The sequence below is a fragment of the Oryctolagus cuniculus genome, chromosome 1 (assembly GCF_051225735.1).
Source record: "Oryctolagus cuniculus isolate XC-2025 breed Fujian yellow rabbit chromosome 1, ASM5122573v1, whole genome shotgun sequence".
In the NCBI taxonomy this organism is placed as follows: domain Eukaryota; kingdom Metazoa; phylum Chordata; class Mammalia; order Lagomorpha; family Leporidae; genus Oryctolagus; species Oryctolagus cuniculus.
This window is the reverse complement of record NC_142867.1, coordinates 117658083-118216556: the sequence shown is the minus strand read 5'-3', so window position 1 is coordinate 118216556 and position 558474 is coordinate 117658083. Positions and strand designations below refer to the sequence as shown.

The following is a 558474-nucleotide window of genomic DNA, read 5'->3' as shown; positions in this document are numbered from 1 at the left end:
AGCAGATGCTTCTTTGGCTGCCAAAATCCAGGCTTTCATTCGCTCCCAAGACCTGGGGCTCAGGAAGCGTGGGAGGCTGCGGGTGGTTTGGAGCAGAGTTGGGTTCGAGGAGAGAATTCTACAGCGCGTCCACGCCTTTTGCCCCCTAGTCGTCTGCAGCCGGGAGGCCTGGGAGCTGGGTGGCCGCATTTATTTGCATACTTTTGCATTACTTTGTGCTGACATATTTATTAGATTGTTTTGCGTTTTGAGGAGACTGAACGGGAACTGAGAAATCTAGGACAAAGAGCAATACCGTTTCTGGAAAGGCAAGTGCAAGAGGTAAAAACAAGACTGATTCAAAATCCCTGCAAATCTGAACTTGATTAGGGCCATCTTTTCTTTTTTTTTTTAATTTTTTTTTTTTTTTTGACAGGCAGAATGGACAGTGAGAGAGAGAGACAGAGAGAAAGGTCTTCCTTTGCCATTGATTCACCCTCCAATGGCCGCCGCGGCCGGCACGCTGCGGCCGGCGCACTGCGCTGATCCGATGGCAGGAGCCAGGTACTTATCCTGGTCTCCCATGGGGTGCAGAGCCCAAGCACTTGGGCCATCCTCCACTGCACTCCCTGGCCACAGCAGAGAGCTGGCCTGGAAGAGGGGCAACCAGGACAGAATCCAGCGCCACGACCGGGACTAGAACCCGATGTGCCGGCGCCGCAAGGCAGAGGATTAGCCTAGTGAGCCGCGGCGCCGGCCCATTAGGGCCATCTTTAAAGGGGATGAGACATGACCTCCTTCCCTCTGGAGTCTCATTCTCCTGGGGTTCTTTCAAACTAAAGATTTCCAGTCTCCACCCTTACAAACACATCCACATATTTTCCTAGGCTGGAGTTGGCCTTGGGGATGTCAGGGGGAGAGACCAGATGCTCCCATCTTGGGCAGGACGCCGCTGATGAGAGACAGTCTGTGGGATGAGACAACCTTTGTGGGATGGCTGCTGCTGACCCAGGGAGGGGCCCGAGAGGTGAGCTGGTCGAGATCCCAGAACCCGGAGTAAAGAGTCAAGAATTTCAGGCAGACAGCCAACAAGGGAACCATACAGTTGTCAAGGGGATGGGAGATTCACTCTTGAAGCCTGCCTCATCCACACTCCTCTGGGTGGACCTCCAACTCACTAGCATTTCAGTGTCTTCCTTCCCCTTCACCTCAGCTCTGGGCCACCAGGAAACATAAAGGGATGTGCAGGAGTACCCCAACCCCCTGGCCCCGCAGGAGGCAGTGTCCTGGGAGCTGTTCTTTCAGCACCTTTTAAATCCAAGCAGACCAAGAGACAGGTTAGGGTGGGTGGGAGAGGAACCAGCCGCACATGCTCCCAGGACACCAAGAGAGGGGGTTTGACACCTGTCCCTGTCTCCAGGACCAGGCTGAAGTCAGATAAGAGAGAGATGAACCAACCATGCCCTTTACAGAAATCTATCCCTTCAGGAATGACCCACTCAGAGGTGAGCTCCAGTCTGAATATATTTGCCTGCTACAGGGTGTCGCCCCCTGGACCTCAGTCTCTCCATCTGTTCAGAAGACATTGTGCTACGGGGTCCACTCTGACCCTTCAGGGTCACACTTCTAGCACTCTGCTCCTGACTTCGATCACCTGGGTTCCACCACACCGGAGGCCCAGCCAGGACAGAAATCTGGCGTCCTGGCACCAGATCCTGCTGTGGGGCAGGGAGGCTGGAAACCCTCCCGCCAGGCAGATCTTGCCCCATCCTAATCCCCTGATTTGCTCCCGGCTGGCCTCTCCGCAAACACAGGGCCCGCCAGCGTCTAGGGGCTTGTCACCCTGTTAGCGGATTTGTTCCCAGAGATGGCTCAGTTAATTGGCCCTTTATGTGGGGATCAGGGCGTATTTGCTCAGGGTTCCCTGAGCGGAGGCAGCAGCTCAGCCCATGGGCAAGGCTCTTCCTAATCCCAGACATCTGGGTTTGGAGACTGGACAAATAAAAGGATCACTCTCCTGTCCGGGACTCCCCTGCCTTGCATCCCCTGTCCCACTTCTACACCTCACCTCTCTGGGCACTGTCTTTCCTCTCCTCACCTTTGTGTCTTGTTTCTGCTCTTTCCTTCATTGGCTCTCTTTTTTATTTTATTTATTTATTTTAATTTGAAAGGCAGAAATATATATAGATAGAAAGAGAGCATGAGAGAGAGAGAGTTCCCATTTTCTGGTTCTCTCCACAAATGCCCACTACAGCTAGGGCTGAGTCAGCTGAAGCTAGCAGCCCAGAATTCAATCCGAGTCTCCAATGTGAGTGCAGGGACTCAAGTACTTGTCGTCACCTACTACATTCCAGGGTACACATTATCAGGAAGTTGGAATGGGGATTGGAGTTGGGACTAAAACCCAGGCACTCCAGTATCCCAAGTGGCATTTTAGCCACTGCACCAAACACCTGCTGCTAGAATACTTTCCTTTTAAACCAACTCAGATCTAATGCTAAAGAGAGATGCATACTTAAGGGAGGTGAAAAAGGAATTCACACCTCCCACCACACATCAGTTCCCTCCTCTCCCTCCTCCCCTCCATAGTCCCCAAAGTCCCTAGATCCCCGGGCCTGGCAGAGGGTGGAGCAGGGTGAGCAGAGAAGGCCCAGTGAGGTCGCAGCCTCCAGCTCTGCTGTAGCCTTCCCCTCCTTATTTAAGGTCCTTTCTGCCCCTTTTCACCAAAAAGCAGTTTCTGGAGGGCATTTGCTTTCTCCTCCTCCCAAATTACCAAGACAATTATTTTGTGGCTACGTTTTGCTTACAGGGGAAAGAAAACTCACCACACTGATCTCTCCATCCTAGCCTGTGAACTGCACGTTTTTGCCCAGCACCTAGAACACGGAATAGGAGCACTGCCACAGGGGTACCTTATCCCCAGTCTGTTCAGTGGATGTGTAAGCTTCCACCTTAGGCTGCAGAAAGACAGTTAAGTTCAGGGTCCCTGCCTTCTGCCACCTTAGTAGCCTACTTCTTTCCCAGGTTTTAACAATCATACATACAGCCTGGCCTTTAGTAAGGGTAGGGAAGAGACTTTGAGGGGAGTTAGCAGAAAGAAGAGTAGCAGGAGGCAGGGAGAATGAGGGGCATTAATTTGTGGAGGTAGAGGGTAGGGTTATGGCATCTGATTCTGACGGGAAGCAGCTTGTGCATATGCACGAGGGGGGAGAGGGGGGTAGCTACCCCAGGCTAACTTCCTTGGCCTGGTGCCAGCACCTGGGCCAGAGAATGTGGCTGGGCATGTTCAGTGACCAAGGGGCCATATGCGGAAGCCCCTTGGTAGCCCAAGGCTTGTGTGCCAGCTGGTAGCGGCTGAAGATGCTGGCATGTAACTGCCCAGGGAGGGCAGTCTGGGGACAGCCCCAGCCTCACACTGATTGCTTCCACTGTCTCCCCCTAATGCACACACACACAACACCCAGTCCATTTGCATCCCCCCAGAGTCTGCCACCTCCCATCACTCTCTCTGCCTGGACCCCTTCGCTGGGTAGTAATATACATTGAACATATGTGTGTGTGCATGCGTGTATTTGGTGGGGGGAGTGGGGGAGGACCAAGGAACTAACAGCTGCCCCACCACCACTACTCTGCCTGTGAATGGCCCAGCAGGGCTGCAGGCTTCAGAGTGATGATGCCAGGGGGCAGTGACCCAGGCGGCCAAGGGCCAGAGGGCCAAACAGGAGGGGGGAGCAGAGAGCAAAGAGCAAGCACCCAGCTGGAAGGCGGACAGCAGGAGCCTGCCCCTGGCAGGAGCCAGAGTTTGTTGGCTGGATCCCTGTAGCTGCTGAGATAATAAGCCGAGGCCCCCTGCCCAGGAGTACCCTCTCCCCACAGGGTTCCAATGGAGGAGCCACAGGGAGATGCTTGCAACACACTGCACCGAGTCCAGAAGTCTGGACGCAGCCAGGCGGAAACATCTACATCCTGGTACAGATGTAACAAAGGCTAGGGAGAACAAATGCTTTACTCGGACCCTTTTATAAAACTAGGGACAGAGCCAGCGCTCCATAAATGTGAAGTGAGTTCTTTAAAGTTCTCTGTAAATGAAATTCAAAGATAAATTAATTTTGGTGCCCATAAAAACCCTTGACATTCATGCATAGGTTTTTTTCATAATACACATTTTCACAAACGTTTTGAAGACCCCCTTCTAGGTTTAGTGCATACACCTGATGACAAAGCTGCTCCTCAAGGCTTCCCACTCACCCCACTGGCCTGCTCCTCTGTCTCTGTTTCTCTTCCTGTGTTGGGACTGCGCCTCAAACTAGGTGCCTTAAAACCACAGAAAATCGGCCTCTCACTTCTAGAGGCTGGAACTATGAGATGAAGGTGTTAACTGGGCCATGTTCTCTCCAAGGGCTCCAGGGGAGGCTCCTGCTATGCAGATGCCAGCTGCTGGTGGCTGCAGGCAAGCCTAGGCTTTCCTCGGCTTGTAGGTGATCACTCCCTGCTCAGCTGTGTCTTTGCCTGGTCTCTGTCGCTCTGTGTGTGTGTCTTGTTTCTCTGTGATCTCTTCTTTAAGGCCACCAGTCATTGGATCAGGGCCCACCTCAATCCAGTGTGACCGCACCTGCAAAGACCCGGTTTCCAAAGCAGACCGCATTCTAAAGTTCTGGCTGCACATGAACCTGGGGGCGGGGAAAGGACAATATTCAACTCTCTATGTCTCCTTTTCTGTCTCCTCCCTCCCTTCCCCGCTCTTTTATCCCTACTGCTCTGCTGGGTTTCCTATTTTGCTAGTTTAAAAAATATTTGTATTAATTTAAACCTAATACATGTTCAAACAAAAATATCCAAGCTGTATAAGATGAAAATCTAAGTTCATCCATCATTAAGTACTTCTTCATCCTGCAGACCACTCACCTGGGGTAGCTACTGATGAGCTCCTGTTTATCCTTTCAGATATTTTTAAAATCAGGGCTGGTGCCACGGCTCACGTGGCTAATCCTCGGCCTTCGGTGCCGGAATCCCACATGGGCGCCGGGTTCTAGTCCCGGTTGTTCCTCTTCCAGTCCAGCTCTTTGCTGTGGCCCGGGAGGGCAGTGGAGGATGGCCTAAGTGCTTGGGCGCCTGCACCACAGGGGAGACCAGGAGGAAGCACCTGGACCATGGCTTCAGATCAGCATAGCTCTGGCCGTAGCGGCCATTTGGGGGTGAACTACAGAAGGAAGACCTTTCTCTCTGTCTCTCCCTCTCACTGTTGGTAACTCTACCTGTCAAAAAAAAAAAAAAAAAAGCATATGAGAGGGGCCAGCACTGTGGCACAGTGGGTTAATGCCCTGGCCTGAAGCACCGGCATCCTATATGGGCACCAGTTCGAGACCCGGCTGCTCCACTTCTGATCCAGCTCTATGCTGTGGCCTGGGAAAGCGGTAGAAGATGGCCCAAGTCCTTGAGCCCCTGCACACCCAAGGGAGACCCAGAAGAAGCTCCCAGCTCCTGGCTTCAGATCGGTGAAGCTCTGGCCATTGGGGCCAACTGGGGAGTGAACCAGCAGATGGAAGATCTCTCTCTCTCTCTCTCTCTCTCTCTCTCTCTCCCCCTCTCCTCTCTCTGTAATGCTGACTTTCAAATAAACAAATAAATAAATCTTTTTTTTTTGACAGGCAGAGTGGACAGTGAGAGAGAGAGACAGAGAGAAAGGTCTTCCTTTGCCGTTGGTTCACCCTCCAATGGCCGCCGCGGCCGGCGCGCTGCGGCCGGCGCACCGCGCTGATCCGAAGGCAGGAGCCAGGTGCTTCTCCTGGTCTCCCATGGAGTGCATTGCCTTAGCACTTGGGCCATCCTCCACTGCACTCCCTGGCCACAGCAAAGAGCTGGCCTGGAAGAGGGGCAACCGGGACAGAATCCAGCGCCCCGACCAGGACTAGAACCCGGTGTGCCGGCGCCGCTGGGTGGAGGATTGGCCTGTTGAGCCACGGCACCGGCTAAATAAATAAATCTTTTAAAAAAAGCATATGAGAGTACTTCAAATTGAATTAAAGGATACTTAGCTTTGTACTTTGCAAGAAATACCTACTTTCTACTCCCACCCAGGGACGGGTATTTAGCCTAGCAGTTAAGATACCCATTAAGATGCCGGCATTGGAGGCCAGAGCTGTGATGTAGCGGGTAAAGCTGCAACCTGCAGTGCCAGCATCCCATATGGGTGCTGGTTTGAGTCCTGGCTGCTCTGCTTCCAATCCAGCTCTCTGCTATGGCCTGGAAAAGCAGTAGAAGATGGCTCAAATCCTTGGGCCCCTGCATCCACAAGGGAGACCCAGAAGAGGCTCCTGGCTCTAGATCAGCTCAGCTCCAGCCATTGCAGCCATTTGGGGAGTGGACAGCAGATGGAAGGTTTCTCTCTCCCTCTCTGTAACTGCCTTTTAAATAAATAAATTAATTTAAAAAAAAAGAGAGAGATGCCAGCACTGGGGAGGTGTTGTAACACAGAGGGTTAAGCTGGTGCCTGTGACGCTGGCATCCCATATTGGAGCAACGGTTCAAGTCTCTGCTGCTCCACTTCCAATCCAGCTCCCTGGTAACAGGCCTGACAGAACAGTAGAAGATGGCCCAAGTACGTGGGCCCTTATCACCATGTAGAAGACCAGGATGAAGTTCCTGGCTCCTGGCTTCGACTGGGTTTTCATCCATTTGGGGAGTGAACCAGTGGATGGAAGATCTCTTTTTCTGTCTCTCCCCTTCTCTCTGCCACTCCGCTTTTCAAATAAAGGTAAATAAATAATTCTTTAAAAAAATGCCAACAGTCCATATAGGAGTACCCAGGTTCAATACTCATCTCTTGCTCCTAACTGTAGCTTTCTGCTAATGCAGATCCTGGGAGGCAGATGCCATGGTCCAAGTGATTGAGTTCCTGATGCCCATGTGGGAAACCTGGATTGAATTTCTGGCTTCTCGTTTAGGTCTGGCCCAGTCCTAGTTATTGTGAGCACTGGGGGAGTGAACTAGTAGAAAAGAGTGTTCTCTCTCTCTCTCTCTCAAATAAACAAATAAGAATTTTTAAAAGATAAGTTTGGGTCCAGCATTGTGGCATAACAGGTTAAGCCACTTCCTGCAATGCCAGCATCTCAAATGGGCACTGGTTCAAGTCCTGGCTGCTCTGCTTCCAATCCAGCTTGCTGCTAATGTGCCTGGGAAAGCAGCAGAAGATGGCCCAAGTCTCGGGGCCCCTGCACCCTTATGGGAGACATGGCTCCTGACTCCTGGTTTCTGCCTGGCCCAGTCCCAGGCCATTGCAGCAATTTGGGGAATGAAGCAGTGGATAGATGCTCACTCTCTCTCTCTCTTTCTCTCTCAGTCTCATTCTGCCTTTCAAACAAATAAAATAAATCTTAAAAATTAAAATAAATAAAAGTTCATTTTGTTGCATAATGAAATCTGTACACATTTTATTCACACTGAGACACCTTCTGCATGCACTTTTTGAAGTAACCTCATATAGGAGGATACATATCCTCATACATACACAAATGTACCTCAATCATTCTAAAACACAAGTATGATAATATTAATTTTACTGTTCCACATCCTGCCTTTTAAAAACGTATCAATGTGTTTGGAGCACCCCTTCATAGTAGAAAATGTGTCTGCCTATTTTACTTTATTGATTGCCTGATAGTCCATGTCATAGATTCCTCATACATTTATAGCCAGTTCTCTATGTACAAAAATTAAAGTTACTTCCAGATTTTTATTTTACAAATAGTGCTATAAACAAATATCTTAAGCATATGTCTGTGCAAAAATTATCTACAGGATAAATTCTTAGAAGTGAGATGATAGAGTCAAATGATTGTTAACAATAACTAATTTTTTTTTGCGTGCTCTATTCATTCATTCACTCAATAGACATTCACCAGGTAGTTACTCTGTGCCAGACATAGCTATTCAAGTGCAGGCTACCAGGAGCGAGAAAGATGGACAGGGAGCAAGTACCGAGCACTTTGAAGGTGTAATCTCACATAATGCTCACAGGAACTCCACGAGGTAGGTACGACTTCTTTTTTTTTTTTTAATTTTTTTTTTTTTTTTTTGGACAAGCCAAGTTAGACAGTTAGACAGTAAGAGAGACAGAGAGACAGAGAGAAAGGTCTTCCTTCCGTTGGTCCACTCCCCCAAATGGCCGCTACGGCCGGTGCTGCGCCCATCCGAAGCCAGGAGCCAGATGCTTCCTCCTGGTCTCCCATGCGGGTACAGGGCCCAGACACTTGGGCCATCCTCCACTGCCTTCCCGGGCCACAGCAGAGAGCTGGACTGGAAGAGGAGCAACCGGGACAGAACTGGCGCCCCAAGCGGGACTAGAACCCAGGGTGCTGCCACCATAGGCAGAGGATTAGCCTAGTGAGCCGCGGCACCAGCAGTACTACTTCTTAATATCCCCATTTATTATTATTTTTTTTTTTGACAGGCAGAGTGGACAGTGAGAGAGAGAGACAGAGAGAAAGGTCTTCCTTTTGCCGTTGGTTCACCCTCCAATGGCTGCCGCTGGCGTGCTGCAGCCAGCGCACCGCACTGATCCGAAGGCAGGAGCCAGGTGCTTCTCCTGGTCTCCCATGGGGTGCATTGCCCAAGCACTTGGGCCATCCTCCACTGCACTCCCTGGCCACAGCAGAGAGCTGGCCTGGAAGAGGGGCAACCGGGACAGAATCCGGTGCCCCGACCAGGACTAGAACCCGGTGTGCCGGCGCCACAAGGCGGAGGATTAGCCTAGTGAGCCACGGCGCTGGCCTAATATCTCCATTTTTTAGATGAGAAAAATGAATCTAAGAAAGGATAGGAAGGAAGGAAGGTGACTTTACTTAAGTAAACTGCCCAAAATTACATATCAAGAAGTACATGCATTTAAAATTCTCATAGATACTGCCAAATTGCCCTCCAAAACATTGTCACCATTAACAGCTCCTCAGTAGTGTATGAGTGGGGCTGGCGCTGTGGCACAGCAGGTTAAAGCCCTGGCCTGCGTCTCCAGCATCCCATATGGGTGCCAGTTTGAATTCTGGCTGGTCCATCTCTGATCCATCTCCCTGCTAATGCAGCTGGGAAAGCAGCGGAAGATGGCCCAAGTCCTTGGGTCCCTGCACCCACGTAGGAGACCGGAAAGAAGCTCTTCCTGACTGTTGGCTTCAGATCAGCTTAGCCCTGGAGGCCATTGGAGAATGAATCAGTGGGTGGAAGACCTCTCTTCTCTCTCTCTATCTCTGTAACTCTTTCAAATAAAATAAATCTTTTTAAAAAAAGTATGAGTACTCTTGTTTGTTCATCATAACAAAATACATTTTATACACAGTTTTACAATGTAATAAATGAAATATAATACCCACATATTTAATTCAGAGTGAATTTGAGCATATTTTCATGTTTATTGGCCGCTTACATATTTTTCCAGGATTTGTTCTCTTGTGTCTTTGGGGAAATTTTACTATTTTTCATATATATGCTACAATCTTCTTTCAGTTTGCCATTCAACTTTTGACTTTGAAATATGTTGCCAGATATTTGAAAATAAAGTCAAATGTATCAGTGGATTCCATTATACCTTTTGCTTGTATGCCATGCTTAGAAAAAGCCTTTCTCATAACAAGATCGCAAAAAAAAAAAAAAAAAAAAATCCGGACTTTCTTCTAATAATTCTAGGTCTTACATCTTTGATGTTAAAGATAAAATTTCCCCACAGAGATAAGTAGCTGTCCATCTCTTTCTCTATTCTCATATGCTGTGTTCCTGTGTGAATAGGAATCTCTCTTCTGTTAGTTGATCTGTATGTTAATTCCCATGACAGCACTTAATTATCCAATTAGTACAGCTTTGCAGTATATTTTACCATCTGATAGTTTCCTTTCATTACTCTTATGTTTAGACTTTCTCTGGCTATTCTTGAATTTGTTCTTTAGAAAACTTTACATATACATATTTTAAGCTTTGAGAAAAACCTTTTGACATTTTTATTCAATGAAATTGAATTTAAGGATTAATTTCAGAGATTTTAAATCTTTATAATATTGATTGTTTTCAGGGACAAAGTATTTGTTCACTAAATGGCATTTAGTGAACGTCTACTACCCAAGCACTCTTTTAGGCACTGGGAATACATTAGTCATCAAAATAGACAAGAACTCTTGCTTCCCTGGAGCTTGCATTCAATAGAGATGATAGACAATAAACAAATACCTATGCCAAATAGATAGTAGGTTATATGGTGATAAGAGATCTTACTTGGTAGCTGTGGCAGAAGCTAATATTTAAATGGAATTCCCAGACAAGGCCTCGAGAAAATTACGTTTGACTAAAGACCTCCAGGAAGTGAAGGAATGCACCATGGGGCTCTCTGAAGGAGGATTCCAGATGGAGGAATGGCAAATCCAAGGCCCTGAGACAGTGGCTTCACAAGTGAGCTGGAGGAAGGGGAGTGAGGTCTGTATGGGTGGAGAGTGGAGTGAAAGAGGAGAGACATCTAGAGGCAGGTTACACAGAACCTTGCAGGACAAAAGGACTTCAGCTTTTTGAGTGAGATGGGAGTCACTGGAGACATTTGAACACAGGAGTATCATAATAGGACATGTTGTTAAATAGGATTTCTGACTGCTCTGCAGCCATTTGGGAAGTGAACCAGCAGATGGAAGATCTCTCTCTCTCTCTCTCTCTCTCTCTCTCTCTCTCTCTCTCTTTAACTCTGCCTTTCAAATAAATAAAATAAAGCTTTAAAAAAAACAAATAAAGACTGCACACATGTGGCATGTGAGTATTGTCATAGCCTGAGTGCTGTCTACTATTGCAAGATCTTCCCCACGACCCCCAACCCCCATGCCAGCCTCTCTGACCACCTGTACCCCACCACCAAACCACTTCCTATCCTTGACCATATGGTACTCTTCGTATATCTATACTTTGACCCTTGCTATTTCCTCTTCCTGAAATGCCTTGTCCCCTCCATTCTCCACTCTCTGAACTCTTTTTCACCTAGAAAGCCAGCATTAGTCACCTCATAGTGAGTGACTCTCTTGGGTTGCACAGTCCTCCTGATCACTTGGGTTAGTCTCCTCTTGGGTAACTTGATATGTGGTGTTTTGATTATTTTCTTATACATTTACCTTCCCCCGAAGCTCCAACTTCCCCCTAAGAACAAGAACTGTATCCTGGTGCCTAACATTCTGTGTGGTTTATGGTGGATGCTCATTTAATATTAATGAAGACGTGAACTACATAATACTTACTGTGAATTTACTGTTCTAAGCACTTTACATGAATTCACTCATTTAATTCTCCTAATACATCAAATATTAGGTACAATTCTTGCTTACATTTTATAGATGTGGAGAGTTGGCACATAGTGGCTAAGTTACTTGTCCAAAATTACTTAGGCAGTAGAGGATCCAGGATTTAAACTCAGACTGATTCTACTAGATGCTCAGTTGACAGAGTATGGCACGTCCCTGTGAAAGATTCCATTTGAGTGCAGCAGAAGGAAGACTCCATGCACCTCTGCTCTAACACCCATGTTTTCTACTCTTACGTATAATCCTCATAACTGAATGTCTTCTGTAATCCCATTGCTGAATGTAATCTACTAAGACCTCCAACTCTTTGTCAATCTGTTTTTAGTTCTAAATCCCTTAGCCAATTGCACCTCTCCAAATTCAACATAACTTCTCTTTGTACTTCCTCTTTTATGCAATTCCTGGCAGAAATCAACTCTGTTCTTTATTTCTCTCTCAATTTCTCTCCACTCTCTACCTTTCTCTTCTCTTCTCTTCTCTTCTCTTCTCTTCTCTTCTCTTCTCTTCTCTTCTCTTCTCTTCTCTTCTCTTCTCTTCTCTTCTCTTCTCTTCTCTGTAAGCTTAGGATCAGATTCACACAGGATGAGACCAATTAAAATCTTCAAATCCCCTACACCCTATGGAGTATGTTGCACTTTTCAATTAAAGAGGACTATTCCCTTGCCTCTGATGATCTGCACTCAAAGGAAAATGCTTTTGTGTTAAATACATGTGAGTATGTGAAAAGTTTTCTGCTTGATATCACTGGGGAGTTATTGGCTGTGTGGTTTGTTTTTTTTTGTTTGTTTTTTTTTTCTGTTTTTTGGTTTTTTTTGTCCTTATATGTGTTTTCATGGCTTTGTAAGGCAGAGAGAGAGAGAGAGAGAGAGAGAGGTCTACCATCCTCTGCTTCACCCACAAAATGGCCACAACTGCCAGAGCTGTGCTGATCCGAAGCCAGGAGCCTGGAGCTTCTTCCAGGTCTCCCATGTGGGTTCAGGGGCCCAAAGGCTTGGGTCATCTTCCACTGCTTTCCCAGACCATAGCATGGAGCAGGTTCAGAAGTGGAGCAGGTGAGACTCAAACGGGTACGCATATGGGACGCTGGCACCGCAGACAGTGGCTTTACCTGCTGTACCACAGCGTCAATCCTTGCATTCTACTTTTAAAAATATATGTTTTTGCCGGCGCCGCGGCTCACTAGGCTAATCCTCCGCCTAGCGGTGCCGGCACACTGGGTTCTAGTCCTGGTCAGGGCGCCGGATTCTGTCCCGGTTGCCCCTCTTCCAGGCCAGCTCTCTGCTGTGGCCAGGGAGGGCAGTGGAGTATGGCCCAAGTGCTTGGGCCCTGCACCCCATGGGAGACCAGGAGAAGCACCTTGCTCCTGCCTTTGGATCAGCGCGGTGCACTGGCCACAGCGCGCCGGCCGTGGCAGCCATTGGAGGGTGAACCAATGGCAAAAGGAAGACCTTTCTCTCTGTCTCTCTCTCTCACTGTACACTCTGCCTGTCAAAAAAAAAAAAAATATATATATATATATGTATTTGAAAGACAGAGTTCCTTGGCGGGGGGAAGATCTTCCATCCGCTGGTTCACTCCCCAAATGAATGCAATGGTTGGGGCTGGACCAGGCCAAAGCCAGGAGCCAGGAACTCCATTCAAGTCTCCCACATGGATGGTAGGGGTCCAAGTACTTGGGCTTCCTCCTTCTCCTTTCCCAGGCACATTAGCATTGAGCTGGATGGGAAGTGCAGCAGCTGGAACTTGAACCAGTGCCCCAGTGTGGGACGCCAGTGCCACAGGCAGCAGAGCTTACCCCTGCACCACAACCCCGGCCCTTGCATTCTCTTGGAATACTGGACCTTGGATACTGGACCACTGTTGCAGGGACCTTTCTGCTCTGGGGTTCCTCCTTGCACCATCCCTCATTGATTTGTGGTTTCCAATACCACAGGGGGCTCCTTTTAACTGTCTTCTCCTGGAGGCTGATTCGTTTGAGTTAAAGATGACTACAGGTTCTTTCTGGGCTCACACAGAGAAGCTCAGGCTGACCTGGCAAAGTCCAGACTTACTGTGATCTCATTCCCCATCCCCAAAACGAATAGAGACACGATCAGCTTTAGAGACATCCCCAGAAGTCACTATTCTGACGACTCATGGGAATTACTCTTTTTTCCTTCCTTATTTCATGCCCCTCCTCTGGTTCTCTTTCATGTCTCTCTCCGCTTCCATCTTCCCTACCCCCATCCTGCTGTCTGCTTATTTTTTAAGCCTTACCTCCTAGGTCCTGATTGCATAACTCATAAATATTCAGCATTTCCTAGGAGCAACCTCTGAATGCTATTTCACCACCCAGTGCTGCTCCTCCATCTAATCAGAGATGGGCCTACACTCTTCTCAAGGCCGTCACCTTTGTTCCCTGAGCCCCATCCTCACCACCAGAATGGGAGGTTTATTTTCATCTCCATGGTCTTAATCATTCTTCACCGTGACTTTGGAGCCCCTTATGGAATCCAACCTTGAGAGTCTCAGAGAACCAAATGTGAGTTTCCAAATACTCCATGAAGAGGTCTACCTATGCCAGGGCAAGAACTCCAGCATTAGAAAAGGGGAATGAAACATAGGAATGGATCTGGAGTTACGGCCCAGGTAGAAAAATGAGAAGCACTGTGCTTTGCAAATAGAAGATTCAGTACGTATTTTAGTTTCACTGAATGACTTCCTAATCACACGTGTAAAGAAATGGAAAGCAAGATAAGCCAAAATATAAGCAATGGTTGAATCGGATGAAAGGGAATGTATGTAATGGATCAACTTTTTCCTCAATTTTAAAATATTTTGTTATCCTAATTAATAATAGAAAGTATAAAAATTATTTATACAAGGTTCAACACAGGAGGGAAGGTGGGCAGGCTGTAGGTCAGGGGCTCTCCTTGGGACACGGAGGTCCCACTTGATGGTGGCCCAAGGCCAGGCTGCAGGCAAAATCTCCTTTCCCCTTCCTTTTGTCCTCAGTTCTTTGTGTTAGGAGAAAGGAGGGAACAGAAAGGTGGGAATACAGTGTACGTGAGGGAGTTCAGAAATGGGAGGTCCCTCTTGTTTGACATTTTAAGCAGATACCATCCAGGTTTGGCTTGAATCTTTCCAGAGACAGGGAGCTCACACTCAGTGGGGTTACCCTGTGCAAGGTAAGGCGGCTCCACCACAGCACTCTTGTCTGTGATGTCTATTCCTCCTCTGGCCTTGCTTCTAGTCTCGCCTGTAAGGAAAAACCGGCCGAGCAGTCAGGGGGAGGACAGGGAGGCCAGCAGACAGAGACGGAAGTCCAAAAAGTAAGGAAAAGAAAATCTCTTGGTGAGGTTCAAATGTTAGTTGTGACACTGGAGGGTCATCTTTTAACCTGCCGTCAGCCATCCTTCCTTACACCCCACAAGGGGACTCAGGTTGACAGAAGTTGGGGATGTTGAACAGCAAAGCCTTGGGCCAGTGTCCAAGAAAGCAGCTTTGTAGCCTCTGTTGAAATAATGATTTTAGCACAGTGTATATTGGATATGTAAGAGGGGAATAGTCCATGCGGTTATCTGAAAAGGGCCAGGGATGCTGTCAGTGGAAGCTATAAAAGTGTCTGTGTGTATGGGGGCGGTGGGGGGCTGTGAGGTGGAGACAGGGCCCATGTGTTTTGGGCTCTATTAACTAACTCCTTTCCATCCATCATAGCCTCCCCCCGGGCCGCAGCAGCCCTGGCAGCTGGGTCACCCCGGGGAGGCTGGGCTGGGGGTCCCTAAAGGGAGCCAGGCTTCAGGCAGAGAGGCAGAGACACATGTGTGCCTGGCTGGGTTGGGGCCGGCGCCTCATTGAGAAGGGGGCTCTCCAAGCTGGGCTTCATTAGGGCAGTGGCACTAATAGGGAGGGGGTGCAGGGGTCTGGGCTGACAGCCAATTACTTGCTCGTCTGCATTATGGATTAACCCATCTGGGCCTGGGAGATTGGCTCTGAAAGGGGCACAAAAGGGGGGGCGTGACCACAATCACACACTGAATTATCCCGTCTGGGCGCCATTGTCCACCAACAAACGGGGCCTCAGGATGGGTGACCCCCTTGGGCTCCTCCACATCCCCCATCCCATGCCCCACAGGAAGAGCCAGAGGTAAACTGCTGCCTAGTTAAGGGGCAGGGTCTGGGACAAGGAGACCAAGGATGCCACTCCAGAGAGGCTGGAAATGGAGGGGAGAGAAGTCGGGATCCAAGACTTTGTGACTTCAGTCCTTCACCGCACCTGCAAAGCAGCATGTGAAAGAAACTCACCCATCTGCAGAGCGGGGCAGAATCAGAGGGGAGAGGGGCTGAGCCTGGGGGATGGGGGCAACAGAAAGGACCAGAGTCAGGTGCCACCCGTCTCTCCTTCTGAGGCTAATTGATTCCAGACATGAATAGGGGGCTCTCACATGGGGTCTTGGAGGACCCCTGCCCTGCTCTGGCATCCCTGATACCATCCCAGTGGGAGTGCCTGAGCCCTTCCCCCACACCTCCTTCTCTGGGAGTAAGCCCAGGATGCAGGGTGATGGTGGGGGGGAGAACTAGGAGGGGGTGGCAGGCAGGGGGCCTCTCTCCTCCAGCTAATCCCCTCATTACCATCTCATAATCAGAATCCCGCTTTCAATGTAAATGGGGATGTTAAATATTGGTTTCTCTAGACACAAGCTCCTTTGGAGAAAATTATTGATGCTCCCCCTTTTGTCAGTGCTAGTCACCCCCACAGTGAAGATGGCCACGGGGAGCCTCTGTGAGGGCAGGGGCCTTTAGGGTGGGGTTGGTGGGAGGGTGGCAAGAAGGGCAGGTTTGGTTTTAGTTGGCCTGGGCACCCTCAATTTCCCTGATTCAGCAGAAGAAACTCATCCAAAGGAAACTGACTCAATTTCAAACTCATCATGATTTTGTTGGAGCTGACTGGCTTCTGATTTCCACACACTCTTGACTGAGATCAATATAACGTGGTGTCATGGATCCCAGACCCAGATTACTGGGGAAGGAGGTGTGTTCATGGGGGAGCCATACTCCTTGTGGGCCCTGGAAGTTCCTGGGGGGAGTGGCCTGGACTCTCCTGACCGTTTGTAGCAGAAAGCACAACATGAAGTTACACTAGCCTTCTGCATCCTAGACTTTGCATTTGCCCTTTGGCAGCAGCCCTGTGACACAGGGACCATGATCATCACTCAGCTGACAGAGGAGACTTGGAGCTGTTAAGCAACCCACCCCAGTCCACACAGCTGGCCAACGGCAGATTCGTCTGGGCACATCGTCTCCAGGGTGCTAACCCACCCTGATCCCTTTGTGCCATGCTTTATCCTCTGTCACTTGTGAGGAGAGGGAGACCATTTGGTGCATCCAACGTCTGACCTCAGAGGTGTGTGCACTGTGGGGTGGGCGTGGGGGTCAGGCAGAGGTCACTCTCTGCTCTGCTCCACCAGCAGGGTGAAGTCCCAAGGCCACAGACTGTTGAAAAGGCCACCTCTCGCTGCTCTGTCTCAGTGTTCCACGGCTCTGTCCCTTATGGCCTTGACTCTACTCTGGGTTCAAACCCGGGAATGCATAATACTCATAACGATAGTGCCTTCTCATATTTCTTTAGCATTTTTTAATTTTTTTATTATTATATTTTTTGACAGGCAGAGTGGACAGTGACAGAGAGAGACAGAGAGAAAGGTCTTCCTTTTGCTGTTGGTTCACCCTCCAATGGCCGCTGCAGCCGGCGTGCTGTGGCCGGCGCACCGCGCTGATCCGATGGCAGGAGCCAGGAGCCAGGTGCTTTTCTTGGTCTCCCATGGGGTGCAGGGCCCAAGCACCTGGGCCATCCTCCACTGCACTCCCTGGCCACAGCAGAGAGCTGGCCTGGAAGAGGGGCAACCGGGACAGAATCCGGCGCCCCGACCGGGACTAGAACCCGGTGTGCCGGCACTGCTAGGCGGAGGATTAGCCTAGTGAGCCGTGGCGCTGGCCTCATATTTCTTTAGCATTTTACAGTTGACTAAGTCCTTTTCCTGTGTTCTATGATCTTTAATTTTTTGAGAGAGACAAAGACAGAGAGAGTCACCATCCACTGGTTCACTCCCCAAACGCAGGCAACAGCTGGCGCTGGGCTGAGGCGGAAGCTGGGAGCCATGGACTCAGCCTAGGTCTCACACATCAGCGGCAGGAACTCAAGTAGTTAGGCTTTCCAGGGTCTGCTGGAGTCAGGAACCAGAGCCAGGACTCGGATTCGGATGTGGGACCTGGGCATCCTAACTATTGTCTTACTAAGCCACGTGCCTACCTACCATCGGCTGTTTTGTTTTGTTTTTTAAGATTTATTATTACTTGAAAGAGTTACAGAGAGAGGGATAGACAGAGATCTTCCATCCGCTGGTTCACTTCCCAGATGGCCACAATGACCGGAGCTGGGGCAGGCCAAAGCCAGGAGCCAGCAGCTTCTTCTGGGTCTCCCACACGGGTATCAGGGACCTAAACACTTGGGCCATCTTCTGCCGCTTTCCCATGCCATTAGTAGGGAGCTGAATTGGAAGTGGAGCGGCCAGGACATGAACCTGCACCCTTATGGGATGCTGGCATTGCAGGCTTTACCCCTGGACCGCAATGCCGGTCCCTGATGTGCTATATGATTTGCTCCTCACAGCCACCTTGTGCCAACCCCGCTGCTTAGTAGCAGATCAAGTCAAGCAGATCGAGTCATAGCTCCCTGCCTCCATGTCCTTATTACCTAGGAAGTAAAGAGAGCCATAGTGGAGCCTACTTTCTAGAGTCGTAGAGAAGAACGGATGACATTATACACGCTCAGAGTAGTGTCTGGCACATCCCACGTTCTCAATAAATGGCTACCATAAGGAGTATGATCCCAGCTTACAGATGTAGAAACTGAGGCTCAAAGAACCAAGTAATTTGTCTAAGCTTCCTCGGTTGGCAACGGCAGAACTGGTTGAAGTCTGCAGGTAGCCTGGGATCCGTGCCCAAAATTCCCCAGGGAGACAGGGAAGGGGGCGTCCTCCTGAGACCCTTTGTAGTGTTGTTGATGACGGAGGCGGGTTCTTCTGTTCAGCGGAGTTGGGCACACGCGGTAGCAGGGGAACAGATTTCCCCGCTGCGGCTGGCAGGAGACCGAGGCGACCCCGCCTCTCCCTGGGCCAGAGGCGGCAACCGGAGCCAGGAGCACCATGTGGCTTGCGCTGAGCCTCTGCTGAAAGAGAGGGCGGGAGATGCCTTCGGAGGGCCCCTCCAGGGCTGGGAGAGGGCTGCCGCTGCTCAGCTCCCTCCGTTTAGCTTTCCCCTCATTAACTCCCCGGCCTCATTAATCAGCCCCGGTGAAATGCGCCCCGGGGAACACTGGCAGCCCGCTCCGCCGTTTGGCGCTTTAATTATCTTCCCAGCGGGAGGAGGCGGTGTTGGCCGGCGCACACCTCCCGCGCGCACACACACGCAGCTCGCGCGCACACAAGCGCTCGCGGCCGGCGGACGCCCAAACCTGGGCAGCGCCTGGGTCACGACCTAGCTAAGGTAGCAGGCGCCAGGCTTGGTTCCCGGGGTGTCACAGCAGCCCCGAGCTGCCCCAGGGTCCCCTTTGCATCCGTCCACCGGATGCGGCCTCCCTCCAAGGGAAGGAGACACCCTCCTATCCCCAAAGGTCCAGGAACCTTCTTCGCCTCTGTGTATGAGCCAAATCCCGGCTGACCCGCGTCGTGTGCGCTCCCAGAGGGGACCCACGCCTCAGCGGTATGGATAGAGTCTCCGTCAGGCCTCAGCATGCTCCCACGTGGGCAGGAGCAGGACAAGTGAAAAACAAACTTCATTTGAAAATCAAAACAAAACACAACACCAGAAACAAGAAAACACACACTGCCGCGCAAGTGCCACGTGGGACATCGAATGCAGCCACGGTGCGCTGGCAAAGATTCCTAAGACCAAAGCTCGAAATGGGACTTACACCGTTAGTGGGAGTTAGCTAGTGTTTATAACGTGAATAGCAAACACGGAAGACAAAATGTAGACGGAAATGCGTATGCAGAGACTTGCCAGTGGTTCAGCCCTGCTGGAGGACGGGTGGGGACACAGGGTCAGCATGAGGTGGGCAACATGTATGTTCTGCTCGGAAATTTGATTTAGATGCAACCTAAGGATAGTGAGGAGTAACTGACAGATGTTAAGCCAAAGAGTGACATGATTAGGCTTAGGCTTATGTTTTGGGAAAACTTTTTTTTTTTTTTTTTTCACTTAGGAGGATGAATTGGACAGGAATGGAGGCAGGAAGCTAATTAGCAGGTGAGGTGACTTACTGGGCGTAGGAGGCAAAAGAGAGAGTGAAGAATTGGGAACATTTCTGAGTTTCCTCTGCAAAGCAGAGGGTCTGGAGGAAGTTACCTAGAGGTGTTCCCAGGTCTGACTCCACTCAAGTTGAAGGTGAGACACAGACCAGCTGGCTCCCTCCCGTTTGTTTTATTTTCCTCTTGATAGGCACTTAAGGGATTTGTCCTCTGTCCCAGGTAGGTCAGTGACTTCCTCAACTCTGGGCTCCTCTCTAAGATGACACCGTTGGAGTGGATCTGCCTACAAACTCGCACCTACAGCGTCCAGGGAGAGGACAGAAAAGACAGGAGCAGATCCGGGCAGGAATAAATGCCCACCGAAGGGCAAGTTCAAGGCTGCTCTAGTCTTGCTGGAAAAGGACTTGGGGTTGCCAGAACTTTGACAGCAGAGGCAGAGTTCAGTGTTTGAAGTAAGAAATCTCATTTTAAAATTTCCATGCATTCAAAACAAGCACATGTATTTAAAGCCATGACTTCGTAGTGGTTTTTTTTTTTTTTTTTTTTTTTTTTTTTTTTTTTTTTTTTTTTTTTGAGAGAGAGAGAGAGAGGATAAACACAATCATTGGTCACCTGCAGAGGACACTAAGGAATTGATTCAATTATTTGAAAAATAGTAAGGCAAGGGAAAGAATCAGCATTTCTCCTGCTTTTCTTATTCAGAATGTACCTCGGGATAACCCAATAGCAGAGAAGGAGTCCAGCTCACAAAGAAGGTATCACAGGATCAGAATGTCACCACTTGGAAAGCACTAAGCAAATCTAGACAATGATTCCTACTGGATGCTAATATAGCAACAGCAACATAGATGGGCAGACATCACTCCTGATAGAGTTAAATACTGCCTGTGAAGTATTCTTGGGGAAAAAAAAACCCACTAATTGATCAAGCCTCTATAGCTAACAACCAATTTACAGGAAATATAGGGGCAGAAGAACATGCTAAATGGCACTATGGGGATACATTCAACAAAATCCAGACTGTGGAAAATTCTACAGAACAAATGACCAGTTTTCTTCAACAAATAAATTGCAGGAAAGAGAGGTATTGGGGGTGGGATGGGCAGGGGTTGGATTAAAAGAAACAGTGCCCTGTATAGATTCATGAGGATCTTAATTCAAGCAACAACAACAGTGAAAAGACCAAGATGACTGGAGAAGTTTGAATCTTGAAAATATATTGGATGATAAGGAATTATTATTTATTATTGTATAATAATGGTATTATTATGTTATTTTAAAGATTCCCCATCTTTTAGGACTACGCTGAAATATTTACAGAACAAAATGATGGGAATTCTGAGAGTTGTTCCAAATCATGAGGAGAGGGTGGGGAATATAGATGAAGAAAAATTGCTTTCGAATATGTAAATGCTAAAACTGGGTACCTGGGGGTGCGTCCTATTATTGGACTTCAGATTATTATGCACAATAAGGCATTATCCATAATAGAATGTTTTAAATATGTTTTATGGGCCAAAATGTGTCTGTGCTCTGGATTTGGTCCATGGGCTCCTGGATGGATCTGTGAAATCTGAAGACACTTCAGCTCCCACCCAGCTTTGGACTGTCCGGTGACTCTTACCACCAGCGGCGGGGGCCTTATCGAACTATGAGTTTGGAGTTTCCAACCATTTTATTTATTTATTTATTTATTTATTTATTTTCTGGCCCCTTTCCAGGTCCTTTCCAAGAAGTGAAATCTCTCGGGAAATGTAAAAGTGTGAACAGGGAGGCACCTTAAGGAAAGCCAGAATGCCCCTGGCGAGTTCCCCAGCAAAGAATGAAGGTGCCTGCAGGATGATGGTACCTGCGGCGATCAAAGGCCACCCTTCCCGGGGGTCCCCGCGTCCCTGGGCCTCGCAGCTCTCCGACCTCAACATTAAAGGAACACACTGCATCCGGCCGGCCAGCCCCACCTTTTATCTCAGCCTTGCAGAGCCCTAAGACATCCGCTGCCCCGGGGAAAACAAAGGGTGGAGCCCAGCCCTGGGCGCTTCGGCGTTAGGGAAGAGCGTGGTCACTCCTGGCGGACGAGCCAAAGGGGCCGGAGGAGAGGAGCGAGTGGCAGCCCCTCCATCCAAAGGCACGTGAGAGGGACAGTGTTGGAGAAGGCATAGGGCTGTTGTCTCTCCCCTCCCCGCACCCCTTCCTCCGCCACGTGTCTGCGGCGCCCGCTGCTCATTTAGAAAAGAAGGGGACAGCTCCGCGAAAGGCTTGCACCGGCGGGCGGAGCGCGAGGGGCGGCGCGGGGCGGGGGCGCGGGACCCCAGCACAATAGGCAATCAGCCGCGACCGGGGGCGCCCGCAGCCAGCGCGCGCCCGCGCCTCCCCTGCCCGCCGCGGGCCTCTCATTGTTCCCCGGATCCTCTTCTCGCCCGGCCCAGCGAGCCCAGGTCGGCGCAGCCGGTCGTCCTGGGCCGCAAACCCCAGCTCGGTGCAGGCCTGTCCGCTCCACCCGCGCGCGCCTCTGCCCAGGTGTCCGGGTGCTGCAATCAGGCGCCCGCCCTCCCCTGCTCCCACCTCCTCCAGCCGCCGCTTCCCGCGCTGGTAATCAGCCGCCCCCGGCCTGGCCCCCTGCGCCTTTGTGCGCACGCGGGGGTGACGCCGGGTCTCCGCGTGCGGTGGAGGGTGACCGCGCGCGCGGCTGCGACCCCCGCTTCACACCTGCTCCCCGCCCCCAGCTCAGGGCCGGCGCGGGTGTGTCCTCTCCCTCCCCCGCGGGAGGGGTCTCAGCTGGGGCTGCACTTGGTAAAGAGGCCGTGGAGAGGCCGGCGGCGGCCCGAGGAGGAACCATAAATTTGGAGCAGATGTGGCCTGACAGTCGCCCAGCCCCGGGAGGTGGGGGGCGGGGAGGAGCCCCCCGCCCAGGCCCCCGCTTCCAGTCTGCAGCTGAGTTACGCGGGCTCCAGGCCGAGCTGACCCGGGACCTCGCACTACTACGGAGCCCGTCCCCCGCCTCCGCCGCTCTTTGTGTGCCAGTGTGTGGGGAGAGAGAACGGAGGGCAGGAGGATGCGTGACTTCGCTCGTTACTTCCCACCTAAAAGGAGGGCTTCAAAGGCTGCACCTTGGCCCTAACCTGGCACCGTTCAGCAGTAGCTAGGAAAAAAAAAATAGATGCCGCATCATTTTGTGCCAGAGCCAGGCAGGATGGGCCCGCGGCAGGGAAAAATACTTAATACCTGCTGCAGTGCTAGATGGAGCATTGCCCTCTAGGAGGCAGCATTTTGGGCAGCAGGGGACGGATCCGCGGGAGGAGTGTCTCCAGGGTGTGGTGGGGTTAACTCTCTAGCCAGGCGCCTGCCCGCCCGCCCGCCCCGCCAGGTGGATCTGCAGAAGGGTGGAGAGAGTTGGAGCTGAGGACGGCCGTTGCATCTCTAACTTGTTCTGATCCCGGGAGGGCCCCCCTGGGTGCTTACACAGCCAGTCTGGCCACGGATAGATTTGGGATTGAGTGTGCACAGCGCGAATGCCAAGTTGGACAGGGGAAAAGCTGTCGTGCTTCCTTTGTGGCTACGTCTCTGCTCCTGTATTCCTCAGGGGGGTTAAATAGATTGCCCCTTTCCTTACCTCCCTGTGCCAGCAGCCCCCCTCAACACCTCACCGGCTCGGCATACTCGGGGATAATTTTCTTTTCTTGCTTATTATTTGTTTGCACTCAGTGTTGTTTGTTCACATCTGTACATTAACTAATCAAGTGTTATTAAATGTTTAATCAACACAATGTTACTAAGTATATAAAGGTGTTCAAAGCAGTATACATATATATGTACACATACACACGCATGTGTATATTAAGCTAACAAGCTCAAGTTTACTACTGATAAATGTGCATGGAAGAAAATGAAGTCTGCTCAGAAGGCTTCCACAGCCTTGGCAGCTCATGACAAGAGCTTCGGGTGATTACTGACGTCATAAATATGTGTCAGCTGTTAAATCAACAACAGGAGTCACTGTGCACTTGCTCCCTATGTAGGACCTCTGTCCTTAATGTGTTGTACTATGAGAATTAATGGTAAAACCAATAGTCAAACAGTGCTTTATACTTTGTGTGTCTGTGTGAGTGCAAACTGTTGAAATTTTTACTTAATATAGAGTTGGTCTTCTGTATATAAAGATAATTAAAAATGAATCTTAATGAAGAATGCTATGGGAGAGGGAGTAGGAGGTGGGATGGTTTGTGGGTTGGAGGGTGGGTATGGGGGGAAGAACTGCTATATTCCAAAAGCTATACTTACGAAATTTATATTTATTAAATATAAGCTTTCTTAAAATCCAAAAAATGAAGTCTGCTGTGTAATCCTAACATATCCAGAAAGGACTTAGAAAAATTTATTAAAATTGTATTCTTTCTAAAAAAAAAAAAAAAACCTCACCATGGAGATCTCATTAAAACACCCCTCCAAGTTTGTCATTCGTTTGGTCTGGGGTGGGGCCAGGTAATTTTCATTTTTAAACTATTCCCTGGGAGTGGGCATTTACAATGGAGTACAGGTGGGTTTTTATATGTGTTTGTTCTAAAAGATTTATTTTATTTGAAAGGCAGAGTTACAGAGAGAGGGGAGAGATCTTCCATTCACTGGTTCACTCCCCAAATGCTGGCCAGGGCTAGGGCTGGGTCAGGCGGAAGCCAGGAGCTTCTTCTGGGTCTCCCACGTGGGTGCGGAGGCCCAACACCTGGGCCATCTTCTGCTGCTTTCCCAGGCCACAGCAGAGAGCTGGATTGGAAGTGGAGCAGCCGGGACTCAAATCAGCGCCTATATGGAATGCTGGCATCGCAGGCACCGGCTTTACCTGCCACACCACAATTCTGGTCCCAGGTGGCTGGTTCTTTATCTGACTCCAGCTTCCTGCTAACAAGGATCTTGGGAGGCAGCAGTGATCACTCAAGTAGCTGGGTCCTTGCCCAGCACATGGAAGACCAGGGTATTCCCCAGCACACCCTGGGTGTTACGGGCATTTAGGGAGTGAACTGGTGCATAGGCGCTCTCTATCTTAATGTGGGTCTCTCTGTCTTTCTGCCTCTCACATAAATAATAAATAAATATCTTTAAAAGTTCCCCAGGTGATGACAGTACTGATGCTGAGGGCAATATGAGCACTGCCCGGATGGAAGGAAGAGGAAGGAGCAGAGGCACCCAGTGCTGGAGGAGGTCATGGCTGCTGAAGCTTCCTGGGGTATGGGGCATCTTCAGCTCCCAGAGGGAGCCATAGGCTAAATCCCTAAAGAATTGGGCTCGCAGTCCAGAATGCACCAGGATATTTGCATTTCTTTTCTGGAGACTTAGCACTCCCCTTGTTGGGCTCCAGTGATTCCGAGCTCTCCTCAGCTTAACAGAGAGAACAAGAATTACCCAATGTATTTCCCCAACCTAGTGTGGTCATCTACCCATCACTTTGTCACTAAAGGAGCAGGGATGATGTCTTACACATTTTTGCTTGAAAACTGAATAGCATAGATTTTAGTAGGTGATAGTGACTCAATAAACGACTAGGTATGAATGAATGAATGAACTTTCCTCTTGGGGAAAACCTTGAACCCTACCAACCCCCTCCTCACCTTTGCTTCTTCCAGCAGCCATTTAAAATAACTGAGTTCCAAATATTTGGTGGAAAATTCTCCCCAAAGTGTCAGTGTCATTATCATTTGTTAGGAGCCTTTGGCTGGTGACAAAAAAAAGCCCCGGGTGAGAGAGGTTGAGGACAGGTGAGAAAAGCAGATGTCATTTTATTTCTTACCACCAGGTGGCACACCTTGCCTCGTTAATGAGAATTATCCCTCCTAGCCTAAGGCTTTTTCTGAACAGAACCAGAGAAAAGGGAATTCAGGCAGTAGAGCCACTGCTTGAAAAATCTCTCTCTCTCTCTCTCTCTCTCTCTCTGTGTGTGTGTGTGTGTGTGTGTGTGTGTGTGTGTGTGTGTGTAGGGGTAGGGGGGTTTTGGTTGATGGCTAATATGCTGGTTAAGATGCCTATGTCTCATACTGAGTGCCTGAGCTCCCTACTCATCCCTGCTCCCGACTCCACCTTCCTGCTAATACAAACCCTGCAAACCCGGGAGGCAGCTGTGAGGGTCCAAGCGATTGGCTCTCTGTTACCCTTGTGGGAGTGACTCAGTTCTCAGTTCCCAACTTCAGCTCCAGCACCTGTTGTGGGTGTTGGGGGGGCAACCCAGTGGATGGAAGCTCTCTGTGTGTCTGCCTGCCTCTCAAATAAACTAGCAAAAAAGTAATTTTTAAAGAAGATATCCTGGTAACTGCTGTCAACGTATTTAAACGACCTTTTGAGCCTCCTCACCCGTGAGAAAGGGCCCACTGCTTCATTCCCGATTTCCTTCTAGAAAACAGGCATACTGTCTTGATGTAAGAAAATGGATAACTTAACCACCAGAAATGCAAAGAATCCAACTTCAGAGCAGAGGTTCCTGGCAGCACGTCCACACAAGGCAGCCCTGCACAGCTTCACCAGTGTGTGGTTGGGCTTCCCTGGCATCCAGTCCCTGGCTGCCAGACACCCTCTTATTTCTTACCTAAGACTTCCTTGCTCGCTGCCCATATTGAAATGTCCTCAAACTAAACATGAACATGCTTTCTAACTCTAGAATCCATCCAGGGGCCTTCTTGTCACATTCCAGATTGCAGCCTGATGGACAGGTAGGTCATCTCCCTGTAGCCCCAATGATCTTGACCCTACATGACACGCACTGCAAAACAAAACCCAAACCACATAATATCTATAGTAAGAGTACACACATGTAACAAGAACATGTATCTCTCTTTTTAAGATTTATTTATTTATTTATTTGAAAGTCAGAGTTACACAAAGACAGAAGGAGAGGCGGGGAGAGAGAGAGTGAAAGAGAGAGAGAGAGACAGAGAGATCTTCCATCAACTGGTTCACTCCCCAGTTGGCTGCAACAGCTGGAGCTGTGCCAATCTGAAGCCAGGAGCCAGGGGCTTCTTCCAGGTCTCCCCTGTGGATGTAGGGGCCCAAGGACTTGGGCCATCTTCTACTGCTTTCCCATTCCATAGCAGAGAGCTGGATTGGAAGTGAAGCAGCCAGACTCAAACCGGTGCCCATATGGGATGCCGGCACTGTAGGCAGTGGCTTTACCTGCTATACCACAGCGCCCACCCCAGAATATGTATCTCTTATATGGGGGTTTCATGGCTGTTTTGGGGAAAAAGGCAGGTAAAGATTTCTCTTTTATTTTTATGTTACAACAGATACTGAGAGTCCAAAATCATCCACTACAAACTCGACCTCTCAAATAAATAAAATATTTTTGTTAAAAAAAAAAAGACCTAATGGTACTAAAATGCATGTAAAGAAAGAAGCATTTTGTTTTTATTTTAAGATTCATTTATTTATTTGAAAATAAGAGATTATTTTGAAGATTTATTTATTTATTTGAAAGGCAGAGTTACAGAGAGGCAGAGAGAGAGAGAGAGAGTCTTCCCTCTGCTGGTTCATTCCCCAAATGGCCACAATGCCTGGAACTGGGCTGATCCAAACCCAGGAGCCAGGAACTTCTTCTGGGTCTCCCACATGGGTAAAGGTGCCTAAGGACTTGGACCATCTTCCTGTGCTTTCCTAAGCACATTAGCAGGGAGCTGGATTGGAAGTGGAGCAGCTGGGACTTGAACCAGTGCCATATGGAATGCCAGTGCTGCAGATGGAGGATTAACCTTCTATGCCACAGTGCTGGCCCTGAGATTTTAAATAAGAAGAATTTTAACACATAGTGAGTCGAGGTCAATGTTGTTGTGGCACAGTGGGGGTAAAGCTGCTGGCTGCAATGCTGACATCCCATGTGGGTGCCGGTTTGTATCTGGGCTGCTCCACTTCTGCTCCAGCTCCTTGCTAGTGGCCTGGGAAAGGCAGCAGCAGAGAGCCCATGTGGGAGACCTAGATGAAGCTACTGGCTTCTGATTTCAACCTGGCCCAGCCCTGGCCATTTCAGCCATCTGGGGAGTGAGTTAGTGGGTAGCTTTCTGTCTGTCTCTCCCTCTCTCTCTCTCTCTGTAACTCTTTCAAATAAATAAACAAATCTTTAAAAAAAAAAAAAAAGTGAGTCATCTTCTACTAATGCCTCAAAGTTAAATGCTTACCTGAAAGGTCTTGCCCTGGTAATAGGCCATTAATGACCATTAATAAATAAAACCGCATTCACATCTACAATAGTTACGGAATGTCATATCCTCCTGCTGTTCATACAAGGAAACTGGGCTTTAAAAAAAAAAACACATTTTTTGATCAAGGCAAAAACAGACTCCTTCAAGCTAACATTTGGTCTTTGAAATGAATTTAAAAACATAAGGAGATTTTGTAAGTTTGTTTATTGTTTTTTCCTACTGCTAATTTTAACAACCTTTATTAGCATATGCATATATACACAGTTCTGTCTTCTTTCCTAACAAGGAATTTTTTTTAATACCTATTTAAGACACTGGGTGGAAATTATTCCCCACTTCTTGTATGTCTTGCATGCTCCAGGGTCTTGTTAAGGGTTACCAGCTGCTGTGGAAACCATTTCTACCCCTATCCCATGCCCCTAGTTCCAAAACTTCTCTGCAGCCAGTCTTAGATCTATGCTCTCAGCTGTATTCCCCATCTTCTTCTTTAAAAAAAAAGATTTATTTATTTGAAAGTCAGAGTCACACAGAGAGAGGAGAGGCGCAGAGAGAGAGAGAGAGAGAGAGAGAGAAAGAGAGGTCTTCCATCAACTGGTTCACTCCCCAGTTAGCTGCAACAGCCAGAGCTGCACTGATCTGAAGCCAGGAGCCAGGAGCTTCTTCCAGATCTCCCACGTGGGTACAGGGGCCCAAGGACTTGGGCCATCTTCTACTGCTTTCCCAGGCCATAGCAGAGAGCTAGATCCGAAGTGGAGCAGCCAGGACTCGAACTGGTGCCCATATAGGATGCTGGCACTGCAGGCAGTGGCCGTACCCACTACGCCACAGTGCCATCCCCTCCCCACCTTCTTAGGGAAGGAAGAGAGAGGAAGAACGAGGTTGGGCAGAGAGCCTTATGCTGCCTTCAAGGAAGGACACACTGTCAAGTGATGTCTGTCAAATGACCCCCAGAGAATAATTTAAGTGTAGAGCAAACAAAAGGGTCAAATAGTTCTGAGGTCAAAGGTCAGATCCATCACTTAGCAGGGATAGGATTTGTGGCAATTCCCTTCTCTGAGCTAAAGCTAATCTCATTTGTAAAGTGAGGCTTAGATAAGATACTGTGGGTAAAGTGCTTAGTGTCTGCCAGCTAGGAATCATCAATGATTGGTAGGCCTTGGTACTCACCGGACCCAAACTTCTATGAGAATAGAAGCTTGCACTTCTAGTGCTCCAGGCAGCTTTGAACAGCCCCATTAGCTGTTTGTGTGAGATTGAGAAATAGCTAATTGATCTTCTGCAGCTTCCTGACAAATGGCTCCTAAAATCCTTGAGATCTCTGGTGTGCTAAGTCTTTTGGAGGCTCTAACTTGCTTCAGATGAGGGCTTGGTCACACACACTTAATGCCTCACCCTGTGCACCTCTATCTGGTATGCATCTGTATCCTTTGTAATACCCTTTATAATTCAAGTAAACCATTTCCCTGAGTCCTGTGAGCCACTCTAGCAAATTCATCAAACCAAAGGGATCATGGGAACTCAGATTCATTGCTGATTGGTCAGAAGTACAAGTGACAGAGACTGGCATGGTGGTACAGTGGGTTAAACTACCACCTGCAATGCTGACATCCCATATGCCAATTCAAGTCTCAGCTGCTCCACTTCTGAGCCAACTTCCTGCTAAAGTGCCTGGGATAGTAGTAGAAGATGGCTCAAGTACTTGGGCCCTGCTGCCACCATGGGAGACCCAGATGGAGTTCCAGGTTCCTGGCTTCTGTCTGGTCTAGCCCTAGCCTTTGTGGCCATTTGGGGAGTGAAAGAGCAAATGGAAGATCTCTCTCTCTGTCACTCTGTGTTTCAAATCAATGCATAAATCAAAAGAAAAGAAGTGCAGGTCATAATCTGTACTTGCCATTGGCCATTGGCATCTGAAGTAGGGTTGACCTTGTGGGGCCAGCTCTCAACTTATGTGAGGATTGAACTGGAGGACCCCTAGCAGGTACTGAATTGGTCAGTGGATGGAGAATCAGCCCTCTCCTTATGCCTGATATCAAAAATCTTAAATGGCTGTGCAGGAGTAGAGAATAGAGGGAAAAAAATGTTCATTGTGTTTTTCTTTAGTGTGCATGAATAAATATAACAAAACTCATTGAACTGCCAGTAAAGCAGGATACGGCATCATAGGGACTTTGGGTTTCAGGAAAATAGTTCTGCAAAACAACAACAATGAACAAGACCCTTTGTTTTCTTCTATTTGTTGGTTGATTGAGTCGGATCATTGCAGAAACAGTGAGACAAGGGTTTTCATGCAAGGAGTTTACTTGGCGAAGAGGACTATCAGTAGGAGAAAAGACATGTGATGAGAGGAAAGAAAGTTCTGACATTTGACCAATAAAGGGTGAGTTGTGAGTGGCTAGAAATCGGTGATAAGAAGCACCTGAGTTATCCTGCTTGAGGGCTGAAGAAGCTGAGATATTTATCTGCAGTCCTCCATCTGTAATTTGTTGATTGGCTTCAGGAAGCATTAACTGCTGCCTGCAGGCATGGTCTGGCAAAGAACCCTGGAGGTCTCTATTGCAACTTTCCTAATGGAGTTGGCAAGAGACTTCAGGTAGCATGTACATATACCATAAATACATTTAGGGGATGGTGACGTGGTGTAATGGGTAAAGCCGCAGCCTGCAGTGCCAGCATCCCATATGGGCACCAGTTCAAGTCCCGGCTGCTCCACTTCCAACCCAGCTCTCTGCTATGGCCTGGGAAAGAAGTAGAGGATGCCCAAGTCCTTGGGGCCCTGCATCCGCATGGGAGACCCAGAAGAAGTTCCTGGCTCCTGGCTCCAGATCAGCGCAGCTTCAGCCATTGTAGCCAACAGGGGAGTAAACCAACAGATGGAAGACCTCTCTCTCTCTCTCTCTCTCTCTCTCTGCCTCTCCTTTTGTCTCTGTGTAACTCTGACTTTCAAATTAATAAATCTTTTTAAAAAGCACCTGGAATTACCAGTTACAAGGCAAGGCCACTGCATGGTTTAGATACTGCTTAAGTATGTCTCCACCAAAGGTGTACAAAGGTGCTGGAAACTTGATTACTAGTGTGGTGGTGTTGAGGGGTAGGCTCTTTAAGGGGTGGGGCTTAGTGGAAGATGATACTTCACTGGGAACCCCACCCTCAGAAGGGGTGAATGTTGGCCTCGTGGAGTAAGCAGGTTCTCACCGGAGTGGGTTGCTGAAGAGTAAACACATGCTTGGTCTGTTCTGAATCCAGCTGACTCCCTTCCTGCCTATGTGCCACGCTGTGATGTAGCAAATGGTCCTTACAGAGACACCAGTGCCATGCTGGGTGGACCCTCCGGCCACCAGGCTTATGAACCAAACAAGTCTCTTTTCTTTATAAAGGATATTTTGTCATAGCACCACAAAACAGAGTAAACAGCCACTGAAACTGTAGCCAGAACTTGCTGCAGAGTCTCTTCTTTCCCTGTATCTCACTCAAAACTGAGCCTTCTGCTCACCCAGGGCTTGAGGAGGGGAAGTGTCCCCAGATGCGGTGGACCCTGTCTCCAAATCTGCAAAGGCCTGGTAGTGCCACACCTCACAGTGCAGGTGCGGGGTCGGGGAGGGGGAATGAGACACAAGAACTAAACATCAAACTTGGAGTGGAAGTCTCAACACATGCCAGACAAGTGGGCCCCTGGTATGCCAGGGCCCTGGCTCATTGGGGGGTTTTTGTCACCACTGATAAGTGATCCAATTAACAATGAATGTATCAAAAAAAAAAAAAAAGAGAGAGACCATCATGGGGTTCTGGGGCCTGCCAATGCATATCAAGACAATCAAGCTGTTTGGGGCCATAATTGGAGGCTTCTGTGGAACTGCAGGCTCTTGGAAGGCCTGGGAGGACCCTCTGGGCATTGCATTATGTCATTCAGAGGTTCTTGTAGACGTATCTTGGATTTGAGAAATTTTTACCATCTGGGAAAACTGAGGTCAAAGCATAATGATACAGTCTAAACTAGCAAATCCTCAGGTTTCTGCGAACCCTCCGGATTCTGATTTTAAGCTGGATGATTCCTTCTCTTGCTTCTCTTGCTTTTCCTGAGTATCAGGAGAAGCCACATGGCACTTAGAACATTCTGCCTGGAGATCTCTTTAGTCAAAATTTTTTACATCTTTATCAGGTCCATTTTCCAGCTTTCAAATTACCACAGGCAACATTTTCCCAGTTATTGCAAGACTACATAAAGTGCTCTTTCCCTAGCCTCCGGCAACGGTTTCCTCACTGCCCGTCCAGCTCCGCCAGCTGTTGGTTCCCATTTTTCCAGCCTTTGCTTACAGTCCTCCTGGGGTTTTTCCACTCTCTGACCACCAACTGGTCTAAGGGCAGAATTCCCGGAGAACGAGAGTGGAAGCTACAAGTCTGTTGAGGTTAGGCTCTGGAATTTCACTTCTGCCACATTTTATTGGTCAAAGCAAGCCATGTGGCCAATCAAGATTCAAAGAGCATGGAAATTGATCCAGTCCTTAGGGGAAAGAGTTTTAAACTATTGTGACAATGTATTTAAATTCAGAGAAGACATCTTTTAACACACAAATCTGTAGGATAAGTCCCTAAAATTGAACTTTTGCAATTTTTTAAGGTATTACCAAATCACCCTTCATAGAGGTATGCCAATTTTATTTATTTTTTAGAAGATTTGTTTATTTATGTATTTGAAAAGCAGGGTGGGGGAGAGATAGGGAGATTTTCCATCTGCTGGTTCACTCCCCAAATTGCTGCATTGTCCGGGACTGGGCCAGGCTGAAGTGAAGAGCCAAGAGCTCCATATGTGTCTTCCACGTGCCTGGCAGGGTCCCAAGTACTCGGGCCATCTTCCATTGTCTTCCCTGGCATACTTGCAGGAAGCTGGATTGGAAACACAGTGGTCAGGATTCGGTCACACAGGAAGCTGGCATCACAGGTTTACCCACTGTACCACAAAACTGGTCCCAAGAAACATCTATTTGTTTAAAAAAATGCCACTAACTCTCAGTAAGAACAAGGAGTGTCAGTGGGCACTTATGCCATAGGCTGCTCCCTGTCTCGCCTGCTACCCCAGCTCAGTACGACAAACGCTCCACTCTGGGCAGCTGTGGCCATGAAAACAAGGTTTCCTCCCCCTCTAGCAGGCCACAGGCATTTCCCATATGCCAAAAACTGTGCTACAGAGGCTTAGTTCCAGGAAGGTAGTGCCAAGAGGTTGGTAGCTCTCTTCCTTCACCTAGTGCCCATCTGTAGGCCACAGGCTCTACCCAGGTGTAGCCAGTGGAAAATACTGGTGGCCGTAACACCCTCATTCTAGGTCACTTGGCAGAGATGCCACATGGGGAGAGGCACACCAAGATGGCCAGAGCTTGCCACCCCCACACAGTGCCCTGCAGAGGCGGGTGGCTCTGAAACAGGCACTGTCTTGCCACCCGTTCTGCAGCAGTAATAGAGAGAGGGTTTTACTCAGGAGACGGGTAGGTAGGCCCTAAGAACAGGAGGTGCCACGGCTTTCCCTAAGGGAACTGACTATTTGCAACAGAGTGTGGGGAAGTTCAGCCCTCAGGACACTTTGAAAACAAGAGAGATGTTGGTGATACTCATTGAGAGGAGTTGGGTAGCCCCAGGAGAACGAGACGCTGACGTGCAGGGGAGAGTTTGCTGTTCATGGAGGACCAAGGAAGAGGCAGCTAAGCAAAGCCTTCCTGGGGTCAAGAGAAACCTCCTAGATTGTCCTCAAAATCTGCCTCGGCAAAGGGGCCCACATTTAATTGGATCAGACTATGGAGCAGTCTGTGGCCCAGGTCGTCGGAGGAAACCACAGAGCAGTCAGTTGGCGATTAGTGGAAACCAACAGCGGAGTCTGGATATAGTTACTAAAATCCTCAATAAAATATAACCAAGCAGAACCCAGCAACATATGAAAGGGATTATAAACCACAGTTTAATAGCTAAAGGTCATTTGATATAATTACTTTACCAGTGGAATTTTAAGGACGAAAGTTACATTATCATCTCAGTGGGGGCTAAAAAAGCATCTGATGAAATTCAAAACCCCTTAGGGGCCAGTGTTGTGGCACATCAGATAAAGTCGCTGCCTATGACGCTGGCATCCCATATGGGCACTGGTTCGTGTCCTGGCTGCTCTACTTCAGATCCAGGTCTCTGCTGATGGCCTGGGAAGAGCAGTGGAGGATGGCTTAAGTGCTTGGGCCCCTGCACCCATGTGGTGAAGCTCCTGGCTTCAGCCTGGCCCAGTACTGGCCATTGCAGCCATCTGGGGAATGAACCAGCAGATGGAAGATCTCTCTCTCTCTCTCTCTTTTCTTCCCTCTGTTTGTATCTCTTTCAAATAAATAAATAGCTCTTTTTTAAAAAAATAGTGATACTTTCTGCTTTTGTTTCATTAAAAAACAATCAATACCCCAGTAGGCCCTCATAATAAAAATACTCAACCAACTAGGCATGGCAAGAATTTCCTCAACCTGATTTTTTTTGTGGGACACATAATTTTATTTTTATATTTCCTTCAGGATGGTAACATGTCTTTAGATACCCAGAGGCAAAATATATTTTCAAAAATTTGGACACTGTCTACTGCATTGACTTGAAATTTTCCTTAGACTAAAAGTAAGCAGAACTTAGAACACTTCCATGTTTTTACATATTGAGTTTGTTCCTGAGGCAGACTTTACCAGGATTATGACGGCACAGTTCCTACTCTAACATCAAGCTCTGGGAGGCAGGTGCACAGAGCTACAAGCTGAGAGGCCTAGATGCTCTTCTCGTTGCCCAGTAAGCTCACCGTCAATTCTTGGCATCTTTGGTGAAGGCATCGGTGATCTCTTTGGCCTTGTCCTTCAGGTCCTTCACCGTGTCATCCACTTGGGGCTCTTGCTTCAGGAAGAAGGGACGGGTGATGCACCTGTACAGAGCTTGGCCATTGGAGGGGCTCAGAGCCATGTACCACAACAGGAAGCCACACTTGAGCATGTAGTAGAAGGGGAACCGGGACAGGAAGCACTCAGAGAAGAATCGGCTATGCTGTGAACACACCATACACCACCCAGTAGGTGTCACCCTCTTTGTTGGGGCTCTTGATGGCTTTCATTGAGATGTAGGCCAGGTAGCAGAATCCCATCAGGTTGCAGAGAAGGGAGCACCATAACTCAAGACCAAGTACAAGGCCAGCAGCCGGATGACACCGCTGTTGGCCGCCAGGTTGGCCAACAGGTCGGTCATGCATTTCTTCTTGTGCAGGAAGCAGCGGACACGGCAAGGTCAGTGCATGGGGCCCTGGACGGCCGCTGCACTGCCTGGGCAGAATCGGGGACAGGAACGCTGCCCCCACCCCAACCTGAGTTTTAAAAATCTATGAAAAACCCGCTGCTGATATCATTCCTTTTAAAAAGAAAAATGTTGTTTATTTTCATCTACTTGAATAGCAGAACAACAGAGAGAGAGAGAAAGAGAGATCTTTCCCCTGCAGGTTCACTCTCCAAATGCCCGCAAGAGCCAGGGCTGAGCGAGGCTGTAGTCAGGAACCAGGAATTTCATCTGAGTCCCCCATCTGTTGGGAGGGGTTCAAGCACTTGAGCCACCATCAGCTACATCCCAGGATGCACTAGAAGGAAGCTGGATCTCCAGCGAAGCAGCCAGGACTCAAACCCAGCTCTCCTGTATGGGATGAATGCATCCCGAGCAGCTGGTTAATCTGCTGTGGCACAACTGCTGCCCTGCCGACATCGTTCTGAATGGCCCAATACTGAACGCTTTCACCCTAATATCAAAAATAAGGCAAGGATATATGCTCTTGCTACCTCTGTTCAACAAAGGTAATTAGACAAGAAAACGAAGTTAGAGGCCATCCATACTGAAAAGGAAAAAGCAAAACTATCTGCATGAGGTAACATCAGAGAGTTTGTGGGAAAATGGAATTAAAAAAAAGATTTATGGGCAATCATTGTGGTGCAACAGGATAGGCCAGTGCATGGAGTCCCTGGGATTGATTTCTGCCTCCATTTCTGACCCAGGTAATGCAGCAAGGTGGCAGGTAGTAGTCCAATGGTAAGGTAGCAGGTAGCAGTTCCTGACACCCACGTGGGAGACCCAGATAGAGTCCCTGGCTCCTAGCTTCAACCTGGCCTAGCTGTAGCTGTTGCAGGAACCTGGAGAATAAAACACTGAATTAAAAGTCACAAAAAATCGGTTTATTTTTGTGCAAAAAGTTATTGAACTTCATAGCTTTTTTCATAGTATTCATTTTCTGTGCATTTCTCAGTTGACATGAGCTTGTATACAGAATAACACATGGAACTCATTCAAAAATCAGAATTAATAAACAAGTTCAACAAAGTTGCAGGTTACAAAATAAATTCTATAACTCAATATTATTTTTATGTCATAGCAATGAAGACTGTGAAAATGCAACTAAATAGACAATTCCATTTATGGTAGCATCAAAAAAATAAAATACTTATAAATATATTTATTAAATAAAGTATAAAACTTAATCTGCGGCCAGTGCCGTGGCTTAATAGGCTAATCCTCTACCCAGCAGCGCCGGCACACCGGGTTCTAGTCCCAGTCGGGGCACCGGATTCTGTCCCGGTTGCCCCTCTTCCAGGCCAGCTCTTTGCTGTGGCCAGGGAGTGCAGTGGAGGATGGCCCAAGTGCTTGGGCCCTGCACCCCATGGGAGCCCAGGAGAAGCACCTGGCTCCTGCCTTCAGATCAGGGCGGTGCGCCGGCCGCAGTGCGCCAGCCGTGGCGGCCATTGGAGGGTGAACCAATGGCAAAAAGGAAGACCTTTCTCTCTGTCTCTCTCTTTCTCACTGTCCACTCTGCCTGTCAAAAAAAAAAAAAAAAAAAAAAAAAAAAAAACAAAAAAAACTTAATCTGAAAAGAACAAAAATTGTTGAAAGGAATTAAGCAGGCCTCAATATAGGGAGAGATATTCTATATTCAATAAATGGAAGACAATATTGCTAATATGGCATCTTAGTCCACTCACGCTGCTATAACAAAATACTACAGATGTGTAATTTATGAGGACAGAAGTTCATTCCTCACAGTTCTGAAGTTTGGAAAGTCCAAAATCATGGCACCAGCAGATATGGTGTCTGATGAGGGCTACCCTCTGCTCCCTTAATGGCACATATTGCTGTGTCCTCTCATGGCAGAGGGGTGAAGAGAAAAGGACCTGGCTATTTCTTTCCAGCCCTTTTATAAGGGCCCTAATCCCCTGTGGCTTAAAGGCCCCACCTCCTAATACTGTCACATTGGATCTTAGGTGCCAGCATAGGAATTTTCGGGGGATACATATGAGTATATTCAAACCATAGCAGTCAGCAACTACAAAGTGTTCTACAGATTCAGTGCAATCCCTATCACAGTCCTAGGTGTGTTTTGCTTTTGCACAAACTATTAAGTTGATGCTAAAATTCATATGGAAATACGGGAGACCTGGAATAGCCAAAACAATTTTGAAAGCAAAGTTGGAGTACTTGTCCTTTGGGAATGTAAAACTTACTATAAAACTACACTAATGAAGACAGTGTACTACTAGCATAGGATAGACATGTAGATTGGTGGAATAGAATTGAGAGTCCAGACAGAAACTCCTGCACTTGCAATCAACTGATAGTTTGTCAACGAGCCAAGTCAAGACAAGCCAATTGAGAAAGAACAGTCTTTCTGGGCCAGCTCTGTGTTGTAGCAGGCTAAGCCTCTGCCTGAGGCACTGGCTTCCCTTATGGGCACCTGTTCAGATCCCAGCTGCTTCTCTTCAGATCTAGCTCTCTGCTAATGGCCTGGGAAAGCAGTGGAGGATGGTCCAAGTGCTTGGACCCTTGCACCCACGTGGAGGACTGGAAGAAGCTCCTGGCTCCTGGCTTTGCATTGGCCCAGCTCCAGCTGTTATGGCCATTTGGAGAGTGAACTAGCAGATGGAAGACCTTTCTATCTGTCTCTCTGTCTGTGACTCTATCTCTCAAATAAACAAATAAATAAAATCTTCAAAACAAAGAAAAGAAAGAAGTCTTTCCTATGAGCAATGCTGGGACAAGTGGATAACTAGATAAAAAAATAAACAAAAAAATAAAGTATTGTGTCTTCCATACACAAATATTAACTCAAAATGAGCTACAGAACTGAATATAAAGGATAAAAATATAAAAATCTCTGATGACAATATAATGGTAAATCTATGTGACTTTTGATTAGGCATTGACTAAGACTTGACAGTAAGACCACAATAATCAATAATAAAAGTTAGGTATATTGGACTTTGTTAAAATAAAAAACTATTGTACTTCCATTGATAATATTAAGGTAATAAAAGAAAATCCATAGAAGGAGAGAAAATATTCATAAATATTATTTATATATTTATTTATTTATTTATCTTGACAGCCAGAGTTAGACAGTGAGAGAGAGAGAGAGAGAAAGGTCTTCCTTCCGTTGGTTCACCCCCCAAATGGCCGCCATGGCCGGCGCGTTGCACGGATCCCAAGCCAGGAGCCAGGTGCTTCCTAATGGTCTCCCATGTGGGTGCAGGGGCACAAGCACTTAGGCCATCCTCCGCTGCCCTCCCAGGCCACAGCAGAGAGCTGGACTGGAAGAGGACAACCAGGACTAGTATCAGGCACCCCAACCATGACTAGAACCTGGGGTGCCGGCGCCAAAGGCGGAGTACTAGCCAAGTGAGCCGTGGGACTGGCCAGGTACAGGATCTGAATAGATATTTATCTAAAGGAGATATAATGATGGTCCATATGAATATGAAAAGATGCTCAACATTACGAGCCATCATGCAAGCACAGATTAAATCTACACTGAGATACCACCTCACATCCACTAAGGTAGCATAATAAAAAGGATGGTTAACAGGACAGGTATTGTGGTACAGCTGGCTGGGCTACCTGCATCCCAAATTGGAGTGTCACTTTGAGGTCCAACCACTCTGCTTCCAATCCACTTCCCTTCTAATACACCTGGGAGGCAGTGGATGACGAGTCAAGTACTTGAGTTCCTGGCACCCATGTGAGAGACACAGATGGAGTTCCTGGCTCCTGGTTTTGGCCTAGACCAGCCCAGCTTTTGCAGTCATTTGGGGTTGAACCAGAAGATGGGTAGATTTCTCTCTCTGAGAATCATGAATCCTCATACTCTTCTGTTGGGAAAGTAAAAGGATGCAACCACTTTGGAAAACTGAGTGGCACACCTGAAATGTTAAGCACAGAGTCTCCATGCATGTGTGTGTGTGTGTGTGTGTGTGTCCCACTTTTAGGATATTATAAAGGTACTTCAAAAAGTTCATGGAAAATGAATTAAAAATAAGGTTTTTCAGTGCAAAATTTTTGAAAAAATGTTGAAATGCATGCCTTTTTTTAGTATGGTACATTTTCCATGAACTTTTTGAAATGCCCTCATCTGCTTGAATTTCCAAGTTTTTTGTGTCTAAAAACTTGCCTTTTGATCCCATTTTCTATGAAGTTTTGGAGCGGCATCATACAAAAAACTTCCACAAGAATGTTCAGAGCAACATTTTATAATACTTGGAAAGGGAAAGCAATCCAAATGACCATTAACTGATGAACAGACAAGATATGGAATATTATTTGGCAACAAAAAAGAACAAAGTACTAATTTATGCTACAACATGGATGAACTTTGAAAACATAATGCTAAATGAAAGAAGCCAGTCACAAACAGCATGCTTCCATTCACATGAAATGTTCAAGATGAAAAATCTAGAGAAAGAGAATGTAGCTTAGTTGTTGTCCAGAGCTGGAGTGGTTGGGAGGAGAAAGAAAAGGCCTGCTAAGGGGTGTGACAGGGGCCAGCATTAAGGCATAGTGGGTTAAACCACCACTTGGGACAGCAGCACCCATATCGAAGTGCTGGTTTGAGTCCTGGCTGCTCCATTTCCCATCCAGCTTCCTGATAATATACCTGGGAAGGCAGTAGATGATGGTACAAGTGTTTGGGCCCCTGCCAATCATGTTAGAGTCCTGGGTGGAATTCCTGGCTCCTGGCTTAGCCTGGCACAACCTTGGCTGTTGTAGGCATTTGGGCAGTGAACAAGTGGGTGGAAAATATTCTCTCTCTCTCTCCAATGCTGTGCCTTTAAAATAAATAAATATTTAAAAACATCAATTTGTACACTTTAAATGGGCAAATTATATGGTATGTGAATTATATGTCAGTAACATGGCTACTTTTTAAAATAAATTATTTATATAAGGTGAACAAATTTTGTGTATTTCATATATACAGACTCAGGAGCATAGAGGCTAAACAGTTTTTAAGGCAAGAAACTACATAACTAGAGAAGGAGGGTGTCGCTCCCCCTCTTCGCGGAGGAACGACACTAAACCCTGCCTAGGCTTCATATCCGAGTCACGGCACCATTATGTCGCTCACCCTCTTCGTGGAGGAATGACACAGGACCCTGCGCTGTTCTTTCGTCTGCTCGGCCCTCCCCGGGTTTGCTGCTGGTTCTTCCCCGGTTGGCTACCGTCCCTTCCACCTCTGTGGAAGGGCGGTTCCCCCTGCCACTTTCCCCACTTCCGCGGGGGGAGCGGCACACCGCCGGCCGGCTCTCTCGGGGGCTGCACAGGTGTTCCTTCTAGATGTTCCTCTTAGATGTTCCTGGTGCATGTTGTCTCTCTCCTCCTTTATAGTCCTCTTCCACCAATCCCAACTCTGCTACCCACACGCCGAGCATGCTGCTCTCCTCCAATCAGGAGCAGGATCAGCTCCTGCAGGTTATTGGTCGAACTGGAGGCAGCTGCGTAGAAGCTGTTCACTCCTCTCCCAGTGCCATATTGTGGGAGAGCAGATGCATAGAATAAGTCTTAATTCCAGTAACTTAGTCTAGTCCGAGTTGCTCCCAGTTGCTCCCCACAGGAGGGCATGTTTTAAGTTCACTTTTTATAAACATGTATTTATTTATTTGAAAGGCAGAAATATATTTATATGAACTATATATAATTATATTAATATTGAGAGAGGAGAGAGAGAATCTTCCATCCACTGGTTCACTCCCCGGACGGCTGCAGTGACCAGGCCTGAGTCAGGCTGAAGTCAGGAAACTGAAACTCCATCAGGGTCTCCCACATGGGTGTAGGCGCCCAAGCACTTGGGCCATCTCCTGCCACTTTCAGGCACATTAGCAAGGAGCTGGATTGGAAGTGGAGTAGTCAGGACTCATACTGGTGCTCAAATGAGGTTCCAGCATCGCAGGTGGAAGCTTAATCTGCTATACCTAGACACGGGCCAAAGCCCATTTTTCTTGAGTAACAAAAATATTACAAGCCTTTAAGTTAATTTATTTACTACATCATTTTTATGTCAAAATAATATTTCTTGGAAAAATTAAGTAGTGTTCGTTAAGCAGTCTCAGTGCTAGCTTTAGAGGAAGAGTAACTTTTCGTATTGTAAACAATGCTGTGATGAACCACTTTGTAAAAAAAATCATGGGTGCAGGGACCCAAGGACTTGGGCCATCTTCTATTGCTTTCCCAGGCCACAGCAGAGAGCTGGATCGGAAATGGAGCAGCCAGGTCTTGAATGGGCGCCCATAAGGGATGCCAGTGCTGCAGGCCGGGGTTTTAACCCACTGTGCCGCAGCGCCAGCCCGTTATGTTTTTGAAGTTTGATGTTTATTAAAATTGTTCTAGAGAAAATTTCTCCTAGCGTATATTTTTAATTGCTGCATAGAAGACAGCACCTATTTCTCCAATCTTATCAAATAGGTATTATAAAATACTTCAGAAAGTGAAATAACTTTTTCTTCTGAATGTAAAAAGAACTTATGCTTATGCTACTCAAAGGTTAATGAAATATGGATGCCAGTTTGAGCCCCAGCTGCTTGACTTCCGATCCAGCTCCCTGTTAATATGCTTGGGAAAGTAGAAGCCGATGGCCCAAGTGCTATGGTCCCTGACACCCATGTGGGAGCTCCTGGATCCTTGCTTCAGCCTGGCCCAGACCTGACTGTTCAGGCCATTTGGGAAGTGAACCAGCAGATGGATGCTCTCTCCCTGTGTGTGTGTTTCTCCTCTCTCTCTCTGTAACTCTGCTTTTCAAATAAATAATAAATATTTTTAAAAATTATAAGAAGTTCAAATCCTGGGAATATATATATATATATATATAGTGATGCATCATAAAATGATAAAACTACAAAAGAAAGGCAAGTCAGGACAGTGTTTTCTTTTTTCTTTCTTTTTTTTTTTTTTTTTTTGACAGGCAGAGTTATACAGTGAGAGAGAGGGAGACAGAGAGAGAAAGGTCTTCCTTCCGTTGGTTCACCCCCAAAAGGCTACCACTGCTGGCGCATTGTGCTGATCTGAAGCCAGGAGCCAGGTGCTTCCTCCTGGTCTCCCATGCGGGTGCAGGGTCCAAGCACTTGGGCCATCCTCCACTGCACTCCCGGGCTACAGCAGAGAGCTGGCCTGGAAGAGGAGCAACCGGGACTAGAACCTGGTGTGCCGGCACCACAGGTGGAGGATTAGCCTAGTGAGCCACGGCTCCAGCAGACAGTGGTTATCTTTACAAGTGAGATGGGAGTTATATTAAGGGGCCAGTTTATAGAGTTTTGACCACATTCTATTTTTTAAAAAGAATTATTCATTTATTTGAAAGGCAAAATTACAGAGAGGCATAGAGGAGAGAGAGAGAAAGAGAGAGAGAGAAAGAGAGAGGGAAAGTCCTCCATCTGCTAGTTCACTCCCCAAATGGCTGCAATGGCTGGAGCTGGACCTATCCAAAGCCAGGAGTTAGGAGCTTCTTCCAGGTCTCCCACACGAGTTCAGGGGCTCAAGCACTTGGGCCATCTTCTACTGCTTTCCCAGGCCATAGCAGAGAGCTGGATCGGAAGAGGAGCAGCCAGGTCCATATGGGATGCCGACATTGCTGGCAGTGGCTTTATCCACTGTGCCACAGCACCAGTCCCTATATTATATTTCTTGGTCTGGATGGCAGTTACACGGTATTTGCTTGATAATAAACTATACAATATCATACTATGTATGCTTCATGTACTTCTCTATATGCATTTATGTTTCGAAAGAAGAAATGTTTTTAGAAAATGAAGTCTAGTCGGCGCCGCGGCTCAATAGGCTAATCCTCGGCCTGCGGCACCAGCACACCAGGTTCTAGTTCCAGTCGGGGCACAGGATGCAGTCCCAGTTGCTCTTCTTCCAGGCGGCCAGCTCTCTGCTGTGGCCCAGGAGGGCAGTGAAGGATGGCCCAGGTCCTTGGGCCCTGCACCCCATGGGAGACCAGGAGAAGCACCTGGCTCCTGGCTTCAGATCAGTGCGGGGTGCCGGCCGCAGTGCGCCGGCCACAGCGGCCATTGGGGAGTGAACCAACGGCAAAGGAAGACCTTTCTCTCTGTCTCTCTCTCTCTCACTGTCCACTCTGTCAAAAAAAAAAAAAAAATGAAGTCCACATTTGTTCCTGCATAGACAAGCAGGAAGTCTAGCTATGAAGCAAGATGGAGGCTTAGGCCAGTGTTCAGCGTGGGAAAACTGAGGAACTATTTCAGTGTGGAATGTGAGAAAAAGATACAAAGCAAATAAACACAGTGATAAAGTATACACAGAATTAATGAAGCTTTCGTGACAGAAAACATTACCGTGAAGTGCTATGTTGTGTGAGTGTGTATTAGATGGAGAACTGTGTTCATCTGCTTCAGGGAATCTTTATAGAAAAGCCTGGAGAATGAACACTTGTCACAGATTTTGGGAAATGAATGAGGGGATGACGAGATATACATAAAGGGAGTAGTTGATGGTTGACAGGGTTTTTTTGAAAGCTTTTCTTTAATAAATATAAATTTCATAGATACAGCTTTAGGAATATAGCGGTTCTTCCCCCCATATCCGCCCTCCAACCCCCAAGCTATCCCACCTTTTACTCCCTCTCCCATCCCATTCTTCATTAAGATTCATTTTTAATTATCTTTATATACAGAAGACCAACTCTATACTAAGTGATATGCACCCACAAAGACACATGAATTATAAAGTACTGTTTGAAGACAAGTTTGACTGTTAATTCTCATAGTACAACTCATTAAAGACAGAGGTCCTACATGGAGAGCAAGTGCACAGTGACTCCTGTTATTGATGTAACAATTGACACTCTTATTTATAACAGTTGACAGGTTTTGTAAGATTAATTGTATTATGTTATACTCTTTGCACCTTAGTTTGAGACATTTCATACATTACCTCTAAAACAGGTTTTTATCTACTTATGATTATCATTTGGATAAACAGTTAAAGTTGGAATAATTACTTCAAACACAGTGGGGATCCCTAAATTCTGGCTGAAATAGGATTTTTTTTTTGAAGATTTTATTTAGGAGGGTGGTGTTGTGGCATAGCAGGTTAAGCCGACACCTCCAATGCCAAAGTCTCATATGGGTTCCATTTCGAGTCCCAGCTGTTCCACTTCTGATCCAGCTCCCTGCTAATACACCTGGAAAAAGGCAGTCAAAGGTGACCCAAGTGCTTGAGTCCCTGCTACCCACGCGGAAGACCTGGAAGAATCTCCTGGTTCCTGACTTTAGCCTGGCCTAGCTCCAGCTGTTACAGCTATTTGGGGAGTGAACCAGCAGATGGAAGATCTCTATCTGTCTCACCCTCTCTCTGTAACTCTGCCTTACAAGCACATAAACCTTTAAAAAAAAAAGTTTTATTTAGGGGCTGGCATTATAGCACAGCGGGTAAAGTCTCTGCCTGTGATGCAGGCATCCCATATGGCCATATCGCCACAAGTTCATGTCCCAGCTGCTCCACTTCTGATCCAGCTTCCTGCTAATGACCTGGGAAAAGCAGCAGAGGATGTTTGGAGTGTTTGGGTCACTGCTGCCCATGTGGGAGACCCACATGAAACTCCTGGACCCCAGCTTCAGCTTAGCTCAGCTCTGGCCATTGTGGTGTGGATGGGACATCACTCTCTCCCCCTCTGTAACTCTTTCAAATACGTAAATAAATAAATATTTTAAAAATAAGATTATATTTTATTTCTTTGAATGGAAGAATTGCAGAAAGAGGGAGAGAGACAGAGAACTTCCATCTGCTGATTCACTCCCCAAATGGCCACAATGGCTGGGGCTGGACCAGCTCAGATGCCAGCATTGCACACGGTGGCTTTAACCTCCTGTGCCACAACGCTGGCCCCTAAACTATAATGTTCTTGAATATGTACTTGACACATCCCCTACAATTGAAGATCAGCCATGGCAAGGCAGCACAACAAACTCATGGTCCTTGTTAGCTATATAGCAGTGTCTGTATACTACAGAATATGTATTAATAGCTTTTACAATTATTGGCTTAGTTTTGATGTTAGACTGTTACTGGAAATTTTTGTTTTGGTACAATTTTTTTTTCTAAGTAGAATGATGGGTATGGAAATGGGGAGGGGCAATGCAGAAATAATGCCTAGAAACAGAAGTTTGTGGGAAGGGAGACTTCTGTCAACCCACTTATCTAGGAAGGCCTCCTGCATAGTCAAATTTGACCTGAGAATCATCAGAATTAGGCAACAGAAGGGAGGATTTTTTTTTTTCAGGATTGTGGGACAAGGAGAGCAGGAGAACTTAGTGATTTAGAACTCTTTGGAATCTCTGAGTTAGTATATAACTAAAATAGAGCCCTCTGTTTTATGCATGGCTGAAGGGACCTGAATTCTGAGGTGACAGGTGATTGAGATGCAGCAGACTTTACAGTGTTTACTGCTTACCCACCACCATTGTAAGGATTTCACCTGCATTACATCATTTTGTGCTCTCAACAATGCTGTGAGGTCACCTTTATTTTACAGTTGAAGAAACAAAGGCACAGGGAAATTGGGGGAGCAACTTAGCTGAGGCGGCCAAACCCGAATTTGAAGCCAGGCATTCTGACTCTGGAATCTGTGTTTTAACCAACATGCTAGACTGTATCTTTCTCTTAGAAAACAAGGCACTTCTTGGGTTTCTGCATAGCATTGTTAACTTAGGAACTATGGTGGTATTTTTTTTCTTTTTTTTTTTTAAAAGATTTATTTATTTGAAAGGCAGAGTTACAGAGGAAGAGAGGGAGAAACAGATAAATCTTCCATCTACTGGTTCTCTTCCCAAATGGCTACAACAGCTAGAGCTGGGCCTATTTGAAGCTAGGAGCCAGGAGCTTCTTCCAGGTCTCCCGTGTGGGTTCAGGGGCCCAAGCACTTGGGTCATCTTCTGTTGCTTTCTTAGCAGCATTGCCTGGGAGCCAGATTGGGAGTGGAGCAGTTAGGTCTTGCAGCAGCATCCATATATGGTGCTGGCACCGCAGGCAGCAGCTTTACCTCCTACGCCACAGTGAGGTATTGTGTTCTGAGCATCCCAGCAACTTCATCCATTTTGCTGAGAGCCCTTTGATCCGTATCTACGCAAATGTACACAGACCAGGTTCCATGGCTGGACACATAAAACTCAGGCATTGGAGCTGGATGGCTCTCGGCTTCTGCCGAGGAGTCAGAAAAAAGTACGTATCATTCCTGAGGAGAAATAACGTTTTTAAAAAAGATTTATTTATTTATTTGAAAGGCAGAGCCACGTAGAGGCAGAAACAGCTGCAGCGGCAGAGAGAAAGAGAGGTCTTTCACCCATGGTTCACTCCCCAAATGGCTGCTATGGCCAGAGCTGGGCCAATCTGAAGCCAAGAGCCAGGAGCTTCTCCCATGTCTCCCACATAGGTGCAGGGGCCCAAGGACTTGGGCCATCCTCCACTGCCCTCCCAGGCCATCGCAGGGAGCTGGATCGGAAGTGGAGCAGCCAGGACCTGGACCGGCGCCCACATGCGATGCCGGCACTGCAGGCGGTGGCTATGGTGGTATTTTAAATAGAGGTACACAGACAATTATCTCCTCTACTTCACCCCTACTGCTTAATCCTTTGGCCATTCAAAGACAGCATCAGTCTCTCCTCTAACTTCCAGAGTTAACAATGCGGCTGATCTTTTTTTTCAAACTTTTTTTTTTTTTTAATTTTCCGTAATTTATTCATATCCATTGGACAACCTCTTCAATTAGAAGTCTGCTTTGATAAAAAAAAAATTCAATGAGGTTTTACTTAATGACCCAAGACAAACAATTAGGATTTTCGGCTTTGAATATGGAAATACCTTGCGGCTGTGTAATGGACTTGGTGTGCTACTGTTTAGGAAGTTCCAGCACTTCAGGAGTGACTAATACACAATTTATAACCTGGGGCCACAAGAGCTGTCATCTCTTTAATCTTTTTAACCTCCTTGTACTTGAGAGCATGAAACACCAGGAAAACTACGCAACTTCTGAGTCAGGGAGGCGGGAGAAAGGTATTGACAAGGAACTTTTCCTCTGGGCTCAGTTCCTACGTGTGGACAAACGCATCCAGTTCCACAACCGGTCACACCTACCCGGACTAACCGGAAAAACAACACATCCTAACTGGAACCCACAAGGAGTTGCTCTTCTTCAAGTAACGGGCTTGGAGAAGCTACGGCGGCATATAAACCGTTCCTCGGGTCCCGATCTGCTGTGGAAAGCCTACCCCAGAACTGCGCTCCCTGCCGCCGGGGCGCCTTCGAGGATGCACCCCTCCGGGCTCCGCAGTCGCCACCCCGGACGTCAGCCTCCGCACCCTGAGGCCGGCTGAGAGGGAAGACGGGCAGAGCGGAGGGAGGCAGGCGCGCGCGCCAGCGAAATGGTCAATTCCTCCTTAACTCCGGGCCCCCTCGCGGGCCTCACCCCTCCTCTCGGGGACTGAGATTGGAGAGGAAGTGGGAAGGCTGCGATCTGCTCCTCACTCCGGCGCCCTCATGCCCCCACCCTTCTCCTCAGCTCGGGGCTGCGGCGCCCCTCGTCCTCGCCCCTCGCCCCGGGAGAGGGCTGGGCGGCGCGGGAGGCCTCGCGGAGACAGGCCGGGGGCAGCCGTGGGCCTCCGCCCGGCAGCCACGTCCACGACAGCAGAGGCCCGCAGTCGGCCGCCCGCAGGCGAGCCAGGCCCGAGGGCAGCCCCGGAGACCGCGGCGGCCGGATGCACGGGCGCGTCACTTCCGGGCGGTGCAGCGGCGGCCGCTTGGAAGATGGCTGCGCCCTGTGGCTCGGAGCTGCCCGCCAACTCGCCGCTAAAAATCCCGAAGATGGAGGTGCTCTCCCCGGCTTCTCCTGGTGGCCTGAGCGACGGAAACCCATCGCTGTCCGACCCTTCCACGCCTCGGGGTGCCTCCCCGCTCGGGCCGGGCAGTGCGGCGGGCTCGGGGGCAGCGGCGTCCGGGGGTCTCGGGCTGGGGCTGGGGGGCCGCAGCGCCGCCTCGTCCTCGGTCTCCTTCTCCCCTGGTGGCGGCGGTGGCGGGGCCGCGGCAGCCGCCGCCGCCGCCTGCCGGGGCATGTCGTGGACGCCGGCCGAGACGAACGCGCTCATCGCAGTGTGGGGCAACGAGCGGCTGGTGGAGGCGCGGTACCAGCAGCTGGAGGGAGCCGGCACGGTGTTCGGCAGCAAGGCCCCGGGGCCAGCCATGTACGAGCGCGTGTCCCGGGCCCTGGCCGAGCTGGGCTACGAACGGACCCCGTCCCAGTGCCGGGAGCGCATCAAGGTAACCGGCCGCCCGGCCTGGGGCCGCGATCCAGAGGCAGAGAGAAGGCGGGGCAGCGGGCCTCGGGGGCGGGGGCCGGTCTGAGCGCAGGGCTCCCCTCCGGGGCCCGGTGGGCGACTCGCGTCTCCTCCGCCTTTTTTCTTCTCTCCCTGGGAAGGGGGCTTTTTTTTTTTTCCCAGATGGCCGCCAGCCCGTAGGTTTCCTGAGTTTGAAGTTGGGCGTGCCTGCCGCCGCCCCTCTTTCTTGCCAATTGAGGATGTTCCTACGCTCTGAAGTTGGTAGTTTCTCATTGTGCGCCGTGCGGCCGTCCCTGTGCCCGCCGGCGCCTCTCGCCCCCTACGCCGGGGCCCCTCGCTTTGTTCCAGTCGGAGGGGCTGCCCAGGCCCAGGCCTACTGGCCGGGCGGGATTGAGGAAGGGCCGAAGGCGAGGGGGCCGTGGAGCCCCCAGTTCAGGAGTTTTCAAGAAGTGGCCGTGGCGAAGCCATACGTTTAAGAGCCTTGGGACGACTGGCCTTTGTGTCAGTGGCCTTGTTTCTAACTTGAGGTGTGAGCGATGAGTAAGACTTCAGATGCTTTGGAGAATTGGAAAGGCTTGATAGTGGTAGCCAGATTGTGCATTATTATCGTGGAGTCACCGGGCACCCTGAAAGTGAGCCTGGCCGAGAGTTGGTCTGGAATTCGGATTGTGGATGCCTCCAGAGTTAGATTGGCGTGAGGCCCTGCTGTTTCTGATGAAGCCCCTCCTTGAAAGCCAGTTGTTCCCTGCTTTTAGTTACTGTGCCGGATGTGGAGACAAGTAAAACGCTCAGTGTGCATCTGGCCATTCTCGTGTATCTGCATGTTTAAGCGCAGAGGCTTAGTTTGGGCTAGACATGCTACCACCAGCTGTGTTATCAGTGTGCTGTTTTCTGCTGACTTCCATCTAGGCATTCATGTTTGTGTCATTGGCAGATAATGTATTTTAGTTAAACTCGTTCCCTCATCACAGATAGTGTCTGCAGGAAGGTTCCAGTAGGACTCTCCCAGTTTTCATTGAACTCTACTTAGTCATAGTGTCTGTGCTTTCCTGGTAGGGCTGGCACTTTTTCTGGAAACTGCTAGGGGTAATAAACCACTCAGGACAGTAATCATCACACCACAGAACAATCATGAAACCCAGGCAGAGTAATCCCACTAGAGCAGGGGATAGCCGGGAAATTCACAAGGTCCTGGATCCAGCAGTGTTGATTTGGTGGCTTTATTGCTTAGCAACTTTGGTCCAGAAACTAAGGTATTTCAGACCCACTAACTGTTGTTCGAGGAACTGGTGCACATGACAAAATTGGAATAATTTATTTGGTAGCATATCTTTGGGACTTCTTAGGCTTTTCCTCTCCCTTTTCGCCCTCCTCCCTTTTTTTAAACAAGAATGCCCTTTAAAGTAATAGCTAATAGGAAGAAGCTACTGTTCTCTGAATCTCATTAGTTGCTGCACTCAGGGTCATTAAGGTTAAATTTTTGGGCATTTTTGCACAGTACTGGTTAGCATCTATCCATGAACTTTCCTTGAGTGCACCTTAGGCATTTCTAACTTACAACTTGGTTGATTTTGTCCATAGAAATTTCCCAGAGGGGAAAAGTGTTGTGCTGTCAAAGCTCACTAAATAAAATTTTTCCATCAAATTGTTTCTCAAATGATCAGGGAATATCTAGTTGGATTGCTTCATTTTCCACTTTTGAGGAGGAAACCTAAAGCAAGGAAAGGAGATTGAGCTTCTTAAAAAGAGAGGATCTGTTTACCTGTCCCCAGACAGGTAAGACCAAGCTGACCTCAAGCTCTTAAAATATTTGGAGAATATGCAGTTGATAATGGGTTCTGATCACAGTGGCAGTTGAGAAGGAGGGCAAATAACTGTTTTGGTTTTAACGTGCTGTACACATTAGTGATCTCAATCAAGGAACCCTGACTCCTTCATGAACAATGTTGGTCTTTTCCTACCAGAATTATAAGCTCTTTAATTATAGGTTCTGATCTCTCTTATTCACTGGTATACTAGTATGTAATGAACATTGAATACATATTTGTTAAACTCAGCAAATAAGTCTAGAAAGGGAATTTTAGAAAGGATAAAAAGCGTTAGCAGGGTTATTCAAATTTTAACTCAAAAATGTTGACTTTCGATCCCAGTTTGAAAAATACTGCTTTAGAAATGAAGCCATATCCCTTCGGGAGAGTTAGTGTGGAGGTGATCCTAAGTACAGAAGCAAGTGTGGTCACTGAAATCATAGCCTTACAAGATTATGAGGTGGATGCCCAAGTAACCCAGATTATGCTTATAAAAATAAACATACAGCCTTAAATTTTCAGACAATCTCAAATCTCTGAAAACAAAGTCTCAGTTCCCAGTTTCAGAAATTTCCATTTAGAACAAGTAATTCAGAAATCTCTTTCACTTTATTGTGTTGATAAAAACTGCAGAAAGACATTCTTTCACTGTAGGTAGCAATAATAGCAACCCAGCAGTTTAGTACAATGTAGAAAATGAGAAACCTCTAGTACAGATTAATGCTCACAGCTCACTTAAATGTGAACTCAATGGCAGAGACTCACAGGGAGGGAGTACCTGTAAGTCAATTCATTTCTGCTCTGATATATTTGAAATGTCTGTTAAAAAATCAGCTAGGAAAACTCAGTAAATATCTTTTTAAAAAAAAAAAAACTTATTTATTTATTTGAGAGGTAGAGGCAGAGACCTTCCATCCGCTGGTTCACTCCCCAAATGGCTGCAGTGGTCAGAGCTGGGCTGATCCAAAGCCAGGAGCCAGGAACTTCTGAGTTTCCCACACAAGTGCAGGGGCCCAAGCACTTAGGCCATCTTCCACTGCTTTCCCAGGCCGTAGCAGAGAGCTGGATCGGAAATGGAGCAGCCAGGACTTGAATCAGTGCTCATATGGGATGCCGGCCCTGCAGGGGGTGGCTTTACCTGCTATGCAATATGCTGGCCCCAGTAAATATCTTTGTCTAAGTTTGAAAGGAGGAGGTATAGAATGAGTAGTTTTTACATGCAAACCTTCCTGTAATTAGATAGTTTCAACATGTTGATGTCACAGCCTTCATCTCATTATATGAAGGCATGAGATGACCATCTTCCCAAATAACCTCACAGCTCAGCGCTCACCTTCTCTAAACTTTGCCTCAGTTCTCTTATCTATATAGTATTGAATTGTAAATGTTGACATTGAATTAGTAGCTCTCAGATTTTGATATTGAAGTCTTCTTAATGCTATCCAATTGAATTGTATTTCTAGCTCCTTAAGATTTAAATTTAAAACGAGATTTAAACATTGGGGATTGCTGCAAAGTTTCATTTTATGTCTGTCTTATGATTGATATTTGTTCTATCATTTGGATAAAATGGATGCATTTGAGACTGCCTTGCTATACACATTGTTGTTTATTCTGAAATTTTGTTGCTTTTTTGTTTGTTTGCCAGAAGAAAATTTGCTGACAAATTCAAGCCCAGTTTTGGAAGTCAGATATGCAGATCTAGGTGATTTTTTTTTTATCACTGTGTGATTTTTGCCTTTTCTTCTTATGAGGTACTTCTGAAAGTTCATGGAAAACCGGAATTAGATCATGCACATTTTCTGTGAACTTTTTGAAGACTCTTGTATCTTCACCAAATACCTGAGTGCTAAAATATGTACAGGGTTTGTCTGCTATGTGCTAAGATGAATAAAAGAACTGATATATAATTGCCATTGTTCAAGAGTTCACAGTGCAGCCGAAGCTTTAGATGTACACACCAAAGGGCTAAAAATCTATGTAAGACAGTCCTTGATTAAGTGTCATATGACTGAAGTAGACTATAAGTGTGATGACATCAAAGGAGGGGGTGTGAGCTCATCAGCATCCGTGCTGTGGTAGTTGAAGGATCTGTCTTAGACTTGGCATTCATGAAAGCATTCCTCTGAGCCAGATGCTGCATTCACACTTCAGTCAGTTAATCTGATGCACTGAAACACTCATTCTCAAGTCCCATATTTTTGGGTGTTCTCCAAAAACTGCCTCTTGAGAGTTGGCTTTATATCTTCGAAGCAGATGTGTACTTCTAGTTCTGTCTCAAGATGAAATGCAGGGTGATTGTATGTGACCTAAAAAACTTGCTTTTGCTGGATTGGTGTTGGTTGTTCATTGGGCAGATTGGAAGTTGTAAGCCTTCTGCCTAGTACATAAACTGATCAATTTGCTAGGGATATTGCTTAGATTTATTCACCAGTAATTGTCATCATCTTTGGAAAGAAATTTTATACTTTAGCACACAAAAATCACAATGTGGTAATAGTTGGTCTTTGGTTTTTAGCTATCAAGTCTTGCCTTTTCTTTTTGAGAGCTTAAAGGGTAGAGCTAACTTGGAGCAAAAGATACTTTTATCTCTGTGTAAGCATTTTAATAAACTGCCCATTTCTGAGGCTTTTCTTTGGTGATTACAGACAAGGCTTTCCTTCTGTATTATCACAGAAATATTCCCAAAAAATATGGTTTTCCACTCAGAAGTTCATAAGAAAGATTTAGACAGATCTGTTCCATATATTTTTAAAAGACAATTAATTTATTTCAAAGGCAGAGAGAGAGATCGATCTTCTGTCTGCTGATGCATTCTCTAAATGCCCAAAACAACCAGGTCTGGGCCAGGCTAAAGGCAGGAGCCAGGAATCCACCTGAGTCTTCCATGTGGGTAGCAGAAACCCAAGCAGTTGGGCTATCATGCGCTGCCTTGCCAGCATATTAGCAGGAAGCTGGATTGGAGGCACAGAGTAGCCAGGATTTGAACTGGTGTATTGATACGGGATGTGGGCCTCCCAAGGGGTGGCTTGACCCTCTGTCACAAAGCCTGCCCAGGTTTCATACCATTTTTATATATTCAGCTACAGTTCTTATCCCACTTGGGTAGACCTGGAAGCTTGTCTAGTTTCCTTTTATGTTTGTAATTTTGTCAGAGATTTGGTATATATCATTAAGGAATAGACCATCTTTGACTACCAACCCTACGCTTACTTTTTAATGTTTGTTTATTTTTATTTATTTAAAAGGCAGAGAGAGACCGACAGAGATCTTATATCCACAGGTTCACTCTCCAGATTCCCACAACATCCAAGACTGGGCCAGGCTGAAGTGGGCGACAGGGACCCAAGTACTTGAGCTGTCGTCTGCTGCCTCCCAGATGCTCATTAGCAGGAAGCTGGATGGGAAGTGAAGCAGTTGGGACTCAGACCACACACTGTGATAAGGATGTGGGTGTCCCAAGCTATGGCTTACCACAGTGCACACCCAAGACCATATACTTATATGTTGGTTTTCTGTTTTGGAAGTAGGAGCTCTAACAAGCAAATCTTAAAGCTGGATGAATAGGATTCTGAGTTTATTTCCTGGCAATTTGGGAAATCTAGCAAAGAGTAGAGATACATATTCTGGAAGCTTCATTAATAGGATGTATAAAAGGAAGAAAGAATTTAGAAAAGCATGTAGTGCAAATAACACTCTTCAGTAAAACTTTTTGTGACAATGGAAATGTTCTGTATCTGCTGCCATTCAATAGAATAGCCACTACTAAGTGCATAGGACTCTTCAGCCCTTGAATTGTAGCTAATGTGCCTGAGGAATTGAGTTATCCATTTTTTAAATTCCAAGCAATTTAAATTTAAATTATAAATGGTCATTTGTGGCTAGTGGCTACCACATTGAACTATGTAGGGTAAAAAGTTGTTTACAAAATTGAAGTAGTCTTTGAAAGAATACTTGTGATCGTATACTCAAACCCAAAGGGGGAGCTCAAAGCTTCTTCCTCTTGTTCTTTCTTCTTCTTCTTCTTCTTCTTTTTTTTATTTGACAGAGAGCGAGAGACCGAGAGAAAGGTCTTCCTTCTGTTGGTTCACTCCCCAAATGGCCGCTATGGCTGGCGCTGCGCTGGCCCAAAGCCAGGAGCCAGGTGCTTCCTCCTGGTCTCCCATGCGAGTGCAGGAGCCCAAGCACTTGGGCCATCCTCCACTGCCCTCCCAGGCCACAGCAGAGAGCCGGACTGGAAGAGGAGCGACTAGGACTAGAACCTGGCGCCCATATGGGATGCCAGCAACGCAGGTGGAGGATTAGCCAAGTGAGCCACAGTGCTGGCCCCCTTCCTCTTGTTCTTACCATGTTACCCTCTTTGGAGCAATCAAGGTAAAAGTGAAGGAAAATGTTTTACCATTCTATGAGGTGCAGCGTTTAGTGCAAGGAATGAACACACACTTTATAACTGCAGTTGGCTGGGGGCAAATAGTGCCGATTCTCGGTTCTCTAGGACAGTGACGTCCAATAGAACTTTCTGTGATTTGAGAAGTGTACTGTCCAATATGGTAGCCACTAGTCACAGATGATTATTGAGCATTTGGAATGTGGCTAGAGTGACTGCAAAACTGAAAATTTCATTGAAAATTACTTATTTATTAGAAAGGCAGAGAGACAGGAAGAGACAAAGAGATTTTCCATTTTCTGGTTCACTCTCCAAATGCCAGAAACAGCTGGGGTTGGGCCAGGGTAAATCCTGTAGCTGGGAACCCAGTCAAGCTCTTCTGTGTGAGTGGCAGGGACCCAAGTACTTGCGACATTACCTGCTGCCTCCTGGAGTGTGCATCAGCAGAAGCTGGACTCAAACCCAGGCACTCAGGTAAGGGATGTGGGCATCCCTAGTAGTATCTTAATTGCTGTCAAACGCCTGCCCCCAACCCCTTGTCATTTTAATTAATGTGAGTTCAAATAACCACATGTGACTAATGACTATTGTGTGGCCAAAACAACTTTGGAATAATCATGTCCAAACTTTTTTGGAAATCCATGTACCCTCTCAAACATAAAATTTAAGCTAATTTTAAAAAATTTTACCATGTGTTTGAAAGATTACAGTAAGTTAAGATATAAAAATATTAAACTTAGTGTTATATAAATAAAATGAAGATTGACTATAAGATGTATTGAATCATGTAGTCTGAATCTGAAAAATCCATATAAAATTCTTACCTGTGGGTTTTATGAAATGTGTCTTGAAACTGTTGGTGACTTGGAAACATTCCAATTACATTTAAAAGAAATAGGGTCATTAACCTAAATTTGGAGCAAAGCTTCACACCTAAAAAAAATATTAGAGTAGGAATGATGGGAATCACTAAAGTTTTAAGGTGCCTTGATCAGTCATTAAACAAGGCATATGGCTATCCCAGATAAAATCTATTACTTTAAAACTCCAGCATCTCTTTGATCTTTCTTGACTAATATAGATGAACTGGGCCTTTGAATTCCACTCTCCTTAGAAAGTCCAAAGGGAAAAAAGAGGGCTATATAGGAAAGGTGTAGCACTTAACCTGGCTGAAGTCCAGGTGTGGCATGGCAAGGCATGTGTGTATGTGTGTAGATTTGGGTATCTTGCCTGTTCCCTTTCATCTGACTCAGCTGACAGATTCATACAGGATTTTCTTAAATACTAACATCTGAAATAGGACTTAATTTTTTCATTATTCACCAGCAAATATTTGAATACCTACTGGTAGACTTCTGGAAATATAGCAGTGTAATATTTTGAACCAGATTTTGTCTGTCATGTTAATGTTAAAGCTCGTGTAGCTGCAAGAGCATACATCATCCTAGGCCTCAGGGAGGGGACTCCAAAGGTGACATGGGACTTAATTGGGTAGAAGGGAGTAGAGCAGGTGAGTAGCTGGTGTGAAAGCTCAGAGACAGCATAACCTAGAATAGTGCAAAGTGCAAATACTATAAGATGTATTTGTCCAAGCATCCCAAACTGGAAGCATGTAAACAATGAAATTGTCACAAAAACTTTTAAGTGACCTCTGTTTAAAAGTTATGACCTCAAATCAAAGAACAGTTTGCCGACATGCCTTGCATGTGGTAAAAGTTTGATTTAGGAGCTATGGCTGATGGGTTGGATGGTGGTGGGGGAAAAAAAAAAAACATATAAAAGGATAGAGCTGATAGTTTTAGAATGGGATTATAGGGGAAATCCCAGTGCCAGGTAATTTATGTGTTTTGATGAGTAATACCTTTTATGGGATTAATTTAAAGTTATATAGCTACCCATTATATTTTTCTTTCCTTGATTTGTATACTGAAAAGAAAAACCAAAGCAATGTTTTTTAAACTTCTTTTTTAAACTACAACCCACAAGGAGAAACATTTTACCCTGGGGCCTAGTACTCACATGAAATGACATATGTGTACAGCTGAAACAAATTTCACAAAAAAATATCATGACTATAGTTAAGGTAGCTTTTACTATGTGCCATGTGCTGTTTTTGAGTGCTTTACAAGTGTTTGTTTAATCCACATAAAGGCACTATATGTAACTCCATGCAATGCCTTCTTGTGTGTTCTGTTTGAATGCAGTCTAGCCCAGAGTCTCTCGCATGACAGTGCATGCATGTGAAAGCACCTAATGCAGTGCCTGTACCTGGTAGGTCCATGCATCCTCCTCTCCTCTTCATGTACTTTTTCAGTACCCCATCCCTTTGGCACCTCTGACCTCTCCCCCTCCCTGGCCGCAGTCTCAAGTGTTTCCAGGTCCTTCACCTAACACTGCTACAGAGAAAATCTAGTAGGTTGGGACAGTCGGTCCCACTGGTGTTGATCTTCGGGCTTATTCCTTGGGGACTGGCAACTCAGGGTCATGGTGTTCCCCATGTGCGGCGTACTGAGGAAGTGGCAGGATGGGACAGACCAAATAAAACTCACACATGTGGGATCTACATATCCTGGCCCTTCCTACATACCCTTCTGTCACCCATTCACCTTCCCCCACCCTTATACTCAGCCTTTGGGAAGAGGCGTGCCTGAACCCCTGTGGGGTAGAGTCAGGTGGGAAAGTATGTACTTCTTACCCACCCAATACATTGAGTTCTAAAGTTTTGCTGTTTGTGCCTTGACTGTCTTGTACATTCTTGGAACAATGGTAGGAACCAGAGCCCTCCTGGAGGCCCTGTCCCCTCAGTGACACTCTGGAAGGTCATGGAATAGACTAGGGACGCTCCAGGGTAGCCTTACAGGACCCCATTGGTGAAGGCCAAGACCTGGTGGGTGCATGACACTTCCCCTTATGATTACACAATGCACAGTGCCCCAGGAACAGGCAGTTTCCTTCCCCCAAACTGAGCCTTCACTGCCTCTAACCTGCACCTGTCCTAAGCTGTGCCAGCTCCCATTCACCCCTGTATCCTCATCTGCGCTCTTGCTGCCCCTGGGTCCTTTTCACCAGAACGGTTCTTGTTGTCTTTGCACTGTCTCTTCATCTCCCACTTGAGGTGTTTGGAAAGGTAGTCACAGCCACTTTTGATTTCTCAACCCATAAAGTACAGTTAGATAAAAGAGGTCTAGAGCTTACTGAGGAGAGAGAAAAATTTTTACATCATTGTGCTCTTTGAGACTTGAAATCAAAACTCCAGAAACATCATTAGTTTCCAACAGCTGGTGTCCCAGATATTCTGGGTAAATGCTTTCCACCACGTAGTTCTGGATGGCTGTAACCTAAGGCTTAAACATGAAAGGAGGTGGATAAGTACTAAGAAATGAGACTGGGAGTCAGTGTTAGGCACAACGGGTTAAGCTGCTACGATGCTGATAGCCCGTATAGGTGCCAGTTCAAGTCCCAGCTGCTCCATTTCTGATCCAGCTTCCTGCTAATGTGCCTGGGGAGGCAGCAGAAGATGGCTCAAGTCTTGGGTACTGACATCCACATGGAAGACCCAGATGAAACTCCTTTCTTCTGGCCTTGACCTGGTCCTGCCCAGGCTATTGCCAGCCACTTGAGGAGTAAACCAGTGGATGGAAGATCAGTCTATCCACCCCTCCTTCCCTCTGTAACTCTGCCTTTCAAATAAATAAATCTTAAAGAAAAAAAAAGCAATCAAAGTGGAGACATGAACAAGTGGTCATTTGATGGGGTATGGTCAGGCGATGTGATTGGACTTTATCTTATTGTTGTGGGATGATGTGACGATCTCTGTTCTTGTCTCATGCTAAAGAAGAATTTCTGTGCAGACAGGGACAGTAAACAAAACTGGATTTATTGAAAATGAGAACCTCCTGCCACAGCTTGCCACAGCATTCAGGAGGAGTACTCCAAGGGAGGAATTGCCAAAGAAACTTGAAAGTGCTGGCTTTTTTATACTGAAAGGGAGCCATTGTCAGTGATTGGCTCCTTCCTGAAAAGGCAAATCCAAATTTAATCAACCCAGAGGAGTAAAGTGACAACCAATCAGAAGGCTAGGACAATCAGCTGATCAAAGGGCACTGAAAGTATGTGCTAATGAGACATGTTAAGTGAACTGATCAGGGAATTGAAAATATATGGTAAGGAGGCATGCCACATGCACCGATCAGGCAACTGACATCGGAGTAGCCTGTTTTTCACAGCAATGTTCATAGTTCTCAGGTTTGTCCAGGCAGCTCAACAACATCTGACGATTACATTATGTATGTTTCCCCCATGTCCAGTCTCCTCTTCCCTCAGGGCTCCCAGAGAGTTATATCATGTGTTTTTTTTCTTTCCTTCTGTGGGTGAGAGAAGGGGCTAGAATCCTTCTCACTATTCAAAGGGCTTTTAAAAAAATATTTACTTATTTACTCGAAAGGCAGAGTTACAGAGAGTGACATCTTCCATCTGCTTCACTCCCCAGATGGCTGCAATAGTCAGGGTTGGGCCAGGCTGAGGCCAGGAGTCAGGAGCTTCTTTTGGGTCTCCATGTGGGTGCAGGGGCCCAGGTACTTGGGCCATCTTCCACTCTTTCCCAGGAGCATTAGCAGGGAGCTGGATAGGAAGTGGAGCAGCTGGGACTCGAACTGGCACCCATATGGGATGCTGGCATCGCAGGCAGTGGCTTAACCTGCTCCATGGAAACACTGACCCCTATTCAAAGGATTTTAAGCCCCCAAATAGTGACATGGTTAGTGTTAAATTTAGGATGGTTACTGGTTTGTAATGCGGAGAATGGAAGGACTAAGACTAGAAGCACAAAGATCCTTTAGAGACTTGCAGTAAACTAGATGAGAAGTGGAATAAAGCAATTGGCAATGAAGATGGAAGAGTACAGATTTCAGGCATATCAAAATCGGTATGAATGGAGAATCTGGGCATTACAATAAACAGGATTTGTTAGGTATTAACCTGTGACACAACTCACTACTAATTTCTCTACCAGCTTACATGAAGAATTCTTGCTGTAGTCATCAAAGACCATCACAGTACTTGATAGCTTCCATTTTTAGGCTTGATTTCTAAGAACCCCAGGAAATTCGACTAAAACCATGTTAGGACAGTCCTGTATATTGCCTTTAGAATAAACTCTTTTTTTTTTTTTTTTTTGGACAGGCAGAGTGGACAGTGAGAGAGAGAGAGACAGAGAGAAAGGTCTTCCTTCTGCCGTTGGTTCACCCTCCAATGGCCACCGCGGCTGGTGCACCGCACTGATCCGAAGGCAGGAACCAGGTGCTTCTCCTGGTCTCCCATGGGGTGCAGTGCCCAAGCGCTTGGGCCATCCTCCACTGCACACCCAGGCCATAGCAGAGAGCTGGCCTGGAAGAGGGGCAACCGGGACAGAATCCGGCGCCCCGACCGGGACTAGAACCCGGTGTGCCGGCACCGCTAGGTGGGGAATTAGCCTATTGAGCCGCGGCGCCGGCCTAGAATAAACTCTTCAGACACTTGGATTCTGTTCTCCCCACAAGTGATTATCCTGCTCCCTTTTCTCCTGCCTCTTAACATTACTCAAGAGTCAGAACTAAAATTCAGATATAAGATTTCCAATGTTAATTTCTATAGGGACACCCTGAAGACTGCTTCTGTTGGTAGGGTGAGGTAGGGTGCAGTTTGTCCCCCTGTGGAAAATTGTATCTGTGTCATTTTTAAACAGTGGAATAAAAGGAGGGACATTTTTGAGATTCCAAAACAACAGAAACAATGCCATAAAAAGCTTTGGATTTTTGTTGTCAGGATTATAAGATGATTAGATTGCTTTTTACTTTTATTTCTGTTGTGAGTTTTATGCACTATGTTCTGCCTATTATTTACTTTTAGAGAAAGTTCTCATTTGTAGAGAGAGCCCTTGAAAGCTCATGCAAATACTTTTTTTTCTTGGCACTAAGCAGACCAGTGCTGTCTGTTCACTTGGTAGGATGTGCTGTTACCTTTAGTAAAATGCAAACCTGTGTTTATTCTCAGACATTTCTGAACAGCGGCCATCCTTTTATTTTTACATGCGTGTGCTTGGCTGTGTATTCATAAATTACACATTTTGAGTTACCAAATATTAAGTATAATTGATGCAATACAATGGAAGCTGCTTACTTAGATGTTTTCTAGTTGCATTTTCTCAGTCTGTGTAAGACTACTTTCTGTAATAGCCTAAATTTTTGAAAGCTACAATTCTGCTTTTGTGCTATATTGGCAGATTACTTCATTTATCCAAATAAGTCAATTATGTTTGTAACTGATGTGAATAAAACAAGAAGAAAAGTTCGTATCTACCAAGAACTACTTTTATTTTTTCAGTTGCAGGTATTTTGCTCTAAATGGAAATAACTGGCTTAGAATTTAGAAGGAAGAATATGACAGGTCAAAAGCACCTCAGCTTTTGGTGTCTCTGTTTCTTATATACAGTCTTAAACAATTCTCATTCATTCAAGCAAAATATTTAGAGCCGTTTTTACAAGCCAGACATCGATTTAGGTGCTGGGAATATATTAGTGAACAAAACTGACCCAAGACCTCTGCTTTCAAAGATCTTACATTCTGGTAAACAAAAATGATATTTAAAATATGTATGGCTAATTCAGAACAATTAACACGGGAAAAAACCTCAAATGTGGGCCTTATTGGCCTTAAAAATTTGAGCTCTCTTTCATTTTACATAAGAAATAAAAAGTTGTTTGCCTTTATTGAGAATGATTTGCATGATTTTATATTATTCTTTGCATTGTGTATATCCAACTGTCATTGAGGCTTGCACCATGGAGCTTTGAAATGCTACCCAGTAATTATGCATTCAATGACTAATTAATGAGCACCTGCTCTTGACCTAGGCTCCATGCAGGGTCTCAAAGGTATGGTCATGAGCAAAACCAGGTAATGTCCCTTCTCTCATCTGTGATTAGGAAATGCAGTTAACAGTTGTACTTTTTTTTTTTTTTTTAAGATTTTATTTATTTGAGAGGTAGAGTTACAGACAGAGGGAGAGAAAGAGAGAAAGGTCTTCCTTCTGACGGTTCACTCCCCAAATGGCTGCAACGGCTGCAGCTGTGCCTGTCTGAAGCAAGGAGCCAACTGCTTCTTCCTGGTCTCCCATGCAGGTGCAGGGGCCCAAGCACTTGGGGGCCATCTTCTACTGCTTTCCCAGGCCACAGCAGAGAGCTGGATTGGAAGAGGAGCAGCGGGACATGAACCAGTGTGCCCATATGGGATGCCAGCACTGCAGGTGGAGGATTAACCTACTGCGCCATGGTGCTGGCCCTAACAGTTTGACTTTTGGAGATCAGAGCTGTGCCAGTTCTAAAGCAGTATATAGTAATACTTTTTTCTTTGTATAACTAATAATGACCACAGGATAAAACTGGGGAAAAAGCTTAATTTTTTGTAGCATAAGCACATATCCATGAAATGTTTTGTTGTTATTCAAGAAGTGGTACTTGTGGGGCCGACACTGTGACACATAGCTGGTAAAGCCACCGTCTGCAGTGCCAGCATCCCATATGGGCACCAGTTCAAGTCCTGGCTGTTTCACTTCTGATTCAGCTCTCTTCTGTGGCCTGGGAAAGCAGTAGAAGATGGCGCAAGTGCTTGGGCCCCTGAATCCACATGGAAGACCTGGAAGAAACTCCAGGCTCCTAGCTTTGGATTGGCCCAGCTCCGGCTATTGTGGCCATTTGGGGAGTGATCCAGCGGATGGAAGACCTCTCTGCCTCTCCCTCTGTAACTCCCCCTTTCATATAAATAAATAAACCTTTAAATGGGGGGGCGGGGAGAAGTGCTACTTGTAAATCTGATATCAATTCCAGTACATTTCCATAATGCCAAAAAAGGAATGAGACATATTTATATTTTTTTGTTCTCTCAAACTCCCAGGAAAATATGTAGGTCATTTATGCTCCTCATTTCTTTCCATGCTGAGTTTTACCTGCCTTCTGCTTCTTGTAAACTGGTTGCCCGGTGAGTAAGGCCAGTTCTTACTCTTGATGGGTTGTTGGGATCCTTTTTCTCCTTTTGGTTTTTTAGTGTGTTTAGTCCCATATTCATGCCAAGAATTACTGACTTTTATATATGAAAGAAAAACTGAGCAAGAATTGAGCTATGATAGAACCAGATGTTTCTGCAACTTGAAATTATGTGAACAAAAGCACATTTATAGACCAGTGTTATTCAGTATAAACCTATAACTAGGGGTAAATATACTCCTTTTATTTAAAAAGCCCTTAAGTTATCAATAAAAACAATTTAAAACAGATTTGTAAATCTAAGTACTAATTAAATAAAAATCAAGTTAGCATTCCTTTTTTTTTTTTAAGATTTATTTATTTATTTGAAAGTCAGAGTTACATATAGGCAGAGAGAGAGAGAGAGATGTCTTCCATCCTCTGGTTCACTCCCCAAATGGCTGCAGCGGCTGGAGCTGGGCTGATCCAAAGCCAGGAGCCAGGAACGTCTTCTAGGTCTCCCATGTGGGTGCAGGGGACCAAGCACGTGGGCCATCTTCTACTGCTTTCCCAGGCCACAGCAGAGAGCTGGATCAGCAGTGGAGCTTCTGGTATTCAAAGCAGTGCCTATACGGGATGCCAGCACTACAGATGGCAGCTTTGCCCACTACACCACAGCACCGGTTCCTGCTTTTCTTAACACGACTGATAACGTTTTGCTACTGTAAGGTTCTTTTGAATATGTTATTCCTACCATGTCCCTTTGCTTTTACTACTTTTCTCTCTAAAATTTAATGAGTGCAAGCAATTAGGCAGACACTTTTAAATGTTCTACTTTTGTTTTCTCATTTAATACTATGATGAAAGTACTGTTATTAGAGCCACCAAATGGATGGAGAAATTAATGACACTAAACAGTCTCCAGAACCCATGCTCTTAACCAGTTGCCTCCTTATGAATCATCAGCCCACCTTTATTAATGTTTCTAAATTTTTATTTACTTATTTATTTCAGAGGCAGAGAGAGAGAGATTGAGAGATCTCCCATCTGCCAGTTCACTCCCCAAATGTTGGCAAAAGCCAGAAGTAGGTCAGGCTAAAGCTAGGAGCTAGAAACTCATTCCTGGTCACCCATGTTGCATGTGACAGGGACCCAGGTACTTGAGCCATCACTTACTGCTTTCCAGGATGCATGTTAGCAAGAAGATAGAACCAAGAGCATGTAAAGCCAGGCCTCAAACCTGGCACTCCAATATGGGATGCAGGCATTTGCTATGCCAAACACTCCCCTCCTTTTTATTAACTTTCAGCAATTGAAGTAGTATTTCTGGCAACAGCGTAATCATGAACAGGAATAAATGCAATACATAAATTATTTAGTAACACCCAGATGGGCATCATTATGATAATACGTATTTCTTGTAGAAATGAAACGCATACTTTTTAAATTCTTGCAGAGAATTCATTTTCTAAGATCATAAACCCAAGGAGAAATGGTGACTTGGAAGTCATAAGGAAGAATTTAAAACAAGTGTTGAAACAAAAGCCATGCCGTTATTGTAGAAGACTCATTCAGTCGTTCATTCAAGTCTGTATAAATGATGGTATCTTTTGGACTACCAACTCCTCTTAATGGAAGTAAGTTTGAGTTACAGCAGGAGGTACATTTACAAAATAGAATTAATAGGGTATGTCAGACCATTTATGGGAAATGGGGTTGAAAGATAAGTTTATCTTAGTAAAAAATATTGAAATCCTTGCCTAGTTTTCGCATAGTGTACATTTTCCATGAACTCTTTGAAGATCCTTCATACTTTGTCACAGTAAAAGCAGGTAAGGATGAGGGTTACCAAAGAAAGTCATGGAATGTCCAGCATTTATTCATGCTGTTGTTTACCTAATGTACAAATGATTTGAGTACTCATCATCTTCAGGGTAGTTGATGGGAAAGAGATAAACTGTTTTGTAGTGTATAATAAAAATGTGCCAGAATATCTGCACACTGAGAAAACAAATCAGAAAACAACAAATCAGGGAATGCAGAGAGTATAACAGTAACTCAGGTAAATATGGTTATGTAAGATAAAAATTAAAATGAGCTATGAGCTCCCTGTAAGTATGGTGTAAAGTTAAATAGGGTGATTTTCTGTAATTTTTGGTGTTTTCTCCTGAAGAGAATCATACAGATCCTAGGTTTATTGTTTTGGTTATTTGAAAGGTAGAATAAGAGAGAGATCGTCCATATGTGATTCACTCCCCTGGATGACCATGACATAGGGTCTGGGTCACTGGGCCAGGCAGAAGACAGGAGCCAGAGACTCCATCTGGGTCTCCTAAAATTGGTGGCCGGAAACCCATGTACATGAACCATCATCCACTGCCTCCCAGGTGTTTTAGCAGGAAACTAAATCAGAAGCAGAGTAGCCAGCTTAATCCTCCATGCAACAATGTGGGCTCATGGGTTCTCGTTTTGGGGTGTAAGATAAGACAATGTAGTAATGACCTTAGATCTAAGTTCTTTTCCCTAGCGGTCTTCTAGTCTACAAAACAGATGCACCATATAGATATCTTTCCATATATATGTGAGGCACTTCCTGGATCCCTCCTCCTCTCAGCTGCCTGTAGTGCTCACTGCTCATGACTTGGGTAGGATTCTTAAATTCCTCCTAGGAGTTTGCCTTTGCTCAAGGGAGCTGTCTTATCCAAAGTGAGACTCCCTCTGGTGGCAGCCTGAATTCAATGCCCAGTCAGTGCCGAAATACAAAGGTCTCGGCTCCTTGCCTCAATTTCAGGAACTTGATTGAAGTTCTATATTCCCTTTAGAGTTAGCAGAGACCTCTGTTGCAGCTGTGTCTTCAGCTTCCTCCTCTGTTCAGCCCTGCTTCTCAAGTCTCTCAAGTGTAGTTCGCAGCAACCCTTGCTGGTACATCCCTGGTTGCCTGTCTCCTGAGTGTGGTCTGGTTTGTGCTCTTTTTTTTTTTTTTTAAAGATTTATCTTTAAAAATTTTTATTTGAAAGGCAGAGTTACAGAGAAGGGGAGCGGAGATCGAGAGAAAGAGGTCTTCCACATATGTTGGTTCACTCTCCCAAAAGGCTACAACAGCCAAAGCTGGGACAGGCTGAAGCCAAGAGCCAGGAGCCTCTTCCAAGTCTACCTTGTGGGTACAGGGGCCCAATCCCTTGGGCTATCCTCCACTGCTTTCCCAGGCACATTAGCAGGGAGCTGGATTGGAAGTGGAACAGCTGGTACCCAAACTGGTACCTATATGGGATACCAGCATTGCAGGAGGCATTCCCACCAGCTATAACACTACAGCAGCCCTGGGACACTCTTAACATCCTTATAAGAAATAAAAATGCTAAATGTACACTACTTAACCCACATCTCAGCCCATAATAGGCATTCAGAAAGTATAGTTAAAAGTTTGCCTGCCTTCCATGAGACACCAAGCCATGAAAGAAAAAGGTTTAATTTTTATAGAAGATAAACTTTTCTTATATGGACTTTCCTTTAGGAATCCTCATAAAGCTAAAGATGATGTATAAAAGTTTGAGCAAATGAGCTGTAAAAATATTGTTAGGATTGCCTGAATATCCTTCTAACAACTTCCTGAGTACAGGTCACTCAAGGACAGATGCTTACAGTAAATTTAAAAATGCTTATATTTTAAAGGTTTTTTAAAATGATGTCAGGATGAAAGTATGTTCTCATATATTTATGTCCTGTAGTTTACACAGTGTACATGGGGAAAAATATCAGTGTTCATATTTTTCACAGTTGATGGAGATTTGATTTGATGTTTGTACCTAGATATGCTGATAGAGGGTTTCTGATAACCTTTGTTTTTAGATGATTTTACCTTGAAGTCTAGATGCTTTTCTTCATAACCAAATACATAAAATTTACTAATGGAAAAAGTCTGTATTATAGGTTATGTGGTAGTTTTTAATTTTAATAAATAGAAAATCAGATGGGCAACATATGAAAACCATAAATTGTCCTGTTTAAATAGGAAATAGGGAAAAAATCTGCTCTCAGCAGCTTCCCTTTTAAACATTGTCTGATTAATACTTAGGGAGCAATACAATTTATAATGAGAAAGCTTTGTGAGGTTTTCTGTGATGAGTGTGTGATGGGGGTGAGGGGGTGGAACAGTTAGTTCATAATGAGCATGTTTATATCAGAGGCCTTTAAAGATGAATGGTTCTCTCCTGCTATAACAGAAATACTTCAGAAAATTCTCTTGAATGTGTTTTTTAGGTTTCACTTATTAGTAAGAAGTTCACATTAACAATACCTGGTTTTTAAAGTGTTCATATTATCTTAAAGGCAGGAAGACAAAGTTGTCACCAGATTGTTCATTTTCCAAATGCCTGCAATAGCCAGGACTGGGCGAGGTCAAAAGCCAGGAGCCCAGAGCAAAAGTGAGATCTCCCACATGGATGACAGAGACCCAATTGAGGCACTACCTCCTTCCTCCCAGGGTACATATTAGCAGGAAGCTGGAATCGGAACTGAACCAGGATTTGAACCCCAGGCACCCCAGTGTGGCATGTAGATGTCCCAAGCATTGAAAATGACCTCTAATCCAAGTCAGTTCTCTACCAGTAATTTTCCCCCTTCAGATGAGGAGGAAATTCTGGACGGATGATGTCATCTGCCTATCTTCAATGACTAGCTACTTGTATCAGATATAAGTAGTTCAATTTACCTTAATGTTTTTTAAAAATTATTTAATTATCTATTTGAAAGAGTTACAGAAAGGGAGACAGAAATATTGTCTGTTGGTTCACTCCTCAGATGGCCACAACAGCCAGAGCGAGGTCTGGCCAAAATCAAGAGCCAGGAGCTTCAGCTGTGTCTCCCATGTGGGTGCAGGACCCAAGGACTTGGGCCATCTTCTGCTGCTTTCCCAGGCGCATTAGCAGGGAGCTGGATAGGAAGTGGAGCAGCACAGACTCAAACTGATGCCCCCGAGTAGGGTGCTGGCGTTCCAGGCAGCAGTTGCAAGCCGCAACACTGCTTGCTGCCTACCCTGTTTTTTTGACCTCTCATTCTAAATAGAGATGCCCTTAAGGGTTCCATGTGTTGAAGGATTATTATTTCCCAAAGAAGTCCCGATACATAAACATGGCTTTGATTTAGTGTTGCTGCTAATATAGTTGTGTGTCTTTGTGACATACATACAGCATAGGGTTAAAAGCTTCATGGTCAAATGAATTTAGTTCCTTGAGCAGTGAAAGGTATTTGTTTTTGACAGCCTTCCTGGAGAGTTTTGTGTTCCCTTTGTAATCTAACGGTCAAGACCTTTAGCTGCTAGCATGAAGGAAGTAGAAAATTTAGGACTTGATACTGGGAATCCAAATTTCCTAAACTGTATATTCCATGCAAGAATCTTTCCTCTCGACGATAGTACTGACCAGTTTAAACACAAAGTGTGTCGCTCGCCAGACTCAGAATGAATTTCAGTCTGGTAGAATTCAGTCCTGGACAGGTTCCTACAAAACCTGAAGCTCTGGCTTTGTGGTGATCATTCTTCTGTTTGACCCTCTTAAAACCCAACAAACAATCTCTGTCTTTAACAGAACTACTTTATATTCTTGAATATTTTATTTATTTGCCTAATTTGTTAGGCATGAGAATTAAGATTTGGACAGGACTGCAGAGCTGCCTTTGGCAGGTGACCTGTCCTCCCAGAGAAAGCTATGACAACAAGAATGATGGATATTTTAAAAATAGCCTTGCCCACTGCAGTTAGCCCTCCTTTGTTAACAGAGAAACTCATTTGCTTTGCTAATGGTAGCTCTTCTGTGTTTTATAATCTCTTTTGTTCCTGCCTTTTTCAAAAGGTTTAGGAGTCCTACCTAGGTTGGAGTTACTGATTTTATAAATACAGCCTGTTGTGGTTAAACACTGAATTCCCTGGTTTTCTTGGCTAAGAAAAATTGAATTCTCTTGCTAGTGATAAACTGTTTTAAAATTAGCCTGGTACATGTATTTAATAAATACATATATATATAATATTTAATTAATTTATTTGAAATACAGAGTTACAGAGAGAAGTAGAGCCAGAGAGAGAGAGAAAAAGGTCTTCCATTCTGCTGGTTCACTCTCCAAATGACCGCAACGGCCAGAGCTGAGCTGATCTTAAGCCAGGAGCCAGGAGCTTCTTCTGGGTCTCCCACATGGATGCAGGGGCCCAAGGAGTTGGGCCATCTTCTGCTTTCCCAAACCATAGCAGAAGAGCAGCCAGGACTCGAACTGGTGCCCATGTGGGATGCCTGCGCTGCAGGCTGGGGCTTTAACCTGCTGCGCCACGGCGCTGGCCCCTTAATAAATATATATTGAATAATCCTGTCATAGGCAGTGTTCTGAACTCAGGGGAATAGAGACATGGTAGACAAAATCCCCACCTCATGGGACTTAAAATCCCATGGTAGCTTTCTTAGGAAGCATTAAACTTTTAGGAGTGGCATTGGATAATTTTCATATGCTTCTGAAGGAATACTTACTCGACTTTGGGCCATGGTTGCTTGTTTTTTAGGTGAGGCAGTTGGACTACATGATCTTTAAGGCTGTCCATGTTAAACTGCCATGATGTGTTACAGGTTGTAGGCTGGTTTGCAGTTAGAGAATTGGGCAGCCCCAGCCACCCACTGTGGAATCAGTACAGGAAGTTTTTTCTTTTCTTTTCCTTTTTTTTTTTTTTTTTTTTAAAGATTTATTTAGTTATTTGAAAGGCAGGCCGGGGGAGAGAGAGAGAGGCAAGCAGAGACAGAGGCAGGCAGAAGTCTTCCACTTGCTGGCTCACTCCCCAGATGGTCACAATGGCCCAAGCTGCGCTGATCCGAAACCAGGAGCCAGGAGCTTCTTCATGTCTCCCACATGGGTGCAGGGGCCCAAGGATTTGGGCCATCTTCTACTGCGTTCCCAGGCCATAGCAGAGAGCAGGATGAGAAATGCAGCAGCAGGGACTTGAACCATTGCCCATATGGGATTCTAACACTGCAGGTGGCAGCTACCTTCTAGGCCACAATGCCGCCCCAGGAAGTTTTATAAAGTGAAGTTTGGCAAGGATAGTGATCTGGATAGGCGATGTGGAGTATCAAGTGTTGCAGGGAATTCAAATGAGTTGAGGACGATTGAGGTTCTTCATAAATAAGAAGACACTGTGATCACAACATGAACGGCACTAGTGGAATAATACCAGACTGTGATCCCACTGGAAGGACTGGATTAGTGGAGTTGTCACGCATTTCCTGTCAGACCACTCGGATTGGAAGGTATGAGAGATTAGCCATACGGACACCTAAGGAAGGTGGTCGGGACTGACTTTGACTTCTTTCTGGATGTGTGAATTTCCCAGTTTTAAATGGTGACCTTTGTAATTTATCTAGCACTATGTTGATAAGTTAGGCAGATAATGAATGACCAAGTATTTTGTGATATAGTTGGAACAGATAATCGGCATAACTAATGAATCTTAATAATTACTACTTTAGAAAAAGGTTTCTTGCCCAGCAGAAAGTGTTATATTTTTGTGAAGTGTGAGTGATATCGTTGTATGCATTTCCTGGTTGAAATTGTTTGCTTCAAGAAATGGGGGTTTGGCTTATTTACATCCTAAAGGAAATATTAATACTGGTTTTTCCAAATGAGCAGGATACTGAGCAGACTGGTTAGTTTTATGAAATTGGTGGTCCCAATCTTTGGAATTTCTCCATACACCTAAGGCACAAAGTAAATCTACATTATTTTAGAATTACTAATAACATTTGTCCCTTAGGTATCTTCAGGGGATTGGTTCTAGGACCTCCCCTCCCCCCACCATGATACCAAAACCCACAGGTGCTCAAGTCCCTTAATTAAAGTGGTGTCATATGTGCATATAATCTATACTTTAAATCTTTTCTAGATCACTTATAATACCTGATACTATATAAATGCTATAAAAGAAGTTGTTACTCTGTATTGTTTAGGGAATAATAACCAAAAAAGCCTGACTATGTTCAATAAAAACAAATTTTCCCCTCCAAAGTTTAGTTGATTGAATCTGATGATGCAGAACCTGCTATGAATGCAGAGGGCCTACCCTATGTGTTTCATTCTTCTATGAAAAAAAAAAGTGATAGTATAGAGCAAACTTTTTAAACCTGAGTTGCTGTTTGTTTGGGCTCTTCAGTGAGCCCATGCACCCCTTAAAATTCAGTGGGAAAGTGTATGTGTGCACTTTTCTTTGGGAGGAGAATCTGACCCAAAGAAAGATTAAGACCCTCTGTTCTGGAGAGGAACAGCAAAAGTAAAAGCTCTTCCATCTTCAGGTTCACTCCCCAAATGGCCAAAATAGCCAGGGCTGTACCAGGCTGAAGCCAGGAGCCGGGAGCTTCTTCCGGATCTCCCATGTGGGTGCAGGGACACAAGCAGTTGTGTCATCTGCTGCCTTCCCAGGCATGTTAGCAGGGAGCTGGATTGGAAGTGGAGCAGCCAGGACTGGAACTGGTGTCCATATGGGATGCTGGCACTGCAGGTTGTGGTTTAACCTGCTGTGGCACAGCCCTGGCTCTAAATAGAAGTTTTTAACTTGCCAAACCTTGTTCTATATAGCACTAAGAACTGGAGCAATATGAAAAAAGTTTGTCACAGTGTTCTTTTTAGTTTTTTTTTTATTATTGATTTTTTTTTAAAGCAGACAGCATCTTTTAGCTGCTGGTTCATTCCCCCAAATGCCCACAACAACCAAACTGGGCCAAGTTGGAGCCAGGAGCCAGAAATTATCTGGTTCTCCCACATGGTTGGAAGGAACCCAAGTACTTGAGTTAGCACCTGCTGCCTCCCTGAATGGACATGAGCAGGAAACTGGAAGTAGAGCTGGGACTTATTTATTTATTATTATTATGTATTTGAAAGTCAGAGTTACACAGAGAGAGAGGTCTTCCATCCGATGGGTCACTCCCCACTTGGCTGCAACAGCGGAAGCTGTGCCGATCTGGAGCCAGGAGCTTCTTCTGGGTCTCCCATGCAGGTGCAGGGGCCCAAGGACTTGGACCATCTTCTACTGCTTTCCCAGGCCATAGCAGAGAGCCGAATCTCGAACTGGCGCCCGTATGGGATGCCGGCGCTTCAGGCCAGGGTGTTAACCCACTGTGCCACAGCGCTCTGAGCTGGGACTTTAACACAGGCACTTTATATGGCATTCAGGTTTCCCAAGCCCTGTCTTAACCGCTGCAGCAAGTGCCTAGCCCTGATTGTTGGTTTTGCAGCGTTTAGGTGATTAGCAGGTCAGTTTGGCAAATACTAATGTATTTGCCACTGCAGGGAATAGGTAGTAAAGTTCTGGACTCAGATGGATTTTGCCTTAGGTCACTTCCTAATCATTAGTTACGGCTCTGTGTCAAAAGATGTAAAGGAATTTGTACTGTATTGTTAACATCCCTTTTACTGTGCACAGACATGTGTTTATCGACTTCTGTATGCTAATCAGAGTGTTTTCTTTCCTACTTTATGCTCATAGTAACAAAATATAGCTAATTAAAGAAAATTTTAGGTCTTTCTTAAGTACATTAAAATAAACTTGGTGTTGTTTTGTTGCCTAAAAGAGCAGCTAGTTATAATAATTATAGTAGCAGTAACTTTAAAGGAAGAAGAAAAGATCTATTTCACAAAGATTTTTGCTTCAAAATTCGCATCTGCTTTAGTCCAAGGTATTGTTTCTAATGCTTTTATGAGAAAGTCCGTCGCTAGAGATTTACTCCCAGTGTAACCTCTCCATTTCTTATAAAGTATAATATGAGGTTTTAACAGCTTTACTTGCTAATAAGTGTTTTCATTATTTAATAACTTAGGTAAAAGGAATCTCATATTCATCATGTTAGTTGACAGAGGGTTGGGTTAAGATAACTGTACAGTCCATTTTTCTAGTATGGCTAGTTTGACAACTAGATTTGAGAATCTGTTTCACTGCTTGTTTTTTCTTATAACATTGTTTCCTGCTATTATAACTAAGCTATCCTCCCTGCAGATTGACTGACTGTTTTTCATCTGACATCTTAGACTGATCGAGCCAGTGTTTCCTAAGCAACACATGGATAGAGCTCTTATGCCTTATTTCTGTTCCTCCTCATTATATGCCCTGTTCCACTTAACGGTCAGTTCTGTTAGAACAGTGGTTTTGTCATGGTGATTATTTTATGACTGTTATGAAATGGGACAAATTTTGAGAAAATTATTGAGCCATTGGTGAAGTTGGTTGGCATATGCCCTTATGATTTATTTAGTTTGTGTACTAGTCTGTTATACCAGGGAAGAATTTACTTCTTCCCATTTCCTGAAAGTTGAAGGAGGGATTGGAAGACCAAAGAAGTTCTAATTTCACCCCAAAAGTGGTTTATATAATGTCAGGAAGGGCTTTGATGAAACCACTGGCCCTGCTTATAGATCTTATTTTCCAAGCCTTTCATTATTTTATTTGCCCTTTTCTGAACTCTACAATTTCCCTCTCTTGTAGCTGGTTCGATGCCCAGAACTGAATGCTGTGCTCCAGCTGTGGCCTCACCGGTGCTGAATAGAGAGGAAGAGCCACCTCCATAGCTTACATGTGATTCCTCTGCTTATACAACCCAATACTGGATTTACTTACTTTGGCAAGATAGCTGCATTGTGCACTGTATTTAATGTTACGTGTACTGTAACCCTGGGTCTTTCTCTGCATTGCTGCCGTTAAACCCCCAATCCTGCCAATCTAAAACTCCTGCCTTTGTTTACCTGCCCCTTGCTCCCATAGACTCCCCATACATTCATCCACAATGAATGTCTTCTTTTAATTCTCTCATTTCCTTTTACTCTAATCTTAAACTTTGGCAAAACTTTCACTCTGTCCTATAAATTGTCAGTTGTCAGCCATCTTATGTTTCTCCCTGCTTTGGTAATGGGACATCTTTTTATGTCTCTTCTGTTTTTGTTTTGTTTTGTTTTTTTCTTTGTAGTTGTTGAGCACCTGGTGTGGTGGATTTAGTAAGTATTCAGCTGGCATTTCTTCTGAATCAAATACCCATGAACCTCTGGTTTGACTACCTACCTGATCAAATTTTTACCTGTTAGCTCTTTTCTCCAGATTTTCTTGACTCCCTATCCCTATGGCTTCATTCAAGATATGATATTATTATTAGAGCTCTGCCTCCAAGGAGAAGCCGAAAACAATACCAATTTGCTGGGGAAATTTATGATAAGAAAATAGTCTTTATTTTAAGTCTAAAATAGTCTTTAATAATTTTAATTAAAGACTGAATAGTCTTTAATAATTTTAAGCAAATACTTGCCATCCCACCAGCTTAATTTTTAGAAAACTAGTAGAGCTCAAGTTGCTGTAAACTTCTAGAGTGAGTAAGGTAAAGGAAGAAGGAAGGGGAGCAAGGCTTTTGTGTTGAATAGGGTATGTTCTCTAAGAAAGCCAAATTGAGGTTCGTGTTGGATTTGATAGCTGTCTGGAATGGAAGATGAGACTTTGTTTTTCCTAGATTCTGAAACATTATTGCAATCTCGGATTTAGAGTAGGTTTTTTTTTAAGTTGTTTGATTTAAGACTGTTGACACAGTCTTAACACAGTCTGTTACGTGCTTTGGTTAATCATTTAGACTGTGGAATGTTTGGTCTTCGCTGATTTATTTTGGGTGATACGAATTGGAAGGTCTTCATATGTCCTTTTTATCCATTCTGAACTCTATCAAGTTTAAGTAAATCCTGGTGTTCCTTGTAGTTGCAGTAAAGCTGATGTTTGAGTTCTTGCTTTTTCCCTGTCTTAATTGGTGTGTCCTGTTTAAGCAGCCTCTCTGAGAATCTCCATCCTTTACTCAACTCAGAAGTTCCTTCTTGTGGTTTTTGTAGCTTTAAAGGATTGAAATCAATCTAGAAATATTTTTAACATTATTTCAATATATCAAATCCCTATCATAGGGATTTAGGAGGTACCAAACATCTTTCCTTCAGGCATCTGATAGATATTTTACATATCAGCATATTATACCATGAAAGTGAACTGCAAAGTGCACTACAACTAAGAGGCGGTGAGATAGCACCTGTTCTTTCATATCTATAACCATTGGACATTGCTAATTTTATTATTCACCATTACATCAGCTAATGAATTTTTAAGCTCAATTAGGTAGTTTCAAAGAGAGTAAGAGTCTTTTCTGTGGTTTTTCCGCCATGCATTTTGCCAAAATTTGGTGGCTTTGCTTATGTCTGTGTCACTTCCTGATAAGTGTGGCACCTTTCTTCAAAGGAACATTATCCTTGGATTCTGAAATGGCCCTCAGTGATGAGCTGCCTGGGCTCATTTGTGTGCTGGATGTTTTTCTCCAGGCAGCCAGTATTAGTGAGCAGTGGCAGGGTTTCCATCTCCATTTATGGCCTTGGAAGGGTGAAAGGGACATGGCTGGAACTCTCCATTTACGGTCCTTGAAGGAGTTGAGAAGAGTGGTTGGGGTGTTCTTGGAGGCAGAAACTAGACATTGTGAGATAAAAATAAATTGGCAGGGGATGTTTGCAATTCAAATTCCTGTCCCTGCTAGGAGGGCAGAGGGTGCTGGGAGAAGGGGAGTGTGGAGAAAGTCAAATGGGATCTGCTGCAGGCACTTGTCTCCTTCCACCGGAGGGTTTGTCTGTGACATATGTTTCCTGATTTTATGTTTGGTTCTTTATAGAAAGTTAGGTCTCATGGTTGTGACTATCCTTTGCAAAGAGAAGCTTAAACACTCTTTAATTCAGAGAGTGCGTTTTTGGAAACCTCATGTGGCATCGTTTGAAGTACCAGAAGGGATCTCAAGAAGGGGAGAATGAGGTAGTGCTTGTGGTAGTGCTTGAGGTAGGCTGGCTGGCTTTAGGGCAGGTGACTCTAATGTTTATTACTCCTTTTGCTCATCTGGATTTCTGGCCTCAAGAGACAGATTTTCAAAGTATTTGGCAGAGTATCTTGTAGCTTGCTAACTGTGGCTTAAAGGTCCTGAACTTTGATGGAGGCTCTATAAAGATTAAAGGTCGGTGAGAATAGGTAGTATATTGGCTTATGGAAAGTAATCTCACATGCAGTAGAAAGTCTGGCTGTTGCCTATAAACTAAGTCTGAGGTGATCTGGTTTTGGTCATTGAGTTAGAAAGTGTTTGGGAGCCACCAGGGGCAGGGGGTCTTGTCTCAGGAAAATCCTCAGTGTGAAAGCCAGGGAACTAGTGGGAAGTTAGAAAAAGGAGTGCAGGGAGGCAGAGATGGATGGGATAGAGACTGGATGTAACCGAACAAATTTGGAAGCTGGGACTAAGTCCTCAACTTAACCTTTTGACATATGTAAGATAGTGTTAACATGTACCATTAAACTCAGGAGACTGAGCTAGTAAGCAGAAATATGCCTTAGAAATACAGACCATGAAAAAAAATTGAAAGACTATGTAGGGTAACAATTCCAGGCTTTGTGGGCTTGCATGACGTTTACCATGTTTGCTGTATACCACGTAGCAGAAAAAGAAGTGAAATAACACCCCTCCACCTCATCCTCCCCTAGAAAAGAGAATTGGCCTCCTTGGTTGGCTTGTTTAGCTGGCAGTGTGATTTGGCAGAATAGTAAATTTGTCTGATTTTCAGAGCTAGGTGTTAGTGTATTGTTTCTTGATGGTTGATGTTTGAAATGTGGAATTTGTAGCATCGTTGATTGACCTCTGGTTTAAGTTATAGCAGCTTCCACAAAGAATAATAAGTTAGTAAGAGACATAGATTATGTAAGTAGTTTGGTTTACTAGCTAATTTGTTTAGGCAGTAGTTTCTACCTTGTACCCCTCCTTAAGCAAGAGCGAGGAAGGGATCCTTTGCTTTGGGAAATTCTTCTTTCTGTCCTCCCTTCCCTCACTTTTTCCAAATTCTGGGCACAATAGCAGCTCTCTCTCTTCTGTGGCAGGTGTGCGTCCTATTGGCTGGCTGGTATTTCTTGTTTTTTTTTTTCCCCCCCTTATTCTTTTTAAATGGGGGTGGGGGTATAAAATATGTGTATGGGATATATGCAATAATGTTGTAATGTTTCTTGTTGTTTAATGGATAATTAATTGCAAAATAATTGTTTAATTATAACATGTTTGAGTAAATGCTAAATTAGTATTTTTTTCTAATATAATAATGATTTTGAAATCTAGCATTCCTGTAACAATGTGTCTATGTTTGTCTGTCTGTGTCTGTCTAATAGTAATTAATATCTGTGGTCCGTACCTGGAAGAGGAAGTACAGCTTTAAAGGAATAACAAAAGACTTTGTGTCTTAGACCCTTCGCAGGTGTTACAGTCGGGTGAAAGAACATGGTGTTGGGAAAAGAAAGAGCAGTTACACATTTGAACAGTTGGAACAGGTGTTTGGTCAGGGAGGATGGGATGCTCAGCCCTGCCAGCCTGTACTTATTAACAGTAGTGGCTTGTACCAGGAGCTGGAGTCAGATGGCAGCACTATGGAGGACTATTCACAGGAGGACTGGGGAAACCACAGTCAGGATCTCCATGGCTATCCAACAGATCAGGAATTGGGTAAGAAAGCCAACGTATACTTTGTGTGTGTATCTGTGTGTGTGTGTATACCTTGAAATCTACACTGGTTCCTTAATATCTTCTGGTACTTTTCATGCTGTCAGCACAAGGCATGCAGCTAGTCTACCAACTGATGTGTAGTGTTGGTCCTTTGGTGATTTGGATACCAACACGATTGCTAAAGACACAAGAGTTCCTAACTCTGTGCCATACGGGAGACTCGGTGACAGGTAGAATGCTTTGCAGTTTTGGGCACCCTGCCCCTTTCAGTTTTCAGATGACTGTCAGGAGCACTGAGATGTGGCCCAGCTGCCACAAGCATTAACTGTCTTCTCCTTCCTCAGCCTAAATGCTTACTCTTTTCAGAGGTTTGTGATTTGGAAAAGATTCCATCCCAGACTTTGGTCTGAACAAAAGTGAGAGGAAGCTTCTGTTTATCTTGAAACAGCTGTTATTTGAATCGTGCCAGTGGTCACAGTTCTTCACACTTCTTAAGAGGCCAGAATGATTTATACACAATCATAGGCATTGGAAATGGAAATTGAAAGTCCTGGTCATCAAATCAATATTTGTGCAGCCTAATTAAGGGTTGATATGTATTTTTTGCATTAAGCGCTTCCATTTTGATTTTCATAATTTGAAAGTACTAATCAAGTTTCTACTGCAGCCATTATACATTAACAGCAACTTGAGTAATGAGGGCTGACTTCTAAGTAAATGTTCTGCCTCCCTGGTGTGATACTCAGGCAGCGCCCAGGGAAGTCTAAGTAGCATGCAGTATAATGTGGTACCATAGCTTAAGGTTAAAATCCACAGGCACTGTTTTTTATAGAATCTCTTATGATAGGGAAATGCTAATTCAAAAGAAAAATGATTAAAGGATTTTTTTTTAAAGATTTATTTGTTTGTTTGAAAGTCAATTTCAGAGAGAAAGATAGAGAGAGACAAATCTTCCATCTACAGGTTCACTCCCCAAGTGTCTACAACGGCCAGGGCTGAGCCAGGCTGAAGCCAGGAGCTTCATCTGGGTCTCCCACATGGGTGCCAGGGCCCGAGCACTTGGGCCATCTGCTGATGCTTTTTCCAGCCCTTTAAGGAGCTGGATCGGAAGTGGGGCAGGTGGGACATGAACCTATGCCAGTAGAGGCTGCCGACATTTCAGGTTGTGGCTTTACCTACTACGCCACAATGCCAGCCCCAGGATTAAATGTTAATTTAATTTATTTCTTAAGAATGCAGTTTTAAAGAAAAAGAACCTCAGATATTAGAAGAGAGGAGAAAAGAGGCTCTAAAACTATAAGAGTAACAGTATGTAAGAGTGGGACTTAAATGTTAAAAGAATAAAAAGGGCAGGTGCTAAGTGATCCCATTTTAATTCCAGAACAGTGATAAGATCTAAATTACTATGGCATCCTATAACATTGGTTTGACCATAGGGAGTTAAGCTACCCAAAACTTTGGGGGTAAAAATAACCTGCAGAATATGTTGATCCTGGTATTGAGGGAATAATTGCTCTGTACAACCTACATTGAAAATCTGAATTGAACAGAATTATTTCCATTCTTGTTCATTTAAAATCATGTTTGTGGTGAAATTAAGCTTTAAGCTCCTAGCTAGAAATCCACTGGTGACCTTGAAGAATTTTATACTTGTAGAGCTGGTTTCTGATCTTGCATATAAATGTATGCATCTCATTATATAAGACTTATATTTATAAATCTGGCATTGGACAGTGTTGGACACTAGCATGGAGGCCTGGCATTAAAAGTGTGGATTGAGCAGTAAATATAGCCACTTATACATAGGTGTCTGCCACAATTTGGGAAAATATAATTGTTTCAAAATCTTTGCTTTTCAGATGAAATACCTGTTACAAAGAGAACATTAAAAATAAAACAAGAGTCTTCTGAAGAAGCACAGTAAGTAGATGCTTCACCTTTCCACTGAGAGCGTTTGCCTGAGTTTAATGCCCAGGGGCAGGATCAGAAAGTAAGGAGATGTGTTGTGAGATTCACAGCCATACCGCGAAGGAAGCATGTCTGTTCATTGTTCTCATCTGCTTAGCTTGTCTTTCCCAATGGTTATCCACAGTGTCGATCAAATAAACATGTTACATGGAAACAAGTGTGTTGGTGGTGTTAGCTTGTGTGTGGATGTGGATATCTGGAGGTTTAAATAAGGTTCAAGGATGAGTCTGAGGAATTTGAGTTATCTGGGGTTAAGTGAGAGGATGGGAGGGCCAAAGGGACCCTTACCTTCCTTACAGTGTCAGGTTCTGAGGTGCCTGTTTTATATTCGGGAAAGAAGATGCATGCTGGAAAAATGACTGAGAAAGTCCAGGCCCAGGGTCCATTCGCTGGCCATCTGTTTGGTCGCCCCCTGAGATTTTAGCAGCACCCCTTTCTGGAAGGATATCACAGTTCTGAGTTGCCAGTGATGTTCTGTTTGTGAAATCTCCTGGTTAGATCCGGGAGACAAGTGAGGAACACCTGGTTACCTTCATTTATAGGACCTCCTTGCTCTTGTGTGCTTCCTGTCACACATATGACCTTGGTGTTTGAGAGATGATGGGAAAAGGGCAAAGAGGCCTGTGACAGGTAACGAACAGCACAAGGAAGACTCCCAGGCATTTCCATTCAGCAAGCCAGGAATCAAGAGTTACTCTCAAAATTGTAGCCATTATCCTGTTCCTCAAGTTTATGACCCAGATCAGTAGATTGAGACATCAAAGTGTACCAAAGGAAAGGAAATTAAATACCTGTTTTTAAAAATGAGTTATTGCATTCTCTCTGTCTCTCTCTCACTGTCCACTCTGCCTGTAAAAAAAAAAAAAAAAAAAAAAAAAGATTAAAAAAAAAATGAGTTATTGCAGCTCCATACCTTCAGACCCCCTATTCTTTAAAAAGCAAAACAAAACCACAGGCTCTTTGACTGAAATGCCCTCTCTCCCTTCTAGCTACCCAGGACCTACGGGACTGGCCAGTTAATGTCACTAGGGATGAACTTGAACTTTGCAGAATTGTTGTCACCAGCCTTAAGCCACTTGAGCTTTTCTGGTGGTTGAAACGTCAATAAACAGGAAATTGAGGCCAGTGTTGTGGCCCAGTGGGTTAAACCACCAGAGTTCCATATGAGTGCCAGTTCGAGTCCTAGCTGCCCCACTTCTGATCTAGCTCCTTACTAGTGCACCTGGGAAAGCAGTGGAAGATGGCCTAATTACACCTACATGGGAGACCCAGATTAAGCTTGTGGTTCCTGGGTTTGGCCTGGCCTAGCCCCTGCCATTGTGGCCGTTTGGGAAGTGAACCAGTTAATGGAAGTCTTTCTCCCTCTCTCTATGTAACTCTGCCTTTCAAGTAAAATAAATAAATCTTAAACAAAACAAACAAACAAAAAACCCAAATGGGAAATGTAACATACAGTTCTCTGGAACTGGGTCTATTTCTCATTGTGTTGCCAAGCTTTAAATATAAACTTTATTCATTTGAGAAGTAGAGAAAGAAAGATTGGGGTGGGTGGGGGTGTAGGTGGGAAAGTTCCCATTCCACTGGGTTCACTCAACACATGACCACAATAGCTGGGACCAGGCCAGGCCATAGCTGGGAACCAAGGATGCTATCCAGGTGTTCCACATGTGTGTCAGGGACCCAATTACTTTTGAGCCATCATTGTTGCTTCCTAAGGAAGATGGAGTGAGGAGCCAGAACAGGAATCAAACTGAGTACTCCTTTGTGGTACCTGAGTATCTTAACTGCTAGGCTAAATGAGCACTCCTCTAACACACGTCTTGAGCCCAGATAAGCTTCGCTTCAGACTCAGATCAGCAGTGCAGAGAGCTGACGGTCTGCAAAAATCTCTAGTCTGTGCTGCCTGTTCTCCAGGTTTAGCTTACAGGGTAAGAATCTGAAGATGTTCGTGATTGGCTGTTTTTTTTCCCAGTGTGACAGTTTCTTCAGGACTGTTAGTTTTTTGTTTTTCTTTTTTGCAGTATCTGACTAGTATTAATGATTTAGAGCTGTGGCAGCATTGAATAAAGTAACTTCATTTGGACCTTGGGTTATTTTTCCCCCAGTAGGTGTAAGTAGGGATTAGCTGAACTAACTAGTAAAATGCTTCATCCACAAAGAAGAGTCACCTAATCAGCTCATTTTTCAACACAGATTTGTCAAGTACGTACTACGTGTCTGGCTTTGGAATATATCAGTTAGCAAAACAGACAAAAATCTCTGTGTCTCCTCCTCCCATCTGCTTAGCATAGTCTTCCTTGAGATAGATCAAGGATGCATTTCAGAAGAGGACAAAGAAGATGAGGGCTGTGAGAGTTAGTTTGCCTTTAAAGCAGTGACCCGTGCAGAAACGTAGTCCTACATCCTGGCCTCAGAGGAACCACAATTAACTAGAAAAGTGACTGAGTGCTTCTGTGTCCACTGACAGCAGCAGTTCCCCAGGAGCGCAGTGGTTTCATCTAGATGGCCTCCCTTGGTCATTCAAGAAGTGTTCAAGACAACTTGAAGGATGCAGGGTAAATCCAAGGCAGTGTTCCCGTCCAAGCAGAAGCTGATAATGAAATAGTAGCTTTTTGTCATATTGCAGAGAAAGTCAACAGGCATAAGAGGACAGACAAACTGGGAACAGCTATGTGAAGGCTCCCGAGTGTTCCCAAACCTCTCCCCTAGAAGGCGGGAGGATTTAATAGGAAAGTCCCAAGGATCTGCCCCCTTCCAGGGGCTCCTTTCAAGAAGCTGTTAGCAAATCAGTGTGTACAACCTCTCTCCTTGCCTGTTTGTGAGTGGTAGTCTAGTGTTTTTGTAGATTAAACACTGTAATTGATGTAGAGTGTAGTAGTTTTTGCCAAGTTAATATTTAAGAATAAAACCATTCTTCCCATATCAAAGTTTTGCCATACTTGAAAAACCATCTTGTGATTATACATCCTTGTATATGTACACAATTATATGATTTATCAGTTGGAATTATGTGAATTGAGCAGTGTGAGAAGCAATTTGCCAGCATTTCTGTCTTGTTACTTTTTTAACTATAGAAGTCAAAGCTGGAGCTGGAGTAATGTCTGTACTTTTCCATGTCTTTTTTTTTTTTTTTTTTTTTGACAGGCAGAGTGGACAGTGAGAGAGAGAGAGAGAAAGGTCTTCCTTTTGCCGTTGGTTCACCCCCCAATGGCCGCCGCAGCCGGCGCGCTGCAGCCGGCGCACCGCGCTGATCCGATGGCAGGAGCCAGGTGCTTCTCCTGGTCTCCCATGGGGTGCAGGGCCCAAGTACTTGGGCCATCCTCCACTGCACTCCCGGGCCACAGCAGAGAGCTGGCCTGGAAGGGGAGCAACTGGGACAGAATCCAGTGCCCCGACCAGGACTAGAACCCGGTGTGCCGGCGCCGCTAGGTGGAGGGTTAGCCTATTGAGCCGTGGCGCCGGCCCTTTTCCATGTCTTTACAAAGGGTTTTCTACAGGTCTCTGTTCATTATCCTGAATCTTTCTCTTAAAGCCCAGGCCTAAAGTGGACCTGCTTCATCTGAATTCTCACGTCTTCATTCTGTGCTAACCTAATAGTTGATTTAAATTCATTTTGCTTTTGTATCAGGTCGTTAGTCAATAATGAGTTGTAGATTTTCCTATAGGACACGTATATATGCCAAAATTACTGAATTTTTGAAATTTCACAAATTGAAATTTTACTGAAAGAAATTACTAAGTTGTTCATTATCTTAAGTGACATGGAGTGCTTTTCTGAAAATAGCATCCGTCACCTTCTCTGGATAGTTGGTTTAAAATCTATCACAGGCATTTTAATAACACTTTAAAATTCACAATTTGAACTTTTAAATTGAACTTTTAAAATCCTGAGGTCTTGTGTATCAGTTTTGATGTAGTGAGACTACAGAAGAAAGCAGTTTATCAGAAATGCCTAGAAACTTCCAGGGTGAGAGTGTTTATTATGTTTTCATACTATGATTATTTAGACCTGTGCTGCCTGGTGTGGCAGCAACTGGCACATGAGGCTACTTAAATGTAATTTTAAGTTAAATAGAATTAAAGATGGACTCCCTCACCTCCCATTAGCCATGTTGTAAGTTCTAATGGCTGCCCTGTTGAACAGCACAGATAGCGAACGTTTCCATCGTTTTCTAGACAGTGGTGCTCTCAACACCTGTGGAATTTGACGCTTATTTCTCTTTCTAGGAAGAGAGACATCATGCAAAATATTGTTCAGATTTTGGAATCGGTACAGTTGAAATGGGAACTGTTTCAGAGCTGGACAGACTTTTCAAGGCTCCATCTTTCTAATAAACTGGCCATTTTTGGAATTGGTTATAACACCCGCTGGAAAGAGGATATCCGTTACCATTATGCTGAGATCAGCTCCCAGGTGCCCCTTGGCAAGCGACTTCGGGAATATTTCAACTCTGAGAAGCCCGAGGGACGGATCATTATGACCCGAGTACAGAAAATGAACTGGAAAAACGTTTACTACAAATTTTTAGAGATCACTATTAGTGAAGCCAGGTGCCTGGAGCTACACATGGAAATTGACTGGATACCCATTGCCCACTCCAAACCAACCGGTGGGAACGTTGTTCAATATTTATTGCCAGGAGGCATTCCTAAAAGCCCTGGCCTTTATGCCATTGGCTATGAAGAATGTATTGAGAGGCCCCTCTCACCCCACGTGGAGCGGCGTTCCCTGGACGCAGGAAAAGAGGGCCGAGGTGACCTGGAAACCCTTTCCACACAAGCCTCGTTACAGGTGGAAATAGAGCCCACCCGAATTACCTATTGCTACCTCGGGATCGCTGAGGTCAGGACTCTGCAGCAGTGCTTGTTTTTACATTTCCAAGCAAATACCAAAACCTTCAGCAAAGATTGGGTTGGTATTAATGGGTTTTTGTCCCAGAACTGTATTGTGGATCCTGGAGTTTCCCCTAAATCTATCTATATCAAATTTGTAGAAGTAGAGAGGGATTTTCTTTCTGCTGGCTCTCTAGTTGAGTGCCTGGAAAAAGCCATTGGATACCCCTTAAAATTCAACAACTGAATGTCATCCTTCATAAGGATTTGGGCTCTTACCTCCCTCTTCTCTACTCACCCCCATGACCCAGACCAACCCTCATCCAGATGCTGCCGCCAGACTCTTCATGGGAACTGTTTCCACGAGTGGGCCAGTACAGACTCTGGGCAGAAAATACAGACCTCACCTAAGAATGCTCATTTTGAGCAAGCAAGATACATAGCAAACTTGCATGGTGGGTCAGCTGTTTTCTTTTTTTAAATTGAAAAATTTTTACATGGATTTTAGAGCCCTAATATAAACAAATGTAGGTACATTCCATATTGGACAAAACTTAATACTTTTGAGTTTCATACGAAATTGAAAAATTGTATTTTTTTCACAATGTTTCATTTTTACACATCTCTATGTCTCTATATAAGTATTATTTACAACCTTGAATAAATAAGCAATAGATAATGGCAAGTTAAGTCTTGAGTCACAGTAAGTAAGACTGTTTTTCAGTATCACCCCTAGCTATGATTGTATATAATTTAGAGTTTCATTTTTTGCACCAGCCAAGTGTTTTACTATTTCCAATCAGTGTTGCCTGCAAAGACCTTTGTTTCTGTGATGTACCAACTTTATGGTTGTGTTGCCATTTAAACTTTTTTTAAAAAAAAAAGAAATTAAAGTAATTCTTGGCCTCTTGTTGTGCTATTGGAACTTTTTGTAGCAGAATGTGGCCCTATTGGTAGTAGACACTGCTCTGACTTTGCTGCTAAGAATCAGTGGATATCTTCACTTTCTTTCACTCTGTCTTCTGCATTAACCAGTGTCAGACTACCAGAGGTCACTGGACATCTCCTTTTGTATTTTTTTTCCCTTCAAACATGACTAGGATATTCCTTCCAGCCCTAAGTACATGGATTTCTTTCTTTCTTTCTTTCAAGATTTCTTTTATTTATTTGAAAGAAAGAATTACAGGGGGAGTGAGAGAGAGAGGTCTTCTATCCACTGGTTTGCCCTGCAAATGGCTGCAACAGCTGGAGCTGAGTCAATCCAAAGCCAAGAGCCAGGAGCTTTTTCTGGGTCTTTCATGTGGGTGCAGGAGCCCAAGGACTCGGGCCATCCTCCGCTGCTTTTCCAGGCGTATTAACAGAGAGCTGGATTGGAAGTGGAGCAGCCGGGACTCAAACTAGTACCCATGTTGGATGCCAGCACTGCAGGTTGGGGCTTTAACCCGCTACAGCGCCAGCCCAGTACATGGATTTCTAAGACTTTCATTCCTCCTCTTTTACACTCAGGAATCAGGGCAGCTGTCTCTGAGTGTAAGTGGAAAATTTGATGTCTTTTTGCTGTCTCTAAAAAAAGGAAAGTGAGGATCCAATGAAAACACAACTCCCCCCCCCCCAAGAAGTTTTTAAAGTGATCTATGGAGAGGAAATTGGCAGGCTTCAGTCCATTAGAAAGATCACTATTCTAGTTGGGTCCTCCACCACTTTACTGAATGGTCAGTACTCTTGGCTAAAAATAGCTTCTAATAAGCTATTAGAGAAGTCAAGGATCACTTTGGTCTCCTGGCAAGAACTTGATAGGTTTGTTATTTTTCACTAATGACTCCCCAGTGTCTCTCAGGTACTCTATTTTAAATGTGCTACAGATCCAGGTAAGAGCTATAAATCTCCCCATTTTTCTGCACTACAGAAAAGAAAATTGCATATTGATTTTTTTAAAGTTTCTTTCAAATCAGTGATTTTCTCATTTTGATACCTCTTGGTTAATGCTTATTTTTCTAATGATTAGGGAGCTTATAATGGCTTTTATTTACATTACTTGAGTCTGGGTTTTAGGAGTTGGCTGTTTTCTGATGTGAACTACTGAAAATACGTGCTAGTTCAAGGAGAGCTCAAATATCGTCAGAATGCTTGAGTGTTGCACCTGTTCTGCATGGATGCAGTCTATGCAGGGGCTCTGAATTCTCACGAGCTTTTCTTGGGAACTAGGGACTATGATCCTCAAGGCAGAGGCACCATCGACAATAATTGCAATAATTGCACAGTACCAGTACTACATGCTGTAGGGATAAGCATCATTACTCACATGGCCACTGAACTAATCCTGAAACATAAAACTATGCTTCATGCATTTTTCCTTCCATTCTGTCTTCCCTTAGTGCTAATTACTTAGCTGGGGAAGAACATTTTAGAAGCAGTTACCGAGGCTGTTTTAGGCCTACCTAACCTGACTTAGGTTGGGACATTGAGCAACAGGAAGATGGCAAAGACCAGATCCAGGATGTGTTTTTTCACACTTTGGCTTGGGATGACATAGGAGTGGGATGGGCAAGAGCACAAAGCAGCGATTTGGGTAATGGAGGCTTGCAAAGAAGGTGGCGTGTTGATACCGCGTCAGCTAGGACCGTCTAGAAAAGTAGACAGAGGGTGTCCTGAGTTGCTACAAGCAGCGAGTGGACTACTTTAGGCCTTAAAGAAGCCTTATAGCTGACACCAAGGAGCTGGAGACAGAATATTCAAATGTAAGACCCAGTGTTGGGAAGTACTTTGGAGGTCTAAGGTGAGGTGCAGCTGGAAGCAATGGTAACGACTGTAAGTCAACGTGAAACTGTGAGCTTAGTTCTTCCACGTAGCATGTCTGTGTAAGCAGCTCCTGAGTCACACCCAGATCCTCTCTGCCTAGTCTCATTTTATAGCAGGAGGAGAGCAGGGACCACGCTAAAATACAATTTGGTGAAAACTCAGTTCAACCACTTGACTGCCTTGAGGTCGGACGAAAAGCCACTGGAATAAGCAGTGAGGACAGTTCTTTGGGGTGAGAGTCCTGAGGAGACTGCCCCTGTGTCACACTGAGACACTCACTGCCCACAAAGCCGTCATTGCCCCTTTACTTGCCAAGTAGCAAGTTACTTGGGGTCTGAATTCCAAAGGAGAAGTCAGCTGCAGGGAGTGACTGTTGAGGCCAGACCTTGTGTATCCCTGGCTTGGGATGAGCGCAGCCTGGGCAATTGGATGCTTTGGTCTTCGTGGGTTGCAACCAGAAGGACTTTGGGGTGCCTTTTTGGATGGATTACTTACTGGGGGCAACGTAACCCTTGTCCAGAATGAAAGGAGTGCTCACAAGAGGTGGTTTGCAATGTGAAATAAAGCCAAGAAAAGTTTGTGATAGACTAAGAAAACCAAGCCAATAGCGCACAGCCCCCATCTTGACAATTCGCAGTTTGGAGGTCCCTGCATAAGGGTGTGAGACTGACAGGTAACTTTCTTGCCGTTGCTGCCACAGAGCTGCCAAGTGTTGGAGTTCAGAGGTGGCATGTGCAGTCTAGTGTTTGCACAGGCATTTCTCAGATCCACTGCATGGCAGGTATTTGAAGGGAAGCCAGGCAGGTCGCACTAGGGAGAAGTAGCTGAGCCGGTCTGTGGAACACCATATGGAAAAAGACCTTGTGCAGTGTGGACACAAGGACCACCGTTGGTGTTAGATCAAAGCAGAGCTGTGTGGGGTGGAATTTAGTAGGCCTGGCAGCTTTTCTCCCAAGACAATTCTGCCTCCCAGAGCGGGCAGCGCCAGGAATTCGGTGTTCTGGCTTCTGCCCTCGTTGACCTTGGCCGAGTGGCTGAGCTGCGCCCGCACGTTGGAAGCCTCTGTCTGGGGGAGGCTTTTGGACAAAGCAGCAAGAACAGGTGCGCGCCCTAGTGCGAGGGAGCCGCGGCCAGCAGAGGGCGCAGAGGTGCCTTTTGTCGGAATGGCTGGCGGGGGTGGGGGTGGGGGCGGCTAAATTAAATTCCCAGCGAACAAGATCTAGTCCCGGGAATTAAAGGATCATCGCGGGCTTGAGCCGGACACTGGAGGGATGGGGGGCAGTGAAGATACCGGAGATAAAGAAGAAAAGAAAATGTCGAGTCTAGCATCCCGCAGCCACCCCCTCCTGCCCTGCCAGCGTGGGGTCATTCTACAGTTCAGCTCGGGGGTGAGGGGCTGGAGACCGGTCTCGTGTCGCCTCAGGCTCCCGCTCAGCTCCTGGGGATACCCTGCCCTAACCTTCCTGCTCAGGGCACGAGGCCGGCGAATCCCCGGGCCTGTGCTGAGGGGGGTACTGTAAAAATTCGCCGATAGCCCTTGTCTTCCCCTAGGCCTGCCCAGGGCGGATCCGGCTCCGAGGAGCGTGCGATGTCCCAGGCCGCGGCGCGCTCCAGGCCCAGCCCGCATCTGGCTCTGGGAAAGCGATCCATCCTGCCGCTGCGCCCCTCTCACTGCGGCCTGGGGCAGGGGAAGTCTCCTCTTTCAGGACGGCCACCGTGGTTAGCCTGGGACGTGGAACCCCCAGGCTCGGAGCGGGTTATTTGGACCAGAGCTTACCCCCAGCACACACCGGACGGGGCGGGGGTCTTTTGCAGCGTCAGAGGTGCGGTGGCTCCTGGTCTTCGGAAAGTCCCACGCCTCCCTCCCTTCCTGGTCACCTCCCCACCCCACACCGGCGGAAAGGGCGGGCGTGGCGCGGAACGGTAGTTCAGGACACCCCCCACCCCCCACCCCAGGCAGCACGACTCGCTGCCCCAGCCTGTGCCCTGCGCCCCGGCCGGCCAGGAGGAGGCCGCGAGCCCGGCAGTCCCAGCGCTGGGAGCGACCCCCCTCAGGGCCTCCGCCGCGGGTCACCGGCGCGCCCCGCCCGGGAGGACGGCGACCTCTCCTCCCCCTCGAACGCCCCGCCCCGCTGTCGCGGTCGGTCCCCACCCCGCCACCGGCTCGCGCTCACACACACACACACACACACACACCACTCACTCAGACTTGGGCTGGAGCCGCCTCTGTGGCCGGGCTCTGGCGCGCGTCCTCCTATCCTGCAGCCTCCACACCTGTCGGACCGTGCGTCCCGGAGCTGGCGCCCCTGATCCCGCCTGGGCCAGCGAAGGCCATGGTTTCTCCGCTCGGGTCTCCCTCTACCAGCTTGCTGTGGGTTGTGTTCCTGGGGCTGAGTACCCTCGGTGAGTGAAACCTGGGACAGGAGGGGACTTGGGATGGAATACTCCGACCCTGAGGGAGGACTTCGGGCACTGATGAAGAACTGCGTGGGAGGGGACTCCAGCCCTGTTCCCGTTATACCATCACTCCACCCCACCCCCACCCCAGGGCATCCCCGGCTGGTCCTGGGACAGCTCCGGCTTTGGGTGTGGAGTGTGTGTTGTCAGGGCATCGCCAGGAGATGAGCAGATTCCCTGGGGTGAATTATCACAGCCATTCCCTCCTCTGTTCCCCACCCCATTCAGCAGAGCCGGATGAGCTGAGACACTAGATGAGACCCTGATAAAGAGCTTAAGGACTTAACTCCAGCCCCCTTCGGTCCCCCCCAGCCCCCTCCCCCAATAAGCTGGCTCCAGAGGTCCCCGGAGGGACATCCTTGTCCCCAGGCTTGACGCAGGCAGGCGCTTGGAGTCAGCCCCCCCCCCCCCAGGCCAGATCCTCCCTCTTCCTAGGGATCAAGGGAGGTGCCCTCAAGCTATGACCGTGAGGTCATTTGGACACAGGAAATGGTTCAAAAGCTGGGAGAATTGTCGCATACTGTCCCAGGTCCACCATCTCTATTCGTTCCTAGAGGCAAAGGGACAAAGTTAGAGAGGCAGTGCTTCCAGTGAGTGCTAGGAGAATGCCGAAGGCCCCCAGGAGTCCCTGGCTTCCCAGGGTCTGGGAGTCTCCTAAGACCGGAGGTAAAGGACCCAGCAGGACCTAACCCCATTATAAGCTGTTCCACTCCCGGCTTCCCACGCTTCCATAAGAGAGTGAAAAGTGGGTTTGGAGTTAGCGGCTTGAACTCGGTTTCTCTCCAGAGAATGCCAAGACAAGGGAGGCCTGGAAGGAGGTAGGGTGGAATTCCGCCATGATGAGGCGGAGTGAGGCAGGACCCCCCTGCTTCTGTCCAAGGCCCGGTTAGCCCAGTGGTGTTGCAGCACGAAATGTTAGGGTCTCTACAGCAGCCCCTGAGCCACACAAAAGCCCGGAAGTCTTCCTGCCCCTCCACTTCGCAGTCCCACTTAGTTCAACCCCGGCTCTCCTGCCTTCTACGCCCCTCTGCCAACTCCCCTATCGCTCTTCTTGATGGAGAGGCGTGGCGGACAGGGGAGGACAATCCAGGTTTGCTGCTTGCGCCTTGTGGCCACCATCTGCTCATCGTGGGCAACCCTTCCCTTTTTTCTCCCGGTTGTGAGACTTCGGTAGGCCCAGATTCCAGTTCCTGCCAGCCCAGCCAATTGAGGGTTAAATGGCACTTGTGCCGCCCCCCCGGGGGCACGGGGCAGGCTCTGGGCCGTCGGGTCGGTGGGGAGGCCGTCCAGCCCCAAGCTCCTCCGAGCCTCGGCGCTGCTTGCCCCTGGGGCGTGAGAAGCCCGCGGGGGGAGTTTCTCAGAGAAAGAGGGAGACTAAAAATAGTAGCCCTGGGGAGCGGGCCCTTGCCTGCGTCTCCCTCTGGTCTCGGAGTGGGCCCGGAGCCCGTCCTTTTTCACTCGGGCGCTATGCCCTCCGGGAGCGAAAAAGGCTGCGCTGTCGGGGCGGCTTCGCTCCAGCTCCTCACACCCAGGACAGAGGGCGGGCAGCCTTGACCCTCTTCTGCCCCTGTTTCCTGACAGGGGGCCTGAGACGCGCGCGGCCCTAGCACAGACCCTAGGGCATGAGTTTTATCATTGCTCCCCCTCGGCCTCTGGGAAGTGCAGGTTACAGAAGCAGGGCCTGCGGGAGCTCGTTGAGGTGGGACGAGGGCGCCCAAAGGGAAGGAAGACCGAGCTCCTCCTGGGGCTCCTGCAGTTTCCGGGCAGGAACCGCTTCTGGCCACTCGCTCGGCGGGTACGGTCCACAGGCCCGGCCACAGGACACGGCCCGCAGGCTCCTGGCTTGCGGGGCCTCCGCCGAATGGGCCGTCGAGCTCCTTGAGGCTGGGGTTGTTTTTGCCGTCAGAGCCTCCGGTCTAGCGCCCCCCCCCCCCTTCATTGTCTTCATCCTTATCACCGGGCACAAGCTTCCTGCCCAGCCCGCAGGGACCGGCCAGGAAACGGGAAGGGGGCTGCACCGAAGGCCAAGGAACAGGGCGGTGGGGGTCTGTGAAGACGCGAAGCCGGAAAGCGGCGCAGATGGCGCGGCCGGGCCTCGGAGCCCTGCGTCTGCCTGCGCATGGGCCGCCAGCGCACCACGCGGAGGTACTGAGCCCGTGCAAGGGCAGGGCGCAAAACGCCCGGGAGGCAGCGTGCCCAGGCGTAGCCGGAGAGCAGCCCAAGTTATTCCCCCAAGGGCTTAGCGCTCAGCGGCTTCGTGGCCTCTCCCAAGGGCAAAACCAAGAGCGCTCCAGGATGCCAGAAAGAATGCAAGCTCCAGACCCTGACCGGAAGCCAGCCCACCTCCTGAACGCGGGACAGACACCCTGAGGGCAGCCGTTCACTCGCGGGCAGACCCCGCCCCTAACCCTAGGGCCCACCTGGGTCGCCGAGCTGCTCTGTGGCTGCGAAGGCTCCGCCTCCCTAGGGAAGACTGCGCGCTGGGGCGGAGGCGCACCAAAGCCTCCTGGCCGCTTGGGCGCCTCCTGCTCCCCGGCAGTTCAGAAGGAGCCGAGAGGTTAATCGGTAACCCGACGGCCTCCCAGCCTTCTCAACCCACCGCGTTGAAAACTTGGGAGCGAGGAAGCCTGGTGGCCCCTACCTCCGCCGTTACCCTGTCTCCGGAGGTAACTGGAGGCGCAAGGGGTGCAACTGGGAGGTTGCAAGCAGATCAGAAATAGCAGATCTGCCCTCCTCCGGATAGCTCTCCCTTCTTGCTGGGAATCCGGCCCCTCCTCTTGGCGCTCAGCAGTCTGTGCCTCTGGATATGAGTGAACGCATGGAAATGTGCCCCATCTCCACCACAGAGCTGGGGCGCGGGAGAATAAGCCCCGAGCCTGAACTCAGGACTCTGGGTCAGCGGTCCCAGGGCAGCCCTCCAGGCCCCCAAAGGCGAACTCTTTCCCGAGACGTTCCCCAGCTTACGCCTGCCCGTTCTCGTCTCCAGCGACCCCCTCGCGGGCCCAACTGGAGCTGCACGTGCCCGCCGGCCTCGTCAGAGTGCTAGCTACGGAGGGAGGCGAAGTGGTGCTCCCAGCGTGGTACACTCTGCAAGGGGAGGTGGCCTCTGCCCAGCCGTGGGAGACGCCTCTCGTGATATGGTTCCTGGAACAGAAAGGAGAGGATCTGAAGCAGGTGAGGGGGTGGACGCATGTAGCCTGTGGCCACCCCAGGGCCCAGGGCAGGGTAGCCAGGGGATGCGGGCCTCAGGAGAAAGCAGGTGTCCTCACGTGTTCTGGCTATGTTGTGATCTTGGAGACTTCCCCAAAGAGTTCTCTTTCTGGCAGGCGCCGTGGCTCAGTAGGCTAATCCTCCGCCTTGCGGCGCCGGTACACCGGGTTCTAGTCCCGGTCGGGGCACCGGATTCTGTCCCGGTTGCCCCTCTTCCAGGCCAGCTCTCTGCTATTGCCCGGGAGTGCTGTGAAGGATGGCCCAAGTCCTTGGCCTTGCACCCGCATGGGAGACCAGGAGAAGCACCTGGCTCCTGCCTTCAGGTCAGCGCGATGCGCCGGCCGCGGCAGCCATTGGAGGGTGAACCAACGGCAAAAAAAGGAAGACCTTTCTCTCTCTGTCTCTCTCTCTCACTGTCCACTCTGCCTGTAAAAAAAAAATAAATAAATAAATAAAAAATAAATTCTCTTTCCCTGGAAACCTAACACCTACAAAGCCCTGTTTTATTATTATTATTATTATTATTATTATTATTAGACAGGTAGACAGGCAGAGTTAGACAGTGAGAGAGAGAGGGAGACAGAGAGAGAAAGGTCTTCCTTCCGTTGGTTCACCCCCAAATGGCCGCCATGGCCGGCACATTGCGCCGAAGCCAGGTGCTTCCTCTTGGTCTCCCATGCGGGTGCAGGGCCCAAGCACTTGGGCCATCCTCTACTGCACTCCCGGGCCACAGCAGAGAGTTGGACTGGAAGAGGAGCAACCGGGACTAGAACACGGAGCCCATATGGGATGCCGGCGAAGCAGGCGGAGAATTAACCAAGTGAGCCACGGTGCCGGCCCCATTTTTTTTTTTTAAGTTTTATTTATTTATCTGAGAGTTACAGAAAGAGAGAGAGAGAGAGAGAGAGAGGTCTTCCATCTGCTGGTTCACTCCCCAGTTGGCTGCAACGGCTGGAGCTGCGCCAATCCAAAGCCAGGAGCCAGGAGCGTCTTCCAGTTCTCCCATGTGGGCACAGGGGCCCAAGCACTTGGGTCATCTTCCAGTGCTTTTCCAGGCCATAGCAGAGAACTGGATCGGAAATGGGCAGCCGGGACTTGAACCAGCACCCACATGGGATGCAGGCACTGCAGGCGGCAGCTTTACCTGCTATGCCATAGCGCCATCCCCCACAAATCCCTGTTAAAAGCACAGGGACATTTTGCTTTGCTATGGTAGGGGGAGGTTGGTGGGGGACTGGAGTACAGGAGAAGGCTTAGGGCAAGTAAACACATGCTGAACGTTCAGCATTGTTTCTGTTTGCACGTTTTGTGTGCTTTAGACACTTCCTCTCCCAGATGATCATCATCTGCCCTCCTGCCCCTTTATACCATGGAGGAAGGCAGGCAGGTTGCCCTTTCCACCATCTCCCACCTGTGCTCCCAACCACGCGCCAGTGCTGTTAGCACCAGACTTAACAGGAGGAGGCAGATTCACCCAAAAGCTAATGAAGCAATTTTCAGGGCCCCTTATTTGCATAGGATCTCTGTAAGATCCTGGAAAGTGAATTTAGTGAGGTCTTTGATCTTGTTTCTAAAATGTACTTATTTTATTTATTTGAAAGGCAGAGTTAGAGAGAGAGAGAAAGAGAATCTTCCATCCTCTGGTTCACTCCCCATATGATCGCATCGGCCAGAGCTGAGCTCATCCAAAACCAGGAGCTAGGAGCTTCTTCCAGGTCTCCCACGTGGGTAGCAGAGGCCCAGGAACTTGGGCCTTCTGCTGCTTTCCCAGGTGCATTAGCAGGCAGCTGGATCAGAAGTGGAGCAGCCAGGGCTTGAACTTGCGCCCATATGGGATGCTGTCACTGCAAGCCTTGGCTTAACTGGCTGTGCCACAGTGCTGGTCCCTTATTTTTATTTTAAAAAATATATTTATTTGAGAGCCAGAAAGACAAGGAGAGATGGACAAGAGAGAAAGAGAGAGACAGAACTCCCATCTACTGGTTCACTTCCTACATGTCCCCAAAGGCCAAAGCTGAGAGTCAGAAACTCAATTCAAGTGTCCCACAAGAGGGACACCCTCCTCCAACTATCTGAATTTCAAGCCCCACAAAATCTGGATCTCCCCTGTAATCTAAGTTGCTGTCATACAAACCCACTGTTTACTTTACCCCTCCTTGTCCCATTGAATTTTTTCTTTTTTAAAAGATATATTTATTTATTTGAAAGTCAGAGTTACACAGAGAGAGAGGAGAGGCAGAGAGAGAGAGAGAGAGAGAGAGAGAGAGATCTTCCATCCACTGGTTCACTCCCCAATTGGCCACAACGGCCGGAGCTGCGCCAATCTGAAGCCAGGAGCCAGAAGCTTTTTCTGGGTCTCCCACATGGGTGCAGGGGCCCAAGGACTTGGGCCATCTTCTACTGCTTTCCTTGGCCATAGCACAGAGCTGGATTGGAAATGTAGCAGGCAGGACTCAAACTGGCGCCCATATGGGATGCCAGCACTGAAGGCTGGGTCTTTAACCACTACGCTGCAGTTCCCCCATTGCATCTTTATTGAGCCACCCAAGAGGGAGATGAAGAGACAGTGCAGAGGGGGAAAAGGCCCAGGAGCAGTGAGAGTGGCTGGGAAGAAAACAGGCAACTGAGAGCTGGCAGGGGTTAGAAGGGTGGGTGCAGATCAAGGGCAGGTGAAAGTGGCCAGAGGTGGCAGGAGGGGAACCGCCTGCTCCCGGGACACTGTGTGTCGTACAATAACAGGAGGTGTCATGTCCCCTCTAGGTGTTGGCCTACATCAATGGGGTCCTGTCAGGCAAACCTGAAGCCTCCCTGGTCTACACCATGCCCTCCCGGAACGTGTCCATGCGGCTGAAGGACCTCCGGGAGAAGGACTCGGGCTTTTACCGCTGTTCTGTGAATATTCAAGACAGTTCCGGCACCAACAGGGGCCACAGCAGTAAAACGCTAGAACTCAATGTGCTGGGTGAGTGAGAAGCACACGGCTCAGGCAGGTCTCTTCCGGAAGGGTGGGGGAGGGGCAAATGGGTGACAAGGGGTTGTGTAGGGAGGGGAAGGGTCTGCGGGTTCCGGGTCTGTGCGATTCAGTCCGTCTGCCCTTCTCCAGTGCCTCCAGCCCCTCCGTCCTGCCACCTGCTGGGTGTGCCCCGCGTGGGGGCCAATGTGACCTTGATGTGCCAGTCCCCAAGGAGCAAGCCCACGGCCCAGTACCAGTGGGAGGGGCCACCACCATCCTCCAAGATTTTCTTTGCACCAGTTGCAGGTGAGGAACCTTCGGGAAACAACTGAAGCTGTGGCCAGGGAGGGGGAGAATGAGAGGTACCACAGGAACAAGGATGGAAAGAGGAAGCAATGTTAAAAAGTACAACAGAAGAGGAGGATGTTGGGAGGAGGATGGAGAAGCAGGCCCTAGCAGGTGCAGGCACAGCATGAGTTGTTTCCATGTGCCTGCGCTGTCTCAGGAGTGCCTCTGGGGCTCGACTATCTGTATTCAAACTCCAGCTGTGTGACTCTGTGCCTCCATTCCCTCACCTACAAACTGGGCCTATCAGTAGCCTTGATTTTACACCTCAGCTCTAAAAATATTATAGGGAGAATTGAACATTTTAGATATGAAATGAGAATTATTAATTTCTTAGGTGTGACAATGGTATTGTGGTTATGTGGGATAATTTCTGCATTTTGGGAGATTCATGCTAAAGTATTACTTTAAAATATTTCAGAAAAAGAGGGAGATGAAATAAGTATGGGAAAATGGTAGCATCTGCTGGATATAGGGGGTAGGTGTATGGATTTCATTTTGCCCCGCCTCCTTTCACTTGACTATTTGTATAATACAGTCCTTTTCTTTTTAAAATGTTTATTTATTTGAGAGAGAAAAGAAAGAGCGCTCCCATCCAGTTGTCCACTGCTCCTGAGCTGGGAATTCAGTGCAGATTTCCCCTGTGAGTGCCTTGGACCCAACTTCTAGAGTCATGACCCACTGTTCCCCGAGTGTGCAGGAACCTGGAATTGGGAGAGGAGCCGGACTTGAACTCAGGCCTTCCGATATGGGTTGTGGTTATACCAACCAGAGCCCCAACTCGTAGGCCAAATGCCCACCCTCTTTTCTTTTTCTTTTTTAAAAATATTTATATTTATTTGAGAGGCGGGGGGGGGGGGGGAGTCTGCCATCTGCTTGGTCTCTCCCCAAATGGATGCAACAGTTGGAGCTGAGCCAATCCGAAACCAGGAGCCAGAAGCTTCTTCCAGGTCTCCCACGTGTCTGGCAGGGGCACAAGGACTTGGGCCATCTTCTGCTTTTGCAGATGCATTAGCAGGGAGCTGGATCAGAAGTGGAGCAGCTGGGACTTGATCCAGTGTCCATATGGGATGCTGGCACTGCAGGCAGAGGCTTCACTTACTATGCCACAGTGCTGGGCCCTCCCTTTCCTTTTTTAAAAGAGTAGTTGCTTCCTAGGTTTGTTGTGAAACTTTGGTAAGTTAGAGTGTGTCAAACAGAGCAGGCTTAGGCATGGAGTGGGCAGCCAGCAAAGAGGAACTGTTATGGGGATTGAGCCATTGAATCCTCTCGACAGCATCAGGTCGGTCAGCCTAGGATTGTCTTATTTGACAGATGATGGAATGGAGACTCAGGGGTATCAAGCTTAAGGTCCCACACCCTATTCTGCACTGGTTCTTAGCCTCATGTTCTTTCTTTCTCATCACTCTGTCCCTTAGAAATAAAAGTAAAAATCATGTCTTGGTTTGGCTGTGCCTGCCTTTGTCTTTAGCAGCCCAGGTCACTGAGGAGTGCAAGTGGACAGGGGTACTGAGCAGCCAGGCTGCAGCTGGGGGTCCGGCTCACTGGCCGCCCTGCCTTTCTCCTTCACCAGGGAATAGACACACTGTGACTCCCAGAGAGTCTAAGAAGACCTTCTAGATTCAATTTTCCCTGTGAGAAAGGATCCCCGATCTGACGGTTACATTGTTTCCACAGATGTCATCCGCGGGTCTTTAAGGCTCACCAACCTTTCCACGTCCATGTCTGGAGTCTACATCTGCACAGCCCACAACGCGGTGGGCAGTGCCCAGTGCAACGTGACGCTGGAAGTGAGCACAGGTCAGTGAGGAGTGAGGGCAGCTGGGGAGAAGAGTGCTCACTGCTGGGACGGGGTTGCAGAAGGGGCAGCAGCCCCTCTGCTGGGGCCTCTAAGTATAGCAGGACATGGGGCTTGCCCTGGCCAGACACTGGTCCAAGTGTTTGCTCAGTGAGTGGCCGTTTTCTGCTTACAGCCACACATGGTCTGTCTTTTTCCATTAGGAAGAGGGGTGGGCAACAGCGGGGTATCTCCACTGACACAAAGGCTTTTTCAGGGCCCGGTGCTGCTGTGGTTGCTGGAGCTGTTGTAGGCACCCTGGTAGGGTTTGTGCTGCTGGCTGGGCTGATCCTCTTGTACCAGCGCAGGGGCAAGGCTCTGGAGGAGCCGGCCAATGATATCAAGTAAGTGTCCCTGGCCTCTGCGGATGGGGCTCTGCCGGCTCCCCTTACAGTCTGGGGATCCAGGCAGGTTTTAAGGGGGAGGGAGAAGGGGATTGAGGAGGAAGAGGAGTGGTGGGGTATGGCACACTGTGGAGAAACTCTCCCTTCCTGCCGCCTCCTGCCTCTGACTTCTCTACTTCTTCGATGACTAGGGAGGATGCGGTTGCTCCCCGGACCCTCACCTGGCCCAAGGGCTCAGACACAATCTCCAAGAATGGGACCCTGTCCTCCGTAACATCAGCACGAGCTCTCCAGCCACCACACAGCCCTTCCAGGCCTGCTGCTTTGACCCCTACGCCCAGTCTTTCCAGCCAGGCCCTGTCCTCACCCCGGCTGCCCAGAACAGACGGGGCACCCCCTCAGCCCGTATCCTCCAGCCCTGGTGGGGTTTCTTCTTCTGCCCTGAGCCGCATGGGTGCTGTGCCTGTGATGGTGCCTGCCCAGAGTCAGGCTTGGTCTCTGGTGTGACGGCCCAGCCACTCACTGGCTTACTGTCTGGTTGGTGGCTCCTCTTCCCATAGGGGTCAACCCTAGCACAGAGGCCTGAGTCTTGGGAGGGTAGCCACACTCGAGACCGCCAGGCCTCAGCCCCTACCTCTCTTTTCTGTGGGAAAGCTACGTTTCAGTGAGACCCAAATGCCTAGGAAGTGGCAGGAGAGGAGGAAGTGTATCTGTGATAGGGAGGGGCCTCCACCCTCCTCCACCCCTCCCTATGAAGCCAGCTGAATGCTGCCCAGATTAGCCACACAACAGGGGCCCTGTAGGACACTGCCAGTCCAAGAGTGCCCCCAGGCCACCTGGACCTGTGCCCCACCCATATCTAATGCCATCCTTTGCTCCCACTCCCTGCATTCATATAACCTGTCCTGCTGGCTTGGCTGGGTTTTGTTGGGGCAGGGGATAGGGAAGCTATTTTTTAAACTAACTTGAAATGTGTGTTTTTTGCCTTTATTTTGAAAATTTTAATAAAGATACATTGGATTTGCGTGGAATAAGAATCAAGTTGTCTTTTCAAACTAGGAATTTTCCAGAAACTGAGCATCAGGTTGCTGCAAAGTGGGCCCCTACCCATGCTGCACAGCCAGGAGGGGCTTCTCCTCTCAGCCTCAGGGCTTGCTGGTGCAGAATAGCTCTTCCAGAGTTGTCAGAAGGGTCCCTTGCTGTCATGTGGAGGGGGCAGGGTACAAAGAACACGAGCTACTGGGATGCCAGCCTACTCTGGCAGGGAGCATGAAGCAGGTGCACTTGCTGCTGGAGCGTGGGTGCTCAGGGCTTGAGTGTGCATTGGCTTTCATCTCTTCTTCCTTCTCTTCTTCTTCTTCTTTTTAAGATTTATTTATCTATTTGAAAGGCAGAGTTACAGAGATGCAGAGGCAGAGAGAGAGAGAGAGAGAGAGAGAGAGAGAGAGAGAGAGAGTCTTCCATCTGCTGGTTACTCCCCAGATGGTAGCAACAGCTGGAGCTGCACCAATCCGAAGCCAGGAGCTTCTTCTGGGTCTCCCACGCGGGTGCAGGGGCCCAAGGACTTGGGCCATCTTCCACTGCTTTCCCAGGCCACAGCAAAGAGCTTGATCAGAAGTGGAGCAGCCGGGACTCAAACCAGTGTCCATATGGGATGCCGACACCACAGGCAGCGGCTCCACCCGCTATGCCACAGCACCAGCCCCTTTCATCTCTTCTTAATCAGGGAGAGGGGACGGCAACCAGACTCATGCTCCTTTTTCCCACACCACTGATTCACTAACAAGCACCGGTCCCTCTTGTTACTGAGGGTACTGCAGGTGAGCGGGGCAGAGGATGGATGGCTGTTTCTGTCCCAGTGTTGCTGTGCCCTTTCCTAACAACAATGAGGTCGCCTCTAGGTCTCAGTTTCCCTGTGCTTAAAATGGAGAGGGAATGGGCTTTGGAAATGGGAAGGAAGTTGTAGTGTTCACAGACTCTCAGACCCCAGCAAGTGATGAAGAGGGAGAGGGGCCTGGCAGGACAAAGAATCTGTAAATGGGCCAGAAAGGCTGTGAGGCCTGGGGCTCAGCCTCGCTCTGTGGGCTCCCAGTATGCCAGCTCTCAGGGTACCCGATGGCCTCCTCCTCCTACAAAGTCACTCTCTCCCCAACAACCCTTCCCAGGAGGGTGCCCACCCCATGCCCGGCTGGGAAACCAGCGCCCGACCAACTGACAACTTCAGAAATGGGGAGAAGGGGAAAGGAGGAAGAACAAGGTAGAGTGAGTCCTGCATCAGGCCCGCGGGAGGGAGGAGCGTTTCCCTACCTGAGGGTGCTGGCCTCTCCCCTTGTTTGCTCTGAGATAGCTGTCTCGCTCCTGCCCAGCGCCGGGTGGCTGCCCTGCGGGCACTCCCTTCTCCAGACCTGGGCTCCCAGACTGACCAACAGACGACGGCAGGACGGCAGGACGTGGCATGGCTGGGCTCCCGGGGCCTTTCCTCTGTGGGGCCCTGCTGGGCTTCGCATGCCTAAGTGGTGAGGAGGGGCTGGGCCAGAGCTGGGGTCAGAGGCCTGGTGACCTACTTCCTGGGGGCTGCTCAGTCCGGGCCAGCCAGGCTGGGACTGCCGTGTGGGGCCGGGGCCGCCCGGGTCGAGGCTGGGGAGGGGACGTGAAGGGCCAGGAGCGGAGAGGAGGCAAGTTCAGCTGGTGGCCATGGTTTACCCACCGCAGCACTATTTCTTGTTTTGTTTTTTTCCTGCCAAACACGCCCTCATACCAGGCCCGGTCTTGGCCCTTTTACCCACAAAACGCCGCCGGGCCCTGGGCCCAATCTTCCTTTCTGGGAAGGCGGGACTGGACTGAGGAGCGGGACGCCCTCTGGGGACCGAGCCCCCGGACCCTCCACATGACCGGGATATGGTCCCCACCTCCCTGTGCCCTCCACAGCCCCGGGGCTAGCAGTGGAGGTGAAGGTGCCAGCTGAGCCTCTGAGCGCGCCCGTGGGCCACACTGCCGAGCTGACCTGCAGCTACAGCACGTCCGTGGGAGACAACTTCGCCCTGGAGTGGAGCTTCGTGCAGCCGGGGAAGCCCATCTCGGAGTCTCATCCCGTAAGCAGAGAGCCACTGCCTGGGGTGGGGTTGGCCAGGGCTAGGGGCAGTATGCTGGGCTGGAAAGCTAGGAGGGCCTTTCCTAGGTCTTCTCAGGGCTATAGTCGCTGGACTCGGTCACCCCTTCCTCCCCCATAGCTCTACATCCAACTCCACTATTCGTGCGTCCAGTTTCAGTACACAAACCCGTGGACACCAGGGTGTTTGCGGCCCATTGCAGGGAAATATGCTGCCCCTTCCAGGCATAGCTGCATTCACTCACCCTACGCGTAGCTGAAAGCAGGGAATCATTTATCACTGGCAGGGGACGGTGTGTGGGGACCATGGGCTTGCCCTGTCCCTGGTTGGTGTAAATGAGGGACATCTTGGGGCTGGCACCATGGCTCACTTGGTTAATCCTCTGCCTGCCACACCAGCATCCCATATGGGCACTGGTTCTAGTCCCGGTTGTTCCTCTTCCAATCCAGCTCTCTGCTGTGGCCCTGGGAAGGCAGTGGAGGATGGTCCAAGTGCTTGGGCATCTGCACCCACATGGGAGACCAGGGAGAAGCGCCTGGCTCCTGGCTCCGGATTGCTGCAGCGCCGGCCGTGGCAGTCATTTGGGGAGTGAACCAACAGAGGGAAGACCTTTCTCTCTGTCTCTGTCTCTCACTGTCTAACTCTGCCTGTCAAATAAAAAAAAAAAATGAGGAAGGATGGTAGAGTTCGTGCCCGGCAGGAAAAGGCACACATTTGCCTCCTTCCCTCCGTAGATCCTCTACTTCACCAGTGGCCATCTGTATCCCACCGGTTCTAAGGCCGAGCGGGCCAGCCTGCTCCAGAACCCCCCCACAGGAGGCGTGGCCACCCTGAAACTGACGAAGGTCCGGGCCTCGGACACCGGGACCTACCTCTGCCAAGTTAACAACCCGCCAGATTTCTACACCAATGGGTTGGGGCTGATCAACCTTACTGTGCTAGGTAAGGCAGGCTGTGGACCCACCACCACCCCCGTGCCTCAAAGCATGCAGTGGCCCTGCTGAATGGCCCCTTGTGCTGATTTCCAGCCCTGCGCTTAGGGCCCCAAATCTTCTAATCTCGATGGTCAACCACCAACCTCACATTCCATAGGGACTGTCTCCTCTCTTGGGGCCTGGTAACAATGGATCTGGGAGAGAAAGGTCTTCCCATGTGTGGGGATCTGAGTCACGTCCCCACTAGCTCCAATGGCCTGGAAACCTCCCAAGGTCAGGGACAGGGGAGTGGCCGTTAAACACTGAGCACCAACTTTGTGTGCAGAGCTTCCTTGTGATCTCAAACTAGAGCCTGCTGAGAGAGAGCCACTCGGAGAAACTTTTACCGAGACCAAGTGGGAGACGGAGGATGTGGTGGCTGACTGCTGTATTCAAATATCTGAAGGGCTCTTAGTGTGGAGCAGGGATTTTAGTTTTTCTTCCATGAGCCCAGAGGGCAGGAACTGGAACCAATAGGCGGCTGTTAAATTGACACAGATTCTGGCTCCACACGAGGAAGAATGTTCTAGCTATCAGCATTTCCAGCAGTGGAAATCATTGCCCGGGGATTCAGCAGTGTCTGAACAGGAGCAAACCTGTTTGGTAGCGGTATCGAAACAGGAAATGGAGCACTTCGCGGGGGTGGGGTTAGACGATGGCTAACGCGCTGTGGTTTTGCAGTGCCCCCCAGTAGACCCCTATGCAGCCAGAGCGGGCGGACCTCTGTGGGAGGCTCTGCGGCCCTGAAATGCACCTCTTCCGAGGGAGCTCCCAAGCCAGTGTACAATTGGGTGCACCTTGGATCTTCTCCGACACCGCCTCCTGGAAGTGCGGTTCAAGGTAAGGGCCCAGGGCATCAGGAGGAGGAAATCTAAGCCCCTGGGGGAATCTAATCTCTAAGCCCCACCCACCCACATTGCCAGGGCTATGAGGAGGGGAATGAGATAACGGCATTGCCTTTCCCCTGCCTTTTCCTTGGCTTCCTGTATTGTTCCCTTCCAGTTTCCCTTCTTGCATAGTCTGTGGCTGGGTACTCCATTCTTAAGCTGAACACACGCCTAATGTCCCACAAGGGCAGGAGCATCCTGAGACTTCCCACTGCCTGCTTTGGGAAGGGTGTCTCTTTTAGATTTCTGAAAGGTCATGAACTTCCTAGAGAGGGAGCTGAGGCAGAGGAGTATGGGCTCCCTGAAATCATTTAACCCAGCTTCTTCAGAGGGACCATGTATACATCAGAGCCTTAGCCTCTCCCCTTCTTCTTGTGGGCTACAGTCTCCCCTTTCCTCCACTGTAGCCAAAGCCCTAGCAAACCCCTTCATCTATCCAGGAGCCCCTCCCCATCACCTCCTGATGTGTTCTCTGCCTTCTGAAATAAAGGTAAGCAGTTTGGAAAGGCATTGGGGTCTGCTTAGACCCACCCCCTAGCAGATGCAGTTTTAGAAATCAAGCTTCTATCTTTAAGCAGGACCCCAATATCAGCAGGTAAGCACCCCGAATCCCAGCACAGTTGCTGAACCCTTCATGTGTGAGCTGTCCTCTACCCAGGGAATGGCGGCTGCTTTGGCATTCCCCTGTGGGTAAATGATTTCCTTTCTCTGAGCCAGTTTCCCCACCGAGAAACTGAGGTTAGTCCTTTCCTAACGGGAGCGTTGTAAGAGTGAAATGCAACGTGCTTTCCTTATAGCAGGTGCTCACTGTGGCTTGAATGAGTGGTGGAACACTTCTTCTTCCCTCTCTAGATGAAGTGTCTGGCCAGCTCATTCTCACCAATCTCTCCATGAGCTCCTCCGGCACCTACCGCTGTGTGGCCACCAACCAGATGGGCAGTGCGTCTTGTGAGCTGACCCTCACTGTGACCGGTAGGAGATGCTGGGCAGAAGCCAGGTGGCAGGCTTTGGGTTGAGGAGGCTGCATGAAGGTGTCTGAGCATGGGCCAAGGAGGGCTTGCAGCTCTGAGGGTCTTGTTCTCCTTACAGACTCCTCCAGTGGTCGAGTGGCCGGGACTCTGATTGGGGTGCTCCTGGGAATTCTGCTGCTGTCGGTTGCTGTATTTTGTCTGCTCAGGTTCCAGAAAGAGAGGAGGAAGAAGCCCAAGGAGACATATGGGGGCAATGACCTTCGGTGAGCATGAGGGCTGGGGGGCAGTGCGGACAGGGAGGAAAGGGTTTGGGTTAAAAGTGGGTGCTTTCAACCCTTAAACTCTGACATGCATTGCTACAAATGTTTAGGGGCAGGGGATGCTGCTCAGCCCTGGAATTGGGTGGCTGTGGCAGCAGTACAACTTGTGTAATCGGAGTGTGTGAGCAAGGGCTACCGCATGGAGGGGTCGAGTCACAAGCCGGGGAGATGGCTCAGTTTGCAGGGCTGCCTTGACACCCCTCATGCTTAAGGAAAGGTTGACTTAGGTTTTTAAGGCACTTGAATGTACAGTAACCACTTGGAAGGAGTGGTGGGAGGTGGATGTCAGGAGCTGGATTTGTTCTGAGCATTTGGCTTAGTTCTTCTGTGTGGAGCCATCAGCAAGAGAGAAGCGAATGCTGCCCCTATCATCCATTACAGCGAATAGTCATAAGGTGCAAGGGATCAGAGCAGTGTTCTCGAAGCATGGTCCCTGGGTGACCTGGACAGGAATCACCAGAATGGCAAATGCTCGGATCCAGGCCACTTCCGAGCCTCCTGGACCAGACTCGTGTGTCTTATCTATGTGTACGTGTGTGCAGGGGTTGTGGGGGGGGGGGGTGATGGGGCCTGGGATCTTGATTTTAATCAAAGGCCCACAGTCCACAGACAAGTCTTCTGCACAGCAATCTCTAGGAGTCCCTCGGCTGGAGGATGGCCCCAGGCTCACTAAGAATTTGCCTATGACCCTCAGGGTGGATGCCGTTGCCCCTGGGATTTCTGAGCAAACTTCTCTGCCAGCGGATGCTAGTACAGGGCTCCTGGAGAGGTCCCCGTCTGCCAGCACTGTGACGACCACCAAGTCCAGGCTCCCCATGTTGGTCTGACTTCTTCAATCCCCGAGAGCGGCGAGGGAAACATCAATAAAGTCTTTGGGTACCATATTGTCTCCCTCTTCTTGCAGCGGCTACGGCAAATTCCTCTAGGCAGCCCAGATTGTTATTATTAGTAAAAGACGTCCGAGAGAGGATGCTGTATAGGCAGGAAGCTAGAGTGGTCACACCAGGGTGGGTTTCAACCTAGCTGCTTCTGCACTTCACTCCCAAAGATTTGGTCAAGTGAGACCTGTTCAGGAGCCAAGCGGTGGCTCTGTGCACCCAAACTCCCTCCCCTCCGGCACCCTGTGAACACTTGGACATTCCTCTTTATTGTTCACATTCCAACCCAGCACGGTCACATGCACACACGGAGATTAAAACCCTTCCGGCCACAGCCCCAGGAGCCCGGCGGGGGCGGGGCCGACAGGGGCGGGGCCGCGGAAGACTCCTCCTACCGAGCCTCCCTGGCGCTCGGCACTAGCGTCAACAGCAAGAGAGCTGGAGAGGCTGCTCTCGGGGGTTGCGCTGGGGAAGAAGAGGGGGGAGATGACAGGCGGGTGGGATCACGGCAAGGGGCACCCGACACCATACAATCCCTCTTCCCCTCCCTCCTCGGCCCAGAGCTAAATTTATGGGGCTAGGGTGGGGGCGGGAACCGCACAGAAACGCAGGGCGCCCCCTTTAGCTGTGCACAAAAAGAAAGGACTTTTTTTTTTTCTTTTTTGAAAGTGAGTGTACTTGGGCGACGCTTAGGGCGCCCCCTGCAGGGCGCGCAGGAAAACGCCCCGAGGCCGCGGAGGCAAAGCTGCATGCAGGGTGCGGGGCGAGGTGGGCCAGAAGCCAAAGGAGGAAAATTGGGGTACGCGGGGAGGATTGGGACCACAGCGGCCAGGAGGACTAACTAAAAGGGCGCGGACTTAGCGACTCCGCGACGGAGCCTGCCTGGGAAAGAGTCTCTGGGACGCAGGGGGCTCCTGGAGCGGTCGGGTTGGTAGGAACGAGGGGGGCACAAACACGGCAGGGAAGTCTCGTGGCTGCGAAGGGGGCGCGGCGTCCATCTCTCCTCGGGAACTGAGGACAGAGAAGGTCTGAGAGCCTGGCCACTGCTGGAACTGCCTCCCCCCCACCCTTCCCGAGCCGGGGTACCAGGGCGGGGCCCCAGTCACCCAGGACCGCCCACCCCGAGTCGCTGAGCTGAACCGAGTTCCGTGGCAGGTGCGCGCGCGTGCCGCGGTGTTTACGGCCCCCGGCCCGGGCTTGTGCAGCCAAAATGAGGGGTGAATGCCTATCTGGGTTGGCTCAGGTGTGTCCCCGTCGTAGCCTCAGGCATCTCGATGAGAAAACCCAGGTGCAGGTGCATGTTCCGGGGCGCGGAAGGTCATAGGGAAGGGTCGGGAATTTGGTGCTTTCCTCCCCCTCAGGGAGCCCACCCCGCCGCTTCGAGTCCTGTTCATTACCTTCGAAAATGCTCAGTTCTTCGGTCCCGGGGAGGGCAGAAAGGAGGGCGAGCAGCGAGAAAAAGGTGAGTGCTCGGAACCACAGCCCCGTCAGCCTCCTCCCAGCCCCCTCCACCCCAACCCGCTCCAAAGCCTCGGATTTCCAGCCCCCAACCCTGAGCTTCCTGCACACCCCTCTCCACCTACCCCGCCCGCCCTCAGTGCCCCTCGGTCCTGCGGAGGAGCGCTGGGGAAGCAGCGCCCCCTGCCGGCGTCGTCCCGCCCGCCTCACCTGGCCTAGTCTCCGCTGGAGCCGCCGCCCGCGCCTCCCCGGGCGCCCCCGGCTCCGCCCGGCCCCCCGGGGCCCGGGCCCTTCCGGCCGCGCTCTCCGCTCTTTATCTTCTTCCTCGCCATGTGGCCCCGGAAACTCGCCTGGATTTTGGCAGCGGCCGCGTTGGCCCCGGGGTCGTCCAGCGGAATGTCTAGGATGTCGTCGTCTGGCTTGGAACAGGCGCTCTCCTGGGGGAGGAGGGGTGAGGGAGGACGAGGGGTGAGGGAGGACGAGGAGGGAGGGGGTTCTTGTGGGGTGACTGGGCAGAGACCCCGCGGGGATGCAGAGAGGGGGTGCCAAGGGTGTGGAGAAGGGCTGGGGCAGGGCTGTGCACCAGCTGTGTTTGTGTGTGTCCTGGGGCAGCGGCAGGCACAGAGAAAACTTCTGGACAAGGGGGCGGTTGTTTGCTGGAACCAGGAAAGTGCAGGTGGTGCAGGACACTAAAAAGCCAGAGAGCCCTGCATGGGTCAAAGGCACAGGACCTGCGGCTGAGTTACAGTAGCTGCAAAAGCTGAGTGGAGAGTGAGTTCGGAGGAGCAAGGGAGACAGCACCAGGCACTCCAGGATGTGGCCGCAGGCCCCGGGGTTCTCAGAGCGGGGTGGGGGTGGGGGTCTCCAGCTCCCAGGGACCACTGGATTCCTGAGGTCAGGGTGTGGAAGGCTCAGCAAGTCCTCCTTTCCCTTAGTAGACACACACCGCTGTTCACAGCTGGAAGCAGAGCCAGGAGCGGCTACTGCCCAGGGCGTCAGCCTCTTCCCACCTAGGGCTAGCCGCCCAGACACTGTTTGCCCAGTGACTGTCCATTTTCCACTGATCCCCAGGAGGAACTCAAACACAGACAAGAGGAGATAGTCCAGAAGGAGTGACAGAGAAAAGGCTTCACTCCAAAAGCAAACACCCCCCCCCCCCCCAAAGAAAGGATCAGCGGGAGCAAGAATCCCTTCCTTGGTGTGCTCATGCGGAAAAGGGAATTAGCACAGCACCTCTCATTTAAGTGCTTACTCTGTCCCGGGTGTGGTAACACAGTGTTTCACAGGCATTATTTAATTTCCTCTTCAACAACAAAGCTGTGATATACCTCCTTATTAGTACTCTAATTTATTCCTAATAAAAGCAGTGATTGGGGCTTATTTTACAAACCTACCTGAGGTTACATGGATACAGGTTGCCCATTGCTTATCTGAAATGTTTAGGACCAGGAGTATTTAAAATTTCACCTTTTTCCTAGGTTTTAAATAGCTCATTATGTAATTACAAATATTCCAAACTCTGAAAAGATAAGCGAAAGAGCTGGGAAGGTCTTTTTCCCCCTTGGGGATGATGAATAAATCCTGTGTGTGTGCCTGCATTTTGATTGCAACGTGACACGTGAGGTCAGATATGGAATTTTCCAGGTGGGTGTGTTTTTTCAACTCTCAAAAAGTTTTGGACTTTGGAGCATTTTGCATTTTCAGATGAGAGATGTTCAATCTGTAGTCAGTGGTGGACCTAGGAGTCGTATGTCAGAGTCCAGAATGTATTTATAGCCCCTACCCTGTAGGATAAGTAAATACAGCCCAGAAAACAAACTGAGGCTCTTTCACCTCCTGTAATTGCATGGTCTAGAGCAAGTTACCTAATCATTTCCTATCTAAGCCCCTTCATATGGAAAACCGGGCTAATAGTACCAATACCTATAGGTTGTCGGGAAGAGTAAACAGCATGATATGCATAAAGCTGTGGCACAATCTAGTCACTCAATAAATAGTAGCTATTACAATGGATATTTTAAATAACAGTGAGGTGAAGTGGAATAATTGTTTTTCTAGGCAAAATGTGATCATACAATAACAATTTCACATGGCTCAGCCCAATAATATCCAGACCCACCTCCATGCCCCAAAGCAGTGTTCTGTTTCTCTAACAGCCTACCCTAGCTGACAGCAGGCTTAGGGAATTGGTGGGATCCATTCTGGGCAAGGCTCTGGAATGGATCAGCCCCTGAGCCTGGTTCCAGCGGTAGGGTGGATTGGGAAGGAGACGATGACTGTGCAGTCAGAGGGAGCTTCTCCTCGGATCTGGTCCTTTGGCTCCTAGGAAGTCACATTCATTTTTTTGTCTGAGGACTTATACTGAGATGCCCAAGGTCTCACACAGTAATGGCAATTGGGTTCCACTTTCTCCTCTTCCCCTACACCACCCTTCTGGTTCTCCTAAGTGGGTGGGAGATGTGTGAAGCTTCCATCAGCATCATCTCAGCCAGGTCTGCCTCAGGTGCACAGACCGAAATTCTAGAAAACCAAGCCCAGTTCTAGAGAAGGTTCCCTTCACCATGCTTTCCAAGGCAATCCTCATTTCCCAGGCTTTAAACTACTTCCGTTTCGTGCTCAAGATGCCCACCATCCACGTAAACACCGTTAAAAGGAGTTAGCAAGGGGCAGGTGTGTCGTGGCCCAACTCTCACTCTCTTTGTCTTTCCCAGGTCTAGAGCTCTCCCTGACATCTCATTCCTCACCAAAAACCAGAAACAACTGCTTTGGGTTCTTTTGATTCTCAGAGCTTAAGCCTTTCTTGGAATAGTCTCAAGGAGCAAAATGAGCTGCTTCTCAAAAACAACCACAGAAAACCATTTCCACCCCCTTCTTCTCCTTGGCCTCGGCAGCTGCGAAGGGGTGGGGAAGTTGAGCGGAGGAAGGGGTATCTTCCCCCAACCATGTGAAGACCAGACCTGCTGTCACCACCCACCCCAGCTGGATCCAGGATGAAAACCTGGAACAAGAGGCAAAGCCACCCCCAACACTCTGCTTCCCCACAGAATCAACCCTTCTCCCTCCAGCTGAATTTTCAAGATGGAGCTGCTAAGAGGTAGCCTGTCCACAGGGAGAACCGGAGGGAGGGTGAAAAGGAATCCGGGCAGGAGCTCATTGGTGAAGGTGCCTAGGCTGGTGCCTTCCAAAGCCAACTCTGATGGCGTAAGTCGGAGAGCTCTGCAGGAACTGGGGATCTCTGGGAGAGGAAAGTGTGCCCGTCCACAAAGCAGAAGCCATGGCTTCTGGTCCCAGCTGGGCACATCACTTCGCCTCTGATCGTCTCATTTTCTTCAGCCACAGCTAGAACTTGACCTAGATGAACAAAGTCGCCTTCATCTCTCAAATCCCAATCGCCTTAGGATCTGCCCTGCCTGTGCCTGTGATGCATCAGGTCCCGTGCTAAGCGTTTTGCACATATTACCTCATTTAATCCCCATTTTAGAAGTCAGGAAACAGCCTCAGAGATCTAACTTACTCAGACTTGCACAGCTGACAGACAGTGTGATTGGATTCAGTGGTCTGTGTTGCTTATCACTGGCTCAGGGTAGGTTACTTCTATTGATTCAGCCAGATCAAGTCAACTAGACTAAGCAAAGGGAAGGAATAGGAGCCAGAAAAAATGTTTCTTTGCCTCTTCATATTAACCAAATGCAGGAAAAGCATATATATATATATATATATATATATATATATATATATATAAATATAGATATATATATGGCGATGTAAATCAGCAACTGGAACATTTGACTCAACAGCTCTGTCTCCTAAAAGATAACAAAACAAATCTGCTTTCTTCTTCCTTATTTCTGTTTCAGCCTCCTTAGCAAGAGGACAGAAGAAGTAAGGCAGCACTGGGTTCTTCCCAGACTCCAGGTGAAGTGGTCATTAAGGAGAGCAGCAGAATGGATGCTGAAAAGACACATCCACAGCTCCCTCTGAGCACTGAGCCCACCAGCCACAGAATGGGGAAACGCCTGGCCCAGCCCTGCCCTTCCCTGGCCCCCCACCCTTGTCACCTCCTCTCCCTCTTCCTGCCCTCCCCTCCCCCCATACAGTCTGATGATAGCGCCTCTCTTGCTAGCCCTTAAGCGCTGTGGACAGGTGCACGGGAAGAGGTGCCCCAGGACCCTGGGCCACGGATATTTGTGTGTCTGCCTCTTCCATGCCTTTTGGGTGGGCAGCTCCCATTTTTTGGCAGACACTGAGTCCAACCATATCTATTGTTCCCTCAGTGTGCCTCCCTGGACATCACAAGCACCAGCCCGGGTAGTCCGGGGCTGTAGGCAGAGACCTCACATCCTACCCAGATTACTGTAGTAGATACGGGAGGAGACAAGTTGCATTCCTTCCCTGGCTTCTTTGCTCACTCATCTTTTCCCACTGGCCATACGTCCTGCTTCCCCTGCCCCTGCAGTCTCTTCTTCTGGGTTCCATGTCCCCCAGATCCCCCCACCCCCACCCCAGCCACCAAACCACCAACTCATATTCTAGAGCCCACCATGCGTTCAGTTTCTCTACTTTAGAAACACCGCTGGAGAGGAGGGGCAGCTAAGAAAGCTCCACCAAGAGCCCACTGTCCTTTCACAGTCCAACATTGCTTCCTGGAGCACAACATAACGCGGGAGGAGACAGGACGGGGATGTGTTATGCTGTGCTCCAGGAGGTGGGATTATAGGTGAAGTTCTTTTTATACTTCCCTCTAGTTTTTACATTCTCTAGGTTGAGCATGTACCTTTTAGAATAAGGGGGAAAATAGCAAATTTTTAGAGGAAGGTTGAAATACAGCTATTCAAACCAGGGCCAGGCTGGAATCCTGCTTCACACTTAGGAAAAATCACTTAATTGTTCTAAAGTTCAGTTTGCACATTCGTGAAATAACACCTACCTCACTGGTTGTTGCAATGCTTAAACGTAAAATGCTAGGTTCATGGCAAGCGCTCACAGATTGGCAACTACTCGTGATACTTGTGAGTTAAAACTACAACCACCAGGACTCGAGCCTACATTCTCTCTGCCTCTTGGCACCCAGGTGTGGGCAGGGAACCTGCCTCTTAGACAGAGTTGCCCTTTCCTTCCAAACCTCACATTTTTTTTTCCTTTCGTAGGCTATGGAATGAGTGGACGGTTGGGAACCTGCACAGTCAGTAACTGTCCTGAATGGTTAGTTGGGTTGGTTGAGTGAGAATGCGAGGGCTTTGAAGCAGTCTTTCTCCACCCTTAAGGGCTACAAACAAACTTACAACATAAAAATCTTTTATATGCTGAGCCAGGCGCTCTCATACCGGGCCTCCTTAGCAGCAACCTGCTTGGCGTTAGGCATTTGCAGCAACCAGGTTTCCGTGTGGGCGCTGACAAATGGTAGACACTTCCTTCCCTCGCCAGCAGGGCTCTCTCGCGGTCACTTCCCCCAGCCCCTCCACAGCTAGAGGCCCACAACCCCTCCCCAGAACCACACGAAGCCAACCAGAGTGAACCGATCGCAGCCGGCGCTGTACCGGGTGCTTAGGGGCTCGCAGGAGAGTCGCGAGGACCAGCCTGTTCGCCCACCGACGGCAGCGGCAGCAATATGGGGCTTGGGGTGGGGATCCAGAGCTGGGGGAAAGGAGTCGCTGCACCTTCGCGGAGCGACGGTTTGCAGTGTCTCAAGGTGGAAGTTCCTCCCCCTGTCTAACCTGCAGCTCCCCTGCATCAGAGCCCTGGCTCAGCCCGCAGTTCCACCTGGATTGCGCGGTGGATGGGCGCTCAGACGCCCCCGCCGAGGTGCGGAGCATTTTTCCCAGGGCTTCGAAGCCGGGCGGGCGCCTTCCACCACCCACTAGCCACCACCCTCCACCCTCCGCCCCCCGCCCCCCACCCACTTCTCGGCAGGCGCCCCTGTTTGCTCCTAGGTCTCCGCACCCCCTTCCATCCCAGACCCTTTCACTTACGGTGCAGCAGTCCATGCCGGTGTTTGGGGGGGCTCTTGGCTGGGGCGCGGGGAGGGGTGGGGTCTGTGTGTTTTGGGTGGGGGGGCTCTGGGGCAGTCGGGCGCCCGCCGCCGCGCGCGGAACCTGCGGCTCTCCTGTCGGGTCCTGTCTCCCGCGCTCCGCTCAGCTCGCGAATGTAACCTGAGCCCCGCGGTCGGCTAGCCAATTGGGGGACGCCTAGGGCAGGGTGGGCGGGGAGAAACGGGGCGGGCCCCTCCCTCTCTGGGCTGGCTGCGCCGCGCTCTGCTCCTGCCCCAGCCCGCCGCCCACACACTTCCATCCATCTCTCCTACACGCCCCATCCTCCCAAACTCGGCCCCCTTGCTGGCGAAGCGGCAGACTGCCGGGCAGATGTATCCCCGAGTAGGCAGAAGGAGGCCCTCTCCATGCCAGGCACATCTGGGCGCGCACCCCCTCCCACCTGCTCCCGCTTCCACCACCTAGCTGGAGTCCCGAATATGGCTCCCCCTAACTTCCCTCCCCCTCAGGCGGCTAAGAAAGGCTTCCTAGGACGGGCGGCAAAAAACATCCCACCGTCGCTCCTAGCGCGGGACGCAGAGAGCTGCTGGTGCTCAGCGCTGCGATGGACGCATAGCCACACACTAGCTCGCAAGCCCCACGTGCCCGTATATGATATTCCCCAGGCTAGCTAACCGTGCCTTTTTTTTCCTGTACACAATCTGCAAAAACAGCCATACAGACACCCTACGTTATGGGCGTGTGCAGGAGCAGTCAGTCACCCTACTCAAGATGTTTGCACCATCTATGTATCCATCCATCTATCTATGGTCTATCTCTCTCTTTCTATCATTTACCTATCTCTATGCCCTGCACCAAACAAAATCCTCTGTGTACAACACCATCTGTATGTATATAATCTATCCATAGAGATCTGGAGGCACAGCCTCCACCCCACACCCCTCTTTTCTTAGGAGACTCTGCTTAACTTCTTGATCCATTGCTTCAGAATAAGACAAAAACTGTCTCCCCCTCCCCCACTCCCTCTTCTCCTCCTGAGACAAGGAACACTAGGCAAACCCAAGTAGTTTAGGGGATTATCGGGAGTAGTTGGCTCTTTGGGTGCGAGATGAGGAAGGCTGTGGGCTGTGGGAGAGGCTGGGAAGGGGAGATAAGGGAGAGGCGTCCCAGAGGGGCTTCCTCCTGGTTGTCAGAGGCCCAAAGCTGGCACGGGGCAGGCTCTGTTGCAAGGTGGGCCATCTCTGAGAAAACCAGACTGCAAGGCTTTCTCAGCCAAGATGCCAGAGGTGAGAACGAGGCAAGAAGGGCTGATCAGAGCTTAGGAGGGGAAAAACGCCCCCCACAGCTCCAGGCAAGACCCAGGGTCTTGCCTTCATGCTGTAGGGAACACACAGCCACTGGCAAGCCATGGCACGGCCGTGGCGTGCTCCCTTCCCACCTGAATGTTCGGGCCAGAGGTTTTCCTTGCCAAGTCGAGAACTTGAGTGGTAGGGACATGCCAGTGTCCATCTGGATGGGGAAAGTGTTGGCCAGCTTGGGGCCAGCTGAGCAGAATGCTGGGTGGGATTCCAGGGCATGGGGTGTAGGGGTGTCTCTCCCAGCATGCTTGGGACTCACCCACCCTTGTAACTGAAAATCTGTTCCCCAATCTGTCTCTGGCACATCTTCCAAACCCCCCCCCCCCCACCACCAAATGGCAGGATGTCCTGGGGACTCAGGCCGTTGCCTTAACCATGGGCATACCTGGGGCCTTAGGTTGTCCCACTTCCCCCTGAACTTCATCTCCAGATCCCAGAGGGGAGAGGGAAAGAAGATTTTGGACGGTCGAGTGGATTCAGGCCTGGGCTCTGTGCTTTTTCCTTCCCAAATTAGAGCTGAGGAATTCGGGATTTGGTGAGTTTGCAGTAAAGTCTCCCGAGTTGCTAGGCAACATCCCTCTGCAGCCTGCACTGCCTCTGGGCCCTTCTTCCTGCTGGTCAGAGCTGAAAGGGGGGGTGTCTTTACAACACCCCCCCCCCAAACTCCCACACAGGCAGCACAGCCCTTCCCTCTTCCTGAAACACCTTTGTGTGGGGGTGAGGGTGTCTGTGAGCACTGGTGGGCCCTGGGGGAAAGAGACGGCTACCGTCAGCTCCACCCGCAAAACAACCCTTTCAGCGACAGCCCACTTGAGGCGCCTACGCAGAACTGGCCACAGTGCTGGCCCTGGGGGATGGGCAAGCTCTGAGGTGAGGAAGAAGACAGAGACCAAGGCAGGGCCCGGAATGAGAAGACAGACACTCACACAGTCAAGCTCCAGAGGCGGGAGCAGCCACACAGATGGCCTCATGTAGGTGATCCGTGCCCGTAGGCGGAAGGCACGGCATGCAGGGACTCACACCCAGAGCAGGTTGTCGCCACTGCTGTCCCATTGCACATACTCACCCCATGAAGAGGCCCCTGGAGTTTGGCAGCAAGATAGCTGACGTCAGCCCTAAGCCCACAATTGTTGACTGGGTGAGCTTGGAAAGGTGCCAGGTGCACTACGGGATGCTGGGATCCGCTGGCTCTGCGGAGTGATGCCAGATGATCCTCCCCACAGCTGCCTGCCCGACCTGGGGTCTGGATGCCACAGGTCAGCTGTCAGAGTTTTGCCTATTAGCCAGCTGGGCTCGGACACTCTTGTTGCTTTCCTTCATGTCCAACTTACAAAGCTCTCCTCTGCCCTTGCCAGCCCCTCTGGCTACTTAAGGAGGAGAGCTGCAGGCCTGTCAAGCAGCTGAGCTTTGGAAAACCTGGGTTAGAAAGGGCCAGCTCTGTGGCATAGTGGGCTAAGCCTCCACCTGTGGCTTCAGCATCCCATATGGGCACAGGTTCGAGTCCCAGCTGCTCCACTTCTGATCAAGCTCTCTGCTACGGCCTGGGAAAGCAGTGGAAGATGGCCCAAATGCTTGGGCCCCTGTACCTGCATAGGAAAACCAGAAGAAGCTCCTGGCTCCTGGCTTCCAATCAGCCCAACTCTGGTCCCTGGTCTAGCCATCTGGGGAGTGAACCAGCAGATGGAAAACCTCTCTCTGTCTCTCCCTCTCTCTCCCTGTAACTCTACCTTTCAAATAAATCTTTAAAAGGGAGCTGGGGCCTGTCAGTGCAGGGTGCTCGAGTCAACAGGAATGTGGAAGTAGACAGGTGAGGAGTAAAAGCCACGGCAGGCAGGAGAGGAGATGGTAGCAGAAAAAAGAGAGGATGAAAGATGGGTTAGCAGGAAGCTTCTGTGGTCCTCCACCGATCCTTCTTGGGACAGATGGAGGGGGATTTGGAGTGGACTTGGTCCTAGTAAGCAGGGAGAAAAGCCAAGGCATGTGACAGTCTATTCGCCAATACTCATGGCTTCCCCTCCTCAGAGTGGGCACTTTCTGAGCGTGATGTCTCAAGCCCACAGAGCGGCTGCGTGCTGAGAAGAGGATGGGAAAGTAGGAGGCCTGTGCCTTTGTCAGAGCTGATCTGGGGGCTTCTTAGGTCAGGATTTCACCCGATTGAGTGGAGGGGGTGGGGGTAGCAGGAAATTCAGTTTTCCCTGCAAATATTTCAGCTTTTGCTGTCGCAGTATTTTTAGCAGCCTGGTTGGCAGAAGAGGAGCCTGGGTACATTTTTAAAGGGACCTCTGCCAGACTGGAGGCCTCTTTCCACCCTCACCCCACATGTTAGAAGGAGAAAGCAGGAGGCCCGAGGCAGACGGTACATTCAAACTGAAAAATCAGGTTTGTTGGGGCTTAGGTGACCATCTTCACCCCTAGTCCTTTCCAGGCAACAACAGCGTTGTCGTTGGTGGCAGCGTTGTCAAGAAGAGTAAATAGTGGAGCCTCTGCTGTGTGCAGGGTGCTGCCAGGAGTACAGTACGAAAGGCTCGATTTCATATACAGTTGGCCCTCTGTGGATTCAGCAACTGTAGATTGGAAATAGCTGGAGGAAAAAAGTTGTCTGTACTGAATATGGACAGGCTCTCCCCCCGTTAGCCCCTAAGCAGTATAGAATCACAGCTAGTACATAGCGTTTACATTGTGTTAGGCAATGTAAGTAACTAGAAATGGTTTGCTGTGCACAGGAGCTGTGCATAGGCTACTGTGGATACTGCATCATTTTATACAAGGGATATGAGCATCAGCAGGTTCTGGCATCTGCAGAGTCTTGGAACCAATCCCCCATGAGTGGGGTGGCGGCGGCGGTGGAGGAGGGATGACTGTGCTTGGTAAGGCAGGGGACAGAACCAATACCATTGAGTGAGTACTAGGATAACTCTGAAGAGTTAAGGACTGTGTGAGGAGGCATTGTTATTTTCATTTTATTTTTTATTTTAAAATTTATTTACTTATCAATTTCGTAGGCAGATCCACACAGAAAGAGAGGGAGAGAGGCAAGGGAAAAGAGAAAGAGAAAGAGAACGAGAGAGAGAGAGAGAGAGAGAGAGAGAGATTTCTTCCTTCTACTGGTTCACTTCCTAAATGGCCACAACAGCCAGAGCTGGGCCAGATCGAAGCTGAGACCCAGGAACTCCATCCAGGTCTCCCTGGATGGAGGTGGCAGGGGCTCAAGTACTTGGGCCATCTTCCACTGCCTCCCCAGGCTCATTAGCTGGATTTAAAGTGGAGCAGCTGAAGTTCCAATCAGCAGCCTGATATAGGATGCTGGCATCATAGGTGTTGACTTAACCTATGTACAACAATGCCATGCTGGCATTAGTATTTTAACCCATTTTTCCTAGTGGGAGCCTGAGGCCTAGCAAGGTTAAATGGCTTGTTAGTTGTCCTGTTAGACCCCTAATGAAGTGCAGAACTGGGTTTAAGACACAAGAGTTCTGACTTTGAATTCTGTGTTTTCCCTCTAAAGGCTCCCAGAACTTGGAATCAGATAAAATCCCCTTTTTTCCCCTAGACTATATAATCTGATCCAAAAAGATGTATGCGTGTGTGTGTGTGTGTGTGTGCGTGTGAAATAATCAGAGATATATGTCAAATGAATGATGCAGATAGTAAATGTTATGGGAGTTGAGGTGTGGGAGAAATGCATGGGAATTTGGATGATCAAGAAAGACTTCCGGGGCCAGCAATGTGGCATAGTGGGTTGGGCCTCTGCCAGTGGCACCAGCATCCCATATGGGCACCGGTTTGAGTCCTAGCTAATCCACTCCTGATCCAGCTCTTTGCTTATGGCCTGGAAAGGCATCAGAAGATGGCCCAAGCGCTTGGGTCTCTGTACCCATGTGGGAGACCCTGAGGAAGTTCCTGGCTCCTGGCTTCTGATTGGCCTAGCTCAGGCTGTTGTGGCCATTTGGGGAGTAAACCAGGGGATGGAAGACTTCTCCCTCCCTCCCTCTGTAACTCTGCCTTTCAAATAAATAAGTAAATCTTTAAAATAAAAGGACTGGCAGAAGGACATTTGAGGCAGGGCAGATGTTTTGAGTTATGCAATGTATTTAATGTCATTGCAGTCCAGAAGGACCCCAAGGACTGCTACCCTGACTCCTTCCTCACACACACAAGATTTTATATCTAAAGTTTCAACTTTATCTATGGTGACAGAGCCCATCAGGACCTGGAAGCTCATTCCTGCTCAGCAGTCTTGCTATTCCCTAGAGCTCTGACCTATACATGTGCCACTGTTCCTATTGATGGGTGGAGTGTCTGCTCCCTGCACCCTCATCCCATTATTTTTTCTGGGTCTCAGTATAATTCAAAATACTTGACATATGGACATCTGCTTGTCCTATTTCACTCTCCTTCCCTCAACCTTCTTCCTCACTTTTCCTCTTGAGTAAAAGCTCATGATGGCTGAGCAATATGCACCTGCTGGGCCTACATATCCTTCCTGAAACATTCAACAAACACACCTGTTTTTTTAAATATTTATTTTATTTATTTGAAAGGCAGGGTTATGCGGGAGGGGAAGAGAGACAGAGGAGGGAGAGGTCTTCCTTCTGCTGTTTCACTCCCTAAATGGCCACAATGGCCAGAGCTGGGCCAGGTCAAAGCCAGGAGCCAGGAACTTCTTCCAAGTCTCCTGTGTGGGTGCAGGAGCCGTCCTTCACTGCTTTCCCAGGAGCACTAGCAGGGAGCTGGATTGGAAGTAGAGCAGCTGGGAATAGAACTGGCACCCATATGGGCTGCAGGCGGTGCCTTTACCTGTTATACCACAGTGCCAGCCCCACAACACAACTGTTTTAATAGCAAAACAAATACCATCTTAATAAAATTTGAGCAGCACACCCTAGAGCAGATCCAATAATAACCACTTCAATTTGGATCCAGACAAATGCCTGCTTTAATAGATTTTTACAAGAAATCTTACAGGAGGTAAATTCTCACCTTATTTGTAGTCCAGTTAGGGACTTCTGTTTTTTTCTGGTTCAGCTGGACAGTCAGATTAAAGAGATCCCTGGTTCAGCCAGAGATGTGGGTCTGGTAACCTCAGTGGGGCTCAGGTGGAAGTGGGGAGCTGATCCAGGTGATAGAGAACTTCTTAAAGCCCTCAAATCATCATTTTATATACCTTGAGAATATACAATTTTTGTCACTTATGGAAAAAAGGTAAAAATAGAATAATGAAAGAGATTGGAACTGTTTCTTTTAAAATTTTTATTTATTTATTTGAATGGCAGAGAGAGAGAGATAGTGGAGAGAGAGAGAGAGACAGAGATCTTCCATCAGCTGGCTCACTCCCCAAATGGCCACAATGGGTAGCGTTGAGCCAGTCTGAAACCAGGACTCAGGAACTCCTTCCACATCTCCCATGTTGGTGGCAGGGCCCCAAGTATTTAAGCCATCTTCTGCTTTTTCAAGCACATCAGCAGGGCACTGGATCAGAAGCAGAGCAGCCATGGCTCAAACAAGCTCTCTAATATGGGGTACCAGCCGCATAAGTGGTGGCTTAACCCACTGCACCACAATGCTAGCCCCTGGAGTCATTTTCTTTATCACTGTAGTCTTAGCACAATATCTGGGCCATACTGGGCACTGAATAAAAATTTTCTGAATGATTGGATGAGTACAGGAGAGAATGAATGTCGAAATGAATGTCGAAAGGAAGCAAGGAGTAAAGAAAAGTATGTACGGCTTGGTCAGGCATGACCTGATTTGCAGAGATTCTAGTAGCCACCCAGGTATGGCTTCCAGAAGAACTTAGAAGGTGGCCTTAATTAGGGAGGCACCTCTTCATCTCTCTGAGGTTCGGTGTCAGGGCTTCCATTCTGAGGCGCCGACACACTGACACGTTCCTTGGAAGTCTGCACTGAGGCAGGCCCCTTCATGGAGGCAGCACGGCAGACACAACAGGACAGGGCCTGAAAGCTGGGGAGGAGCCATGGCTAGACCAGTTCACCTTGTTTGCTGTCACTCTCTCTTTAAATTTATTTCCTTCGTTTAGCTTGGTTAAGAGTTTCCATTTTGTCTCAGTCGTGCAAGAGGACATTCATGGGAGACTTATATACTTTGTCTTGGGCCAGAAAGTCCAAGGTTGGGCAGTCCGTTTGGTGGCAGCAGTTCCTAGAGAGGCATTGCAAGAGAAAAGTGGCTCTCAAGTTTTGTGGTCTATTGTGCTGTCTCATTTGGAGATTCCTTTTCCAGGACTAAGCTCTGAGGGGTTTCTTTTTATTTTAAAAGGTGGGACATTTCTTTGACTGGGTCATCTGATATGGTTGATCCCAACTGCCCTGAATAAGTTCACGTCTTGATGACTTCTGCCTATCAGGTCTAACCAGTAGCCTATCAGGTGGAGGAAAGCCAGCCTGTCATTGCCATTTATAAGGAATTGAGGATCTAGCACCTATCACTTTTTTTCCTTTCCTTTTCTTGCATTATTTATTTATTTGGGGGCAGGGCAGGGAGGCAGAGACAGAGAGCATTCCCATTCACTGGCTCACTTCCCAAATGCCTGCGATGACTGGCCAAAGCTGGGAGACAAGAACTGTTGCCTCCCAAGGTCGACATTAGCAGGAAGCTGGAGTCAAAAGCCAGAGCCAGGTATTGAACCAAAATGGGATGCAAGCATCCTCATTACTCGGTTAAATGCCCACGCCTATCATTTTCTTTAAAACAGTCCAGATTAGTCATCAGGTTGAAGAAGGTGTTACCAATAACCATCTTGCACTGACTTTTCATATGAGTTCCTCATAGAAAGCGTTGGTGTGGAAGGGAACTACCCTTAGGCTTTGGAAGGAAGGACATGTTGACAGAATTGTCCCAGGGAACTGTCGTACCATATGGCCAGGATATAGGTGAACAGCCCTTGTAGGGCCTTCACGATGGGCTAGCAGTAAGAGATAGCTTCCTTTAAGGGCACCATCCAACATGGAAGACACTTCACATACCCCTGAGATTGGATCATGACAGAGACATTTGGTCATTTGGACAAACAACACCTTTTCCTTGGTAAATAATGAAAATAATGCTATTCAGATAAACTCTGGCTCTTCCCTTGGGAAATGAGGATTATTTTGTTTGGGTTTTGTTTGTTTGTTTGTTTTTTGGCCAGACTGAAGCATTGAAAACTAAAAGATTATTAACTACAGGTTTTTGTTTATAATTGGGCAAAACATATAAGTTTAATGAGGTATGTACTAATAGTTATTTGGGTTGGTATATTTGTGTTATTTTTGCTTTGCCTTCATGGATTGTGTGTTGGAGTAGAGTGAGGGTGGGGAGAGCTGGAACATGAGCTGTTTTTGGATTTGGTTGTTAGTGGAAATGTTCCTGCTGCTCAGAGAGAAGTCACGCTAGGTAAAACCACACTTCCTCTTGCCCCTGTGGCCTTTGGATATTTCAGTAGATTTTCTGCCGGGTTCAGTGTTCATATATATCTAATAGACTCAAAGTTGTGCTGTAGACAAACTCCTGTGTAGTAGATATTCCTCAAAAGAGAAAGAGTATATTGGCTAGCCTTATGGCATAGGAAGTAAAGCTGCCTCCTGAGATGCTAGCATCCAATGTGGGCGTCAGTTCATGTCCTGGCTGCTTCCCTTTCGATCCACCTCTGGCTAAAGCCTAGCAAAAGCAATGGGAAGATGGCCCAAGTGCTTGGGCCTCTGCTACCCACATGGGAGACCTGGATGAAACTCCTGGCACCTGACTTCATCCTGGTTCTGCCCTGGCCAGTGTAGCCACTTGGGTAGTCAACCAGCAGATGGAAAACTTCTCTCTCTCTTTCTCTCTCTCTCTCTCTCTCTCTGTGTAACTCAGATTTTCAAATAAATGAATCTTTTTTTAAGAGTAAAAAGCTTGATTGCTTGGTCCTTATAGAAGAAAGAACACTTCCAGTTCCATTGGGAACAAGATGGTGGAGCTTTGCTACATTATGATTTGATGAACACAAATCAGATCATGAAAACAGAAATGTCCATAGTTGAGATAATATGTAGGATATGTACACCTTCCTAAAACCACCATGTAGACACTGTTGCTTTCTTAGCTAATATCTATGCATTTCTCCTTCTTGCTTGCTAATACACCTGCAATTTTGTTAAACCATTTCTAGTTGCTGAAGTCAGATTGACCACCTTTGCCCCTCATCTCTCTCTCTCTCTCTCTCTCTCTGTCTCTCTCTCTCTATTTCTATCACATTTGCCTCTCCCAGTTGTCCCATATTTGGAGTGTGGACTTGCTATAATTAGAATGACTGGTGATAAAGGGAAATTCTTTTAAGACAGAGATGAGAACCTAGAGATAGATGAGGACTGGATGGGTTTGGGCATCTTGTCTCTAACCAGATGGCTGATCTGTATTGATTTTTAAAAAGCAAAAAGTGGTAAGCCCTTAATTCTTACAAATGGCAGTGGTAGGCTGGTCTTCATCTACCCAAGTGGTGGGCAGAAGTCATTAACATATCAACTTGTTCAAAGGAATTAGGTCAATCATATCAGACCACCTGATGAAGAAACTTCCTAACTTTCTTAATAAAAATAAAACCCTCCAAGGTTACCATTGGGAGGAGATAGAGCTAAGGCAGAGCAGATATTCACCCAGAGTCCCTCATTTGTACGACCTGTGAGGTTCCTTCAGGGACAGCTTTGTCTTCCACCATTCCTATAAACCATATGGTTGCCAATGTATTATATTCTGAGCAAATTAATTAGATACTCTTAGGACAAGGACTCTCCACCAGTTCTTTGGCTAATGTAACTTTATCTCCTTTAAAATGGGATTAACTTAAATTCTTTTCTTTTTCTTCTCATTTTATTTGAAAGACTGTGGGTGGGGGGAGAGACAGAGAGAGAGAGAGAGAGAGAGAGAGGAGACTCTCAAAGATAGAGACGGAGAGACAGAGCGACAGAGATCTTCCGTATACTGATTCATTCCCCAAATGCCCACAATGTTCAAGGCTGGACATGACTGAAATCAGAAGCCTGAAACTCAGTCCAGGTTGACCACATGATGGCAGGAACTCAAGCACTTGAGCCATCATCTGTTGCCTCCCAGGGTGCACATTAGCAGGAAACTGGATCAGAGTGGAGGAGCTGGAACTCAAACCCAGGCACTACGATATTGGATATGGATGTCCCAAGTGGCATCTTTTTTTTTTTTTTTTAAAGATTTATTTGTTTACTTGAAAGTCAGATTACAGAGAGAGCGAGAGCGAGAGTGAGAGCGAGAGCAAGCGAGAGAGAGAGATCTGCTGGTTCATTCCCCAAATGGCTGCAACTGAGCTTCGGCCTGGATCCAAGAGTTTCATCTGGGTCACCCATGTGGGTGGCAGGGGCTCAAGCACTTGGGCCATTCTCCACTGCTTTCCTGGATGCATTAGCAGAGAGCTGGATCAGAAGTGGAGCAGCAGGGACTCGAACCAGTGCTTGTATGGGATGCTGGCACTGCAGATTGTGATTTTACCTGCTATGCCACAGTGCCAACCCTCCAAGTGGTATCTTAACTGCTGCACCAACCACTCATCACTGGGCATTACTTTGAACTACTATATGAGAACAGCTTGTATCAACAAACGGAAGCCTTTGGAACACTGAGAGTTTCCTTCATTTTATTATACATTATGATCATTGTAAAGTTGTGTGTGTGTGTGTGTGTGTCCATACATATGGATTTCTGAATTAACCTTAAGTTAAAGCTAATATTCCAAGATTCCAAAAGTCTGGCAGGTCTCAAACCATTATCCTGGGAGCCCTTTCTGTGCCAAATATTTATTATGAGCATTTAGTATGTGCCATTTGTTTTATACGAAGTGCATCACATGCTATATTCACCAAGATTCTTTGGCTGAATGGGATAGAAACTCAAGTGGAACCTCAGGAGAGTCAGATCCAGCAATGTCAGCTCTTAAGACTCTCTCCCTTCCTTTCTGATCTCTTGTCTGCTTCCTTCTGCACAAATCTGCCGGACCCATAATGTTGGCAATGTCTACAGGCTTCTCTGAACTTTAACCCTCACAGGCTTGGGAACATACAGACTGGGGAAGAGTGAGCAAACCCCAGGAAGGGATTCTGGCAGTCAAACCAACACATGTCCACATCAACACCTAAGAAGGCAGAATCTTCAGAGAGTACAGAGTTGTGGGCAGTCCCCTCCTTCCCTCCAGCCCCTTACACGGGTGTGTGCAGTATTAGCAGATGTCACACTGACTAGTCACTGTTTCCATCTTCCTCACTAGGCTGTGAATGCCTGTAGAAGCAGGGTTTAGTCTTTCAAAAAACATCCCAGCATCTAGCATAGTTTCTGACATGTGGTAGGAGTTCAATAAATATTTATTGAATGAATGACTATAATAGAGTGCTATAGTTCGTGTGGCTAAGAAAATAAGCATTCTGTGGTGTATACCACAACAATAAAAACTGCCACTTAAGATACTATTGTATATAGTTTGCAAAGTAAATTATAAGTACTTTGCCAAAAAATTTATGGATGCTCCTTGTTGCAAGCTAAACACAGTGAAAAGCAATGTACCACTGCATCTAAGCCTTGTGCTGAGCTGGGTGCAGAGGTCTTGCAAAGAGAGAGAGAGAGAGGAGAGAGAGAGAGAGAGAGAGAGAGACATAACCCAGACAGGTAGAAATCCTTTCCCAGACAGCACACAATCAGCTTGTCCATTTGAACTGATGCTCACTGCTCCCTGGAATAAGTCCAAGGTCTGCTAGGGTTCCAAGGAAGAACTGGGAGATATATTTGGAGCGGGGTTAGAAGAGTGACAAGGAGAGAGCTAAAAAAACATGACATGTGTGGAAAGGTTAAAGGAACTGGAATGACTCAGGTGGGAGAAGAGAAGGCTGAGAGGAAACTGAATGAGTTTCTTCGAGACAAAGAAGGGGCTGGGCTGGAGGGGGGTGGGGGGGATGAGGGCCAGCTGTCCGTTTTTGCCTCTGCATGTAGAGCACAGGGAAACGGACGCAGACCGAAGGCAGGGCTAAGATTAGAGAGCAGGAAGAACTTGGCAGGGAAGGAGGTTGTATAACCTACTTCTGGAGACAAGTTGGGGATGGAGGAGACTCCCACGCTCCTGGTCTGGGCCCAGTGGCTGTGGCTGTGGGGCTGTTCAGGCCCACTGGCTGGGGGCAGGGGAAGAGGTCCCTGTGGCGGCCTCTTTCTCCGTGTCCTCGATTTCCCCATTGGAAGTTAAGTTCCCAAATTTTGGAGCTGGCAAGGCAGCATCTCCCCCACCCACCACGCACCGCACCAGTGTTCCTGGGCTGGGTAATAATGCCTGTCATTTCCTCTCCCGGGGGAGTGGGGCTGCAACGCCCTGACAGCCCCAGGGATTGAAGGTAGCTAAAAATAGTGCATTAAATATCATCTGTTGAGGGGTACATTTGCATTGCTTTTCTTTCCCCCTTGCCTGCCTCTTCATCCTTTGTAGCAGGCCTGGCCTTGGCCTTGCCCTGGGCACTGGGGATCAGGTTCCCAGTACAAGTCGCTTTTGTTTTGCTGTAGAAGCACTGTCTAGACAAGAGGTTGGAAGAAGCAAACCCAGCGAGTAGACTCAAAGCCCTCTCCCTCTCCAGGGTTGCCCCTGCCGCTCTTCCTCATTTCCTCCTGGGGCCTCTGGCTTCTTCCGGTACCTTAGGTGCAGGGAAAGGAGCTGGGAGTGGGGGAGGCAGTGTTGACAAGGAGAGCCAGCCAGGGCTTTGTTCTCCCATCAGCCACTTCCGTCTGCTGCACAATCTCTCTGAGGTTAAATATTAATTAAGAGCAGAATGACAGTGAGAGCTGAGCAGTGTCACTTTCTGTCCCAACACAAATGCTAATTTCTTTCCCAGTATAAAGCGACTTTGGAGTGGGATTGGCAGCCCAGGGAGAAAAGCTGGGGAGGGGGAAGGAGAGGAAGCAACAAGGTTCGGGTGGTGGTGAAGGTGGCCCTGCCTCAGGACTCCTACGAGGATTGAGGCCAGGGCGGTATTGGTGCTGGCATTCTAGAAGGGAGACCAGAGCTTGCCAGGTTATGGCAGGTGCGCTCACAGCACAGTACCAGGCTCACCATGCTTTGACAATAGTTCAATAGTTGGGGCAGGGCTGGTTCTCCCCATTTTTCTAAGGCCAGGTTCTAAGAGCACTGGGTTCAGGGCTCATCAAACCCTGGAAATTGTTTGCAAAACTGAGAGAGAGAGAGAGAGAGAGTTGTGGGTTCCCAGCAGGGTTGGTACAATCTACCGCATCATCCTCAACAAGTGGAGCCCGTCTTTGAGGTCACCTCATGGTCCAGATGGCTGCCAGAGACTTAGCGCACATTTATATTCTAGGCAGGAAGCAGGAAGAGATGGGGTGGTAGAAGCATAAAAGGTCCATTCCCGTTTTCTGTTCCTCTCCTGACAAGATTTCCCAGAAATCCACTTCCATTTAACTGCGCATACGTACCTGCAAGAGAGGCTGGCAAGTGTGGCCTTGTAGCTGACCACGTAGCAGCTACCTGTAAACCAGTATTTCTGTTGACAAGATGCTTAGACAACCAAGAATTTCTGCTGCAGTCTCATAAAAGACCAGGAGCCTCTCATGTGGGACAAGGAGATGCTGCCGTCTGAGATGGCTGACATCTGAGAAGGTGTCCATGGCCACTGTCCAGATAAAGCCCACAGAAGAAGTCTTGAGAGGGCTACTTTGGTTTGGATCCTGATCCCACAGTTGGCCTTCAGAAGTCTCCCTGAGTGAGAACAGCAGGGTTAGTCTTTGATGGAGGAGCAGAGGAGGGAGTGTTGGCCATTGGAAAGGAGGAGTACGAAGGGCGAGGCATGGCTCTGCAGGGGCTTTGCAGCGAGCGCGCCTCGGGACAGCTTTGTTTGATGTCTGAAATTGTCTTCCTGGCAGCACATGGCTTCCCATAGTCTGGAACAGGTGGCTGAGAAGTGCAAAACATTTTTCCTTCTTAAGACAAGATGCCAATGGGAAAGGGTCTGGGCTGTGGCTGTGACCTGGGCAGTGTGGGATTCCACTTGTTTAGGGAGTGTCTTCAATTCAGTGCCTTGGTACAAACTATTTCATCCCTGATGGACTCATTGATCTCTCTCCTAAGTCAGCTCCACAAAACTGTTGCTGGCTTCTCTTGTCCCACCTCTGTCCCTCCCTGCCTGCCCACCGCACCCCAGGAACCTTGCAGTTCAGTTCTGTGATCCTCTGTGCCTGTCTTCATTACAACATTTATCACATTGTGTCAAATGGTCTACTTGGCTTCCTCCTTTGTCTTAAGAGCTCTTTAATGGTAGGGGAACTTTTGTGACCACTTACTGTATACAGTTTTTTTTCTTTAAGAAACAAACATTTATTTTATTTATTTGAAAGGCAGAGCAACAGAGAGAGAGAGGAAGAGGCAGAGAGAGAGAGAGAGAGAAATCTTCCATCTGCTGGTTTACTCCCCAAATAGCCACAGTGGTGGAGGCCAGGCTAAGATGAAGCCAGGAGTTAGGAACTCCATCTGGGTCTCCCATGTGGGTGGCAGAGGCCCAAGCACTTGGGCCATCCTCCGCTGCCTTCTCAGGCACATTAGCAGGGAGCTGGATGGGAAGTGCAGCAACCAAGACTCCAACGGGTGCTCTGATATGGGATGCTGGAGCATCACAAGCGGAAAATTAACCTGCTATGCCACAACTGACACAGGTATACAGCTCTTTAAGTATGGCTCAAAAAGTGTGTGATGGGCATGAGCAAATTTAAAGTCTTAATGAGCCCTTCCTGTGAGCAAAATGCTCTAAAAGTAAGAAGTGATCAACATTAAAAATGACCCAAGGGAGGGGGCCAGAGTTGTGGCATAATGGGTTGAGCTGCAGCCTGCAACACCGGCATCACATATGGGTGCTGGTTTGAGTCTGCTCCCTGCTAATGTGTGTAGGAAAGCAGCAGAAGATGGCCCAAGTCCTTGGGCCCCTGCACCCATATGGGAGACCCAGAGGAAGCTCTTGGCTCCTGGTTTCTGCCTGGTCCAGCCCTGGCTGTTGAAGCCATTTCTAATGGGTGGAAGATCTCTATCTTTCCATCTCTCTGTCTCTCCCTGTAACTTTGCCTTTCAAATAAATAAAATAAATATTTTTTTGACAGGCAGAGTGGACAGTGAGAGAGAGAGAGACAGAGAGAAAGGTCTTCCTTTGCCGTTGGATCACCCTCCAATGGCCGCCGCGGCCAGCGTACTGCGGCCGGTGTACCGCACTGATCCGAAGCCAGGAGCCAGGTACTTATCCTGGTCTCCCATGGGGTGCACCTCCACTGTACTCCCTGGCCACAGCAGAGAGCTGGCCTGGAAGAGGGGCAACTGGGACAGAATCCGGCGCCCTGACCGGGACCAGAACCCGGTGTGCCGGTGCCGCAAGGCGGAGGATTAGCCTAGTGAGCTGCGGCGCCGGCCTAATAAATATTTTTTAAAAAATGACCTAGCCACTGGCTTGTAGGAGTTTAAGTCTAGTAGGGGAGAACGAGGACTTGGTGATAAGGTGCAGGAGTCCTTAGCACACAGGAAGGAAAAGTGAACAGAACTGAAGAGGATCTGGGAAGGTCCCACTGATTTGTGCTAGGTCTTGGAGGCAGAGTCGCGTCCCTGTGACTTTAGGGCAGTGCCTGGGAACAAACGGGAAGGAAAAAGGAGAAAGCAGAAGCCATCTTTGGAGCTTCAGATGCTTTGGATTGGACAAGCCACATGGGAATCTAGAAGTGTTTCTATTTTTTTTTTTTATGATCTGGGGGAACTGGTGCTGTGTGTGTTGAGTTGATTTCAAGGTTTGACCTTTGTCTGCTTTTCCTGGAAGGAAACTTCAGCTGTTCTGTTCCCGGGTGGTTTGGAGGTGCTTGTGAAGGTGTCAGGATGGGGCGATGGTGCAGTTCAGGGAAGAGGAGGTGAGAGGCCTGGGTGGGAATGGGAGGGGATGGTTGTCATCTTGGCCTGAGGGTTTTGGAGGCCTGTGGGAAGGAGGACCCATGCTGCGCTCGTCCCCTCACCCTTCCCTTTTCTGTCTTTCTTAAAATACTCTGTGTTCCTGCAGCAGTGTGGCTGCTAATCTAAAATAAAAACAGCAGGAATTGCAAATGGTCAGGTTCTCCTAGCAACAGGAGCCGACCCACGCAGGGCGCGTGGAGCAGAGCAAAATTGTCCTGAGGCTGAGATGCAGGTGGCTGGGGTGAGGAACAAGTCTCCTCCAGAAACCTGGCCCCTCAACTTCCAGGAAGGATGGACTCCGGGGCAGCTACCTGCTGTGCAGAAGCTACCCCCATGAGCTGCCCTGGGGCAGTTGACTGAGGTTGTGTGGGGGGGGGAATGCAAGGGTAAAGAAGGGGGGTGATGGGCAAGAACAACAGCCCTTGTTGAAGCCGCCCTCGACCTCAGTAGCTGGGATGGTGCACCCCAATGAACTGTCGCCAGGATCTATCCAGGTGCATGACCCGGAAGGGCTTGCATTATTGTGCATGTTTCTACCTGTACATTTCAATCAACCCATGGAGCCTTGTCATTCCTAAGGTTATGAAACAAAAAAGGGGTAAGGTTTCCCAGAGTCCTAGGTAAGGGGGCCAAAATCAGGCAATTGCAAAAACTCTTAGGGACATCCAGTCTAATCCCTTTCTATTACCAACAGAGGAACTGAGGTCCAGAGAGGTAGGTGCCTTTCCTGCGAGTCAGCCCTCACCAGTGGCAGAGGTGGCACTGGTAAATAAGAGTGCAAGGTGAGACACTCCATTTTAAGTAGAAGATACAGATGTCCTGTCTCTGCTGATAAAGAGGCAATAAGGAGCCACGCATGACAAGCTTTCTGGATCACTGGAAGAAAACTGTCCTCTTGAGCACATCAAAAAAGATTGAAGACATCCGAAATAACTGGGGGCCCTAACCCCAGTGGGGGCACCTGAAGGGGAGAGAGGCTCGGATGGGAGTAGAAACAAAAGAATGTCACTCAGAGGGCCACACAGCCTCCCGTGAGTGCTATTCCTTGGGGGTCTCTGTAGGAGACAGGGGGTGGGGGTGAGAGGGATATTGCCATGTTGAGTTTTCAAAGCAGGAAACTGGAGAAAGTGATGTCTGGCTCAAGAAGACAGACCCAAGTGTGGGAGAACCTGGAAGAGAGTCCTGGAATCCTGGATTCCAGGGCCGCCCCTGTGCCCTAGACAGTGTGGTTTCCTATTACATAAGCAACTCTTGTGTTACTCACGTTCTGGCCTCCTCCTTCAAGACTCCTACAGCATCTCCCCTAGAAAGCACAGTGGGAGAAATGGTTCTGAGTTCCAGCTGAGTGCTGGTGACTGGAGCTGTGGTCACCCCTGAGGATTCCAGGGTGGCCTGCGGGGTGGATGACAGCAACAAACCAGGTAGGAAAACTGGAGCAGCAAGAGCTTGATTTCAGAACCATGAGTTCATGAATGATCTGGGCACATATCTGCACACTTTAATTTCCAATGTCTGGTGGCATGCCGCGGTCAGAGCCGTACCAGGATACCTTCGGTCCTAACCTTCCTGTGCCGCCCTATCCTTCCTGCCAAGGCCCAGCTGAAGCAGTTGGTTGATGAATAGAAGAAAGAGCACTGCCTTGGCATGTGCAGCCTGGGCTCAAAGTCTGGCTTAGAAACTGTGTGATCTTCGTTTCTGATTACTGGATTCTTTATCTGCAAAACAAGAGCATGTGTGTCTATTTCATAGATGTATGTAAAATTCCAGCACAGCCAGACATACAGTAGGCACTCAACAAATATTGGTTTCCACATTTCTAACTTGTGGTTGCAGTTGCTCAGGGACCAGGTGGGAGTTTCAACTGCTATTGCCAAGGCGGGGAATGCTATTTTTCAGGTAGCCCAAGATGGAGCTCAGAATGCAGTTCTTGCACACACACACAAGTTAACTTGCTTCACTATTTTTTAAATAGGTTTTTAGGGGTTAACTTGGGCATGGAATATCTGTGTCTATTTTTCACCATTGCATCTCCAGCATTTGCTAAAGTAAGCACTTAATAAACACTTGTTAAGTGTTGTTTATTTGAGAAAAGGCACTCAAAATGACAGATAAGCCAGCTTACGAAAGAAAATGTGAAACATAATGATTTTCTAATTCAGTTTGCTTGTCGAATCTCTTTGGGGTCAGGAGCCCAGGGTGAGTTTCTGATGTGCGTGTGGTATGCCATGGCCCTTAGCCCAACTGCTGGACAGCTCCCTGGCTAGGCCAAGACACAGCCTGCAGGAATTTCTAGAAATTTTTTTTTTGGGGGGGGGGTTGGGGGAAAGGGGAACTTTTATCTTTCCAGGAGATCTCTGAGGGGCTGTTGGGCCCAGCAGAGTGGATGGTCAACCTTGACCTTGGCCACTGCAACCTCTATCCTACCCTTCCAGCAGCACCGCTGAAAGACATATTCAACAGAAGTCTGCAAGAAGTCTGTTCCCCTAAATGTGTTTGCCTTTGGTTTTGTTGTAGACACACACACACAGAGCTATGAGTTTGAGTATGCATTCTGCCATCTTAACTCCAAATTCTGTTTCTCAGATGTGGATGTGCTGACTTTTGTCCCATTGTGAGATACCAGCTCCCTGTAGGGGTGCAGCAAGACTTCTGCGTTGGGCCTCAGCCCACTCCCCCTGGGAAGAATGAACTTGTAGACCTTATTTATAATCTCCTGGAGTCCTAGACTCATCAAGTGCTCAGATCTTATTCATTTATTTATTTGAGAGGCAGAGACACAGGGAGAGACATAGAGCTCTCACCTGCTGATTCACTCACACCAAATGCCTGCAACAGCTAAGACCGGGCCCAGCCAAAGCTGGGAGCTGGGAACCCGATCCAGGTCTGCTACGTGGGAGCAGAAATCCAGTTACTTGGGCCATAGCCATTGCTTCACAGCATCCACAATAGTAGGAAGCTGGAGTTAGGAGTCAGAGTCAGGAATCAAAGCAGGTGTAAGATTCAGGTGTCTTTTTTATTTTATTTTATTTGACAGGTAGAGTTACAGAGAGAGAGAGAGAGAGAGAGAGAGAGAGAGAGAGAAAGGTCTTCCTTCCATTGGTTCACTCCCCAAATGGCAGCTACGGCCAACATTGCGCTTATCCAAAACCAGGAGCCAGGTGCTTCTTCCTGGTCTCCCATGGGGTGCAGGGCCCAAGCACTTGGGCCATCCTCCACTGCCCTCCCGGGCCACAGCAAAGAGCTGGACTGGAAGAGGAGCAACCGGGACTAGAACCTGGTGCCCATATGGGATGCCGGCACCACAGGTGGAGGATTAGCCAAGTGATCCGCGGCGCCAGCCCAAGGTTCAGGTGTCTTAACCACTGTGCTGAATGCCTGCCCCTAGACCCTTTTCTTTTAGCTTCCTGTATTGAGCACATCCTAGATCTGCAAGAGGAATCAGAATTCCAGATTCCCCTTGTGAGAGAAAGTGTTTGGTGTTAGTTTTTCCCCTTCTAAAGGAAATCAGGCTGCCTGACACCAGTATCCATGAAAGTGGTGGAGAGTAAGAAAATCCCGTTTCTCTACACAGGTGGGAAATCAGGTCATCCACACAAAGGTATAGAACCCTCCCCCAGGCAGTGGAGAGCACGTTCTGGTTTCTACCCAGGAAAAACTCCAGAGGAAAACTGTGGCTGCCTACTACTGAGTATCAGGGGGGAAAGCAGAGATATTTTTAACATACGGGAATATCAGTGAACAGAATGCTAAGGAACTAGAAAACTTATTCCAATAAATATGAAGCATATGCTCCGCCTAAAGCAACTCCAGCTTTCGCTATATACAAATCTCACGCAGGGAAAATCATGTCGGAAACTGCAGAAGTATCTGACCGTGAGCAGGCTACTACCACTGTCTGCAGGGCGCTTGGAAGGCTGCACAGATGGACTGAGGAAAGTGAGGGTGGGCCAGGGTGCCTGGGGTCCTCGGTCATTCTGCCACGTGTGTCTGGGATTCTCCAGGGCTCTCTGGAGTCCTAGGGGTGGGACCCAGGCTGCAGATGGGTGCACCCACGCACACACAACTCCAGTTTGTAATGTCAGAGTGCGTGTCACTGACAACAGGAACTGCACGTCTAGCGTCACTACCCTGAATCCTCAGACGTGGAAAATGCCTGCAAGTGGTGAGATTCCTGAGCTTAGTGAAAACGGCACTTTGGGTTTCAGGCGACAGGTTCTTCCTCTTGCCACTAGGAAAGGCAATTTGTATTCATCTCATTAGTGAGGCTCTAGTAATTGGGGATATTAATTTTATTGCTAAATCTGACAAATATTTTACTCTCTCCTGTAGTGGGTAATTGCATCCCCAACAGCCTCTCCTTTTGTGCTGCCAGATGGAAAGGATGTGTGTTTGCCATTTTCATTAATACAATTAGTACCTTAGCATGCCGCCTGCCCCCTCCCTGGCTGCAGTCTCCCTGGGACCCGGAGGAGGAAGGGGAGATGAAGCAGGCAGCTTAGGTGCTGGGGAGGCTGGGGGGAGGGGCTGGCAGGAGAGCTGCTGGGAAGCGCAGCCCAGAGCCAAGTGAGTGCTGTGGAGTAGGGGGAGGTGGAGGAGAGGCGGGGCGCTGCCAAGCGCTAAACCACAACAACAGCACCACCGCCGCTGCCACTGACAACTGTGTGGTTAGGGAGCCACAACCCGTCAGCTTGCCTCCAACTCCCCCTGCATCATCTCGGTGCCAGCACAGCTCCCTTATACAAAGGGCACCGCACGCGTGTGGGCGCCACTGCCACCCTGTTCCCCCTGCAGCCTGAACACTGACAGCTGCTGCAGCCACTGTTGCCCACAGCTGTCCCCACCCTCAGACTCCCCATGCAAGGGGTAGCTGCCTGTTCCCTTTCGCATGGGATTAGGGTCCGAAGCCGTGCTCCGGCTGCCTCTTTGAATCCTTCCGTTCTCTGTGCTCATTCGGAAGGCTGAGAACTTTGTCAAATATTTACTATGCTCTTCACCCAGGCTCCTCAGCCATCACGGGACTCTGAGTGGCAGACGCTCGCTTCTGATGCAGCTCCCCTCTCGCAGGCATGGAGGCAGAAGCTGTGTAGCCCCCAGATTTTTTTTTTTTTTTTTTTTTACCAGTGGTCTGACAAAGGACATCCGTGATTTGCTGGCTGTTTGCTGGGACTCCCCTGGCTCCCGTCTTAGTTAGCCCTGGTTGCTGTTGCCAATATATCATAGATGGGGTGGCTTAAACAACAGGCATTGGTTTTTCACAGTTTTCGAGGCTAGGAAGTCCAAGATCAAGGCGTTGCAGAGCCAGTGTGCGGCAGAGGGCCCTTTTGCTGTTTTGCAGACAGCAACCTTCTCATTATATCCAAGAGAGAGCGAGAGTGAGTGAGAGAGAGAGGGAGAGCGAAAGATCCTATCTTAAAAAAAAAAGATTTATTTATTTATTTGAAAGTCAGAGTTACACGGAGAGAGAAGGAGAGGAAGAGAGAGAGAGAGAGAAAGAGCGAGAGCGAGCGAGCGAGAGAGAGAGATATCTTCCATCCTCTGGTTCACTCCCCAATTGACCACATTGGCTGGAGCTGCGCCAATCCAAAGCCAGGAGCCAGAAGCTTATTCCAGGTCTCCCACGCAGGTGCAGGGGCCCAAGGACTTAAGCCATCTTCTACTGCTTTCCTGGGCCATAGCAGAGAGCTGGATCAGAAGTGGAACTGCCAGGACTGGAACTGGTGCCCGTATGGGATGCCGGCACCATAGGCAGCAGCTTTATCTGCTATGTCACAGCGCCAGCCCCCCTTTCTCTTCTTACAAGTGCACTAATCTCACTTTATCTCCATGACCTACTTTTCTCCCTAAGGTCCTCCCTCCAACGCCATCGCATCAGGGATCAGTGTTTCAACAAAATGATTTTGTGGGGACACAAACAGTCCATAGCAGCTCCCATCTTAATACTGCTGTCAATGAAATGGGCACATGGTGCCGCTTATTTCCAACCTTGCCACAGCCAGACACAAAGCAAACTGGAGAGGACCCTGTCTCCTGCTCTTTCCTTCCTCTGGCCTCTGAGTGCTGCTTAGGGATTATCAAGGAAGAGTCCCAGAGGGGAGCCAGCTTTAGGACTGCAACAGACTGCTCCAAGGAAGGAGTCTGTCCTTTACGGACTGTGGTTGTTAGAGATTGGAAAATATTTTTTTTAATTGTCCTTTGGGGTTCAACAGGTTAAGCTGCCTCCTGGAACACCTGCATCCTGTATTGGAGTTCCTGGCTTGAGTCCCAGCTACTCCGCCTCCTACTGATGCATCTGTAAGGCAGCAAATGATGGCCTGAGTACTTAGATTGCAGCCACCCACATAGGAGACTGGATGGAGTTCTGGATTCTTGGCTTTGGCCTGGCCCAGTTCTGGATGGGGGAATTTTGGTAGTAAGCCAATGGATGGAAGATCTCTCTCTCTCCCTCTCCCACTCCCGCCCCCTCTCCCTCCTCCCTTCTCCCTCCCCCCTCTCCCTCCCTCTCTCCCTCCCCCTCCCCTTCTCCCTCTCTGATTTTGCCTTTCAAATAATAATAATAAAAATCCTTGGAAAGATCAGATTGTAGTGGCTGTAGCCACTATATTGTGCAAACAGTTTGCACACATTCGTATCACATCCTTTTTACTCATTTTGGGTTGCTTCTCGATAGCATCTTAGCCAGTGATGGCATGGGTGACAAAGACTTACTTTAAGACGCTCAGACTTATTACATTACATTGGGATTTGTGACACTGGGGTTGGAAGAACTTGAGTAGAAGCAAGCCCATGGTTCCTAATCCTGGTTTTGTTACTAGGAAACTCTGAGTTTCAGGTGACCTCTCTGATTTAGGAATAACACTTCTTGTTGAGAAGAGATGCACCTGACATTTATCTGTTTTCTCTGAGTGGAATGGACGCATCCTTCCCTTTCAGCGTCTGATCTGATCCCATACTCTTCTTCTTCCAAGAACCTTTCCTTGGCTACAGCTGTGCAAATTAATCCTCGTGAACATAACACCTGTCCCATTCATCTGCCACTTGGACAGTCTGATCTGGCATGATTACAAGTGCAGGAACTTATTTGGCAACCTGGTCCTGTTGCAAAGTTTTTTCTTTCTTTTTTTTGGGGGGTGGGTGGGTTCTGGACTCCACTCAAAACTAACAGCTTTATTATGAGCTCCTGATAAGTGGGTAAGAGAAACACAATCCTGTGTGGTATATGTTGCTTCTAAAGTCCAAAGAAGCCTGCCAAGCATCATGCCTCTTTCTTGTGGGTAGATGCAACCAACTGTCTTTTACTTTAGAAAGTGTATCTCGGCCGGTGCCATGGCTCACTAGGCTAATCCTCCAGCTGCGGCGCCAGCACTCTGGGTTCTAGTCCCAGTTGGGGCGCCGGTTCTGTCCTGGGTGCTACTCTCCCAGTCCAGCTCTCTGCTGTGGCCCGGGAAGGCAGTGGAGGATGACCCAAGTGCTTGGGCCCTGCACCCGCATGGGAGACCAGGGAGAAGCACCTGGCTCCTGGCTTCGGATCGGCGCAGCCCGCTGGCCGTAACGGCCATTTGGGGAGTGAACCAATGGAAGGAAGACCTCTCTCTCTCTCTCTCTCACTGTCTAACTCTGCTTGCCCCCCACCCCCCCAAAAAAAAGTGTATCTCGACATGAACCAGACCATTAGACTCTTAGGAACTTCACTGATGTAGCAAGCCAGCAAGTCATTGGATTCCCTATCATGTTACCAGTGAAATGGACTGATGGGCCATTCTATGGAGTTAGCAACACGATTGATGCAGCAGGTTATGGCTCAAATTCCTGCCAGGCTTCTGGCTGTGGCCTGCCCCAGTTCTAACTGTTTCAGGTATTTGGGGAGTGTGCCAATGGATGGAAGATCTCTGTTTGCATGCTTTTCAAATAAATAAATATAAAAAAAAAAAAAAGAAAATGAGATTACAGGATACAAGCCTCCACAGGGAGCTTTAGGAGGATTTTAACATTCAAATTCTCAGCCTCATCCATCACAAACATCTCATTTTGTATCATGGGGTCCCATTTGTTTCCTATCAGCACCCTGAGATTATATTAAGAAGCAAGAGAGTTTGAATATTTAGTTGGGTTTGCAGCTCTGCAACCATCGAACTAATTTTTTTTTCTTTAAGATTTATTTATTTATTTGAAAGGCAGAGTTACAGAGAAGCAGAGGTGGAGGCAGAGAGAGAGGTCTTCCATCTGCTTGCTCACTCCCCAAATGGCTGCAATGACTGGAGCTGGGCCAATCTGAATTCAGGGGCCTGCAGCTTCCTCCAGGTCTCCCACATGGGTGCAGGGGCTCAAGCACTTGGATCGTCTTCTGCTGCTTTCCCAGGCACATTAGCAGGGAGCTGGATTGGAACTGGAGCAGGCGAGACTCAAACCAGTGCCCATATGGGAGCTGGCACTGCAGATGGTGGCTTTTCTCACTATGCCGCAGCACTGGCTCCGTGAAATAATTTTCTAGACATGGTCCTCATCCATGTTAGCCCAGAGACTACAGAAGGACTCTTCTGGAGTGACCATGGAAGCTTTCTGATTTCCCATCATATTCTGAGTTGGGTATTCGAGGCTTTCAATATTTTTTCCCCTGTTTACTCATTTTAGAGCCATGGGAGGGAGTCAGCTGACTCCACAATCTTCATAATCACACTACTGTCGCCATGGCGACCAAGTATCACAGTCACTTCATTTCTGTTGCTCTTCACCTGCATCCATTCCTTGCTCCCACCAGTGATAAGCTGAGTCACTGTTGTGCCACTGAATGTCACGATTGCCCGGATTCCGTTTTCCCCAGTGAGGAAGTTAACTGTGTGCTTCTTAAATACGAGAGCAATAAAAGATCAGAATCCCATTATGGGGCTCTATTTTCTTGGGCACTCCTTGGTACTTATTACGGCAACTATCTACATCCTGGAAGGCAACAGATGACACACTCAAAGGGCGGTAATTGAGATGGATTGAATGAAGTGGATGTTTATAGAGCTGTAGACAGGGGTGGCTGACTTCAATTCTTTACCCTTGTATGTATCCATACCCTTTCCTGTCCTCCTGATGAGTGAGTATACTTCCATGCCTCACATCACTGGGCTGGGCTGTGTGACTTGTTTTGGCTCATCATATGGTATGTGAAAGTGAGCATGCCAGTTTCTTTCTTTTTTTTAAGATTTATTTATTTATTTATTTATTTGAAAGTCAGAGTTACACGAGAGAAGGAGAGGCAGAGAGAGAGAGAGAGAGAGAGAGAGGTCTTCCATCCGCTGGTTCACTCCCCAATTGACCGCAACAGCCAGAGCTCTGCTGATCTGAAGCCAGGAGCCAGGATCTTCTTCTGAGTCTCCCACATGGGTGCAGGGGCCCAAGCACTTGGGCCATCTTCTACTGCTTTCCCAGACCATAGTAAAGAGCTGTATTGGAAGAGGAGAAGCTGAAACTAGAACCAGTGCCCATATGGGATGCCAGTGCTTCAGGCCAGGGCTTTAACCCGCTGTACCACAGCACTGGCCCTGAGCATGCCAGTTTCAAGGTTAGGCCTCAAGAGGCATTGCATACAGATAGCCTCCAACTTACAATGATTTGACTTAGTGACTTCAACTCGAAGTGCTATAACTGTAATACTTATTCGGTACAAGCCATGCTGTGACACTTGAATTTTGATCTTTTCCCAGGCTATCTGTATAGTGTGATACTCTTTCCCACCCTGGGCAGCAGCAGTGAGTGCAGCTCCCAGTTGCCTTGCAATCGTGAGAGGAAACAACCATTCTACTGTGTGTTGTGTTGCCAGTGCTTTTTTTTTTTTTTCTTTTGGGGGTGGGGGCACAGAGAGCAAGTTTATTAGTCAATACTGATGGCAGGCATCATCAAAGAGAGAGAGGAGCTTGGAATGGTGCTGTGACCGGAGAGCCTGCTACAAGTCTCACACAGGGAAAGACATGGGTTCTGGGGATACTGGGAATATCCTCTGGCATTCAGCACCATAGAGACAAGCTCTTTGTAGTTGATACAACCATTGCTGTCCTCATGCCCTGCCACCAGCATCTCTACTTCTTCCTCTGTCATCTCACCCAGTGTGACAAGAACATGATGGATTCAGCACCCACGATGGTGCCATCCTTCCCTTGTCAGACACCTGAAGGCCTTAAACATAATCCTTGTAGGTTCCCTGGTCCTTGTTCTTGGCCAGTCTGCAGCATGGGCAGGAGGTGCCCACAGTCCAGCACCTTCACATCCATCTCGTCACTCTTGGACACTAAGCACCGAGACAGGACATTGACCACCTTGGTGTTGCTGAGGTTCTGGCCCAGGGACCTCATCACGGCCCTACACTGGTTGTACAGGATCTTGCCATCACCTGTCTGGTCAACCAGCTGGATGGCCTCCTTGAACTCTGCAGTCTGGCCCTTGATGCAGTCACACATCTTGACCGCTCAGCTCTGTAGGATCTTTTCCTACAGAAATGTCTGCCAGTGCTTTTTGTATAAAGGCATTCAGTAAATTGCATGAGACAGTCAACAACTTATTATATTTTTTCTTTTTAAAGATTTGTTTTATTTATTTAAAAGTTACAGAGAGAGGCAGAGACAGAGAGAGTGGTCTTCCATCTGCTGGTTCACTCCCCAGATGGCTGCAACACTGTAGCTGGGCTGATCTGAAGCTGAGAGCCAGGAGCTTCTTCTAGGTTCCCCACGTGAGTGCAGAAAGCCAAGCCCTTGGGCCATCTTCCACTGCTTTCCCAGGCCATCTGTGGAGAGCTGGATCAGAAGAGGGGAGGCTGGGACATGAACCAGCTCCCATATGAGATGCTGGTGCTGCAGGTGGAGGCTTAGCTACAGAGCCACAGAGAGAATGCCACAGAGCCGCCCTGAGAATCTTCTTTTTTTCTGGTGAAATTTGCACAATTTTTTTTTACCATGTGCTTTAATGTGAATTTCCATTATCCATTATTCTGGACACTGAGAAGGATCCTTTCAATCTGGAAACCTATGACCTTCAGATATGGAAATGTTTCTTGAATTTTTTTTCATTGATAATTTATACTATTCTATTTTCCTGTTTTCTCTTTCTATAAATTTCCCAAATTTTCCCTTCAATCCTTCTATTGGGTTTTATTTTACAAACTTTTTTTTTTTTTGACAGGCAGAGTGGACAGTGAGAGAGAGAGACAGAGAGAAAGGTCTTCCCTTTCCGTTGGTTCACCCTCCAATGGCCGCTGAAGCTGGCGTGCCGCAGCCGGTGCACCGCGCTGATCCGAAGGCAGGAGCCAGGTGCTTCTCCTGGTCTCCCATGGGGTGCAGGGCCCAAGCACTTGGGCCATCCTCCACTGCACCACTGGGCCACAGCAGAGAGCTGGCCCGGAAGAGGGGCAACCGGGACAGAATTCGGCGCCCCAACCGGGACTAGAACCTGGTGTGCTGGCACCGCAAGGAGGAGGATTAGCCTAGTGAGCCGCGGTACTGGCCTATTTTACAAACTGTTTAAAATTGAGATATGTTTCACATGATATAAAATTCACCATTTTGCAGTGCATTGCTTTGGTGGCTTTTAGTGTATTTACCATGTCGTGCAACAACCATGACTATCAAGTTCGATCACCCAAAAACATTTTTTCATCCCCAAAAGACACTCTGAAACTATTAGCAGTCTCAACTTTTTCCCACCTGCCCCTCCCCTGTAAATCACAAAACTATTATTTTCTGTGTGTATAGATTTACTTATTCTGGACATTCTATAAAAATGGGATCATCAGCTTCCTTCACTTAGCATAATGTCAGTAAGGTTCACCCATGTTCTAGCATGTAACAATCTTTCATTCCTTTTTATGGTTAAATAATATTCCAGTGCATGGAGAATCCACATTTTATTGATCCATTCATCAACTGATCATTTGGGTTATTTTCACTTTTGGACTACTATGAATAATTTTTCTTTTTCTTTTCTTTCTTTCTCTTTCTTTTTTTTTTTTTACAGGCAGAGTGGACAGTGAGAGAGAGAGACAGAAAGGTCTTCCTTTGCCGTTGGTTCACCCTCCAATGGGCACCGCGCGCCAATGGCCACCGCGGCCAGCGCACTTGGCCGGTGCACCGCGCTGATCCGATGGTAGGAGCCAGGTACTTCTCCTGGTCTCCCATGGGGTGCAGGGCCCAAGTACTTTGGCCATCCTCCACTGCACTCCCTGGCCACAGCAGAGAGCTGGCCTGGAAGAGGGGCAACCGGGACAGAATCTGGTGCCTCGACTGGGACTAGAACCCGGTGTGCTGGCGCCGCAAGGTGGAGGATTAGCCTAGTGAGCCGTGGCGCCGGCTTGAATAATTTTTCTTAAAGATTTATTTTATTTATTTGAAAGACAGAGTTACAGAGAGAGGTAGAGACAGAGAGAGAGGTCTTCCATCCACTGGTTCACTCCCCAGATGGCCACAATGGCCAGGGCTGCACCAATCTGAAGCCAGGAGCACGGAGCTTCTTCCAGGTCTCCCACTTGGGTGCAGAGGTCTAAGGACTTGGGCCATCTTTTATTGCTTCCCAGGCCATAGCAGAGAGCTGGATCGGAAGAGGAGCAGCTGGGACTAGAACCGGCACCCATATGGGATTCCGACGCTTCAGGCCAGGGCTTTAACCCGCTTTGCCACAGCACTGGTTCCGAATAACGTCATTATAAATACTCATGTACAAGGGGCCAGAGTTGTGGAGCAGCAAGTTATGCCTGTGATGCTGGCATCACCTACTGATGAGCTGGTTTGAATCTTGGTTAATCTACATCGGTTCCAGCTCTCTGTTGATGTGCCTGGGAAGGCAACCGAGGATGGTCCAAATACTTGGGTCCCTGTCACCCATGTGGAAGACTGGATAAAATTCCTGGCTCCTGCTTTAGCTTTGCCTAGCCCTGGCTCTTGCAGTTATTTGGGGAGTGAAGCAGTGAATGGAAGATTCTCTCGCTCTCGCTCTCTGTCACTCTTCTTTTCAAAGAAACAAACACATTTTAAAATATTCATGTACAAGTTTTTTTTTTTTTATGGCCAATTTATTTATTTGAAAGGCAGAATTACAGAGAGGCTGAAGCACAGAGAGAGATCTTCCATCCACTGGTCCACTCCCCAAGTGGCTGCAACAACTGGAGCTTGGTCAGTCCGAAGCCAGGAGCCAGGAGCTTCCTCCGGGTCTCCCATGTGGCTGCTGGGGCCCAAGGACTTGGGCCATTTTGCACTGCTTTCCCAGGCCATAGCAGAAAGCTGGATCAGAAGAGGAGCAGCCAGGACTAGAACTGGCACCCACAGGGGATGCCGGCACTGCAGGCGGTGGCTTTACCTGCTAAGCCACAGCACCAGCCCCCACGTTCAAGTTTTTGTGTAAACATGTTTCCAGTTCTCTTGTGATACAGCCAGAAGTGGAAGTGCTGGCTCATATGGTAATTCCATGTTTAACCCTTTAAGGAATTGCCAAACTCTTCTGAGTTTTAGAATTCTACTAGTAAGTTATATATTTCTAAACACTCTTAAAAAGTTTGTAACTATTTCTTTAAAAAAGTGAATGTAATGCCTTTCCCCATGTCCCCTTTTAAAATTTTTTTTTCTTCTTCTCTCTGCCTAGTCTATCTCACTAAGTTAATTTCGTGTTTTTTTTTTTTTTTTTTAACAGGCAGAGTTAGACAGTGAGAGAGAGAGAGAGAGAGAGAAAGGTCTTCCTTCTGTTGGTTCACCCCCTAAGTGGCCGCTATGGCTGGCACACTGTGCCGATCCAAAGCCAGGTGCCAGGTGCTTCCTCCTGGTCTCCCATGCGGGTGCAGGAGCCCAAGCACTTGGGCCATCCTCCACTGCCTTCCCAGGCCACAACAGAGAGCTGCACTGGAAGAGGAGCAACCGGGACAGAATCTGGTGCCCCAACAGGACTAGAACCCGGCGTGCCAGGGCCGCAGGCGGAGGATTAGCCAAGAGAGCCCCGGCCTAAGTTAATTTAATTTTTAAATCTGTTTTAGATGTTAAGGGCTTTCCCCAAATGTCTCATAATCCCTGAGTGGTCAAGAGTGATTTTATTCAAGACTGGGGACCAGAAAGCTGAGGACTGCGGCCTTGGTCCTTAGCTTCATTGTCCTTGGGTTTCACCGTGATTTGATTGGGTGTTTGTTAATAATTTCTAATGTCAGCTACCTCCAGGTGGGATCTTCCAGTCCCTCGGTGGAAAGTTGGGATTTTCCCAGTTTCCCCAGTGCTCTGGGGGATGTCTAGGAAGGAGGACTGGGAGTCCCTGTACATCATCACACTGTCTTCCTGAGCCACAGGGGTTCTGCCCTCTGAGAGGCCTGGCATTTTCTGGCCTAGAGAGGATGTTCTTGTCCCTCTGGACTACACGTCTAGATTCCTGCTAGGTGGAGGGAGTGGCATGGACTGGGGAAGGAATCTAAATATCTCACTGCCTTGCCAACAACGTTTACCTATTTTTAAAATATGCATAAAAATTAAAACAAATTTCAAAATGTATCCTCTCCCCCTCTTCCTTCTAGTACCAGTGTTACAACTGTCTCCAATCCACGTGTCTCATGAAAACAACTGGCATTTTGATTCCTCTGTGAATGAATCACAGTCTAACCAGAAGACAGAAACCACATACTTATTTTAACAGGTAGAATTTCATATTTAGAATTGTTAATTGGGTATAAAGAATTGTTCACACCGTAACTGGAAAGTTTAAATAGAAAATTCAGTTATTTTTTAAAAGATTTTTATTTATTTATTTGAAAGTCAGAGTTACACAGGTAGAGAGAGGAGAGGCAAAAAGAGAGAGAGAGAGAGAGAGCGGTCTTCCATCCGATGGTTCACTCACAAGTTGGCAGCTACGAACCGAGCTGCGCCCATACGAAGCCAGGAGCCAGGAGCTTCTTCCAGGTCTCCCATGTGGGTGCAGGGGCCCAAGGACTTGGGCCATGTTCTACTGCTTTCCCAGGCCACAGCAGAGATCTCGGAGGGGGAGTAACCCGGACTCGAACCGTGACTCATATAGGATGCCGGCGCTTCAGGCTGGGGCGTTAACTGGCTGCGCCACAGCGCTGGCCCCCAAAACTCAGTTATTATGGAGACAGAACCGCAGGAAGCTGCGACCACATCTCGCCCAGAAGGAAGAAGTTGGAATTTACTCAGATTAGGAATTTAGAGAAAGGACCTTGGTCCTGAGACTCTGGTTGCCCTGGGCTGGTGTCGCTGAGGGCGTGCGATGATGGCCGGCTGTGTATGCGGAGACTGGATTCCACTGCTCTGGGGGCGAGGAAGAAGCAACAAAGGCGGTGAGACGGCCAGGCAGGCGTAGGAGGCCGACAGAAAGGAGGCCTCCTCCTCCCAAGTCTCCTGTGCTGGAGCCTAAGAGATATGGCTGGCAAAGGCGAGGGGGTCTGCTGAGCCCCGCTACCGCATGGCAAAGCTGACTGGAAGGTGGGCTTGAAGGGAGATTTCACAGTGGTGCAGTCAGCTTCGAAATGTACCCTCTCGCTGCTCAGGACTCCTGTGTAGCCCGTGAGACGCGTTTGAATTTCCAGACAACAAAATTGACTCCGTTTCCATCTCCTTGCAAAGTCATTCTCACATTCTCCGGTGAATGAGGAGACACGAATTCCAGACAACAATTGTATACGCACGGGGGAGGGAGTCTCACTATCTATTTCTGGACTTTATTAATTGCTGCTCAAATGCAGTCATAGTGGTATCTGAGTGTCTTTTTTAAAGCACTTTTTTTTTTTTTAATTTGAAAGAGAGTTTGGGGGGAAGGAAGGAAGGAAAGGAGGGAGGGAGGGAGAGAGAGAGAGAGAGAGAGAGAGAGAGAAGCGTTAACACCCTCTACCCCCCACTTCATCCCCACCCCCACCCCGGTTCAATTTCCAAATGCTGCCAACAGCCAGGGTTGGACTGGGCTGGGGCCAAAGCTGGGAGCAGGGAACTCCATCTGAGTTTCCCACGTGTGAGGCAAGCACCCAACTACTTGAGTCATCCACTGCCTCCTAGGTGTGCATTAGCAGGAAGCTGGAATCAGAAGCCGGACTGGGACTGAAACTCAGGCGCTCCAGTATGGGACTTGGGCAAGTTCATCAGTGTCTTAACTGTTAAGCCAAATAGCTACCCCTAGACAAACCTGTCTTTGGGTCCTTGTTTTCCTCCTTAGTTTCCCTCAGTTGCTTCAGAATTTGGGATGGGAAGATGGCAGTTTTATGTGTTGGTCCTTTTAAATGTCATTGGTGTGCTTCTCAAGTTTGTTAGTTTTTGTACCACTTTGCTTTCCTGAGAGCAGTATAAGTGAGTTCCTCTTGTTCTATATCATCCACTCTGTTGTCAGACCTTTCTAATTTTGCTGATCTATGATCTAGAAATTGCATCTCACTATGGTTTAATTTATTTTCCCTATCAGGGAAGTCAAATACCATTTCTTATATGTTTATTGAACTTGAATTTTCTCTTCTGCTCATATTTTTTGCTAAATTTTCTAATTTTTTCTTCTTACTGATTTTTAAGAATTCTTAATTTTTTTGGTGGAACATATTTGAAGCACTCATCTTCATTAAACTTTTTTGTAAAATATTTATTTATTTGAAAGTCAGAGTTACAGAGACAGGACAAGACAGAGACAGACAATCTTCCACCTGTTGTTTCACTCCCCAAATGGCTGCATCAGCCAGGGCTAGGCCAGGCCAAAACAGGAGCCAGGAGCTTCATCTGGGTCTCCCAAGCAGGTACAGAGGCCCCAAGGATTTGGGCCATCTTCTGCTGCTTTCCCAGGTACATTAGCAGGGAGCTGGATTGGAAGTGGAACAGCCAGGACTCGAACCTGTGCCCATCTGAGATGCTAGCAGATGGTGGCTTAACCTGCTGTGCCACAGCACCAGCCCCCTTCATTAAATCTTGACATTGTCGTATTTGATTAATAATATTCTTTTTTTTTTAGAAAAAGGATTTATTTTATTTATTTGAAAGAGTTACAGATAGAGTGAGAGGGAGAGAGAGAAAGAGATCCTTCATCTACTGGTTCACTTCCCAATGGTACCAGGGTTGAGACAGGCTGAAACCAGGAGCCAAGGGTCAGGAGCCTCGACGTGGGTGCAGGAGCCCAAGGACTTGGGCCATCTTTCTTTGGTTTCCCAGGCACATTAGCAGGGAGTTGGCTTGGAAATGGAGCAGCCAAGACTTGAACAGGGATGTCGACATTGCAAGCAGCAGCCTAATCCATTATGCCACAATGCCAGTCCCAATAATATTCATTAAAGAAATATTACACAGACTTGTGATCCTTGTGGTGTCTAATCCTATTCTCTGTTCCTTCCCTACAATTATCACTATTATGAATTTAATGTTTACTGTTCCATGTAAAGTTTTTATACTGAGTAGGAGTTTATATTCTGGATAATAATCTTTTGTTAATTTTATGCTTTTTGAATTGCAATTATCTCCTCTTGTTCTGCAGAGTGTTTTTCACTTTGCTTATGGTGCTTTTGATACATGAATGTTTTAAATTTTAATGTGATCATATTTATCAGATGTTTCTTTTATGGTTTGTGCTTTTTGTAGTATATTTTTAAAGTCCCTTTTTTATCTTTTCTGCACACTTTTTGTGAATGTGTCCTACCTCCTTGGTGAATGTCTCTGTTCCCTTGAGGAGAGGATCATGACTTCTGTGTGTCTTTCATCTTCTATGGTGTTAATCTAGTGACTCCTGGAAGGTCAGAGAGACCTGATTGGTGAGCAGTAGCTTGTTTCTCTGTGCATAGTTAGCTTTACCTGTGCTCCTTTAACTAATGCCTTGTGTCCTTTCCTCTCTTCCTTTTTTTTTGTCATAACTACATTTCTCCTTTTCATTCTTTGCTGAGGTCTCTTGGGTTATAGTTCTTTGTCACATTCTAATGAAAATTATTCAAAATAAAGGGGATGAATTAGTTCATACAAGTAGAAGGTCCAAGGACTTCACCTCTGATTCAGCAAGTCACGTCTATACAGGCATGTCTTGTTATATTGCACTTGGCTTTGGTGAGCATTGCAGATATTGTGCCTCTTCTAGGTCAGAGGCTGGTGGTAAAACCATGCTGAGTAAGTCTTATCAGAGCCACTTTTCCCATAGCTCAGATGGTTAACATTTTTTAGCAATAAATATTTTGAATGTTTATTGATTATTTTTATTTATTGGAAGGGCAGAAGAGAGAGAGGGAGAGGGAGAGGGTGAGAGAGGGAGAGGGAGAGGGTGAGAGAGGGAGAGGGAGAGAGAGAGAGACCTTCCATTTATCTAGTGATTCACTCCCTAAATGCCCACAACAGCAGGAGAGGCTGGGCCAGTCTGAAGCCAGGAGCTGGGGACTCCACCTGGGTCTCACAGGTGGGTAGCAGGGACTGAAGTACTCTAGGACATCGTTTGTTGCCTTCCAGGGTTTGCATAAGCAAAAATCTGGGTCAAAGTGGAAGCACTCAAATATGAGGTGTGGATGTCCCAAGAGGTTTTCCTAACCCACTGCATCACTGTGCCTGTCACTGCAATAAATTATTCTCAATTAGGGTATGTCCATATTTTAGGTATATGCTGTTGAACACTTAATAGACTATAGTAGAGTGTAAACATAACTTTTATATGTACTGGGAAACCAAATAGCATTCCATTATGTAATTGTACCATATTTTTTAAATCCATTCATCAGTGTGTGCATACTTACATTGTTTCCATTTCTTGGGTATTGTGAATGGTGCTGCAATAAACATGGGAGTGCAGATGTCTTTTTGACAGAATGATTTCATTTCCTTTGGATATATACCCAGTAGGGGAATTGCTGGATCATATGGTAGTTGTGTTTTTCTTTTTCTGAGGAACCTCCATACTGGTTTCCACAATGACTGTACTAATTTACATGCTCTTCAGCAGTGTGCAAAGATTCCCTTTTCTTCACATTCTCACCAGCACTTGTTATCCCTTTAAGCTTTTTTGATAACAGTCAAGCGTCCTGGGGTGAGGTAATATATCACTAAGTGTTTCATGTGCTCTTCCCTGAGAATTAGTGACATTGAGCATTTTTTCATGTACCCGTTGGCCATTTTTATGTCTTCCTTTGAAAAACGTCTGTTTAGGTCTACTGCCCATTTTAAATGGAACTGGTTCTTTGAGTTCCTCATTTATTCTGTTTTTTTTTTTTTTTTTTTAAGCCCCCATCAGATGTATAACTTGCAAATGTTTTCTCCCATTCTGTAGTTGTGTCTTCACTCTGCTGATTATTTCCACTGTTGTGCAGAAGCTCTTTAGTCTGATGAATAACAAATTGTCTAATTTTGCTTTTGTTTCTTATGTTTTTGGGGTCTGATCCAAAAAAAAAAATCCTTGCCAACTGCAACCTCCTGAAACATTTCTCCTATGTTTTCTTCGACTAGTTTCAAAGTTTCAAGTTTATATTTAAGTCTTTAGTCCGTCTTGAGTGCATTTTTGTACATGGTGAGATTGGGAGTAGGGTCTAGTTTTCCCAGCAGTATTTATTGAAAGACTGTCCTTTTCCAATCTGTTTTTTTTTTTTCCAGCACTTTCATTAAAGATCAGTTGACTGTGGATGCATAGATTTATTTCTACGGTCTTTATTCTCCTCCTCCTTTTTTTCCCCCAAAGAATATTCATTTATATAAAAGGCAGAGTGACAGAAATAGAGGGAGAGACACATAGAGAGATCTTCCATCTGCTGGCTCACTCTCCAGCTACCCACTAGCCAGGACTAGGCCAGGTTGAAGCCGGAAAGTAGGAACTCCTTTTGTGTCCCATGTGGGTGTCAGGAGCTCAGATACTTGGACCATTATCTATTGCTTCCCAAGTGCATTAGCAGGAAGTTGAGTTAGAAGCTTGGAGTAGCCGGGACTCAAACCAAAAACTCCAGTGTGAGATATGACAGCCAAAGAGGTGGTTTATCCTGCTACATCACCATGCTTGCCCCTAATGTCTTTATTTTTTTCCTTTGGTCTGTGTTTTTAGGCTAATGCCATCCTGTTCTAATTGCTATATCTTGATAATATATTTCAAAGTCAAATGGCTTAATACTTCCTGTTTTATTCCTTTTGCTCAAGATTTCTTTAGCTATTTGCAGTCTTCTGTGGTTCCACATAAATTTTAGTAGTGTTTTTAGAGTGTTGTAGAAATTGTCATTGATATCTTGATAGGGATTCTATTAAATCTGTAAATTGCTTTGCACAATATGAACATTTTAATCATACTCCCCTAATCCATGAAAATGGAATGTCTTTCCAGGTATTTGTATTCTCTTCAATTTCTTTCGTCAGTATTTTACAGTTTTCATTACAGAGATATTTCACTTCTTTGGTTAAACTTACTGTTATTTTTTAAAAAAATATATTCAAAATGGGATAACTTCTTGACTTCTTTTTTGGCTGATTTGCCATTCAAGTATAACAATGCTACTGAATTTTGCACATTAATTTTATATTCAGCAGTTTTGCTGAGTTTATTAGTTCCAAAAGTTTTTTTTGGTGGAGTTCTTGGAGGTTTTTGTGTATAAGCTCATGTCATCTTCAAACAGTGACAAATTGAGTTTCTCCTTTCCTTTTCAGATATATTTTCTCTTTTTATTTAAAGATTTATTTTATTTATGTGAAAGGCAGAGTAACAGAGAAAGAGATAGAGAAAAAGAGAGATAAACAGATCTTCCATTGACTGGTTTACTCTCCAAATGGCCACAACAATCAAGGCCAGGCCAGGCCCAAGCCAGGAGACAGGAACTCCGTCCAGGTCTTCTATGTGGGTGAAAAGGGGTCCAAGAATCTGGGCCATTTTCTGCTGCCTTCCTAGGTGTATTAGCAAGGAGCTGGATAAGACATGGAACCACCGAGACTCAAACTGTTGCTCTGTTATGGGATGCTGGTGTTGCAGATGGTAGTTTAACCCACTGCACCACAACTCTGGCCCCTTTATTTATTTTTCTTGTCTAATTGCTCTGGATAGGACTTCCAGTACTATGTTGAATAAAAGTGATAGTAATGGGCATCCTTATTCCAGATCTTAGAAAGCATAAAGCTTTTCCCCTTCAGTGTGATGTTGGCTGTTGGTTTGTTATGTAGTCCTTTCTTATGTTGAGATATGTTCCTACTATACTTAATTTGTTCATAATTTTCAAATTTCAAAAAGGATGTTGACTTTATCAAATACTTTTTCTGAATCTATTGAGATGTTCATGTGATTGTATCCTTCATTCTATTGATATTGTGCATCATGTTTATTGATTTGCATATATTGAACCATCCTTGAATTTGTGGGATGGAGTCCATTTCATCATGATGAATAACCTTTGGAGTGTACCATTGGATTTGGTGTGCAAGTATTTTTTGAGGAATTTTACATCACTGTTTACCAAGGTTATAGCTGCAACTTTCTTTTTGCTTTTGTTTTTTTGTCTGGTTTTGGTATCAGGATGATGTTGGCATTATAGAATGAGTAATTTAACAAGAATTGGCGTTAATTCTTCTTTAAATGTTTGGTAGAATTCAGCATTGAAGTCATCTGATCCTGGGCTTTTCTTTGTTGGGAGACTTTTATTACTTACTCAGCTTGTTCAATCTCACTACTCATTTGAGTAATTTATATATTCATGATTCAATCTTTGTAGGAATTTATTCCTGTGTCCAGGAATTTATCCTCCAGGAATTTATCCATTTCTTCTAGGTTATCAAATTTGTTGCTATCTGATTCCATTTTTAAAAAAGATTAATTAATTTATTTATTTGAAAATCAGAGTTACACAGAGAGAGGAGAGGCAGAGAGAGAGAGAGAGAGAGAGAGGTCTTCCATCCACTGGTTCACTCCCCAACTGGCCACAATGGCCGGAGCTGCACCAATCCAAAGCCAGAAGCCAGGAACTTCTTCCAGGTCTCCCATGTGGGTGATGACTTGGGCCATCTTCTACTGCTATCCCAGGCCATAGCAGAGAGCTGAATCAGAAGAGGAGCAGCTGGGATTAGAACCGGCGCTTCATCTGGGATGCCGGGGCTTCAGGCCAGGGCTTTAACCCGCAACGCCACAGTGCCCCGCTTCTGCATTCTTGTTTCTTTTCAATCCCAATTACTCAGATATTTGCTCTTCCCATGCTATCCCAAAGTTCCATAAGTTTTGATCGTTCCTCTTCATTCATTTTTCCTTTTTCTCCTCCAACTGTGTATTTTTTTTTATTTAATGAATATAAATTTCCAAAGTACAGCTTATGGATTACAATGTCTCCCCACCCCCATAACTTCCCTCCCACCCGCAACCCTCCCCTTTCCCGCTCCCTCTCCCCTTCCATTCACATCAAGATTCATTTTCAATTCTCTTTATATACAGAAAATCAGTTTAGCATATATTAAGTAAAGATTTCAACAGTTTGCACCCACACAGAAACATAGAGTGAAAAATGCTGTTTGAGTACTAGTTATAGCATTAAATCACAATGTACAGCACATTAAGGACAGAGATCCTACATGAGGAGTAAGTGTGCAGTGACTCCTATTGTTGACTTAACAAATTGACACTCTTGTTTATGGCATCAGTAATCACCCTAGGCTCTTGTCATGAGTTGACAAGGCGATGGAAGCCTTTTGAGTTCACCGACTCTTATCATATTTAGACAGGGTCGTGGTCAAAGTGGAAGTTCTCTCCTCCCTTCAGAGAAAGGTACCTCCTTCTTTGATGACCTGCTCTTTCCACTGGGATCTCACTCGCAGAGATCTTTCATTTAGGTCATTTTTTTTTTTTTTTTTTTTTTGGCCAGAGTGTCTTGGCTTTCCATGCCTGAAATACTCTCATGGGCTTTTCAGCCAGATCTGCGTGCCTTAAGGGCTGATTCTGAGGCCAGAGTGCTGTTTAGGACATCCGCCATTCTATGAGTCTGCTGTGTATCTCGCTTTCCATGTTGGATCGTTCTCTCCCTTTTTTATTCTATCGGTTAGTATTTGCAGACACTAGTCTTGTTTATGTGATCCCTTTGACTCTCAGTCCTAGCATTATGATCAATTGTGAACAGAAATTGATCACTTGGACTAGTGAGATGGCATTGGTACATGCCACCTTGATGGGATTGAATTGGAATCCCCTGGTATGTTTCTAACTCTACCGTTTTGGGCAAGTCAGCTTGAGCATGTCCCAAATTGTACATCTCTTCCATCTCTTATTCCCACTCTTATATTTAACAGGGATCACTTTTCAGTTAAGTTTCAACACTTAAGAATAACTGTGTATTAATTACAGAATTCAACCAATAGTATTAAGTAGAACAAACAAAAATACTAAGAGGGATAACATATCAAATTGTTCATCAACAGTCAGGGCAAGGGCTGATCAAGTCACTGTTTCTCATAGTGCTCATTTCACTTTAACAGGTTTCCTTTTTGGTGCTCAGTTAGTTGTCACCGATCAGGTGACATATGATATTTGTCCCTTTGGGACTGGCTTATTTCACTCAGCATAATGTTTTCCAGATTCCTCCATTTTGTTGCAAATGACCGGGTTTCATTTTTTTTTTTACTGCTGTATAGTGTTCTATAGAGTACATATCCCATAATTTCTTTATCCAGTCTACTATTGATGGGTATTTAGGTTGATTCCAGGTCTTAGCTATTGTGAATTGAGCTGCAATAAACATTAAGGTGCAGACCATTTTTTTTGTTTCCAAATTTAATTTCCTTTGGGTAAATTCCAAGGAGTAGGATGGTTGGGTTGAATGGTAGGGTTATATTCAGGTTTCTGAGGAATCTCCAGACAGACTTCCATAGCGGCTTTACCAGTTTGCATTCCCACTAACAGTGGGTTAGTGTCCCTTTTTCCCCACATCCTCGCCAGCATCTGTTGTTGATGTAAGCCATTCTCACTGGGGTGAGGTGGAACCTCATTGTGGTTTTGATTTGCATTTCCCTGATTGCTAGTGATCTTGAACATTTTTTCATGTGCTTGTTGGCCATTTGGATTTCCTCTTTTGACAAATGTTTATTGAGGTCCTTGGTCTATCTCTTAAGTGGGTTGTTTGTTTTGTTGTTGTGGAGTTTCTTGATCTCTTTGTAGATTCTGGTTATTAATCCTTTATCTGTAGCATAGTTTGCAAACATTTTTTCCCATTCTGTCGGTTGCCTCTTCACTCTCCTGACTGTTTCTTTTGCAGTACAGAAACTTCTCAATTTGATGCAATCCCAGTAGTTAATTTTGGCTTTGACTGCCTGCGCCTCCAGGGTCTTTTCTAGGAAGTCTTTGCCTGTGCCAATATCTTGCAGGGTTTCTCCAATGTTCTCTAATAATTTGATGATGTCGGGTCATAGATTTAGGTCTTTAATCCATGTTGAGTGGATTTTTGTGTAAGGTGCACGTGGAAATCCAGTTTTCCCAGCACCATTTATTGAATAGACTGTCCTTGCTCCAGGAATTGGTTTTAGATCCTTGATCAAACATAAGTTGGCTGTAGATGTTTGGATTGATTTCTGGTGTTTTTATTCTGTTCCATTGGTCTATCCATCTGTTTCTGTACTAGTACCATGCTGTTTTGATAACAACTGCCCTGTAGTATGTCCTGAAATTTGGTATTGTGATGCCTCTGGCTTTGTTTTTGTTGTACAAAATTGCTTTAGCTATTCGAGGTCTTCTGCGTTTCCATATGAATTTCAGCATCATTTTTTCTAGATCTGAGAAGAATGTCTTTGGTATTTTGATTGGTATCACATTGAATCTGTAAATTGCTTTTGGGAGAATGGACATTTTGATGATGTTGATTTTTCCAATCCATGAGCATGGAAGATTTTTCCATTTTTTGGTATCCTCTTCTATTTCTTTCTTTAAGATTTGTAATTTTCATTATAGAGATCTTTAACGTCCTTGGTTAAGTTTATTCCTAGGTATTTGATTGTTTTTGTAGCTATTGTGAATGGGATTGATCTTAGCAGTTCTTTCTCAGCCATGGCATTGCCTGTGTATACAAAGGCTGTTGATTTTTGTGCATTGATTTTATATCCAACTGTGTATTTTCAAATGATCTTTCTTAGAGCTCACAGATTCTTCTGCTGGATCGATTCTGTTATGGTTACCTTCTATCACATTGTGAACTTCACTTAGTGAAGTTTTCAGTTGAAGGATTTCTGCTTTTTTTAAAAAATTACTACCATCTTGTTATAGACTCTGTTAACAGAGTATTAAATTATTTCTCTGTGTTTTCTTGAAAGTCATTGTGTTTCCTTAAGACAGTAATTTTTAAATTTTTCATCTGAGCATTTAACAATGTCAGATTTGAGGTAGTTGGCTAGGTGAGGTCACGGTTCCTTGTAAATTCTTTTTAAATTAAATAATTTATTTGAAAGGCAGAATGACATATACATATAATTAGTGCGCGCGCATGCGTGTGCAAGAGAGAAAGAGAGAGAGAGAGAGAATCTTCTATTCACTAGTTCACTCCCTGAATGCACAGAATATCTAGGGGTGGGCTAGACCAAAGCCAAGAGCTTGGAATTCAATCTCCGTCTCCCATGAGGTGTCAGGAACACAAGTACTTGAGCCATCATCTGCTGCTTCCCAGGGTGTGCATTAGCAGAAAGCTGGGTTGGAAGCAGAGGTGAGGGTCAATCCCAGGCACTCTGATGTGGGATGTGGGATGTGGGTGTCCCAAGTGATGGCTTTAACTGACTGTGTCACACCACCCACCCTGACCCTCAGAATTTTTGATGCTTGTTTGTGCATGACTTCATCTGTGCATTGGAGAACTATTCTTGCCCAGTCTTCACAATCTAGCTTCATTTGTCATTGTCCTTCTAGAATCCATAAGAAGTATTTTTACCTAGCCTGTAGCTCTTAATCATGGCAGCACTAGGTGGCGCCCTATGTTGAGTTTTGCCACAAGTCTGCTACCATGCACTGCCTGAGTGACACCCTCAGCCCAGATTTGACATGCCACTTAGAATGAACAAGGGAGATGTCCAAAAAGGGGTGGTTAAGCACCCAATAAGCCTCCTGCCAGGGGTGGAGAAGGCCCAGACATCCACTGCTGATGGATGTCACAATGTTAGTTAACACCCAGAGCCCACAGTCTGCCCAGACCAGCACAGCACAGGGGTAGGGTCAAAGCCCCCAGTGCTTTGATCTGTGTGCTGCTGAAATGGGTGCACAATGAGGCTGCTGCAAGCAACCATAGGTGATGCTGGCTAGAATGTAAATCCAGTTAACTGGGGCCAGGGGACTCCACTTACTTGGCACTGGGCAGGTTCAGAGGCTCTGTCTGCAGGCCCTGGCCAGGGGATGGGACAATTAGGATCTGCCCAAGGTTGGGTTTTTCTAGTCTGGCACTGAGTACCAACACAGAATCCTGTGGTTTCTTTCTGTGGGCCTACAGTTGGAAGCTGGAGACTTGCTTCACTCTCTGCCAGAGGTGGAGGGAGGGGTGGTGGAGGTGTCCCTCAGCCGCCTAAGGAAGATCCCAAATCTCAATCTGCAGGGACAGGCCTGAGGCCAAAGGGATATGGGGCCCTAGTGGGCACTGGTATTTATCTTGGTAGGCTTGGTATTAGATTTAAAGCCTAATTCACTTTCCCTTTCCTGAGTGGGAGGTAAAGTATCTCTTTCTGATCTGTGCTACTTGGAGCTGGGGGAGAGGTGACATGGGCAACCCTTTCTTTCCTGCTTTCTTTAATGTATCTTTTCCTATTATTATATACTAAACCCATGCTCAGTGCTCTCTCCTGTCTTCCGTAGCTCTTATAAAGGTGACTTGGTGCATGAAAGGCTGTTTAAATTGGTGTCTCTGGGGGAGATGATCACCCAAATGACTCTCTCAGCTGTCATTCTGCTCTGCTCTCCCTCTTCACTCCCACAAAGAGTTTTTAAATGGGCATTACAACTTATTCCATCCTAGGTCAGGTCTACTGAGGATGGCTCCTGAGACAGTTTGAGTACATGTGGTTTATTAGAGAGTGCATTCAGGAGCACTATGTATAAGGATGGTAGGGAAGCAGGACTAGATAGAAGATGAACTGTAATAAAGTTGCAACAGGGTTCAGCCAAACCCATAGTGTGGAGCTGGGGTAACTCCATAGAACTGTCTTAGTTTGAAGCAAAGAATGAAGCCCTTGCACTATAACAGACTAGTCATTATAAGGGGCTGTCCCCAGGGAGGGTACAGCTTAGGGTGAATGGTTAGGGCAAGTTCTAGAAAAGACACAGACTTCAGTCTGGAAAGATTTACTGACCTGGGCAGCACACCACAGCATTTGCAACATTACCTATGCAAGTGACAAGTGTGTGACTCTAAATTCACTATTGCAACATTGCAGGGAACATGCTTCCCTACTGATTGCTTGCTAAGACTTCAAGCAAGTGTGCTTTCTATTGTTTCAAGGAGTGAAAAGATGAATTTTTCCAACAGCATCCAAAATTGGGTTTAATGCCTTGTTTGGCAAACAAAACTCTACTTCTTAGTGATACAATTTCAAAGGGTAAGATGCCTTAGTTCTTATTCTGAGACAGGAGTGTGTCTTCAGGAGTAGGATAGCAGATTCTCATAGCTTTCTCCCTTGTTTACCCCTTGGGGTTGTTCACACACTTCCTGTGGTGATCTGCTGCTCTTGGGGAACTTTGTCAAGTTGTGTGAAGATCAGCGTCATGGTATGGAGGTTTCAGTGACAATAATACTGCTACCCAGCAGGCTTCAGTTCTAGGGTCTGCACAAGAAGTAAGACACTGCTAACTTCCAGGCATATTTCATTCACAAATAAATGAATTCACATTCTGTGGCATTGAATTCTACACATGCAGTCTCTTCTGAGAACCTTGCAGGCATAAATGCTTGTCAACTCCAATTTGCATTTGTACAAAGCACTTCAGAATGGAAACATCATAAGTAGATACAAAGTGGGTCATCATGATATATTCATTATGGGTATTTGGGAGAGGGAAAATGAGAATAATAATGGAGCCGGAAGCCTTGGTTCTATGTTTATAACCCATCCTTTAGAAATACCCTCAAGTCTGGGAAATTGCATGGAAAAAAGTAGTACTTGTCATCAGCATTGTGACAGAGAGGGCAAAAGCCACCTCCTGCAATGCTGGTTTGTGTCCCGGTTGCTCCACTTCCGATCCAGGTCTCTGCTAATGGCCTGGGAAAAGGAACGGAAGATGGCCCAAGTATTTGTGTCCCCATACCCACTTAGAAGACCCGGAAGAAGCTCCTGGCTTTTGGCCTTGGCCTTGCCCAGCCCTGGCCGTTGTGGCCGTCTGGGAAGTGAACCAGTGGATGGAAGAATCTGTCTCTCCCTCTCTCTCTGTAATTCTGACTTCCAAATAAATAAATACATCTTAAAAAAAGAAAGTAGCACTTGATTTCTATATTTCATACCCTATAAACATCTCCCTACCACATCATAGAGGAAAACTCAGAGTATGATGCCTGCTACGGTATTTCCAAATGTTAGAAACCTCAAGTTGTTGTGAGGTAGAAAGAAACGGCTATGCTAACTTGGAGAAATTACTGTACAGTTTGTTTTAGGACAGCAACAAAAGTGAATGGCATGTTTAGAGGCAGAATGACAACAACTGTGTTAGTTAGCTTTTCCTTACTTGTTAAAAAACCTGAGAGAAGCTTCTTGGGAAGGAAAAGATTGATTTCAGCTTATAGTTTATAGGTTCACAGATGCAGATCAGGAGGCTTATTAGTTTGGCATCTAGTGGAGGCTGGCAGTGGCAGAGTGGGGAAGAATAATCACATGGTGAGCCAGGAAGCAGAGAGAGAGAGAGAGAGAGAGAGAGAGAGAGAGAGAGACTAGAAACACACGCAGCTTATATAACCAATGCTCTTTTGACAAGCACTTTCTAAGGTTAAGCCTCCAGTGATTTAAGGGCCTCCCACCAGGCCCACCTCTCAGATGCCATAAGCAAATCAAGTCTGCACCCTTCATCCATCAATCACTAACTTTGGAGTTAAAACATCTCCGTGAGTTTGGGGAGACAAGTCAGGTTCAATCTGTAATAATAATTGCAGACTTTATCCTGAGTGCAACTCTGATTCACAGAGAGTTTGGCTGAGCTCCATGTCACAGTGGGAATACAGAGCCATTCCCTGCAGATTTTGCTGAATTTATATTTTAAAATGCGATTGACTGATGATCATGACAAAAACTCCTATAGGTACAGTATTCAAAAGAATGTGGTATGAAAAATTCACGTTGACAAATTCTCACATTTAAGCTTCCACGGAGCAAAATTTTGTATATATTTTAACACAGTTTAAATCTCCTCACTCACATGCTTTTCCATATTCTCCTGGACTCCAAAGCTCTTTCATTTGGAGATTTGCGTGGAAAAACTCCAAGAAGTATCACTAACATTGCAAATTATGCAGCAGACTGTCCAAATGTCCACAGTGACCTGCCTTGCTGGCACCTCCCATGCTGTTATAATGCTTTATTTTAATCTTTGACACCTTTGGTTTTGACTTTATTTTTTTTTGACAGGCAGAGTGGACACAGAGAGAGAGAGACAGAGAGAAAAGTCTTCCTTTGCCGTTGGTTCACCCTCCAATGGCCGCCGTGGCTGGCGCGCTTTGGCCGGCGCACCGCGCTGATCCAATGGCAGGAGCCAGGTGCTTCTCCTGGTCTCCCATGGGGTGCAGGGCCCAAGGACTTGGGCCATCCTCCACTGCCCTTCCTGGCCACAGCAGAGAGCTGGCCTGGAAGAGGGGCAACCGGGACAGAATCCGGCACCCCGACTGGGACTAGAACCCGGTGTGCCGGCGCTGCAAGGCAGAGGATTAGCCTAGTGAGCCGCGGCGCGGGCTTGGTTTTGACAATTTAATCGGTGCAGTGTACTGAGGAGCCGTGCGGTCAGTAAAATATTGTGCTGGATATTTTCTGGATGCTAGCCACCATCTATTATCTCTTCTTCCTGACAATAATACTCTATTTCCTACAGGGGATTTAAGCTTACCACTTTTGTCCAGATTCTGGGTCAGAACTGACCAAGTGCAGGGTGTGTTCTGACAGGCATAAGCCAATCAGCATATCCCTTAACAGTAGTCTTGAGGCCAGCGCCGCGGCTCACTAGGCTAATCCTCCGCCTGCAGCGCCGGCACACCGGGTTCTAGTCCCAGTCAGGGCGCCGGATTCTGTCCCAGTTGCCTCTCTTCCAGGCCAGCTCTCTGCTGTGGCCAGGGAGTGCAGTGGAGGATGGCCCAAGTCCTTGGGCCCTGCACCCCATGGGAGACCAAGATAAGTACCTGGCTCCTGCCATTGGATCAGCGCAGTGCCGCAGCCACAGCACGCCTGCCACAGCGGCCATTGGAGGATGAACCAACGGCAAAGGAAGACCTTTCTCTCTGTCTCTCTCTCTCTCACTGCCCACTCTGCCTGTCAAAAACAAAACAAAAAAAATGAAAAACAAAACAAAACAAAAAACAAAACAGTAGTCTTGATGATTGCTTCAGGGATAGAACTATAACCCAATTGAAGCTGTTTGGGTGAAAGGAGCTATTTTCTCAGGCTCTTCTCACTTCTGTATAAATGACTAGAAAAGATTCACTCTTCCCTGCATATTAAAAAAGTCACTATGCAATGAACAAAATAGTAAGTCTCTATCTACCAGAGGGATGCAGGGATAAACAAGATGTACTAGATGGTATTCAGAAGCAGGGAGAAAAACTAAGAGCAAGGGAAATGGTGGTGCTTTTCTTTGGGGGGGGGTTGGCATTTTAGGAAGGTCTCATTGATTTTTGTTTATTGAATAAAAAACTGAAGCAATGAGGCAATGCCTAGGAAAAAAGCACTGCAGGCAGAGGGAACTACAAGCAGAAGCTCCCTGGGGTGGACGCGTGCTGCAATGTCTGAGGAAGAGCTTTGAGGCCAAAGTGGCTGCAGCCCAACGAGAAAGTAGGGTGGGATAAGAGGTAACCGGAAGTAAGATCTGCACAGAGCTCTGTAGACTGTTATTAAGACTTTTGCTTTTGCACTGAACAAATTGCAAAGCCATTGGGGATGTAAGCAGAGGAAGGACAATGACATGACTTAATAGGAAGATATATGATATGAAAGGATACTCGGTTGCTGTGCTGAAAGGGGAAAAGGGTGTATGATGAATTTTATATGTCAACTTGACGGGGTGAAGAAATGCCCAGATAGCTGCAAAATACTTTTTCTAGATGTTTCTGAAAGATATTAACATCTGAAGCAGTATACTGAGTAAATAAGATTGGTGCTCACCAACGTAGTTTGGCTGACATTCATGGGTTGGATAGAACAGAAAGGTAGAGGCAGGGCAAATTCTCTCTTTTGGATAAGAATCTCATCCTGTTCTTAGATACCTGAACTCCTGGTTCTCAGGCCTCTAGGACTCCAGGGGCCTCCACGATCTCAGGCCTTTGGCTTTGGACTGAGAGTTGTAGCTTTGGGTCCCCCGGTTCTCAGGTCTTCAGACTCAGACTGAATTACACCATTGGCTTTGCTGGTTCTCCTGCTTGCAGATGGCATGTAGTGGGATTTCTTGTCCTCTATGGTTGCATAAGCCAATTCTTATAATAAATCCCCTGGTTTTGTTTATACCTATATAACTATATATATACCATCAATTTTGTCTCTGTTCCTTGGGCACAGGGGCCCAAGGACTTGGGCCATCTTCTACTGCTTCCCCAGGACATAGCAGAGAGCTGGATCAGAAGTGGAACAGGTGGGACTTGAACCAGCACCTATATGGGATGCCAGTACTGCAGGCCGGGGCTTTAATTCACTGCGCCACAGCACTGGCTCCACAACGAGCTATATTTGAAACTAGAGTAGATCATGAGATCCTGGACTTCAAAGATTTAATGGAAATTTAAAATTATTTTTTTATTTGAAAGAGAACGAGACAGAAGAGAGATAGAAACAGAGAGACAGAGTTATCTTCCATTCACTGGTTGGAAGGGCAATCGAGACTTAAACTCAGGAACTCTGATAGGATATGCTGGCATCCCTAGTGGCAACTACTGCATGAAATGTCCACCTCTGATAGAACTTTTAGGGGTTATAGGATAGGAGTGAGTGCATTTTGTGTTTGGAGAAGATGTAAATACTTATTACAAGGACAGAAAAATGATAAGTGGAATTACTGGCCCCAATTCTTCACTATCCTATAATAGTATGTATACACGTGGACTTTGTCATGTCTACAGGCTTAGCAGCATATTTATGCATCCTCTTTTTTAAAAAATACTTTAAAAGAGATACAGAAAGATAGAGAGAGAGAGAGAGAGAGAGAGAGAGAGTTAGTTTCTTCTGCTGGTTCACTCCCCGGATGGCTGTAATAGCCAGTGCTGGGCCAGGCTGAAGTTGGGACCCAGGAGCTTCTTCTGCTCCCCACATGGGTACAAGGGGCTAAACAGTTGGGCCATCTTCTGCTGCTTTTCCCAGGTATTTAGCAGGGAGCTGGATCAGAAATGGAACAGCTGAGACACGAACCAGTGTTCATATGAGATACTGACATCTCAAGTTGTGGCTTTACCAGCTGTGCTACAAAGCCAGACCTCAAGGCATCCTCTTGACTTTGGGCTTGGTCAGATTGCCTTCTTTGGCCAAGAGGATATGAGTGGGAGTGGTATGAACAAAAGATTGAAATATTCATACATGCTAGGTTTTTGCTGCAGGTGTTTCTATGGCCACCAAGAGAAGGATGCGTCCTGGGTAGCATCTTTCAGCATGAGCTGTGAATAGAACCCATAAAACAGAGGCACTGCTGCTGGCCCTTAGGCTCACAGCCTGAAGCAGACCTCCCCAGTCAACCCACAGACCCTTAGCAGAGAGCAGACCTGAACCTAACCTTGAGATTGGAATTCAGTGTAACTCAGCTAACTTCCCACTAACTTAAACCCATGAGAAAAAGAACTGTTTTCCATCACTGAGTTTGGGGTGGGTTGTGCGGCAGCAGTAATGCTGCAATGACTGACCAATATAATGATTCTGGCGATAACTCTCAAGAAAGTAGATGGAAATGAAAACCAATGTGGTAACAATGAAAGTGGTGAGGAGAGTTTGGCTATGAGTCATATTTTATAGGCATAGCCTGCAGGTTTTACTGATAGCTTCCATACAGTGTGTGAGAAAAAAACAAGGAATTAAGGATGGATTCTGGACAAATAGGGGAATGGAGTTTCCTGATTTGGAAACACCGAGGGAAATGAAGATTTGAGAAGACAATTTCAAGGCCTGCTTTGGATATATCACTTTTTTTTTTCTTTTTTTTGACAGGCAGAGTGGACAGTGAGAGAGACAGAGAGAAAGGTCATCCTCCAATGGCCGCCGCGGCCGGTGTGCTGCGGCCGGCGCACTGCGCTGATCCAATGGCAGGAGCCAGGTACTTATCCTGGTCTCCCATGGGGTGCAGGGCCAAGTACTTGGGCCATCCTCCACTGTACTCCCTGGCCACAGCAGAGAGCTGGCCTGGAAGAGGGGCAACTGGGACAGAATCCGGCGCCCCGACCGGGACTAGAACCCGGTGTGCCGGGTCCGCAAGCCGGAGGATTAGCCTAGTGAGCCACGGCGCCGGCCTTGAATATATCACTTTTTAAAAACAATATTTTCATTTCATTTGAAAGGGGTGGGGAGAGGGGAGAGAGAGAGAAAGAAAGAGAAATATCTCTTCCATCCACTGGTTCATTGTCCAAATGCCTGCAACAGTCAGGATGGGCCAGGCTGAAGCCAAGAACCTATAACCCCATCCTGGTGTCCCATGTGGGAGGCAGGGGCACAGGTAATTGAGCCACCATCTGCTGCTGCCCAGAGCAGGCATTCGCAAGGATGTTGGATCAGAAGTAGAGAAACCAGGAATCAAACTATGTCCCAGGTGGGCATTTAATCTCTGTGCCATTCTCCTGCCCTAGAACATGTTACTTTTGAGACGCCCATGACTATCTAAATCTGGACCTTCAGGAGGGGGTTGAAAATACAAGCTTGGCTGGCGCCGCGGCTCACTTGGCTAATCCTCTGCCTGCGGCACCAGCACCCCGGGTTCTAGTTCTGGTTGGGGTGCCGGATTCTGTCCCAGTTGCTCCTCTTCCAGTCCAGCTCTCTGCTGTGGCCCGGGAGTGCAGTGGAGGATGGCCCAGGTCCTTAGCCCTGCACCCGCATGGGAGACCAGGAGGAAGCACCTGGCTCCTGGCTTTGGATTGGCGCAGTTTGCCGGCCGTAGCGGCCACTTGGGGGGTGAACCAACAGAAGGAAGACCTTTCTCTCTGTCTCTCTCTCTCTCTCTCTCACTAACTCTGCCTGTCCAAAAAACAAACAAACAAACAAACAAAAAAAAACAAAAACAACAACAACAACAAAAAAAACAAGCTTGGAGGGGAGAGGAGAAAGGTATAGGAGTAATTAGCATGGAAATGGCCTTTAAAATCATGAGACTACATGGAATCGACAAGTGGGTGCAGGAAAGGAGTCCTAGGACTGAGCCTGGGCAACTTTAGTGTTTAGTGTCTGGGGGAGTTGAGCACATTACCAGCAAAGGAGTTTGAGGAGGGGCACCAGATATATTCTAATTACGTGGGATTCATTTGCGCTGTTATAATCCATATCCATTACTCTCCATCTTTTCTTCTTCCTCCTTCACAAACATCACTACTAAATTTGTGTATTTGTGCGTGTGAACTGACAGTACGGAAATAGCAACGTTAATCATTTTGCATGTATAACTGAAAAAATGATCGCAAAAGGTAATTAGAGTCTTCCCCCACACCCACTGCTATATATCCTCACTAGGACAAAAATCTCCTTTTTCTCATTTAGTTTCCTCTCTAGGATGGGGAAGCAAAGTCCTTGCATTAATTCTAGGCACCCTTGTTAACCACTTAGGTGGAAGGCTTTGCTTGAGAACAGAGGGTATTGCAGACTGGTGCTCTGAGTGGAATAGGAGAATGAGCAGCTGGGATCCTGGAGGAGAAATGCATTTTCCCATCTCTAAGTCTGGAGGAGAGATGCATAGTGTATATGAGATGTACAGTGTGCATCAGAGACCTGAGGTTAGCTAGCATGTCACTCTCCACCAGCAGCAAGACCTTGGAAGGAGGAAGGCTACCTACCTGGAGGGGAGTGGAGACTAGAGAATAAGAGCCGGAGCCTTGAAAGCACTGACATGAGTCATTTGTGTTTCAGTGAAGATCATGTGGGAGAACCTCTCCTGTAGAGTCTGATCAAGGCCAGAGCAGTGCATTGAGGCACCTGAAATAAAACTGCTTTGCAGAAAGCACATGTGTGAGCCCAGGACAAGGATCTAAGAGTTTGTAGGAGAGCACTTGTTATGGCATAACACGTGGTTGGTTTTGCAAGTGCCTCAGGACTGAGCCACCCAGGGTTGTTACTGAGTTTTGGGGGACCATGACTGTAAACTAACAGAGGTGTAATCCTAGAACCAAAATGTGATGTGGAACCACCAACTGAGGCTGGCATCACAGGTGACAAAAGAATTCACCAGAACAGGTAGAGTGAGCACAGTTAGATTTTTGAACATGCTGCAAGAGAGCAGTGGGTAGGCAGGACAGCTAGAAACTGACTACTGGCTGCTGCACTTTGCAAGGGGAGGAGCTGGCAGGGAGGCCAGCCAGAGGTTCACAGCTGCAGCATGGTCTATGATCCGATGTGCACACTTGTAACTGCAGTAACTTCTTAGGGTGAGTTTTCTCATGGTCCAACTAGGTAATCTACATTCCTGGGAGGAGCTGGGGATCCTGCACCACCCTTAGCATAGGGACTTTCCCAGTCAGCTGAGTGCCCTAGGGTCACTATTCACATTCCCTAGGGTCACTTTTAACATTCCCGCCCTGATGGATTGATAATGACAAATCTTTGGCATTTGGATGAAGGTCTCATCTTCTATAACTGTTTCATATTGGATGGGGGCATTGTGTTGACTCTGCTTAAAATTATCAGGAGTTTGGAGTAATCTGGGATCTTGGATTCAGGGATCCAGTAGGTGGCAGAACCTCAGGGAAGAGGAGGTGAGCTGTTTCAGAAGTGTCCAGAGGTGGTCTGGTCTGGAGGAATTTGATGTTGCCTTTGGACAAATCAAGGCCAGTCTTGGCTTGTGGAGTTCTTGGGATAAGAAAGTCACATACTCCCATCCTGAAGGAAGATGATAATCAAGAACGCTCTGTTAAAATTATCTATGTTACCAGGGCCTGATAAGTTGTATATTGTTATCTTTTGTGCTTCTTTGTGTTTCTTTGTTCTGCAGCTGGTTATGTATAAATACTGCTGGGACTTTAGAATAAACGAGCCTTCATCAGCCTTGTTGTCTTGGCTCCATTCTCTGCAATCGCTTGTCTCTCTTTTCGGTCCCTCTCCCTCCCTTAGGTTCTGTTCGACTGGTGTGGTTGGCCCGCACAGTTGCAATCTTTGTTCCAATTACCATTTGGAAATGGATTTCTGTATTCTGGAGGAGATAAAATGAAATAGTCTGTTCAACAGATGCTTCACTTCTGATCCAGCTCCCTGCTAATGGACCTGGGAAACCAGCGGAGGAGGGCCCAAGTGCTTGGGCCCCTGCACCCATGTGGGAGACCCAGAGGAAACTCCTGGCTCCTGGCTTCAGTCTGGACCAACCCTGGCTGTTGCAGCCATTTGGGGGAGTGAACCAGCAAATGGAAGATCAATCTCTCTTTCTCTCCTCTCTCCCTGTATCTCTGCCTTTCAAATAAACAAATAAATCTGGAAAAAAAAAAAAAAAAAGAGGAGGTCCAAGAATTAGGGCAAGGAGGAGAGAAATGAGAGGAATCACCAGGGGCAGGAGAGAAAATAGAAACCATTCTTTCCAACTGGGGAGTAGAGAATCCAAGCCTAGGGTTTCTAATTTCCTCCTTTTTTATTTTTTTCAGATTTAGTTATTTATTTGAAAGAATTACATACAGAGAGAAAGAGATGGAGAGAGAGAGAGAAGTCTTCCATCTACTGGTTCACTCCCCAAATGGCCTCAATGGCTGGGGCTAGGCTGGGCCAAAGCTGGGCCAAAGCCGGGAGCCAGGAACTTCTTCCGGGTCTCCCATGTGGGTGCCAGAGCCCAAGCACTTAGGCTATCCTCCTCTGCTGCTTTCCCAGGTGCATTAGCAGGGAGCTGGATCGGAAGTGAAGTAGCTGGGTCTCGAACCAGCATCCATATAGGATGGCGGCATTGCAAGAGGTAGCTTTACCTGCTATGCCACAGAGTCAGCTCCAAGTTGTCTGAGATTGGAAGGAAATTAGAGAGACTTGCACCCACATGGGAGATCAGGAAGAAGCTCCTGGCTTCTGGCTTTGGCCTGGCACAGCCCTGGCTGATGTGGCCATTTGGGGAGTAAACCAGCAAATGGACAAATTTTCTGTCTCTGCCTCTGCCTCTCTCCCCAGAACTCTTCCTTTCAAATAAATAAATAAATCTTTAAAAAAAAAATAACTCTAGCGCCTAATGTTTTGAAGTTTCAGGGCCTGCTAAGAATTGAAAACTCCATTTACTCACTGGGAACCCTGGAAGCCAGGCATTCTGTGCATAATTTTTAGATATGCCCATGTTTTCAACTATATCCTGTTCTGATGAGGACAGATTCTTACCAAACTCATGCAAACAATTGCATTATCATAAACAGCCAACAATTCCTACAAAAGGTTATGAATTATACAGAAATAAGGTAGGGTGGGCAACTTCTGTCTCTGCTTATAAAAAATGTACCTTGGGTCTGCCTATGGCGCTGGCATCCTATGTGGGCACCGGTTCTAGTCCCGGCTGCTCCTCTTCCGATCCAGCTCTCTCCTGATGGCCTGGGAAAGCAGAGGATGGCTCAAGTGCTTGGGCCCCTGCACCAATGTGGGAGACCTGGAGGAGGCTCCTGGCTCCCGATGGGCCCAGTTCTGGCTGTTGCGTCAATTGGGGAGTGAACCAGTGGATGGAAGACCTCTCTCTCTGTCTCTCCCTCTCACTGTCTGTAACTCCACCTGTCAAATAAATAAATAAAATCCTTAAAAAAAGTGTATATTACCAAAGCATTGCATGCCATAGAAATCATGGGAAAGTTTTCCTGAACCTGGAAGATGAAACATTCAAATGTAGAACCAACCAACACTTTAAATAAAAGACATAGAAACACAAATTTCATTAATTTATTAACTAACTCTAGTTTGAGGTCCTTTAGCTGTTTTGTGGATTTTCCAGGTTTTCCCTCAAAGTTCTGGACATTCTTAACTAGTCCATCTATCTTAAAGCAGTCAGAAACCCGTTATTCAAAACTTTGGATGACAAAAGCCTTAAAATAGCCATGGCTAAAATTATAAACATCAGCAAGTGACAAGGAAAACCAGTTAGGTTCATTGTATACAGCATTTTAAAAGGCATTTGAAGAGTTTTACAAAATTGCTGTTCCTTTGTGGCCACTGGGCCTGCCTATGACGCTAAGGGCAGCCTCAAAGATCTTCAGAAAAGAGTCTCTGGGTTATTTTTCAAGATAACAATTTTAACTCTTTTAAGACTTAGCTTTCCCAAGCAGTCACGGCAAAGAACATGAGATTACCTTAAAGACCATTACAGAAGAGATCAAGCTGAAGCTAAGAGTTTTATTAAAGGGCCAGCCCCCTGCTCCAGTTTATATTAGGGCCAGACAACATTACAAAGGAAAATTAGATGTTTCTTTTTCAGGGTCTGAGGATCAAATTGATCCCAGTTCTTTAAGGTAATTGTCACATTTTCCGAAAACAGCCCCAAAGGGGGCAACATGGGCCAACAAGGGGTGACATGGCCCAACAAAGGGGCACAAAGTGGGTGTGTGTTCCATGGAGACATCCTACCCACTGAAGGGGACTCTATGGCACTTTTCTGGCTTCTAAGAAGGCCTGATGCTTCCTCCCTGAGAAGGAAGGTGTCTGATGCTGGCTGGCCAATCCAAGTCTGGAAGAAAGGGACAAAAGCTGTACTCACCCTTGAAGCACAAAGTCTTTCAGCCCAGGATTGTTCCAGGTGGGGAAGGCAGCCAAAAGGGGCAGGTAGGGGCGGGGAGTGGTGGTGGTGATGTCGGTAGGCTTTTCATCTTTCCTCAGGACAGAGGGAGCCTGTTAAGATGGAATGGAGAGAAGTGTAGTCCTCACTCCTGAGGGCAATGAGTACTGGGCATCTGTCGCTCCCCCATTCGCGGAGGAACGACACAGGACCTTGCGCTGTTCTTTTGTTTGCTCGGACCTTCCCGGGTTTGCTGCTGGTCCTTCCCGGGTTGGCTACCGACCCCTCCACCTCCGTGGAAGGGCGGTTCCCCCTGCCACTTTCCCCACTTCCGTGGAGGAGTGGCACACCGCCGGCCGGCTCTCTTGGGGGCTGCACAGGTGTTCCTTCAGATAGATGTTCCGCTTAGATGTTCCTGGTGCATGTTGTCTCTCTCCTCCTTTATAGTCCTCTTCCACCAATCCCAACTCTGCTGCCCACACACCAAGCACGCTGCTCTCCTCCAATCAGGAGCAGGATCAGCTCCTGCAGCTTATCAGTCAAGTTGGCGAGAGGCAGCTGCGTAGAAGCTGTTTGCTGTCTCTCAGCGCCATATTGTGGGAGAGCAGATGCATAGAATAAGTCTTAATTCCAGTAACTTAGTCTAGTCTCAGTTGCTCCCCACAGGCATCTGCAAATGAGGCCCTTCAGATCCCACCAGGGAGTTGCCCTGGCCAGGAGTCATCAGTTGCTCTCACATGCTTGAGCCGTTCCTAGAGGACCAGACAGAGGAGGAGGAAGGGCTGAGTATGATCAAAGGCATATGCAGATTTGCCTGGATGAGCCGCCACTGCCTGTGGCACTACATGTTGGAGACTGGCCCCCAGTGTTCACAGAGGTCCCTGTAGAGGCCAGCAAAATGTTGCAGAGAGTGACCAATTGAGGCTGATGTTGCCAGTGGTGAAGAAATTCACTAGAGCAGTCACATGGAGTTAGCAGAGATGGACTTGTTGAATATGCCGTGAGAGAGCAGGCAGGATAGCCAGAGGCCTCATGGACTACAATCCAAGATGTACATTCATGGCTGCAGCATCTTCCTAGTCAGGACGAGTTTTCCTGTGGTCCAACAGGTTTTCCCAGCCAGGTAATCTACGTTTCTGGGCAGAGCTGAGTCTGCACTGCCTTTAGGGACCTTGTCCATTAACTGCCCTGGGGCAACTCTCCACATAAAACATGGGACAACCACTGTGGTGTAGGCAAGAATCAGAATCAGCCAGAGCATCACCTGGTGTGCTAGACTGTACTACAATGTTATAGTAGAAGACAGCAGCCTTAATTAAATGGTAAGTGTAAGGCCACCACAAAACACACCAAACACCAGAATTAGAGGAAAGGTTTCTTGTCAGTGGAGGAAGCCCAAGGCGGGTGGGGTGCGGTGGGGAGGGAGGGAGGGTGAGGGCATAGGAGGGGAGTGGAGCTGACACCTGTGGTTGGGCCATGTGGTCACCTGGTTTCCAGCAATGGCACCAGCAGGCTATAGCCCAAGATGGCATCTGGGGCATAGATGGCACCACAGATAAGGCTGCACCATTTTATTAACAGTAAGACTACTTTCTCCCTATTTTACTGGGGGAGGGAACTATACCTTTTGCTCCATTTCATGAACTCTTAGTTTATTAGACAATAAACGGTAAGGAGGCCTTAAAAAGGAGAAACTAAACTTTCTAAAAATAAAGCCCTGGGACTTGAATGATTCATTGAAAGAAAAAAAAAAAGGCCCCTTAGTTTGTGAAACAGGTATCACCACTTGCACATTAAAGGGACTTGGTGAGCGGGGAGAGATGTTTGGTCTAGCAGTTAGTCACAGATTGGGAAGTCTGTGTCCCACATGGGCGTGGAGAAGTGGAGTGCCTGGGTTCCTTGTCTGGCTCCAGCTCTTGACTCCGGTTTCCTGCTAATGTTGACCACAGGAGGCAGTGGTGATGGCTCAGGTGATTAAGTTCCTGCCACTTACTGGCTCTGCCCACTGGGGAGTGAACCTAACAGAAGAGGGTTGGCCTCTGTCTCTGCTTCTCAAATAAGTAAATAAATAATTTAAAAAAGAGACTTTGGAAATTATGATACCTTTTGGTTCTTTTTTTAAATGTGGTATTGTTATTTGTCTTGTTTTGTGTGGATTTGAAGAGCAAGACAAAATAGAGTGTAAGCTGCAGGAACGTAAGAACAAATATTCACTACTAATTCCTAGCACATGAATGGTGCTCAGTATGTTTTCAATAAATGATTAGAGTATGTACAACAAATGAAAACTACCAAGCCTTTCTATTTTTCTAATAATTCAAGTATTCGTGAAGTTAAATAGACTACCCTTGAAAGACAGTGAAATTCTTCATCACTAGGAATGAAACAGCAGCTAAAGAACCATTTCAGATGTGTGATAGGGAGGATTTACTCATTAGGTGGTGGTTAGATATCGTAACCTGTGAATCTATAAAAACTCATACCCTGGGGCCGGCGCTGTGGTGCAGTGGGTTAATCCTCTGCTTGCGGCACCGGCATCCCATATGGGCACTGGTTCGATACCTAGCTGTTCCTCTTCTGATCCAGCTCTCTGCTATGGCCTGGGAAAGCAGTAGAAGATGGCCCGGGTTCTTGGGCCCCTGCACCCATGTGGGAGACCCAGAAGAAGCTCCTGGCTCCTGGCTTCAGATCGATCGGCACAGCTCTGGCCATTGCGGCCATCTGGGGAGAGAACCAGTGGATAGAAGACCTCTCTCTCTCTGTCTCTACCTCTCTCTGTAACTGTCTTTCAGATAAATAAAATAAAATAAATCTTTTTAAAAAACCCTCATACCCCAGTTCTGTAACTCTAAATCCAAAGGTCTCTCTACATAGACTTGGGAAGAGTATAAACAGTACTGATGACTCAAAGAACTCTTCAGTGGCAGGTATCAATGGCATGTTTATTAAACAAATGCTCATGACAGATTTTCACAACAGCAACTAATGCTATTTTGTAACACCAAAATTCCCTTACTAAGGAAAAAACTGACAATCAGAACAGGATTGATGGATTCAGCTGTTTTTCCATTTTTTTTTTTTTTTTTTTTTTTGCAGGTGTGTGTGGGGTAAAGCCAGTGCCCTCAATTGTTTTCCTCTGTTTCCTCTTCAGCTTTGTTGGTTCGAATTTTTTTTACATCTTCTCTGGCTAAGTGTCCCCGGAAGGCCGCTTGGATTTTGAGAGCAGCCATCTCCTCTTTATCTTTATCGTCTTCAGAGTCCTTCATTGAGAGGAGAAAAAGTAAGAGGCTTCTTAAATATTCCACATTTTGATGACATAAAAATAAATGTACTATATAGAGAGAACTCAGCCAAAGCATGTGGGAAATACAAGATGTGAAACTGTGCAAAAAAAAAATAAATGCATAAATTTAATAAATTTAGGGATGCAACTATCTGGAAGCTGCTGCTTCCTAAGGGAATTTTATATATTGACACATTGTATATGCACCAAATGGTGAATGCCAAAATAGCAAGCATTTTGTTTTGTCACTCTTTAATATGTCTCTGAAATAAAATATCATTGCCAACTTCTTTTTTTGCCCAAAATAATCCCTATTTAATAGTTTCCTGAGTGGTAACATTTTTGGGGGGAAACCAGTAAGAATCCCTGAAGCATGGTAAAAATGTTAAGAAGATTAGTAAATATACTGTTTCAAAATAATCATGATTACATAAAATGGCTTAAAATTATCTCCTAATTTCCAAATGATTGGCTAACCAAAATCATACTTTTAAAGTGGAGTGCCAAAGAGAGTTCCAGATTTAGTTCAGTAGTGTTGGATGTAACACTGCTAGCTGAACTTTGAACTTTATCATATAGCTTTTTTTTTTTTTAAAAAATAGGTACAGACAGTGAAATGCATGGCTCTTAAGTGTATTATTGAATAGATACATGGCTATTATTATCTTTTTAAATTATAAAAATAATACTACATATGCATTTAAAAAATTTGTGTTACTGGCAGTAAATGTTCTCTACCTTCCCAAATCCTTTTCTAAGATATATATTCTAATATATATATATTTAACCTATAATAATGATATATTTATAAATATATATCCTTTCAAAATTTCTATATTTTTCCATGTAACAGTATATCTTGGCTTTCTTTTTTATGTTATTATTCTGCACATAATTCTGCTTATCCTTTTTTTGTGACAATATTGTATTCCATTGTACTGATATATTTTGGTTTATTTACTTAATCTCTTATTGATGGACCATATTACAAACAGTAAGGCCAACTGGGCTCTTAAACTTTAAAATGGAAAACAGAATGCCATAAAACCCTCTGAGATGATGCCCCAAAATGGGCAAATAAATTATGCTCAAATTAGAAATCAACAGATCCCAACTCAAACTCATGAAAACCTACATACAGGCACCTGTGAAAGACACAAGGCAATCACACTTCCTTCCTTCTTCTTTGATTCCCCATTACATCTTGGTCCTATATTAGGCTTATTGGGTTGTATTGATATAATTCTGGAATAATTTGTAAGTGCCGTGAGGAGAAACCATGCTTCACTGGGTGGGAAACAAGGTATTCCTTGAGGGGAATGTTCATTTTGGGTGTCAATTATTGGATAACTAACTGTGACATTAAGACATAAAAAAGAACTCAGGAATTTGGCCTTTGACCTTGCAGAGAGTAAGTCCTTTCTCACTAGGTGTGATCCTTGAGTTTGGACTATGAAGAACACACACAACCATGATGTGCTGATAAATGTTTAACAACTGATTCTCCAGAAGATTTAAAAAAAAAAAAAAGCCCAGATTTGTGATGTTTGACATGGCCCTAATACTCCTTAAGTGGCTGATTTCAGATTATTAAAATGATGTTACTTAACATGAAGGTGGTTGGAGATGCCAACAATTGTCTCTTGAGAGTTGGCTCCAGCACACCTTTGAATAGATACTTTTGAAGATGAACTTCCCATGTCTGAATTGCTAGGATGTAGGTTATCAGGAAGACAGACATTTGTGTAGAGGGTATGCATGGAAGATGAATGAGTTGCATTGCATAAAGCCTTTTCTTTTGGCTATATGTAATTCTCTGTGATTTTCCTTTTGTTAGCTCTGAGCCTTTGCCAGTGTATGGTGGTGGCAGTGTCCATTAGTGAAAAATTCCAAAGGTGGAAGCTGAATCTCAAGGATCATGACTGGGGCTGTGAGTTCTGTCTACCTTTCTCCACAGGGAGATTTTCTACCCACTGACAGTCTTGGAAATGATTTTATTCTTAATGAGAAGAATGTGTTTCCCTTTGCAAGAGGCATGGATGAAAATGATTAACCAGATAGTTTATCACGGATGTTACTTATCTTGAAAGCAATATAGCTTAACAATATACATAATAGATTTACTCACATACTTAGGGTATAATTTTAAGCTATGTAATATCATTCTTGGGAATCCAATATACATGGAAAATAGTACATACTATGGTCAGGACTGGTGTCTCTTCCTCTGTCACAGATTGAGACTTTTCTTCAGCTTCACATTTCTCAGATTCATGCTCCTAGAGAGAAGGGAGAGGGCCAAATAGGCAATGTTTCCAAAATATAAAAGTCTTTCAACAAAATGCTTATGGGTAACTAAATATTAAAACTGAGAAGTAGAGGGAATCAAGTTTATCTTTTAACAACAGAAGTACACTGGAATATGAAAAAAAAAATGAAAATTCTCAAGGGAGCATGTATAAACAAACATCAAAGACAAAGAAATTGGTTAAAATGTTTGATCTTCTGCTTTTGCAATGTATTTGCCATTGTTTTATTAAAAACAAACCAGTCTTATACTAAATGTTGTTAAGATGCTGTAATGAATCCTGAGCAAAGTATAAAAAGGCGGTGCCAATAGTTTCTAAAGTAGAAATAAAACAAATGCCATTTTGCTTCATAGTATGAAGTTGAGTTGACTTTAAAAAAATATTTGAGGGCTGGCACTATTGGTGTAATGGGTAAAGCCGCTGCCTGCAGTGCTGGGCATCCCATATGGGCACCGGTTCAAGTCCCTGCTGCTCCACTTCCGATTCAGCTCTCTGCTATGGCCTAGGAAAGCAGTGGAGGATGGCCCTAGTACTTGGGCCCCTGCACCCACATGGGAGACCCAGAAGAAGTTCCTGGCTCCTGGTTCCTGGCTTCGGATCAGTGCAGCTCCGGCCATTGTAGCCATCTGGGGAGTGAATCAGGGGATGGGTGGAAGACATATACTCTCTCTCTCTCTCCCTCTCCTTCTCTCTCTCTCTGCCTCTGCTTCTCTGTAACTCTGCCTTTCAAATAAATAAATAAATCTTTAAAAAAATTTAAAAAAATTGAGAGGCAGATGAGACAGAAAGAACAAGAGAGAGAGAGAGAGAGAGAGAGAGCGAGAGAGCAAATGATCTCATCCCATCCTCTGGCTCACATCCGAAATGTCTGCAATTGTTGGGACTGGGCTAGCTACAGCTGAGAGCCAGGAGGTTTTTTTTTTTTTTTTTTTTTTTTTTTGTTTGTTTGTTTGTTTTTTTGAAAGGCAGAGATCTAGAGAGAGAGAGAGAGAGAGAGATCTTCCATCTGCTGGTTTACTACCCAAGTAGCCACAACAGCCAGGTCTTGGGCCAGGCTGAAGCCAGGAGCTTCCTCTGGATCTCCAAATGTGGGTGGGAGTGGAACAAGGACTTGGGCCATCTGCTGCTGCTTTCCCAGGAGCATCAGCAGGGAGCTGGATTGGAAGTGGAGCAGCTGGGACTCTAACATGCGCCCATATGGGATGCTGGCACTACAAGCGATGGCTTAATCTTCTGTGCCGACACTGAGAGCCAGGAATTCAATCCAAGTCTCCACCCTGAGTGGCAAGAATCTGATTACTTGAGCCTTCACCATTGCTTCCAAGGTCTGTGTTAGCAGGATGTAAAAGTCTGACACTGGAGATGGGTACTGAACTCAGGTGCTTCGATTTAGGACATGAATATTTTAACTGCTGGCTAACCGTCCGACACTGACTTTTTAATGAAGTTTATGAATTTAAAACTAGGTCAAAGAAGAAATTTCTGGGGCTGGCACTGTGGCATAGCGGGTAAAGCCACTGCCTGCAGTGCCAACATCCCATATGGGGGCCGGTTCAATTCTCGGCTGCTCTGCTTCTAATCCAGCTCTCTTCTGTGGCCTGGGAAAGCAGTACAAGACGGCCCAAGTCCTTGGGTCCCTGTACCCAGGTGGGAGACCTGAAGAAGCTCCTGGCTCCTGGTTTCGGATCTGTGCAGCTCTGGCCATTGCAGCCAATTGGGAGTGAACCATTGGATGGAAGACCTCTCTCTCTCTCTCTCTCTGCCTCTCTTCTCTCTGTGTAACTCTGACTTTCAAATAAATAAATACTTTTTTTAAAAAGAAGTAATTTCTGCTTTAGGAAGTGATTTAAATATAAAACAAAAAATCAGCTATGCCTATTTGACATGACTATTGAAGTCTTCTTCCAAAATAGAGGCATCACTAATTCATCACACATGGGAAGAGCCTTGTTAACATATAAAACAGAAATTTAAGGATATATAAGCTAATCAAACAAAGCTTTTAGAATTTAAAAAAAATGCCTGAAATGTTTATGCGACAGAATGGTTGAAAAATTTTTCTACATTATTCCTTTGATTTCAATGAAACACAAGAGAAATAAAACATGAACATAGAGAATACAGTAAAATAAACAGATCACCCCTATATCTGTAGGCACAAATGGATAGAACTTACTTCACTTTTGAACTCATGAAATAAGTCACAGCTACTTCTTCAGGAAACTCCCTAACTGTATTAGAGGATCTACCAACACCTGACCTTTTAGGTAGCTTGGCTAATGGTATCATCTCACTTGTCTAGTGTTCTCTGTGGGGAGCAACTGAGACTAGACTAAGTTACTGGAATTAAGACTTATTCTATGCATCTGCTCTCCCACAATATGGCGCTGGGGAGGAGCAAACAACTACGCAGCTGCCTCATCAGTTTGATAAGCTGTAGGAGTTGATCCTGCTCCTGATTGGAGGAGAGCAGCATGCTCGGCGTGTGGGTAGCAGAGTTGGGATTGGTGGAAGAGGACTATAAAGGAGGAGAGAGACAACATGCACCAGGAATATCCGGATAACATCTGAGCAGCCCCCGAGAGAGCCGAGAGAGCCGGCTGGCGGTGTGCCGCTCCCCCGCGGAAGTGGGGAAAGTGGCAGGGGGAACCGCCCCTCCACGGAGGTGGAGGGGTCGGCAGCCAACCCGGGAAGGACCAGCAGCAAACCCGGGAAGGTCCGAGCAGACAAAAGAACAGTGCAGGGTCCTGTGTTGTTCCTCCGCGAAGAGGGGGAGCGACATTCTCAAATTTTAATGTCCCTTCCAATTAACTTTAGGAATCTTGTTAAAATGTAACTGATCTGCAGGCCTGGAGCAGGGCCCAAGCTTTTAAATTTCTTTCAAGTTTGCAGTTGATGCAAGTGATACTGATTCCACACAGCCTTTCCCAAGCAACCTTCCTCATTCGAACCACAGAACACAGAGAATGCTTTGAGTGTCTATTTTCTCAATTCTCCCAAGGGTGGCATGGAATTAGACTCATTCTAGATAAAAAGTAAGCCACTGATTCCCCACCTGTGACAGTTTAGGGCTTAACTTGGTTTAAGGCTTATTTATTTATTTATTTATTTTGAGGAACCTTGGTTGAGAAAGTCTGTCTTGGATAGGTTGCTTCAGAGAGAGACAGGTTCAGTCTCTGAAGAAGTTAACTTTACAGAGAAAACCTGATACTATCACCATCTTTAATTCCAATCAATGTTTTGTAACATGTAAATGATAATGAAATATTGGAGTAATAGTGTTTTATTTTATAAAATATCATTGATTAATTCAACAGGGATTTGTTGAGTACCTGCTACTGCTAAGCTCAATAAAATTTGAATAAATGATGCATAATTATTTTATATTTTTCAAGCACCTTTCTTCTGTTGATAATCTTTAAATTTGAGCCAAGTGTCATCTTTAAACTTGAGCTAATTATCTGTGTGTGATTCAGAGACCTTAGAAAATAATTCCTCATGAGAAAAATGGCACAATTAAACAGTTTGAATAGGTTATTTGTCATACCTCACACAGTCCTTACAATTCTGGGGAGACTCTAAAAGTCTGTTTTGTGGACAGGCAGAATAAACAGCCAAATCCAGTAGCTTCATAGAACTATACCTGGAACGCATGGTTGTTATAGAAGCGGTCATCAACCTTAGCCCCCCATTCAGCTGGATCAAAGTTGGTTTCTGAATAATAAAGATACAGTAATGTCAGACTCATTTGGGCTCATTCAAGTAAATCTAGAATAGTAACAAAATAAGTTTCTTGTTTCAAATCACAGGTTCTTTACTGACAAGTTGAAAATTTATTGATATTGCACTTAGCCTAACATAGAAGACATTACCACCCATGATCATTGAATACAAGTATCCATGGATTTCAAACTTTTCTGAACCAAAAATAAAATTATTTAATTCTACTTTCCATGAACTTTTTGAAGTACCCTCATATATGATGACCAATTAAACATTAGATGAGCCTATGGAAATATTTAGAGAAGCACTAAAAAACATAATTTCTGCCTTCACAGAATTTCTAGAGGGAACAAATGTCAATACTTAGTATTAATACAGGCACTTACAGAAAAATATATAAAAATAAATGCTAAATAGTCAGGAAGTTTGGAAAAGTGAAAGATGGGAGAGTTATTTTTAATGATGCACATAAGACTGACATAGAAAGAAAGTGATACATACATTTAAACAAAATTTATTCTTTTTTCATTATGAAACTTAAAACTTAGATAGTAGCGAGAACAGTGTAACAAATCTAATATGCATCACTTGGATTCAATAATTATTAACTCATGATCTATCTTGTGTTACCTATAACCTTTTATTCTGATTAATTTTTTTACCCTTTCTTCTATTTCAAAGTCAACTCCAAGTATCCTAGTATTTTATTTATATTTCAGTATGCATTTCTGATACAGTTTAAAAATATAACCACCTTACCATTAGCACACCTAAAGATACTAACAATAATTTCTTAATATTAACTTTCCAGTCAACTATCCAAATTTCCCCCATCATCTAATATATTTTTTATTGTTTGTTCAAATTAAAATCCCAAAGTGAGCACACATATTCTTTTGTTATTTTTTCAATGTTTTAATGTGAAACTCCCAACCGCCTAATTTTTCCTCATAATTTATTTGTTGATAAGATTAGGTAATTTATCCACAGTTTAGCTATTTCTGACTCTACTTTCATGGTGGCTTTTAACAGGATCCTCTACCTGTGAATTTCTTGTGGACTGACAGTTTGATTTGCAGGTAGGATCTCATTTGTGAGGCTTTTTTCTTTTGTTTTATTTTTTTGGGTCAAGAGTGTTAGGAAAAGAGTTGCAGATTGGTCCTCCTCACACGGGGCACCATAAATCTTAGGAAGAGGCACAGAATAGAGAGGAGGCAATGTACAAATTTATAGCCAGACTGAATTTATTCAGAGAAAATAAATTCGTAGAGGTAAGTGACCAACTGCCCATGTGCACATGATGGAACATGTGGCAGAAGGCCTCGACCCCCAGGGTAGGGGGCAGCAGGTGAAAGGGAATTCCTGGAACTGGTCTTTCAGGTGGCCATGAGGGGTGGGGTATGAAGGCAATAGAGTGTGAGACCCAGTTGAGATTCAAGGGCAAGGAATACATTCCAATGTTTATCTATCTTCTGGGCAATGAAAGAGAATGGCTGAGGCTTATATCTTTGTTCCATCAAGAGTATTCTACTACTGTTGTGTAATTCTGTCAGGAGATATATCTAGTTATTATCTCTTGCTATAATTTTTACATGCTGATTGATGATCATTGTTTTAGGTCATTTAAAAATTTTATTTGGTTTATTTGAAAGGCACAAGGCAGAGAAAGAGACAGATAGAGATCTTCCTTTGGCTGGCTCACTCCCCAAATATTCACAACAATCAGAGCTGGGTCTGGCCAACTCAGAAGCCAGGAACTCCATCAAAGTGTCTCCCACATGTGTGGCAGGGACTAGAGTACTTGAGCCGTCACCTGCTGCCTCCCAGAATATGCATTAGCGATATCAATCAATAAAGAAAAATTTAAGAACAAAAAAGGAAGGTTATGGGTTTGATCCTTTTCCTTTAGTTACCAGTTTTCAGAATAATCAATTGGTTCTATAGGATCCTCAAGGGTGAGAAATGCATGTTCTTTGTTTCTGTTATGTATTCATGAATAGTTTTAATAATTTGGATGAATTTCAATCCACTGTATTTATTACTCTCACTGATTCTCTAGTTGTACAAAAGGGAGTTTACGCAGGTGCTCAGATGCCCCTGAATCCCTCACAAACAGCTCTGGCCATCTTTGATAGCTTCCTCCTCTAGGTGTTAAGCCTCACCTTGTATATTTTTGTCCAGTTCATGGATTCAGTTATCCAAGTAAGAAGTCCTGATTCCTCAGAAATGGTATTTAGAGATGATAGTTTAGGGACTAAGTAGATGACTTAATTGTATGGGTTGGGCATTGTTTTGAGGCTTTTTTTTTTTTTTAATGTATTAGAGATAGAAAATACTTCTTTCATTTTTTTAAAGTAAAAACATATAATGAAATCACACTTATTTTTCAACTCACATTTAGGATTACAGGATTTTATTAACGTCTTTGATTTATAATTACATGTCATTTTTTCCTACAGTAAAAATTTATTCCATCAACACTGGAATAGTTGCTTGCTTTATGTTCTACAATGTTCTATAGTGAGGGTATTCCAAAAAGTTTATGGAAATAGAATTAAAAATAAGCTCATTTTGGTATAAAAATTTTGAAGTTATTTCATAGTATGCATTTTTCACAAACTTTTGGAAGACTCCTCATATACATGAATTTCAATTTTTTTCCACCAAAATAAACTTATCTTGTTTCTTTATTCTTCTTCATTTTTGTTTTTACAGCTACATATTTTTTTTTTATTTTTTATTTTTTTTTTATTTTTGACAGGCAGAGTGGACAGTGAGAGAGAGAGACAGAGAGAGAAAGGTCTTCCTTTGCCGTTGGTTCACCCTCCAATGGCCGCCGCTGCAGCCGGCGCACCGTGCTGATCCGATGGCAGGAGCCAGGATCCAGGTGCTTTTCCTGGTCTCCCATGGGGTGCAGGGCCCAAGCACCTGAGCCATCCTCCACTGCACTCCCTGGCCATAGCAGAGAGCTGGCCTGGAAGAGGGGCAACCGGGACAGAATCCGGCGCCCCGACCGGGACTAGATCCCGGTGTGCCGGCGCCGCAAGGTGGAGGATTAGCCTATTGAGCCACGGCGCCGGCCACAGCTACATATTATTCCATTGAATGTATTCTTCACTTACTCAATAAATCTACTTTTATAGATATCCAGGTTGTTTCCACAAATGACGATGCAATGAAAAGTATAGAAATGTAATTTAAAGGTAAAATACATATGCAATTTTGGTAGGTATTGCTGAGTTATCCTCCTTGAGGCTGTATCATCTTACATCTCTCCCAACAATATATGAGTGCCTATTTCTCTCTATCTGATATGTTAGAGAGGCTGTTGTTGGTAGCTCATTGTAGTTTTGATTTGGACTTCTGTTATTATGGGTTACTTTGAGAATATTTTCATATGTTAAGGGCCATTTGCATTTATTTTTATGTGAACTGTATCTCTTGTCCACTTCTTTGATTGGGTTATGTGTTCTAGCACCTTTTTCACAAGCTTTGTTTACAAGGCTTATTAACCCATTGGGATATAATTACAAATATTTTCTTTCAGTTTGTCATTTGTAATTTCATTTTCTTCATGGTACTTTTTGCCATGTAAATGTTTATTTTTATGTTGTCAGTTTTTTATCTATCTGTTCCCTAATTTGCTTCTGGATTTTTGAAACAATTAAAACAAATTAGCTAGCAAATTTTCTTCCTAGGTTATATAAAAATTCACCCTTTTATGTTGTTCTTCTCATTTAAAAATATTTAAATGCTAGACCAGTTTAGCATTTACCCTGATGTACAATACAAGAAATTTATCCATTTTTATCTTTTTCTATTTTCATTCTAATATCATTTAATAAAACATCCACCTTTTCCTTAGTGATTTGAGATAGTTACTACTCATATTGTATGCTAACATCTTTGCTTTTACAAAGACAAAAATGAAAATTAGTAGTTACCTATTAAGAATGCTGGCAAGGAAATTCTTATACCGTGTGGAAGATTGGTCCACGATTGCTTTTGCCTTTTTGGAGAAACTAAATTCTGACACAAGGGGTCTTCAAAAAGTTCACAGGCTATGTATATTATGAAAAAAACCTGGGGCCGGTGCTGTGGTGTAGCAGGTGAAACTGCCGCCTGCTGTGCCAGCATCCCATATAGGCGCCAGCTCTCTTCCCGGCTGCTCCACTTCCAATCCAGTTTTCTGCTATGGTCTGGGAAAGCAGAAGAAGAAAGCCCAAGTCCTTGGGCCTCTGCACCCTCATGGGAGACCTGGAAGAGGCTCCTGGCTCCAGGCTTTGCATTGGCACAGCTCCAGCTGTTGCTGCCAACTGAGGAGTGAACCAGCAGATAGAAGACCTCTCTCTGTCTCTGCCTCTCCTTCTCTCTCTGTATAACGCTGACTTTCAAGTAAATAAATAAATCATTTAAAAAAAAAAGAAAATAGCCATACATGGATTTCAAAATTATTTTGCACCAAAATAAATATGTTTTAATTAAATTTTCCATGAAATTCTGAAGTACTCCCATATGTGTTTCAGTTAGATAATTCACCTTTGGTTGACATGGGTTGAAATGGGTGTGGTTCTTAATTTTTTAAAATATATTACCCATGGTTTATTAGTTAGAGAGATAGTATCCTGAGACCATTAATCTGAATCATCATTTCCTTTTATTATTGTGATCTGGTAACAATGACTCAAATGTTTTTGTAATGGGATATTTCTGAGTTCTAAAATTAAATAATGACTAAAGACTTTTTACTGCATCAACTATTTCATTAATTTAACATTAATTTATTTAATGGTCACAGTTCATGTCTTTTCCCAAAGGATTTCTCTTAACCTTTCACCTCTGAAAAATGTCTATGTTTTCAGTTGAATTGAAGTTTCAGACAATGCAACAAATATTCACATTGACTTGATATGGAAAAGCCCAACAACACTCAGGAAACTGGCAAAGATTTTGGGCTCTGCAAGGGGAGGACAGAGAAGACAGGGGGTGGAGCTGTGCAGTGCGCATGGACGCTGTTTAAGTTTAAGCTTTGTGTTAAGTTTCCTCTCTCTATACAATGATTTACAATGGAATGTAATAGCTTGTGGCTATTTCCAGTCAGCTTTACCATTTTGTTGGAGTATTATAATCCAAAGGAATGACAATTGCTTACACGAAATGATTGTTGTAATCAAGAAGAGGTTCTTAGTACAAATTAAAGGTCTAACGATTCCCATTTTGAGCACTGGGTCAGGTCCTGATAGTTAGGAACCTTTAAGTTAGCAACGTGGAAATTTTGTTTATGGAAGTGACTGAACTTTGTTTTGGCTCTCAACCAAAGACTTAATTGTTAGTGTGACTCTTAGTCTGTGCAGGATGGGACTTGGAAGAGTATAAAGAATGTAAATTCCCTTTCCAAACTGGCAGTACATTTTTCAGAGCAGTTTGTTTTTATGCCTTTAATGTAGAACAGTTTTGTATACTTCAGTGAGTATCAGTTTACTCAGTCTAAGGAATGTACAGCATTACTTTTTACAATACTTTTATAATACTTTCAAATGAGAAGAATCAAAATTTAAAGGGAATCACAAACTCTCCTGTCCAGAAGCATAGCCAGTGAACTGCTGGGGCTGCACAGGACCGGTCAACTGCAAAGCAGAGAGCAAGATGCTATGATCTTTTGTGGTTCCCTTCCACCCTGTGAGTCCACAAGACATACAGTGAAGGTCTTGGCAGTAAACTGATGACGTTCAAATTACATGGAACTCATTCAAGGGGCACACAATTAGTTCAAAGAGCAAGCTTCAAATTATTTGAAGCTACCTGCCTCCTAATAGCTCTCTGTAGAATGGAGATGACATTAAGCAAATTTTACCATAACCAAATGCTGAGTCTCTTATTTAAAAATGCCTATTGATTGCTTCTCGGCCTTTTGGCTAAATTCAAGTGTAAAAATGCCTATTGGATAATAGCTTACTCTCTCTTTTCTCTAGAAGGTTCTCAAAATATGCTGCTGCAAAAGCTGGAATGTTGTCCGGTTGCTCCCTCAGAATCTCACGTGTCAGCCCTTCAAGAAGATTCCCAAATCCTTGTGGAATTCGATAGTGGGTGTTGGAAAATGGAATCGACATCTCCTTGGCAAGAACTTGCCTATGTGGTACCTAGAGATTAGAGAGCACTTTCAATGTGTCTGATTTTAACTATGTAATCACAACCATGACAATGATTTCTGAAACCCAGAATTTCTGGACTTCCGTTCTTTTATCCCAACACAACCCAAGTCATCCATCTCTTACAAAGAACCCTCTGTTCTGTATTATGATTTAGAATATTACAAACCCAATTAGCCAAATTATTTTGAAAAATACAGATTTTCACTGTGACACTAAGCATGTTTTCTATCCTGTGGGGGAGGCCTAGAGGAAACTTCCTGAGCCTGCCTCGAATTTGAAATCCTGTCTTTAAGTTTCAAATCCCTGGTGGCAAACACCCTAGCCCCAGGGCGCTTTTGCCTAAGGATCATTAAGGTGGTATAATAGGAGTGGCTAAGACTCTTTTGCATCACATCACCCCACCCCTTGCCCATATCCACTCATCTACTCTGTGCCATCCGCTCTGTACCTCAGCTATTAAATACACCTCCCTTTTACAATAAAGTGAGACCCTGCTTCGACTGGGCTCCACACCGTGCCTGATTGTCCCCCGGGTTTGGGGAAGGCTGAGTGGCGGGTGGCGCACTTCCCCTCCTCGGTCAAGGCAAGCTGCGGGTAGCCTGCCTAATTCTCCAGTCGTGGCGAGGAACAGTCACCGCACTATCCCTCTTTTTCTGTTCTTCTTCTTCTTCTTTTTTTTTTTTAAGATTTTATTTCTTTTAAGAGGCAGAGTTACAAAGAGAGTCAGAGACAGAGAGAAAGTCTTCCATCTGCTGGCTCATTCCCCCAAGGCCAGAGCTGGATCTGAAGCCAGGAGCCTCTTCCGGGTCCCCCATGAGGGGTGCGGGGCCCAAGCACTTGGGTCATCCTCCACTGCTTTCCCAGGCCATAGCAGAGAGCTGGATTGGAGGAGGAGCAGCCAGGACTAGAACTGGCGCCCATATTGGGATGCCAGCACCTTAGGCGGGGATTAACCTACAGTGCCACAGCACAGGCCCTCTCTTTCTCTTCTTAAAACGGTAATTTATGCTATTCCACAGCCATTTAGAGAGAACCATTGTTAAATGAATGTTGAACTCATTATCAGTTGCTAAGAAGACCCAGTTTAGGCTCTTAAAAAAAAACTGTGGTGCACTAGGTTAATCCTCCACCAGCAGTGCTGGCATCCCGTATGGGTGCCGGTTCTAGTCCTGGCTGCTCCACTTCCAATCCAGTTCTCTGCTATGGCCTGGGATAGCACTGGAGGATGGCCCAAGTGCTTGGGGCCCTGCACCCGCATGGGAGACGGGGAAGAAGCTCCTGGGTCCTGGCTCCAGATCAGCACAGCTCTGGCCGTTGCGGCCAACTGGGGAGTGAACCAGTGGTTGGAAGACCTCTCTCTCTGTCTCTCTCGCTGTCTGTAACTCCACCCATCAAATAAAAAAAATAATAAAAAAAATAAATTAGGAACGAGTCCTGATTCTATTTAATTCTAACTTGTCTAACTGGAAGCCTCACACTTCAACTTTCCCTCCGCTGACTCATCTAAAGCCTGATCCACACGGCCTCCGAGTACCTTTACCTTTGAACTCTGGAATGAGGAAGCCGGGGTGGGGAGGGGAATGAGATGGTAGGTCATGATTTTCAAACCCCAGTCCCTAAACCTCTGAGATTGTTTTCCTAGTTTTGTCGTGACCCGTGTTGCAATTCAAGGGCTACACTAGGGGCAGGTGCCAAGCAGTGGGGTAGGCCACCGGTATGAGGGGCGCACGCGGGACCTGCCGGGTGTGTCAAGGCCGGAAAACGGCGGGCCCGTGGCGAGGGGCTGAGACTGGGAAACTGGACGATTTAACGAGGCCCACCCGCGGAGGGCTTTCTCTTTTTCTTGTCTTTTCTTTTTTTTTTAAACGCAACAGAAGTGCGGAATCTTTCTGGGGCTGTACAAGGCCGGGTGAGACCCCGAGGAAGCGCTGGGGAGTGGGAGGCCCGCCGGACAGCCGTTGGGGCAGGGTCTTGAGGCCCTGGATTTCAGACCCTCGCAGAACAGGCTGCCTTCGCTCCCAAGCTGTTTGCTCCAGGGTTTCCGGGACGAATCGGGGATAGTGGAAGAATACGGCAGACGAAGGGAAAAGGCGAGGCCTCGGCACTGCAGAGGAAGTGGGGGAAACCGCCTCACCTCTTCTTTCTCTCCGAGCTGATACCCAGGATTCCGGTTGTTTTTTCTCGTTGCTGGGTAACCGTTTTTTTTTTAAAAGGGAAAAAAAAAAAAAAACTACGGCGGCCGGGACGGGAAGCGGCAGGCTTTTCGCCGCCGCCAGAGGGACGGTCCTGGGAGGGGTGGAGTCGGCAGGCCGCGCCCCGCCCGGGCCACGCCCTCTGCCCACGTGGCTCCTCCCCCAGCTTGGGCGCCCTTTCTGAGTCCCGCGTGTTGGCGGCGGTTCGTCGCAAACATGGTCTCGCCTGGATCAGTCCTTGCGCTGGTGCTGTCAGTAATCCTGTGGGCCGACAGAAGTGCAGGTGAGGCGGTCCGGCGAGGCCGCACCGCTGCCCCTCAGCCTGCGCGGGCTCCCAGCCGCCGCGTCTGCTGCGGGTTCCGGTCCGCGTCGCCCCTTTCAAGGTCGGAGAAGGAACCCCAGCTCCGAGCCGGCGGTGCCGACCCAGGCCTGGCCCGCAGCAGCCTGCCGGCCCCGAGCCTCAGCCCGACTGCTTTCTCTCCTCCCTTCCTCTCGCCCAGGCTGCTGGTGGGGCCCGAGAGTCGAGTTTCTTTGAGCGGGGGAGGTCCAGATGTGCCCAGGGTCTTCGAGTGCCTGCAGTGCCTGCAGCCGGAGCTCAGGGAAGGGGGCGAAGCCACTTAGATACTATTTGGAAACAGGTGTCTGAGTCATCCGAAACGTTTCAGCAGCTGCCCCCTCAGTGGAGCCCTTGGGGAGGGTTTGCTTCAGGCTGGATTCCTTGGGGAAATCAAGTTTTACTAGTTTAAGTGGTTATTAGGGCTAAGAAATACAGCCCCCTCGCTAGCTCAGAGTATTTCAGGCTCAGCTTTGATTTCGGGTGCAGCTTAGATACAGGTGGAGGGAAAAGAATGCCTGGAAGTGGCCAGGAGGGTCACTCAACAATGGCTCTTGTGCAGGTCAGAACCTATCGTTTAAATGCCCTAGACTGGACACTGACTGGGTCAGGGTGGAGAAACCAGTAGGTGAAATGTGTGTGCTAATGCAAAGTCCGATCTTAAGGAGGGATCTTTTTTGGATAACACCCCCCCCCCCCCTTTGCCTGCCAAAGATCTCTGTAAGGAAATTAAGGTTGAAGTGGGAGAGAGCAGTTGCAGAAACATGGCTACTGTTCCACCTAAGAACTGGAAAGCTACCTTGAATCAGGTGGACTGCAGCCCATAAATGTTTTCTCAGAGTTTAACGGAAGTGCAAACTAGTAGCATTGTCTTCTTGCCAGGGACCTTTGATCTGGGAGAAGGTATAGAGGAGGGTAGAGCCATGGTTTTATGAAGGCTCTGTCGAAGGCTGTTAACTTTTTTTTTTTTTTTTGACAGGCAGAGTTAGACAGTGAGAGAGAGAGAGAGAGACAAGAGAAAGGTCTTCCTTTCTCCGTTGGTTCACCCCCCAAATGGCCGCTACGGCCGGAGCTGTGCCGATCTGAACCCAGGAGCCAGGTGCTTCTCCTGGTCTCCCATGCGGGTGCAGGGCCCAAGTACTTGGGTCATCCTCCACTGAGAGCTGTTAACTTTAAGATCACTGTTTCATGTTCTCCTTTGGGTCATGCCATTACATTGCCTTCATGAACATTGACTACATTGTCTGTTCACTTGTGCTCTGAATTTCCCTTCCCAAAAAGGGAAATAGCTTTCCTTTAGATCTCCCCCCGCCCCATGTTTATCATGCAGTATAGGAGATGTACAAGATTGTATGTAACAGTGAAACAATGAAGAGTGAACTAGAGCGGGGCCAGTTTTATGGTGTCCTCCAGGGTGCTTCTTCCCAGTACCTCTGCCAGTTTTCCCCCAGAGGCAAAGTGGTAACTGCTGGCCTGCCTCATTTTATATGTCTGCTTTTAATTAAGCACATTAAAAAGAAATTCAAATGTTAAATGAATTTGTTTGATGCCAGCAATTACCAATCTCCCTTCCTTTCTCATTCTCTTCCTCTTTTTTTTTTTTTTGCTCAATTCCTTGGTAATATTTCACTGTCTAATCAGCTTAGAATTTGAACTTTATAAGGACAGGGAATATTATTATTATTACTACTTTTAAAGATTTTATTTATTCGAGATGTAGAGTTACAGAGAGAGGGGCAGAAAGAGAGGTCTTCCATCCGTTGGTTCACTCCCCAAATGGCTACAGCTGGGCCAATCCAAAGCCAGGAGTCAGGAGCTTCTTCTGGATCTCCTATGCAGGTGCAGGGACCCAAGCACTTGGGCCATCTTCTGCTACTACCCCAGGCCATTAGCAGGGAGCTGGATAGGAAGATGAGCAGCCGGGACTCAAAGCAACGCTGCAGGCAGAGGCTTGGTCCACTAGGCCACAGCACCGGCCTGGGAATATTATTCTTGATTTACTGCCATTACCTAATTGTGGCAAGTGGAAATTGTAGTCACTCTGGAATAAGGTGACTTGATGTCTAGCCCTGTCATAAACTACTTCTGTGCTCTGAGGCCAGAACTTACTGTCTGCTGACTGGTTAGCACTGTGCCTGCCCCAAGTGAGCTCCTCAGGAGAATGTAGGATCCCTGCCGGGAGGGATTTTTCTTTGTTGTTATTTTTGTTTTGTTTTTCATTGTTATACCTCAGTGCTTAAAATAGTGGCCTGGCATGTGGCAGGAACCAATAAATAAATGTTTATTGAATTAATTAATGAACATATAAGCTATTTAAAAAAGATGCTTCATGTACTTGAGTCTCTGTCTCAGTCAATAATAGGATTCAACCCCTTGATCAGGTAAGTAATGTGATTATACTAAGATTAAATAAAGATCTTTCCACCTCCAAAGTTCCTTAACCCAGCACAGAGCCAAACACTAAGAGGTTCAGTAAGGGTGTGCTGGTGCAGACAGACCGACTGGAAAAGGTATTTCCCCAGCTTATGGATTACTGGCTGTCCCCACAGCTGTGCAAGTAGGAGCCAGTTTTTGCTGTTTCCCCACCTCCAGTCTCTTTACTTAGCTCTTATTTATGCCTTTGGTTTTCAGTTTTTGTTCCATATGAAGCACCTACCCAAGACAGGGCCCTCCCACACTTGTGCCTCCCCCTTTTCCCCCAAGCAGGCTGCCAACCTGGTTATATAACCTCTTCCTAGAGCATTTTGCTCATGGTAGCTGTGCATCTTGAGCCCGGTAGGCCCCTCTGGGTGATCCTTGTTTGTCACATAGGTTTCATAATGGAGCCAGCCCATAGGAGGGCACTGGAGATTTTTAGGGACCAGTCTGTTACACCAAGAGCAGTATAAATAGGTCACTGAACCTGTGTGAGATCCTGTTAGCTGTACTGGCCGGTTAAGTATAGCCTAAGGGCCATCATCATTTGCAGCTTCCAGCGAGAAAAATGTCAGCCCTATTAATTCTGATTCTCTTTTCTGTCTATCATTTTTGTTTAAAAACCTTTCAAAAATCCTAATTTTGATGATTTTAAAGGACTTTCCTTTGTTTAGACAAATTTGGACGTAAGTTTTATTATTTTCCTTGTGAAGTTTTGATAAGGAATTCACTGAGATAATTTGGATGGATGCTTGTAATTAATAAAATACTTCCATATAGGCTGGATGATAAAAATAGGAATGATCTCATTAAAGTGAGTTCTTATTCAGTCTTGTTAGTGACTCTCCAGAATAGATGTGTTTCTCTATTTTTTTGGGTTATACTTTAACATGTGAAATGGATAAAATTGTGGTGGAAAGCCTTTGCTCTTTTTGACCTTCCTTCTCTATCTGAAATTACTTGAGGAGGATACAGACTTGGAGATATTCATAAATACTTGTTTAGAATTTACAATACTTTCTACTGGGTTGTGAAAAAATCATACGAGGGTGGCATTGTGGTGGGGTGGGTTAAGCCACTGCTTGGGATGCTGCATCCTGTATCAGAGTGCCAGTTCCTGGCTCCTCTGCTTCTGAACCAGTTCCCTGATAATGTACCTGAGAGGCAGAGGATGATGGCTCAAAGTGCTTGAGTGGTCCCTGCCACTCACATGGGAGACCCGGATGGAGTACCTGGCTCCTGGCTTTGGCCCAGCCCAGCCCTGGCTGTTGCTGCCATTTGTGAGTGAACCAGCAGGGAAGATTCTCTCCCCCTCCCTCTCCCTCTCCCTCACCCTCTCTCTGCCTTTCAAGTCAAGGCATCAATCCTTCGGTCTTAGAAACGATTGACTTTAGTCTGATGTAAAGGAGGAGACAGAGAAAAGGAAAACAGATTAGAGAAGGCTGCTTTGGAGAGAGGCAAGCTTCTTTATTTGCAGCTAAAAGGAGTAGGTGTGGTGATGGAAAGTAGGGGAAGGAAGCGGTTTATTTTCCTCATAAACACCATCTGTGTGGTGCGTGGAAGACCGGTAGAGTTAGAGGGATCTGGGGGGAGAAGTCAAGCGTTAGGGCCAAGCCTGAAGGCAGAGGAAGGTAAAGCGTTCTGAAGGGGAGGGGAGGAGGCTTGTGGCCCTGTGGTGGCCTGGGTTCTTTGAGTTTTCCTTAGTGGTCGTTTTTTGTACTATGGTGCATATTGTTGGAAGATGTTTTGTTATGTTGCTTACCTTATTAGAAGGCTTAAGATCCGGTTCCAACAGATTAAAGGACTGAGGCTGTTCAAATTGTTCGGTATGAGAACTGGATATTCCTGGTTGGTTACCTGATCCAGTTGGTGCTGGATCTCCCGGGTGTGCCCTTGCTAAATATTTGTTCAATCTTTTTAGGTGTTGGTTTTCGCTTTGCTTCGTACATCAGTGATTACATGGTGCTGCAGAAGGAGCCTGCTGGGGCAGTAATCTGGGGCTTTGGTACACCAGGAGCCACAGTGAGGGTGATCCTGTACCGAGGTCAGGAAGCCATCATGGAGAAAGTGACCCAGGTGAAAGGTAAGGCCACCCAGCCTCTGTTCAGCTACCAGTATTGTCTTCTTCTGCCACCTGCTGGATTATCTGAAAATCAATGTTGATGCTCCATCCATCAGTTCACCTGTCCATCCTTCCATAAAAGTTATTTACGTATTTATCACGTACTAGGTGCTGGGGAAATAAAGAAAAACAAGGCAGCATCAGAATCCCTGTTCTCAAGGAGCTCATGGAATATTGGAAATAGACACCAAGGGGTATGGTGCAGTGTGTTGACTGGTGTGATGAATGTGTGTGTGGAGAGTTACAGGATGCAGAAGAGAAACGTCTGACTGGATTGGGTGATATGGGAGGATTTGCACAGAAGGTGACAGTTGAATCAGGTGTAAAACAGGCAGTATGGAGGTGTGGTTAAGAACCTAGCTCTGGAATAAACCATCTGTGTTGACTTTGTCATTTAATGGCTGTGTAATCTTGAACATACTATTTAACATCTCTATGTTGCTGTTTCTTTATTTGTAGAGATAGTCATAAAACTTACAGGATTATCAGGATTAAATGAGTGAGCCAACGTAAAGTACTTAGAACCATGCCTGGCACACAGTAAGTACTCAACAATTTTTAGCTGTTGTTATTACTGCTACCATTATTATTTAGGCAGTCACTCAAATGTTTATTGAGTACCTACTATGTGCCAGATACTATGCTCCGGATTAATGATACAGTGAGGAGTAAAATGGATGTGGCCTTTCCCTTGAGGGAGCTATTGGTTAAGGGAAGGGACAAAAATAATAAGGCAATTACAATAAAATGTGAAAAGTACTACAATGAGGAAGGACAGGATCCTATGAGAGCACTTGGTAAGGTAGTAGGGATAATGAACTTAGTCTAAGGCTCGTTTTGCAAGGTGAGTAGGACAGAGGCAGAGAGGCGTGAATGTGCATGGGTCATTGGAGGAATGCCAGGCGGGGAGGTTAGTCTGAGACACTCACTGGTGGCAGATGACAAGAGAAAAGGTTGGGAAAGTAGGGAGGCATATTTATTGTCACTAAGGGGTGGATACCTTGTTCTGAATCAACATATTGTTAAGCAGCAAAGTAAGATGATTGGATTGGTATTTGAGAAAGAACCCTGTGCCAGCACTGTGGAGGGTGGGTTGGAGTGAGAGAGGACATATCTAACCTATATACTGTTAAGATTCCCAGGCATGAGTTCTTTGCCGAGAGAGTAGCAGTAGGGACGTTCAAGAAGGTTAAGAATAACAGCTCACGTGCAGGGGGATTTTACAAAAAAGTCTCTAGAAGGGATATATGATCTATAACACAGTGTGGGAAGTAGGCAAAGCTACAAGTTTGCAGATGCAGGAAAGCAAGCTCAGGACTGCGTATTGATTATAGATAGCTCTAGAGCTGTGGGGGGATGGAGGTGAGAATGGGGGAGGTGAGGAGGCTACCCTAGGGGGTGGTGGAGATCATGTGCAGGTTGGTGCTTTGAGCTCTGACGAATGTGTACGTGACAGGGAAGCTGCTGGAAATTTCACTGGACCCTGAAGACAAGAATTGCCTGGTTGGTTTTGTCACTATCTAAACTGATTATCCAATCCTGAGTGATTCAGATCCTGGTGTTGTCCCCTTCATGATTGGTTTCTGTTAGCAAGCATTTCTAAATACTATGTGCCAGTCATAGATACAAAGGAAGTGCCTCTAGTTCTTGGATTTCAAGACTTTCTAATGGCAGGAATGTTGTTCAGTGAAACTAAGAGGCCTGAAAGGGCAGCTTTCGCTGCTGGTGACTTGCAGAGTGTACGGAACGTGAAGAATTCAAGGGACTGGCAGTGCTGTTGGTGCTGTGTCCCTCTTAGAAATGAGCAGCACTGTGTACAAGTAGTGGTGCTTTTGGTAAATGACATTGATTCAGAAACCAAAAGTACTGCTATGGTTTCAAAGTAGGAAATGGATTTCCTTGGCACTAATAATTAATATTTCAGTAAGTATTTGGGAGACAGAATAGGTAGTATTGTAGAGATATAGAAAGCACATGCTATTATGTAGCATTTCAGTTTTAACAGATGTTCTTGTGCATTATTTTTTAGATTTTTTCCCCCTCATGCCTATTTTGAGACTAATATTTGAGGTGGGCAGAGATGAGCAGGAGGGTAGGTGGCGATGGGAAGAAATAACAGGTAATAGTTGGGAGATGAGCCTTCCTTTTCCTCCAAGTGATTGTGAACTTACTCATTTATCTTCAGTTCAATTTCATAAACATCCGTTGAGGGATTACTATGCAAAAAACACTGGGCTAGAAACCCAGGAAAAGATGAAGAGACCATAACTGGTGCCCGTCCTTCAGGAACTCAGCCGCATGCTGTCCTTTCACATTTGGCAGTTTAGGTTTAAGTGGTGCTGCAGCCAGTGCACTGCAAAGTGGTGGGTCAGCTGGCATGAAAACAACCAATAGAACTCAAGGGAGTCAAGTGACTCATCAGCTATTCTGATAATTTCATCGGAAAACAGCTTGATGGTACTGGTGGTAATCGATTTGTTTATCAGACTCTCCACATTTGCTTGGTAGATAAGACAGCTATCAGTGTAGAGAGATCTGCAGGCCTGCTTCAGTGGGCATCTTATTTTTTTTCTGCCCATGGAGGAGAACAGATGAAGTGTTACTTGGAAAAAAGGAGGCAGACATGTAAGAAATTATATAGGATAGAAAAGGTGTCTCAGAAGAGAGACAGTATAGAGAATATTGGAAGGTTGACTTCTTATTTTAAAAATTAGAGGTGAGAAGAGAGAGAGAGAGTATACTTTCGTCTGCTGGTTCACTCCCCAAATGCCCACAATGGCCAGAACTGGGCACTACCAAAGCTGGGGGCCAGAGATGTAATGGTGATAGAGACTCAACCACTGGAGCCATCACCTGCTGCCTCCCAGAGTGTGCAATAGCAGAAAGCTGGTGGTGGGAGTGGAGCCAGGACTTGAACCTAGGTACTCCGACAAGGGATGTGGATATCCCGAGGTCAGGTATGTTCTCCCCCTTAAAAATGTATTTAGTAATTAACAAAGCAGACACACACACACACACACACACACACAATGCTCACTTTCATCTCTGTTGGTTTACTCCCCAAATGCCTGTAATGGTCAGCACTGTGCTAGGGCCTGTGCCAGGAGCCAGGAACACAGTCCAGGTCCTTCCACAGGGGTAGCAGAAGCCCATTTACTTGAGTCATCATTGCTGCCTCCCAGGATCCGCATTGGCAGGAAGTTGGAGTCAGGAGCTGGAGTTGGGAATCTCACCCAGGCACTCCATTTTGAGGTACAGGCATCATAATTGCTAGACTAAATTTCTGTTCCTGGAGGATTGACTTCTATTTTAGATTTTGATGAGAACTCTGGGATTCTCAGCTAGACTACCTTACTTTTCCCTAAAGGTAATATTTATTTCCTATAATCCCAGAAAGAAGTGATATTTAACAACATGAAGATTTTTGTCCAGTAGACTGACATTTAAGCATTTGAAGAATTAAATCCTTATGGATGAGCGAGAACCTGGTCACGTACTGGGCCAGTTCAGACCATGTTGTCAAATGAAGTATGGTGATTTTTTTTTTTTTTTCAGACACATGGCCTAAAATCAGGGAGACATCTCACTTTGACATAGACGGTGAATGTGTGCACATGTTGGTGATACAATGAGGGTGTGTCTGTATTTGTCATCGTGATTGAAGTAAATAAATACATCTTTGCTGCCTCAATTCTCTGACCTCTAGACCCTCTTTTGAAGACTAATCTCATCAAGTCAGGCCCAGGCAGGGTGATCTCCCTTTTTATTCACTTAGAGCCAACCGCTCAGGGACCTTAATCACACTTGCAGAATTCCTTCACCTCATTCCCAAAGCCTAATCTAATCACCAGAGTGCTGTCTCACCTTCCTTTGCCATTTTCTGTTGGTAGGTAGGAAACCACAGGTTCTGCCTCTACTTGAAGGGAGGAAATAATAAATACAAGGCTGTGACTTTGGAGGAATGGGGTCACCCTTGTGTGTGTCTGCCACAGCATTGTTTTTTTTCCATTTTTCTTTTAATTAATTTTTAACACATTCAATATGATTTGTAGTCTAAGAACATAATGCTGTTCCCCTCCTCCCTCCCTTCCCGCAGTTTCCTTCCTTGTACCCTTCTTTCTTTTTTAGTTTTTGAGATAACATATTTTTAATTTACATTACAGTAAAAAAGCTTAATACTTCACCAAATAAGAGGTTTAAGAAATAAAAGCAAAAGGACCCTAGTTTATTGGGAATGTAGACAATGGCTATAAGCCACAGCATTCTATGGTAACTTGCATAAGCTTGTTTCGTGCATAGGGAAATATTTAAGCTTTTCTTCTTGTGTTCATATTTGGTAGTGGTGGAAATGAACTTGAGGTTACAGAGTAAATATAGATTGGCGAGGGACAGTTTAGGCGTATGGCCTTTACAACTGGACCATGCACGCAAACCACAGAACCACTCTGCAGCTGGTGCAGGCACAGGGTTCTGTGGGAGAGAAGTGAATAGGGCTGTGGCTTTCAGCTCTGGGTTTTTCCTCTTTGGAAGAGAAAGGCCATGGGTAATTTTTCCTTCTCTCTTGGCATCTGAAATTTTGGCACAATAACCCAGAAAATAATTAACATCTGATGTGACTAGCAAAAAGAAAAAAAATTATGGCTAATCATGTTTTTAGAAAATGCTTTTCATTCCCCTGCCGCCGCCCCCCCCCCCCCCCCCCGCCCCAATTTGATAAGGTTGTTTGTTCTTCCCTTTCTGAGGTGGGAGTTAATCAGGGAAGTGGAAGGAAAAATGGAGATGGAGAGGTCTTCACTTAGGCCCTTGGCTGGAATATGAAGAGGAGAGCAGCTGACAGAAAAGGCCACCAGATCTGCTAACTGTTAGACGTGAAAACATAAAGCCCCAGTCAATTCACGGGGCTTTCTCATCAGTGTAACCCAAAGCCAGGGTTTATTTTCTGCCGTTCACTTGACGGAGTGCCTGGCACGCGGTAATCATTCTAAGTCGCTGTATAATGAAAGAAGGAAATTAATCTTCCTACATGGTAGAAGAAAAAACGTGAGGGAGCAGACTTTTTTTTTTTTTTGACAGGCAGAGTGGACAGTGAGAGAGAGAGAGACAGAGAGAAAGGTCTTCCTTTGCCGTTGGTTCACCCTCCAATGGCCGCCGCGGCTGGCGCGCTGTGGCCGGCGCACTGCGCTGATCCGATGGCAGGAACCAGGAGCCAGGTGCTTTTCCTGGTCTCCCATGGGGTGCAGGGCCCAAGCACCTGGGCCATCCTCCACTGCACTCCCTGGCCACAGCAGAGGGCTGGCCTGGAAGAGGGGCAACCGGGACAGAATCCGGCGCCCCAACCGGGACTAGAACCCGGTGTGCCGGCGCCGCAACGCCGAGGATTAGCCTAGTGAGCCGCCGCGCCGGCCAGGGAGCAGACTTTTAAAGTGGGATTAAGGGGCCGGTGCTGTGGTATAGTGGGTAAAGCTGCTGCCTGCAGTGCTGGCATCCCATATGGCTACCGGTTCGAGAACTGCCTGCTCCACTTCCGATCCAGCTCTCTGCAATAATACTGGGAAAGCAGTAGAAGATGGCCCAAGTCCTTGGATCCCTGTATCCACATAGAAGACCCGGAGGAAGCTCCTGGCTCCTGGCTTCAGATCAGCACAGCTCTGGCAGTTGCAACCAGTTGGGAAGTGAACTAGCAGATGGAAGACTTCTCTCTCTTTCTTTCTGCTTCTCCTTCTCTCTCTGTGTAACTCTGACTTTCAAATAAATAAATAAATAAATTAAAAAATAAAGTGGGGTTAAAATGAGAATTTACAGAAACCTGGGCCTTGATTGGTAAAAGAAGTTATATAATAGCAAGTGATTGGCCAGATGGAGGAGCCCAAGTAACGGTTGCTAAGAAAGCCCATCAGGATCAGTGGAGAACCAGCTGGATGGGGAATTTGCATCCAGTGATGGTCTAGTGATGGTGAAGTCTTTCTGGTTGGTAGATACAGTTTTCACATGGACTTAACCTAGTGGACTTGATGGGTCAACAGTTTCTAAAACCTAAAACTTTTTTTTTTTTCTAAGATTTATTTATTTATTTGAAAGAGTTACACAAAGAGAGAAGGAGAGGCAGAGAGAGAGAGAGAGGTCTTCCATCACTGATTCACTCCCCAATTGGCCGCAATGGCTGGAGCTGCGCCGATCCGAAGCCAGGAGCAAGGAGCTTCCTCTGGGTCTTCCCATGTGGATGCAGGGGCCCAAGAACTTGGGACATCTTCTACTGTTTTCCCAGGCCATAGCAGAGAGCTGGATTGGAAGTGGAGCAGCTGTGTCTCGAACTGGTACCCATATGGGATGCCAGCACTGCAGGCGGCGGCTTTACCCGCTACACCACAGCACTGGCCCCAGTTTCTAAAACTCTTAACTGGACTTCAACCAATCGGTCCTGAATTGACAAACTAAGGACTGATCAATTCTTGTCAATTGTGGCAGCTTTTGCATTTATTTATTTATTTAAGATTTATTTATTTACTTGAAAGGTAGAGTTACAGAGAGGCAAAGGCAGAGAGAAAGTGAGAGAGGTCTTCTATCCACTGGTTCACTCCCTAAATGGCTGCAACGACCCAAGCTGGGCTGATCTGAAGCCAGGAGCCAGCAGCTTCTTCCGAGTCTCTCACGTGGGTGCAGGGGCCCAAGGACTTGGGCTGTGTTCCACTGCTTTCCCAGGCCACAGCAGAAAGTTGGATCAGAAGTGGAACAGCCGGGACTCAAACCGCTGTCCACATGAGATGCCAGCACTGTAGGCGGCAGCCCTATCTGCCATGCCACAGTGCCAGCCTCAGCTTTTGCATTTTTGCTTTTGGTTTCAGAGTGTATGCACCTGCTGTCCTCCTTGGCTGACACAGTACTTCCATGGGAGTCATCCCCTTTGTCTTATGCTGGTGTCACTAAGTTAGCTTGACTGTTAGTAACCTCTGTAGTGCATCTGGTCTCTCCTGCCTGCACTGTGAGTTAACTACTCCTAACACTCACTATTGTGTCGGAGTTTGTTTTCTTGAATTCAGTGGGAGAGGAACAAAACTAGGAACTAAAAGATTTGAGGGCTAGCTCAGAAGAGGGTTCTCCAAGATCTTTGAGAAGGTTGAAAGGAGGCTTCTCTGGGAGGACAGATGTTGGGAATGCGGCTCAGGTACTGATGCTCAGTTCCCCTCCGACTGTTCATTCCTGGCTGGATAGGAGCTCATCCTCTGGCTGTCTTCCGTTGGTGTTACCATCTCTTGCCTCTGCCCCTCTTATTGTCTTTTTATTGCTGGGCAGCAAAACTTTTCAGAAGCTCTGGGGAAGGTCGTTTTCTTTATCAGTCATGCTGCCTGGGTTGAGGATAAGTGGGGATACCTAGCTAAGCGGTGACTTGGAGTAAGTGGTGCAGTAGAAGGTTAGGAAACAGTGCTGTCCTGGGTTTTCTGGGGGCTGTCTCCGTCATCGTGAAAGGTGATGTTGGCGGCAGAAGGACAGAGCTCCAGGAAGAGATGTCAGTGCAGGAAGCCTGGAAAGACCTTGGCAAGCCTCTGTGGGGACAGATTGGGATGTCTGCCTGTTCAGAAGCGTGAGCCATACGGAGCACATCACACCTGTGCGACACAATCTGTACTAGCTGCCCACTGTTTCCAAAACAGTGATTTTTCTGGTTTAGGTGAATTATACATTTAATATGTTCATGTCTTGCTATTGGTGATAGAAAAACCAAAGTGAACATTTGGTACAGGGTTTGATTGACGTCTTAGGGATGGGAGTAACAAGCCCGGTTGATTATGCTTTTCAGAGGAGCAAACATGCCCTGTTTTACTATTGGCTTGGTGTTTTAGGACATTTCCCCCAGGCCTCTAAGCAATCTTTATGGCTTAAGCTTTTACTAATCTCCTGTCATGCATCTGGACTTCTCATGCTTCTGTTAGCTCTTGCTGATTAGAGAGAACTTTGCACAGTGTCTTGAGCATAGTAGGCACTGGATGGTCTATTTATTTATTTATTTTATTTTTTAAAGATTTATTTATTTATTTGAAAGTCAGAGTTACACAGAGAGAGTAGGAGAGGCAGAGAGAGAAAGAGAGAGAGGTCTTCCATCCGCTGGTTCACTCCCCAATTGACCACAATTGCCAGAGCTGTGCCGATCTAAAGTCAGGAGCCAGGAGCTTCCTCCAGGTTTCCCCTGTGGGTGCAGGGGCCCAAAGACTTGGGCCATCTTCTACCGCTTTCCCAGGCCATAGCAGAGAGCTGGACCAGAAGTGGAGCAGCTGGAACTCAAACTGGCACCCAAATGGGATGCTGGCATTTCAGGCGGGGGCTTTATCCACTATGCCACAGCACCGGCCCCTGGATGGTATTTTTATAGTTAGTATTTCCCATGGGTAGTATATAAAAACTTCAGACTACTCCATTTTCAGTTGTCATTATTCTTTCTCCGTGAATTTAAATTGATCTCATGAGCACAAATTATAAATCAGTTCTTTGGGACTATGTCAAGAGATTTTTATTTTAAAATGTTCATTTCTCTTTTTTTTTCTATTTTCCCACTTTTATGTCTTCAACTTTGTTCATGTTATTTGGTTTTTGTAGGCATAGTTTTTCCATTTTGGAAGATATTTTCCTAAAGTCTCTGAATATGTTGGCAAGGTGGTCCAGTGGTCGTTGAGAGATAGGCAGGTGGGTGGTTTCTAGGGAGTAAGCTATGAATTTCTGGAATGGGATGTTGGGTGGCTTCTCGTTTCCCTGAAAACTCCAACTCTGTAAGAATCATTTGTTGGGCGAATTGAAATATCTTCTTCACAGAATTTGATTTATATGCCTCCCACTGCTTTTTGATGTGTCAATTTCTCCACCCACCTGTTTGTCCATAGGAAAACCCAGGACCACTGGCAGTATTCGTCCTTCCTAGGAACGTGGGAGGAGATGATGGAAAGGGTGGTACCACCAATTAAAGGGAGATTTTAGATTATCAGTGATTTCCTCTAACTTGCACTTACATCTGATTGTGTAATTACAAGTTAGTTTGGGGCACTGTGTAAATCTAGAAGATTAGATTATGTTAATATTGACAGTTGGATAGTACAACAAGAATTTCTATTTTTTGTTTTTTCTAAACTCCCTTGAATTTTAATGTGTGTATTTTTGTCTGTTCTCATTTTGGATTATAACTGTGTAACTTTTTTTTTTTTTTTTGGGAAGTGCTTCTGATAAAAATAGTGAAGGATTGGTACAGATTAAGGATAAAAATGCTGCCACTCTTGTCATTTCCATCCTCTTGTCTGAAATTTGGCCAATCTTTGTAGCTTTGAATTCAGTTTATCATAGAGGCTGGCAATAACCACAAATGAGTGTGACTGGGCTTTAATTTCGTGTAATTAGTCGATTGTTAATTCCTTGGGGCTCTGTTACTGTTTCAGCACAGTCTAGTAATACCTGGATGGTGGTACTGGACCCTGTGAAGCCCGGTGGACCTTTTGAAGTGATGGCTCAGCAAACTCTGGGGAGGATGAACTCCACTCTGAAAATTCATAATGTCCTCTTTGGAGACGTCTGGCTTTGTAGTGGACAGAGTAACTTGAAGATGACTGTTTCACAGGTAATTTGCAGAATCTCAGCCATGATAATTAATGTTGGTGATAATGAGGAGGAGGCAGCGAAGGGAAAGGAGGGCTGCTTCTGTCTGGTGAGTACTTACCACGTCTCAAGGTCTGTTCTACGTTTTCCCTGTATTAGTTTGATCTATCAACTTTGAGAGATAAGTCATTGATTAAAAACGTAGTTATTAACTAGTCCTAATACTTTCCATATACTTTATTTCCTTTAATAGGTTATGAAATTGAGAAAGTTATTGTTTTCTTTAGCTCCTCCGAAACTAGGTTTCTTCCCAAGTTCATTTGTATTTTTTTTTTGCTTTGTTTTCACTGTTTTTGAGAATTGTTTAGATTGGATATTTTAAGATCTCTAAGTAGGCTATAATCTCAATTCATTTCTCTTTTTGAAAGATTTGTAAAGTTGAGTCCTTTCATATACTTTTGGATTTCCTGTTTTGTTTCTAAGCTTCTATTCATTATTCTCTTTTTTTTCTTCTGAAAAGCATATTACCAAATAACGCTGCAAAAATTATCTTACTCTGGAACTGCTTCATTTGATTTTCTGATTGACAATCCAGATTCATGTATTTTTGTCTTCATAACTGATATTTTATTACCTCTTACTTCCTACATTACTTAAATATATATGGAAGCTTTTGGAACTGAGATGTTTGTTAAACTGAACTTTGACTAGGCTCTTAGCATAAGTGAAAGGAAGCAAAATTGAAGTTTTATCTCTTGATAGAAGCGTGGTTTTGTATGGAAGTGGAGTTGCTGTTAACTCGTTAAGGAAAACAGTACTTTCCTTAATGCTTTAATTATAGTTCCCTGTTTGCATAGAAAGGCATGGACCAGATCTGTTTGTATCTATATAGTCACTTTTTTTCAATAACATTCTGTGCCAGGGGAGCCCATCCCACTTTCTGTCAAGCTAAATCACATTCTTTCTGCCTAGCATTTACTCTTGAGCACCTTCTGTGTGATGTCAGGACTGCAAGCTCTGAGATACAGGGCTAGAAGAAAACAGATTTCGCTGAAACATCCAAGTGATAATTTTTTTTTAAATCACGCACTTAGTTTGCACAACAGCATTTTAGATGCTCACAGTCCCCAAACGCCAAGTTTTCTGGTTGGTTAGCAGTGTGTAGGACCTGATTTTTTGATGAAAAGGATGCTCTATGTGACTTCCTCTTTGTTCCTTTTGCTCCCTTCTCTACAGACTCCCAACACACACACACACACACACACACGCACACATGCACAGAGACACATACACACACAGATACACAGACATGTGGACACACACACAGACATACACACAGACACAGACGCACATACACATACACGCACAGAGACACAGACACACACAGACACATGGACACACACACAGACATACACACAGACACAGACACACTGACACACACACAGACACATACACAGATACACACGTACAGACATACACAGGCACAGATACAGACATACAGAGACCCCACAGACACACACAGACCCACACAGACACATACACAGATACACAGATACAGACACACACAGACACACACACAGATACACACAGACACACACAGGCATACACACAGACACACACAGGCACACATGCACGCACCCTGTCTCTTCCTCCTTTTCTCCCTCCCTGTGACTTCTCCGGGTAGATAAGAGTCCCACTATAACCTACCACTCTTCACATTCAAAGAAGGAAATGGCAGATTGTATGCCCATCTTGTTGTTAGGGTAAAGTGGAATTTTAAAATTGGGTGTTATTTATAACACTGAGTGAGATGTTTATAAATGGAGAAAAGTCTAAATGTTCATCTGTCGCCTCCTAAGTCAGGGTGGGTCTCAAGATTTGGAGACTTCTAGTTAGGTTCAGTAAAAGATGGCCATTGTTGGACAGGAAACCCATTTCTCAATATCTCCACACTTCCCGCTTTACCATTAGAGAAACTAAAATCCAGAAAAGGATTGATATCACATTACAATAAAAGAGTCACAAGACTTAGGATGGCTAAATTCTTTATTGTTATCATCTGAGCTTTAGAGCCTATATTATATACAATGGTAGAAGGTAACGTAACTTGCAGAAAATCCCAATTCTTTTCTGTAAATCAGGTTTCTCGGTGTCCTTCAGCACATGCGTGCACATGCACAGACGCACACTCACACATGCCTTGTATCCCCATGCAGACTCCATGCCAGGATTCTCTGAGGAAATAGATTCTTGACGTGTCTCCATTAATTCAAGAATGTGGTATAAAGGTTACAAAATGAACACCGGTGAGCAGCTGCTTTGATGGTGAACGGGTCTGGTCCCCAGAGGGGCAGCAGTGGTCTCTCACAGCCTCAGCAGCATTAATGACTTCAAATACCTTGGTATTCATTTACATCCTCATTTAAATACTTGGTAGGAAAATAATTATGCTGAGGTGTTTGATGAGATGAAATCTGATCTCAGCAGATGGAGTAAGGCTTCCCCTTTCATCAGCAGGGAAACCAAGTGTCATTTAAATGAAAATCTTCCTGAAATCTCTTTATTCCTAAATTTGCTGCCAGTATCCCTGAGGGAATGCTTCCGTCAGAAAGGCCTCGGGATGCAGGGAATGGAAACCAATTTCAGAAGTCATTGTCAGCCAGGTACAGCAGGAATTTTCCCCCTTCCCCTGTTTTTGTGAACACCTTCTGTGGCATTCAAGTTTTGGCTTGAAGCAAGGCACGAATGTGAGTCTGAGAATGGAAGTTTTTCAGGCAGTGTTTTGGATCCAGTCCCGTGTGCTGGTAACAGTACGGGGGACTGCCAGCTCCCCTGACTCCACTGGCCTGGCAGGATTCTGCAGCGATAGCAACGGGTCTATATGACAAGCAGCATGTCCCCCCAGACTGCCTCCCCAAGCTGGCATCTCAGTGCCAGGAGGCACTTGAGCTCCCAGTCGGTGCGGAAGCTCGTGTGGGTGGAGAGAATGGGAGCAGCTTCATCCCGTTTCCATGGAAGCAGCATACGATGCTTGGTGCTAAGCGCAGGACTGAATTTCAAGGGAGGTGACTTTTTACAGGTACTTGCTGCTGAAAAATAATTTCCCTGCCAGAAGATACTGTGTGCGCATTAGCCTGTTTGTACTGTTCAGTGTTTATTTCACATGTAGCTTGCCAGGCAAGCTCCTGAATGAACACTCTGGATTTCCTATGGAATTTTCCTGAGACCATGTGTAATCTCTGTCCGGAAAGCAGGAAGACCAGTAGCCTTGACAGGCAAGAGCTGTTGTCACCCAGGGAGCGTTTCAGGCTGTGGCTGCCAGTGGGACCAGAAAAGCCATTTCATTTGCATCGGGCTATCTTCTTGGCTGCAGCGGGCCCAGCGGCAAGTAGAAAGGCGATTCAAGGGGCAGCACATTGCAGAGCCGTGCTCTGTGGGGCACCCTGGCTGCTCCCTCATTCCTCTTAACACTGTGGGCTGGAAGGCCAGCTGTATTCTCTGTGGTGGGTGGGAAGCAGAGCGAGCCAGCTGCACACTCTGTGGCTAGTGGCCAATGGAAAGTGTCCCAGCCTCCTGTGCCTCTCGCTGTAGCAGCCGGCTCAGCTGGAGCGCTTGTTCCCCGAGGCGAATGGTAACTAGCTAGGCTTCCTGATGCTCTTGAGAGCCCTTTGTTTTGGGAGAAGCTGGACTAGGCTGAGGGAGAGGGGGGGATGGACAGAGGAGTCAAGAAAAAAACATACACACAAACCAAAATGCAAAGCAAGAAAATTCTGATCTATTCGTTTCAAAATAGAGGAAAAACATAACTTAAAAAAATCAGGACTGAAGGAAATAGCACTTGTGTGCAGTAAGTTCACGGAAAATGGGACTTAATAGGATGAACAGATACTCCTCCGTGTAGCACATACATTCCTGTCCAGAAAAACCCTAAGCCGCTCCTGTCGTGCTCTTGGCAGCTGATGAGCCTTCAGAAGGTGACTTGGGAAAATGGGATCTGTGTTTGGAGGGACACTTTTCTTTGCTGAAGTCCTTAGGACTGTGCTGAACTGTTAACCTGACCACCAACTTTTACACTGCCATGCAACCCATGCTGTTCTCTGGTGATGTCCCAGCACCAGCATGAGAATGTAAGCCCAAGACTGAACGATCTTTTAGTAGTGCTGCAATTCTGTCTCAGGTGTGGCTTGTTGACTACACTTCTCCTGCTTGGTGTGAATTTCCCTGACCTGCTTCCTTTTTTTTTTTTTTTTTTTTTTTTGACAGGCAGAGTGGACAGTGAGAGAGAGAGAGACAGAGAGCAAGGTCTTCCTTTTGCTGTTGGTTCACCCTCCAATGGCCGCTGCGGCCGGTGCACTGCGCTGATCCGATGGCAGGAGCCAGGTGCTTCTCCTGGTCTCCCATAGGGTGCAGGGCCCAAGCACTTGGGCCATCCTCCACTGTACTCCCTGGCCACAGCAGAGAGCTGAACTGGAAGAGGGGCAACCGGGACAGAATCTTGTGCCCCGACCGGGACTAGAACCCGTGTGCCGGCGCCGCAAGGTGGAGGATTAGCCTATTGAGCCACGGCGCTGGCTCGGACCTGCTTCCTTAAGCACCATTTTGAAAGAAATTAATTGCCATGGCTTTGGGCGATCAGATTCTTTTTAGAGTTGACAGCTTCGAGTTTCATGACATCACAGTGGTCTGATTAATAGGCAGTGTTCTTTAGCCTAAACCACTCCTCAGCCCCTCTTGTCTAATACAGACCCGCTTAAGATCACAAGTTTCATTATCTTTCTGCTCTCCTTGGGAACATGACTCAGCATGGTCTCTGTCAAAGTAGGTTAAGGTGATTGAGTCCAGCTCATTACTGGTTTTGGCTATTCATTTGATCTCAGTATATTGAAGACACAGAAGGCACACCACAGATTGTTAGTGTTTACTAAGAGGCCACGGGCTAGTTCACCATCCACTAGGTTAAGTGACATTTGAATTTCTCTTCCAGATATTTAATGCTACGAAGGAGATGTACAACATTGCTCCCTATCAGTCTGTCCGCATCATGTCTGTCTCTCTTGTTGAAGCCGAGGAGGAACTGGAGGACCTTACTGAAATTGACTTGCCATGGTCTAAGCCCACCCCAGGTACATGATTTCGTTAATATGTGCCAGCTCCTTTGTAATGGGTTAGCTTCCTAAGTAGAATCTGTAAGCTTGACGTTTGTTGTTGTCTACTTATTGCTATTCACCAACCCTGTCACTCATTTCTCATCGGCTCTTCATTGCGTTCCCGATGGTGACTGTTTCATGTTTTCTCCCAGGGCTCCACTGATCAGAATTCCCTTTTGCTATGAGGAAGTGACCCTTCCTCCAACTTCAGTGACAGTATTGAGGGCCTTCAGTGTGAGCTGTGCCAGCACTTCCTTCCAGTGCCTCACCCCCCCCTTCTGTCCCTTAGCCTCTGTTCTCCCCCCCAATCCACTCAGCATGGGTCTTTATTTTATGGTTGTTCGGTGTTGGAATCTGTGCTAGCCCCCAAGGATAGATACAGCAGTGACTAAGTCAACTACACTGTGCTCTCAGACCAAGCTAAATATAACCAGCGGCCTTCTCATGAGGCTTCGGATTTCTCCTTTGCTTTGTTAAACCTTTGGAGGGCATCTTTTGTTTTCATTCTTTCTGCTGTCCTGCCATGTGTCTCTACGGAATCCTCTGTAATCTGGCTTCTGCATCCACCTCAACCGCTGTTCACTTCCAGGTTGCTGCTGCTGTTCTCATTATAAACTCTGGAGACCTCTGCAGCATTCAGCACTGAAGACTGCCCCTTTGGAAAGCCACAGGTCCCTCCTGTCTCGTGTGGTTCTTCCTCATCCTCGTGTTCTTCCTCTTTCTTGTCTTCAGTCCCTTCCTTCAAGTATGGTCCCTGTGTTCTTTCTGGGCCCTTTGCTTCATCTGTACATGCTTTATATTGGTGAACGTAGTTGCTTCTACATTTTCCAGTGTTCATTTGTTCAGCAAGTATTTGAGTTCCTACTATGTGCTGCTGTTACCCAAGTGTTACAAGAAGGGATACAGTAGGGCGCGTTGGGCTGGGAGGAGGTAGTGGTTGCAAGTTAGAGTGGTCAGGGACATCCCAGCTGAGCGGGGTGACATTTCAGTAATAACCTGGAAGAGGTGAGTAACAGCTGCAGAGATCTGGGACGCGCGTGGGGGCAGGTGTCAAGTCGCTCCCACCTCTCCTGTCATCATGTTTCTTTCTCACTGAAGCTGGAAGGTTCTCCAGTGTTTGGAGGATTTGTATCCTCAGATTGGACCCGCATAGATGACCCAGGATGCCGTTTTCCTCCAAAGGTCCTTGCCCTTACATCTACAGGGTCCTTTTAGCCATGCAAGGCAACGTCTTCTCGGTGCTGGGGGAAGGGGGCAGGCATCTTTGGGGGCTTGCTAATCTGCCTACCTCACGTGTTGCACTTTGAAGTGTCGTTCCTTTTTCTCTGCTCCCATATGTGGCTCCAGCCTCCTTCGCAGTCTTCCACCATTCTCCTTTTGTAATCTCTGTTCCAAACACTTTCAGAATGTTTCCTGTCCTTTGTGTCTCTTCTCCTATTTTTTTTTTTTATCCCTAGAATGCCAGCTCTGCTTATTAAACTATTGTCTGTCCTTCAAAACTTGCCCTCCCTTCTTTGCCTTCCTCTCGACCTTTCCACTCTACCTCCTATCAAGGAATCCTCCTTTACACCAGCTGCTCACAGCCAGCCAACACCAGCCAGCACACCCTTGCTGATTCTCCACTATGTCCTAGATACAGAATGCAGAAGCAAGTAAGATGATGTCCCTGCCCTCAGGTAGCCAACAGTGGAGTGAAGCAAGGGAAACACTAAGCAGATTATTATTGGGAAGTGTGGTGCTAGAGCTACGCGTAGAAGATTGTGGGAGCTAGAACAGGAGCTCAGTCTTTATTAGGATTTTTATGATCTGCCTCTTATTTTAAATTCTTCCATTGGTGTTAAAACCCCTTAATGTATGCTTTTACCTATTAAGGCACTTAAAATATTTTGCCACTTTTTTATTTTATCATATATTTTATTCAACTAAATACTTGTCTTATTCTGTAAACTATAGGGCCTATGAAGAGAGCTTCCGTGTTTCTCCACGTCTCTTTCATTGCTGTATCCATACCATCTACTAGTTCCTGACCCATAGTAGGTGCTCAATCAATTTTAGTTCCTTTGACTTTGATTGAAATTCTCACTACTGTATTATCAGCTTTTGCGCTGCCAGAATTATACTGAGATTGAATCTTTCATGGTGCCACACTGGCGACTTCTACACAGCACATCTTTAATAAGTGGGTCGAGTTGCTGCCATCCACTGTGTGTGCATGCCTGTTCCTCCTCCTCAGCTTTGTTCTTCGGTGGAGGTTGCTCCTGGGGCCTGCAGTGGTTGCTGGGAAGAGTGAGACACTGACGAGAGTTAAACCTCAGGAATGAGTGGTAGGGAAGAGGAGAGATGGGGAAGAGGACAGCCCAGAGACCCGGTGCCTTTCTGCCTCTTCTCTATTGAGGAAGGGTATTAATATTCCCAGGTTCTGAGGCACGTGCAGAGGGCGGAGAAGTGTGGGAAACCCGCTTGCCTGGTGAGAGCTTTGGCTCCCTGAGTATGTACACGAGTGTTATTTTTCACTCAGATTACCATTTGCCTCTGTCCCCGGGTGAGAGCAGCATTTTCTCACTACCAGAACAAGCATCTTCGGCACCTGAGAAAATAGTGAAGCCAGATAGAAGGAGACTGTCCCCATGACTATAGTTTCCTCGTTGGGAGACTCTTGTTAGGGAAGGTTTGAAAGAGGTGCTTGGTCTTGATGCTGTTTTTTCTTGTTTCCTCTCTTATCCTACCTGTGAAAAGTCTTAGAAAGGAACAGAAGGGATGAGCACACCCGTCCTTTTACCCATACCCATCTAGTAGTTACAGTTTGTATCTGTTTCCCTTTTCCCTGACTGTTCTTCCTGAACTCTTTCTGTGAACAGGCAACTTAGGCCACGGAAACTTCACCTACATGTCAGCTCTATGCTGGCTGTACGGGCGCTACCTGTATGACACTCTGCGGTATCCTGTGGGGCTCGTCTCCTCCGTCTGGGGTGGGACAGCCATTGAAGCCTGGTCATCTGAAAGGGTGCTGAAAGCCTGCAACATCCCTGATCACGGGTAAGAGCGCGTTCTCCAGGCTGGGAGAAAGCCTGCCAGGGCGAGGACCATGGTCTCCTCTGGGAGTTGGGGATGAGGGTACTTCAAAAAGTTCATGGAAAATGGAATTAAAAAATAATGGGTGGGGCTGGCATGGTGGGTAAAGCTATACAGGGTGCTGGGTTCTCTCCCAGCTGCCGCACTTTCAATCTAGCTCCCTGCTAATGGCCTGGGAAGGCAGCAGAAGGTGGCCAAATGTTTGGGCCCCTGCACATGTGGGAGACCTGGGTGATGCTCCTGGCTTTGGCCTGGCTCAGCCCTGGCTGTTGCAGCCTTCTGGAGCGTGAACCAGTGGATAGAAGATCTCGCTCTCTCTGTCTCTCTGCTCTTGCTCTCTCTTTGTAGCTCTTTCAAATAAATAAATCTTAAAAAAAAAAAAAAAAAGATGGGGCCGGCACTGTGACATAGTGGGTAAAGCCGCCACCTGTGGTGCTGGCATCCCATATGTGTGCTGGTTCTAGTCCCGGCTGCCCCTCTTCTGATCAAGCTCTCTGCTCTGGCCTGGGAAAGCAGTGGAAGATGGCCTAAGTACTTGGACCTCTGCACCCACGTGGGAGACCTGGAAGAAGCTCCTGGCTCCTGGCTTCAGATCGCCATAGCTCCAGCCATTGTGGCCAGCTGGAGAGTGAGCCAGTGGTTGGAAGACCTCTCTCTCTCTCTCTCTCTCTCTCTGCCTCTGCCTCTGCCTCTCTGTAACTCTGCCTTTCAAATAAATAAATAAAATCTTAAAAAAAAAAATAGATGACAAGCATACTCCATGAACTTTTTGAAGTACCCTTGTATATGTTGAATATCCAAATATGTGTTGAACATAATGTAGTTTATTGATATACAGACAGGATATTGTTTTCTTTGTCACTACCATAATCACCTGAGTGTATAGTAAAAAGGAATTATGATCCTTTTCTTTAATAATATAAATAGTTAATACTTATTAAAAGCTTTCTGAATGACAGAGACTGTTCTCAGCAATTTATATATATTAACCCATCTGATACTCCCAACAACCCCTTGGTGTGTCAATACCATCAGCACACCATGGATCAAGACACCAAGTCTCAGAGGTTTGCAACTTGCTCATGGACATGATTACTAAGTGGCAAAGTCAGGCTTCCGTGCCTATTCCTAAGCACTGTGCTCTACTGCAGAGAACAGACAATCTACTAGGAAGAACAAATATGGAAGCGTGCACCCAAAGAAATCTACTGGTATACTGATGTGAAAGTCCACTTAGCAAGAGCTGGATCAGGAGGAGTGCACCAGGGAAGGAAGGACAAGTTAATACCCACCCTGACACTAAGTATTAGTGTGGAGATGAGCAATGGGAGACTGCTTTCATGGACCTTGTCTTGTTCACTTGAGAAGGCCTTGGGGAGGATGGCCTTGAGCTCTCTGTAGGGCTTGAACAAAGCTTCTCGGTGGGCAGAGGAGGTGTTCAGCTTTGGAGCAGGAAGAATGGTAGAGCGGGTGAGAGTGTCAGGCCCAGCAGGAACCGGGAGAGGGGTCAGAAGCCAGATCTCCCAGATTTCTTGATTTAAGAAGGCATACATCAAGGATGTGAGGGTGTAGGTATTCTTATTTACAACTGCTAGGAGGATAAATTCACCCAAGTATTCTTTTCTTTTTTAAACATTTTATTTTTTGAAAAAAGATTTTGTTTACTTGAGGGGTAGAGTTAGAGAGAGAGAAAGAGAGAGAGAGAGAGAGAGAGAGAAATGGAGGGAGGGGAGAGAGAGAGAGAGAGGGAGAGAGAGAGAGGTCTTCCATCCACTGGCTCACTCCCCAAATGGCTGCAATGGCCGGAGCTGAATTGATCCAAATCCAGGAGCCAGGAGCTTCTTCTGGATCTCCCACATGGGTGCAGGGGCCCAAACACTTAGGCCATCTTCCACTGCTTTCCCAGGCCACAGGCAGAGAGCTGGATCAGAAGAGGAGCAGCCGGGACATGAACTGGTGCTCACATAGGGTGCAGGTGCCACAGGCAGAGGCCTTAGCTTACTGCGCCACAGCGCTGGTCCCAGCACCCAAGTATTCTGCAGATAAATTTGGGGACATATTCAAAGATTTTATGCCTTTTGACTCAGCAGTTTCTTTTCTAGGAATTTATTTTAGGAAACGAATTAAGCAGGTGTTCCATGATTTAGCTATAACAAAGGTAATCATGGCATTGCTTATAAAGCAAAAAATTTAATAAAACAGTCTAAGTGGCCACTCACTGACTATGAATCAGATGAATTTATTGCCTGTGGGAGAGACTCAGAATAAAGCACTCCTCCCCTCCGGCTTTGATTACCTTCTCTGGGACCTGGGAGGATCCATCCTGCACTCCCACGAGCTCATATGGTTATCGTAGGAAGAACCTGGAAGTGAAATTTAGAGGCTGTTCACATGTGTTTAGGTACAACAGAGCAGGTCATTTTAGTTCTGTGTTGCTTTTGTCAGATGTTTACCCCAAGAGGGAGGGGACAGATACCCAGCTTAGGAGCCATCACTTGATGAATCATTAGCTCTCCGGTGACACTTTGGCTTCCTACTGACTTTAGGTACATTCCGGAAGAGTCTGTTACTGGCCCCAGGGAGCACTCTGTTGTCTGGAATGCCATGGTCCATCCATTATGTAATATGACTCTGAAAGGAGTGCTGTGGTACCAGGGTGAGTGTTCAGTTTGTTATTTTTCCATTGTGTTTGTTACTGTATTGCATAACAAACCACTCTAGAACTTAGTGGCTTGAAGCCACCATAATTTTATCTCACTCTTTGGTTAGCAAGGTTTTTCTCTCTGGGCTGCTTCAGCTAGATTTCTTTTCTCTCAAGCTCTTGAGATTTATTTATTTGAAAGGCAGAGTTAGAGAGAGAAAGAGAGAGAGAGAGAGAGAGAGAGAGAGAGGTCTTCCATCTGCTGCTGGTTCACTTTCCAAATGACAGCAAAGGCTGGGGCTGGACCAGGCTGAAGCCAGGAGCCAGGAGCTTCTTCCCAGTTTCCCACATGGGTGCAAGGGCCCAAGCACTTGGGCCATCTTCCACTGTTTTCCCAGGTGCATTAGCAGGGAGTTTGATCAGAAGCAGAGCAGATGAAACTTGAACCCATATGGGATACTAGTGTCACAGGAAGCAGCTCAACCCACTACACCACAATGCTGGCTCCTCAGCCAAGTTTCTTTTGGGACTACTTAAGTGTCTGGGCACCTGGCAGGTGGATGCCCTGGATGAGCTAGGCCTATGTACTAGGGCACCAGGATTCTCCGGTGGCCTCTCCTCCTTCAGCAAGCTAGTTAGAACTCGTTTGTCATCTACATTGTACTCTCAGGCTCCCAGGGCATCCAGAGAGATAGTGAAGCCCACAGCAGAAGCACTTGCTTATACCATGTTCACTGACATCCCATTGGCCAGTGGAGAGGGACCGTGGGAAGGCACACCTCAGGGCATGGATAGAGGGAAGGAGGTAACCTGTGGCCCCCTTTCTCAGTCTGTCATAACCCCTCTCACAGTGTTGACTATTTTTAGGGGAGTCCAATATGGATTATAACAGGAACCTGTACAATTGCACGTTCCCTGCACTCATTGAAGACTGGCGCCAAACCTTCCATCGTGGCTCTCAGGGCCAGACAGAGCGTTTCTTCCCATTTGGATTTGTTCAGGTATGTGTTGAGAGGAGGAGAGTTTACTTGTGGCAATCTATGTTTTTTTTGTCCTCATTGTGTGCTGGTCATGAACTGAATACGAGGTTTCATTCCTAGCTCAGTGATGGCACAAATGAATCTTCAAGAAATGGTTAAGAAGTAACTAATACTTCTTCCTCTCCCTTAAGATTTACTTTTTATTTGAAAGAGTTACAGAGAGAAAGGGAGGGAGGAGGGGTAGGAGAGAGAGAGGTAGAGATATCGACATCTTCCATCTGCTGGTTCACAGATGGCTGTACAGCCAGGGCTGGACCAGACCAAAACCAGGAGCCAGGAGCTTCATCCAGGTCTCCCATGTGGGTGGAGGGGCCCAAACACTTGGGTCATCTTCTGCTGCTTTTCCCAGGCCATAGCAGAGAGCTGGATTGGAAATGGAGCAGCCGGGACTCAAACTGGTGCCCATCTGGGACGCTGGTGTCTGTCAGCAGCTTTACCTGCTAATGACACAACGCTGGCCCAAATACTTCTTATTAAAAAAGTTGTAGTTTTTTGGAAAAAATATCAAAAAGAAAAAAGCTAAAACATGGATAATTCTATAGTCCAGAAGTAAGCAGCCTTTTTCTGCTTATGTGTGTTTGAAATAAGACCCATACAGGCTGGCGCCGTGGCTCATTTGGTTAATCCTCTGCCTGTGGCGCCTGCATCCCATATGGGCTCCGGGTTCTAGTCCTGGCTGCCCCTCTTCCAGTCCAGCTCTCTGCTGTGGCCTAGGAGGGCAGTGGAGGATGGCCCAAGTGTTTGGGCCCCTGCACCTGCATGGGAGACCAGGAAAAAGCACCTGGCTCCTGGCTTTGGATCGGCACAGAACTGGCTGTGGTGGCCATTTGGGGAGTGAACCAACAGAAGGAAGACCTTTCTCTCTGTCTCTCTCTCACTAACTCTGTCAAAAAAAAAAAAAAAAAAAAAAGAAAAAAGAAAAAAGAAATAAGACCCATACAATAATACTGTACCCTATCTTTCTTTTTAAAAAATATCTTATGTGAACATTTGTCATGTCTATAAATACTGACCTTTAACATGATTTGTAATAATTGCAGAATATTCTGAAATATGGTTGTATTGTAATTTATTTAGTTCTCAACACATGAATACTTAGGTTATTTTAAATGTTTTGGTTTTACAAGTAGTAGTGGCGTGTTTATTTTCCTTGAAGCTAAATCACTGTGTGGATGCCTAATTATTTCCATAAATTCCCAGGAATGAAATTGCTGTGGTGAAAGGCATACCTTTATAAGGCTTTGAACATGTCCCCAAGTTTCTCTGCAGAATTTATTTATATCTTGGCAACTGTCTGTGAGAACGTCCCCCTCCCCACACCTCCCTCACTTGCAGTATTTCTTTCACCTGCTAGAATGTTCCATCCTCTCTTGCTCTCCTTGCAGGGATGGCCGACTCCCATACTTTCCCCATTTCCAATCATCCTGCAGTCTGGATCTTAGTTAAGGGACTTCTTGCTACCCTCCCAAGTGTTCCCCCAGATAATGATCTTCTCGTACCTTCCACTTCCCCATTTTGCTTTCATGTAGGTGGTGCACATGGCCAGATGATTTTCTCTATCACAGTTATATCCCTGGTACGGAGTTGGTCAATAGTCATTAAATAATGGCTTAAGCATATGCACAAAGGAAAAAAAGATATCAGAGAAGGAGCCTTTCATTAGAAAGAAAGATTCTCTTTTCAGCCTTGCCTAAAAAAGAATAAACATATTTGGCCGAGCTCCTAATTGCCTTGCTTCACGTGTTCATCTAAGATCCGTGGGCACCAGACTTTTTGGTGGGGGTCTAGCTTTTCTGGACCAGAGGCAATTAAATAAGATATAATAAAAACTTGCAACATAACTATGAGACAGTCATTATGTGAATGGAACAGGCACAGTTCCAGACATCGACCCCACACAACCCCAGATATCTCCTGCTCATCACCTTCCTGTCTCCTCCACCTTTCTGACGTCTCCATACCCCTTTTTTGAATATAGATTTTTATAGACCCTTCTTCCCATTTAAAATTACTTTATGATCACTTTCTTCATTCTTATTTTTGTTTTGACTTTGAAACAAAATTATTCTCATTATTTTCAAAATAGCAGCTCTTGTCAACAGTTGTGTATTACTTTTGGTAGAAACCACACTTCTCTCTTCTCCCTTACCCTGTGTACATGGTGATTTGAATGTGACTTCAGCTAATTCAAACTCAGAGTGGTGGTCTTTTTTTTTTTTTTTTTTTTTTTTAAAGATTACTTGGACGGTACAGTTAGAGAGAGAGAGAGAGAGAGTGCTCCTTGTTTGCTATCCATTGTATGAGGTGTTAGGAATTACAGTCTATCAGCAAGACCTGGGCCTTGTACAAGTTTATAAGCTGTGGGCCTTAGCTTTGTGATATTTAATGAAAATATGCTGGTTACTTATGGAAGCCTGGAAGTATAAATTTTCCTTGAAAGGAAACTATCCAATGTGATGACATAGTAGTTCAGGGCATGAATCTGGAACGAGACTGCCTGGCTCTGACACTTCTTGACCTGTGTCATTTTGACCACGAGATACTTATTTCCTTCTTAGTTTAAGTATTAGATGAGTTAGCCCCACGTAAAGTCTTGCACATGCCAGATAATGTTAGTATTTTTCACTGTGAGAGAAATCAGGAAATCTGGAGAGGAAAGATGAATTGGCTTCATAGAAGTGTTGGATTTGGGGGCCGGCGCTGTGGCATAGAGGGTAAAGCCACTGTCTCTGATGCTCTGCCATCACTGTGCTTCTTGATGTTATCTCAGATTAAGAAAGTGGAAGGAATTTCATTTGGGTATGGAATGTGCTGGTGCCCCCATGTGTCCAGTTTGTGGTAGTGTAGTCAAATAAATTGCTGCAGGAATTCTCAGCAAACTGCCATTTTGAAAACAACTCCCCTTGGCCTGTGAGGCTGTTAATTGAATTTCTCTCTGCTGAGCTTCAGCCTGGTACTTAACCATAGATTCCTTCTGGCAGCTTTGTGTCTGTGTTCCATATTGTGACCCTGCTGGTGAACACGCTTCTCCTTCCGGTCTCCTGGGTGTTGTGTAGAAGGCGTAGGGTGACTCACTGGCTCTTTTTTGTTCTAGTTGCTAGTTTTCATGAGATTCCACTGGGTAGGTTCAGCACCTTGTATTATTTCATATGGTAAAGCTGGTTTGCATAGGATGATTCCAGTGAGAGAGCTGGAAATGTCCTCTTCGTTCCATATCATAGCCAAGGCTGCTCTCTGCTATCATTGCGACCTGCTCCATGGTTTCCAGATGGGTTTCTAGTCTTTCTAGAGTTAAGTGGAGAAGTAGAAAGTGTCCTCCATTTAAGCTTTATTTGGCCACTTTTGTAGGGATGATGTCAGGTGTTTCTTAGGCTATGTGAGTAGTAAAACCATCTGTGATGCAGCTCCTCTGGTGGGGCTGAACTTTTAGAAATGGAGTCAAAAGCCAGCGTGGTTGATGGCCCAGACCTGCCCAATTTGTGATCTGACTTACTGCTAATCATGATTTATAAAAGAGGGTTATAGGTTGGTGACTCAGTGGCTGGAACTAGAGCTAAGAATAAGATGCTTTATAAATCAAAGAACAGGGTGACGTAAACATCAAAAAAGTAAGGAAGAAATAGTGGGACTTCATGCATCACAGCAATACTAAAGAATTTTTCTGGGGAGCTGGCACTGTGTGGTACAGTGGGTAAAGCCTCCACCTGTAATGCTGGCATCCCATTTGGGTGCCATTTTGGGTCCTGGCTGCTCGACTTCCATTCCAGCTTCTTGCTAATGCATCTGGGAAAGCAACGGAGGATGGCCCACACTGCACCCACATGGGAGACATGGAAGAAGCTTCTGGCTCCTAGCTTCGGACCAGCCCAGCTCTGGCTATTGTGGTCATTTAGGGAGTAAACCAGTGGATGGAAGATCTCTCTCTCTCTCTTTCTCTCTCTCTTTCTCTTCCTGTAACCCTGCCTTTCAAATAAATAAATAAATATTAAAAAAAACAAAACAACTATTTTTTCTGGAAGCCTCTGTCCTTTCCAGGAGTAGGAATGAATTAACTTTGAATCTAGAGGAAATCAGTCTAGTCCGCTACGGTGTCTGACCACTTATCACTACTTGACTGTTCCTACATGATTCTAAGCCACTGCCATCCCTCCCTTGAATTATTATCTCTTTAGGATGTTCTCACCGCGTCCAAGTGGTGCTCAGACTGAAGCTCCAGTGGGGCGCCCCCATGTGGCTGAGGTCAGTAAGGCCATGTGTGACCCCACCTCCTAATTCTTTCTCTCTCTCTGCTTCAGCCACACTGACTGCCTGCCTTTCTTTTTTGTAAGCACAACAGGAATATTCCCATCTCAGGGAATATTACCATTTTCTGTTCCTTCTGCCTGGAAAGCTGTTGACTTGACTTTATAGTAATGCTTAACATCCATTATTGTGTATGTAGCAGCTTAGAATGACGCCTCACACACTAGTAACCCCAGTTTGTATGGGTGAGGAGCCTGGGCATGCAGGGTTCAGTAGGGTCCTCTGCCGTGGCACAGAGCTGGGGTCTCATTTGAGGCTGAGTTCTCACAGCTCATGTCACTGTTGGCAGAATCCATTTTCTTGAGGCCGTAGAACTCATGGCAGCTTCCTTTTTGAAGACCAGCAGGTGAGTGTCTGACCTTCAGACCCTCACCCCAGGGGCTCACCTGACCAGGTCAGGCTCACCACAGTCCTTTTCCTTTTGGGGATCTTGAAGGCAACCAAGCAGGGACCTTACTTAGATCAGCAAAGTGCCTTCATCTTTGCCACCTGGCAGAAGATAATAACAGGAGTGATTTTTCATTACCTTTGCCATAGCCTATTGGTTGTAAGCAAGTTACAACCTGCTCCCCCAAAAGGGGAGGGTATTTGATGAGGGCGTGAGGCATTGTGGCTCATCTTAGAATTTTGCCTCACACATCATAGATTTTCATAGCTGCTTTTCATGGGCCTTCCCACTTCCTTCCTTGATCTATTTTTCTCTAATCTGCTGACTTTCCCACAGGAAAGTAATTTACTTTTTTACCTTGTTTATTGGTCTTCTGTCCCCACTAGAATGTAAGCATGGGAAGGGATTTCTGTATTTCGTTCCCTGCTCCGGCTCCTGGGCCAGTGTTTAGTGCCTGACACCGAGTGGGTAAACATCTGTTAGAAGACTGAACCGATAGATGGTACATGAGCTGTTGGTCCTACAGAGGCAGCATCGTTTCCCAAATACTCTACTACTACTTGCTGCAATACCCCCAGTTCCAAGTGGATGACTCAGATTCTACAGATTCCGAGTGCGTCGGTCAGTTTGTCTTATTTCTGACCATCCCGTTTCTCTTACTTATTTCTAACCTCTAGTTTAGGCTTGTGTTTTTGTGTGTCCAGTTATCATGGTAGTCTCTGTCTACTTTAGTCCCTGCCCCCTTTTTTGGGGCCAGAGCCATTTGTGTGATCACTGGGTTAATCTTTTGTACAGGTCCATTGTGTCACATCAGTAATTTCATGGGCTTTCTTATTATTGGGTTGAGATTCATGTAACCTGAAATTTATCATTTTGAGGTGTTCAGTTCAGTGGTATTTTAGTGTATTTGTAAGGCTGTACAGCTGTCATCCCTACAGTGGTTCCCTGTTGCTCACAGAATCAAGTAGAAATTCTGTGTCCAGACACTTAGTCTGCTGTCTTTCCAACCATGTGTTTCCCAGAAAAAAATCCCCCCGTTTGTCTGGATTGCTCTCTCTCTCAAGACAGCCATCCTCCTTCCTACCTTCACACCTTATAGAGGTCTGCCAGGTGAAGTAAGAGCAATCCTGTGTGTGTGTGTGTGTGTGTGTTTTACAGATTCAGAGGTCATGTTTTCCTGTAATAATCTTTGTTCTAAATATATAGCACTTGCTGTACAATCTTATGTTTAATCCATACTGTTTTATTCTGCTTACAATTTCTTGTTTTTATTTTTTATTTCTTATGTGCAGGTCTGTCCCCCAAACAAAGCTGTAAAGTAGTTGCACCAGTTAGCCACAACTATGTAACAAACCACCACAGTACCCCACACAAAATAACCTTTTTGATTACAACTCAGGTGTCTGGGGATCTGGGCACTTGGTGCTGTTGGCTCCAGTGCGCTTTTTTAGACCTCTGTGCATCAGCAGGAGCCTCTGCTCCCTCCACTTGGGGCATGGCCTGAGTGGATTAGACAGGCAGCTCTAGTGGTACATATGAGTACCGAACTGCTAGATAAGGTCTCTTGAGGCCTAGGTCGGAATTGACACAGCATGACTTCTGCTTCCATCCGTTGGCCCTAGCACACCACATGGCTGAGCTCAGAATCAAGGGGAAGGGAAATAGAGTCATCCTCTTCCCGGCAGGAACAGCAAAGCCGCGTGGCAAGAGGGTGAAAGAAGACTTGGAAGCCTTGCAGCTTGCCACACACTCCAGGGCAGATTCTCTGCTTCCCCCTGGTGCTTTCTCCTGTCTTGTATTCAGATCTGTCAGTAGCCTGTTTTGTGACAGACTATCTCAAAACGTAGTGGCTTACAACAGCAGCCATTTTATTTGCTGATTTTATGGGTTGACTGTCAGGGCTCAGCTGGGATGGTTCAGTGGCGCACTTTACAATGTGAGCCAGGCTTGCTCTCATGGCTGTGATTTGAACTAGAAAAGCTAGAGTTCTCTTGACTGGCCCCTCAGTGGGGATTGCTGGGACCCGAGAGCCTCTCTATGACCTTTCCATTTCCAAGGCCTCTCTCCAGCTAGGTAGTTGGATCTGTTTTTACATGGCCAGTGCAGGGTTCCAAGAGAGTGAAAGTGGAAGGCGGGGTCTCTGAAGGCAGAGCCTCAGAAGATGCACAGCATCCATTCTGCTGCATTCTCTTGGTTGGAACAAATCGCGGGGCTGGCCCAGATTCAGTGGGAGGAGAAACAGAGCTCACTTCTTGATGAGAGGTGTGGCAAAGCCGGGTCGTGAAAGGGTGCACGGGAGGAGAGCGGTTGTTGCTCCATTTTTGGGAAGACACTGCTACAACAGTAAGGAGCTCAGTGAACACCTGTTGAGTGAGTGTTTGAACAAACGGTGAAGCAGAAGCAGTGTGTAGGTAAGAGAGACTCCAGTGCATGGTTCTGATATAACGATGTCTTCCTTCCTAGTTGTCTTCATATTTGGCTCCGCCCAGTCCTGATGAGGGATTTCCCCACATCCGTTGGCATCAAACAGCAGACTTTGGGTATGTCCCCAACGTAAAGATGCCCAACACCTTCATGGCTGTGACCATGGATCTTGGTGACAGGGACTCACCCTTTGGCAGGTATGGTTGCTGCGTGGGCTTTGCTTGAACAGTGCACGTTGTTTGTAGTTCTTCACTCTGTGTTCACTTGTGAGGGGACAGTTTGGATCAAGTCTTGGAGCTTAGAAACACAATGTCAGTCATTTCCCCTGGGCTCTGCTATATCATCAAAAAGCTCCTCAACAGCTCAGTGTCTTGATATAACAAAAATTTATTTCTTGCTCATATCTCATGTCCAGAGAAGACCCGCAGAGACTTTGCCAGGCCAGACCAACAGGGGCTCCAAGTTGATTTGTGCTCCCTGAGTCACCCTGAAGTCTCATGCTGACAATTAAGCACTTCTTAAGCCGCTTCTGCTCATACTGCATTGGCAAACCACATCACACGGCCGTGGATTGCTTTAGTGAGAGCAGGAAGTGGACTCTCGCATGTACTCAGAGGAGGAGGGGTGGAATGTTTCCGAACAGTTCCAGTGAATACCACATACTGGCTGTAGAATACAGGAGGTTTCAAATATGAAATGCAGCCTGACATGTAATGTCTGGATTCTAATAGGAACTTTGACAATATTTGTTAAATGAACAAATAAAAGCTGGGACCAAAGTATGAAGAGCTGATTCAGATGAAGCATGACTTTTTGTGATGGGAATAGTCCTACATTGATTCCAACGTCTTTTCCCACCCACAGTCCCTCCTTCCACTTACTCCTTCTTCCATGCCATCTATTGTTTCCAGGGCCCGCTCCATAGACGCCCAGAGCCCTATTCCCGCTACTATTCACCATTTCTTTTAAGCTGATAGTTCAGTGAATCTTATTCTTGCCTTCTTAAAGGATGCTTTGTGTAATACTTTTTCTGAAATGTGGATACTGTTGAGCTCAAACCCTCAGTTCTCTGCCTTCTCTGCCTTGCAGCGTCCATCCTCGTGATAAGCAGACTGTGGCCTATCGGCTGCACTTGGGTGCCCGGGCTGTGGTTTATGGTGAGAAGAATTTGATTTTTCAAGGACCGCTACCTGAGAAGATTGAACTCTTGGCTCGCCAGGAGCTGATCAACATCACATATCACCAGCAAATCCAGTTGCAGAGGCAGGACAATAAGATATTTCAGGTGAGACTAGCAGAAAAGTAGGGGTTCAGGATGCCTTCCTGCCGAGGCTCCTCCCTTTCATCACAGCATTCTATTGCTTGCTTGGTGGGCCGAGCTTTTCTCAGAAGGGCAAAGCAGCAGCTCTTGATGCATTAGCTTCGAGGCAGTTCTGACCGCACCATCAGGGACAGGGAAAGAAGCCCTATTAAAATGCTGCTCCTGTTGTGCCCTCCCCGGGCCGAACAGCCAGCTTTGCTTGTGGAAGGGCCTGCCGTTTCCTTTGTAGTGATCCAAAGACCTTCACTCCAGAATGTTTCCCTCGTCCTTGGTGTCTTTTCCTCTGACGCTGTCCTCAGTTCTGACATTCTTTGAGCTTAATGTCTTGAGATGCTTAGGTTTAGTGATTTGTAGCTTAGTGTGAGTTAATGTAGTGAGGCTGCTTTGTCCTAACACCTAGCTAGGATCTTCCTACTAGGGAATGGGGCTGATTAAAGAGGTTGTTTGGGTGTCTTCTTTAGCTGAGGGTGTGGGGCAGAGGAGTTCCTAGTTCCTTTGGGAATCTTGAGGCCTGTAGACTGGGTGGGTGTGAAACAAGGGCCCTGCAGGGGATGAAAGCGTATTACAGATAAACAAGGCGCTGACCTGGAGCTGCAAGTTCTCCAGAATCCTCACCACAACGTCTCCCTCAGATGCTTGGTCAGTGCTGAAGGTCTGTTAGCTTCTTTCCACACTGGGTTTGATGTCAATTTAGAGACTCCCACGATCCCTCTGGATTCCTACTTCTCTGCAGTCAGTTGCTGGCATTTGCCCATGACATGGCCCCAGAATCAGAGTTGGGGTCAGACTTTAACCTTTTGCATTTAGATGATTTGTGTCAAATGGGATTGCTGTCTGCTGGTCCTTCTTCATCCTCCTCTGGGAGTGTTGGGGTGCAGCAGCAGCAGGGGCAGCTTTGTTCACCCTTTTGTAGGAGGGGTCACTGGGAAAGTGTTGGAGAGCCTTCCCTAAATGCTCTATGACTGCTTCCTGTGCCCCCCCCCCAGTATGTTAGTGTTTTATTTATTCATATTATTCATTTGTCTAATCACATTATCAACCTGGAGTCAGGTTTGTCCCAGGTGAATGAGTCCTTAGGAGGGTCCTTCCCTCCCTTCCAGTGTGTCTAAAAGAGCAGCCTCTGAGCTGACCGCTCTTGTTTTCTGACTCTCTCTATCAGATCTCGTGTTGCAGTAACCATCAATGCAAGTGGCTTCCAGCTCCCATGAGCACGTTTTCCACCCGGACTCTGACCCTGAACACCAAACCTTGTCGTGACTCCGTGGCTGCTGTTCGCTATGCCTGGGACTCGTGGCCTTGTGAATATAAGCAGTGTCCCATTTACCACCCCAGCAGTACCCTGCCGGCGCCTCCCTTTGTTGCTTTCGTTAATGGACGTTAGGACAAGGTTGCCCAAGGATAGCTGCAGTGTGATCAGATCTTGGAGATAAGGGTGGGTCCTTTAGATTTTGGCGTGCAGTTCAGACAATGACATTATTGCTTTTAAAGGAAATTAATAGAAAACCTCATCGAATAGCTTTAAACTGGCCATGAGCTGGGTTGTTCTGTGGCTGCTTCTATGCTGAGATGAGCCTGGGCTGGTAGGCAATCTGAGATGCTTTTGTCCCCTACTTAGTCTAAGAGTCTGTATTGAACTACAAACAAACTGGATCTCAATGTCATTCACTTCCCTTATATTACTGGAAGTGAAATATCTAACATTTATGCCCCTTTTCTTCCAGAAGTGTGGAATCTCAGGGTTGGAAGAGATTTTTAAAGGCCATAGAGGCCAGCTAGTGTTTGTGTTCTTTCCAGAACCTCTGACAAGTTGTTACTGAACCTCTGTATGAAGTTTCCATTTTAAACTTCCTACATTTTTTCCTAATGTGGCACTTAAATCTTCCTCCTGTGAAATTTTCCTACTGTATGACAGTTTTTCAGATAATTGCAGACTTATTTTTGATTTTCTTCAATCCAAAAACCAATTCTGTTCCTTTAGTCTCAATAGTGATAACGTGAATGTTTAAAGCAAACAAGCCAGAGCCCTGTGCAGGCATTTTGGGAGGTGCTGAGGGGCTGTCTGAAGGAACAGAGAAGGCACCAGGTGGTAGGAGCCAAGTGCAGGCACTCAGGCTACCAGTAGCAGGAGGGGTGGTGGAATCACGGGCTTAGGCCGACATGGAAGTAGAGATACTGAGGCAAAGGGGTCGTTTACAGTCAAATAGGAACCTCTGAGTCTTTAAAGGTAAATGATTTAAGGGTAATCCAGATGGAAGAAAAATGTAAAGCTGAAAGTAAAGCTATGGGGCCAATATTGTGCCATAGCGGGTAAAGCACTGTCTGCAGTGCCAGCATCCCATATGGGCACCTGTTCGAGACCCGGCTGCTCCACTTCCAATCCAGCTCTCTGCTATGGCCTGGGAAAGCAGTAGAAGATGGCCCAAGTCCTTGGACCCCTGCACCTGCATGGGAGACCCAGAAGAAGCTCCTGGCTCCTGGCTTCGGATTGGCGCAGCTCCAGCTTTTGCAGCCATCTGGGGAGTGAACCAGTGGATGGAAGATCTCTCTGCCTCTGTAACTCTGCCTTTCAAATAAATAAGCACCTGAGCCCCTGCGCTCACATCGGAGACCTGAATGGAGTTTCAGGCTTCTTGCTTCTTCCTGGCCCAGCTCTGGCCATTGTGGCCACTTGGGGAGTGAACCAGCAGACAGAAGATTGATCTCTCTCTTTCAAATAAATAAATCTTTTCAAAAAGAAGTTGGAAATAAAAGTATTATAATTAGTGATGAATAATATATTTGTCTTTGAAGCATGGGAAAGATGAAAGACTGTAATCTGTGGTTTGCTTTCACCCTTGTAATGTGGAAAATGATAACTAAGGCAGTATCGCTCTCTCTGTACATCTTCCAAGGGGTTCTGGTGTATCTCTGAACACAGAAATAGCTTCTTCAGTGCTAAGGCAGAACAACAGTGCCCCCTCCAGAAGTGATGTACTCTGCAAGGATCATTGGCTCCTCTGAAGACTTCCTAGCAATGAACTTTCAAGGCCCACACTTTGATCATGCACCCATCTGGCCCCAGGGAACCACAAAGCTAGGAACAGACTCCTGAGAAAAAGTAAATGCCTCTGTCCACTCACCCCCACCCGTGGGCTGTTCACTTTGAAGGCAGCTAGAAGTAGTCAAGAACTCTAAGCCAGGCTTCTTTAATCTCCACCCCTCCAAGCATACTCAGTGTGAAAAAAATTCAGTTAGGTAGTGGGTAACATTAACAAAGCCATGTGTAAATTTATTTAGTGATTCAATAATGTAAAGAACTATGGGAATTCAGTGTATTTCTTCAAATGAAAAGAACTTGGAACTGAAAATGAAATTTATAATCACTGTACCAGAGCTGGACACTAGAGAAAAATATAGACAAAAAAATCATCCACAAATTAACCAGAAACACTTTTGGAAGACGATTGCTTTGGGTTACATAATTTTCTATACTACATAGTATGTTGCTTTGTACCTTTTTGTCTATTTTATCTAAAATTTCCTATGTAAATAGAATATAGATTTAGTGTTTTGCTTGTGGAAGTCCCACACCTTATTTAACCAGTTTCCTATTGATGGATATGTAGGTTCTTCATTTGTTTTTTGTTACAAATTTCCACAGTTAAATTGTGAGACTGTTACATGCAAACATCATACCATACATATCCAGTTATTTCTGAGCAGCCTTAATGAATAAATATATTTAAAGATAACTACAGCTTAACCCTCCCAAAGATTTAACAGTGTACATTCCCGCCAACACATTCAAAGTCCCTTTCTCCTCTCACCCTCATTGACATCAACTGTCAAATTAAAATCCTTTCAATTTGGTAGATGAAAGTTCTACTTAAGGCACTGTCAGGTTTTTAAAAACCATGACCCACAGAAAAAATATTTCACATTTTGTGTATCACTATACATGTGTAGGTGTGCATGTGATGTTTATATTGACGTTCAACCTTTTCCCATTTGATGCATTCCAACATGTTCTAATTTTTTTTTTTAAAGATTTATTTAGTTATTTGAAAGTCAGAGTTACACAGAGAGAGAAGGAGAGGTAGAGAAAGAGAGAGAGAGAGGGGTCTTCCATCCAGTTGGTTCAATCCTCAACTGGCTGCACTGGCCGGAGCTACGCCAATCTGAAGCCAGGAGCCAGGAGTTTCTTCTGGGTCTCCCACGCTGGTGCAGGGGCCCAAGGACTTGGGCCATCTTCTGCTTTCCCACGCCATAGCAGAGAGCTGGATCGGAAGTGGAGCAGCCGAGTCTCGAACTGGTGGCCATATGGGATGCAGGCCTTACAAGTGGTGGCTTTACCTGCTACACCACAGTGCCAGCCTCTTACCTATTTTTTTTTTTTAAGATGTATTTATTTATTTGAAAGTTGGAGTTAGACACAGAGAGGAGAGGCAGAGGCAGAGAGGTCTTCTAGCCACTGGTTCACTCCCCAATTGGCTACAATGGCTGGAGCTGTGCTGAGCCGAAGCCAGGAGCCAGGAGCTTCTTCCAGGCCTCCCATATGCATGCAGGAGCCTGAGGACTTGGGCCATCTATGCTTTCCCAGGCCACAAGCAGAGAGCTGGAAGTGGAGCAGCCAGGACACGAACCGGCACCCATATGGGATACCAGCACTACAGGTGGTGGCTTTACCCATTATGCCAAAGTGCTGGCCCCTTACTTGGTTTTAAAAGGTGTTAAGTCTTGACTCCTTAAGTTTATGAATAACTAATGAGATTTGTAGTCTGAAAAACAACTTGAGGAAACTTACACCAATTTATTAAAAAATTTAACATCTACATGAGGCTTTCTTTTAATACGTGTTTTACTAAAGTCGTGATAAGATGGGAGATATTTGTTATATGATAAAAGCACTTATTTCTGTGTGAGTGCCAATCTGCTCAAGCAACTGATGTAGGGAACACAGTTAAAATACTAAAACATTCACAGCTTTGCATAATCCCCTTCCCACCCTCGGTTGGCTTTTAGCCCAACTTTATTGTTTTTCTTTTACACTGTAAGATTTATACAAGCATATAAAAAGATTATAATTAAGTCATAAAAGCAATGCCAGCAGTTCATTGCGGCCAATGCATTGTGCTCCAACACTGCTACGATCCTTTCCCTCTGTTGGCTGGATTTCTCACTGTTAAGATGCTATTCTTACCAGTGTGTGCACATCAACCATTTCATTCTCACTACCCTGTCCCCATTCTTGAACTTTTTTTTTGTCTCCTGTTATTCCAGCCAACCCTGCGTCTCTTGTTTCTGGGGACCTAAGGCATCCAGTAAGGTAGTGTGGAGTTACACTGACTTGAGAATAGGTGAGGCAATACACCTCCACCTTAATGCTATAAGCAGGGTCCAAAAAATTCAACAGTAACTCCATGGCTAATGAAATATAGCTGAGTCTTTTATGGAGGATGGGAGTTAATCTCCAATTATGTCTGGATTTGTATCATCAGACAATTTCAGTGTGCTGAGCTGAAAGCGCATTCTCCAGTAGGGTACCGAGGAGACGTATGAAGGGTTAAAGGGACCTAGATCCCCTTGAAGGGTGTGCAAGCTGAGGAAAAAGATGAACCGTGTGCCTTGGGCGGGACTTTCCAGCTCGAGCTAAAGGATTTGATTTTCATGATACCCTCAGGAAAATAAAGCAGCTGTTTAGGCTGAGGGGCTGGGGGAATTGATATTTTTGAACTGGGATCAGAATCAGCAGAAGGTTGTCAGAATCTTACTATCTCCTTCCTGAGTCTGTAGTTGCTACAGACTCTGTTTCTACCCCCTCAACGACTCCTAAGTTAAATACCCCCAGCGTGAGGATATCTGGAGGTGGGAGCTGTGAGAGGTGACTAGGTCTCAGGGGCAGAGCCCTCAAGAGTAGGATTGGTGTTCTTTATAAAAGTGACCCCAGAGAGCTCCCTCCCCCCTCCACCCTGTGATGCTAACAGCAAGAAGGCAGCTGTCTATGAAGCAGGAACCCCTGACCACTCAGTCTGCTGGCACACTGAACCTGGACTTCTGGCCTCTGGAACTGTGAAAAATAAATTTCTATTGTTTATAAGCCACTGAACTATGGTATTTTTTAATAGCTGCCCGAATGGACCATGATGATTCTCTCACTCTAATTTATAAAGGAGTAAGATTTACTCTAGGCAGAGCTAAGCCAAAAATATTATATCCTGATTTTAAGATGAAAAGAAGCAGACTTGTCAAGAGAAATTTATTACTAAAAATAAAGCAGCCTTAGATTTTCCCAGGGTCCACAGTCACCACGGGAACTCCACGAAGAAATATCTCCTGAATTAACCGCTTTCTTCCATATATTGTAAGTTTTAGTTAACTGAAAAGATCCACCATGATGAAAATGATGTATATCTTGTCCCTTCTCGTTCAGTCTGAAGATGGAATTGGGCTGCAATGTGGTGGAGAATTCAAGTCCTGCAGCTGTGCATCTACCAAGGACTCGGGTGTCAGGAACTCGGGCTGGTAAGGAGAAACAAAGACTGCAGGCTGAAGCTCTGGGAGGTCCAAGGTTCCTGGAAAAAACAATTCCTTAAGTTCCACTGCTGTCTAGGACTTGCAGGAGACAGTTCTGTTCTGGTCAGACCCGTATGTCCTTTCAGTTCCTTAACACATGTGCACCTGCCAGGCCAACTATGCCCACGGTTTGGTAAGGGAAGGCAGATACTCTTACAAGAAAACTGTGGCTGAAATTGACTAAACAACTTGCCTGCTACATTACCCTTTATGACGCCACTGACAACCCATGACCACTGCACCCATATGTGAGAGGGAATCCATGGAACATGGGCAGGGCCAAATCTACTACCTATGCCCTGTGAATTCACTTGAAACTCCATTCTCCGCTTAGGTTATGGTGAGACACCCTAGTTTCTTGGGTACCCTGCCTTGCTATAATGACAGGCACTCACTGTGACTTCTGTGAGTAATCTGAGAAGCTGGTAGGATAAGGTCCTCTCAGACTCCGCACCTATCCGCAACTGGATCAGTGAAAGCTTGTATCACTTATTGCCCAGAGTTAAGGTATTCAGCCATGTGTGAAGAGCGGGAGATGGTCAATTTTCAAAGCAGAAAGGTAAAGTTAAGATACCTGGCAGAACGGGATCATTATGATCTTCATCAAACATCTGTCTCTGAAAGGCTTCAAAGCTCATAGCTGCATTGTTCTCTGGCAGCCCCAGTGGTAGTTGCTCATCTCCAGGTTTGCACACATCAAATTTCACCCACTGGTAACTGTATGATCAAAGGGAATCGTTCTTTAATGATTACTCAGTTGTCTGATAGCCCTTATAACCCTTTTTTCCCATATATACCTAAAAATATTAGCTACAAACAATAAAAACTAAAAGAAAATAGGTAGGTCTCTGTAGTGACACATTATTTTGCTATACTTCTCAACCCTTTTGCTGTCATGATATACACAGAAAATAATAAAGGTTGAGTATTCCCAATCTGATAATCCAAAATCCAAAATGCTCCAAAATCCAAAACTTACTGAGCATCAATATGGCACCACAACTAGAAAATTCCACACTTGACTTCATGTGGTGAACTGCACTCAAAACACAGATAAAAATATTCTATAAAAATTATCTTTGAGCTATGTAGATAAGGCATATATGAAACATAATTGAATTTCATGTTTTGGCCTGGGTCCCATCCCCAAGTTACCTCATGATAAATACACAAATATTCCCAAATCCAAAAAAATATGAAATCTGAAACACTGTGGGCTCAAGCATTTCATTCAGAAAAGGGCTACCCAACCTGTCATAATTACTCAGTACAGTGATTCCTGCTTCCCTGTCCAGGAGGCTAAGGGGGTTACTATCAAGGACAACGGTAGAGAAGCAAGCATGCCTTGGACACAGAAGCTCAATAAACACATGAATGAACAATGGAGTACTGCCAGTGTCAGGTCCCTGCTCTGCTGATCACTGAGTTTCTCTCAAGGGAAATGGTCTTCACCACACTTACTTGATACATTTTCGAGCTCCTGGACAACTCTGGATCAGGTTGTGGATGGTTGGATGAGAAAACCCAAAAAAGTCAGCTCCAGATGGAAGCAGTGTAGGCATTAGTTTCCCCCTAAATAAAAGAGGGAGAATTTTAGTTTGAGAGCACAGAGGGAGATGAGGATGGTATGAGCACACACGACAAGCTTTCTAAGCTGGAGACTCTAGTTGCTAAGCTCTGTGAAGAAGGATGCACGTGGTCTCTACAAAACAAGGGCTCTCCACTCACTAAAGGCAAGAGAAAAGGTCTCACCCTACCGACAGTGATCCTTTTAGCTTGTCTTCAAGCTGCTGGTCAACTTACAGAGTAGCACTTATGGTCTGCAGCAGTTCTGCATGACAAGCATCTGCAGAAGGACCGATGATGGCATTCTGGGGGTCATCTTCAGGGACAATTTCAAACTGAGAAAGATGAAGGAACAATCAAATCAACCCTGAAGGAGCGAGAAGCAGAGCTATTTTATTCCTGTTAAGGTATTTCTGCATGTTAGAACTTGAAGCTGGTGTATACCACACTAGGAAATGGGAGCAAATCATTCCTACAGTGCTGTTAGAAATGCCAACAAATCCAAGGAAACAGGGAAAGTCCACTGACTGAATTCTACATTTGGCTGACTGCTTTCCAGACCCTTTCCTATCTATTTATTTATATCCTCAAGTACAAATAGAATGATATTTTAAAAACAAATCACATCTACATTATTGTATGCTACTCGTTTTTCAAACTGCAAATTTCTCTAGGAAACAGACTACCTAGAAATATTCTGGGTCAAAGATATTAAGATTGTGATAACTGCCAAATAGCCCTCCAAAAACTTTTACCCATCTTCACCAACTCTAGCCAACACTGGCTATTACCAATCTCTCTGATAGTAATTTTTTTTTGACAGGCAGAGTAGACAGTGAGAGAGAGAGAGAGAGAGAGACAGAGAGAAAGGTCTTCTTTTTATGTTGGTTCATCCCCCAATGGCCGCTCTGGCGATGCGCTGCGGCCAGCGCACAGCGCCGATCCGAAGGCAGGAGCCAGGTGCCTCTCCTGGTCTCCCATGTGGGTGCAGGGCCCAAGCACTTGGGCCATCCTCCACTGCCCTCCTGGGCCACAGCAGAGAGCTGGACTGGAAGAGGGGCAACCGGGACAGAATCCGGCGCTCCGACCAGGACTAGAACCCGGTGCGCTGGCGCTGCAGGTGGAGGATTAGCCTAGTGAGCCGCAGCGCTGGCCTCTGATAGTAATTTTGTCTATGGGCAAAATAAAATCTAATTTTTATTTTCTTTGCATTTCCCTCATTACTAGTGAGGTTCACTCTCATCAAACACCTGCACAGTTTCTTTGGAATGCCTGTTTTATTGGTTGCTTTTTATCTTATTCTATTGGAATACTTTATCTGGCTAATAATCCCGTGGTATCTTTCTTGTTTTGTGTTTAAATGTCAACTATGATTACATTTTGTCATTTACAAGTGTTTAGATTTTAAAGTCAAATCTGTTTTGAGAGCAGAGGGAGATGAGGATGGTATACAAATGGAAGGATGGTATGAGTACACATGACAAGCTTTCTAAGCTGGAGATTCTAGTTGCTAAAATGTCTGAAGAAGGATGCAGGTGGGTCTCTACAAAACAAGGGCTACTTTCCTGTATGGATTTTATGTCTCATGTCTTGCTCAAGACATGAGAAATATTTTCACCCCAAGATTATAAAAAGCCTGTCTGCATTTTCCAAAATATTTTTTGGTCTAATAAAACATTCTAGATGCTGGTGTTGTGGTACAGTGGCTCACCCCATATGGGCACCAGTTGGAGTCCTGGCTGCTCCACTTCTGACCCAGCTCCCTGCTAATATGCCTGGGAAAGCAGTGAAATGTGGCTTGAGTACTTGGGCCCCTGCCACCAACATGGGAGAGTAGGATGGAGGTCCACCCTGCTGGCTTCAGCCTGGCCCAGCCCTAGGCACTACGACCATTTGGGGGAGTAAACCAATGAATAAAAGATCTGTCTCTCTCTGTCTTTCCCTCTCTCTGTGTAACTCTGCCTTTCAAATAAATAAATATATCTTTAAAAATTCCATAAATCTAAAGCATTTAAAAGTCACACTGACACAAACACATAAATGAAAGAGTCCAGTATTACATAACAGATGTCTGGCTCAAAACCTAAAAATGTCTAGTTAGGTTGATGAATTAAGAAAAAAACTAAAAACTCCAGATTCTTCTTTCCAAAAAATGTTTAGCACTTTTGTCCTTCAGAGGAAATTAAGAATCAGCTTTCAATTTCCATTAAAATTTGATTTTTTTTAAAATTTGTGAGGAAGACACACACACACACACACACACACACACACAGATAGATACAGATAACTGATGGCGGGGGTGGGGGGGGCGGGGAGAAACACATGCACCCATCTGCTAGCTGGTTCACTCCCCAGATGTCAGCAATTGCTGGGGGTGGGCCAGCTTGCAGCCAAGAACTTAGTCCAGATCTCCCATGTAGGTAGGTGGCAGGCACCCAAACTCTTGAGCCATCACCTGCTGTGTCTCAGGGTCTGTATTAGCAGGAAGCCAGAGCCAGGTCTCAAACACAGGCGCTTCAATATCAGACATGGGCATCTCAACTGGCAGGATCTTGATTTGCAATGCACTGGGAAGTTTGTTGTAAATTAGGGTACACCGCCATGATAGTGAGTCTTTTCAGCCAGAACACTTTCTATAAGAACTGCTGCATGACCAGTCACTTGAACTCTTGGCTCTAACAGTGCTCTGACAGGAATGGCACAGTATTATCCGCAAACGTCAGTGAGGCTCGGGTTTCTCGCAGCTTCTGTTTAAAGGTTACTCAGCTTGCCTCCACTCTCTCCAACTCAATTTCCTAGTGATCTGGAAATTCATCAGTTACTGAAGTTTCGAACTCCAAAAATGTTCTATCTTTTTCCCAGCAATCAAGAAGTGATGGCTGGGGAAAATGAACTGCCTTGAACCTGAGCACTGAAGAGAATGAACAGGGGACGGTGTTTTGATGTAGTGGATAAAGTTGCCACCTTCAACACGGGCATCCCATATGGGAGCTGGTTCATGTCTTGGCTGCTTCACTTCTCACCCAGCTCCCTGCTAGTGGCCTGGGAAAAGCAGTAGAAAATGGCCCAAGTATTTGGGACCCAAGACCCAAGTATTTGCCATCTCTCCTGGCTTTGGCCTGGCCCAACCCTGGCTATTGTGGTCATCTGGGGATTGAACCAGTGGATAGAAGATCTCTCCTCCCTCTTTGTAGCGCTTTCAAAATAAATAAGTATTAAAAAACAAAAAGGATGAATAAAGGTATTTAGTAAGACTAGGAACCAAGTCTTCCAGGTTCTTAAGAATATGTACAGCTAAAACCAATATGCAGCTTCTTTGCCACCTCCCATGTTGGTCCAGTCTGAAATGGCAGAGTATCATAACTTCCTTGTATTGGGCCTCTGCCTCACATAAGCAGGCTGGATCAGGCTTCCCATTGTCACAATACTGACGGATACAGCATGATTCAAAGGAAAGGGCATCAGTTTGAAAATCAGATACAGATTTACATCCCCGTACCTTTCTGTATCTTGGGGCTACCCAAATGATGATTATGAAGTTATCAACTTTACAGTGTGTCAGAACAGGAAATACATATTAATTAAGTGCCTAGAACAGAGAAGGTTCTCAAGGAAAAGAAAAGAAAAAAATGGCCACTTTTACAGTGGGTACCTGAGGCTGCACCCCACCATCCTTGATCTGACAGGTGTACAGACACTTCTGGTCTGGGCACTTCATGCTGGCATAGACTCGAGTACTGCAGTAGCCCACAGGGTAGATGGCACTCTCATCATGGAAGCCAGGTCGGTCGGTGATGATCTACAAAAAGATTCCCCCAACCTGGGGTTGAGGTCACTCAAGAATTCACAAGTCCAGTTTACAGTGGTGGCCTCTGTAACCACATAGGTCTGAGAAGAAGGAGTCAACTCACATAGAGAAAGAGCACACGTTGTGCAGCAGAGAAAAGTGACCCGGTTTCGTAGGATTGTCTGGGGTTGGTATGGATCAGCAAGGGGCTGCTGCTAACAGGAATAGGGAAGGAAGGCTCAGTCCCAGTCCCGTATTTTTCCGATTTTCCTCTCTCTATATGGTTGGTCTCACTCACCTCCCCTAGGCTATATACTGTTAGACCCCCTAGTCCGATGGGGAACACAGGCCGTCCTGAGGGATCCAGGGCAATGGGCTGAACCAGCTTGCGAGCACCTCCCTCCATTTTCTTTCTCTTGGATGTTTTCTTCAGAACTGAAACGCAAATCTGGGGTCACCCACCTTAGGCCCTTCCCAATGGTGAGGGGGAAGAGAAGAATTCAAATGTGAATGCTAAGCCCACCCTGACTTTATACAGATGCTCCTTGTTCACAGTGGGGTTACAGCTACATAAACTTGTCGTAAGTTGAAAATACTGTAGGTAGAAAAGGCATTTATTACACCTAGCCCATGAACACCATGGCTTAACACAGAACACAGCACAATGTAGAGTGTCAGCGATTGGGTGACGGGGTGTCTGAGTGGGAGCTGCATTTGCTGCTGTAGCCCAGAGTCCTAAAACAGTATAACACCATATAACATCAGCCCAAGACAAGACTGAAATTAAAAATTCAAAGTATGGTGTCACTGAATGTGCATCACTTTTGCACCATGGTAAAGTTGAAAAATCCCAAGCTGAACCATCGTTAAGCTGGAGTCCATGTGTACTCACTGAATGGGCACATGGGGTTTCTGTCCCACCCACTGGGTAGTAACCAATCTAAATACTGGCACTCAGGAGTTACAAGCTTTATACTTTTTAAGGTCTTTTAATTCATCTGTAAAACGTCAGAAATTTCCCAAGTCAACAGTGTGCTCAAGGGGCCACTTAGTCCATTTTCCTCTAGGAAAGACTGACCCGAGAGCAATCCAGCGAGCTGGGGGAAGAGGAGGGCCCAATCTGCTGGCCAGGTCCAGTAAGACACTTGCTTCTCAAGGGCTATTAGGGTTCCATAAGGACCAGATGAGACGTTAAGTCTAACTGTGGCCATGTATTTACCAGTTAGTACCAGGTCTTTGTCATATTGGGTAGCTCAGCTATGTGACAACTAGTATCTCCCAAAGTACCTTCCAGTTTGTTGTTTTCTTTGCCTTTTTCTTTTTTATCCTTCTTGGATTTCTTCCCAAAAGGTTCCTCAGCCCCAGTGCTGGGCCCAGAAATGGGCCCAGCTCCCTGTATAGTTCCCACAGAGCTGGCCACACCATAAGTCAGGGGCAGACTGGAGCTGTGGGAAGGCGCTGCAGCCTGCACTTCCCCTTCAGTTAGCGCCTGAAGCTGGAGGAGCTTCTTTAGCAAGTACCTGAGGTCAGAAAAGAAAGGGAGCAGAGGTGTGAGCAGTTTTATCTCAATTCTGTATTTTACTCAAATACTGGAGAAAAAGCAGAATTAGAAGCAAAGATTATTACACTTGCAAAAGTAAGATTCTTATTGGACCCTGGGATTAATGAAGCCCCAGAGAGTCAGCATTACTTTAAGAAGCCAAGGAGAACGATTGCAACTTTTCTGTCTTGCATCTGGAGGGTTTCTCTACCTTGATATTGGAAGGTGTTAGGTTTCTAAAGGGCTTATATCATAAATTACAGATATACATAAGCCCACTGTACTTTGCACAGAGTGATACATTCTACATAAATATCCACTGAATGAAAGGCAGTTTCTTTCATCCTTTGGCTTTTATAATTGGGGAGTTATAACAGGATTCCTCATTAGACGTGTGACAGGGCTTTGTCTCAGAAAGATGATTAGAGCAGCTGTCTCATCATCATGGTCCAAAATAACCTGGCTGTGTAGGAACCAATATTAAAGGCTGTAAATTTTTCCGTATTTGATCACGTGGCCAAGGGGCTGTGCAATTCATAGAAATCACACTGGAGAAAAAACCCCAGAGTAATAATACTCTATCAATCACCAAAAACGTGAATCTGAACACAAAATAAAGCCAGCTCACCTTCTTTCCTCTTTTGCTTTAAGAAATTTTTCCTCAAGACGAGCGATTTCATCACAAATAGCAGCATTTTCCTTTAAGAAAAATTTTGAACATCATCACATAAAATGAATAAAAGATCAAAGCATTATATTGGGAAGAAGATTCGTATTTCAAACCAAAAAACTATTGCTAAGTGAACTGAATGAGCTATTTTACCTTGCAGGCAAGCTGCAAGTAAACCTAAAGGTAATAAAGGTAGCTAGATTCTACTATGGGCAGGGTAATTATATAATTTATTATCTAATCTGGGACTCCTCTGAGCTAAAAGGGGGCAATATCAATGCTTATTATGCCAGAACAATATGGAAAACCATGATTGTCTTGGGCAAACTAAGATGTATGGTCACCGTGATTGGGGTAATCTGTGGCAGAAATAAAGGGTATACTGCTTAAACCTACAGATCTAGGGAGTGTCCATCCCCAAGGGCCTTGACTCCCATATAATAAGAACCTGGGAGAGAAAACTTAGATTAGTAAAATCACATTTCATGTGTAAAATTCTTAAAGTACATATCCTGAAAGGGATGCTTCAATCTGGAAGCTCCACAGGTGGAACCTCAACCTTCCAGTGTTCAAAACAACATGCCTTTTCTTTTTTCTTTTTTTTTTTTTTTGTGACAGGCAGAGTGGACAGTGAGAGAGAGAGAGACAGAGAGAAAGGTCTTCCTTTTTGCCGTTGGTTCACCCTCCAATGGCCGCCATGGCCGGCCTGCTGCGGCCGGCGCACTGCGCTGATCCGATGGCAGGAGCCAGGAGCCAGGTGCTTTTCCTGGTCTCCCATGGGGTGCAGGGCCCAAGCACCTGGGCCATCCTCCACTGCACTCCCGGGCCACAGCAGAGGGCTGGCCTGGAAGAGGGGCAACCGGGACAGGATCCGGCGCCCCGACCGGGACTAGAACCCGGTGTGCCGGCGCCGCTAGGTGGAGGATTAGCCTAGTGAGCCGCGGCGCCGGCCAACAACATGCCTTTTCTTCACAAAACCTTCACGTACTTGAAGGAACCAAGACCCTTTTGGTAACAGACTCCAAGCTTTAGGTTCCTTTGACATATAGGGCCAAAAAAAAAAAAAAAAAAAAAAAAAAGGGACTGGTTATTCAGATGTCAGGTTCTCTCAATTCTACTTTTCTTATTTTTTCCCCAGCGCTCACAGCACATACTGAATAGATGTTTCTGGAATGAATATTCCAATTCCTAAGTCTTTCCCCAAACGCTGAGATGTTCAAGTTTTTGTTAGAAAGATGTAAACTGCTGGTTCAGATGCGGGAGGGGATTTGTGGACTGCACCTCAGCTTCCAAGCACTGGAGTAAGCATGAGCAAGCCTGAATGGTGTAACACAGAGCAAACCATGCATTCAATAAACTCAGAAAGGAACAAAACACGTGGGAGGGTCAAGAGGTTACAAAGAGAGACGGCGGAAAGGTTCATGTACCTGTTTAGGAAAGGTAAGTTTTAAGGATGTGGGGTGCTTGGGAAATAGGCCGTGTGCTGGGCGTGATAAGCTGGAATCTGGGGGCCCAAGTTGAAATCAGGGTTCTGACACAGCGCCCTCGAGCAAATTCCTGTCTCTACGGGCTTCTGTGTTCTCATTTGAAAAAACAATGCCTAACTCTCCGGATTATCTCCACAACTACAGGTGCATTTCTAAGAATTCTGCAGAAGCCGTAACAATGACTAAAATTTATTGGCACACACTACTGGGCACCACGGACTTTCCTGTTCTCATGTTATCTTTCGTGAACTCTGCAAGGTAGTTTTATTTACAGACGAGGAAACAGGACCAGAAAGATGACACAGTCTGTCCCAGGACACAAAGCTAACATTTACTGAAAAGCTAGCTATCTTCATACTGTCGCTCTGGGGTTAGGGGAAGACTTGGGGAGGGAGTCTCGAGGCGGAGCGACATCAGACTCACAAACACGGTGGCCTTGGCCGCTTTGCGCAGCCGCAGGTACTTCAGGCGGTACTTCTCGTTCTGGCTCTTCTTCGGCAGCTTTTTCATCCTGGCCTTGCTGGGCTGCAGAAGGGCCCGCGGCGAGGAGGCAAGGCCGCCCGGCAGGCTCATGGTCCGGCCCCGCTATGGGGCCTCCGGACCGCGGCCAGCATCGGCTCCGAGGTCGAACGGCGGCTGGCAGAATCGGGCCTCTACCAATCTAGCGCTCCAGAAGTTTTTAAGGTGGAAAGCCCCCGACAGGGGTCCACCAACGGACCCGGCTACTCGCACTTCCCAGCACTTCCGCGTCTGCTTGGGACGGCTGCGCTGCCCGGAAGTGACGTAAGGCGCCGGCTGCGTGTAAGTTCCGGGGCCGTTCTTGTTGGGTCTGGGCCGCGTGTTCTTAGTGCTCGCCTCGGGGAGGGTGGGTCGGGCCTGAATTCGGGTGGAGGAAAGGGGATGGGGCGGGGTTGAGTTCGGGTCGGGGAGAGGGGATGGGGCGGGGTTGAGTTCGGGTCGGGGAGAGGGGATGGGGGCTGCCGGAAACGCCTGCTGTGACTCGTGCGTCTGTGTGCTTCGCTGCCTGCGGTTGTTGAGCTAAAGCGAGGACAAACCAGTCTTTACGACGCCAAGTTCCGCTTCGCATCCCCCCTGGCCGCAGTGTCCCAAAACCTGTTTTTGCAGCACGCAGGTGTTGGGGGTCTGCTGGTCTCTTGGCTTCCTACCATTGATTGTGCGACTTCGCATACGCTTTTCTTTTGCGAAGATCTTGCTAGGAGCTGGGACTACAACAGTGAACAAAGTGAACAGTGAACAAAGGCCTTGTCGTTCTCAAAGTGTAGATTCTAGCTAGAAAATTTAGCAGGGCAGTTTTAACGAAAGGTGTGCCCAAGGAAACCAAAAGTGTGTGTGTGTACGTGGATCTATAAAAAAGTTCCAACTTTATAACCAAAGCTACTTAAAATCACCAAATGAGGAGGATGGGCAAATCTTGAGAATGGAGTATTGGTAAATGCCCGTTGCTTAAGGCTTGCTTGCATTCTTGCTGGTGCCACTAACTAGTTGAGTGAGCCTCTTATTCACACCTATTTTTTTCTTCTCAAACTGAATATATTTGTACTCTTTAATGGAGGCAAATGGGATTTTTAAATTACAAAGTTCTCTGATACAAAATATACATTATATATTAAAAAGTGTAGATTTCTTAAGTTGTATATGGGTATTCAGGAAAATGTTACATAGTTAGATTAAATTCATTGAGTTACTGGAGAAAAGATAACAAGCAGAAGTCAAAAGATTGGTTTAGAATTGATGTCTCAGGTACTTTGTTTCTGAAATTACAGGCACTCTGTAAGATGGTTTTAATACAGTGAGAATGAGGCCGGCGCCGTGGCTCAATAGGCTAATCCTCCACCTTGCGGCGCCGGCACACCGGGTTCTAGTCCCGGTCGGGGCGCCGGATTCTGTCCCGGTTGCCCCTCTTCCAGGCCAGCTCTCTGCTATGGCCAGGGAGTGCAGTGGAGGATGGCCCAGGTGCTTGGGCCCTGCACCCCATGGGAGACCAGGAAAAGCACCTGGATCCTGGCTCCTGCCATCAGATCAGTGCGGTGCGCCGGCTGCAGCGGCGGCCATTGGAGGGTGAACCAACGGCAAAGGAAGACCTTTCTCTCTCTGTCTCTCTCTCTCACTGTCCACTCTGCCTATCAAAAATAAAAAAAAAAAAAAAAGAAAGAAAGCAGAGAATACAGTGAGAATGCTTCTGGAAGTCCTTTTATGACCATCCATATGTAAGTTGTGCTTGTTGGACCTTTTAATAGTTCGATTCTTTAGGATGTCAAGTTTGCCTTTACAAACATGCTGAAGATAACCACATAGATTCATTTCTGGAAATAGCCAGAATTATTTTCAGCTCACAGAATACCCACACTAATGTCTTTGATAATATAGACTGACACTTTACCTTGGAATCTAAATGGTCCCTGTAATAGGAAGATGTCCCCCTCCCCTTCCTTCTCCTCCCCCACTCCAAATCTTATTTGCTAATTACTCAGTGTATTTGTTGTCCAGCTATATGTTGTCCTTGTATACTTTGGGGTCTGAGCTAATTTGAATCATTGATTTTCATGTGCATGTGTCATATCTAGTGGTAAGGGAGGTGCTTTTTGTCTTATTTTGCAGGCTACTCTGGCCAATGTGGTTTAATGGAATTTGCATGAAATGTTTACCATTTCTTCTTCATTAGAAATATTTTTTAACTTTCTATAACATTGCTTGCAAGTTTTAGAAATTCAGGACATACAAAACAAAGTGCACTTAAAAAAATCTGTAGTGGGTTCCTTGGCAAGCACTACTTTGCATTTGTTAGTATACCTGTTTAATATTTTCATGTAGGTTAGGTCCTGGAGAATATATTTTTGTTCATTTACCATTATTATAATCATTTAACAGTGTTAAAGACTTCTCTGTGAACATGATTTTAAATGAATGGCTAGCATTCTGGTTATGGCTATATTATATTTTGCATAATTATTTCCACATTGCTTGATTTTTTGGTCAGTTGCTTTGTGCACAAAGCTTTTTCTCAATAGGAAAAAGGCTAGGTTGTGTGCTCCAACAAACATGATGCTCCAAAGAATGTGATGCTGTTGAGCAACCAATTGAGTCACTTGTTTGTCAGAAAGATATTTATTTAGTGCCTGTTGTGACACAGCCTTTAGGGTGTCTAGGAGGGAAATACAGACAAATAAATTAATAGTGTTAATACAATGTAGTACATTTATTTAGAGGTAGATTTTGTTTGATCTTGCAGCTCCCAGTTAAGAAAGGAGGGAGGAGATAGTAATGTCTTCTTTAAGGAAATATTCCTAGGAAGACCTGAAGGAGAGGTAGATGTTGGCCTGGTGAAGTATAGAGGAGGCATCTTGGAAACAACATATTCAAAGGATCAGCATCACGAGAAACATGGGAACTACAAGTAATTGATTAGAGCAAAACAGGTGTGTGTAGAGAAGCCAAACGAGAGACTGAAGTAGTCATGGCATGGGATGACATGGTTTGGATCATGAAAGGTCTTGTGTACCTGCTAAGAAGTTGAATATGTATACAATGATGATAGGAAGACACTGATGAATGTCTATTATATATCAGTCATCTTATTGTTTAGGTGACACATTCTGAATTTGTCAGAAGCAACATAACTTTTCTACTTGCCTATATGAAGAGGCATCTAAAGGTCCTATGCACAAATTTTCTCAAGAAATACATAATGTGTAGCTCTAAAAGGAAATGTGAAATAAGAGCGTGTATGGTATTATGGGCTGAGCAGGGCCTTTGGAGTGAGATCAAAGTTCTATTAAATCCATGCATAGGAGTGAGAGGTATAAGAAATGGGGGTGGTGAGTCAGAGGTGAGAGAGAAGGTACTGAATAGTACTTCACTGTTGATTGTGTTTACTTCAAAGTACTTGCTATTTAGTGATTGGTTATAAATGAAGATATGGTATCCTCAAGAGTACTAAAAGCTTACCTGGATGATTAAAAGTTGTGAAGGAGTCCACAGACCATAACCTCAGCCCTTGGTGAAATGAGTCTCTAGTTTAGATGTTAAAAGGTGCATCTAGATACCTCAAGGCTCCACGCATAGTTGATGAGTGCCACTGACCTTGTTATACTCTGTCCTTAAATCCCACGAGCAGATTACAAGTTGAAACCATTATTAGCTCCCAGTGCACTTTGAGGAGCATAGGGGGCCTAGGCAAGTTTGAGACTTCCACAAAGCAAGCTGCACAAATTCCTAGGATTTTAGGTCACACCAAAGGGTTTCCAGGGGTTTCACATCTTTATTAATCTCTTACATGTTGCCCTATTTGCTCTTTGGGATAAACCAAAGTATGTATTCTAGAAGGCCCATAGAGTGAATATAGTGAGAAGAACCTGTCTTCAGAAATAGTCTTTAGAATCTTCTTTCCTTGTAGAATGTCTAGATTTATTTATGTTTACTACCTTCCAAGAGTGTACTAGATCTAATTTTTAGTTTTCTGACTCTTCACCTCTACCTTTCATATATATTTCCATGTCTTGATTATATCTTATTATCTTTAGATAACGTGATACACGATGTAGGATTCAGCTGAATTCAAGCTTAGCCATTCCAAAGTAGGTATTTTTGTGTGTTGGTATTGTGGCATATAAGGAATGAGGAGACTTACTTTCCAAAAAATTCCTTGCTCTATGACTTCTTCACTATGGGTGTTCGTCACATGCCCGGTGGGTGAGATGTTTAGGTTTTGAGGGTTCTAAGCCAGCCAATAAAGTCATGAAATCGACCACTGTGTCAATATTGTGCTTCTGGTTGGTTGTGTCCTTCAATACACATAAGACATTCAACCAGCTGAAGGAGATGAGTTCAGAGATGTTGGCTCGGAGGAAAAGAAGGATTACATTGAGGTCATTGATTGGGCATCCCAGCATTTTCCTGCTGAGGAGATCAAAAGCTGGGAGCATCTCATAGATGGATAGGAGTCGTTTGTCCCATCGACATAGCCGTGTGAGGTTGTATATTATCACTGGAACCAATAAGGTGTATACTGCTACACTGGAGAGGCTGACAATCTGGAAAATGGACAGGGAGGTCAGCCTGCATGTGATGAGATTGGGGACATGGGTCTCATCGCTTAGCAGCCCTGTCTTGATGGAGCAGCTGAATTCTTCTTGGAAGAAGACATCCAGGTGGAAGTGGCCAAGGTACAGATAAATGGCTGAGGTGAAGAGGAGCAAGAGGGCGTTCCTCAGGAGGTAGGTTGCCACTAGTGAATGTGAGCGCTGCTTGCATGCCAGGTACCGCTCTAGCAAGGGGAATTCAAAGTATCGTTCTTTGCGGGCCCTGGTCAGGGGAAGAAAGGAGGCAAAGTTAGGAAAGACCGTTTAGAACCATACCCCAAGAGAGTCCTGTGGGTAAGTATGTATGCAACATGGCATCCTTGGCTCACATGAAAATCTACCTTCCCAGAGTATAACCTCACTTCCTGCAAAAGACATGTGTGACTATATCTTGATCCTCCAGGTATATTAATGAGCAGCAACTGATGAAAGGTTATGCTAGATTTCTTCCCAGCAAGGTAGACTAAATCTCCAAACTGAGGTAGGATCCTTAGGAGGCAATAGGCTTATGAAAACCATTCTGCAATGGGGCTTTAAAATGCATTAGCTTCTTGGCTGTTGTACTCTTTGTATCAGCTTTGTGCAAGTTTATTCATTTTATACAAATAAATGTGCTAACAAGTATTTATTGAGAGCTGTGGTGTTCAGGTGCATGTAAGTATGTCTGTGCTTTGAGGAGACTTGAAGTCTGCCTTTTGAGAAGGGACAGATAAGACATGCCAACATAATAGATATATTAGTATATATAATAGTATATATATAATAGTAATATAGATAGTAATAGTATATATCACTGATTCAAAAGTTAGCAGGGTAGCAGTGTGGGCTGAAGTGTTCAGAAACAATTATAGGGAACTTGGGTTTAAAGCTGAGCTTCAAAAGTTCGAGAGGGACTTTTTTCAAAGGATAGAGTAGGTTTGTCTACACAGAGACTCTTTTTTTTTTTTTTTTTTTTTTTTGACAGGCAGAGTGGACAGTGAGAGAGAGAGACAGAGAGAAAGGTCTTCCTTTGCCGTTGGTTCACCCTCCAATGGCCGCCGCAGCCAGCGCGATGTGGCCGGCGCACCGCGCTGATCCGATGGCAGGAGCCAGGAGCCAGGTGCTTTTCCTGGTCTCCCATGGGGTGCAGGGCCCAAGCACCTGGGCCATCCTCCACTGCACTCCCGGGCCACAGCAGAGGGCTGGCCTGGAAGAGGGGCAACCGGGACAGAATCCGGCGCCCCGACCGGGACTAGAACCCGGTGTGCCGGCGCCGCTAGGCGGAGGATTAGCCTAGTGAGCCGCGGCGCCGGCCTGAGACTCTTAACTATCCACTTGGTGCGGCCTACCCTGGGCTCCCTATTTAAAATGAAGTCTATCCCTCCAGCTTTCCTGAGCCCCCTCACCCTGCTTTGCTTTTTCTTTTCTTCCTGTCACTTATTTCCTAACACATATTTTACTTAGTGGTCTCCTTACTTGTTGCCTGTTTTCCATCAATAGAATATAAGTCCCACATGGATAGGTTTTTCTCTTTCACCCCCTATTTCTCCCCACATAGCACTCAACACAGTGCCTGGTACTCAGATGAAGGAATGATTAAATAAATACATAAATGATTTATTTAGGGGAAGAGGAGGAAACGGCTTAGGTCGAGTGGAAAGTTTTGTCAGCTGCTAGAAGTTTGAAAAAGGAGCTCTGTTGAGTGCTTTGAACAAATATTTGGGAGAATTTGAGTACTTTTGGTAGGCATGAGGGGAGCTACTTAAGATTTTTGAGCAGGAGAATAGTGCATGAGAGCGATTTTAGAGAGATTATAGAGAGATGAATCCCTTTGTGGCTTAGTGCGTTCATCTGCGAGTTACAGGCAGAGTCTGTTCTCTTCTACCTTTACAGAAATGACAGAAAGCTCATGAGATGATGTGTTAAGCACTTTGCACTCTTAAGAAGGAGGGGTTAGAAGATAACTTAAAGATTACTATGCAAGGACATCATTTTAACACTTGACCAAGTCCTTCATAAAAATGTAGAAGAGAAAACTCACTTCTCCAGCTCATCCCAGAAAACGTGGGGGTCGGAGCTCTTCTGCCGGATCTTCAACATGTGCTGCACTAGGCGGATGGAGCGATTGTAGGATTTGTCCAGTTCACTGATGATGAACAGCAGATCTGAGCTGAGGGCGGGTGCAGCTGCATACTGCCACAGCAGCACTGGCAGGTACATGGCCATGGCCAGAGCCAGCAGGGAGTAGGGGAGGGCCTGCAGGGCAAGAGTCAGAGTCGACTGAGGAGGGAGCACAAGATGTTGGACCTTGAGTGGCAGCTCTTAGTGAGGTACTATCCTCTCCCCAGTTCTTGCCTTAGGAAGGGAAGGTTCTGTGTGGAATGGGCTACTACCTGCAGGACCTGCAGCTGTCTACTGACTGGGATGAATATTGTGAATTAGGGAAGGGATAGTGGGTTTTCCTGCTCCCCACATCCATCAAGAACCTTTTTTTTTTTTTGATTCAATATCTATGTAGGGTCCTGGTGGAGGACTGGGTTGGTGGAGGAGAGAGAGAGAGAGAGAGAGAGAGAGAGAGAGAGAGAGAAGGAAGCTCCCTTTCCTCATACCAAATGTGTTTTGAGTAACTATGTTGGGTTACTGACCAACAATGGCTATGGCAATCCTATGGGAAAATCCCTTGTCTTTCATGTAGCTTCCCCTGACTTCTCCAGTGCACAATGGATTCTTGATAATGCCAAACTATATCGTCAGACACTATATGTCAGGTATGCAGATGTAGAAACTGACTTTCAGGGATTACATGAGCCTTATCTCCTCAACTACCTTATTAACCACTTGAAATAAGGGACTGAAATGTGTGCTCCCCCTCTCCCCCATCCCCCAATTAATATGTTGAAAGTCCTAATCCTGAGCATCTCATTGAGAAGTTAAATAGGGTCATTGCAGATGTAATTAATTTAAAATGAGATCATACTGAAATATGGTGGCCCCTAACCCATTGTAACTGGTATCCTTAACAAAAAGTTTCTACAAAGTGTTAGACGTGCACACAGAGAGAACACTGAAGGTGACGTGTCTGCAAGCCAAAGGAAGGGGCCCAGAAGATCATTCCCTCATAGCCCCCAGAGCAACCAACCCTAATGACACTTGGATCTTAGATTTCTGACCTCTAGAATTGTGAGATGATACAATTCTGTTTAAAGCACTCAGCCTAAGGGTCTTTGTTAGGGCAGCCTAACTACTATAGGGATGTTTTCTTAGTTTTTTATATGATAATTAAAATACCTAACAGGAATGGGCCCAATATTTTGCCAACAGTAAAATCTCTATATGAAAAAAAGCTACATTGTGCTAGGTGATTAACATTTATTATTTCATTTGATTTTCACAAAGATGCTATCACAATAACTCTCTTACAGGTAAGGAAACTGAGACATGAAAAGATTAAGTTACCTGTCCAGGGTTACACATTTACTAGGCGGGTAGCTACCATTTGGAACTAGGCTCTCTTGATTTTGGAGCTTATTCCTTTAATGAGTACTTGACCTATAGCTTTTCCTGAACCAGGGGTGCTTTGTTATTTTTGAGGAGAGTTTGAAGAAAAAGAAGGAGGATACAAATTGGATATTTGATTGCATGTGGGTAGAGGAGAAAGATGTGTGTGTGTGTATATGTGTGTGTGTGTGTGTGTATCAGTCAGGTATCTTTTTGAAACTAAACAAGAAAGATAGGTTAGGAAAGGTATATAAGGCCACAAGAGGAAATTAGGATCTTTTCATTGTATCCAAGAAACTGCACTTCTTGAAAATAAACCTGTTGCCCCAGACAGTGTGTCAGTAGATTTGAAGTGGAGCCAGGGAATCTGAGTCAAAAGCCCTTGCTGGGGATCCTGACTATCAGGGGACTTGACCCTTCTCTACATGTGGCTCCTTCTGACCCTAGAACTTGTTACCCAGTTTGTACTTTCAGCAACAGAGACCTCAGGCATCCTTCCCAGACAGTCTGTAGTTGTGTCTGGATGTGGAACTGTGGTATTTTGAGGCCTTGTAAATTACCATGCCTAGAAAATGCTGCTGGTGATTTTTGATTAAACATTGTTAATTGAACATATCTATTGCCACTACTGCCAAAACTCCCATCAGGCTGACAATACAGAATAATTATATATATGAATATAAATCCTCCAAGGTCAAAGAGAATAGGAAGGGAGACAAGAGCACCGAAATGCTGGAAACTCAACAAGCCTCACCCATAGGCACAAAGTTTCCAAATGCATAAAAGCAGGCAACCTAAGATCACCAGGCCTTTGAAGGATGCCTGAAATATGAAAGTCAGAGACCCAAATAAATGGGGTAACAGGAGGGAGAGGGAGAGCTGAGAGGGAATGTAACGACTCAGTTCTGTCACCCTCCACTCAGACATGAAACAGGCCTGTTACAGTCTCTGCTTTACCTTGTGTGGCCAAAGAGATTTTGTCTTGAACTGGCCAGGCTCATCCTGTTCATGGTGAACCAGTGAGTCCCAACAAGAATTGTCCACGTAGGTAGCCTGGCGAACACTGAAGTTACTAGGAGGGAAGCAGCTGATTGGAGACCCTGGAGCAGGAACACAGTGTTAAGGCAGCTCTGAGTTGGCATGGAGGAGTGGGAACGCAGGGGGCTATCATTTAAGAGTTTCCTAGCCATTCCCTCCACAACTCTTCTCTGTGTGTCTGGTGGGCACTGTCTTCTCCCCAGGCTGTTTTCTGGGGAGTCAGGGGACACAGCTATGTCAGAGTGGGATGAGGCATGGCAGGACAGCACCCCACTGTTAGTTCCAGGCTCGCCAAAAAATGCACTGACTTAGCCTTTTAGGTCTGCTGTTCTTTTCTCTCATCTCATCCCTGGGTTCCCAGTTAGGCAGGAAGTGGGGACTTTTGCCCTCCTCTAATTTGCTGTGAGCTGGCATCTTTAAGCTCTAAAATGCAGAGGATTAATTTCCTGGACTTCTGAACCCAAATCAGCAGAAAGAGTGCTAGAAAGAAAGTGGGATTATGGGAGACTCTCTGGCTTTTTATTTCTCTTTCATTCTATGGAAAGATGCTGAGCTGGGAACCAAATCTTCCCCTCTTGTGGAGGGATGAAGATGGCAGTGGGAGGTTGGCATATCCCACTGGGAAATGTGGTCAGCTAATGGCACAGCCAGGAAAGAAAGCCAGAAGTCTCAGTTCTCAGGAGGTCCACGTTCTCTTTAATAGAGATGGTGGATTTGCTAAGTTAACCCACTACCTAGAAGACTCAATACTTGCGCATACTAATATCTGCTACCTCAGATGTGCCAGGCTTGGTCTAGTACTTATTGTGTGTTCTCCAATCAGTAACTCTGGAGGTAGGGGTAGGAAAAGAACTCAGAGAAAATGAGAGACATGTTGGTAGTGTGGAGAGATCTGAGGTCCTGAGTTAACAGAGCCCCAACCTCTCTCATCCATATGAAAACCAAAATAAAAGTTTAATTATTGAAATGACATAAAATATATGAAAAATGAAACAGCATCGAATATTTTTAAAAATTATGAAGTTCCAGAGATGACTTCTAAGGCTTTTTGCTGCCTCTCTGCTCTGCTGGTACCTTGCAGACTCATGCATCATCTGCCTGTTGGGTGATCTCGCACAGCCCAAACTCCTGAAGCCTACATGGGTGATGTGGGAGCTGACTTCAGAGCCTGTGCAAAGAGGGAAAGGAAATGGGGGTCTCTCTCACGCACTGCTCTGGGAAGCAACTTACCAGAAGTGAACTCCTGGGCAAATGCCAGGGACATCAGCAGCAAGGGGAAGCCCACAGCTACGAACTTGACCATCCGGTCCAGGGGCAGTTCCAGGTGCAGTCCTTTGAGGCGGGGTCCCCTGCGGTCGGGCAGCAGGGCATCCGAGAGCATGTACTCTGCAGCTGTGTGTGCGAGTGACATGGTGCTGCTGGGCTCAGGGGAGCGGAGGTGGCAGGCGGTCCTGGGAGAGCAGAGAGAGGAGAAGGCAGCTTCCCCTAGCAGGCTCTGAGCAGGCAGCGCTACAGGCCAACCTCGTGGATGTCTGTGCTAGGAGGAGCCGATGGTTCTCTAAATAACGGCTCCAGCCCTCAGCTAGGCTCCCTGGTAATTAGAGGGAGGCCTGGTCTTTAGTGGGTCCTCTTTGGAGGAGGGTCAGTACTCACCTGGGGCTGGTGCCAGATTGCTGTCTCTGGATTGTCTCAGAGCACATGGCTTTATCCTGTCCTCTCATTAATAAAGTATTTTCAGCAGGGCAGTGGAGAGAAGGAGGGCTGTGGAGCTAGCCCCCCCCCCCCGCCCCCCGCCCCATGTAATTGGCGTGGAATTTGGGTGGGGATTGCTTCAGTGTGTTGAAGGCCCTCATTTTGTGGTTTGGGGTAGGACTGGAGCCCAAGGACTCAGCTGGCATAGCTACCTCTACAGAGTAGTCTTTGTTCCAGTGATGAGCTCTGTTCTGGGCCCAGGCGTATTTCCAGAAACTGCTCTGTGTTGGGTATTATGTTTCCTTCCCTGATTCTGGTCTTTTTCCAAAAAATTTCCACAAATTTACAACTACCAGTTTCTTTTTAGTTCCTTTGGCTCTTTGGAAAGATGGGGGTTGGGTGGGGTTTGTGTGTGTGTGTGTTTGTGTGTGTGTGTGGGTGTGTGTTTATCTGTATGGTGGTGTTGAGTAGAGGAAAAAGGGACCCATCCTCTCCTGAAGATCTGGTGGTGCTCATTGTTATTTTTATTTTTTTTAATTATTTATTTATTTGAAAGTCAGAGTTATACAGAGGGAGGAGAGGCAGAGAGAGAGAGAGAGAGACAGACTCTTCCATCTGCTGGTTCACTCCTCAATTGTCCTCAACAGCTGGAGCTATGCTGATCTGAAACCAGGAGCCACAAGCTTCTTCCGGGTCTCCCGAATGGGTACAGGGGCTCAAGCACTGGGCCATCTTCCGCTGCTTTCCCAGGTGCATTAGCAGGGAGCTGGATTGGATGTGGAGCAGTCAGGACTTGAACCGGTACCACATGGATGCCACTACCACTAGGCCACAGCACTGGGAAGTGACACAATTTTTTTTAAAGATTTATTTATTCATTTGAGAGGCAGAGTTAGAGAGAGAGAGAGAGAGAGAGAGAGAGAGAGAGAGAGAGAGAGTCTTCCATCCTCTGGTTCACTCCGCAAGTGGCTGCAACAGCCAGTGTTGGGCCGATCCAAAGCCAGGAGCCAGGTGCCTCCTCCAGGTCTCCCACCCAGGTACAAGGGTCCAAGCACTTGGGCCATCCTCTGCTGTCCCCCCAGGCCACTAGCAGAGAGGTGGATCAGAAGCGGAGCAGCCATGACATAGACTGGCACCCATATGGGATATTGGCAGAGGCTTAACCTACTACACCACAGTGCCAACCCCAGTAGTTCTTTTTCTTAAATAACAAAATTCCAGTTAATAAACGTAGAGGGGCTGGTATTGTGGCTTAGTGAATTAAGGTGCTGCCTTGGATGCCAGCATCCCATATTGGAGAGCCGGTTGGTGTCTTGGTTGCTCTGTTTTCCATCCAGCTCCCTGCCACTGCGTGACACAATTTTTAAAATGAGGGCCATGAGCCTGTGTTATGGCACAGTTGGTTATACCATCACCTGCGATGGCAGCATCCCATGTGAGTGCTGGTTCAAGTTCTCATTTTGCCCCTGGCACCCACATGGGAGATAAAGTTGGAGTTCCTGGCTCCTAGCTTCAGTCTGGCTTAACCCTGGCTGTTGTGGGCATTTGGGAAATGAATCAATAGATGAAAGATATCTATATCTCTGTCTCTCTTGTTCACTCTGTGTGTGTGTGTGACTCAGCATATCAAATAAATAATCTTTAAAAATAAAAATGAGGGGCTGGCACTGTGGCTTAGCTGGTAAAGCTGTCGTCTGCAGTGCTGGCATCCCATATGGGTGCTGGTTCGAGTCGTGGCTGCTCCACTTCTGATCCAGCTCTGGGCTCCTGGCTTCGGTCTGGCCCAGCCTTGGTCGTTGTTTCCATTTGGGGAGTGAATCAGTAGATGGAAGATTTCTTTTTTATTTTTTATTATTATTATTATTATTTTTGACAGGAAGAGTTAGACAGAGAGAGAGAGAGAGAGACAGAGATAAAGGTCTTCCTTTGCCATTGGTTCACCCCCAAAGTGGCCACTTCGGCCAGTGTGTTGCGGCCAGCGTGCTGTGCTGATCAGAAGCCAGGAGCCAGGTCCTTCCTCCTGGTCTCCCATGTGGGGCCATCCTCCACTGCAATCCCGGGCCACAGCAGAGAGCTGGACTGGAAGAGGAGCAACTGGGACAGAATCCGGCGCCCCAACCGGGACTAGAACCCAGGTGCCGGCACCACAGGTGGAGGATTAGCCTAGTGAGCCACGGTGTCGGCCCTGAAGATTTCTATTCCTCTGCCCTTCATCCTCCATAGTTCTGCCTTTCAAATCAATCTTTAAAAATGTATTTATTTGAAAGGCAGAGTTACAGAGGGAGGAAGATCTTCTGCCCCTGGTTTACTCCCCACATGACTGCCATATGGGATCCTGGAGTCCCAGGTGTTGGGTTAACCTGCTACGCCACAACGCTGACCACCAAGAGGCCAACTCTTATTCAGAGATTTCCTGTGTGTGCTAACTGGAATGACCCAGGCTTGGGAACAGTAGTACACACATCTGTATATACTATATGTCTGAATTCTTTTGTTATAGATTATATTTATGAGAATAATCCATTTTGTTGCCTATTTTTGTACTTTATACACATAGAATTACATGCATATATTTTTATGTATATATTCTGCTTGACATAGTTTTGATAATTCATCCATGTTGTGTGTATCAGAAATCCATTCCTTTTCATTGTTTAGATATACAACAGTTTATTTATCCATTCACCAATTGATGGGTAGTTGGATTTTCAGGTTCTGACTATTGTAAAATAAATTTGCTGTGAACATTCTAATAAATGTGTAATGCTGAATATAGGTATACATTTATGTTGGAGATATACTGAAGAGTGGAATTGCTGGCTCATAATGCTATGCATTATGTTTTCTCAGCGATTATTTAAATTCAAGCTTTGACCAAAATTTATGAGTCCTGATTGTTCCATATCCTTGTCATTATTCTTTTGGAATTAGAAACATTTTAAAGCTATTTTGGAAGGCATATAGAAGTAGTGCATGGTGGTATTAATCTCAGTTTCTCTGATGACTAATGAAGTTGGTTATCTTGGACATTTGGATACTTTGTTTTGTGAAGTGTGTGTTCAGATCTGTTGGGTTGTCCATCATTTGCTTATTGACTTATAAAAATCCTTTTAATATTCTTTTTAAAAAGATTTTATTTATTTATTTGAGAAGCAGAGTTAGAGAGAGAGAGAGAGAGATCTTTGATCTGCTGGTTCACTCCCCAAATGGCTGTAATGGCTGTAGCTGGGCCAATCTGAAGACAGGAGCCAGAAGCCTCTTCCAGGTCTCCCACTTGGGTACAGGGGGCCAAGGGCTTGGGCCATCTTCTACTGCTTTCCCAGGCCATAGCAGAGAGCTGGATCGGAAGTGGAGCAGCTGGGACTCCACCTGGCATCCATATGGGATGCTGGCGCTGCGGGCTGCAGCTTTTACCTGCTATGCCACAGTGCCAGCCCCCTTTTAATATTCTTTTTTTCTTTTATTCAGTTTATGGTTTATTATAATTCTGTTACACTGACAATGAACATAAGGCAGCATGTTCTTTTTTTTTTAACTTTTATTTAATGAATATAAATTTCCAAAGTACAGCTTATGGATTACAATGGCTGCCCCCACCCCCATATCTTTTAATATTCTTAATATAAAATGACTACCAGACACGTCTTGTGTATGTTTTCTTCCATTCAATTGATTGCTTTTTCATTCTATTAATGATATTTTTGATTATCAGAAGTTCTATTTAATATAGTTAATGCATTTTTTGCTTTTATGGGTAATGCTTTATGTATCCCATTTAATAAATCTGATTATTTCAGTGACATGAAAATTTTTTCCTAGGTATTCTCTAAAATATTTTTATTTTATATTTTTCGCTTAGGTTTGAAGTCCATATAGATTTTTCTTAACTTGTAGTTTGAGATGGAGGTCAAGATGCATTCTTTTTTTGTACATGTATTGAAGTATTCCCTCTTTATTCTACATGAGAGTTCATTGTAAAAAAAAATCTATTTCTCATTGCATGCAGTGTTGTCATTCATTGTCATAAATCAGAAGACTATGTTCCAATTGAAAACTTTTCTTTTTGTATTAATACTATATTATTTTAAGTACTTTTGTGTTCTAATAAGTCATGACACTTGTAAGTTCTTCAGTTTTATTGTTTTTCAAGAATGCCCTAGCTACTCTTGAAATTATATGGATATGAAAGTATATCCATATAATTTTATAATCAATTTATTAATTCCAGCAATGAAAAAGCCCACTAAAACTTTTAGCTGGAACTTTTAAATCTGTAATTTAATTTGGAGTACAGTTTATGTCTTTAGAGAATTGAATTTTCATATATCCTTCCATTTGTTTAGGGCTTCTTTCTTTTTTTAAAGTTTTATTTTATTTGAAAGGTAGAGCAACACACACACACACAGAAAGTGAGATAGAGATAAAGCTAGAGACAGGCAGACAGACAGACAAAGAGAGATTTTCCATCTGCTGGTTGACTCCTCAAATGGTTACAACAGCTTAGGTTGGGCCAGGCAGAACTGGGGAGCCTGGAACTCTATCTGGGTCTCCCATGTGGCTGGCAGGGGCCCAAGCACCTGGGTCTTCTTTTACTGCTTTCCCAAGTGCATGAAAGGAGCTGGATTGGAAGCAGAGCAACTGGGACTGAAATTGGCACTCTGATATAGGATGCTAGCATTGTAAGCAGTGGCTTAACCTGCTGTGCCACAATGCCATCCCCTTAGGTCTTCCTAAATTTCTGTCTATAGCAAGTCTTAGTTTTCAGCATGGAGGCTTTATATATCTATTATTATGTTTATTCCTTGGTATTTGATATTCATTTTTTAACTTTTTATTTATTTGTGAGATAATATTTTTAATTTACTTTATAGTCAAATGCTTAATGCTGTTGTTACTGTATCTGTTTAGATTTATTTATTTATTTATTTGAAAATTAGAGTTACAAAGAAGGAGAGGAAGACACACACATACACACAAACACACTAACACAGAGAGAGAGAGAGAAAGAGAGAGAAAGTGAGAGAGCGCTTCCATCTACTGGTTCACTCCCCAAATGGTTGCACATGGATGCAGGGGCCCAGGGACTTGAGCCATCTTCTACTGCTTTCCCATGCACATTAGCAGGGAGCTGGATCAGAAGTGGAGCAGCCAGGTCATGGACTAGCTCCCATATGGGATGCTGGCACTGCAGCCTGCTACGCCAAGTGCCAGCCCTTAGTTTCTATTTTTTCATTAAGAATTACACAAAAATTTAGGGCTTAACAACAAAAAATTTATTAAATATTCTGTAGATTAGAAATTTAGGAGCAGCTTAGCTGGTTTGTTTAGGCAGAGAGTCTCATGAGATTATAGTCAAGTTGTTGATTGAGGCTATAGACATCTAAAGACTTGAATCCATTTTCAAACCATTTAGCAGTTATTGGGTGTGAGTCTCCAATCCTTGTTGAGTGTTGACAGTAGACCTCATTCCTTGCCAGATTGGGTCTCCACAGAGAGCCAGGGAAGCTGGCTTTCCCAGAGTAGGTGATCTAAGAAATAAAGCAAACAGGGAGCCACAGTGCCTTTCTTGACCTAATCTCTGAAATCACAGCTGCTGCTTTTGCCTTTTCATATTCACTAGAGAGAAGTAATTAATCTTGCTCAAATCCAAATAATTAATTTTCTTTATCCAAGAAGAGGTAAATTAAGTTCCACATTTTGAAGTAGTGTCAAAGATTAGTGGACTATTTTAAGCCACTATTTTAGATAAGTTAAATTTTTGAGGAAATTGTCCATTTCTATCTAAATTGGTAAATTTATTGTCATGCCGTTATTCATAGTATCCTCATATATCAGTTTTACTATGTAATTTTAAATATATGTGTTAAAAGAATTTTACAGTGAACACCTGCAATTTTTAATTCTATCCTTAGATTTTCCTGGTCTTGCTGTGTTATACATCTGTTTGTTAGTTTGTCCATCCGTCAGTCTATCTCTTTTTGGACACATTTCAAAGTAAATTACAGACATCTCCCTAAATACTTCAGCATGCACATACCTAACTATACTTCTGAATTTGTTTACAATGTTTCTTTAGACCTAAAATTTTCATACAAATCCAAGATGGCTGAATAGAGAAAAGATGTGCTGATTTTGACCGTGGGACAACAACAAAAGAAAAGCAGAGGAAGTACATTCACAGAGGAGAGTGGAGAGAGATTTGCAGCGGAAATTCTACAGAAAGAAGAGAGATGCTGTGGAGCAGCATAGACAGTACAAGCACGCAGCAGTGAGCTAGAACACCACTGGTGACTCCTGCGGCTGGGGGCTGAAGGAGATGTCACCTTCTGGAAGTAAGGAGAGAATCGACTGTGGCAGCCCATGTCACTGGTGATACTGCCTGAGGGAGAACCTTGTCGACCACACTGACTTTTAGTCTGGAGTGCTAGCAGTGGGGCAGGGTGCTCAGCTAACCCTGTGAAGGGAGAAGCACATTTACTTCTCCCTAACCTCCAAAAAGGGCATGGAAGGACTAGCAGGAAGAAAGCGCCATCGTAATAATGCAAGTGTAGGCTGTGTTGACTCACGTGTGCATGTGCATGTGTGTGCAACTAGCAGATTTTATCAGAGGGAAATGTCAGCAGTCCCCACGGACTTTGAGTCTGACCTGGAGGATTGGCAGGAGGCTGGGTACCCACTTAGGAATGTGAGGCACTCCCCACCTCTCCCTGTATCATATGTATCTACACTCAAATTGCCACGGCAGAGCACTGACAGGCAGCAGGCTCTGAGAAGGCTTCTGCTCTCTCCATGTACTGGGCAGGCTTGCAGGGCTGAGAGTGGATCCTCTGTATTCTGTGACTGTGGAAGTCTTGTGAGCTATACTATGGGAATTCTGACTGCACAAGAGGGCATGGGATGTAGCTGGGTCTCTGGGCAATCACTGTGTCTGGCTTCAGAGGTGCAGAGCTCCCTGAGTGTCTGGGATGGGTCATTGCAGAGGGTTCTGTGCTTTCACTGAGGATTGCATAGATACTTTGAGTGTTTCATTTGCCTACATGGATGGGTTGTGCTAGCCACCTGTAGGCTAAACCCAGGCAATTGTGGGGAGCAGCTCGGACTAGACTAAGTTACTGGAATTAAGACTTATTCTATGCATCTGCTCTCCTCTGTGGGGAGCAGCTCGGACTAGACTGTTACTGGAATTAAGACTTATTCTATGCATCTGCTCTCCTACAATATGGCGCTGGGAGAGGAGAAAACAGCTTCTACCCAGCTGCCTCCAGTTCAACCAATAAACTGTAGGACTTGCTCCTGATTGGAGAGCAGCGTACTCGGCGTGTGGGCAGCCGAGTTAGGATTGGCGGAGGAGGACTATAAAGGAGGAGAGAGACGGCATGCACCAGGAACATCTAGCTGAAGGAACACCTGTGCAGCCCCCCGAGAGAACCGGCCGGCGGTGTGCCGCTCCCCTGCGGAAGTGGGGAATGCGGCCAGGGGGAACTGCCCTTCCACGGAGGTGGAAGGGACAGTAGCCAACCCGGGAAGAACCAGCAGCAAACCCGGGGAGGGCCGAGCAGACGAAAGAACAGCGCAGGGTTCAGTGTTGCTCCTCCACGAAGACGGGGAGCGACAGCAATGATCACCTTGCCAGAGAGGTTAGGCTGTGATTTCACCAGCCAACATGACCATCCCTTCCTCATGCTGACCACAGAGGAGATCTATTACAGCCAACTGGAATATCACCCTGGACTCTTGCCCCATCCTTGAACACTGACCAGAGCTCCTAGACCCACCCAACACATGCCTCTGGATATCCACTGAATGAACAGACACTCTACTAAGCCACAGAGGCATAGTCAAAGATAAAATCCATTAAAGGAGGAAACCAACAAGTGTGTTAACATATGCCAAAAAATAAATGCAGAACTTCAAGAAACATGAAAAAGGAAGACAAATGTGACTCCCCCAAAGAACACAACACTTCAATAATAGAATGTAAAGATAAAATGATTGATGACATATCTGAAAAGGAATTAAAAAGAATGGTCATAACATTATTCAAAAACACGGAGAAACAAATACATGAGATAAATAAATTCATACATGACATGGAAGAAGAATTTTGCTGAGAGAGATTTTGAAAAGAAATCAAACTAAAATATGAGAAATGAAGAATTCATTATGCTAAATAGAAAATACAGTGGAAAGCCTTAACAACAGATTTTTTTGAGGCAAAAGAAAGAATATCTGAGCTAGAAGACAAATCCTTAGAAATATTTCAGGCTAAAAAAATTGGGAAAACTGAAAATAGTGTTTGCGATTAATAGTTTACTATCAAATGGCCAAACATACATGTCAGGAGTTCCTTAAGGTGGAGAAAGAGAGAATGGATTAGAAGGCCTATTCAGTGAAATAATAACAGAATAAGTCCCTAAGTTGGAGAAAGAAAGGGACATCCAAGTACAGGAAGCACATAGAATTCCTAATAGACATGACCAGAAAAGATCTTCTCCATGACATCTTGAGGTCAATCTTTCAACAGTAAAACATAAAGAAAAGATTATAACATGTGCACGAGAGAAACACCAGATTACCTTCAGAGGATCTCCAATTAGAGAATGGAGAGACATAGTCCAAGTCCTAAAAGAAAAAAACTGTCAACCCAGAATACTGTACTCAACAAATATCTCATTTATGAACGAAGGTGAAATAAAGCCCTTCTAAAGCAAACAGAAATTGAAATTATCTGTCCCTACTCATCCAGCATTACAAATGATGCTTAAGGATGTAGAACCAGAGAACAGTAGTCATCATTATGAAAGTGTGTGAAGGCAGAAAATCTAGTAAAAGTTCAAAGGAAATCCAAAGCAAACAATAGGAATATGTATGGAAAAATGGTAGGATCAAATCATTGCTTATCAACAATAATATTGAATGTAAATGGCCTACATTCTTCAACTAAAAGATACAAACTGGTTGCATGGATTAAAAACAAGACCCACCTATTTGACACCTACAAGAAACACATCTCACTAACAAAGATACTCACAGATTGAAAGTAGAAGAATGGAGAAAGATATTCCATGCTAATGGAAAGCAGAAAAGAGCAGGAGTAGCCATCCTAATATCAGACAAAATGAACTTTAACACAAAAACTGTTAAAAGAGACAAAGAAGGGCATTATGTAATTATTAAGAGATAAATTCAAAAAGAAGATGTGACTATAGTAAATGTATATGCACCTAATTCCAGAGCACTTGGCTATTTAAAACAAATGTTAATGGAACTAAAGGGATACAAAGACTCTGATACAATAATGATGGAGGACTTCAGGACCCCACTTTCATCAATAGGTCAATTAGACAGCAAACCAGCAAATAAGCAGCAGAACTAATCTACACTAAGGACTGCTAGAACATAAAGCAAATCTCAAAAAAATTTAAAAAATTGAGATTGTACCATGTATCTTTTATTTTCTTTTTTTAAACTTTTATTTAATGAATATAAATTTCCAAAGTACAGCTTATGGATTACAATGGCTCCCCCCCATAACTTCCCTCCCACCCACAACCCTCCCCTCTCTCGCTCCCTCTCCCATTCCATTCACATCAAGATTCATTTTCAATTCTTTTTATATACAGAAGATTAATTTAGTATATATTAAGTAAAGATTTCAACAGTTTGCACCCACACAGAAACACAAAGTAAAAAATATTGTTTGAGTACTCGTTATAGCATTAAATCACAATGTACAGCACATTGACAGAGATCCTATATGAGGAGTAAGTGCACTCCTGTTGTTGACTTAACAAATTGACACTCTTGTTTATGGCGTCAGTAATCACCCTAGGCTCTAGTCATGAGTTGCCAAGTCTATGGAAACCTTTTGAGTTTGCCAACTCTGATCATATTTAGACAAGGTCATAGTCAAAGTGGAAGTTCTCTCCTCCCTTCAGAGAAAGGTACCTCTTTCTTTGATGACCTGTTCTTTCCACCATGTATCTTTTCTGACCACAATGGAATCAGACTTGAAATTAACAACTTAATTTCTAGACAATATGCAAACACATGGAAGCTGAACAACATGCTTCTGAATAAACAGTGGATCATAGAAGAAATAAAAAAGCAATAAATATTCTTAAAAATGAATAAATATGATAATATACATAACAAAACTTATAGGATACAGGAAGAGCAGTGTTAAGAAGGAAGTTTCTAGCAATTAGTGCCTACATCAAGAAATTGGAGGACATAATAGATTAGGCATCTGCCTGCAGTGTCAGCATCCCATTTGGGTGCCAGTTTGAGTTCTGGCTACTCCCCTTCCAATCCAGCTCTCTGCTAATGGCTTGGAAAAGCAGTGGAAGATGGCCCAAGTACTTGGGCCCCTGTACCCACAGGGGAGTCCCAGAAGATGCTCCTGGCTTTGGATGGGCCCAGCTCTGGCTCTTGAAGTCATTTGGGGAGTGAACCAGTGGATGGAAGACCTTTCTCTGTCTCTCCCTCTCTCTCTGTAACTCTGTTTCTCAAATAAATAAATAAATAAATACCAAAAGAAATTAGGCATCAAATAAATGATATAACAATGTATCTCAAGGATCTAATAAACTAAACCCACAATTAGTAGGAGGAAAGAAATAATTAAAATCAAAGAAGAAATGAAGAAAATTGTAACAAAAATAAAAAAGATTGGTGAAATGAAGAGCAGGTTTTTTGAAAAAACAAGCAAAATTGAGATGCCATTGACCCAACTAACCAAAAAGGGGATAAGACCTAAATTAATAACATCAGAGATGAAAATGGAGGTGTTACAACAGATACCACAGAAATAAAAGGAACCATCAGGAATTGCTACTAACAGTATTGCCAACAAATTGGGAAATAGAAGAAATAGAGAGATTTTTGGACACATGCAATCTACTAAGATTGAGTCATGAAGACACAGAAAACCTAACTAGACAATACTCAAGACAGAGATTGAATCAATATAAAGATCCTCATAACAAAGAAAAGTCCAGGACCAGATAGCTTCACTGATGAATTCTACCAAATCTTCAAAGAAGTACTAATTCCAATTCTTCTCAAAATATTCAAAACAACTGAGTGGGAAGGAATCCTCCCAGGCTCCTTTTATGAGGCCAGCATCACCTCAATTCCAAAATCAGAAAAGAAACGGCAAAGAAAGAGAACTATAGACCAATGATCACTGATAAACATAGATGCAGAAATACTCAGCAAAGTACTAGTTAATTGAATCCAACAGCACATCGGAAAGATCATTCTCCTGGACCACATGGTATTTGTCCCTGGTATCAAGGGATGGTTCAACATACAGGATTCAATAAATGTGATACATTACATGAACAAATTAAATAATAAAACCTATATGATTATATCAATAGATGCAGAGAAACCATTTGATAAAATACAGCATCTTTTCATGTTAAAAACCTTAAACAAATTGGGTGTAGAAGGAACTTGAAAGATCAGGCCATTCACAATTTGCTACAAAAATTTAAATACCTTGCAATAAATTTAACTAAGGATATGAAAGATTTCTACAATGAAAATTAAAAACATCAAATAAAGAAATAGAAGAATATACAAAAATGGATAAACCGTCCATGTTTGTGGATTGGAAGAATTAATAATATCAAAATGTCCATTCTACCCCCAAAAATTTACAGATTCAGTGCAATACAAATCAAAATACCAATGACATTCTTCTCAGATCTAGAAAAAATGATGATAAAATTCATATGGAAACAAGGGTAGCTAAAGCAACCTTAAACTACAAAAACAAAGCCAGATGCATCACAAGACCTGATTTCAAGACATCCTACAACTGGGCCCATCAAAACAGCCTGATACTTAAACAAGAACAGAAGTGTACACAATTGGAACACAATAGAAATGCCAGAAATCAATCCAAACATCTACAACCAACTTATCTTTGTAAGGAGCAAAAATCAATCCCTGGAGCAAAGACAGTCTCTTCAACAGATGGCACTGGGAAAACTGGATCTCCACGTGCAGAAGTATGTAACAAGATCCCTACTTTGCACTTTACACAAAAGTCCACTCAGAATGGATCAGAGACCTGAATCTATGACCCGATACCATCAGATTACTAGAGAACATTGGGGAAACTTACAGGACATTGGCATAGGGAAAGACTTCTTAGAAAAGACCCCAGAAGTACAGGCAATCATAATTAACAAAGGGGATTACAACAAACTGAGAAGCTTCCAATCCACAAGACTCAAGAGAAACACTCAGCAAAGTGAAGAGGCAACTTCTAGAATGGGAGAAAATATTTGCAAGCTGTGCAACTGATAAAAGATTAATATCCAGAATCTATAAAGAACTCAAGAAACTCCACAACAAAACAAACAATCCAGTTAAGAAATGGGCAAAGTATATGAATAGACATTTTTCAAAGGATGAAATACAAATGACCGATAGACATATGTAAAAATGCTCAGGATCACTTGCCATCAGGGACATGCAAATCAAAACCACAATCTTTCACCTCACCTGTTAGAATGGCTATTATCCAAAAATCAAAAATCAATAAATGCTGAGGATGTGGGGAAAAATGGTACCCTAACCCACCATTGGTCAGAATGTAATGTAGTACAACCATTATGGAAGACAGTATGGAGATTCCTCAGAAATCTGCAAATAAATGCACCATATGACCCAGCTCATCCCATTCCTGGGAATTTACCTACATGAAATGAAATCAGCATATGAAAGAGTTGTCTGTACCTCCAGCCTATGTGAGGTTCTGTTTTCCTCACCAGAGCATTTCTGTATAGCTCTTTAGCTTCCTACTGCAGTTAGCTTCAACACATTGGCAGATATTTTGAAGGGAAGATTTGCTGAGTGAGAGCATGTGAGTGACCGTCGTGTGGTCCCCACCTTCTGGAGCCTGCATCTCAGGCACCACAGGGTGTAGGAGATTGTGCTTTGCATTTTAGAAGCTTATGTTCTAGTCCTCAATCCTCACAATGTCGGGACTCAATAGTGTCCTGTGAGGAAAACTGGGCTTGTGTTTGAAGCCCCTCAAACTTCCCCTCTAAGCCCAGTGATAACCATTAAAAGCTTGGATGGTTCATTTCTCCCTTACAGACACCCTCTGCTTGCAGCTAAATCCATGGTGCATTGGTTCCTAGAAGCAGAAGATTCTTCAGGGGTAACAATCTCTGGAGACTTTTATTTTACTTCAAAAGGATCCTATGCTCTTTGGAATGTCAACCCATCTAGTCCTCATTTCTTCCATAGCTTCTCAATATCCATAAAATGAAATTTTTGGTAGTTAACACAACATTTTCTGTTTGCTGTTATAGGAGCATTAGTCTTCCATGACATGCAGCACCTTAACTCAATGTCTGTGCATTATAATTTCAACCTACACAAGTGACATTTTGTTTTATATCTCATTCTGTTCTTTCTTTCTTTTCTTTTCTTTTTTTTTTTTTTTGACAGGCGGAGTTAGACAGTGAGAGAGAGGGAGACAGAGAGAAAGGTCTTCCTTTTGCTGTTGGGTCACCCTCCAATGGCCGCCATGGCCGGCGCACCACGCTGATCCAAAGCCAGGAGCCAGGTGCTTCTCCTGATCTCCCATGCAGGTGCAGGGCCCAAGGACTTGGGCCATCCTCCACTACACTCCTGGGCCAAAGCAGAGAGCTGGCCTGGAAGAGGGACAACCGGGACAGAATCTGGTGCCCCGACCGGGACTAGAACCCGGCGCCACAGGCGGAGGGTTAGCTTATTGAGCTGCAGCGCTGGCTGGCCATGTTCTTTACTTTAAAACTCAGCACTCTATCTCTAAAATCAATCCCTGTAGCTGTGTCCACAGCTAATCTGTTGTTTCTATTGTTACAAATACTTAGTTTTACTTACTTACTTATCTTTAGGTGCACATTCATTTTGCTTCTATTCCTTAAACCTCAAATAATGTAAAGTTTCCCTTATGGTCCTGCAAGAGAATTCAGTTGCAAAATATATCCTGGACCAGATTTTCTAGGTCCTAGGCACAGGAGTGGGGAATATCCTCCCTGAGGGCTGTGTGTGTCCTGCAAAATCAGTGGTCTGGCCCTGCCAAGGCAAACACAGGCAGCACTTGAAATTCAATAAATTTTTAGCAGGCTTATTTTTAAGTTGATAATTTTGTATGGCCCCTGAGTGCTGTTATAAATATCCAAAACATCTTCCCCACACCTGTTGGTCTAATGTGATACTTTGTGTTATTTTAATTTGCATTTCTCTTGATAACTAATAACTTTATTCATATGTAAATTGACTTTCTGTATAACAAATTACTTACAAACTTAATTTAAAGCAAATATTTATTGTTTCCCAGTTTCTGTAAGTGAGGAGTTTGGTAGCACTTTAGCTGGGCTTCTCTCGGAGTTGCTCACCAGGTTGCATTCAAGAGAATGGCTTCAGTCATCTGAGGCCTTGATTGGAGCTGAAAGGTTCAACTCCCAGATAGTTCACTCAAGTGGCTTTTGGTAGAAGCCTCAGAGTGGCAGGAGGCCTCACTTCATGACCTTTCCATAGGGCTGATTGAGTATCCTTGCTAGAAGGTCCTAGGCTTTTTCTTTATAAAAATATTTTATTTGGTTTAGAAAGAGTTACAGAGAGAGGGGTCGAAAGAGAGAGAGAGCAAGAGAGAAGGAGAGAGAGAGAGAAATCTCGAGATCTTCTATCTGCTGGGTCATTCCCCAGATGGCTGCAACAGCCAGCGCTGGGCCAGGCTGAAGCCAGGATCCAGGAACTTCTTCCGGGTCTCCCATATGGTGCAGGGACCCAAACACTTGGGCCATCTTCTACTGCTTTGCCAGGCTGTAGCAGAGAGCTGGATCGCAAGCGGAGCAGTAAAGGCATGAACCGGCACCCATATGGAATGCCGAGCCGCAGACAGCTGCTTTACCTGCTGTGCAGTAGTGCCGGCCCTCAGGCTTTTTCTGAAGTGAGCAGTCTGAGCGAGAACAAGACAGAAGCATCACTGCATCAACTCAAAGTAAAATCCCAGAGCTGCTGCTGAAAGCTGTCGATTTGCTGTCTGTAAAGCTGATATGGAGGGTGCTGAAGAGCAGAAGTATAGGAAACAAGGACTGTAGGGCTACTGACTATAATAGTAAATCAAGAAAGTTGCCATATCAGTGTCGTACATACCAGTGGCTGAGAGTAGTGGCTGACAGATAGCTCATAATCAACCTGATTCCACCTTCTACAGTAAAATCAGTAGGGAGTTGACTTGATGAGATGTGATGACAGCAGTTGTTGGTCAGCACGTGTCACTCAGCCATGACAAATATAAGCAAGAAGTAGAGCTGTGACATGCCTTCCTCAAAGATGAAGCTCTTCACTAATACAAAGTCCACCCGTAATTTAGGGGTAAGAGTAGAGCATTTGAAGAGGTCTACAAGTGATACATTTCTGATGAAGTAGCTCATGCAGATGCAAAGCTGAGAATGAAGAAAGATTAGAGTGATCAAGATCGGGCTTCCCACTATGTTGCTCGAAGAGATCCTGGAACAGGGAGGATTGGATTCCTGGTTGACTTGTTGCGTGAGAATGAAATCTGTTACTGTAGTAAGGCCAGATCAGCACCCCCCTGAACCATATACTCATCTCACTACTGCCAACTTTTGTCAGGAGTCACAGCAGTCAGGGAGTGTCCTGGAGATCAGGTGATTAGAGAACATGGAAAAGACTGGGAAGGTTTACTGCTTACAACTTTTTGACATATTTAGAAATAGAAATTTTTGCATTTTATTTCTTGGATTTTTGCTTCAGGAATCTAATCTCTCTACTTATGTAGGGGGATTCTATAGTTGTTTTTTTTTTTTTACCAGATCATGATGCTATAAAGCGGACATTATCCCTAATCCAGGGAGAATAGTGTGTTGTGGTCGTAGTTGCACTACTTAGTGAGTGACAAGTCATGTCTTTATAAAGTGAAGGAGAATAGCAACAATTCCCAGGATATGCTGTAAGCATAAAATGGGATGTGTATGAAAACCTTACTTTTTTCTTTCAAATGCTTGGTTGCTATAGAAATGCTTGGGCATCTGGAAACTGTCCTTATTTTTTTTTTTCTGGTCTTGAAGCTCTATATTCTAATGTAATAGGTATCCTTTTACTTAGGAGACATTAGTTAGCAGTGAAGTCACAGGGGAGCAGATGTGGTGAAAACATCATGTAGTGGTTCCTGAGAAACCATTTCAAAGAGTGTATGGGAGTGCTTTGAGAAGTTCATGGAAATGGAATGAAAAGATGCTCATTTTTGTGCAAACATTTTTAAAATCTGTGGATATGAGGGATCTTCAAAAAAGGTCCTGGCAAATCATGTTATAAAAAATTATGCATGAATTTTAATTTTTTACATCAAATTAAAAATCTTTCAATTTAATTTTCCCACAAATGTTGTAAAGTACCCTGGTCCTACCTTCAGATAACTCATATGTGTTAGTATTAATGAAGCCTGACTAACTTGGTTTTATTTTATTTTATTTTTTTAACTTTTATTTAATGAATATAAATTTCCAAAGTACAGCTTATGGATTAGAATGGCTTCCCCCCCATAACGTCCCTCCCACCCGCTACCCTCCCCTTTCCCACTCCCTCTCCCCTTCCATTCACATCAAGATTCATTTTCGATTCTCTTTATATACAGAAGATCAGTTTAGCATACATTAAGTAAAGATTTCAACAGTTTGCTCCCACGCAGAAACATAAAGTGAAAAATACTGTTTGAGTACTAGTTATAGCATTAAATCTCAATGTAAAGCACACTAAGGACAAAGATCCTACATGAGGAGTAAGTGCACAGTGACTCCTGTTGTTGACTTAACAAATTGACACTCTTGTTTATGGCATCAGTAATCACCCTAGGCTCTTGTCATGAGCTGCCAAGGCTATGGAAGCCCCCTGAGTTCACCGACTCTGATCATATTTAGACAAGGCCATGGTCAAAGTGGAAGTTCTCTCCTCCCTTCAGAGAAAGGTACCTCCTTCTTTGATGACCCGTTCTTTCCACTGGGATCTCACTCGTGGAAATCTTTCATTTAGGTTTACTCTCATGGGCTTTTCAGCCGGATCCGCATGCCTTAAGGGCTGTTGGTTTTATTTTTTAAAAGATTTATTTTGTTTATTTGAAAGACAGAATTACAGAGAGGAGGTAGAGAGAGAGAGAGAAGAGATCTTGCCATCAGCTGGTTCACTCCCCAAATGGCCGCAATGGCCAGAGCTAAGCCGATCTGAAGCCAGGAGCCAGGAGTTTCTTCCAGGTCTCCCATGTGGGTACAGGTGCCTGAGGACTTGGATCATCTCCGCTGCTTTCCCAGGCACATTAGCAGGGAGCTGGATTGAAAGTGGAGCAGCTGGGACTCGAACCGGCACCCATATGGGATGCCAGTGCTGCAGGTGGGGGCTTTAACCCTATGTGCCACAGTGCAGGTCCCACTAACTTAGTTTTAATGTACACAGATGTGAAAATTAGGAGACTGTGCATAAGTTCTGATGTAGGTGCCTGAATGTTCTGTGTCTGTGGTATGGGCACACTATCACAAAAGATGAAGGAAAAGAATAAAGAACAAAGAATTGTGCCCACCCCCCAAAATACATATTTTCATATCCTGTTATGTATACATGAAAATTTACATACATGTGTGTAGGTGAAAGAAGATATGAAAGGAAGTATGATCGAGCACTTTTGTCCCAATAACTAGTTTGTTTTGTGTGTGAAATTGAATCCAACAGATTGGTAGTATTAAGCCCTAGGGTTGTTAAAAAGCCAGCATCTGTGGTTGTAGGCAGGATGGTCTGCTAGAGAAGGATTAGGTTATATCACCTGAGGATTTTGTAGCTTAAAATTTGGGCAAACCAGCCTCAGAATATAGTTTGTTCTCAGTAAAGTAAAGGGACTAAGAAAAGAAGGATGACATCTGTTGCTACTTCTGCTCTTAGAGGAGCTCAGGAAAATTCATCTAGGTCAGGGTGGGAGTGGAAATAGAATACAACACTTTTTTTTAAAAAATATTTATTTATTTATTTGAAAGAGTTACACACAGAGAGAGAAGGAAAGGCAGAGAGAGCGAGGTATTTTTTTTTTTTTTGATAGGCAGAGTTAGACAGTGAGAGAGAGAGACAGAGAGAAAGGTCTTCCTTCTGTTGGTTCACCCCTCAAATAGCTGCTGCGGCCGGTACACCATGCTGATCCTAAGCCAGGAGCCAGGTGCTTCCTCCTGGTTTCTCATGAGAGTGCAGGGCCCAAGCACTTGGGCCATCCTCCACTGCCTTCCCAGGCCACAGCAGAGAGCTGGACTGGAAGAGGAGCAAGCAGGACAGAACCGGCACCCCAACTGGGACCAGAACCCTGAGTGCCAGCGCTGCAGGTGGAGGATTAGCCTAGTGAGCCATGGTGCTGGCCATAGAGTGAGGTCTTCTATCTGCTGGTTCACTCCCCAACTGGCCGCAATGGCTGGAGCTTTGCTGATCTGAAGCCAGGAGCCAGGAACTTCTTCCAGGTCTCCCACATGAGTGCAGGGGCCCAAGACTTGGGCCATCTTCTACTGCTTTCCCAGGCCATAGCAGAGAGCAGGATTGGAAGTGGAGCAGCTGGGACTTGAACTGGAACCCATATGAGATGCTGGTGCTTCAGGCCAAGGTGTTAATTCGCTGCACCACAGTGCCAGCCGCAGAATACAGCACTCTTACAGATCCAGAGAACATTATTCACATGGGGAAGTGGATGCCTTCCTTTCTGTACCCTGTGTAGTGGGGTCTGAAGAAGCCTGTCCTTGACTTCTCTTCCTATGCCACTTGTTATCCTACAAAAAACTACACCACTTTCATTGCTTCATTACTTCACCATTTTTCTTCTTCAATTCCCATATCAGTGTTCATGCTTTTCCACTTTTATAGTTAATCTGTGGGCAAGGCAGAAAGTCTTTGCAGGGATGTTGATGCCCAGGAGGACTGATGGAGGAATCTTGGGACATTTAAGACACAAAGGCAGGGTTGGACTTTAGTCTCTAAAAAGCAATTTCTTTTCTTTCTTTTTTTTTTTTTAAGTCTTATTTATTTGAAAGGCAGTGTTACAGAAACAGAGGGAGAGACAGAGATGTTCTATCTGCTGGTTCACTCCCCAAATGGCAGCGGCAGCCAGGACTAGGCCAGGCCCAGGCTAGGAGCCTGCAGCTCCATCTGGGTCTCCCACGTGGGTACAGGGGTCTAAGTATGTGGTCCATCTTCTGTTGTTTTCCCAGGCGCTTTACCAGAGAGCTGGATTGGAAGTGGAGCATCTGAGACTTGAACCAGTGGTCATATGATGTGGCAGCTTAGCCTGCTATGCCACAACACCAGCCCCAGCAAAAACTTTTAAAACTATAAAACTCTTAAAAGAAAATAGGGATAATTTATGATCTTGGATTTGGCCATGGATTTTTAGATATGATACTAAAAGTATGAGAAAAAAAACAATAGAAGATCAGTAAAGCTTTTTCAAAATTAAAAAGCTTTTGTGCATTCAGAGGATGCTATCAAGGAAATGAAAAGACAACCTACAGGATGGGAGAAAATATTTGGAAATTTCTGTGGTTTTAATGTAACCTCCTCTACCACTCCAATTCACAGGTTGGGAACTTAATCCCCAAAGCAACTGTGTTGGGAGTTGGGACCTAATGGAAGATGTTTAGGTTGTAGGGCTCTGCCCTCATGAATTGATTAATTACTCTAGAAACAGGGTTTTTAGAAGTGGATTTTCTCTCTTCTGTTTGGCCGAATGAGGACACAAGAGGGCAACTATCTCTTCCCTTTCTGCCTTCCATATGTAGGGATGCAATAAGAAGGCTGATTCTTTATGCTTCCTTGATCTTACACTTCCTAACCTCCAGAACTGCGAGAAATAGATTTCAGTTCTTTATAAATTACCTCGTCTTAGGTGTTCTGTGATAGAATTACAAAAGCATCTGGTAGGGCCGGCACCATGGCTCACTTGGCTAATCCTCCACCTGCGGCGCCGGCACCCCGGGTTCTAGTCCTGGTTGGGGCGCTGGTTCTGTCCTGGTTGCTCCTCTTCCAGTCCAGCTCTCTGCTGTGGCCCGGGAAGGCAGTGGAGGATGGCCAAGTGCTTGGGCCCTGCACTCGCATGGGAGACCAGGAGGAAGCACCTGGTTCCTGGCTTCAGATAGGCGCAGTGTGCCGGTGGTAGTGGCCATTTGGGGGATAAACCAACGAAAGGAAGACCTTTCTCTCTGTCCCTCTCTCACTGTCTAACTCTGCCTGTCCAAACAAACAAACAAACCACACACACACACACAAAAGCAACTGGTATACAGAGTACAAGAACTTTTATTATTCAATAATAAAACACAAAAACTCCAATTAAATGGGGAAAGGGCTTGAATGGAAATTTCTCAAAAGAATATAAATATATTTGATAAGCACATGAAAAGAAGTTCAACATCACTGGTTATCAGATGATTACAAATGAAATCCTTAATGAGACATCACTTCATGTTTAGTAGGGTAGCCATAATAAGAAAGATAGAAAATAAATTTTTCTTTGAGAAAACAGCTTTATTGAGATGTAATTCACATATCTCACAATGCACCTGGTTAGAATGTACAGTCCAGTGGTTTTACTATCTTTACAGTGTCATGCAATCATCACCACGATAAATTTTAGAGTTTTTTTACTCACCCTACAAAGAAATTCCTTGACTATTAGCAGTTATTCCTAATCCCCCTGCTGTTACCCTACCCTTCTTCCCTCCATACTATCACTTATCTACTTTCTATCTCTATTTCCTTATTCTTAACCCCCCCTCATTTCCATCTAATGGTAATTATGCATCCTTTTTACCAACATCTCCCCAGTTCTCGTCCCCATTAACTGCTCAGCCTCTGGTAACTACCATTCTGCTCTTTTTCTTTTTCTTTTCTTTCTTTTTTTTTTTTGTCTGTAACACGGGTTTTATTGCGTTGAGGTGGCGACCAGAGCCTGGCCGGGGCCGGCCCTCACAGGTTGTTGAGTTCCAGCAGGGTCTGGTCCAGGGTCTGGTGAATCTCCACGTTCTCCTCCTTGGCGCTGGCCAAGGTCTCTTCCAGGTCGTCGATGGTCTTCTCCAACTTGGCCACAGACCTTTCGGCAAACTCCGCTCGGGTCTCAGCCTCCTTCAGCTTCTCCTCCAGCAGCTTGATCTCCTTTTCGTATTTGTCCTCCTTGGTGGAATACTCCTCCTCTGAGGCCATCAGGGACTTGAGGGCCTGGTCCATGGTTCGGAATTCCTCCTCCAGCTGCCTGGCTCGACTCTCGGCCACCTCAGCTCTCTCTTCTGAGCGCTCCAGCTCTCCCTCGAGGATGACCAGCTTCCTGGCCACCTCCTCGTATTTGCGGTCTGAGTCCTCCGTAATGTGCTTGGCCTCCTTCAGCTGCATCTCCTGCAGCTCCATCTTCTCCTCATCCTTCATGGCCCGGTTTTCGATGACCTTCATGCCTCTCTCGCTCTCATCAGCAGCCTTCTCGGCCTCCTCCAGCTTCTGCAGGGCAGTGGCCAGACGCTCCTGCGCCCGGTCCAGCTCCTCCTCTACCAGCTGAATGCTGTGGTTCAGGGAGGCCACATCTGCTTCGGCGTCGGTGGCCTTCTTCTCGGCCTGCTCCAGTTTCTCCTGGGCGTCTTTCACCGACTCCGAGTACTTCTCCACCTCATCTTCAGTCCCCTTCAGCTTCTTCTGGAGCGCCTGCTGTTCCTCCTCCAGCTGCTTGCAGCGGTCCTCAGCTTGCTTCTTGTCGGCTTCGGCCTGCTCGGCGCGGTCGATGGCGTTCTCCTTGTCCAGCTTCAGCATCTGCATCTTCTTCTTGATGGCGTCCATGGCTGCGGTGGGGGGCGGGCCGGCCGGCTGGCAGTGAGGACTGGGTGGACGGGGCTGACTGTGCAGAGCGGGCGCACGGGTACCGGGCGAGGAGGACCGAGCGGGACTCCATTATGCTCTTTTTCTAAGGTCAGCTTTATTAATGTACACGTATGAGTGAGATCACGTGGTATTTGTCTTCATGTCCCTAGCTTATTTCACTTTATGTTTTCCAGGTTCATTCAGGTTCTTGCAAATGACATTTTTAAAAAAGTGTCTGATAGTACTTCACTGTGTATATATTATATATACACCATATTCTCTTTATGTCTTCATCCATTGATGGACACTTGTGTTGATCTCATGTCTTGGCTATGGTGAGTGGCGCTGCAATAAACATAGGAGTGCAGGTACCTCTTTGAGATGTTAATTTTATTTCCCTTGGTTGTATACCCAGAAGTGGAATTTCTGGATCATTTGGTAGTGCTATTTTTTTTTTTTTTGACAGGCAGAGTGGACAGTGAGAGAGAGAGAGACAGAGAGCAAGGTCTTCCTTTGCCGTTGGTTCAGCCCCCAATGGCCGCCGCGGCCGGCGCACTGCGGCCAGCGCACCGCGTTGATCCGATGGCAGGAGCCAGGTGCTTCTCCTGGTCTCCCATGGGGTGCAGGGCCCAAGTACTTGGGCCGTCCTCCACTGCACTCCCTGGCCACAGCAGAGAGCTGGCCTGGAAGAGGGGCAACTGGGACAGAATCCGGTGCCCCGACCGGGACTAGAACCCGGTGTGCCGGTGCCGCGAGGCGGAGGATTAGCCTAGTGAGCCGCGGCGCTGGCCTGGTAGTGCTATTTTTAATATTTTGAACAGCTTCCACATTGTTTTCCACAATGGGTGTATTCAATTACATTTCCAAGGGTGAAACTCTCATTCACTGCCAATGGCAATGAAACTAGTGTAGCCATTGCTGGAAAGCTTGGCAGTTACTCAACAAGCTAAACACAGTGATATCATTTATCTAAAAATTAGAAAAGCAGTATATGCTCGTATAGAAAAATGTAATCAAATACAGATGAGAAAAAATGAGAAATTAAAAATATCATACTTCTTTTCAATGATTACTGTTCTTAACTACTTGATATCTCTCGTGTCAGATATTTTTCTATGGATTTAAAATTTAAAAATTCATTTATTATTTTTAAAGATATATTTATTCCTTTCAAAGTGTTACAGAGAGAGAGATGGACAGATACTTTCCATCTGCTGATTTACTCCCCAAATGCTCCCAACGACCAGGAGCCAGGAGCTTCTTCCAGGTCTTCCATGTGGGTGCAGAGACACAGGCACTTGGGCCATTTTTTGCTGCTTTCCCAGGTGCATTAGCAGAGAGCTGGATTGGAAATGGAGCATCTGGGACTTGAACCAGTGCAGATATGGGACGTTGGCATCGCAAGCAGTGGCTTAACCCACTATGCCACAATGCCAGCCCCCCATGTGACTTTATTTTTTTTCTAAAGTGAGTGCATATTATATATACTGAGTGTAATTTTATTTTCAGTGTTGCTTTGTAAAGTACATGGTTTCATTCTGTTTCACCTGTCCTAACAACCATACCTACCCGAATCATGTTCCTTCATCTTGCGTATAGTAAGATGTGTGAACTCTGGGTGGTAGCAGTAAAGACAAGGAAATCCACATTGCACCATAATATTTATCTCTTACATCATGGTGCCATAAATGGCACCATTTATTCATAACAGCTCTTCGAGTTGTACAATTGTTGTCCCCATCGTAGGATAAGGGATTTGAAGTCCGGAGAGAGGTTAAGCAGATTTCCTGCTCTCATTTGTCTGGGAAAGAGCAGAGCCAGGCTTTGTATTGAGAGCAGTCTGATTCTCAGGTTTATTGTCTGAATACTTGTTAGGGCCATAGAATTTGTCTCTCAGTGTGGATATATGTGAAAACAAAGGGAGGCGCTTCTACAGCGTTGTCAGCAAAAATGTAACGGGCTGGCATTGTGGCACAGCAGGTTAAGCTGCCACCTGCAATGCCAGCATCCCATATCATGACACCTGTAGATTCTCGACTGTTCCGCTTCTGATCTAGCTGCCTGCTTCTGATCTAGCTCGCTGCTCATGCACCTGAGAAGACAATGGAAGATGGTCCAAGTACTTGGGCCCCTGCCATCCATGTGGGAGATCAGGATGGAGCTCCGGGTTCCTAGCTTTGTCCTGGCCCAGGCCTAGTCACTGTGGCCATTTGGGGAGTGTACCAATGGACTGAAGATCTCTCTATCTTTCTGTCTCCTTCTCCTTTTCCTTTCTTCTCTCTGTTGCTTTTTTCAAGTAAATAAAACAAATCTTTAATAAGAAAGGCAGAATCAGAAACTCTAAAAGTCCTTCTTCCACTTGCAAAAACAATAAATGAACTGGGGAAACTTTCAGAACCAACTTTTCTTAGAACTCTAGATACTAATTAAAAAAATGCAGAAACCACAGGAACACATAAAGAAAATAAAGCCGCATCTCGGCAAGGAGCGAGTGGCATTTTAACTCATCCTGGAAGCATCTCCTGTTCCTAGCTTGTTGGCAGAAGCCTTGGAGATAGCAGCCCACATTTCTGGCACAAACACGCAGTACTGAAGGGAGCATAACAGATCTTATTCTCAAAAGAAAATTCATTTTTTAATGGTAAAGATTTAAGGTGTACAACATGATTTTCTTTCTTTTTTCTTAAAGATTTTATTTGTTTATTTGATAAGTGGAGTTACAGACACAGAGAGAGACAGAGACAGAGAAAGGTCTTCCATCCACTAGATCCCTCCCCTAATGGCCGCAACAGCCAGAACTGGGCTGATCCAAAGCCAGGAGCCAGGAGCTTCTTCTGGGTCTCCCATGCAGGTGCAAGGGCCCAAGGGCTTGGGCCATCTTCTACTGTTTTCCCAGGCCATAGCACAGAGCTGTATTGGAAGAGGAGCAGCTGGGACTAGAACCGGCAGATATATGGGATGCCAGTGCCACAGGTGGAGGCGTAGCCCACTATGCCATAGCGATGGCCCCCAACATGATTTTTGGTACACATATGATGATACTTCCAAAAGTTGGTGTGTATGGCAGGGGTAGTATTTAACCCCACATTATAGTGCATAGGATTGATACTCAGCTCCAGCTCCTAATGCAGATTCTGGGAGACAGAAGTTATAGCTCAAATAATTGGATTCCTACCAACAACATGAGAGACCTGGATTGTGCTCCTGACTTGACCCAGCCCCTGCTATTAGGGCATTTGGGGAGTGAACCAGTGGACTATCTCTGTTTCTTATAAAAACAGTTGTGGGCTTTTCTGATTGTGATGGGACACAGTGAGGAGCTCTTGTCTCTGCACACAGCCATGCAGTCCAAAGGGCTGCTGTGGCCCATGCAGGTCTTCAGAGCTGAGAAGTGGGCTCTCAGCTCTGGTGCATTGCACAGACAGCCCCAGGGGGTGACTGACCCATGCATACTGTACTAGGATGGGAGTCGTTTGCTGGAGTGGACATCTGTGTTCACGTGAAGGATGCTTGTTACATGGCCAGATCTATGCTGCCAATCCATTTCCAAAGCCCCAGTGGTCCATTATCAGCAGTATGTGGATCTCCTTCCAGAAAGGAGGTCAAAGACATCCTCATCCAGTATGATGGGGCCCTGCTTTTAGCTGACGCCTAGCTACAAATCCAGAATGTTTGGAGGCCATGGAGGCTTCACTACCAGAAATCCTACTGACAAGTCTACCACCAGGGGTCGTGGCTCACCTTTATAGTAAACAAAGGTTGTGGGATTTGGAGTTTCAAGAAAAAAAGCTCATGGAAAACAGATTTTTAAGAAAGATTTATTTATGTATTTTTTTTTAAAAAAAGATTTATTTATTCACTGGAAAGGCAGAGCCACAGAGAGAGAGGGGGAGGGTGTCTTCCATCTGCTTATTCAGCCCCTATAAGGCCACAACATCTGGGGCTGGACCAGGCAGAAGCTAGGAGCCAGGAGCTCATTTGGGTCTCTTATGTGGATGCAAGAGCCTGCTTGGGCCATTCTGTGCTGCATTCTAGACACATTATCAGGGAGCTCGACCAGAAATGGGGCAACCTGGACTTGAACTGGTGCCCATTTGGGATGTTGGTGCTTCAGGTAGTGGCTTTACCCGCTATACCACAGAACCAGCCCCTATTTATTCATTTGAAAATCAGAGTTAGAGAGAGAGAGAGAGAGAGCGAGAGCGAGAGAGAGCGCCTCCATCTGTTGGCACAAGCCCCAGAGGGCTACAATAGCTGGGGCTGGGCCAGGCCAAAACCAGGAGCCAGGACCTTTCTCCAAGTCTCCCACATGGGTGGCAAGGATCCAAGCATTTGGGCCATCTTTCACTGCTTTTCCCAGGCCACTGTCAGGGACCTGGACCTGAAGTGGAACAGCAGGCATCTGAACTGGCACCCATATAGGATGCCAGTGTTGCAAGTCGTGGTTTAACCCTCTACGCCATGACACCAGCCCTGGAAAATGGACTTAAAATATGTTTATTTTGGTGCAAAATGTTTTTTTGAAATTTGCTATATGTAGTGTTTTCATAATATGCATTTCCACAAATGTTTTGCAAACTCTTCATGTGCATAGATTTCAAAAATTTTTGCACCAAAATAAATTTGTCTTTTAATCACATTTTCCACAAACTTTTTGAAGTACTCTTCTATATAGTGAAATGATTAAAACAGTATCAATTTAACATTTCCATAGTTCCATGCTTCCTTTGTTGTGGTAAGTGTACCTAAAGTCTCCTCTGTTAGAAAATTTCTTGTATATAATTAAACATTGTTAGCTCTAGTCTTTATGCTGTACATTAGCTTTCTAGACTTACTCATTCCATATCACTGCGGCTTTGTAAACTTTGACATACGTCTTCCTATTGCACACTCCCTCCTCTGGTAACCACCATTCAATTCTGTTTCTATGTGGTGAACATTTTAAAGATTCCGCATGTATTGTGCTTGTCTTTCTGCACTTGGCTTGTTTGACTCAGCATGATGTCCTGCAGGTTCATGTTTATCTATGTGGTTACAAATGGCACGATCTCCTTCTATTAAAAAGCTGAATAATGTTTCATATAAATATGTATATACATATGGAAGGCATATAATTTCTCCTTAACCTTCATAAGTCTGTATTTGGGGTAGATTCTCATAACCAGACAGATTAACAAGAGAAAAACAGGCAGTTTATTAATGGGCACCATACAGGTCACGTGGGAGAAACCTCAATAATAAGTAACTGCAAGCAGTGGCTTAGAACATGGGCTTATAGAGATGGTGCCTTCCATAAAGAACAATAAAGCTGGAGAACTGACAATGAAAAAGGAAAGTATTTTATGCTTTCAGAGGTGAGAAGCTGTGGGAAGGCAAACATATGGGAGTAAACGAATGGAGTCAGGTTTGTTTGTAGATTCTCTGAGCTGGTGAAAGTTGTCATCTGGTTTTGATACAGGAAAAGCATCCTCTCCAAAAGGATTTTTGTGGCTTTTCAGAGGTAGAGAAGGACAGTTCAGCTTACCCCTTCTGTACCTGCTGCTTGTCAGGTGCCCTCTGTTCGAATTAACCAGTATACCAAATTGGCATATTTTGGAATGGCATGCTCTGATTCTTTGTCCAGTCAATCATCTGTAGATATTTTAAAAATTGAGGTTGTGGGTACTGGTGATGTAGCGCTGTGAGTTAAACTGCTGACTGTGACACTGGCATCCCATGTCGGAGCACTGATTTGAGCCCTGGCTGCTCTGCTTCTTCTTTTTTTAAGATTTATTTTATTTATTTGAAAAAGTTACAGAGAGAGGTGGAGCCAGAGAGAGAGAGAGAGAGATCTTCCATTCTGCTGGTTCGCTCCCCCAAAGGACTGAAACAGCCAGAGCTGAGCTGATCTGAAGCCAGGAGCCAGGATCTTCTTGCAGGTCTCCCATGCAGGTGCAGGTGCCCAAGGACTTGGGCCATCTTTTACTGCTTTTCCAGGCCATAGCAGAGAGCTGGATCGGAAGAGGAGCAGCCAGGACTCAAATTGGCACCCATATGCGATGCCGGCACTGCAGGCTGGGGCTTTAACCCACTATGCTACAGTGCCAGCCCCTGCTCCACTTCTAATCTAGATTCCTGCTAAAATGCCTGGGAAAGCAGCAGATGATGGGATCAAGTACTTGGATCCCTGCCACCTGTGTAAGAGACCTGGATGGTGTTCCAGGTTCAGATCTGGCTGTTGGGGCTATTTGAGGAGTGAACCAGTGGATAGACAGTCTCTTTCTCTGTTTCTCCCTCTTTCCCTTGGTTACCCTCATTTCCAAAATAAATAAGATAAATCTTTAATAAAAGTTGAGGTTGTTTTGGCCTCTCAGAGCTTAAAGGGCTTACCTAGAACTTTCCCTGGACTGAGGTAGCTTCTTGGGTGGGAGTGAAAAGAGGCTTGTTGAATATATTTGGGGGTAAACATGTTAGTCACAGCCTGAAGCAAGTGAAAACAATTCAGACAATCAATAGATTACACCAGAAGCCTGGGAAGAAAGACTGGAGAACAGATGTTTTGGGAAATAAAAGATTTTGCAAATTACCTACATATTCCTGGTGAACCTCAAAGGCCATATGCTTGCCTAGGGCTGAATTCAGCTCAGAAAAGACCCAAGAAGGCCCAAAGCTCTCACCTTTGGCTGACTTTCAAGTAGTGTTGTATATAATAGGCAAAGAGTGGGAACAATCCAAATTCCCATGACTGATCAGTGTATAAACACAATGTGGTATATCCATGTAATTATCCTGCAATGGAATACTATTCAGCCACAAAAAGGAATGAGGTACTGATATATGCTGTAGCCCAGATGGAACTTGAAAACATTATGTTAGATACAAAAGGCCACGTATTTTGTAAGTCTGTTTATATGAAGTGTCTTGAATAGGTGCATTCATGAGACACAGAGCCAGGGACTGGAAGTGTCAGTGGAATAAGGGGTCTGTTTGCTTGTGATGTCACCACATAACCTCCAGGGGGAGCTGCTCCAAGGAAAGCTTTACTTGAGACAAATAAAGGAGGCAGTGGCAAGGTAGACTTCCCTGAAGAAACTTGTAGCAGGGGTTAGGGAAGTGTCCAGGATGTGGAAAACAGGGAGGCGGGGGGGGGACCCTTCCTGCTCTAAGAACACACATCTTCATGCATCACAGTATGCTTAGAAATCCAACTCAGGTGGTCTCTTGCAGCTTTCCTGTTCTTGTGGTGTCTGGCCTGGTCTAAATGCAGTGTTGAAGAGAAGCTTTCCTGGAACATCCTTTGAAAAACAAGCCTAAGACAGTAAACTGCTCAGACTCTCTGCTCCTGTGCCTGTGCCCACCCTCTTGCCTAGGTCAAACACTCTTGGTTATGGGTAGGAGGCAGTGGGGAGTAAGAGGTTTCTTTTGGGGGGTGATGGAATGTTCTGGAACTAAATAGTATTGCTGGTTGGACAGCATTGAGAATGTACTGAAAGAAACCAGATGCACACTTTATAAAAAGGCATGGAATAGTGAATTTATGTTCTGTGAATATTACTCAGTAAGGTAAAAATAAATAAAAACAAAATTTTAAAAACATGGAGCAGGTGCTCTAGTAATTTTGAAATGCGTTTGGAATGAGGCCTCCCTGGCAACAGTCTCTGAAGTGACATCAACTCAGAGGAGCTTTCCTGGTGTTGCAGCATCCAGTCAAGAACCCTCAAAGGTTTTTAGAGATAAGTCAACTTCTAATGAATCCCAGTGGACTTACTGGCTTTTGAGTCTCAAGGCAAGTTCCCTTATGGGACTTATTTGAAGTTTGACATAATGAGTTGTTTTTCTCCATTTGTAAGTTTTGTGCAGTGGGTTGGGATTAATTAACGTCAACACTGGAGGATGTGTCAACATTCCAAGTGAAAATCTATAAATGAAGCCCTTTAACTGCTGTACCTTGGTTACATATGGGCCAAAGAAGAAGATGAGCATTCAATTATAAGTGTGTACATACCTGCATACTCCTGGATATAAACAGGCCTTGCACACAGGCTCTGGCCTTTGTGTTATGATGCTGTGACTTCACCGAGAGAATACCATTCCTTACCCTGACCAAAAACATATATAACCCATATGCTAGCTGAAGCTTGAATTTCCCCAAATAGAAGATTTATTTTTTTCGGCTAAAAGTCTCTCTTCATTAAAATATATTACTTTTAATGTAACTATGTATATAATATCAATAAAATATAAATTCCTAATAAAAAATAAAAAGGAATGTGGAGTGTGTGGTCACATACCAGCTGCTTTGGTCCCTGAAGAAATCCTCTTCTGAAACCAATTACACAGTGAATGGAATTTAGAGCAGTCAGGGCTGGATGTCTGGAAAATAGAATTGTGTTACCTTCATTATAGGACTTGAGACTTGAGATTTCTTTTCTTTCTTTCTTTTTTTTTTTTTTGACAGGCAGATTTATACAGTGAGAGAGACAGAGAGACAGAGAGAAAGGTCTTCCTTTCTGTTGGTTCACCCCCTAAATGGCCGCTACGGCTGGTGCAGTGCGCCGATCTGAAGCCAGGAGCCAGGTGCTTCCTCCTGGTCTCTGATGCGGGTGCAGGGCCCAAGCACTTGGGCCATCCTCCACTGCACTCCTGGGCCACAGCAGAGAGCTGGACTGGAAGAGGAGCAATTTGGACAGAATCCGGTGCCCCAACTGGGACTAGAACCCAGAGTGCCAGCGCCGCAGGCAGAGGATTACCCAAGTAATCCTGGCGGTGCCGGCCAGGACTTGAGATTTCTAAAATTTCTCAGAGAGATATTTTTCTTCTTTCAGCTCTCAATATGTCCAGAATTTTCTCCATAGCCAGTGCTTTGGGTTCAGGTATGGTACTGAGGTGCATGATGAATGGTATTGCCTGGGAGAGATATTTCAGTGAGCCATATTTGCTCAATAGTACTTATAACTGTACACACCACTTACCATCTTTTAAAAATCTTTGTACAACTCACAATGAAGCTGAACCTTACAACTTTACTTAAAATTGCACTCCTGGGGTCTGGTACTGTGGCATAGCAGGAGAAATGACCATCTGCCATGCCGAGATCTCATATAGGCAGCAGTTCAAAACCTGACTGCTCCACTTCTAATCCAGCTCCCTGCTAATGTACCTGGGAAAGCAGTGAAGGATGACTCAAGAGCTTGGGCCCCTGCACCCACATGGGAGACCTGGATGAAGCTCCTGGCTTCAGCCTGGCCCGGCGTTGGCTGTTGTGGCCATTTTGGAGAGTGAACCAGCAGATAAAAGATTGATCTCTTTCTTTCTGTGTCTGCCTCTCCCTCTCTGTAAAGAGTTACAAAAAAATTGCACTCCTTACCTTTGCTCTATTTATAATTTTCCTTGCTTTATTTTTAAGAATATTAAAATTTGAAAAAATGTTCTTAGTATTTATCCACACACTTAAATGCTCTCCAAGTTTACATTTATACCACATCTCCAGGTTTTATTTTATTCAATGTTCACATTGTGTTTACAAAATTTACAATTTTAGGTTACCATTTACAAGCTTACCTCTCTGCCTAGAAAACTTTTTGTAAACTTTCTTGTAGTGGAGTCTGCTGATATCAGATCATTTAAGTTTTTGTGTGGCTGAAGAAGTCTTTATTTCACTTTCAGTTTTGAAAAATATTCTGCTGAATATAGATTCCTGATTGACAATTTTTGTTTCTGCACGTTAAAGATGTCTTTCTGGTGGACCAGTGCTGTGGTGTAGTAGAATAAGCCTCTGCCTGTGGCACCAGCATCCCATATGGGTGCTGGTTCATGTCCTGGCTGCTCCTCTTCTGATCCGGCTTTCTTCCTATGACCTGGGAAAGCAGTAGAAGATAGCCCAAGTGCTTGGGCCCCTGCACACATGTGGGAGACCTAGAAAAAGCTCCTGGCTTCTGATCGGTCCAATTCTGGTCATTGCAGCTTTTTGGGAGGTGAACCAATGAATGGAAGACCTTTCTCTCTGTCTCTCCCTCTGTCTGTAACTCTACCTTTCAAATAAATAAATAAATAAATAAATAAAATCTTAAAAAAAGAGATGTCCTTCTATTATCTTCTGTCTTACATTATTTCTGATGAGAAGTCTGTAGTCAGTCTTATTGTTGTTGTTTTTTTTTTTTTATGTAATGTGTTACCTGTAGCTGCTTTAAAAATTTTCTCTTTCCTATTGCTAGTCAGAGATTTGTTATGATGTACCTTTAAAAGGTTTTATTTGCATTTATGCTGCTTTCAGATTTATTGAGCTTCTTAGATCTATAGATTTCACCTACTTTGGAAAAATTTCAGTTATTATTTAAAAAATATTTCCTCTTTCCTCTCTTTTCCTGATGGCAGTCTTCTTACATGTTGATATTGTTTCATAGGGGAGGGAGAGGGAGAAAGAGAGAGATGTTTTCATCTGCTGGCTCACTACCCCAAATGTCCACACCAGCCGTGGCTGGGCCAGATGAAGGCCAGAAGCCAGGAAATACATTCAGGTGTCCCTTGTGAGTGACAGGGCCCCAAGTGCTTTAGCCATCATCACTTGCATTTGCAGACATTTTAGTAGGAGCTAGGTCAGAATTGGAGCAGTCAGAACTTGAACCAGTGTTCTGATATACGATGCTGGCATTGCAAATGATGCTTAACTCATTGCACCACAATGCTGGTCCCAATAAAAAATTTATTAAAATACTTCTACATTTAGAACTTTTTTCTCTTAAACAAGCCAATATAACAGTTTTGGGAGAATATTATTGTGTTTAGTTATAAAAAATATTTATCTCTCAGCTAAGGGAACTCAGTGAAAGATTTGCTACACTCCTGGAATTCTCTTCTTCAAAATGTAAAAATGACACATAACAATTGTACATATTTATGGGGTACAGTATGATATTTTGATATGTGTGTATAATGTGTAGTGACCCAATCAGGTAATTAGCATTTCTATCACGTACATTTTAAAAAAATCTGGACTTACAGGATTTAATTGTATACAGATTTGGAATCAAAACAAAGTCTTTAGGTGTGTGTTGTGGTGCAACAGATTAAGCCACTACTTGTGATGCCAGAATGCTGTATTGGAGTGCTAGATGAAGTCCTGGCTGCTTTGCTTCTGGTCCAGCTCCTTGCTAATGCACTTGGGAAGGCAGTGAATGATGGTCCAAGTACTCTTCCCCTGCCACCAACATGGGAGACCAGATCTGGATGGAGTTCTGGGCTCTTGGCTTCAGTCTGGACTTGGTTACTGTGGCCATTTGTGGAGTGAACCAGCAAGTGGAGGATCTTTCTCTCTCTATTTTCAATCAACTAATCAATCAATCTTTTTTTTTTAAAGACTTACTTATTAATTGAGAGGTGTAGTTACAGAGAGAGGTTAGAGACAAACAGAGAAGTCTAATGTCTGCTGGTTCATTCCCCAAAAGGCTGCAATGGCTGGGGTTGAGCCAGTCTGAAGCCAGGAGCTAGGAGCTTCTTCCAGTTCATATGTGGGTTCAGGAGCTGAAGCACTTGGGCCATCTTCTACTGCTTTCCCAGGCCATAGCAGGGAGCTGGATGGGAAGGGGAATAGCCAGGACTCTAACCAGCACCTATATGGGATGCCTGAGCCCGCAGGTGGATGCTTAACTTACCACACCACGGTGCCGACCCCTCGATGAATCAGTCTTAAGAAAGACAATATCTCATGGAGACCTCTATGCAGACGAGTGGATTCTTCTTTCGTAAGCTCCCTTCTCTCTCCATCTTGTGCCCTCCAGGTTCTAGCTGCCATGGCTCCCCTCAACACCATTCTTCATCTCCTCAGTTCCATGAGACCATTAAGTCCTTTTGCCTCCTGATCTCTGCCTCCCAGTTTGGAGATTGCCTCTCAGCAGAAAATCACATTCATTTTACTTTTTATCTGAAATTGCAGCTTTCTGCTGCCTCTTGCCAAAGTCTGAAAAGAATTATTTCATCAGCTGTGTGTGTGTGTGTGTGTGTCTAAATTAAGCTGGAGGGCGAGACTGGCCCCATTCTTCCATCATGATTGGAAGTTGTCTCAGTGGTCCTTTTTGCATGTGTATTTCTTGGATGAAAGAAGTTGAACATCTTTTCAGGTGTTTAAGAACATTAAGATTACTATTTTCTTTGAAATCTGTTTATCTCTGACCCATTTTATTGGGTTGTAGATTTTTTAATTCTCAAATTCTAGAAGCTTTCTATATTAAAGATAGTTTTTTTTGTCTTAAGACAGAAACACCATATAGATTTTTCCCATTTCAGAATTATCTTTTGTTTTCTATGTACAAAATGGTTTTAAAAATGCAGTAACATTTATTAATATGTTACTTACAGCCTATGGATTTTAAATGATAGATTGCCAAATAGTTTTTGCTTTCAGGTTATAAATAGCTTCATCTATTCTTCATTTTCTTCCCTGAATGTATATGGTTTTTAGTTTTTACATTTGGGAGCAGTTGACATTCATGGTTTATGGTGTGAGAAATAGATCTAAGTTTATTATTTTTCATTAAGCTACACCATTGTTCTCTCACCACTAAGAAATGACAGCTTATTCTGTCCCTATTGGTTCCCTATTGTTACCCTCATCAACTATTAAATTTTCAGCTTCTTTTGGGCTCATATAATGAGTTTTTTTAAAAAATATTATTTATTTATTTGAAAGTCAGAGTTACACAGAGAGAGAAGGAGAGACCAAGAGAGAGAGAGGTCTTCCATCCGCTGGTTCACTCCCCAACTGGCTGCACTGGCCGGAACTATGCCAATCTGAAGCCAGGAGCCAGGAGTTTCTTCTGGATCTCCCACACTGGTGCAGGAGCCCAAGGACTTGGGCCATCTTCTACTGCTTTCCCAGGCCATAAAGAGCTGGATTGGGAGTAGAGCAGCTGGGTCTCAAACTGGCGCCCATATGGGATGCCGGCACTGCAGGCAGAGGCTTAACCCGCTATGCCACAATGCCGGCCCCATAGATGAGTTTTATATTCTATTCCAGGGCTCTTCAATTCTATCTGTGTGTTAACAGCCTGTTTTAATTATGGAAGCTTTGTGTTATTTTCGTATCTGTTAGGGTTAGCTGCTGCATGTTGTGTCCCCCGTCTTCCTCCCTCAACCAGGATTTTCCATGCTATTTTTGCTTAATTGTTCTTTCACTTAAGTTTTATAATTAGTTTGTCTTCTTCCAGAGGAAAAAAACTCAGATGCTGTTTCTACTGAGATCATGTTACATTTTCAAACAAACTTAGAACTGATGTATTTTGGTATTGTGTCCTACCATGGGAGAACATGGCATGTCTTCCCATTTGTTCCAGCTCCTTTTGTGTCCTTTAAGTGTATTGATACTTTTAAACCATATAGGTTTTGTACAATTTTGCTTAGGAATTTTATTTTACTTATCTTTTGTAATATAGTCTGCTATTATATGTTATTACAGGTTATTGTTTGAACATGAAATATTTTGATTTCTAGTTTTATTCCTGCAATTTAACTGCTTATGTTTTTAGTATTTTTTCATTGATTCTTTGGGAGTTTTCAGATGTATACTCATATTGTCTGCACATAAAAATAGTAAAACCTTCTGATTTTTCTGCCTCTAATTTTTTTTCTCTTTTCTAATTGTATTTCCTTTGGTTATGATATTAAGTAATAGAAGATATAGTGGACATCATGTGTGGTTTAGGTCTTTTTTTGGTAAGATTTATTTATTTATTTGAAAGATTTACACACACATACACAGAAAGAGAGAGAGGGGAAAGAGAAAGAGAGAGAGAGAGAGAGAGAGAGAGAGAGAGAGAGAGAGAGAGAATCTTTCATTTGTTGGTTCACTCCCCAAATGGCTTCAATGGCCAGGGCTGAGCCAGGCCTAAGCCAAGAACCAGGAACTTCATCTGGATCTTCCATGTGGATGCAGGGACCCAAACACTTGGGCCATCTTCCTCTGCTTTCCAAGGCTCACTAACAGAGAGTTGGATCAGAAGTGGAGTAGCCAGGACTCGAACTGACACCCATATGGGATGCCTAGCATTGCAGGTAGTGGCTTAAACCACTCAGCCACATTGCCGGTCTGGGTTTAGGATTTAATGGCAGCACATCCAATATTTTCTATGAAGAATGTTTGCAAATTTATCTTAAAAACGTCTACCAGTTTGTATTTCATTCACTGATTAAAAATGATGCCTGGGTATTGAATTTGGTCAAATGCTGTGTCATGTGCTCTAGTTTCTACCTCCTGCCATCCACTCATGTATTTCAAACCTGCAAAATCGCATTTTTTTTCCTGGTATTGTCAGTATATATTTTTAAGATTTATTTATTTATTTATTTGGAAGGCAGAGTTTCGGAGAGGCAGAGGCAGAGAGAGAGAGAGAGAGAGGTCTTCCATCTGCTGGTTCACTCCCCAAATGACTGCAACGGCTGGAGCTGCACTGATCTGAAGCCAGGAGCCGGGAGCTTCCTCCAGTCTCTCACATGGGTGCAGGGGCCCAAGGACTGGGACCATTTTCTTTCTTTTTTTTTATAGAAAGCTTTTGTTTAATAAATTTCATAAATACAACTTTTAGATTATAGTGGTTCTTTCCTCCGTACCTGCCCTCCCTTCCCTAGACTGTCCCATCTTCTATTCCCTCTCCCATCCCATTCTTCATTAAGATTCATTTTTAATTATTTTTATATACAGAAGATCAACTCTATATTAAGTGAAGATTTCAACAGTTTGCACCCACACAGACACACACAAAGTATAAAGTCTGTTTGAAGACTAGTTTTACTGTTAATTCTCATAGTATGACACATTAAGGACAGAGGTCCTACATGGGGAGCAGGTGCACAGTGACTCCTATTGTTGATTTAACAATTGACACTCTTATTTATGATGTCAGTGATCATCCGAGGCTCTTGTCATGAGCTGCCAAGGCTATGGAAGCCTTTTGAGTTCACAAACTCCGACCTTATTTAGACAAGGCCATAATCAAAGTGGAAGTTCTCTCCTCCCTTCAGAGAAAGGTACCTCCTTCTTTGATGACCCGTTCTTTCCGCTGGGATCTCACTCACAGAGATCTTTCATGTAGGTCATTTTTTGCCAGTGTCTTGGCTTTCCATGCCTGAAATGCTCTGATGAGCTTTTTAGCCAGATCTGAATGCCTTAAGGGCTGATTCTAAGGCCACAGTGCTGTTTAGGGCATTTGTCATTCTATGAGCCTGTTTTGTGGCCAGCTTTCCATGTTGTATCCTTCTCTCCTTTTTAATTCTACCTGTTATTATTAGCAGACACTTGGTCTTAATTATGTGATCCCTTTGACACTTAATCCTATCTTTATAATCAGTTATGAACTTAAACTGATCATTTTAACTAGTAAGATGGCATTGGTACCTGCCAACCTAATGGGATTTGGAGTTCCATGGCAAGTTTTTAGCTTTACGCTTAGGGGTAGGTCCTACATGTGCCAAACTGTACATCTCCTCCCTCTCTTATTTCCAGTCTTATTATTTTTTTAACAGGGATAAATTTTCAATTGGATTTAAATACCTAAGAATAATTCTGTGTTAAGTAAAGATTCTTTCCCAGGCCATAGCAGAGAGCTGGATCTGAAGAGGAGCAGCTGGGATTTGAACTGGCGCCCATATGGGAAGCTGGCACTGCAGGCGGTGGCCTTACCAGCTACGCCGCAGCGCCGGCCCCCAGCATTCTTTTTTAAAATAATAACTCCTTTCTTCAGTGTGCAGTCACAACCATGTCTTCATTATGCCCCATCCTCTCCCCACCCATGCTCTTTCTGTCTCTTTTTTGCAAAAAGTTTTAGAATGTATTATATGTCTATGTCTGCTTTTCCTATCTACATTGGACGGCAGGTGATCATTTTAAATAAATTGTATCATTCCTTCCCCCTCTCTTCATGGGCAGCACCTCAGTGAAACTCACCTGCAGGTGTACTTGTATCTCAAATCTGAGTTTTTTTTTTCTATGCATTTTATAACTTGCTAATTGTCAGGGCCTCCCTGGGCTTGAGAGAGCTCCTGAGCATGTTCCTGTATTGAATTTTAGGCAGGAGGCCACCAGGTGGCAGTAGTAGAAGGAGTCATCCTGCCTGAGCTGATGTGGAGGATGTTCAGGCTGTGCTGATTTTTACACCATCTTCCATTTCTCTTTAATAGAAGGAAATCTACAAGTAAAAATGTATATATAAACAAACATAAATATACACAGTATATTTACGCATGTAATATTTATTTGAAAAAGGAAACTCCAGCAAGCACTAAAAATATAATTCAATAAAAATTCTATTTTCACAGGGAAACTTTAAAAAATAAAACCTGCCCAACTGGATATAATTCATTCTTTCCTCCCCATTTTACCTAGAATTGCTGAAAGTGTGCATGCATCGAGTATTCCCTGAGTGAAAGAATTATTTGTCCATGTGGAGAGCTTCTGTCTTTCTGAGAATCACATAGAATGCTTGTCCCAGTTTGCACCTCAGAACCGCTGGCAAAGTAAACATTTTTCCCACTATATTCTATATGAATATATGTTCTCTCAAGGCAGTGTCTACAGTTATTCAACAAAACAGCTCAGTGGCTTTGAATAATTCTATATAATTTCGTTGAAGATGGTGACATGAAAAGGCACTTTGTCACACAGAGTGTTAAGACTCTGCCCAATTTCCAGGTGCACAAATTGTGTTGTTGGACTTCATCCTCTTTGTAGAGATCCACAGAGGGATTCCCAGTGAGCCTGAACCCTGGGCCCCAGGTCCGAAAGTGGAGGGAGACAGAGTAGGCCCCTCCCCTTACCTTTGATGTTGAAGTGAAAGTGACTGGGATGTGAACTTGTACACTTGCTGCATGTGTAAACCTAAATGCTGTGACTTCTTTTCTGTAGGAACTCTAGGAGAGTGCCCAACAGAGCCTTCTCTGGGTTTCTCTTTAGGACTCAAGTATATCTACATTGTACAGGAAATAGGCCGGTTCTAAAACAAGAATGCACAGGGGGCTTGGCCATACTTACCCAGTGCTGACTCCCAGCCTCAGTAGTCACCAGTCAGTGTTCTCCCAGGGAACGAGTAGGGAGAGGATAAGGACACAGAGAAATGGTTCCTCCCAGTCTCCACCACCCTAGGGCGCAAGGAATCAGTACCCATCATATGAGCACAGGATTTATCTGATTTACTGAAAGAGGGATTATTTGCCTGCAGTGAGTTCCTCTCTTAGGTGTGCAATACTCACATGTAAAGTTTCACTAAATATAGTTCAGTACTGTGTTACTAATAGGATATTCCTTGAACTTTTAAATACTCTCAAGAAGTAAGCCACCCCTTATAATGCCAGCACCTCATATCAGAGCTCCAGTTCAAGTCCCAGCCGCTTCACTTCTGATCCAGCTCCTGCAGGCAGCGGCTTTACATGCTATGTCATAGCGCTGGCCCCAGCCCCTCCTATCTTTCAATTGCATTTTACTACAAACTTTTTGAAGTATCCCTGTATCTTATATAATACTCTTGTATCTTAATTCCATTTTTCTCTGGACCTTTGGAAGTGTTCTTGTATATATCTATAGGTAGATTTGTTTTGAGGAATTGGTACGTTGTGGAGGTGGGCAAGTCTGATTTTTGTAGGGCAAGTGGGTATTCGGGAATTCAGGTAAGAGCTGATGTAGTTTTGGATCTTAGGCCTGGAGGGCATAAAGGCAGATGGAAATTGGCAGGACAGTATCTCATTGTCTTGAGGCAGTGTCTTGCTTTCTTTTCTGGGAAACTTCTTTGTGCTTGGCCTGCAGCTGCTTCAATGATGTATATCGCATTAAAGAGGATAACCTAGGGTCTAGCATTATGGCACTGTGGGTTAAGTCACTGCCTGCAACAATAGTATACTGTATCAGAGTGATAGTTGGAGACCCTGCTACTCTACTTCCAATTAAGCTTCCTGCTGATGTGCCAGAGAAGGCAGTGGGTTATGGCTCAAGTACTTGGACCCCTGCCATCCACGTGGGAGACCATGAAGGAGTTCCTGGTTCCTGGATTTGGCCGGCACAGCCCTGGCTGTTGCAAGCATTTGGCAGAGAGAACCAGTGGAAGGAAGAGTTCTTCTCTTTCTTTGAAGATTTATTTATTTATTTTAAAGGCAGAGTTACAGAGAGAGGGACACACACACACACACACACACACACACAGATCTTCCATCCATTGGTTCACTCACCAAATGACCACAACAGCCAGGGTTGGGCCAGGCTGAAACCAGAAGCCAGGAACTTTGTCTGGATCTCCCACATGGATGGCAGGGGCTCAAGGATTTGAGCCATCTTCCACTGATTTCCCAGGCATACTAGAAAGGATCTGGATCAGAAGTGGGGTAGCCAGGACTGCATTCTGTGCTCATAGGGGATACCAGTGTTGCAGGTATTGACTTAACCCACTGCACCACATGTTGGCCTCAAAGAGTGCTTGCTTTCTCTCTCTCTGCCCCCCCCCCCCAACTCTCCCTCTCTCTGTCATTCTGCTTTTCAAATAAATAAATAAATAAATAAATCTTTAAAAAGTGGCTGATCTACTTTACTTAAGGTCAACTTCTCAAACATGTTAGTCACCTTTTTTTTATAAAGATTTTTTTTTGACAGGCAGAGTGGACAGTGAGAGGAGAGGCAGAGAGAAAGGTCTTCCTTTGCCGTTGGTTCACCCTCCAATGGCCGCCGCAGCCGGTGTGCTGTGGCCGGCGCACCGTGCTGATCCAAAGGCAGGAGCCAGGTGCTTCTCCTGGTCTCCCATGGGGTGCAGGGCCCAAGAACTTGGGCCATCCTCCACTGCACTCCCTGGCCACAGCAGAGAGCTGGCATGGAAGAGAGCAACTGGGACAGAATCTGGTGCCCCGACTGGGACTAGAACCCGGGGTGCTGGTGCCGCAGGCGGAGGATTAGCCTATTGAGCCGTGGCGCTGGCCTATAAAGATTTTATTTATTTATTTGAGAGGCAGAGCTATAGACACAGAGAGAAGTCTTGCATCTGCTGGTTCATTCCCCAAACACCACAATGGCCAGAGCTGGGCCAATCCAATGCCAAGAGCCAGGAGCTTCTTCTAGGTCTCCCATGTGGGTGCAGAGGCCCAAGCACTTTGGCCACCTCCACTGTCTTTCTAGGCCATAAGCAGTGAGCTGGATCAGAAGAGGAGCAACTGGGACATGAACTGGTGCCCATAGGGGATGCCGGCACCGCAGACATAGGCTTAGCCTACTATGCCACAGCACCAGCCCCAATCACATCTGCACAATATGTTCACAGCACCATCTAGACAAGTGTTTGACCTAACAACTGCACAGCACAGCCTAGGCAGACTGGCCATGAGATTAGCCACCCCAGCCTACTCCTGTTCATTTGGCATCCAAGCACATTTCCTTCTACTTAATCTTCAAACAAGACAATACCAAGGCCATACTTCCACATAACATGATGCAAACTGACACATAAAATTGACAACTCTTCCACTCCTGTTTCATGCTTCTGTCTACCAGTGAGTTAACTATAATATTGTCTACTCTTCCTTAAATATATACAAGGGTTTTCTGGGTCTCCATGTCTTTTCTCTGTTTTATTGTTCCTGGGAGAGTCCTCACCCGTCTTTTGCTGTTTCTCTGTCACTTACTATTTGGGATTCATAGCAGTGGGTTCTTAGCCTGTCATAAAAATTGAATATAAACTTCCACAGCATTGGTGCCAAAAAATAGAACATGGTTTCTGAGCAAGGATTTGAGTAAAATTTAAATAAATGTATAGCCAATTATCTGCCATAAAAGCAAAGATACAGCTTAAATTATAAGCTATAATCATTTAAAACATGAGTCTATAAAACAAATCTTACAAAATGGGCAATGATCTACTGTTAAGAAAGTCTAACAGACAGTAGACGTGTGTGTGTGTATGTGTACACATGTGCAAGTTGGTATTGCTTGAAAGAGCTCTGCTGTAAAAGTGACTGTGCAAAATATAAGTGCTAACTATACTATGTGTTAAACCATTAATCAATAGAGTCATTTGTTTTATTCAATTTGGGCAACAGTTCTGGGAATTTATTAAATTATCTTAACTTCATCAATACATCTATAGATATCTATCTGTGAAAGTGGTTTTAGTTGTTCTAGAGCGTTTATTGATGTTAGAGCATTTATCCTTTTAAAATATAACTCTTACAAGACAAATTGTAAGACTTGTAAGTCTTGTAAGACAAGACTTCCACAACCTCTTTCTGAAAGATTTTGATCTCCATAAGAATGAGAATTTTGGGCTGGCACTGTGGTGCAGCATATTAAGCCATTGCCTGTGATTCTGGCATCCAGCATCAGGGCACTGGTTCTAGTCCTGTCTGCTCTGCTTCCAAGCCAGCTTCCTACTAATGTGCCTGGGAAGGATGCGGAAGATGGCTCAAGCATGTGGGCCCCCGCCACCTATGTGGGAGATCTGGAGGGTGTTCCTGGATCCTGGCTTTGGCCTGGCCTAACTCTGGCTATTGCAACCATTTGGGTAGTTGGGGAGTGAACCAGTGGATGGAAGATAATCAAACTCTCTCTTTCTCTCCCTCTCTCTCTCTGTCTCTCTTTCTTTCTGTCAATCTGTCTTTCAAATAAATAAATAAATAAATAAATCTTAAAAAGAAGAATAATCTCTAGAATCTAAACTGATTGTATACTTTTTTTTCTTGCCCAATACCCAACAAATCTGGAAGGAGAAAACAAGTATAAATACAACTGGTGTATTGTGTGGGAGCAAGAGAGAAGGGCTGTTTTCACATTCCAGAGGGTGGTGGAGGGGTTTCTGGCCTGTCATTTGTGTGTAGAGCCCCACGGAGCCGGGGACCAGCTGCCTCCCACCCTCTCTGGCTTCCCCAGCTCTCCATCTGGCTGGTTTCTGTGATAATCAATGATAGAACTTATCTGTGAAAAACATAATCTGCCAAACTCCTGCTAAAAGGGAATTTAATGGAAAGATATGGAGTAATCCACAGAATTTTAGAGAAGCCTAGGAAGCCAGATTTGTGACATAGCTAGGTCCCAGGGTGAGCCAGGAGCCTAGGACACAGCTCAGGCTCCAAGAAAAGAATGTACTGGGTTGAGTTGTACTGGCCACCAGCCATTGACACTGGTCCCACCAGAGCCCACCACACGTACACTGGCTCCCGGAAGTTGTCATTCTTGTTTTGTCAGCTACACACCTGAAATGAACTTGCCTCTCTGTACTGCTTGCTCAGGAGTGAAGTTCTGTGCGGGTGTGGCTGTTAAGCTGAGATTGATGGTTGTCCCTGCTTGAGGCCAGGGAGCAAGCATTTGGCTTTACTAGGTACCAAGGTGTGGTAATGCCGCTTCTTGGCTCCTCCTTTTACTTTCAGTTCGCCTGGTGAATTCACATAAGGGACTGATCACCCCAGAATTCGGAACCAAGCCATCTTCCCTCACTCGAGAGAGGTGACGCTCCAGAGACACTGTGTGGGCATACGGCCTTGACCTAACGAATCAAGGAAGTCCCGTACTAAGCACAGGACATAGGTACGATCTGATGCACCACTGTCTGTTCATCTAATGTAGGGAACCCCCTGCATAATGCCATCAGCCACTAAGGTGTTAGGAATTCGCTTTGTTATGGCAGCAGTGCTGTGCTGTGTATTTCCTTTGGCTAGAGTTGGTGTGGCACGCCACTCTTAAGTGCTCAAACATGGGAAAGATATCCCCCTCTCAGAATCCCACACAGATTACCAAACATAATGAATCTGTGAGTGATAAGAGCCTGTCACTCCAGGCCTCTGCCTCATAGGCAACAGTTGATGACTTAGGGAGAGAGAGCTCCAACAGTGAAAATGACATGACAGCAGACAACGCAGCAGTGCCTAGTCAGCCACCCCCCCCCCAAATATCCGTGGGATGAACTTAGACGACCTCGAAGCAATAACCCATGCGAGGTCATCCCATCCGCACCCAGTGAGGATCCCCACATTTGTGGAAGTCCTTGGGCACCCCAGGCTCTCAGGACAGCCGCTAGACCCCATCCCATCTGTATGTTTGCCATTAATGTAGGAGCGGATGCAGAATTCAGGCCCTGGACTCCAATGCCTGTAAAAAGGCTTCTGCTAACCAAGGGTCGAGGATATGCTTGTGTCTTTCCAGAGAATGCAGGACAGCCCATTTGGGTACCAGCTAGAAACATCAAGCCTGCCACTGACAGCCAACCAGAACCAGCTGAACAAGACTGAGAGTCTGCCTCATTAGCGGATGCACCTGCCCTATCGTTATACCCTGAGGAACTACCCATAGCCACATCCGCTACTGCTTTATACCCCACTAGCTCTGGTCAGCCACTCGAATGGCCCACAGCCTGCGTGCAGTCACGTCATTCCTGATTACCATTGTTCTTCATTCCTACCCCCATCTGAGCAAGCACTCCTGTGGTCTCCCATTTTGAGCGCTGGTTAGTCAATAATGGGTAAGATCCCCTGGGGGACACCTAAGACAGGCACAGCCACGTACGGAGTCCATATGGAAACAGGGTCAACAATGGTATGGCCAAGAATCATGCCTCCCGTTGCTCAAAAATAAACGAAAAGGGGGAAATGTGGTGGAAGGAGAAGACCATGCCAAGATGGCTGCTGGCAAGTGAGCATCATTTACTCAGGAATGGCTTCAAAACCCATCTGGCAACAGAGCCTGCTTGGCAAAAGGCTGTGATTGGATGGCTTTGGAAACCACATGGCAATGGAGCCTGCCTGGCAACAGGCTGTGATTGGATGACTTCGGGTACTGCCTGGCAACAGGCTGTGATTGGTTAGGGCATAAACTGCCCCTTGACCAGACTGGCTGCCTTGGCTATTTAAGCTGCTGTACCAACTGAAATAAATGAGTCTGCGGGCTGCTCACCTCAGGCCTGCTCTCACCCGACTCCTGGGGTCTGTGTGGTGATCCTATACCTCTTGCCCCCACCACGCTCCTCCTCTCAGAACGAATCCACAGCAACACCAATGGAGGATATTTCAGCTACAGCTTGAGTTAGGGCAGATTCTTCTGTCCGAGAAGGAGGTTCTGGTCTGGGAAGACAATGTCAGGTGCACCTCCTCGTGCTTCAGGTCTCTGGGTCCCGCTTCCTAAGAGCTGCTCTTCCTGACCCAGGAAACTCAGTTCGGCTTCCCCAGCAGATGCTTTCAGAGAACTCTACCCCACTGCGGAGCACTCTCCATGCTTCTAATTCATTGCAAGTAATGACCTCTAAGACCTCTTTAAAATACATTTTTGGCATGGGTTTTACAAGTCATAGAGAGCATGAATTCCCTGTGCATAACATGTGAGGGTGGGTGTGGTTCGGGATTCTCAGAAGAGAACATTTTTTGCACCTCCTCACAAGACCCCTGTTCCATCCAGAGCCAGGACTGAAACCAGGAGAAGTCTTTCTGGTTCACTCAGAGTCTTACCCTCTTGGGTTTATGAGAGCAGTGGGGAGCTGACATGGCCTCTAGTCCTGTCCATCTCTCCTGGGTAGCCCAGGCTGCTCTTGCCCCTCATATGTGAAAATCCAGGCTCTAGAATTCCAAGAACTGGCAGACACCCCTATGTCAGCACTGGCCCCTACTCAGATTTGATTTGTGTCATTTCACCTTTTTTTTTTTTTTGCCCTCACAGCAATATCTCTTCCTTTCCCACAACCATTCCATGCAATAAAAAGTTGCTTTAATATTATTTTTTTTGACAGGCAGAGTTACAGCGAGAGATATAGACAGAGAGAAAGGTCTTCCTTCCATTGGTTCACCCCCCAAATGGCCGCCACGGCTGGCATGCTGCACCGATCTGAAGCCAGGAGCCAGGCGCTTCCTCCTGGTCTCCCATGCAGGTGCAGGGCCTAAGCACTTGGGCCATCTTCCACTGCCTTCCTGGGCCACAGCAGAGAGCCGGACTGGAAGAGGAGCAACCGGGACAGAATCTGGCACCCCACCCGGGACTAGAACCCGGGGTGCCGGTGCTGGATTAGCCTAGTGAGCCGCAGTGCCAGCCCTATTTAATATTGTTTATCCATGAGTTTCCATGTACTATAGTGAGGAAAGTCTTTTTCTGATCATAAACATTGAAAAGGCTGTTTCAACCACAATGTTTCCAGTTGTCAGTGAATAAATAAATGCTTTAATAGTTATCTTAAAAACAGAAATATTTCCTTCTTTTCCATGATCTTCTTGTTCATTGTTGTGTACTTGTGCAAACCTCCAGAGCTGAGGTAGAAAAAGCAAAAAGGTCCTTTTCCCTGAGATAAGCCCAATATATTCGTATTTGGAAAAAAGTTGACTCTGAGTGTGGAGGGATGATTGGACCAAGTGACCCAGACTCAGTCCTGGAGATTTCTCTGCCCCATTCCTTTGGGTTTTCTCTATGATGTGTATCCCCGGTACAGAGCACAGGGCCTCTGCTTCCATTCAACACTGAACAAATAACCTTGCTGCCCTGTGGTATGTCTTGAGACAAGGTGAGGAGGTTCCAACGTGACTGTAGCGAGGCTAGGGGATGATGGAAGGAAAATGAACTTGGAGTGTGTCTGGAGAATACGTTTTTTCATATTTTGCTTAATCATTGTGAGCTTGCGGAGTCCCATAGGTACTTCCACAGCCCCACTCCTGTGGCTGAGCCATTGTTTTCCCTCACTGACTAAGATCAGATTTGGGCTTGTTTGCCTCTCCAACTCCATGCAGTTATCTATGCTGAGAATAGGAGATGGTTCTTTAAATAACTAGCCAAGTCCTTGGTAATGAGAAGGAGGCCTGACCTTGCGTAGGTCTTTGCTGGAGGGGGGTGGGTCCAGCTTCTACTGGTGCCAGGCTGTTTTCCCTGAGCTGACCCTTGAGTTGGTGGAGACCCCTTGCTTTGTGCTAAGGTCTCACTAAAATGGAACTTTCAGCAGGGTGATGGTGAACGAGAGGGCTGTGGGGCTGGGAAGTCCATGTAATTTGTGTGGACTTTGAGTGGCCTTTGCTTAAATGTATTGAAGGCTCTCGTTTTATGGTTTGGAACAAGAATGGCACCACTGTGATTTTGTGTGAGACTGGTATGCCTACATTTGATTTCTTTCCCAATGAGTACTTTAGATCTGGTCTGTGGCTCCTGTTTCAAAACTTATTTGTATTTTGTGCTTCCTGTGTGCCTGCTCTGGATGTTGTCTGATCTGTTTTAACCACAACTGTATTACGTCCTTCACAGACAGTTCTGAATGCATGCAGATGCAGAACTGGAAAGAGCGTGAACTCTGAAAGCTGTAATTAGAATACCAGGTGGATGGTAGTTACAGTTTTTCATTATGTGACTCTGGAGAGACTGAATATACAACTGGATAATGGTCAGACCATATATGAAACCTGAATACCTACCCCCAACTCCTGCAGCAACCAGGGTGGGTAGTCAAACCATAACCTCTGCCACAATTGGCCCTGAATGGTCAGCACATAGTCATTGACTGGCAGCTTCCATATATTTATGTTTTTGTTGTCTCTGTGCAGTTTTTTCCAACTTGAGACCAATCAGAGAAACCCACATATGCTTCCCAGACCAATCACATAAAATGCCTGGCTTCAGGGCAGGTGTGGGGAGCAACTTGGACTAGACTGTTACTGGAATTAAGACTTATTCTATGCATCTGCTCTGCCACAATATGGCGCTGAGAAGGGAGTAACAACTTCTATGCAGCTGCCTCTCATCAACTTGAGTGATGACCTGCAGGAGCTGATCCTGCTCCTGATTGGAAGAGAGCAGCGTACTCGGCGTGTGGGTAGCAGAGTTGGGATTGGTGGAAGAGGACTATAAAGGAGGAGAGAGACAACATGCACGAGGAACATCTATCTGAAGGAACACCTGAGCAGCCCCCGAGAGAGCCGGCCGGCGGTGTGCTGCTCCCCCGTGGAAGTGGGGAAAGTGGCAGGGGGAAACTGCCCTTCCACGGAGGTGGAAGGGACGGTAGCCAACCCGGGAAGAACCAGCAGCAAACCCGGGGAGGGCTGAGCAGACAAAAGAACAGCGCAGGGTCCAGTGTCGTTCCTCCACGAAGAGGGGGAGCGACATAATGGTGCCGTGACTCGGATATGAAGCCTAGGAGGCATAATGGTGCCGTGACTCGGATAGGAAACCTAGGCAGGGTTTAGTGTCGTTCCTCCACGAAGAGGGGGAGCGACAGGCAGGTGTTTGGTGCAGGAGTTAAGATGCTGCTTGGGATTCCTGCAATCCATATCCTGGGTTTGAGTCCTGGTTCTGCTACAATTCTAGCTTCTTGCTAATGCACATCCTGGGAAGCAGCAAGTGATGATTCAAGCGGTTGGATCACTGCCACTCTCATGGGAGACATAGGTTGAATTCCTGGCTGCGGTCTTTGGCCTGTCTCAGCCCTTGCTATTGTGGACATTTGGGAAGTGAATCAGTGGATGGATATCTCTGTGTGTCTGTCTGCCTGTCTCTCTAAGAGCTTTCAAATGAATGAATGAAAGACTAAATAAAAAATAAATAAGCCCTGCTTCCAGTTAGCCCTCTTTCAGCTTCCCAATGCCAACAACTTGGGTCAGAACAGATTTTTTTTTACTAAAAGCTTTCTCACTCCTCTACCAAATCAGTCATTGGTGGCTGACTCCGTTGGTTTAGCAAACTCTGAATAAATAACCGGTGGTCTTTGTTTGCCTCACATTTAAAAAATTTATTTATTTATTTGACAGGTAGATTTACAGACACTGAGAGGGAGAGACAGAGAGAAAGGTCTTCCATCTGTTGCTTCACTACCCAGATGGCTGTGATGGCTGGAGCTGGGCCAATCTGAAGCCAGGAGCCACGAGTCTCCCATGTGGGTGCAGGGGCCCAAGCACTTGGGTCATCTTCTACTGCTTTCCCAGGCCACAGCAGAGAGCTGGATGGGAAGAGGAGCAGCTTCTAGAACTGGCGCCCATTTGCGATGCCAGCGCTGCACATATCCTATTGCTCTACAGTACTGGACCCTACATCACATGTTTTAAAAATCCACTCAGTCCTATTTTTTAATATTTGTAAAAATAGGATAAAGCATAAAATAGGATAAAGTATAAAATAGCATAAGGACTGGCACTGTGGCACAATAGGTAAGCCACCATCTATAGCACTAGCATCCCATAGGGGTGCCAGTTTATGCCCTGGCTGCCCCACTTCTGATCCAGCTCCCTGCTAATGTGCCTGGGAAAGCAATGAAGATGTCCCAAGTGCTAGGGCTCCTGCACCTGTGTGGGAGACCTGGAAGAAGCTCCTGGGCTTTGGCCTGGTCCAGCCCTGGTCATTGAGGCCATTTGGGGAGTGAACCAGTGGATGGAAGATCTCTCTCTCCTCTCTCTCTCTCTCTGTCTCTTCCTCTCCCATTGTAACTCTGGATTTCAAATAAATAAATAATTCTTAAAAAAATAAAAACAGCATATGGATAGATGATCTTACAAGATTGTGAGCATTGATTGATATCAAGTGTAAAATGTTTTGTAAGCATAATATGAGGGCCAACAAATGCAATTTATTTCAGCTATTGGATTGCCAGTCGAGAGACATGGGAAAAACAACTATGGTCAGGGCAAACGTGGACACAAGTCACCTCCCTTTCTAGTGCCCTTCTTAGACCTGATAAGAGGTGCCTCTGTCCTCAGCCCTCCTCTGGTTCTGTCCCTCCCCATGAGGTTTATGATTCCAAGTGGATGTGTCCAGCTAGAGTCTCTGCATTCTTTTGTAGTACTGGTAATATCAGATTTCCTGCCTACATATGCTGGACCTGCTTATAAAGCTTCTCACCAGGCCAGTGTCCTAAATGCAGATCACACTGCTGGTGTTCACACCTAGATCAGAGGAATGGCCTGGTATGGGAGGAGAAGGAGGGCCTGTTTGCAGTGAGTATGGGTGGACTTGAGGTGTGTCCATACATGTGTATCTTAAACTCCATGTGGATTGGGACAGAAAGAGGAGAGGGAAGTGGAGGGGTCATATGTCACTGTGGGAAGGATGTTGAGGGCCAGGGAGAGCTCTTTCTCAGTACCACATTGGAGCGTGGGACTCTTAGAATTCTGGATTTTCCAAATTATAGCCCAGCCTTCTATCTTGTTATGAAGGTATAGTTGTCAAGGTAAGAATAAGGAAAATACTTAATGTTTTGCTAGCTTTACTTATGAACTTTAAATATTTAGGTGGTTTTATTCCTAGGGCCCATAAATGTTAAATATGGGCCTTCCTGTCTATCTCCCTATTCAATACTGTGGTCATTAGCTGTGACCAACGGCTCATCAGGTGTGTTGATCTGAATATACCCGTAGGTTGGTCTAGGAAAAGGAGTTTTTATCTCTGTATTTCTGTTTCTTCTTTTCCAAAAGTAGACTTTATGTTTTAGAGCAGTTTTATGTTCATGGCATAACTGAGCAGAAGATACAGAGATTTCCTGCATATTCCCTGCCCCTACACAGGTATAACCTTCACCATTATTTGAAAAAAGAAGTTTAATGTATTTATTTTCCTGACAAAACAGAATGACAGAGAGAGAGAGAGAGGAAGTGACAGAAAGAGAGGTTGATATATCTTCCATCTGCTAGTTCACTCTCCAATAACTTCCAGACTGAAGTCAGGAGTCTGAAACTCCATTTAGGTTTCCCACATGTGTGACAGGAACCCAAGTAGTTGGGCTATCATCTTCTGCCTCTCAGGTACATTAACAAGAAACTAGATTGGAAGCAGAGGCAGGACTCAGTACCAGACACTCTGAAATGGGATGTGGGCATCCCAAGAGACAGCTTAACTAACTGTGCTACCATACCCATCCCTCCATCATTAAAATTCCCCAACAGAGTAAGACATTTGTTAAAACTGATGAGTTTACCTGGATACATCATTATCATCTACAGCCAATAGTTTACATTAGATATTACTATTGGTGTTGTACTTTGTAGGGATTTGGGCAAATGTATAAATGACATGCATCTGCCATTATAGTACCTGTAGTGTTTCAGAGTGTTTTCACTGCTCTAAGAATTCCTCTGTGCACCACCATTTCTTCCCCCTCCTACTTATTGTCAAACCAGTGATTTTTTTTAACTGTCCTCATAGTTTTGCCTTTTCTAGCATGTCAAAGTTGGAATTATACAGTATGTAATCCTTACAGATGAATTTTTAAACTTAGTAATATGTATTTAAGTTTCCTTCATGTCTTTTCATGCTTGACATCTCATTTCTTTTTAAAGATTTGTTTTATTTGAAAGGCAGAATTTTACAGAGAGAGAAAGAGAGAGGAGAGAAAGAGCGAGGAGAGAGAGAGAGGAGAGAGACAGAAAGGAGAGAGAGAGAGAGTGAGGAGAGAGAGGAGAGGAGAGAGAGAAAGAGAGAGAAATTGATCTTCCATCTGCTTATTCACTTCCAGATGGCTGCAATGGCTGGAACTGGGCTAGTCCAAAGCCAGTACCAAGGAGCTTCTTCAGAGTTTCCTATGTTGGTGCAGGGGCCCAAGAGTTGAGGCATCTTCAGCTACTTTCCCAGGCACATTATCAGGGAGCTGGATTGGAAGTGGAGCAGCCAGAATTTGAACCAGCACCCATATGGGATGCCAGGGTCACAGGCAATGGCTTAACCTGTTACGTCATAATGTCAATCCTAATATCTCATTTCTTTTTAGCACCAAATAATATTCCCTTGTCTTGATTTATAAGGCATCAGTGTAATTGGATTGTTTGTAGTTTGTTTTTCAATCATTGAGTTTCAATAATTCTTTGTACTCAATTATTTTAGATAATAATCTTTTATCAGATATGTCATCTATGAATGTTTTCTCACAGTCTGTTTCTTCTCTTTTTATTCTCCTGACAGTTTATTATTCATAGCAGAGATTTTTAAACAGAAAACTTTTATTTAATAGATATAAATTTCATAAGTACAACTTTTGGATTATAGCGGTTTTTTCCCCATAACCACCCTCCCACTGGCAAACCATACAATCTCCTACTCCCTCTGCCATCCATTCTTCATTAAGATTCATTTTTAATTAACTTTATATACAGAAGATCAACTCTATACTAAGATTCAACAGATTGCACCCACGCAGACACACAAAGTATAAAGTACTGTTTGAAGACTAGTTTTACTGTTAATTCTCATAGTACAACACATTAAGGACAGAGATCCTACATGGGGAGCAGGTGCACAGTGAGTCCCGTTGTTAATTTAACAATTGAAACTCTTATTTATGATGTCAGTGATCACCCGAAGCTCTTGTCATGAGCTGCCAAGGCTATGGAAGCCTCTTGAGTTCACAGACTCTGACCTTATTTAGACAAGGCCGTAGTCAGTAGAAGTTCTCTCTTCCCTTCAGAGAAAGGTACCTCCTTCTTTGATGGTCTCTTTTTTCCACTGGGGTTTCACTCACAGAGATCTTTCATATAGGTCATTTTTTTGCCACAGTGTCTTGGCTTTCCATGCTTAAGAAACTCTCATGGGCTTTTTAGCCAGATCTGAATGCCTTAAGGGCTGATTCTGAGGCTAGAGCATAGCAGAGATTTTTAATTCTACTGAAGTCCAGCTTACCAATGCTTTCATGGAATGTGCCTTTGGTGTATATAAAAGATTATTGCCAAACCCTAAGTCATGTAAATTTTTTTCATGTTATATTCTAGAAGAATGATAGCGTTGCATTTTACATTGAAGTTTGTGGTCAATTTTGAGTTACATTTTACAGAGAGTGTAAGGTCTGTATTTAGATTCGTATTTCTGCCTGTAGATGTTCAGCGTCCTAGCATCATTTGCTGAAATGATGGTATTTTCTGCAATGTATTGCCTTTGCTCCTTTTTCAAAGATCAGTTGACTATATTTATGTGGGTCTATTTCTTGACTCTCTTCTGTTCCACTGATCTATTTGTCTGTGCTTTGAACAATAACACTCTTCTTGAAGACTGCTGCTTCACAGGAAGTTTTTGTGTGTAGAAGTGTCAGTTTCATTCTGAGATCTGATTTTTTTTTATTTTTTTTTTTGACAGGCAGAGTGGACAGTGAGAGAGAGAGACAGAGAGAAAGGTCTTCCTTTGCTGTTGGTTCACCCTCCAATGGCCGGCGCGGCCGGCGCGCTGCAGCTGGCACACCGCGCCTATCTGAAGGCAGGAGCCAGGTGCTTCTCCTGGTCTCCCATGGGGTGCAGGGCCCAGGCACTTGGGCCATCCTCCACTGCACTCCCTGGCCATAGCAGAGAGCTGGCCTGGAAGAGGGGCAACCGGGACAGAATCCAGCGCCCTGACCAGGACTAGAACCCGGTGTGCCGGCACTGCAGGCAGAGGATTAGCCTAGTGAGCCGCGGCGCCAGCCTGATTATTGTTTATAGCTCTTGTCTCCACTGTTGAGGAACTTTCTTTTTGTTGCTTACTATTTGTTGCTTATTATTTGTTGATTTCTGTGCTTAGCGGGGGTTAAACATGATTATAAAATAAACTGAAAATATATCTTTGTAAAAATTAAAAGAAAAAATAAGAAAGGAAGGAGGGGTTGGTGAGAGGATGGGCAGCAGGGAAGGTGGGGTGGGAAGTATCACCATGCTCTTAAATCTGTATATATAAAATAAATGAAATTTGTTCACCTTATACAAATAAAAAAGCTATAGTTTTAGTCTTCTGCTTTTGTTCTTTTCCTTCAATGTTGTGTTGGCTATTCTTTTTTTCTTATCCATGTATTAGAATCAACTTGTTGATATCTACAAAACAACATGCTGAGATTTTGATTGGGATTGCATTTCACCTATAGACCAAATTGGGAAGAATTGACATCTTGACTATGTTAAGTCATCTTGTTAATGAACAAGAAAGAGCTTTCTGTTTAGTTTTCTTTCTACTTCTTTCATTAGAGTTTTGTAGTTTTCCCTCTATAGAGCTTGGAAATATTTTGTTATATTTGTAGCTAAGTATTTCATCTTTTAGGGATGCTAATGAAAATAGTATTGAATTTTTAATTCAAAATTGTTTATGTTCTTTGTTGGGAAATAGAGAAATCATCGATTTTCGTGTATTAACCTTGTGTCTTGCAACTTTACTGTATTTAGTTATTAGTTCTAGTTTTAAAAAATCAGTTCTGGATTTTCCAAATAGATAATCCTGTCATCAGCAAACATGTAACTGACACTCTGTGCCCTCTGACAACTTCCATTTTCCCGTGCCTCCATTCTAACTCCTCTATCTATTTGATCTTTTTAATGGAAAGATTCCACATGTAAGTGAAATAATACATAATTTTTTTGTGTCTGATTTATTTAATTTAGCCTAACTTAATTATGTTTTCTAGGTTCTTTGATGTTGCCTCAAGTGGTAGAATCTTCTTTGTTTGGCAGATGGAATAAGACAAATATATCTATATACCTCACTCATTGATTGGTATACACTTAGCTAGTTTACATATTTTGTCTACTGTGAACAATGTTGCTATTAACATGAAGTGAGTATCTTTATAGGGTATTGATTACAGGGTCACAGGTGGTTCTATTTTTAAATTTTAAAGAAATTTTTATACCATTTTTCACAGAAGCTGCACCAGCCTACATTCTCACAGTGTTCAAGGGTTCTCTTTCACACTCTTGCCAGCACATATCTCTTGCCTTTTGATAAAAGCAATCTTAGCATGTATGAGGTAATATCTCTTTAATATTTCCTGCTAATTTCCTTGATTATTAGTGATGCTGGGCACCTTTTCATATACACGTTGGCCATTTTTATGTCTTCTTTGGAGAAATGTCCATTAAGGTACCTTGCCCATTTTTGATCAGGTGTTTAATTGTTGAGTTGTCTGAATTCCTTATATATTTTGGAAATTAATCCCCTGTCAGATACATAATTTGTAATTATTTTCACTTAATTATAGATTGCCTTTCCATTTTGTTGACTATCTTTACAAAACTAGTAAAAGTAATAAACAAATTCCCAGAAAAGTTGGAGGACACAGATATCAGTATTATTTATATACACTAATAGCAAACTATTCGAAAAAGAAATAAAGGAAAAAGAATTCATTTCTAACAGTGTTAACGAAATAAAATGCTAAAAATAAATTTAAGGAAAGAATTGAAAGATTATACACAAAAAAACCTTGAAACACTGATATTAGAAGTTGAAGAAGACACAAAAAATGGAAAGATATTCTGTGTTTTTGTTTTGAAAGAATTGATATTGTTACAATGTCCATATTCCCTACTATGGTTTGGATGTGGTTTGAGTGTCCCCAAAGGTTCTGGTGTCCAGGGTGGTCCTACTGGGAGGCAGTGGAACTTGTGGGAGTTAGGGCCTGGTGGGAGGTTTTTAGGTCAGTGGGGGTGTGCCCTCAGAAGGTAGTTCTCATGGCACATCTTGGTAGTCTTCATGAAATGGTTGTGAATGGCTGTTATAAGAGCCAGAGTTTGGCCTCACTTTGTCTTTGCTCTTGGTTTGAGATGTATTAACTTGCTTGTTCCCACATGCACTCTGCTGTTACTCTCCATGCTGTGAAGTGATGTCAAGGTGTGGTCCTTGCCAAAGAGCCTGCATTACGTCATTTTGACTTTGAACCTCCAAAGCTGTGAACTAAATAAACCTCTTGTCTTTATAAAATGAGCTTCCTCAGCTATTTAGTTACAGTAATGTGAAAGTACTAATACTATTAAAGCAACATATAAATCCAATGTAACCCTTATGGAAATACCTATTCTATTCTTTACAGAAATAGGAAAAAAAGCCTTAAAATCCATGTGGACTCATTAAAGATGCTAAAAAAGCAGAAGCAATCTTAGGCAAAGAGAACAAAGTTCAGGCTGGCATTCTGAAGTGGGTTAAGCTTCCACTTGCGATGCTGACATCACAGAGCACTCATTAGAACCCTAGCTTCTCTGCTTCTGATCCAGATCCCTGCTAATACACCTGGGAAGGCAGAGAGAATGGCTCAGGTGCTTGGGCCCCTGCCACCCACATGGGAGACTTGGATAGAGTTCTTGGCTCCTGGCTTTGGCCTGCCCCAGCCCCAGCTATTGTGGCCATTTGGGGAGTGAATCAGTGAATGGAAGATATCTTCCTTTCTTTCTCTCCTTCTGTCTGTCACTTTGCCTTTTAAATAAAAATAAACCTTTTTTTTTAAAGAGAACCAAGCTGGAGGCATCACAGTACCTGATCTGAAAATCTAAATAAATTTATCATAATCAAAACTGTATAGCATGGTCATGTAAAGAGATACACTTACCAAGAAACAGAATGGAGTGCCCAGAAATAAATCCAAGCATGGACTATCAACTAATTTTCAACAAGGGCAGGAAGAAGACATGATGGGGAAAGAATACTTTCTTTAATAAATTATGTTGGGGAAAACACTACATCAAAAGAATATAGCCGGCGCCGTGGCTCATTAGGCTAATCCTCCGCCTGCAGCGCCGGCACATCGGGTTCTAGTCCCGGTCGGGGCGCCGGATTCTGTCCCGGTTGCCCCTCTTCCAGGCCAGCTCTCTGCTATGGCCAGGGAGTGCAGTGGAGGATGGCCCAAGTGCTTGGGCCCTGCACCCCATGGGAGACCAGGATAAGTACCTGGCTCCTGCCATCGGATCAACGCGGTGTGCTGGCCGCAGTGCGCCGGCCGTGGAGGCCATTGGAGGGTGAACCAACGGCAAAAAGGAAGACCTTTCTCTGTGTCTCTCTCTCTCACTGTCCACTCTGCCTGTCAAAAAAAAAAAAAATACAATGAGGCCCTTATCTCACACTAGGCACAAAAAATTAACTTAAAATGAGTTAAAGATCTAAATGAAGACCTGGAACTGTAAAATATCTTACATTCATCTTAGCTTTGAGTTTTTTGGGTAGGACACTAAAAGTGCAGGCAACTAAAGCAAAAATAAACAAGTGGTGCTTTCTAAAATTTATTATTCTGTTTCTTCTGCTTATTTTGGGTATAATTTGCCTTTTTAAAGATTTTTAAAATTTATTTCAAAGGCAGAGTTAGAGAGGAGGGGAAGGAAGGTAGGAGGGAGGAAGAGAGAGAGAGAGAGAGAGAGATTGATTGATCAATTGATTGATCTTCCATCTGCTGGTTCACTCCCTAGATGGCTGCAACAGCCAGGGCTGGGCAAGGCTGAAGCCAGGAGCCAAGAGCTTCTTCCCAGTCTCTCACTTGGGTGCAGGAGCCCAAGCCCTTGGGCCGTCTTCTGCTGCTTTCCCAGGCGCATTAGCAGGGGGCTGGATTGAAAGTGGAGCCCCAGATCTCAAACTGGTGCCTGTATGGGATGCCAGTGTAGAGGGCAGAGGCTTAGCCTGAAATGCCAAAATGCCAGCCCAAGGATATTATTTACTCTTACTTTTCTAATTTCCTCACTTCAAAAGTTGGATGATTGTTTTTATCCTTCTTCTTTTCTAATATTTGCATTCAGTGCTATAAATTTCTCCCTGCTTTTGCTCATCCTACACATTTTGCTAAGTTGTGTTTTTATTTTTACTTGGTTCAGAATGTTTTAAAATTTTTCCTGGGACTTCTTCCACTCATGTGTTGCTTAGAAATTGACTTCAAGTTTAGTCTCATGTTGTCGGAAGGCAGACACTGTATGATTTCTGTTCTTTTATACTTGTTAATGTTTGTTTTGTGGCTCAGAATATGATCTATTTTTGTTTTCTGTTTCCTGTTCCCCTACTCTCTACTCCTATACATCTCATGTCTCTTTATAACCATTACACCATATTTAGTATGTACTTTATGTTATGTTTTTTATTCCTGAATTTTTTTTTGGTTTGTGTGCATGTAACTTTAAAATATATAAATCATGCACTAAAAAATGGCTGGATAGAGGTATTAAGTGTTTAACTCTTCCTCCACAGAGAACAACAACAAAAAAACCCAACAAATAGCTGCACTTTTAGATGAGTAATTGAGGAAGAGTATCAGAAAATAAGAGAATAATGGTAGAGGCTGGCTCTCTGGCGCAGTGGTTAAAGCCCTGGCCTGCAGTGTCAGCATCCCATATGGATGCTGGTTCAAGCCCTGGCTTCTCCATTTCTGATCCAGCTCCCTGCTATGGCCTGTAAAAGCAATGGAAGATGGCCCAAGTTCTTGGTCCCCTGCACCCATGTGGGAGACTCTGATGAAGCACCTGGCTCTTGGCTTCAGATCAGCTCAGCTCCAGCCATTGTGGCCATTTGGGGAGTGAACTAGCAGATGGAAGACCTCTCTCTGTCTTTATCTCTCTCTGTAACTCTTTCAAAAAATTAAAATAGATCTTTAAAAATATATACATAAAGAACATTTAAAAAATAACATGAAAAAAGAGAATAATGGTAACTTGATAGGACTCAGAGACCTGGGATGACAACATAAAATGAAGAACAAAGACTCCTGGCAACTGAGGCCCTGCCCCCATGGACAAGAAGAATCCTTGCAGGAGAAGGGGTAAAAAGGAGAGCCTCATATTCCATGTACATGAAAGTGTTAGGCAGATAAACCTAGCTATGGGCAGAATTCAGTCACCACAGTCTAGGAACCCAATCAGGAGAGATACCTGGAGAACTGGTGGTCACTGACTTAGAGATGGAACTCACGTTGTATCACTTCCAATCTCCAGTGCACAGAATGTGGCAATGGGATGTCATTTTGAGAAAAGAGTGACTACCAGAATGCATATTGCCCTGTGGAATGGAAGCCACACCTGGGGTCCCACTGACATTCCACAACGCTATTGAAAAAGAACTGCAGCCTCAGGCCGGCGCCCTGGCTCAGTAGGCTAATTCTCCGCCTTTCGGCGCCGGCACACCGGGTTCTAGTCCCGGTCGGGGCACCGGATTCTGTCCCGGTTGCCCTTTTTCCAGGCCAGCTCTCTGCTGTGGCCAGGGAGTGCAGTGGAAGATGGCCCAAGTGCTTGGGCCCTGCACCCCATGGGAGACCAGGAGAAGCACCTGGCTCCTGCCTTCGGATCAGCGCAATGCGCGGGCCGCAGCTCGGCCACTGGAGGGTGAACCAACAGCAAAGGAAGACCTTTCTCTGTGTCTCTCTCTCTCACTGTCCACTCTGCCTGTCAAAACAAACAAACAAACAAAAAAACAACCTGCAGCCTCATAAATCCAACTAGGTTCAGCAGAGCAAGGGTGACTGTAATTTAGGCCACACAGAGCTTTGCATTACAAGGGACAGGGGATGCAGAATATAGCACAGGAATCCTGCCCCCAGGAACCTGGAAGTAGGGGCACCTGCTCTTTCAAATGTGGTACTCATTCTCTCACTTTGACCCTCCACCCTCATCTCTTGGGGCATTACCTGGCAGGGCTCCCATGGTCCCTGTCTTGGCTGTCCATCAGTGGCACTCAGGACTGTGTGCACACTCAGGACTACACCTGCCAGCTCACTTTGAGCATCGGCGCCAATCCCGAGACTCCTGCTCCTCTCATGGGGGGTGGTTGGGAGTTTGCACACTGGATTGCTCCCAGCCCCAGTACTGCTTCTCTGTCTCTGGCTACTCCCTTGTGTGGTAACTGGGGGACTGCATTTCAGAGACCAAAGCGACCCCACGGGGCCCCAGAGATTCTCAGAGCACCAGCAGCACTACCACTGACCACAGCAGAAGATAGAAGGAGACTATTCTACAAACATCCAACTGGGACTGAAGCCAAAGTAGCCTCCCAAACTGATATCTGAGACACACCTTCAGGAAAAGTCCTTCTATCATGAAAATCAAGCTTTAAAAGTGGTAGAGACATTTTACCCAGGTGCACAAATATGAACCCAGGAACAGAAGAAGGAAGAAAAATCAAGGCAACAGGACTCCTCTAAAGGAACATGATGCTTCAGTAACAGTCTCCAATGAAAAAGAAAGGCTTGATAAAAAATTCAGAGAGAGAATCTTTCACCCACTGTTTCACTCCTCAGATGCCTGCAACAGCAGGGATGAAGCCAGGCCAAAGTCGGAAACAATGAACTCCATCTAGGTCTTCCATGTAGGTGGTAGGAACCTAAGTACTTAGGATATCATACATACCTCCCAGGCACATTAGCAGGAGGCTGGATAAAAGCATGCAGTAGCCAGGCCTTGAACCAAGCACTCTGATAGGGGATGTTACCATCCCAATGGTGGCTTGGCCTACTGTGCCACAACGTCTGAACCTGTGTTTTTTATTCCCTATCTCATTTTATTCCCACTCTGATTATTGTTATTTCTCTCCTGCTACTAATTTTGGGTTTAGCTAATTCTTTCTTTTCTAGTTCCTTGAGCTGCATAACTTGCTTTTCTAGTTCCTTGGATTGCATCTTTTTTTTTTTCTTTTTAAATCTTTCTATTTTTATGTGAGCACTTACTGCTCTCAACTTATCTCTTAGCACTGTTTTGGTTTAACCCATAGGTTTTGGTATAATATGCTTTCTTTTTCACTTGCTTCAAGGAACTTTTTTTTTTCCAAGGAACTTTTAAATCTCTTGATTTCTTTGACTCATTGATAGTTTAAGAAAATGTTCTTTGATTTCCACTTATTTGTACATTTTCTAAAGTTTCTTTTGTTGTTAATTTATATTTTTATCCTATCATGGTCAGAAAAGATACATGCTATGATTTCATTCTTTAAAAAATTTGTTGATACTTTCTTGATGATTTAATATATGGTCTATCCTTGAGAATATTAATCTGATAAGAATGCATACTATGCAGCTGTTGGATGAAATACTTCGTAAATGTCTGTGAGGTTTCTTTGATATATATATGCTTATATATTATATGTATAGCTTATATATATGTGTGTATATATATATCTTACAGATTTGTTTATTTGAAAGTCAGTGTTACAGAGAAAGAGGGAGAGACAGTGAGAGAGAGGTCTTCCATCTGTTGGTTCACTCTCCAAGTGGCCTTAGCCAGAAGCCAGGAGCTCCATTTGGGTCTTCCACATTGGTAGCAGGGGCAAAAAAACTTGGGTCATCTGCTGCTGTTTTCCCCAGGCCATTAGCGGGGAGCTGGATTGCAAGTGGAGCATCCAGGAACTGAACTGGTGCCCATATGGTAAATCAGCATTGCAGGTGGCAGCTTTGCCTGCAAGGCCACAATGCTGATCTCTGATCTATAATATATATTTAACTCTATGTTTCCTTATTGATTTTTTTGTTAGGATGATTTATCCATTGGTTAAAGTGGAGTGCTGAACCCACAACTATTATTGTATTAGAGTCTATTTCTCCTTTTAGATCTAATAATGTTTGCTTTATATAAGTTGGTGCTTCACTGATAGGTGCATATATATTTATAATTGTTATTTCCTTTTGTTTAATTGAACCATCTAATGTATATAGTGACCTTGTTTGTCTCTTTTTATAGCTTTTGAAGTCTATTTTATCTAATGTAAGTGGAGCTACTCCTTTTTTTGGTTTTCATTTGCCTGGTATATGTTTTTCCCCCATATTCTCCTTCACTCTATATCTCTTTCCCAATGAAGAGGTTACTTGTATGCAACATATCACTAGGTATTTTTAAAAAATCCATTCAGCCAGTCTATATCTTTTCTTTCTTTTTATTATTATTATTATTTTTTTGACAGGCAGAGTGGACAGTGAAAGAGAGACAGAGAGAAAGGTCTTCCTTTGCCGTTGGTTCACCCTCCAATGGCCGCTGCGGCCGGTGCACTGCGCTGATCCAATGGCAGGAGCCAGGTGTTTCTCCTGGTCTCCCATGGGGTGCAGGGCCCAAGTACTTGGGCCATCCTCCACTGTACTCCCTGGCCATAGCAGAGAGCTGGCCTGGAAGAGGGGCAACCGGGACAGAATCCGGCGCCCCGACGGGGACTAGAACCCGGTGTGCCGGTGCCACAAGGCGGAGGATTAGCCTAGTGAGCCACGGCAGTGGCCTAGTCTATATCTTTTAATTGGGTAATTTAATCACCTGTACATATGAGCTTGTGATTGATAACCAGAAACATACTCATGCCATTTTGTTTATTTTTTTCCCTTGGTAATTTTGTGTATCTTTTATTCTTGCTTCTCCCTAACTCTTTTTTAATCTTTGTGGTTTGGTGATTTGCTATCTTGTTAAAGCACGATTCTCTTCCTCATTTGTGTGTCTGCTCCACAAGTGAGTTTTGTATTTTCATATGCCTTCATGGTGGTAATTGTCATCCTTTGGCTTTTTTAAAAAAAAAAAGAGATTTATTTATTTATTTGAAAAGCAGAGTTACAAAGAGGCAGAGGCAGAGAGAGAGAGAGAGAGAGAGAGAGAGAGAAAGAGAGAGAGAGAGAGACTTCCATCTTCTGGTTCACCTCCCAGTCGGCCAAAATGGCTGGAGCTGTGCCGATCCAAAGCCAGGAGCCAGGAGCCAGGAACTTCCTCTGGTCTCCCACATGGGTGCAGGGGCCCCAAGGATTTGGGCCATCTTCTACTGCTTTCTCGGGTCATAGCAGAAAGCTGGACTGAAAGTGGAGCATATGGGACCTGACCAGCACATATGTGGGATGCCAGCATTGCAGGCGACGGCTTTACCCGCTATGCCACAGCACCTGCCTCCATCCTTTGGCTTTCAAAGAGGGACTTCCTTATGAATTTCTTATAGAGGAAGTCTAGTGATGATGAATTCCATCAGTTTTTCTTGTCTTGGAAAAATTTATTTTCCTTCATTTCCTTTTTTAAAAAAAGATTTATTTATTTATTTATAGGTCATAGTTACACAGAGAGAGAAAGAGAGGCAGAGAGAGAGAGAGAGAGAGAGAGTGAGAGAGTTCTTCCATCCACTGGTTCACTCCCCAGATGGCCGCAATAGCTGGAGCTGTGCTAATCTGAAGCCAGGAGCCAGGAGTTTCTTCCAGGTCTCCCACATGGGTGCACGGGCCCAAGGACTTGGGCCATCTTCTGCTGCTTTCCCGGCCATAGCAGAGAGCTGGATCAGAAGTACAGCAGCTGGGACTTGAACTGGCACCCACATGGGATGCTGGCACTGCAGGCGGTGGCTTTACCCGCTATGCCACAGCACTAGCCGCTATTTTCCTTTATTTCTGAAGCTTAGCTTTGCTGGTCAGTTGTTTTTCTCTAAGAACTTTGAATATATTATCCTATTCTCTTCTGGCCTGTGCAGTTTCTGTGAGAAGTTTGCTGTTCGTTGAATGGTTATTCTCCTATAGGTGGTTTGATTTTCTTTGCTTGTTGTTTTTAAATTCTTTCTTCATTTGGTACTTTTAATGGTTTGACTTTAATATGCCTTAGAGAAAATCTCTTTTTGGTTGACTCTGTTAGGGATCCTTTAAGGTTCTGGACCTGAGTGTTCATTTCATTCCAAGATTTGGAAGTTTTCAGTTATTATTTCATTGAATAGTCTTTCTTTGCCTTTGCTTTTTGTCTTCTCCTTCTGAAACACCCACGATACAAATATTTGTCCATAAATGTATCCAATAAGTTTTGTAGGCTTTGATTTTTTGTTGTTGTCCAACAGTTATTTCAAAGACTCTGAATTAAAGCTCAAAAATTATTTTTTCTGCTGCTGTTGAGGCTCTCAATTGTACTTTTTATTTAATGTATTGAGTTTTTTTGTTCTATTCAGGAAGAATTTTATTGCTGCTCCAAGCTTACAAATTTTCAGTGATGACAGAAAATGAGCACTTTTAGATAACCTCCTGTGTAGCCCTGATAAAATTCTGAATCTTGTTTTTTGCATACATATCAACAAATTTCTCTCCAATACTATCGTCCCATCCATGATTGATGGATTTATCTTTAGCTCCAATCTTTATGTATTTTTATTTTTTATAATCTCTATCTCTACTGGATTTTTCATTCATGTTATGAACTGTCTTCTTGATTTTATTGAATTTTCTGTCTGTACTCTCTTGTGCCTCATCAGATTTCCTTAAAATGATTGTTTGTCAAATATTTCCTTAGATAATTATTTGTCAAGCAATTAATCAATAATCACTTTCTCTTTTTTTGGATCTATAGCTAGAGAGTTTTTATGTTCCTTTAGAGGCATTGTGTTACCTTTTTTTTTCTGTTATACTTCTCCTGTCCCTGCATTGATATTTGCGCATCTAGTGGATCAGTGGATCAGTTGCCTCTACCAATTTTACTTTATTTTAAGAATTACTTGTTTTAGCTCAAAGTTAGAATAATAGAGAGGGAGATGAGAGAGAGAGAGAGGGAGATGGAGGGAGGAAGAGGAGGGAGGGAGGGAGAAAGGGAGGGAGAGACAGAGAGAAATATGTTCCACCTATTTGTTCACTCTTCAAATGGCCACAATGGCTGGGGCTGGTCCAGGCTGAAACCAGGAGCCTGATACTCTATTCAGGTCCTCCATGTGGATGGCAGGGGCCCAAGGACTCAGAAAATCTTCTGCTGCCTTCCCTGGCTCATCAGCAGGGAGCTGGATTGGAATCAGAGTACTGGGACTCAAACACAATGCAGTGAGGGACACCAGCATGGCAAGCAGCAGTTTAACCCACAATGCCAGCCTGCCTTTGCCGATTTTATAGGGTGGTTTTTCATCGTAAAAGAGTTTCTCCTAGTGATGTATCCCAAGGTGTCATTTGGATAGCCTGTCTTGCCTTTGGCTCCAGCGGGTTGCTTTAGTAATGTATTCATGTGGCTTCCTCAGTCTGTAAGTGTCTGCAAGTATGTCCATGGCCTAGAAGGCAGAGGTTGTGGGATTTCACTACCAGCTGGGATGCTGCCTTACGGTGGAATGCAGGTTCACTGTACACTCCGGGTATGGTGCTCTCATCTGTGGGTGAATGGTACTCATGATTTTTCTTGGGTCATATGGGAGTAGAGCTGCTCTGTTAGGTGAAGCAACAGAAATGTGGTACCCATCAGTTTCAGGGGTTGTGTGGAGAGGGATGTGAATTCTAGTGGGTCAGGGTGCCAGTCAGTGTCTTGAGGGCCATATAGTGGCTAGGCCACACCAGTGAGCCTATATGGGGCAATATCAGTGTCTGAGTGCTGTGAAAATGACTTTTTTAGGGCCCATGGGGACTGACTTTTTTATGGTGAGCTGTCCAGCTGCCTCCTGGGGCTGAGAGTGAGTGGATAAGGCTACCTTAAAGGCTACCTCATTTCATCTCAGGACCTCTATGGACTGAGCTTATGGTAAGAGGCAGCCCTGCTGCTTCTTGGGGCAACAGCAGGGTTGGGGAGCACTAACCTACCCAGGGCTTTCAGTAGACTGAGCATCTCAGGACAAGGTGCTTATCTGCTTCTCAGTGTTGAGGGTGGGTAGGTGGCAACCATTTTGCTTCTTGAGTTGCTTGGGCAGGCTGCTGGCTATTTCTGGGCCTGAGGACCTTGAGTGAGAATGTCTACCTAATCTTCTGTGGGCTGAGCTGCTCAGGAATGCCTGTCTGGCTGCTTCCTGGAGCTGAATGTGGGTAGGTGGGCTAGCCTGGTATAACTTACGGGAAGACAGCGTCAAGTGACTGCTTCCAGGGCCCAGGGTGGATGGGGCAGAGAGAGGATAGAAGGAGAATCTCAACTGATTCCCAGTGCCTCTGGGATCTTACCTACTCAGAGAGGGCTGCCAGGTGTCTTCTGGGGCTGGGTGAGTGTGGGTGGCGCCATGAAGCTGGTTCACAGGGCTGGGCTGGTGGAGCTGCTGGGGGCAGCTGCTCAGTCTCAAGATGGTGTTGTGCAGCAGGATCTTGGGTTGGGGAGAGCACACGTGGGCTGGACTGTTTTTCCAGGTCAGTGCAGCAGTCAGGTAATCCTGTACTTCCAAACTTGGGCACAGGGCCTGTGGGAAGCTGCAGGCTCCTCCAACAGCTGATGCTTCAGGGGTTGATGGTGTGAGCTGGGACAGCCTGTGGTAGGGGAGGGGGTCTCCTGTTAACCTTTTTCACGACTCTTGGTTCAGAGTTGCTCTCCAGAGATGGGCAGGAGATACTGTGTGCTTAATTCCCTTCTTTATGTGGTCGTGTGTCTCTGTGCGCACAATGCCACTCCTCCATCCCCACTGCACTGCAGGGCTCTGCCTCAAACACTACACTGAAATACCTGTTGTATTCTCTTCCTTTAGTGCTTTGTGGTGAAGGGAAGTGTGCCAGGCACCTCTAGTCAGCCTTCTTGTTCCACGTGATTTTCTTAATCTTTCCCTCAGCAATCTGTTTACTTTCTCAATCTTGTCTCTAATTTCTCATCACTGAAAATAGTGCTATAGAGAATGTCCCCCCTAAGGTCCTGAGGGAATGGGATGGAATTGATAGGTCCTGTGGATGCATGTTCTTATCTTTCCCAAGGAAAGCCTTGCGCTCTCCAGAAGAGCTGCAGTGCATGTAGGTTCCCAAATCCCCACCTCTCACTAGCACACAGTGCCATCTAGCTTTCTAACGTTTGCCAATCTTAGAGCTGTAAAAAGATATGTCACTGTTTAAATTTGCACTTCTATACTTAGTAGTCTGTCTGAGTACCTCTTCACATGCTCAGTAGTATATCAGGTTTTCTTTCCTGCAAATTGAATGTTCTATGGATCTTGCCCATTTTTTTTTCTGTCGATGCCGATGTCTTTTTCTTGTGATTTGCTGGAGTTTATTATATATGCTGTTAGGATATATTTGCTCAATCTATTATTTTTCTATTAACTCTATTTCTGTTGTTTGTTACTGAGCAAAAATTGTAGCTTTTGTATAGTCACAATTTACTTTTTAATTTTTTCAATGTTTTTCCACCTTTAAAAATATTTTTCTATACTTTATGCTAATTAGAGAAGATCTGTAGAGGTAGAGAAAGGTCAGGCCTAAATGAGTAAAGGAGCCAGTTGGAAACGGCCGTCTCAATATCTATTCCATTTTGCTTCTAACCAGATTACATGGGTAGAAAGTATGCTTTCTACATATCCAGGTAGAACTCTGTGTGTCAACTAATTTTCACCAATAAATGCACTTGTGTGATATTTGGAAGGTGGGAGTGAGAAGGTTCTTGCTCTTCAGTTTAATCAGTGCCAGCTGAGGGGTTGTTAAAGTGCAGATTGCTGGGCCCAGCCAGTAATGCAGTAGGTCTGGGTGATGCTTAGCCTATGGTTTTTTGGTTTGCTTACGATGTTCAGGGGTGTGAGAAGGCCCTTCTGTAGTGGCAGCAGTGACAGAGGTAGCAGGAGCATCCTGGCATGCAGGTTTCTGTCTATTGCAGTCACATGGGCATTCCCTTACCCCTTCTCCAGTCAATTACAAAACTCTAAGTCTATAAATCCCTGCATTAAATCTCTTCCTAGATCTCTGTAAACCCAGTGGAAAGAAGGGGCCGTCAAAGAAGGATGTACTTTTCTCTGAAGGGAGGAGAGAACTTCCGCTTTGCTTATGGCCTTGTCCAAATACCGATGGAGTCTGTGGTCACAAAAGGCTTCCATAGCCTTGGCAGCTCATGGCAAGAGCCTCGGGTGATCACTGATGTCATAAATGAGAGTGTCACTGTGCACTTACTCCCCATGTAGGACCTCTGTCCTTAATGAGTTATATTATGAGAATTAACTGCAAAAACTTGTTCTCAAACTGTACTTTATATGTTGTGTGTGTGTATGGGTGCAAACTGTTGAAATTATTACTTAGCATAGAGTTGGTCCTCTGTATATAAAGTTAAACAAAAATGAATCAGAATGAAGAATGGAATGGCAGAGGGAGTAGGAGGTGGGACAGGAGTGAGGTTGGGAAAGCAGGTATAGGGCGAAAGAACCACTATATTCATAAAATTGTACCTATGAAATATGCATTCATTAAATAAAAGCTTTAAAATAAATCTCTTCCAAAAGAAAACAAGTTATCTGTTTCTCATATTAAATCATTAATTGGTATAATGTTATGCCAAAAATAGCTATAATAGCTATAAGTGACACTGTATCAGGTTCCTTCATCTAAAACATATATCCTTGATGTGGTTGGAGCAGGTGGTAGGAGAAATTGTATTCTTTGGCAGTTGAATTTACTGAGTGGGGTTGGTGTAGATCAGTTATTTAGGCAGGGCAAAGATGCTGCAGAGATGTGCAACAGAGGGTAACAAATCTTCATGATCTGCCTGGGAATGAGGGTTTGGTCACGGAGACTAGGGTTTGAGTTATAGTGTTGTTCACTTATCAGCTGTGTTACTCTGAGCGAGTTATTAAGCCAAATTCCTATATGTTCAATGAGATTGGAATAGTACCTATCAGTAGTGATATACAATTAATGAAGGATAGAAAGCATTTAGAACAGTTTTATGGCTTAGATTAAGGGTCCAAAATCGCATTAGTTTCTATCATTACTATTTAAAATTTTTTTTCACTCATTTACTCTTTGTATCATATACTCAACAAAGATATAAAAACTTATATACTTAGAAGAATTATAATATGGTAAGGATGATGGTGGAGATGATGATGGTGTTGAGAATAACTATACAGTGATGTATGCTTGTAATGTTCCAGGTGTTTTTCTTCTTTTTTAAAAAAATTAAGTTATACAAGTTTCATGTATTTCACATATACAGATTTAGGAACATAGTGATACTCCCCTGCCCCTCACCCAGCCTCCCTCCCACCCACCCCAACCCTTCTTCCTCCTCTCTCTCACATTCCCACTCTTAATTTTTACAGTTTACTTAATGATTATCTAGTTAACCCTACCCTAAGTAAAAGAGTATGAAGAAAAAAAAAACACTGTTCCTCAATGGAAGAGACATGAGCTGTAAACAATCTTCAAATCTCAAATTATCCATTTCACTCCAATATTTTACATTTTATGTACTCTATCAGTTACCTTGGATCAGAGAAAACTTATGATATCTTTTTGGGACTGGCTTATTTCACTTGGCTGCCTGGGGGCAGGTCATTACAGGGGGAACTGTGTTCACAGTGAGCACTGTGCAGTTCATATTGTGGCATGGATGAGTGTTGAACACACTGGAGGCTAACATTCGGCATTGCTAAGTTTGGAGGAGAGGAGATGAGGGGGTGATCACACCAACACAGGTGACCATTCCCTTCCTTCTGTTAACAAGAGGAGATCTACCATTCCCAACTTGGGTGCTACCCTGGATACTCGCCCTATCCTGGAGCACTGACCAGAGCTCTCTGGCCACACCTACCACACATCTCTTGGTATTCACTGAAAGTGCAGACATTCCACTAAACCACAGAGGAACAGCTCAAAGATAAAAGCCATCAGAGGGAAAAAAACCTCCACAAGTAACTACAAATAAATGCAGAAATTCAAGAGACAAGAATAAAGAAGACATTATAACACCCCCCCGCCCCGAAGGAACACAACAACATTTCAATGTTAGAATGAGAAGATGAGAAGACTGAGGCAATGTCGGAAAAGGAATACAAAAAATTAATGATAGGATTATTCAAAAGCAACCAGAAGCAAATCCACGAACTAAAGAAAACCATACATGACATGAATGAAAATTTTTCTCCTGAAATTGAGATTTTAAAGAGAAGTCAAAATGAAATATTAGAGATGAAGAATTCAATAGATCAGATAAAAATGCTATGTAAAGCCTTAACAGCAGACTTAATGAGGCAGAAGAAAGAATATCTGAACTAGAAGACAATCTTTGGAAATCTTTCAGTCAGACAGAAAAAAAAAAACCCCAAGAGGAAAATAGAAAAGCTAAAAACAGTGTTGGAATGTTGGAGATTTATGGGGTACTATCAAAAGTCCCAACATACAGGTCTTAGGAGTTCCTGAAGGGGTGGAAAGAGGGAATGGACTAGATGGCCTGTTTAGTGAAATAATTACAGAAAACTTGCCCAATTTGGAGAAAGAAAGAGACGTCCAAGTAGAGAAAGCACATAGAAGTCCTAACAGGCATGACCAGAAAAGATCTTCACCACAACACATTGTAGTCAAACTTTCCACAGTAAAACATAAAGAAAAGATTCTAAAATGTGCATGAGAGAAGTGCCAGATTATTTTCAGAGGATCTCCAATTAGTCTCACAGTCGCTATCATTATTAATACTACGACTAAGAAAATTACATAAATGGATTCTGTAGGCATTCTTGGGCATGAATAAGCAGAGAGCAGACAGGAGAGGAAGATGTCTGGATGAGAAAGGGACTGTATGTCACTTCTTGATGACTTTTAAATTCACCTCCTTGTTTTATGCATTCCCAGTGTAATAAGTAAGGATTTAGTTGAGAGATGCTATCTGTGTATAAAATCTGAGAACTAGGAATGGCTCTAGAATTCAATGTTGAAAGTCTAAAAAATGATGTCCAATTACAATTAAGAGAGTAAAAAATTACCAAAGGACTTGATAGGAGAAATGGTTCCCAAATGAAGGAAAACCACAAAGTTGAAATTGGCTAGTTTCAAAGAGAAATGAGTGCAGGGAAGGGAGAAGAGGGTAGAATGAAGGCAGAAGCCAATCTCCCAATCATTTGAAGAAGTAGTAGTTTCTCTTTTATGGTTAGCTTGGTGTTCAGAGGACTTCCCTCTAGTGTTTATTTTCAAAGTGAGAAAGAGCAATAGCATTTGCATCAATACAGTTTTCTCCTCAGTGTTCTCTGCACGGCAGCCTTTACCTCCTTGTTCCTCAGGCTGTAGATCAGGGGGTTCAGCATGGGGATCACTGTGGTGTAGAACACAGAGGCCACGTTCTCCTGGGCCAGGGAGCTGGCTGTGGATGGCTTTAAGTACATGAAGGCAGTCGATCCATAGAACAGCCCCACAGCTGCCAGGTGGGAGCTGCAGGTGTTGAAGGCTTTGGACCTGCCCTCTGTGGTGCTGATGCTGAGGATGCTGGACAGGATGAAGGCATAGGAAACAAGGACAGTTAAACTGGTGAGTATGATGTCAAATCCAGCCAGAAGGAAGACTGCCATCTCGACATCATAGGTGCTAGAGCAGGAGAGCTTCATGAGAGGGAGGATGTCACAGAAGTAGTGACTGATGAGGGCCTCACAATAGGACAGGTTTAATATAAGACCAGTCTCTATTGTTGAGCCGATGAATCCCATGATGTAGACTGCAGCCACCAGCAGGGAGCAGACAGGGTGAGACATGATGATGGTGTAAAGCAAGGGGTGGCAGATGGCCACATAGCGGTCGTAGGCCATCACCGTGAGCATGTAGCACTCAGCAATGACAAAAACAAGGAAGAAGTAGAGCTGGGACATGCACCCAGCATAGGAGATGATGTTCTCCTCTGACACGAAGTTCACCAGCATCTTGGGTGTAATGACAGAGGAGTAGCAGAGATCCACGAGGGCCAGATGGCTGAGGAAATAGTACATGGGGGTGTGAAGCTGAGAGTTGAGGCCAATCAGAGTGATCATGCCCAGGTTGCCCACCATGGTGACCACGTAGATCCCTAGGAAGAGGAGAAAGAGGGGGATCTGGAGGTCTTGGCGGCTTGTTAGTCCCCCAAGAATGAACTCCGTCACTGCAGAGTGATTTCCTGCAGCCATTCTCCTCTAGCTGGTAGCCCTGTGGGGATGGGAGAGTCGAACCCTGTGAAAGTCTTGAACTTCTTGAGGAATTTAGAACCTCTACCTGATATCTAGTAAACTTCAGTTTTGTAGTTTTGTTGGAGATGGACAATTCCTCAGAAAATTTCCCATCATTTACATAATTCCTAAATATGCATAATTCCTGATTATGACAATTAGATATTCTATCTCAAATTAGTGCAGTACCAGGGCATATATGTTAGTTACAAGCTGTATCATTGAGTGACAAGTCAATTTCTATATCTGAAGGTTGTAAAAATTAGTAATAGGTAGTTGTATAGATAAGACATCTTGATAAATTTAAATATAGGCCGGCGCCGTGGCTCACTAGGCTAATCCTCTGCCTGCGTTGCCAGCACCACGGGTTCTAGTCCTGGATGGAGCGCTGGTTATGTCCTGGTTGCTCCTCTTCCAGTCCAGCTCTCTGCTGTGGCCTGGGAGTACAGTGGAGGATGGCCTACGTCCTTGGGCTCTGCACCCGCATGGAAGACCAGGAGGAAGCTCCTGGCTCCTGGCTTCAGATCGGTGCAGCGTGCTGGCCGCAACGTGCCATCTGTAGCAGCCACTTGGGTGGTGAATCAACGGAAGGAAGGCCTTTCTCTCTGTCTCTCTCTCACTGTCTAACTCTGCCTGTCCAAAAAAAAAAAAATTTAAATATAATAAATTTTTTTCATATGCTGATTTCTCATAAAATTGTGAGTTTTTTGTTAAGTGTCTAGAATTTGTTCTTAATTTTTCACTGGGCTTGAGGCTATAAGTCAGCTTCTGTCAATGCTGGCTGTGTATTATATAATTATAATAATATAATTTATATATTATATATATTTAATATAATTATATATTATACATAATATATGATTATATATTATAAATATATAATATATATTATATATTATATATTTTATATATTATATATATTATATCATAATATAAAATACAAATATTGATTTCCTGGTTTCTACCCAGAGAAGTTCTGATTTCATTAGTGTGTAGTACACTATGGATATTCTTACATTAATATTGTACACAGTGCTCAATAGATAATTCTTATTACTTTTAGATTATAGTACCAAACTTTGACACTATTACATCTCCAAAGACAAAGTATGCAAATGACAGACATGTCTAGGATGTATAGTTCCTCCTTGCTGGAAAAGATATATAGTCATCATCATCTGTGGGATCAGTTTCCTAACTTAAAAAGCTTTATTGCACAGGATTTAAGATAGGGATCTTGATTCAGATTTCTATATGTAGGAATGTAGTTTTCTCAACATCATTTATTGAAGAGACTGTCCTTTCTCCAGGGAGTGCTTTTAGCACCTTTGTTAAAGATAAATTGGTTGTAGATGCCTAGATTTATTTCTAGGATTTCTATTCCCTTTCATCGCTTTATTTGTCTATTTTTATGCCAATAACAAACTGTTTTGGCTACAGTAGCCCTGTAGTACGTCTTGAAATCTGGTTTTGTGATACCAGTGGATTTGTTTTTATTGTTTAGGATTGTTTTATCTATTGGGTTTTGTATTTGTGTTTTCAGATGAATTTTGGAATTGCTTTTCCTAATGTTATGAAGAATGCCGTTGGTATTTTGATGGGAATTGTGTTGAATATGTAAATTGCTTTGCACATTTGATACTGTTCTTCTAATTAATGAACATGGGAGGTCTTTCCATATGTTTTTGGCTTTTCAATTTCATTAGTATTTTGTAATTTTCATTGTAGAGTTCTTTTATATTCTTGGTTAAATTATCCCAAGGTATTCATTTTTTAAAAATCATAACCAATTAAAGGAAAAATAAATGGAATTCTATGAAACTAAAGCTTCTGCACAGGCTAGGAAACAACCAACAGAGTGAAAAGATAAATGACAGATTGGGAGAAAATATTTCAAAATACTGGTTTGCTGAATGAATAAAACAAAACAAAACAAAGCAAAGCAAACAAACAAGACCCAACTATATACTTCAAAAAGAAACTCACTTCACAGGTAAAGACACTCAAATACTGACAGTGAAGGGATGGAAAAAATATATCATGCAAATGGAAACCAAAAGCAAGCTGGAGCAGCTATACAGAGTAGCAGATAAAACAGAATTTAAATAAAAACCTGTGAAAAGAGACAAGCTCATTATATATTTGTAAGAGGATTGATTCAGCAAAAAAAAAAAAAAAAATACAACCATATCCAACACAAGACCACCCAAAGATAAAAAGCAAATATTAGTGGACACAATGGATAAGTCGATCCCAATACAATAATAGTATGGAACTTCAACAGACAGAACATTTCTCCCAATAGCTACAGAGCACAAATTATTCTTTTCAGCACATGAAACATTTTTCAGGGTAGATATATTAGATCTCACATGAATTCTCAGTAAATTAATAAAGAAACAAACCATGTATCTTCGCATACCACAAAGGAATGAAAAGAGAATTGAACAAGAACAAATAGAAAAAAGAAGTTCCAAGCCTCCAAAAATCATGTCAAAGATAGGAAAATGTTGATTATCCCATTTTGATTAGTATAATTGCATACATGTATTGCAAACATGTATTGAAATATCACATTGTAGTCCATAAATGTGTATTTTTATTGTTGAAAGTTTTTTTTGAAAAAAAAAATACTGTTTATTCTTTTTTCTCTCTCTCTAGGCTATTGAAGCTTTAGAAATTAAATAAGTTGCCCAGTGCAGCAGTGGGCTTACAACCCAGGATTTATGACCACCAATCTCTTTTGTCTCTTCTAAAGTGTATTATCCTACTGCAGCTTATTTTTGTGTGGCATTTTTTAACATTTACCAAAATTAATTTATTATTAAGTTTTTGGAACTGTAGAAAAAACTTATTCCTTATATTGGGTCATATATTGAAATTGGAAAGGCAATATACTTGCATTTAAGTTTATTAGAAATGCAAATAAGAAAAAATTAAAAAGGATCCATTATCCTGCTACTAGAGTTAACACTGGTAGTGAGAAGCCTTCCAGATTTTTCTATGCAGACAATTGTTTATACACACACATATTATTTTTTGCAAAAACATTTTGAAACCTATTAAGATAACATTATTTTAAAGATACTGTCTCATTTGATTCCTATAGTAATAATAACAACTGAAACTCCATGTACTGTTTATTTTTTGTAGATGTTAGAAAAAAATCTTTAAAACCATAGCATGTGATTTGTGTACAAGAAAGTCTTCATTGCATTCTGCATTGTAGGTTAAATCATTAGTGGTGGGTTATTTGGCTTTATGATAGCTAATATCTGAGATAGCTAAGCTTTTAAAATACCATTTCCACTTGTTTCAAAGGCCAAAACTTATTCTAGATAACAATAGATTAAAACCTTACCTATCCCCTTTGCACAATCTGATTCTAACCTTGATAAGAATCAAAGAAAATCCACCTGAAATAATCGATACCATACATCAGAGTGCTTTCCAGGGCAGCGCAAGTGAAAGCCATTAACTCAGTGCAGCGCAAATGCAGCACCATTATAGAGGAGAGTTCTAGGCAGTGTTGATTTAATTTTTCACTCCCACAATCTACCAATATAAATTAGATAAATATCATCCCCGTATTTTATATCAATTACTGCAGTTATTATGTAAGTTTAACCTAGGTTTCACAGGCTCAGGATTGGTGAAGAGCACATGGCACAGAGAGAAAAACACTCTAAATGATGAAGGTATCCTTCATTGTAAACAGCTAGTATTACACACAAAAGTCACTGGAAAAATACTTGCCTCAGACCACTGCTTCACAACTGTAATGAAACACCTGTGCAGAAGGAAAATGAATACCATACCATACCATAAAAACTGTAGAGAAGGCTTTGGTTTCAATAGTCAGCAAATATGAGAAACATAGATTTTTACCTAGCCTTAAATTTACTCAAAGGGGCCAGCACAGTCATGGAAATAGGTTGCAGGTATTTGGAGTCTTGAGTTCCTGTTTGTATATTTTGGGGCAGCACATCATCTGGGATGCAGTTACTCCAGAGACACGGGTCCTCACTGCAGAAGCAATTAGTGTCTTGTTTACACCTGCTCTGAGAATCACGCTTTGTCTCCCAGGTGTGCTTATTTTTCTTTTATTAGTAGAGTCATCCTTCAGCTAGGGAAACTTGATGTCTTATGCCAGTATTGGAATGTTATATTGTAAACAACACCATCGCGATCATCAACATCATCACCATCCTCCTCCTCTTCATCATCATGATCCACATCATGTCAGTTGCTACCATCAACATTATCAATATGGTTCTTTTTGTTGAGATTTTATTTATTTATTTGAGAGACATAGTTACAGACAGAGAGAAGGAGAGACAGAGAGCAAAGTCTTTGATCTGCTGGTTCACTCCCCAAATGGCTGCAATAGCTAGAGCTGGGCCAATCCAAAGCCAGCCAGGAGCTTCTTCTAGGTCTCCCACATGGATGCAGGGGCCCAAGCATCTGGGCCATCTTCCACTGCTTTCTCAGGCCATAGTGGAGAGCTGGATAGGAAGTGGAACAGCTGTGAATCGAACCAGCGCCCATATGGGATGTTGGCACTGCAGGTGGCAGGTTTACAGGCTGTGCCACAGCACCGGCCCTCGATTATGGTACTCATTATTATTTATTCACCATTTGTACAATCAACTAAGTTTAAATGTTTCCTTTAAAAGACTTTTAAAAGAAATTAAAATACTTTAGTAGAACAAATTCCATAGCTTTAGTAGAGGAGGGTTAAATTTGTAAGGAGCATTGGATTTATCACCCTCCTGCTCTACTTTCAGAATGCCAGTGTAGGATGGCAGAAGGTTAAGGAGCATTAGAAGGTGGACTCATAAGAAGTCTTCACTCATATGGGAAGCTTGTTCATAAGAAAATTTCCTAACCAAGACAGATTGAGCATTATGTATGAATATGTATCTAATGAAGAGTTTTACACTAAATTTTGTATTTGGAGATAGTTGTAGATTCAAGTGCAGTTATTAGAAATAATATGGAGAGGTTATTGTACCATTTAGTAAGTTTTCTCCAATGGTAACAGCTTGCAAAATAATTGTACAATGTCAAACCCATAATTCCAACATTAACACAACATATTAATCTTATTCATATTTCTCTAGTTTTACTCATTTGCATTTATATGTATATTTTATTTTGTTCTATGCAACCTTATAAAATATATATGAACATTTAGCCACCACCATAGCTGAAATATAAGCCCTTATATCATCTTTATTTTCTAATTTTATTTTTGAAGGTTTTTATTTAATGAAATCAAGTTTTCAATTGTATAGCTTTTAGGGATATAGTGTTTCTTCCCCCAATTCCCACCCTCCTACCCCCACTCCCATCTCACCTCCCACTCTCTCTCTCATTCCATTTTCTATTAAGATTAATTTTTTTAACTTTTATTTAATGATATAAATTTCCAAAGTACAGCTTATGGATTACAGTGGCTCCCCCCCCCATAACTTCCCTCCCACCTGCAACCCTCCCCTCTCCCATTCCCTCTCCCCTTCCATTCACATCGATTCATTTTCAATTCTTTTTATATACAGAAGATCAGTTTAGTATATATTAAGTAAAGATTTCAACAGTTTGCACCCACACAGAAACACAAAGTGAAAAATATTGTTTGAGTACTAGTTATAGCATTAAATCACAATGTACAGCACATTAAGGACAAAGATCCTACATGAGGAGTAAGTGCACAGTGACTCCTGTTGTTGACTTAACAAATTGACACTCTTGTTTATGGCGTCAGTAATCACCCTAGGCTCTTGTCATGAGTTGCCAAGGCTATGGAAGCCTTTTGAGTTTGTGGACTCTGATCATATTTAGACAAGGTCATAGTCAAAGTGGAAGTTCTGTCCTCCCTTCAGAGAAAGGTACCTCCTTCTTTGATGACCTGTTCTTTCCACTGGGATCTCATTCGTGGAGATTTAAGATTCATTTTTAATTGACTTTATATAGAGAAGATCAACTCTATAGTAAGTAGAGATTTCAACTGTTTGCACCCATACAGACACACAAAGTATAAAGTACAGTTTGAAGACAAGTTTTGCTGTTAATTCTCATAGTACAACTCATTAAGGATAGAGGTCCAACATGGGGAGCAAGTGCACAGTGACTCCTGCTGTTGATTTAACAACTGACACACTTGTTTATGATGCCGGTGATCACCTGATGCTCTTGATGTGAGCTGCCAAAGCTATGGAAGCCTTTTGAGTCCACAAACTCCGTTGGTTTTTAGACAGGGCTGTATGCAAAGTGAAAGTTCTCTCCTCCCTTCAGAGAAAAATAAATCCTTCTTTGATGGCTCCTTTTTTTCCACTGGGATCTCACTCACAGATATCTTTCATGAATAACCATTTTTGCCACTATGTCTTGGCTTTCCATGGCTGAAATTCTCTCATGGGCTTTTTAGCCATATCTGAAAACCTTAGGGGCCGATTCTGAGGTCAGAGTGCTGTTTAGGGTGTTTGTCGTTCTATGAATCTGCTGTGTAGACTGCTTCTCATGTTGGAACTTTCCTTTGAATTCTGATCCCTTTGACTTATGGTCCTATCTATATGATAAATTCCATACTTAATGTGATCACTTTATCACATAATATGAGATTAGTTTCCTGTTAATATCCAAAGGTGATTGGCTATTTTTCTACAGCATCATTTTAATCTTACCAATTTAAACATATTTATGTGTTTTAATCCAATGCAATTATTATGTCATTGATGAAGTTTTTCTTTGTCCTTTGGAATTTTCTTATTTGTCTCTGTTATCTATTTGAAACAGTGCTGAAAGTCTTTAATTCTTTAATACTTTCCTTATAAAATAATGTATCAAGGCATTCTGAACTCATATGTTCCATTCTTCAGATTAGGAACAACCATTTCTCCAAGAAATTTGTTTTCCTTTAATGTGGAATTGATGTATCAAGAGCACAAATTAGGTGATAAAAAAGTGCATTGCTGCTAGATTAGGCATTGTTTCTAGGTATTTTGCTACCTAAAAGAAAGGAACTTCACCATTAAATGCACACACAGTGCAATTTTGGAAACGGTTATCTCATGCAAATTGAATTAAGAGGGAGCTGGTGTATCTTTTTTTATATTGGACAAAATCCAATTTTTGAGACAAAAACTTAAACAAATATATGTTTCCCCAGGGCTGTGGTAACAGAGTACAAAAAAAGTAATGTATCTGAGCAAAACTGAGAGTTTGAAATTTAATTATTGTTTGTAGAGGAACAGTGTTTTTTTCTTTATATTTGTTGAATTCTTTACTTAGGGGAGAGGTAAGCCTATGAGTATAAGATAAACTGAAAATATGTCATTTAAAATTTAAAAAAGAAAAGAATAAGAAAGGAAGGAGGAGGGAGGCTGGGAGTGTGGACAGGAGGGAGAGAAGAATGGGAAGTAACATCTAAAAGTAGCTCCTAAATGTATACATGAAATTTGTTCACCTTACAGAAAAAAGGATACAAATGTAAAAAAAGAAAAAAATGTAATGCATTCATTCTATCTAAACAGATTTCTCCTGTCAGTATATGTATATGTTTATGTATATGTAGGTTGATATTCTTTATAATCTATGGAATCTTTATTTTCTAGTGTCAAAAAGACAAAAACTTAAAAAACTAAGAGGGCTACTATCTAATAATCCAGTTATCAATTCAAGAAGAAGTTATGACAATTGTAAATGTACACGCACCAATGGCAGAACACCCAGTTTTATAAAACAAATGTTAATCAATCTAAAGGGAGACATAGATCCAACACGATAATGTAGAGGGAATTCATTGCATCTTGAAATGTTAATTTCATTTCTATAGATTACTTTTAGATGCTGTCTTTGTTATTGCAGAGCAGGAAGAACATATGGTGTTTGTCCTTTTGGGACTTGCTTATTTCACTAAGTATGATATTGTTCAATTTCATCCATTTTGTGGCAAATGACAGGATTTAAATTTTTTTACCACTATGTAATATTCCATGGTGTACATATCCCATAACTTCTTTATCCAGTCTTCGGTTGATAGGCACTTGGGTTGATTCCAAATCTTAGCTATTAAGAATTGAGCTGCAATAAATATGGGGTTACAGAAAACTCTTTCATATGCTGATGTCATTTCCCTTGGGTAAATTCTGAGGAGTGGGATGGCTGGGTCACATGGTAGGTCTATATTCAAATTTCTGAGGTATCTCCATACTGTCTTGCACAGTGAAGGTACCATGTTACATTCCCACCAACAATGGAATAGGGTTTCTTTTTTTCTACATCCTTGCCAGCATTTGTTGTTTGTTGATTTCTGTATGAAAGCCATTCTAATAGGGATGATGTGAAACCTCTTTGTAGTTTTGATTTACTTTTCCCTGATGGCTAGTGATCCTGAACATTTTTTCATGTGTCTGTTGGCCATTTGGATTTCCTCTTTTGAAAAATGCCTGTTTGAATCCTTTGCCCATTTCTTTTTTTTAATCATTTCTGGTGTTTTTTATTTAGAAAAAAGTAATCATCATTAAGATTTTAAATTTTCCTTCTTTTAAATGTCACACTAAATAGACCTAAGACAGATCTAGAAAATAAAAATATTTACATATTGAGTACAGAATAAATACACAATAACTGAAAATCTAGTTATCCACTGATTGATTTTGCATTCCCTTTGGTCATCTCTGCTTCATTTTCCTTGCCTCTTTGAATCTTTTTCTTTCTTGTTTTCAAATCAACTTAAGGTTCTTATTTTACCCACTGCATTTCTACTGTTTCTCTTTGGCTGGACTAACAAAAACATCTGCAGTGGGATCATGGGGAAGAATGGTTTTTGGCTCTTTCTTAGTTTCTGCACATCCTTCACTTGCTGTTTCTCTCTGTATTTTGCAGCTGTGGTGGATCTTACAATACACTGATCCATGTTTGGTGATGGGTAGTGAGGATTTTCATTTAAAATTGGTCCTCCAAAACTCCCCTGGAAAATCTCTGAGGTTTAAGACAAAACGAGGTCCTATTCTAGAAGAGCAGCATCTTCTTCTATTATCTGAAAGTTCTGAAACCATATCCTATTATCCAAAATGGAGAATGTAAACACATGATCCACAAATGGTTGGCTTTTGGGATGATACTGTGGTGTACTGAAGATCTGATTTAAGAGTTTTTTTTAACGAAGCATAATGTGGCAATTCATCAAAAGCCATTTTGAAAAAGGAATTTAGCAGATGGCCCATGAGGTGAATTGAAAGCCACATATAGAGATCCTGTTTTTTCTTATCTTCAAAATAGATGCATTTAGTGCAGTTTTTCATTTCACAAACCTCATTAATCACAAATAATTTATCTTTATGGTCCATCTCAGTATCTGTTTTAGAATGAGGCATCAGCATCCCCAAGCCTTGCATTAAATGTCTTGTCTTGAAACTTACTCCTCTGCAAGAAGAGATAAGAATCCTTTCCTTGTTTTTCCACTTGCCCTTCCAAACAGGGCCTGGGATACGGTCTCTCTCTTCTTCCTCCACTTCCTCTGTTGTGACACTCTGCTTTGCCTGAAGCATCTTTTTTTTTTTCTTTTTGGCTTCTTTGCCTGAACCCACAACCCCCCATGCCACTTCCTCTTGGTGGCTGCCATCTTGCCTCGCCCTGCCCATTTCTTAACTGAGTTGTTTGTTTTGTTGTTGTTGAGTTTCTTGATCTCTTTATATATTCTGGTTATTAATCCTTTATCAGTTGAATAGTTTGCAAATAATTTCTCCTACTCTATCGATTGCCTCTTCACTTTGCTGAGTGTTTCTTTTTTCAATGCAGAAGCTTCTCAGGTTGATGTAATCCCATTTGTAAATTTTGGTTTTGGGAGGAGGCAAGATGGCGGAATAGGAAGGGAGCACACTGATAGTCCGGGGAGAGATAGTTTAATAAAAGTGGAGATACTGCAGGTTCAAGGAAGAGTAGGGGAGGAAACAGCAGAAGAAACTCTTCCAGAACGCGTGATTCACAGCGGACCTGCGTGGAGAGCGTGGGAGCCCACAGTTCGGGACACCAGCGGCAGACTCAACACAACAGCACTGGAACATGAGGTGAGCTGAACCTCAATAGCCCGAGACACCAGCAGGCAAGCGGAGAGAGGAGACTAGAGGGAACGACCCCGGGGTGGGGGGGAGGAGTTCAATAGGCTAACTGGAAGAGAGAGAGAGAGAGAAAAAAAAGGTGACTGGTACGGACACGGGTTTCTCTCTCTCCGCTCACCTCTCAAGGGCGAGCAAGACAAAGAGCAGGCGCCATCTTGGACATACGTCATAAGCAGAGCGACCTCAGGTCTGCACCGGCCCTGAGCCTAGCAGAAAAACCTGACTCTGGGCGGGGCGAATTAACAGGAGATTAGGACCTAGTAAATTTGTGGTGCTACTGAACTGAGACTGTGAAAAAACAGACGGTGGGGGAGAGAACTCATGGAATTCACGTGAGCACTCTCCAGAGACGCTACAATTCTGTAACTTTGGCAACCCAGTGGGAGACTGAAGGAGAATTTGAGCCCACTCTGAGGGCCGAACAGATTCCCTGTGTGGTCCTTGGGAAAGAGCTTCCGATCTCTGGCTCCTGTGGGTATATCATTTGCCTGCTAACTACCTCCAACTTCGTTCAGCTGTGCAGAATAACTTCCCTTTTGAATCAAAAAAAAAAGAGAGAGAGAGAGGTTTACCACGCCTAACATGGGAGTGTCACCTTTGGCACACCAAACAGAGCTCTCAGGCCACACCCATCTCAAGCCTAAGGCTCCATCAAAAACAGATAGTCCACTTAATCTAGAGTCATAGTATAACAAGAAAAAGCACCACAGTGAAGAAACCAAATATCTCCAATATGCCAAATAACAAACGCAAAAACCGAGGTAATAAAAACAAGGAAGTCACCATGACGCCCTCAAATGAAAAAGACACCCCAATTCAAGATTATGAAGATGATGACATAGAAGAAATGCAAGAAGCAGATCTCAAAAAATTGATAAGAACATTAAGAAGTTCTCAAAAACAAATTCTTGAACTACAGAAATCCTTAATGGACAAGATAGAAAATCTCTCTCGTGAAAATGAAATATTAAGGAGGAATCAAAATGAAATGAAACAACTAGTACAACAGGAAACTGTGATAGTGACTGAAGTGAAGAATTCAATAGATCAAATGAAAAACACAATAGAGAGCCTTACAAACAGAATGGGTGAAGCAGAAGAGAGAATATCGGACTTAGAAGACAGAGAACAGGAAAGGATACAGTCAGACCAAAGAAAAGAAGAGGAAATTAGAAATCTAAAACATATTGTCAGGAATCTTCAGGATACTATTAAAAAACCCAACATTCGGGTTCTAGGAGTTCCTGAAGGCATGGAGAGGGAGAAAGGATTAGAAGGCCTTTTTAGTGAGATATTAGCAGAAAATTTCCCAGGTTTGGAGAAGGACAGAGAAATCCTAGTACAGGAAGCTCACAGAACCCCTAATAAACACGACCAAAAGAGATCCTCACCACGACACGTTGTAATTAAACTCTCCACAGTGAAACATAAAGAAAAGATCCTAAAATGTGCAAGAGAGAAACGTCAGATTACTCTCAGAGGATCTCCAATCAGACTCACAGCTGACTTCTCATCAGAAACTCTAAAAGCTAGGAGGGAATGGCGAGATATAGCCCAGGTACTAAGAGAGAACAACTGCCAGCCCAGAATATTATATCCTGCAAAGCTATCATTTGTGAATGAAGGTGAAATAAAGACTTTTCATAGCAAACAGAAATTGAAAGAATTTGTCACCACTCGTCCAGCCCTGCAAAAGATGCTTAAAGATGTGTTACACACAGAAACACAGAAACACGGTCATCAATATGAAAGAAGGTAAAGGAAGGAAACCAAGGAAGGAAAGCTCACAGCAAAAGATCACAGGGAATTCAAAGCATATATTAGAACTTATCTTTGGCAAATGGCAGGGCAAAGTTACCACTTTTCATTAGTCACATTGAACGTGAATGGCCTGAACTGTCCAGTTAAAAGACACCGATTGGCTGACTGGGTTAAGGAACAAAACCCATTTATTTGCTGCTTACAAGAAACACATCTTTCCAACAAAGATCCATACAGACTGAAAGTGAAAGGCTGGAAAAAGATATACCATGCCAACAGAAATGAAAAAAGAGCGGGCGTAGCCATCTTAATATCAGACAACATAAACTTTACCACAAAAACCGTTAAGAGAGACAAAGAGGGACACTACATAATGATTAAGGGATCAATTCAACAGGAAGATATAACAATTATCAACGTATATGCACCTAACTACAGGGCACCGGTTTATCTAAAAGATTTGTTAACGGACTTAAAGGGAGACTTAGACCCCAATACAATAGTACTGGGGGACTTCAATACTCCACTCTCAGAAATAGACAGATCAATAGGACAGAAGATCAACAAGGATACAGTAGATTTAAACGACACTATAGCCCAAATGGATCTAACAGATATATACAGAACTTTCAAGCCTACAGCTAAAGATTTTACATTCTTCTCAGCAGTACATGGAACCTTCTCTAGGATTGACCACATACTAGGCCATAAAGCAAGTCTCAGCAAATTCAAAAGAATTAGAATCATACCATGCAGCTTCTCAGACCATAAAGGAATGAAGTTGGAAATTAGCAACTCAGGAATCCCTAGAGCATATGCAAACACATGGAGATTGAACAACATGCTCCTGAATGAACAATGGGTCATAGAAGAAATCAAAAGTGAAATCAAAAACTTTCTGGAAGTAAATAAGGATAACAGCACAACATACCAAAACTTATGGGACGCAGCAAAAGCAGTGTTAAGAGGAAAGTTTATATCAATAGGTGCCTACATCAAGAAATTGGAAAGGCACCAAATAGATGAGCTTTCAATTCACCTCAAGGATCTAGAAAACCTACAGCAAACCAGACCCAAATCTAGTAGGAGAAGAGAAATAATTAAAATCAGAGAAGAAATCAACAGGATTGAATCAAGAAAAACATTCCAAAAAATCAGCCAAACGAGGAGCTGGTTTTTTGAAAAAATAAACAAAATTGACACCCCATTGGCCCAACTAACTAAAAAAAGAAGAGAAAAGACCCAAATCAATAAAATCAGAGATGAAAAAGGAAACGTAACAACAGACACCACAGAAATAAAAAGCATCATCAGAAATTACTACAAGGACTTGTATGCCAGCAAACAGGGAAACCTATCAGAAATGGATAGATTCCTGGACACATGCAACCTACCTAAATTGAACCAGGAAGACATTGAAAACCTAAACAGACCCATAACTGAGACAGAAATTGAAACAGTAATAAAGGCCCTCCCAACAAAGAAAAGCCCAGGACCAGATGGATTCACTGCTGAATTCTACCAGACATTTAAAGAAGAACTGACTCCAATTCTTCTCAAACTATTCAGAACAATCGAAGAAGAGGGAATCCTCCCAAATTCTTTCTATGAAGCCAGCATCACCTTAATTCCTAAGCTGGAAAAAGATGCAGCACTGAAAGAGAATTACAGACCAATATCCCTGATGAACATAGATGCAAAAATCCTCAATAAAATTCTCGCCAATAGAATGCAACAACACATCAGAAAGATCATCCACCCAGACCAAGTGAGATTTATCCCTCGTATGCAGGGATGGTTTAATGTGCGCAAGACAATCAATGTGATACACCACATTAACAGACTGCAGAAGAAAAACCATATGATTATCTCAATAGATGCCGAGAAAGCATTTGATAAAATACAACACCCGTTCATGATGAAAACTCTAAGCAAACTGGGTTTGGAAGGAACATTCCTCAATACAATGAAAGCAATCTATGAAAAACCCACAGCCAACATCCTATTGAATGGGGAAAAGTTGGAAGCATTTCCACTGAGATCTGGTACCAGACAGGGATGTCCACTCTCACCACTGCTATTCAATATAGTTCTGGAGGTTCTAGCCAGAGCTATTAGGCAAGAAAAAGAAATTAAAGGGATACAAATTGGGAAGGAAGAACTCAAACTATCCCTCTTTGCAGATGACATGATTCTTTATTTAGGGGACCCAAAGAACTCTACTAAGAGACTATTGGAACTCATAGAAGATTTTGGCAAAGTAGCAGGGTATAAAATCAATGCACAAAAATCAAGAGCCTTTGTATACACAGACAATGCCATGGCTGAGGAAGAACTTCTAAGATCAATCCCATTCACGATAGCTACAAAAACAATCAAATACCTTGGAATAAACTTAACCAAGGATGTTAAAGATCTCTACGATGAGAATTACAAAACCTTAAAGAAAGAAATAGAAGAGGATACCAAGAAATGGAAAAATCTTCCATGCTCATGGATTGGAAGAATCAATATCATCAAAATGTCCATTCTCCCAAAAGCAATTTATAAATTCAATGCAATACCAATCAAGATACCGAAGACCTTCTTCTCAGATCTGGAAAAAATGGTGCTGAAATTTATATGGAGGCACAAGAGACCTCGAATAGCTAAAGCAATCTTGTACAACAAAAACAAAGCCGGAGGCATCACAATACCAGATTTCAGGACATACTACAGGGCAGTTGTAATCAAAACAGCATGGAATTGGTACAGAAACAGATGGATAGACCAATGGAACAGAATTGAAACACCAGAAATCAATCCAAACATCTACAGCCAACTTATATTTGATCAAGGATCTAAAACTAATTCCTGGAGCAAGGACACTATTCAATAAATGGTGCTGGGAAAATTGGATTTCCACGTGCAGAATCATGAAGCAAGACCCCTACCTTACACCTTACACAAAAATCCACTCAACATGGATTAAAGACCTAAATCTACGACCTGACACCATCAAGTTACTAGAGAACATTGGAGAAACCCTTCAAGATATTGGCACAGGCAAAGAATTTCTGGAAAAGACCTGGGAGGCACAGGCAGTCAAAGCCAAAATCAACTATTGGGATTGCATCAAATTGAGAAGTTTCTGTACTGCAAAAGAAACAGTCAGGAGAGTGAAGAGACAACCGACAGAATGGGAAAAAATATTTGCAAACTATGCAACAGATAAAGGGTTAATAACCAGAATCTACAAAGAGATCAAGAAACTCCACAAAAACAAAACCAACAACCCACTTAAGAGATGGGCCAAGGACCTCAATAGACATTTTTCAAAAGAGAAAATCCAAATGGCTAACAGGCACATGAAAAAATGTTCAAGGTCATTAGCAATCAGGGAAATGCAAATCAAAACCTCAATGAGGTTCCACCTCACACCGGTTAGAATGGCTCACATTCAGAAATCTACCAACAACAGATGCTGGCGAGGATGTGGGGAACAAGGACACTAACCCACTGTTGGTGGGAATGCAAACTGGTCAAGCCACTATGGAAGTCAGTCTGGAGATTCCTCAGAAACCTGAAGATAACCCTACCGTTCGACCCAGCCATCCCACTCCTTGGAATTTACCCAAAGGAATTTAAGTTGGCAAACAAAAAAGCGGTCTGCAGCCTAATGTTTATTGCAGCTCAATTCACAATAGCTAAGACCTGGAACCAACCTAAATGCCCATCAACGGTAGACTGGATAAAGAAATTATGGGATATGTACTCTTTAGAATACTATACCGCAGTAAGAAACAACAAAATCCAGTCATTTGCAACAAAATGGAGGAATCTGGAACACATCATGCTGAGTGAAATAAGCCAGTCCCAAAGGGACAAATTCCATATGTTCTCCATGATCGGTGACAACTGACTGAACACCAAAAAGGAAACCTGTTAAAGTGAAATGGACACTATGAGAAACGGTGACTTGATCAGCATAGCCCTGACTGTTAATGAACAACTTAATACATTATCCCTCTTAGTAGTTTTTTTTGTCTGTTCTACTTAATATGACTGGTTTAGATCTGTAATTGATGCACAGTTATTCTTAAGTGTTGAAAATTAACTGAAATGTGATCCCTGTTAAACATAAGAGTGTGAATAAGAGAGGGAAGAGATGTATAATTTGGGACATGCTCAAGCTGACTTGCCCCAAATGGTAGAGTTAGAAACATACCAGGGGATTCCAATTCAATCCCATCAAGGTGGCATGTACCAATGCCATCTCACTAGTCCAAGTGATCAATTTCAGTTCACAATTGATCATAATGAAAGGACTAAGAGTCAAAGGGAGCACATAAACAAGTCTAGTACCTGCTAACACTAACCGATAGAATAAATAAAGGGGAGAGTGATCCAACATGGGAAGTGAGATACTCAGCAGACTCATAGAATGGCAGATGTCCTAAACAGCACTCTGGCCTCAGAATCAGCCCTAAAGGCATTCGGATCTGGCTGAAAAGCCCATGAGAGTATTTCAGGCATGGAAAGCCAAGACACTCTGGCAAAAGATCTCTCTGAGTGAGATCCCAGTGGAAAGAACAGGTCTTCAAAGAAGGAGGTACCTTTCTCTGAAGGGAGGAGAGAACCTCCACTTTGACTATGACCTTGTCTAAACAAGATAAGAGTCGGAGAACTCAGAGGGCTTCCATAGCCTTGGAAACTCATGACTGGAGCATAGGGAGATTACTGATGCCATAGACAGGAGTGTCAATTTGTAAAGTCAACAACAGGAGTCACTGTGCACTTACTCCTCATGTAGGATCTCTGTCCTTAATGTGCTGTGCATTGAGATTTAATGCTATAACGAGTACTCAAACAATATATTTCACTTTGTGTTTCTATGGGGGTGCAAACTGTTGAAATCTTTACTTAATGCATACTAAACTGATCCTCTGTAAAAAAAAAAAAAAAAGAAATTATCAACTCCCAACTTGACTCTCACTGGGATTAAACATGACAATAGGTCTGATCTGATTTCATCATCATTTAAAAAAATCATCTATTATTTTTCACTTTATGTTTCTGTGTGGGAGCAAACTGTTGAAATCCTTACTTAATGTATACTAAGCTGATCTTCTGTATGTTTAGATAATCGAGAATGAATCTTGATGTGAATGGAAGGGGAGAGGGAGTGGGAAAGGGGAGGGTTGTGGGTGGGAGGGACGGTATGGGGGGGAAGCCATTGTAACCCATGAGTCGTACTTTGGAAATTTATATTCATTAAATAAAGGTTAAAAAAAAAAGAAAAAAAAATTTTGGTTTTGATTACCTGTGCCTCCAGAGTCTTTTCCAAGAACTCTTTGCCTATGCCAATTTCTTGCAGGGTTTCCTCAATGTTCTCTAATAATTTGATGGTGTCGGGTCATAGATTTAGGTTTTTAATCCATTTTGAGTGTTTTTTTTTTTTTAAGGTGTAGGTAGGGGTCTTGTTTCAATACTACTTCATGTGGAGATCCAGTTTGCCCGGCACCATTTGTTGAAGAGACTGTCCTTGTTCCAGGCATTGATTTTAGCTTCTTTGAAAAAAAATAAGCTGGTTATAGATGTGTGGGTTGATTTCTGGCATTTCTATTCTGTTCCATTGGTCTATCCATCTCTTTTGATGCCAGTACCAGGCTGTTTTGATTATAACTGACTTATAGTATGTCTTGAAATCTGGTATTGTTATGCTTCCAGCTTTGTATTTTATGTAAGATTGCTTTAGCTATTGGGTCTTCTGTGATTCCATGTGAATTTCAGCATCATTTTTTATATTTGAGAAGAATGTCCTTGCTATTTTGATTGGTATTGCATTGAATCTATAAATTGCTTTGGGTAGTGTGAACATTTTGATGATACCGATTCTTCCTATTCATAAACATAGAAGATTTTTACATTTTTTGTATCTTCTTCTATTTCTTACTTTAATGTTTGTAATTGATATCCTTGTTAAATCTATTCTAAGGTATTCGATTTTTTGGTAGCTATTGTGAATGGGATTAATCTTAGAAGTTCTTTCACGGCCATGGCATTGTCTGTGTATACAAAGGCTATTGATTTTTTGTGTTGATTTTATATCCTGCCACTTTATCAAACACTTCTGTGGGTTTCAATAGTCTCTTAGTGGAGTCTTTCAGATCCCCTATATGTAGAATTGTGTAATCTGCAAATAGGAATAGTTTGACTCCTCCTTCCAAATTTGTATCCCTTTGATTTATTTTTCTTGCTTAATGTTTTTTTTTTTTTTGTTCTAGTACCATTGGTTGAACTCTGTAATTAACACACAATTATTCTTAGGTGTTTAAATTTTAACTGAAAAGTGATCCCTGTTAGGAATTTGGAAAACATTATGCTGAGTGAAATAAGCTAATCCCAAAGGGACAAATACCACTTATTCTCCCTGATAGGTGACAACTAACTGAGCACCAAAAAGGAAACCTGTTAAAGTGAAATGAACACTATGAGAAATGGTGACTTGATCAGCCCTCACCCTGACTGTTGATGAGCAGCTTAATATGTTATCCCTCTTAGTATTTTTTTTTGTTTGTTCTACTTAATACTTTTGGTTGAATACTGTAATCAATACACAATTCTTCTTAAGTGCTGAAACTTAACTGAAAAGTGATTGCTGTTATATATAAGAGTGGGAATAAGAGAGGGAAGAGATGTGCAATTCAGGACATGCTCAAGCTGACTTACCTCAAACGGTAGAGTTAGAAACATACCAGGGGATTCCAATTCAATCCCATCAAGGTGGCATGTACCAATGCCATCTCACTAGTCCCAGTGATCAATTTCTGTTCACAATTGATCATAATGATAGGACTAAGAACCAAAGGGATCACATAAACAAGAATTGTGTCTGCAAATACTAGCTGATAGAATAAAAAAGGGAGAGAACGATCCAACATGGGAAGTGACATACACAGCAGACCCATAGAATGGCAGATGTCCTAAACAGCACTCTGGCCTCATAATCAGCCCTTAAGGCATGCGGATCTGGCTGAAATGCCCATGAGAGTATTTCAGGCATGGAAAGCCAAGACACTCTGGGGAAAAAAAAACCTAAATGAAAGATCTCCATGAGTGAGATCCCAGTGGAAAGGACGGGTTATCAAAGAAGGAGGTACCTTTCTCTGAAGGGAGGAGAGAACTTCGACTTTGACCGTGGCCTTGTCTAAATATGATTAGGTGAACTCAGGGGGCTTCCATAGCCTTGGCAGCTCATGACAAGAGCCTAGGGTGATTACTGATGCCATAAACAAGAGTGTCAATTTGTTAAGTCAACCACAGGAGTCACTGTGCAGTTACTCCTCATGTAGGATCTTTGTCCTTAGTGTGCTGTACATTGAGATTTAATGCTATAACTAGTACTCAAACAGTATTTTTCACTTTATGTTTCTGTGTGGGAGCAAACTGTTGAAATCTTTACTTAATGTATGCTAAACTGATCTTCTGTATATAAAGAGAATCTAAAATGAATCATGATGTGAATGGAAGGGGAGAGGGAGTGGGAAAGGGGAGGGTAGCGGGTGGGAGGGACGTTATGGGGGGGGAAGCCATTGCAATCCATAAGCTGTACTTTGGAAATTTATATTCATTAAATAAAAGTTAAAAAATTGTTTTGACTAGCTTGAGAAGAACTGGAATTAGTTCTTCTTTAAATTTCTGGTAGAATTCATCAATGAAACCATCTGGTCCTGGGCTTTTCTTTGCTGGGAAGATCTTTATTACTGATTCAGTTTCTATCTTGGTTATTGTTCTTTTTGGTGTCTTACTGGTTCAATTTAGATAGGTTGTATGTATCCATTTCTTCTAGGTTTCCCAATTTGTTGGCATACAGCTCTTTGTGGTAATTTCTGATGATTCTTTTTATTTATGTGGTATCTGTTGTTATATTTACTTTTTCATCTCTAATTTTATTGATTTGAGTCTTCTCCCTTTTTTTGGTTAGTTGGGCCAATGGTGTGTCAATTTTGTTTATTTTTTCAAAAACAGCTCTTTGTTTCACAGATTTCTTTGTTTCAATTTTGTTTATTCTCTAATTTTACTTATTTCTTTTCTCCTACTAGTTATGGGTTTGGTTTGCTGTTATTTGTCTAGGTTCTTGAGATGCACTGATAGTTCATTTATTTAGTGCCTTTTCCAATTTTCTTGATATAGGCTCCAGTTGCTATAAACTTCCCTCTTAACATTACATTTGCTGTATCCCGTATTTGCTATGTTGTATTGTCAACTTTTTTTCGTTTCCAGACATTTTTTGATTTCTCTTTTGATTTCTTCATTGATCCACTATTCATTCAAGAGCATGTTATTCATTCTCTATGTGTTTACATATATTCTAGAGATTCTTCAGTTGTTGATACCCAGCTTCATTCCATTATGGTCAGGAATGATGCATGGTATGATTTTGATTTTTTTTGAATTTGATGAGACTTGATTTATAGCTTAGTATGTGGTCTATCCTAGAGAAAGTTTCATGCACTGATGAGAAGAATTTTATTCTGTATCTGTAGGATAGAAAGCTGGTGCTGAGTCTCTTGGCTGCTGGGGTCCCAATCTGTGCATGTCCACACCCTCCATAGATCCATGGTGTCTACCCAGTTCTCTTGGAGTTTCCTCTGCTGTTTCCTCCCTAAACCTTCCCTGAGATTGCACTCTATCCACTTTTTTTTTTTGAAAAAGTATCCCCTCCTAGACTAAAGCAGTAAGCTCCTTCCCTATGCCACCATCTTGAAAACTCAAAAACCCTGAATAGACATTTTTAAACAATAAAATGCAAATGGCCAACAAACACAAGAAAAAAATGATTAGTATGACTAGCCATCAGAGAAATTGACACAAAAGCCACAGTGAGATAACATTTAAGTCTAGATAGGGTGACTTTTATCCAAAAGTCACTAATTAACAAATCCTGACAAGGATGTGCAGAAGAGAACCTTAATATATTGCTGATGGGAATGTGAATTAGTAGAACCATTATGGAAAACAGCATGAAGATTACTATAAAAACCTAGAAATAGATCTACCACTTGATCCAGATGTCCCACTTACTGGATAATATCCAAAGGAAGTGAAGTCGGAATGTAGAGCTATCAGCACCCCTATGTTTATTGCCATAAAATTCATAGCAGCAAATATACCAAATCAACCTAGATGCCCGTAAATGGAAGATGAAATAAAGAATATAAATTTATATATATCTGACAAAATATTGCTGAGTTATAAAAATGAGTGAAACCTGACATTTTCCATAAGGTGCACAGAATTGGAGATGATTATGCTAGGTGAAATAAAGCAGATGGTGGCTTTACCCACTATGCCACAATGCTGGCCCCAATAAACACATTCTTTACAAAGTTTCATTTACTTATGTTTTATTGTTTTATTTGAAAGCCATAGAGGGAGGGAGGGAGGGAGGGAGAGAGGGAGGGGCAGAGAGAGAGAGAGAGGGAAAGAGAAAGAGAGAGAGAGAGAGAGAGAGAGAGAGAGAGAGAGAGACACTTTCATCTGCTGATTTACTCTCCAAATTCTTGCAACAGCTAAGGCTGGGCCGGACTGAAGCCAGAAGCCTGGAACTCCATATGGGCTTCCCACATTTGTGGCAGGGGCCAAGACCTAAGCCACTACCTGCTGCCTCCCAGGATGCTATTAACAGGAAGCTAGATAGCACATGGAGTGGCGTCTTGAACCCAGTCACTCTGATATAGGATACAGATGTGCTAAGTGGTATCTTAACTGCTGAGCCAAATGCCTGCCCCCCCTTCTTTTAAAATGTTTTAGTTATTTTTTAACATAAAATTTTAATTTATTTGAAAACTGGAGTGGAGAGAGGGAGACAAATACATCTTTAATCCTGTCCATGAACTTCTATGTGACTTTACATAGTTCTGTCCATATCTATATACACACAGATACAGATAAATGTATATATTCATCCATTGAATGGGTATATATGTAGTTTCATATATAAATTATTGTGAATAATGTTGCAGTGAATGTGCAGGTGCAGCTATCTTCACAGTGAAAATTTCTTTTCATTTCAGTATATATTCAGAAGAGGAATTTCTGGGTCATATGGTGGTTCCATCAGATGACTCTGGATAGGGGAAATGATGCCAAAATGAAAGAAATATAAACCTGAATTTGGCTTATTTCAAACAGAAATTAGAGAAGGGAAGGTGATGGGATATGGGAAAAAGGAGAGACGCTGTTCATGCAACTATTTGGAAAAATGAGAATTTTCCATCCATGGCAGTGTCAGCATTCAGAGGACTTCCTAGTTACTAATTTTCAAAGTGAGAAAGAGCAATAGCATATGCATCAATACAGTTTTCTCCTCAGTGTTCTCTGCACGGCAGCCTTTACCTCCTTGTTCCTCAGGCTGTAGATCAGGGGGTTCAGCATGGGGATCACTGTGGTGTAGAACACAGAGGCCACGTTCTCCTGGGCCAGGGAGCTGGCTGTGGATGGCTTTAAGTACATGAAGGCAGTCGATCCATAGAACAGCCCCACAGCTGCCAGGTGGGAGCTGCAGGTGTTGAAGGCTTTGGACCTGCCCTCTGTGGTGCTGATGCTGAGGATGCTGGACAGGATGAAGGCATAGGAAACAAGGACAGTTAAACTGGTGAGTATGATATTGAATCCAGCCAGAAGGAAGACTGCCATCTCGACATCATAGGTGCTAGAGCAGGAGAGCTTCATGAGAGGGAGGATGTCACAGAAGTAGTGACTGATGAGGGCCTCGCAATAGGACAGGTTTAACATAAGACCAGTCTCTATTGTTGAGCCGATGAATCCCATGATGTAGACTGCAGCCACCAGCAGGGAGCAGACAGGGTGAGACATGATGATGGTGTAAAGCAAGGGGTGGCAGATGGCCACATAGCGGTCGTAGGCCATCACCGTGAGCATGTAGCACTCAGCAATGACAAAAACAAGGAAGAAGTAGAGCTGGGACATGCACCCAGCATAGGAGATGATGTTCTCCCCTGACACGAAGTTCACCAGCATCTTGGGTGTAATGACAGAGGAGTAGCAGAGATCCACGAGGGCCAGATGGCTGAGGAAATAGTACATGGGGGTGTGAAGCTGAGAGTTGAGGCCAATCAGAGTGATCATGCCCAGGTTGCCCACCATGGTGACCACGTAGATCCCTAGGAAGAGGAGAAAGAGGGGGATCTGGAGGTCTTGGCGGCTTGTTAGTCCCCCAAGAGTGAACTCCGTCACTGCAGAGTGATTTCCTGCAGCCATTCTCCACTAGCTGGTAGCCCTGTGGGAATTGGAAAGAACCTCTGAAATCTGTCCTTGGACTGTTTAGGGACAACAGCTGTGGCCTGTGGTATCAGTTGGGTATTCTGGGCTTTTCGTTAATGTATCTTCCCCCAATTCCTGCTGTTGCCTAAGAGGAAGATTCTTCTCTTAGTGTTTCAAAGATAGTGATGATGACCGTACAGGGGGCCAGATCTGGAGTTCATGCTGCTGTCATGTAGCTCTTATTTCATAAAGCTATGGTTCTCAAAGTCCGTTCCCTGACTAGCTGCATCAACATCACCTGGAGCTTGTTAGAGGTGCAAATTATAAGGCCGCCCCTAACATCCATTCTTTCCAGTGCCCTGGGGATAGACTCAGCAATCTGTTTTTACAATCTCTTTAGTGATGCACACTAAAGTCTGCCACAGCATACCCTAAACATAATATGTAGTACACTTTGTATTGTGTAGTTGGCGATGGATTTTGCTTCAGCAATGAGTTTCCTTTTTTCTGCAATCCTAAATATTTGTTGTAAACATATGAGTTTCTTTCTCACAATGATGCCATGTTAGGAATATGTGATGGTTATAGATGCATCATGAAGTGACAAGTCAATTTCTGAAAGATGAAGAAATTGATAATATGAAGGTTATATGAGATATACATATTTTGAAATATTTTTTCAAACACTCAATTTCTTAAAACTGAGTTTTCATTATTAATCATTATTAATCCAGTATTTGTGTTTAGTTTTTTGCTGGGCTTAAGGTCCTAGACAGTGGTTCTTAACACTGGGTGTGTATTGTAACCACTTGGAAAATTTGCAAAATATCCTGGCCTGGATTCTACCTACAGAATTTCTAATTAAATTGATCTCTGTTACAGCCTGGATACTGGCATAGCAATATTGTTCTTAGTCACTGCTTATTATAGGTATTTATATAATTATTATTTTCTGATCATAATATCAAATCATCACACTATTGCATCTACAATGACAAAGTGTTCAAATGACAGACATGTCTCTAGGAAGCATAGATTGTCATTGGTAGATACCGTATGTACAGATATCCTCATTTGTTGGATGAATTTGTTAAGCTAAAAAACTTAAATTCCTTCCATAATTCCTAAATTTTGTATAATGTTCATGGTTCTATACTTTCTTTGAAGGTCAATCTCATTACATCTCAAAAGTTTTAGGAATGGAGATAAGAGTGTTTTAGAGCAGGAATTTTATTCTCACTTTCATACTGGGAAAACTGATGTGTCAAACACTAATCGACTTACCTGACTGCTGGTACTGTGCATGCAAATTTACCTCTTGTCTCTCTTTGTCGTGAATTGCTTTCTTTGCCTCAGACATGTAGCCTTACAAATCTGTACACCCACAGCTCTAAGCGATGTGTGATTGAAACACATTTTACACTTGATATCTTAGTATGTGCATAGCATATGAAAGAGGAGGATTGCTGTTATTCATTTTTTTTTGTTTTGTAGGCTATTGAAGCCCTAACATTGAAATAAGTTACCCAAGGTAACCCAGCTAATAACAGGCAGAATTGGACCTAAAACCTAGGACTTCTGACCACCAGTCTGTTTGTTTCTACTAAACTAGGATTTTCAGTTGTACCCTTTTTTTGTGTTGCATTTTTAGGTTATTTGGTAGACTAAATTTATTAAAGTATTCTAGATGGAGGATAGATCTTATTGCTAATTTCAGCTGCACTGTTTGCAATTGTAAATAAATATCCCTGAATTATAGTAACTTAGAAATACAAATAAGCAAAACTAAAAAAAATTTCCTGATACATGGAACTGGACATTGGTGGTAAATATCTGTAGTTTTTCTATGCCTATATATATTTGCATGTGTGGTTAAACTTCCATTTTAAACAACACTATAAAATACATATCTAGTTTGATTCCTATAATAATGCTAACTGGTACTAACTGTAATATTTATTTTTCTCAGCTGTCAGAATGAGTCTTTAAAATCCCTAGGATTTAGCATTAGTACAAGAAAATCCTCATTGCATTATAAGCTTTATAGGTAAATTATCAATTGTGAGGTATTTAGATTTACAATTAGCAGCATTAAATATAGTTAAGATATCTTGATTGTTTGCCTTTATCACAAAGGAGAAAATTTTTTTTTAGATAACAATAGATTAAAAGAATGTTACACATCTCCTTACCCAATTTCTGCCTCTAAACTTGGTAAGAATCATAGAGCATCCATCTTGTAGTGCAAATGCAAACACTGCTGTTAGAGGAGAATCCTAGACAACATTGACTTAATGTTTCACATCTGTAATCTATTAACATAAAATAGGAAAACAGGAAGTTACTACAATTACTAACTCCTGTCTTAACAAGCCATTGTAAGCTCAGAATTTCTGACAATAAGACAACAGCACAGAGAGAAAAAAGCACCTAGTGATAAAAGTAAAAGCAATAAACGTGGCAAATAGCCTGCATTACAAACAAGAGTTCCTGAAAGAAGTATCTTTCTCATACTATTGCTTTTAATCCATAATTAAATACCTGAGCTGAGGGAATCTTGAACACTTTGTCTTGGAAGCTGTAGGGGATGCCTTGGCTTCAACAATCAGGAAATAACAAAAGCAGGTAGACTTACATCTCATGGAAAATCTACTCAAAGAGATATGAAAGCCATGAAAAAATGGCTCTCCAAGATAGTGAGGGTGGGTATTTGTTTATCTTTATCAGGGCAGAACATCTCCTGGGATGTAGTCACTCCAGAGGCAGAGATCCACATTAAGGACCAATTAGAATCTTGGTCTACATCCATCCTGTGAATCATTTTTTTCCTCCCAGATGTATTAATTTTCCTCTTATTGGCACAATCAGTTTGCTGCTAGGGAAACTTGGAGTAATACATAAGTATTGAAATATTGTATCACCAACAATACCATCTTCATCATCATCATGCCCATTATTATCATATCACCATCATCATCAGTTACTACCTCTATGTTTGTTACTTATCATCAGTGATTAATCAGTGTGTGCAAAAACAAATCCAATAACTTTACAAAAGCTATAATTTTATTAAAGCAGTATTAAATCTGTAAAGAATATTGAATTGTCAACTGTATACTATCAGTGCACAGGTTGAAAGAATGAGAAAGTAAGACTATTCATACATGCTCACTAATAAAGGAATTTTGTTCATAAGAACTTTCCTATTTATATATGTATTCTCTATCATATCATGTTTGAATATATTGCTAATGAGACTTTTTTCATTAAACTTTGAAGATATTGTAGATTCACATGTGGTTTTTTTTTTTTTTTTTTTTTTTTTTTTTTTTTTTTTTGACAGGCAGAGTGGACAGTGAGAGAGAGACAGAGAGAAAGGTCTTCCTTTGCCGTTGGTTCACCCTCCAATGGCCGCCGCTGCAGCCGGCGCACCGCACTGATCCGATGGCAGGAGCCAGGATCCAGGTGCTTTTCCTGGTCTCCCATGGGGTGCAGGGCCCAAGCACCTGGGCCATCCTCCACTGCACTCCCTGGCCATAGCAGAGAGCTGGCCTGGAAGAGGGGCAACCGGGACAGAATCCGGCGCCCCAACCGGGACTAGAACCCGGTGTGCCGGCGCCGCAAGGTGGAGGATTAGCCTATTGAGCCACGGCGCCGGCCTCACATGTGGTTCTAAGAAACAATTCAGGGAGATCTCATGTCATACCCTTTATGAAGCTATCTCAATGGAAACATCTTGCAAAAACAATTGTACATTATGACATCCAGGATATTGATGTTGATAACATCCACTGGTCTGATTCAGATTTCCAAGTTTTTTTTTATTATTCATTTGTATGTGTATTTATTTTATGCAATTTAATGAATTACACAGGACCATCTAATCACCACCATACTTGAAATAAAAACATAGCACTTTGATTTTCTAATTTTCATAGCAATTATTTGATTTCTTAAGGCCCTTCAAAAGTGCCTAGTTATTTTTCATCAGTAGCATTCTAACTACTCAATTTAAACTTACTTTATGTGTTTCAACACATTGAAGTTATTATTACCCTTTGTTTATCAATTTTTTCCATCTTTGTTCTATGGAATTTGCTTCAGTATGTCCCTAGAATCTTTTTGGGGTAGTGCTTAAAGAATCTAATATCTTCCTTGCTATTTCTTATGTCAAGATATTCTGGGGCAGGCGCCCCAGCTCATTAGGGTAATCCTCCGCCTGTGGCACCGGCACCCCAGGTTCTAGCCCCTGTTGGGGTGCTGGAGTCTGTCCCGGTTGCTCCTCTTCCAGTCCAGCTCGCTGCTGTGGCCCGGGAAAGCAGTGGAAGATGGCCCAAGTGCTTGGGCCCTGCACCCGTGTGGGAAACCAGGAGGAAGTACCTGGCTCCTGGCTTCGGATTGGTGCAGTGCTGGCCATAGCTGCCATTTGGGGGATGAACCAACGGCAAGGAAGACCTTTCTCTCTGTCTCTCTCTCACTGTCTAACTCTGCCTGTCAACAACAACAACAAAAAGGATATTCTGAATTTCATTCTTCAGATTTGGAATTAACCATTTCTCCAAAAAATTTGGTTTCTTTTAGTATGGAAATGCTATTTCAAGAGTACAAATTAGGCCGGTGCCGTGGCTCAATAGGCTAATCCTCTGCCTTGCGGCACCGGCACACTGGGTTCTAGTCCCGGTCAGGGCACCGGATTCTGTCCCGGTTGCCCCTCTTCCAGGCCAGCTCTCTGCTGTGGCCCGGGAGTGCAGTGGAGGATGGCCCAAGTTCTTGGGCCCTGCACCCCATGGGAGACCAGGAGAAGCACCTGGCTCCTGGCTTCAGATCAGTGCGGTGCACCGGCCGCAGCGCGCTGGCCGTGGCGGCCATTGGAGGGTGAACCAATGGCAAAGGAAGACCTTTCTCTCTGTCTCTCTCTTTCTCACTGTCCACTCTGCCTATCAAAAAAAAAAAAAAAAAAGAGTACAAATTAGGTGATAGAGACTCATCTCTGCTAAATTAGACATTGTTTCTAGGTCTTTTAAAATTGGACTGAGAAAACTTAGGACTACCCTGTTCTCACAGGATCCTTCCTTTTTGAATTTTTTTTTAAATTTAGTAATCTTTTTTTTTTTTAAGATTTATTTATTTATTTGAAAGTCAGAGTCACACAGAAAGAGGAGAGGCAGAGAGAGAGAGAGAGCGAGCTTCCATCCAATGATTCACTCCCCAATTGGCCGCAACGGCCGGAGCTGCACCGATCTGAAGCCAGGAGCCAGAAGCTTCCTCTAGGTCTCCCACGTGGATGCAGGAGCCCAAGGACTTGGGCCATCTTCTACTGCTGTCCCAGGCTAAAGCAGAGAGGAGTGAAGGAGGTGAAACAGCTAGGATTGAACCAGCGCCCATATGGGATGCCGGCGCCCCAGGCCAGGGCGTCAACCCACTGCAACACAGCACCGACCCCAAAGTTTAGTAATCTTACTAGGATAACTTTGTTCATTCTGAACGATTTTCTTAGATGTGGTGTTTCTTCTTAGTATGTCATTACTAAAACACCTTTTTAACAGTAGAAAATGTTTTTCGAAATACAGTTTTTGTTGTTCCTTTTCCTTTGTTTGGATGTCTCTCTTGAGGCTCCTATTTTGTGTCAAGTAGATCTATTTTTTTCCTCTTTTCCACTATTCATTCTCCTAATGTACAATATATAAAGTTTATTTCCCTTTTGTTACTCCTATTTGTGTCTTAATTTCTGAAATTATTATTTAGTTCTAATACTTTTCTGAGTTGCATTATTGAGTTTATGATTTTTTAATAATTCATGGTTCTGTTCTTTTTTTTTTTTGACAGGCAGAGTGGACAGTGAGAGAGAGAGAGAGACAGAGAGAAAGGTCTTCCTATTCCGTTGGTTCACCCCACAATGGCCACTGCGGCCGGCGCGCCGCACAGATCTGAAGCTAGGAATCAGGAGCTTCTCCTGGTCTCCCATGAGGGTGCAGGTCCCAAGCACTTGGGCCATCCTCCACTGCACTCCCTGGCCACAGCAGAGAGCTGGCCTGGAAGAGGAGCAACCGAGACAGAATCTGGCGCCCCAACCGGGACTAGAACCCGAAGTGCCAACGCCGAAGGCGGAGGATTAGCCTAGTGAGCCACGGCGCCGGCCTGTTCTTTTATCATTCTCATAAGGTGTTTTAGCTCACTTTGAAATAAGATTACAGTAGTTATTTTTGAGCATCTCTGTAGCTTACTCCACAATTTTGTAGAAATGTATTTCTTTTTCTTATAATGATTTTAAATGGAATTTCAGCTTGATTATTTTTCTATTTTTCATTTTAGATCAAATTTGCTTTTTTTCCAACTTCATATCAGTAAAACAATGTTGTTTCTATGGAGTGTTACTGCCTGCGATTGCCTGGCTTTGTCTTCTTTCTGCTTTTCTCTGGGTCTTTTATTCTTTTACTTTCTACTTTCCCTGTTCTATCTAGTTTGGATTTTATTCCTAGCACTTTATTCTTGTAGGGAGCGTTGGTTGGTTTATTTTGAGAGTTCATAGTGCCCACACAGCTGCAGCCCCTTCAGATCTTACCATCTAAATTTATCTACAAGTATAGCATATAAAACTCCAGTTTTAAGTTCTGCTCCCAAATTGACCTGTTGGTATTTACATGGAATACCTGTTAGTCAGTTTGGGTTTTTCAGGTTTACCAGCTGTCCTGTGCATCATTCTGTTAATCATGTATAGATACTGATGTTGGGCATATTTTTAGCGTTTGATGATTTGTTCCCATTTGCGTGTGTTTGGAGTGAGAGGTACAAGTATTTCACCTATTGTTATAAATGTCATAGATTGTGTTACTCCCTAGATGTTCTGGATTTTTAATGAGAGCAGACAGGAAAGCTAAAAAAACTGGGACTGTATCTTCTTAAAATACTCTAAAATATCCACATTCTGTCATCATTTATATTAAGAGGAGGAGGAAGAGTGGTCTTTTGAGGAATGTATCCATAAGTAGGATGTATTTGTTGGTGTATCTGTGAAAAGAATACATTCTTTTGACAGTTGGAAGAAGTTTTCAAGAGGAATAATAATGAATTTTTTTTGTATTTTGAGTATGATGTATTTTTGGAAAAGGAATATTCACAATATTAATGACTGGTATTTATTGAATACTTGCAATATTAAAGATATATTTTCTTGTGAATATATTCTTTTTGGTTTTTCCTTCTGTCTTATAGACCTTGGAAATCCACAAAAATCCACTGAAATTAAAGAGTTATGATTTCTTAGTTTTGGCCACATTAGAAAAATGATAATGGACTGGTAATCCCAACAAAAAGTATTAATCTTGGCAAAATAAACAAAACAAGATCTTTTAGACATTGAACAAAAGTGTTGGTGAAAGGAACAAATGAAACTCATCTTGTATTTGTCCAGATATTTTGTCTACACATAATGTCTGTATTGTGGCCCAAGGAAAGGGAATACAAACCACAATATTTTTGCTACATTGAGATGATGAAGACCAGAGTTTTGTGATACTGAAGGCTCTGGAACATATGGAGAAACATATTGAAGAAACGCAGAAAAAGAGCTTTAGAAATTTGTATGAGTGTTCCATGTCTTTGTCTAAGCTTTGCATGAATAGGATAAATCTCCATAATGCTGGGCAAAGAACAAATAGAAACTTCAAATTGCATGTTTAATTATCACAGCTTTCACAGTACTGTGAGATGCTTATGTTTCAATCCAGTGGGGAGATTTCTATGAACACCTACAGCATGCCTCAATGAGTCTAGAAGGTTCATGTCTCAGTATAAGACCCAACTTACTCCTAGAATGAAAACTACACTTGGTATTTCTTAACAAATGTTAAAGTAAACCTTGGAAATATCAAGGTGTTTTAAGTTTTTTAACTGACTATCTCTAACATTTCAAAATTTTAAAATCCAGCATTCTATCAAAAATTCTATCAGCATTCTAGTCCAGCATTCTATCAAAAATCACAAAACACTTAAATAAAAGGGAAAGTATATCCTAAATACAGGAGAAACAGAAATAACAGATCTGTTGCTATTAAGAAAAAACTGTTTTAAAATATTTAGAGGTCTCAAAGGCATTTCAGATAAAATATGAAAACAATGCAAAGAAAAATGAAAGATATAAAAATTTAGTATTTCTATAAATGAAAACTGCAATATATGAAATAAAAAATGTGCTAAATGAGCTTGGTATCAGATCAATGATAGAAATATTAGCTAAAACATCAAAAATCTTTTGGAAAAGATGTAGAATATACAAAATGAAGAAAATATTGATTATTGTTGGATCTGTGTTTGCACATGGGAGTTTAGTACATTGTTCTCTGTATTTGTATATATTTAGATACTTTTCATACTCAAAATGTATAAAAATGAACTTTATAAAACATAACAGCAAAAAATAAACTGTGAAAACTTCTCAAAGAGAAAGTAGAAAATATTCATGATCTTGGTGCAAATGAAGAGATGTTTGGCTTGAGAAAATACTAACCATAAAAGAAAAAGCAATAATTGCATTTAAAAATGAAACTACTCTTTGAAATATACCATTAAAAAATGAAGAAGTTGAGGTTGGCGCTGTGGTGCAGCGGGTTAAAGCCCTGACCTGGAGTGCTGGCATTCCATGTGGGTGCTGGTTCTAGTCCCAACTGCTGCTCTGTTGATCCAGCTCTCTGCTATGGCCTGGGAAACAGTAGAAGATGGTCTAAGTCCTTGTGCCCCTGCACCTGCGTGGGAGACCCGGAAGAAGCTCCTGGCTTCGGATCGGCGCAGCTCTGTCCGTTGTAGCCAACTAGGGAGTGAACCAGCGGATGGAAGACCTCTCTCTCTCTCTCTGCCTCTCCTCTCTCTGTGCAACTCTGACTTCAAATAAATAAAATAAATCTAAAAAAAAGTGAAATGAAAAAGTAAGACACAGATTGAGATAATATATTCAATGTATATTTATCAATAGACTTTTATTCCAAATATATAATGACCTCTCACAACTAACTAATAAAAATCAACCCAATTAAAATAAAGCCAAATTGACAGTTGAATGGATGAAGACTATGTGATATATATGCACAGTGGAATAGTATTCAGCCATAAAAAGAATGAAATCCCAACGTCTGCAATTAAGTAGCTGGAAGTGGAGATCATTATCTCGAGTGAAATAAAGACAAATACTATAGTTCTCTCATATATGGAGATTAAAAAACAGTTTCTTTGAACTTAGAATAGTGATTACAACAGGCTTGCAATGTTAGTATGAAGAGATAACAGAAGGATGCTGGATAATATGGATGAAAACACAGACTGAGGGGTCAGTGCTGTGGCGCAGTGGGTTAAAGCCCTGGCTTGAAGTGCTGGCATCCCATTTGGGCGCTGGTTCTAGTCCTGGCTTCTCCACTTCTGATCTAGCTCTCTGCTATCTCCGGCCATTGCGGCCATCTGGGGAGTGAAACCACTGGATGGAGGACCTCTCTCTCTCTGCTTCTCCTCTCTCTGTGTGACTCTGACTTTCAAATAAATAAATCTTTTTTTTAAAAAAGAGAAAACACCATTAAAAAAAGAATAAAATCTCAATAAAAGCAAATGGCCTTCTTTTACTTTGTGCTTTATCTGCATCCCCTAGAGCAATGTCTGACACATAGTCCTCAATATATGTTGAATGAATCAATGAATGTCACCATGTTATTCAAAGGCTCTTTGAGGCTATTCATTGCTTAAAAATTTGTCCTCATGTCCATCTTTCTAGATTTTTCTTAGAGTGTCCCTGGTGAGCTTTTCTAGACTCTTCATATTTGTTTTCTTTTTGAACTTTTGTTGCTGCATGTATCAATAGTCTGTTCTCTCTCTCTTTTTTTAAATTCATGAGTTGTATCCCATAGGATGAATGGAATGACTTATTTATTCTTTTGTTGAAGAATTTCCAATTTTGGCTGTTTTCATTTTTGGGTTCTTGTGACCAAAGTGCTATTAATGTTTGAATTCTTGGAGATTTTTTGTGGACCTATATATTTATTTTTTGAGGTCTATACCTAGATTAGATGTTGCTGGCTCACAGACTAGGTACATATTTTGTTTTACTAAATACTGTCAGCTTTATAAGTCATGGTACAATTTTACATTTCTTTTTTGTTATTTAAAAGTCAGAGTTACATAGAGAAGGAGAGAAAGAGAGAGAGAGAGAGACAGAGAGCGAGAGAGAGAGAGGTCTTTCATCCGCTGGTTCACTCTCCAGTTGGCCACAATGCCTGGAGCTGCGCTGATCTTAAGCCAGCGGCCAGGAGCTTCTTCCAGGTCTCCCACGTGGGTTCAGGGGCCCAAGGATTTGGGCCATCTTCCATTGCTTTCCCAGGCCATAGCAGAGAGCTGGATTGGAAGTGGAGTAGCCAGTCTTGAACCGGTGTCCATATGGGATGCCAGCGCTGCAGGTGGCAGCTTTACCCACTACACCACAGTATTGGCCCCTCATTTTACATTTCTACTAGCAATATGAGAGAATTTTATTTGTCCCACATTCTTACAAACATTTAGTATTATCAATCTTGAATTTTAGATTTTGTGATGTGTGTGTAGTGTTTTTTCTTTTTCAAAGGTGTGTGTGTGTGTATGTGTTTTCTATTGTATGTCCTTTGTACTTTCAGTTGCTTTATAATCATTGTGTATAAAATTCTTTAAAACTTCTTTGTGTCTTTTTCTGTAAAATGAGGATAAATATTAGCTCTGTGGATCTATAAGTTCCTGGCTTTGGAAATACTTTATGAAGATTTAAAAAATACAGTTACCATATAAATACCCATAGAAATTCTGATTTAGAAGGTCTGGGAATGGCCCAGAATGTTTTTGTTTTTTCCAAAGTGACTGTAAAAATCTATTTTCTAGTGAGCAATTTGTGAAGGGTACAATTTCTCCACATCTGTTAAATATTTTGTAGAGTGCTATTTTGCTCCTGATAATTCTAGGCAATTTAAAGTAGTATTTTACATCAATCACATCCAAGATAATTTCAGCCAAACTAAATATTATGGATTTAATTTTCATTCCTGTAGTGACTAATGATGTTGACTATGTCCTGTGCTTGCTGTCCATTTGTGTATATTTTTCAGACAAATCTCTACTCAAATATTTTGCTCCCTTTTTTAAAATTAGGTTATATGTCTTCTTGCTTTAAGAGATCATATATTCTGAATGAACATTCTTTATCAGATGGATCTTGCCTCTTTATGCAGTCTGATAATCTTTGCCATTTCAGGCGAATGTTTAGTTCATTCATATTATCAATAAAATTGAATTTATACCTGTCTTTTGCTATTTATTTTCATTTTTATCCTATCTAAAGAGATTCCTCTGTTATTGCTTCACTACCTTCTTTTGCTTTAAATGAATACTTTTTCAGTACCATTTTAATGACCCTGATTTTTAAATTTGTGTTTCCTCTTAATTTTTATTTAAAAATATTTCAGAAAGTATAAAGGATTTAATGAGAAAACATAAACGTAATAATTTTTAGCATTTTTTTCATATTGAATTCATATGTAAATATATATATATATCCATGTGTGCATACTGTTTTTTCTTGAAAGCAGGAATTGATACATTTGTATCATATAATATAAGATTCATGATATAGTCATGACGTGACTAAAGAAGGGTATGCTGTTACGTAAGGGGTATATATAATTCAGTGAACAAAACATCAATGTCTATATAAAATAAATAAAATAATGCACATATTTTTCATAACTTCCACATATGAGAGAAAATCATGTGGCATTCATGTTTCTGTGTCTAGTTTATTTCACTTAGCACAAGAGGCTTCAGTTACATACATTTTGTTGTAAATGTCAGGATTTTATTCATTTTTAATGGCTTAGTAATATCCTTTTTATGCAGTCATTCATTGATGCATATCTACATTGATTTGATTTGGTTGCTACTGTGAATTGGGCAGCAATAAACATAGTAGTGCAGGTACCTCTTTCATATTCTGATTTCATTTCATTTGAATACAATGCATAAAAGTAGGGTAGCTGTGAAGGGTCATATGGTAGACCTATTTTTAGTTCTTTTTGTGATTTCTCCATACTATTTTCCATAATGACTGTACTAATTTGCATTTCTATCAACAGTGTATTATAGGATTGCCTTTTCTTCACATCCTCATCAGCATTTGTTATTTTTAACATTTTTCCCCCAGAAACCTTTTATTTAAGGTATACAGACCATGCATTTCATAAATAGAACTTTAGGAACATAGTGATAGTGATCCTTCCCTTATTTTTAACTTTTTGAGGACAGTCATTCTAACTGGAGTGAGATGATACCTCATTGTGTTTTTTTTTTGAATTTTCCTGGTGACTAGTAATACTGAGCATTTTTTACGTGTTTGTTGGCCATTTTTATTTCTTTTTGTTTTCAGTACATCTTTTTCCTTTTCAGATAAATGATTTTCTCTCCTTCTATCTTTTTTTTTTTTTTTTTTTTTGACAGGCAGAGTGGACAGTGAGAGAGACAGAGAGAAAGGTCTTCCTTTGCCATTGGTTCACCCTCCAATGGCCGTCGCGGCCGGCGCACCGCACTGATCCGATGGCAGGAGCCAGGTGCTTTTCCTGGTTTCCCATGCGGGTGCAGGGCCCAAGCACTTGGGCCATCCTCCACTGCACTCCCTGGCCACAGCAGAGAGCTGGCCTGGAAGAGGGGCAACCGGGACAGAATCCGGTGCCCTGACCGGGACTAGAACCCGGTGTGCCGGCGCCGCAAGGCAGAGGATTAGTCTATTGAGCCACGGCGCCGGCCTAGATAAATGATTTTCATTTACCAGGACATCACTGATTTGAATGTGACAAAATATGGGTAAAGTGAAAATTGTCACAACTACGTGTATTTCTTATTTTGAAAATGTCTATTCAAATATTTGACCACTTTTTAAAAAAATGCTATTAAAATTTTTAAGTTGTATAATTTTCATGTATTTCATATAACATGTTTAGGAGCATAGTGATACTTCCCACCCTACCATCCCTCCTCCCCACTCCTTTCTCCTTCCTTTCTTATTCTCTTCATTTTTATGATGACCTACTTTCAGCTTATTTTATACTCATAAGATTGACCCTCCATTTAGTAAAGAATTCAACAAATAGTAAGAAGATAAAAACACTCTTCTTCAACAGTAGAGACAAGGGCTGTATGTCAATTTTGTTCTTGTACATTATAGTTTTTTACTCTATTGTTTGTTGTGTTGTGGTGTAAGTCCTTGAGCCTCTTAATATTCTGGATATTAATCCTTTATCAGATAGATCTTTTGCAAATATTTTCTCCTGTTCCGTTAGTTTTCTTTTCCTCCTGTTGATTGTTTCCTGTGAAATTTTTAGTTTGACATAATCTCATTTGTATATTTTGCTTGTATTATCTGTGCTTTTGGGGTCTTATCCAAAAGTTTTTATTTCTGCAAATGTCTTGGAGTGTTTCCCCTCAGTTTTTCTCTAGTAGTTTCATAGTTCCAGGTCTTACATTTAGATCCTTGATTCATTTGGGTTGACATTTGTATAAAGTAAGGTTTTGTATAAAACTTCTGCCTGTGGAAATTTAATTTTCATTGCACTTTTTATTTAAGAGACTCTCCTTTCTCCAGGGAAATTTTTAGCACATTTGTCAAAGATAAATTGGTCGTAGAAGCTTGGATTTATTTCTGAGATTTCTACTCTGTTTCATTAGTCTACATTTCTTCTGTTTTTATGCCAGAACCATGCTGTTTTGGTTATAACAGACTTGTAGTGTGCCTTAAAATCTAGTACCATGGTGCCTCTGGCTTTGCTTTTTTTATTCAAGGTTGAGTTGGCTATTCAGGATATTTTGTATTTCCATATAAATTTAATGATTTTTTTTCCTGATTCCTTGAAGAATGTCTTTGATATTTTGATGGGGGAGTGCATTTGAATCTGTAAGATGCTTTCAGTGGTATGGACATTTTGATAACATTAATTCTTCCAATCCATGAACATGGGAGGCCTTTCCATTTGTTGCATCTTCTTTTATTTCTTTCATTAGTATTGTGTGATTTTTTGTAAAGGTCTTTCATATTTTGGGTTACATTTTTCCAAAGGTATTTAATTTTCTTTGTAGCTATTGTGAATGGGATTGTTCTTACAATTCTTTCTCAGCAAGATCATTGTTGGTATATAAAAATGCTATTGATTTTGTATAATGCAACTTTTATGAATTATTTGTGCTAATAGTATCTTGGTGGAGCCTTTGGTTCTATATATTGAATCAAGTAATTGGCAAACAGGGATAATTTGACTTCCGCCTTTCTGATTTATGCTTTTTATTTATTTCCCTTGCCTGATGACTCTGGCTCAGGATATTATTTTAATAAATACTGTTGATAACTGTGGTACTCATCCAGGTTTGAAAAACATTGTGAGAGGCAATCTTGAAACTTATCAGGTCTAAAATTCCGAGTTGGTGGGTTTGATGTAAAGATAAACTAAGTGCTGAGAGATTGAGAGAGGACAAGTTTTTTTTTTTTTTTTTTTTTTTTTTTTTTTGTCAAGGGGAACTTTGGAAGTGGGGATAAAAAATTTCAAAAACAAACCAAAGGCAGAACAGGATTGGTGATTGTTTGGCACTGGGAAACTGATCTGCTAGGATTCAGTTTGAGAGCACTAAGCAGCTAGAAGATAAACTGAAAGAAGTCTTCAAAGGAAAGGAGGTGGAAGGCAGAGGCAGTGAAAGGAAATTATGAGTAGCTTGTAATTTAGAGAAAGACTATTCTTGGCATAGGTCAAAAATAATTCTTTGTTGCTGTTATGTTTACACTTCCTGTGAAAACAGAGAATGGAATCAGATAAGTCTTTTTATTTTTTAATGAAACTAGTAAAACAGCTAATAAAGTAAAATATGTATGAATATTGAATGCCCATTCTACATTACAATAGCTGTTTATTTCCTTCTCTAATTACTGATTTTAATTAAAGTCATTGAATATTTGTTTTGCTATTTCCCAAAAACCTGTGACATTCAAGAAGGCAAGGACCTACTTAATAAATTTCAGTAGTTCTCCTCAGGAGAAAGTGTAATTTAGTGGTTCAGCTGAGGGAGTTGGTGTCACAGAGACCTACACACGAGTGTGGGCTCTGAAATATATTGTCTCTTAGGAACTTGCCTATGAAATAGATGTCATTATTGTGAGGAGTAAACATATATTATATTTATGTCTTAGCAGCCAGAAGTCAAATCTAAGGACACTGTGTCAGGTACATTATTGAATATTCAAGAAAATACAAGGATAATAATTTTTTCACAGTAAATTTGTTCTAATAATACTGGATAAATGTTAGTTGGAAGAAAGAATTGTCTCTAAAAGCCAAATCAACCAATTCCAAGGGATAAACAAACGTTTCTTCTTCCACAGGGAAAGCAATCTCTGAGGAAATGGTCTGGAGGGAGTCTCTGCCTTAATAATGACATCACTGAGCTTTGTAATCAAGATACAGCTCTGATGTCCCATCACTTACCACTCAGGAAAAGGTGCTGTCTCTTTCCTAGAAGCAGGAGGAGCCTTTGGACAGATCAGTACCTGGAATTCAAATTCTTCAGTGCAGAGTAATGAGGTGAATTAGAGGCTCTGATCCTTTGATGTGTTCTGGGAGGAGAGGGCTCAGAGTTCAAAGCTAGCATCTTGTATTCAAAGGATCGTTTTCCTCCCCCCGACAATTTGGACAAGAGTTAGTAGAGTATAGCATTATAGCTCTAAACAAAGCAAGGTGAGTCACAGCCTGACTCTGATCAGTCAGCCATGTAAGGTGGTGGTTATAACAAACCATGAGCGTCAGACCACCCAAGTTCACTTTCTGGTTGCAACTCAGTACTTTTGGGACTCAGGGTTAGTTACTTAATCTCAGTTATTTTATCTGTAAAATGGAGGTAATGAATTTGCCTTATAGCTCTTAGATTAGAGCTTCTTACAATAATCACTAAATGAATGCTGGCTTAAAAATATTCTTAAACTTACAGCCACTTAAGCTAATAGATCTTGGAAATAAATGACCTCATCTCCTTGATCACCCAGAGGTGGAGGCTCTGAGCAGAGCCACGGTGGGCGCTGGCTGTCAGGGCTTGTTGTGGGAAAGAGGTCCAAGTTTCAGTAACTGAGGCAGAGACAGGAGAGGAAAGGACATACTCAAGGGACTGACTTGAAAGGCATTTGGCTTACTTTTGGTGCCACTCACTTCAATAGAACCAACCCTCATTCCGGAAGACACATTTAGCCTCCTGTTGTGCTCAAGTCACTTCATAGTTTGCTACTATCCACAGCAAATAGCAAAAACTTACCTATCAAAGTTCAAATCTCTCTCTGTGCATTACTTTTTCAAGAATGGGAGACAGGTTCTGGGGAGGTAGCAGTGATGTTTCTTTCTCTGTGTGTGATCCTCTTCTTTTGTCCTTCCAGACCTCCCTTCTCTCTCCCTGGAGGAGAATGGCAACCAAAAACTCCTCCGTGACAGAGTTTATCCTTGCAGGATTGACAGATCAGCCAGAGCTCCAGATCCCTCTCTTCTTCCTGTTTCTAGGTTTCTACCTGGTCACCGTGATGGGAAACCTGAGTTTGGTAATCCTGATTGGACTGAACTCTAACCTTCATACTCCCATGTACTTCTTCCTCTTCAACTTGTCCTTCATAGATTTCTGTTTCTCCACCACGATCACCCCAAAAATGTTGATGAGCTTTGTTTCAGAGAAGAACACCATCTCCTATCCTGGGTGCATGACTCAGCTCTTCCTCTTCTGCTTCTTCGTCGTCTCTGAGTCCTTCATCCTGTCAGCCATGGCATATGACCGCTATGTCGCCATCTGTAAACCCTTGGTGTATGCTGTCACTATGTCTCCCCAGGTGTGTTTACTCCTTTTGTTGGGTGTCTATGGAATGGGGTTTGCTGGGGCCATTGCCCATACTGGAAGCATAATGAGTCTGACTTTCTGTGATGACAGCTTTGTCAATCACTTCATGTGTGATCTCCTTCCTCTCCTTGAGATCTCCTGCGACAGCTCTTATGTGAATGAGCTGGTGGTCTTTGTTACTGTGGCCATTGACATTGGACTGCCATTAGTCACTATCTTCATTTCTTATGCCCTCATCCTCTCCAGCATTTTTCACATTCATTCCAATGAGGGCAGATTCAAAGCCTTCAGCACCTGCAGCTCCCACATGATTGCTGTTTCTTTCTTCTTTGGTTCTGGTGCTTTCATGTATCTCAAACCACCTTCCATTTTGCCTCTTAACCAAGGGAAAGTATCCTCTCTGTTCTATACCATTGTGGTGCCCATGTTAAACCCATTAATTTATAGCTTGAGGAATAAAGATGTCAAAGTTGCTGTGAGAAAAACCTTGTACAGAAACATATTTTCCTAGGAAAGGAGAAGTATTTGAGGAAAGAAAAGCAATCTTTTTCTTAATATCTGTGTTTTCTTTTTATAAAGATTTATTTATTTGAGAGGCAGAGTTATAAACAGAGAAAGGGTGAGACAGAGAGAGAGGTCTTTCATCCACTGGTTCACTCCTCAAATGGCTGCAAAGGCCAGAGATGGACTGAGCCGAAGCCCTGGAGCCAGGAACTTCCTCCAGATCTCCCACGTGGGTACAGGGGCCCAAACACTTGGGTCACCTTACACTACTTTCCCAGGCCATTAGCAGGGAGCTGTATAGGAAGTGGAGTGGCTGGGACTCAAACTGGTGTGCATATGGGATGCTAGCACTGCAGGTGAAGGCTTAACCTACTATGCCACAACGCTGGGCCTCAACAGTGAGTTTTAAATCTTTATGTCTGAGTGTGTGTTTAGTGCACATCTGTTCTTCCTGCCACTTACTCCACCTTAGCTATTCTTTGTTGCATGCTATTTTTCTACATAGATACGCTAATCTTGAATTGTCTTTATAAGTAATTTAATCTAGCCTCCTCATGTAACAGATATTGGAGACCCAGAAATATTGTTTAGTTGCTCAAGAACAGGCAAATACCGGGTGCCACAATGGGATTGGTCTACATGACTCTGAAATGCAATTTCCTTTATGCCATGTTGTCTTTTGCTTCATTACTGGCCTTGCAGATCTCCCTTTGAAGTATGATAAATTAATACAATAAAATTTAATTTTATTCACAGTAGTTTAATGCAAATTCATAGTAGATCATTTTTGCATTTTTTTTAGAAAAAAGAACTCAAGAATTACTTGTTTCCTACAAGTATTTTATTTAGAGGCTATTCTTTTCATTGAATGGATTTATTTATTTATTTGAAAACAGAGTGAAACAGAGAATGGGAGAGAGGAGAAGAGAGTGGGAAAGCAGGAGAGAGAGGAAGAGAGATGGAGAGACATAGAGAGAGAAATACACACACACACACACACACACACACAGACCTTCCATCCACTGGTTAACTCCCCAAATGTCTGCCACAACTGGGACTGGGCCAGGCTGAAGCCAGGAGTCAGAAAAAGCATTTGAGAGGGTGGCAGGGCCTAAGTACTTGAGCCATTGTCTTCTATATCCTAAGTGTATCAGCAGGAAGCTGGATCAGAAGTGGAGGTAATACTTGATCATAGACACTCTGACTTGGGATGCAAGTGTCTCAGTTAGTAGCCCAACCATCAGTGCCATAAACACCAACCCTTGTTTTTTTTTTTAAATAGGTAAATAAGCAGTACATTATTTGGTAGTTCTATTTTTAGTGTTTTTGAGGAAACTGCATACTGTTTTCCAAAATGGCTGTACTCATTTACCTTCTCACTAAAAAGTATGCCAGGGTTCCCTTTTCTCTACATGTCCTTGCCAACACTTGTTATTTTTTTTTTTGTCTTTGAAAATAGCCAAATCTTGTTAGAGTGAAATGATATATCACTGTGGTTTTGTCTCAAATTTCCCTTATGATTAGTGAGCATTTTTGCCATGTACCTGTTGGCCATTTTATATGATTTCCTTTGAGAAATAGCTGTTTAGATTTACTGCCTATTTTTTATTGGATTTTTAATTGAGTTGAGTTTCTTATATATTCTGGATATTAATCCCTTGTCAGATATATTGCAAGTATTTTCTCCCATTCTTTAGATTATATTTTCACTTTGTTGTTCATTTCTTTTTCTGAGAAAAAGCTTTTTAGCTTGATGAAATACCATTTGTCTATTTTTTCTTTTATTGCGTGTGCTTTTGGGATCTGATCCATAAAACACTTGCCCATTCCAGTGTCCTGAAATGTTTCCCCTATGTTTTCTTCTAGTAGTTCAGGCCTTCAGGTCTCACATTTAGATCTTCTATTCATTTTGAGTTATTTTTGTTCTTAGTGAGAAATAAGGGTCTAAGTTCATTCTTCTGCATGTGCGTATCCAATTTTTCCAGCACCATATGTTGAAAAGACTATCCTTTATCCCCTGCATGTTCTTGGCACCTTTACCAAGATCAGTAGGCTGCAGGTGTGTGGGTTTACTTATAGGATCTCTATTCTGTTCCATAGGTCTATGAGTTTTTTTTATGCCAATACTCTGTTTTAATTATTGTTGCATTGTAATAGATTTTAAAGTCAAGCAGAATAATGCCTCCTGGTTTGTTATTTTTGCTCAAAATTGTTTGGATAATGGGTTTTTTTGTGGTTCCATACAAATATTGGTGGTGATTTTTCTAGTTCTGTGAAAAATATCATTATAATTTTAATATGGATGGTACTGGGTATGTAAATTGCTTTAAGTAGTCGGAACATTTTAATGATATGGATGCTTCCAATTCATGAACATGGGATGGCTTTTCATTTCTTTGTGTTCTGTCAGTTTATTTAATCAATGATTTATAAGTTGAATTGTAGAGATTTTTCAACTCTTTGGTAATGTTTATTGACAGCTTTTTTTGATAATTATTGGAAATGGAGTTGTTTTCTCTACTTCTTTTTCAGATGATTCAGTATCAGTTTATAACAATGCACCAATTTTTGTACATTGGCTTTGTACATTATACATTGCAACTTTGCTGAATTTGTTTACTTGTTCTAATGGGTTCTGGGTAGAATATTTGAGATTTTTCTATATATAAGATCATTTCATCTGTAAACGTGAGAATCTGATGTTTTCCTTTCTAATTTGGATACACTTTATGTCTTTCTCTTGCTTAATCATGGATGCTAGGTCTTGCAGTGCTGCATTGAATAGAAGTAACAAAAGTGGATGTCCTTGTCTTCTTCCAGGTCTTAGTGAGGAAGCTGTCAGCTTTTCCTCATTCAATATGATATTAGCTGTTGTCCTGTTTATTAAAACTTGACAAACTTCTGGTCGTGGGGATGTTCTATCCCTCCATTTGGCTGTGCAGGACTATTCTCTGTCCTCACCATTAACCAGACCCTAGCCAGTCTGGACCCTGGGCCAGAATGCTTTGGGATTTAGTGGAGTAAAGATGCTATATGAAGCCTTGAAACTTTCTGTTATTTTCTTTCTTTCTTTTTTTTTTTTGACAGGCAGAGTTAGACAGTAAGAGAGAGACAGAGACAGAGAGAAAGGTCTTCCTTCTGTTGGTTCACCCCCAAATTGGCCGCCACGGCTGGCACGCTGCGCCGATCTGAAGCCAGGAGCCAGGTGCTTCCTTCCTGGTCTCCCATGTGGGTGCAGGGCCCAAGCACCTGGGCCATCCTCCCCTGCCTTCCCAGGCCACAGCAGAGAGCTGGACTGGAAGAGGAGCAACTGGGACAGAATCTGGCGCCCCAACCGGGACTAGAACCCGGGGTGCCGGTGCCGTAGGCAGAGGATTAGCCTAGTTTGCCACGGCACCGGCCTGAGACTTTTGAATTGTCCTCTGCATACACTCAGGATGAAAATAGACGAATCTGATGCTCACATCCAGAGGGTGCTGATAGAAGCCAGAGAAAGCAATGCCCAGCTGACCATTGAGAGTGATGCCTGAGACTCCAGGAGGCTGAGGCCTTCTTCTCAGGACTTTGTTTTCTGAGTCCCATGGAATCATCAGTGATCCTCCTGTGTTTCCTCACTGATCTGCTGCTTGCAATGTTATTTTAGGCTTTCCTTTGCATCTGGTACACACAAAACGTGTATGACTTACTTAACCCTGCTACATGTGGGATGTCTGTAATGAATATAGAGGGAAATAAAGATGAACACATTAATGAAAAAAGAGATATGTTTGAGATATGTGTCATCTATATCTAACTTGGTCAGAATTTTAATCATGAAGGAATGTTGCATTTTATCAAATGCTGTATCTGAATCTATTGAGGTGATCATGTGATTTTGTCCTTCATCCTATTGGTGTAGTGTATTACATTTATTGACTTGCTTAAGTTGAACCATCCTTGCATCCTTGGTATAATTCCAACTCAATCATGGTGAATCATCTTTTTAATATGTTGTTGTATTCAATTTGTTAGTATTTTGGTGAAGAGTTTTGTAACTGTATTAATCAAGGATAGTGACCTGTAGCTCTCTTTCTTTCTTTTTTTGTGCCCTTGTCTGGTTTTAGTATCAAGGTAACACTGGCCTCAGAATGAATTTGAAAGAATACTTTCCTGTTTTATTTTTTGAAATAATTTAGAAAGGATTGGTGTTAACCCTTCTTTAAAAATTTGTTAGAATACAAAAGTGAAATTATCTGGTCCTGGGCTTTTCTTTGATGGAGATTTCTTAAAAATGATTTTTTCTCAATTGTGTAAGAGGCAGAAAATTTTCTTATGTTAATTTTGGCCAAATGTGTTGCAATTGTGGTATACAGGTGGCACTGAGGTAGTATTGACGTCATGTATGAAATCCTGAGACTTCAGTATAGTCAGTTGGGACTTCTATGAGTTTAAATGTTTTAAAGATGCTGAGTGAAAAGTTACACAGTTTTTCCAAGACTCAGAAAGTCAGAATGTAGAAAATTTCAAGGATTAGTTTAAATGTTTTCACTATGATGGAGAAATCTATGGCTCAGGATAATCAACAAAGGATTTAGAGCAGGAATTAATTTTGGGGATCTAGTTAGTTATCAAGGATGCATGAGGCAGTTGATTATTAGAAGAGGTAATTCCAGGGTGAGAATTTAGCACAGCAGTTAAATCCCTGTTTGGGATGCTTGGATCCTGTATTGGAGTGTGTGGTTTGAGTTCCAGCTCCTCTGCTTCCAGTTCAGCTTCCTGCTAATATCCACCTGCTAGGAGGAAACAGTGATGGCCCAACTACTTGGGTCTCTGCCGCCCAAGTGAGAGACTCAGATTGAGTTCTGGGCTCCTGGATATGGCCTGGCCCACCCCTGGTTGTTGTGGGCATTTGGAGAGTGAACCACTGGAGAGGAGATCTCTGTTCATCCCTCTGCCTTTCAAATAAAATGAAATTGAATAAATGTTTAGGAAAGATGATTCCCATTGAATTTTAAGGTGCTACACTCAGAGCTGGACTTCTCGCATAGGCAGTATGTTGGAAAGAGATGAGTTGTCTGAGGACTGATTCATAAATCTGTAACATTCAAGACAGCGAGGCCTATGTACATCAGATATTTTGATTAATTTTGATATTTGATTAATTTTGAAGGAAGCTTCTTTGGTAAAGTACTAATATGTTGAATATTGAGACACTTTATAAACTTTACCTTGGGTATATTTTATTCTTTGTGGAAAAAGAAAAGTTTGGAGGAGTGTTTAGTTTTTTCTTTGATATGACACAGATCAAAGGGGCCAAACTCATGAGACTGAGTTTTTGTAGTGTGAAGATTTTGTTTTGGTCAGATTGAATAAGGCAAGAGAAGGTGTTAGGCAGACCTGTGGGATGAGCTTCAAGTGGGTGAAGTCAGTAGGTCCTAGGAGGTAGAGAGTAAAGGAGAACAGCAATGTGTGAGGCTTACAGTGGAGCTGGTTTTGTATCGTGGCTCAGTTGTCTAGTAGTCGTGTGATTTTGGTAAAGTGACTTAATCTTTCTATATATTTTTTCCTTTATTTTAAAAAGTGAAAAAATGATCCTGATTTGGTGCATTTGCTTTATGACATACGATTTTTAAAAAAAGATTAATTTTATTTATTTGAAAGGCAGAGTTAGAGAGATAGAGAGAGAGAGAGAGAGAGACAGAGAAAGAGAGAGACTCTCATCCAGCTGTCTGAGTCTCCTAAGTGGGGGACAAGGATGCAACCACTTAAAACATCACTTGCTGCTTCCCAGGGTATGAATCAGCATTTAGCTAGAATTAGGAGTGGAGCTGGGACTTAGCTATACCAGTCAAATGACTGGCCCTGGTGAGGTTTTAGTTCTCACTGTACAAGAATTCTCTCATCTAATTATCAGCATATCCTCCAGCATTTGCATGACCTGAGGCAAATCACTTTTTCTTGTTGAAACTGCTTAGTCATCAGGGGGAAAAAGCTCTTCTCTAACTTTCAGTTGAAAGTAATATATTTTGACTAAGTAATACATGCACATGGGGCAAAATCTAACAGTGCCAGTGGAGGTTAATGTGGTGAAAATAGGCCTTCCTCCCACTTAATCATTCCGTTCCTCAATTCTGTTCCCGAGAAACAGCAGTTGTTTCAAAATTTCTTACAAATTTTTCCATATTCAAGCAAATTTGTTTTACACACACACTTGTTTATGTGTTTGCGTCTACCTGTATCTGTTTCTCCATCTATATCTGTATCTAGATAAGGGTACTTCAAAAATGTGTGGAAAACAGAATTAAAAGGTAAGTTTATTTTGGGGCAAATGTTTGTGGAAATCTATGCAGTTTTTTCCCATAATATGCATTTCCAAAACTTTTTAAAAGGCTCTTCATAGGCATGGATGGATGTTGGTTCCAAAAATAATTTATAATTCCATTTTCCACAAACTTTTTGAAGTATCCTAATATATCCAGTTCCTCTTTGAATTTTCCAACAGAAACTGTTGGAAGATGATGAGACAGAGGACATTTCAGGAGGAAAAAAGAAGAGGATCCAATCACAGAAAAAGCATGGGTCAGGATGTGGTTGAGGAGAAGGGAGAGCTGAGCCTTCCTTGGCCCTGGCTGTGCCATTGTGAACCCCTGCCCCACAGTCACAGGGAAGTGCCTGGGCACCCCATCTTCTGTCCTGATCCCATGGTTGTACCACCTCCATCTCTGGCTGATGCTTTGCTGAAGTTAGAGCTCTTGACAGTTGAAAACACCAGGATGGCAAGTTTTTTTCGGTTCAGCACACATTCCTATATATATTTTAAATTGATTTTTAAGAAGAAAGATACACAGTGTTTCTTTTTGTGATTCTTGGAGAGATTCATATATAATGTTGGAAACTCAGAATGTGAAATGTGTCTGAAGAAAAAAAGATTAGCAATATCTCAATGTGGTAGCTTGAATTACTGGTCAAAATTCATCACTCATGCTCTGACACTCTTGCCATGGTCTGATAGAGCTGGGGTGTATTTCCCTTCCCATTGGTGGTTGCTTCATCTATGTGCTATCTTTTGGCCAACATAATATTAGCTAATGTGATGGAAGCAGGATCTTGGAAAGTGTTTGCATGGTGGGGCTTGTCCTTTCCTGCTTATGCCTTTGTCTTGAGAAGAACTTGTCCTGGGTAAATGCTGCCCCGTCCATCTGATTCTTACCATGAACTCACGTGGAACAGTGCTCACTGAGAAAGGTTACCAGAGCTGCCCACCCATGTCCAGAACAGATGAGGCACCACAGTCAACTTACATACTTGTGAGGAATAAATAGTCTCCTTGGTGTTGCTAATCAGACCTTGTAAGGTTGATAAATAGCAAGAGCTAACAGATGTATTCCATCATGCAGAGAACAGAAAGGAAAGGATCATACTCTTTATGCTATAGAACGTTATTTTTTATTTATTATGACTTGATCTTTATTCCTTATCAATACATTTTTGAGCTAAAGATTTTTATAGATTTTATCACATAGTTATATAAAATTCTACTTAAACTTTTCTGTACTATTACAACACTATCAATCTCCCCTATGCTTTCTTAGTATGAAAATGTTATGCCTATGACTTTTGTGTTAAATTTTTTGTTTATATTTTTGATTATTTTCTCAACTCCTGTTATGACTTCATTATTTTTTAAATTCAAATATTTTCCAATTTCCTTTATGATTGGATCTTCTTTGACCCTTGGGTTGTTTTAGAAATGTGATATTTTATCATTCTTTTCTTCGATATATTTTTGCTAAGTTGACAGGTGGAGCAGAGCTCAAGCCTTCTCTCTTCTCTGTCCTTTTTGGTCACCTAGCTGGCATAAACCACCTTAATTTTTTTATACTTTCATACTTCTTAATGTTTAGTTTATCTTCTTGATTTATTCTATTCCTGTCATTTCTTCCAAAATGGTGATGAACTTTGTGACACTGAAAAATGCCATTGCATATGTGACACCAAACACTCAGCCTTTCATTTTGCATTTTTGTCCTTAGTGACTACTCACTTTTATACTGCAGTTCTGTCTCTTGCTGATGGTTCACAGTTTATTGGGTTTGCTGGTATTGTGGGTCAATTATTACACAAGGACCAACTGTTCTTTTATGATCACAACTGCATCAGTTGTTAGTTGTGAAACTGAAGTCCTCTACCTCAGGCTTCCTACATCAGCATCTATGTCACAGAAGGTGGATTTGTAGTTTATAAGAACTAGCATTGTACTGTTCAGGGTTACAAAGCTCATCTTTTATCGTCAATCTCTTTACCATCCTTTGTTCACTCAATGCTGAAGATAAGTCCAAATGTTCAATATTTTCAGATGCCAGAAATATGTAAACAATTCCAGAAACCAAAGTAAGTTTAACACAGTATCTTTCCCCAAGGTGGAGCGATTGATTTGAGCTCATTGATTTTGGAGCTCATTGATTTTGAGCAATGGTGGCTATTAGGACGCAAAGGCTGTATTTTAACATTCCTACCAATGGTAAGAATCACAGCTAAATCCACAGCCTGGATACATAACCTGTTACATTGGCAACTACAAATGCATCATAGCTGGCTGCTAGAAGAGAGACATATTTTTGTTTTTGCCTTTAGGAACTGTGCCTTGCCTTGGTTTCTGCTAACCACTGCATGGTGGGAGCTGTGTACTGGGGTGCTGTAACGTGAGAAGCCACAGAACTGCTGTTTTTATTAGGCAGACTCTTCCTGATCACAGTAGCCAAAGAGCTTCTGCAGAGTTGACCATGTGTTCAGCCTACTTAATACAGAAGTTGCAAAAATAGGTGCTGGGACAGGAATACAAATTCAGGGGACCCTGAGCAAGAACAGAGGAGTGGGAGGAGCCTGAGAATAATCATGTAGGAGTCTCTAGAGGCCATTTCTTCATTTTCTTACCGAATCTCCCGATTTTCTTCATCTGTTCTCCTCCAACTGCTGTGCTACCATAGCACAGAATGTGACAGAGGACAGCAGTCTGCTGCTGCCCCAGGCCAGCCAAATGGTCCCACTCAGCCTTCTGGTGTGGGAGATGCCTCCTCCCACATTTCTCTCCTAGGCTCTCAGGCAGGCCACCTATGGGCTGTCTCTACTGCCCTTGTCTTTAGGCACCATAGTGAAGTCTGCCTCAGAGGAAAGGTGGCATTTAGAGGATTTTCTGCTTGGATTTCTGAAGCAGAAGAGTGTGGGGGAATAGTGGTGCAGGGAGCAAGTAGGTCTTGAGGGACAGCCTCTGACTTTCCATCACCATCTGCAGGAAGAGATGGAGGAGAGAAGCAACACTTAGGTTCATCTTGCAGTGGGAGGAAGAGGCAGTGGGCAGGATGAGGAGCCTCCCTGGGAAGTGTGGTAAGCCATCAGCACAGTGAAGGGAGAGAAGCAGAAACCCCATTTCCCACATGACCCTCTCTCTCTCTTTTTTTGACAGGCAGTTAGAAAGTGAAAGAGAGAGAGAGAGAGAGAGAGAGAGAGAGAGAAAGGTCTTCCTTTTCCATTGGTTCACCCCCAAAATGGCTGCTACAGCTGGCACACTGCGCCGATCCAAAGCCAGAAGCCAGGTCCTTCCTCCTGGTTTCCCATGTGGGTGCAGGACCCAAGCACTTGGGCCATCCTCCACTGCCTTCCTGGGCCACAGCAGAGAGCTGGACTGGAAGAGGAGCAACCAGGACAGAATCTGGCGCCCCAACCAGGACTAGAACCTGGGGTGCCGGTGCCTCAGGCGGAGGATTAGCCTAGTGAGCTGTGGTGCCGGCCCTACATTCTCTTTAACAGGGCTATGGTCTTACTGAGTTAAATAGAAGACAACAGCTTTCTGTGTATGTATAACTGGAGTTTTTGGAGAGAAAGGGGAAGTGGAGAAAGAAGGGAATGAGTGAAAGTTATCCAGTACCTGATGTTTGACCTGGCACTGCTAGGCACTTCCCTTGGGTAACAAAATCAGTACCCCTGGAGGTGGGGAGTAAGGTCTCAGAAAAGAAAATCAACCTGCCTAAATCAATGCCTAATTAAGACTTTTGGAGGCTACCCACATGCAACTTAATACAAAAGTTTTGATTTTAGAACAACACAAAAGTTACATTTATGCAGAATTTTTTTTCTTTTTTTTTTAACTTTTATTTAATGAATATAAATTTCCAAAGTACAGAATATGGATTACAATGGCTTCCCCCCCATAACGTCCCTCCCACTCGCAACCCTCCCCTTATCCACTCCCTCTCCCCTTCCATTCACATCAAGATTCATTTTCGATTCTCTTTATATACAGAAGATCAGTTTAGCATACATTAAGTAAAGATTTCAACAGTTTGCTCCCACGCAGAAACATAAAGTGAAAAATACTGTTTGAGTACTAGTTATAGCATTAAATCTCAATGTACAGCACACTAAGGACAAAGATCCTACATGAGGAGTAAGTGCACAGTGACTCCCGTTGTTGACTTAACAAATTGACACTCTTGTTTATGGCATCAGTAATCACCCTAGGCTCTTGTCATGAGCTGCCAAGGCTATGGAAGCCCCCTGAGTTCACTGACTCTGATCATATTTAGACAAGGCCATGGTCAAAGTGGAAGTTCTCTCCTCCCTTCAGAGAAAGGTACCTCCTTCTTTGATGACCCATTCTTTCCACTGTGATCTCACTCGTGGAGATCTTTCATTTAGGTTTTTTTTTCCCCCAGAGTGTCTTGGCTTTCCATGCCTGAAATACTCTCATGGGCATTTCAGCTGGATCCACATGCCTTAAGGGCTGATTATGAGGTCAGAGTGCTGTTAGGACATTTGCCATTCTATGGGTCTGCTGTGTATCTCACTTCCCATGTTGGATCATTCTCTCCCTTTGCAGAAATTAAAGTAGCTTCTCTCTAGAATTTGTTAATTTTCATTGTAAATGTTTAGAGATACTTTTTCAAGCTATTCACAGTGGTGGTGTGTTAAGCATACATTTTGTCTGCAAACTAAATACAGCTCCAAATTAGGAACCCTCCTCAATGAAGGGTAGATTCGTACTTGGAGCTCTCTTGCTTCAAAACTTGCACGAATAGTTGTATGAGGAGGTTACATTCCCTACTGCACTGAGTCAGTTCACCACAGGAGACCTCCTGATCACATGTTGGTGATGTCAACAAAAATAGGAAAAGTCTGCAGATGTAAACCTGACCATTTGGTGGTAGCGGTGGCTATAGCTGTAAGCTGACCATTTGGCTGGGAAAGGTGAGGAATGGCAAATCCAGGGCAGCCCCTTGAGGTAGGGTCACTGAGTTCAGGCACAGGGCATCTGAGAGCTGTGCTCTGTTGCTGTGTGTGTGTGAATGATGTGATGCTGGCCAGCATGGGGTGTACAAGTGGCTGAATGGGACATGTGACAGACAGAATAGCAGCATGCCAGTTGTAGGAAGTTGGCTGCACAGCCACAGACTTGTGTTTATTTGTGCCAGGAGCAGGGATGGTTCTCCAATAATGTACCAGGTACTGGTCCATTCATGCTAGAAATGTGAGAGGCCTAATTTGAGTGGGTCTTGGGTGGAGGAGGGCTGACCTTCCACTGGAGTTGGTGTCAGCTGCTTTTCTAGGGCTGTTTGAGCAGATAGAACCCTGGGGATTCATGCTGTGTCCTCTTGTTAATGAATTCTTTGTAGCTGGATGGTGTGAAGATAGGCAGCTATGAGACCAAATATTCCAAGTAATCCATGTGGAATTTGATCATTTGCTTATGTTAACCACAGGTCCTCATTTTGTGTTTTGGGATGAGAATGGAACCCTGAGATCCTGCTGGGTATTACTTGTTCTTGTGTTTTATTCTTTCTACTGTGAGTTTCATATTTGGGCCCTGACTCTTTTTACATCTCTACATTGGGTGATAAATCCTCCCATCCCAAACTTCTTGCTTAAACCAAATTAGATCTTTCCGCCAAGCTGGGAAATGCATGACAGGGTTGAGTAGTAGAGGAAAGAGAAAAAAAGAATTTTGGAATATACAGTTTAAGATATGGGGTAGTGGTGCCAATTTCTCACTTGTTATCTGTAAAATGGGACAATTATATGACCTACCAAGAACATGGGCTTGACTGACACTGAGTGTCAATGAGCTTTGTAACATGAAGGGCAAATGCTAATTCGTATTTCAGTTGTAGGCTCAACTAGTCTGGGTATAGGGGCATAGGTGGAGAGAAGTTAAGGTCAAATACTTGGGGAAAGGACATGCATCTGTGGTGGCCTACTTAACCTGGTTGAGAGGGCTTCTCCTCCTGGGCTGTGCCCCAGTCATCTGCTGACTGCATCCTCCCCTATGGGGCAAATTAGTCTAAGGCCTCAAGGAAAGGTGCCAAGTTGGAGCTAAGCCTGTGCTCCCACTTGTATCACAATGCATGGAACTGACCGTAACAATGAAGCTGTTATCCTTGCACCTGCTATAGTGCAAGGAAGAGGCTAAGAGAGGAAAACACCAGTGTTTTACATTCCCCTTGGAACAGCACGGCCCTGGACCACAGATGCATTGGCTCAGAAGGGATTGGCATGCTAGGAGGGCAGTGAGAGGCGTGGGAAATGCTGAGTACTGACTTGATGTTGTAATCCCCACAATGTTTAGATTACAGTAGAAATTTAGTAGATATTCCTAGAAGTAGAGAAATGTAAACCATGCCAGAGCAACAGTCGGTCTTTGGAAACATCAGAAGTGTCAGAAATGTTGGTCAACAAGGGCTCTAAAAAACTGTGTGCTAGCCAGCGCCGCGGCTCACTAGGCTAATCCTCCGCCTTGCGGCACCGGCACACTGGGTTCTAGTCCTGGTCAGGGCGCCGGATTCTGTCCTGGTTGCTCCTCTTCCAGGCCAGCTCTCTGCTGTGGCCAGGGAGTGCAGTGGAGGATGGCCCAAGTACTTGGACCCTGCACCCCATGGGAGACCAGGATAAGTACCTGGCTCCTGCCATTGGATCAGCGCGGTGCGCCGGCCGCAGCGCGCTGGCCACGGCGGCCATTGGAGGGTGAACCAACGGCAAAGGAAGACCTTTCTCTCTGTCTCTCTCTCTCTCACTGTCCACTCTGCCTGTCAAAACAAACAAACAAACAAAAAACCCCAAAAAACTGTGTGCTCAAAGGCTTTATGAAAATATGACTATAACAGTAAGAAATGGAAACTATGAGAAACTCAATGGGACATGTAGATATGATTATACTTTATATGAAAAAAATTACACATGATCTTGACAGAACAATGCACATTGTAAAAGAAATGATCAGACTCAGCCCAATGTCTCAGAGGCCTGTTCTGAAAGTTTGTAACCATGGTAATAAACCATATTCATAAATTGCAAAAAAAAAAAAAAAAAAGAAATGATCAGAGACTTGGATAGCTAGCCAAACAAACAATTCAAAGTGAGACAGAGAAGGAAAAAAAGATTAAAGAAATAAACAGCTTTGGTGTTCTGAGGTACAATATCAAGTGGTTTAAAGTGCTTTAATTGGGCTCAAAAAGTGAACGAGACAAAAAAATAGAAATAATGGTTGCTGAACATTTCTAAGTTTGAAGAAAAATCTAAGCCTACGGGAGAAGTCAGTGAGTCTCAAACAGGATAAACACACAGAAAAGTGCATCAAGTTGTATAATCACCAAATTGCTCAGATTCAGTGCTAAAAAGAAAAATCTTAAAACCAATCTGTAATAATGGGAACCAAAAGTAAGGATGCCTGTTGTCTTCTTGTCATAGAAAATGCAGTACTGAAACATAATGGGACCATGTGTTTAAAACACTGAAAAAAATTCTGTCTTTACAGAACTGTATCCAGAGAAAATCTTTCAAAATTAAGGTGAAGAAATTATTTTTGCCAGACGTATGATACCAGATGGATATTTGGATGTACACAAAAGAATGAAGATTGCTAACAAAGTTAAATATGTGGTTAAATATAAATTAATTTGCTTTTTCCTTTAGAAAATTTTAAAATGATAACTTTCACTTGCTGATCTCTTTATTCAGTGGAGCATTAATCCTTTGACTGTAATGTTAATTAAAATATATTATCTCAAACACTAAAAAAGAAGGAAAGAAAGGAAGAAAGAAAAAAGAGAAAGCAAGAAAGGAGAGAGGAAAGGATAGGAAGGGAAGAAGGGATTATCATTATATTGTTAGAATTGTATCTGTGAACTACATTGAATCTGTTCTGTTTGTATTAATATTACACAAAAACAAAGTATCATAAAAACAATCAAAGAGAAGATAACTGTTTATAGCCAAGATTATGATGATGTAGTGTTGTAGAAGAAATATGGCCACAACCAGAGACAAAGAAAGAAAAGCAGACCCCTCCTCCCACCACAGACCTTGAAAGAGTGGCTGCTCGCAATTAACTAGTGAAGCAGCTGCCCACTGTGATCTTGTCTATGGAGGGAAGAAGTCCTAAGTTCTGCTTCTGTAAACTCCAGTCATAAATCTGTCCTAATAAGTCTGCCCCTGATATCTCTTCTACAAACATACCAGGCCCACTGACCACTGGAAGTGTGGTCCTAAGTCATGTAGGCTGCAGTTTAAACCCACCAATACTGTAACAGCTAAGGTATGATGCTGATGAACCTATAAATATTGTAAGAAACTTGGGATTGTCTCTCAGGTCTCGGGACATGATTCCAGCTGAGCCCACTGGTGTAATAAACTACTTTGATCCTCCACTGTCTTTGGTGCCTGTTTGAACAAAGGGAGTCTTCCCACCTCGGATTTCTGTAACAATGTGAAGTTTATAATATATGTCAAAATAAAATGTACTGCCACAATAGCATAGAAGATACTTAATGAAATGGAAGTAGACATTTGTAAGTCTCTTAATCACTCTGGAAATTGTGTACAGTTGTGCTAAGCATGATAGAAGTCTTGAAAAAATAAAGAGGTATATTTATTAAGCTGATGGAAGGAATACAAAGTGCTGCAAACTAACAAATAGCAAGATGGTAGATTTAACTAACAATATCTAAAATTACTATGAGTGTAAATGTTGTAAATGATACAATGAAAAGATAGAAACAAAGGAAAACACAACCATATGCTGTCTAGATAAAGATAGATTTAGATTTCTTAAAAGTAAAATAATAAAAATGATATACTATTTAAGCATTAATCATAAAGAAGCAATTTTGGCTACATTAATTTTTGATAGTCAATTTGAGATCTTTGCAGAGATAAATGATGCTATTTCATAATAATAAAAGGATCAGTTAATCAAAATATATAATAATCTTGAAAGTGTTTTTGCTTAATAATGAAACTTCAAATACATGAAGTAAATAATGACAGCACTGAAATAAGAAATAGGCAAATATGCAATTATAGTTGGATATTTAACTCTTGTCTCACTAATTTATAGAACAAGTAGACAAAAGATTAGCAAGAATTTATAAGGGTCCTTCAAAATGTTTGTAGAAAAATAGAATTAAAAGATAAGTTTATTGTGATGCAAAAAAATTTGAAATCCCTACAGAATTACAGAGGAAGAGGAAGAGGAAGAGGAGGAAGAGGAAGAGGAAGAGGAAGAGGAAGAGGAAGAAGAAGAAGAAGAAGAAGAAGAAGAAGAAGAAGAAGAAGAAGAAGAAGAAAGGGAGAGAGAGATAGAGAGAGGGAGAGATTTTTCATCTGTTGGTTCACTCCTCAGGTGGCCAACAAAGCCTGGGGCTGGGCCATGCTGAAGCCAAGAACTTCTTCTGGGTCTCTTATGTGGGTGACAGGCACACAAACAGTTGGGCCATCTTCTGATGCCTTTCCCAGGTCATTAGCAGGTTGCTGTATCAGAAGTGGAGTAGTGAGAGAGGAACCAGTGCCTGCTTGGGATGCTGGCATCACGGGTGGTAGTTTTACCTGCTACGCAACAACACGGATCCCAAAACAAAACTTTTTTTTTTTTTTTTGACAGGCAGAGTGGACAGTGAGAGAGAGAGAGAGACAGAGAGAAAGGTCTTCCTTTTCTGTTGGTTCACCCCTCAATGGCTGCTGCTGCCGGCGCGCTGTGGCCGGCGCACTGCGCTGATCCAAAGCCAGGAGCCAGGTGCTTCTCCCAGTCTCCCATGCTGGCGCAGGGCCCAAGGACCCAGGCCATCTTCCACTGCCTTCTGGGGCCACAGCAGAGAGCTGGCCTGGAAGAGGAGCAACCGGGGCAGAATCCGGTGCCCCGACCAGGACTAGAACCCGGAGTGCTGGCTCCGCAGGCAGAGGATTAGCCTAGTGAGCCGTGGCGCCAACCCCAATACAAAACTTTTTAAAAGTCACAGTATGCACAGTTAATTTACAAAGTCTACTGTTTATTTTTGTACTAGCAAAGAACAGGTCCACAAAACGCCTTGTACCAGATTACTCACAGCAGCTTTATTTTCATCAAACTTGTAAATGATCCAAATGTGTATCATTAGGAAAATGGATTAACAACTTATTCTTTAATATTTACATAATAGATAATAACAAAGAAAAGAAGAAATTAGCTCCTGATGTATGCACCAATTTGCTGCAGGCAGTTCCCGTAACTGTCCTGTGTCTAGGGGTTGCCAACATCTGCCCTCATGGGATCCACCGGGACCCTCCTGCTCGCCCTTTCTTGCTCACAGAGGAGTCCTCTGGTCTGGTCAAGGTTGTCTGTGTGATTTGTTTCTCCTGCTTGCGACAGTCACAAGTCTCTGTGCCTTAACAGTGTTCCTGTCTCACTCTTGCTGAGTTCTGGTGCTCGCTCTCAGCTGCTGACTTCAAAATGCAGTCATATGTCTGCTGTTTTTGTTCTTCTCTGTGGAGGAGACGCATGCTGGGAATCTATTCAGCCATCTTGGAAGCAGACCTCCTTTGACATACATGTTTTTGTAAAATTAAAATTGTATTTTTAATATGACTCAGCAATTTCATTCAAGTTTTGCCCAAGTGAAATGGAAGCATATATATATGGCAAAACTCATGTATAGAAATTCATAGCAGCTTTATTTATATTATTTCTAAATTAGAAATAATCCAGTTTGTGAGAGAATAAATACATTATAGGATATCCATAATTTAGCCACAGTTTGGGTGACTCTATTTCAGCTAACTGCTGATTTTGTGACTAATTAAGCTTGTGTTTAACTTAACAGATAAAAAAGCGTTGCTTGAGAGTTCCAGAAACTGGTCTTGAAATATCTGGCTGAAGTTGCAGAGTAATGTGGCCCCAGTCAGCATGGTAAAGGATTCGACACATAAATGTGGGCTAATAACTGTGTGACTCTCACCAATCCTTAGTACCTGGCCCCAGTGTGCAGTTGGTCCTGTCGTTTGTCCCCCTTGTTCCTTTCCACTCCCTTTTACCTTTTTTTTGAATTTCTTCAAAAACTTTCTTGCTAACTTGAGAACCAGAGATGGCCTTGATGACAAATATGTCCATCATCTCCTCATCACCAGCATCCAGAATAAACCTGATTTCCATGCATGAGCTCTTGTCTCTCAAGTAATGGTTTTCAAGTGACAAATAGCCTCTACCTTGTTTATGATAGCCATATGATGGAATACTACTCAGCAATAAAGAAGAATGAAATATAGGTGCAGTCAGTAACACGAATGTATCTCAAAATGTTATGCTGGTGGAAAGCCAAGACACTGTGGCAAAAAATGATCTACATGAAGGATCTCTGTGAGTGAGACCCCAGTGAAAAGAAGTGGCCATCAAAGAAAGATGTACTTTTCTTTTAAGTGAGGAGAGACCTTCCACTTTGCTTATGGCCTTGTCTATATACTGACAGAATTTGTGGACTCAGAAGGCTTCCATAGCCTTGGCAGCTCATGATAAGAGCCTTGGGTGATCACTGATGTCATAAATAAAAGTGTCGGTTGTTAAATCAACAATAGGAGCCGGCGCCGAGGCTCAATAGGCTAATCCTCCGCCTTGCAGCGCCTGCACACCAGGTTCTAGTCCCTGTCGGGGCCCCGGATTCTGTCCTGGTTGCCCCTCTTCCAGGCCAGCTCTCTGCTGTGGCCCAGGAGTGCAGTGGAGGATGACCCAGGTGCTTGGGCCCTGCACCCACGTGGGAGACCAGGAGAAGCACCTGGCTCCTGGCTTTGGATCAGCGTGGTGCGCTAGCCACAGCGCACCAGCCGCAGCGGCTGTTGGAGTGTGAACCAATGGTAAAGGAAGACCTTTCTCTCTGTGTCTCTCTCTCACTATCCACTCTGCCTGTCAAAAAAAAAAAAATGAGAATTAATGGTAAAACTTGTCTTCATACAGTACTTTATATTTTGTGTGTCTGTGTGGGTGCAAACTATGGAAATATTTCTTATTATAGAGTTGCTTTTCTGTATATAAAGATAATTTAAAATGAATCTTAATGAAGAAGGATGGGAGAGGGAGTAGGAGGTGGGACAGGAGTGGGTGTGGGAGGGCGGGAATGGGAGGAAGAACCACTATATTCCTAAAGCTGTATCTACGAAATCTGTTTTCATTAAATAAAAGCTTTCTAAAATAAATAAATAAATAAATCTTTAAAAAATGCTATGCTGACTAAAAAAGGAGCTTGACACAAAAGTATATATATTGGATAGCATTTTTATAAAATTCTAAAATGGACAAAAAGAAAATACAGTTTCTGAAATCAGGCATCAGTTTCTAGGACTAAAGGTAGAAAGGTCATTTCTTATACTAGAGAACTTTTTAAAGTAATGAAAAAGTCATAGATTTTGACTCAGTGATGATTGTATGGATGTGCACATTTGTCAAAAAATGTTAAACTGTACACAATAATTGAGTTAATTTTTTTTATTTCAATTATACCTGACTGAAATGGATTTAAATATTAAGATATGACATATAAATAGTCAAGGGCAAAAAACATAAAAATAAATCCTAAAGCCCAACATAAGTTGCAATCAAAGAAATATAAATTAAAAAAACTATGATGGCATTTGAAGCATCAAGTTAGCTTAAGATGTTAGGAAACATTAGAAAGGAAAAAAGAAAAAGACATACTCATATAGGTATAGTGCTGGAAAGAGTATAATTGAAAGGAATTTTGTGAGAACATTTCAGAAATCTCATTAAAGACACTATCTTTAGATATAGCAGTTTAACTCCCAGGAATTTATCCTCAGAAAATAAATAAATATGCTTCCAAAAAGCACATTCATTGCAGTGGTTTTGACTGTAGTGAATATTGGACATAATAAAATGCCAAGAAGGAACTGACATGCTAATGATGGTAATTCCATTGAAAAGACATCGTGAAACCATTCAGAATAATGCTGTTAAAGTTCATTTGACATGAAAAGATGCCAATAACATAGAGTCTAAAAATTTTTCAAGGTAGTATATACAATCTGACATTCATTATGCACTCGGATCTGAACAGTGGTTATTTATGGGTGGTAGGAATATGTTGGTTTTTATATCCTGATTTATGTTAACAAATATTCTGTAATTTTTCTAAAATATTCATGTAGAACTTACAAAAATAAATTGTTTAAAGGAACAATGAAGATTTGCAAATTGCCTGTTCAGTGAATTTGGTTTGGTAAATTGGCCTGTTGGTAAATTAGCTTCAGTGAATTAACTTTCAAGGAACTGACCTGACTCCTTTAAAAGTTAAAGTCAGTTTGGCTTTGTTATTGGTACAAGTGATTCAGCATCTGGGAAAACAGTGTCATTCATTAAGACAAGAAATACAAGAGGAGAAGAGAGTCTTTGAAGAAATGTAGTGATGTCACCTTTTTTTTTTTTTTTTTGACAGGCAGAGTGGACAGTGAGAGAGAGAGACAGAGAGAAAGGTCTTTTCCATTGGTTCACCCTCCAATGGCCGCTGCGGGCCAGTGTGCTGCGGCTGGCGCACCGTGCTGATCTGAAGCCAGGAGCCAGGTGCTTCTCCCGGTCTCCCATGCGGGCGCAGGGCCCAAAGACCTGGGTCATCCCCACTGCACTCCCGGGCCACAGCAGAGAGCTGGACAGGAAGAGGAGTGACAGGGACAGAATCCGGCGCCCCGACCGGGACTAGAACCCGCTGTGCCGGCGCCAAAGGCGAAGGATTAGCCTATGGAGCCATGGCGCCGGCCTTGATGTCACTTTTTAATGGGCTGAATTTTAGGTGTCTGATGGGTTCAGATGAGGACAAAAACAGATTCAGGAGTTACCAGCAGAGGGTAATACAAGGCATGAGTGAAGAAAACATCTCAGAGAGTAGACAGGATGCCGTAGGAAGAAGGCTAAGGGTGGAGCCTGTGCAGTGTCAGTCCTCAGTTTTTGAAGGAGAAGTGGCCAGAAGTGGGAGGATGGAAAGGTGCTGTGCTGTGAAAGGAGAGGATATTGAGGAACTCAGGAAAGAATTAGCTGTCACCTGTGTCAAGTGACAGGCCTGCAAAGTGTTCTGGGAGCTCAGCCATCTGGTTTGTTTGTTCAAGATACTGCGGTACATTTAAGGCAGGCTTTATTTTCCTTTCATAGAGGAGGGGTTTCCGGGCAAAGACAACTGAATAGTGTCTTCAGTAAGATGACTAGTAAGATGACTGGAGCTATATTTTGGGCTTCCAAGCCTAGAAATTCATTTAGAACATGACCCTGCCTTTGTTTTTTTTTTTCTTTTAAAGATTATTTATTTATTTGACAGGCAGAGTTACAGACAGTGAGAGAGAGACAGAGAGAAAGGTCTTCCATCTGCTGGTTCACTCTCCAAATGGCCACAATGGCCAGAACTGTGCCAATCTGAAGCCAGGAGCCAGGTGCAGTGCTGGCCCCACCTTTGGTTTTTATTTATTTATTTATTTTTTATTTTTGACAGGCAGAGTGGACAGTGAGAGAGAGAGAGACAGAGAGAAAGGTCTTCCTTTGCCGGTGGTTCACCCTCCAATGGCCGCCATGGCTGGCGCGCTGCGGCCGGCACACCGCGCTGATCCGATGGCAGGAGCCAGGTATTTATCCTGGTCTCCCATGGGGTGCAGGGCCCAAGCACTTGGGCCATCCTCCACTGCACTCCCTGGCCACAGCAGAGAGCTGGCCTGGAAGAGGGGCAACCGGGACAGAATCCGGCACCCCGACCAGGACTAGAACCCGGTGTGCTGGCGCCGCAAGGTGGAGGATTAGCCTAGTGAGCTGAGGCGCCGGCCCCACCTTTGGTTTTAAGTTAGTGATCAGGCTCAAGATTCCCAGGGAAAGATTTATAAAATGCTGGAACACATCACTGATACAGGGTGTGGCTTTCCATTCCAGAAATCTTCAGAAATTGCAGATAGCCTCTTCCATAATGGAACTAGCATTACAGAGGAGTTTCTATCCAACAAGAGGAATTTACTAAATTTCTGTCTTTACGTTGCTTAGTTTCTTTACACAAATGAGGGTGCTTCAAAAAATTTTAAAAATTATTTATTTATAAGACATAATTACAGAGAGAGAGGGGAAGAAAGAGGGGGAGTGATCTTCCATCTGCTTCTTCACTCCTCAAATAACCAAAACGGCCCAGGTTGGGCCAGGCCAAAGCCAGAAGTCAGGAGCTTCCTCCAGGTCTCCCACATGGGTGCATAGGCCCAAGCAATTGGGCCTTCTTCCACTGCTTTACCAGGCACATTAGCGGGGAGCTGGATCAGAAGTGGAGCAGCGGGATTTGAACCTGCTCCTGCATGGGATGTAGGCACAGCTAATGGCGCCTTAATCTGCTGCACCATAGCACTGACCCTGGTCCTTCAGAAGTTTAAGGAAAATGTGAACTATTAAAAAAGCTATGCATAGGTTTTAAATTTTGTTTGCACCTTAATAACATTATCTTTTAATTCCATTTTCCGGGAACATTTTGAAGTATCCTTGTATAAAGCATTGAATTCAATTTAATCATTGTTCAATTCAGATATCTTCATTGCACTTAGAATAATCTCCTGGCTGGTGCTGTGGCTCACTAGGCTAATCCTCTGCCTAGCGGCGCCGGCACCCCGGGGTTCTAGTCCCGGTTGGGGCGCTGGATTCTGTCCCAGTTGCTCCTCTTCCAGTCCAGCTCTCTGCTGTGGCCCTGGAAGGCAGTGGAGGGTGGCCCAAGTGTTTGGGCCCTGCACCCGAATGGGAGACCAGGAGGAAGCACCTGGCTCCTGGCTTTGGATCTGCGCGGTGCGCCGGCCATTTTGGAGGTGAACCAATGGAAAAGGAAGACCTTTCTCTCTGTCTCTCTCTCTCTGTCTAACTCTGCCTGTCGAAAAGGGGGAAAAAAAAGAGTAACCTCCCTTTCTATTCATCAAACCATGGATCTTCCCAGAAATTACACTTGAAAGTATTTTTTAAAGGTTGTCCTGATTAATCCCATACACACAGTACTTTCTAGCACAGGCTTGACTTTTTTGTACCCTTTATACCCTCCTTGTATGTGAAAGATTTTACAATATTTTTGTGTTAATTAACACAACTCTGCTCTACTAATTAGCATTTCCCCAACTGTAAGTCCTTTAAGAAAAATAGTTAAGTTTTGGAGTATTTAAGTTACTTGACAACTCTCTAGCTAAAGAATGTGCTGGAATTTCTGCCCCTGAGTTTCTTTTCTTTGCGAGCACCTGTTCTAGAATTTTTGCCTGTGTTCCTGTGCCCATGTTTGCGCAAATTGTACACACTTGCTTGCAGTAGTTCAATTCTCACCAACACCCACAGATTTGGTATTATTTTACCATATTTTTTTTAAGATGGAGCACTGTTTTAATTAGGTTAAGTAACTTAGGTTTACCAAGGAAATTAATATAGATGGGATTTAATTCCAGGTTTATCTCAAATTCTTACTTTCCATTGCTACACCTGCCTTTTCTTTGACATTTCCCCTGTTTAATTTCCTCCCTCCATTATGTATTTATTGGCATTTTCGAGATTCAATGGTTGTCCTTGATTATTCTATCTTTAAACTCTTCTTCTTAAAAAAATTCCCCAAGTTTTCTGTAATAACCTCTGTTCAGATGTTTCCCCAATTTGTAATTGTATCTCTCTCACCCAGGCACTGATCTTCGATTCTTTCTTATTTGGAGGTTCTTGCAAAATTTCATGATTTTTTCTAGTATCTATCTTTTTACCAGAGTCTAATAGAGGTAGCTCCCACTTTGGCTCTTCTTCCCCTCTGTTCCTGCATATTTCACATTTTCCAAGGTTCATCTCTTAACTGTTACTGCTTTTTCTGTTTCTTTAACTTGTGGTGAGCTCATTTGTTTCATGGCTTCAACAATCCCTCTCTGTGGATAACTCCAAAACTTGGGTTTTAGCTCTCAAACCTCTTTTAAGCGCCTTTCCTGTGTATCCAATATTATTTCCCCATTCCTCTAATCCTGCGCCTTTTCCCTGAGTCTGAAAATGTAATCAAGTTTTATTTATGCCTCTTCTCTGCTGTTCTCTCTCAAACTGATAGGGGTGATGGTAGGCAGGGAGTTATACAGAAATAAATGAACTGGGCTTTTTGCCAGCCCTGTATTTTAACTTTATTCCTTTACCTGTCAGTCTGATATGCCTATATTTGAAGGATGCACTTGTGTCTCATCCGGTATCAGGAAGGAGACATTATGAAAGCCTCATGGAGGTTAAACCCCATGTAAGGGTCCATAAAAATCCCAGAAAGCTTTGCACGTGGCCAAGACCACACTCTGTCTATTCAAATACGGCACAACTCCTACCTCATAAAAGAAACTGATCATGGGGGAAGAGGTCTTCTTTTGCTCTTGACTATTCTTGGAGAGCCTTCTTGTATCTCCTCCTCTCACTTTCTCTCCAACTTTCTGCCCCACTCAAGACAGGTATCTCTCCATGGGGGTGACCCACACTGATGTGTGAATTTATGTTCTTTCTCTCTCCTTTAAATAAATTCTGCTCTAACTTGTACACGATACATAAAATCCTCCACCTTGAATTCTTATCTCTGTGAGGGCAAAAGAGTCTGGACTTAACATTAAGATACCTAGACCCATATAAAAACCACGGATAGTAAATCCTACTTTGTTTCTCATAATATCATCAATAATTTCACTGTTCCTCATTTTTTATTTCTACTGCTTGTCTAAAACCTTTGAACTGATTTCCCTCCCGTCAACATCTTCCTGGTTCAGTCCCTGAAACTACTTTTATCCAAAGGTATAGCTATTATTATTATTCTAATTAGGAATATATTTAATTTATTTAATTAAAAAATAAGAGTAATATACTTAAGACATATATTGTTATTTGTATACTAATATGAATAATAGTTCATAACTGCTTTTTGTGTCTTCTTTTGCTAAAAAGTGCATCATTTATTCATTAAAATAATCATTTGAATTTTAGTTATTTAGTCATCATTTTACAATAAAAAATTAGAAACTCATAGAAACGTGAAACAAATTTCCCAAGACCACAGAGTTAGTATATGGCCAAGCTGGCTTTGTGCTGAGGTCTGCCAGATTCCAAAGTTCATGCTCTGAACACAAATTGTGTTCAATGAGGACACCATTCAGAGTGAAATGGGAGTTGTTAGTAATTTTTCTGAGATGATAAGCATACACTGGAACTGCCACAGGAAAAACAGGACTTACACAACTTGATGAATTCTGCAACCTACTTCCTCTCCCTTGATTATCCCAAGTAAAGAGAGGACATCTACTTTTTGAGAAAAACAGATATGTCATCTTTGTATACAAGTTCGAGGATGACCCTAGAACAGCTTTTTTGGGATAATATCCAGAAAATGTATTGGATACACAGGAGAGGGGCTTAAAAGACGTTTGAGAACAACAACCCAAGTTTTGGAGTCATCTGTAAAGAGGGATTGCTGAAGCCATAAAACACATGAGCTCAACACAATTTTAAGGAAACAGTGAAAGCATGGAAGGTTAAGAGCTGAACCTTGGTAAATGTGAAACACACAGGAGAAGAGGTGGGAAGACGAGCAAAAATGGGATATACCTCTATTAGACTCTGGCATGGATCATGCCTTTTATGTGCATGACCTGTTATATTACGTTATTCAGTATGTATGCTTATTAAAATTAATTTAACATTAAATATCATGCAGACTGCTGATAGAGTAACCTGTCTACCTTCCCAGGCACTAATTGAAACTATTTTAATGAAGACCATTCAACAGCCATGTCTTCTCTCTTTGGCCATGTTTTAGCGGGGATCTAGGTCAGAAGCAGCCAGGACTTGAACCAGTGCTCATATGGGATATTGGCATCTCAGGCAGTGGCTTAACCCCACTGCACCACAGCACCAGTCCCAGAAATTTTATTCTGTGTAAATTTCCACATCCTCCATAATGTTATATGTAGAATGCATAGTTTAAATTAGAAATAAATACAAGTGAGAAGCCATTTTTCAAACATTCAGAGTTTTGGAAGTTGACAGTACTGTACCAAATAGGAAGAAATCAAAATAATTTTTTTTTTTTTTTGCTCGTTGTACTGGAACAAGTCATCAGGCAACGTGGCTTTAGAGAAGCTCTGCTTAAGAATGTGTCTGGAAATGAAGTTGCCATGGCAACTGTCTCTAAAGTAACAGACAAATTCCCTTTGGAGCATCCAGTGCACCTCCAAAGTCTCCCTTGCACTTAGATCTCAGGGAGAGATTGCCTCATGGGCTTGTTTTAATGAACTGTTTTTCTCCATTTGTAACTTTGTGCAGTGGGATAGAGAATAGAGGTTAAGATTCGTTAGATATGCTGTGGGATGTGGACAGTTCTAAGTCTACGTCAATCACTGGGACAGCACCAACACACACAGACCTGGCTACAGTGATTTTAGTTGGGTTTGCCTGGGGGAAGATGGACTTCTGCCCTTTTGTGTTATGAATCTACAACCTCTCCTAGAGGACTCTAGCCCTTAACTCTGACCCATTTGCTAACTGGAGCTGAAATTTCCCCCAATATAGACTAATTTATTGAAATTTTTTACCTTAAATATATTTAAAAAAATACAACTCTGGTAAGCGGTGTGGAATGCAAGTTGCTATTCAAAGGTTTATTAATCTTAGTGTTAATCTCTGTCAATAACCTACATTGTGTGACTCGAGATTGCCTAAATCCTCAGCCAGATCTCTTATTTTCTGTTACTTCATTCAGCATTTTCTCACTTAGAGCCTGTAATCTGGTTCAAGGTACTGCATTTCATGTGAGGGAGATAAATGTGGTGACTTAGAGGGATACTCTTGATGTAGGCAGCGAGGTAACAAGGAGAAGATGAGGACTGCCCTCACAGGTGTTGCAGCCCCCTGTGCAGCAGCAAAAACCCCACCCTCTCCTTGAAAACTGAGTTGTGCTGGCTAGAAATATCTAACATGGCTGCAGTTCCCACACACTCACTCCCCATTGTGCACCAAACACTAGCACACTGCCAAGATTTCCAAAACAGGGCATGGAAATGGGCAAGACACAAATCCCATCCAAAACTCACCTGATTTGAATATTCAGTCAAGGCCTGCTCTGGGCATCACCCCTCGCCTGTAAAATGGGGACCCCAGATCTTATAAATTGCAGTGAGGTAACCAATGAGGTTGCCCACACTTTCGAGTGATACTCTCCCTTTCCCTTTAAATAAGTCTTGCTTTCCTGCTCATCTTGATCTATATCTCCTCCTTGAACTCTTTCATGGGTGGAGACAAGACAATGGACTAAGTCTAGCTGGGCGTCTTCCCCACAACACTGTGTTAATATCTGAAGACCCAGAGGCTTCGCAGAAAATTGTTCTAATTGAGCAATGCTTTGAAGGCTCTTTTGAGTCATTGCTGACATCCCTTAATTTGACCTTTCTTGGCTCTGACACCTTTTATATGTCTTTAGAATTCCTTGTTTTTGTATTTGAGTAGTCTCTTGAGGTCCTTGTCAGTAAAAATGGTGCTTCAGGAACACCATTATCACTCCCAAGGTGGTGGGAGAGCCTGTGATTAAGACTCTGCATAGTGGAGTGGGGGACACCGAAGATTACTCAAGAATGGAATCAGGACAGTTACAGATCCAATCTATGAGGCTGTTATGAGTAATAGCTGTGGCAAAACCATTTGTACATTACTTTTGAATCTTCGATGTCTGTATGGGGTTGGGGGTGGTCAGACTCTGTGGTACACAGTGAGTGCTCAGTACAAGGTAACAAGATTCCTCCCCCCCCATATCTGCTCTTGATTCTGCTTACAAAGATGTAACATGAAAGAACAGATTTATTAAAAGCCACATGAAGAATTATCAATGATGTAAATGAGCATTTATCTTTCCTTGGGGAAAAGTGGTTTGTGGGTAATGGTCCTTCAGAATTCTCTAGAACTAGTGCAATGAGATCTCTATCCAAAATAAAAACTCTTTGGCTTCCTATTATCTTACGTTTAAGGAAAGGAGAAAATCCCATTCCTGAAAGCTCAAAGGTGCCTCAAGGCAAAGCTATAATCAGACATAATTTTTTTAAAAGATTTATTTTATTTATTTGAAAGACAGAGTTACAGAGAGAGGTAGAGATAGAGAAAGATCTTCCATCTGCTGGTTCACTCCCTAGATGACAGCAATGGCTGGAGCTGGCCAATCTGAAGCCAGAAGCCAGGAGCTTCTTCCGGGTCTCCCACGTGGGTGCAGGGGCCATCTTCTACTGCTTTCCCAGGACATAGCGGAGAGCTGGATTGGAAGTGGAGCAGCTGGGACTAGAACCAGTGTCCATATGGGATGCTGGCGCTTCAGGCCAGGGTGTTAACCTGCTGTGCCACAGCGCCGGCCCCCAAACTGGAGGTTTTGATCCTGAACGTGCAGAAGCAGAGAGGTCTGAGCTCCAAAGTCTCCCCTGCTTTTCCCTAGGGCCATTTGTGTCTCCGTGAAAGATATGGATGACAGGCAGTAGTGCTGTGACTCCAAGGTGGAGAGGTAAGTGACTGCCTGACCTGCTGTGTCCTGCTCAAAGTGAGAAGTCAGGCAGTTTGCGTTCTTCTGTTGCTGCAACTCAGTAGCATTGGGACTTTGTGTAAATTACTAGACCCAGAGTCTTCATCTGTGAAATATGGATATTTATAGTATCAACCCAGGAGTTAAAATAGTGCCTTTCCCATGGTTAGTGCCGAGTAAAGGTTTCTCTTTTCTTCCCCTTCTATCTCCTTCCCTATCACGATGTGTAGCCTTCTGTGTTTTTCAGTCTCTCTTCTTTCAAATCTCTGCTTCTCACAGACAAGGACAGCTGCAGAGTACTTCTCCTCCATGGCAGATCATCCTCCCAGGTTCATCTGACCAGCTGGGCTCTGGATCTTTCTCTTCTTTCTGTTTCTAGGTTTCTATATTATCACCTTGCTGGGAAACTCGGACTTAATAGCATTGACTGAGCCTAATTCTTCACTTTTTCCTCTTCACCTTGTCCTTTACAGATTTTAATACTGCTGTCCCCCAGATTCTAATTGGTTTTATCTCCAAGAAGAACATAATTTCCGGCTGGCGCCGTGGCTCACTAGGCTAATCCTCTGCCTGCGGCCCCGGCACACCGGGTTCTAGCTCCGGTCGGGGCCCCGGATTCTGTCCCAGTTGCTCCTCTTCCTGTCCAGCTCTCTGCTGTGGCCCGGGGAGTTCAGTGGAGGATGGCCCACGTGCTTGGGCCCTGCACCCGCATGGGAGACTAGGAGAAGCACCTGGCTCCTGGCTTCGGATCAGCACAGTGCGCCGGCTGCAGCGGCCATTTTGGGGGTGATCCAACGGAAAAGGAAGACCTTTCTCCCTGTCTCTCTCTCTCTCTCACTGTCCACTCTGCCTGTCAACAAAACAAAAAAAAACAAAACCACCAAAAACATAATTTCCTGTGCAGGGTATGTGACTCAGCTCTGTTTGTCTTTTCTTCTTCTCCTTCTTCTTCTTCTTTTCCTTCTTCTCCTTCTTCTTTTTTTAGCTTTTAAGCTTTTTTATTCGGAGAGAAATGTGCATGAGAATAAGGGCTTTATTCAGGGGAGAAAGAAAAGTCTAGAGGCTAAGTTGGGTCCATACAAAGCTGAGAGTGGGCCAGGAGCCATGTGGGGTAAGTGTACAGGCAGGAAAGCAGGGAGTGGGCGGCCTGAAGGCCATGTGCCCCGAAGGCATGGGCAGCAAGTGCAGTGAGGGAGGGGCCCACCGTGCTCCAAACCTTTTATCTACTTCCAAAGGGGCGTGGTTACATAGGCTGATTGGCAGGTGGGCTTACAGGTGGGATCAGACAGGGGCATGAGATCACACAGGGGCGTGGTGAAGGTGTGGTCTTCCAGCTCACACACCTAATGAATTTATCCTATCTGCCTGCCTACATCATTCTCCCTTCAGAGACTCCAGTCCCTTTATCCTAAGGGATGTTGAAGGGCGTAGAATGATCATATCTTCTATAGCCGCTTCCTGCTTATTGGGGGCGTAGCACAGGCCCTGCCTGTCCTGGGTCTGGAAGTCTCTACCTATCTCATCTAATGAATTCACTTTATGAGCTGTAGTAGTCTCAGTCACCACCAGCAGCTATGTCCCCTGTATGGTCAGTTATTCCCAGAAGTTTTTGAGTTGTGAAACATTTAAGTTTGTTAATTAGCATAAGCTAAACTGGAACAAAACCAATTGTGAGTGGTGTGCCCCTTAAGAAGGAAAGAACATATCTTACAGATTCCCAGATAGTGGGTGGTGATAGGCTACCCTTATGTAAATTATAAACCTATTTAGCTTGAGCATAGAGAATTATAATAGAAGAACCCGTTAAGAGTTTTATTGTCAATAACAGTTCCCAGAGAGAATCAAAAAAGGAGGCAGGCACAGTACGTCTGTCTTAAGGTGCAGCAGTCTTGATGTGATGAAAGAAAAAGCTTTACTGATCTTTTTGCTTTGAACAGGGTCTTAAGATCTCTGATTGGCTTACAGGAATAATCAGGCGCGTCTTTTAAGTTCACCTGTGAAGACTTAACGAGGTAGAAGTTTAACGCTAATTTTACTGGGGTAGTTGTGCACAGTAGCACCTGGGAGGGTCCCTTCCATTTAAGCTGCAACTGATCTGAAGAGGATCTTTCTATGAATGGCTTGCTTAGGGATTCCTAATGTTGGAGCTTTTATTAAAGGCGCCTTAATTCTTTGGAACACCTTTTGCCTGTATTCTCAGGTGTTTCTTAAAGTTTATTAAGTGTCTCAAACATGAACTTTTGGATCCATGTCTCTCTGTGATATTCCTATCTCGTATGTTTGTCTTTTCTGAGTCCCTCCTGTCATCCATGGCATGTGACTGCTTTGTTGCTGTCTGTAAAACATTGTGGGATGTGTACAGGATAATGGTTTGGGGACTGTGGCCCATTAAGAAAACATGATTTTTCTGACCTTTATGCAGACTACCTTGTGCATCTCTGTGTCTATGACATCATTCCCCTCATTGAGCTGCCCTACAAATTATCTTTTATAACTTTGCTGGTGGTCTTTATCATTGTGTTCACTGGTACTAGAATTCTCATTGTTATTTTTATTACCGATGGTTTCATTATTTCCAGCATTCTGCAGGTTAGTTCCACTGAGGGCAGGTTCAGAGCCTTTGCTACTTGCTGTCTACATGTAATTGTAGTTTCTCTTTCCTTTGGGTTGGAAACTTATATGTACCTCAGACCAGCTTGACCACGGGAAAGTGTCCTACCTATTCCACACCATTATTGTGCCCATGTTCAATCCATTAATTTGTAGCCTAAGGAGTAAGGATGTCAAACTTACTCTGTAGAAAACTTGATCCCAAATAACCTTTAAAAAAGTATTTATAAATTGAGAAAAGAGATTCAATGATTTTTATTAGGTGTTTTCATTACCATTATCTTTTCAAAAGGAACCCAAGTTTTTGCAGTTTCTATCCTTATATGTAGTGGGTGTTTTTCCAAATGGATTTATTCTCCTACACCCTCATGCCTAGCCCTTCTTTATTTTGTGAAAATAATTTCTATAATGTCGAATACTCAATTTTAAATGGGGCTTAGAAACCATTATATCCAGCCCTCTCTTACCTAATACTTAATACCTCTTACTCTGGAGATTAGGAAATATTTATAAGTTACCCAGGAATGTAAAGCTACCTGGTGCCGGAGCTGGAACTGAATCCCAGCTTAAATCCCAATCCACTTTGTTTTTCTTTATGCCGTGTTTTCTGGTCTCATCTTTTTCTTGAAAGATTTCATTTCACATGTAACTTGAACTAACACATTTAAGTTATGAATATATTCACAACAGTTTCATGCTATTTTTCACAGGACAATTATAATATATCACACTTTGCAAGAATGTAGGAGGTGAAACATTTTGTTAAGCTGGTCTTGGCAAAAGGACAAGATCAGTGTTTGATGAATTTTATAGTGTATATGTGGGAAATATGTTAGCTTTCATATAGAAGCAAGCATGATGCCTACTGACCTGGTAAGTGGAACCCTAGGGACAAAGTCTAGTTGATTAGAACTCTCAAGAGAGTGACATAAAATTTCAAAGGTACAAAGATAATGGATGGAGATATTTCAAGACTAACAGAGAAAGAATTTGGAGTTTCAGATCAAGGGTTAACTTGATGTTAGAGGTCTGATGTGAAAGTAAGTGGTTCAAGGTGACTGGAAGCTACAGTATCCAGTATGGTAGTCACCAACCATGACTGCCTTTGGGAACTTAAAATGAGGACATTCCTATCAAGATACACTGTTAGTGCACAATGTTAGTGTACAACACACACTGAATTTTTGAAGACTTAATGTAAAAATAATGTGAAATATTACATTGAAAACATTTTGGATTTATTATGTCAAATGAAATATGAAAATTAATTCATCGTTTAATTTTAAATATATTATTCATTTATCTTTATGTCTTCAGAGAAAGAGCAAAAGAGAAAGACAGGAAGATGTTACATCCACTGGTTCACCAAAAGCCTGCAATAGTCAGGGCTAGGACAGGTGGAAGCCAACATCCCTAAATTCTGTGTGAGTCTCCAACATGGGTGGCGGGGCCAAGTCCGTGAGCCATCATCTGCTATTCCCCAGGATGTGGTTTTGGAGTAGCCAAAACTGGAAATAGCACTCTGATACAAGATGCGGGCTTCCAGGCAGTGATTTAATTCACTGTACCACAATACCTACTCCTCCCTGTTTAGTTTTAAAAAATATCTGGTAGAAAATTTAAAATTACCTATGTGACTTGAATAATGTTTCTCTTGGATGACACTTGTCTAGAGAAAATAACAGAGTGGAGATAGTTTTGGACAGCACCACACCAGGCAATTGCTTGCTAGGAGATGCAATTACTACATAATTTTCAGGCATTGCAGATGACCATGATATGGGACTTATGGTGAGGTGATAGTGATCTCTCGATAAGTCAATAAATCCACACTATAGAGTAAAGGGAAATAAAGTTTTATACAAATGATCAGAACAACTTTTTTTTTAAAGATTTGTTTATTTATTTGAAAGTCAGAGTTACACACAGAGAAGAGAAGCAGAGAGAGAGAGAGAGAGAGAGAGAGAGATCTTCCATCCGATGGTTCACTCCCCAACTGACTACAACGGCCAGAACTGTGCTGATCCGAAGTCAGGAGCCAAGAGCTTCTTCTTCATGGTCTCCCGTGTGGGTGCAGGGGCCCAAGGACTTGGGACATCTTCTACTGCTTTCCCAAGCCATAACAGAGAGCTGGATTGGAAGTGGAGCAGCAGACTCCAACTGGCGCCCATATGGGATGCTGGTGCTTCACCTGCTACACCACAGCGCTGGCCCCCAGAACAACTTTTTGATTAAACCCATGATTAGTGGTAAAATCTCTTTGAGAAACAATGAAAAGTGAAGTGTGGCTATATTTAGTCTTGAAACTTTCCACAGTAAAGTCCTCTTCTATTGGGAAATAAGTGAAGTGTGGATGAATGTTTAGTTTCCCAGTTTGAATGATTTTTCCCAATACAGATGAAGTGAAAACAATAAGCATATGATGGTGGGGGGAGGTGTTTTGTGGCTGAAATGGAATAGATAACTGAATTCAGGGGACCTAGAATTTGGGAATGTGATGGGTACTTGTTTAAAAATTTTGTACTCTAGTAGCAAAGTACACAGATATTAAGTATGTATGTCAACAAACTTATTCATATGCATGTGTCTATGTAACCATAACCTAGATCAAGATGCAAGGCATTTCCATCCACTCTAGGTTTTCTCCTGCTTCTTTTCAGTAAATTCTGCCTTTTATCAACTTCCCACCCCCAGAGCCAGCCACTGTGCATATGACTGTATCTTCTCTGGATTCTTTGGCCAACATACAGCCTATATTGTTCATCTATATGTGAGGATATTATTGTTTAATTTTTTATTGCTGTGTAGTCAGTTGTATGAGTATGCATTTTTTATCCTGTTAATAAACAGAAATTTTCCCATTTTTTCCCATTGTTAGTACAAATCTAGGAAACATTTTAAATTTGAAAGAGAGAAAGGATGAGAGAGTCCCCATGTGCTAGTTTATTCCCCTAATACGCACAATGGCCAGGGTGGGGTCAGGGCCAAACCAGAACTGAAATTCATTCTAGGGCTCCCACATGGAGGCAGAAACCCAATAACTTGAGTTATTACTGCTGGCCCCCAGGTTCTGCTTGGTGAGAAACTGGAGTCTAGACCTGGGAACTGAATCCAGGCCCTCCAATTTGGAACACAGGTGTCTCAACTGATAGGTTAAACATCCCTACATGAAGAGTTTGAGCATTATTTTGGTTGAACTATGAAAACATTTCTTTTAGGTATATAACCAGATGTTAATTTGCTGGAAAATAGGGTAAGCATATGTTGCATATGTTTATTTTATAAATACCGTCAACAGTTATTTTTTAAATATTTGATTTAATTTGCATCGCCATCAACAATGTCTGAAAGATCCAGTTACTCTGTATCTTCATTAACTCTTGGTATTTTTATTATAGTCATCCTGTTGTAAGAAATGTAATGTTTTCCTGTTTTAATTTTCATCTTGCTGATGAGTAATGATGTAGAATATCCATTATTCACCATCATTGTTGGCTGTTTGGACATTGTATGAAAAGTAACTATATAAAAATAAGGGTGCTATTTTTTCCCTACTGATTTGGAGAATTGTAGGATACACAATATTTGATGAAAATATATATTTATACTATATATTCATGCATTACATACATATATCTTTTTATGTATGATGGTACTGCAAAACTTTCAAAGAAAGTGGAATTAAAAAGTAAGTTTATTTTGATGTAAACATTTTTTAAGTCCCTTCATAAGAGGGGTCTAAACAAAAAGGTTATCTCACAGAACTTAAATGTCTAATGGTGGTTGCCAGAGGCTAAGGAGGGAAGAGGGGAAGAAGGAATAGGAGAGGTTGATTAATGGGCACTGAGTTACAGGTATATAGCAGTAAGAAGTTCTGGGGTTCTGTTGCACATTAAGACTGTAATCTTGGCAGGCGCCGCGGCTCACTAGGCTAATCCTCCACCTTGCAGCGCCAGCACACCGGGTTCTAGTCCCGGTTGGGGCACCGGATTCTGTCCCGGTTGCCCCTCTTCCACGCCAGCTCTCTGCTATGGCCAGGGAGTGCAGTGGAGGATGGCCCAAGTGCTTGGGCCCTGCACCCCATGGGAGACCAGGAGAAGCACCTGGCTCCTGCCTTCGGATCAGCACGGTGCGCCGGTTGCAGCGCTGCGGCCGCCGCGGCCATTGGAGGGTGAACCAACGGCAAAGGAAGACCTTTCTCTCTGTCTCTCTCTCTAACTGTCCACTCTGCCTGTCAAAAAAAAAAAAAAAAAGACTGTAATGTTAATGTACTGTAAATTTGTCTTCAGAAAACCGAGAAGATAGGATTTGAGGTGTTTTTTTTGTTTTGTTTTGGGTATAAGGAGTATTTGAAAGGCAAAGAAACATAGAGAGACAGACACAGAGAGATTGATTATCCGATGGTTCACTTGCCAAATGACTGCAACAGGCAGATCTGGGTCAGACTGAATATGAGTGCTGGGGACTTAATCCAGGTTCCCTTTGTGGATTGCAGGGACCCCAGTACTTGAGCTATCACCTGCTTTTTACAAGTGTGTACAGTGGCAGGAATCTGGAATCAAAACTGTTGTTTCCTGTCACTTGTTGTAAGTATTTGAGGTTCTAACAAATGTATCACTCATTGATCATTTTCCATTGCTAAGTAATAATCTACTGTGTGGATATTCCAAAAATTAGTTTATTCATTCACTTGTTGGACATTTGGATTGTTTCCAGTTTTTGGCTACTACATACAAAATTACTATGAACATGTATTTACAAGCTTTTGTATAGACATATCTTTTCACTTCTCTTGAGTGAAACAAAGAAATGGATGGTTCAATCATTTCTTAAGTGTTTATGTTTTCTTTCTTTCTTTTTTTAACATTTTTAAGGAACTGCCAAATTGTTTCCAAAAGTGATTGTAGCATTTTACACTTCCTGGAATAGTATTTGAAATTTTCAGTTCATCTTCATCAATACTTGGCATGGTCCACTTTTTTTTTTTTTTTTTTTTTTTTTTGACAGGCAGAGTGGACAGTGAGAGAGAGAGACAGAGAGAAAGGTCTTCCTTTGCCGTTGGTTCACCCTCCAATGGCTGCCGCGGCCGGCGCGCCGCTACCGGCGCATCGCGCTGATCCGAAGGCAGGAGCCAGGTGCTTCTCCTGGTCTCCCATGGGGTGCAGGGCCCAAGCACTTGGGCCATCCTCTACTGCACTCCTGGGCCATAGCAGAGAGCTGGCCTGGAAGAGGGGCAACCGGGACAGAATATGGCGCCCCGACCGGGACTAGAACCCAGTGTGCCGGCGCCGCAAGGCGGAGGATTAGCCTTTTGAGCTGCGGCGCCGGCCTGCTGACAGATTCTTAATTTTAGTGAAGTCCAATTTATCACTTATTTCTTTCATGAGTTATAATTTTGTTGTCATATTCAAAAACTTTTTCTTAGAAAAGATCACAGAGATGTTCCCCTATATATTGTTCTAGAAGTTTTATACATTTTTACATTTGGGTCTACATTACATTGTGAATTAATTTTGTGTGTGCATTGTGTGTGTATGGACAAAAGTTAGTGGGTTTTTGGGTCTTTTTATTTATTTATTTTTGCACATAGCTTTCCAGGGATTGTTTCCTCTTCTCAAAAGTCAGTTGATCTTATTTGTGTATGTCTGTTTGTTATCTCTGTTCTGTTCATCTGATCTCTTTGTCTATCTTGATGGCAGCAACACCAGTTAAGGTTAGCTTTAGAATAATTGCTGAAATCAGTTCGTGTAAATTCTCTACCTTCATTCACCTTTTACTAAGTCTTTTAAACTATTTTAGATTCTTTGGATTTCTATATTAATTTTTAGTTAACCCATAAATTCCTGGTAAAAACCTGGCTGGGATTTTAACTGGAATTGTCTTGAATCTGTGGATTTTGGAGGAAGACTAGACATTTGTATCCCCTGAGCGAAAAATCGGAGTGCCTGCTTTCTTACACTCTCCACCATAGCATATTCTAAAATTTTAAAAAATTTTTATAAAATGATAAATGAGAAATACTTTGGGTGTTGTTTTATTTGGCATTTTTCTGATTACAAGAAAGAGTAGGGATGTTTTCAGGTATTTAGTGGCTATTGACATTCTTATATGGACTGGTTTCCATATCTTTTTTGTTGGAATTTTGATGTTCTAAGTTACTAGGAGAATTTTAAGAAATTGTTTTTTTTTAAAGATTTATTTATTTATTTGAAAGTCAGAGTTACACAGAGAGAGGAGAGGCAGAGAGAGGGAGAGAGAGAGATGTCTTCCATCTGATGGTTCACTCCCCAATTGGCCACAAAGGTCAGAGCTGCGCCGATCTGAAGCCAGGAGCCGGGAGCTTCTTCTGGGTCTCCCACGCGGGTGCAGGGGCCCAAGGACTTGGGCGATCTTCCTACTGCTTTCTCAGGCCATAGCAGAGAGCTGGATGGGAAGAGGAGCAGCCTAGACTAGAACCGGCACCCATATGGGATGCTGGCGCTTCAGGCCAGGGCATTAACCCACTGTGCCACAGCGCTGGCCCCAAGAAATTGGGTTTTTGTCTGAAGTACAGGTTGCATATATTTTCCTGTTTGTAATTTTTCCATTGACTTTTTTATGATTTTAAGTGTATTTATTTTAAATTAAGTTTACTTTTTTATTATTTCTTATGCTTTATTTTTATTTATTTACTTATTTTATTGGAGAGGCAGTGAGAGAGAAAGGAGGGGAGAGAGAGAGAGAAAGAGCACTTCCTTTAACTGATTTGTTCCTCAAATTCCTGCAATGGCCAGGATGGCATGGGGCGAAGAGAGAAACTAGGAACCATTCAATCCACATGTCTGAAGTGGGAGGCAGTGATCCAACCACTTCAGCCAGGGTTAACGCCAACGTGAAGCTGGAGCTTGGAATTGAGTATAGGCACCTCAGTGTAGGATGTGGGTGCCTTTACTGTCGTCTTAACCAGCAGGTCATGTTCCTGACCCCCCGCCCCCAATTTCTGGCGTTTTAATCATACAAAAGTACTTCAAAAAGCTTCTTGAGAAATGTAATTAAAATATGTTGACTTTGAGAAAAATTTTGCAAAAAATTTTGAAATCCATGCCTAGTGTTTTCATAATACACATTTCCATGGAAGCTTTTAAGTGTCTTTCATAGTTAAAAGCGTTTTAATTCCTCTTATGTTATGAAGAAATTCACTCATTTTTTCATAACGCTTGAATGACTTCATTCTTTTACTTTTGGATGCCTGATTAATTTAGAAATTGTAACAATGTATGGTGTGAGGAATGGATCCAACTTTATCTTTCCCCATATGGCTATCAAGTTGTTCTATCACCATGTATAACAAGGCCTGTCTTTTCCCTGCTTTTGAACGCCTTCCTGCATCACATGCTAAATGTCTTTGAGCAGCTGGTCTATTTCTGTTCTCTCCATTCTGCTCCATTGGTCTATCAGTCTATCCAGAAGCCAATGGCACTGCTTTAACTGTGGAGGCTCCAATATGTTTTCCTATCATGAGAGTAACTTCCTACATGTTGTTCTTCTTTTTCAGGGTTTTTTCTGATCATTCGTGTTTAACTATAACTTCATAATCAATCTTTCTAGATCCAAGAAAAAAATCTGATGACATATTCACTGCATAGATGCATTTAATATTGCATATTAAATTTGTAAGTAGATTTTGAGGGAATCAGCATCTTTTCATCTTGAGTCTTCTGAACAAGAAGTGATTTTTTTTTCATGTCTACTTTAGTATCATGTGGGAGTGTATTATTATTTTCCTCATCTATGCTTTGCATATTTCTTATTAGATTTATGCTTGGGAATTTTATTTTATTTTTGTACTAAAATGACATCTTTCATTAGATCTTCTGATTTTTTAAATATATGAATTCTATTGATTACTGTATATCTTTATGTAACTATTATGATTTCTAGAGATTTTTTTCTATTGATTATTTCAAATTTCCAAATACATAATAAAGTCTTCTATAAGTGGAGAAAACTTGACTTTTATCTTTTTGATTCTTTTGCCTTTTATCTCTTTCCCATTTAAAGGCATTTTCTGTGTCTTTAATACAATGCTAAATCACAGTAGAGACTTTAGAAATCGTAAGTTCTATTTAGGAATGACTAGTGTTTTCAACTTTAGTTTCTGGCTTTGGGGCTGAGATTTGTATCTTTTGTCATCTTAATGGAGTATCCATTATTCTGGATTCAATAAAGATTTAAAAATCATGAATAGCTGTTGAATTTTGGTAGATTCTTTTCATTTTCTTTGGGATTTACCCCTTAACATTTCATTTTTCCCAGACTCCTAATATCTCCATATTTTTGGGCTCTTTTATCTCAAAAACCTATGCAAACTATGTTTAGCTTTAAAAATTTCTTTTGGTACTTCTTCTCCCTTCCTCCTTTTCTTTACAAAAGAAGAGACCAGTGCTTCCCAGGTGTGCAGTCAGTCTCACAGCTGTTTTTCTGTATGTTACACTTACATCTTGCTCATGTTCCTTTTGTATTCCGGTATCAAATGGACTTGATTTCAAAATCTGCTTTTTCTGTGGTATTGGAGATTTCATGTCTGATGTTCAAGGCATCTTTGAGCTGGAGGTTTGGCTTCTGTGTTTGTGGCTCGGTCATGGTCCTGACGTTTAGGCATGGGGCCACCAGATAGAAGGAATCACTCTGTTTTGTTGAATTTATTTATCTTTAGTTAAACTTTCTATATATATATATTAATTTTAGTTTTTATTTTTACTCATTTGAAGGGTAGAGAGAGTGAAAGTGAGAGTGAGAGAGAAGAGACAAAGAGACAGAGAGATCTCCCATCTGCTGGTCCACTCCCTGAATGCCTGCCACAGCCAGGACTGGTCTAGTCCGAAGCTAGGAGCCTGGAACTCCATCTGAGCCTTCCATGTGGTTGACAGGGACCAGGCCCTTGAGCCATCACTGGTGCCTCCTATGGTGTACATTTTTTTAAAAAAAGATTTATTTATTTATTTGAGAGACAGAATTACAGACAGAGAAAGGGAGAGACACAGAGAAAGAGGTCTTGCATCTGCTGGTTCACTCCCCAAATGGCTGCAATGGCCAGGAGCCTGGAGCTTCTTCCAGGTCTCCCATGTGGGTGCAGAGGCCCAAGTACTTGGACATCTTCCACTGCTTTCCCAAGCCATTAGCAGAGAGCTGGATCAGAAGAGGAGCAGCGGGGACTTGAACCAGCACCCATATGGAATGCTGGTACTGTAGTCAGAGGCTTAACCTACTATGCCACTGGCCCCCAGGATGCACATTAGTAGGAAGCTGGATCAGAAAGCAGAGCAGCCAGGACTCAAGGCATTCTAATGTGGAATGAGAGTGTCCCAAGCAGCTGAATGCACACCCCTACACTTTTTATTTTGATATAAAGATTCACGGGTAGTTGTAAGAAACAATACACAGATCCTATGTATCCATTAGCTAGTTTTTTCCATTGGTAAATATCTTACAAAACTATGGCAAACTACCAAAACCAAAATATGGGCATTGACAGAGTCAAGATGAAGAAGAGTTTAATTACCACAAAGATTTTTCATGTTGCTTATTACTTTTTTTTTATTTTTTATTTTTTATTTTTTTTATTTTTTTATTTTTGACAGGCAGAGTGGACAGTGAGAGAGAGACAGAGAGAGAAAGGTCTTCCTTTGCCGTTGGTTCACCCTCCAATGGCCGCCGCTGCAGCCGGCGCACCGCGCTGATCCGATGGCAGGAGCCAGGATCCAGGTGCTTTTCCTGGTCTCCCATGGGGTGTAGGGCCCAAGCACCTGGGCCATCCTCCTCTGCACTCCCTGGCCATAGCAGAGAGCTGGCCTGGAAGAGGGGCAACCGGGACAGAATCCGGCACCCCGACCGGGACTAGAACCCGGTGTGCTGGCGCTGCAAGGTGGAGGATTAGCCTATTGAGCCACGGCGCCGGCCGCTTATTACTTTTTTTATAGCCACACCTCTTTCCTCCATAAAGGAACACAATTTGGGTACATACAATAACTTAGGTAAATCTCAAGAGAATTATGCTGCATGAAAAAAAGCCAATCACAAAGATTAAATAATGTGTGATTCCCTTTATGAAATATTCTGTTTTAAAAATATTTATTTATTTGAAAGGGAGGCAGGAGGGAGGGAAAGAGGAAGAGAGAGAGAGAGAGAGAGAGAGAGAGAGAGAGAGAGAGAGAGAAATATGTAGCATTAGTGAAGAAATTGAACTCTAGAAAAAAATTGCACCATCATTCAATTTACGTCATATTTTGGAGGAAACTTTCTATAGCAAGTAGGCATAATTTGATTTGATATTTTTTCAAATGCTGAAATTATGGAATAATTATTGAATAAAAGTATGAATCATTCATATAGTGAACTTCTGCCTTCGCCAAAATAATAGAGAACATGTACTGATTCTTGCCTCCAAAAGTGAGGTATCTTTAGAAAAATGTCACCATGGTTATGTGTGATTCTTCCCTGCTGTCTCCACATAGCAGATAACTGTTTCCCTAGAGCCAAGGGTAAGATGACATTTCCTTCTTCTCTTTCTTCCGTATGCACAAGCTTGAAGCCCTTTTTTTTTTTAAAGGGGGAACTGCCATTGTTATTTAATACTACAAGAATCTTTATTAGCTTTGCAAGTTTCTAGACTTTTAATGAAAATGATATGATGAGGGCATTTGCTCTGTCAAGCATGTAAGAACCCCAACCAATGTACAGGCTCACCAAGTGTTATTGACTAGTTATCAACTGTGTATCAACTGTGCAGGGAACCAGGGTAGGGATCCCCTGTTAGAATCAACCCCACATCCATCCCAACCACAGTTCTGGAGACAGGGTCTCTTGCTTTACTCCTGGAATTGGCAGACCTTTTGGGGAGTACAATTATATCCTGAAGTCAAAGTGTGCTCTATTTGTGAAAACTGTGTTTTTCTTGTTTGTTACTGAAACCTATCCCAGGAGAGTGCCTGAGGGAAATTTCTTTGGGTTTGTGGTCAGATCTCTGATTCATACACATAAAGGAAACTCTCTTAAATATCATATTTTTTAAAAAAAGATTTTATGTATCCACTTAAAAGAGTTGCAGAAAGAGGGACACACACACACACACACACACATACAAGGGAGGGGGAGAGAGAGAGAGAGAATGAGTCTTGCACCCACTGGTTCTCTCCCAAGTTGGCCTCAACATCCAGGCTGGGCAAGGCTGAAGCCAGGAGTCAGAAGCTTTATCCGGTCTCCCACATGGGTGGCAGGGGCCCAAACATCTGGGCTATCTTCAGCTGCTTTTCCCAGGTCATTAACAGTAAGCTGGAGTGGAAATGGAGCAGTCAGGACTTGAACCAGTGCCCATATAGGATTCCAGCATCACAGGTGGAGGCTTCACCCACTAAGTCACAGGGTCAGCCCTTAAATTCATCTTATGACCCTATTGTCACAGATGGATGATTCCTTTCTTCATGGTTTTTGGGTCAGGATGGATTCCAGGATAATTCAGGCTTTAGTTTTCGTTCCATAACAAGAGAAATAAGTATATACACTTTAAGCACATTCTTCCTCACGACCCCCTGCCCCTGCTGGTCCCACGCTAGCCAAGTCTTTGTCCTTCTTGGACATGGGAGGGCAGGAGCTGGAAGACCGTACCCTGATGCTAAGATGAAAAATGGATTGTGACCGAATGGAGGCTTGAATGTTTGGGGAACTGCTTTGTACCTTAAATTTGGTTCTGGTGTGAGGGTAACTGAAAAATGGAAGCAGAGATCCTAATGTCTCCAGATCTCTTCCCCATTCTCATTCCTGAGTCAATGTGTGGTTCCTGAGCAGCTGGGCTGCTACTGAACCTCTCTGAGATGCTGCTTCCCAGTCAGTGCTGTGAGTGCTGGGTTCCCTGTGCACACTCTCTGTACAGATCAGCCTGTAGTACTGGCCCTACATAGGACATTTTTCAAACCTGGAAGTGCATTCATATGGGAAGGACGTGGACAGGTGCAGAAAGAGAGGGAAAGATGGGCATTCTCCGTTAGTCATCTTCCCCGTGTTAAGTATGGTTGTTCTCTGGTTACAGCAATAGGAATTGGTTTGGTTCATAAAGAAGTTCTTGCCTACTTGCAGAGATGGCTCCCAAGAAGAGAATGGTTATGGGGAGCATCTCTACAGAGACTACATAGTTTTCTTGTTTCTGAACCAACCAGGGCTCGAGTCCGTCCTCTTCTCCTTGTTCTTAAGAGTTTGGTCACTCTACTAGGAATAAATTCACATCCTGTAAGCTTGTCTTCAGCTTGTCCTTCTTATATCTCCTCTTTGTTATTTCCTTTTTTTTTTTTATTTTTTTTTTATCTTTTATTTAATGAATATAAATTTCCAAAGTACGTCTCATGGGTTACAATGGCTTTCCCCCCCATACCGTCCCTCCCACCCACCACCCTCCCCTTTCCCACTCCCTCTCCCCTTCCATTCACATCAAGATTCATTTTCGATTATCTTAGTATACAGAAGATCAGCTTAGTATACCTTAAGTAAGGATTTCAACAGTTTGTTCCCACACAGAAACATAAAGTGAAAAATAATAGATGATTTTTTTTAAATGATGATGAAATCAGATCAGACCTATTGTCATGTTTAATCCCAGTGAGAGTCAAGTTGGGAATTGATAGTTTCTTTTCTTTTCTTTTTTTTTTTTTTTTAACAGAAGATCAGTTTAGTGTACATTAAGTAAAGATTTCAACAGTTTGCACCCCCATAGAAACACAAAGTGAAATATACTGTTTGAGTACTCGTTATAGCATTAAGCCTCAGTGTACAGCACATTAAGGACAGAGATCCTACATGAGGAGTAAGTGCACAGTGACTCCTGTTGTTGACTTTACAAATTGACACTCCTGTTTATGGCATCAGTAATCTCCCTATGCACCAGTCATGAGTTTCCAAGGCTATGGAAGCCCCTTGAGTTCTCCGACTCTTATCTTGTTTAGACAAGGTCATAGTCAAAGTGGAGGTTCTCTCCTCCCTTCAGAGAAAGGCACCTCCCTCTTTGAAGACCTGTTCTTTCCACTGGGATCTCACTCACAGAGATCTTTTTGCCAGAGTGTCTTGGCTTTCCATGCCTGAAATACTCTCATGGGCTTTTCAGCCAGATCCGAGTGCCTTTAGGGCTGATTCTGAGGCCAGAGTGCTATTTAGGACATCTGCCATTCTATGAGTCTGCTGAGTATCTCACTTCCCATGTTGGATCACTCTCCCCTTTATTTAAACAAGTCTAGTATCTGTTATTTCCTTTTAAATTATAACAGACTCTCAGAGAGGAACATCACTAATCTAAGGAGCAAGTTTCTGTGATTTTCTTGTGCCTCTTGGTCATTAGGGGTCACTTCATCTTTAATACTTGTGGCCTAGGATTGCTATAGCATCTGTGCCCCTTTGATCTGTTCTTTTCTGATGATTGGTTTGTCTTGGGGTAGATATTGATGATGTCATGCTCCACCCAGGCAATTCTCTGTCGTTCTGTTGTCAGAGTGTCACTAACCATCGTCATTGTGCTGCGTGCCTCCTCTCATCAAACTTTCCTTTATCAGCATTCACATCACAAGCAGGTGGGTTTTGTGATCATAAAGCGTTGTGTTTGACCATCTTCATCTCTGACATCATTTCCTTTCCAACATTTTCCATCTCCTTTCTCCTGAGGCAAATCCAGAAAGTGATTGGCCTTTTCTGAATCAGTTAAATGCATGCACCTCAGTTCACTTCCTGGGACCAGAAGCTACACCAGATTCTAGAGGTTAGCTATACCCTAATCGCTTGGAGACCTTGCTAAGACATAATTCTGGGTTCCATCCACAGAGCTCCTGATTCAGTAGAACTCAAGCATTTTTATTCCTATGAGGTTCCCAGGTGATGCTTCTGTTGCTGCTCTGGGAACAGCCTCTGAGGATTGCTGTGCTACCTCACTGTCTTCTCAAGTAAAGTGGCAGCCATGCTGGACCACGGACTCACCAGCTAGTTTCCTGAGCTGAGAACTCTGAGAATTTTCCTGTGAGTTGGAGATAGCCTGATATAGAAAGTTTATTTTTGTTTTAAATTTTTTTGTGATGTGTTCTGGATTCTAAACATTTTCATTCTTAAAGGTGATAACCTCCACTTTGACTATGACCTTGTCTAAACAAGATAAGAATCGGAGAACTCAGAGGGCTTCCATAGCCTTGGAAACTCATGACTGGAGCATAGGGAGATTACTGATGCCATAGACAGGAGTGTCAATTGGTAAAGTCAACAACAGGAGCCACTGTGCACTTACTCCTCATGTAGGATCTCTGTCCTTAATGTGCTGTGTATTGAGATTTAATGCTATAACGAGTACTCAAACAATATATTTCACTTTGTGTTTCTATGGGGGTGCAAACTGTTGAAATCTTCACTTAATGTATACTAAACTGATCCTCTGTAAAAAAAAAAAAAAAAAAGAAATTATCAACTCCCAACTTGACTCTCACTGGGATTAAACATGACAATAGGTCCGATCTGATTTCATCATCATTTAAAAAAAATCATCTATTATTTTTCACTTTATGTTTCTGTGTGAGAGCAAACTGTTGAAATCCTTACTTAATGTATACTAAGCTGATCTTCTGTATATTAAGATAATCGAAAATGAATCTTGATGTGAATGGAAGGGGAGAGGGAGTGGGAAAGGGGAGGGTAGTGGGTGGGAGGGACGGTATGTGGGGGAAGCCATTGTAATCCATAAATCGTACTTTGGAAATTTATATTCATTAAATAAAAGTTAAAAAAAAGTCCACAAAAAATTTTTTTCTTCAAATTTTTCTTCTATCTAGGTGCAATATTCTGCATTTTTCATTTGGTTTTCCCCTTCTTAGGCGTGGATTGAATGCACCAGCATACCCAAGACAAAAATTGCTGTGAAAGTGATCCATGCAAATACAGTAGAGGAATACAGAGGTTAGATTGAGGAAGATGGAAAAAGTATTCGGTATCACACACATCCTGATAATGGCCAACTTTGGCTCAAGCCTACATGGCATCTTTGAAGCCATTGTATGATATGCCTTAGAATTGTCTTTTTCAGTGACCAGGCATCTGGAGTATTTATGCCCTGATAAATGGGTTCAAGGACCTCAGGGAACGCACATCTCCAAGCCTTCTATGCTCCCCTGAGCAAGGAATGCAGCTCTGCCATTTTGAATGGGGCTCACCGGTAAATAACAGTATAGTGGCGCTTGCTGTTGGGAGTCTGTGAAAGCACATTGGAAGCTGCTGCGCATCCGGATGAGAGCAGGATGTAAGGGCGCATAGACGGGGCGCTAACAAGTGTTTGACACCAGTGGCAGATATGTTTCTGTTACTACAGTGACATTCAGGGGAGAAGTGTGCATTTCAGTGGATCAGCTATCATTTGTCTCCAACTTCCCTCTTTCTGGATACATTTTCTCCCTTGGATACACGATCATGCACAAAATTCATAACAGAGCATATAGATCTTCCTCCTGATGCTCTCCTGGATGAAATTTTGTTTGGCTAATTGTGAATCAGTGCCCCCCTAGCTCCACCCCCTGTTTCACTATTAATGGTACCTTGATTTTCTCCACCTTGGCTCTTCCCAGACATTTAGAACTAGACTCCACTACCCTAGCCCTAGTCCATTTTTGATAAAAATTGGGATTTTTTTCAACAGACCCCACCTTCCTGGAGGACTTGGGCACTTTTCTCACTGCTCCTAGCCCTCCTGATTGGTGGATGTGAGGCAGTTGGAGGGCCTGCATGTTTATCATTTTATTCGTGTTATCCTTTGTGCCTCCTTTGTAGGCATGTTTCTGACTGTGCTAATTATCCTTCATTTGGTCTCAAAACCCATTCCCTGCACTTATCCATCCTGCTCTGTCCCTGCAGTGTGACAGATGCATTCACAGCCCCTCTTGTCCAGTGCCTTAGTGAGTAATATAGGGAAGAAGAGAGAAAGGGACGGTATTTATTCCTCTGGCCTCTGCCTGTGGGGATTCTGTGGGCTGCATTCATTAACTCAATGTCACACTTGTGCTAAATGGCCTTTCCCATACAGCTCTCTCCCTCTCATTGTCTAGTCCAGCCTACACATTGTATTGGTGCTTCCTCTACTAGTTCTGGAATCCTGCACAATTGCTTGTGGTTTCCCTACATCCTATGCATACTTTGGAAAGATTTTCTGTTCTTGCTCCCTAACCAAATCATGAAGGTTTATTCCTTCCTGGTCATATCATGTACCTGAGGCCTAGGTGATAGGTGGTGGGGTTAGTTTTCTAAAAATGTCTCTCTTTCCCTCACACAAATTATGTAGAGTTGAGTGCCTTGTCTGTTCCCTGAGTCCAGGAGTGTTATTATAAGTAGAAAGTGCTGGTGAATTGTTCCAGGATACTAACTACCAGTTTTCTTCTTAAAGTTGCAGATGGTATGGGAAAACAGCTTCTAAAACAGCTTAGGTTTTGTTTATTTACCCAGAGATTGCATAGAATGACCTTGGCCCCCAGAAGCTAGGAAGGCCATGATCCCCACAGGCAGCCATCTGGGCTGAAGGGAAAATAGTCATTGAGAGGCTGCTCTCTTCACATTTTCTCGTTCTTTTCTGAGACAATTTGAAAAATAAATATTTCAGCAGTGAAGCAGTTCTGTGCTATATTTATGGAACTTAGGAAGCAAAAATCTAATGTGAAACTATATGCTTATGTGATATAAGCAATTATACGTTTTTTTCCAAGAGGAAAGCTTGTTCAGGCAAATTATTCCCTGTCTTTCTAAACGAGCCATGTTTCTCGGTCCAAAAGCAGATGATGGTTCTTTTATTCCCTAGGAGAGTAAAGGAAGGAAAGAGTCTTTTCTCTTTACCTATTTCTCTGTTCTCGTCCTGAGGTGAGAGGAGAGACTCGTCACTCTAGAAACGGGGAGACTGAACTGGAAATGACAGCCCTCTCTGAAGGGTTCCGTGTTTAGAACTGGCTACCCCTCTGGACCAGCACTTATACCCAGTTTTATGAAGGTCTGATATTGTTCAATGCTTCCTGGGCCTGGGTCCATTGGATTTATCTGGGGAATACAGTGAGGGAATGAGAAAGTCTCACCGTGGCTGAAGATCTAAACTGTTTTCCAGTCAACTTCTCCAGGACTAAAGCTAATCTTCTGCTATTTTGTGAGGATCCTGAGTCTTATTTCTCCATTTGTTCTCTAATAAGAGTGCAAAGAATAGGATGAGTGATTGCTGTCTTTTATAACCCCAACAGTCTCCTTTCTTCCCTTCCGTATACTCAGTAATTAAGCCTGTAGGGTTCCAGATTATTTATTTATTTACTTAGAGTCCCCAAATGTCTGCAACAGCCAGAGCTGGGCTAAGCTGAGAAAAGGATCTAGGAACTCCATCTGAGTCTCCTACATGGGTAGCAGGAACTCAAGTACTTGAGTCATCATCTGCTGTCTCCCAGGTGCATGAGCAGGGAGCGAGATTGAAAGCAGAGAGGAGACTTGGACCCAGGTACTCTAATGTGCTATGCAGCCATCCCAAGCTTCTGCTTAACCTGCTTCACTTCAATGTATACTTTACTTTTAGTTTTTACAAAGAAATATTTATTTATATATTTATTTAAAAGGGAGGGAGAGAGAACGAGGTGTATTCCATATACTGGCTCACTTTCCCAATGGCTACAACAGCTGAGGCTGCGTCAGGCTGAAGCAAGGAGCCAGGAACTCTATTCAGGTGTCACTTACGGATGTCAGGAACTCAAGGACTTGAATTATTATCATTTGCTTCCCAGACACATCAGCAGAGAGCTAGATTGAAAGCACAGTGGCCGAGACTCAAACCAGGACTCTGATATGGGATGTAGACATTCCAAATGGTGGCTTAACCAGTTGTGCCACAACACCAGTGCATCACTTTTAGCTCTTTTTTATTTTTTAAAGATTTTATTTTTTTCTTTGGGAGGTAGAGTTACAGACAGAGAGAGGGAGAGACAAAGAGGTTGATCTTCCATTCATTGGTTAACTCCCCAAAGGGCCAGAGCTGGGCTGATCCGAATCCGAGAGTCAGTAGCTTCTTCCAGGTCTCCCACGTAGGTAAAGGGCCCAAGCACCTGGGCTGTCTTCCTTGCTTTCCCAGGCCATAAACAGAGGGCTGGATCAGAAGAGGAGCAGCCGGAACATGAATTGGTGCCCATATGGGACGCTGGCGCCACAGGCAGAGGCTTTGTCTACCACACCACAGCGTGTCCACAATCACTTTTAGTTTTAAAAGAAGAGTCAGGGACCACTATGCACTGAGAAAAGATTGCAACATGATAGAGAATGTTATAAGACACTTTCTGTACCACATGTCTCTGTCACTCTAACATATGAAGGCATTCATGGAACAATGGAATTAAGATGTAATTTGGATTTTTTGTGGACTTTTTGAAGTCCCCTCATAGGCCATCAGCAACAGGGTGAATGAAGCCCATAGATAGGAATTTGACCTTGTGATCCAACGGCCACTCCAGGCTAAACCTCTGAGGTGGGGACCCTGTGGTGAAGCAGGAAGGCACCTGATAGCATGTCTCTGCAGTTATGTGTGCCAGGGAAAGGTTGTCGCTGAGTGTGGGCATGCAGAATCATCATGAAAGAATCCGAGGATAGGCCGAGTGAGGACATAACCACTTCAGGCAGCTGGCTCTGAGCAGAGGGCATCTGCATCTTCAGTCTTGGGGGTATCTGGGTTAGTATTTTTACTAGAAGCGGGAGGTGATCCTCTAAATAACTTGCCAGGCTTTGGGCCAGGACATTGGTAATTATAGGGAGGTTGCCCTGGATTGTGGATGGCATTTTAATTGGTGGTAGTGCCAGGCTGCTCTCCTTAGGTAGGTGGAGCTCTATGGGTTTTTACAACCCTCTCATTAATGAGGCGTGGTGGGAGGGGAAGTTCCACGAGGCCAGGCCACCCATTTAATTGGTGTTGAATTTAGTTTGAATTTGCTTAAATGCGTTGAAGACCTTCATTTGTTGTTAAGGGGTAGGATTGGAAATCCAGGATGTCTGGCCTAGCACAATAGTCTTTATCTCCATGACAGAAATAAGTCTCCTTCTTATTTCATTTCCCCAAACTACACACCATTTGGTATTCAGTTTTGCTTCTTGCCATATATAGTTTTCTAAAATGTTTCAACTGCATTATTAAAATTCCTTCTGAGTAAATGAACAACAGAAGTCACTGTGCGCTTACTCCCCATGTAGGACTTCTGTCCTTAATGAGTTGTACTATGAGAATAACTGCAAAACTTGTTCTCAAACTGTACTTCATATGTTGTGTGTGTGTGTGGGTGCAAACTGTTTAAGTCTGCACTTAGCATAAAGTTGGTCCTCTGTATATAAAGTTAAACTAAAAATGGACCATAATGAAGAATGGGATTGGAGAGGGAGTAGGAGGTGGGATGGGAGTTGGGGTGGGAGGGTGGGTATGAGGGAAAGAACCACTCTATTCCTAAAGTTGTACCTATGAAAAATGCATTCATTAAATAAAAACTTAAAAAAAATTCCCTCTGATATCCCTAAAGTCCTCTAAAAAAGTTAGGACATAAAAGAAATGATGGAGTAGTAGAAAGATGACTCTGAAAACTGAACATAAAAGATTACCATAGGAGTAATAGATATGCTGATGGATTGCTTTTTAAATGTTGTAAAATGAGAAAATGAAAATATTTTGGAGCTTTGTGACTCCAAGTATTAAACTTCAGCCTACTGCTTAGGTTGGAGATAAGAACCTATTTGTAAGTTGTTAAAGAGGTATGGATAATGGCTAATAGTTTATGTTTGTCTTTTCTGTTTACCAGGCAAATTGGCACCAACCAGCCGATTTTTGTCTCTGCAGGTATGATTCCAAAGCTCTGAATCAACACACTTACAACAGTTGTTCCCCTCTATAGGGACTTCATCTTAGATTGTCACCAATGAAACCTTTAGGAATTGAACAGTCACTGTGTGCTAGTCACTTTTTATGCTCAACTCATTGACCACTGCGGTGATCTCTTCAACTACTAAACAAGAAGTGGAGTCAGTCCCTAGTCCCTATTTTATTGTATTTTTGATTGGATCCCATTTGTTACCACTTGCATTGGTCCAGATTGTCTGAGAAACAGATGACAGGACTAGATTAGATATGTAACCTGCCAGGAAAAATGAGAGGCAGCTAGAAGAAGTTGGGAGAGTCATCCACTTGACAAGGCTAAGGGTAAGGTTGACAGAATTCCCGAGTTGAATTCCGCAGGGGGAGTCTTGTATCAGGCAGGAACAGGCTTGCTTTAATATCTTTGTCCCTTTTAATCATTACCTGAGAGCAATCTGTGAGGTGCACATCTCAGTGCAAAGGTGGCGTGGACTGATATTATAGTACGGCAACAGGACTGACCACGCATCACACATTTTGAAGCAGTGTATCTGACAAGTGCATTTTCAAGACCACTATGAAGAGCTTAAAGATAAAGTACTAATATTTAGCTAATTAAACAAGCTTCTTAAAAGACAATTCACAGTTTAAAGCAAAAATTCAAATCATATATTATTGGGTTTATAAAATGTAAAATAAAATATATAGCAACAAAAGCATATTCCTTTATGGTTTTTTATGTCAAGCATAAAATATTAAAATGCTATTTCAACGTACATTGTGATAGGAAAAATTTTCATATGGTTAATGCTATTAGCAACTATTGAAAAAATGAGATATAACTAATAAGCCAACAGAAGAGCTAAAAGAGTATACTAAAAAGAACTCACATAATTCAAATGAAGGCAAGAAAAGAAAGGGAAAATAGTAACAACAAGAGACCAGATGGGATGAGTAGAAAACAAATAGTGAGATTGTAGGCTCAACTCAATAATTACATTGAACATAAATAGTCCAAACATGCCAATTAAGAGACAGAAAAAGTTACACTGGATAAAGAAAATGCAAAACTCAACTACATGTCATTTAAATAAATCACAGTTTAAATATAAAGACATGTTTTCTTTCAAAATAGGAAGAAGCGGCGGGCATTGCGGTGCAGTGCATTAAGATGCCCCTAGGAAAGCCTGCGTTTCATATCAGAGTGCTGGTTTGAGCCCAGCCAATTCTGCCTCTGATCCAGCCCTGCTTCCCAGGGTCACTAGCAGAGAGCTGGTACTTGAGCTCCTGCTACCCATATGGAAGACTCCGTTGGAGGGCCTGGCTTCCTGGCTTTGGCCTGACCCAGCTTTAGCTGTTATGGCCCTTTGGAAAATAGAACAAGTGGATGGAAGATTCTCACTTTCTTTATCTATCGCCCCTTCTTTCTCTCATTCTCTCTTTCCATGTCACTCTGCCTTTCAGATAAATAAATAAATGAATAAATAAATCTTTTAAAGAAAGATGGAGATGATATACTTTACATGAATCAGTCATAAGAAATCTAGAAATAGCTAAATTAATTCCTGACAGTAAATTTCAGGAGTTGGAATAATAACAAAGATCATTAGAGCAATTTTTAAAAAGATTGTTTATTTATTTGAAAGGCAAAGCCACAGAGAGTCAGAGGCAGAAAGAGAGAGACAGAGAGGGAGAAAGAGAGAGAATCTTTCATCCAAATGGCTGCAATGGCTGGAGCTGGGCTGATCTGAGGCCAGGAGCCAGGAGCTTCTTTCGGGTCTCCCACATGGGGTCAGAGGCCCAAGCACTTGGGCCATCTTCTACTACTTTCTCAGGCTATAACAGAGAGCTGGATATGAAGTGGAGCAGCTGGGACTCAAACCATTGCCCATATGGGATGCTGATCTGTGATTTCTTTAAAATTTAATGTGTATGGGTGAAATGTCATTTTTCCATTCAATTGTTGTTTATAGCCATTGTTTATATTTCCACTAAACTATTTTTTTTCTTTTTACTTGTTAAACTTCCTATTTGGTGAAGTAGTACGCCTTTTTTTACTATAATGTAAATTTAAAATACGTTATCCCAGAAACAAACAAAAAATAAAAAGAGAAAAAAGGGAGAAGCATGGAGGGTTGGCGAGAAAGGTAGGGGAGGGAGGAAAGGAATGTCATTATGTTCTTAGAATTGTATCTACAAATCACATTGAATCTGTTAAAAATTAATTAACAATTAGAATGAAAAATAAAAAAAATGTGTACTTACTGAAGTAAATCTTATACCTTACACACATCTGCAACTATGGTATTGCTATCCCTGATTTTCCTGGAGGGACACTCTGTCTCAGTGATGCTAAATAATTTCTTGAGTTCATATAGCTAATGAATTGTATTGTTGGAATTTGATTTTTGTTGGTTTGTCTCCAGATCTTGTTCCCAGCTGCTGCACTTGGCATTTCTGACATTTAAGCCAAGTCTCCTTCTCTTCTTTAATGATTGTACCTTTGGAAAACATCAGCCCTTACTCCTTGATGGTTCTGTCAGTAAATATTCTAGCTCAGGACAACTCATCATCTTACATTTAGCTGATTCCCCAGTTTGTATTTTGGTCCTTTTTCTTCAAAGCTCTAGTAATCTGTTAGCATCTTCTTATTTATTTTCTTTTGCATCACACAGACTTATCCTTTCTATTCCTTGTTCTTTTCATTTCTGGCATCCTACCCATAGTTCTCTGAACCCAGAGTTTTAGTCATATTAGAATTGTGCTTCTTTCTTCTCTGTCCTCCAACAAACTATAGATGTATCTAAACATTTTTTTAAATGGCATTTTATTTTTAAAGGCAGAGAGACAGAGATTTTTCCATCTACGAGTTCACTTTCCAAGTGCCTACAACAGCAAGGGCTGGACCAGAGCAAAGCCTGAAGAATGGAACCCGATCCAGGTGTCCCATGCATGTGGCAGGGAGCAAGTAGTTTTTCACTAAAGGTTTGTTTATTTATTTATTTGAAAGGTAGACACACACACACACACACACACACACACACACACAGAGCGAGAGAGAGAGAGAGGGAGAGAAAGAGAAAGAGAAAGAGAAAGAGATCTTTCATCTACTATTTTAGTCCCCAGATGGCTGTAACAGGAAAACTGAGCTGATCCGAAGCCAGGAGCCAGGAGCCAGGAGCCAGGTCTCTCACATGAGTACAGGCATCCTAGACTTGGGCCATCCTCTGCTACTTTCTCATGCACATTAGCAGGAAGCTGGATCAGAAGTGGAGCTGCTGGGACTCAAACCAGCACCTATTATGGGATGCTGGTGCTGCCTGCCAGGGCTTTAACCTACTGCACCACAGCGCTGGCCCCTACCTAACATTTTAATATGACAAATATGTCTATTGAAAACCAATTTGTATAGTGCAGACCACATAACATCTGATTGATTAAATTAATTTTATGCCAATTTTTAGAACCTAAGTGACAACTTTTCTCTCTGGGAGGCTCTCTTCTTTTTTAAACTGAAACTTTTAGATTTCTCTTGTGTAGAATGCAACGTATTGTTTTCAACACTTCTTGAATGCTGTCTTATGACTAATCAGGTACTTGAGGGTCAGTGCTGTGCTGTATGTACATTTTGTACCTATGTGTATGACAGGAGTATGTTCTAACCCATGTCTCATGTATATTTTAACATTAGCACTAAATAGAACAAGGAAGCCATTATACAGAGATTCAAGTTTTGGGAAAAGACAGTTCTACCTCAAAAATAACTTAATCAAGAATATTTGTTTCATTGCTTCTCTCTTTAGAGAAGCCTTGTTTCATTTGAAATAAAACCCTGATGCATTGGAAATGAAGTTCCCATGGAAACCATCTCTGAAGTGACAAAAACTGCAGAGCTTTCCCTGGCGTTGCATTGTGCATACAAGAACGCTCTGAAGACCTCAGAGAAAGGTGAACATTTAATGAACCCCCAAGGCCCTCGTCGACTTTGAGTTTCAGGGCGTGCTTTCCTTCTGGGATTTCTTTTCATTTTTCGATAGTAGATTTTTTTCCCCCATTTGTAACTTTTTGTGCAGTGGGATTGAGAATAGGGATTTGGGATTCATTAGAAACACTGTGGGATGTGGACAGTTCTAAGCGTAAGTTGATCGATGGAACAGCATCATTGCTGAGACTGAGCTGAGGGTGGAGAGTGGACTCTTGATTATCTGACAAGTTGGCATTTAGAGCTTGACAAGATCTGGTATTAATTATGTGGTATTAATTAATACTTGCATCAGCGTATAGTAGGGGGAAATCAAGGAGATGTCTTTATTTTCATGGCTGGAGTCACTCAAATAATTCTTGGATTGAGTGAAGTAGTGAATCTCTCTCTGAAATCTGATGCCTCCTAATTTGACTTTTCATAGATCTAACACTTGATGCTGCCTTTAAAATAGCTTATTTTTTAATCTCTGAAGAGTCTCCTGAGATCCTCGTTGGTAAAAACGCTGTTCAGAGACTCCATTATCACACTCCGAGAGGGGTGGTGGAGCCAGTGATGAAGCCCCTGAATAATGGACATGCACACACAAGGGTTTCAGTCCAGGTTGTGAATCTTTCAGTTGTGTGTGCTCTTCATGTTTAGAGTGAAGATTTAAAGATATAATTTATGAAGTTATTGTGAATGATAAATTTGGCAAAGTAATTTGTCCAGTGTTGTTGGATTCTTGATATCCATTTGAGGGTGCTGGGTTAGATTCAGTATTTGATACGCAGTTAGTATACAATACGAGATAGCAAGAATTATTTTTCCCTACAGTGGTTTGCTCTTAATTATGCTTACAAAGATATAACAAAATAACAAGTCATTAAAAGCCACGAGAAGCATATTCAAGAGTGTATACAAACACAAACACTTCTTCCTTGGGGAAAGTGGGCTGTGGGTAATGGTCCTGTGGGAGCCTCTGTAAATAGTGCACCATCTCTAATTTATAAAGAACTCTTCAATCTCCTGTTTTCTGTGGTGTCATCAAAGCTTGCTGTCCCATCCCTGGAAGATGGACAGGAAACTCTAGGCCAAGCTACAATCAAAGGTCATATCCTCCAGTTCAGCAAAATATCCTCAGATAACCTAGAGGCTTTGATCCTGCAGGCAGAAGCAGAGGGGTCTGAACCATAAGCTGTCACCTTTTTTTTTCCCCAGGGCCATTTGCATCTCCAGGAAAGAAATGGATGGAAGCCAGTAGAAGACAGCACTGCGGCTGCAAACTGAAGAGGGTGAGTGACTGCCTGACCTACCGTGTCCTGCAGGGGAATATTGAAAAGTTCAAAGCACAGGAGCCAGATTAACTGAGTTCACCTGCTGTGGTAACTCAGAAGCGACAGACCCTTATGCAAGTTGCCTGGGCCCAGTGTCCTCATCAGTAGAACCGGGTAGTTATAATGCCACACGGCGTTTAGAACAATGCCTTTCTCACAGTTAGTGCTAAGTGAGTGCTTCCCTTTTCTGCTTCCTTGTCCCTCCACTTCACTTCCATGGTGGGTAGCCTTCTGTATTTCTCTCAGTGACTCTTCTTTTCCCTTCATAGTTTCACCTGGAGGAAATGATGGCAGAGAACTCCTCCGTGACCCAGTTCATCCTCGCAGGCTTAACCGATCAGCAGGCGCTCCAGGTCCCCCTCTTCTTCCTGTTTCTAGGTTTCTATGTGGTCACCGTGGTGGGGAACCTGGGATTGATAATGCTGATTAGGCTGAACTCTCACCTGCATATTCCCATGTACTTCTTCCTTTTCAATTTGTCCTTCATAGATTTTAGTTACTCCACTACCCTCACCCCTAAAATGCTGATGGGTTTTGTGTCTAAGAAAAACATCATTTCCTATGCAGGATGTATGACTCAGTTCTTTTTCTTCTGTTTCTTTGTCTTTTCTGAATCCTATATCCTGTCAGCAATGGCATATGACCGTTATGTTGCCATCTGTAAACCATTGTTGTACACAGTCATTATGTCTCCCCACGTCTGTTTGCTTCTTTTGTTGGGTGTCTATGGGATGGGTGTTTTTGGAGCTGTGGCCCATATGGGAAACTTAATGTTTATGACCTTTTGTGCAGACAACATCATTAATCACTACATGTGTGATATCATTCCCCTCCTTGAGCTGTCCTGCAATAGCTCTGCTATAAATTTGCTGCTGGTGTTTATTATTGTGACCATTGGCATTGGGGTGCCTATTGTTACCATATTCATCTCTTATGGCTTCATTCTTTCCAGCATCCTGCGTATTAGCTCCACCGAAGGCAGATCCAAAGCCTTCAGTACCTGCAGTTCCCACATAATGGTGGTATCTCTTTTCTTTGGATCAGGAGCTTTTATGTACCTTAAGCCACCTTCTATTTTGCCCTTGGATCAGGGAAAAGTGTCCTCTGTTTTCTATACTGCAGTGGTGCCTATGTTGAACCCATTAATCTATAGCTTGAGGAATAAGGATGTAAAAATTGCCCTAATGAAAACCTTGAATCGAAAATTTTTCCTTGAAGGTGTTTGAAAGCCAGTCCAAACTTCATGGGTCAGAGTGTTTCTGTTATGTATGATTATCCATGAATGAGACAAAATTCAGTGCCTCCTTCCCTTATACTTAGAGGAAGTTTTTACCTCTTGTTCTAAAGCACACTATTCCAACAATTTGTTTTATGAAAAATGTTTGTACAATTATAGAGTTTTGAATCTCAAATAAGCCTAGGAAATCATTTAACACAGCTCCCTATGCTGTGAGTACAGCAGCACAGGAGACTACTAAATATTTTGTAGGTGACTTATAAAAACACATGCATCTGCTGCCGGAGCTGACAGTGGAAGCCAGGTGACTGAATTTTAATCCAATTTATTTTACTTCCCTTTAGCCATGCTTCCTTGTTTCATCTTTTATCTGGTCAAGTTCAGTGTTTGTTATCGCTGTTGTATTTGGCATTGAAATAAGTCTAATTCTGTTTATAGTGATACCATCGATTATTCATGTGTTAATTTTTGGAATATAATTTTTCTAAGTGTTTGAGGTGAAACTATGGTTAATTTGGTCTTGACAATGAGATAAATTTTTTTTTTTTTAAAATGTGGGCTTTGTGAATAGGAGCTATGTTAGCTTCCACATAGAACCAAGCATGTGTGTTTCTTGTAATGGTGTTCAGAGCCCAAGGGACCCAGGCTAATTTAGAGCTTCTAAAGGAGAAATACACAGATGTAAGGAAGCTGAAGATTTTGAATGCAAGCTTCATTCATTATTTCCAGACTAATGAAGATAGAACATGGAGAATCACCTACTCTGAAAAATGTGACTTCGTAATAGATGTCTTTGGGTTTGTGAACCACTAAAGACATAGCAACCAATGAGTTATTAGGGGAGACAATTGACATTTGCATTTTAAGGTATTGCGTATATCTGCGATCTTCAAAAAGTACTGCTTAAAGTAAAGGAATGGTGTATCAGGAAAAGTAACATATTTACAGCATTGGGTAAATGGAGGTATAGCTTTATATAAAGAATCAGAAGAATAATTTTGGGGTCTGAACACATTATTCATGGTAACATCTTGCAGAAACAATAGCATGTGAAGTGTTTGGAGGACAACTGGACTTGAGGACTTTTCTTATGAAATTTCTATTAAAAAAGGAGTTTGGAAAATTGTTTCCTTTGGAATTATTCTGTTCAATCAGAATGTAATAAAAGGAAGAGAAATGTAGGGGATGAGTATTCTTTCAAAAATACAGTAGAGGAGAAGATCAGTAAATTCAGGATGCTTGTGTGGTCATGAATCAGTACAACATAGGTGAGTGGAAAAACATCTCTTGGGGCCAGCACTGTGGTGTAGCAGCTAAAGCCGCTACCTGTAGTGCCAGCATTCCATATGGGCACCGGTTTGAATCCTGGCTGCTCCACTTCCAATCCAGCTCTTTGCTATGGCCTGGGAAAGCAGCAGAAGATGGCCCAAGTCCTTGGTCTCCTGCGCATGTGTGGGAGACCCAGAAGAAGCTCCTGGTTTCTGGCTTTGGATTGGCACAGCTCTGGCCATTGCAGCCAATAGGGGAGTGAACTAGCAGATGGAAGACCTCTCTCTTTCTCTGTCTCTCTTTCTCTCTTTCTCTGCTTCTCCTTCTCTCTCTTTGTAACTCTTTCAAATAAATAAATAAATAAATAAATAACTCATCCCTTTTTAAGTTGAAGCATAAATTTATACATCAAAGTGCACAAATGTTAAATGTTCAATAATTTTCTTCATATCTGTAAGAGTTTGATTACATACAACTACCTATAGCAAAGTATTAGTGATTTTCATCATTTCAGAATATTATTGTCTGTTCTTTCCCATTAATTACTCCTATGTTTTCTTTTCCTAGAAATATATACTATCCTTATTTAAATAAAAGATTTATTTTTTTTATTTGAAAGAGTTGCACAGAGAGAGAAAGAGAGGCAGAGAGAGAGAGAGAGAGAGAGAAAGGTCTTCCATCCACTGGTTCACTCCCCAGTTGGCTGCAACAACCAGAATTGCGCTGATCCGAGCCAGGAGCCAGGAACTTCTGCTATGCGGGTGCAGGGGCCCCAGGACCTGGGCCATCTTCCACTACTTTTCCAGGCCGCAGCAGAGAGCTGGATCAGAAATAGAGCAGCTGGGACTTGAACTGGCGTCCTTATGGGATGCCAGTACTGTAGGCGGTGGCTTTACCCACTATGCCACAGCGCTGGCCCCTATACTATTCTAACCTTTAGAGGCACAGATCTATTTTGCCCATTTTGAACTTGATATAATTGTTAAATAACATATTTACTCCTTTATGTCTGACTTCTTCAACTCAGTGTATAGTGTCCTGTGAGAGTCATTGGTAATGCTTTTCTTGGTTATTATTGCTTAGTATTTCATTGTATGAATATAGAACAGTTGTCTGGTCATTTATTCTCCTAATGGACATTTGGCTTGTTTTTGTTTTGCATATTATTAATAAAGCTGCTAGAAATATTCTTGTATTTTGTTTTAAATTTATTTCTCTTGGGTGTTTACTTGATTTATTGGGTCACAGGTAGGCAAATATTTATGCTTCTAAATACTACCAACTTGTCTTCTAAAACATTTACACTGACTTGCACTCTTCCTGATAATTTCCAGGTAAGGAAGATCTTCATCCATGTGAACACTTGTTATTTTCAATATTTTTCATTTTGGTCACTGTGTTTAGTGTGTAGTACAGTGCTACTTTAGTCTTTCTTTGGTATTCCCCTGATAAACAATGATATTGGTCACTTCTTTTATGTTCATTAGATATTTGGATATCACACTCTATAAAGTGACTAAGTCTTTTGTGCACTTAAAATAGTCTTTTTAGTCTTTCTATTAGTTTGAGTTTTTTTAAAAGTATATTCTGAATATGAATCCTTTTTCAGACATATACATTGAAGTTATCTTTGCTCAGTTTGTGACTTGTCTATTGGCATAACTGTTTCTAACAATGTCTTTTGGTAACAGATATTTTAATTGTTACAGAGTTCACCTTATTAACTTCTTTTGATGTTAGTGCTTTGCCTTTTAAATTTTTTTAGAACATATTCACAAAGATATTCTCATATTTTCTTCTCAAACTTCATGGGTTTTCCTTTAATATTTAGATTTTGATCAAATTCAAATCAGTTATAATACATGATATGAGGTAGTTTTATTTTTGCATGAAGTTATTAAATTGAGCATCACTTATTGAAGTGACCGTCTTTCCTCTCTAATTGTGTTTTGCCTGTACTATATGGGTCTATTTGAGGATCAAGTAATGATAATTTTGCAGGATTTGGAGAAAAACTGGCTTGGAGCCCAAGTGCTGTGTTCTAGCAGTAAAATTGTGAATGGAAGTGATGACAACAGATGTTTTGGTCTTGTTTTGAACTTATATTACAGCTATTTCTAGGAATTTTATATCTTCAACAGTAATTTATGAATTTATGGAGGCTGATTGTGGACTAGTTTGAAAAATATGACTTTCTTGCTGCCCAATTTTGGGGAGGGAATCCTTACCCTTGCATGATTGGGTTCTAGAGGCTCCTCTGGGGCTTTCTTCATGACGATCAGAGAAAATTTTTCCAAGCTCAGGACAGGGGGAGGGAAAAAGTAACTGGTTTGAAATATAGAGCTTTCTGGTCTCTCCTTGGCCTTTTGGAAAATTCTTACATCAGAGAGTAAATAATTCTTATCCAACTCCAGTTCTCTATGGTACCTTTTTTTTTAAAAAAAAGATTTATTTATTTTATTAGGGAGGCAGAGTTACAGAGAGAAAGAAGGGAGGAGGGAGGGAGAGTAGGAAGGAGGGAGAGAGGGAGGGAGGGGGAGAGAGAGAGAGAGAAAGAGAGAGAGAAATCTTTTATTTGCTGGCCAAATGGCTGCAATGGCCAGGGCTGGGCCAGTCTGAAACCAGGAGCCTTCATCTGGGTTTCTTATGTAGGTGAAGGGGTCCAAGCACTTGGGCCATCCTCCACTGCCTTTCCAGGTGCATTAGCAGGGAGCTGGATCAGAAGTGGAGTAACGAGGACTCAAACCTGTGCCCTTGTGAGGGATGCTGGTGCTATAGGCAGAGGCTTAAACTGTTGTGCTACAGCACTGGCCTCCTTTCTAATTTTCCTGTCTTACCTAAAGGGTGGAAAGAGTTGAGAAACCCTTAGGAAGTTCACAGCCTTGGGGACTAGGCACACCAAAGGTCTGTGACCCATCCATCCATACCTATAAAGAAGTCCTCTCCTCTCCTCTCATTATCACATCAGTACATCTGTAATATACTAATAGGGATTAGAGCTGAAAGATTCGCCAGGCTCAGGTGAGTTAAAAGAGTTTCTAGGGGAACCTTGTGATGCGTGAGACCAGTATGGTACTACAGGATTGTGACACCTCAGATCTGTCAGCTACAGCCTAACAGTAAGTACAACGTAAGTGCTGGCCACATGCACAGAAAGCCTCACATGAAACACAGACTAAGATCTCACAAGGGAGCCCTATTTACAACTCAGTTCCTATTACCTAATCTATCACAGATGATTGCCAACAAAAAAATAACAAGGTGTGCTGAAAGTAAGACAGAATAAAGTCTAAGGAGACAAAACAAGCACCAGAACCATACTCAGATAGTGAAGATGTTGGAGTTATCAGACCAGGAATTTAAAGCAAGTGTAATTGACATGCTAAGGATTACAACAGAAATATGAGAGTGCTTCAGAAAGTTCTGTGGAAAAATGAAGTTAAAAGATAAGCTAATTTTGATGAAAAAAATTTTTGAAATGTACATGTATTTTTTCATAATATGCATTTTCATGAACTTTTCTAAAATCTCTTATAGTGGAGAACAAGTGAGAAAAGATGAGTAATGTAAGCAGAGAGATGGAAATTCTAAGGGGGAAGCAGAAGGAAATGCTGGAAAAACACTCCACTGTAAAATAAATGAAAAACGCTTTGATGGACTCGTCAGTCGCCTAGACATGGTAGAGGAAAGGAATCAATGGTTGTGAAAATATGTGAACGGAAATCTCCCAAACTACAATGCAGAGGAAACTAAATGGAAAAAAAATCAGACAGAATATATAGGAATTGAGGGATAATTACAAAAGGTATAGCATAAGTATTAACGAAAATACAAGAAGGTAGAAATGAACAGAAGAGATATCTGATACCATAATAGAGGAGAATTTTCTAAATTTAATGACACACACCAAACCACAGATAACAAGAATTTCAGTAAATACTAAGCAGGATAAATATCACACCTAGCTGCATCATATTCAAATACTAAAAAACTGGACCAAAAAAAAAACTATAAAGGAACATGAATAAGAATTTCATCAGACTTCTATTCAGAAACCTTGCAAGCAAGAAGAGAGTGGATTGGCAAATTTAAAGCACTGAAAGAAAAAAAAAATCCCATCAACCTAGAATTTTGTATGCAGTAAAATTTTCCTTCAAAAGTAATGCAGAGGGGCTGGCACTGCGGTGTAGTGGGTAAAGCGGCTGTCTGCAGTGCTGGCATCCCATATAGGTGCCAGTTTGAGTCCTGGCTGCTTCACCTGCAATCCAGCTCTCTGCTATCGTCTGGGAAAGCAGTACAAGATGGGCCAAGTGCTTGGGCCCCTGCACCCGTGTGGGAGATCTGGAAGAAGTTCCTGGCTCCTGGCTCCTGAATTCGGATCAGCCCAGCTCTAGCCATTGTGGCCATTTGGGGAGTCAACTAGTGGATGGGAGACTTTCTACCTCCCCTCCCCTCCCCTTCCCTCCCCTCCCTTCCTCCTCCTCTCCTCTCTTCTCCTCTCCTCCTCCTCCTCCTCCTCCTCTCCTCTCCTCTCCTCTCCTCTCCTCTCCTCTCCTCTCCTCTCCTCTTTCTCTCCCTGCCTCTGCCTCTAGCTATGCCTTTCAAACAAATAAATTAAGCATTGAAAAAAATAATGCAGAATTAAAGACTTTCTCAAACAAATAAAACACAGAGAATTTGTTTCCAGTAGACTTGTCTTGCAAGATATGTTAAAGGAGTTATTCAGAGAGAATGAAATTAAATAGGTCAGAAACCAAGATCTACATAAACAAGGAAGAGCCTTAAAGAAGGAATAAATAAAGGTGAAATAAGACCTTTTGTTTTTCTTCTTATTAATTTATTAAATGGATAAATGCTTGTTAGAATGATAACACCATCATATTGACTATCCATAGCCTGGGGATAGTGCAATGAAATTAGCAATGTTACAAGGGATGGAAGGCAGGGAGAGACAATTCTCTATTATAAGGTGTCTAAACCACATATGAAGTGATACAGTATTATTTGAAAGTAAATTTAGACTAGTTGTTTGTATATACTGACAACTCTAGGGCCATCACTAAAAAATTTAAACTGAAGAATAGTTAATAGACTAAGAGAGGAGAGGAGAAAATAGAATCATATAAATGCTCAGCTAAACTCAGAGTAGGATAAAGATGAAGAAGATCACATATTAACCTATGCACAGAAAGCATTTGACAAAATTCCACACCATGCATGATGAAAGTTTTCAGCAAACTAGAAATAAAGGAAAGCTTGTTCATCTTGATAAAGAGTTAAAAAACTCACCTACTGACATCATATTGAATGGTGAAATGCTTTCTCCTTGAGATTAGAACAAAGCAAGGATAGCACTCCACCCACTCCAATTCTATATTGTCATTGTGTGGAAGTCCTTGCTAGTGCAATAACAAAAAAAGGGGCGGAGGAATAAAAAGTATACAGGAGTTGACATGATTGTGTAGAAAACCTCAAAGAATGAATTTACATGGTTAATATAAAATATTACTAATCATAGAAGGTTAATTGCTTTAAATATAGCAGCAATGAATAAGTAGAATTTGAAATTAAGATCATAACACCATTGACAGTAGCACCCAAACAGAGGAAGTGATTAGGAGCAAATCTATAGTAATATGTATAATATCCATATGAACAAAACTATGAAACTCTGATGTAAGGAATTGACAACCTTAATAGATAGCCCGTGTTACAAATAGGAAGACTTAACGTTGTTAAGATGTCAGTTCTGGGCTGACACTGTGACATAGCAGGTTAAGCTGCCACCTGCAATGCTGGCATCCCATAAGGGCACTGGTTTGAGTCTAGTTGCACCATGTCTGATCCATCTACCTACTAATGCACCTGAGAAAGCAGTGGAAGATTGTCTTAAGTGCTTGGGCCCTTGCATCTATGTGGGAGATGGATGGAGTTCCTGGCTGTTGGCTTTGCTTTGGCCCGGCCTTGGCTGTTGTGACCATTAAAGGAGTGAACTAGCAAATGGAAGATTCTCTGTCTCTGTCTCAACCCCCTCTCTGGATCTCTGCCTTTTGAAGAAAGAAAACACAAATTTTAAGATATTTATTATTTTAAAAAAGATGTCCTCTCTCTCTCTTTCTCTCACTGTCTATAACTCTGCCTGTCAAAGAAAAAAAAAGATGTCAGTTCTTTCCAGCTTGATCCATAGATTCAGTGCAATTCTTTTAAAAAAATTTTTAATTTTTAATTTTTGAATTTTATTTTTAATTTTTTAAAATATTTTTATTGGGAGCCAAGATGGTGGAATAGTGAGGGCGCGCGCTGATAGTCCGGGAAAATTTAGTTTAATAAAAGGGGAGTTACGGTAGCCTCAGAAAAAAAGAACTAGGAAAATATTGCAGAGGAAACTCTTCTGGATCGAGTGGCCGTGAATCGGAAGACCTACTGGGAGAACAAGGTCGCCCACCGTGCGGAAGCCGAGCCGCGGGACTGAGCCGCGGAAGCTGCAGGGTCTGCGCGCCAGTGCTCGAAGGGGAGTGCGTGCCACACAGACAACAGCGGGGAGGCTTGGGACGTCCAGGGCTCCGAGTCCACACATCGGCGCTGGAAGGGGAGCGGACCTGCGTGGAGAGTGTGGGAGCCCACAGATCGGGAAACCAGCGGCAGACTCAACACACCAGCGCTGGAACGCGAGGTGAGCCGAACCTCAATAGCCCGAGACACCGGCAGGCAAGCGGAGAGAGGAGACTAGAGGGAACGACCCCCGGGGAGGGGGGGAAGTTCACCAGGCTAGCTGGAAGAGAGAGAGAGAGAGAAAAAAAAAAGGTGACTGGTACGGACATGGGTTTCTCTCTCTCTGCTCACCTCTCAAGGGCGAGCAAGACAAAGAGCAGGCGCCATCTTGGACATACGTCATAAGCAGAGTGACCTCAGGTCTGCACCGGCCCTGAGCCTAGCAAAAAAACCTGACTCTGGGCGGGGCGAATTAACAGGAGATTAGGACCTAGTAAATTTGTGGTGCTACTGAACTGAGACTGTGAAAAAAGAGATGGTGGGGGAGAGAACTCACGGAATTCACGTGAGCACTCTCCAGAGACGCTACAATTCTGTAACTTTGGCAACCCAGTGGGAGACTGAAGGAGAATTTGAGCCCACTCTGAGGGCCGAACAGATTCCCTGTGTGGTCCTTGGGAAAGAGCTTCCGATCTCTGGCTCCTGTGGGTATATCATTTGCCTGCTAACTACCTCCAACTTCGTTCAGCTGTGCAGAATAAATTCCCTTTTGAATCACAAAAAAAGAAAGAGAGAGAGAGAGAGAGAGGTTTACCATGCCTAACCTGGGAGTGTCACCTTTGGCACACCAAACAGAGCTATCAGGCCACACCCATCTCAAGCCCTATGGCTCCATCAAAAACAGATAGTCCACTTAATCTAGAGTCATAGTATAACAAGAAAAAGCACCACAGTGAAGAAACCAAATATCTCCAATATGCCAAATAACAAACGCAAAAACCAAGGTAATAAAAACAAAGAAGTCACCATGACGCCCTCAAATGAAAAAGACACCCCAATTCAAGATTATGAAGATGATGACATAGAAGAAATGCAAGAAGCAGATCTCAAAAAATTGATAAGAACATTAAGAAGTTCTCAAAAACAAATTCTGGAACTACACAAATCCTTAATGGACAAGATAGAAAATCTCTCTCGTGAAAATGAAATATTAAGGAGGAGTCAAAATGAAATGAAACAACTAGTACAACAGGAAACTGTGATAGTGACTGAAGTGAAGAATTCAATAGATCAAATGAAAAACACAATAGAGAGCCTTACAAACAGAATGGGAGAAGCAGAAGAGAGAATATCGGACTTAGAAGACAGAGAACAGGAAAGGATACAGTCAGACCAAAGAAAAGAAGAGGAAATTAGAAATCTAAAACATATTGTCGGGAATCTTCAGGATACTATTAAAAAACCCAACATTCGGGTTCTAGGAGTTCCTGAAGGCATGGAGAGGGAGATATTAGCAGAAAATTTCCCAGGGTTGGAGAAGGACAGAGAAATCCTAGTACAGGAAGCTCACAGAACCCCTAATAAACACGACCAAAAGAGATCCTCACCACGACACGTTGTAATTAAACTCTCCACAGTGAAACATAAAGAAAAGATCCTAAAATGTGCAAGAGAGAAACGTCAGATTACTCTCAGAGGATCTCCAATCAGACTCACAGCTGACTTCTCATCAGAAACTCTACAAGCTAGGAGGGAATGGCGAGATATAGCCCAGGTACTAAGAGAGAACAACTGCCAGCCCAGAATATTATATCCTGCAAAGCTATCATTTGTGAATGAAGGTGAAATAAAGACTTTTCATTGCAAACAGAAATTGAAAGAATTTGTTGCCACTCGTCCAGCCCTGCAAAAGATGCTTAAAGATGTGTTACACACAGAAACACAGAAACACGGTCATCAATATGAAAGAAGGTAAAGGAAGGAAACCAAGGAAGGAAACCTCACAGCAAAAGATCACAGGGAATTCAAAGCATATATTAGATCTTATCTTTGGCAAATGGCAGGGCAAAGTTACCACTTATCATTAGTCACTTTGAACGTGAATGGCCTGAACTGTCCAGTTAAAAGACACCGATTGGCTGATTGGGTTAAGGAACAAAACCCATCTATTTGCTGCTTACAAGAAACACATCTTTCCAACAAAGATCCATACAGACTGAAAGTGAAAGGCTGGAAAATGATATACCATGCCAACAGAAATGAAAAAAGAGCGGGCGTAGCCGTCTTAATATCAGACAACAGAAACTTTACCACAAAAACCGTTAAGAGAGACAAAGAGGGACACTACATAATGATTAAGGGATCAATTCAACAGGAAGATATAACAATTATCAATGTATATGCACCTAACTACAGGGCACCGGTTTATCTAAAAGATTTGTTAACGGACTTAAAGGGTGACTTAGACCCCAATACAATAGTACTGGGGGACTTCAATACTCCACTCTCAGAAATAGACAGATCAATAGGACAGAAGATCAACAAGGATACAGTAGATTTAAACGACACTATAGCCCAAATGGATCTAACAGATATATACAGAACTTTCAATCCTACAGCTAAAGATTTTACATTCTTCTCAGCAGTACTAGGCCAGTACTTGACCACATACTAGGCCATAAAGCAAGTCTCAGCAAATTCAAAAGAATTAGAATCATACCATGCAGCTTCTCAGACCATAAAGGAATGAAGTTGGAAATTAGCAACTCAGGAATCCCTAGAGCATATGCAAACACATGGAGATTGAACAACATGCTCCTGAATGAACAATGGGTCATAGAAGAAATCAAAAGAGAAATCAAAATTTTTCTGGAAGTAAATGAGGATAACAGCACAACATACCAAAACTTATGGGACGCAGCAAAAGCAGTGTTAAGAGGAAAGTTTATATCAATAGGTGCCTACATCAAGAAATTGGAAAGGCACCAAATAGATGAGCTTTCAATTCACCTCAAGGATCTAGAAAACCTACAGCAAACCAGACCCAAATCTAGTAGGAGAAGAGAAATAATTAAAATCAGAGAAGAAATCAACAGGATTGAATCAAGAAAAACATTCCAAAAAATCAGCCAAACGAGGAGCTGGTTTTTTGAAAAAATAAACAAAATTGACACCCTATTGGCCCAACTAACTAAAAAAAGAAGAGAAAAGACCCAAATCAATAAAATCAGAGATGAAAAAGGAAATGTAACAACAGACACCACAGAAATAAAAAGAATCATCAGAAATTACTACAAGGACTTGTATGCCAGCAAACAGGGAAACCTATCAGAAATGGATAGACTCCTGGACACATGCAACCTACCTAAATTGAACCAGGAAGACATAGAAAACCTAAACAGACCCATAACTGAGACAGAAATTGAAACAGTAATAAAGGCCCTCCCAACAAAGAAAAGCCCAGGACCAGATGGATTCACTGCTGAATTCTACCAGACATTTAAAGAAGAACTAACTCCAATTTTTCTCAAACTATTCAGAACAATCGAAGAAGAGGGAATCCTCCCAAATTCTTTCTATGAAGCCAGCATCACCTTAATTCCTAAGCTGGAAAAAGATGCAGCACTGAAAGAGAATTACAGACCAATATCCCTGATGAACATAGATGCAAAAATCCTCAATAAAATTCTCGCCAATGGAATGCAACAACACATCAGAAAGATCATCCACCCAGACCAAGTGGGATTTATCCCTGGTATGCAGGGATGGTTTAATGTGCGCAAGACAATCAATGTGATACACCACATTAACAGACTGCAGAAGAAAAACCATATGATTATCTCAATAGATGCTGAGAAAGCATTCGATAAAATACAACACCCTTTCATGATGAAAACTCTAAGCAAACTGGGTATGGAAGGAACATTCCTCAATACAATGAAAGCAATCTATGAAAAACCCACAGCCAACATCCTATTGAATGGGGAAAAGTTGGAAGCATTTCCACTGAGATCTGGTACCAGACAGGGATGTCCACTCTCACCACTGCCATTCCATATAGTTCTGGAGGTTCTAGCCAGAGCTATTAGGCAAGAAAAAGAAATTAAAGGGATGCAAATTGGGAAGGAAGAACTCAAACTATCCCTCTTTGCAGATGACATGATTCTTTATTTAGGGGACCCAAAGAACTCTACTAAGAGACTATTGGAACTCATAGAAGAGTTTGGCAAAGTAGCAGGGTATAAAATCAATGCACAAAAATCAACAGCCTTTGTATACACAGACAATGCCATTGCTGAGGAAGAACTTCTAAGATCAATCCCATTCACAATAGCTACAAAAACAATCAAATACCTTGGAATAAACTTAACCAAGGACGTTAAAGATCTCTACGATGAAAATTACAAAACCTTAAAGAAAGAAATAGAAGAGGATACCAAGAAATGGAAAAATCTTCCATGCTCATGGAAGGAAGAATCAATATCATCAAAATGTCCATTCTCCCAAAAGCAATTTATAAATTCGCTGCAATACCAATCAAGATACCGAAGACCTTCTTCTCAGATCTGGAAAAATTGGTGCTGAAATTTATATGGAGGCACAAGAGACCTCGAATAGCTAAAGCAATCTTGTACAACAAAAACAAAGCCGGAGGCATCACAATACCAGATTTCAGGACATACTACAGGGCAGTTGTAATCAAAACAGCATGGTACTGGTACAGAAACAGATGGATAGACCAATGGAACAGAATTGAAGCACCAGAAATCAACCCAAACATCTACAGCCAACTTATATTTGATCAAGGATCTAAAACTAATTCCTGGAGCAAGGACAGTCTATTCAATAAATGGTGCTGGGAAAATTGGATTTCCACGTGCAGAATCATGAAGCAAGACCCCTACCTTACACCTTACACAAAAATCCACTCCACATGGATTAAAGACCTAAATCTATGACCTGACACCATCAAGTTACTAGAGAACATTGGAGAAACCCTTCAAGATATTGGCACAGGCAAAGAGTTTCTGGAAAAGACCCGGGAGGCACAGGCAGTCAAAGCCAAAATCAACTATTGGGATTGCATCAAATTGAGAAGTTTCTGTACTGCAAAAGAAACAGTCAGGAGAGTGAAGAGACAACCGACAGAATGGGAAAAAATATTTGCAAACTATGCAACAGATAAAGGGTAAATAACCAGAATCAGCCGGCGCCGTGGCTCACTAGGCTAATCCTCTGCCTAGCGGCGCCGGCACACCAGGTTCTAGTCCCGGTTGGGGCGCCGGATTCTGTCCCGGTTGCCCCTCTTCCAGGCCAGCTCTCTGCTGTGGCCAGGGAGTGCAGTGGAGGATGGCCCAGGTGCTTGGGCCCTGCACCCCATGGGAGACCAGGAAAAGCACCTGGCTCCTGGCTCCTGCCATCGGATCAGCGCGGTGCGCTGGCCGCAGTGCACCGGCCGCGGCGGCCATTGGAGGGTGAACCAACGGCAAAGGAAGACCTTTCTCTGTGTCTCTCTCTCTCACTGTCCACTCTGCCTGTCAAAAAAAAAAAATAACCAGAATCTACAAAGAGATCAAGAAACTCCACAAAAACAAAACCAACAACCCAATTAAGAGATGGGCCAAGGACCTCGATAGACATTTTTCAAAAGAGGAAATCCAAATGGCCAACAGGCACATGAAAAAATGTTCAAGGTCATTAGCAATCAGGGAAATGCAAATCAAAACCACAATGAGGTTTCACCTCACCCCGGTTAGAATGGCTCACATACAGAAATCTACCAACAACAGATGCTGGCGAGGATGTGGGGAAAAAGGGACACTAACCCACTGTTGGTGGGAATGCAAACTGGTCAAGCCACTATGGAAGTCAGTCTGGAGATTCCTCAGAATCCTGAAGATAACCCTACCGTTCAACCCAGCCATCCCACTCCTTGGAATTTACCGAAAGGAATTTAAATTGGCAAACAAAAAAGCGGTCTGCACCCTAATGTTTATTGCAGCTCAATTCACAATAGCTAAGACCTGGAACCAACCTAAATGCCCATCAACGGTAGACTGGATAAAGAAATTATGGGATATGTACTCTTTAGAATACTATACCACAGTAAGAAACAACGAAATCCAGTCATTTGCAACAAAATGGAGGAATCTGGAACACATCATGCTGAGTGAAATAAGCCAGTCCCAAAGGGACAAATACCATATGTTCTCCCTGATTGGTGACAACTGACTGAACACCAAAAACGAAACCTCCTGAAATGAAATGGACACTATGGGAAACGGTGACTTGATCAGCATAGCCCTGACTGTTAATGAACAACTTAATACATTATCCCTCTTAGTAGTTTTTTTGTCTGTTCTACTTAATATGACTGGTTTAGATCTGTAATTGATGCACAGTTATTCTTAAGTGTTGAAATTTAACTGAAATGTGATCCCTCTTAAATATAAGAGTGGGAATAAGAGAGGGAAGAACTGTACAATTTGGGACATGCTCAAGCTGACTTGCCCCAAATGGTAGAGTTAGAAACATACCAGGGGATTCCAATTCAATCCCATCAAGGTGGCATGTACCAATGCCATCTCACTAGTCCAAGTGATCAATTTCAGTTCACAATTGATCATAATGAAAGGACTAAGTGTCAAAGGGAGCACATAAACAAGTCTAGTACCTGCTAACACTAACCGATAGAATAAATAAAGGGGAGAGTGATCCAACATGGGAAGTGAGATACTCAGCAGACTCATAGAATGGCAGATGTCCTAAATAGCACTCTGGCCTCAGAATCAGCCCTAAAGGCATTTGGATCTGGCTGAAAAGCCCATGAGAGTATTTCAGGCATGGAAAGCCAAGACACTCTGGCAAAAGATCTCTGTGAGTGAGATCCCAGTGGAAAGAACAGGTCTTCAAAGAAGGAGGTACCTTTCTCTGAAGGGAGGAGAGAACCTCCACTTTGACTATGACCTTGTCTAAACAAGATAAGAATCGGAGAATTCAAGGTGCTTCCATAGCCTTGGAAACTCATGACTGGAGCATAGGGAGATTACTGATGCCATAGACAGGAGTGTCAATTGGTAAAGTCAACAACAGGAGTCACTGTGCACTTACTCCTCATGTAGGATCTCTGTCCTTAATGTGTTGTGCGTTGAGATTTAATGCTATAACGAGTACTCAAACAGTATATTTCACTTTGTGTTTCTATGGGGGTGCAAACTGTTGAAATCTTTACTTAATGTATACTAAACTGATCCTCTGTAAAAAAAAAAAAAAAGAAATTATCAACTCCCAACTTGACTCTCACTGGGATTAAACATGACAATAGGTCTGATCTGATTTCATCATCATTTAAAAAAATCATCTATTATTTTTCACTTTATGTTTCTGTGTGGGAGCAAACTGTTGAAATCCATACTTAAGGTATACTAAGCTGATCTTCTGTATATTAAGATAATCGAAAATGAATCTTTTTTTTTTTTTTTTTTTTTTTTGACAGGCAGAGTGGACAGTAAGAGAGAGAGACAGAGAGAGAAAGGTCTTCCTTTGCCGCTGGTTCACCCTCCAATGGCTGCCGCTGCAGCCGGCGCACCGCGCTGATCCTGGCAGGAGCCAGGAGCCAGGTGCTTTTCCTGGTCTCCCATGGGGTGCAGGGCCCAAGCACCTGGGCCATCCTCCACTGCACTCCCGGGCCACAGCAGAGAGCTGGCCTGGAAGAGGGGCAACCGGGACAGAATCCGGCGCCCCGACTGGGACTAGAACCCGGTGTGCCGGCGCCGCAAGGTGGAGGATTAGCCTAGTGAGCCACGGCGCCGGCTGAAAATGAATCTTGATGTGAATGGAAGGGGAGAGGGAGTGGGAAAGGGGAGGGTTGTGGGTGGGAGGGACGGTATGGGGGGGAAGCCATTGTAATCCATAAATCGTACTTTGGAAATTTATATTCATTAAATAAAAGTTAAAAAATATTCTAAAATATTAAAAATTATGGAACTCTGAAAAAAAAATTTTTATTTGACAGGCAGAGTTATAGACAGTGAGAGAGAGAGACAGAGAGAGACAGAGAGAAACGTCTTCCTTCCGTTGGTTCACTCCCCAAATGGCTGCCACGGCCAGTGCTGTGCCAATCCAAAGCTAGGAACCAGGTGCTTCCTCCTGGTCTCCCACATGTGTATAGGGGCCCAAGCACTTGGGCCATCCTCCACTGCGCTCCTGGGCCACAGCAGAGAGCTGGACCGGAAGAGGAGCAGCCAGGACTAGAACCAGTGCCTATATGGGATGCTGGTGCCACAAGTGGAGGATTAACCAAGTGAGCGCCGGCCCCAACAATTCTAATTAAAGATCTCAGAAAGTTATTTTTGGATATCAGCAAACTGATTATAAAGTTTATTTGGAGAGGGAAAATACCTAGCATACCACTAGCATACCAAAATCAATACTGAAGAACAATGTGAAAAGCTTGGGGCCAGTGCTGTGGCTTAGTGGGTTAAATTGCTGCCTACAGCGCTGCCATCCAATATGGGTACCAGTTCGATTCTCAGCTGCTCCACTTCTGATCTAGCTCCCTGCTAATGTGCTTGGGAAAGCAGTGGAATATGGCCCAAGTGTCTGTGCCCCTGCACCTATTAGGAGACCAGGAGGAAGTTTCTGGCTCCTGGCTTTGGTCCAACCCAGATCTGGCCTTTGTGGCCACTTGGGGGAGTAAACCAGAGGATGGAAGATTCTCTCTCTCTCTCTCTCTCTCTCTGTAACTCTGCCTTTCAAAGAAATAAATAGTTTTTTTTTTTTTAAGTGAGAAGCCCAACACTGTCCTATTTCAAGACTCATTATGAAACCACAGTATTCAAGACAGTGTTGTATTGGTGAAAGTACAGACAAATATATCAAGAATACAAATTTACTGAAGGTAATGTCTGTGTTGTCTATGTGGTTATCTCAATTTTGTTTAAGAGAGTAGCTGATGTATTATATATATGTAATACTTGTTTAGTGGAAGAAAGAATCAAGGGTTGGGAAGATTGTTCTTGAAAGATCATTCTTGATTTCCAGAATCTGTAAAGAGAACACATAGCATTTCAAAACACAGGTGACAGGTGGGTGTTCAAGCCACCAGTTAAAACATGTGCATCCCATACTGGAGAGTACTTGGGTGTGATACCCAGCTCTGGCTTCCAATTCCAGCTTCCTGCTAAGGTGGTGATGATGCCTCAGGTAGTTGTGTTCCTGCCATTCACATGAGAGACCTGGACTGAACTGTGGCCATTAGTAGAGTGAGCCTACATATGAAAGATCTCTTTCTCTGGATGTCTGGCCACCTCTCTGTGTCTCTCCTTCTCCTCCTCAAATAAAAATTGATGTCACATTTCCCCCACAGTGGTCAGCCTCTGTTCTTGTTCGTTCATCCTGCATCTACCTATGAGCTTTCTCTATTTCTGGATGAGAAGGATCTTTTCCTATTGTGAATCAGGTCTAAGTGGGAGGTGAAATGCATACAGTCAAGAATTAGCCCACTAGGGTAGCATTGTGTAAGAAGTGGAGATTCTATTAGGTGTTTTTCTCAGCTCTCAGCTCTATAATCTTCATTTAGCAGTGAAATACGGTCCTCAGAGAACAGACAGCTATGTAGCCGGACTCAGCCTGGACTTCATGTAGATGGCAAAACTTTTTGTTTAGAATGTTTGAACCTACCCTTTGGCAGGGGAGAGACATACATAGACTACACATTGTAATATAAACACTGCCCAAAGGGTTTATCCCTCATTCTAATTCTATCCTGATTAACGAAATGGGGATGCTGCCTGATCATTTATAGAAAGGTGGGGTACATGACCAGCAAATTAGAAAGGGATCCGGAATCAATCAGTCTAGACATTTCTTCAGGGGGCTGGGATTTCTCCCACTTGTCATTTTCCCATTGCTTTCTTTGTAGGGATATTGGCTTCTTGCTTTTCTGGACCTTTAATAAGGTTTGTAGGCTTTGCTTAAGTAGCTGCTCAAAGTCTGAATTTTGAGGAATATATGTAAAATGATGAATATAACCATTTGTGTGGTTTAGTGGCTCTGAGTTGAAGTTGTCTTAATCATTTGTGAGTTAGCTGGAGTGTTTATGCTTTCACACTAGTCAGTCATTCATTCTGGATTGCTTCCAAAGTAACACAGATTCCTAGATATTTCTGCATGTCCTGTGCAGGCAAACCAGCCTCTAGACTCCTGAACCAAATCTCTGGCAAGGAGAACCAGGTTACAGAGGTTTAAGTTTTATGACAGTGTCCTTGAAGTGTCCTTGAAGTGGTGTGCATTACAATTTGATAAAAGGATGTGGTAGGATATGGGTGGGACACTGGCCCTGGGTGGTGGTTCCCAGCTGACAGATGTTTTTATGTTACTGCTGTGACTTTGGTGTAAAAACAAAAATCAAAACCGCTTGACATCTGAATTGTACCACTGTCTTTTCAGTTTTTCTTCTTTTTGGTGTTATCACTTACATATATTTTAAAATATTTATTTATTTATTTGGTAGGCAGAGTGACACAGAAAGAGAATGGGAGAAAAGGAGAGAAAGAGATCTTCCATCTGCTAGTTCATACTCCAAATGGCCCCAATTCCAGGTCTCCCGCCAGAGTCCAAATACTTGAACCATCTTCTGCTGCCTTGCAATACATATTAGAGGAGAACTGAAGTGGAACTGGTACAGCTGGGGCTCAAACTGGTGCTCCAATACGGGATGCTGGTTTAACATCTTGTGCCGTAACACTGGCCCCTTCATCTGTATTTTTAAGTTCTAAATACTGGGTGAAGTTTTGGTCTTGCCCATCAGAATAAATTGTTCCCTTGTGGAATGGAAGGGATCAATTTTGCTGTTATTGGAACTCTGGCCTCCTCTGCTTTTTCTCTCCAAATAATTAGAGCTGGAACAACTGACTCCATTCTGTCTTTCCTGACTGCATTCCTTTTCTGGCAAAAAATGGTGGTTTTCAATAGATCCCACTCTTCTGGATATCTTCTTGCTGCTCCCAGCCCTTCTGCCTAGTATGTGTGAGAGAGTTGACTTCCTTCCACTTTGGCCGCGTTGTTCATCCTCTGGTTCCCCCTTCAAATTCATTCTCCTCACTTATCCATCCATCTATCTGTTGGGAATCCACCAGATGTGGATGCATTATCAGACTCATTTCCCCTTGCCCTTGAACAGCTATATGGGGAAAGAGTGAGTGAAACAGGGTATATATTGCTTTGGCCTCTCCCTGTGGGAGTGTTGTGGGCTGCCACCCACAGTCACACTCATGTCACGTGCTCCCCGAGGAGCTCTGTCTCTTTCATGGTCCACTTCAGCCTACATGTGGTTTCAGTGCCTCCTTTGCTAGTCTTGCACAATTCCTTGTGATTTCCCTATATCCTACATTGTAAAACACCAGATGGGTTAGCTCTGCCATGTTGACTTTATGTACTAGGATCTAGCTGGTGAACCAGGAGACCAATTTTCTAAGCCCTCATCTGCTTGGGAATAGTTACCTACGGTGGTAGGCTGTAGAACAGAGGCACAAAGGTAAGATGAAGAATGGTGATGGGGAGATCCAGACCTTTCACCCTTGCTTGTCCATGTAAAGGATGGCTGAGGGGAGTTGCTTGCCCACACTCTAAATTTAGGAATCTCATCCTAAGTTAGAAATGCTGGTGGATCACTTTAGAGAAGTATCTACACTTTCTCTTACCAAGGTTACCTATGTTGTAGGAAAGCAGGCACCTAAAATAGCTCCAACGTAGGGCAAAGTGTCTCTGAATTGTTCTTGATTTCAGAATAATTTTGCTTATTCATCAAAACATTATTCTTCAATATCTTGGACCTCCAAACCAGGGAATATCACTGGTTATTACAGAAAAGTAGATGCACTGAGGATAAGTTTTGCTTCTATATTTCTCAGCTACTTCTTCAGATTTTACAAATATCACATATTTTAAATTAAACAGTTTTGAGTTATATTTTTGGAAATTTGGGAGCAAGAATTTCTTTTTTTTTGCATGTGACTATGCACATGTATGAGATACAAATCCCTGTGTTGGCTACAAGGAGGAATCTTTGTACAAATAATTCCCATGAATGTGTTAATCTTTCTTTATTAGAGAGAGAAGAGTTATTTCTAACTGGGCACCTATATTTCGATGCCCCAGGAGGTAAAAGAATGAGAATAATTAAAATAATGAGAACAATTCCTTCCCACTGCCTCCTCTGCCTGGAATGATCTGCCCTCTCTCCCACTGGTCAGGTTCTAACTGTCATTCAGAGCTCATAGCAGCAAGTTCCCAGCATAGCAAAAACTTGACTATGCATTTCCATGGTAACAATGTTATAATGAGATATGGCTTTTGAGTGAAAATTGACTCAAATAAAGGAATAATCAATAATCTGTAATAAAGCAAAAAGGAACAACATATGTAACAAGTAAAATTTGTTATTATTTTTAAAGGATTTTATTTATTTATTTGAAAGGCAGAGTTACAGAGACAGAGGCAGAGAGAGAAAGGTCTTCCATCCGCTGGTCCACTCCCCAAATGGCCATAATGGCCTGAGTTGCACTGATCCGAAGCCAGGAGCCAGGGAGCTTCTTCCAGGTCTCCCAGGTGGGTCTCCCATATTGGGCCATCTTCTACTGCTTTCCCAGGCCATAGCAAAGAGCTGGATCGGAAGTGGAGCAGCAGAACTTGAACTGGTGTCCATATGGAATGATGGTACTGCAGCCAGTGGACTTATCTGCTATACCACAGTGCTGGCCCCATAAACATTATTTTGCAATTAAAATAAGGTTCCCACTTTTATAAAATAAATGATAAGCTACTTCATGTATTGACTGCATAAGGAATCTTAATTCATGTTATCAGTAAAACATAACCCCAAAAATACTTTTTTCTTTCTTTTTCTTTTTCTTTCTTTCTTTCTTTGTTTTTTTTTTTTTTTTTGACAGGCAGAGTTAGACAGTGAAAGAGAGAGACAGAGAGAAAGGTCTTCCTTCTGTTGGTTCACTCCCCAAATGGCCACTATGGCTGGCGTGCTGTGCTGATCCAAGGCAGGAGCCAGGTGATTCCTCCTGGTCTCCCATGCGGGTGCAGGGCCCAAGCACCTGGGCCATCCTCCACTGCCTTCCTGGGCCACAGCAGAGAACTGGACTGGAAGAGGAGCAACCGGGACAGAATCTGGCTCCCCAACTGGGACTAGAACCTGGAGTACAGGCGCCGCAGAGGGAGGATTAGCCTAGTGAGCCATGGTGCTGGCCCAAAATACTTTTTTCATAACACTGTCATGTACTTAAATCTAAGTGCCAACTAATGTTAATTAAACATTTGAGTAATAGCTGCTGTTAGATTTAATAAGTATTAATAAATTTGGGAGATTCACTGATGGCTCATTCTTTACAAAACTTCCCAGAAAATGTCAGCTGGTACATACATTCAATATACAACTGTGTAACAAGTGAGCCTTGCTTATATTTATTTCATTATCACTAGAACACCAAAAGTTAGCTTATTCTTTGAGGAAATAGCCTTGGAAGTGGGCATTTGGACTGGCTGTTAAGACACCAGTCAAAGCCGGCGCTGTGGCTCAATAGGCTAATCCTCCACCTTGCGGCGCCGGCACACCGGGTTCTAGTCCCGGTTGGGGCGCCGGATTCTGTCCCGGTTGCCCCTCTTCCAGGCCAGCTCTCTGCTATGGCCAGGGAGTGCAGTGGAGGATGGCCCAAGTGCTTGGGCCCTGCACCCCATGGGAGACCAGGAAAAGCACCTGGATCCTGGCTCCTGCCATCGGATCAGCGCGGTGCGCCGGCTGCAGCGGCGGCCATTGGAGGGTGATCCAACGGCAAAGGAAGACCTTTCTCTCTCTGTCTCTCTCTCTCACTGTCCACTCTGCCTGTCAAAAAAAAAAAAAAAAAAAAAAAGACACCAGTCAGGATGCTCTTATCTCATATTGAGGTACTGGGATTTGTGTCCTGTCTCATCTCCTGATTCCAGCTTTCTACAAATACACACAAAGGAAGAAGCAGCTGGTGACAGAAATAGTTGGTTTCCTGCCACCTAAATGGGAGACCTGGATTAGATAACTGGCTCCTGGCTTTGATCCCAGCTAGGGGCTGTTGAGAGCATTTGCAGGTGGACCTGTGGATGTGAGCTGTCTGTCTCTGTCTGCCAAAAAAAATCAATGGCTATTAATAGCATATAGGTACATAAATTACATATTATGCTGTGGTAAAATGTATGGCAATATAAAGGAACAATCTATTGCAGTACATACTAACATGAGTGAATCTCATGAGTGAATCTCACAGACATAATGACTCCTTTATATAAAACTCTAGCTAGAAATTAGTGACATTAAACCAGAGATTACAAAATCCACCTTAGGAAGCTATAACAAACACTGATGACCCATTGCCATTTCAATAGAAACCTGTTAAACCAAATTGCAAATCAAATTCGGCAACTTCCAAAGCATTATTTTTTAAAGGCAGTGATCTTCCTAGATTCAAGAGAGAGTCCTTTAAACCCAGTGTCCAGCTACAGATGAACCCAATTTTCATGCACAAGATTGTTATTTACCAAAGACATCTTTTAGATTCTAGTTGAATTTGAGTCTAGTTTTCCGCTGTTGATTGTTCACCATTATGTTAGGTTTAATGGGAGAGAGCATCCATCAGAGCAGATAGCCACACCCTCTGGAGATTCCTAAGGACAATCTGATAGGAGATAGAATAAAGGGCAATGACCTACAAGGAGGCTCCTATAAGAGCCCATGAAGAGGCAGGGTAGAGAGAGAAAAACTGGAAGTCCTGCAAAGAGACAATAATCTTATGCCCCAAAACCAAAAGCCAATATTGGAAGTGTCTAATTGTGGGGCTATCAAATCAGACTCGGATGAGGAGTCAGGTCAGGAGGTGTCTCAAGTCCAAGACTTCATCATCTGGATTAATCCATATATATTTAATAGCATTTGAAGTTGTTGGGTCTAGATTCTTGCCTAGAAACCCCCGGGCACAATTACAGTGATGGGGGCAATGGTTGCCTGAATAAAAATCTCTCCTCCACTGGGGATCAAAAGCCTCCATAGTTAGACACTATAGCAGAGGGACCCTGGTGACTCATTAAAGAGTAAACTCAAGGACCCTTTGACACTCTGGAAAAGAATTTAATGCATATTGGAGCAAGGAAATAGGAGATAGAGTTCTGAGATGGGGATTCAGAGTAGAGGGGCTGGCTGGCACTTTTCATAACTCACTTAGGCAAATTTCTCTGACTTCTAGCTTATAACCAAGCCAGGTGGTGGTACAGAAAAATGATGAGGCATTTTTCTTTAAGCTCAAGGGTCAAAGAAATCTCAAAGTAGATGGTTTGCCTCCTGGCTGGAATGAAAGGAGCATACTTCAGGTCTTATCTCTCCTTGAATTTGAAACGTCTCTCAAAACTCTCTCACTGCCTGTGGTTTCCAGATGTGCACCGAAGCCCACAGGGAAGGGAGGAAGGTGAGGGTGGGATTAGCACATACCATAGGAAGGACCAGACAGAAGTGAACTAAAAGAGGGGGCTTGAGAAGGAAGATGGGGGATACCAGAGACATGCTGAGACTCGTTTACACAAGTCCAGGCCACGTGGGGACTTAATGGGAGTCTAGATCCAAAAACTGCCTGTCTGCAAAAGAGGTAATTAAGCTTTAACCCAGAGATAATCAACAATGTATCTAGGAAATACCTGCTAATCAGACTAGGAAATCGAGTTTGCAGGAATTGAGGAGACCTGGCGAGGTACAGAAAGCATTTAGAGGAGCAGAGAGAGCCAGAGATCTTGTTGGGATCTGGGGTAAAGGAGAACACATTGAGGTATAGAGCCTGGAGCCCATAGCCTTGCTCCAAGCTACACCCAGTCTCTCCAATAAATTAATCTCTGAGGAAGGAAGAACAGAATATAGTTTTTGGCTGACACCCTAATGAGCCATCAGGGTCTGGTTTCCAGTCAGGGAGTCCTTGAAAAATGCCAGAGAGTGGCCCTGGCCTGAATGATAAGGTTATTCCAAAGGCTGGTGTGGTGGCATAGTGGGTAAAGCCACCTTCTGCAGTGCTGGCATCCCATATGGGGGCAGGTTCAAATCCTGCCTGTTCCACTTCAAATCCAGTTCTCTGCTATGGTATAGGAAAGCAGTAGAAGATGGCCCAAGTTCTTGGTCCCCTGCACCCATCTGGGAGACCTGGAAGAAGCTCCAGTTTCCTGGCTTCGGATCCGCCCCTCTCCAGCCGTTGCAGCCATTTGAGGAGTGAACCAGGATTCAAGACCTCTACCTCTCTGTAATTCTGCCTTTCAAATAAATAAATAAATCTTTAAAAAAAAAAGAAAAAGATTACTCCAATCTCTTCTCCCAGTCCCACATGTCAGGCTGATCTCTGCAAAAGGAAGCTGAGTTGGACCAGACTAGCATTCCAGTGCTGACGGGAGACGTATGAAGTGTGGAGCCTCTGGCTTTACAGCTCCCGAGGACTCCAAAGCAGCAGGGGATTTGCTCCCTGCAGGAAGGTGTATTTCCCAGCCCAACACCTTTTTGGCTGTCGGGGTCTAGTGCCCAGCAATGATACCTTCTGGAAGCACTGGAATGTTGCCCCAGTTAGGATCTACCCATCAGTTGTCTCAAGGCCTTCTTCCTGTACCACATGAAAGGCTGATCCATGCAATAGGGAGGGGAGGTGTTTCACAGCACAACACCCACACAGGCTTGTCAGGGACAGGAGTCCAGCCAAGAGATTTTCAGAACACACCGGGGAGTGCCCTGGCAGCATCCTTCGGTCATCTCAAGGCCTTTTCCAGTTCCTTCACGAAGGGCCGATCCACACTGGAGAAGAGAGGGATTAGGATAGAGTCTCAGCTCCAGGGTTGCTCTGGCCTTAATCAGTGTGTGCCTGACCCCTGTGACTTGAGAATGGCAGCCATGCTAATCACTTTTAACTGGCTGACAGTGACCCGATGTTTGTGAGAAGACGAGAGAGTCTCTATGAAGGAGAGTAAAACGCTCCAAAAACAAAACAAACAACAACAAAACAAAATTGGGAGCAGTCCACATGCTCACGAATCTGGTGGGATGATCCAATGCTGGCTGGAGTCAAACCGGGTGGGATCTGCATGATGCTGGAATTGCAGCCTGAGTCACAGCACCAAAATGTTATGGATGAAACAGCGGTGCAGAAAATATTATGACTTGGGTTCTTCGTCTCACGTGGAAGAAGGATTTCCAAGTGGACGAGGCAAAGAGAAAAGCAAGATATAAAGGTTTAAAAGCAAGATTTATTAGAGTCAGAGACCTCCAGCCAAAGTGGCATGGAGGGGGTCTCCAAAAAGGCAAAACCCTGAAAATCACTTCTTGAACTGTATGCCAGTGAGAGGTGGGTTTAATACCCTGCTTAACAGATAGGGTACCCGAGGCTTGGAAATAGTAACTGGCTTCTAATAGTGAATATTCCAGACAAATTGTTTACATGCTGCATGTGTTTTCTTTATTATTTTCCCTCCCTTCTCAAGGTGCAGTTTTGTAACTTTTCTGCCCATCCCCAGCATGGCAGAGTCCTAATATTTCCTAATATTAACTCTGTGGAGACTCAGGAATGAGAACCACTCTTTTTTTTTTTTTTTTGGACAGGCAGAGTGGACGGTGAGAGAGTGAGACAGAGAGAAAGGTCTTCCTTTTGCTGTTGGTTCACTCTCCAATGGCTGCCGCGGCTGGCGCACTGCGGCCGGTGCACCACGCTGATCTGAAGCCAGGAGCCAGGTGCTTCTGGTCTCCCATGGGGTGCAGGGCCCAAGGACTTGGGCCATCCTCCACTGCCTTCCCAAGTCACAGCAGAGAGCTGGCCTGGAAGGGGGACAACCGGGACAGAATCCGGCTCCCCGACCAGGACTAGAACCCCGGGGTGCCGGCGCCACAGGCAGAGGATTAGCCTATTGAGCCGTGCCACCGGCCAGGAATGAGAACCACTCGTATTTGCTCCAGGCCAGTCATATACACTGACTTAAGCTTCTGGTCTTGCAATTCTATTTTCAAACAGCTATGATACTGGACAGGACAGCAGTATGTCATATTGTTAATCTACATTTTGGCACCAGGCTTCTGTAGTTTGGTGTTGATGTCTACTTCACGGGATAGGCAACATCTTTTGTGTAGCCTGAATTTTGAGCCTAGATGGAAGGAAGGGAGTTGTTTAGACTCGAGTGGTGTTGCAGGAGAGAAGTAAGTGCAAAGAAAAAGCCTTTGACTGATTTTCCCATCATCATTTCCCAGAAGAAGAAATTGGAGGAATTGATACCTTTCTCCGCTTAATTATGAAGAAACAGGTGACATAAGATAGAAACTCCTTCCATGGATAATTTAGTAGGCAACTGTACCACAAGAAAACAAAGTCAGATCTCCCAACTCCCAATTTTCCTCTGTTTCTGTATCTTTCTCATTTAAGACCTTATTTTCTCAGAGATATTTTAGACTGATAGCTAAGTTGAGGGGAATGTGCGAATATTTCCCATACTCCCCTGCTCTGACACATGTATAGCCTCTTCCATGATCAACATCTCACACCAGAATGGTACATGTGTTACAGTCTAGGAAACTAGCCAACACATCCTTATCATCCAGAGTCCATGATCTATATTAGAGGTCATTCTAATGTTTGTATAAATTTTATGATATGTATCCACCACTGTAGGATCACTGCCCTATAAATCCCATCTGCTCTGCCACGTTCTTTTAAATAGGAGTTTGACAGTGACTGAACAAGCTGAGCAGAAAACCATAAATATAATAGTGGCTTGGATGGGGCTCATAAGAAGGTGGACATACAGAACAAATAGAAACACCATTTATTCAGCACATACTATGTACTGGGTGGTATTAGGCACTAGTGATACCTAGTCAAGAGCCTTGGAGGTGAAGGGTAGAGAAGAGCTCAAAGGAGATAATTGTCTTGCTAAAGAACTTTTGAAACCCTGAGTCCTGGAAAGATTATTGGCCCCTAATACCAAGCTCTAAATGGATTAACACTCTGTATTTTAGTTAATAAAAAACTAACCTGAAGATAAAACAACTAGTGCCGAGGTTTTTGGTTGAAAACATAGCAATTAAAATAATTCAAATTTAATTTCCTTCTTTGCTTCTCCTCCTCCTCCTTTCCCCCCCCACACACCTTCTTTGCCTTGCTTTTTTTAATCTGAAAATTACATGCTTCAGACAAACACTTTTGAAATTGGGGATTACAATTCAAAAGGTACTGTGGCAGCAACCCATTGGCAGGGGATGCCTGGTTGAAAGTCAGAGATATCTTCTGGACATCAGCAGCAATAGGAGGTAGCTTACATCTATGAATTTGATTGTTGCAACCAGGGGCTGCTCAGAGCTCAGCCCCCAAGTGGAGCCTCTGTGATGAGGCAGGAAGACACCTGACAGCATGGCTCCATAACTGTATGTACAAGTGAATTGACGTTGCTGAGTGTGGGCATGCAGAGTCATCAGGATGCAACCTCAGGACAGGTGGAGTGGGGACATGACTGCTTTAGACAGCTGGCTCTGAGTTGGGGGTTCTGCAGTTCCTGACTTGGGAGTATCTGTGCTAGGAGTGAGAGAGGTTTCTCTAAATAACTTCCCAGAGTATGGACCAGGACATTAGCAATTATAGGGAAGCTCACCCTTGAATGGGTCCTTAGTGGTGGAGGATGCCAACATTGGGCTTCCCCTGCGACTAGTGCCAGGCTGCTCCCCCTGAGCTGCGCCTGGGTGGGTAGGGCCCTGTGGCTTTATGCTGCCCTCTCATTATTGAGGAATGGGAGGTGTAGGGAGAGGGATGCTTTGGGGCCAGGCCATCCATTTAATTAGTGTGGAATTTGATTTAACTTGGAAAAACATGCTCTGAAGGCCTTTATTTTGCTGTTTGGGTGGGCTTGGAGGGGAAAGGATTGATTCCCTTCATTATACTCTTTGTCCCAGGGATGTTTAGTTCTTGCTGCTGATTAATTTCCCTCAATGTGTCCTGCATTTTGTTGAAATTTTCTGTCTCTGATACTGTTTTTTTTTTTCAAACTGTTTCAATATCATTGTTACAATTTCTTTTTATACCCGAGTTTTAATTTTTAAAAAAATTTTAAAATTTTATTTAAGTTAAATAAGTTTCATGTACACTCAACTATTAAAAAGATTTATTTATTTATTTGAAAGGCAGAGTGATAAGAGAGAGGGGGAGGGAGAGGGAAAGGGAGAGGGAGAGACTTCCATCTCCTAGTTCACTGCTCAAATGGTGACAACAGCCAGGTCTGGGTCAGGCCAAAGCCTAAGGCCAGGAACTCTATCTTGTTCTCCCACATGGATGACAGAGACCCAAGCATTTGGACCATCCTCTGCTGTCTTCCCAGGCATATAATCAGGAAGACTGATCAGAAGCAAAATAGCTGGGAGTCAAAAAGGCACTCTGATATGGGATGTGGGCATCCCAAGCACTAGCTTAACCTCCTGTGTCACTCCAGTCCCCCACTGCAGGCTTCAGTGGGGGCTAGCATTGTGGCACAGCTAATTAAGCCGCAGCTTATGACATTGGCATCACAGATCAGAGTGCCAGTTTGAGTCCTTGCTGCTCCACTTCCAATCCAGCTTCCTCTTATTGCACCTGGGAAGAAAGTGGAAGATGATCTGAGTACCTGGGCCTCTGCAACACATGTGAGAGTTCTGAAAGGAGTTTCTGGCTCCCAGCTTCAGCAATCCTCTGCCGCTTTCCTAGTTACATCCCAAAGCTTTTTGGAAAAGTTTGGGAATGCATGACAGAGTAGACTACTGGAAAGGCAATGAACTGTGAAAATTGGAGACAAAAAAACCTCCATGCAGTTATAGAAGTTACGTATGACCCAATTTTCTATAAATAGTAAAATAATATAATTTCAGAATTGTGAGGATTAATTAAGAGTATAGCATGCACTGATCCAAAAATGTACTAACTAGTGTAGTACAAGTGTCAGCTATTACCTTACATGTAGTCATGCCAGTGTGGACCTGCGGTTTTTGAACTTTGAGAATCAGATGGCAGGGGAGGCATAAGCAGGTGAACGGAAAACCACTCATTCCTCAGGCAGGATAGGAGACTCTGCAGTAAAGCGTATCAGATGGTAGAAGGCCGAGACTATAAAGAGAGGGAGTTGAGAGCAGACAGGAATGAAGAGACCTGAGGAAGCTATTTTTATGGAGGTAATGAAATTGAAAGTGTATGTTTATGGCAAAACCAGTACATCATTGTACAGAGAGATTACAAAATTAGAGAAAATGGGTAATTGATGACTAAGGATTTGGTTACTGGATTTGAAAATTTGCTTTTGTAATGAGGCTATCACTCCTTTGAATTCTGGAAAATTATCAATCTTTGTAAATTTCAATTTCCTCATTTGTAAAATTTGTTAATAAGAGGATCTATTTCACTAAGAATTAAATGAGATGAAGTATATAAACAGTACAATAGATGGCTTATATTAAGCGTCTACTACTCAACTCAAATATTTAGTTATTATCATTAGCACATGTCAAAATTATATTTCATGCACAATGAGGCAAGCAGTAGATATTTTATGTGAATATAAAATCAAACATATAAGTAGTTAGGAAAAGGATTTTGTAATAAGATTGAATGTCAGATTAGGATCTTAAAAACAGTAAAATCATACTCTTTAGAGTTAACTACTCTAGTAGATTATAATGACATCAATTCATGCAAAACTCTCATAAGATTTTAAAATTTCTGCCTCTTTATCAGTTCTTGTAATTATTTTCTATTTACCCCATCTCTGAAGTAGGGCTGTTTTTTTTTTTAAGATTTATTTATTATTTTAAAGGCAGAAATGCAGAGAGAGAGAGAGAAGAGATCTTCCATCTGGTTTACTTCCCAAATGGCCTCAATGGCTGGGGCTGGACCAGGCCGAAACTGGAAGCCAGGAACTTCTTCCAGGTCTCCCATGTGGGTGCAGGGCTCCAAGGACTTGGGCCATCCTCTGCTGCTTTCCTAGTTGCATTAACAGGGAGCTGAATTGGAAGTGGAGCAGCCAGGACTCAAAGCAGAGGTTTAACCTGTTATGCCCCAGCACTGGTCCTGAGGGAGGGCTTTTTTGATCTGTGGTTATTGGAATGGTTGAACAAAGGGCCTCTGATTCTGGATAGATGAGTCGACAGAAGTTTATTATTCATAGTACATTCATTGCCCAAGGGAAGAGGACACCTCACCTTGCAGGGCAACACACGCCCTCAGGAACAGAGTAAATGGCCAGGGACTATGAGAAACAAACTTTGTCTTATCAACAGGGTGGGGTGCCCCAAGTTTTCATGGGAGATATAATTGACCTGTTAGAGGAACTCTGAAGGCTGGCAGGGAACTGAAACTCTGGGACACTCAGGAATAAGCAGGGCTTCTCTTGGGTTTTTCCAAGGAGAGTTGACTGGGGGTATGTCTTATCGGTATGACCAGAGCAGGGAGTGAGACTGACGAGCCTTTGGAGGCCTTCCAGGTTCTCTCCCCCTGCTACCCGATGTTGAAGCATCACTCAACATTGGCCTTATACTACATGAACACATTCAAAAAAGGTCACATACTAGCAGTCTTCAAAAATTCATGAAATATGTGTATATGAAAAAATTAGGCATGGATTTCAAGCTTTTTGAACCAAAATAAACTTATTTTTTAATTTCAGTTTCCATAAATTTTTTGAAATACTTCATGTATATTCTCATTTATGGAAAATTATGCATATATATGTATGTATGCATATATATTCAATTGAGAATTGAATAAAAAGATCAAAAGAAGGAGATGCAGCTCTTTATCTATGCCAAATAACTAATTTTTTTGAATATACTAATGAATAATAGACTTTTTAAAAAATCATAGCTGATAATTCAGATTTTGTTTTGATAGTCAATATCTATGATTCCAGTCTGGTTGGAAAGGTCATATCAAGAACAAGAAGAGGCTGGTGCCGTGGCTCAATAGGCTAATCCTCCGCCTGTGGCGCCGGCACACCAGGTTCTAGTCCTGGTCGGGGAGCCCGTTGCTCCTCTTCCTGTCCAGCTCTCTGCTGTGGCCCCGGGAAGGCAGTGGAGGATGGCCCAGGTACTTGGGCCCTGCACCCCATGGGAGACCAGGAGAGGCACCTGGCTCCTAGCTTCGGATCAGCGTGGTGTGCCGGCCGCGGCGGCCATTGGAGGGTGAACCAACGGCAAAAAGGAAGACCTTTCTCTCTGTCTCTCTCTCTCACTGTCCACTCTGCCTGTCCAAAAAAAAAAAGAACAAGAAGACTGCAGTGAGGGGCTAGCATTGTGGCACAGCCGGTTAAGCCATAGCTTATGACACTGGCATCACAGATCAGAGTGCCGGTTTGAGTTCTGGCTGCTCCACATCTTCATCTTAATGTACCTGGGAAAACAGTGGAAGATGATCTGAGTACCTGGGCCCCTGCAACACATGTGAGAGCTCTAAAAGGAGTTTCTGGCTCCCAGCTTCAGCCTAGCCCATCCCTGTCTGCTGTGGCCATTTGCACAGTGACTCAGAGCACAGATCATCTCTCTTTGACTCTTCATCTGTCTTTCAGGTAAATAAATAAATACGTTTTTTTAAAAAAGACTGTGGCAGGCATTTTTCCTTGTGATTAAGGAGATGCTCAGGACATCCACATTCATATCAAAGTGCATTGGTTCAACTCCTATCTCCACTCCTGACTGCAGCTTCCTGCTAACGCCAAATCTGGGAGGCACAGGTGATGCTCCCACATGTGTCACTTTGATGGAGTCCCCATCTCTGGGCTTCAGCCTAGCCCAGGACCAGGTATTGTAGAGAGTGAACCAATGGGTGGGAGCTCTGTCTCTCTGTACGTCTGTTCATCTCTTTCTCTCCTTTGCTAAATAAATAAATAAATATTTTAAAAAGGCAAAAAGGAGCAAGAAGACTTTTATTTTGTTTATTTTGCATCTTGAAGAGTTGGAGTAGTTAGACTAGGGATACAATTATTGTGTGTGTGGCCAGAGCAGCCTTGACAATGCTCATGTGAGATGAAGAGCCCAACTAGTGGGTCTAGAAACAGAGTACAGAACTAAGCTAGAGTGAGTGTCTGGGTGAGAAGCATACGTCTGCACTGGCTCACCCTTCTTTGTATGCTCTTAAGTGTTGGGCCTCCAGGTTTCTACCTGTCCCTGACCTTCTCACTCTTCTTGATCTTCCTGAAAAATCTCAACCTCTCTCATTGTTTTTGCTTCCCTACTTTTATGCTATTGATTTTCATGTTAGTACTTTTGTTGGTGTTATTTTCATATTTTAGCATCAACCCATCCCTAAGGCACAGTAGACATGTAGTGGACAGGCATTGTAGGAGGCTGCCAAGGCCACCTGGACAGAATTGAAGACAACTAAAGCAAAAAGGCAGGGCTGGCACTGGGGCGCAGTAGGTTAATCCTCTGCCTGTGGCACCGACATCCCATATCGGCGCTGGTTCTAGTCCCGGCTGCTCCTCTTCCAGTCTGGCCTTCTGCTATGGCCTGGGAAAGCAATAGGAGCTCAAGTGCTTGGGCCCTGCATCCAAATGGGAGATTGGGAAGAAACACCTGGCTCCTGTGTTCAGATAGGCACATTCAGGGAGTGAACCAGTAGATGGAAGACCTTTCTCTCTGTCTCTCCCCCTCACTGTAACTTTACCTTTTAAATAAATAAACAAAAATATATAAAAAACAAAAAGGCAACTTAAAATTTGAATTTTAGATACGATTGTTATCACTGTCTTTCTGACTTCTGATAACTTATCTTCATTTCTCCTTAGTTAATGATTAGAAAGCAAGCAAAAACACAAGTTGGAAATTTTTTTCTGAAAATTTTCTTGAAGGAAGTGGCAAAATGCTCTTACTGAGTAACAAGCAAAGAGCTAAGATCTCTAGATGAGTAATTGGATTAGATGATCAATGGGATCTGTTTTACCCACTAAATATAATTATTTATGACATATGAATAGACTAGCAAGGATGGTGTGAGTGGAGAAGTGATCTTCTGTAAGACCTGGAGGGCTATGTGTAGATAGTGATTTAGAATGGATGAAATCTGGGAAGCTGGCTGTCCATAGAGGTTTGCATATTTTGAGATCTGCCTTAAAATTTTATTTTTACATATAGCCTCTTACTGCATCTTCAGAATAAGACAGGAATTGGAAGTATGAAGAAAAATATTTTTTTAAAAAAATTATTCATTTTACTTGAAAGTCACAGTTACACATAGAGAGAGAAGGAGAGGCGGGGAGGGGGGTCTCCCATCTGCTGGTTCACTCCACAGATGACCGCAACGTCCGGAGCTGTGCCGATCTGAAGCCAGGAGCCAGGAGCCTCCTCTAGGTCTCCCATGTGGGTGCAAGGGTCCAAGCACTTGGGCCATTATCCACTGCTTTCCAAGGCCACAGCAGCTAGCTGAAGAAGAACAATTTTGAGAAAAATAGGTCCTAGGGGAATATCCTTGAGTGAAATAAGTTCTTAAATTTGAGGAATGAATAACCTGAGTAATGTTGAATGCTTATCATGTGACAGGTATATGATCTTTTCATTCTCCTTGCCCAACACTGTTCTCTAATTGATTATTAATGTTTCTCTGATTACATTAAAGAGAAAAAAGGTGGGGCTGGTGCTGCAGTGCAGCAGGTTAGAGTGCCTGCTATGCTGTCATCTCATATGAGCACTTGTTTGAGTCCTGGCTGCTTCCTGCTAAAGTGTCTGGAAAAGCAGCAGAAGATGGCCTAAGTGCTTGGGCCCTGCCCAAGAAGAAGCTCCTGGCTCTTGGCTTTGGCCTGGCCCAGCCTTGGCTGTTGTGACCATTTGAGGAGTGACCCAGCAGATGGAAGATCTCTCCCTCTCTTGATCTCTCTTTCTCTCTCTCTTTTTCTCACTATCTCTCTGTAACTCTTTCAAATAAATAAATAGGCTGGTGCCGCAGCTCAATAGGCTAATCTTCCGCCTGCGGCGCCAGCACACCAGGTTCTAGTCCCTGTCAGGGCGCCGGATTCTGTCCCGTTTGCCCCTCTTCCTGTCCAGCTCTTTGCTGTGGCCAGGGAGTGCAGTGGAGGATGGCCCAAGTCCGTGGGCCCTGCACCCCATGGGAGACCAGGATAAGTACCTGGCTCCTGCCTTTGGATCAGCGCGGTGTGCCGGCCACAGCGCGCCAGCCGTGGTGGCCATTGGAGGGTGAACCAATGGCAAAGGAAGACCTTTCTCTCTCTCTCTCTCTCTCTCACTGTCCACTCTGCCTGTCAAAATAAATAAATAATTTAAAAAAGAGAAACAAGTTATCTGTATTAGAAAGACATGCTAAAGTATTTTTATTTGAAAGAATAGAATATCTGGGAATTGCTTTAAAATATTTTGGCCTTAAATATATAGGGAACACACACACACATATTTAACATTGGGATAATTACTGATGCTGATTGATGGATATATGGAGGTCACATCAAGAACAAGAAGACCACATGCACATTTTTCCTTGTGCTTAAGATGATGTTTGGCAGGCCTGCATGTCAGATAGAAGTGCCTGGGGTTCAGTCCTAGCTCCACTCCCACTTCCAGCTTCCTGCTGATGCTGACCTGGGATGCAGCAGATGATGGCTCAAGTAATTGGGTCCCTACCACTTACATGGTGCAAGGTTTTCTATACTCCCTTTTTATAACTTTTGTATATGTTTGAAAATTTTCACTATAAGAACTAAAAAGGCAGCTTAATGCTAACTAGTCAAAAGGAGTAACTTTGATAAATCAGTGATGTGGCAAATTGTATTAACATCTGGAAAATTATCATCCCAGAGATCTGGTGACTGATTTGTAGAGAGAGACAGTAGGAGAAACACAGGATCATGTTCAGATTTTGGGCTAAGAAAGTGATGTCTTCTTTACGGAGAGAACATAGGAGAAAGAAGATTTCAGGGTGAAGATAACTTGACTTCATATGACTGAGTTTTAGGTATCTGTGAGGTGTTCAGACAGATGTACTTGATAGTCTGGATTGTACAGAACTTACGACTCAGCTGGCCATAAACATTGGCGGCTGTCAATTGATTAGTCTCAGTGTGGATTGACTACATGTTTATCTACACAGCTCATAGTATTGATCATTGGCCAATGGTATGGAAAATATTTTTAAAGGCAAATGATTTCTTGTAAGCATGAGTCCGAGAATTATTTGGGGCAAGATATACCAGCTTTCCAACGTTGTCTAGAAGCTGTGATTGGATTATAGCATATCATCTTGTAACTACTTGTACTTGGTTTCAGTGGAGACTAGGGGTTTTTGATGGTTCAGGTTGGTCATGCGGGTGGACTGCACAAGACAGACTCATTAAAAGAGCAGCATACTTTGTTCTTTGATATGTTGGTGGACCTGGAGACAATCTCTGGACTTCTTTTTAGTATGGCCCTTCTGGTGTTGCTGTACTATATTCTTTATCTGTGATAAGCTGTTTTGAATGTAGAAGTGAATTGATTCTTGTGGGTCCTTTCATCAATTGGATACATAAGGTAATTAAATCATAATTAAAATCTCACTAGATGGAATTTGAGTTATAACAGTAGATAGAGGAAATAAGAGAGAGAGGTTTGGAAATTTGAGGATCTTCAGTATTCAATGATGAGCAGGGAGAAGCCATCTGATGATGTTTACATAACATTATGAGGTATTTGGTCAAGTTTTGCCATTCTTGTTTACAGAAGAAATCTCTGATGAAAAAACATTTTCACTTTCCAAGACCACACAACTACTTTTGGTACTCTGTAACCTTGAGTTCTGTGGTCATGGATTCCAGCAACACAGGATCAAAAATATTTTTTAAAAAATGTATCTGAGCTGGCGCCGCGGCTCACTAGGCTAATCCTCTGCCTTGCAGTGCTGGCACACCGGGTTCTAGTCCCGGTCGGGGTGCCAGATTCTGTCCCGGTTGCCCCTCTTCCAGGCCAGCTCTCTGCTGTGGCCAGGGAGTGCAGTGGAGGATGGCCCAAGTCCTTGGGCCCTGCACCCCATGGGAGACCAGGATAAGAGTACCTGGCTCCTGCCATCGGATCAGAGCGGTGCACCGGCCGCAGCACACTGGCCGCGGCGGCCATTGGAGGGTGAACCAATGGCAAAGGAAGACTTTTCTCTCGGTCTGTCTCATCTCACTGTCCACTCTGCCTGTCAAAAAAAAAATGTATCTATCCTGAACATGTACAGACATTCTTCTTGTAACTATTTTCTAAACAATACAATATAACAACTCTTTATTTAGCATTTACATTGATTAAGTCCTATAAGTAATTCAGAGATGGTTTAAAGCACACAGGAGGATACTCATGGGTTATATGCTACGACTACATCATTTTATAAAAGGGACTTGAGCATCATAGATTTTGGTACCTGCAAGGGTCCTGAGGCCAGTCCCCCATGGATATGGAGGGATGACTATTATGTTTGAGCTCCTAAACCTGGATCCCTCATATCATACTACCTCTTGAGTCAAACTAGCTTTTAGAATAATGCTCCTTCATGAAAGGTTTGAAAAGTATGGTAAAATTCTACAAAGAGGTTTTGTGGCTTTCCTAACCAATAGAAATGTTAAAACAAAACAAAACTAACAGAGAACATCCACTATTCTGCAAATAGGACATCTGAGGTGTTTCTGTTCAACCAAAAATTATGTAGGTTTCTACAAGGTTAATGCATTTTCAAGATTAAGATTCATGTAAGAAGAAAAGCAACCGACATTCCCACTAATGCCCAGAATAACCTCCCATCCATCAAATTGCCTTTAAATAAAGACATATTATCTCCTTGTTTTCCCCAACCCCTGTATAATCCTGGTGAAATGCCTGTAACACACCTTGAAGTCATATATTTTTGCATTGCTGGTGCTAGTGGAATTTGCTTTTTATAGCACGTATATTCCTGAGATGAATGTCACTTAAAAATGGATTCCTATTTTAAGAGCCCCAAACTGCGGGCTCTGATGAAACTGAGCTCTGGGCAGCTCTTTCTTCAAAAGTTTTTGAAGCTCTTTCTGTCATTGTAACTTTACCATGTCAGTCCTCAAAATAGCAGGAGGTTCTTTCTAATATGTAAATATCTTGATCCTCAAAGCCACACCCATCAGGCCTCTAGCACCATTAGTTCAGAGTCAACATTGCTATATTTAAAATATCAAAAATACTTACAGTAAAACCAGTTATATGTTGTTTGTCTTTTTGGAATGGGTTTACCACATAGATATTTATAGTAAACCTCTAAAAAAGTATTTCAATATTTGAAAAAATAAATGTACCCCTGTATCAGTTTTAGAATCTGGAATTTTATTGAACCATGTTTATATTTCTTCCTATTGAATATTGTCAGATAATATAGTCATTCATCACGGTGTTCAGTAATGGATTGCAATTTAAACAGCACTTGAACATATAATCTTAACTTGCAGTAGGGTTGAGATACTTGGTTGAGACAGTGAATAAAATTAGAAGGCAGGATATGACCAAGTGGATAAAAATAGATACACAAGAATAAGGCCCTGTAACATGTCATTCATTCAAAACTACTTGTTATGTCTTGTGATAGTTGATCCTCACAGCAGCCTATATGCCGGGTGCGATTACCTTTCCAGATGAGGCTGCTAAGGCCCAAACTGTAAGCCTATTTGGCTGGTGCTTTATGTGATTGGAACCCAGGTCATCTGGCTAGAAAACCTGCCAGGGCCTCCAACTCTGCCTTTTCCACCCACTCATTAACAGCTTTCTCCTCACTTTTAAATGATTGTGAACAACCGTAAGGTTGTGTTGTCTGTGATCATGATTTTCCAATAAGTGTCTTAACATCTTCTCCTAAGCTCTGATCTCACATGGAAATGCCACTCAGATCTCAGTGATCATTTGCTCTTAGAAGTACTTTTTTTTTAAAGATTATTTATTTATTTATTTGAGAGGTAGAGTTACAGACAGTGAGAGGGAGAGACACAGAGAAATGTCCTCTGTCCGCTGGTTCACTCCTCAAATGGCCGCAACTACTGGAGCTGCGCCGATCCGAAGCCAGGAGCCAGGAGCTTCTTCCAGGTCTCCCATGTGGGTGCAGGGGCCCAAGGACTTGGATCATCCTCTATTCCTTTCCTGGGCCATAGCAGAGAGCTGGATGGGAAGAGGAGCAGCCGGGACTAGAACTGGCGCCGATATGGGATGCTGGCACCGCAGGTGCAGGATTAACCTACTGCGCCACAGCGCCAGCTCCTAGAAGTACTTCTATCAATTGACAATCATAAATAAATGACTATAACCAGTGGTATACATATGATCTCTTTATCTCCATGACTTCCCTTTTTAGGGACCCTGGGATTGAGATTCTAATCATCCTTGACAGTTGGTCTTTCCTCTCCAGTCCTCCATCACCACAAATACCTGGGGTCTAAAGAGACCAGGCTGTTGGGGCTGGTGCTGTGGCTCACTTGGTTAATCCTCCACCTGCGGTGCCAGCATCCCATATGGGTGTCCGGTTCTAGTCCCGGTTGCTCCTCTTCCAGTCCATGGCCCGGGAGGGTAGTGGAGGATGGCCCAAGTGCTTGGGCCCTTGCACCCACATGGGAGACCAGGAGGAAGCACCTGGCTCCTGGCTTCAGATCAGTGCAGCGCCAGCCATAGCGGCCATTTGGGGAGTGAACCAACGGAAGGAAGACCTTTTTCTCTGTCTCTCCCTCTCACTGTCTGTAACTCTACCTCTAAAAAAAAAAAAAAAAAAAAAAAAAAAAAAAGAGAGAGAGAGAGAGAGAGAGGGAAAGAGAGAGACCAGGCTGTTGAAACTCAGAGATGAACATTTTGTTCCTTTAATTCAGAGAAGCATTCTTATACAAAGTAGAATCATAATAGTATAGATTTAATAGACATTTATGCAAATCAAGAATCTAAAATATAACATGTTAGTACTAGTATTAGTATTCTTGAATTCATTTGGTGATATGTTTAAGCAGGCCAAATTCAAGCTTGTATAGACTACTCATTTCATTTTATATAGATGACAAAATATATGTAAAACTTCCAGCACAGTGCTTATCACATATGAATTTATTACATATTGTTTACTCCCCTAACAAAGACTTTTAATATCCTATCTAATTCTAAGGTTGGAATTTATATATAGCATTTATGTATTGACTTGAACATTAAGGAGTTCAAAACACTGAATTATATTAAGATGGGATTAAATGTAATGACTAACCATACACTGCTGATATTTGCTTCCTCAGGAGTTAATGAAAGCTGTTTCAAATGAGGGCTTCTCAGTTGCTATCTTTTATCTCTGGTCAGGTTTTGTGACTTCTTATAATACTTGTGGTTGGCTTTCTCTGGTGTGTAGGGAAAGCTGGTGCACTTGAGGCTAACCTCATGCCACTATGAGAAAGTATGAGAGTTAATGTATGTATGTGAGATACATTATATAGGTTTTACATACATTACACCTGAAATGACACAAGTAGAATGTAGTAAAAATATTAAGAAGAAGCATGGTTCAGAAGTGCAAGTTTTGGAGGGCAGTACTGCAGTGAAAAGAGCCGAGTTAAGAATAGTTCTTCCTACACTGCTTCCTGCTTGGGCTTCATCTGCTCCTCAGGGAACATGACTTTAGTGCAGTCCCAGTTGAGAGGATTTTGAAGCATTGTTCCCATGGCAACAGGCTCTAAAGTGACATAAAACCAGAAGAACTTTCCCTGGTTATTCCATCATCCAAACAAGAATCCTCTAAGGCTCTTGGAGAAAAGTCAACTTTTAATGACACTTGAGTCTGCTTTGCTTTCTGTGCCCCAAGGGGTTCCTTTCCTGGGAGTCTCATTTCAGGTCCATTAGAGTGATTTATTTTTTCTAATTGTGAACTAACTGTGGTGGGCAGGAGAGCAAGGCTTTTAAGGAGCATAGTCACCAAGGCAGTTGCAAATGCCTAGGTGTAAGATACACACTCAGCCCCTTGTTACTGAGTAGTGACTAAAATATATTCCACATGTGGGGGAATTGCAAATCCTGGACTTTGTGGAAATGCCACCCAGATCTTACACATCACACATGAGACTGATATAGGGGCTGTAATTCACACACCACATGTGGTCAGGCAGCTGCCAATGAAATTCTGGTTACAAATTCACTGCATGTTGACCCCAGCTGCCCATCATGACCAAAATACATCTCTTATCAACTGAGTATTGTTTGAAATTTCATTATTATAATTTTTTTTTACTAAAGAGTTTGTCTTCATTAAAACAACATGCCCAGAAGAGGGTGTGACATGCGTGTGACCCCTAACGTTGTAAGATCCTTTCTGAGAACTAGTTTTGTCTGAGAATAGAAGGTAGAACAAGAATTAGGATTGTGAACGTCTTGGCAAGAAGAATCCTTACTGAGATAAGAGGTGGACACAAACAGAAGACTGGGCACCATAGAGAGAACCTCATCCACTTCACAATTAGGCCTTTGTGGTGAGGAAGAAAGTGGCTATTTGAAAAGTGGGCATTGGTGGTGGGACAGGAAGTAGCAGCAGAGTGAGAGACTCAAGAGCTCCAAGGCTGTCTATGGATTAAGCTATGCTGGTGGTATTGACCTTAAATCAAGTTTTGAAAAAAATGCATTGTTTCCATGCTCCTCCTACCTCTGTCAGCTCTCTTCCACCCTGCAACTGCCCCCTCTTCCTTCTCTCAGGACCATGAGCATCATTCCTCCTCCATATTATATACATTTCATGTTTGTTTTATGTGTACTTTCTTTTTTTTTTAAAAAAAATTTTATTTATTATTTGAAAGGCAGAGTAAAAGAGAAAAAGAGAGAGAGAGAGAGAGAGAGAGAGTCTTCCATTCACAGATTCACTCTCTAAATAGCCTCAATGGCCATGGCTGGGCTAGAATGAAGCCAGGAGCCAGGAGCTTCATCCAGGTCTCCCACATGGATGCAGGGTACACTGCTTTCCCAGGTACATTAACATGGGGCTGGATTGGAAGGGGAGCAGCCCTGACTGGAACCCACACCCATATGGGATGCTGGCATCACAGGTGGTGGCTTTACTAGCTACACCACAGTGCTGGCCCCTTGTGTATTTTCTGCAATGTTCATCAAGGCTCTTCCATGTGTCAGCCTTGCTGCTGGGCTCTTCCATGTTTCGTGGCTTAATTTATCTTTCACAGCAACCCAGTGAATCATAACTATTATCCCATTTTGTAAATGAGGAATAGAGAACCAGAGCTTAATAAATAGTTAACAGAACTCAATCTCAGTCTTCCATGTGGCAGGAACCCAAGTACTTGAGCCATTACCTTCTTTCCAGGATGTGCATTGGTAGGAGACTGGAATCAGGAGTGGAGATGGAACTCAAACCCAAGTGATAAGGAAAATGGGTGTCCCAAGCACTGTCCTAACAAGTGTGCCTAGCACCTGACTCTGAGACTCATGCTTCATTTAGGCCTCTACCACAAACCAGTTTAGTGACTGGTTGGATCTCAGTTTTTCTGGACTGGAAAACATAAGGTAGAATATTGTATTAGCAGATTCCTAGTGTGACTGATTATCTAGGAGATTTTGAAAAGAAGAGCAAATCTTCTTTTTCTTCTTTTTTAAAAGATTTTATTTATTTGAGAGAATTACAGAGAAGGAGAGACAGAGAGAGGTCTTCCATCTTCTGGATCAGCTGGGCTGATCTGAAGCCAGGAGCCAGGAGCTACCTTCAGGTCTCCCACATGGGTGCAGGGGTCCAAGGACTTGGGCCATCTTCTACTGCTTTCCCAGGCCATAGCAGAGAGCTGGAGCAGCTGGGACATGAACCGGCACTCACATGGGATGCAGGCGCTGCAGGCGGAGGCTTAGCCTACTGTGTCCCAGAGCCAGCCCCAAGAAGTACAAATCTTAAAATCCCAACCTTAGAAATTCTGAGTTAATATATTTGGATTATGGGAGCAGGATATGTGCTTTTAGTAAGTACCTAGTTGTCCAATTCAGTTGTGTAGTCAGATTTATGAATCATAGGAGTAGATGTTCTTGTAACATTGTTTAAAAGCTTTGAGATCACAAGAGTGAGAATTAGCTGTCACTTGGCTCAAACTGGTGTGTGAGAGTCTGGTACTTCAAAGGGATAACTTTTTTTCATAAGAGAGAGGGCATTTGAAAAAGAGCAATGCAAAGAAAACAGGGAAACAGATGCTTAATGGGGTGAAGAAGAATCAAACCACCTTCAGGCTCAGTATCAGGGTCTGGAGCTTGGAAGGGGCTGAAATAACACAGGAGGCTCAGGGATGGAGTAAAGGATCATCAGGAAAACTAACAATTTAGCAAATTTGGAAAAAGAGCCTGTTAATGATGGGCATTGTTCTTTCTTGGAAGGCTCAAATTTCATGAGAAGACAGGTTGGTTTCTTCTCTGGACTGAACTGAAATGTAAGTGGCGTGTGGAATGCCAGCCTCTGAACTGGCAAACTCCTTTTCTTAACTTCTCTGGATCTTTCCCCATTCTTTCCCCTATTTAGTCAGGTGTGTTCTATTGTATCTTTTTCAAAACATCATCAGAGCCTTCAAAGCAAGGACCCTGTTTCATATACTTCATTGTTTCCCATGGGGAAATATTAAACATAGTTGCTAAGAACTCCAAATTTGGGGTGAGATAGAACTAGGTTTGCTCTGATTTCTGTAACTTAACATCTGAGGAATTATTTCATCTCCAAAATGGGGGTGATAAAACTCAGCTCAGAGGATTAAAATTAGGTATTATATGAAAAACAGTATTGTTTCCTGGCATTAGTATATAACTGTTTCCTGAGATTAGTATATAATCCTAGGATGGAAAATGTACTGAATATTTATTAGGTGATTAATAAATGATAAATTACTACCTTTGCACCAGGCTTTGCATATGTTCAAGTAGACATTAATTGAACAATTATTTTAATAATTCCAAGAGGCAATTTAAATATTATCAAGGATATAAGATAAAAGCAGAACTTATTTCTTTTTAAAGTTAATATCCGGGGCTATGATCCCAGGGGAATCTCTGGCTTTCTACTTGTAATCAGGTCCCTGGTCTCCAAGCCCAGAATAAAAGTGCTCAGTTTCTGGTCACTTCCTGCTGATGACAGGCAAGGATGTTGTCTCCCTCCTGAAAGCTGGAGAAAAGCCTCGGGCCAAAGCCTGGCTCAGAGCTCATGTTCTGCAGCTCAGAAAGATTTCTGAGGCAGCCCGGGCTCTGATGCTCCAGTCAATGCAGAGACCGATGGCTGTGCTTCATCCTTCATCTGAGCTAGTACAACGGCTCATCTATCTGAACAACTGAGGGTAAGAGCCGGAACAAGGGGAACATCAGTGAAGCTGCAGGCTGAAGGGTGAAGTTGGGTCTGGCTGGGTGGTGGGAACTTTACCTAAGTCTCCACCTCACCCTTGTGTTCTGTCCAGGATGACCAGCAGGTGGACAGTCCAGATGCAGATACAGGGGTTCCAGCCTCTGAGAGGACTTTTGGAGGGACTGCTCCCAGTCTTTGCAAACTGGAGCAGAAAATGGAAGTGGAAGCACAGAGCAAAAGGGAAAAAGTAAAGATCAGAGACCTTGGAGTCTTTCTCAGCAGCGTTTGCCATCATGATGGGGCAAGGACACCAAGGGGGCAATCCAGAGGCAGAGTCACTTGGGGCAGAAAGACGAGCCCCCAGGGGCACCATTAAAGGCCCTGCTGCTGAAGCTGAAAACCGCTGTGTGCTTCCAGTTCTCACGAACGGGGGAGGTGATGGTGTGGGCAGCAGTGGTCTCTTTCTCTGAATGGCTCCTTTCCATTGTCCCCACAGAGTGCCATCGCGAGAATGGCAGCTGAGAATGCCTCCTCCGTAGCACAGTTCGTCCTCGCGGGCTTGACGGACCAGCCGGGACTCCAGATGCCCCTCTTCTTCCTGTTTCTAGGTTCCTACCTGGTCACCATAGTGGGGAACCTCGGCTTGATAACCCTGATTGGGCTGAACTCTCACCTGCACACCCCCATGTACTTTTTTCTCTTCAACCTCTCCTTCATAGATTTCTGCTATTCCACCGTCATCACCCCCAAAATGCTGATGAGCTTTGTCTCAAAGAACATAATCTCCTATGCTGGGTGCATGACCCAGCTCTTCTTCTTTCTCTTCTTTGTCGTCTCGGAATCCTTCATCCTTTCGGCCATGGCATATGACCGCTATGTTGCCATCTGCAAACCCTTGTTGTACACAGTCACCATGTCTCCCCAGGTGTGTCTCTTCCTTCTGTTGGGTGTCTATTGGATGGGGTTTGCCGGGGCCATGGCACACACGATCTGCATGGTGAGACTGACCTTCTGTGCTGATAACCTTGTCAATCACTACATGTGTGACCTCCTTCCCCTTCTTGAACGTTCTTGCACCAGTACCTATGTGAACGAGCTAGTAGTTTTCATTGTTGTGGGCATTGATATTGGGGTTCCCACGGTCACCATCTTCATTTCGTATGCTCTCATCCTGTCCAGCATCCTCCGTATTCGCTCCACCGAGGGCAGGTCCAAGGCTTTCAGCACCTGCAGTTCCCACATTGTAGCAGTTTCTCTTTTCTTTGGGTCAGGGGCATTCATGTACCTCAAACCCGCTTCTCTTTTACCTATGAACCAGGGGAAAGTTTCCTCCTTATTCTACACCATTGTGGTGCCCATGCTCAATCCAATTATCTATAGCTTGAGGAATAAAGATGTCAAAGTTGCTCTGAGAAAAACCCTGAGCAAACATTCATTCTCTTAAAGGAGAAATGCTTAGGAAAGAAAAAACATTTCTCCAGTGAATGCATCAGGCTCCACTGATTACATGGAAGGAATCTTAACTCATTCTTGTATGGGTTTACCACCCTACCCTCCTATTCTAAGTGTTGTTCATTTTATAAATATTCTTTTTATTTATTTATTTTTTTTGACAGGCAGAGTGGACAGTGAGAGAGAGAGAGAGACAGAGAGAAAGGTCTTCCTTTGCTGTTGGTTCACCCTCCAATGGCCGCTGCGGCCAGCACGTTGTGGCCGGCGCACCGTGCTGATCCGAAGGCAGGAGCCAGGTGCTTCTCCTGGTCTCCCATGGGGTGCAGGGCCCAAGCACTTGGGCCATCCTCCACTGCACTCCCTGGCCACAGCAGAGAGCTGGCCTGAAGAGGGGCAACTGGGACAGAATCCAGTGCCCCAACCGGGACTAGAACCCGGTGTGCCGGCGCCGCAAGGTGGATGATTAGCCTAGTGAGCCGCGGCGCTGGCCTAATTTTTTTTTTTTTTTTTTTTTTTTTTTTTTTTTTTTTTTTTTTTTTTTTTTTTGACAGGCAGAGTGGACAGTGAGAGAGAGAGACAGAGAGAGAAAGGTCTTCCTTTGCCGTTGGTTCACCCTCCAATGGCCGCCGCTGCAGCCGGCGCACCGCGCTGATCCGATGGCAGGAGCCAGGATCCAGGTGCTTATCCTGGTCTCCCATGGGGTGCAGGGCCCAAGCACCTGGGCCATCCTCCACTGCACTCCCTGGCCATAGCAGAGAGCTGGCCTGGAAGAGGGGCAACCGGGACAGAATCCGGCGCCCCGACCGGGACTAGAACCCGGTGTGCCGGCGCCGCAAGGTGGAGGATTAGCCTATTGAGCCACGGCGCCGTGCGCTGGCCTAATTTTATAAATATTCTTAAAACCAAAGAATCCTCACATTTGGTGGGTTTTAAGAATCATTTAATTTCATTTTCTCATGTTTCTGAAGGTAAATACAGGCTTATATCTCTTCCTTAAGGTTAGTTGGCTTCTCAGTGCCAGAGCTGCGGCTAGGATACTGGCTTTCTCCATTGTGGCTCACTTTTTCCACCCTCGGGCCCTGGAAGACTTCATTTCAAATGTGAGCTGGCACTCTCTACAGAAATTTCATGCAACTTTTGAAGGGCTAATTTTAAATATCACATTTTTGTAAGGAGGTAGGAGGTATAGGATTTTGTTGGGCTGGTCTTGGCTAAATGACCAGAGAAATTCTTGAAGACTTTTGGGGAGTGTGTGGGAGTGAAGTGTTAGGACCCAGAGAGCAGCAAGCATCATACCTTCTGAGTTGGTGGTGTGGATCTTCAGGGACTTAGACTTGAAGAGGTTTGGTGATGATGCTGGGTGCAAGAACTTATAGAAAATGTCGAGGAACTGAAGGACAGAATGCAGCAATTGTTTAACACAAAGTCATTTCCTTCTTTTTAATGTGCTTGCAAACCTGGAGTGAAGAAGTCTACAGCTTGGAGTGGTCAGCTCAGGGTCCAGAGAATATTTTTGTTTCATTGAGTGCTTTGTGCCACAACACCGGGTCCCTCCCTTTATTTCTTAAATGTCTGTTTTCTTGACTTGGCCATATTTCTGCAACCCATTTAGCCAGAAGAAGGGAAGATACTCTTGAGCCTTCCCCTGGTGGTAATCTATTGTGAAGCATCTTTTTTAGAATTTCTCCTTCTCTCTTCCTTCTTTGGTTTCAATGCCCTTTTTTTGTGTTCTCACAGCATTTAGCCTTTGAGGCACGGGTCACAAAGTAAGGCGTTGCTTGCTTGCTTTTCCACTTCCACTCTATCACAAATTGAATTCTGGTTTCTGTGGGAGCAGATCCTGGTGTCTGTTTAGACCTCACCCACACCTGGCACAATGCCTGATGCGTGTGGAGTGGAGGTTTAACAAGGGTTTAAGGGCACTGGGCAGAATCTGTAGCACGTTTAGAAGCTGACTTGCTCATGCTTCTGGCAGCATGGTCTTCTCTTCCACCCCATAAATGGACTTGTTTGGTCCCATCACCCTGGTCGCCTGTTACATCCTTTAGTTCACTTGTGATCCCCATCACTAGCTCATGTCACCCATGTCTGTCGTAAAAACGCTACCCTTACTTAGATTTATAGGCCTTGACTCTCCACCCATTTTTACCATCAAGTGCATGGTATTTTTTAAAAGATTTATTTATTTATTTGCAAGTCAGAGTTACACAGAGATGGGAGAGTGGAGAGGGGAGAGAGGGGAGGGGAGAGGGAGAGGGAGAGGGAAAAAGAGAGGGAGTGGGAGAGGGAGAGGGAGAGGGAGAGGGAGAGGGAGAGGGAGAGGGAGAGGGAGAGGGAGAAAGGTCTTCCATCCACTGGTTCACTTCCCAATTGGCTACAAGGAGCTGCACTGTTCTGAAGCCAGGAGCATCTTCCGCATCTCCCACACAGGAGCAGAGGCCCAAGGACTTGGGCCATCTCTTACTGCGTCCCCAGGCCATAACAGAGAGCTAGATTGGAAGTGGAACAGCTGAATCTCAAACTGGCGTCCATATGGGATGCCGGCGCCTTAGGCCAGGGCGTTAACTCGCTGCACCACAGCGCATGGTACTATATAAGACAGTTAAACTCCAAATTGCTATCCAATTGAATGCTAGCCTTTGAAGAAAATTTTCTAAAATCTAACCAGTTGGGCATATTTTGAATTCTCCATTTAAACTGATATTCCCAGAGATAATCACTGAAGACAATTTTGTGCAATGAAAACAAATCACTGATTATGGAACTCCAGTTTTCCCAGAGTACTTTCCTGACTGCTTGTCTTGAAAAGATAAATACGCTTAGAAAAAGTCACCAGGATCATGGCTGCCTTTGCAGACTTGCAGGGCAAAGTGCTGCTTTCTCAGAGTAAATCTTCCTCTTTCTTTACTCTCACAAATGGCAATGTGTTATCTCCTCCTAGAATTGCTTCTGGAGACAGCTGATAATACCCAGGCTTCTGTAACTTTTCAAGTCCTTAATAATTTTATTGGGGATGACTACTACTGTCCCCTTTGTCATTGAAAATAAATTGTGGGGAGAGATATTTTGAGACTATGAAAAACATCTTATTGATTTTCAAATTTTCACTCATTAGTTTTAACATCCATTGATGGATGACTTGTGTCTGAATTAACTATTACTCTGATGATTGAGAATGGAGATTGTCTAGTTCTAGCAATCCTTCTTTATTTGTTTGCTGGAATTCTGTCAAGAAGAGTCTTCTTTGTTTTTTTACTTTACCAAATTTATATAAAGGGAACACATTTTGTCTATTTCATATAAACAGTTTTAAGAGCATAATGGTACTTCCCATCCTACCCTCCCCCTCTTCCTCCTGTATTCCCACTCTCCTCCCTCCTTATTTTTCTTGTAGTTTTTATGATGAAATACTTCCAATTTACTTTATAATCGCACACTTAACTAAATAAAGAATCCAACAAGTAGTAAGTAGGAAAACCACTGTTCCTCAGGAGTATAGAAAAAGGCTATAAATGATAATCAAATCTCAAAATGTCAATTTCTTTCATATCCATTCCATTTTTGTGTACTCTGTTTTCGTTTGTATTCCTATGAACTCACCCATTCTGATTTTATCTAATGGAGTATGATTGATTATTGTTTGTAATTACTTTGGTGTTCAGGGTATTCCTGACTTGGCCAGTGGAAGCCTTTTCACAGTAGTTTCTATGTCCTTTTAGTACCTACCATGTTTTAATCATTTTATGACTTTCTAGTAAAATGGCAAGTCTGAGGCTCGTTCTGTTCTTTCCTTGGCCAACATTGATTCTGTTTACAGAGAGTGTGTAAAGCTGAGCTATGAGCAGTAAGCTAGTGTGATTCTGTGAGCATACTCCTGTTTGTGAAATATTCATTTGTGTCTTGGTCTCTCTGGACACACCTGTGCTTGACTTACATAGTTGCTCAACTTGAATGAGGAAATCCTCTGTGGCCCAGTGCATGTCTTACCAAGTATCATCTATTATCCTCTTGTTACAACTTTTTACCTGCCCCTGTGATGGCTTCCTCAGGTTCCTATCAGTGACCGGTGTGACCACAGGAAAGGAAGAAATAGGTCTGAGATGAGAGGGAAAAAGCCCCCAGACTGTTGTCTGTACAATTTGATTGTAAATGCCATAGCTTTGGCTGCCTGAAAAATGACTGCTCTCCCCATTAAGGGCCTTCCTTCATGGTGTTTTTTGTGATGATTCCCTCTCCTTTTGCATTTATTTTTGTTTTTAGTTTTTTCTTTTTTCTTTTTCTGGTTTAATAACCAAAAATTCATTGTTTCCCAATTTTTTCAGATACCTTCATATATTTTTTGTTTTTATCTTTTCAGACTACCATGATCTGAGAATGAATGTAGGCATGAGGACAAGAATTTTACAGTCAAGGAACTCATTCTTTCCAAAACCAAAAAATAACATTTTTGAGATGTAACTATCTTCTATAAACTTTACACACAGCCTCTCTTTTGATCTTTCTCCATAACCTTTATAATTATGTTTATTTTTCAAATGGGTAAACCGAGGTTTAAAGAAGTTAAGGAACTTGCCTAAGATTATACAGATATAAGAGCTAAGTAATTGAATTTAGCTTGTATAACTCAGGAGCCCACATTCTTAACACTAGCAACATTCCAGAAGGCTCAATCTGGGTGTTTAAGAAATAGCACATGTGATGCATATTCACCTTGTACGGTGTCCAAATTCTTGTTGCCTTTGAGATGAACAAATCTCTACAATTGGTGAACAACTTATGTCAAAGGAAAAACACTGAAAGTTTGTCTCCTTATTTAATGCACTGAGTTAATAAGATCAGTAATAGAAGCTTGCATGAGAGCTGCTAACTGCTGTTACATGGATTGCACAGTAATCCAGCTAAATAAAGGGTGTTTACTTGAGGTTATATCCCTAACCTCGGCCAGGTGATATAACCCAGGTGGGAAACTTAATACCTGACAAATACAGAAGATGCTGAATAAATGCTGAAAAAATCCCTAGTGAGACCTTCAAACACTGAAAGTATGCAGTATTTTTTTTTAATTTAACTTTAAAATCAATCTTCCTAAATTTGCAAAGCAGGGATTATGTGTTGTAGGAATATGTATGATAGGGAATATATAGATATAAGCGAAAGAATAAAAAAAAGAAAACACGATTGCCACTCTTGAGATTTTGGTATATGTACTTTCATATAATTTTTTCCTGTGTATGTGTGTATCTGTTTCTGTGTATAGTTATGATGGCTTAGACAAGTTTCCAAAACTTCTTGTGTGTGTGTGTGTGTGTGTGTGTGTGTGTATGTGGGGTGTTTAAAAAGTCCATGGAAATGTATATTACGACAAACCTGTGCACAGATTTCAAAATACTTTTTTGCATCTAAATAACTTATTTTTCTTTACTTTTAAAGATATTTTTAATGTATTTTCTTGAAGGGCAGAGTAACAGAAACAGGAGGAGAGAGATGGACCCTTGTATGTGTTGGTTCACTCCCCCAGATGACCATAACAGCCAGGGCTGTGCTCAGGCCAAAGCCAGGAGTCTGGAATTCCATCCATGTTTCCCACGTGGTTGGCAGGGCCAGCTCTGCTTTCCAAGGCACATTAACAGAAAGCTGGATTGGTAGCAGAGCTGCTGGGACTTGAATTGGTGCTGCAATATGGGATGCTGGCTTTGTAAGCAGAGACTTAACCCTCTGGGCCTTAACCCCTATGCCATAATACCAGCTTAAACGTATTTTTTAATTCTCCTTTTTCACAAACTTTTTTGTAGAACCCTTATATATACACACAAATATGTGGTCATATTATATTCTATTTTGCCATTTAATTTTAGTGCTATAACATGTAAATAGCTTTTCAAAATATATATCAAAGTCATGACTTTTAGTGATGTGTTTAGAGTCATAAGGGCGGTGTGAGGGGGTAAAATGTTTCTATTTGCTTTACAGAGTAAATGAATCATTTTCTTTTTTCAAAGAGCTTTTTAACAGTCATATGTTCATCTGATGATCCTAAATTCCCTTTCTAATCTCTTGAGTGCAATTTTGTTATAACTGAATGGCCCCAATTCAGTGTATCCCTCTGCTACCTCCAGTCCCTTCTTTCTCATTTCCAAAAGTCCAGACTCAAGTCTGGTGATGTTAGCATTCTTCCGTCTTGCTCACCACTGAATATAGACAAATCCAAGCCCACCTGGGCCCAAAACTCTGACTTTCCCACATAATGCTTTGTACCTCATATTCTCTGGGCTTGGGAGGGAAACTTCACTGTCCCTGAAAGTAAGTGAGGAAGCATTGTTATCTCTTCTCCCATATCCTTACCCCATTTCAAGGGAGATAAGTGGGTTGCAAGACTGATGAGAAATTCATAGGATGAGTGTGTAGTTCAGTGTGGTCCTCTCCCCTTACACAAACCCTGCACCACATTCTCTTATTAGGGCAGACGTATTCTCAGGACCCAACTCATCTCTTCCATGTGTGACTGCTCTCCCTTGCAGGGAAGATCAAATGTTACCAACTCAGTTTTGACCTGGATTAGAAATTTAATTAGTGGTACGCAATGAGAAATAACAGTCATACTGTAGATGCACATTCAAGTTAGATCTCCCAATTAACTTTACCAGCAATAGAGTTTATTTTTTTTCCTGTGTGATTTTGAGACTAAGTTTTCAATTGATTCTGGACTCAGTGAGGGAAGAAGGATACAATTAATAAACAATATTAACTCATTTCAACAATTTCCCTCCTATGTATACAGCAATCCAATTCCAATTTTAAAAAACTTGTTTATTTGAAATTCAGAGTTACAGAGAGAGAGAGAGAGAAGACAGAAGAATATTCCATCCCCTTTCACTCCCCAGATGGCTGCAATGGCTGAGTCTGAAGCCAAGAGCCAGGAGTTTCTTCTGGGTCTGCCATGTAGGTGGCAGGGGCCCAAACACTTGGTCCATCCTCCACTGCTCTTGCCAGGCTGTTAGCTGGGAGCTGGATCAGAAGTGGAGAGGCCAAGACATGAACCTGTGCCCATATGGGATGCTGGCATTGCAGGCAGCAGTTTTACCAGCTATGCCACAATGCCCCAGTAATTCAATTCTTAATGCAAATTGCCATTCCCCAATTTGCAGTGTTTTGCTACCCTTTATGACCTTTCCATTTCCTTTTGGTTACCTTGGCTCAGAATGTCTTTCCTTTGCTACATTCACTCGATTGTGCAATAGAATAGAAGAACTTATTCCTCCTAACTGTAACATTGTACTTGTTAGACAACGAGTATGGCATAATGCGTTGCATATTTTATATACAGTAATGCTTTGTATATTTTAAATAGCTAGATGAGAGGATTTTGAATGTTCTCACAAGAAATAATACATGTTTAAGGTTATGCATATTCTAATTAATCTGATCATGATGCTGTATAGACACATACTGAAGTACCACATTATATCCCATAAATGTGTATTATATTTTGAGTCAATAAAAATAAAAGAATGCTTTGTTGATTTTTTTTCTGATAAACTTGCTTGTTATCCCAAACCAACAGCCAGCCATGCATTTCTAAAATCATGTTATAAAATAGGGATCGAGCATTTCCACAGTAATTGTGTAGCAGTACAAGACTATTGCTGAACAAAGATTCAGCACAAAACAACTGGATATAAAATCAAAGATACACTTTCTTTAACAACCTACATTTTAAGAGTAGAGGTTTTAGGGGCCGGCGTGTGGCGTAGCAGGTAAAGCCACTGCCTGCAGTGCCAGCATCCCATATGGGCACCGGTTTGAATCCCGACTGCTCCACTTCCAGTCCAGCTCTCTGCTATGGCCAGGGAGAGCAGTAGAAGATGGCCCAAGTCCTTAGACCCCTGCAACCGTATGGGAGACCCCGAGGAAGTTCCTTGCTCCTGGCTTCGGACCGGTGCAGCTCCAGCCATTGTGGCCACTTGGGGAGTGAACCAACGGATGGAAGACCTCTCTCTCTCTCTCTTCCTGTCCTCTCTCTGTGTAACTCTGACTTTCAAATAAATAAATAATCTATCTTTAAAAAAAAGAGTAGAGGTTTTAAAAAGTGTGTAAAACATTATTCTATCTGTTAATTTTGTAAGGTATATCAAAGACAATGAAGTGAATATAGAGCCCATAAAAAATAGAAAACTATCGTAACTTTGACTAATTTAAATATACACTAGATAATCATTGGTAATGGTAATTATTGTTCCATTTCTTCCCCAAGTGTTAAGCATAATTCTTTTTATTTTATTTCTTTATGGCTGATACCACATTTAAAAAGCTGGTCAGTTAATTCATTGAATTCATCTCTGTTTAGCCAAAAAAGTAACTGAATGCATTCCACTAAGCAGCATAATTTGCCTTATTCAAGGAAAAAAGAGGAATTAAAGAGCTGAACGTTTTGAAAACTTTATTGCGGGGGTATGGAGAACAACAGTGTCTGGATTCTGGCATGCTTGTTTATTTTATTCACGTCCTGGAAGGGGAAAGTGGTTCAAAAGAGCAACACTAAAGGGTGTTTGCTACACTCATTTTTGAAGGTGACAGTTGGGGAGTGTTTGCCCTCATCACAGAGATGTGAGCCTTTGCCCCACAGCCTAGGAGGGTTATCCTGTCTGCACTCACTATCCTCAGCCCTCTTGGCCTCTAGTTCCTGTTATCCTAGCCAAAGATCTTAGCTGCAATTGGTGGTAGTGGATTCTCTCTAACCTTGGTAAACAGAGCTAATTGGCAAAAATAGGGGTGTTAAAAGAATCTCATATCAGGTTGGAGAATCTGCTTTGGGGGCAGGCAGGTGGGGAAGTGAGATGGTAGAATTGCATCAAAGACACTACAGGATCACCTGGTTAGGCTGCCCTGGTTTTCCTGCTGGCACTACCAGCACCCCCTGCCATTTGTTATCAGTTGGTAGATTTTTCACTTTGTTTCTCTTTATCTTTACACATACACACTTAAAAATTGTATATTTATGGAGAACCTTATATGTTTCAATCAATTTATGTATATGTTGTATAATGTTCAAATCAGGATAAACGAACACATCTATTTCTTTCTTTTCTTTCTTTCTTTTCTTTTTTTTTTTTTTGACAGGCAGAGTGGACAGTGAGAGAGAGAGACAGAGAGAAAGGTCTTCCTTTGCTGTTGGTTCACCTTCCAATGGCCGCCGCGCACCGCGCTGATCCGATGGCACGAGCCAGGTGCTTCTCCTGGTCTCCCATGGGGTGCAGGGCCCAAGGACTTGGGCCATCCTCCACTGCACTCCCGGGCCACAGCAGAGAGCTGGCCTGGAAGAGGGGCAACTGGGACAGAATCCGGCGCCCCGACCGGGACTAGAACCCGATGTGCCGGCGCCGCAAGGCGGAGGATTAGCCTAGTGAGCCGCGGCTCCAGCCCACATCTATTTCTTTAAACATTTATCATTTCATTATGGTAAAAACAGTAAAAACAAAACTCATCCTTTTTTCAATATTTTTGGAAATATACAGTACACTATTATTATCTATGGTGTCCCCACTGTCTAAGAAAGCACCAGAACTTGTTTCTGCTAAATGTGACTGAATACCCACTGACCAGGTTTCCCCATGCTCTCCCCGGCCTCTGGTAACTGCTGTTCCACTGTGAAACCGATAGAATCGAAATTGTTGCTGGTTATTTTGTGTCTCTGGCCCTGAACTCAGAATCCTTGTGTGAACACCCTGCTGGCTGAACTCAAGTCTCTGTTCTGTAGGAGACTGTCCCAGGAGGTGGCCAAGTCCTGTCTCCAATCCAACTTCATGCAAAGGCATACCAATGGTGGACAGGCTCAAACAGCTATGTTTATTCCTGTGTGCATTCGAGTTTAGAAACTGAATTTCACATCCTTAGAGAGGCCTTCTCTGATCTGGAAAATGCAGCAAGGCCCCCTGCTTAATGCTTTCATAGCATCTATAACTTCTCTCTGGCACACTTGTATTTCTAATTAGTTTTGTGTATCTGTTCATTCTAGGTTTCTGTATCTAGATTCTGTGTTTGGAATTGCATGGACTTGTCTGTTTGGGTTGTTGCCTTATTTTTAGAGCAAATCATGGGGACTAACTTGTGTTAAAGCTCTATATGGGCATTCATCCTTTGGTATCCCTAGAGATTGGTTCCAAAACCCTCCATGGAGACCAAAATCTGCAAATGTTCAAGTGCCTTATATAAAATAGTGTGATGTCTACATATAACCTAGGCAATCCTCCCACGGACTTTAAATCATTTCTAGATAACTTATAATGCTTAAAACAATGTAAATGCTATGTGAATGTTGCCATACTGTAATGTTTAGAGAAAAATGTCTGTACCTGTTCCTGATAGATACAGTTTTTTGCTCCAAATATTATCAACCCACAGTAGGTTGACTCTGAGGATGCAGAACCCACGGATATGGAGGGTTGACTATCTGTCGGCCCTTCTCATTTCTACTTTCTTAAATTAGATTTCTAATTCATAGCTTCCCTTCACCCTTCACTGATGCTGACTTATGGATATTTTTTTCAAACCTACCTTCTAGTTTGCATTTCTCTATTCACTTGTGTCTAATAGACACAATTAATTATCATATTTATTGAATTCCTAATTTCAGTAACCTGATTTTCATTTCAAAATATTCTATTTGATTCTTTTTTTACTTTTAAAAATTTATATAAAGGGAACAAATTTTATGTATTCCACATAGGCAGTTTTAAGAGTATACTACTTCCCATTGTATTCTCCCTCCCCTTTCTTTTCTTATTTTTTCTTTCAATTTTTGCAATAACATACTTTCAATTTAATTTACTTTTTGTTAAAAAATTATTTATTTTATTTGAAAGGAAGAGTTACAGAGAGGCTGAGGCAGAGAGAGAGAGAGAGAGAGAGAGGTCTTCTATCTGCTGGTTCACTCCCCAGATGGTCATAATAGCTGGAACTGTGCTGATCTGAAGCCAGGAGCCAGGAGCTTCTTCTGGGTCCCCTACGCGGGTGCAGGGGCCAAAGGATTTGGGCCATCTTCTACTGCCTTCGAGGCCATAGCAGACAGCTGAATCAGAAGTGGAGCAGCCAGGACTCAAAGCGGTGCCCATATGGGATACCAACCGGCATTGCAGGAGGCGGCCTTACCCACTATGCCAGAGTGCCGGTCCCTCCATTTACTTTATTTTTTAAATTTTTATTTATTTATTTATTTTACAGGCAGAGTGGACAGTGAGAGAGAGAGACAGAGAGAAATGTCTTCCTTTGCCATTGGTTCACCCTCCAATGGCCGCTGCGGCCGCCACGCTGCAGCTGGCACACCGCACTGATCCCAAGGCAGGAGCCAGGTGCTTCTCCTGGTCTCCCATGGGGTGCAGAGCCCAAGCACTTGGGCCATCCTCCACTGCACTCCCGGGCCACAGCAGAGAGCTGGCCTGGAAGAGGGACAACCGGGACAGAATCCGGGGCCCTGACCGGGACTAGAACCCGGTGTGCTGGTGCCGCAAGGTGGAGGATTAGCCTAGTGAGCCACGGCGCTGGCCTCCTCTGTGGGTTTCTTTTCATAATCTAACATAGCCACAAGAATGTGTCCTTTGGGGGCTTCAGTATTATGAATCAGTCATAATTCTTTTGCTTGCACAGATTTCCCCTTATTTCTGCCAGCTCAAACATGAAAAATAGATGATTTTTATATTTCACCCACAATTCTTAGTTCTGTCTTATCAGGATAATTCTTTCCGGATGTAAAATTTGGAGTATTGCTAGGCATAGCTGTTTTTAATGAACATTTGTTGGTTGATGAATAAAATTACTTCTACGCTAATTAAAAGAGGTAATGTTTTCTCTCTTTTCCATTGCTGGGCCATGGTGCTCCACATTTGCAAAACTGTCATTCAAGATAGAAAAATGCAATGAGTAAGAAACTGTGTATACTATTTATATACTTATATAGTTTTATGTATACTATTTATTATATTTATGTATAATAAAATTATGTATACTATTTGCTGCTTAAGAGCAAACCTCAAAAACATCATTCAAATGTGGACCTGGAAAGAGATTTTCTGGGTATTAAAGGATAACTGGACCAAGGAATCCAGAATTATATTGGACATTGCCCTGGTCATTTTTCTTGATGCTCATCCCCCCCATCCTCCCTTCTCCCCCAGATGTAGGCCCTACAGGGCTTCTGTTCTCCCTCAACACTAGGTAAATAAACTGTAGTGTATCTTTTTTTTTTTTTTTAAAAAGATGTATTTATTTATTTAAAAGGCAGAGTTACAGAGAGGAAGAGTTAGAGGGGGAGAGAGAGCTCTTCCATACATTGGTTCATTCCCCAGTGGCGGCAACAGCCAGAGCTGGGCCAATCTGAAGGCAGGAGCCAAGAATTTCTTCCAGGTCTCCCACGCGGGTGCAGAGTCAGGCCATAGCAGAAAGCTGGATTGGAAGTTGAGCAGCCAGGACTTGAACCAGCGCCCATATGGGATCCCGGCACTGCAGGCCGGGGCTTTAACCCTCTGTGCCACACCACCAGCCCCCTGTAGTGTATCTTGAGGCAAGACCAGAGGGTTCCAGTATGATTATCTTGAAGGCAAGGGACTGACAAAAGAGAAATGCGTGGAAAGACTGCAAACTAAAAGAAGGAGAGGAGAGAGAGAAAGGGAATGGGAGAGAGACAGCCACCTAAAACCATAACCTTTTATGACTTAGCTGTGGGAGTCACATAGCAGCACTTCCACCATTTTTTATTGGTTGGAGATGTCGGTGTCCCTGCCTAGAGGAAAAAGTAGGGAACATAGACCTCATTCTCTCTCTCTCTCTCTCTCTCTCTCTCTCAAGATTTATTTCTTTATTTGAAAGGTAGAGACGTAGAGAGAGAGAGAGAGAGAGAGAGAGAGAAAATCTTCCATGTGCTGGTTCACTCCCCAGCACATGGCAGCAACAGCTGGGAATGGGCCAGGCTGTAGCTGAGAGCCAGGAGCTTCCAATATGGTGCAGGGCCCCAAACACTTGGGCCTCCTCTGCTGCCCTCCCCAAGCTCATCAGCAGGGAGATGGTTGGAAATGGAGCAGCCAGGACTTGAATCATTGCCTGTAAGGGATGCCGGCACTGCAGGTGGAAGGTTAATACTCTACGCCACAGTGCCCCAACCTCATCTCTTGATGGGAGGAATGCCAGTCCTATTACACTAAGAACATGTAGAATACAAAGTGTGGGACTCATATGAGTGGCTGTGTGTGTGTGTGTGTGCTGGTATGGACATCTTTGGGAAAAAAAACAATCTGCCACACATACACACATTGTGTGGTTGTTATAAACATGATATTACATTGGAAAACATCTAGCATAATGCCAGGGACTTGTAGTTGCTCCATATGCATTAATTCTCTTTCTTCTTGATTTTTTCCTTTTATATAAGAAAAATATAACACGTTTTTATTTTAAGGGGCACAAGATGGATGAGAAATAAAAACAGTGCTACTTTTCTTGAATGTTTTGCTATACTAAGTTGTCAGGTCAGTAAATACTCATTTTACAAACGAGGAAATCATGACTCAAAGCTGTTTAGTAATTTTAGTCTTAAACTAGTTTTGTAGGATGATTTTTTTGTTCTCCAGTTCTGTTTTAAATACTTTTAAACAAGTGTAACATAAAGGTACAGCTCAATGAATTTTTGAGACTGAACACATCTGTACAACCAGAACTCTTATCAGACCCAAAACATTGCTGGGATCCTTGAAGCAGTCTTCATGTCTCTTCTTTTCTTTACTCTTGATTTCTTGGCCACGAGTAAAGGCTATCTGATGTATAACACTATAGGTTAGTTTCCTTGATTTTGTATTTTATTTAAATAGAAACAAAACTGTGTACTTTTTTGTACTTGGTTTCTTTTGCCTCATAATAGGTTTATGACATATATGTCTATATAGCATGGCTATATAGAGTTTTATATTGTTAATATCTTACCATTTATTACCCGATTGTTAGACATGTGGATTATTTTCAGTTTTTGGCTATTATGTACAATGAGGCTATGAACATATGTGGCATGTGTTTAAATAAACATGTATACTTATTTTATTGGATATACACTTAGTAGTGCATTGCTGGTTCAGAATGTATGAATATGCCCAAGTTTATTAAGTACTACTAAACAATTTAATCTATCCATCTAAATGTATCCAACAGTGTATTGCACTAATGTCTATTCCTGGTACCAGTCTCATCTTTTACCTTTATTTTTCCTTTTTATCTATTTTAAGCAGGTGACTAGGGTATTTCTTTGCTTTAGGATTTTTGGGTAGGTATAAATCAGAAGCAGCTTGCATTCAATACTCTTCCCAATTCTGAAGCCAAGATCTATTGAAGAGACAGCATTGCCTGTTCAGCAGTGTAAATTCAGTATTTTGAGGGCAAGGAGGGAGAAGTACAGACTGTGTCAATAAGGAGATAGAAATCAGAGAGTCTAGGAGACTGCTGGGGTCAGAGGACCTGAATAGCTGCCTATGCTCTTTTTAGTAGGGCAACCATATAATTTGTTATCCAAATCTGACACTTTTGAGAGTGAAATGAGGTGTGCTATTAGTAATTATTCATGGATAATTGGTGTAAATTAGGACTGTCCTAGGAAAAATTGGGATTATTTTAGGCAGCTGCAGTGGAAATTTATAAGTGAAGTGCTTTTATGATTTGAATTCTTGTAAGAGTATATTCATAGAACAGATCATATAAAGAATAACTTTGTCATCTGAATAATGATAGGATTAAACCCTCAGGTACATCTGTTGCTGTACCTTAAGACTGCACATCTATAGAGTAACTCCATGCAGGGTATGTGTGTGTGTGTGTGTGTGTGTACTTCCTGGCATGGGTGTTGTGATATTTTGATCTCCTCATATATAGTAAAGGCCTGTCTGTGTCCTTTAGTAGAACTGAGAGTAGGTGGTGTCTGTGGAGGTGGTGGTGTGGTGTCTCTACCATTCTGAGCAGCTCATGGTCCTAAAAGTATTTTGTTTGAGGTGCTCTCTGTAGCTCCTACAACCTGGATTTTTTTTTAAATATGGTTCTACTCTCAAAGCTCCCTTTGAAAAATTGGAAATGGTAGCAAAAATGTGACCATTCTGTCTTGAAGTCAATTATAGGCTCTAAGAGTTAGTGAAAGAAGAAGATGAGCCTATAAACTCAGGACAGAATGACATGAAAACCCTGGATTAAAGGGGAACTTAGAGTATAACCTTGACTCCTAATAAATGATATAAGCATCTGATTCAGGCTACAAACAACAGCACAGTTTCTCCCCTCTAGAGACTGATCCCGGAGGCATTCCCAGGGGAAACTTTCTAAGCAGGTCCCTGAGATCATCAAGTGGCTTAAAGTTCCCCCTTGTCAAGCTTGTGAAGTTCTGGTGAGAATGAGGGTTGCTAGGTTTTTTTTTTTTTCCTCACACAGTTGTTGAAGACCACCTGGGAAAATTCACAAACAGAAGCCTTTATCTGTTCCTCAAGCACCTTGGAAACTGGGTCTGTAAAAGCTATGTTTCTCAGCACCAAGGTCATCAGAAAAGTCTGCACGTAAGGCTTTTCACTGGCTGCACCACCGTCTGCTAACAGAAAACAACATAGCATAAGGCCACGCATTGAAGAGACCGAGCTGGGAGAAGAAAGGTGAAGATCTGAATCCCAAGTTTCCTGATGGTTTTATTTTAAACTCACAAGCAAGGGCTCTGGAAAACATTGATATCTTCCATACCCTTGACACTGACTCTGAGGTGAGGTGAGGTGGAATGAAGGGGTTTAGAGGAGAAAGGCAAGAGGTACAGAGCTGGCAGGGGGCACTCCCGGCTCTCCCTCTCGGTGGGAACCGGATATGAAGTTGGGAGAAGGAGGCAGAGAATGCAAGGACACAACATGGGAACTCTCTCTCAGAGTTGAGGCAGTGAATTTCTGGATCTTAGGGTGTCTTTCTGAGAATCCTTGGGCAGCCAGTTGAAGTATGTTTTCTACTCACCGCTTAAATGAAACTAGAACTCTTGCTTCCTGTGCTAATACACGTTAGCTTAATTCATGGTCCATGCAGGGGAACTCAGCTACTGTTATAGAAACGTTGTCAATAGCTTAGGATGGGGAGGGCTGTTGATGAGGGAAGAAAGGCAAAAGAAAAAGATTATATGTGTACTGGCTCATCTCCTAGAACCTTCTTCCACTCACTGCACTTGTCACTGTCATCACTCTTTGTGCTTTGTCCTTGTTTCCCCAGACGACTCTCCTGAGAGAATGACTTTGAGAAACAACTCCTCTGTGACCATGTTTATTCTTGTGGGATTATCAGAACCGTCAGAGCTCCAGCTCCCCCTGTTTCTCCTGTTCTTGGGGATCTACATGCTCACCATGGTGGGCAACATGGGTTTGACCATCTTAATTGCACTGAATTCCAGCCTTCACACCCCAATGTACTTTTTCCTCTTCAACTTGTCCTTTATAGATCTCTGTTATTCTTGTGTGTTTACTCCCAAAATGCTGAATGGTTTTGTATCAGAAAATACAATCTCTTATGTGGGGTGCATGACTCAACTGTTTTTCTTCTGCTTCTTTGTCAACTCCGAGTGTTATGTGTTGGTCTCGATGGCCTATGATCGCTTTGTGGCCATCTGCAACCCTCTGCTGTACACAATTACTATGTCCTCTCGGCTGTGCTCTTTGCTGATGCTTGGCTCATACGTGATAGGATTTGCTGGGGCCATGGCCCACACGGGCAACATGCTGAGACTGACCTTCTGTGATTCTAATGTCATTGACCATTATCTGTGTGAAGTCCTCCCTCTTTTGAAACTCTCCTGCACCAGCACCTGTGTCAATGAGCTGGTGTTTTTCATTGTCGTTGGAGTGGTCATTACAGTATCCAGTATCAGCATTTTCATCTCTTATGCTTTGATTCTTTCCAACATCCTCCGGATTCCTTCTGCTGAGGGCAGATCCAAAGCCTTCAGCACGTGTGGCTCCCACCTAACTGCTGTTGCTTTGTTTTTTGGGTCAGGAGCGTTTGCCTATTTAACCACCTCTTTTCCTGGGTCTATGGCTCAGGGCAAGTTAGCATCAATATTTTACACCAATGTGGTTCCCATGCTTAATCCTTTGATCTACAGCTTGAGGAATAAAGATGTTAAACTTGCCCTGGATAAAACTTTGAAGAGAGTGCTCTTCTAACGCGTCTGTTGGAACCTTTGGTGATTAATTCCTGTTAAACTTCATACCCTAGTACCCTTTTATCTACAGGTAATTTTAATTTATTTCCTCAAACAGGGCATTTTCTCTACTTAGATAAATGGAACTCTCTTGCCTATAGTCTTCTTCAGAATTATATCATTTTGTACCACTTAACTAGGCTCACTGAATGCAACTTAGCATCTATTAACTTCCTAGAGTTTACTAGATTCTATCTTAGGTCGAAAAGATGAATGAAATGAGACTCCAATGCTTTGCATTTTTTCCTTGGTAGGCTGAATGAGTTTGTCTAAGTAAGAACATTTCTGGCTGAGAGAAGAGACAGGTCATTGTATGAGAATCTAGTTTGAGCAGTCTTACCAAAGACCAAAGGTAGATTCCTTAGTGCCAATCTCCCAAATCTTAGAGGGTTTGCTTGCCAAGGGATTGTAAATCCTGGCCTTTATATACATATATATACACATAAAAGAAGGCCTCACTCAAGAAATTCATATGGCTTGATGTATAAGGATAAATCAAAGCCCAAATCTTTTACTTCTCAGTTACAAACTTTGTGGGCCTTGGGATGATAACTGGAGACAAATCCAATCTTGCAATTAGACAAATTTCATAGGTTTTATGGGTCTCAGGGTGAAAGGGAGAACAAAGAATTTTCATGGATTTGCATGATTATGTAGCATGTTATCTCAGTCCTGCTCTGAAGATATGGTGTACATTATGGAGTTTTTAGGAAATTTCTTTTATTTTTTAAAATTGATTTAGATTGGATTGTGTGTGTGTGTGTGTGTGAGAGAGAGAGAGAGAAAGAGAGAGAGAGAGAGATTAACCACTGGAGAAATTAAGAAGAAAGTGGATTCATATTATACTCCTCACTCTTAGGGGTACCAAAAGTGATTTGCATTTTGAGTGCCAAAGGCAATTCTGTACTGCTCTGCTATACATTCTGCTATTTTAGTTTGAATAGTTGAGAATTCAGTAAATATAACTCCCATTAATTGCTGTGTGTGTAGGGAGGAAGGTGAATTTAGGGCCAGTGCAGTTCATGTGGAGATATAAGAAAGTGGAATCTCACATCATGGCAGAAGAATGAGCACTATCTGAATAGAGGGTAGAATTTGAGGTTGTCTTGAGGTGAGCCCCCAATGAAAAATATTTGGTGCTTATCTTTTGGGTATGGGAAGAGTCAAATGAAGGTACTGAGTCTGTCTTTTGCTTTGCTTGTAACTCTCTATTCCATAAAATTGAGCAGTTCCACAGTGTGTGTTGGTGCAAGAAACAAGGCTGCAATGGGAAGTCTTCTCCCTATTTACTTCTCTGCTGGCACTGGTGTGAAAGTGCAGCGTTCTAGGTGCAAACAACAGTGAGACATCCACGGAGGGTGCTGAGAACTGCACAGAGGAGCACCTGAAGCATGGGCTGATGAATGAGCAGCCAAGAGACAAATTATATTTTCTCCTATTTATTAAACGGAGGAGATCTTTGAAGAAGAAGAACTCTGATACTTCAGTTACATGTAAATTGTCATAATAACGATACTCAGCGTTTACCTAGCATGCTCATATATATGTGCACTGTTTGAGGTGCCTTACGTATATTAACTCACTTGTTGCAATTGAATTAACACCTTGTTCACTGCTAGTCAACCCTCTGGGCCTCACTGAATACCACCCTCTAGGACTGTTTGTGTCTAGGCCCACCCATTAGGAAAAAGTCAATAAAGAGGAAGAACAAAAGTGATTCTACGCTGCTATAAAAAATAAATAAATTGCTATTTGGTAAAAACAAGTAATAAGTTAAGGCATAGGATACGCCAGTGTTATAGCATAGCAAGTTAAGTTGCAGCTTGGGATGTCCACATCCTGTATCAGAATGCCTAGGACAGAATCCCACCTCTACTTACAGTACAGTTTCCTGCTAGTGTGCAAGGGAGGCAGGAGATGGTGGCCCAGGTACTTGGGTTCCTGTCATCCACATGGGAGACCTGGATGAAATTCTGAGCTTCAGCCTGGACTAGCCTGAGATGTTGCTGGCACTGGGGAGTGAATCAGCAAGTTGAAGAGCTCTCTCTCCCGCTCTCTCTCTCTCTCTCTCTCTCTCTCTCAGTAACTCTGCCTTTCAAATAAATGGCTTAAAATGTTTATTTTCATGAAAAAAAATGTTGAATCCCATGCACACCTTTTTTATAATAAGCATTTTCCATGAGATTTATAAAGATATTTTATTTGTCTGAGTGGTGTGGGTTGAGGAGAGAGAGGGAGAGAAAGAGAGGAGAGATAGAGCTCATGACAAGAGCCTTGGGTGATTACTGACGTCATAAATAAGAGTGTCAATTGTTAAATCAACAATAGGAGTCACTGTGCATTTACTCCCCATGTAGGATCTCAGTCCTTAATGTGTTGTACTATGTGAATTAACGATATAATGAGTACTTTATACTTTGTGTTTCTGTGTGGATGCGAACTGTTGAAATCTTTATTTAGTATATACTAAATTGATCTTCTGTATATAAAGATAATTGAAAATGAATCTTGATAAAGAATGGGATGGGAGAGGGAGTGGGAGATGGGATGGTTGTGGGTGGGATGGATGTTATGGGGGGGAAAAGCCGCTATAATAAAAAAGTTGTACTTTGGAAATTTATATTTATTAAATAAAGTAAAAAAATAAAGAGAAACCTGAGCAGTGGGACTCGAATTAGAGTTTGTATACGTTGCCAGCATCACAGGTCGTGGCTTAACCTGCTGAGCTACACCGCTGGTCCCCTCTATTACCTTGGTGTTAGGCAGTCTCTTTTAAGCTACTTTAAATCAAAGTAAAATAAAAAATTGTAGAATGGCTAGAAAAAGCAGATAACTGTTTATTCTGTTAACAAACAGGACAATGAAGGTAAATGAATTCTGTACTTAGTAGGTCTGGAAAAGAGTCATAATAAAACCAACTAAAGAAAGACAAGTAGAAATCAATACACTTTAAAAATGGAAATATTGAATTGGGAAAGCAGAAAAATAACTGAGTTAGTAAAAAATTTAACAGCTTGTTTTTAGAGAAATGAATGAAATATCTCAACTGCTGGGTATCCTAATTCAGAGAAAGAGGAGATAACAAATAAAAAAGTAGGAGAAAAGGGGAATAATCATAAAGGAAATAAAAAAATTAGGTTTTTGTCAGCCTTAGTTCAAAGAATTTAAAAGCTTGGATTGAAGAGACCATATTTTAGGAAAACATAATTGAACAACATGATTTCTGGATGGGATAGAAAAATCAAAATATTACAATTCTACAGAAGTAGTAAAATTGTTAAAGAGTTCTATCACTAAAACTGCCAGACCCAGATGGTTTCACAGAAGAATTCTAACAACAAACAGATAATTCTGATACTGTCTGAACGAATTCAGAGCCTAGAAACCTCAAAAAAAAATCTCTTCAAAATTGCGTTCACACAGGGAGTAAAAAAAAAAAAAATCCAAAACTCCGAAAAGATTGCATTAAAAAATACGTACAAACCTTACTTATAAATATCAGCACAAAATTCTAAACGAAATATTTGCAAGCATTTAGCAAGAAAAAACAGAGTAATTCATCCAATCCAAGCGGGGTTTATTCTGGGGATTCATATGGGGTTGAACATCAAGAAATCTACTAATATGATGTATTTATTGATAAAGCTGAGGAGAAAAATCATGTGATCCACACCATTGATGCTAAAAGAATTTTTTGGGTTGAATTTATAGTCAATTTTTGATTAAATGCACTTCATAAAATAGGATTTATGGAAATAATTTTATTTATACATCTTTTTTAAAAAAATCAAGCTAGAACTGAAAGTCTTGTTGGTTTTTTCCCATTTGCTTTTATTTCCAAGGACTTACACTGTTTGTCAAACTACCTTCCACTTGGGACAAAATTCATAGAATTGTATTTATGGTAGTATAACTGTAATACAATTATGGTATGTTAAGTGAATTGCCAAACTACCTTCCACTTTGGACAAAGTTCATAGAATTGTATTTCTGGTATTATAGCTCTAATACAATTATGTTATGTTAAGTGCATGTTATGTTAAGTGAATCTGAAATAAAATGATTCACTTTTTCTTCTTTTATATTCTAGCTGTTTGTGGACAAATATCCTTGGCTTCGTGCATCCACAGACTAGTCTGTCTAAGCTCAGGATCAAAGGACTAGCTACAAGAGTGAAATTTCTTTGTTTTCCTAACTGTAAAAAGAATATTTTATTCCTGAAACTGTATGGAGTGGATTGAGTATCTTCCCAGGCAACTCCCATTTGTCTTTTGCTTCTGAGGCAGAAATAGCACACTCCTGCTGGTTATCTTCTTTCATCAAGGCGCAAATGACGATTCAGTTAAGGAATCTGCTAAAGCCATCAGAATGTGGCAGATCCCACTTTAGTTAAGCCCATCTTTGTCTGGTTTCAGCTGCAGGGGTTCTGCACTAATACACAGTGCATTCCAGGAAGGAATGGAAAGAAATAGAAACATGAAATAGAGAAATGGGAGAATAGAGATCAGCAATTGAGAGATGATTGACAACATGAAAAAGAAGGTAGTAGTAAAGATGGTGCCCCATGTCCTTATGTGAGAAATATTCTGTAGTGATTTCAATGCCAAAGTGGACACATGCAAATATTCTTGATAACTTTGTCCATAGAGCAGAATAAATACAGTTGGTTGATACGAAGAAACATTCGATCATGCCTTGTTTTCAATATTAGCACTTACAGGGTTGAAAGATGGGCTAGCTTTATTCTGGGCTTATATGTCTCTCCAGAGATTGTATATAGTTAAAATTCATTGTCAACTAATTTTATATGCTGAAATAAAATAAAGTACAACAAATTTAATAATGCAATTGAATAATACAAAATATTCTGGGGAGAACTTATAAAAAATCTTTTTGACAACATTTATTCTAAAATGAAAGAGAAGTTATTCCTGTGGATCTGAGAGATTTGTAAAATTGAAATTGTCACCAAATAGGGTTGGGCACTTAGTCTAGTAGGTAAGATGGCTGCATCCCTCATCACAGGACCTGGGTTCAATTCCTGGCTCCAGTCTGACTCTAGCAGCATCCTGCTAAAGTAGACCTTGGGAGGCAGCAGTGCTGGCTCTGCCACATGTGAGACCTAGATTGCATTCCTGGCTTTGGCTTTGACCCTGGCTTTGCCCTAGATGTGGGCATTTGGAGAGGCAACCAGCTGTCTATGCCACCCTGCCTCTCAAATAAGTAAAAATTTAAAAAATTCACCTGATTATTTTAACCTGGTTTCAAACACTATTTGATAGAAACACATTTATTGTTGGTTGATAGAAATATTCAATCATGCCTTGTTTTCAATATTAAAATTTCACATTTAGATCCTAGATTATATTGATAAGCAGAACATAAAAACTACCAACATCTATTATATAATCATGAATTCATGACAGCATTCATTTGGCAAATAATTATTGGGCTGTTAATATATTCTAGGTTTTGGAATGGAGCAGTGAGCAAAACAAGAAACACTTGGAGCCAGTGATGATCCTGTCGTATTGGAATTATTTGTTTATACTTGTGTATTTTATTTATATTGTGATTGTCAAGTCTTAGCCATTACTCCTTCCACTACCCAACAAAGACATTGTCCAATATGTTTTGCAAATTGAATATATTCCAACTGTTTAATTAATTTTTCTCTAAAGAATACTTTTTATTTTTAAAAAATTGTGTTTCGATGAGTTTAATTTTTATAAAAGGAGTTATAGAAGATCCATGAGTTTACATTTTAGGGGCCTAAGATACAAAATATGAGTCTCATGAAATATTCTTTTTCATTTATAATTTTTTTTTGGTTTAAAAATGTTACTGAGTCACTAGCACAACCTGGTGGATACTTAAGTGAACTACCTGGCTTAGTATTTTTAGTTTCTCTTTTGAGTTGTGTCTCCTTGTACTGGTCAGGCATTTATTGTTTTACATTTAAAAATACATAAAATTTTGAGTGTTGTAATTAAAATTTGGCCTAGTGATTAAAATGCTTACATCCTATGCTGGATTACCTGAATTCCACTCCTGGCTCTGGTTTCTGACTCCAACTTCTGGCTAAAACAGACCCTGGGTGGCATTGGTGATGGCTCAAGTAGTTGTTTCCCTGCTACTCGTGTGGGAAACTTGGTTTGAATTCCTGACTCTCAGCTTTGGCCCAGCTGTTGCAGACATTTGAGGACTAGACCAGTGGATTGGAGTGCGTGTACACACACTCTCTCTTTCTCTCTCTCAAAAAAATCATACAACACTTTTTTTGTATAACCAATATATGTGCTGTGAACTGATCTTCTAATAACCATGTGGGTAGAACATTTGTTTCCTGCAAATAGTTAATTTCTCAACAGAAAGAAGACTGATACTGATACACACTTTTAAATTATAATTCTGACATCCCACAGAAATTTAATAAATATTTTGTGAATTAAAACTATGGTTTTACTTGTTTGCAACCTTTTAAAGTGTTTGTGAATTTTTCAGGTGATTGATGTCCACTTCATGGATCTGGGAAAATTATCTTTGTTGAATTCGTGCTATCTACAGTGTGAGGCATTGGACGTGCCCTTTGTTCAGGTGACCATAACTAAAAATATCCAGGCAGAAGTGAATGAGCTTCTACCAGAAATGCTTTAAAGATATTTTACCACGCATGGGGGGCAGGGTTGCACTGACGACCTCTGATCCTGAGATTTGAAAACAAGAAATGATTCATTAAAACACATAATTTCCATCTGCTTGTACCTCCGCAAACTAATGCAAGAATTCAATTCCTGTGAAATTCCTTGTAAGATTTCCAAGCCTTCAGAAGGATCTGGTTGTGCCCAGGAACTAGTCATCTGGTGCAGCTCCCAGACATCCAATGACCTCGTCTCCTGCGGCTTCCTCCCCCTCTCAGAGTGGGAGGACACACTCCGCCCTGGAGGCAGGGGTGGGGTGAGGATAGTGCTCCTGCAGCCCTCTCTGTCCAGGGCTTAGAGAACAGTCGCTGGGAATACAGATACATTCTCCAAGGCTCTGTGACCAGATCCTGAACAAATTCCTCATTCTCATTGACTGGTTTCAGGATACTGGCCACATTTTCTCCTCTTTTCCCTTTTACTTATTATCTGAATAAATGCTCCTTAGTGCTTACTGAACACCAATGAGACGCTGCATTTGGCACTGGATATGTGGCATGTACTATGTGGACAACTTAAAGGTCTCATGGAGCATCCACCCCAGCAAGTACATGTGGGTGTGAAATGGACCAGCTCTGCATGAGCTCATGCAGCCCATCTCTTCACCAGGGCCTTGCACATTGTGAGTCTCCTTTGGGGTCATCTAGACTTTACTGGATTTGGTAAGGAGCACAATCTTTTTATTTTAAAGATTTATTTTATTTATTTGAAAGTCAGACTTACAGAGAGAGAGGGAGAGATAGAGATAGATAGATAGATAGATGATAGGTAGGTAGGTAGGTAAATAGATAGATAGAGCAAGCTTCCATCCATCAGTTCACTCCTCAGATGGCCTCCAAGGGCCAGGGCTGGGCCAGACTGAAGCCAGGAGCCAGGAGCTTCATACAGGTCTCATGTGTGGGTGTAGGAACCTAGGACTTTGGGACACCTTACCCTACTCTCCAGGGCCTTTAGCAGAGAACTGGACCGGAAGTGAAACAGCCAGGACTTGAACTAGCACCCATATGGGATGCCAGCATTGCAAGTGGTGGCTTAATCCACAATACCACAGTGCCAGCCCCAATGATCACAATCTTTAGTGAGTTCTATGATAAAATTGTCAATAATCTAAACAACAAGCATAACAATAAAAGATCAAGTGCATCACAAAGTAAACACATATTCTCCACAGCATGTTAAAATACATAAATGTTAAAATAATATAATTGTGTTATGAAGTATAATATGTTAGATAATATGTATTATAGAGGATATTTTCCTCCAAGTCATAAGTTCTGTGAATGTAGGTAACTTTTTTTTTTATATCCCAAATATAGTACCTGCCATAATAACTGTTCAAAAAAATATTTGTTGAATGATTGAATGAATGAGTCAATGAGTGTTGCCATCATTTCTTTCGGTATTTAGGAGAAACATTACTGCAAGAAAGAACAGAGCAGGGAATTCATCTATTGTTCTTTTTAATAATAATAGGTAGAATTTCTGTGGAGAGCACAGCAAGAATTCCTCAGGTTCACCTTGGAGAGGAGGGAGTCTCTTTATTCTTCTCTAGAATACACAGTCTCGAGTTCTGAGGCTTTGTTCTGCTGATTCATCCATATTCATTTCTGAGCTGAAAATAACCATGATGCTGTCAAAAGATAAAATTACAACAAATTTAGTTGAAAGCTCTTAATTAGCTTTCAGATTGAAGCAGGACCAGAACAGATTTAAGGAACTCGGGGACTGAAATGTGGTTGGGGACAGAAAACAGAAGTGATATACAGAGACAGAGGAATTAGTTACAGCGTGGTGTTTTGCCTTATTTGAATCAGCTGGCCGCCTACCATTGTCGGAAGCTCAGCTGCTGTAATTGACTCCAACTCAGCTATTTGTACTAAGTTAGCTTGCAGTTCCTCATATAAGGATGTCAGTACTGAGGAATTCTGAGGCTCTAATTTAATTTTACAAAGAGTACCATTTTACAAAGGGTACCATGTGTGTAGTCCTAAGGGCATTAGTCTGCATTCCTCAACTCGGTGTTTGGTGGGCATGTGACATCCTCTTTAGCTACTGAAGTTTCCACTCCTCCTCTCGTAGCACCCAGTCTTAGCCTTGGATAACTGATTGCAATCCAGTTCCTGTTGAGACTGAATAAATTCTCATTCTACATACTGGGCCACCCCTTAGAAATTAACTGATAGCAACATTTTGCTGCATCTATTTTCCATCCTAATGTGTAATTTCCACACAGTGGCTATTGTATGCTTATGATCTCCCTGAGATGCACAGTGTTCTGTTACATTCTAGCCTTCCTTCAAGTAGTTTCTTCTTGAACATTCTCTCTGCCTTGCTCCCACACTCCCCATCTGACAAAATCCATGTCATCTTTTGTTCAGTTAATTCCTTTTTTCTGTTTTATGTTTAAAGAAAACTTTCTTTATGGTTTTTCCCAGACTCTTTAACCAACCATATGTACTTGGGAACCCACATACTTATTGTCCTCACTGTGACCATAAAATTGCTTGTTGGGTTCTAGAGTAGGCTGGAAACTCTTTCATTAAAAGGCTATTTTAAAATTATTTGTCATTGTATAAAGATGTCAGTAGAGGTTTAGAGATGTAGATAACAGGGTTCTAACCTTGGAAATAAAAAGGAGAGGCAGCTGCCGATGTGGGAGACAATGAACATTATCTGGGACACATTGTGTTATTTATTAGTTCTCTTATATCTTCCTTTAATCCTGAGTGAATATCACAGGGTCCAGAGTCCACAGTGAATTTAATTAATCCTGTGTTGAATGTAGTTGGGCACATGGCTAGGACATGGGTGTGAACATTTTTTAATTTCAGAGACTAGAAAGAGAGGAGGAGAGTGAGGGAGCAAGTGAGAGAGCAAGCAAGCAAGATAGCAAGGGAGAGAATAAACAAAAGGCCATGACCAGTGCTATAGCTGGGAGCGATGAACTCAATCCAGGTGTCTCCCTTTGGTGGCACAGACCAACTATGTACATCATCACTTGCTGCTTCCCTGAGTGTGCATTGGCAGGAAGCTTGAATCAGAAGCGGGAGCCCAGGATCAAACCCTGGCATTCCAATTTGAGATGCAGGTATTTTAACCTCTTGGCAAAATGCCTGCTCTCTGAGGTTGTTATCTGAATTTTACACTAAATTTAATAAAAATGGTAAACTAGGTCCTTTGGATCTTGTCTTCCCTATAATTTTCAATAGATGCAAAGATTATATATAACCTAACTCCTAAGTTTTAGTGTCAATATCCCAAATTGTTGCAGACAAGGTTCTTATGTGAATGAGGACCACCATTGTGAAAGCCAATAATAGCATTACTTGTTAGAGCAGGAAACTAGGGTATTATCCTTTGAGAAGTGAAATACAGAGAGGGTTACAAAAACTATTGCAGTATATTATTAATTATGAATTAAAACACTCTAAAACCTTTCCTTCAATATTTATTCATATCTACTACTTAGAAGTTAACATTTTTCACAAATATGTCTTTTTCAGTTCATGATTTGTCTTACATGGATGCAGGGAAACCACTGTGTTAAGGTTTATGTTGACTGGGCTGGCGCTGTGGTGCAAAAGGTTAAAGTCCTGGCCTTAAGTGACTGCATCCCATGTGGGCACCGGTTCTAGTCCCAGCTGCTCCTCTTCCAATCCAGCTCTCTGCTATGGCCTGGGAAAGCAGTAGAAGATGGACCAAGTCCTTGGACCCCTGCACCTGCCTGGGAGACCCAGAAGAAGCTCCTGGCTCCTGGCTTTGGATCAGCTCAGCTCCGGCCATTACAGCCATCTGGGGAGTGACCAGCGGAGGGAAGACCTCTCTCTCTCTCTCTCTCTCTCTCTCTCTCTCTTTCTTAACTTTGTCTTTCAAATAAATAAAATAAATCTTTAAAAAAGGTTTATGTTGACAAGTAATTGCAAGTGGCTCTAGGAGTTGGCAGCAAGAATCCTGGGGTTGTGGACGTGGTGTGAGATTGTACAGCAGTACCTGGAGTGAGCAGAACCAATGCAACCCCAGAAGCCAAGAGGTGGATGTGGCTCAGCAGGAACAGTCTGGCCAAAGCACCATTCTCCTGTTCCATAAGATTGTTGCATAACGCTATTGGATCCTGCTGTAACCACACAAATAGTTCACCACACAAATAGTTCTCAATGGCCCCATTGATTTTCATCATTGCAGATGAATTTCCTGAGGTGGGAGCAGGAACTGTGTAGCTCAGATTAACACATCTGGTTTCTGGCTGCCAAGGGGTGTAGGGAGGGGTCTTCTCTCCCGTATGGTTTCTTTAAAGAAAGTTGGACACTGAAGCCCACTAAAGTAATACTGAGTGGAGGATCCCCTCCAAAAGACACATGAACATACAACTGTGTTCTCACATATATGGGAAGAAAAGACATTTGAATCTCTGTTTAGTGGTTTATTTACATAATGCCAGCTGTGGCATTTGGGGATAGTGTGCTTACTCTTTTTCACTGCATGTGATTAAATCAATGCCAAGTATTCAGATCATTTTCTACAAACTTGTTTCAGTTTTGCTTTTATATTTTTTGAGATGTTATTTATTTTTAACAGAATGTGAGTATTGGTTGGCAAAGTAGAAATGTGTAGTCGACAGAGGCTCAGCTCCAGCATTATAGGAAAACGTAGACATTTGAATTTGGGGGCTGGCACTGTGGCTCACTTGGTTAATACTCTGTCTGCGGCGCAGGCATCCCATATGGGTGCTGGGTTCTAGTCCCGGTTGCTCCTCTTCCAGTCCAGCTCTCTGCTGTGGCCCGGCAAGGCAGTGCAGGATGGCCCAAATGCTTGGGCCCCTGCACCCGCATGGGAAAGCAGGAAGAAGCACCTGGCTCCTGGCTTCGGACTCTAACTCTGCCTTTCAAATACATAAAATGAATCTTAAAAAAAAAAAATAAATAAAGACTAGGGGCCAGCGCTGTGGTGTAGTAGGTGAGGCTGCTGCTGCTGCCTGCTGTGCCAGCATCCCATATTGGCTCAAGTTGTAGTCCTGGCTGCTCCACTTCTGATTCAGCTCTCTGCTATGGCCTGGCATAGCAGTGGAAGATGGCCCAAGTCCTTGGGCCCCTGCACCTGCGTGGGAGACACAGAGGAAGCTCTTGGCTCCTGGCTTCGGATTGGTGCAGTTCTGGCTGTTGCAGCCAATTGGGGGAGTGAACCATCGGATGGAAGACCTCTCTCTCTCTTTGCCTCTCCTCTCTCTGTGTAACTCTGAAGTAAAAAATAAATAAATCTTTAAAAAACCTTGTTCCTAATGCTAAACTAAGGAAGCGTGGTCTGGTAGAGGTTAAGTTGCTGTCTGTGTCACAGAAAAATGACAGAGTTCTGTCTGTGGAGCAGGAACTGATGTGGGCTCCTCCCTGCAACACGTTCTCCCTGCTTGACTTGCATTCAGGATTGCACAAAGCGGGATCAGGGCAGGATAGTCTAGTTTAGAACCCCGGCCTCCATTCTTTTTTTATTGTTTTAAATATTTATTTATTTTATTTGAAAGAGTTACAGAGCAAGAGATCTTCCATCCACTGGTTCACTACCAAAGTGGCAGCAACAGTCAGGACTGGGCCAGGCAGAAGCCAGGAGCCAGGAGCCTGGTGCACCATCTGGTCTCCCACATGGGTGGCAGTGGCCCAGACACTTGGGCTGTCTTTCGTTGCTTTCTCTGGCCCATCAGCCGGGAGCTGGATTGGAAGTAGAGCAGCCATGACTCAAACCTGCATCCATATGGGATGCTGGAATTTCATGCAGAGACTTAACCTGCTGCATTGCAAAGCTGACCATTGTCTCCATCCTTAAACAGAGGACATTAACATTCATACAATTCAGGAACTCACTGTCCTTAGTCCATACCTCCGTCCTTCCTTGTCTTGTAGTTTAATCTTCTGTTCTTGGAAAAGTAGCTTCAGATTCCATAATTTTGAATCCTTCAATTCCTTTGGTTCTAAGAGGATGCCATCCACACCTGGTTCCTGAGATGCCCTGGAAATATTTCTGATAGCATAATGTATGATGATTTCTAATAGCATAATGTATGATAATACATTTTTCTCTCTAGCACCAGAGAAAAATAAAGTCTTTATTATTACCACACTTACCATTTGATAAGAACACAGAAGATTTAAGTAAGTTTATTATATAGTGTACCTGGTTATAAAAAGGATAGAAGCTTGTTCAGTCTCTTCCCAAGAGAACGGATTCTGGATGTCAGATAGGAAAAAGGGGATTGTGTTTACACTCTAGACTGATTAGTATTTAGCTAAAATTGTACTCAAGTTTCCCCTTCTCTCAAGGGATTGTACATCTCCCAAAGCAGGGCCAAAAATCAACTCCATCTCCCTACTGTCTGGATCTCTTCAGGGAAATCTACGGCTTGGGTTCTTTCATCTCACATCCCAACTGGCAATTCCCACAGGATCTGCCTCCAGACTTACTGATTTCTTTATCTGAAATTTTTCAAAGATTAGAGTAACTCAGGTGCTGCCTGTCTTGAGAGTCATTAGAATCATGTGTAATGATGGTCCTTTCTAAAGTAGAGACTTCTAAACACCTGCTGCAGATGTCTACATGAGTGTCTGGGCAAGTCCTTTTAAAAAAAATGTGTATATATTTTTTAAAAAATGTGTATATCTTTATATCTTATTTATTTGAGAAGGGGAAGGAAGAAGAGAGAGAGAGAAACTCCCATCTGTTTTACTCCCCAGATGCCCACAATGACCAGGCCTGGTCTGGGCTGAAACCAGGATCCAGCAACTCAATCTAGGTTTCCCAGAAAGGCAGCAGGGACCCAAGTACTTGAACAATCAGTGCCGTCTCCCAGGGCCTGCATGAGCAGGAAGGTGAATCTGGAGTCTGAACTGGGAATCGAAGGCAGACATTCAGATGTGGGATTCAGGTGCATTAACAACGTCAAATGCCCACCACGTGCTCAGAACTTAACTGTATCATTTTAGTAATAAGAACATCAATTTATTCTCATCCTAGCAATCAGTGGTGGTTGTGGAATAAGAGGACCTTCCTACACTCATTGACTATATAGTACATTGGGCAACTAACCTAACCTCCATGTGCTTCTGGTACAGAATTCCTAAAATAGGAGTAGTAATAATAATATCTCACTCACTGGGTTGTTGTGACAGTTAAACAAGGTACAAGGAATACGGTTACATGATGAACAGTAAATACCAGTTGTCATTACACACATTCCCATAACTTCTGATAGACGTTCCATACACACCTTTCCTCATTGAATTTTTTTTTCTGAAATATTTATTTATTTATTTGAAAGGTGGAGTTACAGAGAGGAAGAGGCAGAGAGAGAGAGAGAGGTCTTCCATCTGATGGTTCATTCCCCAGATGGCCACAACGGCCAGAGCTCTGCTTATCCAAGGCCAGGAGCTTCTTCCAGGTCTCCCACGCAGGTGCAGAGGCCCAAGAACTTGGGCCATCTTCTACTGCTTTCCCAGGCCATAGCAGAGAGCTGAATCAGAAGTGGAGCAGCCAGGACTCAAGCCAGCGCCCATATGGGATGCCAGCACTGAAGGCAGCGGCTTTACCCACTACACCACAGTGCCAGCCCCTGAGTGCATTGACTCTTATATGTAAACTCTTAATTTCTTAAATATATAAGAAAGAGATGTTTTTCAAATATTTAAATATTTATTTTTTCAAAACACAGAGTGATAGAACATAGAGAGATTTCCCGTCTGCTGATTCATTCTCCAAATAACCACAGCAGCCAGGGTTGGGCCAGACCAAAGCTAGGACACAGAAACTCCATCCTGGTCTCCCACATGGGGAGCAGGGGTCCAAGTAGTTGGGCCATCTTCTGTTGACTTCTTTTTTTTTCTTCCAGAAACATTTTATTTGTTTGTATATCTTCATGAGGCACATTAACTGGGAGCTGGCTCAAAAGCGGAGCAGCTAGGACTCAAACCAGCACTCCATTGTGGAATGCTGGTGCCACAAGAATTTTTTTTATCCAATCATCAGTTGAAGGGTGGCTTGAAGAGTGCTTACATTTCGAAGTCACGAGAGAAAGCAAAACATACAAAGCACTCCTCAGGTGAGATTTAAAGTCAAATTAAAGTCTTCACAAACTCTTACCATCATCATAAATTAATTTTACCTTTAATATTTAGGACATGCAGATTTCAACTCATTTATTAATAACAAAGTTCCTTCGAATCATGGAATAATCTGTCAAAAATCTTTTTAAAATAGGAGCTTCCATTTCTCACATGGTAATGAACGGGGCCTGAGTGCTGTGATGGCAGCAAAGTAAGCTTCTCTTGGGATGCACACACCCCACGCTGGAATGCTAGTTCAGGTTCTAGCCCCCAGCATCCTGATCCAGCTTCCTGCTAACGTGGCTGGGAGGCAGCAGATGACCAAGTACTGATGTTCCTGCCGTCCACAGGAGATGTACAGAGGGAGTTCCTGGTTCCTGGGTTCAGTCTGTCCTAGCCACAACTGTTTTGGCATTTGGAGAGTAAACCAGTAGAAGGAAGATCTCTCTCTCTCTCTGTGTATGTGTGTGTGTACCTCTCTCTCTAACAGTCTGCCTTTCAAATAAATCAGTCTTTAAAGAACACAATAAGTAAGAAGTAGAATGTCCTGGAGTTTATGAAATAACCAAACACTCATATCAAGGGCCGACCACTGCACAGCGTCTGTTGGCCATGGTTCTGGGAGTTTGTTCCTTCATGTTCACGACATAACTGCCTAGTTCCGACAATTACATTTAAGCACAACTGTACCCAAATAAGAAAGGGAAAGCAAACAGAAAGCAAAAGAAGTCCCCTATACCATGAAGCAAATAGTTTCCTGCAAACAGCATTTATTTTGTGCCTCTTCTCTCAGAAATATGCCACAGAGCCAGCCTCATAGCCAGGAGAACTAACAAAATCACCAATTCTCTCAGACATTATTATGCACTGAACTTGAAGAGTTAAAATTGTATATGTGCGGGTGTAAAAAGTTAAGCTTAAGCTTACAGGTTTAAACCTTCCTGGTACAGCTGTAAAAATAAGACAGAGTAAAGTAGCACCTTGACAGTAGGGACTCCATTTTGGAGCACTTGAGACTCCATTCTGAGAAAGCACCCCCCCACCGTGAGACTCTGGTCTGAAACTATGATCTCAAATAGTCGGACAATAGCAGTGCACTACATCACCCTTGGCAACGCACAAAAACCCCCTAGCATGATTGCTCAAACTTAAAAGTAGAAAGGTTGCACCTGGGTTACCTGGGCTAATAATAAAGATGTGATTTGTCTGTGTCTTACATTAATGTCAAGTCCTAATTGCTAATTGTAATATTGTAACTGGTATTGTCAAGATTATGATAAATATTAATTTCACTTAGGTTTTAGGTTATGTTGACCCCAGTAACCATATACTCTCTTGATTTTATGTACTCTCTTTTGATTTTAACAACTGTGTATAGCAACCGTGCATAGCAACCATGTATTCCCCCCTTCCCGGTTTTGCGGTTTTTGCCTTTATAAACCCTAACCTTTGGTTATTCGGGGCTGCTCTGCTCATGTATGATCAGACAGCCCCAGCATGCTGGATAATCAATAAATCTTTAACCCTTTGCTGGTTGCATGAGAGAAAAAGCTCTTGGAGTCGTTCCTCGGGCGGTGGGCTTTTTCAGACTCTAACAAACTTTTCTGGCATTAGGGAGAAGGGGAGAAAAAATGTTTACTGTGTAAGACAACAGCATGCTTCCCTCCTTCCCAGTGTTGGCATCCAGATGGTATAAATTGATCCATAGTCATTATATGAGAATACTTCAGTTTGTGCAAAAAGGAATTAAAAGATAAGCTTATTTTGGTGCAAAAAACATTTTTGAATCCCATGTACCCAGTCCACTTGCCCTGAGTGAACTACATAACGACTTACCTATCTAGTATTGTGCTGCATTCGGGGTTTCCACTTTGGGAAAAACACAGCCAAAAACACCGAATAAAAATTCCCGACATTATTTTGTGACCTACGTAGATATTTTATTGATTATTTTTTCTTTCATTTTTTCTTTCTTTATTAAATTGATCCACGTGCACGATATGCTTGATGGTAAAAAGAAAAATTACTATGTTTATTCACTGTATAACATATCGATGTAAATTATTTAAAACAAAACATGATTAAAAGAGTTTGTGATTATTTTATTTATGCTATGCTCTCTTCTGGAATACTTTTTTCTGTCAGGTATGTTTTTTTCTTTAAAGATTTATTTATCTATTTGAAAAGCAGAGTTACACAGAGAGGGAGAGACACAGAGAGACTGAGAGATCTTCCTTCCATTGGTTCACTCCCCAAATGTCTGCAATGGCTTAGGCTGGGCCTGGCTGTGGACAAGAGCCTGGAATTCCATCCAGGACTCTCACATGGCTACAGGGGCCCAAGGACTTGGGCCGTCTTCTGCTGCTTTCCCAGGCCATAGCAGAGAGCTGGACAGGAAGTGAAGTGGTTGGGACTTAAACTGGCACCCATTTAGGACACTGGTGTCTCAGGAGAAAGCTTAGCCACTGTACCACAACCTCACCCCAGTTTCAGGTTTTTGGGAGTAAACAACTTCTTGCAATTACTGATCAAGAATTCTTAATAACAATAACTACTAAATTTTTACAATCACCGGAACAACAATAGATATTCAATTTAACATAGAGTTTTAAATAACTGTTTAAAACATTCAAAAATTTAAAATCAAAATCATTTTCAAAGGATGTATGATATCATCTTTTTCCATTTACAAATTTTGTGTCGACTCACTTCAGAACCAGTTTCACTTTTTCATCTCGTGTATTTCAAAGTTACAGAGAAGTCCTAATTTGCAGAAAGCTTCTGCATTTGTAGAGTAGCCATAGTAGCTTGTGTCTGATCTGGAGAGAGAGAGGCTGGACTGTAAAGGCAACACCAAAAGTCGAGTGCATAAGGCTGAATATTTCTCCAATTCAGACTGTGTGTGTGGAGAAGCTACAACACAGCAAGAGGATTTGAAATATGTACCCATATCGCTCCCAAAGCATACATAGAAAACTTCCAAACATTCAATAATGGTAAAATAAGCTCAAATATTCTATCAGTATCTTATGTCTACTTTCTTATGACATTAATTATTTAAAGCCTTTGACTTTGAACAACTTTAGTTACAAATATTATAAAATGTCATTTTAATTAAAAAGTTAAATAAGTTACATTTTCCAGTTCAATACAAGCAATCTGTCCTGAAAAATGAGACTGTTGATTTCACAGAATTGACCCAGGCTATTTGCTGATTTGTTCTTCACCAGGGAGTACTCCTTACTACATCTAGTACTCAGACCACAGTAATGTCCTATGCCTGTGGATTCACATTGCAGGTTTTTGTTGAGTACTAAGGATTTATAGACATGGATGTCATGCCCCTTATTCTATATCATTTTTGAAAGCATGTGAACTTTCAAGATAAATACTTTGGGCAAGTGATGGCTCAAGTACTTGTGTCCCTGCCACCCATTTTGGAGATCTGGATGGAGTTCCTGGCTCCTGGCTACTGGCCCAGCTCCAGTCCCAGGATATTTAGGGCATTTGGGGAGTAAACCAGCACAAGGAAGCACTCTTTCTCCTCTCTCTCTCTCTCCTTTCTCTCTCCCTCCCTCTTTTTTTTTTTTTTAACAGGCAGAGTGGACAGTGAGAGAGAGAGAGACAGAGAGAAAGGTCTTCCTTTGCTGTTGGTTCACCCTCCAATGGCCGCCGTGGTGGACGCGCTGCGGCCGGCACACTGCGCTGATCCAAAGGCAGGAGCCAGGTGCTTCTCCTGGCCTCCGATGCGGGTGCAGGGTCCAAGCACTTGGGCCATCCTCCATTGCACTCTTAGGCCACAGCAGAGAGCTGGACAGGAAAAGGAGCTAAATGACCAGGACAGAATGTGGCGCCCTGCCCGGGACTAGAACCCCGTGTGCTGGTGCTGCAGGCGGAGGATTAGCCTATTGAGCCGTGGTTCCGGCCTCTCTTTGTCTTTCTTTCTTGCTCTTGCTCACTCTCTCTGTCCCTGTGTATGTGATTTTTCAAATCTTATTTTTCAAATAAAAATAAATAAATGAAATCTTTAAAAATAGTAAAATACGTCCTTTAGGTTGAAATTCAAACCAAATCAATTTAAGATTTCTATTTAACCAAGTACTATAATGAATATAGACAAAAGAAGTATAGAAGTAATACAAAGCATTTAGATTCTTTTTAAGGAATGAAAGTCTTAAAATTATAATGGTGCGATCAGTATTATCATAATTGTAAATTCTTGGCTCTTCCCTAAAACAATAATTTTACTCAGATTAAAGTAAAGATCATAGCTGACATCATTATCTTCTAAGGCTAACCTTTTTCTTTTTAACTTTTATTTAATGAATATAAATTTCCAAAGTACAGCTTATGGATTACAATGGCTTCCCCCCCATAACATCCCTCCCACCCGCTCCCTCCCCTTTCCCACTCCCTCTCCCCTTCCATTCACATCAAGATTCATTTTTGATTCTCTTTATATACAGAAGATCAGTTTAGCATACATTAAGTAAAGATTTCAACAGTTTGCTCCCACACAGAAACATAAAGTGAAAAATACTGTTTGAGTACTAGTTATAGCATTAAATCTCAATGTACAGCACACTAAGGACAAAGATCCTACATGAGGAGTAAGTGCACAGTGACTCCTGTTGTTGACTTAACAAATTGACACTCTTGTTTATGGCATCAGTAATCACCCTAGGCTCTTGTCATGAGCTGCCAAGGCCCCCTGAGTTCACCGACTCTGATCATATTTAGACAAGGCCATGGTCAATGTGGAAGTTCTCTCCTCCCTTCAGAGAAAGGTACCTCCTTCTTTGATGACCTGTTCTTTCCACTGGGATCTCACTCGTGGAGATCTTTCATTTAGTTTTTTTTTTTTTTTTCCCTCCAGAGTGTCTTGGCTTTCCATGCTAAGGCTAATCTTAAAAGCCAGTCTTTTAAAAATTTTTCAAAAATCATGATAGATTTCCATAAATATAAAAATGCAGTGGTAAGAACCATGGTCTCTTGAAGGCCATACCGCACTGAAATCATTCAAAGTAAGGATGGATGGGAGAGAGCAAAACATGAAAGTACTACTGTGGAAACCATAACCCCGTCTCACCAGGAAAACTCGACCTAAACTCCTCAGTCTTATCTTCCCAGAAAATGACTGACCATTGAACAAGAGCATGATGAAGCTTTTCCTTTTTGCCCATCCTATTTACCCCATTTTAAAATCGATCTTTAAAGAGTCATGAGTGTATTCTCATTGGGCATTAAAGTCCACGGCTCATCTGTCAGCATCCTGGCTGAGAGTCAGTTCCCGTACCACTCTCACTTTCAGCCCATTCTCTAAGAGTTCTCCAGAGGTTCTCTCTATTCTCTCACAATTTCTTTCTTCCTTTTTTTCTTTTCTCCTTCCTTCCTTCCTTCCTTCCTTCCTTCCTTTTTTCTCCCTCCCTCCCTCCTTTTCATTTCTTCTTAGGATGTACAATGGTTTGAAAAACTAGCAGGCAACTGGGGAGTAAACCAGTGGATGGAAGACCTCTTTCTCTCTCTCTCTCTCTCTGCCTCTCATTCTCTCTCTGTGTAGCACTGACTTTCAAATAAATAAATCTTTAAAAAAAAAAGAATGAAAGAAAAACTAGCTTCTGTGTGATTAGTTGTGTGGCCTAGAAAAAGTCATATAACTATATCCTAATCATAGGATATGTAGGATATTTAATAGGATTTGTAAAGAAGGTGGCATACAGTAATGAATTAATGAATTCAGATTCAATTATTTCTTCTAAGAAAAAAAGGATAAATAAAATTTACATATTAAACAAACAAATCTCAATTGAGCAAGATCTCCACACATGTTTTTGTGTTTTAAAAGAAATAAATAGACTTTCCTTTGCAAAAGGAAACCCTGGTTACACAACCAGGGCAACAAAGACACTTGACATCACATGTGGCTCTTGATACTGTAAGCAGGAATATCATTGTGTAATTTTTCATCACAATCACAGACACAATCCACATATAAATGGAAAAATTATCAATATTTCAATTCTATTTATCACAAAGTATCAGTTGACTGAGGCCTTGTTGTTTTGGGTGGAGTTTGAGAAAGGTGGGCAGAACCGTGAGCCTCACCTAACCATCAATGACAATAGAAACTTAATCCAATAAAGTGTATGGTCCCTATATAGATATGAGGCTAAAAATCCAGAATAAGAACCATGACTGAAAGAATCCTAAAAAATTGACATCTGTACCATGTCCACAAGTTCTGTCATGGCTCCTGTTTTAATGCAGTTTTAAGTAGTAAGATACTTGAAAGAGGAAAGCACTCTATGTAATAGTTTCAGAAGAGGAAGAAAGAAATGAACACATTGGACAGTACCCAACGCCTTGCCTTGCCTTGAATAATGAAGACACATACGAAATAACTAGTAAGTAGGTTACCTTTAGATAGGAAAAGATATCAGCTCAGTATCTGCATCAGGCATAAAGATGGAAACTGGGGCAGAGCCCCCTTGGGACCAAGATGACCCTCATCCAAGAAAGACACACGTAGCTGTATTGCATGCAGAGAGAAGAAAGTGTTTTAGAGTAGAAATCCTGCCAAGACTATAGAAAGAAAGATGAAGAGAGGAAAGAAAGAGATTAGAAGGAAGTTTATGAGGAGGTATAGGAAGAGGACAAAAAGACCTTGCCATGGAAAAGGACCAACTCAGCCCTAGCAGTGCTGCTTAATTTGTAATTCTCTTCAGAGTTTTCTTTAGAGCAAGTTGACATCCTTGTTTCTGAGGCTATAAATGAGGAGGTTCTGCATGGGCACTACGAGAGTATAAAACACAGACAAAAATTTTCCTTGGCTGAAAGATTCAGCAGAAGATGGCTTCACATACTCAAGCAACCCAGATCCATAGAACAGACCAACAGTTATGATATGGGAACCACAGGTGCAGATGGCTTTGGACCAACCTTTAGCTGGAGACATGTGATGACATTAAAAAGAATGAAAGCATAAAATACTAGGGTAATGAGGCTCGATGCAATGATAACGGTACCTACAATGAGAGAGCTGGCAAGCTCATTGGCATACATGCTGCTGCAGGAGAGCTGAAGCAGGGGAAGATGTCACACAGGTAGTGGTTGATGGTTTTGGAATCACAAAAGGTGAGCCTAAGCATAAACCCCGTGTGGACCATGGCACCAGAAAACCCCATCAAATATGAACCAGACATCAGCAGAAAACAAACCTTTGGGGACACAACAACCGTGTACTTCAGCAGCTTACAGATGGCCACATAACGATCATAGGCCATGGCTGTCAGCACATAGCACTCAGAGTTGACAAAAAAAGCAGAGAAAAAGAGTTGAGCCATGCATTCTGCAAAGGAGATGATGTTGCTCTCTGAAATAAAGCCCATCAGCATTTTAGGGGTAAAGACAAATGAATAACAGAAATCAATGAAGGACAGGTTGCAAAGAAAAAAGTCCATGGGGGTGTGAAGGTGCAAATTCAGGCAAATTAGAGTGACTAAGCTCAAGTTGCCAGGCACAGTAACCACGTAGTTCACCAAGAACAGAAAATACAGGGACATTTCTAGCTCAGGTTGCTCTGACAATCCCACAAGAACAAACTCCACCACTGACGAGTTTTTTCCATAGCCATTCACTTCACCAGTAGATCTGTGAGCAGAGGAATACAAGGTGATATTAACAACGAACTCTCATTTTTGTCTCCAGAGGGGAAGGACCTTCAGGGCTATCTGAAGACTCAAGCAAGATCTCCAGGGAGCGAATTTTCTTAGGCTGATTCCTGAGGGTTCCACATCTCCTCCTTCCCTCACCTGTGTGTGTGTGTCTGACCAGGAAGAATGCTGATACACTTCCCAGTGTCTCCACACTTCATTCCCCTGTTCTCCTCAGTCGTCACTGAGTGCTGAAAAAAGCAACACATATGTGGTAATCCTCATAACCCTTCATTTATATAGTTTTGGGTTTGAAGGGAAATTATTAAAAGAAAGGTAATTCAGAGCTCACCTTTCTTTCTCAGCAAGCCTCACTAGGCTGCACATTGAGGGCTCCTCCTCTCCACTCTACTGTGGAGACAAAGCTTCTAGTGATGAAAGGAGTTGCAGCCATCATCACCGACCTCAGCCTTTGAGATGTTAGAAGAGCTATGATAGAGGATATGCCATGATTGCTATTTAAGAGCTCTCCCAGAAAATTTTTTTCTTTCCTTGCTAAGAGGTAAACAATAATCTTTTAAAAAGCTCCACAAGTCATCTGATTCATATGAAAATCTGTTCCATGTTTCATAGTTCTCAGACAAATGAGTAGAAGTACAAAACACTCTTCCTGCCTTTAAGTTTTCTTCCCAAGTTGGATGAGCCCCTTGAGGGTAGAAATTACTGAGCGTGTGTTACACTCTGTGCATCATAAACCCAGCATCAGATCTTTGGGGACTCAAATTTCTACTCAATTTACCAACAAGAATTCCTCCTGGTCCTCAGTGCAAAGTAGTGCCCGTTCTCCATACACAGCTCTATAGGAGGAAAGTCACTATCCCTAATGCTACCCTACAAGCACCTTGGGACCGCAGTAATTAATATTAAATCATAAAGTTAATACCCCACCTACTTGTAGATCACATTCCCTGAAACAGATATTGTAGCAAAGTGATTGATAAAGTGTAATGAGCCTCAAAGTTACTGAGTTGAATCCAGATTTCTCAACTTCCTTATGTGAGATGGTAGACAAGTGATATTGCCTCTCTCTCTCTCTCCCTCCATGTGTGTGTGATGTGTGCACACACATATGTAATATACATATATATATACACACATATATATCTGGGTAGACAAAGAACAGGGTTTATTAAAATCTTTAACATTGTAAGATTGTATCCAAGTGATAAAGTCTCTCTTTCTCTCTCTCTCTCATACACACACACACCTCTGTATAATAGTAATGGAATTATAAAAGAACTGTATCATTGGGTTATTATAGGAATTAAGTGAAATAATTAATATAAAGTACTGCTATGTGCCTGACCCATGAAAACAGCCCAGTGGGTTATAAGTATCTCTTTCTCTATTTGACCTCTATATTCATGCAAACCAGGGTTTCTCAGCTTTGTCACTACTGACATTTTGGACAAGATGATTTCCTGCTGTCGACTTTCCTGTGTACTAAAGACACATTTCAGAAGGCCACACATTGAAGAGACCGAGCTGGGAGGAGGAAGGTGAAGATCTGAATCCCAAGTTTCCTGATGATTTTATTTTAAACTCACAAGCGAGGGCTCTGGAAAACATTGGTATCTTCCCTGCCCTCAACACTGGCTCTGAGGTGAGGTGAGGTGGAGTGAAGGGGTTTAAAGGAGGAAAATCATTTTTTTCTTTTCTCTTTTTTCTCTCTCCCTCTTTCTTTCCTCCCTCCCTCTCTATCTCCCTCCCTTCCTTCGTTTCTCTACTCTGATGAGCTAAGTGGTGGTGACATTGTTCTTAGGGCACAAAGCAAGGCATTGAGGGACTAGGCTGGGAAACATTTGTAAACTCCTCTACATGGAGACCATCATATTGCATATTACACTGTAAGGAAATCACCTCAAAGGTGAAATCAACACAGGTGTTGACTGATGGAAAAGCAGTGATTGGAAGTAATGACAAGGGTTTATGGTCCTGGGCAATATTCTCCACTTCTTAAATCAGCAGTCAATTAACTTTTTCTGAAAAGTGCCAGATAGTAAATAATTTAGACGTTGTGAGCTGTATCTTCTCTGTTGTCATTACTCAACTCTGTTGCTTGTTATGCTAAAGCAGTCATGGGCAATATGTAGATGAATGTACATTCCCTGTGTTCCAATAAACTTTCTTTAATAAAACAGGCAGTGAATCAGGTTTGTCCAAGGCCCATGGTTTGTGAACTACTCCCTTACAATAACCAGATGGCTTTTGGCTGTTCCCCAACACACATTACCAAAAAGAACAGTTGGTGTCTCTAGGGGTACACGAGTTCACAGCCAAATAATAGACAAGGAAAAATATAGTTTCTATTATAAATAAAGACAAATATCATCATATAAAAACTGAAGTGGAATTACTCATTAGAACAAGAATTTAAAATTTACAAAATAAGGATACTCCAGGATTTAAGGGAAGATGTTAAGAAACTTTAAAAGGACAGAAAATCACATTGAGGAGCCAAATAGCAAATGTTAGTATGCAAAACACAATTGTTAAAATAAGGACCACAGTAAACTCTAGGATTAATATAGTTAAGAACCATATGTGAGTTGAACAATTACACTGAGGACTTTTCTGAAGGCAACAGAATAGGATAACAAGATAGAACGTGTTTAGAAAGCAAACAAGATAGAATGTGTTTACCAGGACCTAGCTGTTTAAAAACACAACAAAAGCTAAGCTGTCATCTACAGATTGGTCTTAGTAGGAAAGAAGAAAAATGGAGAGAAGATGGTTTTTGAGGAAATCATGGAGAGAAATGTCTCATAACTAGAAAAACAAAAAAAAATCACAAATTAGAAGGGCTAAGAGAGTGTTAAACAGAAGAGAAAATTAAAACCACATCCCTACAAACCATATTGCATAAAGGAAGACTCCAGATGGGTGAACATTCTTAATGTAAAGACAAAGTGAAACAAAATCAAGAAACAAATAGAAGAAAATATAAGATAATATCTTGAAATATGGCTTGGGATGCTTTAATTTAGATGTTAAAGTTATAAAATATAAGTCATAAGATAGATGATTGATAAATCTGAGTTACCTTGATTTCACAATATACTACAAGGTATACTGTGGACAAGCTTAATATATAGATAACTGATTGGGAGACATATTTACAATTTTTATAACCACATAGAATTAAGTCATAGTGTTCATAGAACTTCTACAAGAATAATACAATAAGAGTAATACAGTGAACACAATAGAAAAATGAGCAAAACTCAGCAATTTAGAGGAAAACTAGATAGAAACATGCACATAAATATAAATTCTAATTTGTCAATAATCAAACAACTGCAAAGCAAAACAAATGACGGGGCCAGCACTGTGGTGCAGCTGGTTAATGCCCTGGCCTGAAGCGCTGGCAACTCATATGGTTCGAGTCCCGGCTGTTCCTCTTCTGATCCAGCTCTCTGCTGTGGCCTGGGAAAGCAGAAGATGGCCCAAGTCCTTGGGCCCCTGCACCCATGTGGGAGACCTGGAAGAAGCTCCTGGCTCCTGGCTTTGGATTGGCGCAGCTCCAGCCATTGAGGCCATCTGGGGAGTGAACCATCGGATGGAAGACCTGTCTCTGTCTCTACCTCTCTTAATAACTCTGTCTTTAAAATAAGTAAATCTATAAAAAAAAGGAGTGAGAACATGCAAAAACAAATGACAATAAAAAGGAAGATAGTGAGGAAGTCAAAGCTCAACTACAGATTATTAAGCTACTGTCAGAAAGAATGAAGCTGACATACACATAAAATCATGCTCATATCTATAAAACATAATTCTCAGTTAAAACAAGAAGCACAGTATGCTATATAAAATAATGCTATCTGCATACATTAAAATTATGCACACCATCAAAGCAGAACTTGCACCATGCAAAGTCAAACAGAGAGGACTTTATTCACAGCTCTTGCCATAGGAGAAGGAGGTTGGAACTCAGTCTGGACTCAATTCCACTGAGATGATGTGAGAGGATTTTACCAGTATGGTGAGATGATGATATCAGACTGCTTATTAATAATCCTCAATATTAATATGCCTGTGGGCTCTTGCCACATATTCAGAGAATTCTGAATACTGGTGCAAATAAACCAGACAACGTGGTAAGCTTTTAAGGATTTTATTCAGTGAGAGAAATGTGCAGGAGAGTAAGGGCTTTGTACAGGGCAGAAAGGGAAGTCTAGAAGCTAAGCTGGGTCCATACTAAGCAGAGAGCAAGCATGCAGGCAGGAAAGCAGAGAGTGGAAGGGCAACATAGGGAAGGGCCCACCATGCTCCAGGCCTCTTATCCACTTCCAAAGGGGAGTGGTTATGTAGTCTAATGGACAGGTGGGCATCCATTAGGGGCATGAGGTCACACAGGAACGTGGTGAAAGTGTGGTCTTCCAGCTCACAGACCTAATCAATTTTATCCTGAATCTGTCTGCCTACACCAAAAGTACTAGGGGACATTGGGGGAGGTTCATCAAAGGGATATGTCCAGCAGAGTGAATTATGCTTAATTGGTAAGTGTTTTCCTCTGTAATTAGGCCATCAATGCTTGCTAATTGGGGCCCATCAAAGTTAGGCTCCTACAATTCCATAGAGACAGGGAGAGTAGGGGCACTACTTTCATTGCTTAAATTTTAAAGGGACAATTCTCTGGTTAGAGTAGGATATCCCCAGGTCATGCAACTGAGGACAAGGTCTTGACGCTATTTGCATCTCAAAGATGGCAGGTTTTCTAAAGAACTACCTAAATGATGACTGCCTGTCTGGAGAGGCTAGGAAAGGGGGTGAGGGGAGGGAATTGGAATAGAAAAGGAGTAAAGCCCATGAGAGTATTTCAGGCATGGAAAGCCAAGACACTCTGGCAAAAAGATCTCTGTGAGTGAGATCCCAGTGGAAAGAACAGGTCTTCAAAGAGGGAGGTGCCTTTCTCTGAAGGGAGGAGAGAACCTCCACTTTGACTATGACCGTGTCTAAACAAGATAAGAGTCGGAGAACTCAAGGGGCTTCCATAGCCTTGGAAACTCATAACTGGTGCATAGGGAGATTACTGATGCCATAAACAGGAGTGTCAATTGGTAAAGTCAACAACAGGAGTCACTGTGCACTTACTCCTCATGTAGGATCTCGGTCCTTAACGTGCTGTACACTGAGGCTTAATGCTATAACGAGTACTCAAACAGTATATTTCACTTTGTGTTTCTATGGGGGTGCAAACGACTGAAATCTTTACTTAATGTACACTAAACTGATCTTCTGTAAAAAAAAAAAAAAAAAAAAAAAGAAAGAAATTTTCAATTCCCAACTTGACTCTCACTGGGATTAAACATGACAATAGGTCTGATCTGATTTCATCATCATTTAAAAAAAATCATCTATTATTTTTCACTTTATGTTTCTGTGTGGGAGCAAACTGTTGAAATCCTTACTTAAGGTATACTAAGCTGATCTTCTGTATATTAAGATAATCGAAAATGAATCTTGATGTGAATGGAAGGGGAGAGGGAGTGGGAAAGGGGAGGGTTGTTGGTGGGAGGGACGGTATGGGAGGGGAAGCCATTGTAACCCATGAGTCGTACTTTGGAAATTTATATTCATTAAATAAAAGATAAAAAAAAATGTTCTGAGGGAGGATATTAAGTCCAAATAAATCAGATTGTGAAAACTTAAAAAAAAAAAAAAAAAAAAAGAAAAGGAGTAAGATAAGTGAGGGTGGAGAAAGAGGAAACAAAAGGAAAAAGAAGTAAAAAAGCCCAGAGCTTCCTGATAATGATACTGTTAATCAGATACCCAGGATTCTCTAGGCTATCACGATAAATAAGTTTCTTATTTCTTTAATCAACCACAGAGCTCACGACTCACTTTACAAATGAAAGTTCCCTGGAGCTGTGGATCCAGACTGAATCAAACACTCCTACCAATGCTCATTGTTTTATTTTAAAATGTTTTTCCTATCAATATCTACTTGCATAGTATACTTCAGTACCAGTTCTTCATAGTTTTGGATTGTGCCTGTGTTCCTGATTAATATGTTGGTCTATTCTCTGTTCCACTCACTTATCTGCCTCACCCCATAATCTAAAATGGCAATCCTAACTGTTCCTTTATTGATCAGTTCTGCCTAGGAGAATTAGCAAATTGTAGTGCTCTAGTACAAAAAATAAACAAATGATTGAATTTTGTGTGAACCTGTTGGAAATGCAAAATACTGGATCTCAATTAAGTTCGAGTAATTTAGTTCTGCATTTTTGATAAGCTTTCTAGGTAATTTGCTTGCATAGTAAAGTTTGATTAGCATTGATCTAAGTTTTGATGAAGTCTGATGTCCTAGGCAATAGCTGCTTTATTTTACAGTTGGGGCAATTGAGAAAATAGGAATGTATTGATTTACTTGAAACTGTTGCTTTCATTTGTGGGTGGGCCAGGAATGGGACCCAAGACATTTGATTCTGATTTAAAGACTACTCTAATTCATAATGTAGCTCGCCATTTCCAGGTTTCCAAAAATTAATCTTTGAACAGGTGTATACCTCTCTAATCTGTATCAGTTTGTCACGAATCTCAGCTGTTCCTGTCAGCTGCTCCTACGTTTGTCAATCCTGTTATGGTCCATTTATAGGAGACAGCTGTGTGTTCCCCTACCAGTGCCCTTCCTGGCACTGTGTAGCTGCAATATGTTCTCATGCATCAACATGCCATGTGATGTAGCCCTAACTGAAAATTTATGTCACCTATGCCTTATTACTATTCAAAGGCATGAGAATAGCTGTTAAATCCATAGAATTGGGTCAGGCATAACCTTCTGCCACTCCTGGTACAGGAGGCTTCTGCTTCTTACACTTATTGAGAATCAATTTTTGCTAAATGAAATATCAGTCTTCCATTCTGTGAACCTGGTTCTGCTCCAAGATCAGTTGAGAATTTGGAACTGAATTGCTATGTGACTTACTGAATTTTGCAAATGCCAACTATTTCAAACTTTATTTGTAAACTCTTTATCAGTGAATTTCCTTTATCTAGAAGATAATCTATGAACAATAAAAAGTGTGATTGCCCATGTTTGCTCAATACAGTTTTTCCTGAAATTTTAAGATTTGTTTCTCAGGTAGAAATCAACAGAAAGAGAGGTGGCGAGGACCTATGATACCAAACCCTTAATTTTGCGACCAGCTGTCTCCTGTAGCTGTCGCCTCTCCCATGGGTCTCTGAAGAACAAGAACAACAAAAGGAAAGCTCCTGTTTGTTGGCCTTGAAGCCTACTCTCAATGTATTCTGGGTGGTGTGAGATATGCCAACACTCCTCTTGCCCATCACGGGAGGGAGGCAGATTTTGTAATTCAGAGTCATTCTCCTTCATATTGGACCTTGGTATCTCAAGCCTGTGATGGCGAAAGGAGCATAGGAGGACTCTAAGGGATAGCACCACCTGGAAAGAGTTTTGCCCCTGATACGCAGAGACGCAAGTCTACAATGTGAACTACATGTTTCTCTTTCCCTATACCATTACTAATGTGGGAATTATAATAGGGGGACATCTCTCTTCAGCAGTAGGAGAGTGCAGGCTGCTCTTACAGCCCAGCTCCACAGGGCTTCAAAAAGTTCCTGCAAAATGTTTCTTATTAGAAAACTATGCATAAATTTCAATCATTTTTGCACCAAAAATGTTTTAATTCTGTTTTTGATGAACTTTTTGAAGTATCTTTGTATAAATGTGAAAAGAGGAATCTAAGAATTCTTAAACTCAACGATTGTGCCTGGTTTACTTAGTGTATCCAAAGCACCCAAACACCAAAGTCTTAATACATATTTTAATTTATTTTTTATATCAACAGATAATAGTATGTTTTTTGTGCACAACACCTTGCTTTGAAGTACATTTACATTTTAAATGACTAATTCTAGTTAACCAACACTTGAATTTTCTTACATGGTTACTATTTTTGTGGAGAGAACAGATCACATCCACTCTCCTAACATCATTTAGAATAGATCTCTTGATCTTATTTCTCCCATACTGCTGAAATTTTGTATTCTTTTAAAAATTTTTTTAAAGTTATGGTTTGAAATTTTATATTCCTTGACCAACATCTCCCCAGTGCTTATTCCACAGCTAGGTCCTGGTAACCTTGCTTTGATGAGATCAACTTTTTAAGATTTCACGTATGAGTAAGAGCACATAATATTTATCTATTTGTGTCTGGTTTATTTCATGTAACATAATGTCCTTCTTGGCTCATTAATGTTGTTGGAAATGACAGTTTTTCTTTTTTTAAAGGCTGAATAATATTCTATTATTATGTTTACCTACATCATATTTTCTTTATCCATTCATCCATTGATGGACATTTAGATTGATTTCCACATTACCTTTTGTGAATAATGTTGTAATAAACATGCAAGTGCTTGGTTTGACATACTGATTTCATTTTTTTTTTTTTTTTTGGACAGGCAGAATGGACGGTGAGAGAGAGAGACAGAGAGAAAGGTCTTCCTTTTGCCGTTGGTTCACCCTCCAATGGCCGTCGCGGCCAGCGCATCCCACAGATCTGAAGCCAGGAGCCAGGTGCTTTTCCTGGTCTCCCATGTGGGTGCAGGGCCCAAGCACCTGGGCCATCCTCCACTGCACTCCCTGGCCACAGCAGAGAGCTGGCCTGGAAGAGGGGCAACCGGGACAGAATCTGGAGCCCCAACCAGGACTAGAACCCGGTGTGCCAGCACCACAAGGCAGAGAATTAGCCTATTGAGCTGTGGCGCCGGCCCTGATTTCATTTTAAGTACATATATAAATGTAATACCAAGTAGGGGCCGGTGCCATGGCTCACTTGGTTAATCCTCTGCCTGCAGTGCCGGCATCCCATATGGTGTCGGGTTCTGGTCCCAGTTGCTCCTCTTCCAGTCCAGCTCTCTGCTGTGGCCCGGGAAGGCAGTGGAGGATGGCCCAGGTGCTTGGGCCCCTGTACCCGCGTGGGAGACCGGGGCGGGGGGTTCCTGGCTCCTGGCTTCAGATGGGCGCAGCGTGCTGGCAGTGGCGGCCATTTGGTGGGGTGAACCCATGGAAAGAAGACCTTTCTCTCTGTCTCTCTCTCTCACTGTCTCACTCTACCTGTCAAATAAAAAAAAGTATTTAAAAAAATACCAAGTAGTAGATTTGCTAGCTTATATGGTATTTGTATTTTTAAGTTTTTAAGGATCTTCCTTATTGCTTTCCACTATGACTTCACATCTTCACCAGCACTTGTACCTTTTGTCTTTTTAATAGTAGCCATTCCTCCCCCCACCACCAGAAACCTTTTACTTAAGATATACAAACTTCATGCATTTCATAAATACAACTTTAAGAACACAGCGATTCTCCCCATCCTACATGCAATTGTAGCCATTCTAAAATAAATAAACAAATAAACATTAACATTATAAGTAGAGGGTCCCTATGAAGAAAGTAAAGAGATCTTGTAGATATGATGTATAAGCAACCTTACATCTGTGACCAGAGAAACAGGGATAATGGAAATTCTTCTAATTTCTGGTTTGAATATAGCTTAGTTTCCCTATCTATAGCAGGAATACCAGCAAACAGAACAATATATCTACCACCTCAATGATCTGTGTCAAGGTTGTTGAAAGACAGCCCTTTGTCACTGACACCCACTTTCATATAGGGAGTAGACAGCAGTGACCATGAGGAAGCTTTTCCCTCAAGTGGTTTGAAAGACTGTAATTCAGGGCAGGACCACCTGAGTCAGAAATTTAAGTGACAATTCATAAATATATATGAAGCATCCCTGGGGGATTCCAGGATACATTTGGTGGTACACAGGAGAATGAGAGCCTATGGAATGTGTCAGGGTAATATAGATGGGCAAGAGTCAAGGACACTTGGAATTTTATTTTGACATCCTCCACAGACTGATGGGGCCAAGAGGAAATTGGGTCAGGCTTCCCGAACAGAGTTTTGCATGTGAGAGAAAGAACAGAACAAATAGAAATCACCCATTTCTGGGTGCATTTCAGGCAAAAACATTCCTGCAATTTTTGTTTAAATATTGGATAGTGCAAATTTTAAATTGCTATTGATAGATTTTATTGCATTATTTCTAGTCAATAGTTACTTGTGGACCAATTTGATCCTTTTAAAATCTTGTTTCAAAATTCTGTTAAGCAAAAACTAAGTTTGCTTTTACTCCATGGATAATTTATGCTTATTTCATTATCTAGTGCTCTATATATTAAGAGGTATTTCCAATCTGACTGATAGGAACACAAACTATTTTCATCCCTATGTGAACACTGAAAAATATTTGGCCTATTGGTTTCTTGTGGATTCTTTCGTACTTCCAGGTAATTTCTTTTTCATGCATTCTTTTTTTTTTCTTTTTTTAAAGGAGAGAGAGAGAGAGAGAGATTTTTCTTTTTTTGGGACAGGCAGAGTTAGACAGTGAGAGAAAGAGACAGAGAGAAAGGTCTTCCTTCCGTTGGTTCACCCCCCAAATGGCTGCTACTGCCAGTGAACTGCGCCGATCCAAAGCCAGGAGCCAGGTGCTTCCTCCTGGTCTCCCATGTGGGTGCAGGGGTCCAAGCACTTGGGCCATCCTCCACTGCACTCCCAGGCCACAGCAGAGAGCTGGACAGGAAGACCAGTGATCAGGACAGAATCCAGTACCCCGACCGGGACTAGAACTCCAGGTGCCAGCACCACAGGCGGAGGATTAGCCTAGTGAGCCGCGGCCCCAGCCTCATGCATTCTTTTTAAAAAAAATATTTACTTCCATCTTATTTGAAAGGAATAATGACAGAGAGACTGAGGCAGACATACAGATAGAGATCTTCCATGCCCTGATTCACTACCCAAATTTTTGCAATAGGCAGTGTTGGGACAGGCTGAAGCTAGGAACCTGGAACTCAATCCAAAGCTCCCATGTGGGTGGCAGGGACTCAAGGACATGCTGCCTCTCAAGGTACACAGTAGCAGGAAGCTGGAATCAGAAACAGAACTAGGACTCCAACCCAGGCACTATGATGTTGGATTTGAGCATCTTAAATGGTGTCTTAATCACTGCCCCAAATGCCTGATGCATGCTGAGCTGTGGCTTCAAAAGCTGGAAAAATTTCCACGCGGTTTGCATGTTCTCCCGCGTGCTGCATGCAGGTTGTAAGCCAGAGCATTCACTTTACTTTTCTCCATGATTGCAATCTTTCATTTCCCACCGTGCAATGTCTGAAAGTGTTTGGTTCGTGTATTTTTGTCATTTCTTTAGTTTCTTAAGTCAAAAGATAAAACAGAACCTCTGTTGTTCTACCTTGGCCAAAATCAGATGTACTAATTCCTTTATTTTTAGAATGGGTCAGTCATGAAATTTTCTTATATATCCATTTCTCTCAAACTAAGATATAAATTATTATTTATATCCTGTTCATCTTTGTATCATTAGCAGCTCACATAAAATTTTAGAAAAGGTCCTGAAAAGAATACACAATATTTATCCAGTGTTTCTATAACATACAGTGATATAACTCCTTTCAAGTTTATGCTACATTGTCCCTGCAAAAGAAACTATTTTGGAATTCATTTTGTTGATAAGAGAACTGAGATAGTGAGGATGATGGAACAAGGACATAGCCTCAGCCATTTTAGGTTTCTTGTTACCCCTGCCTTCTTTCAAGAGATCAGCTCTGTCTCACACCCTGTATTGTCCCCCATCCCACCCCTGCATTCTTCCCCAGGTTTGGAAGCCAGTGGGCCAAACCTGAAGAACCAGTATGGAGAAGTTCATCTCTGCCTACTGCCCCGCCCACTAGCCCACCTAAGATATAAAATGCACCAGCCTGCTGGGGTCAAGGCTTCTGCCATTTTTGGTTTATTTGGTCTGTGAGCATGATGGCAATTGATTGGCCTCTGCAGATTTATTTTCTCTGAATAAATCTGGTCTGGCTGCGAGTTCGTATTCTGTTTCCTCTCTGTTTTGCACCCCTGTTCTTACATTTGGTGCCCCGTGTGAGAAGGCACCAAACTGCACTCTTTTCCTAACAGAGAATAAGCGACTTGTCCAGGACCACAATTCAGTAAATATACTCAACATATCTTTTGTGAATAAATACTGAGCTGAATAGTGATAATCATACATATGATTAATTAATTCATATGAACTAAGGGTCAGGCATTTGGCATGCTGGCTAAGATGCTGCTTGGGATGCTCCCCTCCCTTATCAGAGTGACTGGGTTCAAGTCCCAGCTCTGCCACCACTCCCAGCTTCCTGCTGAAATTCGCCATTGATGGCTGAAGTACTTGGATCCCTGCCATCCACATAGGAGAACTGGATGGAGTTCTGGGCTCCTGGTTTTGGCCTGGTTCACCCATGACTGTTTAGGGCATTTGGGAAGTGAATCAGTAAATCATTGGATGGGAGATCTCTCATTCTCCTTCAAATGAAAATGAGAAGAAATCATATGAACTAAAACTTTTTTTTTTTTTTCAGAACCAGAAAAAGCCAGAGAGAGTTGGAGCACAGAAGATTTAGGTGAGTGAGGATGGGACCTCTTTATTTGGGAAGTCTGCGTCATTTCATTGCCAGGTGCCCAAGGTGCATAAAAAAAGTTATGAGGGGATTTCAAGAAACCTTGTGGAAGGTGGAATTAAAGGAAATGCTTATTTTGGTGCAGAAATTTTTGATATTGATGCATTTTTTTTCATAATACACTTTTCTCATGGGCTTTCTGAAGACTCTTTGTATTTATGGATTTTGAAATTTTTATGCCCAAATAAATTTATCTTTTAATTTGAGTTTTCTGTGAACTTTCTGAAGTACCCTTGTACTGTGTGCTATATGACTTAAAAAAATCACTTGTCAAGAACATTTTATGGCAATTTTCTTGGTGATATTTAATCAAGACTCTTCTTGGGCCCAGCAGTGATGCAGGCTTCTTGGTAATGGAAGCTAACCTGGTTCTCCATCACTCATGGTTCTCAATCTTGGCCTGCTTCAGGATCAGCCACAAGGATTACTAAAACATGCGTTGCTGGGCTTCCCCTCCAGGGTTTTCTGATGTAGTGGGTCAAGGTTGTATTAATTTCTTATGTCTTTCCAAGTGATGTTAGTGCTGCTGGCCCAGAAACTAGATTTTGAGAACCACTGGTGCAAATTCTATTTCAGATGATCTTTTTTTTTCTTTTTTAAATCTTTAACTTCAAATTGTTATGGAAGGAATTCATTGAAAGAAACTTTCAGAATGACACTATGAGTAAATCACATGGCTTTACTTGATCGCTTTCTTACATTTGGTTGGTATTTATTGCTTACATGTGACAGTTACTGATGGCCAATTCCTTAGCATCTTGGAATCAGTTCAGTCTTCTAGGTGTTCTGGCTTTCACTAAGAGTGCCATGTGTTGATGAACTTGGGTCCCCTCGGCAGCAGAGGCTCTCAGATGATTTCTGCCCTTGGTGAATGATTGTTACAGCACAAGGACCTGCTTCTTACACTCTGGCTTGCATGCAATCCTTTCTCCCAGATATCCACATGCCTCATGCACTCATCCTCTTTTTATCTTTATTTAAAGATCATCTTCCCAGAGAAGGCTTTCTTAACTTCCTCATATAGAATTGAAACTCATTCTCTAGACTTCCTGTTCCCCTTGCCTTAGTTTTTCTCATAACATTTGTCACCTTGTATCTTTTCATACAATTTTTTTTCTATATTTTATTTGTGGTGTGTCACCACCTACTGTATTTAAACTGATTGAAGTCATAGATTTTGTCTTTTCTGTTCACTGTCATACATAATAGGCACTAAAGCATATAGTACATGGATGACTAAATAAATAATTTTTGACCAATGAATAATAATAAATTGTATTATTCAACGATGGACTTAATTATTTTGTTCTATTTTGCATATGTTATTAAAGTTATACTTTTTAAAAAAATTACATTGACTTATCAACTTTATTAATTATTTTTATTTGAAATGCAAAGAGACAGATAAAGACAGAAGCAGAGAGAGAGAGAGAAGCCCAGAATTCCATTCAGTTCTCCCATGTTGGTGGTAGGGAGCCAAGTCCTTGAGCTATCCCTGATTCCTCTCAGGGTAAACATTAGCAAGAAGGTAGAACTGGAAACAGAGCTGAGACTCAAACTAAATTATTGTACCAAATGCCTACCCATAGAATTATACTTTATTTTGTGATCATTTTCTACTTAAAGTCAAGGGCCAAGCCTTTAGGTCTTCTTAAGATTCACTTTAGGGCAGCTGTCCAAAGGCACTGTGAGGGACTGGTGCCATGGTATGGTGGGTTAATCTGCTGTCTGTAGTGCCAGCATCCCACATGGGTGCTGGTTTGAGTCCCAGCTGCTCTACTTCTGATCCAGCTCTCTGCTAATGTTCCAGGGAAAGAAGTAGAAGATGGCTCAAGTGCTTGGGCCCCTGCACCTACCTGGGAGACATGGATGAAGCTTCTGCCTCTTGGCCTGGCCCAACCTTGGCTAAAGTGGCCATTTTAGGAGTGAACCAGCAGATGGAAGAGCTCTCTGTGTCTCTCCCTCTCTTTTTGTAATTCTGACTTTCAAATAGATAAATAAGTAAACAAACAAACAAATAAATTAAATCTTTTTTTTAGGGCACTGTGACAATTTGCATGTTACATGGTATGGCTCCTCTTCTCAATGCATCCACCCCTAGTTACTAGTCTGTAACCCAAATTTCTCCCAACAACTAGCTTTCCACTAGTGTTCCAGATGTCCATTACCTTTGGCCATCCCTGGGAACCAACCCAGTGTTACTCCTCCCCTGTGTCCTGTAGCCTCAGCCTGTCCCCACATCTGCACTCTTACAGCCAACATTTCACAAAAATGCATCTTGTATTTCAAAATAATTTTTGATTTAATCCACATTTCCTTCATATTACAGTACTGCTTATATTCCAGACAACTTTCTTGATAGTATTGTGTTTTATGTTCCCTCTTTCTTTTTTAGGTTTTATTTCCCAGATCCTATATATTTTTTTTATTGAAGTCATTCAGATCTGTTGCCACTGCATGTAGAAGATACTTTCAGTCTGTCACGATGCTACTTGAAATGTTCTCCCCTTGTCTTTTATCCTATTCTGTGGTACCATACTCTCTTAATTTTTCTTCTTTTGGTTGCCCATCCTTCAACTAATTTGTAGATTGTCTCCTTTTGTTATCTTCCCTGGTGATCTAGGTCACTTTTATAGATGTAATTATTGTTAATATATTTAATGGCTTCAGGCCGGTGCTGCGGCTCACTAGGCTAATCCTCCACCTTGCGGTGCCGGCACACCGGGTTCTAGTCCCGGTTGGGGCGCCGGATTCTGTCCCGGTTGCCCCTCTTGCAGGCCAGCTCTCTGCTGTGGCCAGGGAGTGCAGTGGAGGATGGCCCAGTGCTTGGGCCCTGTACCCCATGGGAGACCAGGATAAGTACCTGGCTCCTGCCATCGGATCAGCGCGGTGCGCCGGCCACAGGCGCCAGCCGCGGCGGCCATTGGAGGATGAACCAACGGCAAAGGAAGACCGTTGTCTCTGTCTCTCTCTCTGTCCACTCTGCCTGTCAAAAAAACAAAAAACAAAACAAAACAAAACAAAAAAACCACACTGAAGTACTAACTCATATGAACATAATTGTCCAAAACCCAGGAGTTCTGAAAGTATCGCGTGATAGGGAAGATGTGCATCAAAAATATCTTAGACATTGCTGATAGGTGCATAAAAGGAAACAATTGCTTTCTAAAATAATTGCTCTTATTTTGTCAAGTGAGATAATTGCCTATCCTACAACCCCCTGTTCCACGCAAGAGAAACTTGGACAAATGTAGAACTGTCCAGAGATTTACTGATTATGATGGCAAAGGTAAAAGCAGTTTAAATGCCCTTTTGGCAGACTACAGAAGAACATAAAAACTGGCGTCCTCATACATCCATCAGTCTGCATCTTCAGATTCAATCAACCATGTATTGAGAATATTAGAACAAGCAGTTGCTTCTGTATTGAACACGTACAAATTTTTCTTGTCATTATTCATAAACATTATGACAACTATTTGCCTAGCATTTATATTGATTAGGTGTTATTAGGAATCTAGAGATGATTTAAAGCAAGTGGGAGGATGTCTATAGGCTTATGGGAATACTAACTCATTTATATGAAGAACTTGAGCATTTGTGGATTATGATATGGGAGGGTGATTTCTGGATCTAGACAAAGACTGAGGACAACTGTATAGTACAATGAAATACAAATATAGTGAGAAAATGAATGAGGTACAGGTATGTGTAAAAAAATCAATTTTAGTACCAAGTATGTGAATAACAAAATAAGTCTCAGAAAACATTATATAGTGATATTAAATTCCTTTTCCTAAGTTTCAAAAACTGGAAATGTGTATTTATGATAAAGCAATTCACAAACAGGTAATTATAAACACAAAATTTATCATTGGTGTGGGGAGCTTGGATGGAGGTAGCTGCTATTATTGATATGGTTCTTGTTCTTGGGTAGTGGTAGGATAATAGATGTTTATTCAATTAAAAATAAATACACAGGCCGGTGCCGTGGCTCAATAGGCTAATCCTCCGCCTGCGGCACCAGCACACCAGGTTCTAGTCCTGGTCAGGGTGCTGGATTTTGTCCTGGTTGCTGCTCTTCCTGTCCAGCTCTCTGCTGTGACCCGGGAGTGCAGTGGAGGATGGCCCAAGTGCTTGGGGCCTGCAGCTGCATGGGAGACCAGGAGAAGCACCTGGCTCCTGGCTTTGGATCAGCACCGTGCGCTGGCCGCAGCGTGCAGGCCACAGTGGCCATTGTGGGGGTGAACCAATGGAAAAAGGAAGACTTTCTCTCTCTCTCTCTCTCTCTCTCTCTCTCTCTCACTGTCCACTCTGCCTGTCCAAAAACAACAACAACAACAACAACAACAACAACAACATGGAACCATTGGTTTGATCATAAAACTTTAAAAAAAATAAAAAAAATACACAGCAAAGTGAAAAATGTCATAACTGGATTAAAGGTCGGATTACATTATGGACAGGTTATGATTGTTTCAATCCTCACAGAAGAGGCTGAGGAGCAACATCCAACAGCAATAGCAAAGTTGACAGTGGTAATGTGAGTGATGGTGTAAGGACTGCATTGAACACTGGAGTAGACGCCCTGTCGGTCTCTGCATGGCTGTCATTCTATATAATTACTCAGGGCATCCTCCAGAGATTTCTCCTTACATCACATACAGAATTTTCCCCTAGCACTCCATTGTATAGACCATCATTACATTATATTTCAGGTAGATCAATTTGAGAAAAAATATTCTGGTTTATTACCTTGTGAGAAAATCTTTGAGCACAAACTATGTAACTAGAAATATAAAATTTATTAATTTCATTCATCTGCTACCCAGATAAATGCAGACAACTGTTATATTACATCATTCGGTTTATTCAGAAATCAGAATTCAAAATCGTTCCTTCTGTATGACTTCAAATATATTATATATATATATATATTTGTAGTGGGTCTTTGCTGTACACTGAGTTACGTGCAATTGCTTTCTATAATCTAACGGACATATGGCCTCTTTATTATTGCATCTTTTCTTGTACTGTTTTCTCCTTGGTAAAATGCCTTACTGCTTCTTGTTCTGTTGCTGCTGCAGTTACCTGTATTCTCATGTGAGATAAGTTTTAATCTTCTGAAGACATAAGATTTTCTGAACAGGGTTTGTTTCTACTTTGTTGTAACCATGTATCACCACACAGTTAGCAATAATTTAAAAGCAAAGAACTAACTTATTTCTTAATGTATTTAAAATTATTTTTAATTTTCATTGTATTTGAAAGGGAGAGAGAGAGAGAGAGAGAGAGGAGAGAGAGACACCTCCAGCTGGCTTACTTCTCAAATGTTAGCAACAGCCAATTCCAGGAGCCTGGAATTCAATCCAAATCTCCCATATGGGTAGCAGGGACCCAGGTATTTAAGCCATTATCTGCTGCCTCCCAGACAGCTGGAATTGAAGGTAGAATCTGGAATTGAACTTGATGTGTCTTAATCATGCACTCTGCCTTTCAAATAAACAAAATAAATGTTAAAAAAAAGGAGATGAATGAGATTAGGAAGAGGTTAGAGGAAAATTAATTATACCTATTTATTTTTTGTATTGATATATTTATTATTATTATTTGAGAGACAGGGAGAGGGAGAGAGGGAGTAGAGAAAGAGACAGGCAGAGGTACATACAGAGTTCCCATCTGCTGGTTCACTCCCCAGATGTCTGCGGTGATGGGGGCTGGGCCAGGCCAAAGCTGGGGGCCCAGAACCCAGTCCAGGTCTCCCACGTGGGTGGATAGGACTCATTTACTTGAGCCAAGATCTGCTGCTTACAGGGTGTGCATTAGCAGGAAGCTGGAATTGGGAGCAGAGCCAGGATTTGAAGTCAGGCACTGTCATGTGGGATGTAGATATCCCAACTGGCAGCTTAGATTAAACTCCTGCCCCTCCATCTCTAAATTTAGTTGAAAATTTTCTAGAGGAAATTTTAACATTTATACAGTTCAGGGATGTGTATATAGGTGTTTGTCATATTGTCTTGTATTCTGTATATTTGAAACATGTCATGATAAAAGGTATTTTAATCTTTGTGGTATACACAGTTAAGAATACAGCAAGTCTTATTTACATGGAAATATTTATTACACTGGCAACAAATATTGTAGAAGAAACTATTTATTCAACATGTCAGGATAAAAAAGAAAGCCATCATCTGGATCTTTTCACAGGTCTCCAAACCATTCACAGTCATTAACACAAAGCCAAATGCGGGCAGAGGGTTGGAGACCACATGGCACACAGTCACAAAGCAGTTGTATAAAGATGGGCATGTACTGAAAGGTACCCACTGTCCAATCATAAAGCCCAGGTCACACGACGCGTCTGGACTTGCGATTTGCTTGGAATATCTTCCTTCGAGCTCATGGAGGAGTGCTTGCGGACAATGCTGCGAGGCATTATGGTGTTTTCTGGTAATGACGTCACCTGGACAGAAGTCTTAGGTAGCTGTGTATTCTCACGTTCCTTGGCAGGAGTAGTGAGGTGCAGCCAGGTGCTGCAATTTATGGACTGCTTGCACTGTATGAGAGAGATGATTCCTAGGGAAATGAGAAACCAGGGAGTGGGATGAAGGAACAATGGAGAGTCCTAGGCACACTTCCCTCCATGTTGGCAGAAGGCCCTGACCCAAAGCCCAGTGAGTCCCAGCCAACTACCCTATTCCATCTGGGAGGGGAATGGTTTAGTGGAGGAGACTGGAATTATATGCACAGTAGCTTAAACACTTTTTTTGAGGGAAGAGATGTCTTTTTCCGGGTTAGGAAGTGCAATTGCAAATGAAAATTTAAAGACTTATTAAGAATGAAGGTTTCTGGTTTTGGTAGGTGCCCCTTTAGCATCAGCTGTTGCTTTTCCCTGTCCTCAAGCAGGCTTGGCACTTTACTCTACTTCCGCAGTCCCTTGCCCCTCTCTATAATTGAGCATTCTGTCCCAGCCGTGCTCTTTGACTGAGACCGTGGTGGTCATCTCTGCCTAAAGGTGGAAAAGGTGTGAAAGACAGAAGACACTCTTCACACAGGCCCGATCTCCAGCTCTCTCCCTATAGGAACTGTCCTGCAGAATGGATCAAGGTGAGCTTTAGCCTGTCAAAATGCAGGGGTAGAATTTTTTTTTTTTTTCATTTCCCTGTCCCACCCTTTCACCTTCTTCTCTATCTTGGCTGCATTGGTTCTTATCACCCTTCATAGACCCTGCAGACACTCACCAGTGACAAAAAAGAAGAAAACGTTTAAGTAGGCAATGAAAGTGGCCAGGGAGATCTTGTATCTAGTGAAGTACACGGATTCACCTTGACTTAGCTTTTGGTGATATAGTAGGAGTGCACAGACCAGAAGGATACCTAATGTCCAGACAGGAGGAAAAAAAGAGTCCTTTTTCAGGAACTTTCTTTTGCTCAGTTAATTCCCCCAAGATACACGTGACCTCCCAGGTTTCACTCTGATTGGCTGTGTCTTTGACCTGGCTTTGGTGATAGACCTAACTCAGAAGCTGTATGTAGGTCTGACCGAGAGAACTGGGAAGGTCAGTTAGCTAGAGGCTGCAGCTTGGACCCATAAACCCGTCACACCTCCCACCTGTGTTAGAGGAGCTCGGAAGTTACCTGAGAGGAGACCTTCGGTGGCAGTGAGGAGGTGTATATATATGTTCTGAGGAATCACATAGGTGAATTCCAGACCCAGGATCAAGTTAAGGGAGAAGGAAATGCCGAGGACTGCAACCATCATCATCCGGATTCTTTCCAGCTCACCTGTTGGGAAGCAGAGCTGTAGTGAGGCAAGGGGCTGGGAAATCACTAGGTGGAAATGGGAACAGAGTGAAGATTTGACTAAGTAACAAATAAAGCAAGAGAGGCAGCATAAAGGGGCAGGGCCCTTCAGCTGAATGAGAGGAACCCAGAACTGCTTCCTGTCTTGGTATCTGTAAGCCTCTTTCTCTCCTATTATTTTCTCAGAACTCATTTCTTGTTAAATACTCCAATTCACCCTGCCTTCTTTCAGAGGCAACGCAACCTATTTTTCCTCCTTGCCAGTTCCCTTCCTTTCACACTCCGCACACTCAAGTTGTGCTTTACGCTGCCCTCACCCCCACTCCTACTGCCAACGTTTCTCAGTTGCCTAGCAGATAAATAGGTAAGCTTCTGAACTTTTCTCTCAAACATGCAAATGGTGGATTGTGGAGTCTGCCTTGCCTGTGTTGTTTCTGGAAATGGACACACTGCCGCTTGAGAAAGTTGTGCCATAGAAGAATGGAAAAGCTGGTGAGGTGCAGGAAACTAAAGCAATGATGAACCCTTCCTCACCACTCATTTCTTCCCAGAGGGTAGTTCTGACCTTCTGGCCAAGTAGTAATGCAGCATGTCATCCATGGACTGTGGTTCACCTTGATCGTTTGTCTTTTGGGGATCAGCTCCACCCATTCATCCACAATGATTCCTATTGTCAACAAGACTGTGGCCCAGGAGGAGGAGAGCATGTTGATGGCCTGCATATTTCTGCTTGATATATACACCATTGTGAGTGGGATTTCTAGCTGAGACTGCGCGGTTATTTCATAGACTTCTCTGATTTGATTAGTCACAGGAGGAAGGGCAAAATCTGGGGTTTTGGTGACTGCTGAGGCATTGGCAATGGCAGAAGCTGAAGTATCTTGTGGAACAGAGAAGATAACTTCCACCCTGCAGCACTGCAGTGAGACCAGCCTGCTCTCAAGGCTGCTAACTGTCATGGAATTATTTATGTTTGACCCTTGACCCTTGGGCCTAGAGTACTGGAAAAACCAGGTATACCTTCCATCTAACCAGTTACTTCCAGTAACTGTGAGGCTCATTTTGAAAAGGGATTGACCAGTGTTTTCGAATGCTGCAGAGAAATCAAATTAGGTGCAAAATGAACATAGGCTGCTGAGTTTGGCAATCTGGTAGAATGATGGGAGAAGTGGATGTAGAAGTAGAGGCAGTTTCTTTTGAAACAGGTACTTTTATTCAAATAACAACAAAAAAAAAGGTGGAATGGTAGCTTCAAGGGAAATTGTGTAATTGGAAAAAGCTGAGAATAGTATGATGAATATTTATGAATCTTTAATCTTGCTTCAGTGACTGTAACCTGAATTATTCTGCAACAAATACCAGACATAATTTCATATTTTAATATCCTTAAAGATAAAGATTGACTTTTTTGTGGTAGTGGCAGGGGGACAATATATCATTTGCTTTCTCTCTTCTTATTCTAGTTATTAGAGGGTTAGTAGTTTTATCAGTCTTTTCAAAAATCTTTTTACTTATATATTTACCCAATTGGAAATAAGATTTTTAATACAATATTTTGCTATTTTAAAGACTTTAAAAAAAGGTTTGTTTATTTATTTGAAAGGCAGAGTGACAGACATAGACGTAGACAGAGGGAGAAGCAGAGGGAGTTTGTCCATCTGTTGATTCGCTACCCACATGGACATAATTGGTAGGGCTGGGCCAGGCTCAATCAAGAAGCCAGGAACTCCATTTGGATCCCCTCCATAGGTAGTAGAGGCCCAAATATCTGGTGATTTTCCACTGCTTTCTCAGGTGCATTAGCAGGGAACTGGATCCAAAGTGGAGCAGCTGGGCTGTAAGTGTTAAAAGCCAGGGCTTAACCCACTGAACCACAATGCCAGCCCCTACTTCAAGCTTTTGTATTGATTAGTTTTTTTTCTCTTCTAGAATTTTTTTTTTTGCTTTTATCTTCTAAACTGCTTAAAATAATTTTATTCTTTAACATTTCAGATGAACTGTTTCATCATTATCACAAAACATTGGAGGCAGTTAATGTCACAAGAGAAAAGGTTTATTTAGCTCATGGTTTGGAGGTTCAATGTACAGATGAGTTGAGTCCCATTGACCTGGTCTCTAGTGAGAGTGGGGTGGCAGTAGATTACAATAGAAGTGCACGTGTATGGAAGAGTTTGTCACCAGAGATTCAGAGTGAGAGAGAGAGAGGGGCCTACAGTCCCCTCCCAGGGCATCCTGCTTATCACCAAAGGACCTCCTACTATGTCCTCTCTCTCAGAAGTTCCACCACTTCTCAGGAACACCATCCTGGGACCAAACCTTTCATCATCAGCCTCTGGGAAGCACCCAAACCCATATCCAGACCACAGCACCAGCACTTAGACTAGATTTATCTATTGTTCTTTAGGCAGGAAGTTTGCTTGTGTCTCATACATTTCATATGCATCCCCCCCTTTTGTTTCATATTAGATCATTTAAAATTTTAGCTTTTATTTCACCATGGATTCTTCATTACCAGAAGCTATGGGTTTCAGTTTGCTATTTTTTCTAATTCTTTTCCTTTGTTAAAATGGATTGTAATAAGAATGTACCCTGAAACAATGTACTGTTTGAATGTTAAAGCTTCCCTGGTAGCCAAACACATGACAAATTTTGAGTATTTCATGGATTAAAAAAGTAAAATGTTTATGCAAATAATGGTCTTTATAATGCAACATTTTACAAAGCACTTTGTTTATTGATTTTCTCCATTTATGTCATTGCTTATGTTTAAATCTGCTGGAAAATGACTGTGAAGTAATGTGTTGATCTCTCGTTATGGGTGTCATTTGAATAGATCTTCACATCCACTGTGTTTTTGTATTCTCTATTATTTGTGTATAAAAGTCTATTGACTTGAGATGTTCATTTTTATACCATTCTCCTATTGCATGCCCTTATTATTGTTCTTTTATGGTATTATCTATTATCATTGGGTTTCAAGTTTTATTTTCATATGTTCTCAGAAATGACACCATTTTACTTCATTCTTTATAATTCTTAGATCTCTGATTGTTTTCACTTGTTTCTTTTTTGTTAGACATTTGCATTACAAAGTCAAATGAGAATGGCAAAACTAGTTCCCCCCCCTTTCCTCACTTAATTAAAACAATACTTCCCCCATTATTTTTTTTAAAGATTTTTTTTGAATTTGAGAGGTAGAGTTATAGACAGTGAGAGGGAGAGACAGAGAGAAAGGTCTTCCTTCCGTTGTTTCACCCCTCAATGGCCACTGCGGCCGGCGCACCGCGCTGATCTGAAACCAGGAGCCAGGTGCTTCTACCTGGTTTCCCATGCGGGTGCAGGGCTCAAGCACTTGGGCCATCCTCCACTGCCTTCCTGGGCCACAACAGAGAGCTGGACTGGAAGAGGAGCAATCAAGACAGAATCCGGCTCCCCAACCGGGACTAGAACTTGGAGTGCTGGCGCCTCAGGTGGAGGATTAGCCTAGTGAGCCGCAGTGCTGGCCTTTTTTTAAAATATATTTTAATATACATATTTATTGATTGACTTATTTGAAAAATCACAAGAGGTGGTGTTGGAAGGGAGCGAATTTTCCTCCTATTGGTTCACTCCCCAAATGACCATAATAGGTCTGGGCTAGGCTGAAGCCAGCAATCTGGAAATCCATCATGGTCTTCTACATGGGTGGCAGGGGCCCATGTTCTTGGGTCATCTTCTACTGCCTTGGAAGTAGAGTAGGTGGGATTCTGATATGGGATGCAAGCTTTGCAAACAACGGCTTAACCTATTGTGCCACAACACTGGCCCCTAAAATGCATATTTTTAATTTGCACTAGGAAGGAATTTTTTGCTATTAATTTCTACTGTTATTGCTTTGTATTTTAAGAACATTATTTGCATTGTGGATACTTTTAAAAAATTCTGAGAACTTCTTTTATACTTGGAGTAACAGTTATGTTTTAGGAGCATTCTACACACTTGAAAAGAAGGTGTTCTCTGATACTGAGATTTAAATTTGATGTACATTCATAATATCTTTTTTTCATTAAATTTAGTTAGGTCTTCTATATCATAATTTTACTCTTTCTTTCTTTTTTTTTTTTTTTTTTTTTTTTTGACAGGCAGAGCGGACAGTGAGAGAGAGAGAGACAGAGAGAAAGGTCTTCCTTTGCCGTTGGTTCACCCTCCAGTGGCCGCCACGGCTGGTGCGCTGTGGCCGGTGTACCGCGCTGATCTGAAGCCAGGAGCCAGGTGCTTCTCCTGGTCTCCCATGGGGTGCAGGGCCCAAGGACTTGGGCCATCCTCCACTGCCCTCCCGGGCCATAGCAGAGAGCTGGCCTGGAAGAGGGGCAACCGGGACAGAATTCGGTGCCCTGACGGGGACTAGAACCCGGTGTGCCTGCGCTGCAAGGTGGAGGATTAGCCTATTGAGCCGCGGTGCTGGCCATAATTTTACTTTTTAATTATTATTTTAACTGCATATATTTCCAGAGTATAAAGTGATAATTTAATAATATATTCAATGTGTAAAGATCATATCAGATGGGTTAACATTTTTGTCTCTTTAAATATTAAAAAGAATTTAAAAAATTAGGAATAGTTTTACAAATTTTTGAGCTATACTATGACATTGCCAAACACATAATGTGGGCTGATCAAGTCAGGGTAAATTATTTTAGGTCTACTTCATTTTGAACTCAGAAAGTTGCATTAATGATATCTTAATATTATGGCTATGATCTTTATCTACCCAATAGTCTCTGCTATACAAAAATTACTGCCATGTTAGTTGTTAAATAGTATTTGTAAACGTTTCATATATTTGTTGTGAATGAAAGCTTTCATCATTATTTGTTATTGTCTCTTTAGTAATTCTTGGAACTGGTTCTATTTTGTTTGGAATTAACATTGTGACTGTTGATTTCCTTTTTTTTTTTGCATTTTCTTGAACATCTAGTTTATTCTTATTTTTAGCTTTTCTATGTGAGCATATTTTCTTGTCTGCAGTGTAAAATTGAATTTTGCTTCATGTGCTGATGAGAAGAATGTGTATTCTGTAGCTGTTGGGAAAAATGTTCTGTAAGGTCCTTTCCAATTCTCAAACAAGATATGCAGCTTAGGCCCACATGCATTCAACATTTGGAGTCAGTTCATTAGGCCATTTTGTATATTCATTTTATGAGGTATATTTAATATATATATATTTGATTAATGTGTATATTATTTTGACTAATATATTTGATTAATGCATATAATATTAATTATGTGATATTTGTGCTTCTTATAAAATGTTTTTGGTGTTTAGGGAGACATAGCTTTAATCTAGCCTTTCATTATTCTACTACTTTTATTTCGTTTAGCTTTTTATTTCTAATGTTTATTTATTTTTAATTATTAACTACAGTAAGAGAATTTTAATATTCATTCAAACTTTCATTTCTTCTTTAAGACATAGAATTTTCGTCAGATTTACTTAACTACACTTAATAGTTATTTTTTGGTATTTTGTTGGAAAGCTTTAAGTGATTTCCTTTGATCTTACAAAGTAATAAGTGAGATTCAATTTTACTTACTCTCTTCCCATATTAAAGATTCTGTTGTGTTCAGTTTGTGTGAATATGAATTTCATTTCTGCCTTTCCACTGACCTTTTGTTTCAGTTGTAGAGCCACCCAAGAATGTCTTCAGTCCTTACAACTTATTTTCTTACTGAAGTTTCCATTACATTGAGTTGTGATTCATAGCATGACATTTATCCTCCAATAGATATTTTAGAAAAGGGAAACTGGTACAAAGTTATGTAGACCTTATATGCTCAATACTGTTTTCAATCATAAATAATTGCTTAGCTATTATAAAATTCATGGCTCATACTTTCTTTTCCTGAGTATCTTTTATGTGTTTCTCTAGTTTTTTATTTATTTAAATGCCTTTTTCCTGAAATTTGTTGCCTATATATAAATTTTTTTTACTTGTTGAACTCTTTATTTAGTGGAACATTAAGTCTTTGACCATAATGTGTATTAAAATATGTTATCTCAAAAATGACATCTTGGTTTTTTATTCATTCAGCTAACCTAAATCTTTCAGCTGGAGAATTTAATCCAGTTACATTTGAGGTTAGTATTGATAAGAACTAACATCTATCATATTGTTAATCAGTTACTGATTATATTTGTTCTGTTAGTGAATTTGGTAGTGTCATGTGTTTTCATGGTGTTTACTTCTAAAGCAGGACTCCCTTCAGAATTTCTGGTGAGGCTGATCTGGTGTGGTGAATTTTCTCTTTTTGCTCATCTGGGAAATGCTTTATTTCTCCTTCACTTCTTAAGGATAGCTTCACTGAATATAATATTCTTGGTCGGAAGTGCTTTTCTTTTAAGATCTTGAATACATCATCCTGCTCTTTCTAGCCTGTAGGGTTTCTGCTGACAAGTCTGTTTTAGTCTAATTGGGTTTCCTTTTTATGTAACTTGATGCTTTTCTCTCACTGTCCTTAACTTCTGACAATTTGAGTATAATATGCCATGGAGAAAATTGAGTCTGCTTGGGATCCTTTAAGCTTCCTGTATCTGGATGTCCATGTCTCTTTCAAGACCTGGGGAATTTTCAACTATTATTTCATTTAGCGGGTTCTCAATGCCTCTTTCCTTTTCTTTGCATCAAGAATCCTTATATTATGAATATTTGTTTTAATGGTAGCCCTGTTTCATATAGACTTTCTTCATTCTGTTTAATTCTTTTTTCTTTATTTTTGCCTGGTTGGGTTATTTCAAAAGTCTTGTCTTTGAGGTCAGAAATTCTTTCCTCCACTTGGCCTATTCTGTTGTTAAAGCTCTCAATCATATTTTTCATTTTGTTGATTGTAGATATCATCTCTAAAATTTCTATGTGATTCCTCTTAATGATTTCTGTTTCAACAAACTTTTCTTTCATGTCAATCATTGATTTCCTCATTTCTTTAAGCTGTCTATATGTATTCTCTTGCGTCACATTGAGTTTCCTTTCAAACATTGTTTTGAATTCTATTTCTGGCAATTCATACATTTCCTTCAGAAGAGGATCCAATACTGGGGAACTATTGTGTTCTTTTGATTTTTGAAATCATTTTTATCTATTTAATTGAAAATTAGAGTTACAGTGAGAGAAGGAGAGAGAAAGAGAGAAAGGGAGATATCTTTTATTTGCTAGTTCACTCCCCAGATGTCCACAACAGGCAGGTTTGGGCCAGGCCAAAGCCAAGAGCCAGGAATTTCATGTGGATCTCCCATGTAGGTGGCAGGGGCTCAAACACTTGGGCCATCCTCCATTGCTTTTTCCAGTTATCAGCAGGGAGCTGGATCAGAAGTGGAGTGTCTGGGACATGAACTGGTGCCCATATGGGATGCCAGCATAGCAGGCAGCAGCCTTATCTGTTTCGCTATAATATGTGTTCCAGCCCTGTTGTGTTCTTTTGGAGGTGCCACATTACCCTGCTTCTTTAAGCTTCCTATGTTTATCTCCCTGTGTTAACATCTGTGCATCTAGTGTAGTGGTCTCTTCTTTATGGAGTAGATTTTACTGGAGAAGAGTTTGTGGTTTAGATGGAATGTGAGGTATCTTTTTGCTTTGGCTTTTGTTCCAGGTAAGCCTAGAAGTATAGCCTCTGAGTGATTATTTTATTTTATTTTGCTAAATCTTGTCATTTGTGTCTATAAGTGATACAGTGGTCTTGTCTACAGTGGTTTGCATTGGGAAAACTGTGACTTTGAGGTGAAGTTGTGCTTCCTAGGATGTGTATCTTCAGTCCCCGAGAATCTGGTCTCAGTTACACTGCAGGTTGTGAGAGCAGGTCCTTAACCTCATCTTTGTCAGATGGCTATTATCCACAAGACAGAAACTACAGACTCTGGTGAGGATATGGAGAAAGAGGAACTCTTACATACTGTTGGTGGGACTATAAATTAGTGTAACCACTGTGGGAAACAGTACAGAGATTTCTTTAAAAAGTAGAAATAGACTTTCCATATGATCCAGCAATCCCACTACTGACTATATACCCAAAGACATGAGCATGGTGTATCAAAGAGATACCTGCACCACCATGTTATACTAGCTAGCACTGTTCACAATAGCCAAAATGGAATCATCCAAGGTGTACATCAGCAGGTGAATGGATAATGTGGTACACACACACACACACACACAGGGATATTATTCAGCAATACAAAAGTGTGAAACTCTACTATTTGTATCAAAATGGATGCTACTGGAGGAAATCATGTTGAGTTAGTGAATGAAGACAGACACAGAAAGAGAAATACCACATATTCTCCCTTCAATGCGGGAGCTAAAGTTGAAAAAAAAAAAAAACAAAAAAACCCTAAAACCAAAAACAAATAACAGAAATAAATCCCTGTGCTTATCAGTACTGAGGCAAATATAATTTTGTTAAGCTTTGTTTTATATCTTTATCAAACCAATGGTTAAAAATGCTATACTATTGTAGTTTTAGTGATTTGTGATTATTTTAAAATTTACCGTATATGAGTATAATAATCATAGAATTCATTTGATTATTGTTTATAGCCCTTGCCTATATTCCTGCTGAATTAGAGTCTAGTGGAACATTAAGTCTTTGACCATAAGGTGTAATAAAATATGTTATCTCAAAAATTAAAAAAGGAAGGAAGGAAGAGAGGAAAGAAGTGGAAGGGTGAGGGAGGGAAGGAAGAGTAAGTATCTTTATTAGATTGTATCTACTAACTACATTGAATCTGTTCTCTTTTTATTGATAGCACATTAGCAGAATTGATGAAAACTGTGTTGTAATGATTATTATGCATTTGCTATGATGCTGAGAATCTAATGTAGTAATAAATTCCTTAAATAAAAAAAGACAAAAAAATAAAACTTAAGCCAATCTATTTTTTTTTTCTTTTTCTGTGGTTGTTTGCTTGGTTTTTTTTTTTTTTTTTGATATTTTTTTATTTTTTCTTTATTTTTTTTGTTTTTAACTTTTATTTAATAAATATAAATTTCCAAAGTACAGCTTATGGATTACAATGGCTCCCCCCCCATAACTTCCCTCCCACCCGCAACCCTCCCCTTTCCCACTCCCTCTCCCATTCCATTCACATCAAGATGCATTTTCAATTCTCTTTATATACAGAATATCAGTTTAGTATATATTAAGTAAGGATTTCAACAGTTTGCACCCACATAGAAACACAAAGTGGAAAATACTGTTTCAGTACTAGTTATAGCATTAAATTACAATGTACAGCACTTTAAGGACAGAGATCCTACATGAGGAGTAAGTGCACAGTGACTCCTGTTGTTGACTTAACAAATTGACAGTCTTGTTTATGGCATCAGTAATCAACCTAGGGTCTTGTCATGAGTTGCCAAGGCTATGGAAGCCTTTTGAGTTCACCGACTCTGATCATATTTAGACAAGGCCATGGTCAAAGTGGAAGTTCTTTCCTCCCTTCAGAGAAAGGTACCTCCTTCTTTGATGACCTGTTCTTTCCACTGGAATCTCACTCGTGGAGATCTTTCATTTAGTTGTTTTTTTTTTTTTTTTTTTGGCCAGAGTGTTTTGGCTTTCCATGCCTGAAATACTCTCATGGGCTTTTCAGTCAGGTCTGAATGCCTTAAGGGCTGATTAAGAGACCTTGTTATAGGTTTGTCTTTTCTACAGTATCATATAAATTAAAATCATGCAGAATGTAGCCTTTAGTGTCTATTTTCACATAGTACAATGCTTTCTGGATGCAGTCTTGTAATGAGGTATCTTAGTAGTTAACTTCTTTTATTTATGAAAAGAATTATATTGGATGATTTTTACCAAAATTTTTATCCATGGATTTTAGTGAACATTTTGACCTTTTCTAGTTTTTGGCTATCTTAAGTGAAAGACTACCACAAACCACACAAAATCCTGGAATTAAAGGAAAAGTTTATTGTCTGGGGGATGGAAGGGATCTGATAGGCTGGAGAGAGAGGGCAAGAGAGAGAGCCTGTGTGGAAAAATAGGTCTTATTATAGCTTTGCAGAGGTAAGCAAGTGGGAGCAGCAAATCCCGTTAGGGTGCAGGTGGAGCTGATGCTTCTGGTTGGGCCATTTTGTCACCTGACTTCTAGTAAGCCAGGCTGGGCTTGGGACAGAAGTTTATTGTACAAGATGGCTTTGGGGCCAGAGCATAAAACAGCATCTGAGGTTTAAGGTGGTGCGTCAGATAAGACAGCACTGGTTTTACTAGCATTACTGCTTCAGTGTACAAGCCTTTGAGCCTAAATCCTCATTTCACTTGGGTAAATAATTGGAAGTGAGAGTACATGGTATTTATATGCTTGACTTGTTTACAAAGAGTGCTGACCTGTGTTATAAAGAGCCTGTGCCATGTGATATTCCCCACAGCAATGTTTGAGTTGTCCAATTGCTCTATCCTTATTCATACTTATCAATAGTCTATTTAAATTTAAGCTCTTCTAATAGATGTCTTGTAAATCATTTTGATGTTAATTTACATTTTCATGCTAATGCCATAGAGTCTTTTAACATGTTATCTATGTTTTTCAATAAAGTATATGTTAAAATATTTTAACTGCTAGGCTAAACACCTTCTTCTCTGTTGTGTTCTTTTCTGTTTGTAATTATTTAATTTTTAAAAAATTTTATTTAAGTTATACAAGTTTCACATATTTAATTTATGTTGGTCTTGTGATTCAGTTTTCCTCTGCTTCAGTTGTGCGTATAGGCATGGAAGTTTTTCAATTTGGCAGAATTTTGAAATCCAGGCACAGATTTTTTATTTGTTAATTGTTTTTTTTATTTTTTGACAGGCAGAGTGGACAGTGAGAGAGAGAGACAGAGAGAAAGGTCTTCCTTTTGCCGCTGGTTCACCCTCCAATGGCTGCCGTGGCAGGTGCGCTGCAGCCGGCGCACCGCGCTGATCCAAAGCCAGGAGCCAGGTGCTTCTCCTGGTCTCCCGTGGGGTGCAGGGCCCATCCTCCACTGTACTCCCAGGCCACAGCAGAGAGCTGGCCTGGAAGAGGGGCAACCAGGACAGAATCTGGCGCCCCAACCAGGACTAGAACCTGGTGTGCCGGCGCCGCAGGCGGAGGATTAGCCTATTGAGCCGCGTTGCCGGCACAGATTGTTTTATAATAAACATTTCCCATGAACTATTTGAAGATTCCTTATATGCATGAATTTCAAAAAATCCCTTTTTCACCGAGGTTTCAGATGTGGATGGCAGGAACCCAAAGGCCAGATTCCTTGCTTGCTGCTTCCCTGGGTACACATAAGCAGAAAGCTGGAATTGAGAGGGAATTCAGGTACTCTGACATGGGGTGCAGGTGTCTTAACCAGCAGGTTAACCATTAGACCAAATACCCATCCTGGTAAAGGATCTGAACAGACTTTGAAAATGAGAACCTCAAAAAAGTATATATATTTTCTCTTTCTCTGTATGTCTGCTCCATTCAGATATTGAACTATCAGATTTGCAGGGTTTGCAAGTGAAAAGTACACCATGACTCATGCATCATGTTATCCTTATGAAAGATAAGCATGAAAGGCTAAGGGATCTTTTAAAAGATTCATTTATTTATTTGAAAGTCAGAGTTACACAGAGGGAGAAGGAGAGGCTGAGAGAGAGAGAGAGAGAGAGGTGTTCCATCCGCTGGTTCACTCCCCAGATGGCCTCAATGGCCAGAGCTGTGCCAATCCGAAGCCAGGAGCCAGAAGTTTCCTCCGGGTCTCCCACATGGGTACAGGGGCCTAAAGACTTGGGCCCTCCTCTATTGCTTTCCCAGGCCATAGCAGAGAGCTGGATCGGAAGTGGAGCACCTGGGACTGGAACCCGTGCCCATATGGGATGCCAGCACTTCAGGCAGAGGCTTTACCTACTATGCCACAGTTCTGGCTCCCAGAGACATCTTTTTAAAAAGTGGAATCCATTTGAGGTAGTATGAACGTGAAAAAAATGTTTCCCACCTGTAGGTATCTAAAAATAGTAATGTAGCATTACTATATAATAGTATAATATTATAGAATTCACCTGTAAATAATTGAACATAGTCCCATCTGGGGCAATTAAACCTTTTTCTAAATAGCATGAGCTCTGGAGACCATGAAGAATTAGAAATGTTATAAATCTAAATCAGAGTGTAGTCTCCTTAGCATTCTGATTAGGTGCCTCTGTGATCCAAACAATAATTGCAAGTCAGAAAGCTTAATAAGTTACAAAGAACTCCTGAGGTTCTGTCTCCCAGAGCTGAGATTTTGTAGACAAGTCTTTAATTGTGTGGTTTCTGGGACTTTCAATTGAATACTTTTTTTTTTCTTTAAGGTGAAAAGATGGTATCCAGGACCTCCCTATATGCCACCATAAATACTCATTTTTTAAAAATTATTATTTATTTGAAATGCAGAGTTGCAGAGACAGAGAGAGACAGAGAGATATCCCATCCACTGGTTCACTCCTCAAGTGAGTGCAACAGCCAGGACTGGGCCAGGCTGATTCCAGGCACCTGGAACTCCATCTGGTTCTCTCATGTGAGTGCCAGGGGCCCAAGTAGTGGGGCCATCTTCTGTTACCTTCCTAGGCTCATTAGCAGGGAGCTAGACTGGAAGTGGAATAGTCGGAACTCGAAGTGGCACTCAAATGAGTGGTTTGACCTGCTGTGCCACAATACTGGCCCCCAGAAATACTCTTTTGCTTGGAGTTGAGAGGTCCTTGCAGGTAGTCTGGTTCCCATGGAGGGTCATGTATCCAAGGCAATACTATATCCTGTTCCTTGTAGCCAAAACAGTTCCCCTTGACATCATCCTTAAAGGAAAGGGACAGAGTGTGCGGCACACTGAAGGCACTTACAACAAAAGTGAAATGTTTTCTCTCTGACTGTTGGGTCCTACTGAAGATGGTGATGGTGGCATTTATGGACAAAAGCTATCTACATAACATTGTTTATGGTGTATGTCTACACTTCTACTCAGGAGCATTTGCCAGTCACTTGACTTCACTGCTCTCTGATTCATCAGGATATCTTTCAGAGAACTGGGGATTGGTATTAAGGATGGATTCCCTGATGTGCAGAACTTTCTTAACTGAATAACCCACTGAGATGTTATTGATATTGGAGATTCCTTAAAGGGGCAGGCATAGAATCCATTCTTAGCAGGTGCCCTGGATGGTTTTCCAGCGTGCTAACCTTTGAAAATCTCATCCAGTGAACCCACTCTTAGCCTAAGGATGTTGTAAATGCTGTGAGTAGTGTTTGGATGTATTACTTATTCTCTGGGGCCCTTTGCACTATTCTCAGTATTTCTGAGATGGAACACAAGGAACTTATTAGTTCAGGAGTTACAAATCTGGGGAATGTTTGGTTTTTGAGGTGTCTCTTCATGAATCACCTGTATATCTATGTAAACTGTCTAAAAACATTCTACCAACTTTTTAAAGCAGATATATGAAAATTCTACATAGGTGTGGAGTACTATATGATATTGTGAATACGTGGATGTATTGCATCATACCAATCAGGATAAGTTTATTTCCCCAAACATTTAACATTTTTATGGTAAAATATTCAAAATCTTCTAGTTTTTCTTAATAGAGAAATCTGCAGTACATTAACATTACTTATAGCCACCCTGTTGTGTGGCAGAACCCCAGAAATTTTAGTCTCCTCTAGCTGTGATTTTTGGTACCCATTAATCAACCTTTCCTAGCCTTCCTTTCCCCTTTCTTCCACAGCCACTAGCAACTTACATTATCTTTTAAAGTCTATGAAATCCCTGTTTTTTAGGCTCCATCTAAGAGTGAGATCATGTGATACTTGTATTTCTTTGCTTGACTTTTTTCATTCAACATAGTGGCCTCCAGTTCCACCCATCTTGTTGGAAATCACAAGATTTCATCCTATGGCTGAGTGATATCCTCCAGTAGATATGTACCACATTTTCTGCATTCATCAGTGGATGGACACAGGTTGTTTCCATTTTGGGGGCTATTTTGAATAGTGCTGCAATGTGGGGAGCAACCCGGACTAGACTAAGTTACTGGAATTAAGACTTATTCTATGCATCTGCTCTCCCACAATATGGCGCTGGGAGAGGAGTAAACAACTTTTACACAGCTGCCTCCAGTTCGACCAATAACCTGCAGGAGCTGATCCTGCTCCTGATTAGAGGAGAGCAGCGCACTCGGTGTGTGGGTAGCAGAGTTGGGATTGGTGGAAGAGGACTATAAAGGAGGAGAGAGACAACATGCACCAGGAACATCTAAAGGGAACATCTGGATAACATCTGAGCAGCCCCTGAGAGAGCCGGCCAGCGGTGTGCCACTCCCCCGTGGAAGTGGGGAAAGTGGCAGGGGGAGCCGCCCTTCCACGGAGGTGGAAGGATCGGCAGCCAACCCGGGAAGGACCAGCAGCAAACCCGGGAAGGGCCGAGCAGACGAAAGAACAACAGAGGGTCTAGTGTCGTTCCTCCACGAATGGGGGAGTGACACTGCAATAGACATGGAGTACAGATATCTTTGATTTCATTTCCCTTGGATATATACCCAGTAGTGGGCTTGCTGAATCTTAAGGTAGTTCTAGTTTTAATTATTTGAGGAACTTCCATACTGTTTTCTACAATGGTTGTACTAATTTACATTCCTACCCACCTTGTACAAGGTTGCCTTTTTTCCATATCCTTTCCAGTACTTGTTGCCTTTTGTCTTTTTGATAATAGCCAATCTAACAGTGGGTGAGATAATATCTCACTGTGATTTTATTCCCATTTCCCTGATATTTGGTGATGTTGAACATTTTTTTCCATTTATTTGTTGGACATTTGTATGTCTTTGAGATATGTCTATTAAGTCTACTGCTCACTTTTAAATTAGATTATTATTATTGTTTACAACTGAGTTGTTTACTTCAGGTTATTATGTCTCTGTCAGTTGTAAAGCTTGAAATTTTTTCTCCCATTCTGTAAATTGGCTCTTCATTCTGCTGTTTCCTTTGTTTTGCAGATATTCTTTAATTTAACAAAATATCATTTATCTATTTCTTTTTTTTAAGATTTATTTTATTTATTTGAAAGACAGAGTTACAGAGAGAGGTAGAGACAGAGAGGTCTTCCATCTGCTGGTTCACTCCCCAGATGGCCACAATGGCCAGAGCTGCACCAATCCAAAGCCAGGAGTCAGGAGCTTCTTCCAGGTCTTTCACATGGGTGCAGGGGCCCAAGGACTTGGGCCATCTTCTACTGCTTTCCCAGGCCATAGTAGAGAGCTGGATCAGAAGAGGAGCAGCTGGAACTAGAACTAGCATCCATATGGGATGACAGCGCTTCAGGCCAGGGCTTTAACCTGCTGTGCCACAGTGCCAGCTCCAGCCATTTATCTATTTCTAGCTTTACTCCTTGTGCTCTTGGAATCTGACTTTTTTTTTTTTAATCCTTGTCTAATGCAATGTCCTGAAGCATTTCTCTTGTGTTTTCTTCTGGCAGTTTCACAACTTCAGGTCATAAATGATCTTATATATAGGAATCATCAAAGACTCCACCACAAAGTTGTTAGATAAGAAATAAAAGATTCAGGGGCCCGCACCATGACTCACTTGGTTAATCCTCCATCTGCGGCACGGGCATCCTATATGGGTGCTGGGTTCTAGTCCCAGTTGCTGCTTTTCTGGTCCAGCTCTCTGCTGTGGCCCGGGAAGGCATTGGAGGATGGACCAGGTGCTTGGGCCCCTGTACCCGTGTGGGAAACCAGGAGGAAGCACCTGGCTCCTGGCTTCGGATTGGCACAGTGCTGGCCATGGCAGCCGTTTGGGGAGTGAACCGATGGAATGAAGACCTTTCTCTCTCGCTGTCTCTCTCTCTCTCTCTCTCTCACTGTCTATAACTCTACCTGTCAAAAAAAAAAAAAAAGTACAGTTAGTGTTAAATTAGTGGTGGTGTTACAGACAGAGAATGGGAGAGACAGAGAGAGAAAGGTCTTCCATGTGTTGGTTCACTCCCCAGATGACTGCAACAGCCTGAGCTGAGCAAGAGCCAGGAGCTTCTTCTGGATCCCCAATGTGGATACAAGGGCCCAACCACTTGGGCCATCATCTCCTGCTTTCCCAGGCAATAGCAGAGAGCTGGAACAGAAGAGGAGCAGCCGGGACATGAAGTGGCACCCCATGGGATGTTGGAGCCACACTTGGAAACAGCCTACTACCCTACAACACTGGCAACCAGAAATTTGCTTTTAATATAAACTTGGTGAGGCACTGACGTACCATTAGTATTTCCTGAATAAAACATGTAGCAAAACACAACCAAGTTCACCTGCCCTTGGCTCTGTTAGGGCAAAGGTAGCAGTGGAGGTATCCTTTACTGGTGGAGCCTGCAGCATTTAAGATGGTGATAGTGAGAGTGATTGCAGGAGGCAAATGGGTTATGTTATTCTTCCCAAACCTAGCACCCCAACTAAAACCCCCCAAAGGCCCTAGCTGAGGATTAAAAGGTTGAAAAATACAAAACAAAGATAGCAACAACAACAACAATAGTAAAGTCACCTCTCCATCCTCCCTGACTTTATGATTTTCTTATTTTTGGCCTAAGGGTTCTCTTTATACTTCGGGAGGAATTTCTGGCATAATTGCAAAGATATTACTTAGCCAACTTTGATTATCAGTTTTAGCAAAGAAGAATAATGATAATCGGAACATTTCTGTTTGCCTTTGAATTATATTTGCTCATTTGGCTTTTTGTAATCAACTATATTTTATATGATATTTGTGTAGGAAATTATAAATAAATTTTAGTTCCATAATAAACTGCTTGAATGGTGAGATAGTAATGGACATAATCATGACAGGCTGATAAAATAATTATTTTACCAAAGGTCATTCATTATATAATAAGCTAGTAAGAAGTATCCTGACTATGCTTGACATTTTGTACTTGACTCCAGTAGCTTTCTATGCAACGGACCTTCAAGGATAAGTATAACATGTGATTATGCATGGTATTTGACTTTAAGGATAAGAAAGAATATCGTGCCATATTCTTTACTCTTCTAATATCACAGACCTCATCATTTATGATTTGTTTCATTTAGTTATAGAATTCATCTCATTTTGTGAGTTATCTGCTAGATGAAAATTTTCCCCATAAGCCCATTTTCTTTAGCTTTTCAGATCATGATTTTCTAGACAAGCAATAATGAAGCATTCTGATAGAAATAGATGCCTGATGAGGGTGAGGATGCTAAAAGAATTAAAGCAACTGTATGCCAACCATTGTCCTAAGTCAATAGGGAAAACAGTCATAGATGAGAAATTGTTCCTTGTCTCAACAAGCTCCCAAATAGTTGAATGAATAAAGTATGAACTGCCATTACTCTGTCTCCAAAACACTGTCTTTAACAGTGCAAGTGCATAATTATTTTTGAGGTAATATGAAATAATGTCACAATTTTTCTCAAACTCACATCTGGACCTACTTGTTTGTCCCTGAAAATTTGGAACTTTCAAGTGAATGTAGTGTTTCAAGAGCATCACAAACAGATCATCCAAAGCTCACCAGGTATATTCCACCAGGCGTCCAAGAGAAGCCTCCCTGCAGACTGGATTCTGGGCTCCGAATCATCACTGACACAATTTGCTTCCATAATTAGTCAATACTGAATTGAATCCACTGCCTTTATGCCACTATCAAAGTTTTTCACATAATTATTTCTACTTCTTTGTTCCTCTGTTTATATCTGAATCTAAATCTTGAATATGCCTTTATATCTTCTCAGTTTAAGTGAATTATCTTCAACTTCGAAAGCAAAGTTCAAAATCTGCCCTTTCATGAAGATCCTCTTGACTGTTGAAGATGATAGTGATTGAGATGTTTGATCTATGAGCCCAAACCTTATTGTGCCACACACGGTATATGTTTCTTCATTCATTCAGCAGTAAATACATTTGCTTGACTAACTAATGAGCTTCCAAAGAGGCTTATTTTTCTATCAGTGGACTTAATCTATTGTAGAAGCCCCAAATGATAGGCTAGCTTGGGAACAGTTCTTACAAATACACAAACTTGCAAACCTCAGGAGATAAGAAACTCTTGGGACTACTGGTCTTTATATTTCTAGATATTAAATACTGAGACTGGGAATGAAAGTCACAGTTTCTTGTTATCTGTTAAGGAAGAAGTTATAGTTCATCCATCTTAATTTCTACAGGGAGGAGGGTAAGAGAAACTCACCTGCAATCTTCAGGAGGAAGAGAGTGAGTTTTGGAATTACGGTGTTCATCTTGTGTGGCCATTAAAACGTATTCTAAAATCGACTGCTGATTGTCCACATATGAGCCCAAAAGTTTCTGCATGTTTTCAGGTTACCAAGACATAGGAGTAGACAAAAGAGGCCATGGGCAACCATTTAAGCCTCATTTGTGCTTTGACCACTGATCTCATTTAGTAGACTAGAGCTAATTCTGTGAATTAATATGTGAAATTGCCAGCTTTAAACATATTTACACAGACATGACAATGCACAAAGTGTGTTGATGCCATTGTCTTACTTGATTTGCATGATATTTTGAAGCAAGTATTATTTTTTTATGGGTGAAAGCATGACACACAGAGAGACTCTAATGAGTCACATATTGCACTGTAAACCTTAAAGCTGGAATTGGAACTAAATCTTGTGACTCATGATTAGGGCTCTTTTTGCCATCTCTGTACTAATGGTTTCTTTCTTGAAAGGGAGGCAATTAAGATTTGCCAAGTCAGATTCAGAAAACAGTATGTATTCTAGACTTGTGCTGTCTAATATATAACTTCCAGGCACAGGTGGCTACTGAGCATTTGAAATGTGGCTACTTTGACTTTTGTGTTGTTAGGTATAAAATACACTATGGACTTTTAAAAAAGAATGTAAACTTCATTAAGATTTTTATATGGATTACATATTGAAATGATAGTATTTTGGCCACACCAAATCAGTCTGCATTATTAAAATTGATTTTATCTGTTGTTTTTGCTTTTATAAAAATAAGTTTCTAGGAAACCTTAAGTTGTCCATGTGGCCATGTTATATTTCTAATGTGCAATGCAAAGCAGACTCTACTTTCAAAAAATATCTTCAATTGTTATATGTTTAATAATATTGTGTCATATACCAAAATGTTTAAAAGCCATCTTACTATGCATTCTAAATTACATTTTAAAATATATTAATATATAGAGAACAGATTTCATGAATTTTATAGATATGACTCCAAGAATACAACTGTATTTCCTCTCTTCCTCCCCCACTGCCTCCTACCTTCTTTCTCTTAAAATTTTTTTTTTGATAATTGCTAACAACACATGAGTCCCATGAGTCAGGGTAGTCGTTTATTTTAGAAGGTACTCAGACATGCCATCTAACAAAATTTCATCTCTGTTATTAGTAGTTGATTAGATATAGTAGATGCTGGTTACCATTTCCAATTTTTATGTGTATTAAGGCAGATTTGTATAACACGTCTTCCTACAAACACAACAGCATAATAGAATTTTTTGTAACAAGCTGTTTAATGTGACTATTACACTGCTATAGAACTGAAGCATTCAAATACAGGTGGAAAAATAGTGATATATAAAATTATATAGTTTCTATGTTTTATTCAAGAGAGCTTTTCTTGAGAAGATAATTAAAGAGATGAGCTTAATGTGATCATATAATGTTTTTGGCACAGAGATAAAAAAGGGAGAGGTTTAGAGGAGGGAAAAAAAACAAGAAAGAAAATTTCAGCTTCAAGAGGGAATAATCTAACATACTACCTCTCAAACTTTGATGTGTACACAAGCCCTGTCGGGATCTTGTTAAAATGCAGATCCTGATTCAGTAGGGGATGAGGGTAGGACCTGGAGCTGCACATATCTAACAAGTTCCCCAAGGGTACTGTTGCTGCTGGCCTCTGGATCACACTGATAACAAGGACATGAGCCGAAAATGTTTGTGGGAAGTGCAATACTGGAAAGAGAGATCTAACCAAGAAGAGCAGAAAACAGGACACTGGAATAAAACAAAGACCACAGGCAACATGGAAGACATGTTTCTTTGATGGCATGCCCAGTTGGATTAGGGGAATGTGGGAAAATTAAATACATTCTGGGAGTGGTCATTGTGTTTGTGATATTTGGGATAGATTAAAGGAATGCATGGGAAAACCCATGAGATAAAAACAGAAAACTGTACATGAGTGCCCTTGAACACTCTTGATATTTTTGTGTAGTCTCTGTGACTACACTGTACCTGTGCATGCTAATTGATGCGAGAGGGCAGGAAAGGAAGACTCTGGTGTTTTGGTAATGGGCACAGGGCAACAGGACACTGTTTTGCAGATGATTGCCCATCTCCATCCCTGAGGATGGCAGAAGAGCAGATCCAAAAAAATATATATTCTGTGGAATTTGAAACCTGCTCAGAGCTCAAGTTGCCAAAGAAGACTTCCTTGTCCTAATAAAGCAATAACGATTGTGATCAAAATGACTCAGGTGACCTCTTGAAAAGCCAAGGAGTAACGCAGATCCTGAACTCAGTAACAAGAGAAAATGCTGACTCAGATGTCTGAGCAGATTCCCATACAATCTCTGGACACACGTGAGGAGGTGGAGGGGGCTTTGTGAGCTGCTCAACATTCAGAGAACCATGGTTAGATTTCTCAGAGTTAAGGACATGGTAGATCCCAGATCAGGCAAGTCAAAGAAGTGCAACATCTTTGCCCTCTCCTGAAGAGAGGTGTGTTTGTAGACAGGAAGTGCTGTTTGGGTGCCTCCATGAGGAACACAGATATCTGGGTGTTTGGCGTTTCAATATGGCAGCAGTTGAGCATCAAGAAATTCTCAGTGGCTTGGTGAGAGGTAGGCTTATCCCATAGGACGGCCAAAAATTCAGAAGATGGAAACACTTCGGGGAGGTCTGCCCTTAACCAACACCTACATGTGCTGAAGTGTAAGAAGAATAAACCTGCCACTTGGGCATCAACTTACAGTTGGATGAAAAATAGAGTGATCACGTAAATGCAAATATTTCCTGAAATGTGTTCTGAGTCACACTAGTGTACAGTATGTTTTCAAAATAAGTGTGGGGAAGATCTATTATCAAATAAGTTTGGAAAAGACTGTCTTGTGGAGTCCTCTAGGAAGACTGAGCCATCCTTTGGTTAAGTTAACTCTGTGTAAATCATACAATGTTTGGTCACTTATTTCATATACCTATTAGCAACTCCTCAGAACTAAAATTCTGTGGAACACTCTTGGAAACCTTGACATAACTGACCTGTTCACAGGAAGTTCTGGAGATGGGGTCAGCCTAGGTAACTGTGTCATCAACAAAAGTATCTTCACCCCCAGCCTCCTCTTTATACACCTCTTGAACTGATTTGCTTCAGACCCCAGCATGGTCTGGGTCTAGTCTTCAGCATTAATCTTGCCTCTCACTCTGGAGTGAAAGACTGTCATTGTCTGAAGGAACTGGAGAGACTGGTGGGCATAGGAACATGTGTTGATTGTTCATAAAATCTACAAGCAAGGTAGATGTTCTTAATGACTGTTTTTCTGGGTGCTGCTTTTTGGTTTTCATCATACAAAGTCAATGTTTCATAATTAGAAAGATCTTGGCCCTGGGGAGTTGGAGATAAGTGGGATTCTCTCTAATGTGGCTCTTTCCCTCTCATCTTCACAGAATTATCAAAGGAGGCTGAATGAGAAAGGCTATGAGAAACCATTCCACAGTGACTGTCTTTCTCCTTTCAGGCCTCACTGAACAACCAGAGCTTCAGCTGCCCCTTTTCTACCTCTTCCTAGGGATTTATGTAGTTACCACTGTGGGAAACCTTGGCATGGTCGCCATTATTAGGTTGCACTCCCAACTTCACACTCCCATGTACTATTTCCTCAGCAGTTTATCTTTTTTAGATTTCTGCTATTCTTCTGTCATCACTCCCAAAATGCTGGCTGGGTTTTTATATGGAGATAAAGCCATCTCCTTTTCTGGATGCATGGCTCAGCTGTTTTTCTTCTGCATTTTTGTCATTTCTGAATGCTACATGCTGGCAGCCATGGCCTACGATCGCTATGTTGCCATCTGTCGCCCACTGCTCTACAACAGCATCATGTCCCCGCGGGTCTGTTCTCTGCTGGTGGCTGCTGTCTTCTCAGTAGGTTTCACTGATGCTATGATTCATGGTGGCTGTATATTAAGGTTGTCTTTCTGTGGACCAAACATCATTAAACATTACTTCTGTGACATCGTCCCCCTCATTAAACTCTCTTGTTCGAGCACTTACATAGATGAACTTCTGATTTTCATCATTGGGGGATTTAACATGGTAACCACCAGCCTGACAATCATCATTTCCTATGCTTTTATCCTCACTAGCATCCTCCGTATTCACTCAAAAGATGGCAGGTCCAAAGCCTTTAGCACCTGCAGTTCCCACCTGCTGGCTGTTCTTATGTTTTATGGGTCTCTCATGTCCATGTATCTCAAACCTGCTCCTAGCAGTTCACTAGTCCAGGAGAAGGTGTCCTCAGTATTTTACACCACGGTAATTCCCATGCTGAATCCACTGATTTATAGTCTGAGGAACCAGGAAGTGAAAAATGCACTGACAAAACTTTTAAGAAGAAAAATATCTTCATAAGGAATGTATTCTTTATTAATATTCATTGATATATTCATACCCATGTTTATATGTATGTGGACATAAATATATACAATATATGAGGGTATTTCAATAAATTTATGGAAAATAGAATTGAAAATTTATTTTGGTAAAAATTGAAATTCATGCATAGAGCAGCTTTCAAAAGTTGATGGGTGTTAATATGAAAAAAACTGTATATTTATATTTCCAAGATTATTGTCACTAAACTAAACTTATAACTCTGTCTACACCCTTGTGTGTATTTTGAGATAATAAAATATATGCACAAGAGTCCCAAAGGGACAAATATCATATGTTCTCCCTGATTGGTGACAACTAACTTAGCACCAAAGGGGAAACCTGTTGGAGTGAAATGGACACTATGAGAAACAGTGACTTGATTAGCCCTTGTCCTGACTGTTGATGTACAATGTAATACTTTATCCATTTTAGTATTTTTTTTTGTTCTAGTACTATTGGTTGAACTCTGTAATTAACACACAATTATTCTTAGGTGTTTAAATTTTAACTGAAAAGTGATCCCTGTTAAATATAAGAGTGGGAATAAGAGAGGGAGGAGATGTACAATTTAGGACATGCTCAATTGGACTTGCCCCAAATGGTTGAGTTAGAATTGTGCCAGGGGATTCCAATACAATCCCATCAAGGTGGCATGTACCAATGCCATCTCACTAGTTAAAGTGATACATTTCAATTCACAGTTGATCACATTGATAGGTCTAAGAGTCAAAGGGATCACACAAACAAGACTAGTGTCTGCTAATACTAACTGATAGGATCAAAAAGGGAGAGGATGAGCCAACATGGGAAGCAGGATACACAGCAGACTCATAGAATGGCAGATGTCCTAAATAGCACTCTGGCCTCAGAATCAGCCCTTAAGGCATTCAGATATGGCTGAAGAGCCCATGAGAGTATTTTAGGCATGGAAAGCCAAGACACTCTGGAAAAAAAAAAAGAACTAAATGAAAGATCTCTGCGAGTCAGATCCCAGTGGAAAGAACGGGGCCATCAAAGAAGGAGGTACCTTTCTCTGAAGGGAGGAGAGAACTTCCACTTTGACTATGACCTTGTCTGAATAAGATCGAAGTTGGTGAACTCAAAAGGCTTCCATAGCCTTGGCAACTCATGACTAGAGCCTAGGGAGATTACTGACGCCATAAACAAGAGTGTCAAATTTTCAAGTCAACAACAGGAGTCACTGTGTGCTTACTTCTCATGTGGGATCTGTCCTTAATGTGTTTTCCAATGTGAAGTAATGCTATAAGTAGTACTGAAACAGTATTTTACACTTTGTGTTTCTGTGTTGGTGCAAACTGATGAAATCTTTACTTAATATATACTAAATCAATCTTCTGTATATGAAGATAATTGAAAATGAATCTTGATGTGAATGGAATGGGAGAGGGAGTGGGAGATGGGACAGGTGCGAGTGGGAGGGAAATTATGGGGGAGGGGGGAAGCCATTGTAATCCATAAACTGTACTTTGGAAAAAATATATGTACAAGATACAACCAAGATGCTGGAACAGGGAGGGAGATTACTGCTCTTATCTAGGGGAAGATAGTAAAAAAAAAAAAAAAAAAAAAAAAAAACCTTGGAGAGAGTCCAATGTCAGGGAAGAGTTAGGTAGAAAATGGCAGAGGAAATTCCACGCAAATTAGCAGAACACTGTGGACCTACAGGGAGGGTGTGGAAGTGCACTACTCAGGACCCCAGCAGCCAAGAGCCTCAGCACCAGCTGTGGGGAGTGAGGTGAGACCAGACTTCAGCAGCCCATGTCAGTGGTGATGAAGCTGTGGGAAGAGCCTGGCATGAGTTGGGCTTGGAGCCTTGTGCAGGACAGTGTACCTGCCAACCCAGAGGGAAAAAAAAGGGGAACATGTTTCTCTCTCTAGGACAACCGGGCACCAACATCCTGTAACTATCTGAGACAGAGCAGGCACCATTTTGGACATACTTAAATGTACACCAGCTCATGTCCATGAGCCCAGCATCCAGCTGAGCAGAAACACCTGAGTATGGCTGGGAGGATTGACAGAGGGCTGGGCGCTCGGGACTGTGGGAGCCTTGTGTGTTGGGACTGCAAAAACACTGTGGTTTTGTGTGAGGGCCCTGGGAGTGGCTGGGCCTTTGGGCAGTCACTGTGGCTGGCTCCACACATTCTGGGTTCCCTGATTCCCTGATGAGGGTCCTTGCTGTGGGAGCTGTGCTCACACCAAGGACTGCATGGATCCTTTGTGTGGTTCTTGTGGCCGTACGAATGAATACTGTACACACTGGGGCTAGCGGTCAGGCATTGGTCTCCTTGGAGGAGAGGAGGTGAGCATGAGACTTTGCCAACAGAGCAGATTAATCCTTCCCTCTGATGAAAAAAAAGAAGATATTTACCAACCCAATTTGCGCGTCACCTTGAACAATCTCCTCACCCTGAAGCACTGAACAGAGCTCCCTGGCCACACCCAGCACTGAAAAAGCAGATATTCCACTAATCCAAGAGGCATAGTCCAGAGATAAAAAGCCATCACAGGGAAAAAAAAAAAAAACCAACCACCAAGTATCTCCACGAATGCCCAAAAATAAATGCAGCAGCTCAAGAGACAGGAATATGGAAGACAACAAGATGCCTCCAAAGGAACACAGCAATCCGTCAATACTAGAATGAGAAATGAAGAGATTGAAGAAATTCTGGAAATGGAATTCAAAAAAATTGATCATAGGATTACTTAGAAGTAATCAGAAGCAAATTTACAAATTAAAGAAATCCATACATGGCATGAATGAATATTTTTCCCATGAAATTGAGATTTGAAAAAGAAGTCAAAATGAAATATTGGACATGAAGAATTCAATAGAACAAATAAAAAATGTGGTGGAAAGCCTAAAGAACAGACGTGTTGAGACAGAAGAAAGAACATTCGCGTTAGAAGGTAAATCTATGGAAATTTTATAGTCAGACCAAAAAAGTAGAAGAAATTATAAAACTAAAAACTAGTGATGGAGATTTATGGGATACTATCAGCTGATCCGATATGTGGGTCTTAGGAGTTCCTGAAGGCTTGGAAAGAGAAAATGGATTACAATGATATAATTCCAGAAAACTTCCTTAATTTGGGGAAAGAAAAGAATGTCCAAATACAAAAAGCACATAGAACTCCTAATAGACATGACCAGAAAAGATCTTCACCATGACACATTGTAGTCAAACTCTCCACAATAAAACATAAATAAAATATGCTAAAATGTGTACGAGAGAAACACCAGGTTTCTTCCACAGGATTTCTGATTAGACTCACAGCTGACTTCTCATCAGAAACCCTACAGGCTAGGAGAGAATGGTGAGATATATTCCAAGTCTTAAGAGAAAAAAACTGTCAACCCAGAATATTGTACCCTTCAAAGCTCTCATTTATGAATGAAGGTAGAATAAAGACCTTCCATAACTGAAACTGAAAGAATTTGTCACCACTTGTCCAGCCTCATAAAAGATGCTTAGGGATGTGCTACAAACAGAAACCTGGTCATCACTATGAAAGGTGAAGGCATAAAATCTCCCAGTAAAAGTACCAAGGAAATATAAGGTAAACAATAGAAACATTTATGGAAAAATGGCAGAGAAATTTAATGTACTCTGATTTTTTTTTTGTAGTTCCTTAGATTTCAGAATATCCTATTACTGGGAATCTGTTTTTGAATCTTGAAAAAGAAGACATTGATTACATTGGACTGTCTTTTTTTTTCCTTCTCTTATTACATATTATTTGTGCAATTACAGTGTTAAGTCTTGGTTCTTATGTCTTTGGGCAGAAGAGTGTATTAGTTATTTTATATGAATTTTTCCTTGTCTTTAATACTCTGTAAGTGTTTTCCTGGCACAAAATAAAATACTTGGGGTCATATTACCTGAATACTTGAAAACTGAAATTGATAAGATGCATTATGTAATGAATTAGTTTTTATTTCTGGGTAAAATTAGAAATGAAATAAAGATTTGCACTACCTAAAGGATGACAGTAATGATAGTGCTTAAAAGCACTGTGAGCTTTTTTGTGTTTGAGGCATCCAAAATTCAAGTGTTTACTAGATTTTTCTCTGGAAATTCTGCTCTTCTTTTTGTGCTTCATGAATTTCCTCTTATTATTAATGTTATAGAACAGCAGGGTTAAAGTGGCAAATATATATACATATCTGTGCTCATTATGAATCCCATAGCCTTTCTAGTTAGGAAAAAATAGTCTCAAAAATACTGTGTCATTTTTATTAATATTTTACCCACTAATGTTATTTTAGAAATATTTAATCATTTTAATAAGGTGTCTATAAAAATTTAAAACATTACATATTGCATTTGGACTAGTTACTTAACAGTAAGAAAAAAAAAACTAGTTTACTGAGACTTTAGATGCTCCATTAGTTAAATTTCAATTTTTTTAAAAAAAATTGTATTTAAGTTATACAAGTTTTATATATTTCATATATACAGATTTAGGAACATGGTGGGATTCCATCCCTCCCCACCCCCCACCACCTCCCCACACTTCAACCCGTCCTGACAGCCAGAAGGTACCTCAGATAAAACAGAGAGCCTTCACCAGGCTCTCAATCTGCTGGTACCTCAATCTTGGACTTCTCGGCTTCAAACACTGTAATAAATAAATTTGTTATTTGTTGTAGAAAATTTTAGAATTGTATATATGAACTGCATGAAATTTGTTCTCTTTGTATTAATATTACATTAGCTTGAACATTGATGAGAATGTGTTGTAGTAATTATCATGAATTTGCTGTGACTCTGGAAATCTAATGTGTTAATAAATAAATTCCTTTAAAAAAAAGAAAAAAAAACCAGGAAACTATTATAATATCAATAGGCATCTTATAGTTTTCTAATTTGTGGTTTGAAATGGAGCAGCAACCAGAAACAAATCCCCCTCATGATCTTCAATAATTTAGAAATACAGTGGTCTTAGTTCAACAACAACTAGATTTTTAAAAAAATCTTTGGATAAAGATTTTATCTTTGGATAAAATCAAAGGATAAAAATTAGTGTGTGCGTGTGTGTGTGTGTGTGTGTAATTAAAGTGGCAAGAAGACAGAGAGCTTCCATCCACTGGTTTACTATCCAAATATCCAAAATGGCTGAAGTTGGGTCAGGCTGAAGCCTGGAGCCAGGAGCTGGGAGCCATGGAGCCAGGAGCCAGGAGCCAGGAGCCAGGAACTCTATCTGGGTCCCCTATTGGATAGCGAGGACACACTTAGCAATCACCTACTGCTTCCTTGAGCTGAGGGGCTGGCTCGGTGGTGCAGTTGGTTAAAACCCTGTCTGTAGTGCTGGCATCCCACATGGGTGCTAGTTCAAGTCCTGGCTGATCCATTGCCTATCCAGCTCCCTGCTAATGAGTCTGGTAAAGCAGCGGAAGATATGTACGTATATTATTTCAAAAACAATAAGGGTGAAGTTGTACTGGTAAGAGAGTTGACAGATTCTTCAAAGGACTGATATTATTCTTGCAGCAAATCTTTGCATACATTGAAAAACTTAGTATGTGTGTTTTTTTTTTTTTTTTTTTTTTTACAGGCAGAGTGGACAGTGAGAGAGAGAGACAGAGAGAAAGGTCTTCCTTTGCTGTTGGTTCACCCTCCAATGGCCAGCACACCGCACCGATCGAAAGGCAGGAGCCAGGTGCTTCTCCTGGTCTCCCATGGGGTGCAGGGCCCAAGCACTTGGGCCATCCTCCACTGCACTCCCTGGCCACAGCAGAGAGCTGGCCTGGAAGAGGGGCAACCGGGACAGAATCCGGCGCCCCGACCGGGACTAGAACCTGGTGTGCCGGCACCGCAAGGTGGAGGATTAGCCTACTGAGCCGTGGCGCCGGCAAGTATGTGGTTTTTAAAGAAATCACAAGCCAGGGTAAAGGTCCAAGACACACAAAAAGCCCAGTTTATAAATTCAGCTTTTTAGAAAAAACATTAGCTCTTTAATCAAGAAAATGCCAGACTCTGTAGATTTAAAGGAAAAAAAACAAAGGAAAGCAGCAGAATAAAATTTAGGAGATATAGGATGAGGATTGGAATTGGTGATGCCTTTCTAAACACAAAACATAAACTATTAGATAACATTTAAAAGACAAAAATGTGGCTCTTGACTGCTAAAAAAGAATCAAAAGTGGCATCAAATTTTGGTGCAAAAGATTTTGAGATCTAGGTGAAGATTTTTAGTAAGTGCACTTTCCATGAACTTTTTCAAACCCCCTTGTATAACAAGCATCAATAGAAGACATTGGTAATTTGAGAATTTGTGCAGCAAATAATTTACCTTATTAGGCATACAACATTATCAATTATTTAAATAACTTTTTAAAAAAGGTTTATTTATTTATTTGAAAGGCAGTGTTACAGAGAGGCAGAGGTAGAGTCTTTCACCTATTGGTTCACTGCCCATATGGCCACAATGGCTGGAGTTGAGTTGATCTGCAACACTAGCCCTTTAAATAACTCTTTAAAAAGAATAATTGCACAAAAAGTGATTTGAGAATCAAAAAAAAAAAAAAAAAAAAAACCTCAGATTGAGGTGTAGTTTTGAGGTAATTGCCTGGAGTTTTACTCTCACAGTAAATCTTTGGCATGACTATAAAATATGATATGTAAAATATATGAATTTTGAGAAAAGTAATTAAAAATGTGATGCTTGAACTACAGCACTGTGATGTGGTGACAAGGGAGAGCAGTTAATTTATTCTACAGGGATGACCGGCTTGGGTCACTGCCCTTCCAGGCCCTGGTTCCAGGTGTGGTCCCAAGGGCATCCGGGCTGGGTGAGCACCAGTGGTTTGCCTGCCCCATGCTTGGCACTCGCCTCCTGCTCTGTCAATAATCCCTTTGCATGAGAAAGTGCCAACCTCAATTCCTAAAGCCCTCTCAAGGGCTTTGCAGTTTTAAATATTTCAGCCCGAATCTACCTATTCGTGATTGCTACAGGGCTGTCTTAAAAGGAAAGCTCCAGGTGAGTGAACCACAGCTATTCCATGCATTTAAGCTTTCTCTTATTCATCTGGAAGCATCTGAGCCTGAAAGGATCCACTGGAGGAGGGCTGTGGCATTTAATTGACCTTGAGAGATTGGGATGCCCTTTCACTTCCCTGAGCCTCCTTTCCAAGGGAGTGACTTGGGAATCCAGCCAAAGACCCTCTCCTGGATTAGCTGTCTCCCTTTTTAGCATAAGATTTAAAACTAAACTAAGGGTTTCCTCTCTAAGTGGAAACAGAGTAATTAATGCTCACTTGAATAGAGTAATTAAGCAGAAGCATAAAACATCTGTGATTCTAACTAGTGCGTTAAAGGAAAAGTCCCCGGTTTAAAAACATTCCTTAAACCGAAATTCAAATGCCATAGCCTGGATTTTTATAGATTTTATATCTTTGCTTCCCTGCTTATTAACCCTACCCAAAGCAGGAATTCATTACTCCGACATTTAAAGTTGAGGCCAAAATCTTCCCTTCATCTACTTTTCTACTACTACTTCTTACCATAGTTTCTCTTTTAAACTGGACATTTTCAACTTTACCCAGACATTCCCTATTCATGGAAAATTCACATTCTGCAAAAAAATTATGCATGGATTTAAAAATTTTGAGCATCAAAATAAGTTTATCTTTTAATTTCATTTTCCACAAACTTCTTGAAGTAATCTTGTATTTCTACTATTGGGTGTCTTGCATTATTTGATACTTAAAATATCAAAGTGCAGAAAATTGGAAGCATTGTTATCAGTTCAATTTTACAGACAGCAAAACTAGAATTCAGAGAAATTAAGTAAATTTAAAGGCTATACAGATTTTTAAAGGAAAACCAAAACTGGAATCCAGTTTTTTTATGTATTTATGCAACTCTGTTTTTATGAGTCTGTTCAAAGGAGCTTGAATCTAGACTAGTGGCCTAGGCAGGACATCTTGCCCAGTACTTCCAAGTTTTGGGGTTGCTCTTACAAAATGTTTCATATTGCACACAAGATTAGTTGAAGCTGTTATCCATATTTTGATTTTCTAAATAGTTGTCTAGTGTCAGGGACATATTGACAGAGAATCGAAAGTGGACACAGATCATAGTGTCACAACCAACCTTGAAGGCCATTGAAATGAAGCTCGATTTTTTGTTTTTTAGTACTGTTCAGAAGAGCTTTCCGTGATGATGGAAATGTCCTCTGTCTGAGCTGTGCAGCAGAGTAACCCCTTGCCACCTGGGGCTATTGAGAGCACATAAATATAAGGCCAGTGCAAGTTAAAGAAGTAATCTCTGTTTTTTCAAATATTTATTTATTTGTTTGAGAGACAGAGTTACAGAGAGAGAGAAAGAGAGAGAGAGAGAGAAGTCTTTCATTCGCTGGTTTGCTCCCCAAATGGCTGCAATAGCCTTGACTGATCCAAAGCCAGGAGCTTCTTCTGGGTCTCCCAGGCAGGTTTAGGGACCCAAGCAGTTGGGCCATTTCTACCATTTTCCCAGGCCATAGCAGAGAGCTGGATCAGAAGAGGAGCAGCTGGGACATGAACAGGTGCCCAAATGGGATGCCAGCACTGCAGGTGGGGGCTTAACCTAGTGCACCACAGCACTGGTCCCAATCTTTATGTTTAATTCATTAAAATGTATTATAAATTGAAAAATAATAATTGTACATATTTGTGGGACACAAAGTGGTATTATTACATATGACATATGTGTACAAGGTAGTTTTTTTTTTTTGGACAGGCAGAGTTAGAGACAGAGAGAAAGGTCTTCCTTCCGTTGGTTCACCCCCCAAATGGCTGCTACAGCTGGTGCACTGTGCCAATCCGAAGCCAGGAGCCAGGTGCTTCCTCCTGGTCTCTGATGCGGGTGCAGGGCCCAAGCACTTGGACCATCCTCCACTGCCTTCCCGGGCCACAGCAGAGAGCTGGACTGGAACAGGAGCAACCGGGACAGAATCCGGCGCCCCAACCGGGACTAGAACCCGGGTGCCTTCGCCGCAGGTGGAGGATTAGCCAAGTGAGCCGTGGCGCTGGCCCAAGGTACTGTTTTTAATTATAGTTGCAGTGCTGTGCAAGAAATCTCACAAACTTCATTCCTCCTAATGGAACTTTTTAAAACTTTTTTCATCATCTCTCCTTTCTCTCTATTCTCCCAGACTCTGGAAACTATATTTTAACTCTGTGGTTCTATTTGCTCAACAGCTTTAGATTTTACATCTAAGTGAAAACATGGGGTATTTGTCTTTCTGGGTCTGGCTTATTTCACTTAGCCTATTGTCCTCCAGATTCATCTATGTTGTCCCAAATGACAGGGTTATCTTTCTGTGAAAGTGTGAATGGTGTTTCTTTGTGTCCACATCCTATATTTCCTTTATTCATCCATTGATGGATACTTAGGTCCTTGCGTAACTGGGCTATTATGAATAGCAGTGTAGTTAGCATGGGGATGCAGATAGCTCTTCAAAATTCTGATTTTATATCCTCAGATATATGCCCAGAAATGGGATTACTGGATCACTTGGTAACAACAGTTTTATTTTACTTTTTGAATTATTTGACAGGTAGATTTAGACAATGGGAGAGAGAGACAGAGATAAAGGTCTTCCTTCCGTTGGTTCGCCCCCCAAATGGCCACTACGGCCGGCACTGCGCCGATCTGAAGCCAGGAGCCAGGTGCTTCCTCCTGGTCTCCCATGTGGGTGCAGGTGCCCAAGCACTTGGGCCATCCTCCACTGCCCTTCCGGGTCACAGCAGAGAGCTGGACTGGAACAGGAGCAACCAGGACTAGAACCCGGCACCCATGTGGGATGCCAGCACCGCAGGCAGAGCATTAGCCAAGTGAGCCATGGCGCCGACCCAACAGTTTTAGTATATTGAGGAAACTCAATAGAGAGCAATTTTTGCATGTATCTGTTGGCCATTTGTACATCTTCCTTTGAAAAAATTTTATTCAGATACTTTATTTGTTTTTATTTTTAAAAAATATTTGAAAACATTTGTTTTTCTTTGAAAAGTCAGAGGCAGAGAGGACAGGAAAGAGAGAGAGAGATTGCTGTAGTTTGCTTCATTCTCTGGTTCACTACCCAGGTGCCCACAGAACTGGCCCAGGAGCTCAGAACTGAATCCAGATCTCCCATGTCGGTGTCAGGGATCCAAATACTTGTGTCATCATTGCTGCCTCCCGGGTGCACATTGGCAGGAAGCTGGAATTGTAAACAGAACTGGAATTCAAACTCAGATATGGGATGTAGGCATTCCTAGTGGCATCTTACTGTTACAAATGCCCAACTCCTGCCCATTATTTTTTTCTTGGCTACTGACTTGCATGAATTTTTGTATATTTTGGATATTAACTCCTTATCAGATATATGATCTGCTGATATTTTCTTCCTACCTGTAGCTGGTCTCTTCATGCTGTAAATTGCTTCTTTCATTGCTCAGTTTTTTAGTTTGATGTGATCCAATTTGTCTATTTTTTCTTTTGTTGCCTGTGCTTTTGGGAGCAAATCAGAAATCATTGTCCAGATCACTTTTATGTGGTGTTTCCTTTAACTTTTCTATATTATTTGGTCTTATTTTTAAGCCTTAAATGCATCTTCAATCGATTTTTATATGTCAGGGACCCAATTCCATTTTTCTATATGTGAACATCTAATTTTCCGAACGCCCTTTATTGAAGGAACTGCCTCTTTTCCACTGTGTGTTCTCAGACTTGGCTAGCAGTTACTATACTGGACTGCACAAGCTTCTGGTTTCACGTTAATCTCCTTGGAACTAAATTGTTTCATAAAGGTGAATTTAAACAAATAATGAATGCTTCCCACCTAGGTCTTTCCAGGATTTTTCTTCTCTTTCATTTCTTGGTGTTTCTTTTTTTCCTTTTGTTGGTTTGGTTTGTCCTCGGATGTCATTGAAATACACACGCTGTAAACACTGTATGGAAAACATAGCTTGATGAGTAGGCACTCAGTTTGTTGGGTGCATTATTGGCTTTAGACCCTAATCAAGAGAACTTCTGTCTCCGCCCCTCTTCTAAGGCTTCTTGTCACGAGGCAAAGCATCAGAGATGCCATGATAAAGTGTCTATATTGAACTCCCCACTCCAGCTACCCTCTCCAAGTCTCTAAGTCATGTTTCTGCATTCAGAACTTTGCACAAACAACCCTGAACACATTTGCAGGTGCTTTTCTAGGACTTCTCTGCTTCTCTAGGACGTACTTCTCACCATTCCCAAGGGTGGATGGTGGCAAAAGTATGTGCTCTCCTATAGCCAAGGAGTGATTGCTGTTTTCTGGGTGGTGAGGTTGGAGACAGCTGGGGCTACATCCACATACATAAAAAGGAGGCCCATTCATGAGCAGCATAAAGGCAGGGGTGAGGAGATAGCAAGAAAGATAGAATTGTTTATTCCCATCCTGTTACATGCCAGAGAAGACCTTCTCAGTGATTAAGAATTCCAAAATCATACCTGACATTTTGAATCACTTGCCAAGCATATTCATCACGTGAGGAGGAATTTATTGCATTTCAAAGTTTATTTGCTTGAATTATAACTCTAAATACATATGCAGGTATATCAGTACCCATTGTACTCTTTCCATGGACCCTGCAACTATTAGGGATGGACCTAGTTAGGTGACTGAATGGATTGATGGATTAAATCCTGAACTATCTTTGAGGGAAACTTTAACAATTCATTAACAAGTCCAGTTGATTTATGTGGCGCAGTTCATCAGTAGAGAAGTGAGATCTACTGCCTACATGTGTGGCGTGTGGTTAAGGGTTACAGGAAACTCATATTAGTTCATGTGTGGCCAGACACTGGTGCCGGAATTGTACCATTCACTCATCCATTCATTAAAAAATTATTGATTTCCTGTTATGTGTCACAAGCATTTAAGATTCTATATCAGAAAATGAGTTACACACAACCCTTACCTATAAGATCTTAGAGGCAAGTGAGAGAAGCCAATGCTCAATTAGTGATTTTTAAAAAAGATTTTATTTATTTATTTATTTGAGAGGTAGAGTTACAGACAGAGAGAGAGGGAAGAGAGAGAAGCCTTCCATTCACTAGTTCACTCCCCAAAGGGCCACAACAGCAGATCTGGGCTGATCCAAAGCCAGGAGCCAGGAGCTTCTTCTGGGTCTCTCAAACCAGTGCAGGGACCCAAGCACTTGGGCCATCTTCCACTGCTTTCCCAGGCCATAAGCAGAGAGCTGAATCAGAAGAAGAGCAGCTGGGACACAAACTGCTGCCCATATGGGATGCCGACACTGCAGATGGAGGCTTAACCTACTATGCCACAGCACCGGCCCCTCAATGATTTGATGAAGGATGAAGCTCCAAGGAGATATTATATTTAGAGGTATCTATCATTTGTCCACCAGTTTGAAATAGCAGCTGTTGTAAATTTGATAGGAAGTTAAGGAGGGGATTTAGAGCATGCAAAATACACTATTTTTCTTACTTGACATTTATTCTAATTCGACTGTGTTAAATAAGCATTTGGACTGCGTACTTAGCCAAGGATGGGTTTGCTTTCTTTGGTCAGGAAATTGGTCATGAGAAAACCATAAGTCATCTCATGTTGAGGAAGACCTTTCTACAATACTCCGATTAAGTATCCGAGAATTGAACACAAACAAGCAATAATTCAGAGTTGAGAAGTAAGACTGGGCACAGAAGAGTCTGAGGTAGAGAGCCCAGGGAATCTGCTGGTGCCGTTAGCAGAGAATTCCTCCTGGGCTGGTGAGAGACAGGAAGCAAACCCAGTGAACAGAACATTGATAATTTTTAAAGTTTTATACTTGGCAATCTCTTCCATGCAAGTAGCAGCATTCCACTGGCATAAATCTGTTTTCAAATATATTATAGTAAAAAAAAAAGAGGATTAATTATTTCAGCACAAATCATGACTTAAGAAACTCCTCAGGGCCAGTGCTGTGGCAAAGCTGTTGCCTGTAGTGCCGGCATCCCATATGTGTGCCAGTTCGAGTGCCGGCTGCTCCATTTCCTATCCAGCTCTCTGCTATGGCCTGGGAAAGTAGTAAAAGATAGCTCAAGTCCTTGAGCCACTGCACCTACGTGTGGGGGGGAGGGGAGAGAATCTCTCATCCTCTGGTTCACTCCTAGTATAGTAGCAATGGCCAGTACTGGACCAGGCTGAAGCCAGGAGCCAGGAGCTTCATCTTTTCCCAGGCCATTAGCAGGGAGCTGGATCCGAACTGGAGCAGCCAGGACACAAACCAGCACCCATATTCAGTGTTGGCATCACAGGTGGTGGCTTTACCTGCTACACCACAGTGCCAGCTCCCCAAAATACAATTTTTAAAAACAGATAGGATATTAAAAATTATGTGCTTCATTTTGTAAAATTTCCATAATTTATTATATTTTTATAGCAAATAAGATTGCAATTTCCTCAGTACATTCATCTTTGTATTTCTTATGATTTCCATGTGTTAGTTACCTAGAAGTAGCATTGCTGAGTCAAAATGTGTGCTTATTGGCATTTTAGACAGAAAATGCCAAATTAATTTCCAAAAGGAAGTACGAGTTGACATTCAGTGATGTGGATGAGTGACTGTTTCTTCTGCCCCTTTTACAACAACAGGAATTTTCAGCTTTCAAAAAGTTTTGTCTTATTAATGTACCTAAGTTGAATCATGTGTTCTGGACCGCTTTTGCAGCTGAACATCTTTTCATACCTTCACTGTACTTCTGTGGATTATCTTTACATATACCCCGTGGGTATTGCTATCGAGTTTCCAGTCACTGACTTATAGGGGGTGGTCTTTGTGTTTGGAAGGTATTGCTCCTATGTTAATCATACGGCTTGGTAGCCTGTGTATTCCATGTTTTCTCACAAATTTGTAGTTTCTTTTTATACTTTGCGACGTGTATGGAGTACCAAAGTTTTAAATTGTGTAACACATTTTCTGTCATTTCATTTATGGTTTATTGTGGGCGATCCCCTGAGACTGCCTGCCTAGCCCATGCAGTTAGCCTGACTGCTGCCAGGCGGCAGGAGCTCCAGGCACATTTCCCCCACCCCCACCTTCTGCCAATCAGTTAAACTGCTCCTGGGTGTGGCCCAGGCCACCTGGAAAGCTACTAGTCTATTCGATCTTCAAGCTAATTGGCAGAAGGCAGGGGTGAAATCTCAGGCAGGCAATCTCAAGGGATCACCCACAATTTATGACTTCTGGCTTTGGTGTCTTGCTTAGAAAGGGTTATCCACTCTAAGATTATAAAAAGTCTAAAAAGCCTTTTTAAAAGGTTTATTTATTTATTTAACAGGAAGAGGGAGAGAGATCTTCCATCCACTGGTTCACTCCTCAAAGGGCCATAACAGCCAGGTCTGGACCAGGCCAAAGCCAAGAGTGAGGAATGCCATTTAGGTCTCCCACATGGGTGGCAGGAGTCCAAGAACTTGAACCATCGTTCTCTGCCTTCCTAGGCACACTAGCAGGGCGATGAATCAGAAGCAGAGCTGAGCATTCAGGACTGGAACCAGTGCTCCAGTTTGGGATGCCAGTGTTGCCAGAGGCTTAACCTGCTCTTCCGAAATGCTGGGCCCCAACTTTTAAAGAAAAGCTTCATTTTGGAGCCAGTGCCATGGCTCCCTTGGTTAATCCTCTGCCTGCGGTGCCGGTATCCCATATGGGTACTGGTTCTAGTCCTGGCTACTCCACTTCCAGTCCAGCTCTTTCCTGTGGCCTGGGAAAGCAGTAGAAATGGCCCAGGTGCTTGGGCCCCTGCACCCCTGTGGGAGACCGGGAAGAAGCACCTGTCTCCTGGCTTCGGTTCGGTGCAGCTCTGGTCATTGTGGCCATATGGGGAGTGAACCAATGGAAGGTGGACCTCTCTGTCTCTCCTTCTCACTGTCTAACTCTACCTCTCAAATAAATAAACAAAAACATCTAAAAAAAAAGCTTCATTTATTTATTTGACAGGCAGAGTGACAAAGAGAAGGAGAAATGGGGAGGGGGAAGAGCAGGATGGGGCATGAGAGAGTGAGACAGAGGGATTTTCCATTTGCTCATTCACTCCTCAAATCAGCACAATGGCCTGGACTGTTGTTTTCTTCTAGAACATTTGTTTTAAATGTTATTTAAATAGAAATTTTTATCCACATGGAATTTGCTTTTTATATACAGTGTGTACAAGTCAAACATTAGTTTTTGCTAAAGAAAATAGATATTTAGAAAAACTTTACTCAGTAGTTGATATTTTCTATTAATTTGAGGTACTACCTTCATCATATCTTAAATTCCTGCACGCAGTATGAGTGTATAGTGTCTGTATATTTATGTGTGTGTGAGTTTATGGGTGTATGCATATCATTTATTCTGTCTCATTTGTCATTTTGTACGATAACAGTTCATCCCTTTAATTATTGTAAATGCATGAGCATTGTTCT

General features: G+C 43.3%; 17 protein-coding genes, 5 long non-coding RNA genes and 3 pseudogenes across 50 annotated transcripts; 13 read left to right on the top strand and 12 right to left on the bottom strand.

The window, feature by feature from the left end:
* The first annotated feature begins 46761 nt into the window (after positions 1-46761).
* Positions 46762-84847, top strand: MSANTD2 (Myb/SANT DNA binding domain containing 2). 11 transcript variants are annotated; one of them, XR_011378380.1, is made up of 5 exons: positions 46762-48375; positions 73089-73178; positions 76881-77136; positions 78996-79056; positions 83332-84847. XR_011378380.1 is itself a non-coding variant. In XM_002708726.5 (4 exons), the coding sequence occupies exons 1-4, from the start codon at positions 47599-47601 to the stop codon at positions 84182-84184; spliced, it is 1791 nt and encodes a 596-aa protein (XP_002708772.2). In that variant the 5' UTR covers positions 46762-47598; the 3' UTR covers positions 84185-84847. The 11 variants fall into 11 exon arrangements, 8 of the variants coding, with proteins under 8 accessions (XP_002708772.2, XP_002708773.2, XP_051674677.1 ...); XR_011378378.1 differs by having other exon boundaries at positions 73089-77136; XM_002708726.5 differs by lacking the exon at positions 73089-73178 and having other exon boundaries at positions 77037-77136.
* On the bottom strand, positions 62942-79957 carry LOC149128581 (uncharacterized). The gene is made up of 2 exons (XR_016221511.1): positions 79896-79957; positions 62942-63211 (listed from the first exon to the last, which is right to left on the bottom strand). It is a non-coding gene; the product is annotated as an uncharacterized LOC149128581 (long non-coding RNA).
* Positions 84848-88666: 3819 nt separating the features above from the next.
* On the top strand, positions 88667-98913 carry ESAM (endothelial cell adhesion molecule). Its single transcript, XM_002708736.5, has 7 exons — positions 88667-89139; positions 92180-92367; positions 95164-95365; positions 95507-95662; positions 97379-97501; positions 97756-97882; positions 98074-98913. The coding sequence occupies exons 1-7, from the start codon at positions 89070-89072 to the stop codon at positions 98387-98389; spliced, it is 1182 nt and encodes a 393-aa protein (XP_002708782.1). The 5' UTR covers positions 88667-89069; the 3' UTR covers positions 98390-98913.
* Positions 98914-100229: 1316 nt separating this feature from the next.
* On the top strand, positions 100230-105026 carry VSIG2 (V-set and immunoglobulin domain containing 2). Its single transcript, XM_002708739.6, has 7 exons — positions 100230-100398; positions 100811-100974; positions 101727-101934; positions 102648-102806; positions 103706-103825; positions 103943-104087; positions 104839-105026. The coding sequence occupies exons 1-7, from the start codon at positions 100338-100340 to the stop codon at positions 104969-104971; spliced, it is 990 nt and encodes a 329-aa protein (XP_002708785.2). The 5' UTR covers positions 100230-100337; the 3' UTR covers positions 104972-105026.
* A 244-nt stretch (positions 105027-105270) lies between these two features.
* NRGN (neurogranin) lies at positions 105271-112599 on the bottom strand. The gene is made up of 4 exons (XM_002708741.6): positions 112450-112599; positions 106691-106917; positions 106420-106437; positions 105271-106033 (listed from the first exon to the last, which is right to left on the bottom strand). Exons 1-2 carry the CDS (start codon positions 112462-112464, stop codon positions 106696-106698), a joined length of 237 nt encoding a protein of 78 aa, XP_002708787.1. The 5' UTR covers positions 112465-112599; the 3' UTR covers positions 105271-106033; positions 106420-106437; positions 106691-106695.
* On the top strand, positions 106142-106755 carry LOC149128580 (uncharacterized). The gene is made up of 3 exons (XR_016221508.1): positions 106142-106265; positions 106384-106484; positions 106621-106755. It is a non-coding gene; the product is annotated as an uncharacterized LOC149128580 (long non-coding RNA).
* LOC149128579 (uncharacterized) lies at positions 109372-110662 on the top strand. Its single transcript, XR_016221521.1, has 2 exons — positions 109372-109574; positions 110338-110662. It is a non-coding gene; the product is annotated as an uncharacterized LOC149128579 (long non-coding RNA).
* A 24126-nt stretch (positions 112600-136725) lies between the features above and the next one.
* On the bottom strand, positions 136726-139223 carry LOC100342763 (myosin light polypeptide 6 pseudogene; annotated as a pseudogene).
* A 29953-nt stretch (positions 139224-169176) lies between these two features.
* On the top strand, positions 169177-173179 carry LOC149128578 (uncharacterized). The gene is made up of 3 exons (XR_016221568.1): positions 169177-169289; positions 170861-170989; positions 172830-173179. It is a non-coding gene; the product is annotated as an uncharacterized LOC149128578 (long non-coding RNA).
* SPA17 (sperm autoantigenic protein 17) lies at positions 170631-185452 on the bottom strand (the record flags this gene model as incomplete). The annotated part of the gene is given in 5 exon segments (NM_001082626.1): positions 170631-170969; positions 173194-173271; positions 176945-177015; positions 182981-183166; positions 185324-185452. Coding segments are annotated over 4 exon segments (441 nt in total).
* On the top strand, positions 177633-183134 carry LOC149128577 (uncharacterized). 3 transcript variants are annotated; one of them, XR_016221566.1, is made up of 4 exons: positions 177633-178103; positions 180111-180249; positions 181887-182023; positions 182997-183132. It is a non-coding gene; the product is annotated as an uncharacterized LOC149128577 (long non-coding RNA). The 3 variants fall into 3 exon arrangements; XR_016221565.1 differs by having other exon boundaries at positions 177634-178103; positions 180111-180227; XR_016221564.1 differs by lacking the exon at positions 181887-182023 and having other exon boundaries at positions 177643-178103; positions 180111-180227; positions 182997-183134.
* Positions 185447-222917, top strand: SIAE (sialic acid acetylesterase). 4 transcript variants are annotated; one of them, XM_002708317.6, is made up of 10 exons: positions 185447-185651; positions 190039-190200; positions 199656-199834; positions 204797-204935; positions 207818-207995; positions 210578-210687; positions 211540-211673; positions 218866-219023; positions 219916-220111; positions 221307-222917. In XM_002708317.6, the coding sequence occupies exons 1-10, from the start codon at positions 185585-185587 to the stop codon at positions 221526-221528; spliced, it is 1545 nt and encodes a 514-aa protein (XP_002708363.2). In that variant the 5' UTR covers positions 185447-185584; the 3' UTR covers positions 221529-222917. The 4 variants fall into 4 exon arrangements, with proteins under 4 accessions (XP_002708363.2, XP_051674728.2, XP_089170079.1 ...); XM_051818768.3 differs by having other exon boundaries at positions 185496-185651; positions 199656-199921; XM_089313953.1 differs by lacking the exons at positions 185447-185651; positions 190039-190200; positions 199656-199834 and adding an exon at positions 206913-206992 and having other exon boundaries at positions 204894-204935.
* Positions 222918-226368: 3451 nt separating this feature from the next.
* On the bottom strand, positions 226369-236529 carry FYRD1 (FYRN and FYRC domains INO80 complex interactor 1). Of its 7 annotated transcripts, none has more exons than XM_089314002.1 (9): positions 235225-236529; positions 234221-234845; positions 233340-233572; positions 232351-232487; positions 231918-232064; positions 228503-228600; positions 228161-228271; positions 227274-227416; positions 226369-226698 (listed from the first exon to the last, which is right to left on the bottom strand). In XM_089314002.1, exons 4-9 carry the CDS (start codon positions 232456-232458, stop codon positions 226553-226555), a joined length of 753 nt encoding a protein of 250 aa, XP_089170128.1. In that variant the 5' UTR covers positions 232459-232487; positions 233340-233572; positions 234221-234845; positions 235225-236529; the 3' UTR covers positions 226369-226552. The 7 variants fall into 7 exon arrangements, with proteins under 7 accessions (XP_089170128.1, XP_089170118.1, XP_002708791.2 ...); XM_089313992.1 differs by having other exon boundaries at positions 234221-234291; positions 236169-236529; XM_002708745.6 differs by having other exon boundaries at positions 234221-234291; positions 236173-236529.
* A 1402-nt stretch (positions 236530-237931) lies between these two features.
* Positions 237932-418166, top strand: LOC100343776 (olfactory receptor 8B12). Of its 3 annotated transcripts, XM_051818918.3 has the most exons (4): positions 412019-412160; positions 412979-413123; positions 414358-414431; positions 414743-418166. In XM_051818918.3, exons 2-4 carry the CDS (start codon positions 413033-413035, stop codon positions 415697-415699), a joined length of 1122 nt encoding a protein of 373 aa, XP_051674878.2. In that variant the 5' UTR covers positions 412019-412160; positions 412979-413032; the 3' UTR covers positions 415700-418166. The 3 variants fall into 3 exon arrangements, with proteins under 3 accessions (XP_089170145.1, XP_089170141.1, XP_051674878.2); XM_089314019.1 differs by lacking the exons at positions 412019-412160; positions 412979-413123 and adding an exon at positions 237932-237977; XM_089314015.1 differs by lacking the exons at positions 412019-412160; positions 412979-413123 and adding an exon at positions 406731-406796.
* On the bottom strand, positions 239980-247141 carry PANX3 (pannexin 3). The gene is made up of 4 exons (XM_089314004.1): positions 246594-247141; positions 245283-245425; positions 242869-243083; positions 239980-241071 (listed from the first exon to the last, which is right to left on the bottom strand). The coding sequence occupies exons 1-4, from the start codon at positions 246772-246774 to the stop codon at positions 240432-240434; spliced, it is 1179 nt and encodes a 392-aa protein (XP_089170130.1). The 5' UTR covers positions 246775-247141; the 3' UTR covers positions 239980-240431.
* Positions 267981-269041, bottom strand: LOC138843532 (uncharacterized). The gene has a single exon (XM_089314037.1). The coding sequence runs from the start codon at positions 268926-268928 to the stop codon at positions 268074-268076; it is 855 nt and encodes a 284-aa protein (XP_089170163.1). The 5' UTR covers positions 268929-269041; the 3' UTR covers positions 267981-268073.
* Positions 317332-318421, bottom strand: LOC100353399 (olfactory receptor 8A1). Its single transcript, XM_002708756.4, has one exon. It carries the CDS (start codon positions 318259-318261, stop codon positions 317332-317334), a length of 930 nt encoding a protein of 309 aa, XP_002708802.2. The 5' UTR covers positions 318262-318421.
* On the bottom strand, positions 327037-327928 carry LOC138847264 (ribosome biogenesis protein BRX1 homolog pseudogene; annotated as a pseudogene).
* Positions 340521-341450, bottom strand: LOC100356261 (olfactory receptor 8A1). The gene has a single exon (XM_070065398.2). The coding sequence runs from the start codon at positions 341448-341450 to the stop codon at positions 340521-340523; it is 930 nt and encodes a 309-aa protein (XP_069921499.1).
* LOC100359103 (olfactory receptor 8B12-like) lies at positions 357675-358866 on the top strand. The gene has a single exon (XM_089314025.1). It carries the CDS (start codon positions 357832-357834, stop codon positions 358864-358866), a length of 1035 nt encoding a protein of 344 aa, XP_089170151.1. The 5' UTR covers positions 357675-357831.
* Positions 418167-457687: 39521 nt separating the features above from the next.
* LOC100340208 (olfactory receptor 8B8) lies at positions 457688-460263 on the top strand. Of its 2 annotated transcripts, XM_089313868.1 has the most exons (2): positions 457688-457699; positions 459343-460263. In XM_089313868.1, exons 1-2 carry the CDS (start codon positions 457688-457690, stop codon positions 460261-460263), a joined length of 933 nt encoding a protein of 310 aa, XP_089169994.1. The 2 variants fall into 2 exon arrangements, with proteins under 2 accessions (XP_089169994.1, XP_002708831.2); XM_002708785.4 differs by lacking the exon at positions 457688-457699 and having other exon boundaries at positions 459331-460263.
* Positions 460264-475262: 14999 nt separating this feature from the next.
* Positions 475263-478279, top strand: LOC100343024 (olfactory receptor 8B4). Of its 2 annotated transcripts, XM_089304293.1 has the most exons (2): positions 475263-475274; positions 476540-478279. In XM_089304293.1, exons 1-2 carry the CDS (start codon positions 475263-475265, stop codon positions 477470-477472), a joined length of 945 nt encoding a protein of 314 aa, XP_089160419.1. In that variant the 3' UTR covers positions 477473-478279. The 2 variants fall into 2 exon arrangements, with proteins under 2 accessions (XP_089160419.1, XP_051674859.3); XM_051818899.3 differs by lacking the exon at positions 475263-475274 and having other exon boundaries at positions 476472-478279.
* A 20720-nt stretch (positions 478280-498999) lies between these two features.
* LOC100344031 (olfactory receptor 8C8-like) lies at positions 499000-511112 on the bottom strand (annotated as a pseudogene).
* Positions 511113-518700: 7588 nt separating this feature from the next.
* Positions 518701-521445, bottom strand: TMEM225 (transmembrane protein 225). Of its 2 annotated transcripts, XM_002708319.6 has the most exons (4): positions 520930-521445; positions 520200-520346; positions 519804-519938; positions 518701-519138 (listed from the first exon to the last, which is right to left on the bottom strand). In XM_002708319.6, exons 1-4 carry the CDS (start codon positions 521423-521425, stop codon positions 518897-518899), a joined length of 1020 nt encoding a protein of 339 aa, XP_002708365.4. In that variant the 5' UTR covers positions 521426-521445; the 3' UTR covers positions 518701-518896. The 2 variants fall into 2 exon arrangements, with proteins under 2 accessions (XP_002708365.4, XP_008258227.4); XM_008260005.5 differs by lacking the exon at positions 519804-519938.
* Positions 521446-540417: 18972 nt separating this feature from the next.
* On the top strand, positions 540418-543021 carry LOC100345989 (olfactory receptor 8D4). Of its 3 annotated transcripts, none has more exons than XM_089304267.1 (2): positions 540418-540428; positions 542097-543021. In XM_089304267.1, exons 1-2 carry the CDS (start codon positions 540418-540420, stop codon positions 543019-543021), a joined length of 936 nt encoding a protein of 311 aa, XP_089160393.1. The 3 variants fall into 3 exon arrangements, with proteins under 3 accessions (XP_089160393.1, XP_089160398.1, XP_089160400.1); XM_089304272.1 differs by lacking the exon at positions 540418-540428 and adding an exon at positions 540686-540696; XM_089304274.1 differs by lacking the exon at positions 540418-540428 and having other exon boundaries at positions 542092-543021.
* Positions 543022-558474: the final 15453 nt, after the last annotated feature.

What these genes read in the sequence shown, in the direction of transcription:
- MSANTD2 (XM_002708727.5), top strand. Translation starts at nt 47,599, where the DNA reads ATGCCCCCACCCTTCTCCTCAGCTCGGGGCTGCGGCGCCCCTCGTCCT. An exon ending in AGTGCCGGGAGCGCATCAAG is followed by an intron (nt 48,376 to 76,880) that starts GTAACCGGCCGC and finishes TTTGTGTCTTAG; the next exon opens with ACCCTTCGCAGGTGTTACAG. An exon ending in TCCAACAGATCAGGAATTGG is followed by an intron (nt 77,137 to 78,995) that starts GTAAGAAAGCCA and finishes TTTGCTTTTCAG; the next exon opens with ATGAAATACCTGTTACAAAG.
- ESAM (XM_002708736.5), top strand. Translation starts at nt 89,070, where the DNA reads ATGGTTTCTCCGCTCGGGTCTCCCTCTACCAGCTTGCTGTGGGTTGTG. An exon ending in AAGGAGAGGATCTGAAGCAG is followed by an intron (nt 92,368 to 95,163) that starts GTGAGGGGGTGG and finishes TGTCCCCTCTAG; the next exon opens with GTGTTGGCCTACATCAATGG. An exon ending in GACGCTGGAAGTGAGCACAG is followed by an intron (nt 97,502 to 97,755) that starts GTCAGTGAGGAG and finishes AGGCTTTTTCAG; the next exon opens with GGCCCGGTGCTGCTGTGGTT.
- VSIG2 (XM_002708739.6), top strand. Translation starts at nt 100,338, where the DNA reads ATGGCTGGGCTCCCGGGGCCTTTCCTCTGTGGGGCCCTGCTGGGCTTC. An exon ending in GGGCTTCGCATGCCTAAGTG is followed by an intron (nt 100,399 to 100,810) that starts GTGAGGAGGGGC and finishes TGCCCTCCACAG; the next exon opens with CCCCGGGGCTAGCAGTGGAG. An exon ending in TCCTGGAAGTGCGGTTCAAG is followed by an intron (nt 102,807 to 103,705) that starts GTAAGGGCCCAG and finishes TTCCCTCTCTAG; the next exon opens with ATGAAGTGTCTGGCCAGCTC.
- SIAE (XM_051818768.3), top strand. Translation starts at nt 185,585, where the DNA reads ATGGTCTCGCCTGGATCAGTCCTTGCGCTGGTGCTGTCAGTAATCCTG. An exon ending in TGCAACATCCCTGATCACGG is followed by an intron (nt 207,996 to 210,577) that starts GTAAGAGCGCGT and finishes TACTGACTTTAG; the next exon opens with GTACATTCCGGAAGAGTCTG. An exon ending in AGGACAATAAGATATTTCAG is followed by an intron (nt 220,112 to 221,306) that starts GTGAGACTAGCA and finishes TCTCTCTATCAG; the next exon opens with ATCTCGTGTTGCAGTAACCA.
- FYRD1 (XM_002708745.6), bottom strand. Translation starts at nt 236,322, where the DNA reads ATGAGCCTGCCGGGCGGCCTTGCCTCCTCGCCGCGGGCCCTTCTGCAG. An exon ending in CAGTATATAGCCTAGGGGAG is followed by an intron (nt 232,065 to 232,350) that starts GTGAGTGAGACC and finishes ATCTTTTTGTAG; the next exon opens with ATCATCACCGACCGACCTGG. An exon ending in CAGACCATAAGTGCTACTCT is followed by an intron (nt 228,272 to 228,502) that starts GTAAGTTGACCA and finishes TCTTTTATTTAG; the next exon opens with GGGGAAACTAATGCCTACAC.
- PANX3 (XM_089314004.1), bottom strand. Translation starts at nt 246,774, where the DNA reads ATGTCACTCGCACACACAGCTGCAGAGTACATGCTCTCGGATGCCCTG. An exon ending in TGCCCAGGAGTTCACTTCTG is followed by an intron (nt 245,426 to 246,593) that starts GTAAGTTGCTTC and finishes TTCCTGCTCCAG; the next exon opens with GGTCTCCAATCAGCTGCTTC. An exon ending in AATCTCTTTGGCCACACAAG is followed by an intron (nt 243,084 to 245,282) that starts GTAAAGCAGAGA and finishes CTTGCCCTGCAG; the next exon opens with GCCCTCCCCTACTCCCTGCT.
- LOC138843532 (XM_089314037.1), bottom strand. Translation starts at nt 268,928, where the DNA reads ATGGACGCCATCAAGAAGAAGATGCAGATGCTGAAGCTGGACAAGGAG.
- LOC100353399 (XM_002708756.4), bottom strand. Translation starts at nt 318,261, where the DNA reads ATGGCTGCAGGAAATCACTCTGCAGTGACGGAGTTCATTCTTGGGGGA.
- LOC100356261 (XM_070065398.2), bottom strand. Translation starts at nt 341,450, where the DNA reads ATGGCTGCAGGAAATCACTCTGCAGTGACGGAGTTCACTCTTGGGGGA.
- LOC100359103 (XM_089314025.1), top strand. Translation starts at nt 357,832, where the DNA reads ATGGGAGACAGGTTCTGGGGAGGTAGCAGTGATGTTTCTTTCTCTGTG.
- LOC100343776 (XM_051818918.3), top strand. Translation starts at nt 413,033, where the DNA reads ATGGAAACCATCTCTGAAGTGACAAAAACTGCAGAGCTTTCCCTGGCG. An exon ending in TCTGAAGACCTCAGAGAAAG is followed by an intron (nt 413,124 to 414,357) that starts GTGAACATTTAA and finishes TTTTTTCCCCAG; the next exon opens with GGCCATTTGCATCTCCAGGA. An exon ending in GCGGCTGCAAACTGAAGAGG is followed by an intron (nt 414,432 to 414,742) that starts GTGAGTGACTGC and finishes TTCCCTTCATAG; the next exon opens with TTTCACCTGGAGGAAATGAT.
- TMEM225 (XM_002708319.6), bottom strand. Translation starts at nt 521,425, where the DNA reads ATGAGCCTCACAGTTACTGGAAGTAACTGGTTAGATGGAAGGTATACC. An exon ending in CACCGAAGGTCTCCTCTCAG is followed by an intron (nt 519,939 to 520,199) that starts GTAACTTCCGAG and finishes TCTGGACATTAG; the next exon opens with GTATCCTTCTGGTCTGTGCA. An exon ending in TTTCTTCTTTTTTGTCACTG is followed by an intron (nt 519,139 to 519,803) that starts GTGAGTGTCTGC and finishes TCATTTCCCTAG; the next exon opens with GAATCATCTCTCTCATACAG.